Here is a 576716-nt window from a genome sequence, read left to right as displayed (position 1 = left end):
CGTCAGATGGAGTGGTCTCTGTTCTCCAACAGTGCACAGACACAGAAATCAAGTTACAGAATACTAATTAGAATGCAAATCTCTACAGCCAGCCAGGTCTTAAAAGGTACAGATAATGTGGTTGGAGGGAACATTAAACACAGGTTAAAGAGATGTGTATTGTCTCCAGACAGAACAGCTGGTGAGATTATGCAAGACCGGGGGCAAGCTGTGGGGGTTACTGATAATGTGACATAAATCCAACATCCCGGTTTAGGCCGTCCTCATGTGTGCGGAACTTGGCTATCAGTTTCTGCTCAGCGACTCTGCGCTGTCGTGTGTCGTGAAGGCCGCCTTGGAGAACACTTACCTGAAGGTCCAAGGCTGAATGCCCATGACTGCTGAAGTGCTCCCCCACAGGAAGAGAACAGTCTTGCCTGGTGATTGTCGAGCGGTGTTCATTCATCCTTCTAATCTACACATATTTGGACACTAAGGGGCAATTTAGCACGGTTAATTCACCTAACCAGCACATTTTTGGACTGTAGGAGGAAACCAGAGCACCCAGAGGAAGCCCATGCGGACACAGGGAGAATGTGCAAATTATACACAGCCAGTCACCCAAGGCCAGAATTGAACCTGGGAGCTGGAGCTGTGAGGCAGCAGTGCTAACCACTGTGCCACCGTGCTGCCCCAGCAGGCTGTACTAAATCCATCCTCAGTCTCTGCCTCATACCTGCACCACTGGTTTATGAAATAATTCTTTGTCTTCTCAGTTCACATCATTTGTATCACCAACTTACCATAATAGGAAATAGTTATAGTTTTATTTTATTTCAGGATAACTAGAACTGGTGTTTCACCAATGGCACACAACCACCGACAGCTAACAGTGGTAGCCTGTATACAACCAAATTGATAAAAACACTGATTTTAGAATATTTACCCACTTCAGTTTTAATGAAGTGAATTCTCCTTCAGAGTATCTCAATCTATTTGGCTTTCCATTCATTGGGCCATGATTCAGATACTTCTTACAAAGCAGTTGGTTGGCAGGGCAACTGTCCTGAAAATAAATATCAGCAGTACTGAAGTCAACAATAATTTCAATTTAAGTAATGATTCTCTTTTAATCTTGTTACAACCACAGCAGATGTTATTTGCTGGGAAAGCCAGAGCCCAGAGGGAAACCTGTTTTGCTGATCATAAGCTTTTCTTGAAAATGAAGATTAAGAGCCACTGACCCCAAAAGTATAGAACTCCTGTAATACCTTTAGATTTTAAAAGTTAACAGGTTTATTTAAAAACAAAAATTTAAGCATGTAAGATTAAAATTACACAGTTAAACAGTCTTACAGAACAACACAAAAAAAAACACAGTCAAAGCACACAAGTAAACAACACCTTTATAAATTATAACTATAAACCTCCGGTCATCTGGAGCGGCACGGTGGCACAGTGTTAGCACTGCTGCCTCACAGCTCCAGTGACCCGGGTTCGATTCCATCCTTGGGTGACTGTTTGTGCAGAGTTTGTATGTTCTCCCTGTGTCTGTGTGGGTTTCCTCCGGGTGCTCCGGTTTCCTCCCACAGTCCAAAGATGTGCAGATTAGGTCAATTGACCACGGTAAATGCACAGGGTTACAGGATAGGGTGGGGGGACTGGCTGGGTAAGAGAGTTGGTGCAGACCTGTCGAGCCAAATGGCCTCTTCTGCTCTGTAGGGATTCTATGATTCTATGATCTTACCCAAGGCAAAGGACTGCTGTCACTTTAATGAAGGTATACCACACGACTCCTCAAACACTTCCACTCAGATGTGAAAATCCAAAAAGAAGGTTCAGACATTTTGTGCTTTCTGAAAACAAACAGACTGCTTTCTGGCTTGAAACTGGATGGCTGCTTTAAATTCATAGCTTTCACACCTTCTCCACGCACCAATCTTGTCTTAGGATATTTTTCCTTAAATATCTTTAGTCCTTTTATTTCAGATTTCATTGGCCTCAAACACCTCTTTGAAAGCAAGTTCTCAAAATATATTAATCTTTCCTATTATGTCTTTTCCCTTCTAAGAGACTGTATTAGAGCACAAACTCATGCCTTACAGGATTGCTAAATATGGGAGAGGGCGCACAGTGGCACAATGCTTCCCAGCACCAGGGACCAGGGTTCGATTCCCGGCTTGGGTCGCTGTCAGTGCGGAGTTTGCACATTCTACCCATGTCTGCGTGGGTTTCCTCCAGGTGCTGTGGCTTCCTGTCCACTTACAAAGTTTTAATGTGTTAAAATCATGCGTTGTATTTACTTTTAAAGCATAGTTTCTGGAGAAGAAGGACATCTTGGACAGCAACTGTCACATTTAACTGCACATTTCCAGTCATCAAAACTGCTGTTCAGTTTAAACTAAGTGCTATTATCCTCATCATCATTTATTTATTTTTTCGATTTGATTTATAATTATCACATGTATTTGTATACAGTGAAAAGTATTGTTTCTTGTCCACTATACAGATAAAGCATACCACACATAGGGAAGGAAAGGACAGAGTGCAGAATGCAGTGTTACAGTCATAGTTAGGGTGTCAAGAAAGATCAACTTAATGCGAGTTAGGTCCATTCAAAAGTCTGATGGCAGCAGGGAAAAAGCTGTTCTTGAGTCGGTTGGTACGTGCTCTCAGACATTTGTACCTTTTTCCCAATGGAAGGAGATAGAAGAGAGAATGTCTGGGGTGAGTGGGGTCCTTGAATATGCTGCTGCTTTTCCGAGGCAGCAGGAAGTGTAGACAGTGTCAGTGGATGGGAGGCTGGTTTGAGTGATGGACTGGGCTTCATTCATGACCCTTTGTAGTTGCTTATGGTTTCATTCATGGGATTAGGGCGTCACTGGCTGGGCAGCATTTATTGCCCATCCCAAATTGCCTTTGAACAGAGTGGCTAATAAAGCCATTTCAGGGAGTAGTTCAGAGTCAACCATATTGCTGGTGGTCTGGAGTCACATGTAGGCCAGACCAAGTATGGATGGCAAATTTCTTTCCCCAGAAGACATTAGTTAACCAGATGAGTTTTTATGACAATCGACAATGGTTTCATGGTCATCATTAGATTTTTAATTCCAGATATTTTTTATTGAATTCAAATTTCACCATCTGAAGTGGCAGGATTCGAACCCAGATCCCCAGAGCATTGGTCTGAGTACCTGGATTACTAGCCCAGTGAAACTACCACTACAGGATCCAAAATGCTGTCACCATACACTCGACCAGCATCATTGGAACATTGAGACAGCTGTTCAGGATAGGCTAAATAAATAAGAAGGAGTTCCCAATGCCTTCCAACTACCTTCTTCCCATCCACTTCAAGTCCACTCAGCAGATCACAGAGTCTGTAGCTAAACAGTTTCAAGGCCATAGCTTAGGGGTCTCTTAGGATGGTGCTATTGCTTGTTAATGCTTCTATTCTGATTCACATATTATATGCCACTGGACATCTTTAAATTTGCTATACGGGTTACACGACCACATCTTAGGGACCGAGTTACTGATCCTGTTGGGGAAGTAGTTGTGCTTATCATTATTCTACGGTAAGATCCAACCATTATCAAATGCCATATGTGTGATTTGTGGTGTACTTGTGCAATGGTGCTCTAAGATTGAGACAAAATTGGAACTGTAATAGTTGAAGGCAGGTGAGACATCTTCGTCCGATATACTTCACATGCATCAGGGCACATCAATGTACCAAGTGCAATTGACAGTTACTGTTGCAGACTCTACTTCCAATTAATACTACACCTGTCCTGGGAATGTTTGACACTGATGCATCAGCTAACAAAGTGTCGAAAATATTCCATTTCCCAGGAGTTAATTCCTCTACTTGTTGAGGACAAATTTCACCAACTAAAAACATGTAAACAGTTTTGCAAAGGCTATGCATAAAATGACTCCATGTACATATATGTGGCACTGTGTCTGAATCAATGGCCGAAACATTGAAGAAAAAAAATGACTGGAAAAATAGGTCACATCAATTTCACACATTAGGCAAGTATTTTGAGTGTTTTCGTGTGTTATGATTACAGATTTTCGCAGACTGTTTTTTTTTCTTGCTTTTTGGTAATGATTTCTTTTTGGACATTTGAGTTGACAGGAGCCTTTATACCAGTGATCGGCTGTGAATAAAAATGAAGGCAGCAGATGGTGCCCCACATTACTGTTCCTTTCTGTGCAAGTATTGAATGTATTCATGTGGGAACGAATCGTGTTAACCTTGTTCTTATCTAGTTTTGCCAGGACTGTGAAATGAAACCTTAAATTATCAGAGACAGGTCCAGGAGGCTGTTTTAACATATCGATATTTCAACCTGTGAGAAAATGAAAGGGTATATTCAAATTTCTTGGCTATCTCATTCTCTGTATCGATTTTTGTTTATTAGAGTCTATCTTTAACCTGATCTAATGACACAGAAATAGTAAATGCAAAGCATTTCGATTTTAGCCTGTTTCAATCGCTATGCTCCTGTTTTGCTTAGTGTTTTGCAGAGCAGTTTACACCTCATGGTGACCTTGTCACATACAATTACAGAGCTGTTTCTTACATATGTATCAGAACCATGTTAGAGCTAATGGAATTAAACAGCAGCAACAGGATAAAATAGAGAAAATGTAACCCAGCCATTTAATTAGTTTGCAGGTAGTAAAAGATTGCTGATAAATTATTCTTAATCAAGTAGACATTATAAATATATATGTTGGAAAAGAGAATTAGCTGTTAATGTGTAAAATGAAGGATTGTACACAGGCTACTAGCTTTCTATGTGAGAGTCTCAGGTACACAACTATAATTAAAATGTTTCTGAGCAAACACATTTGTTTGATGTTTAGCTGCCTAATTTAACATTATTGCTCTCGGTTTCCTTCACTGGACCACTGCTGTATGGTACAGCTCCAAATGCACATGTTGTCTCCCAGATACCTAAAAAGGCTGACACTTGGCATGTGTGCAGCTAAGTATTAAGTGCCACTACTTGGCTATTAAACTTTCAGGGCATCACAACTGAACATGATTTCCATTCTCATCCAACATCCGGAAAGATAAACTTTTCAGAAGGGTTGCCAGATACTGATCAGACGTTGTAAAAGGGCTGATTTTATCTTGTCAAAGCTCAGCATCGATCAGAACTCACTTGACGCATGCCTCAATATTGCAGCATACAACAGCCAACCATAGGGTATTGCAAGCATTTCAGTTCTGAAGAACCAGAACATAAACAGTTATTTTTATTTGATTCATTCATGGGACATGGACGTCACTGGCTGGCCAGCATTTATTGTCCATCCCTAATTGCCCGAGGGCAATTGAGATTCAACATCCTGAATTTCCAAACTCACAGACCACAATCAGTAAGGATAGGCAACAACACCTCCTCCACGGTCATCCTCAACACCGGTGCCCCACAAGGCTGTGTTGTCAGCCCCCTACCATACTCCTTATACACTTATATCTGTGTGGCTAAATTCCCGTCCAATTCAACTTTCAAGTTTGCTGACTACACCACCGTAATGGGTCGGATCTCAAACAATGACGAGACAGAGTACAGAAATGAGATAGAGAATCTGGTGAATTGGTGCAGCAACAATAATCTCTCCCTCAATGTCAACAAAACAAAGGAGATTGTCATCAACTTCAGGAAGCATAAAGGAGTACGTGCCCCTGTCTACATCAACGGGGACAAAGTAGAAAGTGTCGAGAGCTTCAGGTTTTTAGATCACCAACAACCTGTCCTGGTCCCCCCATGCCAAAACTATAGTTAAGAAAGCCCACCCACACCTCTACTTTCTCAGAAGACTAAGGAAATTTGGCATGTCAGCTACGAATCTCACCAACCTTTATAGATGCACCATAGAAAGCATTCTTTCTGATTGGATCACAGCTTGGTATGGCTCCTGCTCTGCCCAAGACCGCAAGGAACTACAAAAGGTTGTGAATGTAGCCCAATCCATCACACAAACCAGCCTCCCAACCATTGACTCTGTCTATACTTCCCGCTGCCTCGGAAAAGCAGCCAGCATAATTAAGGACCCCATGCACCCGGACATTCTCTCCTCCACCTTCTTCCATCGGGAAAAAGATACAAAAGTCTGAGGTCACATACCACCTGACTCAAGAACAGCTTCTTCCCTGCTGCTGTCAGACTTTTGAATGGACTTACCTTGCATTAAATTGATCTTTCTCTACACCCTAGCTATGACTGTAACACTACATCCTGCTGTCTCTCGTTTCTTTCTCTATTAATGGTATACTTTGTCTGTATAGCGCAAGAAACAATATATTTCACTGTATGTTAATACATGTGACAATAATAAAGCAAATCAAATCAAACATTGCTGTGGCTCTGGAGACACACATAGGCCAGACTTTCTTCCCGAAAGGACATTAGTGAACCAGGTGGGTTTTTCCAACAATTGACAATGGTTTCGTGGTCATCAGTAGATTCTTAATTCCAGATATTTTTTATTAAATTCAAATTCTACCGCCTGCTGTGGCAGGATTTGAGCCCAGGTCCCCAGAACATTAGCTGAGTTTCTGAATTAATATCTTTAAGAACTAAGAGAGGCAATGGCCAAGTGATAATATCACTTGGCCATTGCCTCTCTTAGTTCTTAAAGATATGTGTACTTGTACACCAGGGCCTGAATTTTCCCACTAACGTAGGGGCTCTCCGTCTTTGTAATTACAGTCCCAGGACTTTAAAGGTGGGTTAAACTACTCAACAGACTATGTCGGGAAGCTCCTTTGCATACAATAGCATGTTGTGCATACTTATTAAAAGGCCAACTCACCACAATTAAGTTCCCCACTAGTCAGAAATTAGAACATTCACATTTATGACTGCATATAAGTAGTGTGCACCTGACAAGGTTGAGTCTCCCGTGACTTTGAAGTGAGTAGCTACTGCTTTGGCCTTCTTGGGCATCACTCAGAAATATCTGCCTCTGGGTTGAGGTCGGGTGCTGGTAGGCCAGGCTGTGCCAAAGCTGGGCAGGGAAGGAAGGCCTAGTGGAGCAGAGGCTGGACAGGGGAGGCAGACCAAATGGGAAGGGTGGGAGACTATCTGGGAAAGGAAGTTAGACTGTCCAAGCCTATTTCAAAGGGCAAGAATATCACACATGCGTTGGTCTCATTGGAGGGTGGTGGAAGACCTCTCTGGGAAGGTAGCATTGTACCATAGAATTCCTACAGTGTAGAAGGATGCCATTCAGCCGACCAATCTGCACCAACTTTCTGTCTCCAACAGAGCATCTTACATCCCACCCCCTGCCCTATCCCCGTAACCTCATGCAAGTACCCCACTAGTACCCTACCCTACACATCTTGGGACACTAAGGGTCAATTTAGCATGGCTAATCCAACTAACCTGCGCATCTTTGGACTTTGTACATCTACTTTGCACTAAAGCTGCACAACTTTGCAGAGTGATGTGCCTAAAGGATGTGATCTGTGAGTTCAAGAGCTTGTTCCTAGGGGTTTGAAGGAGGGTACTGAGGCTCAGAAGGTGCAGACACAGACAGAGGGGGGAGTTGGATCAGGTATGGTGGAAGTGCATGGGGTGTCGCCGTATATTGGATGTTCTAATGCGGGAGTCATGGAAAGTCAGGATCAAGCTAATCCTGAAAACGGGAGAGGTCAGGTTGAGGAGGAGCATAGGAACATCAACAGGGGAAGCAGGAATGTCCATTTGAATGATAATTTGGTCTGAGATAATGGGGCAGTTAAATGTTTACAGGAGGGAGAGGATTGACAAGGTGGTAATTGTGTAGGAATTTGGGGTGAGCTTGGTGGACAACAGGGGGACAGTAGAAGGTGTTTGACATGCAGGCAAATCTCACACGTACCACGCTGAAATGCTCAATGTTGTTACGCAGCTTGTAAAATCTCTCAAGCATTCAATCTGGGAGGGGTTTCATATCAGGTGGGAAGAGTTAATGTCTTCTCTTCTGGGCCAAGAGAAGGAGCACCCTATTAATTACTGGTCCACTCCAGGGAGAACCAGGCTCAGCTGAGTTCTGTGCTCGAGGTTCCAATGCCCAGCAAACCAGGATTGCTTTATGATTAATGGGTCACATTGCAGTGAAAACGGATCCGGAGCTACTGTGTGGGTTTGTTATCTGCCGCTGTCAGAGGCAGGGATGAAGAAAGGGTGGGAGGTGAATGCCTCCAAGGGGCATGCCTGGTGGACAGCAGCAAACTCCCGACTCCAAACCTCCATCCCTCCCGGTAAATGGTCATGGCTGACAAGGGCTACATTTGATGAGTCTTTCTACGTGCCAATGGTCTCACTATAGAGTCTCAAGGATAATGGAGGCGAGTTGAATCGTATATGAGAAAGGTTTTCTCACATGGTTATGATCACCCCAGACAATGCACAATGCCTCCATGCACAAGCACATATGAACGAGAGGAACATTCATCTGTGGTCCTTCAGGATGTCCTTCACCTAGAAAAGATGGGAGAGGGATGCCATGGAATCTAATCCATCATGCAAACCAGCCTCCCATCCATTGACTCGGTCTACACTTCCCGCTGCCTCAGCAAAGCAGCCAGCATAATTAAGGACCCCTCACACCCCGGACGTACTCTCTTCCACCTTTTTGCGTCAGGAAAAAGATACAAAAGTCGGAGGACACGTACCAACTGACATAAGAACAGCTTCTTCCCTGCTGCCGTCAGACTTTTGAATGGACCTGCCTTGCATTAAGTTGATCTTTCTCTGCACCCTAGCTATGACTGTGACACTACATTCTGCAATCTCTCATTTCCTTCTCTATGAATGGTATGCTTTGTCTGTATAGTGAGCAAGAAACAATACTTTTCACTGTATGCTAATACATGTGACGATAATAAATCAAATCAAATCAAATCAAAATGTCTAGACAGAAGCCTGGCACAGGATTTAGCACCAATTTAGTGGTTTAGAGATGGAGGCTAATCTACAAAGAATATGCTCACTAGATGGATTACTACAATTCATTCACAGATCCACTGAGGCCCAGATTATGCAGGCTCCAGACAACCCTGCTTTGCTATTCGCTCTCATCCAAAAGGGGAGGTAGTTGCGCAGATTAGCCCTGGGCCAGGAGGAGCAACAGTCGAATCAGCAAGAGGCAGGGGGGCCTTAAGAAGATCAGCATGCTGGTGTCCAGGCACCAATAACAGTGTGCATTGGTACACCCTCGGGTATATTGTAGGTTATGCCACTACCTGCAGATGAGAAAAAGGCAGTCCCAGAGATTCCTTAGGATGTATCGGAATGTAGCTGCTCACTTCTACCGGCTTCTCCATCAGCACCTGTCTGCAAGGACTTGGAGGCAATCCCATGCTGATGACTGTAAAGGTCACCGCTGCCCTAAACATCCTTGCCAGTGGCTCCTTCCAGGGCTCCACTGGGGACCTGTGCGGCACCTCTCAGTCAGCAACCCACTCGCACCCTCTTCAGCAGAGTGCATCAATTTGTCAAATTGGATCCCGAGAGCCAGAGCTTTAGGATTCCTGCAGATACAATGGCCTACTGACTGCATACATGTGGCCTTCAGAGCTCCCTAGCATCAGCCAGTCACATTCATCAAAAGGAAAAGCATCCACTCTTTCATTGTGTAACTGATATGTGGTCACCAAAGACAAATCCTGCATGTTTGTGCTTGTTTCCCAGGAATCACCCATGAAGTCTGCACTCTGACCCACTCCCAAGTGCCACAAGCTTTAGAAGGACATTGACATTTGCAAGACTAGCTCTTTGAGGACAAAATATACCACCAGAAGACCTGACTGATGATGCCAGTTCGCCATGCGCACAGTGTTATTGAAGATAGCTGCAGTGCCAGACCTGCCTCCACATGGACCATCTTTGAGCAGACAATAGACCTCCCAAAGATGAGATTCATATCTTTACACCACTCAGGTGGGGCTCTCTAATTCTCCCCATGGAGAGTATCCCCGATCCATTGTCCACTGCGCCCAGCACAACCTCCCGCTCCAAAGGGGAACAAAATGTCTCCTCTGATGATGAGGATTGTGAAGAGACTGAAGGTGATAAGGACCAGGATATCAAGGAAGCACATGCAGAGGCCATTACAAGGATACAACATGTTAGGCAGGCTAATAACAATCTGATAGCTAAAGGATTCCAGGCAGAGTAAGTTGCTCATACCTGTCCTTTAATATTTGATTTTCTAGCATTTGCTGGGTAACAGGCCAGAACTCGCTTTTGGTTACACACATTATACTTTGCTCTCATATACCTTGATTTATGGTAGCTGATTTATGTTGCACTACTTAACATCTGCCCTACTGGTGGCTTAATCCTTTGTATATGTTAAACCGTGCTGATATACAGAGTCCTGGCACTAAACATATGCATTAGAACAGCACTCTGTTCATCCACAACCTCAGGCATTGTAAATAGAAATGAGATTTTTCCCATGCACATTGAGAAGAATATGAAATCTTACCCTGGCAGGAATGTACTAATGTCACCCTCACACTTGCTCCCAATAGGGGGCAGACCTCGCAGAGAACTCTTTCAGGAGGAAACAGGTAGCTGGTTCCACAGCGAAGAACAACATGAGAACACCTTTCAGTCCCTCGAGATTACTCCTCCATACAGATGGATTAGGGAAGTTTGCATTCCTGGTTCCTAGTTGCTACTTGTCCACAGTAAACCCATCTCACTTAACACTTAACTCAAGAAAAATAACACAAAGGATCTTAACGCTGGGATTGTTTTGTGCTATCCCAGAGTTTGCAAAGGAACAGGCACAGGAACATTGTCCATAGGTGATGCCTCAATGTCCTTACCTGACAGCTAATGAGTGCTCAGTCAGGAATCCCTTAGATTGGAGAATCCGACATAGGCTGGGCAGCAGACAAAGAGGACACCTCAGTGTAAATCAAATGTTTTAAGCTCTTGGGCCTACCAGAAATCCTGGCCTGGTTGCCTTCTGGTTGCTAATGTGCATTTTCTGCATCTGAGAGCAGCACGTATGTTTGAAATCAACAGAGGGCTGAGCCCGTATTGGATGGCTGTTGAGGCTTTGCTCTGTAAAGATGGTGGCCATTCACATCTTGTTAGATTGAACATGAGTCCTCTCGACAATCCTGTGCTGGAATTTGGCCCAGTACTGCCAAATTGGGTATTTGGCACTATAAAGTGAAGGGACATAGGCACCAGGAAGACAGCAATACCATGAAAGGGTGTTGGAGAAAGCATCAAGCACGTCCATGCCAAAGGCAATAATAGAATCATAACCATGCAGAAGGAGGCCATTCGGCCTATCAAATCTGTACCGACCCCCGACAGAGTATCCCCATCCAGGCCCTATCCCCGTAACCCCACGCATTTACCCCTCTAACCCCCCTAATCTACATATCTTTGGACACTAAGGAGCAATTTAGCATGGTCAATCCACTTAACTTGCACATCTTTGGACTGTGGGAGGAAACCGGAGCACCCAGAGGAAACCCATGCTGAAACGGGGAGAATGTGCAAACTCCACACAGACTGTCACCCAAGGCCAGAATTGAATCCGCGAGCCTGGCGCTGTGAGGTAGCAGTGCTAACCACTGTGTCACCGTGCCGGTGAGATGTCAGTTACTTTAGCAATACCACTCCTTTATTAATCTCTGCCAAGGTTTACAATGCTAAGTATGTATAAACTTAAGTATGTATAGCTAAGCATCAGCGCACTTAAAGTAGATAAATGATGCAAATAATTTCCTGTTTCAATTAAATTCATAACCCACTTGTGATAGATTTCACATTGCCTTTGTGCGGCTGGGCAGAGAACCTCAAAATACACCTGCCGCATCTAAAGCAAGCTTAAAACTTCTACTTTGAGGAAGACCTACACTGCACTAACATCCTAATTAAAAACAAAGTTTGTCCAATCAATGCAGTACCCTAAGGTAAATTATCTGCTTATTTAATTCCTTCCATTCTTTTGTTGTCCCTGTTGTAGAAGACAAGAGCCACAAATGTAAGGTTCTTTCACATTCCTCCCTTATTTCCATCCAACATGAGGTTGCCAGCACAGCACCTTTCCTAATTCATTTAATTATGTGGAGAATAAAAGTGTTGATGTGCCTAGTAGAGGGTTTTCGTCGAAGATTGGATTAAAGATGTGTTCCCAGGGTAATAATGCAATACCAAGTTCAGCTCTGCCCTCCACCATGACCTGTGTGAAAGCAGTGAAGATTAAGACAGGAAAGGATATTGAATTTTCTCCAGCATTATCAACCCTCACTTTAGAACACAGAGAACTACCAAGGCAATTCTTACTCATTCACTTAATATTTATCCTTTTACCTGATGCATTTATTCTTTTCGGAAAATCAATCTTTTAATTATTTCTCCCAACAGATGTTAGAGTCGAACACATAGAAAAAAGTGATAATTCCTACTGAGCGACCCCACATCAAAGACACTTGTGGGTTATTAAGGTCACAATCTCTTTTGGGATTCCCTGTGAACAGTTGGATTGGCATTTTACTCTCTTGTTTTGTTGTCACTGGGTAGATTTTCTATTCGTGTGAAACACTTTGCTTGCCTCCATCAGACCACGGTTCGGTTGCTCCCTGCATGTGCGGACAGCAGGATTCCACTGAGGTTTCCTTTAATACTTCAAAGGGGGGGGAGCAACAACAATTTGTCTCCAGTCACCACAAACCTTCCGGTGCTGTCCGCAAAGTGCTGTTAACAGCGTCAATAATGGAATCTGAAATACCCCCACCCACTTCCCTACCCCTCCCCAAAGTGGAAAGGACCAGGCGGTCACTGTAATATTCGAATTTACCTCAGGTGAACGAGAACTAATTACAAAGAATGCAAAAGCTTGAATTACACTTTACAAAATGTCAGGACTATTTCAAAATTACACACCCATTCTATCAAGCCAACTATTAACTGCAGGGCAAAAAAAAACCCTGAAAATTATGTTCTTCTTCATCTGCTTTTCTGCTCATTTTATCTCAGCAATTTAACAAGAGACGTTGTCAGCCAGCGAACAAAAGCAATCATTCAGCAATTTCTTTGTGAGCATAGGAAAATTAAACAATTCAGATGTTGCCTAATGCCTAGGGTGATGTCTAATACTTTGTTTGAAGAAATAAAAAAAAAACAATTATACTCTTGCCCGATCTTGGAAACTTTAAAATGCAGTGTTCACTATTCTGTCTTGAAACTCCTAGACCAATTAAAAGGAGAAAAATAAAACACGTGGCGAACAGAAGCCTTATAACACAGTTTCATAATGCTACTCCAGAATTTTCAGAGGAAATCCAGTGTGCATAAGTGCAGATGCACCAAATTATTATAAAAGAATGACGGGGTAATTCATAATCTCCCAAACCTGTCTGATTGGTATTATCTTAGAATCCCTATAGTGCAGAGGGAGGCCATTCGGCCCGTCATGCCTGTACCAACAGAAATTCTACTCAGGCCCTATCCACTTAACCTCACGTATTTACCCTGCTAGTTCCCCTGATACTAAGGGGCAATTTAGCACGGCCAATCAACCTAACCCACAAATCTTTGGAGTGTGGGAAGAAACCAGAGCACGCATAGGAAACCCACTCAGACACGGAGAATGTTCAAATTCCACACAGACAGTGACCCGAGGCTGGAATTCAACCCAGGTGCTTGGCGCTGTGGGGCAGCAGTGCTAACCACTGTGCCACTCCATCTTGTGGTGGTGGAGTGGTGTTCTTTATGAGTTTGGCCCCTTGCTAAACTGAAAGCAGCCAATGTACTCCATAAATTCAGGATAGACTGTACAGATTTTGACTCCAGAAGGAATGAGATGCAATGAAAAGTCTACACCAGAAATTCAATGAGAAATTAATTTGAGCAGGAGCTGACTTTATGCATGGAAACTCAGATAAAGCAACCCATCCAATTATACTCACTTCTTTTCTTTTTATTCCCCTTGCATTTAATTCGACCTTCGCCTTTCACTGAGCGCAAAGCGTTGATCAGTAATAATTGTAACCAAGCTTCCCACATATTTTGATCAGACATTACAATCTGTGCATAATCAGATACACCTATACATTGTGGGTACTTGTTCTTAGTCATCCAGACTAATAGGTGCTTTGTGTCCATCAGAGGAAAGGATGCGGTTGTAAATACTGAACAGCATTTAATACCTTGTTGACATGAGCTTCCGTCTGGAATATTCTAATAGCAAGTTATAGGTTCTTATTACCTGACTGTCACATATATAATAATTTACTGTGTATAATTTGACCTTTGTAGCCTTTCTGCTTTGTGGCCCATGAACATGTTTAATATCTGCATATATTGAATCATAAAACACAGGATGGCAAAAAGAATATTGAAAATTAAGAATTATGATGCACGGTGTTGACTAGGAGAAAGAAAATTAAGGAAGAATTCAATTTTGGTGATCTTTCAAGATTTAAAAATCCTTACATCAAACTGCTTTTTATCATTTTCAGTCGCATTTTTAAAGTCATCACCACAAATGTTGTGAATGCAAAATGAACCCTGAATGCATTCAGTATGTGATGTGATGAGTAACAACTCGTTTTTATTGCAGTGATATTCTCATTTCTGTGAATATTTTCATGAATGTTGAGTTTCCATTTGATACTTAAGTTTTTTTTCATGTTTAGTCACTTAATTGATCAAAATGTGGAGCTGTAGTCTCTCTCCCGCTGCCGCCCCCCCCCTCCCCCCCCCCACTGCATCCCCCATCCCTGCCTTCCCCATTCCAAGGTGTCAGGGATAGGAGAAAATTACAACTAATGCAATCGTTAGAACATACTGCCTGCTGCCTAATAACATTAATTACCTTTGCAAATTAGCATTTTAGCTCCCTGGAACGTTTTATTCCTTTAAAGTGCATCGCTGCAAATAACAATTCAGCAGTTGGGGCTGGAGATAGGATGTCTTCTCGGTTGATTAAAGGGTTAGCGCACAGTTCACGGTGGGGTATTTTAGACATGGCAGCCTGGAAATTCAATTAAGCACCCAGTAAGCATGGGCCTGAATTATACTATACTCTCATTATGCGCCAGTGATGGTAACGACAGGAAAAGGCACAGCCAGGGACTATGCTTGAAAAAGGTGTGAGGTAATTTGCATTTGTAAATCGTAGAATCGTAGAATCCCTACAATGCAGAAGGATGGCCATTTGGCCCATCAAGCCTGCACTGACAACAATCCCACTCAGGCTCTATACCCGTAACCACACATATTTAGCACACTAATCCCCCGATACTAAGGGGCAATTTAGCATGGACAATCCACCTAACTCGCACATCTTCGGGGTGTGGGTGGAAACCGGAGCACCCGGAGGAAACCCAGACAGACACGAGGAGAATGTACAAACCCCAAACAGACAGTGACCTGAGGCCAGAATTGAACCCGGCTCCCTGCGGCTGTGAGGCAGTAGTGCTAACCACCGTGCCACCATGCCACCTCATATAGCGGGATTAACTCCTTTTTGAGGCCCCCTTTGTAAAATTGGGTCACACTGAATGCAGATAGCACCAGTTCCATTCCGGAAAATATGGTTTGCATTAACCAGAGGTCCTCAATAAATCACTCTCCCACGCCCTCTGTCATTCCAACTTCTCCTTCCAGCTCACCAGCAATATTTAATAGGGTCATGTAGACTTCATAGGTTAGTTGCTAGTTTGTCACTTCAGCTGCTGGTTAACGTAGTTAGCTGTTAGTTGCCATGGAGCTTGTCAGAGCTGAAAGTAGCATCTCCATCATGATGGATGCCACTATAATATTCAGGAAGTCTGTTCAGTTCATGTTGGACAAAACTATCTTCTGCTCTGACACAAGCTGGAGCCGCATTCTGATATATGTGGGGATGTGGTAGCGTAGTGGTATTGTCACTAGACTGGTAATCCAGAGATCCAGGATAATGCTCGGGGGATCTGAGTTCGAATCCTGCCACAGCAGATGGTGCAATTTGAATTCAATGAAAAATCTGGAATTAAGAATCTACTGATGACCACAAAACCATTGTCGATTGTTGGAGAAACCCATCTGGTTCATTAATGTCCTTTCGGGAAGGAAATCTGCCGTCCTTACCTGGTCTGGCTTACACGTGACTCCAGGTCCACAGCCATGTGGTTGACTCTTAAATGCCCTCAGGGATGGCTAGCCAATGATGCCCACATCTCATGAACAAATAAAAAATGTTACTCTGTCCATTCTGCATCGGCTCACTAAGCAGTTGCTGAGAATGACTTGCAATTCCAGATCATGTCTATCAGCCTTCTTCGGTAACCTGGGCCCTGGAAACCAGTATCTGAATCCTCTCTGCAGCAGAGTTTATATGTGATCTTGCCCTCCAACAACCTGAAATCTGTGACACCTAATCCCCTGCACGCCTATGGCCAGTGATTCACCAAATGAAGACACCTTCTCTAGCCCGGCCTGCAAAGTACATATGGAGGGGAACTTGGTGTCTCCATGATCTGCTGCCCTTGTTCTTCTAGGTGGCAGAGGCCGTGGCTTGGAAGATGCTGTCAAAGGAGCTTTGCTGGGTTACTGCAATGTATTTTTTAGATGGTATGCACTGCTGCCACTGTGCATCAGTGGTGGAGGGAGTGAATGTTTAACGTGGTGGAAGGGGTGACAATCAAATGGGTTGCTTTTTTCTGGATGATGTAAAGCTTCTTGAGTGCTGTTGGAGCTACACTCAACTAGGCAATTGGAGAACATTCCATCACACTCCTGACTTGTGCCTTGCAGATAGAGGACAAGCTTTGGGAGTACGAAGGCGAGTTAGAATCCACAGAATTCCTGGCCTCTGACCTGCTCTTGTCGCCAAAGTATTTATATGGTTAATCCACTTTAGTTTCTGGTCAATGGTAATTCTTAGGATGTTGAAAGTCTGGGATTGAGCAATGGTAATGACTGGGTCCAGCCTTTGTCTGGTAATGCCTCCAGGCAATGGCTGAACACTGACCTCATGGGAGCCTGTTTGCCCTTGGGGAGCTGTCAACTGCTTCACTATCTTATTCCCAAGCACCATTAATGGAATATTATCATCTCAGTGTCTGTGACGCAGAGGTCAGAATGAAGAAGAACTTGGTGAATTAGCAAATCCAATATCGTGAAGGAGATGAACTAAAAACAGTGGACATAGTCACTAAACCGAAGAGTACCTCAGTAACCTTAACTGTTGCGGTTCATCCAGTTCCCTTGCAAGGCCAGTTCATTAGGTTCTCCAATTCAGTTCCTCCACAAATGTCATTATTGGTCCCTGTTCGCATTCTCCTTAGTAATTCAAAATAAAGAAGAAATGAAAGAACTTGTTGTGAAAATATAATGGCTGGAAATGTCCTCCAAAGACAATTTTGATCAGACACACTATAATTTAGAATGTTGAGCTCTCCAGCCCACCAGTGGTGAATTGATGTTGAAATGCATTGGAAAGCTAATTTGAATACACCACAGTGAGGGTAGCACCAAATCAAAAACAGCACAACCCATGGCCAGATCGGCCAGTTCCAATCTCTTGCTGTGATGCAAGTTCTCAGGAAATTTGGGCCCAAAATATTAATTCCTTGTTCAATTTTTGATTGATTCCTGCGTTTCTTTCTGTGAAGTAAGTCCAAACAAGCAGATGGAATTGGATCATAGATCTCAGTTACGTGCTCCACTACTGCAGTACTTGCGGACTTGTTAATAAACTTTCCCCTGTAATTCTGAATTATTCATTGCCTTGAGGACTGCACGGCCTGTTTTGTACTTCCTAGGCTATATTTAACTGAAATGTTGTATGTAACACAGCAGGAGAATCATTTTTGAAATCAAAAAGTGTATAAAGTGCTCTTTCTTTTCCACTTATCATCCTTCCTCAGGGAAAAGTTGATAGATATATGGAGTTTATTGTCAAATATGAAGGAAGTGAGCTTCGAGTTCTGAGCTATTCCATTGAACAGTTAACAGGAGCTCAATTAGTTACTGCATATTCCCAGGGCTTAGTACTTTGTCATGATTCATGTCCCTCCTTTATATCCTTTTCCTCAGGCTCCTCACAATGCTACTCCGCAACCAGCTGGAAGAGGATTGGTGGGAGTAATCAACATTGCCTCACCCTCAGATTTCATTCCTTCTGGATCTGAGCTTCCTCTTGTAAGAATTCGTGTATCAGTGGGTGATGTACAAGAATATATTGGCACGGAGGCACAGTGGTTAGCACTGCTGCTTCACAGCGCCAGGGACCCGGGTTCAATTTTGGCCTTGGGTGACTGTGGAGTTTGCACATCCTCCCCGTGTCTGTGTGGGTTTCCTCTGGGTGCTCTGGTTTCCTCCCTCACTCCAAAGATGTGTGGGTTAGGTTGATTGGCCATGCTAAATTGCCCCTTAGTGACTGGGGGATCAGCAAGGTAAAACTTTGGGGTTACGGGGATAGGGCCTAGCTGGGATTGTTGTCGGTGCAGGCTCAATGGGCCGAATGGCCTCCTTTTGCACTGTAGAGATTTTATGATTCTAACATAATACCAATTCTGTGTTAGGGCAGCACGGTGGCACAGTGGTTAGCACTGCTGCCTCACAGCACCAGGGACCTGGGTTCAATTCCTGGCTTGGGTCATCAGACAAATAATGTGGTATATGAATTTCAGTGTCTGTGTGATGCTCAGTATGTAGGCCATACATCCCAAAGACTGATAGATTGTATCAAATGAATCCCTTCTGCTGTTCACAACCAGTACCAAACCAGCCCATGCTTGCAAAATCCAAAGCACAGTGTCCAACATTAGAAATGAGTCTGCAATTGAATAACATTTGCTAAATAATCCTCAGTGTGCTAATAATTACACTGCCAACCAATTAAAAATTCTCAATTGGCCTCACATGTACTGGAAGTACATGCAGATGGAAAGAACATGTAAAAATATTGTGCCTGTTTCAGCTAAACAAAAAAAGTGACATTCCTAAGATTCATTCCTAAAGGCAATGCCTTGATCACTCAGAATTAAACTGCCTGGTTTAAATTTCCAAACAATGCTCAGCAGTTAACTGTCAGTAACCATCAACTGGTGCATTCTCCATGGCAATGCCGCTACCAATCAATGTCCACTTGCCAACCAATCATCACTCTTCTCTCATACAATATAAATTGCTTTTCCCTTTATTTTGGTATGTTTGCAAACTGCCCTGCTGAGTGCAAGACAAAAATCTTCAACAAAATGTCTCCTTTTTCAGCAATACTAAAGAGCATTATGTTCATCTCCCTAATCACCTTGAAATTCAAGAGTTTTTGCCTAAAAAGTAAGAGGAGATTCATTTCAGGAAGGACAATGAGTGCATTCATCAGGCTTCCATGTGCACCCACCAATGAATCTTCTGGAAACATGCTTTGCCCAGTGAATAATATGTGCTCAGGCAAACTCCACATAATTTACTGCTTATCTAACTGATGGCAGATGTTCACTTCTACAAAAGTGCTAATTTGAAACTGATGGAATATATTTAGAAAAAGTTGGATTATTTAATTTGAGGTAGGAATGTTATATCGAACAGCAAATTTACTATTTTAATTAATGTCTTCTGAAAGCTCCATCTGGTGTCAATTAAAATGCACATATTACAATATAATTGAATGTGAATTTTGATATTAAAATGACAGATTTTCCAACCACCTGATTTTGGAAACTAATTTATTGGTAATGCTTAAAATGGTTTCCAGAAATGAAAACATTAAAAGCAAAAATATCAATCTGCTAAACTTGAACTAAAATTTAAAATCAGGTCCCCATATTACCTTCCCTTGCCCCAAATCATTACAATTATCAGACCATAATCTGTATATTTTATATTTTGGATTTATACGGAGGTACACACATTTACGCTTCTATGTATAACAGATTTTATTCAGTGCTTTTAAAATGTCTACTCCATGCTTCAGCTCTGGCTTCCAGCTCTTTCTACTGCTTTGTTTAGTTTTCTCCGAGTCCAAACCCAGGCTTAACTAATCAAGCACAGTGAGCATCAATTGTAAACAGACTCGTGTAATCAAACACAGAGCCACACCATATTCTGACTTCAGTAACAGTAAGGTTTACGCTCGAAGGATGTCATTGTGTAAAGAATCGGGAGATACCAGTGGAAACATCCTCCTAAGAGGATCTTTGCCAAATTGAGAGCGGGCAACTGAGGACCACTCCATTCTCCATGTCATGCATCAGTATATGAGTCTGGCAGGTCATGATAACCCATGTAACCATTGATCTTAGATGCTTCCCTGTGCATGAGGTCAAAATTGGTCATGATGTTGCCCATCATCCAAGTCTGAGACAAGTGGAAAACTTCCCAATATTAGATTCTGATCATATGCACCCGGTTGTACATCGGAATTGCATCGCCTCCCAATTTTGGGGATGTTCATCCATCTTGGGTGCCTGCTTAAATTGAGCAGTGAAAATAAAACTAAGCTCCTTCAACTGTTTTAGTACACTTGTGAAATTGGTCTGTGCAGCGCCTGATTGAATAATTACTCAGTCTATCGTGGTCTGTGAAGGCGTGAACAGTCAAGAAGCAGTCTGCAGAAACAATACTTAAAGGGATCCTCAATTCTATTCAGACACATCTTTGGTTAGTCAGATGAGATGCATGTGACCCTTTCCCCTGATTGTTTTGGCTGCCGCATTTGAAATATTTGCAGAGGGACTGTGTGGAGGTGTAGGAATGTTTCTGTGTTTTGCATCAGAATTAGTTATCTTTATCATGCGTGTTCTGCTGAGTCTAGAATTAGTGTGGGAGGATGAGAAGCAATAGTACCAGTAAGGAAAAGGGAATGAACCTGGAGACGCTGCTAGAAGTGGGTGAAGGAGGCAAAGTTGCAGGCTGCTCGACACCAGGCATCTAAATAGGAATCAACTTTCCTACCTCAACCTAGAGGAGGTACAGTGTGTGCAACCCCTGGACTTACTCCACCAAGGAAGTTGTCATTGGGACATGTCACCAGCTGCAGCATCAGTTCAAGGCCTTGTCCCAAAGGGAGGGGAGGGGGGGAGGGGGACGTGGACAGCACTGCCTGTGACAGTATGTCCTAATTTCTAAACTATAGGATCATTCCAGCTACAACAGGAAGCATCAACTACCTCACCCAGTTTGCTGATCACTGCTTCATCAGATGTTCTGGATGGATAAGTCACTTGGAATCTCAATCTGATCTTCACTGTAAAACATGACCATGTCAACAGTGACTGCACTCAAAAGTACTTTGTTGATTGTAAAGTACTTTGGGATGTTCTGCGGTGATGAAATGCAAGAAATGCAAGACTTTCTTTTCATAGTAATATTTTAAAGTTCTATTCACCTGAATATTGATCTCTTTAAAGGACTGTACAATTGAGTGTTCTATAATTGAATAAATAATTGTTTAGGAAACAATTACTCAAACATCACAATAGCTATGTGCGCAGTTGCAGCATCATTCTCCATTGCAAACCTGGCTCCAGAGATTTCGACTGGAATAGCTGTTGAAGAGCTTACTGGAGAGACTATCCATTGGTGTCAACAGTCACTCAACTGCTTTATTTCACAGACTCTCACGGTACAATGTGACATTCATCAGCTGGAATAGCATTCATTCACTCTCTGCTTTTCTCTGCTTTCCTTACAACCAGCTTCAACTATTGATAACATAAGAGTGAGACAAACATCCTACAATATGGAAAACTAATAGTTAACAGTGCATATAATGCACAAAACCTCTAATCTAGACAGGACTCACAATTGTTACCATCAGAGTACAGCATTCTACCATCCTATAATCTTTGCAAATACATTCTATGAAGAGATATGCAGGAAGCTATTTGGATTTTATGTTACGATTACAAGCTTGATTATTTTATTTCAGTACAAAGTTTGCAAAAAAAAAAATTATTTCACAATAGTAAGAAGGTTTACACACATCCCTTTCACACCCGTTGCTCTCTCACACCCAGTGCCCTCTTGCACTTGGTGCTCGCTGGCACCTGATGCCCTTTCATGCCTGGTGACCTTTCACACCTAGTGCCTTCTCACATCTGGTGCCCTTTCACATCTGGTGCCCTTTCATACATTATTTCCTTTCACACCTGGTACCATCTTGCACCTGGTGCCCTTTCACGCCTGAATAAAACCTGCTCTGTTAAAGCTTCTCATCCTATAATCCTTACACTGCGGAGCACCAGGTTGTTCTCTTTCCTTAGGGAAGTAATGTGCTACTGTATAATCCCATCCCACCCCTGCTCCCACAGTCCCTAACCTGCAGCTGCTAACTGACTCTCATTTGTTTTACTAACAGTTTATTTTTAGAGAGTGAGGTAAGTCTTAATAATGCATTTAACAACTTAAGCTATTAATTCGTTGGTGATCTTGCTGCTGTAGTGTATTACTGATTCAGTGAAAGTTACTGATCTATTACAGTAATTTATAAATTCATTGTTGGCTGCTCAGCTATGCTTTAATACTCATCAGTGACCTTTTGTTGATGTGAATGAATGAGTAATCATACATGAGATTTCTGCTGATTTCATTGGGTTGAGTTCCCCTGTTCCTTTTGTCAGACAATAACACTTCTTGTTATAATTTCAATTCTCCATTTTATTCTGTTATGTTATTATAGCAGCAGCTTCTTAGGAACTCTGAGATAAAAATGTGCCAAAACTACAAGTCTTGGCTCCTCTAGTGCAACATTATGGGGGAACTGTAAATGTAATTTTCAGATTGTAGTACTTGGAAATTGTTGTTCAACCACCTCATTGCAATTTGGGAAAGACGAATGGAATCTTTGGACGAACCATTGTAAACATTTGATCCCAAGTTAATCAAACAATTGGTTCTTCAAAGAACAAGGGGTATATGGGTGGCATGGTGCACTGCTGCCTCACAGCGCCACGGACCCAGGTTCAATTCCCAGCTTGGGTCACTGTCTGTGCGGAGTCTGCACATTCTCCCCGTGTCTGTGTGGGTTTCCTCTGAGTGCTCCGGTTTCCTCCCACAATCCAAAGATGTATGGGTTAGGTGGATTGGCCGTACTAAATTTCCCCTTAGTGTCAAGGGGACTAGCTGGGGTAAATGCATGGGGTTATGGGGATAGGGCCTGGGTGGGATTCTGGTTGATGTAGACTTGATGGGCCGAATGGACTCCTTCTGCACTGTAGGATTCTATGATTTTACACTGACATTCCATGCAGAAGGAATTGTGTTTGCCAAATGTTGACAGATGTCAAAAAACAATGGGAGGAATTGTCCCGTCCCATCCGCCATGGTAATTATAGCGGGCGAGTGGTGGACCATGCAACGGTCCGTTGACTTTGGGTGGGATTTTCCAGTTTTGAGGTGAACGCGGTCAGAAAATCCCACCCATTATATTAGACTGTCCATCGCTTTAGTTTGCACCTAATCCATCTAAGTGTTAAGAAAATGGTTCATACATTGAATTGGGGCGGCTTGGTGGCACAGTGGTTCGCACTGCTGCCTCACAGTGCAAAGACCCAGGTTCAAACCCCAGCTTGGGTCACTGTCTGTGTGGAGTCTGCATGTTCTCCCTGTGTCTGCATGGGTTTCCTCCGGGTGCTCCGTCTTCCTCCCACAGTCCGAAAGACGTGCCGGTTAGGTGTGTTGGCCATGCTAAATTCTCCCTCCGTGTACCCAAATAGGCGCCGGTGTGTGGCGACCGGGGGATTTTCACAGTAACTTCATTGCAGTGTAAGCCTACATGTGACTAATAAATAACTTTAAAAACTGAATGTCTGGTTATTGAGAACCACAAAAGAAATTAGATGCAATATCCCATTGACCTACTGGGGGCCTTCATTTTCTCACTCACTTGCTGTTGATGCATGCCGGTACAGTAGTCATTACCAATCGTTTCCATGTAATTAACTGAAAAAACTGCAAATCATGTAGATCTTCTTTTCTGGTTCTTCATCATTTTGTAATTTTAGCTGCTGCTTGTTTTCAACTTCTTGCATTATAGAATGGTTACAGCACAGAAGGAGGCCATTCAGTCCTTTGCCTATGCTGGCTCTCTGAAAAAGCAACTTAGCTAGTCACACTCCCCCACCTTTTCTCTGTAATCCTGCAGTTTTTTTTCTCCTCAGATAAATATGCAATTACCTTCTCAAAGCCACATTGAATCTGCCTCCACCATATCCTCAGCCAGCGCATATTGTCAATGCATCATAGAAACATAGAATCCCTCCAGTGCAGAAGGGACCATTCGGCCCATCGAGCCTGCACCGCCAACAATCCCACCAAGGCCCTATCCCCATAACCCCATATATTTAACCTGCTAATCTCCCTGACACTAAGGGGCAATTTAACATGGCCAATCCGCCTAAGCTGCGCATCTTTGGACTGTGGGAGGAAACCCAGAGGAAACCCATGCAGACACGGGAGAATGTGAAAACTTCACATAGACAGTCACCTGAGTTTGGAATTGAACTCGGGTCTCTGGCACTGTGAGGCAGCAGCGTTAACCACTGTGCCACTGTGCCGCATCAGCAAGTGCATGCTTTGACAATTACATTGTTAAGCTAATGCCCTATTAAGGACTGAACCTCCAAAACAGTATAAATGGACACAGCTGGAACAGTTGTCGGTGGGCAGGTGATGGGTGGCTTTATGTAAATGCTACTGTCCTGTATTTAGAATAAACTTGTTAAAGGTAAAGGACAAGCTGCTCTATTATCTCTCCATCATATACCAACATGGGTATTTGCACATATTGCCGTGTCTCTTTTTTACTTCTAAACCATATTTGAACAGTATTTTATTTCTGCAATGATATTACTATTTCATTTTGGTAGTTGGCACTATTTTAATATTACCTTAACCAGCCTAGTGGCACTGACAGGATTGGATCAGATAAAGTTAATGGGAATTAAAAGATGACAGAGCATAAACTGGGCAGTTGATCTGATTCAGGTTGATCTATTGGAGTGCTATTGAAGGAGAATTCCCATCAGGAAGGGATAGGAAGCCCAGAAAAAGGATGGCACCCCTGCTCCTCCTAGTCCACACGAAGACAGAAGAAAATCATTTAAAAGGCCCTTTCTGGGCCTCTTGCGGCCCTAACCCCATAATCTGGCCTACAGGGGAAGCTACCCTACTACTCTCCTGCTCAGGCCTCAGTGTAAAATGGTAGCTCAGGCTCCAAAAATATCACTGGAGCTTGACTTCGTGGGGATCCGGCCAACTTGGGTGAGTGCTGTTGTCACTTTCAGCTTCGGATTAGAGGTATCTAGATTGTGGTGGGGTGGTCAGCAGTGAAAGAGAGGGCAAGTCCCCCACTCCATTTAAACTGCCCCCCGCCCCCCTCTGCTTGACTTCCACTGAAGAGAGGGAGTTGAAATTGATACCTTAAATGGTTGGCCCTTATAATATTCACTAAATGTTCTTTATTTCCATCAGCAATCATTCTGCACTCTTCATACTCTGTGGTACTGATCTGAATCTGCGTGTGCTGATTTACAACGAGTTTGTGCGAAGGCCCCAGTCAGAATCAAAGTGACACAACCCCCAACTTCAGCCGAACCCTGCAGCTAGCAAAGACCTTCTGTCCTGAAGATCATTCAGCACCTACGTCTTTCCTCATGTCAGCTGTGGAGAAGTTAATCCTGCCGGCTGCGGGAGAAAGAATATTAGAGTGGACAGCCATATGGGGAGGAGAGCATAAATAATGGCAGAAGTTGGAATACAAATACATCTTTGAGTTACTGTAAGATTGATCATGACAAGCTACAGACACTATTTAATGGCAAAACTAATGATACCTGGCACCAGAAACCGAATTTAAAATACAGAACATCAATCTCGAGATGAAAAAATAACACAGCAAAGAATAAGTAAAGTAGGAATTGTGATTTTTTTTTGTTATGTGCTACAATCTGAACAAATTGCCTGTCATTTTCAATTTATACCTCAGTTCAAATTGCAATCGCTGGTGTAACTGGTCATGTGCAAAGGGAGTAGCCATGGCTCCAGTAGCAGCCAGTTGCACTTACATAAAACCATTGGGTATCACCTACCCCAGTCTCAGCCACACAACCCCAAATCATACCACTCTACCTCTCGCAGCTCATTTTAATAGCACAATAACTGTAAACTATAATGATCATTCAGTAAGTAGTCTCACAACTCCAGATTAAAGTCCAACAGCGCCACTCATTCATCAGGTGAGTCACTTCATCACTGCTGTCTCACTCACCTGATGAAGGAGCGGCGCTCCGAAAGCTTGTGCTACCAAATAAACCTGTTGGACTTTAACCTGGTGTTGTGAGACTTCTTACTGTGCCTACCCCAGTCCAACGCCAACAACTCCACTTCATATAATGATCATTAGAAGTGAGCGAGTGAACAGATTACTGCTGTAATTGTGACTTTGAATACAAAACACAAGAGATCAACAGAACATGTTCAAACTAAACCCTCAAACAATCTGTAGCTACACACAGACCCAAACTAATTTTTTTAAAAATTCATTCGTGGGACATGGGCATCGCCAGCATTTATTGCCCATCCCTAGTTGCCCGAGGGCAGTTGACAGTCAAGCATATTACTGTGGATCTGAAGTCACATGTAGGCCAGACCGGGTAAGGACAAAGCAGATTTCCTTCCCGAAAGGACATTCGTGAACCAGATGGGTTTTTCCAACAATCGACAATGGTTTCATGTCATCAGTAGATTCTTAATTCCAGATTTCTTTTATTGAATTCAAATTCCACCATCTGCCATGGCGGGATTCGAACCCGGGTCACCAGAATGTTAGCTGAGTTGCTGAATTAATAGTCTAGCGATAATACCACTAGGCCATCGCCTCCCCATGACATGGCACCTTTGTTTACTGCTTTGTGCCAGCAGAAATTCCTTTGCTCATCTCTATTTGCATAACTTGGTAACCATACAGTCATCATGAGAGCCTATGCTGGAAATCTAGCCAGAGTAACCCAAGAGCCAAGGGACAAACACAAATCAATTACAATTTCAATAAAATGAAATCAAAGGCAAACTTTCAGCTGCTCAGTTCTGATTCAATTCCCATTGATTTTCTTTCCCAAGAATCAAAAATGTTTAAAAGAACTTGTCCAGTGTTATTTTTGAAGCTGTAATTTCTTTGAGTATATATAGATATATATTCTCCATTTGCTGATGTTAATATAAAGTATGTTTCTCTGCTTTATGCTGTTTTCATTTTCAGCTACATACCTTTTCTCTCTTTCCCTGATCAGTTCATGCCACCTGCTGGGGAGAACACAAATGGATGGATTGGCTCCCCAGATATTACAGACCGGATTTTACGGCTTCGCCCGTCCCAAAACCATAAAATCCCGCCCAAGGTCAACAGATCTTTCCATGTTCTGCCCATCATCCACTCCAATTCCTGTGGTGGGTGGGGCGGTAGAATTCCAGCCCACCAGTCTTCAGCTGATGCAGGCATTGGGGTCCATGGCCACAACACTGGGCTGACTCAATCTCAAATATTGGTTTAATGGTGAGAAGTGGTCATCCTCCCTCAGCATCGCCCTGTCAGAGTGTGATTGACCATAAGTATTCTTCTAATCCATATGTCAGTGTTGTAGAACCTCATCCTTTGGCACAACCACATATCCCTTATGGTGCTTTGTCCTCTCCTTTCCTGAGAGTTAACTCGTTGGGTCTTAGTTCTTAGATATCCATTCTCTAATTAACCATTTGCCCATTGTTCTGACGTAAGCATTGATGTTTAGTGCTGGTAGATTATTCAGGTGAGTGGCGAGGTGAGGACATCATAATCAAACCTGACACTGGATTCATCCCATGATGATATAGATTTTTTTTTGTGTGTGTAAGGGGAATGTTTTAAAATTCAGCTTCTTTCTACAGGTAGTTGGCATGTCTGGAGGGAATGCAGCTCAAATGCTGGGAGAGCAGATTAATTACTCAATTTAGCGATGTAGTATTTACTTAAAAGAGAGCTAATGGATTTCTGTTTATCAATGGAGATTTTCCCTGGAGTTTTTGATTAGTTTGATTAACAGAGTCATGTGATAATGTGGTTATTGGGAGGAGCTAACTTTGTGGAAGAGATAAAACAGCTTTCAGTTCTTTTTAGGGTTTGTTAAAGACAGAGTCTGCTGGCTGCTCTGAAACTCAAAATCTCTCCCTCATGGCTTCAAGACTGTCAACACCCCTTATAGTAAGTATATTTATGGTTGCTAACTGTATTTAAAGTAGAATTTTGAGTCTGTAAGAGAATGTTGTATATTTGGAAGTGAAACAGTGATAAGTTAGAAATTAAAGTTGTTTCCTTTCATTTTTTCACTATTGTTTCACTATTAAGAGTTAAGCTGCTTCATTTTGTTGGAGTTATTTTTAAACTGTGTTATTAAATAAAGTGTGTTTTACTATAAAAGATCCCGAATTTGTGAGCAGTGTTACTCCTAGAGTGAAGCATCCTATCCTCACAATTTGCCAAAAATAAAAAAAATTGTCGGGGTCTGGTCTGACTTCTTAATGTACTTTGGGATTCTAGTCCAGGACACCAATATCTCCAACTGTTGACATACACACACATTTCCCAGAGAACTCGGTGGATAACAATCAGGAGCAGCAAGCTCAGTTGATTTGTAGCATGCCTACGTTACAAGAATGACTACATTGGATGGTCTGCCTTCCTATCATTGCTGCCAATGTGGATAATTACACAGGTAGTAGTAGAGGTGGGTATAATTTTGTCTTTTAAAAAGCATTTGGGCAGTTACATGAGTGAGATGGGTATAGAGGAATATTGTCCTGGAGTTGAGATGATTGATTTCAAATAATCAAACGCGGGCAATTGGGACTAGCTTAGTGGTAAAAACTGGGCGGCATGGACAAGTTGGGCCAAAGGGCCTGTTTCCATGCTGTAAACCTCTATGACTCTAAGAAATTAGGTATAGCTCTTGGGGCTAAAGGGATCGAGGCATATGGGGAAAAGGGGGGAATCAGTATATTGAATTCGATGATCAGCCATGTTCAAAATGAATGGCGGAACAGGCTCGATGAGCTGAATGGCCTCTTTTCTATGTTTCTATTTCAAAAGTACTTCATTGGCTGTAAAGTACTTTGAGACACCCCAGTGGATGGGAATGTCACTATATGAATGCAAGTCTGTCTTTATCCCCAGTTAATTATTTTGGTTATAACGACTTGGCATAAACATTGGTGATTGTCTGCAACAGACATTCTGAAGAGGTGGATTGTGTCCACAAGGGGACTTAAGTTGGGAAAAACTGATTGATATAAGAGCTTAAAACGGCCCTTTCAAACTCACCCAAATTTAGAAAATGGCCTGATGGATTGTAGCCGATAGAGAAAATGTTGGAAAATCTCAGCAGGTCTGGCAGCATCTGTAAGGAGTTGATGTTTTGTGTCAACATGATCCTTTGTGAAAACTAAAAGGCATAGAAAGTGGGAGATATTTATACTGTCGGGTGAGGGAATGAAAGATCAGTCATAGCCACAAAGTCTGCTAACGGCAGTCCATCAAGAGAATAAAAGGTGTGAATGGCCAAACGGCAGAGAAACTGAAATCCGAGAGTAAACTGTGACAGATGAAGGTGTGGGAGGATGGGGGAGATGGGTGGGAGAGAGTTAAAGTTGAGGCAAAGGGGGAGAAAAGGTAAGGAAAGGGGGGATGAAAAAGTGTGAAAGAGTAGGGGGGAAAGAAAAATAAAGAAAGACAATAAGAAATAAAATGTCGAGAACAGTTAAAAATTAAATAAAATGAAAACAAAAGGGTCAAGGTGGGGTAGAACTAACCATCTGAAGTTGTTGAATTCGATGTTGAGACCGGAAGGCTGTAATGTGCCCAGCCAGAAGATGGCTGATGGATTGTAGGGTCTTTTTCAATCCTATGCACTTCTATATACAACCACATCCATTGAGAAGAGTTAATTCAGTTCCAATTGACTCTGGGACATTTATTCCTGCATGGTAATTACAAGCTGCTTTTACCAAATGTGCTATTGTGAGACACCCTTACAATAGTGTTTTATTTTATAAGGTCTAACATTGTAATCATTCAGATGGGTCACAAAAATCAAAATAACTGAACCCAAAATCTGACCCAAGACCTGCTCAGTCAATTCCAAAGACAGACAAACAGCTGTATGGGTAAATATATTGTTTTATTCTTTCAAGGGATGCGGCCATCATCGACTAGGACAGCATTTATTGCCCATGCCTAATTGCTCTTGAGAAGGTGGCACTAAGCTGCATTCTTGAACTGTTGTAGTGCATGTGGAGTAGATACACCCATAGTGTTGTTAGGGAGGAAGTTGCAGAATTTCGACCCACTAACAGTAAAGGGACGATGATATGGTTCTGACTCAGGATGGTGTGTGACTTGCAAAGGAACTTGTAAATGGCAGTTTTCTGATGACTTTGACCTTCTTGGTGTGTAGATGCTGTGTACACTGCTGTCATTGTGTGTTGGTGGTGAAGGCAATGAATGTTGAAGATAGTGGATGGGATACCAATCCACTGCTTTGTTGTGGATGGTGTCAAGCTTCTTGAATGTTATTGAAGCTGCACTCATCCAGGCAAGTGGAGAGTATTCCATCACACTCCTGACTTGCAGATGGTGGACAGGCTTTGGAGGTGAGTTACTCACTGCAGAATTCCCAGACTCTGACCTATTCTTGCAGCCACAGTATTAATATGGGTGGTCCAGTTCAGTTTCTGGTCAATAGTAATCCCCAGGCTGTTGATAGTCAGGGATTCAACAGTGATATTTAATGTCAAAGGGACATGGTGTATTATTTCTTGTTGGAGATAGTAATTGCCTGGCACTTATGTGTCATGAATGTAACTTGCCACTCCAATCCACGCCTGACTATTGTCCAGATCTTGTTGCATATGCACAAGGGCTACTTCAGTATCTGAGAAGTCGTGAATGATGCTTAAATTTGTGAAAATATCAGCAAACAGGAGTGCAGGGAAGGTCATTGATGAAACAGCTGAAGTTGGTTGGGTCCAGAACACTACCCTGAGAAACATAGAAAATAAGAGCAGGAGAAAGCCATTTGGCCCTTGGTGCCTGCTCTGCAATTAGTTATGATCATGGCTGATCATCCAAGTCAGTAACCTGTTCCTGCATTCCCCCCATATCCTTTGATCCCGTTAGACCCAAGAGTTATATCTAACTCATCTTGAAAACAAAAAATGTTTTGGTCTCAACTGCTTTCCATGGGAGAGGTTTCCACAGGTTTACCATTTTCTGGGTGATGAAGCTTCTCCTCATCGCAGTCCTAAATGGTTAACCCCGCATCTCCAGACTGTGACCCCTGATTCAGGACTCCCCCGTCATCGGGAACATTCTTCCTACATCTACCCTGTCCAGTCCTGTTAGAATGTTATTGGTTTCTGAGATTCACCCCTCCTTCTTCTAAACTCCAGTGAATATAATCCCAATCGACTCAATCTCTCCTCATACATCAGTCCCGCCATTCCAGGAATCAGTCTGGCAAACCTTCTCTGCACTTCCTCCATAGTAAGAACATCCTTCCTCAGATAAGGACATCAAAACAGCACACCATATTCCAGGAGCCTGTATGACTGCAGCAATAAGAGTTTTAACAAAACTCTTACTGTGTTCACCCCAGTCCAACGCCGGCATCTCCACATCATGACTGCAGCAAAACATTCAGTAAGATATTCAGACATTCAGCAAGGCAAGTAGCAAGGGTCTAAGGGGATCAAAGGCTATGGGGGGAACGCGGGTTACTGACTATTGCAGAATAACACAAATATGCAGCCTTGATTGTGTGATAATGATGTAGAGTTGAAATAAGTAGAAGCATAAAATGTAGTATACCCATGAGGCTGGTGATAAGTACTAAACAATAGTCTATACTTTCTACTCATCTGGCTTTCTGTGTACAGCACAAATAAATGTAAAGGGCTTATGGTTTCAATACCTTGTTCAAATGTCAATAGATGTAATTGAGTTTTACCTAGATGGCTTCAGGTTTAATTACCTCAGCTTTTGCAGTTGATCCCAGTAAACCTACCCAGAGATTAGAGATGGAAGTTTCAAAATAAGCTTTTGCCTCCGTTGAATACAAATTCACACTGACTGAAATACCCTCTTCAACGCAGCACTGATCCTAGGGTTCGGAATGAGACTTGAAAAGCAAGCAAGTTCATCAGGTGCCAGTACAGTGGAACCATGATTCTATCATTCCATCCTTCCACAGCACAGAACATTTCCCAGACAGGCATTGCACAGGCCAGAAGCAACACAAAGTTATCCAAACACATGGAAGCTGATAGCATTTCCTTCCATCTACTTAACACTTCACTTCACATCAGCAAAGTGTATAAAGGCACATACTGAATTTCTTGGTTGCCCCTGTGCCAGTGGAAACTCTACCCCAGCGACCTCTCGACCTCTTTTCCAAATCCTTTATACAGGGTCCATTGCATAAAGGAGTCAATGGGCCCAAAGGTGAGCAAATCATCCAGTGCCTCCACTAACCCCCATAAAATTTCATAAAGGCCCAGGGGCAGGTGGTGGAGAAGCTAATGTGTTGGATTTTACAAGGTCCCCAGCTTTCAACACTGCCAGTGGGTGAGTGTAAAATCCAGCCCAAAGAGTCTGCAAATAGATGTGGATGGGATAAGTGAGTGGACAAAAATTTGGCAGATGGAGTATCAGATGGGCCAACATTTTTTTTTTGAAGGCTATTCTTGTGATTTTCTTGAGGGCTACCTTTGGTTTTCAGAGGCTCCATTTTCATTCTCATGAATTCCTTCATTAGGGTGATAGAGTCACTTCGTCACATTAACTTCCATATTGGTGTTAATTTTTTTCTTTAGATTTCCAAAATATTGAATGTATCCAAGAGGCAGCTAGATATAGCATTTGGGGCAAACAGGGATCAAAGGTTATGAGGAGAAAGCAGAATTAGGCTATTGAGTTGGACGATCAGCCATGATTGTAATGAATGGCAGAGCAGGCTCGAAGGGTCAAATGGCCTCCTCCTGCTCCTATCTTCTATGTTTCTATGTTTCCTTCTTCAGGTAGATAAGGCAGCACAAATGCTAAAGACTGTGTATGCATTATTACATCTTGTAACTTGGAATCTATAAATAAGATGTTTAGTCAATCTATCATAAATAAATCTCCCCTACTCTAGTTTTCAAAATGGCAAACATAACTTATTGGGAATGAGTCTCACATCTGCAGCTTACTTTAAAAAAAATAATTGTAAGCAGTCAGCACTCGACATCATCCCTTGGTTTTGTTCTGCCAATTTCAAGTTTCTTTTGCCTCGACACTTCTGTTTAAAATTGAGTGCTGATAAACACATCAGGATACGGACTTGCAAAAATCCAACTGAGCAGCACCGGGAAAACACACACATTAATTCTGCAGCACAAAACTAACCATCAGATAACAAATGGTTTGATTCACATATATTTCAATCTTCAGTGATTATTTCAAAGGTAATTCACTTCCTTGTATGATCATCAATGAGACATAGATTGGAACTCCTTGGCACAGAGTTGTTGAATCCGTACAGTGCAGAAGGAGGCCATTTGGCCCTTCCAGTCTGCACCGACTCTCCGACAGATTACTCCACCCAGGTCCTAATCACATAACCTCACATATTTACCTCACTAATCTCCCTAACCTACACATCTTTGGACGCTAAGAGGAAATTTACCAGGGCCAATCCACCTAACCTGCAAATCTCTGGACAGTGGGAGGAAACCAGAGCCCCCGGAGGAAACTCATGCAGACACGGGGAGAACGTGCAAACTCCACTCAGATGGTCACCCAAGGCCGGAATTGAACCCGGGACCCTGGCATTGTGAGGCAGCAGTGTTGATCACTGTGTCACCATGCCACCCCTGAAGATCTAAAGCGTTCTAGTTATATTAAATTCACAAACCAAAAGACTAGAAGACAAAGTAGCAGAAGTAGGTCATTTGGCTCATCAGGTCTGCTCCGCCATTCAATGAGATCATGACTGATTTGATGTGATAATCCTCAACTCCACTTATCCCCAAAACTCTGGATTCCCTAATTGATGCCACTTTACAGAGGTAAATAACTGACTAATTGTAACAACCCACCCTTCACTCACTCCAATATGAAGGATCTAATTAGGTTCCTCAACTTCCCTATCCATGCTGAACAGTGCAGGGCATTGAAAGACTGTACACAAATCATGCCTGTGCAGCTCTTTGAGCGAGAGCTTAGCAAATTGGTCCTCACTCCTTCCTACTCCTTCCCCATTGCCCTGCAAAGCAGTTTCCCTTTGAACATTATATTTCAACATTATATATACGTTATGGGGCGGCACGGTAGCACAGTGGTTAGCACTGCTGCTTCACAGCTCCAGGGACCTGGGTTCGATTCCCGGCTCGGGTCACTGTCTGTGTGGAGTTTGCACATTCTCCTCGTGTCTGCGTGGGTTTCCTCCGGGTGCTCCGGTTTCCTCCCACAGTCGAAAGATGTGCGGGTTAGGTTGATTGGCCGTACTAAAAATTGCCCCTTAGTGTCCTGAGATGCATAGGTTAGAGGGATTAGCGGGTAAAATATGTAGGGATATGGGGGTAGGGCCTGGGTGGGATTGTGGTCGGTGCAGACTCGATGGGCCGAATGGCCTCTTCCTGCACTGTAGGGTTTCTATGATTTCTATGTTTACTAGTTCTCACACCTCGCTGCAACTATTACTTTTAATGATTTATTGAAGTCAAGTCTCTTCACATTCACAGGCGGAATGAAGGGAATTTTACAATCAATTTAAATAACATGCAAAAAAAAATCAAAAGTTTAGGTGAAAATGCACTGGCAGCATAGAATCCCTACAGTGCAGAAGGAGGCCAGTCCTATTCTCGTAGCCCCACACATTTACCCTACTAATCCCCCCGACTCTAGGGTCAATTTAACGTGGCCAATCAACCTAACCCACACATCATTGGACTGTGGGAGGAAACCGGAGCACCCGGAGGAAACCCACGCAGGCACGAGGAGAATGTGCAAACTCCATACAGACAGTGACCTGAGGCTGGAATTGAACCTGGGACCCTGGCGCTGTGAAGCAGCAGTGCTTGCCACTGTGCCATTGTGCCACCGTGCTGCATTATAGTCAACAGCACCACCATCAATTCACCCGGCAGCCATAACTTCCTTGAGATTGTGTATTGCTTGAATCATTTATCACTGCCCTCAATATAAAAACATTCCAAATGCCTCTCTTTCTGAATATGGCTCTGCTCCTGCTCCATGTTGCGTAGAAAGTCCAAATCAATGCTCCTCTGCAGTCTGCCTGCAGACCAAGGTGCTGGTGTCTTTAAAGAATTTGAGAGCCAGACAGCTGCATTTATTCAGGTGGAGGCCCCATTCTTTCTCCGTCTCTTTTGTTTTTGTCTGCACCTCCTGCTGCTTCTCTTCCCCACCAGCATTCTCATCCTGGCCTGTTCATCCTCTGAGCCTTGGCCAGGATCCCCCAACCCCCAACTCAGGTACTGCAGCCAAGGCCCTTGTAGCGTGCCACTGAGTGAGGCCCCCAGCCTCCCATCCATTGACTCTGTCTACACTTCCGCTGCCTCGGCAAAGCAGCCAGGATAATCAATGACCCCACGCACCCCGGACATTCTCTCTTCCGCCTTCTTCCTTCGGGAAAAAGATACAAAAGTCTGAGGTCACGTACCAACCAACTCAAGAACAGCTTCTTCCCTGCTGCTGTCAGACTTTTGAATGGACTTACCTTGCATTAAGTTGATCTTTCTCTACACCCTAGCTATGACTGTAACACTACATTCTGCACTCTCTTGTTTCCTTCTCTATGAATGGTATGTTTTGTCTGTAGAACGCGCAAGAAACAATACCTTTCACTGTCTTATGCTGTATTACTGCGTTAATAAATGTGACAATAATAAATCAAATCAAATCCTCCTATCCTGTTCTCCTTCGTCCAGGTTCAGTCTCAGCGTGATGGCAATTGTGGGATCAGCCAGAATAACTGACCCACATTCTCCAATCACAGGTAGGAGCAGCTCCTCACAGATTCTGTCTCTCCCATGTAGGGAGGCGCCTCTCTGTTTATTTGTTGCCCCCCCTCCCCCTGCCGTGATTGATTTTTCGCAGGCTTTACATGCTTTCCCAGTACCCCGGTGAGTTTTGAACCTTGGTGCCTGCATCAAAATTATCAGTCCACAAACGTGCTTGTTGTTCTGCTTCTAGCTCTGGCCTCCTCAGATCACGCTCATATTTTCACTGCCTCTTTCAGCTTATCTCTCCAATGTCCACAATGCCCCATGTTAAAAGTAAATGAATTAAAAGCAATGAAGTTACAATGATAATCCCCATGTTAGAATGTAACCAATGATAACATTGGATCTGTTGTAATGTGCCCAATGGTGACATGTTGTTAGGGTCAGCTGACCCAGTAAACTATGTAACCAATGACAAAATGATGTGGTGGTCAGCTGACAGGGTTTGTGGGAGCTTGGAATGTCCCAGGGTGAAGCCTCAAGTGTTGGAGTAATTAAGTTTCATTATTAAAGCTTTTTCTTTGATTTATAATTTGGAGTAAGTCTTGTTTTATTTTATTGCGTATAACTGAAGAGTTCCTTCTGGTGGATCAACATCCCACTCATTGCATTGCATTTTTTCCACTTCTTTAGTTGTTTTGAATGGTGTTGTAAATTTCTCTCATTCTCCCCATTCCCATCTTACCATTGTAAGAAGCCTCACAACACCAGGTTAAAGTCCAACAGGTTTATTTGGTATCACGAACTTTCAGAGCGCTGCTCCTTCATCAGGTGATTCATTCACCTCATGAAGGAGCAGCGCTCCGAAAGTGATACCAAATAAACCTGCTAGACTTTAACCTGGTGTTGTGAGAGACTTCTTACTGTGCCCACCCCAGTTCAACACCGGCATCTCCACAATATCTTATCATTGATTGAATTGTGTCATTTCTCTTTCTCCCCTCCCCTTACCACATCTGATTATGTCACTCATTGGGTGCAATCCTACCGCCCGTTCATGCCACGCTCCCGCTGCAGCGAGGTGGGAGAATTTAGCGACCAGCCGAATGTCCGTTCACTGTGGTGGGATGGGAAAATCCAGCCAGTGTGAACAGTGGTAAGATTCCAGTCATTGTCTTTTTCTCTTTGTCTGTGATTTTTTCCTGTCAAAATCGTGCAACGATTGCTAACTTCTTCAGTAATAGTTGTGTTACTTATATATTTCTAGTCTGCCATGAAACCTTATTCCCCAGCAGATGGACTCTCTTCATCAACATTCCCCTGCAAATCAAGCATTTATTCAACTACATCTTCAGGAATATAAGTAGCTTGATGCAATATTATTAATAGTTTTATACTATCTTAATTAAAGGTCCAATATTAGACTGTCATTGTCCTGCATTCATTGTACCTAATAATCGCTGCAAATGACAAAGCAGTTTGGAGAATCTTTAAGTCACCAAATATTTGGACTACATCTGACAATTAAGGTCACTTCATCAAACTCCAGATGTGAAGAGACACTTTGCTACCCGCGGCAAGGAATTTACAAGAATTACCAACCACATCAACTGTACCATTGCTAACAGAAATGTGATATGACCAGGTTGTGGTCGTAAGGAAAAACAGAACACCAATTTAATCAGTAAAGTCATGCCAATCTGCAACCTGCTCCCAAACCTTTGCACATACTTAATATTTTGGCATCCTCGGTGCATCAAGTGTCCTATGTTGAAATATTTTGTACTGTACACCTCCATCCCCAAATTAGTGGAGGCGGCAGCTGTCACAACTTCTGTTCTTGATGTAGCAAAATCATCCTTTCCTGCTGTCTATTAATAATGACTCCAACCTGCTATCATTGAAAATCCCATTTCATAGCAGGAATAAGCTGCTCCTGTTCCTCGGTGTCCCCTCTTCTCAGCTGTTTATTTCTTTGCTTCTTTCCCACCTTTGACACTGCATGCATTAAATAACATTTCATCAACTATGACTGCTCCCTGGTCCCCATCAATACTACTGCCCGATTAATGTGGAGAGGTTAGCACACAGGGGTGAAGCTGTCTCAAAGTTGCTTATGTCTTTCTCATCCTTCTTAGTTTCTGCTCACTATGATTGTTCCAAGTGCATGTATTGCTTTGTTGATCATCTGTGTATGCTGCACTGACCATTCCCCTTGTTTAACCATCACTTGTTTCCTACAAAGATGTTGAAAAGCTCTGCTTTTCCAGTCTGTAATTTTAGGAAACGTACTGAGATTTTATTTGTTGAAAGAAATCTAAAAATATAGAAGCTGCAAAAGCAGTTATCTTTTTCTTCAGGTGATGCAGTACACTAGCGCTCTGTGCTATTGACTGGGACACCAGGGTCCACATCGCAGCCACAGCTGACATCCATCATCAGTCTTGTCACATCGAACATATGAACTGTATAGCACAGGAACAGGCCCTTCAGCCTAAGATGTTGTGTCGAACATGATGCCAAATGAAACTAATCCCTTCTGCCTGCCCTTGGTTCATATCCCTCTATTCATTGCATATTTATGTGCTTATCCAAAAGCACCTTAAATGCCCCTATCGTATCTGCCTGCACCACCATCTCTGGCAGCGTGTTCCAGACACCGACCACTCTCTGTGTAAAAAAAAACTTGCCCCTCACATTTCCTTTGAAGTTTCCCTTCTCTCACCTTAAGTGCATGCCCCCTAGTATTAGACATTTCAACTCTGGGAAAAAGATTCTGACTGCCAACCCTTTCTATGCCTCTCATAATTTTATAGACTTCTACCAGGTCTCCCCTCAGCCTCCACAGATAGTTAATTAATCTCATCAGTTCTTTACGAGCCTGTGGAGGGGTGGAGAGGGGGTGGGGGGGGGGGGGGGGGGCAGTGGAGGGCTTCAGCTGTTTTTAACTATTTTTACAATACTTACTGTCAAAACATACAGCATTAGAGATTCCAAGGAGAGATATAAAGGAGTGAGAGGTATCAAGAGATTTATATTGTTTCTAAATAGGGTTCTGATTATATACAGCAATATGCTAGTAAATATCAACATTTTGTATTCATACAAGCGTCTGCTTTAAAACTACACAGAATAGATCATGCTGGAGTAATTTTGTAATTCGACTGTGGCACTTACATTTCTGTCTAGTTGTTACATATCTTCTTGAAAGAAGGGACCATTGTACTGGGATGGGAAACACTTCTCTATTTTTGGAACACAGGGCAGAATTTTGTTTGGGGTGGGGAAGTCCTGAAGTTGGTGTGGTATGTAGGTCTTAGGCCCGCAGGGCTGGGGCAGTGGGACTGTATCTGCAATTTTCCTGGAGGCAGACTCCTAACTGACCGCCACCAGTCCCACCATCCAATTACAGTGGGTGGGCTGTCCCTGTTTTCAACCCAATCAAAGGGGTGGTGGCTCTGAAGCCTCAGCAGTGCCACCAGGAAAGTAGTCCATGTTGAGGAATGCAGGTGTTACAAACTACACTGATGTTAAATGCAAGGCTATCCCAAAACCCTGAAGGGTAACTTGGAACACCAGTTCATAGTGGTGTATGTTTTGTTTGGTATTATGTGAGGAACGATGTACAACACAGTGAGGAAACAGTCCACTCATTGCGTGAACAATTAATAAAGAATATTTATTAACTTAAAAGGAACACAAACACACATGACAAGAAGGACTATAATACTCTACGACACCTAAGGATCCTTTTGGCTATACACACATAATTTTACAAGAAACTATCCCTTGGTCCTGAAAACTACCTACACTTTACCTGAACTCTGAGACACCCCTTTTCCCAAACAATATCCAATGTTAAGTAACTCAATGAGCAAAATCCAGCAAATAATGACCACAACCTGGTTAAGGTTGCCACATCAGGGAAAAAAGCTTCTGGTTCAGCAAAGACCATAAGACATAGGAGCAGAATTAGGTCAATCAGCCCATCGAGTCTGCTCCGCAAATGGCTGCTTCTCTCAGAAGACTGTCGCTGAAACTTGCTGCAGTTCTGTCATTTTTCTTTTTCTTCTTATTCTCCTTGGTTAGGGTTCGACAGTTACACTATTTCACTCCCTTTGATGTTATTCATCCTGTGTAGTTGGCTTTCAGCAGATACGTTTCAATTTCCTTATCCCTCCACTTTGAAGTTACCACTTCTATAGCCCCATGGTTTGCTCTAGCCACATAAGTAAAATACTCGTTTTCCAGTGCTAGGCTAATTCACGTATCATCATTTCTCCAGCCATCTGCCTCTGATCAACTCCCTGCTTTTACTTTGTTTTATTTAATCTTAATTTTCCCCAATTCATAACACATGTAGGAAAAATATTTGGGGCCTAGTGTCAGAGAGGGAACCACTTTGCAGAAATTACTGAGGCTGCCTTCCCTGCCTGCGCCCTCCTCTTTTTTCATAGAGCCTATCACCGGGAAGCCACTTGGAGGCCACCACTATGGAGCTGGCAGACTTCCAAATAGTGGAGGGGGGGGGTGTTGTGGTGTTCTCTGCAATTGGCAAAATGGCCACGGCTCAGGAAAATGGCACTTAATTGAGCCATTAATTATTTAGATTGCCTGCCTGCCTCTGTTTGGCAGGCAGTTGTTCCAGCACTCAACTAGTGTAACTGCATCAGAGAGACATCCTGGCATGGGATCTCTGCTACTTTACCGTAAGAAGTCTCACAACACCAGGTTAAAATCCGACAGGTTTATCTGGAATCATGAGCTTTCGGAGCACTGCTCCTTCATCAGGTGAGTGGAGGTAGGTTCACAAACAAGGCATATATAAGTAACCACACAATTGCAAAATAGTTACAGATTGGAATGTGAAGAATGGTTGGAATGCGAGCCTTTACAGGTAATCAAGTCTTTACAGGTTCAAACAGTGTGAGTGGAGAGAAGGATAATCAGTTATGCTGGTAAAGTACTACATCATGATACTTTACCAGCATACCCGCTTCCCAGCCTGTCGCCTGTCACCCCAGGGACAGTAAAATCACAGCTACAGTATCGGCATAAAGTTCTCCCAGGCTATTATAGCATCTTTAGATGCAGAGTGAAGATCTATCTGCCCAACATCAGAAGATTACCACCGAGCTTACCAGTGAGGCACTTCTTCATACCAACACAAGTCTTCCTTATGGTTTCTAAAAGTGTGTGTGTGTGTGTTAATTTAAGCCCAGAAATGATAAAAGGCCATATTGGCAGACTAAAGAATTAACAGATTTATATGTTGTTGTTCAGTCAACTAATGTAACCCATCTATTTTAAATTTCCAATGCTCATTTGCTTGTTGCCTGCTCCACACTTTGAGACAGTTTTGTGTCTTTCCAAAATATCATTGACAGAAAATAATGATGAATCTCATCTCATTTCACTAATACTAATCAAAACGTCACACATTTTGACAGGGAAGACCTTTCACTCTTCAAGTAGCTGGTACATTTTCTATTGGACGTAGATGTTGGAAGAAGATTACAGTAAAGCAATAACAATTCAGAAAAGTGAGGGCATAAAGGGATTGCACGGAGTAATGTTGAGTGGCGCACTTCAATGCCTTCAATGAGAAGCAATCAAGTCCAGCATGCTGAAACATCACGATTCTTTTAAAAGCATGTCATTATTATAATGCATTGCTAAGCTTATTTGTGATCCTGTAAGTTGTAGTCTCATAAGAGGCATGGAAGCAGCTTTTTTGTGGCAAGGACAGGGGTGATGAGAGCTTTTAGATACACATATGTTGTACAAGGATAATCATTGATTTTGAGTCTCTAATTACAGACTGCTGCATTTGGGATTTAATTAGAGGTAAATTATACAATTCTTTTCATAATAACACAATTCCATTTTCGAATGTCTCTCCCCAGAGGTAGCTTGGTTATGAAATGTCAATATCCCCATTGTCTTCCTTTCCTTAGTAAATCTCTCTCTCCACTGAGAGAGTCTATAGCGGAGAGGCAGGTGAGCGCCTTCCTTTCTTTAACACACCGACGGACCAAAAATGAAAAGGTAAAATGAACTGGAATGTTATTTTATTTGTGAAATTGGTAGGCTGAATTTGCACCAAGCCAGGATGACTTGGGAGCACTTCCAGGATTCCCAATTCCTTTGCTGGGATGTCCAATTTTGAGGAATGCCTTTTAAGGGTGTGGGCTGGTTTGGGCTGTGAGACCCCCACCCTGCACTCCTGGCCTGGCTGGCTCCATTGTGGGGATGAATGTGACCTAGTCCTCTGCAATGTTCATGTAGTCAGTACAGATTTTCAAACAGTCATAGTCCACGGCAACACAGGGTTATTGTGAACCAGAGGCCAAAACCTCCTGTGCCAAAGTATACCCTCCAACCATATCATGGTCTCTCATGCACCCCCATGCCAAGGTATGTACCTGACCCATGCCCTATTGTCCTATGGCCCATCATGCCCCCTCCCCCCACCCCATACTAAGATACGTACGCATGTTATACATGAATAATCATTGATTTAGAGTCTCTAATTACAGACTGATACATTTAAAATTTAATTAGAGGTATATTATACAATTATTTTCATAATAATACAGTTTCATGTCTAATGTGTCTCCACTGGAAAATGATGGAGAATTATCCCAACCACTCCCAAAGGCCTCTCATCCTCCTCATTCCAAAGCATGCCTCCCACCCACTCTTTATGGACCCCATGCCAAAATATAGCCCCCCCCAAAACCGCTAGGACCTGTCATATCACCCCATACCAAACAATACTACTTCTACCCAGTATACAATGTGTAGAACCAATGAATTCTATAGCAACAGTAGAATAAGTAAAGAAAGTTACTTAAGAAACAGTCATTTATTGCATAGTCCGTTCCCCCCACCCGCTACAATTCACGTGGTGGGCGGGACAGGAAAATTCCGCTCTAGGTGTTTAAAACTATAGAGTTGGAGCAGTGATCAGTCATGACATCGATGACAAGTCAAGAGAAGCGCATCACATTTACTTCACGCATACTACTAAGAGTGAACGCAACAACCCACAGATAAAATAGCTTAGAATCACCATCAGAATCAAAAGATTTCACCAGTTTTTGTTCGGTCGAATCTTCACACCAGTAACAGATCAGAAACCCCAAATAGTTATTCTGGGATCAAAGTCTGCAATACTGAAATGGCAAAAGGAGTAGCGCTGAGCAGTGCTTCTCTCATAATACAACTATAATCTCAAATACTGCAGCTTGAAAGAGAACGCTATCAATAATGCACTGGCGTGGTTGTCATATGGGGACTCCGATGTAGACTGTGAAGGTGCAATCTTCACAGTTGGGATAGTAGGCAAGGACTTGACACTCACTACAACTGAAGTTGCCACTGAAATTCAGAAAGGCTGAATATATGAACAGACATTGAATGGATAGACAGAATTTGAGCAGTGTATAGATGAGGAACCAAAAAAGTTCCACAATGATTGCAATGAGTTGTCATGTGAGTAGAATTGCATCAAGTTTTTTTTTATTAATTTGTGGGCCATGGGTGTTGCTGGTGGGTTAGGATTTATTGCTCATCCCTAGCTGCCAGCAGTTGAGAGTCAACCACAGTGCTGTGGCTCTGGAATCACATGTAGGCCAGGCCAGGTAAGGACAGCAGATTTCCTTTCCAAAAGGACATTAGTGAACCAGATGGGTTTTTCCAACAATCGACAATGATTTCATGGTCATCAGTAGATTCTTAATTCCCAGATACTTTTTATTGAATTCAAATTGCACCATCTGCTGTGGCAGGATTCGAACCCCTGTCCCCAGAAGTTTTTGGATTAATAGTCTAGCGATAATACCACTAGGCCATCATCTCCCAAAACCATAGAATGGTGGTACCGAGCTTCTAGAGATAGCAGTCTGGCAGAACTCTATACTGAACACTCTGGAATAGTCATGATGAAATCCAAAGCCTGAGACTGTGTTTGTTGGCCTGGTTTAGACAGTGATTTAGAGCTGAATTTCACAGCCCCCTGGGTGCAGGATGGCAGCTACATAATTTAAGTTATGATATATAATTAAGGTTGGATAAGAACCTGAAGAAATACTTTGGAAGAGAGTTGATCTGTGCAGCGGGGTCCTATTATCAGTGTTTTCTTTTCTTAATGCTATTTTCAGTTTTATTTTAGAAAGGAGTTTCAATTAAATCTCCACCTTGTCCCATCTGCTCCTTCAATCAAAATCTGCCACGTTCACGTAAAAGGTTATTGATTGGATTATAAGGGAAGGAAATAACACAGAGCTTGAGCTACGGTTAAGCCTGGTCTGCAGAAGGGGTTAAGATTCACATCAGTGAAGGAGGAATTGATCAGGAAGAAAGGAAATCTCACTGCTGCATTGAACCAGAGCACAACACAATACCATCCATCCAGCAACATGTCCTGAATGACACAGTGTTCATCATTACTACAAATCTCATCATTTAATGTCACCTCAGTTCTTTACAGACAACAGCAAGATTCATGCCAGATCAGTAAAAGTACTTGTATTCTGTCAGTCTAATTTGGGTTTGAACAGAGGTTTTTGAAGTAAAAGGAATCATATAATTTGCATTTAACTGGAAGTAATTGCAAACCAAAATGTTCCTATAACGACAACTTGCAATAATATACACTCTTAGATTAGTAAAATATCCCAGAGCATCTAATTTGAAAATTGTAAAACAAAATCTGACACTGACCCACAGAAGGGGATATTACGAGAGATATCCAAAATAAATCCTCACCTCGGTATTTTTTAAAGGAACATTTTCGAAGGAGGAGAGGGAGGTAGAGAGGCATAGAGGGTGAGGGAGGCAGAGAGGGCGAGGGAGGTAGAGAGGCAGAGAGGGTGAGGGAGGTAGAGAGGCAGAAAGGGTGAGGGAGGTATGGAGATATAGAGGGTGAGGGAGGTAGAGAGGAAGAGGGAGGTAGAGAGGGTGAGGGAAGTAGAGAAATAGAGAGAGGGTGAGGGATCTAGAGAGGGTGCAGGAGTGAGAGAGGCAGAGAGGGTGAGGAAGGTAGAGAGGCAGAGAGGGTGAGGGAGATAGAAAGGCAGAGAATGTGAGGGAGGTAGAGAGATAGAGAGAGGGTGAGAGATCTAGAGAGGGTGCAGGAGGGAGAGAGGCAGAGAGGGTGAGGAACATAAGAACATAAGAAATAGGAGCAGGAGTAGGCCATCTAGCCCCTTGAGCCTGCCCCGCCATTCAATAAGATCATGGCTGATCTGAAGTGGATCAGTTCCACTTACCCGCCTGATCCCCATAACCCCTAATTCCCTTACCGATCAGGAATCCATCCATCCGTGATTTAAACATATTCAACGAGGTAGCCTCCACCACTTCAGTGGGCAGAGAATTCCAGAGATTCACCACCCTCTGAGAGAAGAAGTTCCTCCTCAACTCTGTCCTAAACTGACCCCCCTTTATTTTGAGGCTGTGCCCTCTAGTTCTAGGAAGGTAGAGAGGCAGAGAGGGTGAGGGAGATAGAGAGGGTAAAAGAGGAAATTCCAGACCTTGGCCACCAGAAAGCAGAGCTGCCACACAATTGTGTGATTCGAATAGGGAATACACACGAGATCAGAATTGGAGGAATGCAGAGATCTGCGCAAAGGCCTTAGAGCTCCATGGCTGGAGGAGTTCACAATGATGGGGAGGAACAAGGTCATGGATGGATTTGAAAACAAGGATGAGAATGTTAAAACTGAGACATTGCTGGATGAGGAGTGTAATCCACGAGTACAGAGGTGATATATGTATAGGATGTGGATAGCAGAGGATGAGTTTAAATTTATGGAGGGTGAAAGATGGGAGGCTGGGCATTGGAGTAAAGCCGAGATACTAATAAAGGCATGGATAAGGTTTTCAGTAACAGATGAGCTGAGGCGGGGTTGAGTTCGAACAATGTTACCGAGCTAGACGTAGATGGACTTTGTGATGAAGATTTGAGGGCAGAAGATCATCTCAGGGTCAAATGTGAGAGCAGGGTTAGAACAAAGAAAATTACAACACAGGAACAGGCTCTTTGGCCCACCAAGCCTGCACCGACCATGCTACCCGACTGAGCTAAAACCCCCTACCCTTCCTGGGATTATATCCCTCCATTCCCATCCTATTCATATATTTGTCAAGATGCCCCTTAAAAGTCACTATCTTATCTGCTTCCACTACCTCCCCCGGCAACGAGTTCCAGGCACCCACCACCCTCTGTGTAAAAAATCTGCCTCGTACATCTCCTTTAAACCTTGCCCCTCGCACCTTAAACCTGTGCCCCCTAGCAATTGACTCTTCCATCCTGGGAAAAAGCTTCTGACTATCTGTCCATGCCTCTCATAATCTTGTAGACTTCTATCAGGTCACCCCTCAACCTCCGTCATTCCAGTGAGAACAAACCAAGTTTCTCCAACCTCTCCTCATAGCTAATGCCCTCCATACCAGGCAACATCCTGGTAAATCTTTTCTGTATCCTCCCCAAAGTCTCCACATCCTTCTGGTAGTGTGGTGACCAGAATTGAATACGATATTCCAAGTGCGGCCTAACTAAGGTTCTATTAAGCTGCAACATGACTTATCAATTTTTAAACTCAATGCCCCAGCCGATGAAGGCAAGCATGCCGTATGCCTTCTTGACTATTTTCTCCACCTGCATTGCCACTTTCAGCGACCTGTGAACCTGTACACCCAGATCCCTCTGCCTATCAATACTTTTAAGGGTTCTGCCATTTGCTGTATATTTCCTATTTGTATTCGACCTTCCAAAATACATTACCTCACATTTGTGAACAGTTTGGCTCATCCTCAGACAGTTACCAGGGAGATAGATGATGTTAGTGGCTATAGAGAACAGAATTTGTGACTGGGACCAAATACAATTGACCTTCCTGATTATTTATTTGGAGGGAATTTTCTGATCCAGCACTGAACGTCAGACAAGCAATCTGATAATTTAGAAAAGGTTAAGAGGCCAAGAGAGTTGGTGTTGTTAACCCCCTCTCCAATTGCTCAAATTCCTCTGTTTCTTGATAAAAAGCAATGAACACATTAATTCACTGTGTCCTTTATGTCACAGCCCTTTTTGATTTAATTTATTATTGTCACATGTGTTAGTATACAGTGAAAAATATTGTTTCTTGCGGCTATATAGGCAAAACATACCGTTCACAGAGTACATAGGGGAGAATGAAAGGAGAGAGTGCAGAATGTAGTATTACAGTCATAGCTAAGGTGTAGAGAAAGATCAACTTAACATGAGATAGGTCCATTCAAAAGTCTAATGGCAGCAGGGAAGAATCTGTTCTTGAGTCGGTTGATACGTGACCTCAGACTTTTGTGTCTTTTCCCGACGGAAGAAGGTGGAAGAGAGAATGCCCGGGATGTGTGGATCTTTGATTTTCCGAGGCAGCGGGAAGTGTAGACAGAGTCATTGGGTGGGAGGCTGGTTTGTGTGATGGATTGGGCTTTGTTCACGACCCTTTGTAGTTTCTTGCAGTCATATATCTCTATAATTTTCCGTTCACTCATTTGCCCTGCCTTACCGTTTGATAATGAATGTGCTTTACAATGTTAAAACCACGGTCAATCTTTTCCTGTTGAAACACATCATCCAAACACAAATTTAATTATGGGTCTCTCGCTTCCAATACTCTCTACTAACAAAAAAGCTTTGTCAAAGACTTTCTTATGACAATGTATTGTCAAGTATTACATTCTAAAGAGTAAATGAACAGAAGAGGTAATAATTCAAGCATTGTGAAATTACTTTGACTTTATCAAAAGTATTTTTAAACAAACAATTTACTCAATGCGCAGCTATCCAAGCTAATTTGAATGTTGCACATGCATTATGCCAGATGTTATGGGCAGGCATACTTCTTTGTAACAACAGCTGGCAACAATACATATCCTTTCATTTAAAACTATACCTTAGGCTGTAAACTGTTTCTCTCAGACTCAGCAGAAAAGATAAGAACATATAATAGGGATCTGAAAGTTATGCCACAAACATTTGTTCAGCTTTTCTGAGAGACGTAATACAATGATACCAATCAGGTCACATTAGCTTCAAGTCCACACTATGATCTCAAGAGTGGGTTCGCTAGCCGCCAAGGGTCTTCTCAAAACAGAAAAGTCTCCCTTAAAGTAAGTTGACATCCCTGTTGGCTGATTTCACTGCTGGAGTGGTGGAAGAAGAACCCGATTCAGCAGGAGTTGGCAGGCAAGTCTTCAGGTTCTCTCAGCACGGGGCATAAAGATGAGGAATGAACCCTTTCCCATAGGTGATAAATGATTCAAGGGCATGGAGAAAGGTTGCTGAGATTTGCAGCTTCAGGAGCCTGGACCCAGTTCATGAAGTCGATGGCCTAGTGATATTACGCTAGACTGTCTGTGTGGAGTTTGCACATTCTCCTCGTGTCTGCGTGGGTTTCCTCCGGGTGCTCCAGTTTCCTCCCACAGTCCAAAGATGTGCGGGTTAGGTTGATTGGCCATGCTAAAATTGCCCCTTAGTGTCCTGAGATGCGTAGGTTAGAGGGATTAGTGGGTAAAATATGTAGGGATATGGGGGTAGGGCCTGGGTGGGATTGTGGTCAGTGCAGACTCGATGGGCCGAATGGCCTCTTTCTGTACTGTAGGGTTTCTATGATTCTTTCTATGATTCTATTAATCTAGAAACTCAGTTAATGTTCTGGGGATTTGGGTTCGAATCCCACCACGGCAGGTGATGGAATTTGAATTCAATAAAAAAATCTGGAATTAAGAATCTACTGATGATCATGAAACCATTGTTGGAAAAGCCCATCTGATTCACTAATGCCCTTTAGGGAAGGAAATCTACTGTCCTTACCCAGTCTGGCCTACATGTGACTCCAGAGCCATGGCAATGTAGTTGGTTCTCAGCTGCCCTCCAAGGGCAACTAGGGATGGGCAATAAATGCTGGCCAGCCAGCGACGCCCATGTCCCATGAATGAATAAAAAAAATCTATCTCAACGACACATGGCAACATAGAAGGCTTTGTGGGGATGGGGGGAATATCAAAATCCTGGGATTTGAAAGCTCGGGTGGGCAGGAGTCAGAGGTTTCAGGGTGATTCTGGGCTTGTTTTCGGAGAGCTGTGGGGTAGAGGGGGAAATTGATGACTCAACAGGCTATGTGAATCACAGATATGCACGGAAGCTAGTTTCATCTGGGACTTAATTCTTTCAGTCAAGCCTGAGAAGGAGCAAATGTTACTGTGCTCACTGTCTTTGCTTAGTGACAATGAATGTCAACACACACTAAACTGGAAGTATCTACAGCATATTTCTAAACAGACAGTAAAATCCTAATGAGTCAACTCCCAGGAGATCCGCCCACAAATGTGTGTTAAGTGAAACTTCCTGGTAGCTGAGGAGGCCCCAAAATCCCCATATTAATGCATCTTTAAGTAACCTGACATGCCTACAAATGCAGCTCTCTGTCAAAAACAATGGATTTAAATTCTATATGAAAACACAGCAAAGAAACAAATGTGTGAAAAAGCCTTGATCCAATCTCTTCACACCTTACAATAGCCCACCTTGTAAAAGGCCAGAGCTTTTCATTGAAACATGTGGAGAGTTAGCTCTGGAAAAACAATGTAATCATTTTCTGCTCAACATGTCTCCTCGTGTGTGTGCAATACAGCACATCATGTATGTCAGCAAGGTGGCCAAACATATTTTCTATGTTTATATGCTGCAGTTCAAAATCGCAGAGTATCTCTACCACCTCTGCAGCATTGGCCAGGGAACCAGGAGGATGGGCAGGCAGTCTAACCCCGCTCAGATAGATCAATCATGTTCAGCTAATTCAGAGTTATCAGGGCAGAATGTTGGCTTATCACGGATTTCGTCCTATGGAATTTACTATTTGCCAGTGGGATTGGTTTCCGACTTCAACAGAACCCGAAATTTCATGTCATCGGAGTTTGATTCATTGTGATTTCATTGCATATATGGCTTTGTCATCCAGCATGATTAGGTTGGAGAGAGGTGAGCAGTTGCAGGTTAAGGTCAGCATCATTGTATGCTAAATAGTCTTGTTGAGATTAGCAGGATGCTAAAATGACCAAGGCTCATTCCTTCAAGAAAGACAATTCCAGCAGCATGACATCTAAAGGGAGTACAAAGACAAAGAGGAAGAAAGACAAAGAGAATGTCCGTTCACTACCTTTATGCTATACACCAGAAACAGCAACTTCTGACTACTGATTTAATCTGTTTCAAGAAGAACAAACATCCTACACATCCTCCAGGAGAGACAAGAACACAGTTGCAGATTAACGCCACTGGCATAAATGATTCGGGCTGGAGTGGGGTTGAGTAGGATGAGTAAAGAGTTCAAGAGTAGTTTATTGACTAGAGTGAAAGATTTAGGGGGAGATGTAGTGTAACGGGGTAATCACTATGCTAATAGCTAATATGTCTTCAGATATGTTGGGTGAGATGTATCTAAAACTCAGGAAGAGACGTCTCTGAAAGGAGCCTCATTCTTATATATCTCTGTAGAGCTAATGTTCTGGGGACCCTGGTTCGAATCCTGCCATGGCAGATGGTGGGATTTGAATTCAATTTTTAAAATCTGAAATTAAGAACCTACTGATGACCACTGTCGATTGTCGAAAAAACTCATCCGGTTCACTAATGTCCTTAAGGGAAGGAAATCTGCTGTCCTTACCCGGTCTGGCCTACATGTGACTCCAGAGCCACGGCAATGTGGTTAACTTTTAACTCGGGCAACTAGGGATGGACAATAAATGCTGGCCAGCCAGCGATGCCCATGTCCCACGAATGAATAAAAATAACATGGTTGAAAATAGTTGATAGACATTTAGAAATTCCTGGATGCTTTTGTGTCCTGTGGTCTCTGTTAAACACATCTTACGTCCATTTCTGATATTACTTCACTGGCCATCACTTACCCTTCAACCAAAAACAAATTAACTAGTCAGTCAGCTTTTGGGAACTTGGTGCATCTTAGCTGTTGTATTTGCCTGGACTTGAAAATGAATTACATTGACCGCAAGTCACTTTGAGAGACCCCCAAGGACAGGCAAGGTGCTCTGTAACTACTATTCTTTCTTTGAATTACAAAAATTAAAATGCTTATCAAAAGTACTTGACATCCACGTAAAAAGAAATGACACGGGTAGTATTTCAGAAAGTATTATATGAGAAGACAAAAGGGTGATTGTGAAGTGTCACATTGAATGGTTAATATACGACAGAACTACATTAGTATTTTATCAAACTGCAGCGTCCCTGTCATTCTTGTTGAAAATAATTGGGAACTTAATCACATTCAAAAATGCTTCTTCTAAAAGTAATCATCATTACTCACTATCATTCTACTCTCCTTCCTGTCGCCCCCTCTTCACTTTCTCTATCTGTCTCTGTCCCCTTATCATTAAACACCCCTTTGCATTAACATTCTGATATTCGTCTCAAAAATGTAATCAAGTTAAAGCATCTTCAGACAGCTGGGGACCAATCCAGCAATCCAGTTTTGTGCTGTTTGTCAGCAAAGTGAAGGAAAAAACGTTGTGATTGAAGAAGCTATTTGTTGGGGATTTACATCATATATTGCTGGTTCTGAAATGACAGAATTAATGCATTTTATTTGATACAAGCCAGTGGACAGAATTGTAAGTATCTTGTGTAATGGCACCCTCTGTTGGCGGCACAGAATGCTAAGTCAGTAGGTAATTAACCATAGTCCACAGAGGACCACAGGCACATGGTGATCATTGCAAATTTAATAATCAGCATGTTGAGGGATAGATAACATTTGTACGCATTGGGTTCATTTTTTTGAGTATAAAATGGGTGTGGAGCTTACAAACTCAGTAGTGGGATACCTGCACTTCTAACTCAAGAGGCACATTTCTTGAGAACACTCGTGCAGACACTTGACATTTAGACACTTGGATATGTAAATTTGCAGCCTCACACATACTACCGGATCCTTTTGAAATTTTGGGCGCAATCTTACCTCCCATTCAGGCTACAATCCCACTGCAGCAAAGTCGGAGAATTTTGAAGCCAGCCAGATCTCCGTCCACTGCAGCGGGATGGGAAAACCCCGTCATTGTGATCGGTGATAAGATTCCAGCCTATGGGTCTGCCCTGCTAAGGATTCTATAGCAACCACTGAGAGATCAGTTATTAAAAGGAGAGCAGGCATTTTCTAGTATTTGGAGTTGATATTTTGGCGGAATTCTCCAAAACAATGTTTGGGAGAGTGGTGAGGTTTGCACCTATTACGGGAGAGTGGGGCCTAAACGCGCCGGTGAGCCTGGCTGCAAAGTGCTCGGGCACCCCTATCTCACAGAGCACTGGGGGACCCCCTCACTTCCCCCACGGACATCAGGTCCCACCCGTCCCCATCAGTGGTGGCATATTTCCTCACCCGCCCCCTGACACATGGATCGCTGGTATCGGGGCATCGGGGCAATGAGTCCCCCTTCATGACCCCTGACATGCCACCCCTCATCATGACCCCTCAACATGTCCCCCTTTATCTCCATCCCTGAAAGACCCCTCCTGAATGACCCCCCTGCATCATCCCACCTGAAAAGTCCCCCACCCACAGCCCCTCCATCATAGCCCCTCTCTCGGGCCCCACCTGCACTCAAGCCCCATCCCCAAGACCTGCCCTTAGCACACTGGCGGTGCCCAACTGGCACTGCCACTGTGCCCCATGGTCATTGCCAGTGCGCATTGTGGCCATTGCCAGTGTGCCAAGTGGGCACTGCAGATGGGCATTGCTCAGCCATGTCCCAAACCATCCAGGGATTTCAATGGCCTCCATAATCCTCAGCATGACCATCATTCCTGATCCCCATTCGTGGAGGCCAGCTGTGAGCCTCACTGGTCTTACGACGTGTCTAAAGGTTGGAAGTTCCCGGGAACTGGGAAAATCCAGCGACGAATGGACTATGCATACTTAAATACTACTTTAACTATTCTAATCAGCTGGGTGCGATCCAGTTTGTGCCACTAGAAAGGGACCAGGATGGTTGCAAACATTTTGGCGCCGGGTGTGAAACCAAATTTTTGCCTTGCAATCGATTTTCCAAGATCGGCGCAATCTGCGTTAGGCGCGGTGAGGTCAAAACATCACCGCCTTTATGTCTCGTCAATGTATTTCTGATGTGGATAATGTTTCACATTAAAGGAATATACCCCACTAAGCTGAACCAAGCATTACAGCAGAAATCATGTACATTTTGAATATATGAACAAAATAATGTTGTTCTTTCTTGATTATAATTTCTTGCAGAATTAGCACTACCTTAGTGATAATTATTTGTGATTTTAGAAGCATATTCCGCAGGTGCCGTGCCATATTTTGTTTATAATGTTCCTGTGATGTTTTATTACATTAAAGGTGCTATATAAATACAAGTCGTTGGTGTTTTAATTCGTGTTAACTCATTTGTTTTGAATAAAATGTGCTAATGTATCAGAGAGCAGAATACCACATGAAGACATTAGGGGTTGGTTTGATAATATTGTAAACAGTTATTGGCCTCAATCTGAGTCACTGTTAATATAATGGTATAGTTTAAAAAACCTTTCCCCCATTGCAGGGTCTCAAGAAATCCTTGGCAATATCAGATTGTATTTGTGTGATTATCAGGCCCTTAGTCTCTTAAAACAAAGTACAGTCTGTACTCAATCATTAGGATGATACTTGTCACTAAAAATAAGAAATGGGTTTACTCGGTATGCAGACTGAAGAAGGTTGACATAGTTAAAATAAAATCGTAGCTGTATTTCCGGATACCTTAGAATGCTCTCAATTATATTCCATTTATTAGGGATAGAATAACGGATGAATAGTGTCTAGTTTTGGTTAGGTAGCATCGGGACATGAAGTAGTCACTATTTACACCAAAGTCCTGCCAACTTTAGCACCTAATTTTCCAATAACATCTCCAGCATACAATGGAAGAAGCTGCCATGAATAGACGAGCCTTTTTATTTATTTGTGGAACATGAGCGTCGCTGGCTCGCCAGCACTTATTGTCCATCCTTAGTTGCCCTTGGAGGACAGTTGAGAGTTAACCACATTGCTGTGGCTCCATAGTCACATGTAGGCCAGACCAGGTAAGGACAACAGATATGGGCGACATGGTGGCACAGTGGTTAGAACTGCTGTCTCACAGTGCCAGGGACCCGGATTCAATTCGGCTTGGGTCACTGTCTGTGTGGAGTTTGCACATTCTCCCCATGTCTGCATGGGTTTCCTCCGGATGCTCCAGTTTCCTCCCACACTCCAAAGATGTGCAGGTTAGGTGGATTGCCAAATTGCCCCTTAGTGTCAGGGGGACTAGCTAGGGCAAATGCATGGGGTTATAGGGATAGGGCCTGGCTGTGATTGTGGTCGATGCAGACTCGATGGGCCGTATGGCCTCCTTCTGCACTGTAAGATTCTATGATTTCCTTCCCTAAAGGACCCAGATAGGTTCTTCTAACAATCGACAATGGTTTCATGGTCATCAGTAGATTCTCAATTCCAAATTTTTTTTAAATTGAATATCTGCTGTGGCAAGATTCGAACCCGGGTCCCCAGAACATTAGCTGAGTTTCTGGATTAATAATCTAGCGATAATACCACTCAGCCTTCACCTTAAACAATGTGGTGAGATCAGAGCTCCATTTTCACCAATATTGCTCAAGTTGCACTGAATCATAATCATGTCCATTTTAAACAGACTTCCAGCATTGCTAGATGTTAGGGGGGAAATGCAGAGGTGGGTTTAAAGGGTTTGTTTTTGAAAGATTCACTGAAAGCTTAGGGTGGATTGTCTGTTCGACCGCGTTGGTATTTGCAGCGCAAATCGACCAACCCATCTCAAATGTTTCAGGAACCTCAAACACAAATTGTGTTCAACACAAGTAGAGTCTCTGCAAATTTCTGCCCTGGTTTCGGGAACATTGTGCAGGAGCCAGCCCTGCCCAGAAAACTGGCCACGCTCCAAGATCGAGTTAATCACCACAGCAAGTTTTCAGTAACTGTGCCAGTTTATGTGCTGTCAAAGAAGCTCTTAAAATGAATGAAGAAAGAAAGACTTGCATTTATATAGTGCATTCCACCCAACGTCTCAAAGCATTTACAGCCAATAAAGTTTACTTTATGGAGTGTAGTCACTGTTGTAAAGTAGGAAAAACAACAGTTAATTTGCACACAGCATATTGCCACACACAGCAATGAGATAATGACCAGATAATCTGTTTGCTTTTGTGATACTGGTTGAGGTCAGGATGCCGTGGGGATTGTGTTTGAAAATAGCACCATGGGAAGATTTGCAGCCACCTGAGCAGGCAGGTGGGTCCTCAATTCAACATCATCTCTGACAGTGCAATGCTTCCTCAGTACTGCACTGGAGTGTCAGCCTTGATTTTTGTGCTTAACCCCTGGAGTGGGATTTGAACCTGGGATCCTGTGATTTAGAGACGAGAGTGCTACCAAATGAGCCAAATATTTGAGCCTTTCTTGGCATGAGGGCGCTTTTTAAAAAGCTCTTTGATGTTTTATAGAATCCCTACAGTGCAGAAGGAGGCCTTTCGGCCCATCGAGTCTGCATCAATTCTCTCCCACAGAGCATTTTACCCAGGCCCAACCCCCTGCGCTATCTCTGTAACCCCACACATTTACCCCACTAATCTCCCTAACCTACAATAAGGGGCAATTTAACATGGCCAATCAATCTAACCTGAATACCTTAGGACTGCGAGAGGAAACTGGAGCACCCAGAGGAAACTCACCCACACACACGGAGAATGTGCAAACTCCACACACCCGAGGCAGGAATCGAACCCGGGTCCCTGGCGCTGTGAGGCTGCAGTGTTAACCACTGTGCCACCATACCGTCCCATTTGTAAAACTTTTATTTCATTAAGAAACTAACTACTAATGAAGGTACTAAATAGTTCTGTGTGATACAACATTGTCATTTTCAGTAATTGAAAATCAACTAGTCACAAGAGATTTTAAGAAACATTTCATAATGCAAAAATAAGGAAATAATTATGTCTAAAACATTACCTGATTGCACTGGCCGGTGGAAGCTTTTATATGTGATGACTTTGAGTGCTAACATGAACCAAACGTTCACATTGAACACCAATGCAATTCTGACAGGAATTTGGCAGGCCACTGATTGTGCCAAAAGCAGAATCTCAGGAAAGTATTTTCTTGTTAAATAGACGTGGGTAAAGCAACGCTGCCTGTTGTTTTAAAAGCGTTAGGTTCTCAGGTATACAGATGGCAAAGGAGTGTGAGCAGTAAAAATATCCACCAAAATCATGAGAAGTATTGGGGCTTTAATATCGACCAATCAAATTAGTTTGATAGTGGGAGTGAAAGCTATTAGAAATCGAGCACATTAGTAATTAAACAAATAATTTTATTCAATGAAGAGTTGAGGTGGAAATGTTTTTAGATAAGCTGATGGTTTAGAATGAACATTGTGTGCTCATTTAGTGTTTACCCGTGAAGAAAATTATTTTTATTCACTTATGGGATGTGGGCATCGCTGACGAGGCCAGCATTTATTGCCCATCTCTCGTTCCCCTCAGAAGGTAATGGTGAGCTGCCTTCTTGAACAACTGGGGTCCCTGAGGTGTAGATACACCAATTGTGCTGTTAAGGAGGGAATTCCAAAATTTTGACCCAGCAATAGTGAAGAAACGGCAATATATTTCCAAATCAGGATGGTGAGTGACTTGGAGGGAAACCTCCAGGTGGTGGTGTTCCCAAGCATCTGCTGCCTTTTTTCTTCTAGATGGATGGGGGTTTGGAAGGCGCTGCCGAGGTGATTATGATCATGGAATCATAGAAACCCTACAGTCCAGAAGGGGGTCATTCAGCCCAGTGAGTCTGAACAGACTCTCCAACAGAGCATCTTACCCAGGCTCTAACCCCCCCTAACCTCGGCATCTTAGGACACTAAGGGACAATTTAGCATGGCCAATCAACCTAACCTGCACATCTTTGGACTGTGGGAGAAAACCGGAGCACTTGGAGGAAACTCACGCAGACACGGGGACAATGTACAAACTCCACACAGATAGTGACCCAAGGTCGGAATTGAACACATGTCCCTGGCATTGTGAGGCAGCAGTGCTAATCACTGTGCCAATGTGTTGCCAAGGGAGAGTGATGGAGAATTTAAAAAGTTCCCTTTGGGAATAATGTCCCACCTGAAATACCATAAATTTTCTCAGGTAAGAGAAGGTAGAGTAATGGCAGATGACTGCAAATTGTCTCAAAAGCATATTAGTAACAGACCTTTGGAAACACACAGAGAAACTGGGGAGATAAGAAATCTGATTATGGTGGATAAAATGACCCAGCGGAAGAAACATGCATTTTTCTTATAGTAAGGAAGACATCCCAAAAGATAAGTTTGACTCAAAACCACCAAGCTTTGTCATAAAAGAAGAATGCGTGAAGGCTGTTGGAAATCAAAAAGCAAGGTTGTAGCATTTGTAAGGTGCAAAGTATTCCTCCAGAAAATACTGTCCCAGTAAATAAAGCTTATGATAAATCAGTAGTGTTCGCTACTCATGTGGATCAGTGTGCAGGAAATTATGGAGGTTTTATCTTTAAAGGTGAAGTGTACACGCTTTTTTCTGGTAAGTCAAGGAAATTGTTATCCTCAGAGATTTAGGATAAGCAGGTGACAGGAATTACTCTCCAGGAAAGTAGCAATGGAAATCAAAGGTTATGGGGAGAAAGTAGGATCAGGCTATTGAGTTGGATGATAAGCCATGATCGTATTGAATGGAGAGCAGGCTCGAAGGGCCAAATGGCCTCCTCCTGCTCCTATCTTCTATGCTTCTATGTTTCTAAATCTGCCAAATAAAAATGCATTGATATATTTCATTCATGGATACCTGAATGAGATGTGGAAAGCAGACAACAACAGTAAAGTTAAAGTTTATTTATTAGTCACAATTCGGCTTACATTCACACTGTGATGAAGGTACTGTGAAAATCCCCCAGTCGGCACACTCTGGCACCTGTTCATTTGATTTAATTTGATTTGATTTATTATTGTCACTGTATTGTTGTCCTGTAGGATTAAGGAATACCCTAAGGCGTTCTATAAATATGTGAAGAGTAAAAGGATGAGACGTGAAGGAATAGGGCCTATAAAAGGTGAAGGCGGGAAAATCTGTATGGAACCAGTAGAAATGGCAGAGGTGCTTAATGAGTATTTTGCCTTGGTTTTCACAGAGGAGAGGGACATGGGTGGATGTACTGCGGGCTTGTGGTGGACTGAAAAGATTGAGTATGTGGAAGTTAACAAAGAGGTTGTGCTGGAATCTTTGAATGGCATCAAGATAGATAAGTCGCCGGGTCCAGATGGGATGTACCCCAGGTTACTGTGGGAGGCGAGGGAACAGATTGCAGAGCCTCTGGCGATGATCTTTGCGTCATCGATGGAGGTGGGGGAGGTGCCGGAAGATTGGAGGATTGCGGATGTGGTTCCTATTTTCAAGAAGGGGAATAGGGATAGCCCAGGAAATTACCGACCGGTGAGTCTAACCTCAGTGGTTGGTCAGCTGATGGAGAAGATCCTGAGGGATAAGATTTATGAGCATTTAGAGAGGTTTAGTATGCTCAAGAATACTCAGCATGGCTTTGTCAAAGGCAGATCGTGCCTTACGAGCCTGGAGTTCTTCGAAAATGTGACTAAACACATTGACGAAGGGAAAGCGGTAGATGTGGTTTATATGGATTTTAGCAAGGCGTTCAATAAGGTCCCCCATGCAAGGCTTCTAAAAAAAGTGAGAGGGCATGGGGTCCAAGGGGCTGCTGCCCTGTGGATCCAGAACTGGCTTGCCCAAAGGAGGCAGAGAGTGGGTATAGATGGGTCTTTTTCTAAATGGAGGTCGGTCACCAGTGGTGTGCCCCAGGGATCTGTTCTGGGACCCTTGCTGTTTGTCATTTTCATAAATGACCTGGATGAGGAAGTGGAGGGATGGGTTGGTAAGTTTGCCAACGACACGAAAGTTGGTGGGGTTGTGGATAGTCTGGAGGAATGTCAGAAGTTACAGAGGGACATAGATAGGATGCAAGACTGGGCGGAAAAGTGGCAGATGGACTTCAACCCAGATAAATGCGTAGTGGTCCATTTTGGCAGGTCAAATGGGATGAAGGAGTACAATATTAAGGGAAAGACTCTTGAACCTCTACAGTACTAAAAGGACCTTGGGGTCCGGGTCCATAGGACTCTAAAATCGGTCCCGCAGGTGGAGGAGGTGGTTAAGAAGGCGCATGGTGTGCTGGCCTTTATCAATCGAGTGATTGAGTTTAGGAGTCTGGGGATAATGATGCAGCTATATAAGACCCTCGTCAGACCCCACTTGGAGTACTGTGCTCAGTTCTGGTCGCCTCATTACAGGAAGGATGTGGAAAAGATTGAAAGGGTGCAGAGGAGATTTACAAAGATGGTGCCTGGATTGAGTGGCATGCCTTATGAGGATAGGCTGAGGGAGCTCGGTCTTTTCTCCTTGGAGAGACGTAGGATGAGAGGAGACTTAATAGAGGTATATAAGATGTTGAGAGGCATAGATCGGGTGGACTCTCAGAGGCTTTTTCCCAGGGTGGAAATGGCTGCTACGAGAGGACACAGGTTTAAGGTGCTGGGGGGTAGGTACAGGAGAAATGTTAGGGGGAAGTTTTTCACACAGAGGGTGGTGGGCGAGTGGAATCGGCTGCCGTCAGTGGTGGTGGAGGCAAACTCAATAGGGTCTTTTAAGAGACTCCTGGATGAGTACATGGGACTTAATAGGATGGAGGGTTATAGGTAGGGATATGTTCAGCACAACTTGTGGGGCCGAAGGGCCTGTTTTGTGCTGTAGTTTTTCTATGTTTCTATGTATTATCATACAGTAAAAAGTATTGTTTCTTGCACACTATACAGACAAAACATACCGTTTATAGAGAAGGAAACGAGAGAGTGCAGAACAAAGTGTTACAGTCATAGCTAGGGTATAGAGAAAGATCAACTTAATGCAAGGTAAGTCCATTCAAAAGTCTGACAGCAGCAGGGAAGAAGCTGATCTTGAGTCTGTTGGTACGTGACCTCCGGCTTTTGTATCTTTTTCCCGAGGGAAGAAGGTGGAAGAGAGAATGGCTGGGATGCGTGGGGTCCTTAATTATGCTGGCTGCTTTGCTGAGGCAATGGGAAGTGTAGACAGAGTCAATGGATGGGAGGCTGGTTCACGTGATGGATTGGGCTACACTGAGGGAGAATTCAGCATGGCCAATTCACCTAACCTGCAAATCTTTGGACTGTGGGAGGAAACCAGAGCACCGGGAGGAAACCCTTACAGACACAGGGAGAACGTGCAGACTCTGCACAGACAGTGACCCAAGCTGCAAATCGAACCCGGGTGCCTGATGCTGTGAGACAGCAGTGTTAACCATTGTGCCATCATGCCGCCCAGAACTCAATGATAATAATGAAACAAAGTAAAAGAATTACTTGAAGGAGAGTGAAAAGAGTGAATTCAATGTGAATTTTATAGAGTTGCAAGGAAGGATGTGTATTCTTGAGCGCAAAGCAAAACTTTCAAGTGAAGAGGCAATCATTCTTACAGGAATGGAATTGGACAAAGCTTGAAATCAATGGGAGGATGAAAAGCAAAAGAATGGTTTAAAAATTGATGAACTGAATAAAAAGGAGTATTACCTTTCTTAACTGAGTATCAAAACAAACTTAACAAAGTTCCGAAAGTAGCTAAATAGGATTTTACTCAACAGAGAAACAGAATTGCTTGCACAAAAGGAAGCAAGGTTAAATCTGTGCTCTGGAAAAGAAAATGGAAGGATTAAATCATGGAAAAGAAAATAAAGTTAAAAATAATCCCAAATTCAGATAGGATGAGATAAACTCAATTGTTATTGAGGACAACTTGGATGCTTGGCTGCGTGAACATTTGATTTGATTTGATTTGATTTATTATTGTCACATGTATTAACATACAGTGAAAAGTATTATTTCTTGTGGCTGTACAGACAAAGCATACCATTCATAGAGAAGGAAACGAGAGAGTGCAGAATTTAGTGTTACAGTCATAGCTAGGGTGCAGAGAAAGATCAACTTAATGCAAGGTAAGTCCAGTCAAAAGTCTGACAGCAGCAGGGAAGAAGCTGTTCTTGAGTCGGTTGATATGTAACCTCAGACTTTTGTATCTTTTTCCTGACGTAAGAAGGTGGAAGAGAGAATGTCTGGGGTGCATGGGGTCCTTAATTATGTTGGCTTCTTTGCCAAGGCAGTGGGAAGTGTAGACAGAGTCAATGGATGGGAGGCTGGTTTGCGTGGTGGATTGGGCTACATTCACAACTTTTTGTTGTTCCTTGTGGTCTTGGGCAGAGCAGGAGCCATACCAAGCTGTGATACAACCAGAAAGAATGCTTTCTATGGTGCATCTGTAAAAGTTGGTGAGAGTCGTAGCTGACGTGCCAAATTTCCTTAGTCTTCTGAGAAAGTAGAGGCGTTGGTGAGTTTTCTTGACTGTACTGTCAGCATGGGGGGACCAGGATAACTTGTTGGTGATCTGGACATCTTAAAACTTGAAGCTCTCGACTCTTTCTACTTTGTCCCTGTTGATGTAGACAGGGGCATGTTCTACTTTACACTTCCTGAAGTTGATGACAATCTCCTTCATTTTGTTGACATTGAGGGAGGGATTATTGTTGCCTCACTAGTTCACCAGATTCTCTATCTCATTCCTGTACTCTGTCTCGTCATTGTTTGAGATCCGACCCACTACGATGGTGTCGTCAGAAAATTTGAAAATCGAATTGGAGGGGAATTTGGCCACACAGTGGCCACATAGTATGGCACACATACTATACTGTATAAGGAGTATAGTAGGGGGCTGAGGACACAGCCTTGTGGGGTACCGGTGTTGAGGATGATCGTGGTGGATGTGTTGTTGCCTATCCTTACCGATTGGGGTCCGTGAGTTAGGAAGTTCAGGATCCAGTTGCAGAGGGAGGTGCCGAGGCCCAGGCCATGGAGTTTGGAGATGAGTTTCATGGGAATAATGGTGTTGAAGGCTGAGCTGTAGTCAATAAATAGGAGTCTGACATAGGTGTCTTTGTTATCTAGGTATTCCAGTGTTGAGTGCAGGGCCAGGGAGATGGCGTCTGCTGTGGACCTGTTGCGGCGATAGGCAAACTGTAGTGGATCCAGGTAGTCCGGGAGGCTGGAATTGATTCGTGCCATGACTAACCTTTCGAAGCACTTCATAATGATGGATATCAGAGCCACCAGCTGATAGTCATTAAGATACGCTGTTTTGTTTTTCTTAGGTGCCGTGATGATGATCGTCTTCTTGAAGCAGATAGGGACCTCAGATTGTTGTAAAGTGAGGTTGAAGATGTCTGTGAATATTCCCACCAGCTGATCCGCGCAGGATCTGAGTGCTCGTCCGGGTACTCCATCTGGGCCAGTCACTTTCCATGGGTTGACCTTCGAGAAAGCTGCTCTGACATCTGCAATGGTGACCCCAGATAGAGGTTCATCCAGGGCTTCCAGGGTAGGGGGCATGCTGTTGCTGATCTCTTGCTTAAAATGGGCGTAGAACGCATTGAGCTCATCAAGGAGGGGTGCGTTGGAGCCGGCGATTTTACATGCCTTCATCTTGAAGCCTGTTGTATCTTGCAGACCTTGCCATAGTCGACGGGGGTCGGTGTGACTGGCCTGGGACACTAGCTTGGTCCGGTACTGTCTTTTGACATCTTTGATGGATCTCCTTAGATCGTATCTGGCTTTTTTGTTGCCTGACTTGAACACTTCAGACCTGGACTTCAGCAAGCAGTGGATATCCCTGTTCATCCATGGTTTCTAGTTGGTGAACACACGGATTTGGTTCTTTGGCACACAGTCTTCTACACACTTATTAATGAAGTCAGTTACTGTAGTGGCATACGCATTCAATTTCTTACAGATTTAGTGATCCTTAGGACCCTGGAGACATCTGATCTGACTGACCTGAAGTTGACCCGGACCAGCCGCCCACGTGTGAGCAGCAGCCAGCACTGCAGTCCCAGAACTGGGGATTCCTCCACACCGGCTTCTACAAACCAGGAAAACGCCCTAGAAGCCTCGGCCTACATTCGGAGGGCTCCTGGAGCCCAGAAAAATGCCAGGGGAGCTGGGATCTTCACTTTGTTGGTCCCCAACGACCAGACCTGCATCCCTGAAGCTGGAGCCATCTCCCCCCCAGCCCCCAACCCCTCTGAGCCGGAGAGCTGCGGCCTCCTGCAGGCTCCAAGCACTCCATCCACTCCCCCCTTCTACAGTCGCCTCACACTCCTAAAAATAAACTCTCACAGCCTAACAATCACTAACACTGCTCTTTTAAGTTCACTTGCAGGTCTAGTGATCCTCCAATCTCTGAGGAAGACCCCAAACTGGCAGTGACCCAGTGGGACCCTGATACACAGACTCATCCGTGACCCCAGGGACACCATCCACTTACTGGCCTTCAATCCGTCCATACCGGAGCCTGGTCTGGATATTCAACGACCGGCAAAGCCAAAACATAGCCTGACAGTGACCCAGAACACCCGACTGCGCAGACCCATCTACCGACGCAGGAACTGCAAACAAGGCAACGAATCCTCCATCCACACACCGACCAGAGCGAAGAGCCTCATTGGACACAACCATACCCTTTACACCGCAAACCACTCTCACCATCTCCCAAGCTGAAAGAAGCAGTCACTCCAGGAAGCATGGAAAACGTGCAGGCCTGCAGGTGAGAGTGAAGCAACGTGGCCCCAAGGCCCCCCTCCCCAGCTTACTGCTTGCAAATGTCCAATCTCATGGAAAAACAAACTAGACGAACTTAGAGCCAGACTCACTTTCCAAAGAGAACTGAGGGACTGCTGTGTGCTCTGTTTCACAGAGACGTGAACATTTCCTGATGAAGGAGCAGCAAATATACCAAATAAACCTGTTGGACTTTATTGTGAGACTTCTTACTGTGCCGACCCCAGTCCAACACCGGCATCTCCACATCATGAACATTTCCTCACAGACTTGGATATTAAAAACAGAGGAAAGTGGAGTCAGGAGTTCAAAAATGGACATGGGATTCAAAGTCTGATTTGAAAAGTCTGCTTTGAAAAGTGAGAACCCTGGTGACAATTTAGTGCCTGGCTTTAAAGATGGAACAAAGGAACTTTCTCAATCCAGAGGATAAAAAAAACAATATTACTGGGGATTCCTCCTCAGATTTCAATTCGCAGCTGCCAGTACTCAGAAGCTAGAGAGATTGTCAGCAATCAGTAATGTTATTCTTGACAAAGTTAACCAGACCAAACAAATTGTGAGAACTTTGCACCCATCAACAATACTGTCCCAGGGTCCAGGCAATGCATGATCTGATACATATTTTAAAGGTTACATGTTGAGCCTTATAATATTACCAATATGAAATGTTTAATGATGAAATGTGTCAAAACGGAAATAATGTTACCTGTACTGTTTGTTCTTTGATTCTTTCATGGGATGCGGACGTTGCTGACTACGACAACATTTATTGCGCAACCATAATTGCCCTTGAGAAGATGGTGGTGAGCCAGCTTCTTGAACCACTGCAGTCCATGAGGCGATTCAGCATGGCCAATCAACCCAACCCGCACATCTTTAGGATCATCCATGTAATAAGTACTACATGGATATTAATCACTACATAATATGATTTGTATGCATTGCGCTCACGGTGTTCCCAACAGCTAAAAATTGCAACTTGTCATTATAATGGACTCTTATTTATGTTAATGTGGAGAGCATCATTAAACAGCTTTAACTCTGGTAAATAGAACATAAAACAACAGGAGCATCTGGGGGGAACATATCAGGCAGATGATTTTTTACCGGTCGATAGACGAGACGTGTTAGTGCCAGAGTGCAGGATCACTCTGAAGCCTCCTTTTTTATTTGTTTTCAGAAATATAAGCGGGAGCAGCCAGATGCAACTCTAACAAACACAGAAGGGCTCACGTATTTGACCCTGTGGCTGTAGGAGGAGAGAATGATTAGGAGAAAGTAATATCAAACATCAGAGATTTCCAATATTCTGCTGCACATTCCTACTCAGCAAGTAATTGTTAGTACAGTACATAGGTTCATAGTGTGGCGGTACGGTGGCACAGTGGTTAGCACTGCTGACTCACAGCGCCTGGGACCCGGGTTCAACTCTGGCTTCAGGTCACTCTCCATGTGGAGTTTGCACATTCTCCCCGTGTCTGCGTGGGTTTCCTCCAGGTGCTCCGGTTTCCTCCCACAATCCAAAGATGTGCGGGTTAGGTCGATTGGCCATGCTAAATTGACCCAAGTGTCAGGGGGATTAGCAGGGTAAATATGAGGGGTTACGGGAATAGGACCTGAGTGGGATTGTGGTCAGTGCAGCCTTGATGGACCAAATGGCCTCCTTCTGCATTGTAGGGATTCTATGATCTTCGAATGCAGGACAAGGGACAGAATTAAAAGGAAAGACATTGCTTGAGAGGATTCCATGACCAAAGAATAAATACAACCAATAATATTCTGTGCAGACCTTTTGGGTATGGAAGTTCAGCTGCCATAGCTCCTAAAGTGAACATCAAAGTCAGAAGTATGTACAAGTCCATATTCTGAGGCTCCTTTTATTTCTAATCACCTTAAACTAAAAAGTGAATAGCAGAGCATCTGGGCTCCTTTGATCTACAGGTATCTACACATTCAGTTAATCACCATTCTCAGAAGTCTTATTATTTTCCGATGGCCTGGATTTTTCATAAATAATAATGATGAGGCTATCAGCACAAAGTCAGATGAAGGCTCTTATGCATGGGCAAGCGATGGCCTAGTGGTATTATTGCTCGACTATTAATCTAGAAACTCAGCTCATGTTCTGGGGACCCGGGTTCGAATCCTGCCACGGCAGATGGTGGAATTGAATCATAGAATCATAGAATCCCTACAGTACAGAAAGAGGCCATTCGGCCCATCAAGTCTGCACCGACCACAATCCCACCCAGACCCTACCCCCATATCCCTACATATTTTACCCACTAATCCACGCATCTCAGGACACTAAGGGCAATTTTTTTTTTTAGCATGACCAATCAACCTAACCCGCACATCTTTGGACTGTGGGAGGAAACCGGAGCACCCGGAGGAAACCCACGCAGACACGAGGAGAATGTGCAAACTCCACACAGACAGTGACCCATGAATTCCATTTTTTTAAAAACTGGCATTAAGAGTCTACTGATGACCATGAAACCATTGTCGATTGTTTGGAAAACCCTACCTGATTCACTAATGTGAAATCTGCTGTCCTTCCCTGGTCTGGTCTACATGTGACTCCAGACCCACATCAACTGCACTCTGAACAAGGACAACTAGGGATGGTCAATAAGTGCAGGCCCAGCCAGCGACACCCGACGAATGGATAAAAAAAATGTCCGCAGATGTGTGGCGCCACACAGAAATTTGAAAGATGCTGCCAGGGACACCCTGCAAAGGCTGCACTGTAACATTCCTCACCAATAGAGTCGGAACAGAATATAATACAATGCTGTGAAGCTGCTGTCAACGCGCATTAGTTCTCCATGAAAGATGTATTAAGTTTCAGAGTGCCCGCATTCAGAACTAAAAGATATTTGACAGCTCCATAATTGATAATTGCTATAAAAAGTTTTCTCTGGCCTCTTGCTTCCAATGCAGGCAGCTTTATGCTGCTTCTAAATTAGTATGATTGCAGCATACAGCTCATGCTAACGTCACCGTTGAGTGGCTGCATACAGCTGGTGTGATCGTGCATCTGTTACTTTCCCAGCCACCCTGCAAACCTCCCCACCCCTGTCATTGTGCCTTTCTCCTTTCAGGGACTGAACATATTGCAACCTGATTATGCAGCAGTGAAAGAGCAACAGGCGGCAGAGTAGGAAGTCAGCGATGATGAAGAAATACCATCATGTCATTTCACATTGGCAGCCACCACACTGACATAGTATGTATTTTAAGGATATGCATGTGGTAAGGAATGGGGCACAAGTAGCCTGGATCCAGGGCTGGAATATAAGAAGTTAGGAACAGGATAGGCCTCATTCTGACATTCATTGATATCACTGTTGATCAATGTTCTAACTCCATGTATTGACCTTTGCTGCATATCCCTTAAAGCAATTGGCTAACAAAAATCTATCAATGTCAATGGTAAAATTAACAGCTGCTGCAGCATCAATTGTGGCAGAGAGCTGTAAACTTCTAACACCCTTTGCATGAAGAACTGTTTCCTCGTTTCAAAGAACAAAGAAAATTACAGCACAGGAACAGGCCTTTCGGCCCTCCAAGCCTGCACAGACCATACTGCCCGACTGAACTAAAACCCCCTACCCTTCTGGGGACCATATCCCTCCATTCCCATCCTATTCATGTATTTGTTAAGATGCCCCTTAAAAGTCACTATCTTATCTGCTTCCACTACCTCTCCCGGCAATGAGTTCCAGGCACCCACCAGCCACTGTGTAAAAAACCTGCCTCGTACATCTCCATTAAACCTTGCTCCTTGCACCTTAAACCTGTGCCCCCGAGTAATTGACTCTTCCACCCTGGGAAAAAGCTTCTGATTATCTACTCTGTCCATGCCTCTCATAGTCTTGTAGGCTTCTATCAGGTCATCCCTCAACCTCCGTCGTTCCAGTGAGAACAAACCAAGTTTCTACAACCTCACCTCATTGCTGATGTCCTCCATATCAGGCAACATCCTGGTAAATCTTTTCTGTACCCTCTCCAAAGCCTCCACATCCTTCTGGTAGTGTGGCGACCAGAATTGAACACTATATTCCAAGTGCAGCCTAACTAAGGTTCTATAAAGCTGCAACATGGCTTGCCAATTTTTAAACTCAATGCCCCGGCCAATGAAGGCAAGCATGCCGTATGCCTTCTTGACTGCCTTCTCCACCTGCGTTGCCACTTTCAGTGACCTGTGTACCTGTACATCCAGATCCCTCTGCCTATCAATACTCTTAAGGGTTCTGCCATTTACTGTATATTTCCTATCTGTATTAGACCTTCCAAAATGCAATACCTCACTCCTGAACTGTCTGCTTCTAATTGTTCAACAATGTCCCTAATCCTGGAATCCCCAACCAGCGGAGATAGTTTTTCCCAGTCTGCCTTATCTGGTCCCATTAATAACTCGAAATCTTAGATAAAATCATCTCTTGTGTTTCTAAATTTTAAGGAATAAGATCCTCATATTTGTCGTATCTATTCATATCTTAACCAATGGAGTCCAGATATCATTCCAGCTGCACTCCCTCTAAGGCCAATATATACTTCCTAATGTGTGGTGTCCAGAACTACACACGTACTCAAGATGTGGTCTAATCAGGGCTTAGATGCATAATTTCTATCTGCTTGATTTCTATTCTTCTAGATAAAAAGGTCAGCATTCTCCAAGTCTGTGTTACAGACAGGAATGAGTTGGAAGGGTGGTTTCCCTCCTTTTCCACCTCTCAAAGGAACAAAGACAGATGTGCTTCGAAGGAGAAAAGTTGTTTTAACCCCCTGAGTGTTGTAACTGTTAAGAACGGGCACAGATCCCGCTGCCACCCACCCAGCTTCAAACTACCACACCAACACTGGACACTCCTCAACCATTTCTGCCCTGGACAAGGCCTTTGTGCGGCAAACTGGCACAAATGAAGCCTTTCAGGGAACCCCAACTGCAGCACTTGTGCACCCCAATCAACGACTCACATCACTGAAGACTGCCCCTGGCAAAATTCAGCAGAGGCTTCAGAGAGCTCCATTTAGACATTGGGGAAGTTATTGCCTGGATTGATGATGACTGCACTCGCTAAAAAGGACAAATGATAGGTTTCCTTGTAAGTTTTTAAAAAGGACAAGTTTTCATTACACAATACCTGAATGCAATGAACACCCACTCCCTTACACTCACAATAAAAGATTGTGATTACAAAACGAGATAAATGCACATAAATCTTAAAAATCCAAAACCCGTCACATTTGCTTCTCCCACGATGAAGTCTTGAAACTTTGCAGATCTGATTACTTTTTTGGTTCACTGAAGAAATAGTTTCTGGGGGGTTGATAAAGATGGATTCACAGTAGTTCACTGCTTGCAGTAGCAGGTTTCTCTTGTACAGTCAAACCCAGTACCGAAAGCTTGGTTTGGTTCTTCAAATAGATAGAGGCTAACTCGAACTCTCTGCCGCTTGATGGTTCCTAGATAGAGTCCTGTTCCTTCACTGGTCTGGATCTTTCTCTCTTTACGACTTCAAAATATCTTATTAAATGTCCCTGGTTTCTATCATGTGACCACAGTACATAGGATCTCTGACAACTTGACCATTGACCCACAATAGTGTCCAAATTTCACTCATTCACACATCACTTAGAATCATAGAATCCCTATAGTGCAGAAGGAGGCCATTCAGCTCATTGAGTCTTCACTGACCACAATCCCACCTAGGCCCTATTCCTGTAACCCCAAATATTTACTCTGCCAATCTCCTGACAGTAGGGTCAATTTAGCATGGCCAATCAACAGAACCCACACATCTTTGGACTGTGGGAGGAAACTGGAGCACCCGGAGGAAATACACACAGACACGGGGAGAATGTGCAAAATCCGCACAGACAGTGACCCGAGGCTAGAATTGAACCCGGGCTGTGAGGCAGCAGTGCTAACCATTGTGCTACCATGCCACCCACTTGATGTAATGGGTTTTATTCACACCCTCTCTTTGAATTCCACTCTGAAGCTAGATAATCTAATAGTCTATTATGAACCAGTTCTTTTAATTATTTGGATAAAGCCATTAATCCACAGGAAATGTTCGTTGCATTCTAATGACGATTCAATGAGATGTTCTGAAAATTTGTTCATATTTTATCTTGCACAGTTGTGAAGGCTAGCTCCAGGGCCCTGTATAGTTCCATATATAATAACAGGAAAGAAAAGATCACCTGACCTCTCAACTCCATTTCTTTAAAAATAGACAATTCTTCATAATTGCTTTAAGGTGATCAGGCACAATTTTCCCACCCCGTTACGCTGGTCAGGTAGCGTAGTGGGGCAGGAAATGTCAGCAGGAAACCAATCACGGGAATTGGGCCAGTGACCAGTGTCTGGCCGGTCACGATCTTCCCAGGCCATTTTTATGATGTTTCCCAGCGCAAGGCTGATTTAAATATTCATTTCCTAATTTAAATCCTTTTAGCGAGCTCCAGATGCTATTGTCCAGGCTCATTTGGATTTTTGATCTCGCCAATGCAGGTCCACACCAGCAGGGATCACAGATGATCCCCAGCAATGGGGACCTGATGTGATGGCCTCACTGGTGGGAGCAGAGGCCATTGAGGCCCCCCAGGAGGTCAGGGGCAGGGGGTGGCAGTACCCCATGGGCTGTGGCAGCCTGACACTGCCAGCCTGGTGCACTGGCAGTGTCCACCAGGCACCAGGTTGTGCCAAGGGGGCGGAGCATCACGGGACAGATGGGGGCAGAGCGAGACCAGGGGAAAGTAGAAGGGGAGGGAAATGGGAAACTCTGCATCAGGGGATGGGGGCTGGTGTGGGGCCGGGGACGGGGGGCAGCCATCAGAGGTTGGGGCCAGCAATCATTGCAGTGGTGGAGGTGTTCAGACTGTCCATATCCGGGGGTGGGGGGGCGGAAGGGGATGTCAGAAGGGTGGGGGGGTGGGAGGGGATCGGGGGGGAGCTGGTGTTTGGGGGTGAGTCATAGATTCATAGAGGTTTACAGCATGGAAACAGGCCCTTCGGCCCAACTTGTCCACCCCAAACTAGTCCCAATTGCCTGCATTTGGCCCATATCCCTCTATATGCATCTTATCCATGTAATTGTCTAAATGCTTTTTAAAAGACAAAATTGTACCCGCCTCTACTACTACCTCTGGCAACTTGTTCCAGACACTCACCACCCTCTGTGTGAAAAAATTGACCCTCTGAACCCTTTTGTATCTTTCCCTTCTTAACTTAAAGCGATGTCTTCTAGTTTTAAACTCCCCTACCTTTGGCAAAAGATATTGACTATCTAGCTGATCTATGCCGCTCATTATTTTAAGATCACTCCTCCGCCTCCTTCGCTCCAGAGAAAAAAGTCCCAGTCTATCCAGCCTCTTCTTATAACTCAAACCAACAAGTCTCAGTAGCATCCTAATAAGTCTTTCTGCCCTCTTTCTAGTTTAATAATATTCTTTCTATAATAGGATGACCAGAACTGTACACAGTATTCCAAGTGTGGCCTTACCAATATCTTGTACAACTTCAACAAGACGTCTCAACTCCTGTATCCAATGTTCTGACCAATGAAACCAAGCATGCTGAATGCCTTCTTCACCACTCTGTCCATCTGTGACTCCACTTTCAAGGAGCTATGAACCTGTACCCCTAGATCTCTTTGTTCTGTAACTCTCCCCAATGCCCTACCATTAACTGAGTAAGTCCTGCCCTGGTTCAATCTACCAAAATGCATCACCTTACATTTATTTAAATTAAACGCCATCTGCCATTCGTCAGCCCACTGGCCCAATTGATCAAGATCCCGTTGCAATCTGAGATAACCTTCTTCACTGTCCATTATGCCACCAATCTTGGTGTCATCTGCAAATTTACTAACCATGCCTCCTATATTCTCATCCAAATCATTAATATAAATGACAAATAACAATGGACCCAGCACTGATCCCTGAGGCACACCCGCTGGCCACAGGCCTCCAGTTTGAAAAACAACCCTCTACAACACTCTCTGGCTTCTGTCATCAAGCCAATTTTGTATCCATTTAGCTACCTCACCCTGGATCCTGTGAGATTTAACCTTATGCAACCACCTACCATGCGGTACCTTGTCAAAGGCCTTGCTAAAGTCTATGTAGACAACATCAACTGCACTGCCCTCATCTACCTTCTTGGTTATCCCTTCAAAAAGCTCAATCAAATTTGTGAGACATGATTTTCCACTCACAAAGATATGCTGACTGTTCCTAATCAGTCCTTGCGCCTCTAAATACCTGTAGATCCTGTCTCTCAAAATACCTTCCAACAACTTACCCACCACGGATGTGAGGCTCACTGGCCTGTAGCTCCGAGGCTTTTCCCTGCAGCCCTTCTTCAACAAAGGCACAACATTTGCCACCCTCCAATTTTCAGACACCTCACCTGTGACTATCGATGATACATATATCTCTGCTATGGGACCCGCAATCTCCTCCCTAGCCTCCCACAATGTCCTGGGATACACTTCATCAGGTCCCGGGGATTTATCTACCTTGATGCGCTTTAAGACTTCCAGCACCTCCTTCTCTGTTATATGTACATTCCTCGAGACATCACTATTTATTTCCCCAAGTTCCCTAACATCCATGCTTTTCTCAACAGTGAATACTGATGAGAAATATTCATTTAGGATCTCACCCATCTCTTATGGATCCGCACAAAGATGACCTTGTTGATCCTTAGGACGCCCTACTCTCTACTTAGTTACTCTTTTGGCATTTATGTATTTGTAGAATCTCTTTGGATTCTCCTTTGCCTGATCTACCAAAACAATCTCATGTCCCCTTTTTGCCCTCCTGATTTCTCTCTTAACTCTACTCCTACACTCCCTATACTCTTCAAGGGATTCACTTGCTCCCAGCTGCCTATGCATGTCATGTGCCCTCCTTCTTCTTCTTGACCAGGGCATCAATACCCCGAGTCATCCAGGGTTCCCTACTTCTACCAGCCTTGCCCTTCACTCTAAGAGGAATGTGCTTACCCTGAACCCTGGTTAACACACTTTTGAAAGCCTCCCACTTACCAGATGTCCCTTTGCCTTCCCACAGACTCCCCCAATTAACTTTTGAAAGTTCCTGCCTGATACCATCAAAATTGGCCTTGCCCCAATTTAGAATTTTAACTTTTGGGCCAGGCCTATCATTCTCCATACCTATCTTAAAACTAATAGAATTATGGTCATTGGTCCCAAAGTAATCCCTCACAAACACTTCTGTCACCTGCCCTTCCTTATTTTCCAAGAGGAGGTCAAGTTTTGCCCCTTCTCTGGTCGGGCCATCCACATACTGAATGAGAAATTCCTCCTGAATACACTCAACAAATATCTCTCCTTCCAATCCTCTAATACTATGGCCGTAAATTCATTTACAGAGTCCCATAAATTAATTTAACTCAGCTCGTCCAAAAACGGGCAAGGAAACCTCCCATTTTCCCACCCGTTGGACACGTAAGATTTATTTTGGGAAAATCGTGGCTTTAAATGTTCATTTCAAACTTATGCTCCATAAACACTTTTTGTGAGAGTTTGGCACCTGTCTGATTGTTTCCTTAACTGTTCATAATATTTTAATATATGTGTACCTGGACCCTAAGTCTCTCTGAACCTGCTTTTTTTTCTAGCTTTTCACCATTTGATAACGAGCTTGTTCTTTCTCTTTTAGGTCCAAAGCAGATGACTCCACAACTGCATACATTGAAACCCATTTGTTACAGTATTGCCCATCACCATAAGCATTCATTCCCTTCATCGCTGGTGATAGAAGCGTGTACAATTTACAAGATACACTACAACAACTCACCGAATCTCTTTCTATGGCACCTTCCAAACTTACAACTTCCATTACCAAGAATGGTAAGGGCAGCAGATGCATGGGAACACTACCAACTGCAAGTTGGATCTCCTTCTCTGGAAGTATCTACAATACATGGACAGCAGCAATTCAAAAATGCAGCTCACTGCCATCTTCTGAAAGGCAATTCGGACGGGCAATAACACTGGTCTTACCAATGATGTCCACATCCCATGGGTAAATCTTTTTTTAAAGTTTCATTGATGTGCACATCATTATTTAAAAGGGATTGTAGGGTGTCACACCAATCCTGCATTCTGTTAAGGCTCTGCTGCATGTAGAGCAATGCTTCACATCATCTTGTAAGTTGCATAATCTGCCAAAGGCCTCCTCTGTGCAATGTCTGTGCTTTACATTTTGCTCCTCACACATCTCCTAGAACATCAGTCAAAGTTAATAGACTTTCTGGCCTGGGTACTTACACCTGGGCCCTGTTTCCAATGGTGCTGCTTCAATCTTCAAACCCCCTGCCCTGATTCTCTTTCTTATGTTCCGTCTCCTCCAGTGTAACATAAATCAGGGTAAAACCGCCTAGAAGGACATTTCTATTTTTAAAACCAAGGAACAACAGGTAAAGCTGACTTTAATAGCCATGAAAAGAAAAGGCCTTTGAAGAACAGATTATAACACGGCCTCTTTATGAATTGATGCTAACAGACCTGTAAGCATTGTCGTTCTGTAGAACTCTGGCTTAAAGCAAGGCATTTTTCCCAGGTTAAACTGCAGAGGGTGTGACTCCATGGAGACAGTTTTATGTTTTTTTACATACTTCCATTTATTTATGCTCAGTTATATTTCAAAGGGCAGTTTTATGTATTTTTCAAAAATGAGTGCCTGTAGAATTCACTGGAGATTGAGGGCTTATCTTTGCTTAGATATATAGGTAAACAGAATCAGTCTGAAGTACATGCAGCTAATTGATATATATTGGTACAGTTTAGGATATCGGTCTTTTTGCAATGCCCTACTTTTTATTTGCTGAGATCCAACATCCTATCTAATCAGCGGGTGCCGCCTTTAGGCGCCTAAGGATGAGAATCTTCTATGTCCACGACATTCGTGCTGACACCAAGATCCTCATGTACAAGGCAGTCATCCTCCCAACTCTTTATATTGCTCAGAAACTTGGGCAGACGCCACCTCAAGGCCCTAGAGAGGTACCATCAATGCTGTCTGAGATGGATTGTCTGCATCAGCTGGGAGGACAGGCGTACTAACATCAGTGTCCTTGTAGGAGCCAAAAGCACCAGCATCAAGGCCAAACCAACTCTGCTCGGCCAGCCACATTCTTAGGATGCCAGAGTCCCAGCTGCCAAAACAAGTCATCTTCACCCAGCTCAAAGAAAGCATCTGAACAAGAGGCGGACAAAGGAAGTGCTCCAAAGGCACCTGAAAGCTTACCTCAAAAAATGTAACATGAACGTCAACATATGGGAGACCCTTACTCAGAAGAAACCTACTTAGAAGAACCTCCTGATTGAAGGGACACAATTCTTCATGGACGTTCAACAGCAAGAGGAGGCCCAGAAAGGGAGCCTGAGAAAGAAATACCAGCGATTTAGAGTCCAAGGACTGAACCCAACTCCCAGAAACACCTGCCAAGTGTGATGTCGAAGATGCAGCTCGAGAATCGGGTTCATCAGCCACACAAGGACCCACAGAACCCATGGCCAGTAACACTGAGTTTCTTAGATGGACAATCATACTCGTTAGCCAGTGATCGCCAAAGGAAGGTGTGGCCAAACGGGCCATCTAAAATGGCGATTTGCAAAGCACTCTGGGACAATTGGGCAAGAACTAAAATGACAGGCTGCAGTTTAAAAGACAGAGAGAAACAGGCTGCAACCCAGACGAGTGAATAAACAGGATATGGGTCATCTCCAGGATGAAAGAGACTTTATGGTCACACTGAGTTGTTTACCAGACATAAGGGCACCGTGACCCCTTATTTAGGATGAGGTATGTGATCTATGTGCCTCCAGCACCTACAGACATGGCCGTTGGGAACACACCCAGAGATTGGTGTGGCAGCACCCGATTGGGCTTTATCGATCAGGGTGATCAAGTCCTGATCGATTGATTGGCAATGGCCAAAAGGGGCGTGAAACCCAATGGAGTATAAAGGGTGCTGCGCAACCAGGAATCTCTCTCTCTCTCTCTCTTTTGCTCTCTCTCTCTTTCTTTCGCTCTCGCTCTCTCTCTCTCTTTGACTCCAAGAACGAGCTACAACAACGGTGACCATCGCTAGCGATGACCAGCATGAGGAGAGCCACCACACCCGAGAAGAAAGGAAGACCAGAGGCAGAGTGCCAGACCAGAACAAAGGACCAGACTACGCAGAGGACTACCGAGACCAGCGCACAGATAAAGGCCAATATCTGCTTGGGTAGTTGCCAGTCACGCAAAGTTAAGTCAAGGTCTCGTATTGGACTTGAACTTTAGTATTTTCCTGTAAGATAACTTATCGTTGGTTAGGTGGGTGATTATTGATTGTGTGGGTTTAAATAAATATTGGTTGTACTAATAAGACGTCTACTCGTAGTTATTTGTCCATCGTATAAGGGTTAAAACAGACTGTGCAGCAGATAAGAGGCAACAAAGGACTTTTCTTTACCGTACATTAAGATACTGAATACACTCCTGATTAGCTTAGTGCACAAGGGTGTTTACAAGATCGTTATAGGATTTGCTCTAGTAATTTAGTCATCCAAAATTTTTAAAAATGAAACTAAATGATAACATTAAAAAACTCATTTCTCAAATATACATTTTAACAGTCGGCAGAAGGAATAAATTGAAATTTGAAGAGAAATGGTTCCAGTCTCATTATAAATGCAACACAACAACCTTTTTCTGCAAATCATGTCACATGCTTTCATTAATAATGTGTTCCTCACTGCAAGAAATATAGATCTCCTCGTTAGTGAAAGCTGTTGAACACTTTATTGAGGTTATAGAGCATAATAGGAAGTTCTCCAAGGTTTAAGAAAGGATTAGAGAAAGCTGGGGAGGTTTCAAGCTACCGTTTCAGAAGAATTGCAGCCCTTAGATTTCTGATTCCATAAAAGGAGGAAGCAAGAGTCTGCGTTTATATAACACCTTTCACTAACTCAAAATGTCTCAAAGCATTTTAGAGATTATTAAGTACACTTGAAGTATAGCCATTGTTGTAATTCAGGAAATTTGCAGGAAGTCCAAAGTCCAAACATGTGCGGGGTTAGATTGATTGGCCATGCTAAATTGACCCCAGTGATGTGGCGTTGGACTGGGGTAAGCACAGTAAAAAGTCTCACAACGCCAGGTTAAAATCCAACAGGTTTATTTGGTAGCATGAGCTTTCGGAGCACTGCTCCTTCCTCAGGTGAGGAAACAAGGTTCACAAACAGGGCATATATACACACAGATTCGATTACAAGATAATGGTTGGAGTGCGAGTCTTAACAGGTAATCAAGTCTTTACAGGTACAGACAATGCGAGTGGAGAGAGGGTTAAGCACAGGTTAAAGCGGTGTCTCCCCAGCAAATGCAAATCCTCTTTGCTATGGGATGGCTCAATTCAGATGTATTTCTGAAGTTATCATGGTTAAATTTCCCAATGATCTAATCAAAGTTGGTTTAAGTTTATTTATTTGTGTCTCGAGTAGGCTTACACTGCAATGAATTTACTGTGAAAATCCCCTAGTCGCCACACTCCGGCGCCTGTTCGGGAACACTGACGGAGAATTTAGCATGGCCAATGCACCTAATCAGCACATCTCTGGAATGCAGGAGGAAACCGGAGCACCCGGAGGAAACACACACAGACACAGGGTGAACATGCAGACTCCACACAGACAGTGACCCAAGTCGGGAATCAAACCTGGATCTTTGGCAGTGTGAGGCAGCAGTGCTACCCACTGTGCTGCCCAGAGAGAGAGTGCAGAAAAAATCCACAAGAATAGTTCCAAGGATGAGGAACTTCCGCTACGTAGATGAAATAGAGAAGTTGGGACTGTTTTCTTTGGAGAAGAGAAGGTTGAGAGGAGATTTCATTGAGGTAATTAAAATCATGAGGGGTCTGGACAGAGTAGATAAGGAAAAACTGCTTCAATTGGTGGAAGGATCGAGAACACAATGGCACGAATGTGAGGTAATTGGCAAGAGAAGCAATGACAATTTGAGGGAAACATTGTTCATGCAGTGAATGGTTAGGATTTGGAATGCAGTTCTCTAGAATCTGGTGGAGACAGATTCAATCGAGATATTTAAGAGGGATTTGAAAAGGTATGGCTCTGCAGAGAAGGTGGTGGCACTAGGTGAATTACGTCTGTGCTGATAGCATAGACAAGATGGGCTGAATGACCTCGTGCTGTGCTGTAATCATTCTGAGATTCATTTCCTGCCAATTTCAGTCAGGAAGAATCATTTGGGGCGGCACGGTAGCACAGTGGTTAGCACTGCTGCTTCACAGCTCCAGGGACCTGGGTTCGATTCCTGGCTTGGGTCACTGTCTGTGTGGAGTTTGCACATTCTCCTCGTGTCTGCGTGGGTCTCCTCCGGGTGCTCCGGTTTCCTCCCACAGTCCGAAGATGTGCGGGTTAGGTTGATTGGTCATGCTAAAAATTGCCCCTTAGTGTCCTGGGATGCGTAGGTTAGAGGGATTAGTGGGTAAATATGTAGGGATATGGGGGTAGAGTCTGGGTGGGATTGTGGTCGGTGCAGACTCGATGGGCCGAATGTCCTCTTTCTGTGCTGCAGGGTTTCTAAGATTTCTAAGATTTGCAATATTACTTTACGAGTGAGTTGTGCTTCTGAATAAAATGAATGCATTCGTGGATATTTTTGGAAGCAGTCAGTAGTTTGTTATAAAGTTTCCTCACAGTGCATTCATTGCAGAATCTGCAGAGGTTGACAGTGGTGCGGAGGAGCAGCAGAAAGCGATTGTTGGAATTATCAGAGCTGCAGAAGTGACCATTTTATCTGGAATCCAGTGGATAATGTTTGTGAAACCCTGCCCCTCAACCCAAGAAACAACATCGCCATGGAACCAACATGCCGCCCATGGGTACAGGCCTCAGCCATAAAGTGCTGCGAGCTGATTAACAAGGGTCACGTGAAGCTGTTGGCCAATCCAATTGGCTGACAGCTCCGTCATTGCCCGCAGCACCAGGAAGGTGCCAGCCGCAGCTGCCAGAACTACGGGAAAAGACAAAGCTCAAGACTTCTGGATCCCTGAAGCAACCTGGTCTGGGGTCCTGGGGCACACGGGTTTAGGTAGGTTAGGTAGAGGGTGAGGAAAGGAGTTTAAGTGGTGGGTTTAAGGGAGGGACTGGATAGAAAGGAAAGGGGGGAAAGGAAGACCTATCCCACAATCAGCCAAGAGCAGACCCCGAAGAGCGACCCAACCATCCCCCCCCCGCTTTTCTTCCCACCTTTTAAATATTGAAGTATAAACAACAGGCTTCCCACTCCCAACCTGATGCCCTCATTTAATGGCACGGCCAGCAGTTTATCAGGGTCAACTGGCTTGAAAACAAGCCTAATTGACCTTTATTCTTCCTTTAAATATGGCAGGCAGACTGCGGATTTCGGGGGAGATTGTGGGGGAGAGCTCGGGTATGGGCAAGGAGGTGGTGGGATGGGTGTCCACACCATTTTATATGCCCCCCCCCAAAGAGAAACATGCCCACTTGGGACTCACAAAATTCAGCCCATTGAGTCGAATTTCAGAACCATCATAGGCTTCTGTCCCCTTTCGCCAATCAAGGAAAGGTGGCACGGTGGTTAGCAATGCTGCCTCACAGTGCCACAGGCCTGGGTTCGATTCCGGCCTCGGGTCAGTGCCTGTGTGGAGTTTGCACATCCTCCCCGTGTCTGCGTGGGTTTCCTCTGGGTGCTCCAGTTCCCTCCCACAGTCCAAAGATGTGCGGGTTAGGTTGATTGGCCATGCTGAATTGACCTTAGCGTCAGGGGAATTAGCAGGGTAAATATGTGGGGTTACGGGAATAAGGCCTGAGTGGAATTGTGGTCAGTGCAGACTTGATGGGCCGAATGGCCTCCTTCTGCACTGTAGGGACCCTTCCAGTTTCCAGAAGGCGTCAAGATTGCAGGACGGCAGAAGGACCATAACTGATAAAGATTCTGTGTAATTTTAACTGCTTGCCCAGTCTCCATCAGCTGGTCATCATTGTAACGGTGGAAAGTCTTTAGATTAGAATAGACCATTCACTGGATAAAATGCTATAGCAATTCTGCATTGTTCAATATTAAAGTGTATCCCAGTGTCAGATCAATAGATAATTGGTTAAGCTTTTCCCATGGCTGTCATTCATTTTTTTGATAAAAATCTTAGCATTTTCTTCTTTATTCTTTCATGGGATGTGGATGTCACTGGCAAGGCTAGCGCTTGCAACCTACCTCTAATTGCTCTTAAGTTGAGTGGCTTGCCAGGCTATTTCGAAGGGCAATTAAATGTCAAACACACAGCTGTGGGTCTGGAGTCATGTGTAGGCCAGGGCAGGTAAGGGGGAGCAGATTTACTTTCCAAAAGGGCATTAGTGAACCAGGTGAGTTAATACAACAATCAATAATAGTTGTTCTGGAAACTTTAACAAGTTATATTAATTGAATTCAAATTGCGCCATCTGACATGATGGGGTTTTATCCTATGTCTCCAGAGGGTTAGCCAGAGTCTCTGGATTACTAGTCCAGTGACATTACCACAATGACATAACCTCCTCTTTACCATGTATGTCCAATCTCTCTACCTCCATTCCTCACCAGGATGGCCTGAGAACTCGCTGCTTCTTCCTCACACAGAGATCTGATCAATCCCCAACCACCACCACTCTACATCTGACTGAACTTGTCCTGGCACTCAACAACTTCTCCTTTAACTTGTCTCAATTCTTCTGAATAAAAGGTGTAGCTAAGGACACTCACATGGGTCCTAGTTATGCCTGTCTCTTTATGGGGTATGTGGAACATTCCTTGTTCCAGTCCTACTCCGGTCCCCTCCCACAACTCTTTTACTGGTACATCGATGACTTTTTAATTGCTACTTCATGCTCTCGGCTGGACGTGGAAAAAATGATCTATCTCACTTCCAATTTCCACCCCTCTATCACCTTCACGTGTTACATCTCCGACACTTCCCTTCCTTGACTTCTCTGTCTCCATTACAAGCTCACCGACTCCCACAGCTACTTCGACCTCAACTCTTCACGCCTCACATCCTGGAAGGACTCCATCCCATTCTCTCAGTTCCTTCACCTCCATTGTATCTGTTCCGATGATGCCATTTTCCAAATGGTGCTGCTAATATGTCTTCCTTCTTCTTAATCGTGGTTCCCCATCCATTGTGGTTGACAGGACTTGCAACTGTGTCTGACCCATCTCTAGCGCCATTGCTCTCACCTCCTCCCCTCCCTCCCAGAACTAGGATAGGGTCCCCCTTGTCCTCATTTTGCACCCCACCAGCCTCCACATTCAAAGAATCATCCTCCGCTGTTTCTGCCAATTCCAGCATGCTGCCACCACCAAACACATCTTCCCCTCACTCCTCTTTAGCATTCTGCAGGGACTGTTCCCTCTGGGACACCCTGGTCCACTCCTTCATCACACCCAACACCTCACCCCCTGCCCATGGCACCTTCCCATGCAATTACAGAAAGTGTAACGTCTGCCCCTTTACCTCCTTCCTGCTCACCATCCAAGAGTCTAAACACTTGTTTCAGGTGAAGCAGTGCTTCACATGCATCTTCTTTAATCTATTCTATTGCATTCCCTGCTCCCAATGTGGTCTACTCTACATCAGAGAGACTAAATGCAGACTGGGTGACCGCTTTGCAGAACACCTTCAGTCCATCCGTAAGCAGAGCCCAGACCTTCCTGTTGCTTGCCATTTTAACAGGCCATCCTGCTCTCCTGTCCACATGTCCACCTTGGCCGGTTACAATGTTCCAGTGATGCCCAATGCAAACTGGAGGAACTGGAGGATCTTCCGATTAGACACTTTAGAGCCTCCCGAACTAAACACTGAGTTCAACAACTTCAGAGCACAAACTCTCTCCTCCACCATCACCCCATTTCCATGTATTTATTTTTATTGCATTGAATTGATTAGTTTTTAAATTTAATTTCTTCCATCATTTTCCACCTCTCACTTTCCATCTTTTTCCACCACTACAGTCTCCCCTCCCTCAGCTCCACTAGAGGCTGTGTGTTACCTGCTCTAGGTTGTCCTTTGACACTCAGCTTATCTTTGTCCTGCCAATTGCAGAGTCTGATCTCTTAATGGGCCGCTATCAGCACCTTTCTTAGCCATGATCACCACCATTTACATTCCCTTTGTCTTCCTGTCTATGACATCTTTGTCAATCCCCACCTCTCCCCTCGTCCATGCAGTATAACTATCACCCTATTTTTTATTGTCTTCAGCTCTGACAAAGGGCTATCCAGACCTGAAATGTTAGCTCTATCCTCTCTCCACAGATGCTGTCAGATCTGCTGAGATTTTCCAGCATTTTCTATATTTGTTTCAGATTGCGGCATCCTCAAGTAATTTGCTTTTATGCCATAGTCTTTGTTTCGCTGTTTCACAGATGTTTTCATTCATTATTTAAAGAACAGCTCAGCCTTCTGTTTGGCTTCCCTCCAAACCACTAATGGATTTTGAATTGCTGGTTTTGTTCACACAACTGTGCTGGGAATGATGGTTTGGCTGCTTTCTAAACTTTAATGGATTCTGTACTCCAGGGTTTGCTTACACAGTTGTGCAGGGGAGTATGAGTTTGTTTTTGACAGATTTATTAAATTTGAAGAGGATATTTTTCAAGCATCTCTTCAAGTTATGTTTGTATATTTTGACAGATTATAAGCTTCTCAAGGACTTCCACGTGTTATTATAGGGCTCATGAGCTCCATATTCCAAGTGGATACTGGGGGAGTGGGTGAGAGGGAGTTAATAAGATAAGGCTGTACAGAATGGGTGAGGAGGATGAGAGTAGTGAGTAGGGGCAAAGAGAGGTGAGTGACTGAGAGGGTAAGGGGGATGGAAAGTGGTTAAGAGTGGGCGAGGTGGAGTAAGGAGTGTGACGATGAGCAGGGCTTTACAAATATCTGCATGAAGTGGGGTTATTGAAATAACTCAACATGAAGAGCTTTAAAGTAGGCAAAAACTGCAGCCAGTATAATGCTGCCTTTGAGATCTATAGTGTAAGGGTGAAAACCAAAAGATATATATATATATTACACAGCCTTGCTACCAGGCATGCACGCCATAGAAGCGGGGCTATGTATGTTTCTGAATAAACCTCTAAACTTCTATGATGTGACTCTATCTACCCTGTCTAACCCTGTTAGAATTTTATAAGTTTCTATGTGATCCCCTCTCATTCAATTAAACTCCAGTGAATATAATCCTAACTGACTGAGTCCCTCCTCATATAACAGACCTGCCATCCTAGGAATCAGCCTGCTAAACCTTTGCTGTACTCTCTCTATAGCAAGGACATCCTTCCTCAGATAAGGACACTGAAACACAGTAGTCCAGGTGCGGCTTCACCAATGCTCAGTACAATTGCAGCAAAACATCCTGATCCCCATACTCAAATCCTCTCGCTATGCAAGCCAGCATTGAATCTTAGATTTGGACTAATAGCCATTACTAAACTACATCCAATGGAGCTGGGCAATAGTAATTCTTCAGTAATATTGCCAGAATGGTATCAGGATCCATAGCCTTTGCAGTACCGAACCAAGACATGATGATGTCTCTAGCACCAGCCTGGAAGTATCTACTGGGACAGACATTGAGAGCAACAATGATGTCTTCAACTTTTAGCACCATTATCCTTGCCCTGCTGTATAGCTGCAGGTCTGGTTGGTGGAGGCAGCGCAGTTGAGTGACTACCTCCTTGGCAAAGCATAGTTGCTTCAGACACTGCTTTTGGTTGGGTTTGAGGTAGAGGTATTTCCTGAATATCCTAAGTTGCCTCCTCCTTCTGTGCACAGCTTGTCATCTGGTGCTTAATCAAAAGGTGGGAGTTATCCACGCTACATGGTGTGGCTGCCAGGTGAAATCGGCCATGGCAGCCGATGGTATAGACAAGCCCCTGACCCACCCACCTGCCAACCCATTCTGGGGTGGAATTCCATCCATGCAGCCAATGACAGCACAGAAAGTGGCCTCTCAGTCCATTAGCACAATTTATAATTTCTCTTTGCCTTTCTAGTTGGTTCTTCCCTAATTCCTAACCTTTTCATATTTCCTTTTTGTCCACCTCACCTTTGTTATCTATGTATTTAGTGCTCGTCCTGTTTCTTTAATTTATCGTTCCTTTGTTTTTTTATTCGTCCATGGTGTGTCATTACTGGCAGGTTTGTTTGTGATTGTTAGTGGAATATATTTCTTCTGGACCTCAGTGTTCAGTGTTTTAAGTGTTTCCCACTGCTGTTCTATTTCTTCTTTTGTCAGTAAATTTTTCCAGTTTAGTTTCCCGAGTTCCATCTTCATCTCCTTAAAATCATCTTTTCCCAGATGTATTTCTCTGCTCTTTGGCCTACTTTTGTCCTTCTCAACTTTAGCTTAAACTTTTCTCCAGTAATATAAAGCAGAGCTGCATCATTGAATTCAATATCATTGTGACCAAAATGATGCATGTCTTTTCTTCCTCAAACAGAACAAAGCTTTACCAGCAATGTTTTTCTCTGGGGATAAGCTTTCATTAGCAAGTTTAACAGTGAACTGCATTCTAACACATTGCACCACACAACAGCAAGCAAAACCTTAAAGCATGGACGAGAGAAAAGCAACGGGGAGTGGTCAGAATTAATGAAACATCTACTTATGTCCTGAAACAAACAGCAAAAATATAAAATCTGAAATATTGTAAGATAGTTTCAGTCGAAATCTCACAAAGTGTATTATTAAAGTAAACAATTCCTCCCAGCATTGGTCATAGTTAATTAGAAATAAGGTTCAAAAATTATACACAGCCTATACCAATCCTTAAATAACATTGTCTCATAATAGCCTATAAACAATATGAAATATCTTCTGATTAAGACAAGGCTTTGTTGTTTTTTTTTTCACAAGTACATTTATTCTGTTTATATTAAAAGAATAAACATGTGAACTATTACATAATTTATCAAGGTTGCATAAAATTAATGGCCAATAAATGTCAGAGCTTAGAGGATTTGTGAATGGTTGCATGACTTCTTACAAGTAATGGCCATGCAGATTAAAACGTTCTATATCATAGTAATCTACATTTAGTAATAGGAAATTTACGACTTATTAATCTTTGATAATCACCACTAGATGATTGATAGTGATTTCTTGGGTGATTAACTGTTAGAAAGGTTAAAGGACTGCGGTGTTAAAAATGTGTTGCTCACTCGATTGAAAGATGGATAATGCAGATTGTCCGTAATCATTTAAAATGAGTCATTGGAACTGTCCCTGCATTATAAACTGACAGGTCCAGTTACAGTCAAATTCATTGATGTAAAGAGCCTAAGAACAAAACATGCATAAAAAGAGATTGAATTTAAATGGACCTCCGATTCTCCACAGCAAATGGTGAACTTATTCGTAAACTGTATGTAAAAAAATTATAAATGTGTTCATTTTAGTATCTAAGCAATGATACAGCCCAGCAATTTTTATGTTGCAGACAAATCTGTAGTCTATGTCACGAATCACGCTGATGTTATCTGTGAGGGTGACCCAACTTGAAACACCGGACCGTGGCGGTGTATAGTTTTGTTTTTGGAATGGTGTGAGGAGTCACATGAAACCCCCAGTGAAAAGAACCAGTTCATATAACATTTACTGAAGACTATTTAATAAATTAAAGACAAATGCACATGAACAGGACTACGATACTCGAAGATAATTAAGTATATGAATCACAAAAAATACACACAGGGCCCAATTTTACCATTTTCATTCTCAGTGCTGAATCTGGGCGCAATTCAGGTCCGACTTGGAAACCTGCTCTCAGGCACCCCCTTACACACTCAGCCTGAAAAAGAATTCAGGGGTCTGAATCGTGCTGTGGGTGGGGCTTATCGCCCCCGAAATGGTCGGAGCTCTGAACTGCGCACGCACAGTTAGAAAAGAAATTGAAAGTTGTGCCGCTGTCACATTGCTCCCGCACCACTTTATCTGCTTTTTGCGGCCCGGGAGTGAAAAGCAGGCGCGATGGCCCCCACAGATAACGCCCCACCCCCACAACATAACTGTGCCCCTAATCCACCCACCCCCCACTACCCAGACCGATCGTGATCCCCACCCCCCTTATCCCCACCGATCACCCGCAAAGTAGCAGCGGCCCCGCCCTGCCCGCCCCCCCCCCCCCCCCCCAGAGAATGATCGGGCTTCCCGCCACCTCCCCACCAGACAACGATCTGCCCTCCTCCCTCCCCCCCCATCCACCAGAGAATGATCGGGCCCACCTCCGCTCCCCCCATCAGACGACAATCTGGCTTCCCTCTGCCCTTACCACCCCCCACCAGAGAGCGATCTGTCCTCCCTCCCACCCATCCACCAGAGATACATCTGACTCGCCTCCTCCTTCCCCCCCCCCATCAGAAAATGATTGGGCCTCCCTTCTCCCGCCCACCACCCCCCCACACCAGAGAATGATCTGACCCGCCTCCCTCCCTCCCCCCCACCACCGATCTGAGTCAGAGAGCCGTTGGAAGCTCTGAACGTACCTCTTCAGCAGCTGGAGCGCCCGAAACAGACCTTTGCTGAGCATGTCCGTTTTGCACCGAATCTGGACGCACGGACGTGATGGTAAAGGGGAAAATGCTGATAATGAACTGCCCGCCCAGCTTTAATTCAATTTAAATGGGTTTAAATCGCCATTGTGCCCGTTTCAGGTGCGAATACGATCGCGGCCATTTTCAGGCCTCGGTAAAGTGAGCATCTGTGCGGACGCGGGCGCGGATCGCGTTAATGGCCTCACACCCGACTTTACCACATTTTCACACCCGAAAATGGGCACAGCACAATGGTAAAATTGGGCCCACAGTTTATGAAAAAATTACTCCCTGGTTCCAGAATTTATCTACGATCCCTGGCACCCCAAACAACTTCCACCATCAAATCCAGCTTATGGTTACCATGCAATACAAGGCTGAAGATCAAGTCTGAGGAATATCTTTTCCTGGTCCAGTGAAGATATTTAAACTGCCATTACAAAGGTTTCTGTAATGCCTTGATTCTAAGACTTAGGTGTGGGCCTAGTCTCCTGGCAGTAGTAAACTGGCCTGCCTGCTTCTGAAGGTGCTGGTAATTATACCATTTTATTCTTCTTTGATTCTTCATTCTGTGATTTGGCTGTCTGCATCTCTCAAATTCATGACTCTAGAAATTAGTATTTGTATACCTCTACTTTTTTCTCAGTCATCGAGATAAGCTGTTTCCTATTAATAAGGTGATTTACAACTGTTCTTTTAGATGATTGCTAATCGTGTTACTGGGAAATCACACCTTTTGAATGCTGGCTACTGCTGTTGCTATATAGGTTTCTTCCCAGGCAGGTTGCATCCTATCATGCCTTGTTAAATTATTGTTACTGCTGTTACTAGGCAGATCCATGACATCTAATACCTGTACATAGCATTATGGCATGATAGAATGTTGGTGCTGATCTGTGTCCATCCATCCACGTTGAGTTTCCGATATCAGCTTTGTCACTCTGTGAGGGTAACAAGTGTAAGCTAAGCTGCTCCCAGTTATCACACAAAAAAGACTCAGTCAAATAAATGAATACATTTTAGATAATTTCATGGACAGAATTAGTGTAAAGAAATTCAACTCCTTCCAGTATATGGCCTGACCGAGATCCAAATGTAGAACTCAGGAAGCATGTCTTCAATAACTGAGCAACTGTTGTATAATGGATATGGTGCAAACTTGAAATTTCCAAGAGTTTTACATTAATTTAGAACCATCTTGAATTAAGAATTGTGGAAAAACCTTGAGTGATGAACATAGAATCCCTACTGTGCAGAAGGAAGCCATTTGGCCCATCGAATCTGCACCGACCACAATCCCACCCAGGCCCTATCCCCGTAGACCCATTCATTTACCCTTACTAATCCCCCTGGCAACAAGGGTCATTTTATCATGACCAATCCACCTAACCTGCACATCTTTGGAGTGTGGGAGGAAACCGGAGCACCCAGAAGAAACCTATGCAGACATGGGGAGAATGTGCAAACTCCACATCGACAGTCACCAGAGGCAGAAATTGAACCTGGGTCCCTGGCGCTGTGAGGCAGCAGTGCTAACCACTGTGCCATCGTAAAATCCCTACAGTGCAGAAGGAGGCCATTCTGCCCACTGAGTCTGCATCGACCACAATTCCACCCGGGCTCTATTCCCATAACTCCTCATATTTACCCTGCTAATCCCCCTGACATTAGGGTCAATTTAGCATGGCCAATCCACCTAACCATGCCGCATAATGATGGCCCATGGTGTTGGCCACTCTATCCACCTCAGTGGCCCGTGACTTTGTCCTCCTCACGCTTGTGGTAGGCTCCTCCAATTCCTCTGCAATCCTGGTGATTCTACTTTGAAGATCTGTCAGTGCATCATAAATTGTTTGCTATGGCTGCTCAATGTCTTTCTATCACCAGTCTCCGAGATGCAGCTTGTGTGTCTGGCTGAATAGGAAGGGCTGCACCCTCTGACAAGGCCGCGCCTTTGCTATCCTTGTCTCCATCATCTGCTCTCCTTTACTATGTGAAATGTGAGTCACCAGGTTAAAGTCCAACTCTCTGCCTTGCTGATCTGAAAGTTAAGTACCTGCGCTGGTGCATTGTCAGCACCATGTAAAACTATCCCATTTCCAATGGATTTGCTGCATGTCCTTCATCTCATGTAGATGGAAGGATGCTGACGGCATGCTTGGAATAGTCCTAAGACCCTTAAAAGGACTAAGGAGTCAAATTGACCAACTCCTGCTGTGTGTGTGTGTGTGTGTATGTGTATGTGTGCGTGTGTGTGTGTATGTGTGTGTATGTATGCGTGTGTGAGAAGATCGGCAGAAAAAATATGAAATCATATTAGCATGGGAAGAATGGCCCAAGTTATTGTGAAGATGATCATATTTCATTCACTATTGAAATCAAGTCAATGTGACTGAGTGTAGTATGATGTGAATGCCTTTTATTTAATCATGTCACTGGATATCTGGAAGCTCCCCATCTCCCATCTCCGATATTCTGGGATACATTAATTCCATTTATTTCCAGTGATTCCTCCTCTGCCCTAACAAGCTCTGTATTCTGTAGTGACCTCCTGCAGTTTGTTTCCTCTCCCTGGTCTTCCGTGCTCTCTCTTCCAACAAAGAGATAAAGAACAGGCATATGGGGAGGCAATGGCCTTGTGGTTTTATCACTAGACTATTCATCTAGAAACTCAGCTAATGTTCTGGGGACCAGAGTTCGAATCCCACCTTGGTAAATGACGCAAATTGAGTTCAATAAAAAAGATGTGGAACTAAGAATCTACTGACGACCATGAAACCATTGTCGATTGTCGGTAAAACCCATCTGGCTTACTGATGTCCTTTAGGGAAGAAAATCTGCCGTCCTTACCTGGTCTGGCCTACATGTGACTCCAGAGCCACAGCAATGTGGTTGACTCTCAACTGCCCTCGGGCAACTAGGAATGGGCAATAAATGCTGGCCAGCCAATGATGCCCATGTCCCACGAATGAATTTTTAAAAAATGAATGATAGTAATAACAAGTGTTCACCTGCTGGATGAAGTGCATTTGGTGAGGAGGAGGCATAACATTGTATGATAATGAGGGTGAGTGAGAGTGAGTGGGTGGGTGAATGCAGATGTGAGAAACCACATAGAAAGGGAGGGATGGACACATGTGCAAGTTAGGTAAGTGTGAGGAATGATATTATGGAGTTGACCCGAGAAGGCTGAATCAGGGGCTGGAATGATGAGAACAGCAGTGAACATCCCACGAAACTCACCTTCCTGACCTGCTTAGATCATCAATCACTTCCTGTGAATCAGGAGGGTGGCACAACATCAACTTTGTCTCAACTTCAGATTTCTTCCTCCCCTTGTTGGGGAAGAGTATCTTTCGCTGGTTTCACACAGCCATCAGCAATAGATACAGGGAGATGTCAATGAAACCGAGACGCAGCCTTGGCCCAACTCAACTCCTTTCTGACACTCGCTTCTTCTTTCATGCCAACTCCAAACACCCTCAAATTTCATATTCAGAGCATCACTTTATGTAATGGAGTTAAGGCCACATCGCAAGGCTTCACATCACACCCATTGCCACAGGCCGGACAAATAACACAAAAGTAAAATGACAATGAAGTGAGAGTTAAGAAGCCAGTGACAGACAAACTGCACTCACTTCCTCATTCCCTTCAAACTGTCGGTTCCCACAAGCCCAGCCCCTCACCTGTACTGCCAGCACGTTAGGGCCACAGAAACACACTCAGCCCATTGTGAAAGAACTATCCAATCAATACCATCCCCACTTTTTACCCTCAGCCCTGCAGACTTTTCCCTGCAAGTATTTATTCAGTTATGTTTTTAGTTGTTTTAAATCTGCATTTCAGCTGTGTCTATAAATGTTTTACTTCATTTCATCTCTCGTTAACTTAATCCGTGTTCCCTATCTCTGTGGCGTTATTAATTCTCAATATCCTTCATGATTTTTAATGCCTCTATCAAATCTCCCCATAACCTTTTCTCTCGCAAGGAAAACAGCCTCAGTTTCTTTAGTCTCTCTTTGGAAGCAAAGTTTTTTAATCTTGGTACCTACCTGTTCCATTAAATCTCCTCTGCACCCTCTCTAAGGCCTTGACATCCTTCCTAAAGTGTGAATTGGCCACAATAGGGGCTGAAACATTGTTTTATAAAGGTTTAGAATTACTTCCATGCTTTTGAACATGATGTTCCTATTTATAAAGCCGAGTTCTTGCAGATAGGGCTTGACGAAAAACAGATAACTTGATCAACAGTGTCATTTTATTCCTGCTGCATTTATCCAAGAAAATCTTCAGTCCTTTGACGGCTGAGGTGCTTCAAGCGGATATTTCTTCTGTGGGTGTTCTGCATCAGCCTTTGGGAACTTTTAATAACTTGTTGCTGTAGAATAATCTTTTGTGAAAATCAATAGTGCCGACTGCTGGAGTAAAACATTAAGACTGAATGCCAAATAAAAATAATTCAAACAGATCTTCCCCATCCACCAAAACATTTCATAATTTAAAAAATATAGATGAAGCCTTATTATCCTTTTCTGTTCCAGGGAAACATAGTCCCAGTGTCCCAAGTCTTTCTTCATTATTAAATGTGTCATTACTATTGATGTGTCCACATTGAAAGTTCTCTGTGACTTTAATCTTTCTGTTACTCAACTGTGCTCTAAATCTGATCTAATCAACACTTTTGATCAACCATAATTTATTCTTTACTCTTGTCCTCTTGTGTTTGCTGGACCATTTTTATGACTTCAGATATCCAGGCTCACATTTTCAAAGAGCCAAGTATTTGAGTATTTAGGTCTCACTGCCTTGAGTGTGCTTTCCCACCCTCTGCTTAATCAACTAAAAGGTGTTAGTTCATGCTCACCAACACTAACTGCATTGTCACCATTTTCCAAACCCATCTACGCCTTTTAAAGTCCTTCTCCATGTTATATGGTAACTAACTTAAACTCTTTCCAAGCACTCAGTTTGGTGTGACAAAAGCAAAGGACAGGAGGTGACTCATGTTTACTTGAACAAACTGCCGATTATTTAACACTTTAAGTACCAAACTCAAACTTACAACAGCTGCAACACTTTAACTCTTTCACTGAACATTAACTCTTCACTGAACATTAACACTAATTCTTTAACTGAAAACAGATACTACCCAGTTTCGGACAAAGTGGCCAGGACCGTTCCCAATGTAGATTTTCCATGTGGTTTTTTTGTCTTCTCTGAAGGGCACATTTGCGATGGTTGATCTCTGAGTTATCACTGAAGACAAAAAGCTGAAATATATGCCTTTATCCTAAGCTTCTCAGATTCTTCCAGAAAATTCTCTGGCACTTAGCCAATGGTGTAACTGGAAACCGATCGCCTTATTCGGCCAGGCTAATGGGTTACTCATGGACATCTCCGTAATGATCAATTTAAATGGAATGTAGGTCACATTGCCTCAATGCATAAATGGATGTGGCCCCCACCATGTCTAGTTTAGCTTAAACGACTATCCTTATTTGGTCAACACAGGAAGTGTTAGGTCACAGTTCACAGGCCAGGTCACAACTTGCAGCAAATTTATGACCTGCATCTGTTTTTGATTATAATTGACCAAAAATCCCAGTATGCCTGACTCTCATTGTCACAATTGCTCTTACAGTTAATGTTGCCATTATTGTTGTTACAATCGCTGTTGTTATAATCGTTCCTCTCTCTAACTACATCAGTATCTGTCAAACTTGCCACCATTTGTGTCATCAGCAAATCAGAGGAAGTGTAGCCATTTTCAAATCAAAAATACTGGTGCTGGAAATAGGAAATAAAAACAGAAAATATCAGAAATACTCAGCATTGGAGAGAGAAATAGATATAACATTTCAGGTCCATTACCCATCAGTTCTGATGAAAAGTCATCAACCTGAAACATCAACTCTGTTTCTCTCTCCGCAGATGCTGCCTGAACTTTTGAGTATTTCTAAATGATCTATACTGGGAACAAAAAGTGATCTATACTGGGAACAAATGGTATTTGCTACCAAATAAACCAATACTGGGAACAAATGGTATTTGCTACCAAATAGACCTGTTGGACTTTAACCTGGTGTTGTTAAAACTCTTACTGTGTTCACCCCAGTCCAACGCCGGCATCTCCACATAACAAAAAGTGGACCAAACACTGGCCAATGGGAACATCACTTCCAACCGTACTCCAGTACAAGCCAAACTCTTTACTTGAGTTCTTTGTTTCCTGTCCATCAGCCAGCTTTTCTCTGGATGATACAGCACTGGAAACCATGCAGTCCATCATGCCAGTAACAGCTCCTTGATAGAGCTGTCCAGTTCATCTCATTTCCCTGCTCTTTTCCCATAGCCACACAAGGCAAAATATGGCAGTGTGTTGGTTCTGACGCGAAAAATGGAATGATGCCCGCCGATGGCCCTGGTGTGTTTTCGGGCCGAATCTTATGCCCAAGAGTTTCACGCCATTCCAGTGGCATGTACTCTCTGATTTGTCCACCTTGCAATGACTTACCTGCTGCAAGCATTGGGAGAGCTCCATATGAACAGCTCTCCAGTACCCATTCCTCAACGACTCCAGGAGATAGCAGGCAAGAAGGCAGCACCGTGCTTTTCTGAGGCGGCCCTCACAAGGATGCTGGATGGAGTGGAGCAGAGGTGGGGCACAGTCCAGGAGATGGCCTTCCAGCAGGGTCACCACCCCCGCCGGGGGAGCCGTGGTAGCCTGGTCAGTGCCAGTGTGCTGCTGAAGAAGATGGAGCAGCAGTCTCTTCTTTGTTCAGCCAGGGTAAGTGAACCACACCCAGTTTCCCTCTCGCACACCCCCAACTCTCTCTCTCTCAATCAGCCGCCTTGCCCTTTGCCAACACCAAGCCCCTCCCTCTCTCCCACAATCACCATGTTCCCCAGTAGCTGCGATGGTCCTCACACCCCAGCTCCCACCCAATCCCTGTGCCTGCCACACCTCACCACCATCTTAATGTCAACGCTCCCACCCACACTCTTCCTCTCTGTGTTATTGCAGGACAAACACAACCACAACAGGCATCACCATTGCTTCTCTTGCCAATCACCTCACAACGCTGTCCTCTGGTTTTGGACCTTTCCGCTAAATGGAACAGTTTCTCCATATTTACTCGAACCAGAATCCTCACGACTTTTACACCTCTATCAAATCTCTTCTCAACATTCTCCATTCGAACAAGAACAACCCCAGCTTCTCCAATCCATCCATGTAAATGAAGCTCCTCTCCCCTGGAACTTTCCCATAACCTTTTTCTGCATCCTTTCTAATACCTACACATCCTTTATTGGAAACAATATTCCAGTGGAAGCTGAACCAATGTGTTGTAAAGACTCACCTCTATTTATAAAGCCAAGGATCCCATACAACTCTTTAACCAGTTTCTCAGTCTGCCCGGCCATAATCATTAATTTACCCAAAGGATTCCTTCTCCCTGCACCACCTAGAGAATTGTATTCTTTATTTTCTACAGCCGCTCCTCATTCTTCCTATCAAAATGCATCACTTTGCATTCTTTGTATTAAAATCCATCTGTCCACCCATTCCACCGGCCTGTCTAGTTTTAAAGTTTAAAGTTTATTTATTAATGAAGTTACTGTGAAAATCCCCGAGTCGCCACACCCTGGCGGCTGTTCGGGTACACTGAGGAAGAATTTAGCATGGCCAATGCACCTAACCTGCACATCTTTTGGACTGTGGGAGGAAACTGGAGCATTTGGAGGAAGCCCACGCAGACACGGGGAGAATGTGCAAACTCCACACAGTGACCCAAGCCGGGAATCGAACCCGGGTCCCTGGCGCTGTGAGGTAGCAGTGCTAACCACTGTGCCGCCCATATTAGATCAGTTGTGTTGGGCTGAGTGGCCTGCTCCTGCTCCTACATCAAATGGTCTTATTTTTAAAGAGTGTTTTCCAACATCACAATAATTTCGGAATGAGGGATTCAAAATCCTCGCTGTTTGATGATCATTGCAGTAAAATGGAGATCGACACATCTGGTGGGTGAGAACAAAATGAGGCTTGATTGTGAGGTGCCCGTAAGCATTGGCTAACACCTTCTGAAACCCGGTGCCTAAGCTCACACATGAAGAATACACAACTGAATGAACTACCAGAGATCTGCTGGGCTCTGAGAAACTGCAATAAAATCAATCACTGGCCAGATAAATTCCAGTGAGCCAGATGACCTTCTCCTATTCTTGACTTTTCCCATATTTGGATCCTAACCATGTGTATTTCTCATAAAACAGCAGGCATTGCTATACCACATCCAAAGAATTCAGAAAAAACTTTGAGAAAAATCTGAATGTTTAAACTGGAGAGTGATGTGTGAACGTGTAATGAAAAGAATGATTTCATTACTTGGCTAGGATTTAATTTTCCTCTTCGACCTTTACGTAATATGCCATGCCGACAAATTGTTTTTTTATGCGTGGCATTTCCATCTTGGTATTTTACTTTTTTTTAATATTAATATCACAATTTTCTGGCTGTTAATTCCAATTAATTCCAGCTCATTCTCAGCCTCTTGCTTCTGAGCACCAAGTCATTTCTCAAGTCTTAGTGCAGTTGCCATCACCGTTCAATTAAAGGCAGACTGCAAGAATGCAACTTGGAAAAATCAGAAGGAAGTGAAAGTATAGCAAGCCATATGTAATGGTTCAGGCCCTGACTGTGAACGCTCCTATCTGTCAAACATTTCTGTGATGGGTAGGTTGGTGAGAATGAAGTGACGTACTTGCTTGCTCATGTTGGTTCTCTCAGCCCAGCACTAATCCCATCATTAATGATGTTCAGGTCAATTAAGGTTACAATCCAACAAACTGCAAATCTCCCACATCATGAAATGTCGCAGTTCCTGTCCTTGCCACATGTGGGTGCTATGAGCAAGCACAAGACTATGCAACAAATACCATACCTGCAGCACTGGACAGAGCTTTCTGCCACCTGTGTTGTATTAAGTTTTAAGTTTGAAGTTTATTGATTAGTGTCACAAATAGGTTTACATTAACACTGCAATGAAGTTACTGTGAAAATCCCCTCGTCGCCACACTCCGGCGCCTGTTCGGGTACACTGAGGGAGAATTTAGCATGGCCAATGCACCTAATCAGCATGTCTTTCATATTGTGGGAGGAAACTGGAGCACCCGGAGGAAACCCACGCAGACACAGGGAGAACGTGCAAACTCCACACAGACAGTGACCCAAGCTGGGAATTGAACCCAGGTCCCTGGTGCTGTGAGGCAGCAGTGCTAACCACTGTGCCACCATGTTTGTCAGCCATTTTGGAATCCTAATTTACACAACGATTGTGATTAAAGCCTAAAACTTCTGATCTCTGAATGGTTGTACCATGGAGGTACCCCACAAGACATGCTGGAGGATCCCTCGGAAGTCCCTACACGTTGATTACACGGGAATAGTCAGGGAAGTTTGGACTTCCAATGGGCAATCCCCCTGCGTCTAGAACTCTCCAAAACTCTGACTTAAAGTTGGAGCCTGCCATTGGTTATGCTTCAGTTACCAGAATAGTTATCCAAGAAAAGCTAGAAGGATTAAAATCAGTTCTAACTTCTGGTAACTATACAGCTGACCTCCCAACTCCCCACTGGACCTCCAGACTACATCTGCCCCCTGACCACCAGACTACACCCTTGACCACCCAACTATCTGACCACCCCCCCCAACGAATCCAACCCTTTACCCACCTTCCAGCCACCCTGCCCTCTCACCCACTCACCATCCTAACCCCTCCACCATGTACCTGCCACCCTATACCCTCACCTACCCAATTGCCATCCTACCCATTCACTCACCTGTAACCCTACCCCCTCACCTTATACACTTACCTTCTTGGAACCTTTAACCTCTCTGCTTATTGAAATACAGCAGCTAGTGCAATAAAAAAAAGGGCTTGGCTTGACTTCGCCCAACAATCCTGCCTTATGAACCATTTTACAAATACCCAGTTACTCAATCATAGAGTCATAGAGGTTTACAGTCCTTTGGCCCAACTTGTCCATGTCGCCCAGTTTTTACCACCAAGCAAGTCCCAATTGCCAGCGTTTGGCCCATATCCCTCTATACCAATCTCACCCATGTAACTGTCTAAATGCTTTTTAAAAGAGAAAATTATACCCGCCTCTACTATTACCTCCAGCAGCTTGTTCCAGACACTCACCACCCTCCGAGTGAAGAAATTTCCCCTCTGGACCCTTTTGTATCTCTTCCCTCTCACCTTAAACCTATGCCCTCCAGTTTTAGACTCCCCTACCTTTGGGAAAAGATATTGACTATCGACCTTATCTATGCCCCTCATTATTTTATAGACCTCTATAAGATCACCCCTAAATCTCCTACGCTCCAGGGAAGAAAGTCGCAGTTTACCCAGCCTCTCCTTATAACGCAAGCCATCCAGTCCCGGTAGCATCCTAATAAATCTTTTGTGCACTCTTTCTAGTTTAATAATATCCTTTCTATAATAGGGTGACCGGAACTGTGCACAGTATTCCAAGTGTAGCCTTACTAATTTCTTGTACATCTTCAACAAGGTGTCCCAACTCCTGTATCCAATGTTCTGACCAATGAAATCAAGCATGCTGAATGCCTTCTTCACCACTCTGTCCACCTGTGACTCCACTTTCAAGGAGCCATGAGCCTGTACCCCTAGATCTTTTTATTCTATAATTCTCCCCAATGCCCTATCATTAACTGAGTAGGTCCCGCCCCAATTCCATCTACCAAAGTGCATCACCTCACATTTATCTAAATCAAGGGGTAAATTTTTTTTACAGTGAGACAAAAAGTTTAAGTTTTTAAGTGTATTTATTATTGTCACAAGTAGGCTTACATCAACACTGCCATGAAGTTACTGTGAAAATCAGTGATCTCCAATGGATTGTCATCCTGAAGGGGCTGCAACAGCAGCAATAATATCATCATGCAGGGGAAACAGCCAATCACACTGGAGTATTCTCCCTAACAAGGTGAGAGGTCACACGATACCAGGTTATGGTCCAACAGGTTTATTTGAAATCACAAGCTTTCGGAGCACTGCTCCTTTGTCAGGTGAAGTGGAGAGAGATGCGTAGGCACAGAATATATAAATGGAGTGACGTTAGCCTGACACTCACAAGTAATCAAGAGTGCCCACAGATAAGTGCAGACAGTGTAGTGCAGTGTAGGCCGGCTGAATATCAAGTCTTTTCAGGTAATCACAAGTGCTAATGGATAAGTGCAAGCAGTTAACTATAATCAGTTTGTGTAAAGTGTCAAGAGGCTGTGTAACAAGTGAAGGGATGACCTAAGAACTGATGATTTAAGGCAGAGAGATAATTACAGATAATCAAAGAGTAAGGATGGTGCTGAACGCTATGCAAACTAATTCAGGCAGAAAGATCATCACACGTAATCGAGGTGTGCCTGGTGTCAAAACAGGACAGTTAGGTCTCACTAACAGGAGCAGTGTGGAATCACCGACAATAACTTAAAGATCTCAGCCTTGTAAACACTCCAGAAGTTGTTTTCAATTTCAGCAGAGTATTGATGCCAAATGCTGACACTTTTGCAATCATTACTACCCCACAATCCCGTCTCTTAACAAAAATTAAGAGACTGTCCTTTACATAATTGATGCAGCTCACCAGTTACCAAAAGAGAAAATGCTGGAAAATCTCAGCAGGTTTGGCAACATCTGTAAAGAGAGAAAAGAGCTGACATTGAGTCCAGATGACCCTTTGTCAAATTGGGACTCGAAATGTCAGCTTCCAGCATCCGCAGTCATTTGCTTTTACCCAGCTTACCACTTACTTCTGTCCTTCAGATCCCTCACATTATGTGGCACAAGTTCCAGATTTACTGCATGTGAAGTATTTTCCATACATTGAAATGCCTTCTCCAAAGCAGTTGTTGCGTGCAAGTCCATCTTTAGTGGGAAATGTTCAGACAAAAATAGAATTATTCCACTGCATTAGCAAAACTAAAGTTACAGTCAGATTTCTATTTGTATACTGTATAAACTCTTGAGTATGCTATGGGACCTAATCAGCACGTCTTTCGGATTGTGGGAGGAAACTGGAGCACCCCGTGAGGAAACCCACGGGGAGAACTTGCAGCCTCCGCACAGACATTGACTCAAGCCGGGAATTGAACCCAGGTCCCTGGCGCTGTGAGGCAGCAATGCTAACCACTGTGCCACCGTGCTTGGGATCCACTCAATAAGAAGAATGAAATTCACCTGCACGTGGACGCTGGGGCAGGGTTTATATATTGTTTCCTCACAGTGAGAGGTCTAACATTTGCTATGTAGATGAATATGACAACCATGAGTTTCAAAGGAACCTATTTGCATATTATTTGAAGTATGTCGGTTATGTGAAGCAGATTGGATCAAGTATTGAGACCTGATTCGCAGGAATTCAGCTTCCTTTGTGCAGACATTGTAATTTAGACACTTGAGTATTGCCATTGAAACGCTTACGAACAAGAAATTGTCATTATAGCTAATAAGCTCATCTTCTTTTAATTATTCAAATCCACTTACCTGACTTCTCACCATATGGCCAGAACATCCATATGAATACTGTGGCTACCAGAGCAGGTCAGAGGCTAGGAATCCTGCGGTGAGTAACTCACCTCCTGAGTCCCAGAGCCTGTCCACCATCCACAAGGCACTAGTCAGGAGTGTGATGGAATACTTTCCCCTTGCATGGATGAGTGCAACTCCAACAACACTCAAGAAGTTCAACGCCACCCAGGACAAAGCAGCCCACTTGATTGGCACCCCTTTCGCAAACAATTACGCCCTCTCGCATCGACAAACAGTGGCAGAAGATACACTGTGGGAACTGAACAAGGTTCCTGAGGCCGTACCTTCCAAACCCATGACCGCTACCATCTAGAAGGGCGGCAGACTCCTTAGGATACCATCACCTGGAGGTTCCCCTCCTAGTCACACACCATCCTGACATGGAAACATATCGCTGTTCCTTCACTGTCGCTGGGTCAAAATAGTGGGGCTCCTTCCCTAACTGCACTGTGGATGTACCTACATCACAGAGACTGCAGTTGCTCAAGAAGGCAACTCACCTTTTCAAGAGGACTTAGGAATGGGGAATAAATGATATGATGTGGGGATGCCGGCGTTGGACTGGGGTAAGCACAGTAAGAAGTCTCACAACACCAGGTTAACATCCAACAGGTTTATTTGGTAGCAAATACCATAAGCTTTCGGAGCTTGCTGCTCCTTCGAAGGAGCAGCAAGCTCCGAAAGCTTATGGTATTTGCTACCAAATAAACCTGTTGGACTTTAACCTGGTGTTGTGAGACTTCTTACTGTGAATAAATGATACCCATGGTATCATGGTAAATGGATGAATAAAAAGTGAATAATATATGGCTCAATCTTTTCTTTCTCCAGAAATACATCAAATTGTCCATTATACTTAGTTGTAGAGTTTGCTTCAACAGCCTTTCTTTGTATTTATTCCACAATCCTGCTGCTCTTTAGGTAAAACTGATCCTCTTTCTTTTCTTGCTGCTTATATTTAGCTGCTCTTTGAATTCTTCACCATAACATAAAAAATAACCTGGATCTTTTCCCCCCCAAGATCTAAAAAGTCTCAATGAAACCACAATAACCCACCTGCTCTCATGTAGATCCCTGACATTCCTGAACTATGCTGTCCACATACCACCTCAAGGACCATTGTGTCACTTTTATGGTCGGCACATTGTACTCCAGAAAGAGTCTACCAAAACACTACTTGGCAGTAAATACAGCCCTTTGCAGTTTGTCGTCGTATCCACTAACTATTGCAACCCAACCACACCTGCAAAAAAAATATACTCAGCAAAGCACTGAGATGACAGTTTTTCATAATTAAAGGCAGGAACGTATAAATAGATAAGCATAGTTGGAATCAGACTGAAACATCTATTTTCTCTAAAACTGCTGATTTCCCAAACCTGGCACTGTAGGAGCTACCTTGAATAAACTCGAAGCTTCAATATAGGGGTAATTGTGACTCATTCAGAGCAGCACTGGTGTAAGATTTGAAGAAACAACCACAAATTCCTCTAAGCAGCAGCTGCTACGAGGCCTGGGGTGGGAACATTGTGTTAAGTCATTTCTTGACATCCCGGATGATTCAAAGTTTGGAGTGTGCTGTTAGGAATTAACAGACCTTCCAATTAAGTCCTAATTTGATGTCAATTATTCAGTAGAAGTTACTGATTTATAAAGGGGCCACAGATGGCACTATTTGTTGGTGGAGAATTGTGTGTGAAGTCTGATCAAAGAAATAAAGGTATTTTATGAAGAAGCAGAACTCATGTCTCCTTCACTCCACAGCAACTGAGAAGCTCAAACACGTGCTTCAGTGAGTAGATTCACATTTTGTGTGCCAGCTGCGTCTCAGTTGGGAGCACTCTGACCTCAGTGTCGCAACGCTCTGCATTCAGGAGCGCTGTACTGCTGGAGGTCCTATCTTTCAGATGAGATATTAAATCTACCTCTGGGTTGGTATAAAATGTCCCATGGCACTATTTTGCACAGGAGATGGGGAATTATCCCTGATGTCCTGGCCAGTATATATTCCCCAACCCCGACATCACAGAAACAGATTAGCTGATCATTACCACATTGCTGTTCTGTGGGAATTTACTGTGTACAAATTGGCTGCTGCATTTCCTACAGTGACAACACTTCAGAAAGTATTTAATGCCTGCATAGCACTGTTAGATGTCAGCTGATTGTGAAATGTGCCATATTTTTCTTTCTTTTAACCCAATTACATTTCAGGCAAAATAAAATGTTAAAAAAGAAAGAAATGAGGACAATGGTCGGAACTTTCGGGCCCCACCTGTCACTGCGTAACAAAGTTGTGTTAAACACAGTCTTGAAGTTTTGAATTGAACAAGCATCAATGGCTTATTTTTCAATTCATTCATGAAATGTGTGTCATGGGCAAGGCCAGCAACTTTTGCCCATGGAGTCATAGAGTCGTACAGTGCAGAAAAGACCCTTTTGTCCATCGAGTCTGCGCCGACAATAACTACTACTAAAGGTGTGTTAATCCCATTTCCCAGTACTTGATCCCATATCCTTGAATGTTATGATATTCCAAGTGCTCATCCATCCAAATACCTTTTAAAGGTTGTAAGGTTTCCAGCCTCAACTATCTTCACAGGCAATGCATTCCAGATTCCCAACACCCTCTGAGTGGATTTATTTTTCTCAAATCCCCTCTGAATCTCCTGCCCCTCACCCTAAAATTATTACCCCTTGTGATTGATCCCTCAGCCAAGGGGAACAGCTGTTCCCTACTCGCCCTGTCCATAACCCTCATAATCTTATATACCTCAATCATGGTCCCCCCTCAGCCTTCTCTCCTCTAAACAATCCAAGCCTATCCAGTCTCTCCTTGTGGCTCAACTGCTTCATGCCAGGCAACATCCCGATGAATTTCCTCTACCCCCTCAAGTGCATTCACATCCTTCCTATAGTGAGGTGTCCAGAACTGCACACAGTACCCCAGCTGTGGCCTAACTAACTTTCCGTACAGCTCCAATATGACCTCCTTGCTCTGTGCCACAACTGATAAAAGCAAGTGTCCCATATGCCTTCTTAACTATCCTATTTACCTGCTCTGCTACCTTCAGTGGTCTGTGAATAAGTACTCCAAGGTCCATCTGAGCTTCCTAGTGTCCTGCCATTCATTAAATACTTTATTGTCTTGTTACTTCTCCCAAAGTGTATCGCCTCACACTTATCAGGGTTAAGTACCATCTGCCACTGTCCCGCCCATCTGACCAACCCATTTACATCTTTCTGTAACCTACAAACTTCTTCTACACTATTCGCCACCCTACCAATTTTGGTGTCATCTGCAAACTTACTTATCATTCTCCCCACATTATCATCTATATCATTTATGTATATAACAAAATATAAGGGACTCGGCGCTGAACCTTGTGCTACACCACTGGACACAAGCCTCCAGTCACTTCTACCACCACCCTATATGTCCTATTACTAAGCCAGTTTAAGATCCATCTCGCCAGGTTTTCCTGAATTCCATTTGCTTCAACCTTCTCAATCAATCTCCCATGTGGGACCTTGTCAAAGGTGTTGCTGAAATCCACATAAACCACATCAACTGCACTTCCCTCATCCACACACTTGATTACTTTTTCAAAAAATTCTATCAAATTTGTCAGGCATGACCTCCCTCTGTCAAATCCATGTACCCGATGGAGGAGCAGAGTATCACTGGCAGTAACTTCTGACTTTAACATTTCAGTATGCATATGTGGACATGAAAAGTTACTATCAGTTTTATGGAGTAATGATGATGAGTGTTCAGTTTTGTGTTTTTGCAACCTCAAATCCTACACACGCAACACACATAGAACATAGAACATTACAGCGCAGTACAGGCCCTTCGGCCCTTGATGTTGCGCCGACCAGTGAAACTAATCTAAAGCCCATCTAACCTACACTATTCCAATATCATCCATATGTTTATCCAATAACCATTTGAATGCTCTTAATGTTGACGAGTCCACTACTGCTGCAGGCAGGGCATTCCACGCCCTTACTACTCTCTGAGTGAAGAACCTACCTCTAACATCTGTCCTATATCTATCACCCTTCAATTTAAAGCTATGTCCCCTCGTGTTAGCCATCACCATCCAAGGAAAAAGGCTCTCACTATCCACCCTATCTAATCCTCTGATCATCTTGCATGCCTCTATTAAGTCACCTCTTAACCTTCTTCTCTCTAACGAAAACAACCTCAAGCCCCTCAGCCTTTCCTCATACGGTTTTCCCACCATACCAGGCAACATCCTGGTAAATCTCCTCTGCACCCTTTCCAACACTTCCACATCCTTCCTATAATGCGGCAACCAGAACTGTACGCAATACTCCAAGTGCGGCCGCACCAGAGTTTTGTACAGTTGCAACATGACCTCCTGGCTCCGAAACTCAATCCCTCTACCAATAAAAGCTAACACACCGTATGCCTTCTTAGCAACCCTATCAACCTGACTAGTATATATAGACTAAATGACAGGTTACTCACTTTGAAGTTTAATGGCTCATACTCTTTACATTCCAAATGTCAGGCGCAAACACCTTTTCACAGAAAACATAGTGAAATCTGTACCTTTAATACTGCCCATCTAGATCAATGAAGCTATTAATAACTCACCCATGTGTATTATCTTTCAGAAATTATTAGGGCAGCAGAGGAACAGATGAACATTTAGCATAGACCTTCATCCCCTTCAATTACATTTTTCAGAACTTGTTCAGACTTCTGACAAGTGTAAACCTTTACTGCACTGCGGATAATTTATCCATCTGTCTGTGACTACTGGCTGCCAATTTGGATACTGGGATGTCTCTCGACCTGCTGATAACTTAAAGCTTAGTGACAACTGTTTAAACAAAAATATGTCAATTGTCAGAGGTCCAAGATCACATGATAGGCTCTACATAACAACTCGTTTGGGAACTGGGAAGAACAGAGGTAAATCCCGTGGGTCGGATTCTGATAACATGATTTTGAGTTTTGGAAAGAATCCTGAGACAATCCTACAACAAATGATCAAGACAGAAGATTTGGGCAGGATGGTTTTATGAACATTGCTCACCATCAGTCAGCATGTGGTTCAGCGTGAAGCAGTTTTCCTTTTCGGCCAACACTTGTGTCACCAGTATTAACCGTTGTTTGTGTTGTGAACTATTTGTCAGGCATAAGTTCAAAGGGAGGATTCCTCAGTTTATGCAGAATCACACTCAGATTCCAAAGTAGAATTTGAGATTGGACAGATTTGGTTTTTAGAGCCTTTTTGAAAATAAACATTGCGAAGTTCTGCATTACTCTCCCAGATTAAACATGGTCATAAAGAAAATTAACTGGACATACCAGTGTTGGATACACCTGAACGTAACTCAGTTTGAAGCCATTAGCTAAGATAGGACCTGGGGATTTCACAGATGGAGTCATTCTTCCAAATGTCCCTCTGTCAAGTGACACAATCCTCTAATAAGAAGGGGAAATACTGGAAAAGCTCAGCTGCGCAGGCAGCGCATGTGGAGAGAGAGCGGAGCCTAACGTTTTGGGTCAATGATTTTTCTTCAGAACTGGGAGAAGTCAGGGGCGGCACATTTAGGGGCGGCGCAGTGGTTAGCTCTGCTTCTTCACAGCGCCAGGGACCTGAGTTTGATTCCCAGCTTGGGTCACTGTGCAGAGTTTGCACATTCTCCGTGTGTCTGCATGGGTTTCCTCCGGGTGCCCAGATTTCTTCCCACAATCCAAAAATGTGCGGATTAGGTTGATTGGCTATGCTAAATTGCCCCTTAATGTCAGGGGAACTAACTAGGATAAATGCATGGGGTTATGGGGATAAGGGCCTCGGGTGGAATTGTGGTCGGTGCAGGCTCGATGGGCCGAATGGCCGCCTTCCGCACTGTCGGATTCTATGATGCTAAGTTAAAAAACAAGTGCGAGGGGGAAGGTCAGCCTGGCTACTTTCTAACATTTGATTTTTCTGATTTTCAAAATGGATAATTGCTGGTCCGATAAAATGGCTACAGCTGATCACATGCTGTCTTCTGGAAGTTTCTGAGCAGTTTAAAAGCGAACAAAGGCTAACACATCACACTCCCCAGATTGGCACACTGCTTGCATCATATAAACATGCCCACCAACCCAACACAATGGATTAGCAGGTGAAGTATCTGCCCCCAACCCAAAGGCAGCATTTTGTGACTCCTGATCTCCAATGCAGTGCTAATGGAGCCGCTGTAACCTGCTCCACAACACAACAGGTTTCAGCCAGGGGCCTCATTGGCTGAAAGTTCAACCCAAAACCATCCTGTCACATGACCATGACTAGAACTGCCTGAACTCCTTCGATTATACAGCTTTTGGATTTCATCTTCAGTCACTGTTTGATCTCAGAAGAGAAGCAGGAGTCCAGGCAAACGACCTCTGTCTATTATTTACCATCTCACAGCTAGCAGCAGAAAGAGCCCATGTTCAGGTTTAAAATTGCCTGGCTCTCATCTAGACTGTGAACAACTGGAATGTTGGAACTTCGGTGCCCGTGCTTTCAAGACTAATTCACCTGTATGTGCCTCCCCCCATCGTGGAAGTCCTCATTTTTGGAAAGCCAAATCACCCTGCAATCGTCAACCTTCTACGCGCTGAAGGAGTATGCCATTGGACTTTTGATTCTGGACTCATGTGAAGCCACAACTCTTATTTTCATGGTGGTTTTTCTTTTCCTTTTTGCTCTTCTACTGTACAAGTGAAAAGGGGCGGATGTTGTAAAACCCCTTTCTGGTGTTTTTGTGTGTGTGTAAAATCAACCAACGCTCTTATTTTACCTTATCACAAGTTTGCCGTGGGATTATTCATAGGGAGATTGGAACACTCCAGTTTGAGGGGTTGGGGAAAATATACCAGCACGTATAAAGGAGGAAATCAGAAATAAAAACAGTTCCGTTTGTGGACAGGTAATGAGAAGGGAAACCAAGGCTGTTCAACTCGCTCCTGTTTGTAACAGCTGTTTCACTTGGAAGGAACGTTTGGGACCTTGGACAGTGAAGAGATAAGAGGATAGATGTTGTTGGAAGGGGTGGGGGTGGGGCAGGAGGGAGGCGGTTGAGGAGTGGACCAGGGTTTGTGGAAAGAATGGTCCACTCAAAGGGGAGGAGAAGGGAAGGTGTATTTTGTGGAGGTGTGTCATGCTGCAAGTGGTGGGAATGGCAAAGTACTTAAGGAAGTGTCCCGAGAAATAGTGGATGCTTTGGTGTTCCAAAATTCCATTGACCCTGGAACAATTTCTACAGATTGTAGTGTAGCTATTGTAACCCACTATTTAAAAATGGTGGTAGAAAGTAAACAAGGAATTACAGACTGGTCAGCCTGATGTTGGCAGTTCGGAAAATGCTATTGTTCATTATAAAAGATTTACTAGTAGAGCACTTCGGAAACATTGGGCAGGATCGGACGAGAAGGGAAATCAGACTCAACAAATCTATTGAAATTCTTTGAGGATGTAATTAGTAGAGTTGATGAAGGAGTGCAGTTGGGTATGGTTTATTTGGACTCCAATAAGGATTCCAGCAGAGATTAGCATGTAAAATTAAAGCACATTGGATTAAGGGTAATATATTGAGGTGGATAAAAAGACTGGTTCACAGATATGAAACAAAGAGTAGGAATAAATGGTTCTTTTTCCAAGTGGCAGGCAGCAACCTGTGGAGTACCGCAGGGATCAATGTTAGGAGCCCAGCTATTCACGATGTATATTAGTGATTTAGATGATGGAACTAAATGTAATATCTCCAGATTTGCAGATGACACAAATGGGTGGGAGGGTGAGCTGTGAGGAGGATGCAGAAATGCTTCAATGTGATTTGGACAAGCTGAATGAGTGGGCAAATGCTTGGCAGCTGCAGTAGAATGTGGATAAATGTGAGGTTATCCTCTTTGGTAGCAAAAACAGGAAGGCAGATTATTATCTGAATCGCTTTAGATTGAGAGAAGGGAATGTGCAACAAGATCTGGGTGTCCTCGTACACCAGTCCCTGAAAGGAGGCATGTAGGTGCAGCAGGTGGTGAAGAAGGCAAATGGTATTTTGGCTGTCATAGTGCAAGAATTAAGAGTATAGAAGCAGAGATACCTTGCTGCAGTTATATAGCGTCTTGGTGAGACCACACCTGGGATATTGGGCCCTATTTTACCATTGCCTCACGCCTGTTTTCGGGCGCAAAAATGTGGTAAAGTCGGGTGAGATGCCATTATCGCGATCCGCACCCCCGCAGGTTGCTACTTTACCGAAACTCGAGAATGGCGGCGAATCGATTCGCGCCCAAAATGGGCACAACGATGATTTAAATGCATTTGAATTAATGAACTGCCCGCCCAACTTTATCAGCATTTCCCCCTTTACACCGCGCCGTAATGGACCTGCTAAATAAAAGTCTGAAACGGACTCTCCAGCTGCTGAAGAGCACGTTCAATGTTTCCAATGGCTCTCTGACTCAGATCAGTGGTGTTGCGGGAGGGGGAGGAGGAGGAGGAGGCGGGTCAGATGTTCCTCTGGAGGGGAGGGGGGGGTGAGGCCAGACCATTCTCTGGTGGTGGGGGGGGGGGGCAGATGGATCTCTGGTGGTGGGGGGGGCAGATGGATCGCTGGTGGGGAGGGCAGATGGATCTCTGGTGGGTGGGCAGGGGGGCCTGCTGCCACTCTGCGGGTGATTGGTGGGGAGGGGAGGGGGCACGGGTGGCGATCGGTCTGGGTAGTGGGGGGGGTGGATAAGGGGGACAGTGATGTGTGTGGGTAGTGGGGGGATGGATAAGGGGACAGTGATGTGTGTGGGTAATGGGGGTGGATAAGGGGGACAGTGATGTGTGTGGGTAGTGGAGGGGTGGATAAGGGGGACAGTGATGTGTGTGGGTAGTGGAGGGGTGGATAAGGGGGACAGTGATGTGTGTGGGCAGTGGGGGGGGGTGGATAAGGGGGATAGTGATGTGTGTGGGTAGTGGAGCGGTGGATAAGGGGGACAGTGATGTGTGTGGGTAGTGGGGGGGGGGTGGATAAGGGGGACAGTGATGTGTGTGGGTAGTGGAGGGGTTGATAAGGGGGACAGTGATGTGTGTGGGTAGTGGAGGGGTGGATAAGGGGGACAGTGATGTGTGTGGGCAGTGGGGGGGGGTGGATAAGGGGGACAGTGATGTGTGTGGGTAGTGGAGGGGTTGATAAGGGGGACAGTGATGTGTGTGGGTAGTGGGGGGGTTGATAAGGGGGACAGTGATGTGTGTGGGTAGTGGAGGGGTTGATAAGGGGGACAGTGATGTGTGTGGGTAGTGGGGGGGTTGATAAGGGGGACAGTGATGTGTGTGGGTAGTGGAGGGGTTGATAAGGGGGACAGTGATGTGTGTGTGCACCCTCACTCCCGATTTTTGCTCCTGGGCCACTTTCTCCGCTTTCTGCAGCCCGGGAGCGAACTGACACGGGTGCGCTTTTTCAAATTTTTTTCAAACTGCGCATGCGCAGTTCAGAGCTCCGATCGTTTCAGCCGGGCTAAGCTCCACCCACAGTGCGAATGGGACTGGAGATGACTGGGTGCGTATGGGGGCGCCTGAAAGCAGATTTCCAAGTCGGATCTGCATTACGCCCAGATTCGGCACTTAGAATGAAAATGGTAAAATCAGGCCCATTGTGTTTTGTTCCCTTATCTGAGAAAAAGTATTCTTGTTATGGAGGGAGTACAGCAAAGGTTTACCTGACTGATTCATAGGGTGGCAGGACTGATGTATGAGGAGAAATTATGTTGGTTAGGATTATATTTGCTGGAGTTTAGAAGAATGAAGTGGTGGGGGGGAGGGGGGGAATCTCATAGAAACCTATAAAATTCTAACAGGACTAGACAGGATAGATGTAGGAAGGAAGTTTCTGATATCGGGGAAGTCCAGAACCAAGGGTCACAGTTGGAGGATATGAATAAACAATTTAGGACTGAGATGAGAAGTTTCTTCACCACGAGAGTGATAAGCCTGTGGAATTCTCTACCACAGAAAGCAGTTGAGGTCACTGTATGTTTTCAAAAAGGAGTTAGATATAGCTCTTGGGACGAAAGAGATCAAAGGAAATGGCGGGAAAGCGGGAACATGCTACTGAGTTGGATGATCAACCATGGCAATGAATTACAGAGCTGAATGGCCTACTCCTGCTACTACTTCATATGCTTCTATGTTTAACCAGTCTCCAGCCTTCATGATCTTCTTCCTGGGGCCTCCTTTCAGTACCAGCAGCTTTGTCTGCTCAGTTCTGGCACTGCTAAAGCTGCCAGCTAATCAGATTGGCCTGCAACTCTCGAGGGTGGGGTTTCCTGACCATTGAGGGGTAGAAGTCAGACCTTCAGCCTGCTGGGCTCCCAGCATTTTATCAAGATTTTTAAATGTCAATCCATTTGGACCCAACTTTAGTGATGGGGAGAGGGGGTGAGCAGTATCCTCCACCGCAATCTTGAGAAATTCAGCAGCAGGTTCCAAGATGGCGCCGGAGCGAGGCAACTTCTTTCAAGCTGTGCCCAGCATACCTTCTAATTCTATCTTTTACTCTCGTTCTGTGCTTCTAAAACTTCATTAACACTACATTCTGCACTTTCTCATTTCCTTCTCTATGAACGGTATGTTTTGTCTGTATAGTGCACAAGAAACAATACTTTTCACTGTATGTTCATACGCATGACAATAATAAATCAAATCAATCTCTTTCAATTTTGTTTTACAGCGAAAGACATCGGAGAGGGTAAATACGTACAGGAATTCTCCTTGTTAGAACCCATGAAAACCCAGGTCTCTCGGTGTTTACATCACAAGGAGAAATGGAGTGTCTCATAACTCAATGGCAACATTTCCCCTTGCCATAAACGCAGTTAATCTATGTGGGTGAACTCAGTCTTTTAATTCCATTTTTTAACACATTTATTACAGTTCAACTACATTCCTTGCTCTCTCTTTTGTTAAACAATAAGGGGAGAAAATAATTTGTTGATTTGTCAATTTGCAGGGCATTTTTTAAAAAAAAACTTTATTCCAGAAGCACCAACTTGCTGGCATCAAGCAGTCACAGTTAACTAAAGATTTAGCACATTTGGATGCAGAATAAAACTTCCTTTACTCTGCCACCACAATACTCTTAGCCCCAGAGGTCTTCAGGGGAATGCAGTCTACTGCAGCAGCGTGACATTATTCACATTTTTACACACCGATTGGCCTTTGACCATGACAGTCAATTTAGTGCTGAACTTTAGCACCTAAAACACTTGCATCAGTTCAACTACACAAAATAATTCAGGTCAAGTTCACACTTGATTTGAAAAGCAAGTTCTACTTTGAGTAAGTGAACTTGTGCTGCACCCCCCCCCCCCCCCCCACATCCAAACTGACAACTGCAGTCAGTCAGTGGCTTACTATTAGAGTCAGAGGTTTACAGCATGGAAACAGGCCCTTCGGCCCAACTTGTCCATGCCGCCCTTTTCTTTTTAAACATCTAAGCTAATCCCAATTGCCTGGATTTGGCCCATATCCCTCTATACCCATCTTACCCATGTAACTGTCTAAAGGCTTTTTAAAAGACAAAATTGTACCTGCCTCTACTACTACCTCTGGCAGCTTGTCCCAGAAACTCACCACCCTGTGTGTGAAAGAATTGCCCCTCTGGACACTTTTGTATCTCTCCCCTCTCACCTTAAACCTATGCCCTCTAGTTTTAGACTCCTCTACCTTTGGGGAAAGATATTGACTATCTAGCTGATCTATGCCTCTCATTATTTTATAGACCTCTATAAGATCACCCCTCAGCCTTCTACAGTCCAGAGAAAAAAGTCTCAGTCTATCCAGCCTCTCCTTATTACTCAAACCATCAAGTCCCGGTAGCATCCTAGTAAATCTTTTCTGCACTCTTTCTAGTTTAATAATATCCTTTCTATAATAGGGTGACCAGAACTGTACACAGTATTCCAAGTGTGGCCTTACCAATGTCTTGTACAACTTCAACAAGACGTTCCAACTCCTGTATCCAATGTTCTGACCAATGAAACCAAGCATGCTGAATGCCTCCTTTACCACTCTGTCCACCCGTGACTCCACTTTCAAGGAGCTAAGAACCTGTACCCCTAGATCTCTTTGCTCTGTAACTCTCCCCAGTGCCCTACCATTAGCTGAGTAAGTCCTGTCCTGGTTCAATCTACCAAAATGCATCACCTCGCATTTATCTAAATTAAACTCCATCTGCCATTCGTCAGCCCACTGGCCCAATTGATCAAGATCCTGTTGCAATCCGAGATAATCTTCTTCACTGTCCACTATGCCACCAACCTTGGTGTCATCTGCAAACTTATTAACCATGCCTCCTATATTCTCATCCAAATCATTAATATAAATAATAAATAACTGATCCCTGAGGCACGCCGCTGGTCACAGGCCTCCAGTTTGAAAAACAACCCTCTACAACCACATTCTGGCTTTTGTCATCAAGCATCAATGCAAGCAACTCTTGATGCACCTGCAGATTAGATTTAATTTTGCCGCGCAGATCAGCAGAAATTCCACTTTTACAGGTTATTCACATTACTGCCATTTTCCCACCAAAGGTAGAGCAGTCAGTTTGAAGAATCTCTGAGAAATTTTCCAGCAATAACTATAATGAAGTAAACAGCTGTTCTATTCAATAACAAACTCTGCATAATACATCAGGAATAAGTCAGTAATCGAACTAAAAGAGAATGTGAGTAGAGTACTCATGAACTGTGAAATATAGTTTACATTAAGAACAATAAGTATTTGACATTAGATATTTAATAGAGGTATGCAGCATATTGGTGTAACTGAACACAGCTTTGATTACCCGGCTATTACATAAAGAATAAAGAAATGCAAGGAATTGTCCATATGGCCTTTTATGTCTGCCATTCAGTAAGATCATAGTTGATCTGATCTTGGCCTCAACTCTATTTTTCTGCCTGTTCCCATAACCCTTAAACTCTATAGTTGAACATATTCAATGTTTCAGTCCCCACTTCAAAGATTCACAATCCACAAATTCCTCATTGTCTCCTTAAATGGGAAAGCACTGATTCTGAAACTATGGCCTCCAGCTCGAGATTTCCCCATGGGGAGAAACACGCTCTCAGCAGCGATCCTGTCAAACCCTCGCAATCTCAAATATTTCAATGTTTCGCTATTGAATTTTTCCTCATTAAACAACCTTTTCATTCCAAGAATGAACTTAATGAACCGTCTCTGAAATGCCTCCAATGCAAATTTGTGCCTCTGAGATCAAAACTGTACACAGTAATCTAGGTGTGGTCTCACCAACACCTTGTACAGTTGCAGTAAGACTTCCCTACTTTTACACTCCACCCTCTTGCAACAAGGAGAACATTCTATTTGCCTTCCTAATTTGCTTGCATGGTTTTTGTATTTCATTTATAAGGACACCTACATCCCTCTGTACATTCAAATAAAATTTCTTAATGTAACACCCCTCTTCAAGCACGGAAAAAAAGAGAGAGCAGAAAACTACAGGTCAGTTAGTGTAACATCTGCCACTGGCACAATACTGGAATCTATTATTTAGGAAGCAGTAGCAGGACATTTGGAAAATGATAATACAACCAAGCAGAGTTACCATGGTTTTACGAAAGGGAAATTGTGTGACAAATTTATCAGAGCTCTTTGATGTTTTAGCAAGCAGGATGGATAATGGGGAACCAGTAAGTGTCATGTATTTGGATAAAGAGCTCATGGTACTGGGGATATCATGGTATAGGGGAGACGATGGCCTAGTGGTATTATCGCTAGATAATTACTCCATAAACTCAACTAATGTTCAAAATGGATAACGTCACACTTTCCCACATTATACAGCACCTGACAAATTTTTGCCCACTCACTTTATTGATATTCCTTTGCAAACACATAGGCCAGAATCTTCCTGCTCATTAGCTTTTATTAACAGGGGGTTGGAGTTTAAGAGCCGTGGGGTTATGCTGCAACTGTACAGGACCTTGGTGAGACCACATTTGGAATATTGTGTGCAGTTCTGGTCACCTCACTATAAGAAGGATGTGGAAGCGCTGGAAAGAGTGCAGAGGAGATTTATCAGGATGCTGCCTGGTTTGGAGGGTAGGTCTTATGAGGAAAGGTTGAGGGAGCTAGGGCTGTTCTCTCCGGAGCGGAGGAGACTGAGGGGAGACTTAATAGAGGTTTATAAAATGATGAAGGGGATAGATAGAGTGAACGTTCAAAGGCTATTTCCTCGGGTGGATGGAGCTATTACAAGGGGGCATAACTATAGGGTTCATGGTGGGAGATATAGGAAGGATATCAGCGATAGGTTCTTTACGCAGAGAGTGGTTGGGGTGTGGAATGGACTGCCTGCAGTGATAGTGGAGTCAGACACTTCAGGAACGTTTAAGCGGTTATTGGATAGGCACATGGAACACACCAGGATGATAGGGAGTGGGATAGCTTGATCTTGGTTTCAGATAAAGCTCGGCTCAACATCGTGGGCCAAAGGGCCTGTTCTGTGCTGTACTGTTCTATGTTCTATCCCACTGAAGTTTTAAATGGTACACCACACACATCCACAGTGCCGGGGCTGGAAAACCCCAGCCTTCGTGTTCTTCATGACTTGTTTTCACATCCACCTTTACATCGTCAGCAAATTTGGCTACCATACTCAGCCCCTTCATCCAGAATCATTCATCTGAATAGTTGAAGCCCCACTAGCTACAGTTTGCCAATCTGGAAATCACTCATTTATCATAGAATCCCTACAGTGCATAAGGAGGCCATTCGGCCCATCGAGTCTGCACCGAACACAATTCCACCCAGGCCCTATTCCTGTAACTCCACATATTTACCCTGCTAATTCCCCTGACACTAGGGTCAATTTATCATGGTCAATTAACCTAACCCGCACATCTTTGGACTGTGGGAGGAAACCGGAGCACCAAGAGGAAACCCACGCAGACACGGAGAGAACGTGCAAACTCCACACAGTGACCAGAGGCCGGGATTCAAAGCCGGGCCCCTGGCACTGTGAGGCAGCAATGCTAACCACTGTGCCACCCCTGGTCTTATTTATCTAACTATGTTTTCTGTTAGACAATCCTCTATCCATACTTTGTTTAAATTTCACTTCTGGGACATGGGCATCGCTGGCTGACCAACATTTATTGCCCATCCCTAGTTGCCCTTGTTCAGAGGGCAGTTGAGAGTCAACCACACTGCTGTGGCTCTGGAGTCACATGGAGGCCAGGCCAGTTAAGGAAGGCCGATTTCCTTTCCTAAAGGACATTGGTGAACCAGATGGGTTTTTCCAACAATTGACAATGGTTTCATGGTCATCAGTAGATTCTTAATTCCAGATTTTTTATATTGAAGTCAAATTCCAACACCTGGCAGGATTCGAACCCGGGTGCCCAGAACATTAGTTGAGTTTATGGATTAATTATCTAGCGATAATACCACTAGGCCATCGCCTCCCCTATACCATGTTATCCCCGATACCATGAGCTCTTTATCCAAATACATGACACTTACTGATTCCCCATTATCCTCCCCGCTTGCTAAAACATCAAAGAGCTCTACTGAATTTGTCAAACACAATTTCCCTTTCGTAAAACCATGACGACTCTGCTTGGTTGTATTATCATTTTCTAAATATCCTGCTACTGCTCCCTAAATAATAGTTTCCAGTATTGTGCCAGTGGCAGATGTTACACTAACTGACCTGTAGTTTTCTGCTCTCTGTCTTCTTCCGTGCTTGAAGAGGGGTGTTACATTTTGTGGTTAACTGATCTGCTGGGATCTTGCCAGAATCCCGTGGATTTTATATTACAACCAATGCATTCACTATTACAACCGCCACTTATTTTAAGATCCTAGGATGCTGGGCATCAGGTCCAGAGACCTGCCAGCATTTAGATCCATTAGCTGACCCAATTATTTTTATTCCAATGATAGCATTGGGGTCCTTTTGTTGTCTTCTATTGAGAATGCAGATACAAACTATTTGTTCAAAGTCTCTACCCATTTTTTTGTGTCCCATTATTACTTCCCTAGCCTTCTCTGATGGACCAAAATTTACTTTATAGCTATTCTCTATTTTACTCATAGAAGCTTTTACTCTTAATTTAAAACATTTTCCCAATTTTCTGACCTACCATTAATCCAGGCGCACTGCCAGGGAACAATGCCCAGCTTCGTCCCTCAAACCCCTGGGGTCTACAGGCAACTCTGCATCCCTGGCGTGGTCATCGCGCCTGGTTTTTCACTTCTGAAAACCAGAAGTGATTTGTGCCAGTGTGACATTATGCCACCAGGGGTAAGGAGGAGGCATTGTGTGTAGATGATACAGTGTCAAGCCTTTTAAATATATTAACATCTATTTAAATCTATGGAAATCAGGTCAATGCCATCACTGGGCATGAACCTGACCATGTCACTGGCAGGAAAGATCTCAAATTGAGATTATGCCGGCGCAAATCCCATTTTTGGCTGTTCACAAGATTTAACAGCCATTACATAATTTGCACCCACAGCTAACAGGGTCCCATGAGATTGCACCTTAGGTGGCTGCTTTGCAGAGCATCTTCACTCAGTACATAAGCATGACCCAAACTTTCCTGTTGCGTGCCATTTTAACTCAGCACTTTCCTCTCATGCCCACACGTCCACCCTTGGCGTGCTGCAAAGCTCCAGCGAAGTCCAGCTGCAGGAGCAGGATCTCATCTTCTGCTTAGGCACTCAGGACTCAATGTTGCAGTCCTCGGGATTTTTCACAGTAACTTCATTGCAGTGTTAATGTAAGCCTACTTGAGACACCGATAAAATAAAAAGAAAGATGTGCAGGTTAGGTGGATTGGCCATGCTAAATTGTCCCTTAATGTCCCAAGATGTGTAGGTTAGGGGAATTAGCAGGGTAAATGCATGGGATTATCGGAATAGGGTGGGGTAAGCCTGGGCAAGATGGTCTGTTGGAGAGTTTGTGCAGACCCAATGGGCCGAATGGCCATCTTCTGCACTGTAGGGATTCTATGATACCAATAATCCGAGTCATTTTTTGTGCTGACACTTGTCTCACTGAGGGTGAGGGGATAGGGTCATCTGGAACCCTCTACCTCAAAGTGTAGTAGAGGCAGAAACCCTCAGCACATTAAAAGAAATCTTGGATTTGTACTGAAAAATGCCACAGCCTACAGGACTTCAGATCAAGAGCTGGAAAGTGGGATAAGCTGGTACAAACATGATGGGCCAAATGGTCTCCGCTGTGCTATAAATTTTCTTTTCCAAAGAGCAACACTATTTTATACTTAATGGCAAAGAGAAAAATTAAGAAGGATAATTATTCCTGTGCATGTTCTTGAATACCTACTTTGTCTTGGTTTTTTGACTTTACTATTCCATTGTAAATTATTTCTCCAATTACCGAACAATGGATTGAGGGTTACGTGATAAGACTAAAAATAGGGAATGAGAAAAATACTTTTAAAATAGGGTGGGACCTTCCAGCACAGCAGTTGGGGGAGTCCAATATGAATGAGAAATTTTAACCCAATCCCAAATGAACACAAGGTCACAACCCAATATTGCCCTAACTTTGCAATCTCACTTGCATCGAGAGAACCATTCACGACCTCAGGATATTCCAAAGCGCTTCACAACTGATGAAATACATTTGCAATGCAGTTACTGCTGTAATGTAGGGCAAGATTTAGCGAGGCCATGGGGAGGGGAAATGAATATGTCACAGTTGTGTAATAAGAAAAGCTGTTCTAAGGTTGAAGTGAAGGCAAAGTGATGTGGTAGAGTAGAAAGAGCTTTCCTGTCAGCTGTCACTGGGGAGTGCTTGATTCTGACAACAACCACTTGAAATTGAAAGTGTTCCGCTCACTTATAGCATTAACCCTGACTTGCATGTATGCATATTGTTGAGTGAGGCTGCTTATTTTTAAATTTATTTTCTTTCACTCTGTGCACTCTTGGGGTGAAATATGGGAAATACTGAGCATGACCCAGGTTCCAACACCCAACCTTTAAAAAAACACACATCAATATGCTATTAAAAAATAGACAACGGTCATACATCACTGTTATTTATTGGTTTACAACTTAATTTCAATGGAATCTGAAGAAATAAGCAATACATTTTATAACATTTGTTCAACAAAAATATAACAAATATGTACAATCACTGATAAAAGTACGAAAAAAGCATACAGACACCAACTGTCTTTCTAAAAGACATAAGTTACAAGTAGTATCAAAAGTATGAGAAAAACCATTAGTTGATTACATTATACTTTACAATGACTTTTTTTTGTGAATGGACATGTGCAGAATATTTCTCTAATACCTGTATGCTTACAATGATTGTGCAGCTTATTCAATATGCCTAACGCCCGATTTGATAATACATAGTCCATGAAGTGCACTCCAGTTTCTTTTATATTTATATATATACTTATATATATATATATCAAAAATAAAGCCCAAATTACCATTAACAAATGACTTTGTGAAAAAATGCAAACAATCACCTAAGCTTGAAGAGTTTTAAATTAGATTTAAATAAAGCACTGAAAAGATTTGCTACTATGAATACTACACAATCTTGTTCAACAAACTGATCAATATGATCAGCTAAGTTTCCAAACAGTCACAGATTAGGACAAGCAGATGCAAGCCACACTGTAATCTGAATATAAAGAAAACTAATCCGGATATAGTTTTATCTTTTTGTATCTCCATTTATTTACACTTCAGAGGTAGGAACCCTTTTAGTCCCTTCGGAAGGAAGTTTCAGGTGATCATAATACTGTACTTGTTCTAATTTACTACTTGGTTTCAAAAGCCTTGCTGCCCCTACTATTAAATAAAGGCACAAGGAACCATTCCCAAGATTCCTGACCATAACTGATGACCAATCACAATCTGGGAATCAAATTAATTCTGGCAAAAAATAATTAAATATAATAACTTGAACTTGCTCACCTTGTAAACTTTTCTCACCAAATAAGGTGTGAAGACAATGCCACAGTGAATTGATTTTTTAAAAAGTCAAGTACTGTCATTAAACAATTGCTAGCCAATGTAAGAAATAAAGACTTGAGGTTTCTCATGATGCAAATAAAGTTTTTTCCAGTTACATATATGACCATATGCATGTACAAACAACTAGACCACCAAATAAGTAAAAACTACTAGATTTTGAATGTCTTTAAGTAGTAATTCTTGCGACAATTTGTTCTGTATCTACCATTCGATAGAAAAGATGGGAATAGTTTCCTAATGTAAAAATAAATTTGCAGTGATTAAAAATTAACAAGTTAAATTGTACACTCAGCAACTGAAAAAAAGTCCTGCACAGTTCAAGAGCCCAAGCAAATACTGGTATATTTAAATAGATTTTTAAGCAATTGCACGCTACAAGCACTTTCACCGATCAGCATATCTGAAGTGTAGCTCGGACAGTGAACTGATGAACCACTGATCTGATTAAATTCCTCCTAAACCATTTCTGTACATATAAATTAGCAATTTTCAACTGGCCTTGGCTTAATGGAAAACAGCCGCTTACTCCAGACACCTGTCATGTGTATGTGCACAGTGTTTGAGAAGCATATACATTAATTTATACCACCTTATGATAAATTCTGCCCCTTGAATAAGAACAATTAACAAATGGAACTGGACTATACGATGAAGATGGACTCCCCATATACCAGCAAAATGACGGGAGTAAGCCCAGTTGGCTGCCTTGCCCATCTTTAATTTATGTCAATGGGCCAACTGGAGGCTAGCAGCTCTGCAGCACCAACAATGCCACCAGGCTCCTGCTGCTTGGCTAAGACAATAGAACCAGGCCTACAACCCAGAAATGGAGAGGAGGGGGCACATTGGACAGGGCAGGGGTGATGGTGGATGCCTGGAAGAAAAACTGTGAGCAGGGGTCTCCAATTGCCATTAGGGATCCTGAAGGGAGATAACCCACCCTTTCACTGGCCAGCAGCCTGCAGCAACAAACCTGTTGTGTTACATGTTGGACACAGGCCTCTCCCACTGCCCATTAAATCTGAACGGTCGCTGGATGAGGCCCTTAAGTTCCTACTTAAGGACTTCAATTGGGCCATAATCCAGTGACCCACTTTATGCTGCCACCACTTCCCATAAAATCACGATGGCGCTGGTTGACTGGCAGCAACCATACCGCCAATGGCACGGCAATCTATTTTAAGGGTCCATCATCTACCTTCCACTTGCAGATGTCCCTTAAAACCAAATGATTAAGTTACTAAAGTCAGTCATTAATATATGTTAATGCGGCTTCCAATAAAATTGAACAGACACTAATTTAATGTTAATTACTCAACTGCAATATAAACATATTGAGGAAAAATGGAATATGTTATTTCCCGTTTGTGGAGCAAATCATAATTTATAGCACAATATATAACTTACAACTGTCATTACACCACTATCCGTGTAGCATTACCTGATTTAAGGACTGCTGAAACCAAACCAGTCAAGTTATTTGTACATATGCTCATATCTGCGGAGGATATTAAATTACAATGCAATTAATTAATTAAAATCACCTTACAGCCTAACACCTAATACTTCCAAAATAAAAAAAAAATTTGGCAAGCATAAATTTACCAAGTACTGCACTTCAGATAGCTGCATCGAGTGCTGCTTTACAAGCCTGGAAAACTGAAGTGTAATCAATTTAATAACAGTTTACTCAAAGACAACATGGACAGATCCTCCTCGTCTTGCCACATGCAGCACATGACACACTGAAGATGTACTTTAAGGCAGAGAGAATTTTAAAAAAAGCAGCTGCCCGCATTCTGACAAGAAAACATGTGGCCCTCAGCAGTTGTGTGTGTTCCAATGTCACAGTGGTAACCTGAAATGTTCCAATGGTCAAACTGCAGAAACTTGCTCATCTTCTGTAAAATGGAAGAGATATTATTATTTCACTTTCAAAATAAAATTACAAGACCCAATTTAAAGCTCTTGCACCAACATTAAATCAAAAACATGAGACATTTTTATTTAAAGAAGTGGTTAGGATAATAAGCGCAGTTATTTCTATGCAACTATTATATGCATACAGATAAAAGCTACCACATTCAGAAATAAATCAAAGTAAAGCAGTTGCCTGAACTGTTTACATGTTGAAAACCAGTCAGTGAAGGCTCCAACATTAGATTATTGCTTTCAAGTCTGAAATATTTAAAGTACTCTTTCATTGACTGTAGAGTGCGGTTTTACGCAATGTTATATCCTTTTAAGTGTTGACAATTTAAATATTGACTGTTCTTCACACTGAGGAATTAAAAGTTGATTGACAACTGCAATGTAATTCTTGCAGAAGAATTATAGAGAAATAATCTGCAGTTGATAAGCAGGAAATTGTTGATCTGGTAAATATTATAAAAGTGAATAAGAGTATCCTGTTACCTGCAGTAGATAAACACAAACAAAGCATACTTTTAACCGGACTTGCAGGTAGTAAGACACCTCAACTACTGCTGCCAAAGAAATTGGCATTGAAAAAATATGCTTAAAAAGTAAATAATTGCTTGGTAATACAGAAATAGCAATTGCACTCTTGTTAATTTACCAAAATTCGCTGGACTCTGGGGCAGTTCCGGCAGATTGGAAAACAGTAAATGTGACGCCACTGTTTAAAAAAAGGAGGTAAACAAAACGCGGGTAACTATAGGCCGGTCCCCTTGGTCCCCTTATTTAAGAAAGGATATATTAGCTTTGGAGGGGGTACAGAGAAGGTTCACCAGGTTGATTCCGGAGGTGAGGGGGTTAGCTTATGAGGAGAGATTGAGTAGACTGGGCCTGTACTCATTGGAGTTTAGAAGGTTGAGGGGAGATGTTATAGAGACATATAAGATAATGAAGGGGGCTAGACAGGGTAGAAGCAGCGAGGTTATTTCCACTTACAATGGAAACAAGAACTAGGGGGCATAGCCTCAAAATACGGCGGAGTCAATTTAGAACAGGGTTGAGGAGGAACTTCTACTCCCAGAGGGTAGTGAATCTTTGGAATTCTCTGCCCAATGAAGCAGTAGAGGCTACCTCGTTAAATGTGTTTAAGTCAGATAGATAGATTTTTAATCATTAAGAGAATTAAGGGTTATGGGGAGCGGACGGGTAAGTGGAACTGAACCCATTATCAGATCAGCCATGATCTTATTGAATGGTGGAGCAGGCTTGAGGGGCTAGATGGCCTACTCCTGCTCCTATTTCTTATGTTCTTATGGTTAGCTTAACTTCAGTATTGGGAAAAAGCTTGAATCCATCATCAAGGAAGAAATAGCGACATCTGGATATAACTTGTCCCATTGGGAACATGCAGTGTGGGTTCATGAAGGGCAGGTCATGTTTTACTAATTTACTGGAATTCTTTGAGGACATTACTAGCGCGGTGGACAATAGGGAACCGGTGGATGTGGTGTATCTGGATTTCAAGAAGGCATTCGACAAGGTGCCGCACAAAACGCTGCTGCATAAGATAAAGGTGCATGGCGTTACGGGTAATGTATTAGCACAGATAGATGATTGGTTAATTAACAGAAAGCAAAGAGTGGGGGTAAATGGGTGTTTTTCTAGTTGACGATCAGTGACTAGTGGTATGCTTCAGGGATCAGTGTTGGGATCACAATTTTTTAACAATCTACATAGATGATTTGGAATTTGGGACCAAGTGTAGTGTGTCAAAGTTCACAGATGACACTAAGATGAGTATTAGAGCAAAGAGTGCAGAGGACACTGAAACTTGACAAAGAGATATAGATAGTTTGAGTGGGCAAGGGTCTGGCAGATGGAGTACAATATTGGTAAATGTGAGGTCATCCATTTTGGTAGGAATAACAGCAAAATGGACTATTATTTGAATGGCAAGAAATTGCAGCATGCTGCTGTGCAGAGGGACCTGGGTATCCTTGTGCATGAATCGCAAAAAGTTGGTTTGCAAGTGCAGCAGGTAATTAAGGCGGCAAACGGAATTTTGTCCTTCATTGCTAGAGGGATGGGGTTTAAAAACAGGGAGGTTATGTTGCAGTTGCATAAGGTGCTGGTACGGCCACATCTGGAGTACTGTGTACAGTTTTGGTCTCCTTGCTTGAGAAAGAATATACTGGCACTGGAGGGGTACAGAGGAGATTCACTAGGTTGAATCCAGAGTTGAGAGGGTTGGCTTATGAGGGGAGACTGAGTAGACTAGGACTATATTCATTGGAATTTAGAAGAATGATGGGAGATCTTATAGAAACATATAAAATTATGATGGGAATAGGTAAGATAGAAGCAGGGAGGTTGTTTCCACTGGCAGGTGAAACTAGAACTAGGGAGCATAGCCTCAAAATAAGGGGGAGCAAATTTAGGACTGAGTTGAGGAGAAACTTCTTCACCCAAAGGGTTGTGAATCTATGGACTTTCCTGCCCAGTGAAGCAGTTGAGGCTAATTCATTTAATGTTTTTAAGGTAAAGATAGATAGACTTTTGAACAGTGAAGGAATTAAGGGTTACTGTGAGCGGGAGGGTAAGTGGAGCTGAGTCCATGGAAAGATCAGCCATGATCTTATTGAATGGTGGAGCAGGCTCAAGGGGCCAGATGGCCTACTCCTGCTCCTAGTTCTTACGTTGTGGAGTACTACAAGATAACAGTTAACCCCCCAAGCTTTCAGTCAGAATCAATTTGCCTTTATCGAGTTTAAACAAAAGATGGGGGACAACTGCTCAATAGCACATTCTCCAAGGCAACCCCAGGCCAAAGTGAGTCCATTTGTCATTGAATCAGCACTATTTTCTAATGCAATATAAATTGCTGTTCCCTTGAAATTGGGTATTATTGCATCTGCCCTGATGAGTGCAAGACAAAAAGTTTCAACAGCATAAAAAGATTAGACAGATGTATTTAACTAACTATATTTGTCCTGGAATTGTGAAAGGAGTAACAGAGTCTAGAACATTCATTACAACACATTACTGAATTAGAGAAAAAACAAATCACCTCAAAGTATGAACAGTATAACAATGAAACAGTAATTGGGTTTTAAATGTGAAAGAAATATTTAAAAAGGTTAAACTGGAATACGTGCATTAAATGGATAACTGAAAAATACTTAAAAAGTAAATGGAATTCAGTCATTGTTAGAATGAAAACTATTTCACAGAGATCTTCAATGGCAACTGGACTGCCAATGAGAGGAGTTACTTAATCTATGAAATGGAATGTGGTCTCTGTATTAATTGTGCTTGTTGTCACCAGATCAAAAATTTAATAGAAGTTCAGTTGCTTTGCATATTAGTGGGGACAGAGGGCCTTTAATTGAGCTGGCAGCAGGATTAATAAAAGCTTCCACAGTAAAATTGATATACACTCTACATATTCATATTTTTGAGTCTAATTAGTTTAAAGGATTATTTTCATAGACCTATAGAAATGAATAAAAGGCTGGATAGTGCAATATATCAGGGACCAATGTCGCTGAGTACTGAGGTACAGACATGACATGGCAATGTGTTGAAGCCCTGACCTTATTTGCTTTGTCATGGGAATTATCAAGCCCAGGCCAGACATTTTCAGAAACAGCAGAAGGGTCATAGAATACATATATTGAACCCCTGCAGGGCAGAAGGAGGCTGTTTGGCCCATTAAGTCTGCATAGGCCTCACCCAGCCCAGCCCCACCCCCCAATCCCCGTAACCCCAAACATTTACCCTGCTAATCCCCTAACCTATGCATCTTGGGACACTATGGAATACTTGAGCCAATCGAACTAACCTGCACATCTTTGGATGGGGGGAGGAAACCAGAGCACCCAGAGGAAACCCACGCAGACACGGGGAGAACGTGCAAACTTCACACAGACAGTCACCCAAGACTGGACACAAACCAGGGAAAGAAAATCAGCAGGAGAGCTGTCCCTGGCATTTTGCTGAGAACCTTCTGGCAGCCTGATTAGATTAGTTTTGTTGAAATATTTTAAATAGACCACTCAAAAAAACTTACATGACTATGCATAGCTGGGACTGATGTGACATTAATTAGACAAAAGAAAAAGAAAAAAAATTGTTTATTCCAAAAATACAGGCAAAAGCTTCTAGTGCAAAGGTAGTTTATGGATTTTGCTCAAAAATTGCCAAATTTACAAATACTTAATTATTTTTTGTAACACAAGATTCCATCCATTTACAGCTAAAATGCTTTCAGCTACAATACAAAATGACCGATTAATGCTAGACCAATGAATACTCACTAATTATTAGAGGCTACTAATTTTACTATCAAGGGTTCTTAGAGATGGGCAACCTACCATCATCTTCGTTATCTTGAAGATCCTGATGGTTAAGCTGTACTAGTCTGGGGTTGGACTCAGAGATTTTGTGCCACTGAGGTAGGCCCAGAGCTTTAGGCTGGTTGCTTGATGTAGGTTGGTTAGCAATGGGAACCGGCAGCAGTCTAGTTGGGTCACACGTCTGTGCTATCATCCGTGACCTTTGCAATGCCACATTATAGTCTGGTGGTTTTAAGCGTGGATGGTGATGTCCTCCTTCTTTAACATCTGCTATTGGAATTCCCACGTATCCCGGAGGAGTGGGTGGTGGCTCTCTATATCTACCATCCCTTTGTGCTGCAGTAACACAATACACTAGCATAAGAGATAATCATTGTTAAATTCATGAGGTTCATGAAAGAAAAAGTCAATGAGATTAAAAAATTTAAAGATATGAAATGTTAAGAGGTTAAAATATACAAAATAATTTCTAAACTGAAATAAAGTAAAAGCAGTAACAAAATCTGATAATACCAATATTTTAGATTAAAGTTATAACATGCAAAGAAAACTAGCAAAGCCTTATGTAAAAGTAAAATACTGCAGATACTGGACCACTGAATTAAAATCAGAAAAAGCTTATGTGGCAGCATGTCTAGAGAGCGAAGCTGAGTTAATATTTCAGGTCGATGACTTTTAATCAGATCTGAAGTATTGGCTGCGATTCTCCTATCCCGCAGCGCTAATTACTTAGCGCCGTGGGCTGGGAGATTCTCGCGTCGACCAATTCGTGGGGTTCACGTGAGTGTTTGCACCCCGCTTGCGTCCCCCAGTGCCAGATTTCTGGCGGCGTCTATTCTGTGCCAGAAATCGGCAGGGAGGCGCAAAAACCATTTACATGGACATTGTAATATAATTTAAATACGATTAGCGGGCCTGGGACTGAAGTCTCTGGGTCCGCTAGCATCTCCCCCTCCGCCAGACTATTTCACTCCAGTGGAGTTTACAGTAGTTTCCCACTTTCGAGGAGCTACTGGGAGTGTAGGGGAGCAATTGTGGTCCCCCAGAGGGTCGGGGGGGGTTGGTGCCCCCAGCAATGCCAGTCTGTGCTCCCTGGTACTACCCAAGGGGCAAAGTGCCGATGCCCAGGGGCACTTTGGCGCTCCCTTCAGGCATGGGGCAGTGCCAAGGAGGCAGGGCATATGGGGTGGACTCTCCCACTGCCACTCTGCATCGGGATCGATGGGCGAAGGAGGGAGGACAGCGATCAGTGCAGGCTGGTGGGGGGGAAGGGGAGGGGTAGTGGTGGTAGTGGGTCAGCCCTGAACGGTCAGGGGGCCAGCAATCGGCAGGGGGAGGGATGTGGAGAGCCATCATTGCATAGGTCGTTGCATAGGTCGCGGGGCTGGCCCGCAATTGAGCTGGCCAGCATTTGGGAGGCCATTAGTGCAGGGCCACTGTGCATGTGCCAATTGTGGCACTGACAGATTGGCACATGCATAGTAGCCCACTCAGCGCAATGATTTCAGCCTTTTCAGTGGGAGAGCTGGAAATTTAATGATATTCACGCTGGTGGCCTCTGCAATTCAGAGTGTGGGAGATTCTTTTCTGAACTCCCACTGAAAAAACAGCATGAATTACTCCAGTTTTCACACGAACTGACAGATTAGGCTTGGAATTTTTGGGGGAGAATTTAGAATGTTTTTGGGAGAATCCCTCCCATTAACTCTTTCGCTCTCCACACATGCTCTCAGGCCTGCTGAGTACTTCCAGCTTTCTCTGCTTTTACATAGCCTATCCCTATATTAAATTCTCTGCACTTCTGATTAAGACGAAGAAATGGAATCAAAAAATCTTAGAGGGAGGCCATTTGGTCCACCAACTTGGCTGTACTGACAGTATCAATTAGCTATACAATTAGTTATACCCAGCCCCTACCTCCTGCTCTTTTCCTACAGCTCTCCAAATTTTTCATTTTCAAATAAATATCCAAATCATTTTCAAAATTACTATAGAATCTGCTTTCAGGCAGTGCACAGTAGGGTATAACTCACTGAATAAAACATTTCACCTTATTTTCCTTTCTTTTTGCCAATTAATTTAAATCTGTATTTTCTAGTTACTGATCCAACCTCAGTGAAAACATTTGTCCTTACTTACTCTTATCAAAATTGCTCATTACCTCTCAGCATTTGCATTAATTCCCCCTTTAACATTCTCTGCTCTTAAGGAGAACAATCCCAGCTTCTCTAATCTCTCTACATAATTGAGGAACATCATTCCTGATATAATTCTGGTGCATCTCCTCTGCACCTTCATCAAGACGTTGATGTTCTTTTAAAGTGCTTAGAATCAGATACATTACCCTAACCAAGGCCTAATCAATGATATAAATAGGGTTAGCATAATTTCCTTTTTGCATTCTATGCCTTTGCTTATAAAAGCAAAGATCCCATATATTTTTTCAATCATTTTGTCAACTAGTCCTCCTACCTTCAAACATTTGTATATGAACCCCCAGGGAAAAGCCTTATGTTTCCCCTCTTGTCTGAGCAAATTAAAGCACCAAAACAACAAACTTAAGTCTTGTTATGTGTGTCCATGATGATAACATAACTGTCGTATCTCATTACTATTCTAAGTTAGCTTAAATTAAATCCAAAATTGTTGTCACATTGTGATGTATCAAGTGGCAAGACACAATGCCATAAATAGCTAATATCCCAATCATCTTTATGCCTTTACCTATATCATTATAGCTCTAACGTATTCTGGGCAATCTTTGCACGATAGGCTTTGCACAAAATTTTAGAGTTTGGGGTGACAAGAACAGTATTTGTAGAATATCTTAAAATGAATTATAACCTTGCACTTTACTACCAGCAAATCACTTTAAAAGATATCAGCTAACCCTTGCATCTCAAACGGTCAGTATTTTGTTAAATATTACTTTTAATAATTTAATGAACCCAAGTCTAACAAAATCTTTAATATAGCAATCATTTAATAACAGAATGTAGAACAAAAATCTGACAAACATGCTCAGGAGGATAGCACTCTGAATTATGTATCTGTTGCCTTCACTTCTTAACTGATTAAATTAAAATACATTATGAACATGAAATATTTAAATGTAGTTTCCCTTACCAATAAGACCCTTTTCTGTGCTTGAAGTAACAGCTTTGTAAGAGGGGTCAATGTTTGGCTTAGAGTTTGAAACACTTGCATTGCGTCCAGATGCTTCAACTTTAGTCTCGTGCAAGCCTATTCGTTTAGCAGTCCCACAATCCGTTTCAAACTTGTCCAAATGAGAATTTGTTGAAGGCGTCCAGCTTTCCCTGGAATGAACACATTCAATGGTGTCTTTAGACTGAATCGGACTAGTACTTTTAGTCAGGTCTCCAGAGTTTAAGTGACAGCCTGTGGTCCAAGAGTGTGTCAGTTCAATTTCTGCAATTGGTCCATCTAAAGTATGAGTATATTTAGATGCATTTAGTAGGTCCCAACTTTTCTGATTTTGGATTGTCTGGATGTTGTCATGGGAGTTGCTGGAGCAGGAAGTCCAGCTTCCACGGCCACTGTCCGCTGCATCAATTGAGATGTGGTCATTGTGTTCGCGAGCCAACTCTTCATTACTTGAAGATGTAACTGCTGTATCCATAACCAGGCACCCTCGCTTTTCAGTACTTAAAATTACAGAAGAACTGAAGGGGAAAACAAATGTGTCACTATTATTTAGCCTATGTTGGACCAACCTTGTTGGTGTTGGCGATAAACTTTCTATAGCTAAAACCCATATTCCCCAAGTGCTTTCTGAAATCTTTCAGAATAAATAACTTTCCCCTCATTCAAGCAATATCTTGTAAGGGAAATGCAGAACAAGATAGCAATCTAGATTTGATGTCAGTGAAGTAGTTTATTTTAAATATTTTGCTATTGATCATTGCGGAATGCATGTTAAAATTATATTCTGATGTATTTCATTGCAATTATTTTAATCTGCATGATAGGGCAACTGCTAGTCTATTACCACAAACAATACTTGTTATTTAGTTACATGCACTAATGAATGACAATGTCAGACTATCATGTAAACTCGTTGTTATTTGACTTTATTCAGAAAGGGAATAAACCAAAGCCATTATTTGGTCTCCTTCCATTGTCTCAGAAACGCATTCTTAGCCTAACCTCAAAATGTCACTTCCACTACTATATAATTGTAACATTTTGTTATTGGGAAATCTGATGTACACTCCATATTTGACATCTGTTTTGAACCCTGATAAGTACCAAAGAGCGATTTGTACAGAGGTGCAATCATGACTGTGATTTTTATAATGCATTAAAGAATAGGGATGAAATTATCACAATCCTGTCCATCAATAAGCCCACTTGAGTGTCATGTGTGTTGGTGGTCATGTTGTATAATTAAGTCCACTGCGATAGGTTGATTGAATATGAGCAACTTTACAAATATGACTTATAAATATCAATGCCATAAGATCACTTTTTTCTTAGCTATATTTAAATATGGGTAAATGAGACCAATGTCTACACACCCAAATAATTCATTGCATCTCTTTTTTTAACATTAACAAATTCATTAATAGTAATGTAGACAAGGCAAATAATAAGCAAAGTAAATTATTGTGATACCTATCTCAAACACAGGTTTCTTAAAATGTGCATGGCTAGAATGGTTTATAAAGTTTAATTGCGCAACCGCTTTCTATGAAAGATACTTTTTAATACACTTTTTAATATTAAAAGCTAGTGAGTGATACAATGATACCTGATCTGAAGAATACAGTTGTCAAAAAAATTTCTCTCAAGAATAGATTTTTATTTTGAACATAGGAAAACAGCAGATAGAGTGGGTGGGTTACCAAAAGAAACTTGTGCCAACTGTTTAAACACAGCTCGATTGAGGCATGAATTAGCCTAAACTCATGCTGTATAAATGAAGCCGACAGGACAGAGGGAGTGCATTACAAAGTAGAAAACTAAACAGAGAATTCTGATGATATAGTAAAGTTAGAGAATGAAACAAGAGATAATTTTCTCCAGCCACAAGAAAGGATTATTGGCAGTGACTCTTAGTCAGACGCACAGTATTTTGTGCAATGCCTTTTTTTTTAACATGATCAGTCATTGCATTGCATAATGGCACACAATAAATGGAGAATCTCAAAAAATACTGGCCTATCCCAATAAGATAATAGCAAGTAGGTGATGTTAATTAGTTTGAATAGCTTACAAAAATGGAGATGGTCATAAAAATACAAATTAGATGACCAAAGAAAGTAGAAATTACAAAATAAATCAGGCTAACACCCAATATTGAATATTTTGGAAGGATCTGTTGTTGCAATTAAGCCAGCAAAAATGTGCAAATTTATGAAAACAGTGGCAAAAATGACCACCAGAAACAATAGAGCACCAGTAAACCAAGATGAAAGATTTAATTATTTATTTTAGCATTACTGCTGCATGCTGAAAGTTGTTGCTATTTTTGGTCTATGAAAACTAATTACTTTCTCAAATTTTGGCTAATAAATGATAACACTATGAAAGTGGCTAAGAGTTGGTGAAGCATTTTTCTCTTTGAATGTTTGAACAATTAGTGCAGTCTAAATCATGAAAACTTGCTTGTGGTCCACATTTGCTTCCAGTTAGTCTACTGAAAGCTTTTAATTGCTATTTAATGCAATTCCTGTTAATAGGCTATATATTCATTTTCAAACAAAACTCGCTTCATGCTGCTTATAGTAAAATATCCCTTGCGCATCATCTTACCTTGCATAAGGTTGTATGGTTCTGGCTGCTGGTTGCACATTTCTCCCTCCTGCTGCTTCCACTGTATCTGGGACACTGTGGGATTGTGGCAAATATCGCTCATCTTGCATAGCAGCATACATGGAGTCACCAGAGCAATTGCTGACAATGCTGGAGCGCGATGAGATCTCACTATGGCTCGAGTCAGAGAAATTGTCGATTCTTGTAATCGGAGCCAGGGCCAAAGCTGAACATAAAATACAAGTTTAGACTCATGCGGTTGTACTGGTTTGAAAAGTTGATATTTTTAAATATTGCAAGTAGATAACGTGGAAGTTATAGGCTGGAGTTTTACCGCCATGCCCGCCCCAGCCCGGAACCAGGCTGGCGCTGCTCGCAGAATGGAATTCTCCGTCGGCCTTGGGCAGGATTTTATGAGCCTCTCCCGAGCGAGGTCGTAAAATACCAGCCATCATTTCTATTGCACCACTTTTTAAAAATCAGTCAAGCCAAACCTATTTACATGTATGTAAAATCTCTAGTCACCCTCCTGCAATGTATATTGAATTTAAAAATTGGAAAAAGAGATGGACTCAGATTTTGACAGGGGCAGATTTTCCAGGACACTGAGAAGGTGGGAGGAGTTTGGGGCAGAAATTCTCCAACGGGATCTCTTCTCCGAAACTGGCTTGTTGACAGGATAGGTTCCCATCAGAGGATGCTACGGGGTAGGTAGTGGTGCTACTAGTGGGAATGTGGGAGAGTGGAGGCAATAAACAAAGTGAGGGTTGGTCAGATCCTTTAACCTGGGATTGGGGTCAGCCTCTCGATTCGGGAGGGGAGGTGGGGGATTATATTTTTAGAATCTGTTCTAATGAAAGGTCACTGACCTGAAACATTAACTCTTGTTTTTCTCTCTCCACAGATGCTGCCAGACTTGTACAGCATTTTCTGTTCTATTTCAGATATCCATTAGCCACAGATTTCTGCTTTACTATATAGAGGCTGAACTAAGGGAATAGTTCTTCCATTTGCACTCTAGGTGCTCCTGCGAGTGGGAAAACTGGGATGTTTCCCACTGGCATTAGTAGTGCCTGTCAGGTGGGGATCACCCATCTTTAGCATTTAAATTTATGCATTCTGGGAATCACGCCGCCCAGTCTCGCTTTAGAGATCGGAAGGCCCTGATCTCACCTCCCCACAACAGACATGTCGATCCCAGCCGACAAGAGGAGCACCTCCAACCCCTCAGTACAGAGGGGCATCCTCTCTCTCCACCACTGAAAGAATGGCCTTTGCAGGCCTGAGGGTGACCCCAAATACCCCCCACCTCCCCCGACTCCCCACAAGACACACCCAGAAGAGGCTCCGTCTGGATCCCCTATGGAACCCCAGTACCAACCTTGCACTGCCTCCTGGCAGTGATACCCTGACCTGGCAACTTGTGCTCTGGTGCTGGAGAAGAGGGGGGGGGGGGGGGAAGGCAAGGGGCAAGGAGACAAGTGGTGTGCCCCTCTGCCATCACCGGGCTGCAGACTGAGGATCCCCCCAAGGGACTTGGAGGTTGGATGGGCTCGGAATGGGGTAAGGGCTAACATTGGGACTCTCCCCCCGGGATGGGGTCCAGTGGCTGTACTTGTCCTTGTTGCCCTGGGAAAGGTGACGTTCAGTTTCAGGATGGCAATTCCAGACACCGTTCTGGGATAAGGTATTTGTTATTGTCTCTGTCCTCTAAAACTTTTTTAAGTGCCCTGGTCACTTTGATATCCATGTCCCTTGGACACAAAGAACAAAGAAAATTACAGCGCAGGAACAGGCTTTCGGCTCTCCAAGCCAGCACCGACCATGCTGCCCGACTTAACTAAAACCCCCTACCCTTCTGGGGACCATATCCCTCCATTCCCATCCTATTCATATACTTGTCAAGACGCCCCTTAAAAGTCACTATTGTATCCGCTTCCACTACCTCCCCCGGCAACGAGTTCCAGGCACCCACTCCTCTCTGTGTAAAAAATCTGCCTCGTACATTTCCTTTAAACCTTGCCCCTCGCACCTTAAACCTATGCCCCCTAGTAATTGACTCTTCCACCCTGGGAAAAAGCTTCTGACTATCTACTCTGTCCATGCCTCTCAATCTTGTAGACTTCTATCAGATCTCCCCTCAACCTCCGTCGCTCCAGTGAGAACAAACCAAGTTTCTCCAATCTCTCCTCATAGCTAATGCCCTCCATACCAGGCAGCATCCTGGTAAATCTTTTCTGTACCCTCTCCAAAGCTCCACATCCTTCTGGTAGCATGGCGATCAGAATTGAACACTATATTCTAAGTGCCGCCTAACTACGGTTCTATAAAGCTGCAACATGACTTGCCAATTTTTAAACTCAATATCCCGGCCGATGAAGACAAGCATGCCGTATGCCTTCTTGACGACCTTCTCCACCTGCATTGCCACTTTCAGTGACCTGTGTACCTGTACACCCAGATCCCTTTGCCTATCAATACTCTTAAGGGTTCTGCCATTTACTGTATATTTCCTATCTGTATTAGACTTTCCAAAATGCATTACCTCACATTTGTCTGGATTAAACTCCATCTGCCATCTCTCCGCCCAAGTCTCCAACTGATCTATATCCTGCTGTACCTTCTGATGGTCCTCATCGCTTTCCGCAAATCCACCAACCTTTGTGTCGTCCGCAAACTTACTAATCAATCCAGTTACATTTTCCTCCAAATCATTTATATACATTACAAACAGCAAAGGTCCCAGCACTGATCTCTGAGGAACACCACTTGTCACAGCCCCCCATTCAGAAACACACCCTTCCACTACTACCCTGTCTTCTTTGACCGAGCTAGTTTTGTATCCACCTTGCTAGCTCACCTCTGATCCCATGTGGAAGCCTTCAAAATCACTTCAACACTCCATTTCACAGTAGGGATTGTCCCAGGTGTGAAAAGTCATCTTTAAATGCTCTTATATAAATGACCTGTTGCGCTTTCCCAGGAGCTCCCCTTGCTTTCTCTCGCAGCCAATGGCTGCTGTGAAACCCCTTTGAAGTACTTTGATGGTCAGTTTCACTGAGGAGTACGCTTTTAACATTGGAAGATTAGCATCTGGTTTCTGTATCCTTTAAAGTGGGGCCGCTCAATGGGAATCCAGTTTTAGGCCCGATGCCTGATTCAGCGGGCCATCAGGGTTCCTGCCAGAGCTCGTGGGCCTGGTGAATCCTGGCCTATATATCAATGAGCAATAAACTGTGGCAGTTCTAAGAACTCTTATCACATTTCTTCCATCTGCCTTACTTACCACTTCCCTGGACTTATTAGAAATGATTTCCGTTAGTGTGTCAATCTCTTCCAATATCTTTTATTATATACATGTCCCTATTCTTACTCCTTCAATCTATGCTATGATTTAAGTGTTTGGATCTACTAACCAAGATGCAGGGTACATTATTAGGATGGGGCATCCCTTACCACTTAAGTATAAATAGGTGTAGTTTAATGTCAGTTAAACATAGATTATTTAGAACTGGCAAAAATAAAACTGTCACCAAAACTGAATAAAAATACAGCATCTTAATTTTGCATTACTTACACTGGGAAAACTTTTAAAATCAATTTTTAAACGATCTGAAGCCACTACACAAAACTAGTCAGGTTTAAATACAATATACTGTACATACAATAGTTATTTTACAAGGGAAATATGCATTTAGTCACTTGTTCCCAGCAAATATATGCATTATTGTAAAATAGGGTTTAACATTCAAGGACAGAACTTTGGTAATTAGTCCACTTATTATGCTTTCTAGACCAGGAATATACAGCTAAATTTGTATTTAATATATGCGCAAGAAACAAAACTAAGTATTTTTTGGGAAAACTAATTTACAATTTTTCTGCATGTCACAATAAAAATCAGTAATAAAAAGAAATATTCACAAAAAGTCAATTGCAAAATGTCTCTGCAATTCACCTGCTTTTCAGTTGAGATTCAACAGGGGAAGGTTTTGGAAAAGAAATTACACCGACCATCACAAAAGTGCAAAACAGTAATTTCTTATTTATGATCATGTTTCACGCATCTGTGAAACTTGCAATGGGGGGGGGGGGGGGGGGGTGTTGAACCACGGTTCCAAGTGGTGGGTTCAGAACATCATCTTAGGACAGCTATAATGGACATCAATGTGAACTTTGCAGCACAGTCACTTTTTTGAATGTTCTTAATTTTGAACAGTATCTTGACAGAGACAGTGAAAAACATTAAAGAAATAACCAGAATAACGTACTGGTACTCCTACCTGAAAGTGTTTCTCACAATCTTGCATATCATCATGCTTCTAAAAACTTCAATTGCAGGCTTATTGCTTGCTGCATACACCTGCCACCACAACCCCATAGGCCACTGTCTGATATTTGGTCCTTGTAATGTCTCACTACTTGCATTCTCCTTCAAGGATAAAGCAATCTATAATGACAGGCAAGAGGTACCACAGCTGGTGGACTCTTCCAACCTCTCTCCATATCACCCACATCAAGGAGTAAACTCTTGAAATGTATTCCCAGGTCAGAACTATAAGATGCGAGTTACAGAATAAAGTCAGCCCTATCCTACTTTAGCAGAACTCCATAAATTAAGTTCCGTAATGATTTTCGTGTTCTTCATACAGCCATTATCTGGCATCTTCTGTGAACTACACTCTACAAGAACTTACACCCCAAACCATCTTGGGGTTTTGGGGCGGGGGGCGGGGTGTCACCCAGTCACATTATTCGATCCGAAATGTGACGGTAATTTAGACACTCCAGCAGGTGGGCATTATGTAATGTGGATTTATTTTTTCTGATTTTTAAACAACAGGTCCTGGAAGGAATGCAATGAGAGTATGCTCTGGTTCATACATTCCTTTCATACCATTGTATAATATATAGAAAAAACAATTTTAATAAGTATTGTAATAAAGAAAAACTTATCGACAGATGGTTACAACAGCCATTCAGCAACTAAAAGCTTAGATATCGTGTTAGACCCAAATTATGCCCTTTATTACAATGCAACAGAATGACAGCAGCCATGCGTGGATAATGCATTGCTGAGAGTCCAGAGTTCTTTTCAGGGTTTTTTGTTAGTCAATAGGATTGGATGTATTGCATGAATGCCTGTCAATGAAACATTAGTTAAAAAACAAAACTCAACTAAGGAGAGAAATTAATTAAATAAGTGATAATTCTATAAACATTAAACTCAGCTCTGCCACAGTGGTAACATCTTAACAAGGAAGTATGGATGGCAGCATTGATGGGTTATTGGGAAAAGGGGTAAAAGAAAAAAGTTTCAATTCCTGGTTGTTAATCAGTGACGTTTGCTGAAAAGTACACATTTATGAACATCAAGTGTCAATAAGGTTGCGATATTCTGAAAGCTACAATAAATGATTCTATCAACTCTTGCTGATTATGTTTAAACATGAAAACGACCATTTAAACAAGGTATCTAAGGGCTGCTGGCAATTCTACCAGAGTACCTTTAAAAGTGTGTGGGGAAAGGAATGTAAACAAAGTGAGAGGAAAAATTACTTCCTTCTCCTCTATGGTCTTGTAATCTCTTGACATGAGTCCTGCTGAATTTTCAACACCATCCAAACAGCTGTTGCTTTTATTCGAACCTTGATGTTTCATAAACAAGTATTCTAAGTTTTATCGACATGGATGTAGAAAGGATTGATAGGTGTGTAACTCGGAAAACACTCACCACAGTTCCTAAAACAAAAGCTCTGAGAGTAAATGCACATGGTAAAATCTGTTTCCTGTATTATCCAGCTTTCCAAAATCGGTGTATCAAAAATCCCACTTGTTTGCAAGCTTCCTAGTAGAACACTAATTTATGTCTGGAACAATTTAAAACTCTTGCACCAAAGTAGCATGGTTGCATCGCAAAAGAATGGCAAGATGCAGGTTTGCACCCACACATCCTTAAAACAGTGCGATCTCAAGTTTCAACCACTGCCGTCTTAGGAAGGTGATAGATCAAAGCAAGAAACTTCTCCACAGCGATGGAAAATGGGGAGTTGGTAACCCCAGGTGCATCCTGGCATGCTTCCAACAGCCAGTTTCAGATCAGAGTAGATCTGGAAATAGATCACCTGCTCTTCCTGTCACCTGGAATATGATACATGGAAACAGAGGAGTAGTCATGACTTCTCAGTACAGCCAACACAAAACTGAGTTGTGTTTCACTTTTCTAATGTTTTAGATCATGATCCATCTTTGAATCAGTTTTAAGGAAGGCAATTTCATTTGATGTTACATGCAGAATACCTTGCTTTGGTTTCTTTCACTTTTTATTTTCTATCAAACCACTGTAACATACAAGTTTGAGAACTACTCATATAGTTTTCCTTCGTTTGTTCCTCATCATCTTAGGGTACAACCATTCAAAAGGTCGGGTGCTAGAGATGACACTCGTGCTGGTGCTGCCATGTTGGTCTGTCTCTACAGCTGGCATACCATTTCCATCAGAAACACCTGCCATATTTCCTGCAGTTCCTTCTGCCTCCTTTCTGTCTGCTGAAACCTGTCTGTCTCTGGAAGAACTTCTTTCTCGGAACCTCCTGAAGGGCGACCTCATTCTTTTTCTACTCTTTGGTTCCTTTTCTCTTTCGTCTCTATTGCCTACGACCTCAGCCGTGCCTGTGCCACCTGTCAAGCCTGTGATCTGCCGAATTTTCTTTTGCAAATAGACACCACCTATGCCATATGTCTGTGCTGCAGTACTCTTGTGCCTGACCTCACTAGCAAGGGAAGAGGAGCAGCTGGATATATTTGACAGACTTGAATCCTGTGACCACAATGGACTACTGCCTGATAGAAATAGGGAGGAAAGGTTTTATGTTAAAGAATAGAATTAATCCAGCAAAATAGTAAGCTAACATTTTGGGGTCATTTTCCTTTCTTTTGGCACACATTTAAAAACCAACTGAATGCCAGGTATGCCCTTAATCAAGAATAAATTTGTTAAGTGCTTGGAAATCCAAATGCAAGTATGCAAAACATATTGTTGCTCGAGTATCCTTTGTCAATTCCTTTGAATCAGAGTTCAAATGGATAGGCTCAAGAATCATATTTCTTATATTTGGACTGAATAGTTTACTACCCTTGTCTCTTCTAAAACTGTTGTCCTGTTGCCAGTTTATAGTTTCACGATCATCAGTCACAATCTGGTACCTCAAGCATGTGGCCATTATTCATAAATGAGCCTTGGCATTGAGTGCTAAAAGGTTAATTGACTGCAAAGAATATCACAGATAAACGAAAGGGCCACCTGTGCAGAATGGATCTATTTTTGCCTTGCAAATCCAGAGCTACTCAGGCCAATTGTGGTGTTCTTATTATTCTGGCTGATCCTGTACAGATCATGATCTGAACCTAAGCATTTGCTGGTCCGAATGCCTCAAGCACTCTCTGGATAAATCTGAGTGCTCGGAAATACCACTTGTTTTTTAAAAACTTTGAGCTTGGAGTCCAGGCTTCAATGAGAGTATTCTTTTCACTCAGTATTGGCACAGAAAGGAAAATGGGATCCCGGTCTTTATAGGATACAAATTAATTCCAGAATGAAAACCAGGCAGTCAAAAATAAGCTTTAGTCACCCAGAAAATCCTTTAACCAAATATAATTCTGTAAATCCTCTTTTTGAAATAAAACCACAAATCTGTCAAGGTAATTTTAATTGCTCATTATACCAAACAAGGAAAATGTCAGGTTTTGTATTTGCAATCTAAACTTGCTCAAAAAAATTAACCTAAATACTAGAGTTAGGCTAAGTACTTATTGTTCTAATTTAAATAAGTAAGCATTTTTATTACTGCCACTTAGTGGAAGAACAGTCATCTGTTTCTAAAATAAAACTTCATAAAGAATAAATATATGTGAAAGAACATTGCCAATCATACTTTCAATGTCAGATCTCCCTGGGAATATAATGTTAAAGGATGCACACACTGCTACTAACACTCAAGTTGTTAATTGTCAGAACTTGTTGGTCAGCTTAAACTGCTCGACCATTGCTTTCACAGCCTCACAGAATCACAGCCTCCCTGTGACTTTTTAAAAAAAGTACTAAATGGATTTGCACATTAACTGCATGTTAAATTCACCCCAAAAGTTTAAGTCAGAAGAAATAACAGTTCGTTACCAGTTTAATGATGCAATAATTGTGAATGCAATGCCAATCAGCCTCTACAGGTCAGAAATTGAACAATTTACACTGTGGAACAGTCAGGTAATAAACTGTTTGTAGTGGTTTTAAAAATGTACAGTTTTTTATTTTCTGTCACTTTTTCACACTTTTAACCAATTCTTTCTTTCCCTCTTTTTATCTTTCTGTACCTGATTTTACTCTAATTCACCCTATTCCTTAGTTATTTGAAGTTTGTTGCTGCTCAAATGATACTCCATGGATAAAGATTACCTTTGCGAGGAGAGCTCTGAGGAGATACAGGAGGAGAAGAAAGTTGAGACGATGTTGTTGACACTGCATCTTCAGCATTTTTCTTGCTCCTATCTGCTTGTGTTTCCTCAGACACAACTAGAGCCTTCTTCATGGACTGTGGAGAATTAGTACCTGGAGAAACACAATTAATAGGGCTATTACAATTCTGCTTTTCCAATTTCTGATGTCATAATCTGCACTCCTAAACTGGTGACAGTGATTCATCCTGGGATACAATCCTAATGACACTGGAACCCACTGATAACACACCAATACTACTCTTCATTGTGCTAATATCCAGTTTGACTGAAACCAACTGACGAAGAAGCATCACAAACAAACCCTGAACTCGCTCATAAATCTACACTTTTTACCTGAAATACGGCCATACAAACTAGGAGGAGTAGGCCATTCAGTCCCTTGATCCTGCGCCATCATTTAATAAGATCATGGCTGAACTGATTGTGACCTCAAATGCCTTTCCCTCTGTTGTCAATCAAGAATATATCTAACTTGGCCTTAAAATATTCAGTGACCCTGGCCGGAATTTTACCGTCCCGCCCGCCACGGGAATTGGAGCAGGCAAGAGGCGGAGCATAGAAAGTTCCACTGACCTCAGACGGGTTTTATAGTTTCAGGATGAGCGAGGCCATAAAGTCCCACCCCGTCTCCACTGCTCTCTGGGGAGGGGTATCCTATAGACCAAGAGAAAACATTTCTTCTCATCCCCATCTTAAATGGGAGACACCTTATTTTTAAATTGCGCTCCTAGCTCTAGTCCTCCCCATAAGGAGAAACATCCTCCCAGTATCCACCATGTTAAGGCTGTTAATAAAATAACCATGTTATCTGAGCCTCTTAATTGTAGCTTGCAATTTATCCAAGTTGTTTTGCTATGTCTTACCACATTTCTAAAGCCCAACTCCATCCTCCAATTCTTCACAATTCGGGATATTACTCACATCTGCACATAGTAACTTGCGATTTAAGACTTAAAATGGCAGAAGTCATTTTCTGTTAGATCACACCCATTTTACTAGCATTGTTAGAAGTTATACTAATGTGCAAGCTTTTCCTATTACACTTAAGGGATATATAAAAATATGCACTGAGTACAACTCAGTAACTACATTTCACTGTAATAAGTGATATGTTTCAGCAAAGGAATGGGTAAGGCAGTTACCATGTGATGCAGCTGGCACTTTCTTGCGTGATGGATACAAAGATGGCACCTGGAGGGCCTGGCTCATTCTTTGCTGTGACTGGTGTTTTCCTGGCTGACTGCATGACCTCATTGTGACTGGAGACATATCGGAGCTTTTATATGATCGCCTCTCTCCAAAAGTCTTGCTTACTGTTACGAAAAAAATCAAATATTAGCAAGCTTGATTGTGAAGAATGACTGGTACTTTTAGCTGAATGTAATTACATACAGAACTCTGAAATTTGTTACAATAAGAACTGAGAAAACATTAAGGTGACAGTATCACTTGGGGCCTTTTGGCTAAGAATCAAGGCCAAGATGGGGTACAATGTCTTATCTTATCAGCTTGCAGCTTGTCTGTCTCTCTTGTGGGAACCGTGAATTGGATTCAATGTGAATTTGGTTTTGGGAGCAAGCAAGGTGGTGGATTTGAGCTTGCCCGGTCCACCCTAAGAACTGGCTTTGTAACATTAAGAATGGAGTAAAACGAAAAAAAAAGTATCACTTGAACTCACAAGATACGTTATTGCACTGGCACACAATATAGTGTGTTATTATGTGCAATATACAGAACCGATGATTTCTCTTTATGTAAGATCTGACGTCATCAGAGACATTAGGCTATATGATCAAAGCACATCATCTGATAACTAGTTTTACTGCAGTTTGTGGTTCAGTAAGAATACAAAAATGCAGAAATGGATTATTCAACCAACACAGCTTGCGCCACCACTCAGGAGCTGTCTCAAAACCTCATTTGGCCAATATTCTTCTTGCTCATAACTCAAACTCTGATTATTGCCTGCTGATTCAAGGATTTTCAATTCTCTTATGAATGCTTGGAGTGAGTCAATATTAGCTGGTGAATTTCTATGCCAAATTAATGACTGGGAAGAACATAATTTCTAAGTTAATCTTAGAGCCTTTTCAGTCATATCCTCTGGACCTCCTATCGCAGTTTATCACAAACTGCAGATAATCAATAAACACAAAATATAAAACTGTCAATTCCCATCATTATAGGATCATGCTTCCTTTCACGGTTTTCCCAATGAAAATCTATTTAGCTTCCTTAGTGCCTCTTCATTGCTCAATGTCCTATGGCTTAGGTTCCTCCCACCTGCTTATCTTTGGACATTTTCCAAAATCTCCATGTTTTCCCTCATCACAATGCATCAGAATTTATTTTGTTGATTTGATTCAAGGAAATGTTATACTTTCACTGGATTGTAACATGAAAACCAGGCAACAAAACAGATTCTAAAGAGTTGTGGCTTGCTAAGCACTATACCTAAACAACCACCAAGTGGCAGTATGCCATTGGTGCCTCCAAATGGCCATTTTAACCATGGTGCTTTACACAATACTGATTTTTTGTTATTGTTTTTCCTCCATTACCTATGGGAGATCAGGCCTTTAATAGTGGTAGCTCAGCTGTTCTCCCAGCCCTATCCTGATCTGTGATCCTGGATGTTAAATCTACAGCATTCCAAAGCAGCTGGGATCAATACCAATCAATCTGATTTTAGTAACTACTTTGGTATATTTTCCCCTTCCCTAACTTTGTTTTCAAAATCATACACTTGCCACAGCTGAGAGGCTGGAAAGATAAATGGTTCCTATTCCTTGGAGAGTTCCAATCTGTAACAAACCGCTGGATAGTATGTGTGAAAAAAAGAAACAGCAGCACCCTGCCACTAATTCTATTTTCCTTTCCTGGGTCTAAACTAACTGATTTCAAAGTAGTGTGTCTTATTTGGTGGGATGACAGAATATTTGTCATTGTGAACCTGTAATCTATGCTCTGTGACATAATGATATAAAATAAACTTAAATGACGTTTTTAGTTATGCACCCCTGATTGTTTTTCTCATTAGAGAATTACGTAGCGTCTTTCACCACCTCAGGATGTCCCTGAGTGTCTTGCAGCCAATTATTGACTTTCGAGTGGCCAATAATGTAACATAGGAACAATGAAAACAGATCTTCTTGCAGCAAAATCCAACAAGCAGCAAGTGGCATTCACACTCCTTGAAAGAAACAAGGTAATCTGTTTAATGTCAGTTCAGGAGTGAATGATTCCCAGCCTTTGCTGAGTGGACTCAGCTGGGACAGCAGTAGCAATGCTACAACTGGCCTCGGAGTAACTTTAGTTAGAAAGGAAAATCAGCCAGGGTTTTTAAATCCTTCCACCATCCAGTGACTAATGCTGGTCTAAGAGGTTTGGCTGGGATGTCCCCAAGACAATAAAATCTACCAACCTTCATTGTTTATAGTCACAGATAAATTATGGACATTGAGTAGATACCCAGAGGCGACCTGTGTTTATGAAATTGTCTCAACAATGGGCAAATGGCTTAAGAACCAAAAGGAGATGGTCAAGGGGAACATATATTGATAATCAGATAATTTGCGGTCATTGACTCTAACCAATAATCATTCTAAATTTACTTTCGGGCAAACCTGTGAATAATTGAAACAAAATGAATGAGACTTCCATATTTTCCTCTAAGAAATTCATTAGTTCCACCAGCTCGGCATTGAACCAATAGTATTGTGTCAACTACACTATCACTATGGCTGCTCAACATCACTCAAAAGCCTTGCAAATATTCACGTCTCTCAAGACAATCATATAAAATATGATGGCAAGTCACCCCAACCTCTTTTTGTGCAGTCCTGTGGTTGGTAGAGTTATAGAATAGCAAAGGGGATAAACTAGAAAAGGTTAATCACAATCAATTTAGCCAATGATCTCCAACAAAATGACTGCGCCACAATGTGCTGTAGCAGCGCAGCTAAAAATGTCTGCCATTATAAGATCTGCCCTTGGGCACTAAAGTTAACTTTTTGCAGATCAAGGCAAACAGGACAAGCAACTATTCATCGCTTCAAGCAGTCATATTGAAGGATTGTGAAATTAACATCACAAATACTGAGAAGGACATATAAATTATACTTCAAAAAAATTGAGAGCGAATAGGGGGCATGAAAAAACACTGGTGGGCAAAAAAAGGACAATCCCAAGTTGTTTTGTAAGCATATTAAAGGGAAGAGAAAGGCCCATTAGTGGCAATGTGTAGAACTGAAAGATGGAGGCGAGGTATTAAATGAGTATTTTGCAACTGTGTTCACTATGGAGAAGGACATTGTAGGTACAGAAAGTAGTGGGGAAAGACTATGATACAATTAAACAGAACAGCATTGAGAGGTGGTGGACGCAAAAGTGAGTAAATGCCCAGGCAAAATGTACTTTAGGCAAGGAAGGAGATTGCAGGGGCTCTGACATTAATTTTCAAATCCTCTCTGGCCAATGGAGAGGTGCCAGAAGACTGGAGGACAGCAAATGAATGTGGTATCATTATTCAAGAAAGGAAGTAGGGAAAAACCAGTTAATCACAAGCCAGTGAGTCTAACATCAGTGGTAGGAAAATCATTGGAAAAAATTCTGAGGGCAGAATTAATCTCCGATTGAAGAGACAAGGATTAATCAAAGATAGTCAGCATGATCATGTCAAACAAATTTGATTGAATTTTCTGAGGTGGTGACGAGGTGTATAGAGGAGGGCAGTACAGTCGATGTAGTCTATATGGACATCAGTAAGGCTTCGGACAAGGGAGACTGGTCAAGAAGGTAAAACCCATGGAATCCAGGGCAATTTGGCAAATTGGATCCAAAATTGGCTTTGTGGCAGGGGGGCAGAGGGTGATGGTCAAAGGTTGTTTTTGTGACTGGGAGCCTGTGCCCAGTGGTGTACTACAGGGATCAGTGCTGGATCCCTTGCTGTTTATAGTTAGTGTTCATTAATGATCCAAATGTGGAGGTACACAGGTGACACAAAATTTAGTGGTGTGGTAAATAGCGAGGAAGAAAGCCTTAATTACAGGATCATATAGATAGGCTGGTCAGATGGGCAGCACAGTAGCAAATGCAATTTAACCCTTAAAACTGCAAGGTGATGCATTTTGGGAGGACTAACAAGGCAAGGGAATACACAATGAACGGACACTAGGAAGTACAGAGGACCAGCAGGACCTTGGGGTATATGTCCAAAGATCCCTGAAAGCAGGAGGATAGGGCGATAAGGTGGTTAAGAAGGCACATGGGATATGGAATACTTGCCTGTATTAGCCGAAGCATAGAAGAGCAGGGAGCTTATGATGGAGTTGTATTAAAGCTTGTTAGGCTACAGCTGGAGTACTGTGTGCAGTACTATCGGAAGGATATGATTGCACGAGAAAAGGTGCAGAGGAGATTCACCAGAGCTTATCAGCCATGAACAGTGCAGCAGACTCAATGGGCTGAATGGCCTAATTCTGCTCTTATAACTTATGTTGCCTGGACTTGAGTATTTCAACTATGAAGAAAGACTGGTTAGGCTGGCATTATTCTCCTTAGAGCAGAGAAGGCTAAAGGGGAACCAGACTGAGCTGTACAAAATTATGAGGGACATGGATAGAGTAGATAGGAAGAAAGAGGAATAAATAACTGGAGGGCATAAATTTAAGGTAAGGGGCAGGAGATGTGTAGGGAATTTGAGGAAAAACCTTTTCACCCAGAGGGTGGTGGGAATCTGCCTGAAAGGGTGATGGTGGCAGGAACCGTCACAACCTTTAAGAAGCATCTAGAGGAGTATCTGAAACGCCACAGCATACAAGGCTACGGACCAAGTGCTGGAAAAAGGGATTAGAATAGTTAGGGTTAGGATGCAGACACGATGGGCCCTATTTTATCATTTTGATTCGAAGTGCTGGACAGACTTGAAACTGGGAGTGTTTCAGATCTGATTTTTAGATCCGTTCTCAGGCGACCTATACGCACTCTGCCTGAAGAAATATCAGCAATTCCGAATCGTGCTCCAGAAGCCTGTGGGCTGGACTTAACACGCCCGAAATCCTGCAATTCTGATTGGCACCTCCAACTGCGCATGTGCAGAAAAAAAATGATAGAATGTGGCTTCCCTGCCACATCCCTCCCAGGCCGGATAACGCCTCCCCCAGGCCCCCCACAGATATTGCCCCTCCCCCACATTACTGACTCCTTATCCCCCCCACCCCCTCCGCCACCCAGACCAATCGCGACCCCCCCCCCCCGATCTCAGGCAGAATGGCAGCAGATCCTCCCTTCCCCCTCCCTGATCTCAGGCAGCGTGCCAGTGGACTCCCCCCCCCCCCCCCCCCCGATGATCTCAAGCAGAGAGCCTTCGGGCGCTCGGTACATACCTCTTCACTAACTGGATCGCCCAAATCGGATTTTTGTGGAGCATGTCTGCTTTGCGTCGATTCTGGATGGGTGAATGTGGTGGTAAAGGGGGGAGTGCCGGTAAGGTTTGGCATGCAGCCCATTAAGTCAATTTATGGGTAGGTCTAATGAGGAAAGGTTGAGGGAGCTAGGGTTGTTCTCTCTGGAGCGGAGGAGGCTGAGGGGAGACTTAATAGAGGTTTATAAAATGATGAAGGGGATAGATAGAGTGAGTGTTCAAAGACTATTTCCTCGGGTGGATGGAGCTATTACAAGGGGGCATAACTATAGGGTTCATGGTGGGAGATATAGGAAGGCTATCAGAGGTAGGTTCTTTACGCAGAGAGTGGTTGGGGTGTGGAATGGACTGCCTACAGTGATAGTGGAGTCAGACACTTTAGGAACATTTAAGCGGTTATTGGATAGGCACATGGAGCACACCAGGATGATAGGGAGTGGGATAGCTTGATCTTGGTTTCAGATAAAGCTCGGCACAACATCGTGGGCCGAAGGGCCTGTTCTGTGCTGTACTGTTCTACTGTTCTATATGTTCTTAAATGCATGCAAATGCATTTAAATGCCGTCGTGCCTGTTTCGGACACGGGCCTGATCGCGGCCATTTTCGGGCCTTGGTAAAGGGGGAACTGGCGCGGAGGTGGGCGCGGATCGCGCTACTCGCCTCTCGTCCGACTTTACCAAGTTTTTGCTCCCAAAAATGGACGCAACTTGATGTTAAAATCGGGCCCGATAGGACAAAATGCCTCCTGCTGTGCTATAAAACTCTGACTTTATTTAGCATCTTCACTTTGTTGAAAGGCACTTAGACTTGAAATGATAATACTTAAATGTCTGTGGCAAGTTTAGTTCATACCTACCATGTAAATATAGCAATTTCAGTTTTCAACCTGTTTCACGGGTGAGGCAAGATGTATTTTTTGAGAAACTAAAAGCAGAACAGCAGAACTTGGGCAGCAAACTTGTTGATTTCCTCATTTAACCTCCCATTTGCGCATAAATAATAGCAAGCATCATTATAACGCCACTGTTAGTTTGACAGTAAAATTCGACCCTCCCTTTGAATAAAATTACTCACAGGAAATAAATCCTTCAAGTTATCCAAAATTTACGAGAATAAAATCTCTGTACTTCACTCACATGTGCTATAAGCAGGTTCACACTGCAACGACATTATTTGGATTTTCTCTTCGTCAGTCTCAACATTTAAGTTCGAGAGATACTGCTTCACCTTTCGAGCCATCTGTGCATCCTCGTAAAGCTTCTTGGCATTGAGGAGGGAGCTACGGCGCACTCGCTTCTTGTGTCCCCCACCTTGCACCGAGTCTAGCACATTGGAATTCGTGCTGCCTTGACTTAATGACCTGTCCCAAGGGAAGAAAGAGAAATCAAAATGCGGCCAGAATTTGGCATGAATTTATAGAAATACGACATGCAGTGAATGAGTGGAGGAAGGGTGTTAGTCAAAAGCAGCTGCTGTCACTTTATCAATATCACATGCTCACATTAATAATCAAGAGCAAAAAGGAAAACAACAGGAATGCTAAGAAAGAGATAATAAAATTCTGGACTGTCCTAAAATTGTCAGGTAACAAGACTCCACCTAATCACCTTAAAAGAAGATTTACAAAGCTGAAATATTCTATGCAAATTAAAAGGAGGTCTGCATTCATTTAGTTGCTGAACCTTTGCACACTACCTGGTGGCCAGTTGAATACACGATCTGGTGGTCAGGACTGGAATTAATATGGGAGCAAAGTGACTATCCACTCGCGTATTGATTCAAACTCAACAACAGATTTGAGCACATAATCTTAAAATGTCATTTCAATGCAGTTTTGAGGGAATGCCACATCGTGGAGGTGCCAGATTCTGGATGAGACAAAGGCCACAACTCAGGTGATTTTAGAATAAACTTAATATTCCTCCCCTCAACCAACACCAACAATAGTGGTCTACCTGGCATTTATTCATTTATTTGCGAAATTAACCAAATTATAAATTAATTTACAAAGGATTGAATCCTCGAAACTTACAACATGGAGGAAGACCATTCGGCCCATCATGCCTACACCAGCCTCATCCCGCCTTCCAGTCCTGGTCTGTAACCTTGAAGGTTACAACACTTCTAGTGCAAATCCAAATATTTTGCTGTTTAAACATCCAAACCTCTGCTGCCCATATCTTACTTCTCCAAATCTCATTCATACATCTCTCCTGTTCTTGTGGACTTTGACTGATTCCCAGTCTGACAAAGACTCAAATTTTGAACTCATCCATGTTTTCAAATTCCTGAGAGGCATTGGGCCTATCTCTTGTAGCCTCTTCCAACCCTAAAAGTCATCACGACCTCTTTGTTTTTCCAATCTGTTCTCTTCTGTATTCGGATTTGAATTGTTCCTCTGATGGCAGTGCCGTCAGCTGCCCAGGCCTTAGGCTCTGGAATTCCCTCCATGAACCTCTCTACTGTTCTCTTTTAAGATGCACCTTAAAACCTGCCCACAATGAAGTTTTTGGTCATCTGTGCTAATATCTTCTACCATAATTTAACTTTTAAATGATGTGTTTGGGGGTAATGGGGTAGCAAAGAGCTAATGCAAGTCAAAGAATATGTTTTTTACTGATATTTTTAAACATGGTGGGATGTTTTATAATGTTAAATGTGTCATAAGGATAATTCATGGGACCTTTTTACATTTAAAGTATCTGTCATGTCTTTGTGCACGTCAATTGAGGCTGAACTTGACGAGTAATTCCATTGCTTGTAAAACACTTTAGGGCATTCTGGGACCATAATATATACAAGTCCTTTCTTTCTAGTAAAAGGATTCAGAACCAAATTGGCGACTCTCTCAAAGAGAAGAAAGCATATGGTGTGGCCAAAGTTGGGGGGGGGGAACAATTATTGTTTTCCACCCCAACCCCATTTTAGTTACAGAAACTAGTATTTTTAATGTACATTTTGCTGCATTGCAGAAATGATTGGTTTAAACCATATTGCACTACTAAAGCAGCATGGAATTGTCAGTACCAACTATTAGAAAGTTATTTCCTATTTAATGCTTCAATTCAATAAAAATTAAATATCCAAAGGAGAAAAAATGATTTATTTGTCACAGAAAGGATATACTTGGACCAATCATCATGTTTGTAAAAAATAGAATTGTCAAGTTGGACCATAATGAGCTAATTACAAGGGGTGGATTCTTCCCACCCCATCTCTTTCCATTAATCAATCCAAATTTAATTGAAAATCAGTTCCTCCACTCTCACCATTCTTTCCACTTCCATCTGTAAACTCAAAGCTCTATATAAATGCAAGTGGTCATTTATGTTGTTGAAGTGAATATACACCATTTGAACCTTATATTTCATTAACAAGCTCCCTATTTTAATGTTAACTGGCTTGACACAGAAATTCCAGATTGAAAACAAGGATAGCCAAAGTGGGAAATGGTAATGACAGTAGCAGTGCTTGTGGAATGTACTGAAAGGGTTACTTCTAGTTAACTGCGTTAGACCTAACCTGAAATGTTGGATGCAAAGAGTGCTGAAGTATGTAGGTGCTTTATTATCGATCAGTAATATTACGGAGCACAAAATTCACCAAATAAATGTTCACTTAAAAGATAAATGTTATCTAAACTCAGGTGCAGCTTTACCAGTTTCGTATTATAGTTTTCATACTATGAACAGTTCGTACAGTTTGTAAAGAATGCATGCAATTTTCCAATGCAGAAACAACTTAAGTTGATGTAAGGTTTGAGAAATATATTCTGCAAACATAGCAATATTGGGCTAAAGGGACAGTGGGTTGGATATTAGGTTACAGTGAGACATGCTGTGTTTTAGAGGGCAGGCAGTTGTGAGAAGATGCAGAGTTGTTATGTGCCAAGACCTCAGCACCTATGCACAGATTACTTACCCCAAACTCCTCCATCTCTTCTTCCTGTAAGTGAGAGCCATGAACATTGAAGCATGTATTCAGAGAGAAAGGTGGAAAAGACAATCCAGTTCAGAAGATCAGGAGGATGAGGGGAAGAGTGTAATACAAAGTAACAGAGAGGATATAAAAGTAGCATCACGAGTCACAATATTATCACACCAAAACAATCTGAAATCTGCATTAGCTGTCTACTCTTGTTCTTAAATGAACACTAAAAAGCTACTGCAGGTGATGTCATGCATATTGGTAAAGTCTCATAATCTTGTTATATTCAAGACTGAAATACCATTTGAGCAAAAAAAGGCTCTTTAGATGAGCACTGAATATTATGTACATACACACCACAGCAACACTAATAACTTATGAACCACATATTTTCACAGCCCCTTAAGAAATACAGAAAAAGGCAATGCAAGATTAGGGTGGGATCATAGGCTACTACAATTTCTTTTGCCACAATAGTTGATATTATTTAGGATTTTTTTTAGCCCTCAAGCTTAAAAAGATTTCCTTAAAGTGGGAGTACATTTCACTCAATTAACCCTGCAATCTAAATATTATTAAAGGAGGAAGAAATTGTCCCATTTATGGTGTCTCTCTGGCAGCCCTGTTTATGTCTTGGAACTACTGGTGACAAGCAACTGAGCATCTATTGCAGGATTTCCTACTTGCCACCACCATCCCCTCCCCTTGGACAATGGGTTTTGGGTAGAATGGCCATTTAAGGCATCAAATAGGAAAGAATCTCAAAATGTCATCTTGGATGGGAGGGGTTGGAAAACATTAGCTCCAAAAATCTAGGGTTGTGCCAGATTCCAGTCAAACTACAGGCTGTCCATCAGAATTCGCAATTAACAGAGGGATCTTGCTGCAGCTACCCAGACTGCATCCTAAGGATTTTGGGGTCAAATTATCTGTTTTTGGGTAGCTTCTAACCAGCATTTCTAAGATAATAAAGCAACTAACAAATAAAGGTACATCTTCCTTTATATAAAATGAAGATAAGAATTTTAGTACAGCAAATTTCCTCCTTAAAGCTGACCCTCAAATATCTTTTTAGTGGCCGATTGGGAAACTTGAATTCGTTTTTTGTTGGACGGGATTGTAGGGGAAGAGACAATCAGTTTTCAGTTGCGACGAGGAAGTAAGTTTTTGACACTTTCGTCAACTTTTCTGATTATTAACAGGAGTTGTGTTAATTGAGATTGAGTCAGGCTGAAATAGGCAATTGAGACAATTGTTGACGAGTACGCTGTGACATCTGTGACATTCCAAAACTTCATGTTTCAGAAATTTGCGCTTTGTGAGAACTGAAAAAGAGCATCTACACACAAAATTCAAATTTAATCCTCGGAATCTGATGAACATTCCATACTCAAAACATTTCTGTTCTCTATATGGATTCTGCCTGACCTACTCAGCATTTCTAACATTTTCTTCTTTTGTCTCATGGCTGGAATTCTGGATTACTAATTGATTTGGGATTAAGTTCAAAACTCTTTAGATTCTTTCTAGTTTTATAACCGTTTTGGAAGATAGCAGGTGCTTTTTTTTATTTTTAATGGCAAATGTTGATGACAATGTAGTGAGACATCATGATTTAATCACTCCATAATGATTCAATCTTTACTACCAAACCAATCTCCTATGTCAGACTAAGCAGCTCTTACCAGCACCCTGCATTAATGAAGATCTCGATCAATGCTAACCCAACTCACTATTCACTCAAGCTATCAGACAAGAGAGAGTCAATGCCTTCAGGGGTGTAAGGAAGAAAATTGAGATGAAGACAAACGCAGGGACATAAAATAATGAAACAGCAATGTTCACTTCATTCCATACTTCAAGTCACACAGAGTCAGTTTACAGGTGGATTTGGAAAGAGCACCTCTAGTTACATGGTAATATCACCAACAAGAAGGGGGAAATAGTCCCATCAATAAAAGAACAAGGAAACTATATCAACCACCTGTTCTCCTTTAAAGATCTCACACTCCTGCTTCAGGTACATTATTTTTTAATAGCAACAGTGCCAACCACTGCTTGGTAATCGAAGGTCAAAGTCAATGGAGGATGCAGGCAGACAGAAGTGTTCTAGTTTCACTAAGAAATTATTAGTTGGAACCAACAAACGTGTGTGTGTATATATATATATATATATATATAAATAATATATACATACACTGCATTTGGTCTATTTACATTAAATAAATCCAGATACAAAGTAGATGATTTATTCATTCTGAACTGATTGAACTAATGCATATTTTCATACGAGCAATCTGAATATCAGATTTTTCTCTCATGATTTATTTTTTAATACACATTACTAAGGGGTAGGTCTTTCTTCAATTCATCTGGTAGGTTTCTGCTACTGTTTAAATGAAGTTAAAGTTGCTTGCTCCAGCCTACTTCAACAGCACAAATAAGATAAAGCAAAGGAGGTTGGACTGAAAAATGCCAGTGTTCATTACTCTTTTTCTACTGTTTAAACTTTGAAATTGGGGATGCTGTCTCTCAGGCTATGTTGAATAGCATGCTCTGCAGCAATTATCTTTAGACCTGATTTCTGCTGCTTTTTATCTGATCCTATCTGCTGTCTCTCCCTTGACTGTTTTTAATTAACGGTAAATTTATTTTATCTTTATCATTACTATTCAGTTTGATAAGGAAGTTTGACATTTAAAATCTGAATGCATCAGCCTAAATACATGAGTTATCAGATTCAGAGAAGTAACAGTAGCTTATGTAGCATCAAACAACATCACTTCAACATCTGCGAATTCACCTTGCAATAATTCATTTTAAAAGTGGATCTCATCTACTTTACATAATGGAAAATGTCACCAGTTTCTCTTCCAACCTCCTTAAATAGAGACTCTTGTGGGTTACGGCTCAGATAAATTAGCTGGCTTCTGATATCTGGGTTGAGTCCAGATATTGTATGTTGGCAATACGGGCTACCATAATCAGGACCAAACAAACTGGTGAAATTTCTAATATAAATACCGGTGTTCACAAGCTCGCACAAGGAGTGTGCCGTTCATTGTAATCTGAGCTGGCTACTGCGCATTCAGTACCACATGTTCTTCTCACTTGTTCACGCCTCTGGGATTCCCTGGCGCACCCTCTGCCGTGGGTTTCCCGGCACCATGGGGTGGCTTCAGTGGGAATTCCCACTGATGGTGGTGAGACCAGGAGATCCCAGTGAATGGCATGCCACCTCCTGCTGCAAACGCTGAGGGGGGGCTAGAGAATCTCGCTCTTTGATTTTTAAACAGAAGCATGTTTAAACATAGAATTAATAGTTTTCTTCCACCATGAAGTGGAAGAGAGAAAAAAAAATGTGCATCTAACCAGCACTATTCCTGACAAAAAAGGGCCTGCTGACAAATCATACTGTGATCAGCACAAAACTGCAGAGCTTTCAAAAAAATACACAAATGAACTTTTTATAGGTCCTATAGCATATTCTAAAATTTCCATGCATATCACTTCAATGCATTTAAAGCTTTTGTATCAACTATACAGATATAGAAACAGACAAATGATCTTGAACGTTACAAATGCACCAGGAATCATCTTCAGAATCCAGATTTAAATAGAACACAATTCCCACAACAAAAGCAGTCATGCATTAGCAGTGCCACGTTTCTTGATAGTTACTAACCTATTTCTGAACATTACAGCTGGATCCATGTTAACGGAGGTCATACGGACAACATGTCGAATCTCCTTTGCAATCATCCGCAGTTTCTCAAAGTTTGCCAAACCTTCCACTTTTGAATCATTTCCTTAGAAAGCAAGAGTGAAAAATTATGCTGCATTAATTTGCAGGGCCCCTAATTTTCCTCAGAATGCATAAACTACAAAAACTGTCAAGGGCTTGTGCTGTCAGTGTCCAAGGCGACAATAATTTAAAGCCACTACATTTTAGCACTGAATTCAGGGGACCTACACCATGTCAACACCAGTTTCTCCTGTTATAATTCTGTGGTGTCATTTCCTATCAAACACCAGGTAAAAATGTAGCTGTTGAGTCAGAAAGCAGCTAAAATTCATGAAAAAGCAATCACCAGCTATCGCCAGAATAAAAGCAATCAGCAAATTGTATTACTAACTGCAGCCAACTACAAGGAAAAAAAAACATAGGTTTGCCACAGACTCCAATTTTAAAGCAGGAACACATTTTTAAGGTCGAGGGTCAACACTATGAATATTAAAGGAAATGGTAACTCTCATGATTGCCACTGTGAATGTCTAGGAGATAATAGCTTTGGAAGTCAGTATTATGAATATTAAGGAAATGGAGGTGCTTCGGGTCAGTGCTATGAATGTTAAAGGCGGCAGCAATTCTCACAGCCAGCGACGTGAATGTGCAATTGTTCAGGTTTGCCGATTAATCACACTGCAAACAATAGAAGGACATTCACTTTGAGAAGATGTTTTTAACTGGTATTGCCGCCCCATGTTCCTCAGACTGTTAAAGAGAAGGGTACACAGAAGTCCATACAAAATGTTTACTCAATTGTTTTAAAAGTGGACAGGTTGGATGAAATTGGTGAATGCTGAAAGGATATTTCCCCTTGTGGGAGACTAGAACAAGCGGATACAGTTTTAAAATAAGGGGCCTCCCATTTAAGGCGGAGATGAGAAGAAATGTTTCCTCTGTGAATTATTAGAACTATATTCCCCAGGGAGTGGAGGAGGCAGCGTCAATATATATTTTAAGGCAGAGAGAAACAGATTCTTGACTAACAAGGGTGTCAAAGGTTATTGGGGGTAGGCGGAATGTGGAGTTGAGGCCACAATCAGGTCAGCCATGATCTTATTGAATGGTGGAGCAGCTTGAGGGCCCAAATGGCCTACGTCTGTTCCTAATTCTTATGTTCGTACGTATGTAAAATTATTAGCAGTCATTTGGGTCATCAGCCAAGCCCAATCCTATTCTCCACAGCAATATTTTTTTAATATTTCAGGTTGATGACATTTCCAACCTGAAAAGTTAACTGCTTCTTTCTCCACAATTGCTGCCTAACCTGCTGACATTTTCTGTTTGCGTTTCAGCTTCCCAGAATCTATGCTATTCTGCTTTTTTGTAGATTATTGTGTGGTCATTTTTCCCGTTAAAATTGTAAATATGTGTACAATGTGGGAACCGGATTCAATTTGTGGAACAGAAGTTTTCAATTAAGTTCTTATGCCTAATACAGATCACTTCACATTATGTTAGGTACAAGTAACATGTGATGGCATATTATAGGTGGAAAATCTGTTAGACATGAACATTTGGAGAATAAGCTGTACCAATTAAAATACCGGACAAATAAATAACCTGCTTCTCTATTATGCTGGCCCAACTGCTTACAAATTTCCCAGACAAGAATTGATATGGATCACTAGTATCAAATGTTAGTTGCTATATCTACCAGCATCATTTATTAGTTTTCCCAATTATTCTAAAATCCCAATTCATACAAGTGTTATGATCCTAACACTCTTTATTTTTTTAAAAATCAAAATATTTATTACAGAATCCAAAACACTATGGCACATTTAGGATATTTCAATGGCGGGCAACATTTTTGGACATATTAAATTAAATCTGATGCAGCTACTTGAGCCACTGCACTGCTGTTCTGTGTAATGTGTGCATCATACCACACAAAAATAAAAAAACTGAAAAGGTTTTCCAGACCTGATTAAATTCCTGTCATTTGCAACACTATTTCAACCCTTACCCTGCTAAAAAAAGCACTGTACAGTAGTACAAATAGTGTGACTATTAGTTTAACCTTTAGCCGTTTAATAAAAAAATCCATGCAGCTGTCATAACAAATACAGGCCTGCCAAGCGCCACTTACTGAGATTGACAACTGTTCAGTTTGCTTAAAAATGCAACCTATTTTGATGCATGTCACTTGCAAAGAAGACTGCCCAACATATTTAAATGTATCCGCCATCTTATTTACTCTTGCAAATTGTTACGGTCTTTTAAAATTTCCTGAGCTTGTCAGCACTTTGCCTCACTGAATAAACAAGATTCCCAACCTGTTACAAAATGAATAGTGACTAATGGTCTGACTGATAAACTGAGAATAATGAGAGCTCTGAACAGTACCACAAAGGCTGGGGATAATCCTGCAAGAGTTAAACACTTAACAAGCAGTTGATTCCATGCTGTGAATTATCTGCATGAGCAGCTTGTACTTTAATAATGGAATACCTTCGTGCAGGAAAGTGAGATCTTTTTTGACGACAGGGAACAGTGGAATGATGGGTGGCTGCAGACTCTGGCTGCTGAGGACGTTTCTATATTTTGCCATGTTTCTCGAAGGATCAAAGAGATCTTGAAGGTCCCGAAGCAGTTTTTCGTACTTGCTCGGCAGTTTTTCCCAAGTGCCTCTCAGACGTGCAACTGGCGCAAGGTTTAGCCCACTGAAACAGAAAACTTTCAATTATATCCTTCTAACGCTCATATCTGACAATAAATGCATTTTTTGAGAATATAATAAATTCCAAAAAGGGCATGTTTAATATCAATTACATTGCTGAAAGCCTCTGACTCATTTTTATTACAGTAAGAAGTCTCACAACACCAGGTTAAAGTCCAACAGGTTTATTTGGTAGCAAATACCATAAGCTTTCGGAGCACTGCTCCTTCATCAGATGGAGTGGATATCGTCAGATGGAGGCAGATATCCACTCCATCCGACGAAGGAGCAGTGCTCCGAAAGCTTATGGTATTTGCTACCAAATAAATCTGTTGGACTTTAACCTGGTGTTGTGAGACTTCTTACTGTGCTTACCCCAGTCCAACGCCGGCATCTCCACATCATTTTTATTATGCAGTATTTACAATGCAGAAACAGATTATTTGGCTCAGTAAGTCCATAACAATGTTTTCCATGTAAATGGTGCAGAACAGTGGCCCCAGTATCAAACCTTCAGGAACACCACTTCACACATTTTGCCAGTCTGAGTAACAATGGATATTACAGTACTCTTAATAACTACTGCCTGCCTGGATATTTTTTCATTCATTCATTGTTGAAATTTGAGCTTTGCCTTGAGAACATTTATTGGAATCTTTAGTGGTCTTGATTTGATATGAATAGCTTGTTAGGCAACTTCAAAGCACAGTTAAGAGTTAACAGTAGCTATCAGAATGAAATTGGATATATACATTAGATCAGTTAAGAAGGTAGGTTTCCTTTCCTGAAGGGAAAGTGGCCACTAAATGATGCTTGTGAAACAATTGAATTTTAACCTCTACCTCAAGACCATTGCTATCTCTAGACTCAACTATTCCTATGCTCTCTTGGCCGGCCTCCCATAATGCACAATCTGTAAATTTGAGCTCATAGAGAACTCTGCTGTCCATGTCCTCAAATGTACAGAGGGCCGTTGACCCATTACATTGGCCTACACTGACTCTCTGTCCACACTTCCACAATATTAAAATGATTCTTTTAAAAATCCCTCCAGGGCATCATTCCTCCCTGTCTCTGCAATCTCCTCCAGCCCACAACCCTACAAGATCCCTGCACTTCTCCAATTCTGACATCTTGCACTTTCTCGATTATAATCACTCCACCATTGCCAGCAGTGCCTTCAGCTGCCTGGACCCTAAACTCTGAAATTTCCTCCCGAAACCTCTCCACCTCAGTCTCTCTCCTCTTTTTAAGATGTTCCTTAAAACGTACTGCTTTGACCATGCCACTTGTCCCAATATTTCCTTATGTGATTCAGTGGTTGATAATGCTCCTGCTTAGGTAGCACTTTGCTATGTTGAAGGCATGATACAAGTGCAAGTTTTTGTGATGACAAGAAAAAAAAATCAAGATCACTTTTTAAAAAAAAGTTATCAACTTACTACTGCCAGACTTTTTTTGAGTTCTCAATCTTTCACAGTGGGATTTGAACTCTCATTTTTCAAATTATTAGAGCAGTAGCACAACAGTACAGTACCTATTACGTCTGTGGATTTGCATCAATACAATGAAATAAAAAGGAAGAGGAAAAAGCAAGCACTTCTTCAGAATAATTTGTCTCCTTGCTATTAATATAGGGATGTAGATGCATTAGAAGTTCTGAGAAGATTTACAGGAATAATTACAGGAATAGCTGGGTCATTTTACGAGGACAGGTTGGAGAGGTTCGGTTTGTCACCACTGGAGTTTAAAAGGGTAAAAAATGACCTGATTGAAACTTTTAAGCTCCTGAGGGGGATTGACAGGGTGGATGTGGAGAGGATGTTTCCTTTTGTTGGAGGATCTAGAACTAGATCCTCCAACAAAAACAAAAAATGCTGGAAAATCTCAGCCGGTCTGACAGCATCTGTGGAGAGAGAACAGAACTAACGTTTTGAGTCTGGATGACTCTTCATCAGATTTAGAGGTCACTGTTTAAAAATAAGGGGTCATTCATTTAAGATGGAGATGAGAAGAATTTTTTTCCGTCAGCGGGTCATGAGTCTTTGGAACTCTCTTTCTCAAAGGGCAGTGGATGCAAAGTCTTTGTATATTTTTAAGGCAAAGCTAGATAGATTCTTGATTAACAAGGTGATGAAGGATTTTCGGTATGTGGGGGTTGAAGTTACAAGCAGATCAGCCATGATCTTATTGAACAGTGGTGCAGGCTCAAGGGACCAAGTGGCCTATCCCTGCTCCTAATTCGTATGGTTGTAGAATCATCAATTTTTTTTTTTAAATGCCAGGAGTAGTTTACTCCGAGTGTGATTTTAGCATATTGCAGAAAAGGTACAGTCACTTCTCGTAAGTCTCATATCCAAAACATTACCTTGGGACTCAATCCTAAAGAAAGTAACATAAATAATTACTGTTAGAGGTCATTTTTTATTAATTGCACCAGGACTAACAGAGAACATTGATGTAAAAAAATGTCTGCTTCCTGCATTTTACTTCTCCATAAACACAGAGATACCTGGTAGCTGTTAAACCAGTTAGAAACACCCTGGCATTCATCAAGAGCAAAAACATTTACTGTCGGTTACAAAATTCTTACAATGCCAGCTGAGACATGGAAATTTGTAAAACAAAGCATACTCAAGGGTATAATGTGATGTTACATTAGAACTGAAAAAGACTTCTCTACTCCAAACAAAGTTTAATTTCTTTGACAGTGACATTCCTCTAATATCTAATCTCAGATAGCACATTTCCTGTGGTTCATCAGTAAGAGACTACTTATCTACAAAGATATCAAGGTTGAGTTTACTCCTGCCCTTCATTTTTGCTTACAGAATGGTCAATATAATGTATTTGATGAACGAATGGCACCTGCAGTTCTTTACACTTATAATTATTCAGACTTCCTTTGAGCTTTTCCACTGCCATTTGGACTAATTAGTGAAACAGCACAGCACCCTCTGCTTGTGGGACCAGGGAAAGCGGCTGTCTATCTCTTTAACCAAACAGATTGAAGAATTGTTCCCAATACACACAAGGCTGAATCTTCCTGTCCATGTTGAGACAAGTTTGGAGCTGCATAGGGCTAGCTCCTTGATGCGTTTCCACTTCAGAAAGACCTTCCTGGTGGTGGATGGGAACAATTTTTGCTGCCTGTTCCACAGAGTTGGGGCAATCACTTAGGAGAATTGAGACCCCCCTGAGGGGCCACTTTGTGACAGCACTCATGTTTTCCCACTGTTGCAGTGACTCCCCATTGAGTGCGGAGGCTGCCAACTCGATCAAGGTGATCTTTCAAAGAACAATACAGGACAGGAACAGACCCTTCGGCCCTCCAAGCCCACGCCGCTCCCTGGTCCAAATTAGACCATTCTTTTGTATCCCTCCATTCCCACTCCGTTCATGTGGCTATCTAGATAAGTCTTAAACGTTCCCAGTGTGTCCGCCTTCACCACCTTGCCCAGCAGCGCATTCCAGGCCCCCACCACCCTCTGCGTAAAATACGTCCTTCTGATATCCGTGTTAAAACCTCCCCCCCCCCCCCCCCCCCCTTCACCTTGAACCTATGACCCCTCGTGAACGTCACCACCGATCTGGGAAAAAGCTTCCCACTGTTCACCCTATCTATACCTTTCATAATTTTATACACCTCTATTAGGTCACCCCTCATCCTCCGTCTTTCCAGTGAGAACAACCCCAGTTTACCCAATCTCTCCTCATAACTAAGCCCTTCCATACCAGGCAACATCCTGGTAAACCCTCTCTGCACTTTCTCTAAAGCCTCCACGTCCTTCTGGTAGTGTGGCGACCAGAACTGGGCGCAGTATTCCAAATGCGGCCGAACCAACATTCTATACAACTGCATCATCAGACCCCAACTTTTATACTCTATGCCCCGTCCTATAAAGGCAAGCATGCCATATGCCTTATTCACTACCTTCTCCACCTGTGACGTCACCTTCAAGGATCTGTGGACTTGCACACCCAGGTCCCTCTGCGTATCTACACCCTTTATGGTTCTGCCATTTATCGTATAGCTCCCCCCTACATTAGTTCTACCAAAATGCATCACTTCGCATTTATCTGGATTGAACTCCATCTGCCATTTCTTTGCCCAAATTTCCAGCCTATATCTATCCTTCTGTCGCCTCTGACAACGTTCCTCACTATCTGCAAGTCCAGCCATTTTCGTGTCGTCCGCAAACTTACTAATCACCCCAGTTACACCTTCTTCCAGATCGTTTATATAAATCACAAACAGCAGAGGTCCCAATACAGAGCCCTGCGGAACACCACTAGTCATGATGTGGCGATGCCGGCGTTGGACTGGGGTAAACACAGTAAGAAGTTTAACAACACCAGGTTAAAGTCCAATGGTAGCAATAATTTATTTGGTAGCAACTTCCTACAGAAACTCGGCACACATGGTGCAGTTGAACCAGGGGCACTCCTCGTCACAATGGATGTCTCGGCACTCTACACCAGCATCCCCCACGATGATGGCATTGATGCAATGGCCTCAGGGCTCAGCGCCGGCAACTGCCAGTTTCCAGATGCAATTTTACAACTCATCCGCTTCATCCTGGACCACAATATCTTCACCTTCAACAACCAGTTCTTCACCCAGACACACGGAACAGCCATGGGGACCAAATTCGCACCTCAATATGCCAACATCTTCATGCACAGGTTCGAACAAGACTTCTTCACCACACGGGACCTTCAACCGATGCTATACACTAGATACATCGATGACATTTTCTTCCTTTGGACTCATGGTGAACAATCACTGAAACAACTATATGATGACATCAACAAGTTCCATCGCACCATCAGACTCACCATGGACTACTCTCCGGAATCGGTTGCATTCTTGGACACACGCATCTCCATTAAGGACGGTCACCTCAGCACCTCACTGTACCGCAAGCCCACGGATAACCCTCACGATGCTCCACTTCTCCAGCTTCCACCCTAAACACATTAAAGAAGCCATCCCCTACGGACAAGCCCTCCGTATACACAGGATCTGCTCGGATGAGGAGGATCGCAACAGACACCTCCAGACGCTGAAAGATGCCCTCATAAGAACAGGATATAGCGCTCGACTCATTGATCAACAGTTCCAACGCGCCACAGCGAAAAACTGCACCAACCTCCTCAGAAGACAAACACGGGACACAGTGGACAGAGTACCCTTCGTCGTCCAGTACTTCCCCGGAGCGGAGAAGCTACGGCATCCCCTCCGGAGCCTTCAACATGTCATTGATGAAGACGAACATCTCGCCAAGGCCATCCCCACACCCCCACTTCTTGCTTTCAAACAACCGCACAACCTCAAACAGACCATTGTCTGCAGCAAACTACCCAGCCTTCAGGAGAACAGTGACCACGACACCACACAACCCTGCCACAGCAACCTCTGCAAGACGTGCCGGATCATCGACACAGATGCCACAGATGTCTTGATGCTCTCTCCACTCACGTTGTTTGTATCTTAAAGACTTGATTAGTTGTAAGTATTCGCATTCCAACCATTATTCATGTAAATTGAGTCTGTGTCTTTATATGCCCTGTTTGTGAACAGAATTCCCACTCACCTGAAGAAGGGGCTTGGAGCTCCAAAAGCTTGTGTGGCTTTTGCTACCAAATAAACCTGTTGGACTTTAACCTGGTGTTGTTAAACTTCTTACTGTGAACACCACTAGTCACAGGCATCCAGCCGGAAAAAGACCCTTCCACTACCACCCTCTGTCTTCTGTGACCAAGCCAGTTCTCCACCCATCTAGCCACCTCCCCCTTTATCCCATGAGATCCAACCTTTTGCACCAACCTACCATGAGGGACTTTGTCAAACGCTTTACTAAAGTCCATATAGACGACATCCACGGCCCTCCCCTCGTCAACCATTCTAGTCACTTCTTCAAAAAACTCCACCAGGTTAGTGAGGCATGACCTCCCTCTCACAAAACCATGCTGACTATCGTTAATGAGCTTATTCCTTTCTAAATGCGCATACATCCTATCTCTAAGAATCCTCTCCAACAACTTCCCTACCACGGACGTCAAGCTCACCGGCCTATAATTTCCCAGGTTATCCTTCCTACCCTTCTTAAATAACAGGACCACATTAGCTATCCTCCAATCCTCTGGGACCTCACCCGTGTCCAGTGACGAGACAAAGATTTGCGTCAGAGGCCCAGCGATTTCCTCTCTCGTCTCCCTGAGCAGCCTTGGATAGATTCCATCAGGCCCTGGGGATTTGTCAGTCTTTATATTCCCTAAAAAACCCAACACTTCCTCCCTTGTAATGGAGATTTTCGCTAACGGGTCAACACTCCCCTCCGAGACACTCCCAGTCAACACATCCTTCTCCTTTGTGAATACCGACGCAAAGTATTCATTTAGGATCTCCCCTACTTCTTTGGGCTCTAAGCATAATTCCCCACTTTTGTCCGAGAGGTCCGATTTTTTCCCTGACAACCCTTTTGTTCCCAACGTGTGAATAAAATGCCTTGGGATTCTCCTTAATCCTGTCTGCCAAGGACATTTCGTGACCCCTTTCTGCCCTTCTAATTCCTCGTTTGAGTTCTTTCCTACTTTCTTTGTATTCCTCCAGAGCTCCCTCCGTTTTTAGCTGCCTGGACCTAACGTACGCCTCTCTTTTCGATTTGACCAATCCTTCAATTTCCCTGGTTATCCACGGTTCTCGAATCCTACCTTTCCTATCCTCCTTTTTTACAGGCACATGCCTATCCTGCAGCCCTAACAACTGTTCCTTAAAAGACTCCCACATGCCAGATGTGGATTTACCCTCAAACAGCCTCTCCCAATCAACAGCTGCCAATTTCTGCCTAATCCCACTAAAGCGAGCCTTCCCCCAATCCAACACTTTACCCTTGGGACACCACTCATCCTTTTCCATCACTATCCTAAAGCTAACAGAATTGTGGTCACTATTTGCCACATGTTCCCCTACCGAAACTTCGAAGACCTGACCGGGCTCATTCCCCAGTACTAGGTCCAGTATAGCCCCCTCTCTAGTCGGGCTATCTACATATTGTTCCAAAGAACCTTCCTGTACGCATTTTACAAATTCCTCCCCATTCAGACTCCCAGCCCTACGCGTGGCAAGCCAGGTTGCCATCAGAGTAAAGACTCCATGCCTTGATGACAGGACATGGAGATCGAAGGCCACAACCTTGTCCATCACTCCCCCCTGCAGAGAGGTTTCCCTTCTACCCCACTGACCCTACCAGCCTCAGATCTCTATTTGTTGACATCTCTGCAGGCAACTAAGTGTGCCTCCATGATGAGACGTTCTTCAAGCTCTCCTATCAACTGAGCAGCACCCAAGCTGCTGGTCTAACTTTGTTATGGACCCTGTGATTGCTTCCCTGGACTGTCTGCTGTTCTTAATTCGACAGGGGTTCTGAAGATGGTTTATTAATTTGTTGCCTGCAGGAAGATGATCACCACATCCCATTAAGGCTATTCCTGGGTTGCCGGCCCAGAGTGAGGCCAACTTTGGAACTGTAACCCAACTGGGAAAATGCAGCCCAGAGACTCTGAACTAGGATTGCAATTTCAAATATTTAAGTCAATGCCAAATCATGTGCAGAAAGCAAAATAAAGAGACAGGGAACGAAAGATGGTACTTGGAGAGAGAGAGAGAAAGATGAAAGAGTCAGAAAAAGGAAAAAATACATCTTTCAAAATCTGAGGCAATGAGACTATATGGTTTAAAACTACAGTTTTAATGCTAGAACAGTTATTTGCCAATTATGAAGACTTTTCACATTGTTCAAAACTAACTTACAATGTGAATGAATGATTTTTCCATTTTTCTCTATTTATAGAACATTGAATAGATAAGTACCATAGGTTGTAACCCCACTCTTTGCAAACGGGTAAACATAGGTCAGCTAGCCTGACATCAGTAGCAAGAAAAATGCTAGAATTTATAATTAGATACGTGGTAACAGTGAATTTAGAAAATCACAATATTAGGCAAATCCAACACAGATTCATGAAAGGAAAAGAGTGTGTTTGAAAAATTTGTTCGAGGGAGTTTTTTTTCCTGAGGTGGTATCTAGCAAGGTAGATAAGTGAATGCAGTTCAGAAGGATTTTTACAAAAAAATCAGTAACGTATTGCACAAGAGGTTACTTCAAAAAATTAGGGTTTATGGGATTAAAGGTGTTGAGGATTGATTAATGGACACAAAACAGAGTAAGAGTAAACGATCAATTTTGGGTTAGCATGTTCAAACTAGTAGGGTACTGAGAAGATCAGTGTTTGACTTCCACTATTGACAATTTGTATCAATGGCTTAGATGTACAGAAGTACAGGAGAGAGACAGAGGATCTGGTGAATTGGTGCGATGACAATAATCTCTCCCTCAATGTCAGTAAAATGAAGGAGGTTGTCATCGACTTCAGAAAGCGTAATGGAGGACATGCCACTGTCTATATCAAAGGGGGTGAAGTGGAAATGTTCGAGAGCTTCAAGTTTCAAGGTGTCCATATCACTAACAACCTGTCCTGGATCCTCCGCGCTGACGCTTTAGTTAAGAAAGTCCACCAATGCCTCTACTTTCTCAGGAAGCTAAGGAAATTCGGCATGTCTGCTACGACTCTCACTAATTTTTACAGATGCACCATAGAAAGCATCCTTTCCGAATGTATCACAGCTTGGGATGGCTCCTGCTCTGTCCAAGACCGCAAGAAACTATAAAGAGTTGTGAACGTAGCCCAGTCCATTAGGCAAACCAGGCTCCCATCCATTGACTCCGTCTACACTTTCCACTGCCTCGAAAAAGCAGCCAGCATAATCAAGGACCCCACGCACCCTGGACATACTCTCTTCCACCTTCTTTGGTCGGGAAAAAGATGCAAAAGTCTGAGAACATAAAATCGAGTGAAGTTTGCATTTAGCATTTAACTTATCTGTAACAGTAAGTTGTAGTTTATTTCAGTCTGAGTGAAAAACAAGCTCCCTGGCTGAAAGGCAGCTGCAGAGTTAATTAGAATTAAATTTCAGTCATGTTCTTCTTTGGCTTTGCTCATCACTACAGTATCATCAGCAGTCCATGTGTGTCCAGGAAAATTTCTGTAATTCTGTCCAGATGCTGCTGTAACAGATGCTGACTGGAGGATAAGCCAGTAACCTCTCAGAATAGTATCTTCCGAATAGTCTACTGAAACTAGATCCCCTCTGCCAAATGAACTGACCAATATCAATAAAATAAAAAAATACTGCAGATGCTGGAATCTGAAACAAGAACAGAGGATGTTGGAAAAACTCAATAGGTCTGTCAGCAGCATCTGTAACGGGAGAAAACAGAGTTAACGTTTTGAGTCCTTTTGGCTCTTAGTCAGAACGGAAGGGAGGGAGAATGTATTAGCGCTGTGAGAGATTACAACAAAAAGTTGCAACTGCACCAACATGGAGTTCAGTAGCTTTAGATTGTAACTTTACACATCCATCTTAAACGCCTTTTACAAAATGTTTCATACATGTATTGCCTTACTGCAACCACCACACCCCCCCACCTCCCCCCAAGGTGACACTGCCAAGATGACAATGTCCAGGAGGCACCCCACCCTCTGGGAGGCCTCGATGGACTCCTTCACTCCAGCGGGATCGGTCCATTAGTTCCCCGCAAGTGGGGAGCTATAGGAAACCCCACTGGAGTGAAACACTCCTGGCTGTGGGGGGAGACGCGAGCAGGCCCAGAGATTTCAGTCCCGGGCCCACTAATGAGATTTAAATTGTATTGAAATTAGAATTTAAATAAATTATGCAGCTCCGCGTCGATTTCTGGTGTGCAGCTGATGGCCCCGGAAATCCGGCTGCCAGAGACTTGCGGAGGCCGTGGCGCCCAACGTGGAGCAGCGAAACGTCCTCCACTTGAGTCTCCCGGTGCGCTGCACTACAAAAGCATGCAGCAGGCTGGGAGAAACGCACCCCCCCCACCCCGTTGTGTTTGGTCAAAATGTTGAGTTTCATACATACTGGTAACCCTGCTACTGTTGGTTCACTCGTGTCCACCAGGTAGAATGCTTGTGGTTTCCATGTAACAAAAACAGAAAGTGCTGGCAAATCTCAGCAACTCTGACAGCATTTGTGGAGAGAGAATAGAGCCAACGTTTCAAGTCTGGATGACCCTTCGTCAGAGCATTTTTAGGCTCAGATTTAACCCAACTAAATGAAGGTCGCTATTGTTAGTGAGGGCTGAACACAAATTAAATCATAAGTATCATTCCAACTGTTAGTGGGCATAAATGCACATTAAACTACTCACAATTTAGCCCAAAATGTTACTATATTGACAACTGATAGAAAGAAGCTGCAAGGATAGCTGTGTGGGGATCAAATGTCACACCATCTGAACAGGAGGTGCTTTAAGAAGATCAGTGTCAAGATATGTTACTGAGGGGGTGTAGAGAATGCTAGTGTATCAGACACATGCTGTTCTGGACTTGGAGTGCTTGCTGGTGACTAATACTATCATCATTGCAGAGAAATTCAGCAGAAAATATAAAATAGGCAACTAAGTAATGTAAAACAGAACTATTATTTTGAAATTAATCTCATTAGTTCCAACCAAAACTAAATAGGAAAGGAAGTAGCAAAAAGCTTTTGCTTTACTGACTGCTGATGAACTTCATTGCGAAAGAAAATGACTCCTCCTGTGCATCACCACATTCTGGCTGATCCAATTAACATTTCACAGAATGGAAATTTAAGGCTGACACATCAGAGTGCCAAATAACATTAGATTAGCCATCAAACCAACAAGCACACTTAATTCATACCTGATGATTGCAAACATGGAATTGAAGTTCTTGCATTCTCTGCAGTGTAGGGCAATTTTGATGAAATGTTTAATTATCTTCATCCTTTTCCATTGAACGGTTTCCTTCAAAATCTCAGTGGCAACCCAGAACGTCTCCTGATTGATAACATCCTCAAATTGCTTGAGATGTACATTTCCAGTTTTTGACTCTCTTTTGAACAGATCATCTATATATTCAGTAGGTTCAATGTTTCGGAACAATTCAAAGTCTCGCATTGAGAGCTGAGTGGCTACCTCAATAGTGCTGAGTTGTAGCAGAGATATTTGGCTTTCCCTCAATAATTCCTGGGCATCTTCATCTGAGCAAAGAGTCTCTGTTTCCATATTATTCTTTAGATAGTACCTGAACAATGAAATAAACAGAAGTCATATTGCTCTGAAACATAGTTCTGGAACTTTATTGCTGTTCAGAATTATTCATAATTGATCTCAATTAGATTTTCAGATCAGAATTTGTTTCCAAATTAGCACATCAGCATCTTTTTCCATCGCCCCAACCCCTGAATCCTCGGTGCTCTTTTGTTTGCTCAATTTAGAAAGGCAATGGTCATCAACTACCTTGAAGGGGCCATTTTTCATTATACTTTTGATTGTTAATTTTTTTCTAGATATCATCGTGAGACTGTGTCATACATACAAAATAATGCTGGATTCTTAATCGACCACAATATCCCATGATGGTGATCAAAATGTTTGAAAAATAATCAATCTAATTTCACTACATTACACATTGAGATGGTTTCATAAGTACACAGCAATGCTTGGATTCTAGTAAAATCAATCATGAGACAATAGTGATCAAAATAGCAGGAAAATGATCAATCTTATTGAAAGACAAATTCATGTATCTTCTACAATTTGTACAAAATAACCAGTAGATTAAAACAAAATTGTTTTGTGCCCAACAGATTCTGCCTTTCTCACCTGCCGTTCAGCTGGATCCGGTCAGCAAGCTTAGATAATTGGTCAGGGAGTCTCCTTTGCTTGATGACACCTTCAGGGCTTATAGAAACCTCACAAAGTGAGTAAGTCTCGGGTGGTGCAGCCAGGCCAAATTCATGGACAGAATGGGCAACAACTTCTTTTGCAGTGGTATCTTTGCTTATGATGATGTAACAACTTTGCTGATCTGCCTTAAAGACTCGGATAACTTGATCTGGTATGTCTGTTACAAAAAAAATTGCAAATATATTCCATTGCTCACATCCCAAAGTCAAATGACTTATACAGAATAATCTGTCAAACCAAATAAATACAGTTCAGTTCTCATTGATCAAATGACTCAAAGGAAAAAGGTTGAGGTGTTCTGGCCTTTCTGACAAAACATTCACTGTCGGTCTGCATGACTGCTTTAGAAAACAACAGTTGAACTTTTGTTTAAATTGGCACTAAACTTGATCATTCGAGAGCAATGTGAAATTTTTTCAGCATTACGAATACTGAAAATGGAATAAAGATGACAAGATGATTTGTATTATGGGTTCGTTATTTGGTGGGTCAGCATTTGAAACTCATCCAGGGAACAAGCATGGTAATTTCAAAATGTCTCCAAAATAAATAAGGGATACCATTTATTAGGGAATTACCACAAAATGTGTAACTATTTTACTCCTCTCAAAGTTTAAAATATAAATTCAAGATTTATCAATCCAAAGAATGGCCAATGATAATTCTCCAAATGAACCAGTGATTCAAATTTAGTGTGTGCTGTATGGCAAGATATCAAATTTCACATCAGTTAGCAGTGAAGAAGGGGGCATCTTGAAGAGAGGGAGAGAGACATTGCCCAATGTTGCTATCTCTAACTAATAACCATCAAACCTCACTGGAAACGTGCATGGATAATGGGTGGAGAAAGGGTCAGGCTTCATTATAATAAGCCACACAGTGAAAGTAAATATATGAAAGCATGTCCACTTCAATGCGATAGTGACAGCTATCACTGTCCATGAAACCATGCATGACTTTTACTTGCTGTGGGCAGGGGAGTAGTGGTAAGGGAAGAAAAGTGAAGGCAGAAGAAAATAAAAATCACAAGCAAATTAGTTCAAAATGTTTATCTTCTAACTGCCCGCATGCATAAGCAGATTTATGATGGTACTGATACTTTAATGTGCCCAATTAAAACTTCTGACAAGTAAGGTGAAGCTTATCTGATCACTTAGTGGGTAAATGGTGCCATCCTATGCTACACAGAGTACAGGAATGAGATAGAGAATCTGGTGAACTGGAGTGGCAACAATAATCTCTCCCTCAATGTCAACAAAACGAAGGAGATTGTCATCGACTTCAGAAAGCGTAAAGGAGAATATGCCCCTGTCTACATCAATGGGGGCAAAGGGGGCAAAGGGTCGAGAGCTTCAAGTTTTTAGGTGTCCAGATCACCAACAACCTGTCCTGGTTCCCCCCATGCCGACACTATAGTTACGAAAACCCACCAGCGCCTCTACTTTCTCAGAAGACTAAGGAAATTTGGCGTGTCAGCTATGACTCTCCCCAACTTTTACAGATGCACCATAGAAAGCATTCTTTCTGGTTGTATCACAGCTTGGTATAGCTCCTGCTCTGCCCAAGACTGAAAGAAACTATAAAAGGTCGTGAATGTAGCCCAATCCATCACGCAAATCAGCCTCCCATCCATTGACTCTGTCTACACTTCCCGATGCCTTGGCAAAGCAGCCAGCTTAATTAAGGATCTCACGCAGCCCCACACACCCCAGACATTCTCTCTTCCACCTTCCTCCTTCGGGAAAAAGATACAAAAGCCGGAGGTCACGTACCAACCGACTCAAGAACAGCTTCTTCCCTGCTGCTGTCAGACGTTTGAATGGACTTACCTTGCATTAAGTTCATCTTTCTGTACACCCTAGCTATAACTGTAACACTACATTCTACACTCTCTCATTTCCTTCTCTATGAACGGTATGTTTTGTCTGTATATTGTGCAAGAAACAATACTTTTCACTGTACGTTAATACATGTGACAATAATAAATCAAATCAAATACTCTCTGGTTTGATTCCTTATTTAGCTGATCTGAGTCAAAGCACTATGAATATTTCCTACGTCTCTTAGCTAGAGAGGGCTAAAAAGGAAAACAAAATCAGACAGCTAGAAAGTGTGGATGTTGGTTGAGGACAGAACTGGATTCAGATGTGATATTCTAAATGGTTGGATAATTTGCTGATGTTCAAGTTTAAGCTTAGGGGAGGCAGCAGAGAATTGCCAGAGCCCGAAAGAGTCTTCAAGAGAAAGGGCAGAAACCATTTAACTAATATACATATCACAATGAATCAACACTTGTTTTCTCCAAAAACATTAATTACAATGACAGCCTGTATTCAGCTGAACTCAGAGACATTTCACCTATTATCATTTTACCAAAGTGGTCAAAACTAAATTGACCACCACAGACATCTATGATCTAGTTTGCAGGTGACAGCATCTGATTCGCACAACACTCTTGATCTTTGCAATTCTGCATACAAGGAACTTGAATGTTGCTCAAACGAAATTCATATCAATTCAACATGGTCAGCCAAATATTCCATCTTCCGTATTTGTTGAAGCAGAGACTTTGAAATATGTTCTCGTACCTTGACAGCTACCATGGATGAAGAGATCCAACACCAGATCAGCTATGCCAGTTCAGGCATCTACAAACTTGTTTGACAACAAACATCCCCACTCTTGTACTGGACAGTGTATCAGGGACACATAAGAGTGAGAGAGAAATTCCATCAGCAATGCCTCTGCCACATCCTCTGGATTCAATAAGAGGACGTTTGAACAAACACCAGTCTCCTTTTTGAAGCCAGCTCCACAATCTTTCAGGCAAAATTCCTACAAAATCAATTTTGATGGACTGGGCCCTGTGTCCAGGTGGCCGAAAAGCATCCCCCCCAATCAGGCCTGTTTTCTCAACTCTAATGGTCAACATTGTAGCGAACGACAAAGAAAACATTTCAAAGACACTGCAGTTTTTCTTGAAGCACAGCAGCACTGACATTATCGACTAGAAGGAAGATTGCTAAAAGTCACTTGAAATGGAGACAAGTTGTTCGCTAAGCTGCAGCACAATTTGAGTCCCACTATCTTAATGATGAGGCAGAGCAGTGACAGAGAAGGAAAGGAAGCATTTCCTGTACTCTGGATCCCACCATCACGTGGAACATCTATCCTACGAGCTCACAGATATGGGAGTCGAGAATCGGCTTGTCAGTTACAAACAATACAAACTAGGTGGAGTAGGCCACTCAGCCCCTCAAGCCTGCTCCCATCATTTGATAAGATCATGGCTGATCTGATTTTAACCTCAACTTCACATTCTTATATACCTTTCACCCCCCTTACTGATCAAGAATCCATCTACCTCTGTCTTAAAGATATTCAAGGCTCTGTCTCAACCACCTTTTGAGGAAAAGAATTCCAAAGATCACATCCCTCAAGAGAATTTTTTTTTTCACCTCTGTCCTCAATAGACATCCCATTATCTATATTCTGCCACAAGAGGAAACATCCTTCCAACATTGACCCTGACCATGAAGACCCACTGCAGAAACCCTCAATCCTCTGAAGATGCCATCCTTGAATCAAGGAATAGCCGACAAGATAGTAAACCAAAAGCTTGGTCAGAGGTAGATTTTACGGAGTGTCTTTAAATGAGAGAGAGATGGAGGCAGAGAGTTTAGGGAAAAAATTCCAGAGTTTAAGGTCTGGTAGCTGAAGATAGGGCCACGAATAGTGGAACAAAGAAAAATCTGGATGCGCAAGAGGTTAGAATAGGAGGAATGCTGTTATTCCAGAGGTTACGGGCTGGAGATTACAGCGATAGAAAGGGTTAAAGCCATGGAGGGAATTGAAAACAAAGATGAGAAAGTTAAAATTACCAGATTGAGGAACAATGTAAGGCGGCAAGTTCAGGGGTGAGGGGTGAAGGGTGAATAGAACTTTATGCGAGTTAAGATATGGCTGCAGAGTTTTGGATCGGGGTATTGGAGTAATTCCAGCCTTAAAATAAAGACTGCAATGTTTCTTATCACAGATGCTAAGCTAATAGCAGTTGATAATTATTCACCCTTTTTAAAATGGATACATCATTGGCCATTCTACAATAGTCAATAACATATCAACACAACAAGAGTTTTTGGAGAAGAAAATCAGCTGTGATGTAAAACAGTCAATTAATTTACGAAGAGCCCATTTGTGTGACTAGCACAACCAATTTCACCCCCTGGGTTATTTTTGGCTGCTCGCCTCAGTGAAGGCGAGGAGCTGATTTTTGTGTTGCTATCAGCTGAACAAGAGTTCAACCAGTTGCACAAAACTGTCTAAAACAGTTTTTGTCTGGCTAACCTATACTCAAATCAGGAAGTGTTTGATTTGAGCATTTTAACACAACATGCCAATGGAAAAAGTTTACTATTCCCAAAACTAACATCCTCATGCAGACAAAACATCAATATCTCAACTTTTCATATAGGTCAGAATGTTTTTTGTAAGTTAAGTTAGAAAAAAGGGTGATAAGGGAAAGCAATAAGCCAACATATAATGAACAGATCTCAATAAGTACAGCATTGATATGAGAGTTTTGGATGATAGCCATAATGAGGATAACATTATTGAAAAAAAAGTTCACGTACAAAAAATTCTCAAGGGAAATTAGGAGGGATATTTTTGTAATTAATTTATAAAATCCCTCTATTTTCTTTCCAGAACACCTTGGCATTGCCATACCACATAATTCCAGTGGCAGGGATGCTGGGTTGATGACTTGCTCCCAGGCTTCTGTCAATGCTGTACTTCAACTAGTTCCTAAGGAATGCAGGAAACAGATTGACAACAATCCTCCAATTGAATTGTACTTGTTTCAGGATATTACCAGGCTTCTACTTAATGCCTCCTTACAGCTACCTGACCAAGATCAGCAACTCAACAAGGGAGGTGAAATATGGTGAACAGGAGACAACAATTTCTCTCCAGAGTGCTGTGTGTAAGTTATGCAAAATATCATGTCATCAAAAAGATAAAGGGGGTTTTAATCTATCCCTGCAAAACTAAATAAAAGTAACATCCCAACATAACATTTGGAATCTTTAATCATGTACATGAAGGTGACACACAAATTGAACACAGCATACAAGGAAACAAGCATGCAATACAAGAACACAGACACAGGACTGATGGATACTCACTATAAAAACCTGCAGCTGTGATGTGGATAGTTTAGGAGCAGAACAGATAAAAAGGAAATTACACAATATTCAAATCAATTTTTGAAAAGTCACAAAATAATTACAGTAACCAGCTCAACTGCAAGAATTTTAATCATGCGAAGCAACGGTAATACATTTTGCGTTTAATAAAATTGTCTTAAATGTTGTATTCATTTTAACCAACAAGGTTATTAATTTAGCTTTTGTTGAGAAAGAGACTATTAGAAAACAATCTTATCAGAAACTAACATTTAGATTCTTTTGATTTATTGGGAAATTTGATATTTAGAAAGACTAATGGCCAATTTCTTTTTGGGTGTTTAAGAAGACGGAGCGGCATTATGTTAACATTGGTAAACATGTCAATTTATGAAACTTTGTAAAAGTGTTTAAGTTCCACAAAAGGTAAAACTTGCACTTACGTTGTGCTTTTACAAGCACCAGCATCTCAAAACAATTTACAGCCAAAGTACAGTAGGAAGTAATGTAGGAAATATGACAGCCAATTTGTGCACAACAAGCTACCACAAACAGCAATGTGATAATGACCAGATAATCTGATTTTTCAAACCAACATTTGGTTCTATGCACCTCTTGGAACTATTTTTTTTCCAAAACAGTTTTAGAATTTAATACGTTTTTTCCTAAACTCATTTGAAATAAATATACAAGATGTTGATTTTCATTTCCAAAACGCCCCACGCAAACCGAAAGTTGGAACTGCATGGAACCGTGAGAAGTGCACACAACTAAATTTTCAGTAACCATCTGTGCAACTTTTCAATCATCTATTCAAAAGAATATCAGCCAACTGATCAATGGACAGAAAGCAGAGAGTAAGAATAAATGGGTCATTCTCAGGTTGGCAGGCTGTGACTAGTGGGATACCACAAGGATCAATGCTTGGGGCCCAGCTATCACAATCTATATCAATGGTTAGGATGTGGGACCAAATGTAACATTTTCAAGTTTGTTGATGGCAAAAAACTGGGTGAGAATGTGAGTTGTGAGGAAGATGCAAGGGGATTCAGACAGGCTGAGTGAGTGGGCAAAAACATGGCAGATGGAATATAACATGAAAAAATGTTATCCATTTTGGTAGGACAAAACAAAAATGCAGATATTTCTTAAATGGTGAGAGATTGAGCAGTGTTGATATCCAAAGGCACCTGGGTGTCCTTGTTCACGAGTCCATGTGACCTGGCGACCCTTGACCTGGAAGCAGCATCAACAGGAAGGAAGTTTAGACAGAAGCCATATGGCTGGAGGAAGCAAAGGAAAGTTGCAAGACAAATCAGAGTTGAAGGCCGAAAATAATCAGCACACAGATGCAGACACAAAGAGAAAGCAGACAGACACAGAACGTGGAATACAGAGGATTTTTGTGAAAAGATGTAAATGACTCTCAGGAGGAGGTCAGTTTTTCTGTTTGGCAGAAGGATCTCTTAGAGGCAGTGCGTGAGCTGACTAAAAATGTTCAAAACCTGGAAGGCTTTGTGAATAGTTCAGAGACACTAACCATCAGAGTGGCCAAACCATGAACCATGTGTTATTCATTGAAAAGGAACTCTGGAGAACTAAACCATCAGGACTGTCATGAACCAGGGAGAGAGAGGATTTGTAAAAGTATATATTTGCTGATGGTAAAGGCTGTTGTCAGATAGAATTCCTGACCTAACCTGTATGAATAAAAAAACAGCATATCGTGGAACTGTGTAGCTACATAGTGCTTCACGAATGCTGGGAGTGATGTGGGTGCTTGTGGTTGCACAAAATGTATTTTAGGTATATCAACTATTTGAAGTGAAATTTATATTTTTACTTTCAGCATCATTTTCTTGTGAATGTTTAATTAACCTGGATTCTGATTTGTGTTACAAAAAGTGAAATCTTGTTGGCAATTTCCTCTGGGGGGTTTTCAGTAAATTTAGTTATCTAGTTTACAGTTTCCCCATTGGGATCATAACAAAATAGTATAGCATTTTTTTTTAAATTAGTCCCTCAATATAGGGCCTCAATATTGCATAAGCTCTACAAAAACCCTTGGAAGTTCAACATTTCTCACTGAAATATTGCGGGATGTTCTGAAGATATGCAGATTTTTTCTTCCTTCCTTGCGTTACTTGGTAAAGCAAGTTTTAAAAACAACTGCTTTTTTAAAAATTACACTGAGTTTCGAACGGTATGTAAATTTTTAAAAAATGACATTTTAAATGTAGATAAAGAAATATTTCTAGGTTTTGATTATTTACCTGTAGGATTTGTGAAATCAAGCATACTAGTAGCAGGTTGCAACAGGTCAGGGCTACTTGAGGAAAGTGTTCCAGGGAACGGCATTATAGCAACACTGTGCCTGAACTGCCTTGTTCCAACAATGCTGTCATCCTGCGACTGGCTCATTCCAGCATCACTGTGGACCATTAAAATAAAAAAAACAGTTGTGATTAAAGTAAATACATTTAAACTGTACCCAAGCATTAGTAATGTTAGCATATTCACAATTCTGAATTTGGATAAGGTGTGGCTCTTCACTGTCCTAATTTAAAATTATGAGAAAATATCTACAAAATTTAAATCAGAATTTGACAATTCATTATGTTTCGCATTTTACTGCATTCATAGCTTGCAATAAAGAATACTTAATGGTCATAAACTTAGCTATACTTGGGAGGGGTGGACAAAAATTACCAAGCAGGTCACCCTGAGCTGCTGTTGGGCAACTTCTGGTGACTGGTTGCAGACTGAAGCTATCATAGGATGAAGGACCAGGTCACTTGCTTGCTCTCTTTCTGCTCCTGGGAAATGAAGCATGTTACAGGGAGTCTAGTAAGACAGCAAAATGGTGCTCAATATTTAAAGAATGAAGGAAGAATGTTAAAAACAGACCTTCTGTTTAAATGTTAAGGACTGTAACTAAACTGCATGAGATGTAAGTAGAGCATAATGCCAGAGATGTACATATTTATCATATGTATGCCCAATGTAGCATGACATTTCAAAACAGGGGTCAATATTTAAATTAAGTCAGTTGAACTGGACTACCAAAATTTACATGTAGAAAGTGCATTCAGTTATCTGCTTCTAATGCAGAGATCCTATGAATGAATGTAGTAGCGATCAAACCAGCGCTACATTGTACCATGGTACAGCTCAAAACGTTCTGCTGCTGGGCTACTAAAAATAGATATCCCAACAAACATCAATTTAGAAAGAAATATTTAATTTCTATCCCTGCACAGAAATGGAAATAATGCAATTAGCGGCAATTGGGTCCATTAAGTGATTTGTATGTAAAGCTTTTAATAAATTAAGTATCTTACCAAAATAGTCCCCTGTATGGGTTATGCAATCACAGAAAGAAGACAACATTTAACATGAGATGGATTATATTAGAATAAATAAGACAAGGATAAACAGCTGAATGCTATTTTCACAACATAAACCAACAAACTTGATAGTACTTCAAAGTTCTTGATATAACGGAATCAACAATTGGAGGGGCAACACAGATGGGTTGAGGAAATCAAGGGAATAAGAATAAATAACTTAAAAAGGGTTCATGTTCATAACCTCTCAAAAACAAAGCAAAGCCATAGAAAATGGCTGCAACTCTGTCATTGTTTGCAAAGAAGTCTATAAAATGCTCATTGTGACATACTTAATGTTTAGGTTATCTGACCCCTGACATACACAAATGTTTAAATAATTAGAGTTTTTAACGTGATAACCATGCAGACAGCGACCAGTTGCTGACATGTGAATGATCAATGACCAAAAGGTTACTGTAATTTTGGCAATGAAAGACAATACTGTCACACCATTGGGAGTAAGTTATTAGGTAAGGTAATTAGTCATAGTCCACAAAGGCATCTCTCTTCATTAGAGAGAGACAATTGATTATATTTTGCTTAAGACACACCACTCCTCAAGCATGGGCAAGATGAGGAGAAAGGCCTCCATGAACTGCCATGGTTGGTACAGGGATAGAACCGATGACATTGGCGTCACTATGGATCACACTCCAACCTCTGAGTCAACTGAGCTAACCTCAAGTTATCAATAGTGAGTTATTGGTGAATATTGACAATTCTGATAATGGGATCAGCACTAAAAAATGAAGCTTGCAGCCTCCATGCTATTTAGTTGGTTAGAGGAAGAATTATTCCCAGGTCGGTTCTGGTAGAGAGCAGTACTGACAGCAAGCCTCCTCCCTATTCACCTGCCTTCTTAAAAACAGATGGCCTGGGCAACTTGAGAAGAAAATTTGATGCATTTTCTTTTAAAATAGTCATTTCTTTTCTGTGACAAGTGAGAAAAAAAATAAAGCAATGAAAATAACTGAAGTGACTCAAAGAAAGCTATGAGAAACCCCAGGAAGCCTATTGCAAGATGATATAATGAAACAAATAGTTTTAATGGCTCATATAAACGAGCACCTGTGTAAGCCTTCAACTCCCACACATGCAGATTTTTAAAATTTTAATTATCGTGTTTGTCATCTCATGCACTTGAACGATGTGCTTTGAATTCACACAATGTTCTCATTCAAAGTACTTGAAAAACAGTGACCACATTTCAGAAACATAGCCCTGTCACACCAACAATACTGTAATTGAAATGTGGAAAATTGATGGTATAGCCTTTTCGCCCTTCCGCTTCCCTACCATTAAAAATTCAAAACTCACCTGTTAATTTTTTGTCTAATGTGCCAGTTCATTTCCACAAAGCCATTACTCTTCTCAAATCAACTATTCTATCCAGAATGGACACTTGCCAGCACTTCATTAAGACACTTCAAACAGGTGTGAGAGCCCAAACCTCTTCTCATTTTTTCTTTTGCCAGATGTTCTAAGATTAGGCGCATATGCTCTAGGGAGGTGTCATATACCAGCACCCTTATGATAGTTCATTGTACCTTCCTAAAATGTTAGTACACCAATGCCACAAGGCTGGCTTACTCTGGGTTAATTTAAAATAAAAAGTTGCAATGCTGCAGTGATCAGCTAATGCTAAGTGTGCTTAATTGATCAAAAATTCAATTCAGCATCTCGGTCCAAAAGAACCTCGTGGAATTCTGTTATTAAGCAACAGATCAGAAATCAAAATGAGTGCAAAGTTGGAAAGAAGAGAAAATGTTACTTTTGCGAAGAAAGTGAAATACATCAACCTAGTCCTTTTAACACGATATTGCCACTTTACATAAAACTAAAAGTAGCAGGAATACTATGGGCCAATTGTTCCAGTGCTGCACCACTGCAGCGTGTGCACCCAAAATAGTTTAACTCATCCATTGGGCGAGATTTTCCACAAACCACATGGCACGTTTTGCGGAGGTAGCTTGCCTTTGGCTGGCAGCAGGATCTTCCGGTCCCGTCGCTGATAACAGGGTTTCCCATTGTTTGCATCCTCTGCTGCAACAGAACCTGTGGAAGGCGGTAGCCAAGAGCGGGATCAGAAGATTCCGCCGGTAGGAATGTCAAAAAATCCCGCCCACTAATGTGAGGACAGGTCAATTAAATATTGTAATTAATTAACCCTTGCCTGAAGTCATGCCTGCTGCCTATAAAGTTATAATACTTTATGGACTGAAGAATGTCTTGGAACCAGCCAAGAAATTAGCACGGGTGGGCCAATTATCAGGTCACAGTTCCATTCTTTATATTAAAAAATGAGATCTTAACTGCAGCATCTTCAGTGAACAGGCCATGAATACATTGCCATATTATGGAGAGAACACTTAATACATAGGGAGTATTGGGCCTTCGTAAATCTGAAGTACATTTGTGTGTAATTTTCCATCATATAGTGCACAAAGGCAAGGGACAGTCCTGGTAGTTTTTAACTCCCTCTTTGACCCCTTCCCCAAAATACAAAAGACTGTTCTGGCACAAGCACTGTTCCAATGGTAGCCATTGTTCCACTGAACCAAATAAAAGCTAATTATTGCGGATGCTGGAATCTGAAACCAAAGGAGAAAACGCTGGAAAATCTCAGCAGGTCTCAGCAGACTGCTGAGATTTTCCAGCGTTTTCTCTTTTGGTTCCACTGAATCAGTTTCTTCTTACTTTGATTGTTTTCTCCTTTTGTTCATTTAACAAACAAAACTTTTCTGATGTCACATTAGGAATTTCAGCTCCTTGGGCTCAATGATCTCTTTTTCAGCAGAAATGAAGTTTGGTGAAAATGCCATGCAACCTCTAAAGGGGAAGTTCAGCAAATTATTCATAAAACTTTAACATTGCAATTTAATGTGTAGTTTCCTGACACACAAAGTGTAATACAAGGTTTGTCAATGTTTTAAATATGAAATGTAAAGCTCCCATATCCAAAATGTTGCTGCTTCATGCTGTTTTAAGAAAATAAAAAGTTAGTTAACATGCAATTTTGTTAGTGATTATATTTCTCCAAGGCCAAGCGCTCATTATTCCTATAGCTTCCCCATCCACAACAGCCATATACAATTGTTCTTTCACTTTCCCTTCCCGCTATGTATATGACTGCCCTTAACATAATTGCAGCATTTGGCCAAGTGTGGCACCAAGGAGCCCTAGCAAAACTGAAGTCATTGGGAATCGGGGGGGGGGGGGGGGAAACGCTCCGTTGGCTGGCACAAAGGAAGATGGTTGGAGGCCAAGCATCTCAGCTCCAGGACATCACTGCAGGAGTTCCTCAGGGCAATGAACTAGGCCCAACCATTTTCAGTTCCTTCCATTAAGTGATTGCAGATGACTGCACAATGCTCAGTGCCATTCGTGACTTCTCGGATACTGAAACAGTCCATGTCCAAATGCAGCAAGACCTGGACAATATCCAGGCTTGGGCTGACTCGTAGCAAGTAACATTTGCACCACACAAGTGCCAGGCAATGGCCATCTCCAACAAGAGAGGATCTAACTATTGCCCCTTGACATTCAATGGCATTTCCATCGCTGAATCCTTCACTATCAACATACTGGGCGTTATCAAGGAACTGAACTGGACTAGCCATGTAAATACTGTGGCTGCTACTGACCACCCCCCCCCCCCCCCCCCCCCCCCACCACCAAAAACCTCTCCACCATCTACAAGGGACAAGTTAGGAGAGTAATGGAATACTCGCATGCCTGGATGAGTGCAGCTCCAACAACACTCAAGAAGCTTGACACCATTCAGGACAAAGCAGCTCCCGCTTGACTGCTATCTCTTCTACAGATGTGCAATTCCTCTACCAGCGATGCACAGTGGCAGCAATATGTATCATCTACAAGATGCACTGCAGGAACTCACCAAGGTTCCTCAGGCAGCACCTTCCAAACACCACCACCATTTAAAAAGGACATGAGCAGCAGATACCTGGAAACACCACCAGCTGGAAGTTCCCCTCCAAGTCACTCACCATCCTAATTTGGAAATATATCACCATTCATTTACTGCTGCTGGGTCTAAATCCTGGAATTCCCTCCCTAATAGTGGTGGATGGACCTGCACCTCTGACTGCTGGGGTTCAAGAAGACAAATCACCACCACCTCCTGAAATGCAACTCGGGATAAATACTGGCCGAGCAAGTGATGCCCACATCCCATAAATGAATAAAAAAGTTAAACCATTTTCAGACTTCAGAAGCAATATTATCAGGATGACCTTCAAAGCTGTTGAAAAAAAAATATATGGAGAACCAGCATACCAATTTGTCAAGCGTCCCCTATTACATCATGTTTGCAGAAGAGAAAAATGGAAGGAATATTCTAGTGAAGGTTCTTAAACATGATAAATTGATAGAAAGCAAGATCAAAAAAGTAATACCTGCCTGCCTTCTGCTATTTTTCATGCTTTGGTATTTTAACAGCCATTTCACACATCAGGATCGCTATACTTGTATCATATCTGGAACTTGCACTTATTTCAAGAGAGACAATGGCATAATTTTGCCCAAAACCAGTTTCAGTTCCCTGTACATCAGCATGTCCATATGTTCCTGAGGGCAGTACCACTAAAGTTTGAGAAGTGCCAAGTATTTTTTTAAATCATCTCACAATCTTCCTACATTTTGGTCATAGAGCTATTACTCCCTTGATGGATTGCTTGCTGAGACAAAAAGTCCATCAGCTTGCAGGTTATTTTCACACACTATGGCGTTCTACAATTAATTATGAGAACTGGATTGCAGGTTTTAAGCTTCTGAATGTGTGCAGCCAACTATTGGAAAATATATGTAAAAACAACTGCAATTTCGAACTTACTTTCTCAAAAAATGATACATGTACAAAATTTTGCAAAAATTAAAAGGCTGTTGGGATAATGCTCTGGAACTTTGCACAGTTTCTCTGGAATTTTTGCTTGAATGTCATATTAGATAGACTAGGAAATTATTTATGTTGTCCCATACAGTAGTGTCAATGCATCAAGCTATGCTGAGAAAGTCAAGATCAACCATGGCACAGGATTTGACAATGGGTGAGTGAAGAGGGCTGAGGACATAGGGAGGCAATAAAATCATGTTATTATATAAAGCCATTTGAACTTAATGCTAACTGGTATATATTGGTCTCTTCATATCATATGCCATCTGTTGTCAAGAGAATTGGGAAACACCTGATACCACCATACTCGTTGATATTATGAAGTTATTACATGAGCAAGTATTATTATTCAGCTTATTGACCTTGGCCTTGTGATGGTTCTCCCTCTCTTGTGGGGAAATCCACTGGTGCCTACGAAACATTTTCCTTCAATTGATTACTGGAGATCAGGAAAGCTGGGCAAAAACATGTTAGTACTTAAGAACCATTAATTCTCATCATATTCCTTCAACTAAGTTTTAAAGTTTAAAGTTTATTTATTAGTGTCACAAGTAGGCTTACATTAATACTGCAATGAAGTTACTGCGAAAATCCCTCAGTCATCACACTCCGGAGCCTGTTCGGGTACACTGAGGGAGAATTTAGCATAGCCAATGCACCTGACCAGCACATCTTTTCAGACTGTGGGAGGAAACTGGAGCACCCAGAGGAAACCCACGCAGACACAGGGAAAATGTGCAGATTCCGCACAGACAGTGATCCAAGCTGGGAATCGAACCCAGGTCCCTGACGCTGTGAGACAGCAGTGCTAACCACTGTGCCATCGTGCCGCTTTCAGCATCCGAAGTATCCAAATTATCAGCTAATCATCAAAACATTTCATTTGTGAGTAAGGCCGAATTTTTCACGCCTCGGATTAATTGGATATGCTCTTGTTTCCAGCACCTATCCTATACATGCTCCAAATAATGGAGATTAATAACTAGAACCGACTTGCAACTTTTTGTTTCTCAAAAGATGGTCAGCCATTAATGGGAATTTATTCACAAATTCATCTGACTCAAATATTTCACCTACCTGAATGGCTTAGGTGGCAAGATGCTGAAACGTGTCTTGTCAAGTATTTTCCGGATTTTGTTTCGACCACCTGACACTGTGTTGGCCTTTATCTTCTTGTTGCCCTTCTCAGAAGGAAACATTTGTTCGACGTCTCTGTGCAAGTCTGGATGTGAGTAACGATTTCCCTTTTTTTCTGCAATTTTAGGAATATGAGGAACTCCATTCTTTTTCTCCTGCATTAGCCTATTTAGCAACTCCTTAAAAACTGGAGTAGGGAAGGGAAATCAAGAATTAGTAACAGCACAACTTCCATAACCCAAATAGCATTATTTGGAGCTGCCCAGTTCAGTAACCCCTCCCCAAATGTCATAGAACATGTCAAGATTTTTTGCAGCTCATATCTCTAAATAGCACCTATTTGTAGCACCCCACCCATCCATCAATCTTTTACGTCTCTATGTAACTCGTGTTGTGGCTGGAAGAGCAAACAGACCATAATATTCATTACTCCTGAACAAGGTACAGGCGATTTTTTTAAACTTGCAAAGCTCAGTGAAGTCTTCCCCCTTTGTGTGGATTGAATTGCCTCTCCTTAACAATTCTCCAATGCAACTGAGAGATTAGGAAATCAGCAGAGTGCAACTCACTGTTGTGTGACACTGCACATTTGTACTCAAAAGTTACTGCCTCATAAAATTAAGATACATACCTGATATGGTGTAGCTGGGTCAGGTAACTTTTTTCTTAAAAGCAAGCTGCTTTAAACATTAAGCAAATTCCCATATCTCTGTTGAAGATAATAATTTGGTAGCATCTGATTTCTCTTGGACAGCTTTTAATACTTTTGTCCGTTATTTTTCATCCCTCTATTTACTGATAGCTCTTTTCATGCATATCACTAGGGCCCCCTATTATTGAATGATCACACTGCTTTGTATACTTACACTGCATGTTATCTGCAGTGCCCGCCAGTATTAAAGAAAACAAAACCAAACACAAATCATCACCAACTGTACAAGGCAAGTATACAGCTGAACCAACATAAAATTCAGTTCAAAATCTTTGCAGGTAGGCATCAAAATATTTGAAGCTATTCTAAGTACAACGGATTCTAACAGAGTGCTTAGGCTTTCCTAATACAGATTCTTCCCTAATACTGTTTTTGATGTGTGCACAAGCAGATTTTCTACAACAATGCTTTCACCTTCATAATCTACCTGCAATAGGAAAATGAAGGAACAAAGCACATACAACAGGAATAAGACAGAGATCATTATTTGGGTGGAAATTTATGGAGGCTCCCATCCTTAATTTATCCCTTTTTCCTGACTGGCATGGTATTACTTGTTGTATACTACAGTCGTTGGATAAAAGGACGTAAAGTGAAAGCACGTGGGGTTGGGTGAAAACAGAAACCCAGATTTATTGATGAGCTGTTGTAAACTCTTGGCAGATATATATATATATATATATATATATAGTCTCATTCTACTCCATTACAGGCACAATTGGGGTTGTCCAGTCACTAGAGGTGACGGATTCGAAGACTCCCATATTTACAAGTCTCATATAATTCAAGATTCAACCTTTGGACGTTTGGTGTAGGGTACTGATCTTGCCTTGAGACACTTAGCTTACTGTTTTGTTTAATCTCAAGTATCTGTACTCCTTTCATGGATACTACTATATGTTCTGTGATGTTCTGTGGATCTATTCTAGAATTAACTAGCCTGTTCCACAGCATTCCAGTTCTGGCCAAGAGCAGCTAAAGAGAGCTAGAAAACTTACTCGGACAACATGAAGTGGCAGCTCTGCAGTTTGCACACTTAACTCTACTTTGACTACGATGTATTCTCTTAAAGCCACAAGTTCCTGATGTAGGTCCTCAGAATGACAGCTCCTGGTTTTAATGGTAGGTGATTCATTTTTTGCTTATAGGTGGTCTCAGGAATTAAGGAGATGGCAGGCCGCATGTTGACCTCCATTCTGATGGGTTGTCCATTCAATTTTGGAATTACCCAGAACCAATATGATTCACTTTGAACTGAAAATATATTTAATTTCAATTCTTGTCAGATTTCATTCCTGTTGTACGTGCTTGTCTTCATGGTTCTTATTGTTTTTTTTCCTTCTACATTGTAAATCTTTCCTTTCATTCTTCCTTTTAGGCATGTCCTGTTTCCTTCTTTGGTCTTCCGTCTCTGGGGAAACTAGTTTCTACCAGCACGTTCACGCTATGTGACCAATTTTGCCACAATTTTTGCACTGGCTGTCTTTGCTCAAACACTCAGCTGGTGAATAGCCCATTTTTGCACAGCAATAACATGCCTGTCGCTGGGTAGACTTTTTCTGGGCAATTTATGGATCCCCATATTTGCTCCAAGCTGAGAAACCTCCTTAGCAGCAAGCTACAGCTATCTCCAAAACTGTTGTCAGACCCAAATTCTGGTCAGTTAGCAATCTCCGCTGTATAGCCTCATTCCTCTGTCCACAAACCAGACAGTCTCTGATCCTATCATCCAGAGTTCACAAATGCTACATGAGGTGCTTTAAGGTCACAACAAATTGTGCTATATTTTCTACTTCTAGCGGATTTCTACTACGGAACCTAAAACACTCCACAATAATTAGTGGTTTGGGTGGTAATGGTCCTCCGGTATCATGATTAATTCCTGGTATATTTTGCTACTGGATTTTTCAGGCTGGACCAGACTCCAGAGTAAATTTAAAGTTCTACTGTTGATAGTGTTGAGAAAATTAGGGACTACGATATCCTCAGGAATCTTTGCTAGAATACTAAAATCTTTCTGTATCGGACTTCCAATTCTCAGAATCTTCCTTGAATTGCCCAATGGCGTCAGATTTTCCCGCCATTTCACAGGGATACCAAGAACTGCTCAGCAATGTTCCTTCAGCAGCTTCCCTCAGTCCAGCTTATTTTTCAAATCATAATATGAGCCAACTGTCGCAGCTTTCCTTAGATTTAATGCAATGCATAAAATCTCTCCCTCTGTTTCACTCCACCTTCATGCCTCATCGAAGTGCACCTGTGGCGAGCTCTGCAGTCTGAATTCTTTGGGGTGCCAGTTTTAATTTTCGATTTGGACTCATTTCTTTTTCTGTCCAACCACCTTACTGGTCCGATACTAGGTGCAAACGGCTGACCTGCTGTTGGTTCTGCCCCAACATCAAAAATATCAAAGTTTTCAGTTGATAAGTGCAGCTCCGATTTTCTTTTCCTTTTATTTAAAAATAATTTTATCCGCTCTTGGTCACCAGTATTATTTTTATCCTGTTATATACTACATTTGTTGGATAAAAGAATGTAAAGTGATCGCACGTGGAGTTGGATGAAAACAACACAGGTTAAGCTGTTGACCCTCGAGGCTTGATCCAGGCTAGCAAGAAGCTTGCAAAGCAACCAATGTCACCATACACCTTTGCATCCACAGGAAAGGCATGTTAGTAAATGTAATTGTGATTTGACTCTTAAAGTGACAACACAACCACACAACAAACAGCCCCAAATATACAACAGGTTACATAGAATGGAAGTCTCACCAACTTCCATTAGAGAATCTGGATTAAACACAATTCTCTAGACTGAAAAAAGAACAAACTTTCATTCATATAACATGTTTCAGATCCTCCGGTCATTCCAAAGCCCTTAACAGCAATAAGCCACTTCTGGAGTGTTTTTACTGTTGTGCTGGCAAATGTGGTTTCCAATTTGCACAAAGCAATGTTCCACAAATAGAAATGAAATAAACAACTTGCAAATTTATTGGTGGAAAGGTAAATATTGATCAGGGCATCAAGAGAAGTTTGAATAGTGTCCATGTTTAATTTTTATATATATCCACCTTGAGTAGGCTGACAGGATCTCAGTTTAACATCCAAAAGGTAGCATCCTTTGACAGAGTAGCACTCCTTTGTTAGTGCACTGGAGTGTCTGTTGTGATTTTATGCTCAAGTCTCTGAAGTGAGTTTTAAGCGCTCAACCTTCTGACACAGAGTAGTGTGAATACTAAGCAAAGACTGCAAACTTAAAACAGTGAATATAGTCAAAGTAGTACATTTAAAATATAACCCTGCTATCTCATTTCTTTCTTGCCAGGTGAGCTTCCATATGTAATGCTATGCTTGCTTGTCTTGTGCCACCTTCATTCATCCACAACAACTCATCTGCAACCACTCTGAAACTTTCATCATCCAACTATGCCTAGGTTGATTCCTCTTTCTGCTGTCCTCCACTTTGCCCTCTCGGAGAGTTACCTGTAGCTTTTCAGCACTAATCAAATGGCCAAAATACAGACATTTCCTTTGTGGGTGTCACATTTTAGCATATTTTTTGCTCTTGCTATTTCAGGAACCTCTTCATTAATCTTATCATCAGCACGTGGAATTTTTAGCATATGTCTTAACATTCATATTAAAGGCATGTTAGTAAATGTAACTGTTATTCAAGCCCATGAAGAAAGTATTCAGTACTTTTATGACGATGCCAACTCACTAACTCTCAAGTCACACATGACGTACTCCATTACTGAATGCTTGATTGTATTTCAAGTCCAAATGTACTCACCAAATATATTAGTTTTCACTGTGATAGACAGATGTGTGTTATGCCTCAGAATTTCTTGTGCTTTTGTGTACTGGATGTTCTCAAAGTTCTGTCCATTTACTTCCATAATCTGAAATAATTGTCACATGTTTTGAAGATAATTTCAATAGTAAAGGCAGACTCAAAGCACACTTCGTGTTTGAATTTTGTTAGCTGTACAGTCACTAGGGCAATCAAGCCACTGATAAGAATCTGAATATTAAATATTGGCTTAATGTAACTGAGCTTGAACCTCCCTCACCACGCCAGTGTTGCTACCCCCCCTTCTCCCACCTCCCCCGCCCCTTGCCACATCAATGCCCACACCCAGCACACACATGGACATTTCCAGAAATCTGAAGAGCCGTTGCTTTTCTAGCCCTAGATGTTGAGGTTAATTATAGAACTGATACTATAACCCTGACCAAGATCAACTAGCTCTGCATAGGTGATCGATCCTTATGTTTTCTGGTTCATATGGTTCAGCTAAAAACTAGATAAATTTGCTGGATGGTGGGGCAAAAACAGAGGTGAAGTGTCCCATCTAAGGTCGGAAATGCACTGTCACAACAAGGTATAGTAAGGTGCTTTGCCTAAACTGTGAGTATTCAAAACCGGATGCAAAAATGGGTGTGCGTGGGGTGAAGGTTAATGTGGCAGTTGAATTTTCTGTACCGCCTTTTCTTGCTTCATATCTTGGCTCCCATATTTCATAGGAACATTTGCAGATAAACTTTAAACAAAAGGGAATCTAAGATAAACAAATGCTTCAGCAGTCATTTGGGACTTGATCAACGTGGAGTCCATTTTTAGAACTGAACAAATCTGTAAACACATATTAGCATGCCTTGCCTAAATCAGATTGAATATACTTTGTTAATTAGTCAGGCTAAAAGACTTGCATTTATATAGCGCTTTTCATGACCACTGGACATCTCAAAGTACTTTACAGTCAATTAAGCATTTTTAAAGTATATTCATTGCTGTAATATAAGAAACACAGCAGTGAATTTGCACCCATCTAGCTCCCAGAACAGCAATGCAATAATGCCCTGAAGATCTTTTTTTTGTGATATCGATTAAGGGAAAAATATTGGCCAGCGTGCTGGGGATAACTTCCCTGCTCTTCTTCAAAATAGTGCCACGGGACCGTTTCCATCCACCTGAGGGGCAGAAAGGGCCTCATCTTAATGTTTCATCCAAAAGCCAGCATCTGCAATGGTGCAACTGTCCTCTGAGCCTTGGGTAGAGCCTGGAGTAGAACTTGAATTTGGAATCTAATGACTGAGAGACAGGAACGATACCAACTCAGCCACTGCTGACAGATGCCGCAATTTTGTGCCCATGTTCGCCACTACCGCAAATGGCACATGGGCACAGAATATCACGAGATTCAGAAAATGAGAATTTCACCAGCAATTCTGCCTTCTGATTTTCCCCGCCCTTCACCAGTGATGTAACAAAAGGTCAGGAATCTCATTTCAAGGAACTAACATCTTATAAAAGGGCAACACTCCACCCCCCCCCCCCCCCCCACTGTTCCCCAACAGGGTTTGCAACACGTCAACCAGGCAAAGGGAACCTTCCAGAGTGCACAGGTAAGGGGAGTGGTATCATGTCAGGGGCAGTGCCAAGAGGGACCACTCTGGGGAGGGAGGGTTCCCCTGTGCATGCATGTACGCATGTGTGTCGGCATTGTCGACTTTTTCCAACCCCATCCCACCTGTATGGCTGCTGAGCTGCATTCCAGTTTTCCTGCCTCAGCCAACACTATGCAATGGAACATTCTGCCCAGAGTGTTTTAATACTTTCATACAATTAATTGTTTATACAATGGACACCAATGTAGACTGAATATTGAATAAATCTCACAAAAACTAATGCATGCAAATTTCAAAAAGTCCGAGCTACTAAGAGTTCAACTGTTACAAATAATTGTATTTTCAAATGCAATAGTTTTTACCTGGTCACCTCGCTTAAGTCCAACCTCAGCAGCTTTGCTGCCTGCCTCCACGCTTTCCACAAAGATACCAAATCCTCTCTCACTGCCACCAAGCAGACTAAAGTACAATGGTGACTCTCTGGAAGGTTTTAGCAAAGTTATCTGCCTCCATTTAGCTTTAGCAGCACAAGCAATATTCAACAACCTGAGATGTCCTTTCATTTTCTGAAAATTATAAAGAATATAAACTGTATAGTAACATACACATAAGTATAAAGGTAGAAAGCAATGAACAATTGGAAGTGAATGCAAGCCAGTACTCTAATCAAAGTATTCAAATTAAACAACAGTTTCTGAATAAATAGTTCATTACTTTTATCCAAAATTCAGAAGTAAACAATGATTTCAAAATTAACCAATTATCTATGTTAATAACATTAATTTTGTTTCACTGTTTATTAATCTCAAGAGTGATTGTTACATAGACAGTACTTGATCAAAACAAGTTATGCAGTATATTAAAACAAGCATGATTTTTATTGGGGTAATAAATGATAGGCAGGAGTATATGAGACACTTTACATCTTAGTAAATGTTTTGGCATGAGGCAAAGCTATGTACAAAAGCAATGACCATTATGATAAAAACTTTGTACTGTTCTCATTAGGTTACTTAATTTTGAAAGAATAAATATAACAATACAAAACATCATCATTTAACTACATCAACAACAGGAACAAAAGAATAGATCAAGTTGAAAATGAACACAGTAAATTTAATGGTGTTGGTGTTCTACATTATCTCATCAATCTGATCAGAACTAATATACAACTGATTAATGACATTCTATTGAAAGTATATAGAGAAACAACGAACAGCTAGGAATCATTAAGAGGCAGCAATATCACCCAGGTTCAGTGACATGATAAATTGCAAAAGTGAAGCTTGAGCAGTTTATTGCTCACCAGTGCCTCAGGAATTGCACAATTAAGTGCCAGAAAATAAGGAAAGATAACAATGGGGTTGCAGGCAATAAACATGCTTGCTTGGAACCATGTGTCAGTTCTATAACAAACTGTTTTTTCTAAAATTGCTCCAGTTTATATACTTTTTTTTATTCATTCGCGGGACATGGGCATCGCTGGCTGGCTAGCATTTATTGCCCATCCCTAGCTGTCCTTGGAGGGTAGTTAAGAATCAACTATGTTGCTGTGGCTCTGGAGTCACATGTAGGCCAGACCAGGTAGGACGCAGATTTCCTTCCCTAAAGAGCATTAGTGAACCAGATGGGTTTTTCCTGCCAATCGACAATGGTTTCATGTCATCAGTAGATTCTTAATTCCAGATTTTAAAAAATTGAATTCATCTGCCGTGGCGGGATTCAAACCCGAGCCCCCAAAACATTAGCTGAGTTTCTGGATTAATAGTCTAATGATAATACCACTAGGCCATTGCCTCCCATTCATAAACCATTAACTTACTCCCCACACAGCATTCATTCTGTGTTCATTTTCAAATTTAATCTATTCTCTATTGGTCTTTTGGTCATGTTGTTGATAGAGTTAAGTTATGTTCAATTTGAAATTGTACTGCTGTTTTTAATCATACGAGTGACTACTTTTGTACTTGCTCTTCCATCACGCTAAAACATTTACTGATGTGCCAAAGTCCTTCATACATTACTGCAGTTGATAGACTTACCGCAGTTTCTAACTTATTTTCAAATTCCTCTAGAAAATTGGTCATGGCAGGATCTCCCTCAAAATCATTGAAGTGATTGTTCACCCATAAGAGCACAACTCGCGTGACCTAAAACAAGGTTATTTGGAATTTAGAAATACAGCATATAAAAATGAGGTGCAAAGCATGCTAATAAGTTTGAAATAAATTTGATTGCTAATTTTAAATTAACAATTGCTGCTGTATGTTGTCTATTCCCAGACATATAGCCACACAAAGTGCCAGTTTACACAAGCACACTTAAAAAAACTTTTAATCTTCAAATATCCATTATTTTACTTTCTTTTATTGGGAATTAATAACATTCTTCAGACTGACCTTGTCCCTAAGGCTATCAATGTTAAACCACTCCAGTAATTTTTCTCCAACTTCCATAGGACCTGACAGAAACGTTCTACACGTTAACAAGAAATCCTCTATGTACGTGGGATCCACAATGGAATGTTCTTCAACTAGATGCCTAATGAGTCTGTCTGGTGTTCCCTGAAAAAGTAATGCAACATTATTAAAATCAGTTCAGTTATTCTATAGACCATTCCTCTTTTCCATTTACTTTGGTGAAAACTCTTCTTGGCAAATATAACTCTCAAATTCAACTTATACAAATTTGTGTTCCTTCTCGGTGAGACAGAGATACAAGTTGCTTCTGGCCCTGGCTTTCATTTGTCACACATCTATACAATAATACATCTATATTACCAGGCAATCATATTTTCAATCTTTTTATCCAGAAACAAATACTTTTTGTTTTGGCAAGGTGTTATGGGGATGGCTCTTCATCTAACAGAGAAACTATGACCAACACGTTTTATTTTCCCACTGTTTTTTAAAGTATTTTTATTGAAGATCTTTTTCATTTATACAAAAAATGCAACAAACTCTCAAAGATTGGTACAGTACAGCAGGATCATTGTACAATTCGGTCTCTTCCCACAATAAATAGTCTGTCAGCCCTATAACAGTTTAAAGTTTATTTGTGTCACAACAGGTTCAAAGCTCATCTCAGGATCAGATATGACACCCAGGCCATGAAAAGTCTGTTTGCATCTGAAGTCAGAGAGAGGAATGCAGTCATTTGAATTTCATGGTTTCATTCGTAAATGGCCCAGCTCTGATTAAAGTATTTTATAGCTCATTCATTAGTGTCACAAGTAGGCTTACATTAACACTGCAATGAAGTTACTGTGAAAATCCCCTAGTCGCCACACTCCAGTACCTGTTCGGGTACACTGAGGGAGAATTTAGCATGGCCAATGCACCTAACCAGCATGTCTTTCAGACTGAGGGAGGAAACCGGAGCACCCAGAGGAAACTCATGCAGATACAGGGAGAATGTGCAAATTCTGTACAGACGGTGACCCAAGCCGGGAATCGATACCAGGTCCCTGACACTGTGAGACATTAACCACTGTGCCACTGTGCCACTCTTAGCAGGAGTTAAGAATGGATTCTATAACCCCAAAACAGCTGAAATAAAAAAGATACTTGAGCCCATAACTTCTAGGGGGGTTTTCCTCGCCACTGTGAGGACTCATCGGGCCCTACCCACGACCTTCATTTTAAACCACTTGCTCACCTCCCTGGAAGGCTGCTACTTATTTTAATCATAACTGTAATAAAGGATATCTGGTGAAAATGTCCACTGCTATATATACCAGGATTATAAAATGAGAAAATAGATAAAAATCACGCAGCACTATTAAGGATACATGAATGCTCCTGGGTACATCAGGATAACAAGAGAAAATTCGCTACCACGTACACTCATAGGGTTGCCCCTGTCAACACGATAAATCACATAACAGAATCAATTAAGAATTACAGAGATTAACAAGGATTAACCAAGAACTGCAAAACATGACAATAAACCGGATGGTCAGTGAAATTCACCTTATGGCTCAGTTACAGGATTGTCCCAGCCAATATGAAAAAAACAGAGTGCAGGATCAACACAAGGAGCTGCAAATTGTGATTCTGAATCATTGCCTTTTATGGATTCTTAAAAAAACGCCAAAGCCCTCAACTGGATTGTCAAACGAGCTAACGGACCCTTCGAGGGTGACCCTCAGGATAGCAGGATAGTGCAAGGCATACTGAATTCCAGGAGTCTTCAAATGCATTCTGACCACATCAAAACCTGTGTGTTTTTGCTGCACTACTGCCAAGGAGTCCTGGGAGAACGAGACTTTTGCCCCATCATCGAGTTACGTCCTATCAAGTCTGGCAGCCTCAAAACTCACTGGCAGTTCCCGAAGCTATGGAAACGTATAATAATAGACCATGGATGTTGGATGTCCCTAAGCCTCAAGCTTGATCCACCCTGCCTTCGTGTTGAGCTTATAAAAACTCGGCAGCCAACTTTCAAAGAATTTAACCTGGAGCTTGCCTTCAGCTCCCTCTGGAAAACCGATCACATGGGCATTCTTCCTCCGGGGTCCAATTTTCCAGATCCATCAGGATATCTGACATACCATGCAGCTAACTTTCTAAGGATTGCAGCCGAGTTCGATCACTTCCAAAATTAAGGGTTCTATCTTCCGCCTCACTGAGCCTCTTGCCAGTATTCTGCAGTTCATCCAAGTGAGCATCAATGTTGTGTGTCAAAACATCAAGTTTGTCACCTATAACTTTAATAATGTTTGCAGTCATCGCCTGCAATGCCTTCGAGAGCACTGGGCCCAGAACCTGCTCCTCAGCCAGGTTGCCATGTTGGCAGCCCAGCTCTGCCCCAGGTGCCTCCGATTGCTCCTTTTTATTGATTATTTTTCTGATACTCCTCTGCATTCTATCATCAGCACTTCCCCAAAAATGTTCTAAAGACATAGCACAACGTACATACTCCAAGATATAGCGACTGGGATCCGTGCTTCAGGATAAAAATAAGGATAAAAAACAAGCAGCGCCAGAGCTCATGAAAACACCTTAATTCCTGCGCTCACATCATATGACCCAGAGTCTCAATGAGTTTGTTCTGCTACTCTGCCATTCCGTTGCTCAAGATATTCTTTACTTCATCGTGTTGCTGAAGGATAATATACTCAGATCCTGAAGGATAATTAGCTGTTCTTTCAACCTTTCATTTTCCTATTCAACGAGGGAGATGGGGAGGGGACGAGGGAGGGGGCAATGTACGAGGTGGGGGAGGGGAGAATATAAACCTGTAAAAAGTAATTGTAAACCTGTAAACTGTAATGCATCTGTCTTGTACTATTGGGTAATTGGTCATGTTTAAGCATTAATAAGGCTTATCTTTTTAATAGTTCAGAATATTAGTTGCCTACTAGGTAATGTTTAGTTGGAGTTACTTTTAGTTTGTACGGAGATTGGAACATCTTGTTTTCATGGTATAACAAGATTAAATGCTTCATTGATAGCTAGCAAAGCCTATGAAACTTTGCATTTGTGAGAATAAATAATGGTAAGACATCAGAAAATGAGAAAATTGTTCCGATCTGAAAACCATAAATTGCATTAATTGCAACAATCCAATGTCTCTCTCAGCCTACCTTTATAACTATGTGTCCTTTCCTTGTTCCACTACGATCCAGCTCTCTATGCTCTTTCACCATTACTATCTCTCCTTCCTCCTCAACCTTGTGAGTGTTCTTCTCCACTTGGTTCAGAATTCGGCAGTAATCCTGTTGAGCTATACTTACAAACTGTCACAAGATAGAAAAAGAGATCAAAAATGGTTAGATTACACATATTTTATATATTAAAGTAATTTTTTCCAAAAGATAGGGCCCCAAGTATACTTAAAGTTTTACACAGGTATAATGTGTGATAGTGAGGTTAAATTCGTTTAGGATATTTCTGCACAAGGCAAATCATATTTCATGAAATTTCCTACTTAAAGATGACAAAAGTTGTAAAATTGCATATCTTTTTCTTATTGGGTGGAAGTGGAAGCAACTATAACATGACTGACTTCCCACATGTTTCATTCTGATGATTATTGGAGCACATAAAACATGACAAAACTAAACTAGGATACCAATAGATAAATCATAGTTTTCCTGTAATCTGCATGCTCTAGCAGCAATTTCAGATTTCACAACATAAAATAAATAAAGCACATCGCATTATGGTAGAACATTATGCATAAAGGGCATCACAAAACTTTCACTGACCATCAGGTTTATAATGATCAGTAAGCATGAAAATCTAAAATTTGAAAAATTGCCAATGTCTACAAGTACTACTATGTGAAAGTTAAATCCTGGAATTCCCTCCCTAGCAGCACTGTGGGCATACCTACAACTCAGGGACTGCAGCAGTTCAAGAAGGCAGCTCATCACCACCTTCTGATGGGCAACTAGGGATGGGCAATAAATGCTGGCCTAGGCAGTGATGCCCACATCCCATAAAAAGATTTAAAACATTTTGAAATCCTTCCCTCAAGATGTTAATTCATGCTGCTTAGTAACCATCAACGACTCCCAGAGCCTCAAAGAAGTGATCACTGTTCACAGACAAGTCCAGATAATATTGACAGTCTACTGATTTAGATAGGACTGGAAGGTTACAAATTAGTCTGACTCTGTCCTGACATATCCATTTCAACTAATGTTACTGAATTGGAATCAGAGAGACCATAGCCCACACTGACCCCACTAAAGCCCACAGAATCTGAGGCTAACTACAGACATCCATCATTACATGGTTAATTCAGCATAGACCAGGCATCAAATTTAGAAGTTTCCATCTCTATCACAATGCTTGGTGCATGTACCACACAGAAGCATCAGAATATCCAGTGCTAAGTGAGACTTAGAGAATCCTCAATTAGTGAGTACAATAATCTTAACCTCATGAATAGAATTTTCCACCGTCATATTGCCACTCTGCTCCTATTTTCCTAGTTTAATCTGGACCTCCACATTTCTTGCCTGGACTTCTGACTTAGGCCTGCTAAGGAATGTGGAGTATAACTTCTCCTGGAGTCCTTCAATGTAGCATAAAAGCTTCAGAGGAAATGAAGCCATGTCCCCTTTTTACGGTACTGGTAAGTTTAAATGTTCCAGCCACATTGACAAGCGAGAAGAGAAGTCAAGTATGAAGTGTGTAGTTAAGGAAGGGACACAATGACTCATTAGTCGGGGTGGAGGTGTGGGGTTGAGTGGTCAAGGATGTGGGGGCATTGGGGTGAGGGCGCAGTTTAGTAGCATAGTTACCCAGGAGTTACAATTGCTTTTAATCCTTCTAACTTCTCCTGAGTAGCTACTCCAAGTTGGAACCATCTGAAGTCTCAGACTTCAATTTGGAGTTCCGGAGGGTTCCAGATGCAGGATAATTGCCCAAAGGAAGTTGAAATTTCCTGGGCAATTCCCGTGCAGACCTTGTGTGGGGATCTCTGAGAGGTCCCCCAGTACACCTTCCAGGGTGCCTCTGGGATATAACCCTCGGGGGAACGGAAGATCTGGGCCCAAAACACAGGAAACTAGCAACTCTACATGTGTCCGTGCAGATTTATTGGCTACTTAGGTGATAACAGTTGCTGCAATAAACCTGCAAACAAATCTTAGAGACAACGGGAATAAAAAGGCCTCTATAGCTTTATGTACTTTTAGTGCTATGTATCTAACATATTTCTACAGTATACTGTGATCATAACATTTGAGTACATTTTGCACTTTTCCGTCTAATCCTCTTCCCAGCTCCAATGGACTGCAACGGTTCAAGGATGAGCAACAAATGCCAGCGTTGTCAGCAACGCCCACGTAAAAGAATAAAATAATACAAATGTTATGCTCCTCATTCTGTAGGTTATTTTGCCTCTCAAAGAACGTCATCAAAATTGTTGAAATCTTCCTTCTTTAGGAGACAGATCAAACTACCAGCATTGACTGGTATGCAAATTCTCATCTTAGTCAGGTACCTGGCACTAATTGTAACTATTCACTGCCAAAATGCACACACTGCCAGTGTCAGGAGCCCAGCTGCTTTCAAGGGGATGGTCTAATTATTTCATTTTGTTTCACAGTTGCCCAGGAAATAGTCATCACCGCACACCCTCCAAGTGTGGCTAAATTAGAAATTCTCTTGTTAAATTGCAATAATCAAAGTGCTCTTGAATCATGTCCTTACCTGACAATCATCTGCTTTGGTCCTAACAATTCCTTTCATATATTGTTTCTCCAGGGAAGGAGAAATACCAAAACTGTTTCCCATGCAAAGTATTTCAGCTCTTCCATGGGAGTCGATAATTTCCACTGAGCCGTTTAGAATAACATACCAGGACTCCAGCTGGAAGTAAAGCAAAATGGAATTTGAAGAGAAACTGTGATTTAATGTATGTACAAGTAACTCAGTTTTCATATAAAATCATAAATTTAAAAGCCTTATATATTTTAGGAATCTTTCCTCTGCTACAATGCTCATGACAAACAAAATTTCTGTTCACTGCTATTAATAGTGTCACCATAAACATTTTATTTTTCCATATATTTACCATTTTGCGAATGAACAGAATCCTTCCTGAAAACAATTTGAGATAACAACGCACTGAAAATGATCTGTGTCATAATTTGGTGCCTTTTAACTGTGTTAACTGTCTTACCAAATAAAATATGAGAGCTTGGATCAATTATTATTACTGGTCTGAAATCCAGTGCAGTCAAGCATGGATAAAACTTAGCAATGTAAACAGCATTCTCATTTTCCAAAAGAGGGAGACTCAATATTAACATCTTTGCTAAAACCAAAATAGTCAACAGATTTATAAAACACTCGGGCGCAATCTTACCAAACAAAATTCGAAGTGTCATCAAAGTCTGAAAACGGGTGTGTTCCCGGGTGAGTTTGACACTGCCAAACTGTTTTACTGACAGTGGGGAAATTTGCACCAGCGGGGGGAGGGGCAGAGCCTAAGCTCGCTGGGGAAATCAGAGCTTCAAAGCGCTCGAGCACCATTGCGCAAAGTGCCCCAATCTCTCAGTAAACTGGGAGACTTCTTCCTATCCCCCCTCCCCAAGGATCGGATCCATCCTCAACATTGGCAACATGTTCTCCCCCTGCAACAACAGGAGTCGCCAGCATTGGGGCATCAATGAATCCCTGGGCGGACCCCTAAAAACACCCTCCGCTCGTCTGCCACCTTGCAGAGGCCACCTTGCAGAGGCCCCCCCGTTGATGTGCATACCCCCCCAGGCCCCACACCCACACTTAGGCTTCACCCTCTGGCAATGCCCTGGACACACTTAAAGTGCCCAACCAGGCCTGCCAGAGTGCCAGGTGGGCACTGCCCAGTCATGGCCCTGACCACCCAGGGACTTCAATGTAATTCCCCTCAGCGTGGCCATAGCACCAGGTCTCTGCTAGTGGAGACCAGCTGTGATTCTCACCGGCGAGGGGTGAAGCATCCACGAGGCCGGAAACAGCTGCCCTGGATGCGCTAATTGGAGTGAAATGCAGTCAATCTTATGCAACTCGGCTGGGAACATTGTGTGTGATGCCAAACTGATTCATGCCTGGTGTGAACCAGATTTTTGGTTTTGCATGCAATCTTAACCGGCTTGCCATGTCAATCGACCAGCACAGCGAGCTGGTAAGATCACGCCCATAGCTTTTATATTTGCACCTACAAAACAATTCAAACTGGAAATAAAAGTCATTCTCAAGTTATTTAGATGGGGTTCTTATTGAAAATCTTCCACTTTTGTGAGCACCTGACAATGAAAACATATGCCTATTTTGCATCATAACCCTCATGTTTTGTCTGATAGCGGAAGTCAACCTTTAATGCATTTTATCTGCCTCCAGTTGAGTTTAATAGACTGTCAACATGGCTAACAAAACAGGAGACTGGATTTGAAAAGGTCAGAAGGTGTGCAGTAGAATCTCAAAAATACCCAGAAAGAGTCCAGAGTACAGCTGAAATGAAAGCATAAGGAACACTGCAATATAGCTCTTACGTTTGCTATTCAAAACATTAGAACACAAGAAATAGGTGTTTTGGCCCTTCAAGCCTGCTCATCCAATCAATAAGATCATGGCCTCAACTTCACTTTCCTCCCTGTCCCCCAAAAACCTGGAGTCTTTTGTGGATCAAAAATCTAACTCAGTCTTGAATATATTCAATGACTCAACCTCCAATGCACACTAGAGAAGAGAATTCCAAATACTAACAACTCTCAAGGGAAGAAATTCTTCCTCATCTCTGTCTATCTTAATTGGGAGATTCCTTAGTTTGAAACTTTGGCTCCTAGTTCATGATTCCCCAAGAGGTGAAACACTACCCTGTCAAGCTCACTCAGAATCTTGTATGTTTCATTAAGATTGCCTCTCATTCAAGTATGGCCGAACCAACTCAACCTTCCCTCTTCAGACCACTCATTCATCCCAGGAATAAAATGCTTCCATATTGATTCAGGAATTGAGAACAAAATACTCTTGGTACATATGGTAATTTGTTTACAAGCAGTAAAGCTCAAAATAACATTGTCAAATATTTCAGCAGTTTGATATTTCTTTTCAACAATTCTTCCAATACCATAAATCACAGGGTTCAAGTTTAATACCTCCCCTTTACAAAACCCCTAATCTAGCCTCCACTGCCAAGAATTGTGAAGACCAAGCCTATCCCAAAGGGGTAAAGAGAAAATTGAAAGAAGAATCAGAAGTCAATAGCACCCACGCAGCTCCCACTTCGCTCAGCTGCATTAATGGAAGCTTGGAAAAAGATTGTCTCAACCACAGTCAGCCTGTAGCTAGAGAAGCAGATAAAGGTTAGGAAGATAAAATGAAAATAATTTGATTTTGTGAAATTTCATGAACTATAAATATGAAAACACAACAGGTGATCGTAGTGGTTACCTCTTTTCCATCATCAGTTATTATTGCTCCTAAATGTTCCACTACTTCGAAGATCATGACCGAGCACAGTTCACGCCTGACAAACATAGTCATGTTGGCAAAAGCAGGCAGTTGATGCATAAACTCCAGCAATTGTTCTGTAAAATAATACACACATATTTAGCCCATGTTATAGAGACATACGTTTCCAAAGAACCACCTCTAAATATAATATAATAAATCATGTTGAGAACTTTCTCAGTAGTGTCCATCATATTTACAACCCAAGTGCCGAGAAAACTCCGGTACATTACTCTGGCAGTTTCCCACTGGAGACTGATCACCATGCGCCACTGTCCACTATTTACTTCTCACTCCTGTATCATTTATATTGTGGAACCCCAGATACGAAGTTAGCACATAGACTCTTTCTGGGGAACTGATTCCCCAATTTTGCTGTAACCAGCTCACTTAATCTGACAACATCTTTGCAGAGTCAAAATTTCTTGAGGTTATCATTACAAATCTCATTTTCTTGCATTTAGATAGGCTGCCAGGATGAATTTTTCCCCTGCCTCAAATGCAAGGGTCCTAAATGAAATGAACATGGCTCAGTCTCGATGAAGTTCTGAATGCTTTCATGCATCTTGGACTGCCTAACACCAATACTTGATATCAAAAGTAAAAGTGTAATGTTCTTCTTGAGAAGTACAGAGATTGATCTTATAATTTAAAAAGATAGATACTGACACTTTCAATAGGGCAGAAAAATCTCACTACAACCAAAAAAGAAGCAACATTGTTTTAAAATTTCCAATTTAAAGACAAGTACAATCAAATCATAGAATCATTGAATACAGTGCAGAAGGAGGCCATCCAGCCCATCAAGTCTGCACCGACCACAATCCCACCCAGGCCCTATTCCCGCGACCCCTCATATTTACCCTGCTAATCCCTCTGACACTAGGATTAATTTAGCATGGCCAATCAACCTAACCCACACATCTTTGGACTGTGGGAGGAAACCGGAGCACCCGATGGAAACCCACGCAGACATGGGGAGAATGTGCAAAATCCACACAGACAGTGATCCAAGGCTGGAATTGAAGCCGGGTCCCTGGCGCTGTGATGCAGCAGCGCCAACCACTGTGCCACCGCGCCACTCCTTAAGGAAATAATCACAATTTTGATTGAAAGGTCATAAGCATTTAATGATAAGGTTGAAATGTTGTTATTTCTGTGTAGCACAGCTGTACTGAACAGGTACTGGAAATGGAAACTGCCTGCAGCTCTGTGAGAATTTAAGCTAGTCTTCCAACAATTGAGCTTAGTTTTGTTTTTATCAGCTGAATCTTATGATGTTTTAGGAAGCCACTGACAAACTGGCAATCGGCACAGCTTTTCTCTTTCTACGGATACAAGTATAAATTTGTATTTAATATAGTAGCCTTTATAACCTTAGGAGGTCCCAAAGCACTTCACAACCACTTAAGTCCTTTGAAGTGTAATTGCTGTTCTAAGGTGAGTAAACACAGCAGTGAATTTGCTCATAGCAGCAAAAAACCCACAAAGAGCAATCAGATAAATGACCAAACATTCTACTTAGTGATGTTGGTTGCAGGATAAGTTTGGTCACATTACCAACAAAACTCTCTTGTTCAAATCGTATCTTGGGATCTTTCACATCCACCTGAACAACAACTGTAACAACTTTAACTTAAGGAAATGTCCCATTGTAAAACAAAGTACGACACGGAGCCACAAAGAGATATTAGTTTAAATTATCAAAAGTTGGATCGAATAGATAGGTTTTGGAAAGTGTCATAAAGGAGGAGAGCAAGGGAGAGAGGTGGAGAGCGAGGGAGAGAGGTGGAGAGCAAGGGAGAGAGGTGGAGAGCAGGGGAGAGAGAGGTGGATGTAAACAAAACACTGATGGGCTGACTTTCATTTGAAAAAATAAGTATTATGGACAGCCAGAGCCTGTAGGTAGCCTTCTTGCTCCCATAGCCCTACAATCAGCTTGCTCTAATCTTTATAGAGACCTACTGCTGCATGCACAAAGCATTAGGCCTCTTTCTGATATAAATCAAGGTTGTTAATAGGATCCCATTGCAACTGTTAGGGACATAGGGGTGGAGCTTGCAATGCAAACACTCCAACCAATGGGTCCAGGTCTTCCGATCAGGAAACAGCCAGATAACGTTAAAAATGGTGGGGTAATTTTTCAGAGCTGTAAGGTTCAGGTGTGCTCCTTCTTGTTCCACTGAAATACATTGGGATGTTGCTTCCCTTAGTTCGACATTACCTTCCTCTGCCTCACCTTCCCCTGCCTCTCAAAGCAACTATTGGGATCTGCAAGCCACTGCTGGGATCTGCAAGCCACTGCTGGCCCCCCAGTGGGCCACAATTCCTCAAGCCCAAGTGCAGTGAGTTGCTTCACAATGGCAATCTGCAAGAATGAGCAAAGAACCAACATGCTACACTAACCCAAAAGTCAAAAATTGACTCCAGAAAGAGAAAAATATTGTCAACATTAAGGGCACAGGTGCCTACAACCCTTTACTAGCACTGTGGTCTGACAATGGATCAAGATTTAAAATATTTCCCTGCCCTCAATGTCTTTGGACACTGCCCTGTCCACCTACATGATCAACACCGTTTATCGTAAAGAAAATGAAAGAATGTGGCTGAAGTCTCAAGTCACTGAAATCAGCATTTAGATCTGGCAGAGGTGTACCCTAAAGAAACTAAAATGCTTATTCCTATTGTTTTTTTCTAATTTTTATTCCATCCAAAAAAAACCCAAATTCAAATTGAATCCAATTCACGGTCCCCACAAGAAGATCAAACAAGATCTGAGCTGACAAAATAAGGGACTGCACTCCATCTTGGGCTTGATCAAACAAGATCCAAACTGACAACGAGGTTGGATAAATACAGGATGCCAACAAGAGGAAGATCAGCCTGGAGTGTTTTGATTCTAAGAAAACCCAGGCAGTTCTCAAGGTCCTCAAAATGTATCTGTCTGTAATCAGAAGTCCCTATATTTGTGGGCACACTAACATGCTACTTTAGTTGCAAGAATAAACTGCAAACAAAAAATGATGCAGCATTGCTACGAGGCCAACTACTTGGTGGACGCACTAAAAATAACAAGCAGATTCAGCATGATTCAGCCACTCTATTTTAGGAATCTTGCTGAATTATTGAATCCCTACAGTGCAGGAGACCGCCATTTGGCCCACTGAGCCTACACCAACAACAATCCCACCCAGGCCCTATCCCCGTAATCCCCACGTATTTACCCTGCTAGTCCCCCTGGCACTAAGAGGCAAGTTAGCTTGGCCAATCAACCTAAGCACCTTTGGAAGGACTATGGGAGGAAACCAGAGCACCCGGAGGAAACCCATGCAGACATGGGGAGAACGTGCAAACTCCACACGCACTGTGGAGTTTGCGGATATTTGGACTGTTCTGAACTAAAATTCAGCACAATCCTAATGTAATCAGAGCATCAGACAGCAAAGTGCAAGGGAATGGGAATAAGGGTGCATGAAAATGTAAGGTAAGAGAGAAAGATATTTTCTTAAATCGTACCTATGTCATCATCAGTTCGGTCTGCTGGATCCTTCTCCAGACACTCCCGAACAACATCCCTGCCCATCAGTGGATCAGATGCTCGGTCAATGTCTTCTTCATCTTCTTCCTCTTCTTCAGAGTCTACAGCTGTTTCTGGAAGACCAGTAAGATCGACATCCCCCATTTCACTTTCTGTAGCCTACAGCAAGCAATACTTTTATGTTAATCATTTGCATCCATACCAATGTACCATAAAAATACATATTTCTCTGAAAAAATTGTTCTCAGCGATTCACTGCTGGTTTTGCCTTTATCTATATTTTTTTTACTCCCCTAAATCAAAATACTAGTTTTATAAATTACAAATCCAGGCATTGTTATAAAATGATGTTTTGCACTCAAAAGCTAGGCATCCAGCGATACTTATAACCTCTGAAGACATGAAACCAAATACTTATTAATTTAGAGTGAAATTAAAACAGGATTGCACAGAAGTGTCACAAATTTTAAACACTATGGCTGGACTTGTGAATTCTAGTTTTCAAACCAAGATTGGTGGAGTAGTGGATGAGGTGGAGGGCTGTTGTAGGCTGCAAAGAGACATTGATAGGATGCAGAGCTGGGCCGAAAAATGGCAGATGGAGTTTAACCCTGATAAGTGCGAGATGATTCATTTTGGTAGGACAAATTTGAATGCGGATTACAGGGTCAACGGCAGGGTTCTGAGGAATGTAGAGGAACAGAGAGATCTTGGGGTTCATATCCACAGATCTCTGAAGGTTGCCACTCAAGTGGATAGAGCCGTGAAGAAGGCCTATAGTGTATTAGCGTTTATTAAAAGGGGGTTGGAGTTTAAGAGCCGTGGGGTTATGCTGCAACTGTACAGGACCTTGGTGAGACCACATTTGGAATATTGTGTGCAGTTCTGGTCACCTCACTATAAGAAGGATGTGGAAGCATTGGAGAGAGTGCAGAGGAGATTTACCAGGATGCTGCCTGGTTTGGGGGGTAGGTCTTATGAGGAAAGGCTGAGGGAGCTAGGGCTTTTCTCTTTAGAGCGGAGGAGGATGAGAGGTGACTTAATAGAGGTTTATATGATGATGAGGGGGATAGATAGAGTGGACGTTCAGAGACTATTTCCTCGGGTGGATGTAGCTGTTACTAGGGGGCATAACTATAAGGTTCATGGTGGGAGATATAGGAGGGATGTCCGAGGTAGGTTCTTTACTCAGAGTGGTTGGGGTGTGGAATGGACTGCCTGCTATCATAGTGGAGTCGGACACTTTAGGAACTTCCAAGCGGTTATTGGATAGGCACATGGAGCACACCAGAATGATAGGGAGTGGGATAGCTTGATCTTGGTTTCGGACTAAGCTCGGCACAACATCGAGGACCGAAGGGCCTGTACTGTGCTGTACTGTTCTATGTTCTATAAGTTTTCAACGAGGGGTCGTGGTAACATCACTGGACTAGTAATCCACAGGCCCAGGTTAATACTCTGCGGAATGGGTTTAGTTCTCAGCATGGCAACTAAATAGGGAATTAAAAAGCTATTTGTGGTCATCGTGGCCACAAAACCATTGTCACACCGCAGGACCGACCCAGTAGAGGTGGCAGCATTGTGGCATACAGTTGAGAGGGAGTTCTTAACATTGACTCTTGACCACATGAAGTCTCGTGGTATCAGGTCTAACATGGGCAAAGAAACCTCCTGCTGATTACCAGCAACCATCTCCCATCAGCTGATGGAGCAGTACTCCTTCATGTTGAACATGACTTGGAGGAAGCAAGGGTGCAAAATATATTCTGGGTGGAGGACTGTGGCTTGGCATCACTACTACTGACTGTGCCTTAAAGGACATAGCCGCTAGACTGGGTCTGCTGCAGGTGGTGAGGGAACCAACAAGGAAAAATTGATGACCTCATCCTCACCAACCAGCTTGTCATAAATGCATTCATCTCTGACAGTATTGGCAGGAGTGACCACCACACAGTCCTTGTGAAGACAAAGTACCACCTTCACACTGACGACACCCTCCATCGTGTTGTGTGGCACTATCATTCAAACAGATGCAACTGAAACCTGGGCATCCAAGATGTCTTCTGGGTCATCACAGCAGCAAAATTGTATATACTCGCAATTGGTAACCCCATATTCCTCACTCGACTACTATCATCAAGCCAGGGGATTAACCCCAGTTCAATGAAGAGTGCAGGAAGGCATGCCAGGAGCAGCAAATATGGAATTAAAGAGCTAGTTGTCAACCTGGTGAAGCTACAACACAAGACTATGTGCATGCCAAAAGCATGCAATGCTCAGAGATAAGCAATCCAACAACCAACAGATCTAAGCTCTGCAATCCTGCAACATCCAGTCGTTGAGTGGCGGTGGACAATTAACTGGAGGAGACACCACACATCCCCCACCCTTGATGATGGTCAGCATATCAGTGCAAATACAAGGTATTTCCACCAATCTTCAGCCAGGAGTGCTGAATGAATGATCCATCTAGGCCTCCTCTTGAGGACCCCAGCGTCACACATGCCAGTCTTCAGCCAATTCAATTCACTCCACATGATATCAAGAAACAGCTGAAGGCACTGGCTACTGCAAAGACTACAACATTCCAGCAATAGTTCTGAAGATTTGCATACCAGAACTAGCTGTGCCCTTAATCAAGTTGTTCCAATACAGCTACAACACTGGTATCACAGCAATGTGGAAAGTTGCCCAGATATGTTCTGTCCTCAATGAGGAGGACAAATCCAACCAGGCCAATTACCACCCCATCAATCTACTCTCAATCATCAGCTAAGTGATGGAAGAGGTTATCAACAGTGCTATCATGCCGCACTTACTTCAAAACAATCTACTCATTCATTGACGCTCAGTTTGGGTTCCACCAGAGCCATTCAGTTCCTGATCTCATTATAGCTTTAGTTCAAATATGGACAAAAGAGCTGAACTCAAGAGCTGAGGTAAGAGTGACTACTCTTGACATCAAGGACACATTTGATCAAGTGTGGCATCAAAGAGCCCTAGCAAAATTAGAGCCAATGGGAATCAAGAGGAAAACTCTCCACATTTATGTGGTTGGTCCAGTTCAGTTCCTGATCAATAGTAACCTTTAAGATGTTGACAGTGTGTGATTCAGCGAATGTCAAGGGGAAATGGTTAGATTTTCTTTTATTGGAGATGGTCATTGCCTGGCATTTGTGCGGCACAATTACTCTCATACCATCTCTACTATAATTAATGTTGCTACTTTGTGTCGAAATTATTTCCTCAGAGGCTGATTCTGCCCTCTGCTCTTACCAAATATCATCCAGGTCTTGCTGCATATGGACATGGACTGCTTCAGTATTTGAGGAGTTGTGAACGATGCTGAACATGGTCCAGTCATCCACAAATATCCCACTTCTGACCTTGAAGGTAGAGATAAAGTAACTGATGAAGCAGCCAAAGGTGCTGGGCCTGCTATGTTCCAGGACCGAGATAATTGACATCCAACAAACATAATCATCATTCTGTGTGTTAGGTACGACCCTCTGACCAGTGGAGGGCCCGCCACCCTCCCGATTCCCACTGATGTTGAATGATGGGTTAGGTTGATTGGCCATATTACCCCTTAGTGTCCCAAGATGTGTAGGTTAGATGGATTAGGGATTGTAAATGTGTAGGGTTACAGGGATAGGGTGGAGGAGAGAGACTGGGTAAGACACTCATGATGTGGAGGTGCCAGCGTTGGACTGGGGTAAACACAGTAAGAAGTTTAACAACACCAGGTTAAAGTCCAACAGGTATATTTGGTAGCAAATGCCATTAGCTTTCGGAGCGCTGCCCCTTCGTCAGGTGGAGTGGAGAAATGCTCACAAACAGGGCATACAGAGACACAAACTCAATTTACAGAATAATGATTGGAATGCAGTCTTTACAGATAATCAAGTCTTAAAGGTACAAACAATGTGAGTGGAGAGAGCATTAAGCACAGGTTAAAGAGATGTGTATTGTCTCCAGACAGGACAGCCAGTGAGATTCTGCAAGTCCAGGCAAGCTGTGGGGATTACAGATAGTGTGACATGAACCCAAGATCCCGGTTGAGGCCGTCCTCATGTGTGCGGAACTTGGCTATCCGTTTCTGCTCAGCGACTCTGCGCTGTCGTGTGTCGTGAAGGCCTCCTTGGAGAACGCTTACCCGAAGATCAGAGGCCGAATGCCCATGACCATTCAAGTGCTCCCCAACAGGAAGAGAACAGTCTTGCCTGGTGATTGTCGAACGGTGTTCATTCATTCGTTGTCGTAGCGTCTGCATGGTTTCCCCAAGGTACCATGCCTCGGGACATCCTTTCCTGCAGCGTATCAGGTGGACAACGTTGGCCGAGTTGCAAGAGTATGTACCGTGTACCTGGTGGATGGTGTTCTCACGTGAGATGATGGCATCTGTGTCGATGATCCGGCACATCTTGCAGAGGTTGCTGTGGCAGGGTTGTGTGGTGTTGTGGTCACTGTACTCCTGAAGGCTGGGTAGTTTGCTGCGGACACGGGTCTGTTTGAGGTTTGTACCTTTAAGACTTGATTATCCGTAAAGACTGCATTCCAATCATTATTCTGTAAATTGAGTTTGTGTCTCTGTATGCCCTGTTTGTGAGCAGATCTCCACTCCACCTGACGAAGGGGCAGCGCTCTGATAGCTAGTGGCATTTGCTACCAAATAAACCTGTTGGACTTTAACCTGGTGTTGTTAAACTTCTTACTAAGACACTCAATCAGAGAGTTGGTACAGATTCGATGGGCCAAATAGCCTGTTCTGCACTATAGGGATTCTGTGATTCTATAAGTCCAGGTTTGCCTTGATGTGACACTCGGTCAAATGCTGCCTTGATGTCAAGGGCAGACATTCTCGAGTTCAGCACTTTTGTCCATGTCTGGATCAATGATGTAATGAGGTCAGGTGCTGAGTGGCCCTGCCAGAACTCAAACTGAACATCACTGAACAGGCAATTGCTGACCAAGTGCCATTTGATAGCATGGTTGACGACACCTTTCATCACTTTGCTATTTATTATTTTTCACTACAGTATTAGATGGCTAAAGTTAACTAAGGGAAAAATATGTTTGTTTCCTACTACTATTCACTTGTTCTTGCGCTGTTTGTTAAATTTGTTGGCAGTTAAAGCACGAGTCAAGATTCAGCATATTCTGTTCTTCTGCTTTCCAAACAAAGGAAATTCAATGATAGCACATACAAAAACCAACAGCTGTTCAATCCCTTGGCATGCTATAAATGTTCCTAGATCACTCCTATAGGACAAAAGAGGTGCTAGTTCTCATTTTGAAGATGACATTAAAAAAGAAACCTGAAAACATTAACCCAGGTATGGCAGCAGAATGGCTAGTATTGCTGCCTCACAGCACCAGGGACCCGGGTTCGATTCCAACCTTGGGTGTTTGTCTGTGTGGAGTTTGCACATTCTCCCCGTATCTGCATGGGTTTTCTCCAGGTGCACTGGTTTCCTCCCACAGTCCAAAGATGTGCAGATTAAGTGGATTAGCCATGCTAAATTGCTGCTTAATGTCCAAACATGTGTAGGTTAGGTGGATTAGTCATGGTAAATGCATGGAGTTACTGGGGAGGGGGCTGTCCTGAGTAAGATGCTCTTCGGAGAATTAGTGCAGTTTCGATGGGCCAAATGTCCTGCTTTTGCACTACAGGGAATATGGTAATAGTCAATGGTACTCTCATACCATCCCTACTATAATTAATGATGGCTTTTATTGTGTGTATATTGAGAGAGTGACTCTTTGATTTTGCACTTTGTTTAGAAAAATTATTCCCTCAGATGCGGATTCTGCCCTCTGCTCTTCTAATAATCATTACCTTGGTCTTGTTAAATTTTAATGATCATATAAAGGGGTTTAAAAGTAGCAAATCAAGCTGATGGATCATCAGATTTATTTTCATGTTAACCTGTAGCTGGTAAAACTAGTTTGTTTCAGGTTGGTTTGAAGGTTGTGGTGGACATAATGTCAAATACTAAATTATTAAAACAGGTCACTGAAAAGAAGTGATGGCACATACATCAGCATCCTGCATCAGATTATGGTCAGTGAGATATCTGATTTTAAATGCTTTTCTTTAAATTTCATTTCTTTCCTGTGCTCCCATAATATCTTTCCCCATGTTAACTCTCCTACTCATAATACTTTCTCAGGAGACTAAAGAAATTTGGCATGCCAGCTATGACTCTCACCAACTTTTACAGGTGTACCATAAAAAGCATTCTTTCTGGTTGTATCACAGCTTGGTATGGCTCCTGCTCTGCCCATTTTGGTAGATCGAACAGGGCAGTGATTATTCAGTTACAGAACAAAGAGAGCTAGGGTACAGGTTATGACCCATTAATTTTAAAATTCTCCTTCTGCTTACAAATCTCTCTACAGTCTCTGCCCTCCCAATCAATCTCTGCAATCTTCTCCAGGACCATAATTCTCCAAAATCTCTTCTTCAAATCTGGACTCTTGCACATTCCCAATTTTTGGTCTTCCACCAATACCTGCCATGATTTCACCTGCCAAGACCAATGCTGTGAAATGTCATCCTTAAACCTGTTTACCTCTCTCCCCCTTTAAGACATTCCTAAAACCTTTCAAGTTTTTTGGTGTTCTGTCCTAATATATCCTTAAGTGTTAAATTTTGTTTGTTAATGATCCTGTAAAGTGCCATGGGATGCTTTGCTATATTAAAGGTTATTTATAATGCACCTTGTTGTTTGCTTGATGTGTTGACTTATTTTGTTCTTGTGTAATAGCATGAGCTATTTTCCTACAATAAAAAGTGCTATATAAATGCAAGTTGGTGATGCTGAACATTACTGGAGGTCCCTCAGCCTTGGCTCTATCAAGCTACATCTGAATTATCTGGGCAAGTAAATGCAGAGAGTGCAGATATCATTTGGGCAACAGGAATCTAATTACATAAATTTCTCAGTAGCTTGATTTGGGAGTCCTTAAACACGAGCTTGATTTCCTTGCATGTCCGTCACTTGGTTGGCCAAAAATAGTCTTATCTGTGGAAATCTAGAAGCTGTAATAAAATTATTTTACATTTATAGCTTCAATTGGAGCAGAAAAATGAGCCATGACTCACATAGCTAAATGTTGTGCAGACCTAAGCAAATCAACCCCTTCTAATCATATATTGGTTATATGAGGATGACTGCATTAATAATTAAAAGTTTCAGATCAATACTGAAAGCAGCCTCAGAACCAGCCTTTGTCTCTTACACAACAACGGGAGAGAGTTGGATAACCCTTTACAATTACAGGAAATTACACTGTACTTGAAAACAATTACTGGCAGCACAGAAATGGCACTACATGCAGGATATACAGGCTGGCAATGTAGTTGCATTGACCCTTCTAGAATTTTCAATCTCTATTGCAAACCTTATTCCTCCACTGACTAAGGAAACTACTCCCACTGTATTGTATGAATACTCTCCATTTATTTTTATTTTATTTTTTTTAAATCTTGCATCCCATCTGTGTAGTGCTTACCCTTACAGTTGGTTTCCGTTTATCCCTTTCTCAGCAGTCAAGAGGATGCTCTTTTCCTGCTTAACCTTTAGGAAAGGCATACAACTGGGATGAGAGGAACTTGATCTCATTGCTGCCATCCAAAGCAACAGGAAGCCAATCCAAGTCATCCATAATTAGAATCCTCATGAAGTGCAGTGCTGAACCTTAACACCAACATCATTGGAATTTGCTTGGCAATTAAGTGTCTAACACTTATCAAAGATGCAATGATTTTTGGAAAAAAAAGAGGTTAGATTAAAATGAAAGCAGGATTCAATTTTAATCACAAGCCTCATCATCAAGACTTAACTTACAAATCAACCAGCTGGTGGAATTAGCATCTTTAGATCCCCCCGCCCAGGGGAAAATAATCATTGGAGAAATGCCTTGGAGGGGTTTTAATCCTGACACAAACATAAGCACAGTGAATCTAGAATGTTGCGGGTCAACAGAACCATATAATCCTTACAGTGTAGGAAGAGGTCATTCGGCCCATCAAGCCTCTTCAAAATAGCATCTTACCCAGGCCCTCCTCCACCCTATTCCCAGAACCCCAAGCATTTATCATGGCTAATCCACCAAACCTACACATTTTTGGACTGTAGGAGGAAACCGAAGCACCGAGAGGAAACCCACACAGACATGGGAAACTTCACAGAGACAGTCACTCAAGGTTAGAATTGAAACCGGACCCGAGTCCTGTGAGGCAGCAGTGCTAACCATTGTGCCACTCCGTTGATCATTATTCAGCATCCTTAGAAAGATCAGAATCAATGCGAATCTTTGCACTGCTTTGACTTTTTCCTGTCATTTCTGTTAATATTTAGAACGGTGAATACTGATGACAATGCTTAAATAAGTTGTTGACATTAATGATACATAATGACTAAATTAATAATAGTTAAATCACTTTTGAGTTAATTATGATATCAACTAATAGTAATTTAACCCCTTCAAAGACTTTCAAAATTGAGGACTCCTCTAAGCCATTACAATCCAAAATTTAAATCCAGTGTTACTGACTAAACAGTAGTATGCACAAGTCTACAAGAAACAGCATGGAAAATCAGAAATGTATTAGCAGTGACACAAACAGATGGATCAAGGAAAACAACTGGAGTGCCACATACATGAATCCATTTGTTGCAAGGCAGCCTCTGCCTTTAATTTATCTATGTTAGCGCCAACATGATATTTTGTTTAGGATGAGCATAATCCTGTATTTGTTTGCATGATAATTTACATTACTAAAGTCTCTAGCTATAGCCAACATTCCTGTTTGATTGCTGCTTGTGAAGTAAGAATTCTCCCATCCTGATCATACAAAAGGAATGAGAGAAAACAAACATCCTTCTTCACCCATGCCTCATTTGAACTGAGTCATAAAACACAACAATCATTCAGTTTACTGATGGAGCTTGATCATGGAGCCTGAAACAAGTATGTTTCAGGCTCCATGATCAAGCTCCAATAGTACACTGTTGAAAAACTATGTTCAGCAGGAGACAGCAGCGCACAAGAAGAGGATTAAAGAATCTAATTCCAATATCTGATATGAGTTTGTGAATTTCAACAAATTAAACAAGAAGTGGCGGCACACCTCCTATTCTTACTTGCCAACTCCCGCCCCCCAAAAAGTTACATCAGTTTGCAAAGCAGCAGTGGAAAGGAGGAGGCCAATATGAAGAAGAAATCACTATCAATAGTAAAGTTTATTTATTAGTCATAAGTAAGGCTTACATTAACACTGCAATGAAATTACTGTGAAATTCCCCTAATCGCCACACTCCAGCACCTGTTTGGGTCAAGGCACCTAACCAGCACATCTTTCAGACTGAGAGGGGAAACCAGAGCACCCTAAGCAGACACTTGATCAAACCCACGCAGACACAGGGAGAACGTGCAAACTCCACACAGACAGTGACCCAAGCTGGGAATCGAACTCGGGTCTCTGGCGCTGTGAGGCAGCAGTGCTAGCCACTGTGCTATCATGCCGCCCATATTATCTGTTCCAAAAAAAAATAAATGTGGCTGGGGTGTGGTGGGGGCTGGCACCTCACATGAAACCTGAATTTAATACCCAACCTTTACCATATTGTGTCTCCAGGAAATCTAGCATATTGTTGCAGACAATATGAATGGTCACTCCTGTAGTTTTGAAATTTGCTTAACCTTTCTTCCCAAAACAGAAGTGGGATTTGCTAAATATATTTTCAACCACTCATTCAGTTATCTCACCCTGACGGGTTGGGAAATCGCCTAGCCAGTGCCACTGTGATATTATCAGCACTGAGCAAATTTCTCCTCAGTGGAGGATATTAAACACTTGTTGGAAAATTTAAATGCTATCTAAATAGTAAGATGATCTCATTTTGTTTTCTTCTTAAGGTAGTAGATGTAGCTTTGTGGTTATCAGTGATCCGCTGACATTTTAGCCAAATGGCCATTATTCACGTGGAACCCTGGAATGCCCAACATGCCAGTTAAAAACAGTGGACATCATATCCAAACCTAAACCTTTCATCATTCAAAAGTACTTTAATAGAATGAGATGTGGAAATCAAACTGATATTTCCTTTCCATAGCTTAGGGAAACCTCAGCCAACTGTAGCCTGCCACTGCCATGTAACGGAGATCAGTTAACTCAGCAGAGATCAAAAAATAAAAATAATGAATCTCTAAGTTCAGCAGCTCATCACATAATGCACTTACCAATTCTGCAGTCCACGGAACCTTCAAACAATTAGTTAGCTAGACAAAGCATATCCTTGTCAAGTAAATTAGCCTAGTTTTAAGATGGAATCCCCCTGAAATAACTAGACTTTTTCATTACATTGGACATTGCTAATTATAAACACAATTTGCATCAAATCTTTGTGCTATAAATGCCTTTCTAGCATCTCTCCTACACAGGCATAAGATGGTGCAACAGGTTAGAACATAATAGGAAATATTCCACTTTGGGATTTCTGCCACATTTTCTTTCTGCTCTTAAATTTGAATGGATAAAAGTTTATACACCATGGGTGCAATATACATTTTCAGTACCTATCAGGATCACTGAAATGGAAAATTTACCCGACAGTCCTTTCATTTCTGGGACACGGTTTTGGACACAGCCCAAGAACGATAATGGAAGAAGTCTATTCTAATGCTGGTTGTCCTGCACAATATGCACTTAAAATAGTTATGCAAGTCCACAGAACAAAACTGTCCAAACTTTTGTAAACAATGGCAATCCCATTTAGAGAGGCTGTAAATCTAACAGTTCTGTGAAAATAGGAGATGCACTTCAGGAGGTGAAAACTGATGTTAGGTACAACAGAAGGAATATTATATTGCATTAAATCGGTGTTACATCTGAACAGAGATGTTTAGCCCACAGCGCACTGACAGGCGAGATGTTAAAGCAGTGGGAAAATCTCTCCACCTCAACTTGGCTAAGATCAAGTGTAGTAATGACATGCTGTTGAAGTCATTAGGTTACATTTTAGCTTCATTTGAAGCAATTTTTAAAAGCGGCATCTCGGCCTTTTGGCTAAGATGCAAATGAGATCAAGCCTTGGAGGAGGTGCAATGCCTACTCCAATCAGCTTGGATCATGTAGATCAAGCCCAAGACAGGAGGTGAGAGCCCCATCTTGTCAGCTTGGATCGGGAATGTCTCAACTTGTTGAGACTCTGAATTGAACTTGATTTGATTGAATTTTTAAAAAACAACAAAATCCTCTCTAAAGAAATGTGTATAATTAGCAGGTCAGTTACTGGCTTTGATCCACTGCCACTTTTCCCCCTGAACATCTGATTAATCATTTATTGACTCAACATAACAAAACAGGATTGTTTACAAACATGTTTTAAACAAATCAAGGTCAGGAACAAGGATCAGATGTTTAACACAGCAATCCAATGCAGATGTGATAACAAAATCATGAGTTTATAGGCCGCATCTTACTGAGATGGGTGTGGCGGGGGAGTGGGGGGGGGCCTCAGGAGGACATCTCACATGCAAATCAGCCTTGCCGATTGGTCGACAGCTCCATCAATCCTTGCAGCACCAGTGCTGAATAATGGGCACTGCTGAGATTGCAGGAAGCCCAAGAAAGACAAGAAAGATCATGACTGCCCAGAGATAGTACACCTAGGGTTATCTAGGGGTTTTAGGGCGAGGAAGAATCCCAGTGCTCAGGATGGGGTTGAGGGGGCTGGATTGTCAGTTTCTGTCGAGCAGGCAGAGCAAGAAAATGGATGTAACATCTTTAATGTGGTGCCCTGAATGTGTGCACGACTCCTCCCCCTCCCAGCCTACTGCCTTTGATCATGTAGGCCTTAAAAACAAAATGGCCTGTTGACTCCCATCTGACTGGCCACATTAACTGTTAATTTTTAGCATATGTTCACACAGACACTTTTTTACCCCCTTTTGGGAATAGTGGTAGGATTCCCAAGCTTTGAGCCCATTGAACTGAGTTATGAATGCTACTTCCGTGGCCAACAAGTTCTGGCATTAGACTTGAATTTGGAGTTTCTGGTTCAGAGGTATGAACGCTATTATGTTATGGTGTGACAGTATATTGTTCAGGCCAATATGCTTTTTAAAGCCAAAATGTCCCTTAATTATTTATTTACATAAGGCGAGTACCCACCTAATGTAATATGGCATAATATAGGGGTGGGTGGGTGAACAGGAGTGGGTTAGCCACCTGGCCTATCCCCATCTTTCCCCACCCCCTATTCCATCTCTTCCTCTCCCCCTTCTCCCCGCCCCACCCACGCTACCAAAATCATGCCTGGAGGGTACACAAAATCCAGCCCAGGTCTTCAATTGTATAATGCAACATTCGGAGAACAGTTCATTGGGTTGATGTTACTGCAATCAGGAGGCACCTGGTAAAGGATAACGGTGGAGCCAGTCTGTCTTCAACAAAGGTTAATCCATGAAACCTAGTATGACACAAGTGCAGACAAGGGGAGCGATTCTCTGACCTCGTCACGCCATTAGCAGGTCGCGTCAGTCCATGAGAATAGCTTGCGGGCCTAAAAATCGGTTTCACACCTGGCGTCAAACAGCTTGTGATTCTCCCAGTTTCTGTCTAATGGTACAAACTGGATTGTGCCCAGAAAGGACACAATTCCGACTATCATATATAGAGAACAAAGAACAGTACAGCACAGGAAACAGGCCCTTCGGCCCTCCAAGCCTGTGCCGCTCCTTGGTCCAACTAGACCAATCGTTTGTATCCCTCCATTCCCAGGCTACTCATGTGACTATCCAGGTAAGTCTTAAACGATGTCAGCGTGCCTGCCTCCACCACCCTACTTGGCAGCGCATTCCAGGCCCCCACCACCCTCTGTGTAAAAAACGTCCCTCTGATGTCTGAGTTATACTTCGCCCCTCTCAGCTTGAGCCCGTGACCCCTCGTGATCGTCACCTCCGACCTGGGAAAAAGCTTCCCACTGTTCACCCTATCTATACCCTTCATAATCTTGTATACCTCTATTAGATCTCCCCTCATTCTCCGTCTTTCCAAGGAGAACAACCCCAGTCTACCCAATCTCTCCTCACAGCTAAGAAGCATTCAAACATGCATAGCCCATTCAAATCCCAGCATATGGATTCTCTGGCCTTAGGGTGCGGCATGTTAACAGCGAGAAACACTATTGGTTTCCAGTAGCGGAGGAAAACCTGGCACAATGATCATGCCGGGGGACTCAGATCAGTGCAGCTGGGGGCATGGCTAGGTGGTGCCCATTGGGCAATTCCCACCTGATGGTGCCACCTGGCACACTGACCGTGCCCAAACAGGCACACTACCACTGCCCGGCAGTGGCCAGACAGCCCAGCTGTGCACCACCAGTTTGCCAGGGGCAGTGCCCCAATGTCAGCGACCCATGTCAGGGACGGGGTGGAGGCACATGCCACCGATGAGGGGAATCCCTATGTGCGTGGGAGGTGGGACGGTGTGTCACTGTGAGATTGGGATGCCCTTGCAAAATGGCGCCCGAGCACTCTGAAGCTAGGCTCACTGGCGTGTTTAGTTTAATTAAACTTGTAGCTTGTGTCGATTAAGTTCAAATGCATCCACGATTTGGGCAAATTGGAGGAATAGAAACCCATGTTTGCAGGGGGAGGGGGAAGAGAAACAGTGACTGAAAAACAAAACTCAGCAATGTAAATTACTGCATGTCAATTATATTAATTTGAGTGCTCATATATTACACCACTCCTACATATTAACACAGAGAAGAATTTGTTTCTATGAATGAGTTATGAAGTTCCATCCTGTGCTAAAGTAATAGGCTACGATTAGAGGTATAGAACCACTGGAATTCCCTGCTTATTGAAATTCTGAGTGGCTCACAGCCTCAATTCTAATTCTCTGTTGTATTTGCCTGTCCAGCTTTGGAAGTCATTTTAAAGATGCTTTACCAGCACATGTTGCCAGATGTAGTGTAATCAGCTGGTTTAGGTTCAACAATGTGCCCAATTTTACAAAGACTCCTCTTTAAATTTAGATTTCAAAATAGATGGTAAGGAGTATTTTATAATTACTTAATCCTTACTTACACACATAGATACACGCATAGCAACAATGAAAGACGACTCTGATGTCTAAGTGGATCATATGGCAGCTCAAATGCTGGTTATTATACTCAAAGATGGCCACTTCAACTAGTCACTGTAACCATGACCACAGTAATATTTCATGAGTGATTTCTTTTATGCATTCAGCTTAGTTGTTGGAGCGATGAAAAAAGGACAGTCACCTTGGGTGAAAAATCTAATTATACAAAAGAATCTTGAGGATGACCAGCGACACCATATGTATCATTTCTTTTAAAAATCTACAAAATATTCAATTGAGGAAAGTCCTAATTATGGGTTCCTATTTCCCCAGAAACGAACATGACTTAGGACTCGGTCTATCACAAACTATTATGGCTTAGCACTACTTTCAACACATAACCGCAATTGGTGCCACATCTTTCAATCAGTACCACACACACAACTTTAACAGTAACACATGGTCACTAGGTTCCCTAGAACTGAACACACAGCAGCGTACCACAAATCCATTCCTCCAGTGCTAAAGAAAAGCAAAGCACGCTGCTGGTGGTAATATTCAGAGTAAAACCACTGATATCTAATACATGCTAGAACACTGCATCATCCAAAGTATTTAAAAGCTCCAAATCAATAAGTTGTCTTTGTCAACAAAAAGATTACAAATCAGAAATCTTTATCCAAATGTGATATTATAGCTAATGTCAGGGCATAATTCTAAAGGTTACAGTGGCATTTTAGATTCTTTAAGCTAGCAATGCATTATTTCAACAAATATCGATTTGACATTTTAAATAAAACAGATTTAAAGATTGCATCATAATTATTGACATTCTCTTGACCAATGTCAAAAATCAACTTGCTTCACAGTCAGTAAAATACTTGCTCTGCCTCTCATTTATCATTTTAAGCTAATACTTCATCAAATATTTGCTTCTACATATCCTACTGGGGGAAAAAACTCTCCTCTAAAATTTGCAATCAACAGGTTTCAGAAATATTTCTTCAGAACAAGGCCAGTTTTGCTCATTTAATTTAAACCTACTTGGCACTCTCTATTAGGAGGTAACACCACAACATTACAATATCTTAAACCTGAAGCACCTGCAATACAAAACACAAATAGAAGTTACACGATGGCACTGCAAGTGTCGAATGGTAGAACAGATATTTGTACTTGGATGAGCACCTTGAAACACCATCGCATATAAGGCTATGGACGAGTGCTGGAATAGATAGCTGCTTGATGGCCAGCGCAGATATAATGGACCAAAGGGCCTATTTTGAGCTGTAGTATGACTCTACCCCAGTTGTTCATATGCTAAAGAAACGAGAATCTTCCCCATGCCTGCTAGCTGCAAGGATCCTAAATGAAATGATGTGTGCAATCCAATAGCAAATACATTTCCCTCAATTGGCACCGGTTGACTATTTCATTGAATGAGATTATACAATGGTTAATGGGGAAAATGAATACTCAAATGGAAAGACAGCTTTTCTATGCTTGAGACAGAATAGGAGGTTTACTCTGGACTTGACTGTGCTGTCTAATTGGTAGTGCTGACACAAGAGGTGGAATTTTCTCTCATTTTGGGATTAAGTGCCGTGGCAGAGGCAGGAACATGGAGTGTTTCCTGCTGTGGAGGCTGGTGGCAAAACACACCAAAACTTCTGGCCCCGACCTCATTAATTGTGCACCTGAGTGTTTTGCACCGTATGCAATGGCAAAGCAGGCCTGGATGGTGCCTGGGTGCCCTATTGAAAAGACACCCAGCATCACTGGTCCATTATTGAAGAAAGGTGGATTGCTTGAAAATGAAGATAGATCTCTGGGAGCACTCAGACAGAAGATGGATCTGCTGAGAATGAAGATGGATCTCTAGGAACATTCTGAGGCTGGAGATGGACCCCCTCCTGGACAGCAAATCTGGAAGGTCCACCTGCTAATGCTCCCCTAACCCATTGCTATGCTGTTCCAGGGTCCAGGGTTACTGGCGGCTTCGATTTCAAACAACGGAGGCAGCCCTAGACATTGTTCAGCTGAGTCTCGACATCTGCATGCCACATTGTTCCAAGCATGTTACGTGCTGACGTGTTTTCCCACTGGCATCACAGAGAATCTGGCGTAGGCCGTTGGGCCTTCATCTGCATCCTATTAACAAGGTGCAAATGAGGCCCATGCCTGCCTCTGGTGGGTTTCCCAACCACTCTCACCTCCCAGGAGTCAAAAAAGTGCATGGGGCCCGGGTGGGGAGAGAGACTTATATAGAGACGGGTCTGCCAAGTCAGAATTTTCCCAACTCGGGCACCTCACCTTGTTACCAAAAATCTGGTTCCAAGACCCATTGATCCATCACCTCAGTCCTCTCTTCCATACATTGGCTCCCCTTCCTCCAAACATCTAGTTTAAATCCTAAACCTCGCCTTTAAATCCCTCTTGCCTATACCAACTCTAAGTTTTTCCAGATCTATATTCATTCTGTATACTATATTTCCGACTTCTTTTGTGCATCTTCCTCCATAGTTCCACACTACAATGTAACCAGGGTTTTCAAGCACCACAGACCTGTTCTCTGTCCCTACACTGTTCTGCTTTCCCGTACCTTTCTCTTTCTTTTAAAAACTTATCTCCTTGACTAAAATATTGGTCAGCCTTCTTAATCTCTTCTTTCCTGGCTCAACATCCATTTTCTGCATGCTTATCAGTGAAGTGCTTTGGGATTTTATATAAGAATGGTTTATAAATACAAATGCTACTTTGTATGGTGTGTTTTTGTGAATAATTACTAAAAGATTAAGAATTATATGTTTCTCCTCATTGCAACATTACCTGATAGATATCCGACAGGCTGCTGCTCCCAGAGTCACTGGCAATACTGCACCCGGACTGGCTGGAAGGGACATGTGTCACCTGTGGATGTGGATTGTCTGTGAGGTGCATCTTGGAAAGATCTGCAGGAAGCTGTAAAAATTATGAGGAGGAAGGGGAGAAAAAAAAATCCATTAATTTGATAAATGAACCAAAAACATAAATTAAAAACTTTTAGACATGTTTGCTGAACTTTATAATAGTCTTTTGAAATGATCTAGGGTTTTGCAAAAAGGGCATTTGATTTAGGAAAAAACTAAGTAATACTTCAGTGTTGTGTGCACTTCTATTGCATGTGTGCAATGGATATTGATGATAAAGATATTTGCATGCAAGATACCAATTCAACTAAAATTTAAAAAACATGCTTGTATTGCAGAATATTTTGGTCTGTAGAACTAGCAAAAAAATAAGCTTTCAAAAATCAAAATTGCTAATATATTCAAAATTGAAAAAAAATGCTGTTCCATTGAGGCAAAGATTATAAGAACATTCGGCTAGAAATAAAGAAGTGTCCATATCTGAGTTGTCCAAACTACAGCCATGGCGACATCCATCTTACAAACTCCTATTATGTCTTTTGCTGACTTGCTGGTATTTGTGCTGCTATTGGTTTCAGTTTTTGATTTGGGGAAACTAGAAAAAGCAACTCCTTCATTCGTGGATTTAGAGTCTAAATCATCAATGAGGATCAGCTTCTTTCCACTTGTCCAATCTTCAAAGATCGGAAAATTCAAAGCAGCACAACTACAACTGAGCCAGAAACATAGAAAGGAAATAATGTAGAACGGACAACAGAAGGCAGATAGTAGTAGATGGTACGTGTGAGAGCATTACTTGAAGCTGGGAAACCATATGGGAAATAAGGCCCAAACAACCAAAGAATTTTAATACGCCTGAAAATCTTCATGCAATGTACCAACGGGTTTGGGTGATGCAAAATTTAAGTATTTGGATTTCTACAATGAATCATGTGCATTTAAAAAAATAAATGCCCAGGATCCCAGGAACTTTCATTTGAATTACAATGCCGAGTTGGGAATGGTTCAGTGCAAAAATGCCACATTCCAAATTATGGAATTATGTCTAATAATTATCTTTTTCTGATCCAAATAGCCTATTAACTAATTTTGTACATCTGTAGCAAAGAGTTAATACAGATACAATGGATCAAACTGTCTTCTTTGGTTCTATAAACGTATCTAGTTGTGGTACATAGGACTGCCATCCTGCTCCAAAAGTTGGGATGTCATTTTTCCATGTGAAAACATGTCTCCAAAAAGATTGCCTATGAAACCTTGGGCAGATTAACCTGGAATAGTTGTATGAAATGTGAGTATCTAACTGGATAAAATACATTTCCATAACAATCAAAAGCCAAAACCAAGAATTTACATGTCTGAATGGAAATGTTAAAACCACATAACATGATCTAGTACGACACATGAACAGCAGCACAAACAAGTGGTAAGTCCTTCAAAGTACAATGAGGCCATTACTCAAACCTCCAAAAAAACATCCAGTTTTGATGAGCAAACATGGAAATAGAAAAAAAATAAACATTTTTATTTTTGTTTCTTACTTTTTCTTTACTCTTGCAAAATTCTAACCTACATGTAGAAAAAAAGCAGAGAAAATGAAGAGCAGGAAAGGGGACCAAGTGGACCTATCAAACTATCGGAGGGTGAGAAAGACTCATATGCTGGGGGGTGGGCGGGCAGAAAGGCAAAGTGCAACAGCCAACAACTCTCAATAGGGTTTAAGCTAAGAGGAAAGCTCAAATTATTAAAATAAACAAATTCTAAAAGATGAAGTAAGAATGAGAGGCAATGAAAAAGGTTCACAAAAGCAATAAATTCTCAGCAATGACCCAATTGATGGTGAAAGTGTCAGGTTCGCTTTCATTACAACCATAAAATTGGCAGCAATTTAATGACGTTTGCACATGCGCATATGCCAATGATTTCTTATTTTTCCATAGGGTGGGCTCTTGAAATCCCCATAGGTAGACACACCCTGTGAAGTCTTTTGACAAGAACTACACTTTTATGCTGTAAAAACACTTGAAAAAGTTACAATTTGTTGAATGAAGTGTAGCTGAGTTTTAATGGTGTGCCAAGCACATAACTATTGCTTAAACATCTTTCTGGCCCTGAGAAACTAATGATATATTTGTAGAATGTTAATTTTCATCATGATTTTTAAAAATCAAAGCTGTGAATTTTTAAAAGTTTATAATATTTCAGATTCTACTGTAACAACGTGTATGTCCCAATTTTTGTTTTACTATCTATAAAATGATTTAAAAATTAAGGATAATCAGCGATTTTCACTTCTAGGTTTGTTGGATGAGGTGAGAGTGGCTGCCCTTGACATCAAGGCAGCATTTGACTGAGGCATCAAGAAGCCCTAACAAAACTGGAGTCCATGGGGATCAAGGTAAACCCACCACTGGTTGAAGCTGGCACAGAGGAAGATGGTCATGGTGACTGAAGCTCAAGCATCTCAATTCTGGGACATCACTGCAGGAGTTCCTCAGAGTAGTGCCCTAGGCCCAACCATCTTCCCCTGTTTCATTAATGACCTTCCTTCCATCATACGGTCAGAAGTGAGGACATTTGCTAATGACTGCTCAATGTTCAGCACTATTTGCAACCCCTCAGATAATTAAGCAGTCCATGCCCAAATGCAACATTACCTGGACAATATCCAAGGTTGGGCTGACAAGTGGCAAGTAATATTCATGCCACAGAAGTGCCAGGCAATTACCATCTCCAACAGTGAAGGAACATTGATATATTTCCAAGTCAGGATGGTGAGTGACTTGGAGGGGAACTTCCTGGTGGTGTTGTTCCCCTCCAAGTCACTCACCATCCTGACTTGGAAATATATCAATGTTCCTTCACCGTTGCTGGATCAAAATCCTGGTGTGGAGATGCCGGCGTTGGACTGGGGTAAACACAGTAAGAACCTGGTGTTGTTAAACTTCTTCCTGTCAAAATCCTGGAACAGCACTGTAGTTGTATCTACACCTCAGGGACTGCAGCAGTTCAAGGAAAAGGTTCACCACCACCTTCTCAAGGACAACTAAGGATGGGCAATAAATGCTGACCTAGCCAGTGACGTCCACATTCCATAAATGAAAAACTTAAGTAAATAATTGGCTATTTAGCTTGCTTGATGACATCTATTATTGGATTGGAAGCCCCTGGTACTGCCCACAGGATGAAAGTAACTTCAGGGAAAATTTAATCCATGCCACAGAAATTGCTAGTTCTTTTGGGAAGCATTCTTTAGGGTCAAGTGTGATCACTTTGTCACTGACTGAGAAATCTGGCTCAAATATTTCAGAGGAAACCAGTGTTGTAACACAAAAAATAACCATAATAGCCTGCTGTGAAGTGAAAGCTTTGTTTTAGCCCCTTCGCAGTCACTCAGCAAAGGTGTGCACCAAAGGCATAGCGGGGGGATTCCCAAACTACATTCCAAGACTGTGCTGCATTAATTGAACTCAACTAGGGTAGCAGTAGAGATTCTAAACTTTGAGGACTGCTGGAGGATAATCAAATATGATTCTCAACCCTAACCACTATTTAACAAGTGTGTGTGGAGATCAGGCAAGAACTGGATTTCAACCATGATGCACCCTACAACTGAGTGACCAACCAACGTTCACTGTCAAGACTCGCAGATGAATAGGATACAGCATACTGATAGAAGTGTATTTTAGCAAAGGGGGGAGGAGGGGGAGGAGGGGTAAAAGTGGTGAAGGAAATGGTCAAGAAAAAATATGAAAAAGTGTAATTTTTCTCTTAAAAGTCCTCGGTGTGACCAAATCTAAAATGCTGAAATGGACAGAGCTAGTTGTATGGCAGTTACAGTGCCATAGAGCATAAACAATGTTTAGCCACTGGCTATGAAGCCTACCTTGCAGCCCTCCTACCTTGGCAAGTTAAAAATTAATTTTCACGTCTTTTCTATCATTTTTACTATTTAAAGTAGGCATTTTGCCCATCATACCCAAGATGACTTCATATATAGTTAGAATATTTTCGGTTCTTTTTGTCAGCTATTGGTCATGGAAATGAAAAACAGCATCTGCAAGATTGCTTTGACAGCTGGCATAATACAAGAGTAAATATAAATGTGATTTTGTGACAAAAAAATGCAGACTTTGGCAAGGTAAATCTGCAATCTTGAGACAAATTTGAAAAATCATAACAAGACTTCATACAGACTGACAAAATGGTATAAGAATGTGATTTTATAGTATTCTTCATGGAAAACTTAGCATTTCTTTTTACATGAAAACTTTGCACCATATGAAAAAAATAGATCCTCATCAAAAAACTCAAATAAAGTTAAAAATGATTTATTTATAGCAAACGTGTGCTTGCTTTTCTTAAGTAAACCACATTTGTCCAAGTGACTGTTAATTTTCTCCTGAATTATTGCTCCAAAAAACATTTCCACCACTGAGGCTAAACTGTAGTTGCTGGGTTTATCCTTACACACTAATGAACAACAGTATAAAGTTTGCAATTTTTCAGTCCATTGGTACAACCCTGAATCTAAGGAGACTTGGAAGATTATGGCCTGTGCCTCCACAACTTTCACCCTTATTTCCTATTAGTACCCCTGGATGTATCTCATCTGGTCCTGGCGACTTATAAACTTTCGGCACAACTAGCTTATCCAGTACCTCCCCTTTACTAATTTAGCCCACTCAATTGGGAGTAATTTTGATCCCACATACTCCATCTAAGGGAATGGGAACGAGTGCTCAAAATTCGGAGAGCACAATTTGCGCCAGTGAATTTCAGAGTTCTGATCTTACTGGCTTCTTGCCAGTGCAGCAGTGTGAAACACTGTGCAGGACCGCAGAAAGTTAATTTTAATACATTTGCGAGTACTCTGCCTGGGACACCGCCCCCCCCCCCAAAACCGGATATTCAGTGAGCGCAGCGTACCATCACGTCAGTGCCATTTACAACAGGTTCACCTAGATGTGAACCTGCCGTGGAGGTCTCCCTGAGATTGTAAAATTCGGTGTCATTCAGGGTAAAGCGACATGGCCAGGCAATGGCCCCTGGCACAGGTTGGCACTGTGCCAACCTGGCTGTGAAAGTCTCGACTATGATCGGGGTGGGAGGGGCCTCTGAGACTTCTGTGTTGGGCTGGGGAATTGGGATTGAAGTGGGGTGGGGGTGGGGAGGTGGAGAGAAACATACCAGCTTTCTCACTTGAAACAACACTCTGCCATTTCTTGCTAAGATTTCACCCAATCTCTCATCTACCCCTCTTTCACTATTACTTCGGCAGCATCTTCTTCCTTGATAAAGACAAATGCAAAGTACTAATTTAGTATCTCAGCCATGCCTCTCTTACCCCCTTGCAGGTTCCCAATCAGCCTCACTCCTCCATTTACTACCCTTTTACTACTCATATGTCTGTAGAAGATTTTTGGATTCCCTTTTATTTTAGTTTCCCATCTCCTCTGATAGTTTTTCTTATTTATTTTTTCATTTCCTCTCTGAACTTTCTAAATTCAGATTTATTCTCAACTGTGTTATCTATCTGATGAAATCTGCAATTTACATGTTTTTTCCACTTCATCTTACTCAATCACTGTCATCATCCAGGGAGCTCTGGACTTGTTTGTCCCAACTTTCCTCCTCCTGGGAACGTACCTCGACTGTACAAAAATTATTACTTTTCTTTTTTTAAAAAATTTTTTGCTCCATCCTTAAAGTTACAAAGCCAATGCTCAAAGTGGATTGGGCAAACTCAAATCTATTCCTTGCTTGCTGCAAAACCCAAATTCAAATTCCAATTGAACCCAATTCATGGTCTCCATATGAGGGACAAACAAGGTCTAAGCTGACAAGAAAAGGAATTGCACCCCATCTTGGGCTTAAGCTGATGCTTGACCTTAGCCAAAAGGCTGAGAATTGTACCCCAATTATCTCCTCTTTGAAGCCAGCCATCGTTCTATTACCAGTTAATCTTTGATTCCAATTTATTTGGGCAAAATTTGTTCTCACCCCACTGAAGCTGTCCTTTCTCAAATTAATTATTTTTACTCTGGATTGCTCCTTGTCCTTTTCCATAGCTAACGTAAAGTCTATGATACTATTATTACAGCCCCTTAAATGCTCCCATACTGACACTTGATCCATTTGGCGTACTTCAGTCCCAGAACCAGATTCAACAACCCCTCCTTCCTCATTGGCTGAGAAACATTGTAATTTAGAAAATTCTCCTGTCACACTTAAAATCTCCTCCCCCTATGTCCTTTACATTACCATCCAATCTATGTCAAGATAATCTTGCACCTTTCCATAATTTCCCACTAGATGGTGGTGTATAGAATACACCCAGTAGTGTGATGGTACCTCTGTTGTTTCTTAGCTCTAATCAAATTGATTCTGTCCTTCACTCCTTTAGGATATCCTCTCTCCAGCACTGCAATGTTCTCCCCAGCCAGTAATACTACACACACCTCCTTTCTTTCCTGAAAACCTTCCATCAGGAATATTTAGTCTTGTCCTTTTTTCAGCCAGGACTCTTATTATTGCCACATCATATTTTCACATTGTTATCTACGCCTGGAGTTTACCAACCTTATTTACCACACCCCTTGCTTGTGTTCCTTGCCACACATTCATCTATTCTCTTATTGCTACACTCACAAGTACATGGTATCAGGAGAAATACGGTACTATATCCTTTCAGTTTGAGCTTCTCAACTCCCTCGACTAACTGCAGGACTTCATCCTCTTTTTATCTATGTTGCTGGTGTCAATATGATCCATGACTGGTGATTATTCACCCTCACCCTCTCAAAGTGCACTAATGCTGCTCAGTGCCATCCTTCACTTTGACACCAAGGTAGTAACATACCATCCTAGATTCATGTCTGCAGCTACAGAAACGTTGGTCGATTTCTCTATCCAATCCCCTTATCACTACTGTTTCCCAATCTTCCTCGTGCCCCCCTGCTGCAGCTGAGCCAGTTATGATTTTGTGCACTTGGTTCCAGCTGGCTGCACTCTCAGAGCAACCTGCACTCTCCGAGCAACCATCACTCTCACCAGTATTCAGAAGAGAGTACTGCTTGGAGAATAAGATGCACTCAGAGAACACCTGCACTACCTGCTTGGTCCCCCTCGACTGTCTGAGAGTCAATTATTTCCTCTCTGTCTGCATGACCTTAAGCTGTGGAAAAACCACATCTATAAACATCTTATCCAGGAATCATACTGTCTACCAAGCGTACTGGAACTGTAGATGGCAACATTCCTTTTGATTAGTTCAGGAACCCTTGGAAATTTTTGGGGCAAGAATGATTTCAGGGAAGACAAGACTTTGACCCACCCCTCCATAGCCATCATAGCACCAAACAATCACCCCTGGTAACCATTTTCCTTGATCAGGCTTAATGCAGATATACAGTAGGCTCTGAACACAGCTAGTTAAAGTTGCAATGCCACACAGGGGATAGCACTGTAGCACCAAATGAGGTGAAGAGAGACCTTAAATCAGCAAAGGAAATAAGATTCTCATTCACCACAAATCAGATTTTCGGCAGTGTTTTGGGCCACCCAGAGTGAATGCTAGGACTTAATCATTGCATTCTGGAGCCTTGGACATAGCAGCCCAGGAAGGAGAATTAACTGAGGTGAAAAGGAAGGGAATCCAGTATGGATCTTGTAGAAAAAACAAAATACTGATGAAAAGCCAAAGGACTCAAAGTGTTAACTCTGTGTTCTCTCCTTACAGATGCTGCCAGACCTGCTGATTTTTGCAGCATCCTCTGTTCATGGATCTAGTAGCACTCTCTACCAAGGCTTTGCTGCTCTTTACATATAGTGGCCAAAAGAGGAGCAGTCAGGAGCTCTGGCAATTAAAAGAAAAGAAAATACTGGTCAGGCAATCAGGCAGTCTTCCCAAATCCTCTGACATTTTCTGCTGCAATCCCACCCAATTCAAGTAGGGGCATCATGAAGGCCTTTGTCTCGACAATCTCTCAGCTTGGATTCTCATCATAATGACTGTGTTTACAAAGGAAAAATTACTTACAGTAAAAATCTAGAATACTGCACATCGAGAAGATGTGCTTTGAAGCAAAAATAGGTAGACTTTATGTATTAACAAACATAAAAGTTTCAAAGGACTACTTTGTGTACAAGTATCATCAATATGCATATCTGGGTGTGTTAAGCGTTAAGATCTATGAATATGAGTGAATGGGAGTGGGAAGCCTAACTGATTTTGCCATTGCCTGGCCTACAGATGCTAAACTTATTGAAGTGGACTTGCATGTTCGGCACAGGCTGCTGGCTGAAGTTGAACTCCTGTGATTCATAGATTAGTGTCTATTTATTTTTTGCATTCCTCAATTAAGCCAGCTTGAGTGAGAAGGGAAAGCAGAATTAACAAACGGTTATTTGAATACAAGTTTAATGCCCTGTGCTCAGTATAAAGGTTCACCATCAATTGTTAAGAATTTACAATATTTGGCAAAACTAATGCTTAATGCCACAAAGATGCTGCTTTAAAATCTGTTGCACTCTTACTTTCCTCCAACACAACAATTCGGCAGTAACTGCTATGTCTGTATTAAGAACTTCACTACAGATTATCTTAGCATTGCTGAATGCAGAAAAATCCTAGTAATATGCCTTGTCCTTAATTACCACCATCAAATCATGAGTTTGTATATTCATGTGACAAGACAATTTCATATGACTTTGTATAGATATCCTATGTTGTATAATTAGGAAAATATTCAGAGAATTAGGAGCGCATGAACAGCTGCGTGAAAAGCCTCTTGAAGGGAACAGTTGCATTTCAAAACAAACCGTCAAAATGTGCATCTAGGGCAGAAGAGACAAAGAAGTTTCGCAAACCTCTGATTTTTAACCAATTATCTAATGTTCCCTAAATTAGGATGAACTGTGCTGTCCTTGCACTATAATCAAAAACTATCCAAACACGTTGTAACTTACAAGGTCCAGTAAAATAGATGCCGGGTAAACAAAACCTCAATTACACTCCTGTTTATTTTCAGAATAACAGCCAAGATTACATTAGATGGTCATGATGATTTTAAATTACAAAAGCTGATGGTTTTGTATTAAAATATGAAGGCAATTCAATCGACAAAATGGTCCATGAGGGAACTAACACCATCCATTCTGGCAGTTAAGAAACATTCACACATATACAGTGCAAAGAACAGCCACAAAACCATCACGCTAAGCGCATCTGATGTTTTTAAAATCACTGGATTTTGTAGTAACACCTTCATCAGTGATATCAGTTACTAATCAATTCTTTCCTCCACCCACCCACCCACCCACCCACCTCAGTAACAGAATTTGGAACAAGTATATTTATATACTTCCAGAACTGGCAGTAAGCTCTGTAAGCATGTCAGGCAATGGAACTAAAAAACAATTAAATTGATCAAAACTGTTGAAAAAGGTAGAGATGTGCCATTACTTCAACACATTTGTGGAAATAGACAATAGTGAACTGCAATAAAATTCACAATTTTAAAGCACAGCATTAAACAAATAAGCTAGTTTCCTGATAAAATAATCAAAGCTTTTAAAATTATTGAAGGTGATATCTAACAGCCAAATCATTTCTAACCATTAACTTCAATGATTTTAAAAGCTTTGAGCTGTGCTTTAAAGCAGTAAATTTTACTGCAATTCACTTTCAATGCCTGTTGACACTTGTCCAAGTTCTCACATGAAGAATGTCCACTCTCCTGATTTAGGGCCCTCCGAGCTGTAACATCCTTCAGAAGAGAAATGGGCAAAGAAAACAACAACCTCTGAGCCACAGGATCCATCTCATTTCGGTTAAGAATCTTTGTATGATGTATATGTACATAAGTTATTAATAACTATTGTCTATCATCATAACATTTGAAAATGTATCCTGTGACTGTTCAATGGGAGAAATTTCTGCTGTCTTTATGAAGGACAGAATATGCATATTACCTGGATTGGACAATGAAGTGTGTTGAGAGGTGGAGTTTGGCGAGCTGGGGGTGTTATAGGTTAGGGGACTGGCGAGGTGGGGACGGTTATAGGTCAAACCATTTTTACTGATAAATAGTCCCTCATTGGGTCCAAAATGGTTGGCCAGATTGCACAGGTTTGTGATGTTAACATATAAAGAGATGCCATTGTTATCCTTGATTCCAAAATCATTAAAAGTTTATTTTTTCAAAAGCTTGTCAGCTATATATTGTCAGAATAGTATCTCCTGGTTAAAGTCAACTAAGGTGCTACTGGCAATTGAGATGCCATACATCTGCTGTACCTTTACAATGTTTTTGGATATACAGTTCTGTCCCCAGAGGCAGCAGAGGCTAGGAGTAAAAATAGATGCTGCTGGTGATTGTTTCAACTCACAGGCACTCTTGCACCACTTAGCCCCACAGTGGAGTATCTATGATTATGTGTTTCTAAGGTACTGATCAAGGATCCTATTAAAAGCACTCAAAATATCTTGAAACAATTGTTTATGTTGAACTACAAAAGTCTACATATGGCAATAATACTTTGATATCTAATCTATTGATTTTTAAAATATTTTGTATGAACTTACCTCTTAAAATATTAGCTCTTCAGTTGCTAACTTAAGCTACAAAGTCCAGTAGTATGATATTTTTCATCAGTTTGGGAAGATCTAGAGCACCTAATGGGTATACCTATTATTTCTGATACAGAGCCCAATGGCAAAAAGGTTCAGTTGTTGCCCTGAACCAGCGTTATTCAAGTTAATTTATGCAGGTCAACTCTGACGAAGGGTCATCCTGACTCAAAACGTTGGTTCTATTCTCTCTCCACAGATGCTGTCAGTCTTGCGGAGATTTTCCAGCATTTTTTGTTTTTGTTCTAGAATCCAGCTTCCACAGTATTTCACCAGTACCACAGCAATGTCATGTACTGGTTTCCTCAAAAATAAGTAGCATATTTCTTATGCAACAATAAAACATTTGCCTGCTTAATTCATTTCAGCCCAAATACAAACCATTGCACCACACATTTGAATAATTCTCTTGAGTATGGATTTGAATTATTTAGTCAGTTGCATATACTCCTAGAATAGAGATTCCTGCTGAACAGATGTGGGACAAAAATATACTATTAATTGATTTTCCTTGCATCACTACTTTGACATCAGCCATGCTGATCATATAAATGTAAATAAATAAGTTAAATGAAAATGGATATGTTTTTCAAACAAAATATTTAATTACTTAATTCTAATCTCTTGGCAACAAGGTTTCAGTGTTTCCTAATTTTCTCCTTTGCTCTGCTGAAAGTGGGGTATAGCTTCGGAGTCACAATTTGAATGGTTATTCTTCATTTATGAATCTAAACAGTAATTTGTGACAGGGTGTTCAACAGCGGAGTTTAATGCAATGGAGGCTGATTCCTTAAATCGTTTTTTACACAGAGGGTGGTGGGGGCCTGGAATGCGCTGCCAAGTAGGGTGGTGGAGGCAGGCACGCTGACATCGTTTAAGACTTACCTGGATAGTCACATGAGCAGCCTGGGAATGGAGGGATACAAACGATTGGTCTAGTTGGACCAAGGAGCGGCACAGGCTTGGAGGGCCGAAGGGCCTGTTTCCTGTGCTGTACTGTTCTTTGTTCTGGAGGCAAACTTTTATAAGTTAGTAATGAGTTGAATCTGATTAATCATTCTCCTCTACCCAGCCATAGAAACACTTGGGGCCAAAGGTTCTATTGCTACCCATGTATAAAACTGGTATTAAGGATTTCCATGGATTCAAGAGAATTGAAAAATTGAGTAGTTTCGATGATCAATTCACAACATCGGGGTGATAAATTGATTGTCTAACTTGCAGTTTCCCCAGACAAAATAGATAAGACCAAGAACTTAGCAAAGATCAGAGACTGAATCTGCTACATCTTTGTATAGTTGCATATCACTCCACACAGATATTGTGCAAGCCTTTTTTTTTACAAACTAAACTTCATTCTTGACAGGATTTAGAGGAGTGCTTCATTTCTCTAATCAACTTGCAAACAGATGGTAAATGTCACAGAGCAAGTGGTTTTTAAATGATGTACGCTGCAGCTAAAATGCTCAAGGGTTGGTAGAAAAACATGATTGATATTGATAGTAAATTATCCTCCAACTTAATTTCAATTTCAATTTTTTTAAACTGCAGTCAAGATAATGTCAACTATAACATTTAGAATTACGGTCAGCAATTCCAAAGAAGAGGGCACTTATAAAACTGGCGTCCAAAATGTAAGCAATAAGAAGCTTATAAATCAAAACATAAGCTATGGTTTATAAAACAAATATTGTTTCAAATCACTCAATTCTCTCATTTACAGCCATTAAGAAAACAGACCTGCATTCTACATTGGAATCTGAAATAAACCATTGCAGTTTAGGTTGAACAGCGATTCAAGATAACTATAGCATCAATACTTCAAAATCGGAACAGCTTGTTTCATAATGTGAACGCTGGCCTATTCCTGTCAGCAGATGTCTCTAATCAATCAATCATGCAAATCAAAATTCTAAAAAGCAAGTGCTGCAGCTCATCCCAACTATTTCCCTATTGAAGATAAATATACTCGTGTTAGTTCCTTTTCAAATCAGTGTTAATGAAAATTAAGTGTGATTTTTAAATCTTTATTGAGTGAACAAACACCATAACTTAGAGTAGACCTTACTGCAAAATACTCCATTTAAATATTGTAGTAGGTTATAGGCAGGATTCAGTGTTGACTTGATGTAGGTTAACACACATTTTATAATTTCAACTGAGAAAAACTGTGGCTTGATATCCAACCTTTATACGAGATCTTGAGTTTTGGGAAGACGGTGAGGGACAAGTGGGAGCTCTGCTCCAAGATCATGTGGCAGCAATTTCAAAACAGCACTGGTTGAAGCCCAGAACTGGATGAGAAATTGCAAACTGCAGAAAACAGGAAACTGCAGAACAAAAGACTTGAATTTTACCACAAATAAAAGTACCTTTTTTCGCATGTGGTGAAAATTCATATACTTTTTCTTGGTTTTATTTTTCCTCTCCATTTCAATTGTGAGCATTTTTATTACAGCGGTATTTTGTTCTGTTTGCCTGTCACTTTTAATACAGTACACAATTTATCTGTCCAGTGTGTCCATTGTTTCATGATCATAGTCTGCAGATGCTGAGTGGGTGTAGAAAGTTCACTGTGGAGTCAATTTAAAATGACTTTTGGTTGGTTTCCAATGGATTACTTTTGATTTTCTTTCTTATCCTTTTACATTTTGTATTGCAAATCCAATTCCACGTGTATCTGCTTAAAGGCATCTGGAATATATGCACAACTAAAAAATACCACATTATCTGCTAAAGGACTGGCAGCAGAGTACTTCCTCCAAACCACTGTCAGTGCTGTTCTTAAATTTACTTTCACCCATTGACAAATGCAGGTTTTCCATGCATGCAACATACTGCAAAATAAAAAATGAAAATGCTGCAAAAACGCAGCATCTGTGAAAAGAGAAACAGAGTTAATGTTCTGAGGAAAGATAGTCAATCTGGAGACTGAAAAGACAGAATGTGGAACATTTATTTTTAACTTAAGAGTAACTGCCCAAATGTGGAGGAGGGCAGGGAGGTGGGAAGCATCATTAAATGGCGGATGAAGGCATCAGGAAGGGAGACCGCGATATTTCCACCACCATGGGATATTATCAACTGCAGGAACAGCAGTGGTGGCAGACAGCCAAATAAATCAATTGGATCAATTCTCAAGCCCCACTGGCCAGCACTTTGTTACGTGTCAAGAGCTTCAGGCAAACTGTAGCAGCCTTCCAGCATGTTCCTGGTTTGTGGGGTGGGGAATTCCTTAATGGCCACTCCATGGCCCAGGGAGGGGCCTCCACAGAGGCAAAAGCCACCCTGGTAACTCTGACACTGCCACTGCATGGCTCACATTCAATGATAAACCATATCTGGCCTTTGAGGCCACTTCAACGTGGAAGCGATCTCTTCTTGATCCTGCAGCCTCAACAGTGGCCACATTTATAGGTTGCCCTGCTGAAGCTGCCAGCCCTCTTATTTGGGGTAGCCTTAACTTCTGCTTGAGGAGCTCATAGTGCCCTGTTTTCTCCACGACAAACTCTTGGCCAATCAGAGCCAACTTGCCAACCAATCAGCATTCTTTTCTCCTGAAACATAAGTGGCTGTGATCATTTGAAATTTGGCATTCTTGTGTTTGTCCTGATGAGTGCAATATGAAAAGCTTCAGTAACATGATGCTTTCGTCAGCAATATTCAAGTTCTGTCCTGCCAAGCGGCTGGAAATATACTTACAGTTTTAACTGAAGATTTCTTTTTGCAAAAAGCACTTTTATCCTTACAGTATCCAGCAGTTCTGATACCTCTTTGGGTATCAGAAAATACTCTGGAAATATTGTCCAGATGATACTATTTGTATTGAAGTTACTTATTAGGACTTAGTCAGATATTAATAATTGCTTTTGCTGTGTACACAGCATTCAGTATAAAAGTCAGAACAAATTGTAATGTTAAATCATGTTTAATGCAGCATAGCACAATGAAGTTCTTCCCAGCATTTTTGTTCAATTTGCAGAGCTTAAGGCTACCTCAAATATTTAATCAAATAGAAAATAGCAACATAACTCTAAACAGGAGAGTACATACAACCAATCAACACAACGGTGGGTGCCAACCGGTCAGAACACTAAACGCTGGCAAGTACAAGTTATATTTGAACAACCATTAGAAGATTTCACATGCTAGCTTTATGTAAATTATGTTATTAGTTACTGCACTACCATGGGTTCTGGATTCTATGTTGTCTTCTTTTACTGATCTTAATCATTTGAAGCTGGTATTTCATTTAATTCATGTGTGCATGACTGGTTACCATTAATTGGATTCACATAGGTCGATAGACAGTAAAATTGCACTCTTAGATGAAGATCTGTCAGTGTATCTCATGCACACACTTATGTAAACTAGGATTCAATTTTTCACAAAGCTAAACAGCTGATAGTAAATGCTTAAGCCACTGTTCTCATAGAATAAATTCCTGGGTTTATTTTGAATTTTAAAAATATTTTCGGTTTCCAAATGAAATTGATGGGGTGAGCCAAGGACCTCATGTGCCAGCAGTGCATATCTTGACAGGTGCGAACAGCCAGAGAACTGCATGTAGTTGACATGTAAAAATGCCTCATATTAACTTAATGCATGTGATATAACTGCTGCTAGTTTACAGTAACATTACAGTCTTAACCATTATATGTTAATTGCGTATGGCTCAACAACCCAAGTAAAAGCAGGGAGTGAAGGGATCCATAGGATGGGGAGCACATGTACAAATGAAAAGAGAGCAAGGAAATCAAGTATTTTTGTGCCCTGGCCCAGGGTTTTGTGGAGGTACAGTCAAACTTATCGATTAATGTGAATTTTAATGGGGGAAACCCACATGGGATTGTTACTAATTAGAATTTACATGCCACATTTTAGTACCATTTCTTTGAAAAATCAGAAATCAAGATCACAGCCATACTAAACCAAAAAGTTTATGCATTAGGTTTCATACTCAAATAATTGAGTTAGATTTTTAGCAAAAGGTAACTGATACGAGTTCAAGGTTGTAATCAAATCTCTGGGTTCAAACTGGCGATGAGCCACTCAAACTGCACTTAGCAATAGCTGATATCACCTGAGCCCCTATTAGATTACAACATTAATTCATTCCAAAGCGCCCAGCTTTCTCTGCTAAACCAAGTCATTTATTGGATTGGGTGTTTCAACTTTTATGTGTTACAGATTACAGCATTTGATCCAATTTGAATTTTTCATTTCTAGAACTGAGCGTGACATTAACTTAAGTATATTTTATTTACTATTTAGTTATAGCGTCATATAGCAAACACAAGTAAAACCAGAGAGTATTGGCCCTATTATCCTCGTCTTAAAGCAGGTAGCAAACCAGTTAATTGTTAAATTGGCAACAGTATGCAAATGTTGTCAGCTATCCTTTCTGTAAGGATACTTCATAATGCAAGTCGCAAAGGATTCAGCAGGTCACACTATCGCTTCTCTGCAAATACCATCATGGTCCACTCTAAAACATAAAGCAACTGATTTGCATGCCTTGGTAAAAATCAATTGCAGAAGCATTGGATACAAATGAATACAAGGTTTCTCCTTGTGAAACGAATAAAAGGTATGATGGCCCTATTTCTCATCATGCATTTTAGGTCAATGCGTGCTTGGCCAACTGCATACAGTATAATACAAGTGGTATACATATAAAAAGAGTATTACATATTTCCTAAAGAAGTTTAACTGATATTTGAGCCATTTATATAAATGCAACATAGATGTAAACAAAACAATTATTACTTCCCTCCCGCCCCCACCAGTGAGACAAGATGGGAAACTTTAAATGATTTCAGAGATTTAACATTTGCTAAATTAGTTACTCTACAGTAATTCAGACATGATTTTTCATAAAATGAAAGGTAACTGGCCATCAATTTCTTTCTCTTATAAAAACATTGCGTGATTACCTCACCAGTTTTTGCATGATAAACACATACTTCACAGTCTGCTACATTTCATCCTGCACAACATGCATGTGTTCAGATTTTGCTCCCAGGCAAGTCAATGAAAATAAAGATAACTAATCAAATGGCCTAATATGTAAAAGTAAAATCTATCCAGTGTAGTGTTAAGTCATGTACATCATCAGAGCCAAGGTTCAGTTTCTGGTCTGCACTGAGTTAATTGATCTCAGCCAGGTACAACTGACCCAAGTATGGGGAATGAGCCAGTGATCCTGTTCTTAACCATTATGTAATAATGGCGGCACGGTAGCACAGTGGTCAGCACTGCTGCTTCACAGCTCCAGAGACCTGGGTTCGAATCCCGGCTCGGGTCGCTGTCTGTGTGGAGTTTGCACATTCTCCGTGTCTGCATTGGTTTCCTCCGGGTGCTCCGGTTTCCTCCCGCAGTCCAAAGATGTGCGGGCTAGGTTGATTGGTCACTCTAAATTGCCCCTTAGTGCCCCGGGATGCATAGGTTAGAGGGGTGAGTGGGTAAATATGTAGGGATATGTGGATAGGGCCTGGGTGGGATTGTGGTTGGTGCGGACTCTTTCTGCACTGTAGGATTCTATGAACCTAACACTAGACTGCCAGCACTCGGTGAGTAGGCTCACACTTGAATAATGGTCAATAAAACCAGACCCTAATAATATCCAGCACCTTTGGAGATTACAGGAAGGAAAGAAAACGGATGAATATAACAGCAGAGTCAGTGACTGCATGCATTGCAGGAGGTAAAAATCGTGTATTGTTCAAAAGATTTGGAATGCAAAGAGGCAGCATAATTCAGAATGTATACCTTAATACCTCAATTTTGTTACAAAAGTTAAGTACTTCAGGAATTCAAGGCTAGAGTGATCGCCTAGATTAGTTTTGATTACCTATGGGTGTCAGAGGAATTTCCCATATTATTTACCTCAAAATTGGGTTTTCAATCCAGTTTTCCACCTCTCCTAGGAGTTCACATGAATTGATTGGAATGGAAACTACATACATTGTGATACAGAGCAGGCTGAAAAGACCAGAGAGTCTTTTCTGTCATATAACAGCAAAATACTGCTGTTGTGTATCATGCTGCTGTGGTATATCCCAAGAACAGACTCCACAGACAGATGTCAGGGAACACAGGTAATTTATTACAGGTCTCACTTGGTCCACAATCCAACTCCTTCTGCTCCTCCAGGGCGGTTTCAGGCAGATTTCCAAAACCCCAAGGTCAGGTGGCCCAATCCCTTAAAGGGTTACCGTGCCCAACATACATAACAACTGCGGATGCTGAAAACCTGAAATAAAAACAGAAAATACTGCACAAACTCAGCATGTCTGGCAGCATCTGTAGAGAGAGAGATACACAGTTAACCTTTCAATTACAGTGGTGGGATTGGACAAGAGTTAACATGGATTTACGAAAGGAAAATCATGCTTGACAAATCTACTGGAATTCTTTGAGGATGTAACCAGTAATGAGAGGACCCAATGGATGTGGTTTATTTGGACTTCAGAAAGCTTTTGACAAAGTCCCACTAAGAGATTAGCGTGAGCTGTGAGGAGCATGCAGTGATGCTTCAGTGTGATTTGGACAAGTTGAGTGGGTGGACAAATGCACGACAGATGCAATATAACATGGATAAATGTGAGGTTATCCACTTTGGTAGCAAAAACAGGAAGGCAGATTATCTGAATGCGCTATAGATTGAGAGAAAGAAATGGGCTAGACAGGATAGGTGCAGGGAGGATGTTCCAGGTGGCAAAGGAGTCCAGAACCAGGGGTCAACATCTGACGATATGAATAAACCATTTAGGACTGAGATGGGGAGAAATTTCTTTACCCAGAGTGGTGAGCCTGTAGAATTCCCTACCACATAAAGCAGTTACGGCCAAAACATTATTTGTTTTCAAGGTGTTATTTTCCAGAAGGGGTTCGATATAGCTGTTGGGGCTGAAGGGATCAAATGATATAAGGGGAAAGTCGGAAACAGGTTGCTGAGTTGGATGATCAGCCATGATCATAATGTATGCTGGAGAAGGTTTGAAAGACCAAATGGTTTACTCCTGCTCCTTTTATCTATGTTTCCATGAGTCTATGTCACCCGTCTACAAAATCCTGTGTTTATCTCTCCACAGATGATGACAGACCTGCAGGGTTTATCCAGCATTTTCTATCATCGTTAGCTGCTGCCTAATTTAATGCCAACATGAAGTTTCTTTTATTTATTATATTTGTTGGTGCATTACCCTATACGGAATCATAGAACCTCTACAGTGCAAAAGAGGCCATTTGGCACATCAAGTCTACACTGAATTTCTGACAGAGTATTTTACCAAGGTTTATATAAGATAAACACAGCAAACAGTGAGAGGTGTACAATTTCCATGGGACATTCTGCTAATGATCATTCAGCATCTCTCCAGAATGACTAGATATATGTCGGACATCCACGTCCCACTTCCTGGAGCAAACTTTTATCTTATTGGTAGTGCTCCTGTCTCCAACTCAGAAGGTGCAAGATCTGAACTTCACTGAACAGTCCCAGCTAGAAGAATGCTAAGCTCCAGCTTTCAAGACTGGGTTGAATACAATGGGCTGCATGATATGCTGTATCCCCCAAATCCACATCCTACATGTTGCAGCAGCCCACAAAATACACCAGCTATTGGTTGGTATAAAGATAGTTTCAACCAGTTAGAGTGTTAATAAGCCTATAAATTATTCTGCTACTTCACGTTATTCTCCAAATGAAGAGTGCAAGAGATACAAAAACAGAAACATCTCAAACCTAGTAAATGCAATGATTCCCTTCCAAATGGAGATTTACACATTGTAGAACACAAATCAAGTGAATGTGATTATGTAGCATGCAGTTAACAATTATATAATTATAGCTGTGAAATGATAAAGTAACACTCTTCACTGATGGACGAACTTTTATTCTTCAAAAGTGGCACAAGGTGAATCCCACTCATGAGTGAAATGCACAAGAGAAATTAGCTTTTTGTGGGTTCTTTCTATTCACTCATGCGACGTGGATGTTGCTGGCTAGGCCAACACTAATTACTCTTCAACTGATTGGCTTGCTAGGCCATGTCAAAGGCCATTTTAAGAGTCAACCACATTGTTGTGGGTCTGGAGTCACATGTAGGCCAGATCGGCTGAGGCTGGCAGACTTCCTTCCCTGAAGGACATGCAAAAGGTTACCAAATCATTTATTGGAATGGCTAAATTTTGCTTCCAAGAGTGTCTCCCAATTATTTGTCTTGGGTCTGATGGATGGATATCAGAAAGCCAGAACATCAAATCAAGTAGTCACATCACTTTGCAGATTTAGATAATTATTAAACAATTGTCTGCTGCTGGAGTTGCAAAGACAAGACTTTTCAAATCTGACAGCATCACTGAGCACTTCTCAGCACCTGAAGATACTTCCACGGCTGAAGCACTTGTGCTCATTGATTAGTTTCCATGTCAAGAGGATTTACTGTTTGCTTCGGAACCCAAGAATTATTTTATGAACAGATAAAAATTATTTTCCTTTACAGTATGACAACTCAATGAAAATAAACCATTAAAAAAATTTAAACTAGCAATTTTCTATAAATTTGGCAATTGAAACACAGAAGATGGCTTTTGCATCAAAGATACACTTCGGACTTCCTCCATTGCACAGTCTTGACCCAAATGCAACAAAAAAGGCCTGGGATTACACTCATTCAGAACACTGATAAAACTATTCAACTCTACACTAGTCAGAGTCAATTTGAGTAAACATTAGTAATCATATTAAATAAATTGGCAGAAGAAACTAATCTCAGCTAGAGAACTGATATGATGCTTAATATTGACCTAATCAACCTCGTTTGGAAGAAATAGGGAAAATGAACTGTCAAGGTTCCCATTTCCTGTGATTCCCTTGCTGGAAGCACAAACTTGTGGATATACAGGAAGTGGAAGAACTAAACTTTACCCCATATTCAAATTGTCTGCTAACACTCACTGGCTGGGCTCACACTCATATCCATGAGCCAAGGAACTGATGGCACTCAGCATCTATTGAACAGGAAGTTAACAGGATGAGAATAGGCAGGAAATGACAGAAGAAAACTTTGACCTGGAATACAAGATCCAAGTGGTTATCATGCTTAAGTGACATTAATAGGGTGATTAGCACAAAATAATTACAAGAATAAAATGCACTTGTGTGACATTTGTTTCAGATGGCACTGTAGAAAATGTCATGCTTTCTTCTAGTAGATTTTTTTTCCCTTTGGCTGCCGAAAGTTAAATACAATAAATTACTACAAAATTTTACATAACGTTGCCTTAAAATACATAGGGAGCAATTCTTCAGCCTCCCAACCAAGTGGTTCTCGGCGGCAGGAGATGGCGTGCTGTCCACTGGCAGTGGGATTTTCTGGTCCCGCTGTTGTCAATGGGATTTCCCATTGATGTCACCCCACACTGCCACGAGATGCATGGAAGGGGGGTGTGCTGTCAGCGGGACTGGAGAATCCTGCCAGCATGAATGGCCCTAAAATTTCCCCCACTTAGCTTAGCTTCAAATTGCCTTTGGATTAAATAAATCAATACAGCAAAAAATCCATTGAGCATTAGTGCAAGATATAGCCAATAAATTACGTACACGTCCTTCACTTACATAATATTTGTTGAGAAACTAAAGTGAAAGGTCATGGTCTGCAATTGTGAGAAATAATACAAGAATGAAAAAAGAGAGAGAGAGAGAGAGGATGAGGGGAAACATCAGAAAACAGTGATGAGTTAACACCAGCATGAGATTAACGGAAGAACAAATATCACCCCAATTCAAAAAAAATTTGCATTTACATAGCACCTTTAACATAAGAAAATGTTCCAAGATGCTTTCTCACACAACAGCCACAACTTGGACTTCCCACAAATATATAGATAATTAACCGTTTTTAAAAATAGCAGCAAAGTATTCACTAACAGTCTCCAAGAATTAACTGTGAGTTATGGCCTGACAAACATAGCTTCAAAAAGAAGCGTCTCAGAGACGTACAAGATATGTGACTGGGTAGAACAGGTTAACCACGCAAAGTGACTGGCCCGGATGGGGTACCCGGATGGGCACTCAGATCCTGCGCGGACCAGCTGGCGGGGGTATTCACAGACATCTTCAACCACTCTTTACAACAATCTGAGATCCCTATCTGTTTCAAGAAGGCAACCATCATCCCGTTACCAAAGAAAAGCCAGGCAGTGGCTCTGACATCCATCATTATGAAGTGTTTCGAAAGGTTACTGATGGCACAAATCAATTCCGGCCTCCCAGATTGCCTGGATCCACTACAGTTCGCCTACTGCAGCAACAGGTCCACAGCAGATGCCATCTCGCTTGTCCTGCACTCAACCCTGGAACACCTAGGCAACAAAGATACCTATGTCAGAGTCCTATTTATCGACTACAGCTCAGCCTTCAACACCATTATTCCTACAAAACTCATCTCCAAACTCTGTGGCCTGGGGCCCGGCTCCTCCCTCTGCGACTGGATCCTGAACTTCCTAACCCACAGACCGCAATCAGTAAGGATAGGCAGCAACACCCCCTCCTCAATCATCTCAACACCGGTGCCCCACAAGGCTGTGTCCTTAGCCCTTTACTATACTCCTTATACACCTATGACTCCAACTCGATTTTCAAGTTTGCTGATGACACCACTGTGGAGGGTCGGATCTCAAACAATGACGAGACAGCGTACAGGAAAGAGATAGAGAATCTTGTGAACTGGTGAGACAACAATAATCTCTCCCTCAATGTCAACAAAATGAAGGAGATAGTTGCTGACTTCAGGAAGCGTAGTGAAGGACATGCCCCTGTCTCTGTCAATGGGTACGAAGTAGAAATGGTCAAGAGCTTCAAATTTTTACGTGTCCAGATCATCAACAACCTGACCTGAAGCCCCCATCCGACACTATAATTAAAAAAGCCCACCAACGCCTCTACTTTCTCAGAAGACTAAGGAAATTTGGCATGTCAGCTACACCTCTCACCAACTTTTACAGATGCACCATGGAAAGCATTCTTTCTGATTGTATCACAGCTTGGTATGGCTCCTGCTCTGTCCAAGACCGCAATAAACTACAAAGGGTCATGAACGAAGCCCAGTCCATTAACCAAACCAGCCTCCCAACCATTGACACTGTCTACACTTCCCGCCTCCTCAGAAAAGCAACCAGCATAATTAAGGACCCCACGCATCCCGGACATACTCGCTTCCACCCTCTTCTATCGGGAAAAAGATATGAAAGTCTGAGGACACGTATCAACTGACTCAAGAACAGTTTCCTCCCTGCTGCCATCAGACTTTTGAATGGGCCTACCTCGCATTAAGTTGATCTTTCTTTACACCCAGCTATGACTGTAACACTACATTCTGCACTCTCACCTTTCCTTCTCTATGAACGATATGATTTGTCTGTATAGTGTGCAAGAAACAATACTTTTCACTGCATACTAATACATGTAATAATAATAAATCAAATCAAACCTGAAACATGGCAGCCTGCAAGGCAGCACAAATTCAAAATTGTTAGGAACATAGTTAGGACAAACATTAGGAATCATTTCTTTGGACAGAAAGTGACTTTACATGGAGACTGGCCAACAGCTTCAACAGATTGTCAAGGACTATGGTTCTATTCAGGTAACTGGACTTAGTTAAGATAAACTAGCTCCTGTTCTCAGAAGATGACAGCATGGCTAGTCTGAAAGATTAAAATCTAAGGGGTTGAAGAACCTTCTTCACATCCTGCTCTGATGGGGTCTTTATCCAGCTCCCGAGGGCAGCACTTATTGTACACAGGCCAACATGTTTTGCATTTACACCACAGATTTTCAATCTGACACTAGGAGATTTATTTTTACTGTTTATCAGATCTCTGTGAAATTCCTCTGTAAAGTACCTTAAAACAGTTGCTTTACCTCTTTAACGCATTGCATTAATGGCGGCATTTATTATGTCATGGTAATGAATGTATTAAAACTGTGTATAATTTAGTGTGTATAATAACCAGTTCATTATTCACTTGAGAAAATTAACCCAAAAGTATTTTGAGTTCAAATCAAGTTGAAATCAATGAGTTGAAATCAAAAGCATATGCTAAAGTGTAAAGATGCTTTTTGATGGAACGAAAAATCACTGCTTAGAAACTGCACCCCAAAATACCAAATTTACAGGGCTCAATGCTGCTTCAATAAACATAAATACATAAAGTGATTATTGAAAACTAAACTGTCATTGCAATTAAAACTATGGGTGCAATTTTCAGCCCACTCTGAGCAGCCCCATGGGAAGAGATCTGCTTATGTTTCTTGGGGAAGGCGTATGCCTCTGGGGGGGGGGGCGTGCCCCTGAGACTGCCAAGGGGGGTCATGCCCTGATACTGGCATTGTGGGGGAAGACGAGGGGGAGGAAACTTCTGTGGTGGTGGGAGCCCTCAATGCTCCTGAGGGCTCCCACCACCACAGAATGTTTACATTGTGGGGTTAAGGGGCTGGGAGCCAATGTGCTGTGCGCTGAATGGGGCATTCTTTAAGAAGTTTGACCCAAGTCTGGCTCTATTAGGCCCCACCCTTCCAGAGTGACAGCGTAAACCCTGTCCGCTGATTTTCTTTACTCTGAGACGCTGGAGATCTGGAGTGAAAACTGGGCTATGCAGCTGGAAAGCTACACACCAGTTTTCAGTCAGAGCCTGACACGTTGAAAAGATAAGGGGAAATCCCACCCTATATGTACCAACCCATTTCAGGTATCTACTGCACCATGCAACCACAAAAATATGCCAGCTTTGAGACGTGAGTCAAACGAACAAAATTGCCACACACTGTTTTGCACATGGCAAATTCCCAATCTTGATATATCAGGAACTTCCAACAAGCAAAAGGCCAGGTGCTTCCTGGAAAAAAAAACACAATTGGGTAAATCATCTCAAGACACTCATCTTGGGGACCAATATGAACAACACGAACATAGATTTGTCCTCCTGACCAAATTATGATTTGTTTTAGGTTTGTAGGAAAAAGAATAAAATAAAGAGAAAAAAATCTTTAACTAAAAAGGGCAAGGAAAAATTGCGTCCATCTCAACCAGGTTTTTGGGGTGAGAGAGAGAGAGGACATGCCCCTTTTCTGCTTGCTCTGCCATTTTTCGTTCAGTTCACGTTTAACCACCTTGTTGCCCCTTGTGATCCCTTGCCCTTATATTGTGGCTTGTTGTCTTTTTGGCGCCTGGAGCTTTTGGTTAGCACTACAGTTAACTTTAGTATCCACGTTGGGGAATGGGAAAAACCAACCACACTGAGTGTAAACATCAAATCAGTTCAGTAATGAGGTTTCCTGCAGTCAAACAACTTATTGACATGCAGGGGCAAGTTTCACACAAAGAATGGACACTGGAGCAAGACATCAAAGAATGGTTGGATGCATGTTGATGTATGTTCCAGCCAGGAATCAACACCTTCGACTGGAGAAAACTGGGAAGGAGGAGTGGAAAAGGGTGAAGCAAAGAAAATGAACTCAGAAAAACTGTCCAGTATTTAGCACCGTAAACTCAGACAACATTATTTTGTAATATAAATTCATAATCTCACAATGCTTGAATCGATCTTCATGCACTGTTAAAAAACATTACATTCAAAATCTTATCACTATTCACTGTTACCAAGAAAATTGACCCAACATTGTTTTTTAAAAACAAACAGGTGAAGCACTGTGCAAAAAAAAACTTTGCAAAGAATTAATCAATCATGATAAACGCAAAATACTACAGATGCTGGAATCGGAAACAAGAACAGCAAAACGCTGGAAAACCTCAGCAGGTCTGGTATCATCTTAACTGGGCAAAATTAAAATTAAGGATCAACATGGCTATCAGATTCAGAAGGCTTTCAGATTTCTTTTTCTTTTCATAGAATTCCTACAGTGCAGATGGAAGCCATTCGGCCCATCAAATATACACTGCCTCTTCAACAGAGCATCTTAACCATGCCCAACCGTCACACCATCCTTTAAGCCCACGCATTTATCCCACTAATCCCCCTAACCTACACATCTTGGAACACTAATGGGCAATTTAGCAAGGCCAATCCACCTAACCTACACATCTTTGGACTGTGGGAAGAAATTGGAGCACCTGGAGGAAACCCACGCAAACATGGGGAGAACGTGCAAACTTGATAGAGAGAGTCACCCAAGGCTGGAATTGAACCCAGGTCCCTGGTGCTTTGAGGCAGCAGTGCTAACCACTGTAGCACCGCCCCACCCTTGAACTTCCATACAAATGCCAGGAAGACATCTCTTAGATGGTATGAGTTACACCCTTTTGAGAATCACTGAACATGGCAAAGAACTGTCAAAAGATATGCAAATTCATTTTTTCTTGCAGCTCCCCACAAATCACCAGCCTTTCCAAGCAGTTCGAAGACAAATGGGATGTTTGTGCCTCAGGCTTAAGGAATAGATAAGAGAGAAAAAAATGGCTGAACCACAGAAGTATGGTCCCAGGTGACACAGAAGTGAAAGGAATTTGCTGGACCATGGTACAGCGTGTTGATAATGACATGTACTGCTGTCAAAAGCAGAGTGTACTTAGTTTAAAACCAGGCTTTTCACTGCTGTCATCACACAGAAGCTGGTGTTATTCTCTTTGTGGCTTACTTGATAAACTTCCAAAAGTAAATCTAGCTGGTAATTCAAGACCAGAGACCAGTTTGAGAATTATGCGATGATAGCACTAATAATCTTCTGAGTCGTTAATAGAGAAATTAAGTACGAAGGGTATTAATATCTAGAATTGTGTGTGTTCAGGTTATGAACTCTCTAAGGTGCAAAAAAACAAAGGGTTGCAGCTTACAATTTATAAGGGATGCAAGGTTCATTTGTGGTAGGTATGGAAAACCACTGAAAAAAGTGGTACATTATAAAGGCACGGTGGCACAGTGGTTAGCACTGTTGCCTCACAGTGCCAGAGACCCGGGTTCAATTCTAGCCTCGGGTCAGTGTCTGTGTGGAATTTGCACTTTCTCCCCGTGTCTGCATGGGTTTCACTCCGGGTGCTCCAGTTTCCTCCAACGGTCCAAAGATGTGCGGGTTAGGTTGATTGGCCATGCTAAATTGATCCTCGTGTCAGGGAGATTAGCGGGGTAAATGAGGGTTATGGGAATAGGGCTTGGGTGGGATTGTGGTTGGTACAGACTCGATTGGTCGAATGGCCTCCTTCTGTACTATAGGGATTCTATTCTATGATAAAGAATCCTGAAGTCTCAAAACACTAGTGGCATCATGTTTCAAGAAACACCTGTTCCATGAACAATTCAGGGATCACATATCATGCATATACTGATTCTTCATATAGCTGGTTCCTGATCCTATCTAGCTGTGTCGAAAAAGAGAACAGTCGCTTAAGTAACCCAAGTTAGTCTTACACACTCCGAGTGGTTGCTTCAAAAGTGCCCCTCACCGAGTCGAATAAATATGCTGTGTTTTCATGCTTGCTTAGTGGGAGAAAGGTATACACAACACAAAAATATTAAAAAGTTGCAGCCATATCACATACACCAGGAAGATCTCTGTTTCAATTCTCAGTCCGTACTAATTAATCTTAGGCAGGTTCGAGGTTAAGGAGGGGAAAAAAATTGTACCGATTCTTAATTGATATTAAATCACCCCTGCTATAACTGTACATGTGGATTTTGTGTGCTCAGTTGATACCCAACATGGTTAAAGTATTAATCACTGCTAGAACATTTTCAAAGTAAGGGGTCTCCCATTAAAGCAGAAATAAGGAGGAATTTCTTCTCAGAGGGACATCAGACAATTCTCTTCCAGAGAGCACTGCAAGTGGGATCATTGAATATATTCAAGGTTGAGCTAGACATATTTATTTTTGACAATGTAGTTAAGGGTTATGGGGGAAGGCAGGAAATTGGAGTTAAGACCACAATCAGATCAGTCTGGATCTTAGTGAATGGCACAGCAGGCTTAAGGGGCCAAATGGCTGTTCCTGTTTCTTATGTTCTTCAGAAAGTAATCACTATTTAGCCTCGCAATTGAAAAATGAGCATTTAGCCAAGTTACCAGATTGCAATTTGTGACAATATATTCAGTCAAGGAGGAAGGGAAAACATTGTTGCAGGAAACATAAATGGGGAAAAGATTTGCTCACTTTATGGAATATTACAATTCCCTTTTGTGTTGCACAAGTCGAATTGGACGAACGTCTTGTGAGGAGCGCAACTCTTAGGGCTATTTGCATCAAACATGCATGACATGTATATTAATGGAATCCAGTCTTCCATTCAGTTCAATCAACAGGCTTTCCAATCTGTTCAAGCAGCAGCCATTCAACACAATGGGCACCGTCTAATACTTAAGGCATGAATAAAATTTGAGACTACTTCATAAATGGGTTTCTCTTAAATAAGTCAATTAACTAAAAGCTAGGAGAATCTGGCTGACTATTCAACTGAATGCCCCTCAGCAAATATATTAATTTAAAAAGCAGCAGAAATTGGTTTAAGTCAAATAAAAGGAGTGGACACTGGTTGGTTACTGAATCTAATGGTCATTTCCAAAATGTATTAAATCTTCACATCTAACATTCTGTATCCAACTCATTTATTAACAAACTATATCCAGTATGAAAGTATAAAGTATCAGCAGAGATACTTTATGAATGGGCTGAGAATGGCTTTCACAAGTAGTTTCACCAGTTCTATTTTGAAAATAAAGTAAATTAAGATATTTTAAATACAGAAACCCCCAATAATAATGTAGCATAAAATCCACACAGCAATAAACACCTCCCACTAATTTCTATCTCCACTATAAATGTAATACATGACTAATTTGGCACCATTAAAGTAACAAAAGGGATTAATCGCTCTTCTGGCAGTAGTAGCCCAAAGCAGAACATCAGAATCAGATAATCTCATTACTATAATGACTGCCTGTTTTGGCCCTTAACGATCACCATTTCTTTGTTCAGCCAAGACAGATGATAGAATGATGGCTTTTTTTCCCTCAGCATCTCTTCTAAATAACAAACTAATCCATAGAGATTTAGACAGACAATAATACAGTGCCACAACTGAATAGTTTGGCAAAGTTATCAGTAAGGAAAGATCTGACACATGGATAATTATCTATGAATTCAAAAATGACAAATACAGCCACAATTTACATTTTATAATGCTTTTATTTAACATTTCCTCTTCTTAAATTAGGGGTGAGTTTAAGTAGTTTGAAAGGCTTGTGATTGTAGATCAGATGAATAAATACAAAACAAAAAGCACAATTGTGACCCTGCACAAAATAAAAGCAAAATTCCAAAGAACAGTGGGCTCGCAGAACGGCATTCTTCATTGGCCTCAGGCGGAATCTTACAAGCCTCAGGCGGGCGAGGCAGTAACATTCCAGTATAAATGTTTCTCTCACCACAGATGCTGCCAGACCTGCTGAAAATTTTCCAGCACTTTGTTTTATTTCAGGCCCAGCACAAGATCCTGGCTAGCCTTAATCCAAATAACTATGCCCTATTCGAATCTGCTTACATCGTCAGAGATATCGGGACCCCAGAAAATATTCAGAGGACCACCACTGGATGAATAGCTGGCTTAAAACCTCTTTAGCTACATGAACATATCAAATTCTTTGGGGAGAGTCATATTAAAATATTTTCAGTGATGAAAAGACTAAACTCTGTACAAGCCGACAAGGTTATTTGAATTAGGTAAATAAAATGACAAGTTATGCAAGTATGGAGAAGGTTAGCTGTCATGCAGTTGATTTTTTCCCCAGTAGATAACTGACCATCGGAATTGGTTGCTGGTTCATGTAGTATGAGTAAATATTCAAAAGGGATCTGGAGGCGGCTGATTTCACTAACACTATATTGAAATTTAACAAAGTCCAAAGATGTGTGGGTTATGTTGACTGGCCATGCTAAATTGACCCTCGTGTCAGGGGATTAGCAGGGTAAATATGTGGGGTTACGGGAATAGGGCCTGGGTGGGATTGTGGCCGGTGCAGACTCAATGGGTCGAATAGCCTCCTTCTGCACTGCAGGGATTCTATGATTCTTCTATGAACTCTCTGCACTTCATAGAATAATTGAATCCCTACAGTGAAGGAGGAGGCTATTTGGCCCATCGAGTCTGCACCAACCCTCCAACAGAGCATCTTACCCTGGCCTTATCCACGTAACTCCACATATTTACCCCACTAATCTCTCAACCTGTACATCTTGGGACACCAAGGGATAATTTAGCATTGCCAATCAACCTAACCTGCACATCTTTGGGCTGAGGGAGGAACCTCACAACACCACGTTAAAGTCCAACAGGTTTATTTGGCAGCACTAGCTTTCGGAGTCCCAAGCCCCTTCTTCAGGTGAGTGAGGACTCGTGTTCACAAACAGGGCATATAAAGACACAAACTCAATTTACAAGATAATGGGTGGAATACAAGTCTTTACAGGTAATCAAATCTTAAAGGTACAGGCAATGTGAGTGGAGAGAGGGTTAAACACAGGTTAAAGAGATGTGTATTGTCTCCAGCCAGGACAGTTAGTGAGATTTTGCAAGCCCAGGCAAGTCGTGGGGGGTACAGATAGTGTGACATAACCGGGATCTTGGGTTCATGTCACACTATCTGTTTTTTATTGCAATACAGGTAACTGTAACATATATCAAAGCACATTGAGTACAGAATCTCTCTCTGGACCACTTGAAATTTCACTTCTGCTGATTATGACAACCTAAATGTCTCAATATATTAGATTTGTAACACGCTACAGCTGGTTCTTCATCCTCCATGTTACACAATCCTATCATCTCTTCAACATAAACGCTGACATCAAATTTGACGAATACACAGATTCTATCATAAGAAGTGACACAACACGTTGTGTATGATCAAGAATGGAAATCAGAAACACAAAGGGACTTGGGCGTCATTGTTCAAGATTCTCTTAAGGTTAACGTGCAGGTTCAGTCAGCAATTAGGAAGGCAAATGCAATGTTAGCATTCATATCGAGAGGGCTAGAATCACGCAAACCAGCCTCCCATCCATTGACTCGGTCTACACTTCCCGCTGCCTCGGCAAAACAGCCAGCATAATTAAGGACCCCATGCACCCCAGACATTCTCTCTTCCACCTTCTTCCTTCGGGAAAGATACAAAAGTCTGAGGTCACGTACCAACCGACTCAAGAACAGCTTCTTCCCTGCTGCTGTCAGACTTTTGAATGGACTTATCTTGCATTAAGTCGATCTTTCTCTGCACCCTAGCTATGACTGTAACACTACATTCTGCACTCTCTCATTTCCTTCTCTATGAACGGTTTGTTTCGTCTGTATATTAATACATGTATGTTAATACATGTGACAATAATAAATCAAATCAAATCAACAAGAGCAGGGATGCACTTCTGAGGCTGTATAAGGCTCTGGTCAGACCCCATTTGGAATACCGTGAGCAATTTTGGGCCCCATTTCTAAGGAAGGATGTGTTGGCCTTGGAAAGGGTCCAGAGGAGGTTCACAAGAATGATCCCTGGAATGAAGAGCTTGTCGTATGAGGAATGGTTGAGGACTCTTGGTCTGTACTCATTGGAGTTCAGAAGGATGAGGGGACATCTTATTGAAACTTACAGGATACTGCGAGACCTGGATAGAGTGGACGTGGAGAGGATGTTTCCACTAGTAGGAAAAACTAGAACCAGAGGGCACAACCTCAGGCTAAAGGGACGATCCTTTAAAACAGAGATGAGGAGGAATTTCTTCAGCCAGAGTGGTGAATCCGTGGAACTCTTTGCCGCAGAAGACCGTGGAAGCCAGGTCATTGAGTGTCTTTAAGACAGAGATAGATAGGTTCTTGATTAATAAGGGGGTCAGGGGTTATGGGGAAAAGGCAGGAGAATGGGGATGAGAAAAATATCAGCCATGATGAAATGGCGGAGCAGACTTGATGGGCCGAGTGGCCTAATTCTGCTCCTAAGTTTTATGGTCTATCATAAGAAGTGACACAACACTTTATGCATTATCAAGAATTCAGTGTCCTCTTCTGTAATTGTCTAGTGTTGACAAGAGACTCTAATCAAAGTAACTTTCACTTTCATCTTAAGCGAATCAACTAAGATAATGGGCCTGAACATTTTTGGAGTGGCAATCAGCGTTGGGTTGAATGGGACCAGTTTGGGGAACTGAGGAGGGTGTTAGGCCTAGAGTCGTGTCTTGGTGTGTGTGGTTGTCAGGGCTCATTGCATGGCAGGGGAAGTCAGGCCCATGGGAGTGGGAGAACAGATAGATAGACCGACTGACTGAACAGAGCGAGAGAGAGAGGAGAAGAACCCAGTCAGAACCATCTGAATTTTGAGATTGAAATCACATTTTCCGATGGCTCCCCATGCAGTGTAATTGCCCAAAGGAAGCTTGCTGGGCACTGCTGGGCAATTGCCATACAAGGAAACCTCCGAAGGGGATTCCTCAGCGTAGATTTGGGGTACCCCTGTGATCCGATGCTGGGGAGCTTGGGAGTAAAAGCCCAATAATGAATCTAAAAGTACAAGAGCACTCACGCATTTTGTAAAGGCTGGTAGAAAAAAAAATCATCAGCACTAAATGTGAAATATTTTCAAATGTTTTATGAACTTAATGTTTGGTGAACTGATTCTGACAACTAATGAGAGACTAACAATTGCTCATCATTTCCATAGGAGGTTATTCCACTTGAAAATGAGCACCATATTTCAGAACATAAAGTGGCAACAAATGCAAAACAATTCTACTGTCCGTTTTTGTGAATTACCATTAATAGTTAATTGCAGCACAACTGAAACTAAATTAAAAAATAAAAATGCAGATAAAAATGTAACTGGTTTTTTGGGGAGAATTCAGGAGTAATTTTAGATCCTCTACCAGAAAAGCACTTTTTATGTTCCCTCAAGGAACGGAATACAGCAACAAATACAAGGGAGGGAAAAAAATCAATATGAAATGCATTAGATATAAAGTAATTCATATTTAAACCATTTTTCTGCACATTATGGCTGACTGCAGGAGCCTAATGACAGAAAGACTGAGCATTTTTCCCTTTTTTTTGCAGTCAGCATTTCATTGCTACTGCCTAAATAAAGTTTATTTATTAGTCACAAGTAGGCTTACATTAACATTGCAATGAAGTTGATGTGAAAATCTCCTAGTCGCCATACTCCGGCGCCTGTTCGGATACACAGAGTTTAGCATTGCCAATGCACCTGACCAGCACATCTTTCCGACTGTGGGAGGAAACCCACGCAGACACAGGGAGAATGAGCAAACTCCACATAGACAGTGACCCAAGCCAGGAATCGAACCGGGTCCCTGGCGCTGTGAGGCAGCAGTGCTAACCATTGTGCTGCACCAAATAGTACCAATTCTCACATAATGTTACTTTGTAAACAGCGGATAGCACTTCAGATTCTTTCTCCCCCACCCTTTCTTGCTTTATTCGGCCTTTGAAGTATAGCTTTTGGGGGGGGGGGGGGGGGGGGAGAGACTTAAATAAATCTCAAAATCACATAGCTGAAATAAAATTTGCTTTTTGCATCACCAATGAACTGGTAGCTATGGTTAATAGAGCTGCAGGATGCAATCCTGAAAATATTTCGAACTGTGGATGATCGCCAGTAACAAAAACTGATTTTGACCTATGTAAATCAATGGCCAGATCAATGTGCATCCGCAGCCTGTCCTTCACTGAACATTTGTTAAACAGTCACACTGTTAATGCCATAAGTGTAATGGTTTAATAAAACCTGTCCTCCACCAAGAAGAAAAAGAAGTATTTAATAAAGCAATGATGGCTAAACTTCAAACTGGCACTCCATCAATATCTTAATCAGTGAACATTATTTAACCTCAAATTGATGTGCATGTGTACAAGATGTTATTGATTTTACAGTCGCTTAATAGTATAGAACTTGAAAATTGCTGAAAAGAGACATGTTGCCGAAGCTTTTAGTCTTGTACTCATCAGGACATATGCAAGAATGCCAAATTTGAAATAATCGTAACAGTTCATACTATCGAGGAAAAGGATGCTGATTGGTTGGCAAGTCCATTCTGATTGGCTGACACATTGCATGGAGGAAGCAACCACAGGCTCCCCAAGCTTGCATAAGAGTTTGAGGAGACCACATTGTCATGGAGACAATGTCTCAGCTAGAATCGACTTGCCAACCAATCAGCACCTTTTTCCCCTGTAGTATGAACTGTGATTGTTTAAAATGACATTCTTGCATTTGTCCCAATGAGTGAAAGATCAAAAGCTTTGGCGACATATCCCTCTTTTAGCAATCATTGATATTTTTATGGAAATGCACCAACTGATTTTGTGAAAGGACTTTTTAAAAGTCTTTAGCATGATTTAAAATTCCTGGAACAGTCAAAAGCACGAACAATAGAACTAACTTCTCCTGTTGAATTATTCACCCCAAATTTTAATTTGTTTAAATAGGTGAAAAAACCCATGCTTTACTAATGTATTCATGATAATTAAGAGAAGTGAGCTTTTGCACCTAGAATTCCCACACAATCTGCATATTTCCACTCTGATCTTCATCCCCTCAAGAATAGCTAGAAAGCAAAACTTGTGGCAATAAGGAGTTGTTGAGTGAAAGCTATAGATGCGGGAAGCTAAATAAATGGATGAAGGAGAAAGGAATGGCAAGTTATGCAATCAGTTTAGAACAACAATAAAAGGTCTCACAACACCAGGTTAAAGTCCAAAAGGTTTATTTGGTAGCACGAGCTTTCGGAGCGCTGCTCCTTCATCAGGTGAGGAAGAAGTAAAATCACCTTCATCACCTGATGAAGGAGCAGCTCGTGCTACCAAATAAACCTGCTGGACTTTAACCTGGTGTTGTGAGACTTCTCACTGTGTCCACCCCAGTCCAACGCCAGCATCTCCACATCAGTTTAGAAAGAAGGAAGGGAAGAACTGCCTGTGAAATTTTAACAAAAAAAATGGGCAGTTGGTTTGATTGACTTGTTTCTGTATTCACATTCACCAATGAAAGAATTAAAACTGGAAAAAACAAGTGAGTTTGACTGGATTTGATTTTGATTTATTTGTCACATGTATTAGCAAACAGTGAAAAGTATTATTTCTTGCACGCAATACAAAAGCATACCATTCATTGACAGGGAAACGAGAGAGTGCAGAATGTAGTGTTACAGTCATAGCTAGGGTGTAGAGAAAGATCAACTTAATGCAAGGTAGGTCCATTCAAAAGTCTGACGGCAGCAGGGAAGAAGCTGTTGAGTCGGTTGGTAATTCACCTTTTACATTTTCCTTTACATACACATCCAATGGCAGCTCAATACTTACACAATAAAAGCCTAGGGAGAAATCAGCTACCTGCTTCAATAATCACAGTCAAAAAAAAAGGATGGTGATCAAAAAAAATGAAAAATATCTACAAAACAGTACAGATATTTCAAGCAAAATGTATATCCAAAAGATCCAACAACACAAAGTCAATGGATTACAATTTTAATTATTTCACAATTCAGAATTATTAGACCATTAAAGAACTAAGAAGTTGCACAGAAATCTAGATCATTGCAATGTATGCGACAAATTGCTATGGGACAGGGAAAATAAAGGAATTTTACCTTTAAGGATTCAATTATACAAACTTCAAATAATTTGTAACACCCCATGTAAAAAATTTGCAATGACAATATTGACTTTAAGAATCTGAACATGTTGCACAGAAGAACAATACTGAATCTGAGGCTCTAGTACTTTAACTGAGGTGCCTTTTTGTGGGGAAGGGCAGTGTTTGGTCATCCAGGTTTCCCCGCGTGTATAGAATTAAATTAGAAACTTCTGTTAACACTGATCAAGATATGGGCTAAAACAGGACACTCAGCATGGATGTAAGGGACATACCAGGCTTGACTAATATAAGAACATTTTTGAAGAAGACCTCTGCATGTGTAACTAAATGGAATGTGATATATTATGCATGTTAAGGGAGTTTCAGGTGACTAATAAACTGCCATATAAACATAACGGAAATTAAGAGATTTGGTATTAAAGAAAATGTATCTGTGTGAATAGAGTGTTGATTAAAGGTTAAGAAAGTACAAGCAAGCAGATGATAGTCAAATTGAAGGAATGTGGCTAGTGGGTACTAACCTGATTGGTGTTGGGAAAGACAATTGGCTTCCGTTCATAAATGATTCTCCCATTTGCACAAATAATATAAAAGTTTATTGATTTCACATCAAGAGTAGAAATTGGAGGTGGAGGGAGCAAAATTAGTGGTATCAGATTGTGATATACACATCTTAGCTGGTTTTACTTTTCACTGACTTTCATGGAAAATATCATCAAGTCAGATACACGTTTAGGCAATCCACTACTGCCCATATTGCACCTCTACCAAAACTGACTTTCATCCCCCAAGGATCTTGGCAATCTGTAAGGTTGAGACAGATCATTGAAGTACACAGAAAGGTGCTGCATGCAATTCAGTATAAAGAAAAAAAATGAAGTAATATGTTTTCAGAAGAGAACCGTCGACAGGATATATATCCTAAATAAAGATCAATAACAGTTGAAAAAAATCTAAGAGGAAGGACAGTATAGCAAAAAAAAGTGCAGAGAAGATTCACAAGAATGATACCAGGAAACCGAAGTATGGATACAAACATTTCACTGAAAAACCAGGACTCTTTTCATTGAATAAGCAAGGCGAAAACAGAATTGAATACAGGTTTTTACAATTCTGATGTTTCAGAGATCATAAAATGAAAGGTGGTTTTAACTGGTTGAGAACAAGATGAAAATAATGTTCTACACATCGGGCTAGATTTAATAGCTGAAAAGTGGGAGGAGCCCATCCACACTCCTGATGGCTGCTCCGCAGGCCTGGCTGCCCCATAGGCATTCAATATAGTTAATTGACAGTTGTTGGTCAATCAAAAGTCCGGCAGCTTCCTAGTACCACCAGTGCTGCTAGGAGTGGTGGCTCTTTCCAGCACTGCAGCAAGTCAACTGGAAGGCATTGGAGCCAGGACCAGAATAACTCCAAGGGCCTCCCTGGAACCAGGCTGGCAGGTCCTAGACAGATGAGAGGGACTTGGGGACCGGGGTAAGGCCACAGTTGGAGAAGGATGCCAAGGGTGCGGTTACACCTTCAGAAGGGACCAGGAAAGCTGGGGTAGATGCTTGGCCTGGGCCTCTCCCACTGCTGGTTAAATTCCAGAGGCAGTGGGATGAGACCTGAAGTAGGCATTATTAGGCCACTTAAAGGGCTCAATTAGCCAATGTGGGGCAAGGGCAGGAGGGTAGACAGTGGACACAGCAAACTCACATTCAACCATTGCCCAAGCAGTCCGCCATACAAGCTTTGATACAACACGTGACCAAGCAGTTCCAATACACTCGCAAATTCACATGTTATGCAGTTGGATATACTGGTTGTATAAATATCACATCACACTGAGATTAGTAATGTTTCATCCAAGAGCTTTATTGCAACATGAACATATTTGTCCCTGCCATCTGGCATATCTACAATCCTAAAATGCAATAATTCTGTTAATATTGAGTAATGGTTCACCTGGGAATCTACTGGCTTACGCATTTACACAGGATAATGCTGATCGTTTCCCTAATATTCCAACTTGTCTCCAATTACAATGCAGAATCTGGTAACAGGGAACTGTTGTATTAATATTCTCTCTAGACACCAGATGAACCAGGTCTGCAAGAATATGATCAGAATGCATCAGTCCTGATCAACAGACTGCATGACCTAGAAAAATCAAAAGCCAAAAAAAATTCAGAATGTATACATGTCCAGTGACTCTCCTACAACACAGATTTAGTCAGCTTTCCCCTCATGAAGTGAAATTGCTTCATAAAACAATACCCTGCATTTATAGTGGCCGGGATGTTCTGGTCCCACAAAAATCAATATTTTTGACCACTCTCCAAATTTTCTGGCCCCACGTTAATGATTCCCGCTGCTGGCAGAACCGGAAAATCTCTTCTGGTGCTTTTAATGTAGGAAAACATCCCAAGATGCTTCACATGGGCATAATCAGACAAAAAAATGTACTCAAAAGCTAGGTCAAAGGTTCTTAGAAAAGGATTTTGAAGGAGGAAACATAGAAGATAGGAGCAGGAGGAGGCCATTTGGCCCTTTGAGCCTGCTCCATCATTCATTAAGATCATGACTGATCATCCAACTCAAAAGCCTAATCCTGCTTCTTCCCCTAACCTTTGATCCCATTTGCCCTCAGTGCTATATCCAGCCGCCTCTTGAATGCATTCAATGTTTTGGCACAACGACTTCCTGTGGGAATGAATTCCACAGGCTCACCACTCTTTGGGTGAAGAAATGTCTCTTCACCTCTGTCCTAAATGGTCTACCCTGAATCCTCAGACTGTGACCCCTCGTTCTGGACTCCCCCCACCATTGGGAACATCCTCCCTGCATCTATTCTGTCTAGACCTGTTAAAATTTTATAAGTCTCTATGAGATCCCACCTCATTCGTCTGAACTCCAGCGAAAACAATCCTAACCTAGTCAATCTCTCCTCATACATCAGTCCCACCATCCCCGGAATCAGCCTGGTAAACCTTCGTTGCACTCCCTTGAGAGCAAGAACATCGTTCCTCAGAAAAGGAGACCAAAACTGCACATAATACTCTCGGTGTGCCCTCACCAAGGCCCTGTATAGCTGCAACAACACATCCCTGCTCTTGTATTCAAAACCTCTCGCAATGAAGGCCAACATGCCATTTGCCTTCTTTATCACCTGCTGCACCTGCATGCTTACCTTCAGTGACTGGTGCACAAGGACACCCAGGTCCCGCTGCACACTCCCCGCTCCCAATTTACAGCCATTCACGTAGTAATATGCCTTCTTGTTTTTGCTTCCAAAGTGAATAACCTCACACTTATCCAAATTATACTGCATCTGCCATTAATTAGCCCACTCACCGAACCTGTCCAGATCATTCTGAAGGATCTCTGCATCCTCGTCACAGTTCACCCTCCCACCCAACTTGGTATCATCTGCAAACTTTGAGATGTTACATTTTGTTCTCTCATCCAAATCATTAACATATATTGTGAATAGCTGGGGTCCCAGCACCAATCCCTGTGGCACCCCACTAGTTACTGCCTGCCAATTTGAAAAGCACCCATTAATTCCTGCTCTTTGTTTCCTCTCTGCCAACCAGTTTTCTATCCATCTCAATACACTTCCTCCAATCCCATGCGCTTTAATTGTGTATGATAAGCTCTTATGCGGGACTGTCTCAAACGCTTTCCGAAAGTCCAAATATACCACATCAACTGGCTCTCCTTTGTCAACTCTACTAGTTACATCTTCAAAGAATTCCAACAGATTTGTCAAGCATGCTTTTCCCTTCATAAATTCATGCAGACTCTGTCTGATCCTGCCACTGCTTTCTAAATTCTCTGCTATAAAGTCCTTAATAATGGATTTGAGAATTTTCCCCACTACCGATGTTAAGCTTACTGGTCTATAATTCCCTGTTTTCTCTCTACCTCCTTTTTTGAATATTGGAGTGATATTAGCTATCCTCCAATCTGCAGGGACTGTTCCAGAGTCTGTAGAATCCTGGAAGATGACCACCATTGCACCCACTATTTCTAGAGCCACTTCCTTAAGTACTCTGGGATGTAGACTATCAGGCCCTGGGGACTTAGCCGCCTTCAATCTCTTTCCAGTACCATTTCTCTAATACTGATCTCCCTCAGTTCTTCCCTCTCACTAAATCTTGCATTCTCCAACATTTCTGGCATCTGATTTGTGTCCTCTTTTGTGAAGGCAGGACCAAAGTTTGTATTCGGTTGCTCGGCCATTTCTTTGTCCCCTATTATACATCCCTCCGTTGATGTAGGGGACCTACATTTGTCTTCACCAACCTCTTTCTTTTCACGTATCTATAGAAACTCTTAGTGTCAATCTTTATGTTCCCTGCAAGCTTACTTTTGTACTATATTTTCCCCTTCTTAATTAATCCCTTGATCCTTCTTTGCTGAATTCTGAAGTGCTCCCAATCTTCAGACCTATTATTTTTCTTGGCCAATCTGCATGCTTCTTCCTTAGATCGGATACTCTCTCTCATTTCCTTTGTAAGCCATGGATTGGCCCTCTTACCCAATTTGCTTTTGTGCCAGACAGGAATAAACAGTTGCTGCAGTTTTCCCCCATGCATTCCTTGAATGTTTGCCATTGTCTATCCACCGTCATCCCTTTAAGTAACTCTCCCCAATCTATCAAGGCCAACTCACGCCTCAGTTTCCTTTATTAAGATTCAGCACCCTAGTCTCCAAATCAACTACTTCACTTTCCACCTTGATAAAAAATTCTATCATCTTATGGTCGCTCATCCCAAAGGGGTCTCGTACAGCTAGATTGGCAATGATTCCCTTCTCTTTACACGGTAGCTCTCTGGTTGGTTGCTCCGCATTGGTCAAGAAAACTAACCCGTATACACTCCAAGAATTCCTCCTCTATGGCATTGTGGCTAATTTGATTTGCCCAATCTATGTGCTGATTAAAATCATCCATGATCACCAATATTCCCTTATCACAGGAAAGGAGATGCAAAGATTTGAGGAGGGACTTTCAGACTTTAGGGCCTAAATGGCTGAAGACGCAGCTTTGAATGGTGAGAAAAGGGAGGAAGGTGGGGTGAGGAAATTCAAAAGTTAGCCAGGGGAACGGAGAAGCAAAATAAATCAAAAATAAAAACAGAAAATACTGCAAGGTCTCGGCAGATCTGAAAGCATCTGTGAAGAGAGAAACAGAGCTAATGTTTCGAGTCTCATTCAGAACCGAAGGGTCACACAGATTCAAAACATGAATGCTGGGCCCTATTTTACCATTTTGATTCTAAGTGCTGGGCAGGCTTGAAACTGGGAGTGTTTCAGATCCGACTTTTAGACCCGTTCTCAGGCGCCCCCATATGAACTCTGCCTGCAAAAATGTCAGCGATTCCAAATCATGATGCACAAGCCTGTGGGTGGGGCTTAACGTGCCCAAAATCCAGCAGCTCCGATCGGTGCCTCCAACTGCACATCGCTCCCAGGCTGGATAATGCCTCCCCCTAGCCCCCACAGACATTGCCCCACTACGTTACTTACCCCCTTATCCCCCCACCCCCTCCGCCACCCAGACCGAGCGCGGGCCACTACCCCCCCATCTCAGGCAGAGTGGCGCCAGACCCCTCCTGCCCCCCCACTGATTTCAGACAGAGTGGCAGCGCCCCCCTGCCCCCCCCACTGATCTCAGGCAGAGTGGCAGCAGACCCCCCCCTTCCCCACCACTGATCTCAGGCAGTGGCAGCAGAGACCCCCCTCTCCTCCCACGCCCCCGACCTCAGGCAGAGTGGCAGCGGACCATCCTTCCCCCCCCCCCACTGATCTCAAGCAGAGAGCCAACAGACGCTCACACTTACCTCCTCAGTAACTGGAACGCCCAAATCAGACTTTTGTGGAACATTTCTGTTTCGCGCCAATTCTCGATGGGCAAAGGGGGAAGTGCTAGTAAGGTTGGATGTGCAGTCCATTAAGTCAATTTACATGCATGCAAATGCATTCAAATGGCCGTCGTGGCCATTTTCGGGCCTTGGTAAAGGGGAAACCGGTACGGAGGTGAACGCGGATCGCGCTACTCACCTCATGCCCAACTTTACCAAGTTTTCGCATCCGAAAACGGGTGCAACGCCATGGTACAATCGGGCCCTCTGTTTCTCTCTCCACAGATGCTGGCAGATTTCTTTTTTTTATTCAGAGAAGTATAGAGATTGGTGGGGTTACAGGATGAAATTAAAGAGGTATGGGAGATTTGAACATAAAAATGAGTGTAACAAACTGGTGGTGTTGGGCAATTAAGAATTAAATACTATTTGGGGTTGTGGGTATGTGAGATGGTGCAAGATAGGGTACAATTAGCAGAGTTTTGAACAAGCTAAAGTTTACAGAGTGTAGAATGAGAGTTGAACTAGCATAACATTGGATAACTGAAATAGAATTGATAAAAGCATGGATAAGGATTTCAGAGGCTGAGGCATTGACAGATGTAAACAACATTAACATAGAAAAAGTAGGCAATCTTTGTGATAGAGGATACGAAGGAAATACGAAACACTTATAGGCCAGTTAGTCTTATTTCGGTATTGGAATTTCGTTAGAATCAATCCTGAGATTGGATAAACTGTCACTTAGAAAGGCACGGACTAGTCAAGGAAAGTCAGCGTGACTTTGTTAAGGGAAGGTCATGCCCTACAAATTTGACTGAATCTTTTGAGGAAATAACAAGGAGGATTGATGAGGGTAGTACAGTGAATGTTGTCTGCATGGATTTTAGGAAGGCATTTGACAAGATCCCACATGGCAGACTGATCAAAAGAGTCTCGTATGAAGGGTATAGATAGAGTGAACAGTGGGAAGCTTTTTCCCAGGTCAGAGGTGACGATCACGAGGGGTCACGGGCTCAAGCTGAGAGGGGTGAAGTATAACTCGGATATCAGAGGGACGTTTTTTACACAGAGGGTGGTGGGGGCCTGGAATGCGCTGCCAAGTAGGGTGGTGGAGGTAGGCACGCTGACATCGTTTAAGACTTACCTGGATAGTCACATGAGCAGCCTGAGAATGGAGGGATACAAACGATTGGTCTAGTTGGACCAAGGAGCGGCGCAGGCTTGGAGGGCCGAAGGGCCTGTTTCCTGTGCTGTACTGTTCTTTGTTCTTCGAGTAAAAATGTGGCAAACTGGATTCAAGTTTGGCTTAGTAACAGGAAAAAGGACAATGGTCAATGGCTGCCCTTGCAAATCGAAACTTGTTTCAAGTGGTGTTCCGCAGGGCTCGGTGTTGGGAACCCTATGGTTTATTTTATATGTTAATGATTTTGTCTTGAACATGGACGACACAATTGGGAAATTTGCAGACGACACAAAAATTGGCCAAGTACAATGTAGACGATAGCTTCAAAATGATATAGATGGATTGGTGGGATGGGCAGGAAAATGGCAGATGGGAGTTCAACTCTGAGAAGTGTGAGGTAATGCATTTACGGAGGTCAAACATTAAAAGGGAATATACAATAAACAGGAAATACTGAGAGGGGTAGATGAAGTGAGAGATCTTGGCATACAGGTGCACACCTTTACGGTCCCTAAAGGTCGCAGTACAGCTAGATAAGGTTGTAAAGAAGGCATATGGATGATCTACTTCACTGGCAGAGGTATATCAAACAAAAATTAGGATATGATAGAATCGTATAAGACACTGGTGAGGTCACAACTGGAGTGCTCTGTGCAGTTCTGGCGAGCACATTATAGGAAGGACGCAGTTGCTCTGGAGAGAATGCAGAGCAGATTTACTAGAATGTTGCCAGGACTGGAGAATTAGAGCAATGAGGAGAGATTGGAGAGGTTGGGGCTGTTTTCCTTGAAACAGAGAAAGCTGAGGTGTTCAGATATACAAAATTGCAAGAGGTAGAGGTAGATTAGACAAGAGGAACCTGTTGCCCATGGCAGAGAGTTCAAAAACCAGGGGTCATAGATTCAAGCAAGTGACATCAGGATTAGGGGACACATTAAGAGAATCTTCTTTATGCAGAGAATGGTAGGTGTCTGGAATATACTGCTTGAGTTGGTAGTGGAGGCAGAGACCCTAGACTCTTTTAAAAAGCACCTTAAGTGCAGTTAGCTTCATGGCTAAGGGCTGTGTGCAGGAAGGTGGGATTAGAAAGGGCACCTGGGTGCCTTTGGGCAGCATGGATAAGATGGGCTGAATGGTCCATTCTGTGCTGCATAATTTCTATGGTTCGCTAGCTTGTAGGCATTATTTCTATGGTTTGCTCGGATATATGCAGTCAGAAGCTCAACTCAGAGCTGAATGGAGCACTGAGGTTGCTAACTGGTTCATCCTGAGACAGTACTGGCAAAGGAGGATCAAATCGATGGCAAGAGTAAGTAACTTATAATGGGAGCTGAAGATAATAGCTTTGATCTTCCCATTGTTTAACCAGGGGGAACTGTAGCTTGTTCAGAATTGGTGTTAAACAATTAGCGGTTAATAGTGATGGGGCATGAAGAGAAGCCATTTCTAGATATGCTCTAACTATAATTGGATAGCTTGGAGTGGAACCAAGCAAGGATTATATGAGTGAGTGGGACGAAAGAGATGTGGTATTAGAGGAGGATAGTAAGGTGAAATCTCCCAAAAGTTGTAGAGTGCTTGAGAACAATAAATAGGAGAGTTGCACAATGCAGGTTACAGATGTGAGTGACAAAATAGCTATTTCGGTACTGTTGCAGGAGCAGAAATTTGATTGAAGTGTTGAGGTGAAAGATGGGCATGTATTTGGGTGCGTGATAAAAGTTTCTAGAGGTTGGAGTAATAGTTGGAGGTGGGGAAGTATTTTGCAAGGACAGAGGAGACTGATGACCGTGGTTTTGAAAAGACTCAGCACCTGAGAAGCAGAAACCAAAATTTACAGTATTGTCACCATAATCATAGAAAATGAAAAGTTTTGGTAAGAACTATGTTCATTTTGGCAATCATTTGAAATTATTGTACATATTAATTTCAACACTTTGCCATTTTGTAATTTTAACTGTTGCTCATACAAAGGAAAATCAAACTACTGAAAAATTACAATGAGCTGTCCATGTACTATCACCCGCAAAAACTTGTTTTATTGTGGTGAATATAACGATTAGAAGCAGGCAACAAAGAGGTGAAAGGGTAACTGCTCCATTCCCTCCTCCATTACTAGATTTCACTGTCAGTCTGTCACCGAGTTCTACTTTGCTGGCCCACTCTGATGAAGTATAAATGGAAGGTTGAAACCAGAACTTCCTCGCGACATATTTTAATTCTAAAGGCTAAATCAGAAAAATAGTACTCATGTGATTTTAATATATTGAATAGCAAGATATTGCACAAATCTTGACAAAAAATGTGACAAATATATAAATTTAAATTGCAAAAGTTTGCAAGGTTTTTATGTAAATATAATACTTTGAGCATCAATTAACATGCTTTGGTCTTACTTCAACACAATTAACAATGGTGCATTTTAAAAACTCATCTATATAGAGAGAAAAAGCCCATTCTTTTCTCCTCCCAGAATGTATTACCATATAAGGTTTACCATCTTCAGTCAAATGTGTGGCACACGCAAAGAAAACTTAATGTTGAGCTTTAATGTTATACATGGATGTACTTAGACTACTACCGCAGCACAGGTGCAAAGTAAGTTATATATTAATGTTCATGTTATGTTACTGCCCAACCTGACCAGAAACGAGGTAGAAATGGAAAGGAGTCTCATACTGTTTTGCTCCAAAATCTCAATTTAGAATATATTAGCATTATTATTATACAGCACAAGTATCAATATTAAAAGTGTTTTGATGTAACTGCTTTCTTTTCAACCTTTGATCATATCCCACATCTAACAACATGTTACTATTTTTGTAACTTTATAATTGAATTGCATGTTAAAGCAGCACTGTAACTATGCATTTCAACTCAGATTATATTCTGAAGTTTACACGGTCACAGTTCATTATTTCCCTTACAGATGGTTAGAAATTTCCAGAATTTGTCTTCCAATTTTGCATTAATCATTGAAGGGGCACCATCATTATAGAAAATCTTCCTTTATTTTCTGATTTGGGTAGGCAGAAGCTTTACAATCAGGCCAGAAAAAATTGGAATTCTTGGAAGATCTCAGAAAAATAATTACACTCGACAAATCTGCAGAGTTCTTTAATGGGGGTGTGGCAGCTGTGATGAATGAGAAAATGCAGTTGACGTGGTGCACACAAACTTTCAGAAAGTCTTCAAAACGTTAATGGACATTTCTCACGTGAGATGCTGCCTGACTTGGTTAGTGTTAGCATTGTTTTCTAGTTGGAAGACAAGGAACAGAGGGCAGAAGTTAAAGGCAGTTCTTAGCAATGATTGGAACTGGGTAGTGATTGATTTGGTTTGGTTCTGGAGCTGTTTCTGTTCACTGTGAACGTCAAATGAATTGGATGAAGGGTCAGAGGAAGTGGGACTCAACAATGTAGATCATATGAAAATATAAGATATAATAAATAAATAATTATCAAAGGAAGCTAAAAGAGGTTAATGATAACTTGGTGGAATGATGAGTAGAGTGGCAGACGGAATTCAATGCGATGATGGTGGATGTTTGGTAATAGCTATGTTTTAACGACAGCAAGTTAGATATTGTGGAACTACACAGGAATTTAAGGATACAGGTTTACAAGACATTAAAATCAGTATCTAAAATGAATAACTTATGACTTGTGCTATGTAGAAGCCCAGGACAGAGAAGACCAATAAAAATAGGGAAATATTTAGGCAATAGTGATCATAATACAATACTGTGGCCAGACGACCAATGGCTGAATCGTAGGCCCAACGGACAACTGGACATTCCAAATTAAACTGCACCAAACAGCAAGGGTTGCTGGGAACCCGGAAAGGTCAATGCCAAAACCAATACAGTCAACGCAAGCCAGGGCACGCCCAAGGAGCAGAGATCGGAATGACTTGACCCTGACCATATTGCAGATAGTTTTGTATCCCTTTTGCGTTTTGTCCGGACTCTGTGGTGCCCAGAGTTTCCGCCACGATCTTATTTGGAGGCAGGCTATGTGCAATATGCATACCTGGCAATGGACACCTAGGGTGCATCTAGCATCCTCCAAATAAGCAATCTGCAACCTCATTTGGTGCTGCGGCCCCCGCCTGGTAACCTCATTGGCTGGAAGCTAGAGAAACTACTGGAAGGGGGAATAAAAATCTGTGGAGGCCATCCCCTGTGAAGGCTCAGCAGGGCCCACGGCGAAGAAGACTACAGATAAGACTTGGCAGCAATGAATGGAAGAGGGAGTACAAGAATCACTTTGGCAGATGAGGACTCTGAGAGGGCAGAAGCTCAGAGAATTGGACCCACAGCTCAGTCAAGTTTACCAGCAGGTGTAGTACTAGAATCTTCAGTAAACAGAGTTAAGATACTTTGGGAAAAGTAACTGTGCATTAATATTCATTGAACTTGTTAATAAAATTGGGTTAAACTGCGAACCGAGTTTTGTCCTTTTGTTCATCGCATAAATAAGGTTTGAGACATACAAACTGGTCAAAATGTCTAATTTACCAGACAACAATACAACAATAGATGATGATCGAGAAGGACCACAGTATGATGAAATTCAGGGTAAAAGTATGGAGAAAAACTGATTTTGATGGGCTAAGAGAACGTGGGAAAATAAAGTGGGCAACAAACTCTCAAAACAAATGATGCAGAACAACAATATGAAATGTTTAAAAAACTTCCACAGAGTGCAAGGAAAATATATTCTGTTAAAAGAAAATAATAAATTAACCACCATCCATGGATGAATAACAACAAGGGAACAATTGAGGGTTAGGAAAAAAGCATACCTTTAATACATAAACAACAGAGAGGTGCATGATGAAAATGAAGAAATTAAGAGAGAAGTTAAAAAAATTAGGAAGGCAAGGAGGAACTAGGAAATTAAGCTATCATGGAACATAAAACAAAACAGTAAGATATGTTTTGTGTACATCAATAAAAAGGTGTTGGGAATAGGACCATTAAGGAATAGATAGGATAATATCACAAGCAATGATAGAGAATTGGCAGATATATTAACCAACCATTTTGTTTCAGTGGGTTTATCAGGGAGATAGAACAGATCGACATGATATTGAATGATGAGCTGAGTGAAGAAATTAAGAGCATTTAAAATTAAAAAAGAGATGTATCAAATAAACTAAATTTAACTCGGAAGATAAAACTCCTCGTCCAAATGGATTATACTTATCTATTTTTTAAAAAATCTAGGGAGGAGATAGCAGAAGCATTAATACACATATGTAATGATTAGTTCGAAAAGGTGAGGTGCCAGCATATGGTAGATAGCAAATGCAATTCCTATATTTAAGGGGGATAGAAGATATTAAGAGAATTATAGATCAGCCAGTTTAATATCAGTGGTAGGAAAAATAAAGAAATTCCTACTAAAGGAGAAAACAGAAGAACATCTAGAAACAAAAAATATAATGAATAACCAGCATGGATTTCAACCAGAAAAATATTTGATTGACTTTATTGAATTGTTTAAAGAGGTAACAAAGAGAGAAGACAATGACAATGCAGCTGATGTATTCTGACCAGACTTTCAAATGCCTTTGATAAGGGGCCCCATAATAGATTAATATGCAAGTTCAGAAAAGCAAAACAGAGTGGGAGTAAAGTAAAAAGCAAAATACTATGGATGCTGGAATCAGAAACAAACCTGATTTTCCAACATTTTCTGTTTTTGTGGGAATAAAGGGTGGCTACTTAAGTAGGCAGTAGGTAGGAAGAGGGACTCCACCAGAATCCAAGCTTGGACCACTGCTTTTTACAATTTGCATTAACAAATGGATCTTGGAATCAAAAATACAACTTCTAAATTTGCAGATATCAAATTGAGGGCAATTGTCACTGCTTCGGAGGGCAATAAATTACAGGAAGAAATTAACAAACTTAGAGAATAGGCAAATAATTGCCAAACTAAGGACAACAAAGATAAATGTGAGGTAGCACATTTTGGTAAGAAGAACAGGGAGATCACCTGTTACTTGGAAGGTGCAGGTCTAGATGGGGTATAGGGGCAAAGGGATCTCAGAGAACAAAACACCAACCACAAAGCATCGTGTAAGAATATAAAAGTAAATTACTGTGGATGCTGGAATCTGAAACAAAAACAGAAAATGCTTGAAAATCTCAGCAGGTTTGACAGCATCTGTGGAGAAATTGGATCTCTCTTCATCAGAACTCTGACTAAAAGTTGCTTCACAAAGCCCTTTAAAAAGCAATCAAACGCTAGGCTTTATTTCTAGAGGGATAGAATTGAAAAGAAGGCAAGTTTTGCTAAACCTACATTAAATCTTGGATAGAACATACTTCGAACACTACACATAGCTCTCGTCACCACATTATGCAAAGGATATGGAGGCAATGGAGATTGCGCAGCGATTTTCAAGGATGATACTAGAAATGCACAAGTATACATATCAACAAAGGATTGACAGGTTGGGTCCCTTCACTCTTGGGGAAAAAAAAGACTGAAGGGTAACCTAACAGCAGTATTTAAAATTATGAAAGTTATTGATAAAGTGGATGCAGAGAGAATGATTCCTCTTGTGGGAATTGGCCATCAATAAAGCATAATCACCACGAAATGAATTAAGAAGAAATTCTTCATTAAATAGTGGTAAGAATTGGAATTTACCACCTCAAGGAGAGGTTGAAGCCAAACATATAGTTGTACTTAAGTAGATTCGGGTTTGATTCTGGCCTTGGGTGATTGTCTGCGTGGAGATTGCACATTGTCCCAGTTTCCTCTGGGGGTTCAGGTTTCCTCCCACAGTCCAAAGGTAGATTGGACATGCCAAATTGTCCCTTAGTGTTCAGGGAAGCGTGGGTTGGGTGGATTACATAGAACATAGAACAGAACAGTACAGCACAGAACAGGCCCTTCGGCCCACGATGTTGTGCCGAGCTTTATCTGAAACCAAGATCAAGTTATCCCACTCCCTATCATCCTGGTGTGCTCCATGTGCCTATCCAATAACCGCTTAAATGTTCCTAAAGTGTCTGACCCCACTATCACTGCAGGCAGTCCATTCCACACCCCAACCACTCTCTGCGTAAAGAACCTACCTCTGATATCCTTCCTGTATCTCCCACCACGAACCCTATAGTTATGCCCCCTTGTAATAGCTCTATCCACCCGAGGAAATAGTCTTTGAACATTCACTCTATCTATCCCCTTCATCATTTTATAAACCTCTATTAAGTCTCCCTTCAGCCTCCTCCGCTCGAGAGAACAGCCCTAGCTCCCTCAACCTTTCCTCATATGACCTACCCTCCAAACCAGGCAGCATCCTGGTAAATCTCCTCTGCACTCTTTCCAGCGCTTCCACATCCTTCTTATAGTGAGGTGACCAGAACTGCACACAATATTCCAAATGTGGTCTCACCAAGGTCCTGTACAGTTGCAGCATAACCCCACGGCTCTTAAACTCCAACCCCCTGTTAATAAAAGCTAACACACTATAGGCCTTCTTCACAGCTCTATCCACTTGAGTGGCAACCTTTAGAGATCTGTGGATATAGACCCCAAGATCTCTCTGTTCCTCCACAGTCTTCAGAACCCTACCTTTGATAAATCCATGATAAATGTGCGGGATTCTGGGGATAGGACAGAGGTGTGGGCCAGATGGGATGCTCTTTCAGAGTGTAAGTGTAGACTTGATGCGCTGAATGGCCTCCAGTTGCACTGTAGGGATTCCATAAGAAGCTGAATAAACATTTCAGGGAGAAGGGAATCAATGGTAGTTTTAGACAAGGAAATATGGGAAGAGGCTCAAGTGGAGCATAAACACTGGCATGGACTGGTTAGATGGAATAGCCTGTTTCTGCAGCATAAATCCAATAGTATGTAACCACCACTTCCTAATCACATACCATCTCACTTGGAAACATGTTGTCACTCAAGAACAACAATTTCTGGCCTTGCCTGAAATACCCATATCTGGCGAATGAATAAATTATTTTAAAAATTAAAAAGCTAATGGATTACTGGGATTTATGGCTAAAAAATATAAAAGTTGAGGTCAATCTACTTAAAACTTTAGTAGGAATCTAATGTTGAATTTTGAGCTTCATGCTACAGACAAGGCAAAAGATTGCAATGCAGATTCACTAGGGTACTTCTTGAAATAGGAAAATACTAACATAAAAGGAGATTTGAAAATTTGTTCTTGTACTTTGTTATAGCAGATGAAATAGTGTGAGTAATTTGATAGAGGCGCTTAACATCATTCAAGGCTTGAACAAAGTACACAGAATCAAAACGGGACACTAGAAATAGGATATACAAACCTAAATATGAAAGAGGTTTAGAACAGAGCAAGAAAAGTTGTACTTAAAGGATTGCAAGGCTCTAAAATGAACTAAATGGAATAAGTGATTGTACCAGGGATCGTGTCAACATTTAGGAATAGATCAGTTGGTGAATAAAGAAGAGGGGGATAAGAAATAAGGTCACTGTGTACAACAATTGAATGGTTGAGATTGGTTTCTGTGTTGTAATTTCTATCAAACAACAAAGTTCTAATGACATTTTTTTGTCATCACATCACATTTCTAAAGATAAAATGACAAGTAAGTACTTTTTAACCTATCAGCAGTGCTTCTTCAATGTTATTTTCAGCTACAAATCTCATAAATGCAATACAAATTTTCATCACCTGCAGGCAGCCCTCACAAATCATTAGCCTCAAAGGTGTATCAATAATTAAATACAGGTTTCTAATATGCTGAACTGATAAATAAATAGAAGAGTAAATCATTTATAGTCCAACATAAGCAACAATAAAAATGACGTGTGGTGGAAAACGGAAGCAAAGTGCATCTCAAGAAAGTAATTTCTCATCTTCTGTAATTTCTTAATGATGATGTAATAATAATTTTTCCTGCTGGCTAATACTTAAAATATTTGAAATAACAAGCCTGACCAAACCAATACACAAAGCTTAATTATTGGAAATGTTTTTACATTGCTAGCCACTTTTTTAGCCTAACTGCATCTAACTTTTTGAAATACTGAATGAATTGACTCAGTAAAATTTAAATATAATGAGCAATTGAAGGTAGACAAGCAGTCCCCCCTTCCCTCTTAATGTACTGCCCAAGTCAGGACTAGAAGTCAACGCAGTTCTCGAAATGCACCAAGGGCACCAGTTTTAATTAAGTAAACTTGGGGAGCTGGCCTTGCATTTGCACTCCCTGCTGCATTGCATAGCAGAATCCAGCATGCCTAAAGACTAACTTGTAACATAACATACCCTTTGAATAAGCACAAAATTGCTTCCAGGTCAAGTATCCTTTGTCCGAAATCCTCAAGGCCAATTACATTTCTAATTTCAGATAACTTTGGTTTTTGGATATCACATACAAGCTCACATTACAATAGTCTAAGCCTAGGCTAGCTATAGTCCAAAGTAAATAAGATGGCGAGAAAAGTAAGGTGCATCACTGAATAATAAATACAAGGTACCTGTAAACAAGTTTCTTTTTGACCAGTTCATCACAAAGAAAATTGCAAGGTAAAGAGTGCAGACAAACAATTAGACTTCATGTGCCAAAAGGTCGTTGAAGTTCAAATAAAGTGCTGTTTTTGGATGTGTTCAGTTTTTGGATTTATGGATAAAGGATATTCGACCTATATTAGCATTGATGGAAAATGTGGAACACAATTCAACTTTTCATCACTTGTGGACATCACAGACCCATCATTAACCTTAAAGGTAGCTTTCCCGATATCAATAATTACATTTAAAACTCATCTAATCCAGGTTGAGCTAAAAGATGAGTAAACCATTTGTAGTCCAACACAAGCAACAACTAACATGATTGGGTGGGGGGGCAATATTTTTGAAAACAAAATAAGGATTAAGTAGCTCCTAAAAGTACAGAAAGCATTATTTGAATTCATTTTAATGTCACACTGCAACAAACTTAATTGCAACTTTAAAAAAGCATTCTGTTCCAACTCATTTACATTTCTTTGGTATGCTACAGTCACGTATACTAAATAGATCTTGATGTTTTCATAATAAACTTAGCTAGTTCAGCATGCTTTATTTAAGTTTGGTATTGCGAGGCAAGTCAGAAAACTTTGGAAAGAATGCAAAGATCCACAAAAGAAGCAGGTAATTCAACTTGTCTAAAACAATCGGGGCAAAGTCCAACCCAAAAAGAAAATAGCCAGCAGTGAAACTCAGGAGAATGTCTGAAGTTCAAATGTGTTAAGTATTTCTGAGGTATTTAAAACTAACTAAATATCTAATTCTCTGATGCGGCAGGATCAGAAGAGAGCGAACAGAGCCAGCTGTTCATTGCTTCAGTCCAAATATAGTATTAACAGCAACAAGGGGCTGTAGGCCTGCTTGAAGATTTTTGCTGGATTCCAGCTCTTCTTACATCTAATAGCACTCTATTATAGGATACCAAAACGGATGCGTATGGATACATGTCTAGCCTAAGGCTGCTCGCAACTGGCAGGGTCACCACTACTGACCTCCCTTCAGCGTTCCTAACAAGATTTCAGTAATTACTCCAACTTTAAGCTGACGGTAATATTCTGTTACTCGAATATTCAAGTAGAATTACAGCTCTCTCAGGTAATCTGACATATCACAAATATAACATGCACAAGATATAAAATTCAAAAAGTAACTTCTCTGCAAAGATAACATTCAGAATGGTAAACAAACAACTATGCTTACTTTGGAGGACCAAGGCTGCAAACAGTTGGCATAGCAACGTACAAGGAAAGCCATTTCCTGGATTAAGAAAGAAAGTTTCCTTTTGCAAACAGAAGGGAGAAGAGAACAAAAACAGCTTTTGGAACAGAGCAAGCAGGAAGTCACTTCAGGAAATTTAAGCCCATTGCAGTTGAGGTAGCCGAATACCCCAGGCTGACTTTATAAACCTGCCAGTCCAGGGATACTGCAGAACACCACTGGAGGATGCGCAAGCTACTACGTGTTTCTCAGTATGCTGGTGCAGCAGCAAAATGTCACAATTAATCCAACCCCAGTTTTTCAACGAGAACTTCTACATTCCGTATTGCAAATGAAATTCTGAGGAGCTGCAGCTAGGATAAAATCACATGATATAGAACCATTTCCTACAGACTATCTTTGCTTGTTTCCTCAGCTGGTCCCTCAGGAAAAGTAGCTATTGATTGGATGCTCCACAGCGAGATGAAATATCTAATAACAGAGAAGGGGAAAAAAAAGGGTGGGAGGAGAATACAGCTACAGCAGTGACATCATTTCCAAGAGAGCTCATTGGAAACTGCAGCAGATCAATCAGCTCAGCTATCTGAAGCTGCAGACACAATGGTGATCTGAATCGATTCTGTAAATATAAGCCACACAAAACATTTGCAGCACACTAGTCTTCAAAAAAGCCCTGCTCACATCAAATTAGCAAGCTTGCAAATGAATGAACTTAAAGAAAGCAAATTTAATTGGTTTCATAATGAAACTATTTGTAAAAATATTTTGCCAAACAGTACAGATATCAGTGGATGATTTACAGTGGCTATCAAATACTGCCATGCAAAATTATCTTTCAATCCAAAGCTCATTAGTGACAGGTTAACAAGCATTTAGCATAGTGCTAGCTAAAAATAAATTTAAAATCTGGATCCCAATTGCAAAGACTCCAACATTTATGCAGATAAATGCATGCTTTAAAGTTAGGCGTGAATAAGAACAATCAAAAAGATCAGGCTTAAATATAGTATCAAGAAAACTATGTACTAGTCTCACAGATTCTCTCAAAAAACAATACTGTCACATGCTTCCTTTAGATTCAAGCATCTAAACATCACTGTATAATGGCAGCATTTTACAGATCAACATGAACATTTCGTTGGAATTTTTTTCTATTAAATTTGCTGAGTAGTTTGTTCTTCCTTTATCCTGGTTTCTCAGTGTTAACCAGATAAAAATGCAAGCTGAAAGAAAATGATTGCCAATATATAATTTTTTTATAGAGTCCCATTCAGCTTCACAATTAGCTGATTATACTTTATGTATATATCAGGGAGGAAAATATCAAAAGACTGACTCCCGTTTGCCCGTGGCATTGAAATTCTGTCATGCTATCTTAAATAAGAAAATAAAATCAAATATACCTCCATCCAAAGTATTATACATGATTTTTATGTAAATCTGTCCTTTTATTGTTTGATTGCTTGATTTCAGCTCCCATTACTGAATCTGTGTAAATATGGTAACTAAATTTTATTTCCTGACAGTTGCCCTCAAGTGGGATGACATCATCCCTTTTCTTTACTCGCCAATCAAACTTCAGCAAATGCAGTTCTCTGGAGTATTTACCTAGGAGATTATGTATGCGGTACTGCTTCCTCAGCCTAATACTGAATCACAAAACTGAGAGCTGAACATTGGACTAATATTTCACATCTTTTCAACCCTTTCCTTAAACAAATGCATTTTTATTCAGTCAAGTAAAACGTTAAATATGTAGCAATTGTAATCAATCCTGTTAAATACATAGCAATTGTAATCAATCCTGCCTTCAGCTCAAAGTCCCCACTCCAACATATTCTATGCAACTCTTATACTGTACCATTTAGAGTAGAGACAACGTGCTTAACCCCTTTGCATAAACTAGTGTTTATCTGCAAAAAATATGATGCCTGGGTTAGCATCAACTGATGGACAGGATGTTCCAGAGTAGTGAACACAACTGTGATGAATTCAGAAAACATCAATAATCATAACAGCACACCTTTAAATACCTAATCCGAGCCCATGGATTACAAAACTGTTTTCTCCTAATTATAATAAAACAGAATTTTCATAGTTAGGTGCTACAAATCATAGCAACTGCTGAGAGCGAATCAGTAAGTCCAACACTGTAATGCAAAAAAATATACTTTGTGCTAGAACATAGATGTCAGCTGTGGCTCAGTCAGAAGATTGGGGGTTCAATTCCCACTCTCGGCTGAAGTAGAAAATTAAAGACTGGTTCTCAAAGGCAATCTTGGTGGAGTTACAAATTTGGTGGAGTTTTTTGAGGAAGTGACAAAAACGGTTGACGAAGGAAGGGCCGTGGATGTCGTCTATATGGATTTCAGTAAGGCATTTGACAAAGTCCCACATGGCAGGTTGGTTAAGAAGGTTAAGGCTCATGGGATACAAGGAGAAGTGGCTAGATGGGTGGAGAACTGGCTTGGCCATAGGGGACAGAGGGTAGCGGTCGAAGGGTCTTTTTCCGGCTGGAGGTCTGTGACCAGTGTTGTTCTGCAGGGCTCTGTACTGGGACCTCTGCTATTTGTGATATATATATATATAAATGATTTGGAAGAAGATGTAACTGGTGTTATCAGCAAGTTTGCGGATGACACGAAGATGGCTGGACTTGCGGATAGCGATGAGCATTGTTGGGCAATACAGCAGGATATAGATAGGCTGGAAAATTGGGCGGAGAGGTGGCAGATGGAATTTAATCCGGATAAATGCGAAGTGATGCATTTTGGAAGAAATAATGTAGGGAGGAGTTATACAATAAATGGCAGAGTCATCAAGAGTATAGAAACACAGAGAAACCTAGGTGTGCAAGTCCACAAATCCTTGAAGGTGGCAACACAGGTGGAGAAGGTGGTGAAGAAGGCATATGGTATGCTTGCCTTTATAGGACAGGGTATAGAGTATAAAAGCTGGAGTCTGATGATGCAGCTGTATAGGCCACATTTGGAGTACTGCGTCCAGTTCTGGTCGCCGCACTACCAGAAGGACGTGGAGCCGTTAGAGAGAGTGCAGAGAAGGTTTACCAGGATGTTGCCTGGTATGGAGGGTCTTAGCTATGAGGAGAGATTGGGTAAACTGGGCTTGTTCTCCCTGGAAATACGGAGCATGAGGGGAGATCTAATAGAGGTGTACAAGATTATGAAGGGGATAGATAGGGTGAACGGTGGGAAGCTTTTTCCCAGATCAGAAGTGACGATCACGAGGGCTCAAGGTGAGAGGGGCGAAGTATAACTCAGATATTAGAGGGATTTTTTTTACACAGAGGATGGTGGGGGCCTGGAATGCGCTGCCAAGTAGGATGTTGGAGGCAGACACGCTGACATCGTTTAAGACTTACCTGGATAGTCACATGGGCAGCCTGGGAATGGAGGGATACAAACGATTGGTCTAGTTGGACCAAGGAGCGGCACAGGCTTGGAGGGCCGAAAGGCCTGTTTCCTGTGCTGTACTGTTCTTTGTTTGTTCAATGCGGAGGGAGTGTTGCATGGTCAGGGAGGCTGCCTTTTAAATGAGACATTGAGTTCTATGGATATAAAAGATCCCATGACACTATCATGAAAAAGAACAGGAACGTTCTTGTGGTGTCCTGGTCAATATTTATCAGTCAACCACACTATCATGATGATATATGAGGGGTCTTGGGGTGTGTAAATCAGCTCCTATGATTCTTAGAAGAGCAACCATAGTTCAGAAAATTGCCTGTAAAGCATTTTGATGCCTGATGACGGGTGGTAAGAATAGGAGATTTCCTGGTCAACCACACTGTAGAAGGCAATAACAAAACACCGCAGAACTTTGCCAAGCATAATCATGGACCAATCCAATGATAGTCAATGATGCACAACACCCTCTAAAAGTATGGTACCTGAAGGGGGAGAAAAGCATTTTCAGACATCCAAAGGCCAAGAAATGTAAATGCAAAGTGCAAGTATTTCTTGTACACTAATCTAATAGCATGATATGCCTAACAGTCTAAAGTCTACCTTTTTTTTGACAATAGATTGTTCCAAATGCATTATGTTAATTGTGTATTAATTGGGTGCTTAATTACAGTCAGGTATTGAGATTCACTTGTACTCCAATAGAAGCAGACTGAAACTGTTGAGTTTGCATGTAAATAAAAGCTTATAAGTGCGCAAAAAATAGGTTCCAGTTCTAACCTTCACCCTGACTATCTAAAAGGCAACATAGTCTCATAGGCTTAGAAATCATTCTTAGGGTATGAAATATACAAGAGGCACAACATATTCACTCTAGGTACAATCTATTTGGTCGAGTTACTCATGGGGAAAGTACACATAGAAATATAGCATTGCCCATTTTGATTCAGTGTGATGCTATCAATCAGAATTTTAAGATTTTTGTAGGCCACTGGGGTCCAGAATAAGGTATTTACTGTACTTAGCAAGTTTCTCCAATGTGAGAGGATTTGCACCCCTCCAGTCCTTGTGCTATCCCTCCAATTTTCTATCTCTTTGAAAAGCATAAGGCCTAAATTTGGCTTCTCCAGTCCAGACCATTGGTGACATTGCCTTTTCTCATTGCTATACAATATCTTGCTGATCTAATATTCTATGCTACCAAGTCACTTTAATTTGTGTTACCGGTTATAGTTTTTGGTTAAGTATAAATGTCTGAACCCATCATCTATCTTGCCTTGGCATGTTATGCAAAAAACAGACAGCAAACAAATATGGAAAATAACATCTTCTCAACACTTTGAAAAGCTTCTAGTCAAGAGTTATTTTATACATTAACACACAATACAGTTGGCTTGAGAATGTGATAGTTGACAATAGACACAAAATTAAGGATAGGCATAATTACAAATTCTAAAGAATAATCCTAGTTGTCAGTTAGTAAAACAGTAAACAAATATATTCAAATAGGTTGTAATGTTATCTCACATTTTAGGAAATTATAAAACTGCATTTGAAGAAATCAATTAAATACAGTATTAATGAGATGGAAGAACTAGACATTTATGTCCTATACTTTGGAGTTTTGAAATCTCTTTCTTCAGGTTCCATGCCCCTCCATGTTAATCTTGCTCTGGAGACATGGATCATCTTCATCGGTGGTACATTTATCCAGTTTGCAAAACTCTTTAAAACAATTATTCTTTGTTTATCTTGATCTCTTTTACCATTAATTTTTTCCCATTAGCATCTTGATTTCTTATCACATGTCCAAGGAATTCCAACTATCTCTTCCTAACCTTGATGAGCAGAGTTTATTTGGTCTTGGATTTAAAATAGCAAGCTCAAAATAAAAGTGATCTTTCCTTACATTTCAAAATAAGGGTCATCAAATCCAAGTTCTGGATATGATCAGAGAATCACAACTTCCACCTTTATTGTCACAAAGGTGCAAACCTGTCTTTCATCAAGAAGAGGTAATGGTTAAGCCTTTGCAAGTTAAACCCCACACAGCGTGCAGATGTAGATGTCAGATCACAGGATTTTCCATCTGCATGTAGAAAGTGCCGTTTTGTTTCGAATGCCAGAAAAAGAGTGAAAAAAATGTTCAAACCTTAAGAAATGCAACCCAACATTAGTTCCTTTTAATGTATCCTGAAGATACATTGCCTCAGAACCTTTCAACATAAGCATCAGAATTCAAGATTAAAAGCCACCCCTCCAAAAACTCAAAAGTCAGTATCACTTGATCATCATTACAAGTAGATACAAGACAGCACCAGACCGGTAAACTTGCTGCTGCCAAAGCTCGCAGTCTAAAGGAATTGCAGATGCAAAGCTGAGGATTCACAGCCAAATTCACTCCAGAAAACACACCCAATTAATAACCAGCCTCTTGTCCTTTCCATCTGCAGACTGCTGACAAGCCTAACAAGTTTTTCTATGGTGACAGAGATGGGTCTGGAAGGTATCAATGCTGTTCATTTGGATAAAGAGATCCCGTCTGCATGAATTGATACCCGTGTATAGTCAAAAAACCTACAAGCTGTTAAAACATGGATTTTGTTTCATTTTATGGAATCATTGTGGCAAGAAAATGAAGACATCCTGAACAAAAATGATTCTCTTACGCAAATTTTATTTCAACATGGAAATAACACGATTAAGAGCGATTTCAAGGCTGCAATCTAATTACAGGGTGGAAGTGACAATTTTAAGTCACGTCTGCTTTGATTGCTCAATTTAGGGAAACATCTGAAACCAAATCAATTGTTGCACTATACTCATTGTTCAGTGCTTGTCTTTACCTCTGTTGCTAATGTTTTCATCCCCGTTTGTTTGTCTATAAACTATGGCCCGTAACTTACTCAGAGTGGCAATCTGCTGCACTTGAAATGGAAAGTGCCCGTCTGGCCCGACCTTCCCGACACAGGCCAGGTGAGACAGAAGAAGTCAAGCAGGACCCTGGCTCCAGTGGCGAAGTGCAAATGAGGACATTCCCCCTTTTTAAAGCACTAGCTGTACGGTAGCGGCACGGTAGCACAGTGGTTAGCACTGCTGCTTCACAGCTCCAGGGACCCGGGTTCGATTCCCGGCTTGGGTCACTGTCTGTGTGGAGTTTGCACATTCTCCTCGTGTCTGCGTGGGGTTCCTCCAGGTGCTCTGGTTTCCTCCCACAGTCGAAAGATGTGCGGGTTAGGTTGATTGGCCAGGTTAAAAAAAATTGCCCCTTAGAGTCCTGGGATGCGTAGGTTAGAGGGATTTGCGGGTAAAATATGTGGGGGTAGGGTCTGGGTGGGATTGTGGTCGGTGCAGACTCGATGGGCCGAATGGCCTCCTTCTGCACTGTAGGGTTTCTATGATGTGTTCTATGATTTCTAAAGCAGGTGATCAAAGGTCTCATTGTTAGAGTACGTTTCGAAGGCAAGTGAATGATATTTGGATAGAGGGTTCAGACGTTTGGGGGGGGGGGGGGGTGTGTGTGTCTGTGTGTGTGTGTGTCTAGTGACAATGAGTGCAAAACTAGCAGAGTTATCCAAGTTAGTGTTAGTTATGATCCAAAATATCTCAAAAGGATTTCAAAATAATCTAGGTATACAGAAAGTGCCTGACCCAAAGAAGAAGTGATTTGTTTTTGGCAAAAATGTGAATCCCGGTTCAGGTCCTGAAATTATTTTTTAAAGGATCCATTGACATCGTGAGGGGGCAAATTGACTTATTTTAAAATATTGTAGGTTATTTTATTCAGATTGCTGTTGATTTTTTTTGAAGAATATTGTGGATTGTCTCAGCTGCTGTGCTGCAATTTGTTACAGCTGTCAAAAACGTATGCAGAGTTTTCAGAGCAGGTTGGTGAATGTGGATTGGCCTGAAGCTTCCTCAAAGTTAGAAGCCCTTAATAAAGAGATTTATTTTTTCACCTTTGTAGTTACAGAGCATCAACTAAATAGGAAACAAAATCTCAAGGAACAGCTTTGCAATTGCAATGACCTTTGAGTTAAGTGTGGTAGAGGCATGTACTCTAGCAAGTGCCCTATTTACTTGTTCTTCAGATAACCAAGTTCAATTTCTCTACTATGGCTATTATATAAGAATATAAATATATAAGAATGCTTTATCTCAATATTTAAATACTACAAGGTATGGATCCTGCCATTGGTTGAATGGTTAAAAGCTGAATGTTATGCCATATATTGATTATCTGAGAAAATCTCAGGCTTGATCTGTAGTCTACATTGAATCAGCTGATTTTGCCATGACAGTAATTGGCAGTTCCAATTAGGTACAGTTCTTCTATGATTGGGAGGTAGAAAATAAAAACCAGTCAGGCCTCTTGCTCCTAAATCAATGTCCACTGTTAGGTGCTGGAAAATGTATTAGCAGTTTAGCTGTTATGCCATCACGGTTTTAAAAAACAGGCAACATTCATCACTTGGACTCATGCATGAAAAATAGCTACTCAGGTTACTAGAGTGGGTGGCTCTGGCAATAAAGGAAAATAGTTCTGCATGCTTTTAAGGTGAGCTACAAAGCTGCCATGATGGTAGAGAAGAAAAGTAAATTATAAGTACAATCTACCCAACTCACAGATACAAGAGCTGAGGTAAGCAACTGATTCAAAACACAAGATCCTGGAGCTCATCAGCAGGGATGCACTGATTGTCGATAACACTCCTGCTGTAGGTTTGTGACCAACGAGGTCCTATAACTGCCCAAGTCAGTTGCAGCACAGATCCATTTCAATAAAGTTTCAGGTGCCCTGTAACTTTGTCCACTAACTCTGATAAGATTTAAATAAAAGACTTCAGTGACCCCATAACAGGGCTCAATAATACTTTTCTTAAATCTACAACACTGCAACAAGATTATCACACATTTTAACATAACCTTGCATTATGTAGCATGAGAAATGATTACCTGGCAACTCCTCCAGCTTTAAAAAAAAAATCAATGGAGATTTATGAATTGTGCCAAAATATTTTTTTCAAGAGTTTAGGAATTAAAGGAACAGGCAAATACTGCAGCGACTATTCATGACATTCCTTTCTGTCAGTGATGCATTGGCATGAAACCTTGCAAGTATGCTGCATCGTGTTTGGAGAGGAGCTAGATTTCAAAACATTTTAACATAACAGCAAAGGGACAGTCAAATAAAATATAAAAGCAAAATACTGAGGATGCTGGAAATCTGAAATAAAACAGGAAATGCTGGATAAACCCGCCAAATCTGGCAGTAGCTGTGGAGAGAGTAACAAAGTTAGGGACGGGTGATATGAACTTGAAACATTAACCTTCTTTCTCTCTCCAGAGATGCTGCTAGGCATGCTGAATATCCAGCATTTGTTTTTGTGTGAAATAACTACATATTCATATACATATTAAATAAATGCAATACTTTTTCACAATATTCCAGCATTTCCATTGAAGATGTATATTTCAGGAAACATTAAAAGTGTGCTAAAATCTGACATTTGAAAACATTGGGGGGGTTGGTGGTAAAATAAGTAAATTTGATCTTTTTAATTGATAGCCTGTTGGCACAGTGAGATAATACTCTGCACAATGCAAGAATAAGGATAAAAATAAATTCAGACAAAACTATCATAGAAAACAAGTCAATGATGCTATCATTTTCACTGTTGAGAAAAAATGGACTCATTTTATTTTTGGTTTTATTTGAGAAGTATTTTTAAAATGACTACGATATAAATAATTTACTCCTATAAAAGGCTGCTTGTAAAAACATGGCAATATCATTCTCTAAAGCAATATCTCCAAATGGGCATTGGAAAAGCAGATGTAATTGTATCCCTCTAAACTGACTGAAATCATTTCTAGATTTTCATTCCCAGGGGTACATACTTCTGACTGCAATTCTTTTGGCAACTTTTATACCAGCAACACCCAAAAATTCCTGCTTATCGCTTTTCATTATGTAGAATCACAGTAGGCCAGGTTCTCATATTTGTAAAATTCAGGAAGTCCTGTCTGCAAGTGTACTCCACCCATTCCCTGGCTCTTGGTGCAAAGAGAGGAACACTCCAGTCTGTTTCCCAAAAGGCAAAATATTATTTAGCCTTTAGGTCCACTGGTTGCCGTGTTCAAGTGTTCTCCATCACTAAGTGCTCAATAACATAACATGAACAGGTCCAATTATAAGCATCAGCGAGATTTGCTGCACAGCATATAACGAGATATGATATTTCCCTGAAGAGGGAGCAGAGTTGTCATCACAACCAAGATGATGCAATCTCCTAAAATAGAATCAGCAACTCAGGAATAACAATAAAGAGGCAAACTGAAAATCATAGCTATCCTTCAGCAAATCTTGGTTTCCTCTCCATATTAATGGAAAAGTTGAACTTCCAAGTGAGGGATGTCAGTGTTAATTTGGGTCATCGACTTCAACTCCTCCCACAAATTCTATGTCTTCACCACTGAGTTCACTCCTCCCCTTGACCAATGTGTCAGGTTAAAGTCGTCTACTCATAATCTCAATGTCTTATTGGCCCTGGCTGAGTTTTAGATCCAATATATTCTCCCATCACGAACGCCATTTTGGTCCACCTCCACAATATCTGCCTTCATCACTACCTCAACCATATGCTGCTCAAATCCTCAACCAAGATCCAACAATTTGAATGCTCCTTAGCTGACCCTCCACATTCAGTATTTTCTATTATTTTCAATAATGTATGGGTTGGTTAATTAGTTAGCCTATCGATCCATCTTTTATTTGGTTGGTTGGACTGGCTGTAAAATTATATCTCTTAGTTGACTAGACTGTCATTATGTCTTTTAGTTTCATACCTTGGACTCAAGTTTTCTTGCCTCGCTTGACAAATGAAAATTTGATGGAAAATCTAAGCTTTTAAAGTGAAAAATACAATTTATCTGACTCATTGTAACCATTCTTAAAAAGGAAGTGCATCATATATGGCTTGCAACCACAGCCAGAAAGTTATTGCACATATCTGTCTCTTACAGGATGGTGCAAAATTGGTTTTACCGTAGCATCATCTGGAAGCATAAACATAGCAATAAAGTTTCCAATCACGCATAATTGAGATGGTTTTGTTGTTTTCATTATTTCTTATAAGGTTACTTTTAATGTACTAGCACTGCAACCTTCTTTTAAAAAAAAGTTTGATCAGTCAGACAGTAAAGGAAACTTCATACCGCAGACCTGTTACCACCATAAGCTATAGAGCAGAACACCACAAACACAAAAAAATCTAATCGTGACATGTGTCTGAAAAAGATAAGACAGATGTAGATCTTGTTTTTGTTTCCGGTACCTTCACTGCCCTAGTTACGATTACGCACAAAAATAAAGTGATATAGAACAAGCGGCACAGTGCAAACCACTGCCTCACAGCGCCAGGGACCCAGGTTCAATTCTGGCCTCGGGTCACTGTCTGTGTGGAGTTTGTCCCCGTGCCTGCGTGGGTTTCCTCCCACAGTCCAAAGATGTGCGGGGTTAGGTTGATTGGCTATGCTAAATTGCCCCTTAGTGTCAGGAAGATTAGCAGGGTAAATATGTGGGGGATAGGGCCTGGTTGGGATTATTGTGGGTGCAGGTTTGGTGGGTCGAATGGCCTCCTTCTGTACTGTAGGGATTCTACGATTTTATGATTCTAAGCTAAGACTGAGATCTTTCAATCAATTCAAATGCAGCGTTATTCAGATGCAAATCATTGAACAATTTGTTTCCTTCTTGGATTGGGGACATAAAGAAAAAAAATTGGACCTTGAAGGACAATTCTACAATTAAACATTACAACTTTTACACGGTATATACTGTATCCATGTTTACCAATACTCTTTGACCTACAGTCTGTGACATGATTACAATGGGAAGTCCACAAATTATTTAAATCGAAATAATGAAAAAGTCTCAGCAACTTTATTCTAAAATAATTGACTGCCAAGTTTTTTGCTTCTACCAGTTCTCAGCACATGGGTGCCACTAGCAACCTCAACATTATCCATCCTTTATTGCACTGAGATGGTGGGAGTGAGCAATTTTCTCCACTGCTGTAGTCATGTGGTGAAGGTGTTCCCATAATGCTATTAGGTATGGACTTCCTGAAATTTGACTCAGCAACAATGACAAAAATGTCAAAGTTAGAATGATAGGGAAGTTGGAGGTGTTGCTATCCCCATTAGCATTTTTTTTTTAAAAAGGCATTCATGGGCTGAGGGAGTCACTAGTATTTGTTGGCCATTCCTAATTGCACTCCATTTCAGAGGGCATTTAAGAGTCAACTGCATTGCTGTGGATCTGGAGTAACATGTAGGCCGGACCAGGTAAGCCTGTCAGATTGCCTTCCCTAAAGGACCTACTCAGTTAATTGTAGAGCATTGGGGAGAGTTACAGAACAAAGAGATCTAGGAGTACAGTCTCATAGCTCTTTGAAAGTGGAGTCACAGGTGAACAGGGTGGTGAAGAAGGCTATCAGCATGCTTGGTTTCATTAGTCAGAAGATTGAATACAAGAGAATAAGTGTGAAAAGAATTGTTTTGTCTCAGATGCTGTTGAGATTCTTGAAGGGTGTTGATGCTGAAACCATATAACGAAGTGCAGAATATTCCATCACTCTCATTTATGAGCATTGTGGGTGACGCAGAGGTTTTGGGGTGACAGATGAGCCATTCCGCACAGAATGCTTCTGACCTGCTCTAGCTATGTACAGTGGCACAGTGGTTAGCAATGCTACCTCACAGCACCAGGGACCTGGGTTCGATTCCCGGCTTGGGTCACTATTTGTGCGGAGTCCATATGTTCTCCCCATGTCTGCATGGGTTTCCTCTGGGTGCTCCAGTTGCTTCCCATAGTCCAATAGATGCGTTGGTTAGCTGCATTGGCTATGCTAAATTCTCCCTCAGTGTATCCGAACAAGTGCCAGAGTGTGGCGCCTGGGGGATTTTCACAGCAACTTCATTACAGTGTTAATGTAAGTCTACTTGTGCCACTAATAAATCAACTTTAAAAATGTACATACTTAGAGTAGAGGGTCCAACTATGGAAAGGACCCTATGCTAGATCCTTACATGTTGCTGCCCATCTCTAGGCCGGCCTTTGCTCTAAGTCATGTGCCTTCTTATCTAGAGCGGCACGGTGGCACAGTGGTTAGCACTGCTGCCTCACAGCACCAGGGACCGGGTTCAATCCCGGCCTTGGGTCACTGTCTGTGTGGAGTTTGCACATTCTCCCCGTGTCTGCATGGGTTTCCTCCAGGTGCTCCGGTTTCCTCCCACAGTCCAAAGATGTGCAGATTAGGTGGATTGGCCATGCTAAATTGCCCCTTAGTGTCAGGGGGACTAGGTAGGGTAAATGCATGGGCTTATGGGGATAGGACCTGGGTGGGACTGTGGTCGGTGCAGACTCAATGGGCTGAATGGCCTCCTTCTGCACTGTAGGATTCTATGAGCAGATAGAACATTAACGTGGCTAATTCAATTCATTGTTTAGTAAATAATAACCCCGAAGATGCTTTTAGCAATTTTAATTAAATTAAGATGGAACGGTGATTTGGTTTTCTATTGTCAGAGTTGGTCTTGAGGCGCAAATGTGATTTGCCGTTTATCAATCTAAGTCAGTATTTTTCCAGCAGTTTGAGCCAATAAATATGCGATAGTGACAAATTACCAGCACTTGGCATTATTAATTCATAATAATTCCAGTCATTTGCAGTGATGTGCAGTCAAAGGTGGCACAGTGGTTAGCTCTGCTGCCTCACAGCGCCAGGGGCCCGGGTTCGATTCTTGGTTTGGGTCACTTGTGGGTTTCCTCCGGGTGCTCCGGTTTCCTCCCACAGTCTGAAAGACGTGCTGGTTAGGTGCTTTGACCTGAACAGGTGCCGGACTGTTATGACTCGGCGAATTTCACAGTAACTTCATTGCAGTGCTAATGTAAGCCTACTTGTGACTAATAGCTAAACTTTGAAGTCCAATTCTCCAAAAAATGGAACAATTTGAACGGTTAGGCTAGCCTCAACAAAATTGCTAAATATGCAAAATATGCCTTGAGCCTTTGCATTGGAGATAGTTACATATTATGAAATTGCTGGATTTATATCATTAATACAAGTTTGCACCTTAGCCAGTTAAGATTGGCAATTCATGTTGTAAAGGCCACGTCAATGTCATGATTTATCATCCTGACGTGATATCTAATCTTGGAAGCTTTGGAAGGAAGTAATAAATTTATGGGATCTCACTTCAGCAAGTTGTGAACAGTTCGTACAATTTTTTAAAAAACCTTTCATCTGTCTTTGCAATACTTTGTCAGTATTGCTGTCCGAATCCTTATTCATGCCTGACCTTATCACTGAACCATTATCAAATTCACATTTGTCCCACAATTTGAGGGGAAGAAAGCTCAATTCATGTTGCTTGCCTCAAGGTGCACCATTTCAGCCAGCCTAATACCTTACAGCAATCATGTCCTGAGAGAACTAAACTGGTCATTTCAACTAATCAGTGATGCCTATTCTTGGCCACAGGAATCGTAGTGGGTGGGAAGACAGACCATGCAAAGGTTCGTTGACCTTGGGCAGGATTTTCCAGTTTTGGGGCAAGCGCAGCCGGAAAATCCCACCCAAAATGTCAGACTGGCATTTACCAGCGATAGAGATTTAATTGTTGGACAAAACAGCTGATTCTCATTTATAGTATTTTTAATCTATGGCCACATAGGCCTGAAAAGACTAGTTATGACCATGATGTGCAGGCAGCCACAACCTGTAGCATGATAATTAGAAACATGAGATTTAGTTATTTTGTTTTCCTCTAATCTTCTCTGTGAAAACCCACAACAAAGTCATTCACAGCATTTGCAAAAATAAGATTGTTTGGGGTCTAAAAAAATTGGGTCATCTCATATGCGGGGTCGATTATACACCACATTTTATGGTCTATTATTGGCAATTTTCCTTCACCATTGTGCTTGTAGCCAAATAACATTGGCAGAAAATACTGAAGTAAATTTTGTCAGTTTTTAAAGCCACAATATTGAATATCCGTTTTTAAAAATTAATATAAATATTATTTTGTGCAATTAGACAGGCACAATTCAGGTGCACCTCTCTGGCAGCCCAATAGAGAGCAGTAACCAATGTCATTAATGTGAACGTTTACATGATAGGAACAATGGATGCTGGGGATCACAATGGGGTGGGAAGAGAAAGGTTACTCAAAATTACAGGAGTCAAAGGACAAAGTCAGGAAAAATGCGTACAGCCAAAAATATGGGTCTATTGAAAGAAAAACCTTATTTTATACAGTACAAATTCTTCTGGAGTAAAGCCATCGGGGTCATGTCAAACCCACACTATTTTATAGTATAAAACTAGACTAAATGAGTGGAAGTCTGGTTTTGAGATTGTTTGGCATCAATATGGTGAGTAAAAAAGTAGGGATGCAAATGCTAAATATCCACCTATATTGCTGTTCAATAACATAAATGGACACATCAAGTTGTACCAACTTAAACACATTTTGGGTAGCAGTATATGCATATGCTGTGTGTCAGACAATAAGACTTGTCATCCATGCAGCTCCACATTTGCTCAAAACCAGGGCGACTAATGAAAGGGAAAAGATGTAGCATAAGAGTTGGTGAGTACTCGCTGAAACTGGAAACACTGCATATTGATTTAACATTGAAGCTGCAAGAAAGTGCCTGCAGGGTCACCTTGACAACATGACCAGCTAATACCACATACATCTTTTAATGGCAGTAACTGTTTTAATGGTTATTCTTTGTTGAGTCTGCAAAATATATTTCAGCTCTCTGTTATGTTCGGAGAAAAAAGTGCAAGACCAAGAGTGATCTGGAAACTCAATGTTACTCTGATTCAATCTCGGTTGTAAAAGCCAAAATCATCTATTCAGAGCAGTCAGCAATTCAAAGCTGGGAATCTTCTATAATCTGTGCTACACTGAGAATTTGGTTGGGGGGGAGCAGAAGGAAATAAACCTAGAAATGGATTGTTACAAAAATGTGCTGCTAAGCTATCAACAGCATGAACTGCTCCAATATTTGGCACTGTAAAAAGTATTTGCCATATGAAATATCCACTGAAGTTACACCTGTATAATACATGCTTAGTTTATCCCACCAACAGAACTGTTGTACCTCAAGTGGGTTTTATAAATCAGCTGCTTGTTCTACTTAACAGGCTTCTGTTGGAACATTAAGATCTTCGAAAAAATGTTGAGTCAGGGCCAGCAGTTTCCAAAAGACAAAAAAAAATCCTGTAGCAGGTTATTTTGTACAATTATTTGTTTCTATCTATATTTCATTAACTGAACTACTTAATTTGCTCAATTCTTCTCGACTGATAAATCTGGAGCATCAATGAAAAATCAATTGATGGAATCTACCCAACTTATGCCTTTGAGTATTAGTTTTAGCAACACGTCGCTATTTCTATAGTCTATTCCCTATGAAATAAAGGTCAAGGCCTTCCCAATTACCTTCCGCACTTGCATGCTAACTTTTTGTGATTTATGCATGAGGACCCCCAAATCCCCGTGCTGCAGCTTTCTACAGTCTTTCTCCATTTGAATAACATTTAGCTCCTTTATTCTTCCTACCAAAATAACTTCAATTTTCCAAAATTATATTCCATCTGCCAAGTTTTTGGCCACTCACCTAACTTGTCTCTCTGTAGACTCTGTCATCTTCACTACTTGCCTTCCCACCTATTTTTGTGTCATCCACAAACTTGGCAATAGTACATTCACTTCCCTCCAAATCAAGCGGTCATGGGTTCAAGCCTCCAAGTCAAGAGATCATGGATTCAGAGATATGAACACAATATTGTCTGCTACATCAATGTACATCAACATTTATCCCTCAACCAATGGTTACAATAGATGATCTGTTTCACTGCTGTTTCTGGGACCAGGTGCAAGTTAGTTAGGTCTCTAACATTACAATTTAAAACTACTTAACTAGCTATAAAGCATTTTAAGATACAACATACAAATACAACTTCTTTGTTCTTCCTTCACAATGAACACACTACTCAAAATTATTGCATTGCAATACAAAAATGATTTTTTTCCCAATTAGCATAACCGTTCATTATTTCCAACAATTTTGATTGCCTGTTTTGGCTCAGTGGCAATACTCAACCCCAAGTCAGAAATTCATGGGTTCAGGCCTCATCCTAGGACTTGACTGCATAATCTAGACCAACACTTTAAAGCATCAGTACCTCAATACAACACCATAAGGTGTCATTTCTCAGATAAGATGTCAAATCGAAGTCCCATCTGCCTGCTCAAGTGGAAATCAGGGATGGCGAAATAAATACTGGCCTTGCCAGCGACACCAACACCCCATGACTGAATAAAAAACACGTTGCATTACTCCAAGTACAAGGAAGTGTTCCAAGTGTCCTGGTTATCATTTATCTCTCAACCATTTATTTAATTGCTATTCGTGGGACTTTGCTGATCATAAATTGACTATTTATCTACATAAATGACTGACAGCAAGAAAGTGTTAAGACTGTAAAGATATTCATATCTTCAAAATCTCCAAGGTATATTATCCTCTACTTTTTGTGCTCCTCAGGTTTATAAATTCCAGACCTCTTGCCATCATTTAAGCTGGTGCCTTAAAACTCCAACAAAGGTGCCTTGGAAAATACTCCTTTCTGTCAGTAGGCATCAAGTGAAGCTGAGATATATTGCCATTATGTGATAGTAATGTAGCCAAAACCAACTCAGCAGACTAGAGATATTCAATTTGCATCCTCCCAGTCTCTAGTGCTATGCATTAGCTCACTATCTGTCTCTTTCTCTCCAAACTACTCTGCTAGTTTTCCATAAGGAACTCATTATTGTCCACTTTATCAGTCATACTTACACAATTCACTCTTGTAACTTGGACTGAAATTGGAAAAACTGAGAGCCAATGAACGTACAATAAATATTTAGCTAAAAAAAAAAATCGCTTGCTTAAAGGTGGAAAAACCCACAATCAAATGATCTGTGCAATTAGTCATACTGCTGAAGTATCATTTTGACCTAATCAACATATACATCCAGTGTGGTACTTTAAAAAAAGGTTACTAATTCGACAACGTGTATGTCTGGTGAGATGCCCTTTGAAATTTAACTGCACTTGCAGTGTAAATATACTTTATTTAAACTGGACAATAATTTTATTAATTTACTTTGAATTTTGCTGATTCATTTGTAAATTGGAAACAGTTGGCAATCTTTAATGTTAATTTTTAAACTTAGCCAAGGGTCCAAAAGCATACTTAATGTGTAACAAGAAATGGCTTTACCATGTGATAAGTGCTGGTCTGCTGAGGTCGGTCAGTATGGTAGGAATCCACATTGTCTGTGATTGTTTGCCGCTCTCCTTTCAGATTGATCCTCCTGAAGCGCCGACGTGACTGCCGGTTGGTTATCTCCCTCTGTAGATTTTTCTCCTCATTCTCGCTGACATTTTCAACCTGAAATATATGTTCAGGATCTTGATTGAACATCCAATTCTTCCATATCACAGAAAGTCTGTGCAACCTTAAGAGACTCATGAGAAATGCATAAAAGCATTTAACTATGCCTGTACTACTGTGAGGATGGGGGCCACTGGTGGAATATAAACCACACACAGTCACAACTGCACGCTAACTGAGAAAAATTATGTTTCAATAAGCTAGAGGCCACGACTTCCTTCCTTCCAGGAAACCGTAAATAAAGGTTTATCAGTGCAGAAATCATTTGCTTGTTTTGTGCGTGTGTGCAATGCACTGAACATTGCCTCTTTTTTTCTTGCATCCTGATTTTTTTGTCAAACGTCATGTACACATAGGCTACCTTTTCATACATCATTCAGCTCTTCACGTTTATACCAGCATAACCCCAATTTAAGATACATTTGATGGGTACTTATTCAGTAAGCATGTTACACCTTTGCTCAGATATCTGCCACATTTTCATCCCCGGAGAACCAAATTCCCAAAAGCACCTTTTAAAGGACACCTTTTATTGGACTGCTTACATTATTTGTTATTTTTATTCTTTTTTTTCCTCTGAATAAGGCTCTCCAGACCAAGCATCATCCAAGTTTGAAGTAGATGAAACACGTTGTTGATGATGTCATTTCATGGTTACCTGCTAAGAAGTCTACAAGAATGGATTGGACATGATTCTCCCTTTGAATTTCCCTCCCCTCATCAACAGGCAAGTGTAAAACTTTCAAACTCTCACTTGTATCTTATTTTAAAACACTACTTATCAGATTCCAACATACCACACCACCGATGGAAATATCATGAAATTTGGCATTCAAGTTCCATTTTCATGCAAATACTTACTGAAATATATATATATATATATATATATATATATATATATAATATAGATAAATTACATCCTGCGATGGTGTTTTACAGCAAAACACAAAATATTAAATTGAGCAATTTAATCTCATGCGAGTTCTGTTCATGTTCCCGCAATTCCATGACTCTCATACTTAGTTGATACAAAAAGAAATTAAAATAAATGATGGCACTTTCAGAGATTAAAAATGAAATTCATTAACCTATGTTGCGGGGAAGCAGAACGCACTTCCTTGGAATTATGATCAGATAAAGACAGGGTCATATTGACAGGTCATTATTCAACTTCAGTTGCCCAATGACTTGGAACATCAGGAAGTTAAGGAAGGATGAAGTTTTATTAACCTTGATATACAAATCAAATATTCTACTTCATGCCCAGCCCAAATAAAATTCAACATTTTAATTGGTCAGCTACTCTTTTTATTGTAACATGCAGATTAGCATAATAAGCAATAACTGAACTAGGCCATCTCTTTGGTTTGAACATCAGTAAAATTATTCGATTTGATCAAGGTTTTGTAGTTGCAATGACAGCAATGACTTGCAGTGCTAACCATCATTACTCTGAATATACAGCATTCATACATGTGCAGTTAAACACAGAAATCCAAAAGTTATCAGTGATCTCTCACTCCTGCAAATGATGTTGTTGGGGTCCCATAAACTATGATAAAGTTTTAAAAAACACTGTACTGGTGAGAGCTTGCCCTTTCACACTATTATTCTCTCTGTAAAAGCCCCTAAAGAAGTTATGCCTTGTCAACTGAGGTGTCACTGGGTTTTCAATGGCACTCTTAGTCAGAGTTGACCTCTTTGGTCTTGAAAAACTAATTTTAAATTTCTAATGTCAAATTTTTCCATTGTGATAAAATTTCATCAATTTTTGAACTATGACATATTATTTTATGAATGCAAAATTTTTAAGCTTCCACCTTAATTCCATGTGTATGTCCCCAATTTTTATTTTGCTTTCTATAAAAGTATAAAATGTGAATGATAAAACCGACTTGTTACTTTCTGGAGAAAGTTTGAGGATTCTTCAATGTGATTGGCTGCTTAACCTGTTTGATTACATCATTGTTGCTAATCACCAGTGATACTCTATAGCTGATGCCACAATGAAATCAATATCAGGAAAGGGGAATTCCATGCCACAGAGCCAGCCATAACTTTTGGGTAGCTTTCTACCAGGTTAACAAGCGCCAAAACTTCACCACTAACTGCAAAATCCAGACCATGATCTTTCTTAATTATTTTACAACACGGTATTCAGCCAAACCCAGCATGGCAACAAAAATACAATCTAGGTAAAAATAAAACAAAATGATGAAAAGGTAAATTGTAGAGGTAACTGGACTCATGACATTATGGGCTGTTACAATCTCCATATCAACTGTAAAGCCAAAACAAAATTTACTGAATGACCCCTCAAATGAAGAAATTACCAACAAGATTCCATTTCTGCAGCTCTTACTTTAACAAATATCAGAACTGAGGCAAAAGAAATATGAACAGGAAAATGATCATTGAAACAAAAAACAATAAAGTTCGCTTTAGAAAATCCTCTCTCTACCTTGGATCATGCCAATGCTGATGATGTAGGTGTATTTTTCCAGAGTTGCCTTTCAAGTAAGGAACCAATAACACCCTGCTTCAAAGTTTGGCCACTTTTGGGAAAGCACCCAGCTGTTTACTTCTCCGACCTATCCAGAGTTTTCAGGTTTAGACCTTGTTACTCACCTCACACAGTACCTCCAAGAGCTCCCTTCTTCTTTTCTGCAAAACAGAAAAACTCACCTCTTCCCAAGAGTGATTTGCTTCTTCTCCTCACCGGAATTCTCTGTTCCTCTTTGTCTGTCAGCTTTTTTGTTTCTGCATTTGTGGACTAATTACTTTCAGCGAACTCCTCTGCTAGCAGCTCTCCTTTGTGCCTGCATCTATTTTTTGTATTAGCTAGCCACACAGCTTTCCCAACTTCGTTCTTGCTGATACTTCTTCCAGGTCAAGGATTGCGAAGTGACATGGACCAATATTTCTTATTATCCAAAAAAAAAGGAAATTTTCACAAATGTCTTTTAGGGAAGGAAATCTGTTGTCCTTATTTGATCTGGCCTACAAGTGGCTCCAGAGCCAGAGCAATGTGGTTGATTGACTCTCTACTTCCCTCTGAAATGGCCTAGCAAGCCACTCAGTTGTATCAATTGCTACAAAGTCTCAAAAAGAAATGAAATCGGACGGACCACCTGGCATCGATCAAGGCACCAGAAGAGATAATGGCAATTCGACCAACCCTGTCGACCCTACAAATTGCTCCTTACTAAGAACTGGGGACAAGTGCCAAAATTGGGAGAGCTGTCTCACAGACGAGTCAAGCAACAGCCTGGTATAGTCATTCTCCCGGAATCAGAACTTACAAAAAGCATCCCAGACACCACCATTACATCCCTGGGTATTACCTGGTCCACCAACAGGACAGACCCAGCAGAGGTGGCGGCACAGTGGTATACAGTCAGGACAGTGTTGTCTGGGAGTCCTCAACATTGACTCTGGACCCCATGAAATCTCATGGCTTCAGGTTAAACATGGGCAAGAAAACCTCTCACTGGTTACTACGTACTTTCCTCCTTGAATCAGTACTCCTCCACGTTGAACAACACTTGGAGGAAGCACTGCGGGTGGCAAGGGCGCAAAATGTACTCTGGGTGGGGGATTTCAATGTCCATCACCAAGAGTGGCTCGGCAGCAGCACTACTGATCAAGCTGGTCAGCTCCTAAAAGATATAACTGCTAGACTGGGTCTGTGACAAGTGGTGAAGAAACCAACAAGATGGATCCTTCATGCCGCATTTGACTGACTGCGGCATGAAGGAGCCCGAGCAAAACTGGAATCAATGGGTACAGGGGGCAAACTCTCCGCTGGTTGGAGTCATACCTGGCACATAGGAAGGTAGTTGTGGTTGTGGAGGGTCAGTCATCTCAGCTCCAGGACACCTCTGCAGGAGTCCCTCAGGGTAGTGCGCTACACCCAACCGTCATCAGCTGCTTCATCAATGACATTCACCCAATCACAAGATCAGAAGTGGGGATGTTCACCGATGATTGCACAATGTTCAGCACCATTCGTGACTCTTCAGATACTGATGCAGTCCATGTTCAAATGCAACAAGATCTGGACAATATCCAGGCTTGGGCTGACAAGTGGCAAGTAACATTCGTGCCACACAAATGTCAGGCAATGCCCATCACCAATAAGAGACACTCGAACCACCATCCCTTGACATCCAATGGTGGTACCATCACTGAATCCCCCATTGTCAACATCCTTGGGATTACCATTGACCAGAAACTCAACTGGACTCGCCATATAAACACATTGACTACAAGAGCAGGTCAGAGGCTAGAAATACTGCAGCAAGAACTCGCCTCTTGACTCCCAAAGCCTGTCCATCAGATACAAGGCACAAGTCACAAGTGTGATGGAATACTCCCCACTTTCATGGATGCAGCTCCAACAACACTAAAGCAGCTTGACACCATCCAGGATAAAGCAGCCTGCTTGATTGGCACCACATCTACAAACATCCACGCCCTCCACCACTGGCGCTCAGTAGCAGCAGTGTGTACCATCTACAAGATGAAGATGCACTGCAGCAATTCATCAAAGATCCTTGGACAGCACCATCCAAACCCACAATCACTTCCATCTGGAAGGACAAGAGCTGCAGATAAAGTTTAAAGTTTTTTTTTAAGTTTCAAGTTAAAGTTTAAAAGTTTATTTATTTGTGTCACAAATAGGCTTACATTAACACTGCAATGAGGTTACAGTGAAAATCCCCTCGTTGCCACACTCCAGCGCCTGTTCAGGTACAATGAATTTAGCATGCCCAATGCAGAGCATGTCTTTCAGACTCTGGAAGGAAACTGGAGCACCCGGAGGAAACCCATGCAGACACGTGGAGAACCTGCAGACTCCACACAGACAGTGACCCAAGGCAGGAATTGAACCCGGGTCCCTGGCACTTTGAGGCAGCAGTGCTAACCACTGTGCCGCTCCATGGAAACACCACCACCTGCAAGTTCCCCTCCAAGCCACTCACCATCCTGACTTGGAAATATATCGTCGTTCCTTCGCGGTCGCAGTCAAATTTCTGGAATTCCCTCCCTAACGGCATTGTGAGTCAACCCATAGCACGTGAACTGCAGCGATTCAAGAAGACATCTCACCACCACCTTCTCAAGAGCAACTAGGGATGGGTAATAAATGCTGGCCAGTCGGTGATGCCCATGTCCCAAGAACGTATTAAAAAGAATTAATCCCATTACCAATGATGCAAACTCTTTTCAAAAATATTCTTAAAAACAATTACAGATTCTACATATTTTTAAAGAAATTACAAATTTTGCTTACTATGCTGCTTCTAAATCAAAGGTCGCCACAACACCCCGATTTCAGCATAAGTTTATTTTGCCTTCCCCTGACAGTGAAGCATCAGGTAATATATTAAGTATAAGCACCAGTCAAGTTCAACAGGTGGATGGTGCACAAAGTTCTGACTGGCAGTTTAGTTTTGCTGACAGTTCCTCCGAGCAGCAGATTAGGCTTCTTGTGCCAGAGAAGAAAGCAGACCAAAATGCTGCACATCACAAGTATGAACCCACTTCCTGCTACGCTAAGCATTGATGCATCAATTTGCAGTCTGTATGTTGTATCTCTTCCTGGTGCTAAATCCTGTGGCAATTTAATAGCCACCTATCATTTACAGTACATCAACTGTTCTTGTATAGCAATGTTTTTTCAAATACATAATTTTAAAATCTGATCCTGATTTCCATATGAAATTAGTTCAAATATCTATGGGGAATATCAACATTTTTTAATGATTTAACTTTACTCAAGGGGGCCAGATGCCTTTCGATCATGAATTAACATCCAATTCATTAGGAACTTCAGTATTTTCCCTTCCACAAGGATATCTTGTGACTTTATCTATTTACTCCACGAGAGCTAGCTTTATATAAAGCTCCAAACAGTGAATAACATTCCACATCTTTATGGTCCAAATTACTTTTTGTTTTTCCAAAAATTGATTCAAATTCTAAAATTCCACATTCTCTGGATTATTATCCTAGGCCTCTGAATTCCTAGTCCAGTAACATGAGAACCACAAAAGATGTAAACACATACTCTAAAAGAAATTAGAATGCACAAGTATGACATTCTTTTGCAACAAATTCAGTAAATGATAATTCCAAGCTCTCAGCTGAGTTGAGAAAGTCAAAGCATCAATTGGGCATATAAACAGTGAAAGGGGCAGTAAAACGGGTGGGCTGGAAAAGGGTAAATAAGATTTACATTTTATTTCTTTGTTCATTTTCAAGGACATGGGCATCACTGGCTGAGCCAGCATTTATTGCTCGTCCCTAACTGCCCTCCACTCTGAGGGTATTTGAGAATCAACCACATTGCTGTGGGTCTGGAGTCACATGTAGGTCAGACAGGGCAAGGATGACAGATTTCATAGAAATCATAGAAACCCTACAGTGCAGAAGGAGGCCATTCGGCCCATCGAGTCTGCACCGACCACAATCCCACCCAGGCCCTACCCCCACATATTTACCTGCTAATCCATCTAACCTACGCATCTCAGGACTCTAAGGGGCAATTTTTAACCTGGCCAATCAACCTAACCCACACATCTTTGGACATCTTTCCTTCCCTAAAGGACTTTAGAAACCCAGATGGGGTTCAACAACAATTGACAATGGTTTCACGATCATCGTTAGACTTTTAATTGGATGGTGCTGTCCAAGGATCTTTGATGAATTGCTGCAGTGCATCTTCATCTTGTAGATGGTACACACTGCTGCTACTGAGCGCCAGTGGTGGAGGGCGTGGATGTTTGTAGATGTGGTGCCAATCAAGCAGGCTGCTTTATCCTGGATGGTATCAAGCTGCTTTAGTGTTGTTGGAGCTGCATCCATGAAAGTGGGGAGTATTCCATCACACTTGTGACTTGTGCCTTGTATCTGATGGACAGAATTCAAATTTCACCATCTGCCGTGGGATTTGAACACGGGTCCCCAGAGTATTATCCTGAGTCGCTGGATTATGAGCCCAGTGACAATACCGCCATGCCTCTGTCTCCAAATGAATACTTTGCATGTGTCTTTGTCAAGGAAGACGACGCTGCCAAAGTTATAGTGAAAAGAGAAGATAGTTGAGGCACTGATTGATTGTCATAAAAAACCCAATCTGCTTCACGAATGTCCTTTAGGAAAGGAAATCTGGAATCCTTATCTGGTCTGGCCTACATGCGATTCCAGACCCGCAGCAATGTGGCTAACTCTTACATGGCCTCTAAAATGGTCTAGCCATTTAGCAAGCCACTCAGTTGTATTAAACCACTACAAAGTGGGAAAAAAACAAACTGGATCAATCACCCAGTATCAACTTAGGCACTGGAAACAACAACCAACAAGACACACCTAGCAGAGGTAGTGGCATTGTGGTATACAGTCAGAAGGGAGCTGCCCTGACAGTCCTCAACATCTACACTGGACCCCATGAAGTCTCAGAGCATCAGGTCAAACATAGGCAAGGAAACCTTCTGCTGATTACTCTCTACAGTCCCTCCTCAGCTGATGAATCAGTACTCTCCACATCGAACACGATTTGGAGAAATGACTGAAGGTCACAAGAATGCAAAATGTACTCTGGGAACTTCCATGTCCATCAACAAAAATGGTTCAATAGAACCAGCACAGACAAATCTGGCCAGGTCCTAAGGGATATAGCTGCTAGGCTTGGTCTGCTGCAGGTGGTGAGGGAACCAACAAGAGGGAAAAAAACATACTTGACCTTATTCTCACCAACCTGCCTGTTGCAGATGCATTTGTCCATGACAGTATCAGTAGGCGTGTCCACTGCACAGTTTTTGTGGAGATTAAGTCACGTCTTCACACTGAAGATACCCTCCATCGTGTTGTTTGGCACTACCACTGTGCTAAATGGGATAGATCTCGAACAGATCTAGCAACTCAAGACTGAGCACCAATAAGAACATAAGTACTAGAACAGGAGTAGGCCATCTGGCCCCTTGAGCCTGCTCCGCCATTCAATGAGATCATGGCTGATCTTTTCGTGGACTCAGCTCCACTTACCCGCCCGCTCACCATGACACTTAAATTCCTTTACTGTTCAAAAATTTACCTATCCTTGCCTTAAAAACATTCAATAAGTTAGCCTCAACTGCTTCACTGGGAATTCCAGATTCACAACCCTTTGTGTGAAGAAGCTCCTCCTCAACTCAATCCTAAATCTGCTCCCCCTTATTTTGAGGCCATGCCCCCTAGTTCTAGTTTCACCTGCCAGTGGAAACAACTTCCCTGCTTCTATCTTATGAAGCACTGCAGGCCATCAGCAGCAGCAGAACTGTACTCAACCATAATCTGTAGCTTCGTGGCCTGGCATATCCCCATTCTACCATCAGAACCAAGCCAGGAGATCAACCCTGGTTCAATGAACAGTGCAAGAGGGCATGCCAAGAGCAACACCCGGCATATCTAAGAATTAGGTGTCAAACTGGTGAAGCTACAACACCATAAGCAGCAAGTAATACAGATTTAAGAAATTTCACAACCAACGGATTTAACCATTGCCCCATGACATTCAATGGCATTACCATCATGGAATCCCCACTATCCATTATCTACAAGACACAAGTCAGGAGTATGATGCAATACTCCCCACTTTCCTGGATGAGTGCAGCTCTAACAACAAGCTCGACATCATCCAGGACAAAGCAGCCTGCTTGATTGGCACCCCTTCCACAAACATTTACTCCTTCCACCAACCAGAAAATAGTGGCATCAGTATGTACCATCTACAAGATGCACTGCAGGAACTCAGCAAGGTTTCTTAAGCAGCACCTTCCAAATCTAAATGACCATCATCGATAAGGACAAGGGTAGCAGCTACCACCAGGAACACTACCACCTGGAGGTTCCCCTCCAAGTCACTTACCATCCTCTCCTGAAAATATATCGCAGTTCCTTCACTGTCGCTGGGTTAAAATCTTAGAACTCAGCCCCTATATCACTGCAGTAGTTCAAGAAAGCAGCTCACGACCAACTTCTCAAAGGCAATTAGGTGGGCAATAAATGCTGGCCTAGCCAATGATGCCCACATCCCGTAAATGAATGAAAAAATCTTTGCATTTCATTCCCCTAATTTCTCACCATATTTTTGAGCGTCAGGTACCCCTTGTGAAAAATCTTAACAATTCTGTTACACCTTGCAAATTCCGTTTGCGAATATGATGCTCTGTACAATGTAAGTGCATGTTCTGCAGGATGGGAAAGGAAAGTAATGCCTGTTCTGATAGAGCAAAAAATGGCAATCATGGAATCCCTACAATGCAGAAATACAGAAAGATAGAAACATAGAAGATAGGAGCCGGAGGACGACATTTGGCCCTCTGATCCTGCTCTGCCATTCACCATGATCATGGCTGATCATCCAACTCCATAGCCTAATCCTGCTTTCTTCCCATAACCTTTGATCCCTTCACCCCAAGTGCTATATCTAGCCGCCTCTTGAATACACTCAATGTTTTGGCATCAACTACTTCCTGTGGTAATGAATTTCACAGGCTCACCACTCTTTGGGTGAAGAAATGTCTCATCTCCGAACTAAATGGTCTACCCTGTACCCTCAGGCGATGACCCCTGGTTCTGGACACCCCCACCATCAGGAACACCCTTCTTACATCTACCCTGTCTAGTCCTGTTAGAATTTTATAAGTCTTTATGAGATCCCCCCTCATTCGTCTGAACTCCAGCGAAAACAATCCTAACCTAGTCAATCTCTCCTCATACATCAGTCCCACCATCCCCAGAATCAGTCTGATGAACCTTTGCTGCACTCCCTTGAGAGCAAGAACATCCTTCCTCAGAAAAGGAGACCAAAATTGCACACAATATTCTAGGTGTGGCCTCACCAAGGCCCTCTATAATTGCAACAACACATCCCTGCTCCTGTATTCGAAACCTCTTCCAATGATGGCCAACATGCCATTTGCCTTCTTTACTGCCTGGTGCACCTACATGCTTACCTTCAGCGACTGGTGCATAAGATCACCCCTGCACATGCCCCTCTCCAAATTTACAGCCATTCAGGGAGTAATCTGTCTTCTTGCTTTTGCTTCCAAAATGAATAACCTCACATTTACCCAAATTATACTGCATCTGCCATTTATTTGCCCAGGAGGCATTCAGCTCATCGAGTCTGCACCAACTCTTCGAATGAGCATCTTACCCAGGCCCACCTCCACCCTCACCTGTCCCCTAGCCCCATCCCTGAGCATTTACAATGGCTAATACACCTAATCTACACATCTTTGGACACTAAGGGGCAACGTAGCATGGCCAATCCACTAACCTGCGCATCTTTAGATTGTGGGATAAACTAGCTCACCTGGAGGGAACTCATGCAGACACATGCAAACTCCACACAGTCACCTAATGCTGGAATTGAACACAATCCCTGGCACTGTGAGGTAGCAGTGCTAACCACCATGCCACCTTGCCGCCCTTTAAAATTTCACTAGCTGCCATGGTAGGATTTGAACACATAATTCATTAACTTGGGCTTCTGTGTTACTAGTTCCATGGCAGTACTGCTACACTACCAATTCCCTTGCATGAATTCCACCAGCTGCCATGATAGGATTTGAACCAGTGCTCCCCAGAACATTAGCCAGAGGCAATGGATTACTAGTCTAATGACATTACCTAGGCACATGGATTGATGTATTTTTCTAGCAGTTTTTTTAAGCTAAATTGAACATTAATCACTTCAAGGAAGAACATTGGCAGGAATTCCCCTGGAAATGCTCCTACTCCACTACCATAACAACTTGCCTTTAACACAAGAGCTTTATCAAACTAAATTTGAAACTCAGCCACATAAAAAAATAGTACGACAGATGATATCTAGTCAGAAGTAGGTTTAAAGGAGCATCCCAAAGGAAAATAAAAGACGTTTAAAGAAAGAATTCCAGAGCTTAGTCTTGGCCGCTGAAGTCATGGTTGCCAATGGTTAAGAAAATGTTCAAGAGGCCAAAGTGGGTAAACACATATCACTGTGCGTCGTTGGGGTTGGCAAAGTTCAAAAAGATAGAAGCGTAGGGGCAAGAATAAGAACTTTAAAATTGAGCTGTTGCTCAACATGAAGAGAACATTGGTGATGGGTGGACAGGACTTGGAATGAGCTAAGACATGGGCAGAGTTCTGGCTCACCTCATGTTTGGAGAAGGTAGAACATGGGAGGCTGTCTAGGGCTGCACTGGAATGATCAAGTCCAGAGGTAACAAAGGAATGGCTGAGGGTTTCAGTTGGCTGTGAATGTATTGCTGTAAGTGCATGATCTGTACTGGTGTAAGTGCATGTTCTGGAGAGTGGAAAAGAGAAGTGAAACCTTTTCTGTGCTAACCAAAATTGTTCAAAAAATGCACAAATTGAATTTTTTTTTCAGCACTGCCTTTTTAATTAAATTGAATACAATTAATGACTATGAGGGGGAACAACAGTAGGGGCACAACTGATAATATTAGAGGTGGAACTAAGCAGTTTTAATTATGTTACGGATAAGCCTTCAGAAGTTTATCTCAGAATCAAATGTAAACAAAGCATCCTCTCAAGTGCACCCATGTATGGATGTGCAGCAACCCAGAAGGTTCAGTACAAGGGACTCTCCAGTTGTCCTATTTAAGATAATACACGTGCACTACCACACAAAAAGGCATTAAACGTACTGAGGGCTAAAATAAACAAGTCATGCACAACTAGTTGGGCCTCACACATAGTTGCCAGAATTAGTGGCTAAGGAATGTAGTTTATGGTTGGGACCAAACATTTTGCAGTGACATCTAGCCAAAAAGGTCAATCCCGCACATGATGATGGGAACAAATGGAGAGCGAGAAGGGATCCATCTCAGCCTTCTCTGGAAGTCCGCAGCATCACATACATCTGTCTTCAGCTAATTCGATTCAATTCACATGACATCAAGAAACGGCTGAAGGCACTGGATATTGCAACGTTTAAGGGTTGACAATATACTGGCAATAGTACTGAAGACTTGTGCTCCAGAACTTGCCGCATCCATAGCCAAGCTATTCCAGTACAGCTACAACACTGGCATCTACCTGGCAATGTGAAAAATTGTCCGGGTATGTCCTGTATTCAAGAAACAGGACAAATCCAACCTGGACAATTACTGCTCTGTCAGTCGGCTCCTGATCATCAGCAGGTGGTGTAAGGGGTCATCAATAGCGCTATCAAGCGTCACTTATTCAGCAATAACCTGCTCACAGACACAGTTTGGATTCTGCCAGTTCTGACCTTATTATAGCCTTAGTTCAGATATGGACAAAAAAGCTGAATGCCAGAGGTCAGGTGAGTGTGACTACCCTTGACGTCAAGGTAGCATTTGACCAAGAATGGCATCAAGGAGCCCTAGCAAAATCAGAGTCAATGGGAATCAGAGGAAAATTCTCCGCTGGTTGGAGTCATACCTGACACAAAGGAAGATGGTTGGAAGTCACTGCAGGAGTTGGTCAGGATAGTGTCCTCGGTCCAACCATCTTTAGCTGCTTCATCGATGACCTTCCTTTCATCAGAATGTCAGAAGTGGGGATGTTTGCTGATGACTGCACAATGCTTAGTATCATTCATGACTCCTCAGATATTGATGCAGTCCATGACCTGGACAATATCGAGGGTTGAGCAGACAAGTGGCAAATAATATTCGTGCTGCACAAGTGCCAGGCAATGACCATCTCCAACAAGAGGATCCAACCATCCCTCCATGACATTCAATGGTACACCATCACTGAATTCCCCCACTGTCAACATTCTGGGGGTTACCATCGACCAGAAACTGAACTGAACTTGTCACACAAATACTGTCGCTACCAGAACAGGTCAAAAGCGAGGAATCCTGACACACTTCCTGACTGCCAAACCTGTCCACTACCTACAAGGCACAAGTCAGGATGTATTAGAATACTCTCCATTTGCCTGGATGAGTGCAACTCCAACAACACAAGATGCTTGTTAATATCCAGCACAGAGCAGCCTGCTTGATTGCTACCCCTTCCACAAACATCCAATCCCTCCACCATTGATGAACAGTGGCAGCTGTGTATGCCATCTACAGGATGCACTGCAAGAACTCACCAAGGGTCCTTAGACGGCACCATTCAAACCTATGACCACTACCATCTCAACAAGAGCAGAAGATACCTGGGGATATCACCACTTGGAAGTTCCCCTCCAAGCCACTCACCATCCTGTTATGGAAATATATCACTGTTCCTTCAATGTCGCTGGGTCAAAATCCTGGAACCTACACCTCAGGGACTGCAGTAGTTCAAGGAGGCAGTTCACCACCACCTTCTCAAGGGCAATTATCGATGGGCAGTAAATGCTGGTCTAGTCAGTGATGCCCACATCCCATAAATGAACAAGCAACATTTCATTTGCTGAAATACATAAGAGTAACACTCCTGAATGAGAATGCTCACAGGGTTCATCTGGTGCAATGGGATAAAGCAATCAAGCAATTTCTTGCAGAAAAGCAACTCCTAAAACTCTGCCCATCCCCACAGACACAAATCCCCCTCCCCCCCCCATCTCTGTAAACTTGCAAAGAAACTCTGCCTGTGTGGTGGTACAATGCAATGTGCACAACCTAGGGAATGGAATAGTCCACTATCATTGCACATGGTAAGTAAAAATTGTTAACCTTATTCTGTTGAGCAAAGTAAAGAGCTGGCAAAGTTGTATACTGGAACACTAATCCAATTTCGTCCTCGGCTTCACTGTCACGCTATTGTAAATCATAAATATTGCTGCTTATTTACATCTTTTTCTAATGTTGTTCTGTGCAGTATGCTGGCCTGTGAACAGAGGAGGTGATGAAATTAAACTCTCTCCCTAGTTTCAATGGCGCATTATATTAGACTGCCACCCTGAATAGGAATGATAACCTATACTAAATTCTGGTGCCCGCTTCCTAATTCACACTAAGTTCTAATAAACCCATCACCTATGTGCTCGCCAACCTAAAATGGTTTCTGGTTTAAGCAATGTCTTGATTTTAAAATTCTCATTCTCGGTTTTAAATAGGCCCCGTCTATATGTACAATCCGGCCCTATAATCACTCGAGATAGCTGGGCTCCAAACAATTCTGGACTTTTGCACAACCCATTGATCCTTCATTGGTATCCATATCTTAAGCTGTTAAGGTCCTAAGCTCTGGAATTCCCTCTAATATTTTCTGCAATTTGACCTATCTTTCCTCAGAGACTTATTATGGCCTAAAAATTTGAAAAGCTGTCTGTAATTGAAGTTAATGAGTCACCAAAATTGATCAGAGGCAGCTATGGGAAGGAAGGGTGGAAAATATGGAAAACAGTCCATAGTCTTCCTTATATATGATCCATATATGGGCGGCACGGTGATACAGTGGTTAGCACTGCTGCCCTACAGCGCCAGGGACCCAGGTTCGATTCCAGCCTTGGATCACTGTGTGTGGAATTTGTATGTTCTCCCCATGTCTGCGTGGATTTCCTCTGGGCGCTCCGGTTTCCTCCCACGCTCCAAAGATGTGCAGGTTAGGTGGACTGGGCATGCTAAATTGTCCCTTAGTGTCAGGGGGACTAGCAGGGTAAATATATGAGGTTACGGGGATAGGGTCTGGGTAGAATGGTTGTCGGTGCAGACTCGATGGGCCAAATCGCCTCTTTTTGCACTGTTGATTCTATATATTATGATTGCATAGATTTTGGTAATTTTTTTAAACAGAGATGAATTTCCCAGCAATTAACGGGAAGAAACAAAAGGCAAGATTTCAGTTTTTGACATTTACTGGAACAAATAAAATAAGATTAACATAGATCAAACATTAATTAACAGGCACTAATACAAACTTTAAAAAAAGGGACTTGCGCATTAACTAACAGCTAAAATTTGCCTTACAAAACCCTTTCACTGTATGCCACACTCCTGGGAGATACGTAGTATTAATGGAACAGTTCCACAGTTACTCCCAGCTCGCCAGCAGAGGCTCACTTTTCCCCATCATGCAGGTCAAAACTTCCAGTGTCCATCAACAATTGTTTCACATCACCAGAATTTTACCAGATATGATTATCGCCAACAAGGCAAACCTCAACGACTTCCCATTCCATAACTTTTCAAGAGCCCCATCTGCTCTGTTCCCTTTCTTCTGAACAGAAACAGAACTTTTAAAAGCAACTCGTTTTCCCCTTGCTTTTCCACAGCAGCAGCTTCTTGTTCCTGCCACAGCCGTACCTGTCCTTTTTCTGAGAGATACTGTGAAAGGTGTTAAACCTGCCACTCCAACTCAACGAGAGTCTATTTGAGTTTTGCTCCCAATGGTGACCAGATCACAGGAGCATTTCTCCAAATTCTTTTTCAAACAAGGGTGCAAGGGTAAAGCCATCAACTACAGACCAATAAGGTTAACTTCAGTGGAGGGGGCAAATTTATCAGGCACTTAGACAAATATGGATTAAGGAAAGTAGGTTTGGATTTGTTAAGATCACGTGTAACTAACTTGATTGAGGTATTCAGAGGGGGCTGATGAGGGTAATGCAGTTGGTCTGGAGTATGTGTACTTGCAACAGCATTTGACAATTTAAAAAAATTCTTTCATGGAATGTAGCTACTTGTTGCCAAATTACAAGCTTGTTAACAAAGTTAAAGCCCATTAAATTAAAAGAGGTACGAAACTGGCTGAGTGACAGGGAGCAGTAGTGATGACCAGTTGTTTTCTGGACTAGTGGGATTTTCAAGGCAGTATATGCGGACCACTACACCTCTTGATATATATTTCTGACTTAGATTGGTGCATGCAAAACAATTTCCAAATTTGCAGATGACACAAAACTTGCAAGCATGGAGAACTGTGAGGACGACAGTGGAAGACTTCAAGAGCACAAAGACATGCTATATGAATGAGAAACATCAAATCATACAATGCAGAAGAGGCCCTTCGGCCCATCAAGTCCACAACGACACAGAACCTCCCACCTAATCCCATTTACCAGCACTTGGCCCATGGCCTTGAATGTTATGATGTGCCAAATGCTCATCTAAGTACTTGTTAAAGGATGCGAGGCAACCCACTTCTACCACCCTCCTAGGGAGTGCATTCAGACAATCAACACCCTCTGGGTAAAAATGTTTTTCGTCACAAACCCCCTAAACCTCCTGCCCCTCACCTTGAACTTGTGTCCCCTCGTGATTGACCCTTCAACTAAGGGGAACAGCTATTCCTTATCCACTCTGTTCATGCCCCTCATAATTTTGTACAAGCAATCAAGTCACCCCTCAGTCTTCTCTGCTCCAATGAAAACAACCCAAGCCTCTCTTAATAAATTAAATGTTCCATCCCAGGCAGCATCCTGGTGAATCTCCTCTGCACCACCTTCAGTGCAATCACATCCTTCCAATAATGGCGGCCAGAACTGCACACAGTGGTGATCATGGCTCGGAAGGGTGCGGATAATGGCCACTAAGAGATCAGAATGCCTAAATGGCAGAACAAAGGTAAGCAGAGTGTCAAAGAGCATGTAACAGATGACCCTAGTGGAGTGTGGAGTGTGTGTGTGTGTGTGTGTGTGTGTGTGTGTGTGTGGTGGTGGGGGGGGGATAGAAAGTGACACTGAAAAAAAATTGAAAAATGAAACAATGTAAGAAATGAAAATTAAAAAAATAGAAATAACATACAAAATGAAATTAAATAAATTGATGGAAATGGGGTGAAGGTGACGAGAGTTCATGGTCTGAAATTGCTAAACTCAATGTTAAGTCTGTAAAATGCTCAAATTGGAAGATCAGGTGCTGTTCCTCCAATTTGCATTAGGCTTCACTGGAGCAGTGCAACAGGCCAAGGATGGACATGAAAGCAGGATGGTATGTTAAAATGGCAAGCAACAGGAAGGTCTGGGTCATGCTTGCAGACGGTCCGAATGTGTTCTGTCACCCAGTCTGCGTTTGGTCTCTCAAACACTGAGTAGACTGCATTGGGAGAAGGAGGTGCACATGAAGTGCTGCTTCACCTGAACAGTGTATTTAGGCCCTTGGACAGTGAACAGGGAAAAGGTAAAGGGGCAGGTGGTACACCTTCTGCGATTGCATGGGAAGGTGGTCAGGTGTGATGAAGGAGTGGGCCAGGGTATTCTGGAGGGAACGATCCCTGCAGAATGCTGACAGGGGGAGTGAGTGGTAGATGTGTTTGATGGTGGCAGCATACTGGAGTTGATGGAAATGATGGAGGATGATCCTTTGAATGCGAAGACTGGTGGGGTGAAAAGTGAGGACAAGACGACCCTATCTTGGTTCTGGGAGGGAGGGGAAGACGTGAGAGTAGTGGCGCGGGAGATGGGTTGGACATGCTTGAGAGCCCACAATTAACAAATACGGAACATACATCAGCAACACCATTTTTGAAAATGGCATCATCAGAATGGATACAATGGAGGCGAAGGAACTGAGAGAATGGGATGGAGTCCTCACAGAATGTGGAATCTGAAGAGCTGCAGTCAAGGTAACTGAGAGAATCAGTGCGTCATGGATACCAGTGGACACATTAAACTTACTGTTGGGAAGTGTGAAGTGATGCTGTTTGGTAGGAAGATCAAGGAGAAGAAATATAAATTAAAGGATACAATTCTAAAGTGGGTTCAGAAGAGAAGGAACTGAGGGTATATGTCCACAGATCTTTGAAGATGACAAGGTAGGTTGAAAACGTGGTTAGAAAGGCATGAGAGATCTTGGGCTTTTTAAATGGAACTATAGTGCACAAAAGTAAGGCGGTGATGATATACCTTTATGAAACACAGGTATGCCTCAACTGGAGTATTCTGTCCCATTCTGAACAGAACACCACACCTCAGGAAGGGTGATGTGGAGATGCCGGCGTTGGACTGGGATGGGCACAGTAAGAAGTCTCAGACCATCAGGTTAAAGTCCAATAGGTTTATTTGGAATCACGAGCTTTCGGAGCGCTGCTCACCTGATGAAGGAGCAGTGCTCCGAAAGCTCGTGATTGCAAATAAACTGTTGGACTTTAACCTGGTGTTCTGAGACTTCTTACTCAGGAAGGATGTGAAGGCATTACAGGGTATGGAAATGATTCACAAGTCTGCTCTCCTGGACGATAGACTTCTGTTATGTGGATAGACCAGCGAAGCTGGGGTAATTTTCTTCAAAAAAGTAAAGATGGAAAAGAGATTTGGTAAGAGTTGTTCAAAATCATGACGCGCCTGAACAGAGTGAATAGAAAGAAACTGGCAGATGGCTCAAGACAGTAAGAAGTCTCACAACACCAGGTTGAAGTCCAACAGGGTTTATTTAGTAGCAAATACCATGTTCACCCCAGTCCAACGCCGGCATCTCCACAGATGGCTCAAGAACCAGAGAACACTGATTTAAGTGATTGGCAAAAAGCTACAACGCAATAAAGAACTTTTTTTAAAAAGCAGAAAGTGGTTAGGAGTTGGAATGCACTGAGAGGTTGATGAGAGAGAGTCAGCTGTGATTTTAAAAAGGGAACTAGATATTTATCTGAAGAGAAAAAAATTGGAAGGATGCAGGGAAAAGGCAGGGAGTGGGATGAGCCGAGTACCTCTTATAGAATGCCCACACAGAGACAACAAGCCAAATGACCTTTTCTGTGCTTTAACCATTCTATGCACAGAACTTTGCCCACCCATCTGCAGACAGCGGGGGTGGGGTGGGGGGTAAAATTCCCCGGGTAACCTTCCCTCAGCCTCCCCAACCCCTGTCCCCTTTCTAACCCGTTCACAATATTTTGTAAGGTGGACGAGGCCTCGGTGGCCTGCCCACACACACTATAATTGAGACCCTTTACGACCAGTGTTTGCTGTTGAAACCCATCTGGTTCTCTAATGTCCTTCAGGAAAGGAAGTCTGCTATCCTTACTTGGTCTGCCTGTGACTCCAGACCCACAATAATATGGTTGACTCTTAACTACCCTCTGAAGTGTGTGATGGATATCTAGTATGTGGTTCATCTAAATATTTTAAAGGTAATGCTTACTTCTGGGAAGATTAAAGTTTAACTATAGAAAATGGGATATATGCAAATAAAGCAACTTGGACACTATTACATTTAAAAGACAAGAGCCAAAGAACAGCTTACTTAGCTCACTAGAGACATGGGGTGGATTTAACAGCCTCGCTCATCACAAAACTGTAAAACCCCGCCTGAGGTCAATAGATCTTTCTATTGTCCGCTCCTCACCTGCTCCAATTCCTGTGGCGGGCGGGACGGTAAAATTCCGGCCATGATAACTACACTGGTTGCAAAGAAGTGCAGTCCAGAGAGATATTTTGTTTTGGGATTTAGAATTAAATTAGTTTTAAATCATTCAGCAAACACTGAAAAGCCTAGTTGTCGTGGAGATGGCTGGAGTTTAAGTAGGTTCTCTGGTTTACCTATGTATTTGCCAGAAGAGCAAGTGTCACGTAACAAGGGAATAGGATACTGAAAAGAGCTACTGCTAGCAAGCTCCAAGCAGTTAGGGCTCAGCAAAGACTGGGGAGCTAAGGCCTAGTGGAAAGTGGGTGGCACGGTAGTACAGTGGTTAGCACCGCTGCTTCACAGCACCAGGGACCTGGGTCCAATTCCCAGCTTGGGTCACTGGCTGTGTGAAATTTGCACATTCTCCCCATTTCCTGCGGGTGCTCCGGTTTCCTCCGGGTGCTCCAGTTTCTTTCCACATTCTGAAAGACGTGCTGGTTAGGTGCATTGACGTGAACAGGTACCAGACATGGGGAATTTCACAGTAACTTCACTGCAGTGTTAATGCAAGCCTTACTTGTGACGAATAAATAGACTTTTAACTTTAAGTAGTTGGTGGCGTGCCAGGCAGTTAGGACTGAAGTCCTGAAGCCACTTATAGCTCAGAGACCGGAGGTCAGTGAAATTTGGAGGCAGTGTCAGCTGAGTGAAGCGAGCAGTCTGTGAAAGAGTTGTGCTGGTAATTAGAGATGGGAGCGCAACTTTGTGAATTCTGCGGAACGCAGTCTCAGCAGAAGAGACTGAACCATCTGGACATGTGCAGTTATTGAGGCAGTCTGAATTATAGCATTTGAGGGAGTTCAGAGAATAGGGGTGGGATTGCTCATCCCAAATCTGTAAAATCCCACCCTTGGTCAACGGACTTTCCCATGCTCCGCCCCCTCGCCTGCTCTGATTCCCATGGCAGGCAGGCTGGTAAAATTCCAGCCTAGATCTTAAAATGTGAGGAGATTAAATCCTTTGTGAGAGATTTGGTGAGGGAGACAGCCTTTGAACGAGATATTGTGACTCATAGAAGTCATTGACATCTGGGTGGGTTGCTGTGAAATCTTTGGGAATTGTCTTGATCACATCTGCCATTTAATGTGCAGTGTGATGTGTTCAACCACAGTTTGCATGTTAATTCATATTCACCTCATGTTTACTTTGAATGTTAGAATATAAGATAGATATTGCAGATGATTTAACATTTCTAACTTTGTACAGGAAAGTTTATTTTGCTCATTTAAAACTCTGGAGTCTTGTGGCTTTATTACAATTTCAAATTACTTTAAACAAAAATGCCTAGTAATCCACTCACTTCAACAGCAATTAGGGATGCTTGCCTTGCCAGTGATGCTCCATCCTAAGAGAAAAATAAAGAGATAAAATGAGGCCAAGGGCCCAGCCTCAAATTTGAGACTGCTGAGAAGAGTTCAGAGGCTTGGGGAAAGCCTGGCAGCTCACACTGCTTGGGCCTCAAGCAGGAAGGTGGAGGGTTTGGTGGGGGGGGAAGGGGGTGCCTCCTTCAAGGGTGTGGGTGAAACCACACCCTGCCTGTTCCCAGGTCTTCTCCTTCCCCCCCGGCCACAGGTGCTCCCTCCACAAGACCACCTCCAGCCATTCAATCAAGAACTTCAATCCTCCTATCTCCCCATCCTATCCCAGCCTGCCCCACCATGAGACAACTGCACTTTCCTCATCCTGGATTCCGAGGTGGAAACTTGGGGCTGATTGTGGTCCTGGCCACTGCAATCACTGCTGCAACTACAGGGCTGCTGGCCAATCTGACTGGCCAACAATTCTCTGAGGCGATGGCCTAGTGGTATTATCGCTCAACTATTAATCCAGAAACCCAGATAATGCTCTGGGGACCTGGGTTCGAATCCCACCACGGTAGATGGTGGAATTGCAATTTCAATTTTTTTTTAAATCTGGAATTAAGAGTCTGCTGGTGACCATGAAACCATTGTCGATTGTCAGAAAAACCTATCTGGTACACCTAATGTCCTTTAGGGAAGGAAATCTGCCGTCCTTATCTGGTCTGGCCTACATGTGATTCCAGAGCCACAGCAATGTGGTTAACTCTCAACGACCCTCTGAAATGGCCTAGCAAGCCACTCAGTTGTAACAATCACTACAAAGTCTCAACAAAGAAATGAAACCGGACAGACCACCTGGCATCGACCTAGGCACCGGAAAAGACAACGGCAAAACAAACAGCCCTGTCAACCCTGCAAAGTTCTCCTCACTAACATCTAGGGGCTAGTGCCAAAATTGGAAAAGTTGTCTCACAGACTAGTCAAGCAACAGCCTGACATAATCATTCTCATGGAATCATACCTTACAGATAACACCCCAGACACCATCATTACCATCCCTGGATGTGTCCTGTCCCGCCGGCAGGACAGACCCAGCAGAGGTGGCGGCACAGTGGTGTACAGTCGGGAGGGAGTTGCCCTGGGAGTCCTTAACATCGACTCTGGACCCCATGAAGTCTCATGGCTTCAGGTTAAACATGGGCAAGGGAACCTCTCACTGGTTACTATGTACCGTCTTCTTTCAGCTGATGGAAGTCCTGCCCTTTTTTTCATTCATTTATGGGATATGGACGTCTTGGGATACTGCAAAGGCAATGGGCCCTGATAACATTCCGGCTACAGTACGAAGACTTGTGCTCCAGAACTTGCCGCTCCCCTAGCCAAGCTCTTCCAGTACAGTTACAACACTAGCATCTACCCAACAATGTGGAAAATTGCCCGGGTATGTCCTGTACACAAGAAACAAGACAAATCCAACCCGGCCAATTACCACCCAATTAGTCTACTCTCGATCATCAATAAAGTGATGGAAGGGGTCATCAACAGTGCTATTAAGCAGCACCTGCTCAGCGACGCCCAGTTTGGGTTTCGTCAGGGTCACTCAGCTCCTGACCTCATTACAGCCTTGGTTCAAACATGGACAAAAGAGCTGAGTTCTAGAGGCGAGATGAGAGTGACAGCCCTTGACATCAAGTCCACATTTGACCGAGTGTGGCATCAAGGAACCCTAGCGAAACTGGAATCAATGGGTACCAGGGGGCAAACTCTCCACTGGTTGGAGTCATACCTGATACATAAGAAGATGGTTGTGGTTGTGGAGGGTCAGTCATCTCAGCTCCAGGACATCTCTGCAAGAGTCCCTCAGAGTAGTGTCCTAGGCCCAACAATCTTCAGCTGCTTCCCTCTGTCATAAATTCAGAAGTGGGGAAGTTCGCCGATGATTCAGCACCATTCGTGGCTTCTCAGATGCTGAAGCAGTCAACGTTCAAACGCTGAAGCAGTCCACGTTCAAATGCTGAAGCAGTCCACGTTCAAATGCAGCAAGATCTGGACAATATCCAGGCTTGGGCTGACAAGTGGCAAGTAACACAAATGCCAGGCAATGACCATCACCAATAAAAGACACTCTAACCACCGCCTCATAACATTCAATGGTGTAACTATCACTGCATCCCCCACTGTGAACATCCTTGGGGTTATCACTGACCAGAAACTCAACTGGACTCGCCATATAAACACAGTGGCTACAAGAGCAGGTCAGAGACTCGGAATACTGCGGCAAATAACTCACCTCCTGACTCCCCAAAGCCTATCCACCATCTACAAGGCACAAGTCAGGAATGTGATGGAATACATCCCACCTGCCTGGATGGGTGCAGCTCCAACAACACTCAAGAAGCTTGACACCATCCAGGACAAAGCAGCCTGCTTGATTGGCACACATCTACAAACATTTAATCCCTCCACCACCGATGCTCAGTAGCAGCAGTGTGTACTATCTACAAGATGCACTGCAGCAATTCACCAAAGATCCTTAGACAGCACCTTCCAAACCCACAACCACTTCCATCTAGAAGGACAAGAGCAGCAGGTAAATGGGAATGCCACCACCTGCAAGGTTCCCTCCAAACCCTCACCATCCTGACTTGGAAATACATCGCTGTTCCTTCGCAGTCGCTGGGTCAAAATCCTGGAATTCCCTCCCCAATGGCATTGTGGAGCAACCCACAGAACATAGATTGCAGCAATTCAAGAATGTAGCTCACCACCACCTTCTCAACTAGGGATAGGCAATAAATGCTGGCCAGCCAGCGACGCCCATATCACACGAATGAATTAAAAAGGGAGGACTTCTATCCAAAGGAGAAATGCACACCGGCTGTGGAACTGCTGAGATCAGCAGGAATTCTAATGCATTCCTTCAAATTTCCCTCTAACCAACATTTGGTCATCTATCGCTGAGTATCATATTTTTGTTTTATAACACTCTTAAGGAGCACCTTGGTACATTTACTTCATTAAGAGCACCAAATAAGTAAATGCTGCCATTGTTGACATCCTCGTGTAAAGTTATTGGATATAGTGAACCCAAGCATACAGTTTTTACAAAATGTTACTTTCTGTCTGAGTTACAGCTGAAAGTTTTAAGTGAAGAGCAGGAAAATTATTTTTTCCAAATATCAAACTAGATCAGATTAAACATGGCACTGCTGAACAAAAAATATCAATTTTTATTCTACATTTAGCCTGGAATATATTTGGTGTAATGAGTACTGCTGAGGGCATTTGGATAAAGCTTTCCTTATGCTCAAGCTCAATTTTTGCGATGCAGATACATCGCAAATCCTTTGCAAAATGTATCCACACAGGGTGACCTGCCAGGCTTGAGCTTCGTAATTTGTGACAGCACATCACCATCATGAGACAGTAAGATAATATCCATCACCTTAAAGAATTAAAAAACAAAATATAGCCAAGTGAGTTATGTGAGGAACAAATTTAACACAAAAGAGTTAAAGGAATTAGTCGGTGGATCATTAAAGTACTAAAAAATGGATCGTGATTTACTCACTTCAGTATTATTAAGATATTTTCTTCTGTTCAAAGTGAAATAACAGGACATGTAATTAAGCAGACTTCTGATTCAATACAAAACTTAAAGACAGAATGGGGGCTTATACAAGTTTCAAAGAATGAAAATAAGAGGCATGCATTTTGCTTATACAACTATACTGAAGCATAAAACAAAAGCAGAATATCACACTTGGCACTGTTCTCACAAAAGTTGAGACAAGCAAGTAACACCACACTAGTAAAGAAACAGCATTGCAGTAGCTCCAAAAGAACAGTATGACTCAACGACAACAATAGTATTAAAGAAAATCTCAAAGTCAAATTTGCGATGATCAAAAGTCACATTTGTCTTTCAATAACATTTTCCCCCAACATCCTCACATTTTTCGGATTTTCAGCCCCTCAAGGGAGTCATGTGCTTTAATACATGGGCATATGGTTATATAAGTGGCCCTGCTTTAATATGACAGTGGCAAAGGAAAACCTCCTTTTTTTATCCTTATGTTCACACAAATACATTTTTGCCGGAACACCAGTCAGGAGGGGAAGGCTGATCGTTTTTTTCTTCCTTAGAAATACTCGGTCAAATATTGCTACCCGATTTACTTGAAAGGATGGCATTTCTCCTACTCCTCCAAGGTCACTATTTTCAACATAGGCTCTGTAACTCAGGATGCTTGTTCTCAAGCAGAAAATAGAATCATAGAATCCTTACAGTGCAGAAGGAGGCCATTTTCCCCACATCGGTAGTGGGGAAAATTCTCGAACCCATTATTAACGACTTTATAGCACAGCATTTAGAAAGCAGTGGCGGGATCAGACAGAGTCAGCATGGATTTATGAAAGGGAAATCATGCTTGACATATCTGTTGGAATTCTTTGAAGATGTAGCTAGTAGAGTTGACAAGGGGGAACCAGTCGTGATGTATATTTGGACTTTCAGAAAGCGTTTGACAAAGTCCCGCATAAGAGATTATCGTGCAAGATTGAAGCGCATGGGACTGGAGGAAGTGTATTGAGATGGATAGAAAACTGGTTGGCAGAGGGGAAATTAATGGGTGCTTTTCAAATTGGCAGGCAGTAACTAGTGGGGTGCCACAGGGATCGGTGCTAGGACCCCAGCTATTCACAATATATTAATAATTTGGGTGAGGGAACAAAATGTAACATCTCAAAGTTTGCAGATAATACCAAGTTGGGTGGGAGGGTGAACTGTGATGAGAATGCAGAGATCCTTCAGAATGATCTGGACAGATTGGGTGAATGGGCTAATCAATGGCAGATGCCATATAATTTGGATAAGTGTGAGGTTATTCATTTTGGAAGCAAAAACAAGAAGGCAGATTACTACCTGAGTGGCTGTAAATTGGGAGGGGGGAGTGTGCAGCAGGACCTGGGTGTCCTTGTGCACCAGTCACTGAAGGAAAGCAGCGGGCAGTAAAGGCGGCAAATGGTATGTTGGCCTTCATTGCGAGAAGTTTCGAGTACAGGAACAGGGACGTGTTGTTGCACTTATACAGGGCCTTGGTGAGGCCATACCTAGACTATTGTGTGCAGTTTTGGTCTCCTTTTCTGAGGAAGGATGTTCTTGCTCTCGAGGGAGTGCAACGAAGGTTTATCAGGTTGATTCTAGAGAAGACGGGACTGACGTACGAGAAGAGATCGACGAGGTTAGGATTGTTTTCGCTGGAGTTCAGACGAATGAGGTGGGATCTCAGAGACTTATAAAATTCTAACAAGACTAGATAGGTTAGATGTAGGGAGGATGTTCCCGATGGTGGGGATGTCCAGAACCAGGGGTCACAGTCTGAGGATTCGGGGTAGACAATTTAGGATAGAGGTGAAGAGACATTTCTTCACCCAAAGAGTGGTGAGCCTGTGGAATTCATTACCACAGGAAGTGGTTGATGCCAAAACATTGAATGCATTCAAGAGGCGGCTGGATATAGCACTTGGGGTGAATGGGATCAAAGGTTATGGGGAAAAAGCAGGATTAGGCTATTGAGTTGGATGATCAGCCATGATCTTAATGAATGGCGGAGCGGGGTCGAAGGCCGAATGGCCTCCTCCTGCTCCTATCTTTTATGTTTCTATGTTTCTATTTGACTCATCGAGTCTCTACTGACCACAATTCCACCCAGGCCATATTCCCAAACTCCTGCTAATCCTTCTGATACTAGGATCAATTTGGCATGGCCAATCAACGTTAGCCGCACTTCTTTGGACTGTGGAGGAGGAAACCGGAGCACCCAAAGGAAACCCACGCATACATGGGGAGAATGTGCAATCTCCACACAGTGACCCAAGGCCAGAATTGAACCCGGGTCCCTGGCGCTGCGAGGCACCAGTGCTAACCGCCCTGCTGCCCTGGTAATCCAGTTATACTACTTGATTGAAAAAGGGGATATCTGTATATCTCACTCCTGCCTTAACATCAGACCAGGAATCAACGCTGTTGAAATGCAGGAAACCCTGATTCAGAGTGTAATCATACCCAAGAAATGTATGTTAAAATTTGAATTGCAAAAGATGCTTAAGTACTCTGCTTAACTTTTGTCATATATTTCCCATAACAGCTAGATGATTTGATATTTTGAAATGACTTTCCATATTTTCAAAGAGAAGTGACCAACTTCACAATTTTTCAGTAGGAAAGAGTTAAGTTCAGCCACAGGTTTCTACCTCAACCACATAAAAACAAACATGCCCAGAATTTTCGATATCTGGATGGTTGTACCTTGGAGATCTCTAAACCTGCTGGGGGATCCCTTGGAAAACCCACTGCATGGACTACATGAGAATTGCCCAGATATTTGGGCTCGTTGTCACTGATCAGAAACCTCAAGGTATATTATGAAGTCAGACTAGGCCCCAATAATTTTCTAATTTTGGCATCAGAGAGAGGATATAATGTTTCACCTCAGGCATGATCCTACAAACATACTGGGAAGCTTTTATCAAAGCAAACTTTATTTAACAACACAGTTTAATTATAAGAAATTAATTAGCTTAACTTTTAACACTTGAACAATACATAAACACGACAAGATACAATTCTTAACCGCTAACCTATCACTATGAGCTCCAATCAACTCCCTTATAGACTTAAACTCCTCTTTAAAATTAGTTAGCAAAATGCAGGCATACTTGCTTTGCCTTAGCTTATCAAGCTTTGGAGCTTTCAGAAAGTCTTTGGAGAGAACCGAGAGAGTGAGAGAGACATTGCTTTCTTCTAGCAGCCCAGGCAACAACTGCCTGTATTTTTAAAATGAAAATAAAACTAGTCTTTTCTTGCAAACTTTGTTCCTCCCATTAAGCACATGACTCTGGCCCTGTCAATCAATCTAATCAAAACTTGACTTTGAAACCCTAGGAGAAACCTATGTAAGCACAAGTGCATTATAGCTCTGTCTAAATTGAGTACTTAGCTTGTTCTCCCAGCTACTAATTTGGTTTTCCAAGACAAACAGCCACCCTGCAAAACAGAGCTGAATTTTAAACATACCCCTTACAAGGAACATGATATAAATATATTTCTTAAAGGCACAGACTTCCAAAGGGAAATTCCTCTGCGCCTGGAACTCGTCAATGCTCTGAGTTCGACTTGGAGACTTCTGATAGTTCCAATACACTTGCAGATTACCCAGGAAAAAGGTTAGAAAGATAACTATATAAACTTACCCTCCCCAAAAGCCACTCCGTCCCACTTCCAACAACAAACCACCAGCCCCACCCCCCTACCTAAACCCCCCAATTACCCTCCCTGACTCTACCCTTACCAATTCCCAACTCTATCACTCCCAACCCTATTCCCTCACCCACTTACCTGCTTCCCTACTCCTCACCCACTTATCTGCCATCAAACTCACTTGCTTGCCACTCTACCCCTTCATGCGCTTAACTTTCTCTCTGTCGCTTTTTCAAAGTGGGCTTTTAGACATTTAAGCAAGTGACGTAAAAAGAAGGCATCCCCTGACCATCTTGTGCTAGGAAGGAGTTCTCCCTGTGTCTGTGTGGATTTCCTCTGGGTGCTCCAATTTCCTCCCACAGTCAAAGATGTGTGGGTTAGGTTGAAATTATCCCTTAGTGTCAGGGAGATTAGCAGGATAAATATGTGGGGTTACGGGGATAGGGTCTGGGTGGGATTGTTGTCAATGCAGGCCTGACGGGCCAAATGGCCTTCTTCTGCACTGTAGGGACTCGCCCAATGTAACATTCTACCCCACTGACAACATTGGGATATACTCATTAGTGAGATGGCTACCAAGGTTTCCCACTAATCTTCCAAACCAATGGGTCTATGAAGGACTACTCCGAGAATAGGTAATTTCCATCTTATTCCTCCATTTTATGAATTTAGCATTTGTTTTCCATCAGCGACTCCTCAAAAGAGCTGGCTTATTCATCAACTTTGCTTCACGTTTGTCAAGACAGCAGAACTACAAATTGTCACGACATTAATTAAGTATAACATAAAATACACAACACAGAATGTCTGAGCTCAGTGGATGAAAGTTTGTAAACTTACCACAATCATTTCTGAAGTTTCCAAAACGGTACATTCACAGCCTCGTCTCAGGCTTCCTGCAGTCTGTTTGCCAAAACTGGGACAGGGTAAAGAAAAGGAAACTGGTTTACCAATTATACAAATTATCCTATCCACAGCCACAACATTTGTCCTGAACATACACAGAGTTAAGATTTTTAACATAGCATGAGTGTTTGATATGGTTTTTCAGTTGCTTGGGGGATCCTGCTTTCAGAAGTTAATAACTGGCAGAGTCCACTCTTCCAATTGCCCAACATTTTACCCCACTGACAACATTGGATATACCCATTAGTGAGATTGCTACCAAGGTTTCCCACCTTTATTGCTAATCTTCTAAACCAATTATTAAAAACTTCTGGCTTAGTCAAGATTAGCCATATCCACTGCCATGTACTTTTTGATTGATAAGCGTGACCCAAGTATCGATCGCCCTTAGTACAATTTATGATACCATTGTAACTGAAGGATTAAATTATGGTATTGAGAATTTTAAAATAAAACTGCGCTGCAACTTTCCATCTGATTAAACTAGGCTAACCTCACTGTTGACTTGGCCAAAGACCTGCATTTACGTACATTCCAAAGTGCTTTACAGCCAATGAAGTGTTTTTGAAGTGTAGTCACTGTTGTAATGCAGTTATTGATTAACACGTACAAGACAGGATGCAAACGTACTCCGATTGGCAGGATATGGCAACTGGTGCAGGAATCTATCTGTGCTGCAACTTCAGCTTTCAACCATCTTAATCGATGACTTGGGAGGAAGAAAGGAGGAAATAATCAAGACTTGCAGGTGAAGAAGTTAGCAGGTAATACTCAGCGCAGTGTATTGCAGAGTTGAGAAAAGGAAGTTTGCCCTAGGAGTAGGGCTCTCCAACCATTTATTTTCTTCTTTGCTGGACCTCTCTCTTATTTTATGCTTTCATTCATTTTTCCTATTTTTCCTTACCTTCTGTACACCTGTCCATATACAATACCCCATTTTTTGAAAGGATACAAAGTCAGATGATGACATAACTTAGACACAATCATGTTTGTACAAATGAGCTAAATACAAGGCAAGGCACAAAAAACATTGGAAATCGATATGCAGGAGACAAGAGCTCAATGCATGTAAAGAAAAACAGGGATTGTTTTAAAAAACTGAAAAGGCGCACAATGTTGGACTTGATTGCACATAAGTAATTTGGCCTGTTAGGCAAGTAAATTGAAAACAAAGGCCAGGGAAATAATTAAAGCTGCAGGCAAGAAGAAAAAGTGTGCACCAGGCATCTATAATCAGCAACAGTACGTTCACAGTCCAGTAAACCAATAGGCGACCTGTTGTCAGACACATCACATTCTGAAACTAAGACAGATACCACCCCAAACAGATACAATGCATCATCAACTTCCTTCAGACGCTTGTCACATTATGAGCCAACTGGTCTCACTGGAACTCTGTCTTTCACATGAGGATTTCCAATCTCAATGCTCAAAGTACTCGCTTTGGAATCTTCTCCCAAATAATGCTTTCTCTTGGATGCCTTCCACAAGTGTCCACCTGTAGGGTTTCGATCTCTCCTTCTGATGTTCCTTCTTCCTGGATCGTCACGCATATTCAAGCTTCGCCTTCTACACATGCTCTCAGATATTTAGCCATACCAATCGACCACTACAGCTACATAGGCCCATGGTAAGGAGTTATGGACATTTGGCTGCCTCCTTGGATCTCTGGCTTCTCACAGGCCTATTTTGCTTGAAGGCTGCTTCCTGTAGCTTTCTCACTTTAAACATGGAGCCTTCTTCTGCTCCTCACACTTAACTTCGATTAACAGGGCCTCTTCAAGATTCCTGTTCTTTTCCTATGACTTTAACTTAAAGTTACTTTTACTATTTCAAGGGCTATAAAACTTAATTGAAATTGCAGGAATACAAACAACTCTAGACCTGATGTCTCCATTGAAGCTAGACCCCAGGTTTCACCTTTTTAACCAACAAATACATATAAATTAAACTTGAAGCTTTATATTGTTCCTAACACCCATAAATACAAATACAAGATACTTCACCAACCATCGCTATTTCCTAACATAATTTCAAGAGTCTTTTTTAAAATAATTTATGGGATGTGGGCATTACCATCGATGGCCAGCATTTATTTCGCATCCCTCGGTGCCCTTGAGATGGTGCTCAGCAGCATTCTTCAACTGCTGCAGTCCTTGAGGTGTAGGTACACCCACAGTGCTCATAGGGATAGAATTCCAGTCTTTGCTGCCCTTGTCCTTGCCCTTGCCAGTGTCATGGATTTGGACGGTGCTGCCTAATAAACCTTGGTGTCATGCATCTTGCAGATGGTGCATACTGCTGCCACTGTTCGTTGGTGGTGGAGGGTTTCAATGTTAATGGAAAGGGTACCAGTCAAACAAACTCCTTTGTCCTGTATAGTTTTGAGCTTTGAGTGTTGTTGAAGATGCAATCATCTAGGCAAGTGAAGAGTATTTCATCACACACTTGACTTGCGCCTTTAGATGTTGGACTTTGGGGAGTCAGGAGGCGAGTTACTTGCCGTACCAGTCATAGCTTTTGACCTGTTCTTGTAGCCACAGCATTTATATGGCAAGTCCAGTTCAGCTTGTAGTCAGTGGTAACCTCCCACCCCTCACACCCACCCCACCCCACCCTGCCCGGGTGTTGATAGTGGCAAATTCAATGATGGTAATATGATTGACAAGGGCTGATGGTTAGATCCTCTCTTATTGGAGATGAACATTGGCTGGGATTTGTGTGGTGCAAATATTATTTGCCAGTTGTCAGCCCAGGCCTGGATATTGTCCAAGCCCTGCTGCACTTGAGCATGGCCTGCTTCAGTATCTGAGGAGTCGCAAATGGTGCTGAACATTATACAGTCATCAGCGAACATCCCCACTTCTGATGGAATGAAGATCATTGATGAAGCAGCTGAAGATGGTTTGGGTCTAGGAACTACCCTGAGGAACTCCTGCAGTGATGTCCTGGAACTGAGATGATTAACCTCCAACCACCACAACTATCTTGCTTTGTGCCAGGACACAGTGGAGCCATGCTGTGTTAACTCAGTGTTGTTACAATGACACAACACTTCGTTAGAGCTGGCCGCTGCCCAATTGATACTTCGGGACCAGTAACCTTCATTGTAAATTAGACAGAATTTTAAATTCCAGCTAGTTATTAAGGGAATAAAGCGAGAAGATTTCATGGTTTTAAACAAACAGAATTTCTTTTACCATACAAGAGCCAACAAAGCAAACACAATGCCCACAACAGTGGGATCAGCTGACCAGAATCACAAAGGCTGGAGCTGTTTGTGCTATACTTACCCAGGTTTTGTTTTACACAGATTTGCTTAAAAGCACAACTCAAAATAAATCAGCAGGAGTGTCAAAGCACATCAGCACATCAGTTACCCAGACAAAGTTTACCTGCCCCATCCCCAGCAATCTTCACCTTCTTCACTAGCCCAACCTAGCATCCCCACTCATTCACCCCTTCTCAACAAACAGCACCCTCACACTCCTGACACTGTTCAAGGGAGGGGAATGAACACATTGGTGGGAGGCAAGGCAGTAGAATTCCAGAGATTGACAGGCCCATTTGAGAATAGCGAGATGAGCTTAATAGTCAAGTTGTCACCCTTTTGAATGATTGGTAACAAGCTTCTCCCAGTCATCAATGTCAATGCTGCCATGCTTCTAGTACAGCTTTAAAGTATCTTTGAAGCATTTTCTTTGTCCTCCCTGGAACATTGGCCATTCCAATCCATCAAAATTGATCATGCAGGAGTTTTGTATGAATATATGTGGCTCTGGTTTCAAGGACACTCAAGTTAAACTTAATTTAACAGTCACAAGTAGACAAGTAGGCTTACATTAACACGGCAATGAAGTTACTGCGAAAATCCCCTAGTCACCACACTCCAACGTCTGTTCGGGTACACTGAGGGATAATTTAGTATGGTCAATGTACCTAACCAGCACGTCTTTGGACTGTGGGAGGAAACCGGAGCATGCAGAGGAAACCCACACAGACATGGGTAGAACGTGCAAACTCCACATAGTCACCCAAGCCGGGCTGCATTGCTAACCACTGTGCCACCATGTCGCCCCTATTCGTGTTTGTTCGACAATCCTTCCACTGAATCTGGAGGTTATGGCAAAAGCACTGTTGACAGAATTTCTTTAGCACACTTGTGTGTCGCTGGTCAAAAGATTAGGTCTTACTCCAGTACTGCAGTGTTAGCTGGAAGTAAAGGGACAGAAAGCTGATGACTAGTCCAGTCAGTAATGCACTAACTATCTGGGATAGTCCCAGGAAACTCTCTTTTGTAATGTTAGGCAAGAAACATCAGGTTAAACTGATTAGTTAAATCATCAAGATAGTCATTATGCCAAAGTCTGGTGGTGTGGTGAGAAAGAATCTCACTTCAATATATATTCTGGGTTTCAAGTGATGTACAGCACATCAAAGAGGAAGATCTTTTGAACAGATGACATACAGCTAGCAGCCATTATATAGTTAGAGCTCGTGGGACAATCAGAAATCAAAACCAAAGAAGCCAAGATTGATCACATGGAGACTATAAGAATAAGATCATTGTCAACAGCTGTTGCCTGATCAATTGCAGCAGAATTGAAGATCCAACATTGTTGAAATAAATTAGTAAAGTTTGTGGGGATAGGGGTGGTCATAAAATTTTTCAGATGGTCTTCATAATGGATTCCCACTTGCCCCAAACGCCCGCAATTTCACCATAGGACAGAACAGGCCTTGTGTGGCTCACCCACTCTTGCCCAAACTAAGGCCCATAAGTGACCTACTATGCATTATTTAAAGGCCATTTTCCACCCAGCTTCAATTTTCAAGCTGGTGGGAAGAGTTCAAAAGTCCAAAAAGTAACCCTCTTCAGGACTTGAACGGGAACCAGGGGGCAGGCAGCATCAGCAGAAACTTGATTTCCGCTGACTCCTCAAATGCGCGGGAAGGGAAACTCCACCATCTGAAAAACCTTGGCCAATGTCTAGAAGGCTTCCTTGTGCCAAAGAGAAGGACTAGGTGCTGTTCCTCGAGCTTATGCTGAGCTTCACTGAACAGTTTAGGAGGACACAGATTGAAAAGGAAAAATAGGAGCGGTATGGATAATTAAATGACAGACAACCGGAAGCATGGCGCCACACCTGCAAACTGAATGGTGTTTTTCCACCAAGCAGCCTGCAAACTGAATGGTGCTTTTCCACCTAACACCCAAATCTAGATTGGGTGACTGAATCTATAGAATACATTCTATGGATTCAGCCACCCAATCTAGATTTAGTATGCTTATATTGAAAGTACAAGTAAATTGATGTTTCACCTGGAAATTGTGTTTGGGACCCTGCACAGCATAAAACGAGGATGTAAAGGACGAGCGTTGCATTTCATGTGCTAGCATAGGAAGGTGTTGTGGGATGAGGGATAGGATGTTGGGAGTGATTGAAGAATTGACCTGGATGCCACAGAGGGACCTTCAAGATGTTGAAGAGGAGGCAGGGAGGTGGAAGTGGTATCCCATCTTGGAGTAAATGTTCTGATGAAGATGAAGGGTAGTGAGGACCGAGACTTTCTATTTTTTCAACCAGTTGACAGGAATCTTGACTCTGTTCCATTTCATGCACTTCTCCTCACACCTTTCCCTCCCACTCAGAAGAATGATAGGACTCCCTTTGTCCTTAATTTCCATCCAAAGAGCCTACATGTTCAAATCACAACTGTCAATTCACACTCATTTCTCAAACCATTTTATGAACCCCATCAGAAGTTATTTTGATCTATCACATTCAAGTCTCTTTGTTCATTTTTATTTTTCTAACCGCTGAACTGGTTATTTTCAAGGCTACACTGAAAGCAATAAAAAGTCTGAGGAAGACAAGGTGGGACAATGCATTATGAGATGAGAGTGACTGCCCTTGACATCAAGGCAGCATCTGACCAAGTGTGGCATCACAGAGCCCCAGAAAAAATTGAGTCAATGGGAACCAGGGGAAAAACTCCACTGGTTGAAATCATGTCAAGCACAAAGGAAGGTGGTTGCAATTGTTGGCAGTCAATCATCTCAGTCCCAGGACATCAGAGTTCGTTAATGTAGTATCCTAGACCTGACCATCATCAGCTGTTTCATCAATGACCTTGCCTCCAGCATATGATCAAAAATGGGAATGTTCGTTGATGATTGCACAATGTTCAGCACCATTCGCCACTGCTCAGAAGCAGTCCATGCCCATATGCAGCAGGACCTGGACAACATTCAGTCTTGGTCTGATAAGGGGCAAGTAACATTCGTACATCACAAATGCCAGGCAATGACCATCTTCAACAAGGTAAGATCGAACCATCTCCCCCTTGACATTCAACGGCATTACCATCACTGAATCCGTACTAACATCATCATCTTGGAGGTTGCCATTGAACTGGATCACGCATAAAAATACAGTGGCTACAAGAGCGGGTCAGAGACTAGGAATTCTGTGGAAAGTAACTCACCTGCTGAAGCCCCAAAGCCTTTCCATTATCTACAAGATTCATGTCATAGATAGAATGGAAGAATCTCCGCTTACCTGAATGAGTGAAGCTCCAACAACACTCAAGAAGCTCAACACCATCCAGAAAAAAGCAGCTTGCTTAATTGGCATCCTATCTACCAGCTTCAACATCCACGTCCTCCACTCCTGGTGCACAGTGGCAACAGTGTATAGCATCGACAAGATGCACTGCAGCAACTTCAAGTATCCTTCGGCATCAACTTCTACCACTTAGACCAAGAGAACAGATGCATGGGAACATTACCACCTACAAGTCACACATAATCACAGAATCTTTTCAGTGCAGAAGGCACCAATTTCGGACTATAATCTTCAGTCCTTCGCTGGGACAAAATCCTGGAATTCCCCCAAAACGGCACTGTGGATGTACCTACACCACATTGGTACACCACACGGACAGCAGCGGTTCAAGGCGGTAATTCACTCACTTTCTCAAGAACAATTAGAGACGAGCAATAAAAATGCTGGCCTTGCCAGCGACGTCCACACCTCGTGAAGGAATAAAAAAAACTGCAGTCACACAATGGATAATTTCGGCAAGGATGTTACTGTGTTGCGGACGATATGGAAATCCAACTGCAGAGATTCAAGCAGCGAGTGTTGGGGGAGGTGAGCATAATGTTTGGCAACAGTGACCTATAATATCATGGATATTGCACAAAAACTAGTGCTAGCAGACAGACCATATCACCAACGAAGACTGCTGGCACACAATGGCATTGACGGATAGTGTCAGTAAGTGGATGGAATGACAAAGGAATCTTGGTGCATGAATACTATAAACTGGCAGTGAGCACTAGCATATGGAAATCACAAAAAACTGCCAACAAATAGACACCACTAAACGTGAGCATAGGGACATAGGGTTACTATCCAACAGGGAACATTGGTACACAACAACACATGATAAGCCTCTATGGAAGATAACCCTGAAGAATCCTGATCTTTATCGTCTCATTTTTAAAAATGTATTTCTGCCCTGCAGCACTTCAGACTATTCAAAAACCTCCGTTTCCAGATGTGTGCAGAAAACAACTTGACATGAAAAAAATACCAGAACTTATTTCATCATAATTACAGCAGAGCAATTATAAACACATTTAGAAATGTATTTATATATGTATTCCCTGTGAAAATGAAGTGCATTACGTGTGGGAGGAGACAACATGGACAATAAAAAGTAAAGAGTTTGGATGGAAACAGTTTACAGTCACAGGAAGGCAGTTGTTTGTTCAGGAGACAGCTTTTTTTGATGACCAAAAAACCATAGTTCATAAAAATTGTGCTCTTCACTTGCTAAATCTATTCTACTTTATTATACTTAAACACCTTTTTCTATAATAATTTGATTCATTTCACGGTACGGTACAGTAGCACAGTGGTTAGCACTGCTGCTTCACAGCTCCAGGGACCTGGGTTCGATTCCCGGCTTGGGTCACTGTCTGTGTGGAGTTCACACATTCTTCTCGTGTCTGCGTGGGTTTCCTCCGGGTGCTCCAGTTTCCTCCCACAGTCCAAAGATGTGCGGGTTAGGTTGATTGGCCATGCTAAAATTGCCCTTGGATGCATAGGTTAGAGGGATTAGTGGGTAAATATGTAGGGATATGGGGGTAGGGCCTGGGTGGGATTGTGGTCAGTGCAGACTCGATGGGCCAATGGCCTCTTTCTGTGCTGTAGGGTTTCTAAGATTTTTAAGATTTCTATCATGGTTATAAATGGTATTAAGTATTTCTGGGGGTTCAAAACTAGAGGCCCTAAATATAAGCTAGTCACTAGTGTATGTAATAAGGAACTTGTTTCCCCAGAAAGTGGCGAGAATGTGGAAACTGCTAGCCCATGGAAGTAATAGAGGTAATAGCATAGATGTATTTAAGGGGAAGAAGTTGGATTAGTACGTAAGGGAGCATAGAATAAAAGGATATATTGATAGGGTTAGATTAAGTAAATTGGGAAGAGATATGGAGGGAGTGTCGGCCATGCATCATTTAAGTTGTATTGTATTAATTGTTTTGGATCAGTGTGACCATGCTTTTACTTCTTTCATTTTAATTAGTACAAGTTGGTTGTGGTGGAGTCTTGTGGGCAGAGTTTGTCTCAGGATGGTATGCAGATAGGGCTACAGAGAAGAACTTTTGACTGAGGCTCATATTGAACTGTTGGAAATAAAGAGAACATAGATTTTGTCCACAGAAACTGAACTAAACATTGCTCACCTGGGAATGTGAATGGCTTTCTTCTGGCCCCAAGATGCAGTAATACAATAATCATATCCATTGCTGACATGCACCATTGCTGGAGAAACACTTCCTTCTTCCACCACCCTCTCCCCCCACCACCCTTCTCCTCCACCACCCCCCAAACTCCAACACACCTTGTTGAGAGCCACGTAGAGGTAGCCCTGGATGGTCAGGGGTTAGTAGTCCAACCAGATGGTCCAATTTAAGGTATCACTTCATATGTCGAGGCACAGAGTCAGGAAAGTGTAAAAAGAAACCGTCCTCAAGGGCATAGTTACTGCAGTTGGTACAGTGGTTTAGTCAGCTATTCTGAAGTTGCACTGGGACATCTGATGAAGAACTGACCACTTAAGACACTCTAGTTCACCAAATTCCTAAGCTACCAAAATCATTTTGAGTATGCACTATTACTTTGAGATTAATTAGAGGTGTTTTACATTTAAGAAAATGGCATCCAAGTTGTTGATCTCAACAGCAAGAGCCTTTGGACCGAAAGGTCTTACAGGAGTTTAAACATGACAATAGTCAAGTTGGTTCACTTGGCTTGTTTTTATATTGTAAAATACATTCCTATGTTTATATTCAGTATGAGAGTGCATGTTATCCTACGAGCTTCTGTATATTTTATACTACATCCACCCTCATTATAGTGCTCTCAGTTACAGTGCCATCTGCTATAAGCTTACAAAACCATGTGCCCTGTTACGGTAAACATTATTCTAGGTCATGGAGTATTCACTGAAATTCTCAGCACATTATGGGAAACAACACGTTTAGCTCCCAAACACTGCTGTGTAGAAAGGGTGCAGCACTTCACAAATACAGAATTCCAGCACATAACTTTAAATAATAGAAATAAAATATCAAAATTAAGACATCATGGAAGCATGTTTTACAAACCATTAGCAACTATTAATTTTTGTTGGGCATTATTGTGCTGATTGTGTTTGTTAGTAGGAAGTGTTGATCACAGAGTACTACAGTGCAGAAGAGACCCTTCAGTCCATCGAGTCCACATCGATGCATGAAATGCCCTAACCTGCCCATCTAATCCCACTTGCCAGCACTTGGCCCATAGCCTTGAATGTTGTGGCATGCCAAGTACTCATCCAGGTACTTTTTAAAGGATGTGAGGCATCCTGCCTCCACCACCCTCCCAGGCAGTGCATTCCAGACCGTCACCACTCTCTGAGTAAAAAGGTTTTTCCTCAAATCTCCCCTAAACCTCCCACTTCTCACCTTTTAACTTGTATCTCCTCGTAACTGAGCTTTCAACTAAGGGGAACAGCTGCTCCCTATCCACCCTGTCCACGTCCCTCATAATCTTGAACACCTCAATCAGGCCGCCCCTCAGTCTTCTCTGCTCCAACGAAAACAACCCAAGCCTATCCAACCTCTCTTCATAACTTAAATGTTCCATTCCAGGCAGCATCCGGGTAAATCTCCTCTGTACCCCCTCCAGTGCGTTCACGTCCTTCCTATAATGTGGCGACCAGAACTGCACACAATACTCCAGCTGTGGCCTCACCAAAGTTCTATACAACTCCATCATGACCTCTCTGCTTTTGTAATCGATATCCTGATTGATAAAGGTGAGTGTGCCACATACCTTTTTCATCACCTATTTACCTGCCTTTCCGCCTTCCGAGATCTATGGACAAACACATCCCTTTGTTCTTTGTAAGTTCCCAGTGTCAGACCTTCCATAGTATACTTCCTTGTCAAATTATTCCTTCCAAAGTGCATCCATCACCTCACACTTTTCAGGGTTAAATTCCTTCTGCCACTTATCCGCCCATTTGACCATCTTGTCTGTCATCTATGTCATTTATATAAATGACAAACAATAGGGGGCCCAGCACGGATCCCTGTGATAGCCACTGATCACTGGCCTCCAGTCACTAAAGCAGCCATCTGTCACCACCCTCTGTCTCCTACTGCTAAGCCAATTATGAATCCACCTTGTCAGATCACCCTGTATCCCGAATGCATTAGCCTTGTTAATAAGTCTCCCATGTGGGACTTTGTCAAAGGTTTTGGTGAAATCCATGCAAACATCATCAATCGTACTACCCTCATCCACACAATTGGTACATGATCAAAAAATTGAATCAAATTTGTTAGGCATGACCACCCTCTGACAAAACCACGCTGACTATCCCAGATCAAACCTTGCCTCTCCAAATGGAGATAGATTCTCACCTTCAGAATCTTCTCCAGTAGTTTTACAACCACAGACGTTAGTTTCCCACAACAGCATGGGACACAATTCATCCGGACCTGGAGATTTGTCCACTTTTAAGCCCGCCAATACCTTGTCATTCCCTATGATAATTTTCTCTAGAGCCTCATAGTCTCTCTTTCTGAGTTCCATAACTACCTCCTCATTCTCATGGGTGAAGACAGATGTGAAATATTCATTTAATACCCTACGAATGTCCTCTGCCTCCACCCACAGATTTCCCCCTTGGTCCCTTATGGACCCTATTCTTTCCCTGGTTATCCTCTTTCCATTGATATACTTATAGAATATCTTAGGATTTTCCCTACTTTTACCAGCCAGAGCTTTCTCATATTCCCTCTGTGCTCTCCTAATTGATTTCTTAAGCTCCATCCTGCACTTTCTGTACTCCACCAATGCCTCCGCAGACTTACTCCTTTATACTTGTTAAAAACCTCTCTTTTCCTTCTCATTGTATCCTGAATGTCTCTGGTCATCCATGGTTCTCTGGGTTTGTTACGCCTTCCTACCCTAGAGAGAACATGTTGGGCCTGTACTCTCCCCATTTCATCTTTGAACACCCCCCACTGCTCATCTGTAGATTTCCCCACAAGTAACATGTTCCAGTCTACCAGTAACATATTCCAATCTACATCCAGTCTACCAAGGTGAGTACCTTGCACTCATCTGACGAAGGCGCAGCGCTCCGAAAGCTAGTGGCCTGTTGGACTTTAACCTGGTGTTGTGAGACTTCTTACCCAGTCTACCTTGACCAGACCCTGCCTAATATTGTTAAAATCTACTCTCCCCCAAACCAAAACCTTTTTCTGCAACTTAGCAATTTCTTTGTCCATAACAAATTTGAATTGAACCATGTTAGTGGTTTTTTTTCACCAAAATGCTCCCCCACCAACATATCAGCCACCTGTCCGACTTCATTCCCCAGAATTAGGTCCAGCACAGCTCCTTCCCTTGTTGGATCCTTTACATATTGACCTAAGACGTTTTCCTTTATACATTTTAAGAACTTTACTCCAACTAAGTCCTTAACATGATGGCTATCCCAATTAATGTTGGGAAAGTTGAAATCACCTAATATAATTATCCACTTATTATTTTTACACCCCTCTGTGAATTGTGCACATATTTGCACTTCAATTTCCCGCCGACTCTGATGCAGCAGAGACAGAAAGTAGTCCAAGATACTTATAAAAAATAATGCATTTATCTAGCACTTTTCATGACCATCAGATGTTTCAAAAGTGCTTTACATCCAATTAAGTACTTTTATTTGGAAGTGTAGTCAGTGCTGTAATATAGGAAATGCTGCAACTAATTTGGATCAGCAGACTCCCACGATTCTTTGTGATGTTGATCAAGGGATAAATATTGGCCAGAACAACGGAGGATAAACCACCCCTCCCTCCAGCTCTTCTTCAAAATAGCGATAACTCCCCTGTTCTTCTTCAAAATGGCACCAGAGGATCTTTTGCATCCACTCAAGTGGGCATATCGTGCCTTGATTTAACATCTCACCTGAAAACAAGCACTCTGACAGTGCCGTGTTCCCTCAGTACGGCATTGGATTGTCGGCCTTGATTTCTGTGCTCAAACACTATATTGGGACTTGAACCCAGAACCTTGTGAGATTCAGAGCCAAGTATGCTACCAACTGAGCCAAAGTTGACTTCAGTAATCATGCCATTTCAACTCGCCCTCAAGCTTGGTTTCGCCTTAAGCCACTTTCCTCAGATAAGGTGGATTAATTAAAAAAAACAGTGGAAGACAGAAAAATACATCAGTATATTTCCTTGATGATCCTATGGGTAAATCAGGGAACGCTAATCATCTTGCAGTTTTCTCCATCATTGTCACAACTTTTAAACTAGGATGAGGGCAAAGTATTTTAATCCAGTGGTGTTAGTATCAATCTGGTTCAAACATCATTGCTTCATAATGAATGTGCAAGAAACAAGCACTTGTTTTACAAATGGGGATTGTAGAATTGTACTTTCTAACCTATCAAACTCACCAGTTCTTTACTGCAACATCAGTCTGCACTGATTGACATGATATTTCAAATCTACCCTGCTTAGCTTATTGTAACCCCAAAATTAGCCAACTTCCATGTTCATTACATCTTATTCACCACAGCTTGGCACTAAAGAATGGAAGCTCAAACTTCATAATAAATTTACAATTATGTACATGAGCTAAAGTACAGGAAAAAAGATTATACTTGCAAAAACCAGATTGTTTAGGAAAATGAAATTATTAGGCTCAACAGGCTGGAACATTTTCCAAATATAACCTGTTTAGTAGGTTTCATAATATTTCCCATGTCAAACTCTACTGCTGCCTTCCACCACCCAGTATATATAGCAGCTTATCTATGCACTGTCACTATAGCAACACCTACAATCTACTCGACAGCGACAAAAAAAGCAATCTGTAGGCTGCGTGCTCTGCCCAGACACTGATTTTCTTCAGAAAGTGAAGGTCTGTCTAATTGTCCCTGAATGGCTCACTGCGAGTGGAGAATTGAAGACATAACTCTTGACAATATAGCATTGCAGCACTTCCACCATTAAGTGCATCATTTTAACGCATCTTAGTCACTGAACATACTATAAAAAATGTAGCCACATAATCTTGGACAAACACCTGTACAAAAATTCCATAAGGCCAAGACAGGCATTTGTAACAAAACAATTTCTGTTCACTGTTATTTTCACCTTTCAGACTTGCTGTGTGAAATTAGTCCTTCAAAGGCTAAATCTTCATTGAAACATTAGTATAATATTGGGATAAATAAGCACTACCATAAGATTGCATTTTGTCACCTTTTCTAAAACTGAAGAATTAGTTAACTTACTTTCTACAACTTCAATTCCAGATAATCTGGAACGGAATCAGAAACGCTCGTCATTACGCTACTTTATTGGATTCATGTGCTCTATAGCAAAGATTAAGGTCACAATACAAATAGATGCCACCATAATGCATAATGTCATAAATGAATTAACAAAATGTCAAATGCAATATAAAAGTGTATCTGGCATTGACATGATTGGGTGAGTTGCCTCCTTTTATGCTGTGCCGTTCTAATACCATCCCGATTTATAAGACAGAAACACCTGGATCATATTTTTGAAATGATTCAAATTGACCTATGTAAATTATAACTCGAGATGGAGTTTTCATTTCACACAATACTCCACCAAAACTACTTTAATATAAATTCTCTCAACTAAAGGTTCATAGAATCCCTACAGTGCAGGTCATTCAACCCATCGAGCCAGCACCGACCCTCTGACAGAGCATCTTACCAAGGCCCATGACCACCGTCACACTTTCCCATGACCCGTGCATTTACTATGGTTAATCTGCACATCTTTGGACCATGGGAGGAAACCAAAGCATCCAACAGAAACACATGTAGACACGGGGAGAACGTGCAAACGCCACACGCAGTCACCCAAGGCTGGAATTGATCTGGGTCCCTGGCGCTGTGAAGCAGCAATGCTAACCACCATGCCACCCATAAAATAATGAACAAGTTTCTATGAATAATAGTGCGGGGGAGGAAACCCAATGGTACAATTGAGGAATCACCAGGAATAAATCTGGTAACACAAAATGAGCTGACAGCAGCCCACATTACACTGCACTGAGCATGGTCTGCACTCTGACAATTGTGAACAACCAAAATAACATGTTGTTTGATTTGATCAGCTAATCACTGGGATGTATGGCCTATGTATCTGGCAGTGCAAGGGCACTGAAACCCATTCATAACATTGCTCAATTGTGTAGTAGGCAGAATGCCTTTTTGGACTGACTGCAGCCTCCTATTAGTGGAAAATACCACTCACATCACCACTGCATAATGGCAGAGTGAAAAGGCTTGTTTAAAATGTTGTTCAAATTTTTCAGATAACATTTGAACTTGTAAAAAACGTGGCTCACTTACACTTGCTAGAAGCAACATACATTCACTCACAGGAGTTTGTTCTCTGCAATTTTCTCTTCCATTGACTTCAGTGGTCTAAAACAGGCCATCAACCTATTTTGCATTACTGAACTCATTTAATTTAACATCTTAAAACTGCACAATGGACAATTATTCCTGCTTCAAAACTGTGGAAACATCCATTGCCAAGATGTTATATATTGTCACACACGCATGTACATTAGATCTCACCAACATGCCTTTCATGACCAAAACATGTAAGGCACTATTTTCCTCCCTCACCCACCCACCAAATGGTCTTTTATTTTGTCACAGACAAAAGTGTGTGCAGTAAAAGAATAATCTAATGTTGACCCCATTGTTGGTGGATTGAAGTTGACTGTCTCTTTTAGCCAGTTCAATATTTCCTTATGTTACAATACTGCAATTTTTTGAAGCATATAGCCCGGGTTGCATTTTAAAAACAGCCAAAGGCAGACAATCAGCACTATGAATCTCTGGCAATTTATCATACAGCAAGCGCATATCTTTTCTAATGACATTTACAATAAAGTTAGTGATCATTTGTGACTCCTTTACAAGCTGTGCACTGACAAACAACAAGTAATCCTGATATTTTGATTTTTTTAAGGTATTGTTGGATTTACTACCATTTCATAGACATTGACTCAAAAGCTGCAACCTCACTTATTTTATTATCCTTCTTACTGATTTTCTGAGGTTACTCATTTTGGAAAGTTTGTTTCCTTCATTCTTTCCAGTATTTCAATATTTCATCATATCCCACTTTTCACATTCCTTTTTGATGTGTGGTACGTAATGGAAATTACTGAATACTGCTTTCCAAACTGTTACTGCCACCTATTTTGCCACTGGAATGACACATGACTAAATAATTCTGGAAAGTATCTCGTCACTGGTAGGACTTGAATATTGCTGAAAATAGAAACATGTTACCAAAGCTTTTTGTCTTGCACTTATCAGGATAAACACAAGATTTAGCAAATGTCAAAAGATCACAATAATTTATACAACAAACAAAAAAGGTACTGACTGATTGGTAGGTTAACTCTGATTACTTTCTACATGGCAACTGCTCAGCCAATGGCAAATTATAGGGTCCCCATGTTTCCAGGTAATTCAAAGAAACGGACAAGGCTTGAGCATATTTCTTTTCCTTACAGAGTGGGTCCCTGTATATAAATGCACATTGCTTCTAGTCAGCAGAAATGAGCTTGACTGATCTATCCTAAAGTGGTTGGTAATGTAGCTGTTCGTTCACTCGGGATCGTTTAGCAAGTGCTGCCGATTGCAGAAACAGATCACAATCAGTAAATGTTTCATTGTGGATTTTGCAAGCGTGAGCTGGTTGAGCATGGTCTGCATTCCGACAATTGTGAACAATCAGAATAACATGTTGTTTGATTTGATCAGCTAATCACTGGGATGTATGGCCTATGTATCTGGCAGTGCAAGGGCACTGAAACTCATCCACAACATTGCTCAATTGTGTAGTAGGCAGAATGCCTTTTTGGACTGACTGCAGCATCCTATTAGTGGAAAATACCACTCACATCACCACTACATAATGGCAAAGTGAAAAGGCTTGTTTAATATGATGTTCAAATTTTTCAGATAACATTTGAACTTGTAAAAAACGTGGCTCACTTTCTAGAAGCAACATACATTCATACACAGGGGTTTGTTCTCTGCAAACAAAAGGAAAATATTCAAGGCTATTTTTGAATTACCAAGAAGTACAGAGAGCCGAGAATTCCCCATTGGTCTCTCCATTGCAACATCATAGAAATCATAGAAACCCTACAGTACAGAAAGAGGCCATTCGGCCCATCGAGTCTGCACCGACCACAATCCCACCATCTCGGCAAATCAGTCAACTTGCCAACCAATCAGCACCCACCTCCCTTTCCCTTAGCATAAATTGTTCTGATTGTTTGAAATTTGACATTGTCTCTTCTGTCCTTACAAGACAAAAATCTTCACGTCTTTTTTTCCTGGGCAATCATATGAAAATGTCATATGAAAGCATGGATCAAGGGAAAAGGGAACATGCCCAATTAGCCCACTCATTCCAGCAGAATGTGCACAAGATATACTTTTAGTCTCTGCCCAGATTAGTTAAAAGATTTCTTTTTAAAAATATATACATTCTTGGAATGTGTCAACTGCAAGACCGGTAATTATTGTCCATTTCAGCCAGGTTGGCTTGAAAAAGTAATGGTTGGGCTTCTCCCTGGTTTACTGCCATCCGTTGGTGGAAGTAGTCAGATAATGCTAGCATTCAGAAGGTTCCAGGATTTTGATCAAGGCAGGAGGGTATGACTTGGAGAGGAATTTGGAAATAATCATTTTCTGAAGCATATGCTGCCCTGGTTTGACAAAATGTGGAGGCTGCAGGTTTATTAGGTGCAGGAGGGCACCTGTAGATAGCACATATTACAGCCATAGTACAATGGCTGAAGAAGGAGGCAATGTTTAGACTGATGGATAAACTGATAACTGTGTGGACTGTTCTGCTTTAGATGTTGCAAATCTTTGGAGAGTTATTGCAGCTCCACCCATCTAGGCAAGTGAAGAGTTCAATCCACTCACCAATTTTCTCATGTCATGTGAAGTGAATTGAATTGGCTGCAGGCCAACATCTATGATAATTGGAGCTTCAGGGATGCTATAAGGAATATGTTCTAGAATGTTACGTGAACCCTTTACACACAGAGTTTAGTATCAGTGAGCTTACCATGGGAGTACCCACCATCTTCTAGCTGCCTTGCTATTGGTGGGGAAAGATGATGAACGACCCTCCTGCCAAAGGCAAAGTGAACCACAGAAAGGCCAAATAAAGGACTCTTCTTGGCACCTCTGGCATTGACAAACAGCGGGTGGACCTTCCGGCAGCCCCCTAGCAGGCAATGTTCCCCCATCCCCCCTCCCCGAGGCATCAACAGAACCACCTGCTCTCACCAACCTCTACTCCCACATCACTCCCAGATCATCTGATTGACTGGAGGCATGCAGCTCTCCTTAATAGGGATAACCCCCCCACCCCCCCACCCCGAAGTCCCAGCAGCAACCAATTACTTAACTAACATCCAAAATGTGCAGCTCCACATGGTTGCAGATGGCAAAAGCAATGTCACTCCTGTGTCCTTCAGGCTCTTCATCAAGATTCCCTGCTTTATGTAGATAAATGTAACCAAGTAGTTTTAGCCTAAATGTATTGGTCCACTGGTAGGGAATAGTTTGCCTCTTGGAAGAGATAACTAAACATGATGGCATCTTATGTAATCTCCAAAGTCAGGATTCTGTGACTGGGGTTATTTCTTTGATCTGGGTATTCTAAGCAGTACAGCATGCACAGGACGACCCAGGTTTCAGTACAAAGGAAATCTAATTTACTTCTAAAAACACATTTGATCTATTTTTTAAAAAACTGGATGGAATATGAAACATGTAGGGTCCATTCATTCCTCAGAATAGATGGAGACAGCACTGATACATTGAATTTCTTTTATTGAGCAGGTCTTAAAATTAACACATTACAGAAAGCGAAAAAGACTGGAGAGAGAAATAGAGATATTGGCAAAAGCCAGTCCTGTCCTGGTCAAAGAACTCAAAACAGACTGCGGATTGAACTAATAATATAGATCTGTGACTACAATATATGTTAATTGTTTGGTGCATGCTGTCTCTGACTACCAGTCCAATGCCGGCATCTCCACATCATACCAAAACAACTTGCAGATCCTGTTTATGAAAACTCTGTTTTAACTTATGAAAAGGCCTGTTTCTGCTTGCATTGTAATTTCAAAGAATGTAGTCAATTTTTCCAGCTAATCCCAGCATGCCTGCTGAGTTTTAAAATGTGGTCAAGTTAGCTTTAAAAGCTTAGCATTTGAACATAATTACATAGGCAGAAATATCTTTAAATGAATCTTTGCATTAATAAAGCAAACAGAGCTCAGCATACATTGGATCTCTCAAAGCACAATACTATCATATCCATAAATCTGATCACAACCATATCACTGCAATATCCAACCATAAGAAAACACACAGAAATATGAAGCTATCCACACTGTTCTACAACAGATCTAGAAAAAACATAAAAAGGAATATACGCCTGAGAGAATTAATCAAAAGGAAAATTGGTGTATATAATCGAGCCATAGACATGGATTATTTAGATTATATGCAATTGTATTTTCAAACAGTACACATTATCAAATGTTCATTTTAAAGTTCTATGTTGCCATGTATACACATACATGCAAATCCAGTAAAATCATTTATTTTAAAGAAATCATTGAAGCTGCTGAACTTTCATGTTGTGGACAAGGAGCTGCAATGGATAACATAGCACCATCTGCTGGTTAATTAATATATTTTCTGTTTGAAAGAAGTCAACAGATTTTCAAGCAGTGAAACGCATGGGCATAAGTTGTAGAGTCTAGACAATTTATCAGATCATAAGTAGAATTTTTTTTAAACACAGCAAATCTTCACAAATACTAAAAATTTTAATTAGCTGTAGCAGTTTATTCAACAGCCCAAAAGTGTCGGAAAGACAACTACCTCGTCCAGAAGTCCAAATCCTGAAAGACCTCTCGTGACCAGGTGCAGAGCACCACTACAGACATGTGTCCCAGGAAGGGGTTCCAAAAGGGGAGAGAGTGGACAGGGAGAGGTCCCAAAAGAGTCACAGGCGAGATACAAGACAAGGGGTAGAAAGAGGTCCCAATTAAAAAGAAAGAGGAGCAGGGAAAGAGGCTCCAAGCAGCTGGCAGATTTTAAAGTTTAGAGAGCGCAGGAGAAACCTGATGATCAAAAAGGGCCCAGTCGAAGTTCTGAAGATCCAAGAAGACAGCCAGAGCACCTTGCAACGTTTTACTATGTTAAATGCACTATATACTTGCAAGTTGTTATAGAAATATTACTGCATATTCATTGAAACTGACCAATATAATAAAGACTTAAAGTGGGGTGCTGATCAGCTGCGAGTAGCACTTTAAACAGTTGGTTTAAGTCTTCGTACTCAATCACATTGTGCATTCATTTTCCAACATATTATATCACTGCACTGTTCAGAATCACTCATTTCAAACCAAGTATCTTTGCTTGGCATTTACAGCCTATCCAATAGACAAACGAGTCTGAGGAAAGCACAATTTTAATGCATCAGTGCACTAAGCGAAATAAATGCAGCTTACCCTGTAAGCAGAATCGTTAAGAGTTGATAGGGAGCAACAAATGTCGGGAAGATGTGAATGGGGAATACAAAATCTAGCTCATGGCTTACAGAATTCAACATAAAAGTCCATGACTGAGAGTGTTTAGTACTAAAATGAACTGCGAAAACAACAAAGATTTTTGAGCCCACTGGCAACAACGAATAGGTAGCATAAATTGAACTGCATTATTCCAAAGTCTGATAGTCATCTACCATCTGCATGAATTAAGGGTTATAAACATAAAGACTTCTGGTTATAGAGGAAATTATACTTATTATCAATGCATACATTGGTGTGAAGATTGTTAGAAAGAATGGATAAAGATCAATGCGTGATGTTAACAAGGTAGTGGCTGTGTATCCTCAAAAAGGACTAGACATAAAATGTATGTAAATTATGTTTGGATTACCTCTCATATTAAAGACCACATTGAGGTTAACTGACAGATACTGCAGAAATTGCTGAAACAAGCAGTATTTGAAACATATATAAAAATAAAGCCATTCTTCAAGACCATTCATGACTAGGATGGGTCAGCAAATACAACGGAGAGCAAATGTCGAGCCTCTGCCAACAATTCTTCAAAAGTCAATCACTAGATGGTGCTCTACAACTGCACAGTTCATTCTCAGATTTTCTTTCCCCGTTCTACACAAAAATGGCTGTCCTTCATTTTCTTTATGTGGTTTAAGATATTTTCACACTGATGGGTTACTGCCTTGTTTAGCAGTTCCCAGTGCAACTACAACAACAGCACAAACCTCTGCACGCTAGTTCTAAATTGGAAATCCAACTCAAGTGATTGGTGTGAGAAATTGAAATGTCACATTGGTGGGTTAGAAGGCAAATCCCGTATTCGGCTTAAAAGCACATTGTTGGAAAATAGAGAGGCGTGTTGATATGTGCCTGCCTGCAGCCCAGGGATGATTCAAATGGACATTTTGCAGGATTTGCGTCCATCACCTCAACTATCAAATATACACTTCATTGAAAAATGTATTTCAGTTTCTAAGGTATCTGGGATGGGGTCTCTCAGAATGAAAAGTTTAAATAAAAATCATATAAAAAATATTACAATATATTAAAATATTATAATCACACAAAAATATTATAATTAAATACAAAAGCAACTGGATTATTAGCAAAACAATGTGCGGAATTAAAATTTATCCTTGTGACATAGGTTAGTAATTGATTAGGAAGTAAAAGACAATGATAAAGGAAATATATTCTGGTGAATGTAACAAACAGTTTCACAGAGATTTGTACTGCAGCCTCAGCTTTTCAACAAGACATATCGGACAATGAATTGTATATACTGGTTTACAGGTGTCACTAAATTAGGAGACAGATTCCATTGTGTAGATGGGAGCAGAAAATTTCAAAGTCATGGATTAATTGAGTGAACAAAACTCACCCTGGCAGGCACTGTTCAATGTGGGTAAACAGGAGATTATCCAAATTGGATCCAAGACAGACAAATCAGCATATTAGCCTGATGACGAGGGACCAGAAAAATCCAGGATTTGGCTATCAGGTTACACAGCTCATTAAAAGCTAGTTCAAAAATTAATCAAAAGATTAGTTAAATGTTAAATGTTGGCCCTTATCTCAAGGAATTTAGGATCCAAAGAAGAAAATTATGCTGTGTGGTATGAACCTTGGTCAGACCCCATCTGTTTCACACATCATAACTTGATGACGACATACTGGCCTTGAAGGGCATGGTGCAGATTAACAAGAATGATAAAAGGGTTTGAAGTGTTAAATTGGGAAATCAAGTTGCAAATCCTTGGCTTGAGTTCCCTTAAGTGTAGATGGTTTAGAGAGGTGTTCTAACAGAGATTTTTAAAATACAGGGATTCCTTAAGAGTGGATTCAGAGAAGTCATTTCTTATGTTGGGGAAACCGAGAAAGATTAGAGTCAAGAACATAAATACGTAGGAAATAGAGGCAGAAGCAGACCATACAGCTCCTTGAAACTGTTCTGCCATTCATCTTCTGCCTGAACTTCACTTTCCCACCCAGTCCCCATATCACTTAAGACAGTCCACCTCAGACTTAAATATATTCAATGAAAGATCAATGATGGATCATCCACAACGCCGCTACAAAAGAATTGCAAAAATACACAATACTGAGATTACAATTTACACCAGAACAACTGTCGCATCCCAGAAACCAACTGAATGAACCTTAGCTATGCCTCCTTCAGTGCAAGTATATCCTTCCTTAAATATGGAGACCAACACTGTGCACAGTTTAGTGTGGACTCACCAAAGCCAATTGTAGCAATACTTCTTTACTCTCGTTCTCCAGTCTCCATGCAACGAAGACCAGAACGCCAACATGCCATTTGCCTTCCTAAATGCTTGCAGGACCTGCAGTTTAACTTTATTTGCCATTTAATCTCTCCAAATAGCAACATTGATTGCAAATAGCTGAAGCCCCAGCACTGATCCTTGTGGCACCCTACCAGTTGCAGCCTGCCAATGCGAAAATTCCTAATTTATCCCTAATCTCTGCCTTCAGTCAACTAATTTTTCATCTATGGTATTACCCCAACTGCTCAAGCCTTAATCTTGGGTATTAACCTTTTCTGTCACACCTTATTTAATGCTTTGTGGAAATCCAAGTATCGGTTAACTTCCAATGCACTGGGACTGTTGTAGAATTTAGGATATTTTGGAAAACTACGGCTTTTAGAACCTTAGGATGTAGGTCCTGTGGATTGGTCATCTTTCAGTCCCTCAAGTTCTCCAGTAGTTTTTGGTGCTGATATTAATTACCTCAAGTCCCTTGATCTTTTTAGATCCTTGGTTACCCTAATTTCCCTTCAGGAATGAAATCACTTGCACAGACAATCTGCAGTGTAAATGTAGAATTCTCTCACCCAGAAGGTGCATTGGGTCAATCGGGACTGACCAGACTCTTTTGTGGTCAGGTTATCAAGCAGATCATAGGCAGCTAAATGGTGTTAAAAAAATGAATCAACCATAACTTAATTGAATGATTGAAAGAGAGAGATTGAATGGCCTATCCCAGTTACTACATAGAAATCCAAAACAAATGTAAAGATTTTGAACTGTTTGAAAAAGATACAACATTCTCGTCAGCAGGTTCATTGAATAAGGGAAGAAAAGATTTTCAAGCTTTCCCGACCCACTCATCTGCTTCCCCACCAAGTTCTGGTCAGACCATTTCCACAATCCTAAATTTTCCCCGTCCTGCTTTTCAATGTCTCATGCTGGGACATGTCCCATTCATGGTCAACAACATGGAATCTCACCCAAGAAACCAGTTTCCAGGTGTAAGCCTAGATGGCTTATAGTGGCAAGCTATTCAATTAAACGTACAACACAGCTGTGTCTGTTAGTTTTCTGCAACAATGGGCAAGATTCTCTGGTCTCCTCTCAGGGATTTTCTCGGTGGCAGGAGGCTGGTGGCAGGATCTGCTGGTTCTGTTTGTAGTAATGGGAATTCCCATTTAGAGCCACCCCACGCTACTGGGAAACCCATGGCAGGGGATGCACTGCCAGCAGGACCAGAGAATTCCACCAGCGTGAACGGGTGGAGAATTCCAGCCGATATGTCCCAAAATCAACAAGGGGAAGACGATATTAGATTTAATAATGAACAGCAGCCAGATCGATCGCACTCAATGTAGTGTTTGGAAGAGGGAAACGCAAAACAGCAAGTAGAATTTTAGATTTTACGGATGATTTCAACCCAAAGAGATAGACTGTCCATGGTAAAATGAGCAAATTTATTAATGGGTAGAATAACGGATGATCAGCGAGAGATTTTCATAAAGAAATGCGATACAGAATATACAACCCTAAATGGCAAGAGCTCTACTTGAGAAAAACAAAACAGCCATAAATGATTTAGCAGTGTGCGACAACATAAAACTTAAAGAGAAAACACATTCTTGTCGAATGGCAAAGATACAAAGGACGAAAAGGATAACAGTATAGAACAAGTGTTACAAAGTAGGAGTATGGAAAGAGATTTGCAAGGATATCAGAAACAACCTTTTTTTTTACAATTATGTCAGGGATAAGAGAGTGGTCAGGGGTAATGTGAGGTCCCTTGACAACTGGTAAGTGATATTGCCATCAAAAATAAGGGAATGGTGGATATATTGATAATTGTTTTGTGTCAGGATTTACAGTAAAGGAGGGTCATGTTCTAGTCATCCCAAAGGAAACTTGCACAAAATCAGGAACACATTAAAATTAACAAAATAAAAGTAATGATAAAAATAACTTCACTAAAAATGACAAATTCCCAGGACCAGATGTTTTCAATCCAGATTTTAAAAAGCAGTAGCTCAGAATATTGCAATTGCCTAAATATAATTTGCCAAAGTTCTCTTAAATCAAGAACCATAGTTTTAAATTGAAAAATTGCGTACATCACTCTGCTGGTTGGGATGAGAAGGGAAACCAGAGAATAACAGACCAGTTAGCTTGGCAGCTATTGTTAGGAAATTATTAGTTGATTAGTAAGGATAAAGAGACATTATATTTTGAAATTTTTCTGATCAATAAGAGCAAGCATGGATTTATAAAGGATAGATCATGCATTATGAATTTGATTAAATTTTTTGGATGCGTAACTGAAGTAGTGGACAAAGAAATATCTATAGATGTTACTGAAGGCATCTGTTAAAAAATTCTAATGAGAGACTGCTAGCTACAGCTGAAATATGAAAATAAAGGCAAATACCTTGGTTAGAAAATTGGGAGGAGATAAGAGTAGAAATAATGGTTAGGCACTCTAATTGGCAAGATGCAACCAGTGATTTCCCACCAGGATCCAAATTTGAGCCTCAACTATTCACCGTATGTATTAACAACTTGAATGATGGAATAGAAATATATATCCAAATTTGCTCATAACACAAAAATAGATAATATAGCAGTGTAAATGGGACAAGACAAAGGGACACCAATAGCTTTAGCGAAAGAACAAAACTATTGTAAACAGATTGCTTAATACAGGGAAGAGTAAGGTCATCAATTTTGGATGTAAGAAAGGACAGACCAGAATACTTAATAAATGGTGGAAAGCAGGAAACTGTGGAGGTTAAAGGGAATTTGGGGCAAAAGGGTGGCAAGGTAGTACAGTGGTTCGCACTGTGCCAGGGACCCAGGTTCAACTATAGCCTCGGGTGACTGTCTGTGTAGAGTTTGCATGTTCTCCACATGGGTTTCTTCCGGGTACTCCGGTTTCCTCCCACAGTCCAAAGATGTGAGGGTTAGGTTGATTAGCCATGCAAAATTGCCCCTTAGTGTCAAGGAGGTTAGCAGGGTAAATACGTATGTGGGATTACGGCAATAAGACCTGGGTGGGATTGTTGTCTGTGCAGGCTCGATGTGCCCGAATGGCCTCTTACTGCACTGTAGGGATTCCATGTATACAGATAATTTAAATATCATGAACAAGTACAGTAAACAATCAAAAAGTCTATTGGAATGCTGCCCTTTATGTCTGGAGGAGTAAAATGCAAAACAAATGCAAGGGGGGGGTAGGAGTTACACTACAGCTATGGTTAGACCACACTTGGAGCACTGTAAGCAATTCTGAGCACCAGACATTTTGAAGGATGTACTGATAGCACAACATAGCTTTAGCAGAATTATACCTGAATTTAGGAGACATTACACAAATGGCAAGTGCTATATTCCCTGGAATTTAGACAGCTAAGGGGTGATTTTAACAAAATTAAGTGATGATAGTAAAGATAAGGGGTAACTATTTCCACTGGTTATAGAGTCTAGGACGAGGGGGTAGAGCCTAAAACTTGGCAGGCCTTTTAGGAGTGAACTCGGGATTAACTTCTAATTAAAAGTTTGGAATTCTCTTCAACAAATGGCAATAGATATTAGGTTTGATAAATCTTTAAACTGTGTTAGCTAAAATTTCAGGTAAAACATGAAAACAGTGGCCAAGTACTTCCTTGAAGCTGTCGCACTCTTTCGTTATAATTCACCAGAAGAATGACAGAAATCCTGTTCACGTAGCAATGGAATGAAATAGCTCCTAGGCTATTCACGGTTCTTATTGCTTCACAAAAATGCCAGTACCTGGGGTTTATTGTAAAGTTCATTGTTCTCTCTCATGATCAATGTCTTTTTGTAATAATATGTCAACATTTATAGTGCTTCCTTTACTTGTTCAAGTGTTAATATTTCATACAATTTCGAAGGTGCTGAGGGAAAATTAGTCTTTGTCAAAGTGCTCACAGGAAATCTGCTTTTATTCTGTTGAAATTAAGAATCTTTGGCACTAGTTCCCAAAGCATATCAATGAAAAATAAATACTGGCACATTGAACAATGAGCTGCTAATACACTACAAACCTGTGTAATGTTGTTGGCTTAGACCAATTTCACCACATTCTCTTAAGCAGTGTTCATCGGTTAACTAAATCTACTGCAGCTAAAACTGAACATTCTGATGGATAAAAGTCTGAATTGCTGAAAACTGTTTAAACTTTATGTGAATCGTGAACCCTTAAGCAAGTTCCAAATTACTCCTTTTCGTGCAATTTCTGTAGCACACACAACTTCCTACAATTTGTACTGGCTTCAGAAAGAAATACGGCAATTGCAATAAAGCTAATCTACTTATTTAATATAGTTACACAATCAATAACAATCTTGCTACACTTCAGTTAATCATTTGAAGGAATTCTGACCTACGTAGGTCCATTAAAACAATGTGCTTGGTTTATGTATTTAGACAAAATTCTTCTTCTCAATCTCATCACCAGCATTCACAACAAATGTAGACTTACAATTATTTACTGAAGGAATCACTAAAGTAAAATCCCCAAACTGCAACCAAAGCTTTCCCTGCAAATAAACACAGTTTTAGGAGAAGAAAAATCAAAACATACCAGTTACTGTATATCTTACCAGATATTTTCTAGTTTATGTCAACCTTATTTGAAATCCATTAATTGAAGTATCATCCTCTTGAAAACAACTTCCTGTCATGTAGCATAGACAAAGCACATTACCAACTTTGTGCTGTGGCTGTGTTGTACCGTGGGCGAGAGTGAACAGATATTTCTGTTCTAGTCCAACTCCAACCACTCTGCATAATTCTGATATGTTTGCTAACAAACTTCCAAAAAACCTTGCTTTGCATAAAAACTGCAGAATAAAGTTCCACTTCAAAACCAGTGAAAATTGTTTTACAGCAAGTAACTTGCTTTAGGTCAGAAACATGGTTTGTCCCTCAACATTTCTGTTCCAGACTCAAGCTTCCTCTTTTACAGCTTTTTCCCTTCCATTCTCCAAATGTGAAAGGCAGCATTGAAATTGGCTGTCTGCTCACCAGGAGCAAGGCATGTGCATTTCCTGCCGAAAATGACCTCACAGCCTCAGTTGTTTGAAAAAAATGGTCAAATTGCTCCGAAGTCGACAATTCTGCCTGCATACCAGTTTAAGCCTTCAACTGCTATCTGGCAGCTGCAGCATATCAATATACTGTAGAAGACAAATGTGCTGTGACTATGATTTAAATTTTCCAAAGCAGGATGCCACACTCCCCTCCAGCCCTTCTTTTCCAACTATGCCTAGGCCATGGCAAAAAAATTAGGTGCGTGACATTTTCCAGCCAAAACATTAAATCTTAAAAAAGCACCACCCCCTCCTCATACAACCTCTGCTGTTTCACAATGGTACTAGCAATTAACATAACCAATAAAGGCCCAACCTCAGCAGATCGACCAGAGCACAGAAATAAATAACAGTTGTAAAATAAAATGCAAAGCTCCATAGGCCTGGATCCATTGAACCAACGGAGGTCCAATTGCGTGAACACACACACAAAGTTCAACCTCAAGGCAAGTTGAATGATACGTGACATACATAATTATTTTGAAAATAAAATCTATTCTGTTAAACTGTAACTTTTTATAAAACATGTACTTTTTATATTGACCATGAATGATACTGCTACACTTTTGAATGATTGCACTGAACATTAAATAAAATAGTTAATTTATGCACAATATCGCTTGGCAAAACTCAGCAATGGGAGTGTGAAGCAATTATTACAAAATTAATTTACTGCAAGTACAATTTTCTGATCATTTTAAGTCACACCATCCCCATTTGTTGCTAATCAAAAACATGTTGAAATGTGTATCCTTAGCACAAAGCTTGTAATTTATATTCCCATTGTTGCTGATATCTATACTGTATTTAATTCAAAATGAATTACCATAATATTAATTACTCGAGTATTACAGTCCAGCCTGTGGAAATACTGTATTGTCAGTCTTAAACTGCTGCTTTACCTATAAATGTAAACCAACATTTCCCAAAATAAATTAGCTTTCATATCATCACATACTTGGCCGCTACAATTTCCACTCATTGACCAAAATAGCCCAAATGTGTTGTCCAGTCAACAAGTACTAGCTGGTGCCAACTAGTCTAACTTCTGAATAATTTTCTGAATTTGTTTAACATTGAAGTAGGCAATCACAGTTTGCAAAAAAGTTCTGGTGGGATTACTGTATTGTTGATAACTTCTGCAGTTGATACCTCCAATGTCACATTCCTGAGTAAGACACACTGTATTATCTCAGCATGGGAACCATTTTCAATAAATACTTTTCATGCCTGTGCAGAACAAAACATTTCTACAAAGCTGGTTCTTTCCTCACTCAACCAGCATAAATAATTCTGAGAATGAGGGTTTAAATGCCACCATAGCCATTTAAGAATTTGAATTCACTTTTATCCAATTTTTGTTTTTAAAAGATAACAGTGGAAGTGCCCAGATTGCCACAAAATTACTCCCCCCCCGCAAACATTTGAGAGAGAATGAAAAACGGAACCTCAATAATAATGCAAAAATTATAATAATGCAAAAATTCATGTTACTTTAAGTTTACTGCTAAATATATAACCTAGAAGTTTAGAGTGGTGGGATGCCTAAAGCAAGTACAATATTGGTGATTTTGGAGCTATAAATCACCTGAAATTACATGTTCGATTTCAACAGGCTTGTTAGAAGCTGGAGGCAAAGTGGCACACTCAACTTTGAAATACTTTCCCTCTTTTATTGAGGAAACAATTGACTTTTACTCAGTTCACCTGATCATAGTAGAAACAAAATTACCAATTTATTATCATGGAGACAAAACCTCTGTCAAATATTAATGCCTCAACATATTAATAACTAAAATATTCATTTTTGAAAAAATGTTCGGTAGCTGGTTTACTTTGAATTTTAATGCGAAGTAAAACACATAGGCTGGAAATCTCTGGCCGTTCATGCCGGAGGGATTGGCTGGTCCCATTGAAGTGAACGGAGATTTGGCTGAGCGTCAAATTCTCCGTCCTCGCTTAAAGTGGCAGTGGCATGTGAACGGCCGGAGACGATTTATATACAATTTCAATTTGACGAAAATTGTATTCCGAGTAGATTACTTTCATTGCAGTTCTGGATAAGGTAGGGGTTAAGTGGTAACAGACAAAAAGAGCTCAATATTGTCAGTATACTTGTATATATCTGTAATACCACATCTTGAGATGATATCATGAAGATACACGAAGAAAAGGACATCGTTGAAGAATTCCTGAAACATTGTGTGCCCTGCCAACACAAGATAGCCACTAACACCCCATCTGCACGTGCATTTGTCCATGCATGCGCACAAACCTAAAGCTTAATCTTACTGACAACAGAAAACTGATGAACAAATTTAAATTGCCGCCTAGAATTTGAGGTAAGATAACATATGATCTACATAGTTAGTCTTGTCATTGATTTCTTTTAAAAATGGTGCAGAATGGAATTATGATATAATTGTTTTAAAGGAGACCTTGCTCAAAGAAGGGCAGGGCCAGACGTTAAATATTCCTGGGTGCAAACTCCAGTCCGAACCGCGCAGTGGGCGGGGCTTAGCGCTGCCGGACCGATCGGAGCCCTGAACTGCGCACGTGCAGTTCAAAAAAGAAAATCTGAAGCAGCGCGCCCGGGCGGGGAGAAAAAAGAGAGAGCGGGAGGGAATTCCAGGATTTGACCCAGCGACTGCGAAGGAACAACAATTATATTTTCAAGTCAGGATGGTGAGTGGCTTGGAGGGGAACTTGCAGGTGGTGGTGTTCCCATGTATCTGCTGCCCTTGTCCTTCTAGATGGAAATGGTCGTGGGTTTACAAGGTGCTGAATAAGGATCATGGGTAAGTTGCTGCAGTGCATCATGTAGATAGCACACACGGCTGCTACTGAGCGTCGGTGGTGGAGGGAGAAGATGTTTGTGGATGTGGTACAAATCAAGCAGGCTGCTTTGTCCTGGGTGGTGTCAAGCTTCGAGTGTTGTTGGAGCTGCATCCATCCAGGCAGTGTTCCATCACACTCCTGACTTGTACCTTGTAGACGTTGGATAGGCTCTGGGGAGGGGAATTACTCGCCACAGTATTCCTAGCCTCTGACCTGCTCTTGTAGCCACTGTGTTTATATGGCAAGTTCAGTTGAGTTTCTGGTCAATGGTAACCCCAAGGATGTTGACAGTGGGGGATTCAGTGATGGTAACAAAATTGAATGTCATGGGCCGGTGGTTAGAAGGTCTCTTATTGGTGATGGTCATTGCCTGGCATTTGTGCGACACGAATGTTACTTGCCACTTATCAGCCCAAGCCTGGATATCGTCCAGATCTTGCTGCATTTGAACATGGACTGCTTCAGTATCTCAGAAGCTGCAATTTGCCCATTGTGCAATCATCAGTGAACATCCCCACTTCTGAATTTATGACAGAGGGAATGTCATTGATGAAGTAGGTGAAGATGGATGAGCCTAGGGCACTGCCCTGAGAGACTCTGTCCCAGAGCTGAGATGACTGACCCTCCACAACCATCTCCCTATGAGCCAGGTATGACTCCAATCAGCAGAAAGTTTGCCCCCAATATCCAATGATTCCAGTTTTGCTAGGGCTCCTTGACGCCACACTCGGTTAAATGCAGCCTTGATATCAAAGGCTGTCACTCTCACCTCACCTCTGGAATTCAGCTCTTTTGTCCATGTTTGAACTAAGGCTATAATGAGGTCAGGAGCTGAGTGACCCTGGCGAAACACAAATTGGGCGTCACTAAGCAAGTTATTGCTGAGCAGGCGCTGCTTGATAGCACTGTTGATGACCCCTTCCAACACTTGACTGATGATCGAGTGGAGACTGGGCGGTAATTGACCAGGTTGGGTTTGCCCTGCTTTTTGTGTACAGGGACATTCCTGGGCAATTTTCCACATTGTCAGGCAGATGTCAGTGTTGTAACTGCTCTGAAAGAGCTTGGCTAGGGGAGCAGCAAGTTCTGGAGCACAAGTCTTCAGTACTATTGCCAGATTATCAGGGCCCATTGCCTTTGCAGTATCCAGTGCCTCCAACTGTTTCTTGATATCATATGGAGTGAATTGGGGCAGCACGGTAGCACAGTGGTTAGCACTGCTGCTTCACAGCTCCAGGGACCTGGGTTCTATGATCCTATGAATCGAATTCACTGGAGACTGGCATCTGAGATGCTGGGGACTACTGGAGGAGGCCTAGATGGATCATCCACTCAGCACTTCTGGCTGTAGATTGCTGGGAATACTTCCCCCTTATCTTTTGCACTGATGTGCTGGGCTCCTCCATCATTGAGGATAGGAATATTTGTGGAGCCTCCTCCTCTACCATCATTCAAGACTGGATGTGGCAGGACAGCAGAGTAAAAGATGTAGAGAAACAAATTTGCAAAGAAATTACAGAGCAGTGCAAGAATTAGAGAGTAATTATAATGGGGGGACTTTAATTATCCAAATATAGGCTGGGTTAGGAATACTGCAAAGGGAAAGAGGGCTGACAGCTCCTCAGGTCTGTTCCAGATATTTTTCCGCAACAGTATGGATCCGGTCCAACACGATGTCAGGCATTGATGAACCTGGTTCTGGAGAATAGGTTGGCCCAGGTGGAGAGCATTTTAGGCACAGTGACCAAGGTTGGCCATGAAAAGGCCAAGGAACAATTCAAAGCAGGGATAATTAATTGGGGAAAGCCAACTTTGATGGGATGAGAATGCATCCGAGCCAACGGAGTTGGGATCAAACATTAGCAGAAGTGACAATGCCTGAACAAAGGGCTACCTTCAAAGAGATAGTACTTTAGGCAATGTTAAGATATATTCCCTTGAAGGAGAAAGGTAGGACAAATAAATCTTGAGCACCCTGGATGAGGGAGAAAGAAATGAAGATGAAAAGGAAGATGTGCGCATATGATAGATGTCAGGTAAGAAATGCAATAAAGAATCAGGGTGAATATCGAAGGACCAGGACCAGAGGAGAAGTAAAAAAAAAACTAGGAAAAGCAAGGAGAGAGCATGAAAAGAGACTGGCAGCTGACATAAGGACCAGAATTATCCCAAGAAATTCTAAGTGCCGATTTGTGTAAAAACTGGAGTAACTCCCGCTGTTTTTTTAAGCAGGATTTTCAAAATGAATCTCCCACACTCAGTGCACTGCAGAGTGCCTCTGAGATTCATGCTGAAAATCAGGGGGCGGGGCTTATTTACACTGAAAATCAGGGGGGCAGGGCCTATTTCCGCTGAAGAGGCCAGTAACAGTGCTGAGCGGGCCAGTGCGCATGCACTGATCTGTCAGGGTGGGGACAGGCGCATGTACAGTGGCCCCTCACTGCTGGCCTCCCGATCGCTGGCCAGTCCCACAACCCCCTTTCATTGTCCTCACCCCACCCCCCCACGACCACCACCCCACCCACACCCCGATGCCCAGCCCCTTCCCTCTTTCTGCCACTGATCCTAACTGCAGAGTAGCAGCAGGACCACCCATCCCCAATCAACCCCCATAGGCCCCATTCCCCCAATAGGCACTGCCCAATGCCTGGTGGGCAGTGTCAAGGTGCCCAGCTGGCAATACCCAGGGAGCACCCCCACGTACCCCGACCTCTTTGGGGTGGGCGGGGGGGGCCTCCATGGCCTCCCTTAACTCTAGACCAGGCCGCCAGCTCCCCTGTTGTAAATCACACTGGAATGATCCACTGCCGGTGGGTGGGGTGGCAAAGAGACTAGCGGGCCCAGAGACTTTATCCCGGGCCCGCTAATGGGATGGAAATTCTGATTTTAATATCTAAATCAGCACAGAGCTGACAACTCAGGAAATCCTGGCCCCGTAGACACACACAGGCCATGACGCCCAGCGGGGAACCCACTAAATGGCTTCCGCTGATGTCTCCTTGGAAAATCGCCCCCAAGGTCTTCTATAAGAATGCAAACCCTCATCTATTCTACTATTTACATCCTCAAAAAATTCCAGGTTTGTCAAACATGATTTCCCTTTCATAAATTCATGTTGATTTTGTCTAATCCTCTTGATATTTTCTAAGTTCCTGTTATCGCATCCTTTATAATAGACTAGCATTTTCTCTACTACTGATGTTAAGCTAACCAGTCTGTATTCCCCATTTTCTCTCCATTTTGTTTTTTTTAATAGCCAGGACTGTTCCAGAATCTACAGAATTTTGGAAGATAACAACCAGTGCATGCACTATTTCCATGGCCACCTCCTTCAGTACCTAGGATGTAGATTGTCAGGTCCTGGAGATTCATCAGTTTCCAGTCTCAACATTATCTCCAACATTATTTTTCTAGTAATACTAATTTCCTTTAATTCCTCCTTCTCACTAGACCCTTGATTCCTTAGAATTTCTGGCAAATCATTTGCATCTACCTCTGTGAATATAAAAAAGGCTGAGGGGAGACGTGACAGAGGTATTCTGAGGGATATGGACAGGGTAAATAGTGAGAAACTGTTCCCTCAAGAAAGAACTGTAGAGAGCACGGATTCAAAAAAACGAGCAATGAGAGTATGAGTAATGCAAGGATGTTTTTTCACCCACAGGGCGGTTGGAGTCTGGAACAAACTTCCTGAGAGGGTGCTGGAGGCATGTTCGATCAAGGTATTTGAAAACGAATTGGATTGTTCTCTGAAAAGAAAGAACGTGCAAGGTAATGGGGATACGGCAGCAGAGCAGGGTTAGGTAGAACAAAAAATAGTACAGCACAAGGACAGGCCCTTCGGCCCACCAAGTCCGTGCCGACGCAGTGCCTCTCCAATCTAATATTTTCTTGCCTCTTCGTGGTCCACATCCCACTATTCCCTGCCTATTCATGTATCTATCCAGATGCCTCTTAAATGTTGTTATAGAATCTGCTTCCACCACCTCCGCCAGCACCACATTCCAGGCATTCACCACCATGTGAGAGAAAAACTTGCCCCTTATATCTCTTTTAAACTTTCCCCCTCTCACTTATAACCTATGCCCCCTGAATAATTGACCCTTTGACCCTGGGAAAAAGACTCTGACGATCCACTCTATCCAAGCCTGTCATAATCTTGTAAACCTTTATCAGGTCACAGGCCTGTAATTTCCTAGATTGTCTCTTCTGCCCTTCTTACACAGAGGAAAAATGTTAGCTACTATCCAATCCTCTGGTACCTTGTCCGCGGCTGAAGAGGATACAAAGTTTTGGCCAAGGCCTCAGCAATTTCTTCCCCCTCTCAGTATTCTGGGATGGATCCTCTCTGGCAGTTCAGTGAGAGTACGGTTAAGAGAAGTAGAAGTGGGTCTGTTGAATATTATGAATGATGTGGAGATGCCGGCGTTGGACTGGGGTAAACACAGTAAGAAGTTTAACAACACCAGGTTAAAGTCCAACAGGTTTATTTGGTAGCAAAAGCCACACAAGCTTTCGGAGCATGTAAATTGAGTCTGTGTCTTTATAAGCTCTGTTTGTGAACAGAATTCCCACTCACCTGAAGAAGGGGCTTAGAGCTCCGAAAGCTTGTGTGGCTTTTGCTACCAAATAAACCTGTTGGACTTTAACCTGGTGTTGTTAAACTTCTTACTGAATATTATGAACTCAGAGGGAACACAAGAGTAAACAGGAGAAAAACTAGAAAAGAACTCAGGATTAGGGCTAGAACAGAATGGTGATTTTGGGGGGAAGGTTTGGTGGACAGGAGGAAGGAGATGAGCAGTAAAACAGATGAATCTCAATCTTAGGAGCAAAGATTCGCACAGCCATATGAACGGAGTGGGAATGGAGGGATACAAAAGAATGGTCTAGTTTGGACCAGGGAGCGGCGCGGGCTTGGAGGGCCGAAAGGCCTGTTCCTGTGCTGTATTGTTCTTTGTAGGTCCCTCAAAGTTCTTGGGGAAGATAGCTGGTATAAAAGGTCTTACTGAAAAACTGTTTTCTGCTTGTGCTCATAGCCTATGCCTTTTTGATAAGAATCTAAGCTTCCATAGGGTTTCCATCTTTTTCCTCAATAAATTAAACCTGTCCCCTGTCTACATCAATGAGGATGAAGTTGAAATGATCGGGAGTTTCAAGTTTCTAGGTGTCCAGATCACCAACAGTCTATCCTGGTTCCTCCACACCAGCACTATAGTTAAGAAAGCCCACCAACACCTTTACTTTCTCAGGAGGCTAAGGAAATTTGGCATGTCCTCTACAACTCACTAACTTTTACAGCTGGGTATGGCTCCTACTCTGTCCAAGACCCCAAGAAACTACAAAGAGTCGTGAATGAAACCCAGTTCATCACGCAAACCAGCCTCCCATCCACTGACTCTGTCTACACTTCCCGCTGCCTCGGAAAAGCAGCCAGAATAATCAAGGAGCCCATGCACCCCGAACATACTCTCTTCCACCTTCTTCCATTGGGAAAAAGATACAAAAGTCTGAGATCATGTACCAACTGACTCAAAAACAGCTTCTTCCCTGCTGCCATCAGGCTTAAGTTGATCTTTCTCTACACCCTCGCTGCAACTGTAACAATACATTCTGCGCCCTCTCCTTTCCTTCTCTATTCACGATATGCTTTGTCTGTATAACGTGCAAGAAACAATACTTTTCACTGTATATTAATACATGTGACAATAATAAAACAAATCAGTCATATATCATAGGAAACATCTAGGGATGTTTCCCAAGAGGCACTAGAGAAAGAAGATGGATTTCAAAAACAATAGGGATGATTGTTAAAAGATGCACAAGTGTTAAGAGAACAAGGGGGAATGGTGAGGCAAAACATTTAAGGAGAAAATTCCTGAGCATGGAGCCTAGGCAGCAGAAAGTGTAATTGCTAATATTGAAGCAAAGCACAGCCAGAGTACAGAAGCTGTTACTCCAATTTTTTTTTATTGGTTTGAACTTTGCATTGCTGAAGCTTTGGAAAATGGCTTTTAATCCTTCCATTGGGATGTTTCTCACCAAAGCAACATTGAAACAAAACATTCCAAATAAGTTTCAACTCTGAAACTTAGGCCCCCAGAATCTTGCATTCCTCTTTTGTAAGACTACTCATATGGCAACAGTTTGTAGCAAACCAAAGCTAACAAAAAAGGAGTTCCGCATTTACTCAAAGTTGCATTTTAAATGTGTGAATCTGCAAGAAAAAAATTGAAGTAGGAAGTACACAAAAGGAGCACTTTTAATTCAATTTCTCATGTCGCACTTCCTTTTTTGGTTTCAATTTCTTAGCTTATCCCCTTCCCATCACATGCAAAGCATTATCCAGCCGCAGGAAGAGGCAAAAACCTACTTCTTTTCTCAATACAAAAGATGTGGCCAACTACCAGGAAGTGCTAGAGAGCTTCTCAGTTATTCAATATTTGGGGAAGCACAGTCACCATTCAGCCCATTTCTGATTTCAGTCAATGGCTTCATCAAAACCAGGAAATCAATTACATGATCATCTATCAGTGTGAACAACTGTCCTACTAATATTAAAGTACACCTTGAAAGAAATGATACTCCTTCTAAACAATCCAATATATTTCAGGAAACTTGTTCTGCCTCTGTCTCATTGCTGTGATAGGACAGCTTCACAAAAACAATTCAGATTCAGAAATACTGTAAATTACCAATGTGGCCCCAAAATAGAGAAACATACAGAATTTTTTTTACAAACAGGTTTCTATAGAACAATTACATTGCCCAGTGAATTATGTATTTTTAAAATCCATTTGGTAAATTTTTGGTATGCTGTAGTAACTTGTGCAGACCAAAAAAACCCCAAACAACTCATTCAGCCAAAGGTATGCAGATCATTAAAATGTCATAAACAGATACAGTAAATCATCAAAACAGTGAATGGAATATTGATATTTATATAACATAACTGGATAGATAACTAGAATACAAGGGCCTAGAAGTTGTACTTCAGCTACACAAAGATTTGGTCAGACCACATCTAGACTACTGCAAATGCACCCTAGAAAGCATTCTTTCTGGTTGTATCACAACTTGGTATGGCTCCTGCTCTGTCCAAGACCGCAAGTAACCACAAAGGGTCGTGAACGAAGCCCAGTCTATCACTCAAACCAGCCTCCCATCCATTGACATTGTCTACACTTCCCCCTGCCTCGGAAAAGCAGCCAGCATAATCAAGGACACCACACACCTCGGATATTCTCTCTTCCACCTTCTTCCATCGGGAAAAAGATACAAAAGTCTGAGATCACAAACCAACTGACTCAAAAACAGCTTCTTCCCTGCTGCCATCAGAATTCTGAATGGACTTACCTCGCATTAAGTTGATCGTTCTCTACACCCTAGCTATGACTGTAACACTACATTCTGCACGCTCTTCTTTCCTTCTCTATATACGGTATGCTTTGTATAGTGCGCAAGAAACAATACTTTTCACTGTATTCTAAAAATGTGACAATAATAAATCAAATCAAAATCAAATCAAATTTATTCCTGGTTTAAAACATATTTTGTTACCCTGAGTTGTGTCTGTATATTGTAAAGAAATTTACATTCGGAGCACATTGACTGGAATTTATAAAATAATGAAAAGGACTAGATTCTGTTCCGGTGGACAAATTATTTAAAATTGATAATTTAGGGAGGACCAAGCCTTTTATGCTTCAAAACATGATTGCATGTTTAGCAGTTCTTCTTTTCAATGAGGCTACTGGTATCTGTTGAACTGATTTGTGACTGTGTGGTGAATGTTGATTCACTGTATACCTTTGAGAAAAAGCTGGGCCTGTTTCTAGCCGAGGAGGATCATTTCATGCAAAAAACGAAGGGGAGAATTTTCCCGTCCGCCCGTCATGGGAATCGTAGCAAATGGAGAGTGGACTATGTTGACCTTGGGTGGCATTTTTTGATTTTGGGGCGAATGCAGACAATCCTGCCCCAAGAGTCAACGTGGACTTTCCATCACTTTCAATTGCCTAAGAGGAGTTGGAGAGGAACTTTGTAGACTTCCCCCCGACCCCCCTAATTAGTTGGTATTTTTCATTTGCTTTGTCATCTCTCCCAAGAGATCACACAGCCAAGGGCTTACTTTTGGGCAGAGCGCACATGAATGAATGAATAGTGATTATGTCAGTAATGGCAACCATGACAACGATCATTGTAAAAATCCACCTGGTTCACTAATGTTCTTAAGGAAAGGAAATCTGCTATCCTAACCAGTCTGGCCAAAAAGTGGATCCAGATTCTCAGCAACATGGTTAACTCTTAACTGCCCTCCGAAATGGCCTATCAAGCCACTCGGGTCAAAGACAATTAGGGATGGGCAATTAATACTGGCCTTTCATTGGTTGGGATTGTTTTCATCATGATGTACAATAGATCACAGCTGAACAAAACAAGCTGAGGGAGCAGTAGGCCCATTCCATTTGTATTTTATATGATCTGTAGACAGGATAGGGCTCATTATAATAACATAACAACTGAATAGCTTGTCAATATTCATTATCTAGGTTCAAGAAATGGGCATTCAAACATGGTTTCATGCAGCTATAGACTCGTACCCCGACATGTTGGGCGGAATCTTCCCAAAAAATGACTAAGTATCATTTTGTGTAAGAAGACCGGTGTGCTCGCAATTTTCCTCACAATTAGTTATGTTATGGGAGAATACTGAGTTTTGCACTAGTTCTGAGAGGGGAGGGGCCTAAACCTGCCAGTTAGCCCGGCTTCAGAGAGATCGGGTGCCATTTTTAAAGGACGCCCAATTTCAAATTGAAATAGAGGACCCCCCCCATTGAAGAGAGGTTTACCCACCACTGCTCCCCAACAAAGACTGCCAGCATTGGGACCCTTCCGCTGGGTCCTAATCATAATCACCCGGCCACCCCAACCCCTCCCATGGCCCCCTGCCTTATGACCTCCACCACCCCCATGTCGCAGCCCCCTTGGCACTGCCAGGGTGCCTGTTGGCACAGCCCAACAGGCAATGTCCAGCCACATCCCTGACCATCAGCAACATCAATGGCCTCCGAACCACACACCCACCTCCGGGGCATGGCGACATGGAGACGAGCGATTGTCACCAGGCTCCCGCTGCGCCGGAGGGTCAGAAAATCTTGGGATCCAGGAAGCTCCTTCCTCAAATGGATTCAGCATATTTAAATACGCGTTTAAAAAGTCCCACTTACATCTGGGAGCGGTGGGTGGGAAGATACCAACGAGATATCACGCTGGCACAGAATACACTGAGCCACTCACCCACAATTCTCCAGCCCCACTTCGCTCCAAAGCATTCTGCACTAGATGCGATGCAGCCAGAACATTGCGGCAAGAAAATTACAGCCATTATTTCAGGAGAAAATAGTAAATATAATTCAGCCCAAGTTTTTGATAGTATGGAAAAAATAATCACAGTAATCATCCATATAGTAATATGCTGCTGTAAACTTTATACGATTTCTAAGTTGAGACATGTTAATGACAGTCTTCTTTATTCATTTATTTTTTTCATAAAAAAGGAACTTATTGAAACCTTGTTGCAGGATGAGAAATGCTGTAAACATTGTTCAAAAATTAAGATCAAATTCAGATAATACATCTCTGTTCCACCAACAGATCATGACCTTTCTCATCCAAGAGATTCCAACTAAATTTCTTAATCCTTTGTCCACTAGGAACATGCCCCTGGTTCCCTCATTGCTTCCTATTACCCTCCCCCATTTTTATACTTTGATGCGACTTTCAATCTCATTTCCCTTTTTTAAAAAAGAAACGAATCACTTCCCTCGGTTTAGACTCCCACATTTAGGGGCTGATTCCACATGTCCTGTAATTTTCTGTACATATGTTCAGTTTTATTGAATGTGAAATCAAAGGCTTCAGGGCCCAATTTCCTAATCTGTGAGTGCAACACCAAATAAAAACAATTAACAGAGGTCCTCCCCTCTTTAATTCTCTCCTTAGCACATTGCAAATGCTTATGAAGATGAGCAAAAACATATTCTTCCTCAATAATAAAAATATCTGCACCCCAAAAAACATCACTATCCTGTGACTCTGTACACTTATTAAATGCCATTCAGGATATATTTTTAAATCAAGGGGCCTTCAAGTGATTATTTCTAACTGTAACGCCTTCGTTTTGGCATGAGGATATATCCTTCGACAAATGGTTATGTTGGGTACCATGCTAAATAAAATGAAGTGTTAAAAATATGTGGCATTTTTGCTGTCCATTCAGCCACAGCAATTCTGGAACTTTCCCTAAAAAAGTCTTGCACAGAACATGTTATTACTCTGTAAAATGCATCTCTTAATGCTGCTTTAAATATGGTCGTCTGCTGCTGGTAAGCTGCTACTGTCTGTTTGTCTGGAAGAAACAGTTTAAATGACCTCAGTCTGTAACAGCAAAGAAGCCTATCAATGTTACCTTAAACATGAGCCGAATGGGACAAGTTCCAAAGATTGCACTCCATGGGTCTAATCACAGTGCCACCGTACGGCTACAGCATAACTGTACAATTATAGACTTTGATACCACTGAATTGCACACCCAATATTATAAAACACTTGTGGCTGATCACTGTAGTTTTTTTTAATGGCTCCTCTTTTAGTTTCATTTAGCACTTACCAGCAGTCAGTAGTCACTGCTTTTTCTCAATGTTAAAAAATAAATCATTTTCACTTGACTACTGTATACCATCTGTACTGATGTTATGAATTATGGTATAGGCTTCAGTTATAAAAGCAAACGATCTGTTGACCACATAAAATTATGAGAATGTGTCAGGTGTCTAATAAGGCTCCATACATTTTTGTTCCAGGATTCTAACAATGTCAATAAAGGAAGGTGTGAAACTTGCAGGGGAACTTGCAGATGGTGGTGTTCCAAGCACTGTCTAAATATTGGTCTTCCAGGTGATGGAAGTTGTAGGTTCAGGAGCTGCTGTTTAAAAATCTATGGCGAGTTGCAACAGTGCATCTTGGAGATCGTACACACTGCAACCACAGTGCACAAGTTGTGGATGGAATGAATGTTAATGATGGTAGACAGGATATTAATCATGGGTTTTCACGGACATGACTTTACAAATGCTGTTAAATTTCCACTCGCCCAGGCAAGGGTAGAGTATTCCATCAAACTCCTGATTTGTGCCTTGTAGATGGCAGACAGATTTTGGGGAGTCAGGAAATGAGTTACTTGTCGCAGAATTCTCAGCCTCTGGCCTGCTCTTATATTTATGCAGTTGTGGCAATAAAGTTCCTGGTCAACGGTGACTCCAGGACATGTTAAATTTTCAAGATGGAGAACAGCAGATTCCTTTTAAGGACAGAGTATCAAGATGTATGCATCAACACCGGATAACTGACCCACATCATTCATTTATTGAATTGAATGGTGGAACGGGTTGGAGGCATTGAATTGCCTATTTCTTCACTTAAATGTCATAGCACCTGAGGAGGAGAGCAACAGTTTGGAATGTGCTCTATTCTTCCAGCAAGGGACACAGTTTCAGTGATGAGTTTTCAAAGGATTAGATGAAGAAAAAGGAAATTTTAAAATGGCAATGGAAGTTGGACTGAATATAGAATGGAACAGCAGTTGGGAATGCAATCCAATGACACATACACTCTGCAGGTAAAAATGGTCCCTCTTTTGTTCCTTTTTGGAAGATTTCAGTGGGACTATCCAAAATCCTGGGTATGGACTTGTTCCCCATAATATTCAAGTCCCTTAAAGTCTCAACACAGTATTTATTATCCAAATGAAAAAAGTGTATTAATTACCTGCAACGCGGCAGAAACATCGACTCTTTGATAAATACAGATCCTGAAAGTAGGATATACCAGCAAGTTGCAACACTATCAGGACTAAAACAAAAAGAGAGAAAACTATTTAAAGAAAAATGTACTCATAATTATGCAAAATATTAACAGCAAGATTCAGGTGTGCAAGATGAAATTATGAATCAAATACTTAAAATTGCACTGTTAGTTTACTTTAAGTGTTGTTGATTTGGAACTCAATCTGAAGAGTTCATCTATAAGCCAAAATTCTACAGGCACACCAGTGAAAGGCCAATATGGTTCCCAGCAGTGCAAACCATTCTCTACAGGAATGAGATTGCAACTGCTCTGCCACACATTCCACGATTGTCTATTGCTCCCACCAGCTTTAAATAACAAACAGATCTCAAGGTGTAGCTATTCCCAGGTAATGTGTTCTGCAGATTGCTCTTATAGCTAATACTACTTTGTGAAAACAGGTCAGTTCTTTGGGTAAATATAATATTCAGCACAGCCTGCAAATTTTATATATTATGACAACTTATTTTACTTCGTTAAAAAATACTCCATGAAGTTATATTTCTCGATGCTCGAAGAAAAACAAATTGTAATTTTCTCTCCAACTACTCGGCTAAAAAACAGTTTTTCTCCTTTTATCATGTGAAAAACTCACCATATCATACCTAAAAGCCTGAAGATTAAACTGGCATTAAACTGGTTAGAAGTATTTGGGTGGTCAGCACCTACTCCCAGAGCAGTGATGCAAAGCAGCACCCCTGCAGTCCTGCATAATAATCCAAAAGCATGATCATGTAATAATTCAGGACTGGATAAATAAATGTACGGCAGGAATCGGCTGATGCTGAATTGTTACATTACTGACAACTCCCAAGATCAGAGGATTCTACAGCGCTGCACGGAGACCAACTAACTGAGGGACTCGTCTTGCCGATATTTTTTTCTATCCATTCCTACTTCAAGATCAAACAACAAAGATTTCGCCAACAGAAAAAATCTTTCACAAATCACTTCCCTACCTGCTTGCGGCCGAGTACCTTACATAGAAAGCAATCTCCCCCTTAAAACACTGGTGGTTCCAAATCAGTGGCTAGCAAGTCAGTCAGTAGTGCTTACACAGTAGAAACAAATCTACTGAAGGTCACTTCAAGGACAAGCAAAAATATTGTAACATGTAAGTAAACCTTGACAAACTACCACTGTGAAAATCCTGTAGGAATTTCAAGCAAAGGAATCTTGCTGCAGTTTCAAAGTTTTGCATAATATTTTAACTTTTCAGCATTGAGCTCGGAGTACTTACTAGAACAAGACTTCATTGGCATCGTGCTTTTCATAACGTACTGTCGTGCACATCAATCTGAAAGACAGTATTCATATAGCAAAGCTCTTAGAATACAAGTGATGAAAACATTGCAACTATTTGATCATTTTTCAACCTTCACATTCTGAGTCAGCAAAACTAATTTTTAACACCAGTACTGGCTTGGCAAATGATTTCAAATTAAATCCAAGGTCAACAACAGAACACCTTCCAAAAGATTACTTAATACAATTCCATTTGATTTGCTTTATTGCAGCTCATTTCTATACTTCAAAATTAATAATCAAAGGTGATGGACGAGTATCAAAAGGGCATTGAGATAGATTCCCAGCAATCAAGTCTGCTTTTGGATTCCCCACACCTATTTCCCCCAAAAAATAATGTTTGACCAACATCACTGAAATCCCCCAAATTGGGATTTTTTAGATAAAAACCCTTTGGGCTGTTCCATAATAAGGCTTTCAATTGAAGTTCTACTAAAAAAACTTGACACCATCAATTTCTGCAAAATGAATCCCCACTTCTCCAAATTTTCTCGGGTAATAATGAAACTTTAAGGGGGGGACGGGTGGTGGAATGCGAACGGATCAATAATACACAATGCATGTTTAAGACAGACAAGCCATGGGTTTATGTTTGTTGTTGATGAGATTTTAGTGGAGCAGGACCAAAGAAAGAAAATAGTTCTGACAAAACAGGTTATTCAATCCCTCTGAGCAGCTGTTACTGAATGCAATGAGCAAACGTCTGACAACCAGTCCTCATTTTCTCAATACATAGTGGGAATGGAAGAAAACAAAACAATCTATTTATGGTGTCACAGGCATATTAAATTGGTAAATACAATAATTATTTTGTTTTACAGAATAAACATAATGAGCACAAAAACTAAAACCCCTGGATTTGACATTTGGTAGCACATTTGCAAATAAAGGCCAGACACATCCAGACTTCAATCACCAGCCTGTTAGAGGGCTCACACTGCCAATACTACCTGATCTTTTTACAAATGCCAACAAGCCCTGGGCCTTTTCTTCCATTTTCACCAATGCCCAGATTTCTTCGATCACCAGCTCTACAACAATGCCCACTTGCGCTTCTTTGTCACCGAATCCCTTAGACTCAAATCACTAAGATTTTCCTTGCCTCCATGACATGTTTTTATAACTACCATCTGTCCAATTTACTCACCCATACCAAGATCTGCTCTCCTATTGTCCCTATCCTTCTCAACCTTCACAGGCTGCCTGTCACACAATGCATTGATATTAATATCTTTATTTACAGGGCCTTATTCCTCCCCAACACTGTTACCTCTTTCAGACCTTAGTTCTCAAACATATCAACCAGCTGTGGCCCGAACTGGCCTCAATAGGTCATATCAAGTGAGAGATTAACATTTACTAATTCAATAAACCAAGTGGAACACTAAAACGCTAAACGCAAAGAACTCTTCACAGAAGCGTGTCATTTTATTTCATTATGTTATGTAAGAAGCAGTTAGATATAGCACTTGAGGCGAAGGGGATCAAAGGATATGGAGGGGAAGGCGGGATCAAGCCATTGAATTGGATGATCAGCTATGCTCATAATGAATGGCAGAGCAGGTTCGAAAGGCTTAATGGCCACCTCCTGCTCATGTTTTCTGTGTTTCTATGCTTCATCATCATGTTTACTGTTTTAGGGTCTTAATGAAGTCTCCATAATCTTAAGTAGGTTAAGTGTATATATTTATTAATTACAAGAACCATGTACATATAAAGTAAAGGGTTCAAGCTAGGAGTTATCTCCATGCTTATTTGTGAACATGGCTCTGTCCAACACTAGACTGATCACTGACGAACTTAATGTCTCATGCGTTTTCAAAGATAGATACTCAGCTTGAATGGAGTTCAAATCTTCAAATTCAGATTTTCAATCTTATTTCATTTTCCTTTTTTTGGGTTTCATCAGATAGCTTTTCTTCATTCACAGCCAGCTGCTCGCTCCACACCATCATCTGCTGCTGCAATTCAGAATTTCCAAAATGAGGGGTTTTTTTGAGACTTCTGGAAAGCTTGCTGAAAGTCTTTCTGGAGCCCTTGTGTGCTTTACTCGAGTGATGTCTTTTTTCCCTTTTGGCGCTTTACTGGGAGTTTTCTATGCTGCCTTTTCAAACTCTGCACACTCCAGAATTTGAAATTAAAATATTGAACAACGGCTTTCAACATTTCATCGAAGCTGGTTGAGGATTCATCAATGCATTGTATTAGCATTACTTCACCAGCAAGTTCACCAAACCCATATATAAAGGGCTTTTAAAGGCCTGTTGTATTCTGGTAGTTTAAGAATTCACTTCTCCAGGATGCCCAATTTTCTTTTAGGCTTGGCCCAAGTTGAATTTTTGATCCATGGTTAAAAAATTTTAATCTGTAGGTTCAGTTTCAAGAAGTTGCCAAAATTCAAGATGCCGCTGTTGTTAGTTTGAAGACAAAAGGGTTTACCACACTTGCCGGTTTTGGCAGGCTCTTACTACAATGGCTCTTACACTCAGCCTTGAAAGATTTTTAAACAATAGCTGCTTGGATTGACTGGCTGACTTCTCCATTTTAGGGCTAGGTTGTAGGGTTGCAAAAACGGGAATCCTTACCTTTGTTGGTCTTTAAAGTGGAATCTTCAGAATTAATTATTCCCACCCCTCCCCTTGTCAGATGTCAACTTGGAAGTCTGACTGGTCATGTTGCTTTCAGAAACATCTGACCAGGAACTTAGCTCATCCTTACTGAGTACTTTGATTCTGCAATTCCTGTGTATTCAAACTGGATGTTTTTCTTCTCTTCCAATTCCTCTACTTCCAATTCTGCAATGGAGCTTCCCTCAGGTGATCTCCCCCCGTCTCTTCACTTCAGGTGCTTTCCCTCAGGTCAGAATGTTGATCCATTAAATTTTCCAGCTTTTGAAATTCTGTTCCAACTTTTCAGGTTCTGGGTTTTTTTTTTACAACAGTTGCCATCATGTTGTAGGGTATTGGATACCGTTCAGAAAGATTTAATGAAGTCTTTGTAGTCTTAGGTATGTTAACTGTATTTATTTATTAACTACAATAACTATGTACATATACACAGTAAAGGGTTCAAACTAGGAGCTGTCTCCATTACTTAATTATGTACACGGCTGCTTCCAATAGGAGATGTGACCCAGAGATGTGAGTTGCTTGCTTTCTTACATCAGTGAATGAGCAGTACTGCACTCAGTACCCCATTAACCCTATATCTGCCAGACTCTCATACTGCACTTACCTGAGCTGGTGCTCTCTCAAATTAGATAGTACATCCATGCCATGGAGGTGCGAGTATATAATTTCTAAATCCTGTTCAAAAAAGAAAAAGCATATTCAGTTCAAATACAAATGAAATAGCAAGCATATTTTCAAAACATTCAAGGAATTTGGTGCAGGACATACATATTGAAGTACAAAACAGAAATTATAAAAGATTTACTGTGCCATACGGTTGCTTAATTACCAGAAGCTCTGGTTACATTCTGTCCAGTTTTATAAACTTATTTAAGGTTAGAACAATATGATGGATATGCAGCTGTGCGTTTGCAGTGGAGTGTCAACTGCAACGAGTGGTCAGATATTGCCCTTATCAAATTCACGCACAAGCTTGAGACAGTTCCTAGCTTGAACTCTGCTATCTTGCGTGATTTAAGTGTTAAGTGAAGGCATGCAAGGGGAAAAGGGACAGAAATAGAGAGAACTTATAAACATGATGTATTATTTCCAGCTGAGTTTGTTTGGTATGGAACCACACACAGATTACAGTCAGACTTCTGAAGGGCAAGGTAGCTATGAATGCACCTGCATTATTCAGATTTGGAGAACTTAAGTTGGATGCCATAAGCATATACATTTGGGGTGGCACAGTGGTTAGCACTCCTGCCAGAGACCCGGATTCAATTCTGGCCTTGGGTCACTGTCTGCGTGGAGTTTGCACATTCTTCCCGTGTCTGCATGGGTTTCCTCCAGGTGCTCCAGTTTCCTCCCACAGTCCAATGATGTGTGGGTTAGGTTGCTTGGTCATGCTAAATTGACCCTAGTGTTAGGGGATTAGCAGGGTAAATACGTGGGTTACGGGAATAGGACCGGGGTGGGATTGTGGTTGGTGCAGACTCGATGGACCGAATGGCCTCTTTCTGCACTGTAGGGATTCTATGATTCATATATGCAGAGGGTATTTCCTTGGCCCCGGCAGACATTCTGGATAGGTGCAAAAGTATGGGATGGATAAAGTGATGTAAGAACCACCAGTCATGGCGGCTGCAAGCAAACCTGACATAAATATGCGTTATTTTTCTGTAATGGTCACATATTGGTTTTACACTGATGTAATGGAACTCCATCCTGTTCAAGTTAAATTGCTTGTTCATCTTCTAGTGCCCAATAGCTAAAAGAAAGTTTTTATTATGCCCTATACACAAGGGAAGTCCCAGAGTTCTCACATTCAGACTTTAGAATGGAGAACATAATGCACTGGTTTGCTCTGGCAAAAAGTTGGCCAGTGACGAATGGGAGGTACAAGTGGTGACCCCCTAGTCCAACATACAACAGGTCTACCTGAAAAAGACTGCATACATCAACAACAAGGTGAAGTGCAACATCTTGATAGCATGCTCCTCACATATCCAAGAAACTTACTCTTATAGGCCATGTGGGCAACATAAGATCTTTTACAAGAAGCACCCCTCATCCAGTCAGTTCCAAAACACCCACCTACTACTTATCCTGGTGACAAAATTTCTGCTAATTTTCTTCCTTTGATAGTTTGTCCATCCAAAGAATTAAGCAACAATAACTCCAAGTTCTAAGCTACTTGGAAATGTACTAAAACGTACAACATAGATTCCTTATGGCAAATGTGCCTGCAGCTGAGTGTCTCTTTAAATATTGCTTTCAGTCATGTCAGAAAAAAAACCAAACGATTTTACAATTTCACCCTGAAATCGATACAGTTAAACCTACATTTCTAACCACGTGTGTGTGTGTATGTATATGTTGTTGATAAAAAGCAGGGTGGTGGGGAAGCCAATCCAGCATGGCTTTCCTCAGCATGTTGGTGAGCTAATCAATTAAAAGTGCTTTGGGATCCTAATAACATTAAGAAATTGAAGTGAAGTTGTATAATGAGGTCCCTGCCTATTTCAAGCACAATAGTAAGTTGATTTTTGCTACTTTAACAATATATCTGTCTTGTTACTGCTTTGCAAACTGGGTTAAAACTGGGGCATTAATTGCAACCCTCTTCATAATAGCAAACACCAGTTGGCTCAATGAGCCTAGTTATTCTAAAGATGTACACAAAGTATGAACATACTTATTTAAATCCTGTTCAAAAAATTTTTTTACTCACTTTCCAAAGAAAAGCAAACAAAACTTTTGAATGTCTACCCACATATCTTCAGCTGGTTCAGATGGAAATAATATGTACAATGACACCAAGCTGTCACCTCCAATTTGGAACTTATTGTTCCATTTCTTTCTGTTTTAGGTCTGTGAAAATGTTTCAGGGCAAATGATATCAAGATGGTCAGTAGAAACATTATAAGGGACATCCTATAAGTGAAACTTGGAAGCCTCTGCACTGCAGATCACCTCTCTTGGGTAAAGATTGTGGCCTACCAGCCCACATAGAGGCAAAGACTGAAACTTGGTTTAGCTCGTTTCCTACTTCCAATCCAGTGGACGTCCCATCCTTACTAACATTGGCTCCCAATCCTCCTCGCCTCCAACTAAAAATTCTCATCCTAATGTTTAAATCCCATCACAAAACAGTAGCCCAATCCATCACACAAACCAGCCTCCCATCCATTGACTCTGTCTACACTCCCCACTGCCTCGGCAAAGCAGCCAGCATAATTAAGGACCCCACGCACCCCGGACATTCTCTCTTCCACCTGCTTCCGTCAGGAAAAAGATACAAAAGTCTGAGGTCACGTACCAGCCGACTCAAGAACAGCTTCTTCCCTGCTGCTGTCAGACTTTTGAATGGATCTACCTCGCATTAAGTTGATCTTTCTCTACACCTTAGCTATGACTGTAACACTGCATTCTGCACTGTCTCATTTCCTTCTCTATGAACGGTATGCTGTCGGCATAGCACGCAAGAAACAATACTTTTCACTGTTTGTTAATACATGTGACAATAAATCAAATCAAACAGGAAACTCACAGGGACATTCAGCAATCCCAATTGACATATCCAAGACACCAAGTGTTAGAAAACAGATTAGTGGCTGCTAAATACTTCTGGACAGCTGTTCCATTCATTAAGGAACATATTTCTAAACAGAAAATCAAGACTTGTGCAGGAACAAAATGCTGAACACACTCAGTATGTGGCAAATTCATGGGTGTCTTGGTCTTACTCTTTACATACGGCATTAGACCAATGGACTATTAATTCTCTAGCTTCCCTTCTTTACAGAACTCAAAATATGTCATTTGTTCACGACCAGGCAAAACTCAAAAGCACTGTGAGACTGATTATGCACTGAGGAAATTGCAGGTGGAGAGGATCTGCCCTGACACAATAAATATCTCCAAATTCAATGAGTGAGGTGTAGTCACTTACTGAGCACAGGTATTTTGTTTTTGGTCATAGCTGCTCAGAAGTTGGTGTGTAACTTATAAAAGATTTGAGGATGAACAAAAAAATCATGGAAAAGAGTCACAACAAAATCAAAAACAAAAAGAAGTTTGCGACAGATTTCCAGTAGAATGCTGTTTCATTTTGCTTCCATTGGTAATTTCCCCATTCAATTGTTGGAAAAAGCTGCAAATATTACCAAAACCAGGACAAAGAACAAAGAAGAGTACAGCACAGGAACAGGCCCTTCAGCCCACCAAGCCTGCGCCAATACATGACACCTTTCTTAACCAAAGATTGCTTGTCTCAACACAGTCCCTCTATCCCTTTACTATTCATGTCATCTGTCAAGCTGTCTATTGAACATTGCTATTGTATCTGCTTCTACCACCTCCTCTGGCAATGCATTCCAGGCACTTACACTCTGTGTAAAAAAACTTGCCTCTCACATCTCCTTCAAGCTTTCCTCCTTTTACCCTAAACCAATGTCTCCTAATAATTGGCATTTCTACCCTGGGAAAAAGACTTTGGCTATCCATTCAATTCATGCATCTCAATTTTGTAAACTTCTATCAGGTTTCCCCTCAGCCTCCCTGACATTCAAGTGAAAACAAACTAAGTTTGTCCAATCTCTCCTCATAGCTAATACCCTAAAGCAGACAACATCCTAGTAAACCTTTTCTGTACCCTCACCAAAGCCTCCACATCCTTCTGGTAATATGGCAACCAGAACTGTATACAATATTCCAAATGCGACCTAACTAAAATTTGATACAGCTGCAACATGACTTGCCAATTTTTATACTCTATGCCCTGACTGATGAAGGCAAACATGCCATTTGCCTTCTTGACCACCTTACCCACTTGTGCTGTCACTTTCAGGAAACTGTGAGCCTGCACGCCTAGATTCCTCTGTCTGTTAATGCTTCTAAGGGTTCTGCCATTTACTGTATACTTCCCTCATGCATTAGACCTTCCAAAATGCATCACCTCACATTGTCTGGATTAAATTCCACCTGCCATTTCTCCACCAAAGTCTCCAACCTATCTACATCCTGCTATATCCTCTGGCAATCGTTCTCACTATCCACAGCTGCCCCAATCTTTGTGTTGTCTGCAAACTTACTAATCAGACAACCTACCTTCTCCTCCAAATCATTTATGTATATCAAAACAACAGGGGTCCCAGCACTGATCCCTGTGGAACATCCCTGCAACGGCCTCAGTACTCAATGCCGTCAACTGCCAGTTTCCAGATGCAATTTTACAACTCATCCGCTTCATCCTGGAGCACAATATCTTCACCTTCAACAACCAGTTCTTCATCCAGACACACGGAACAGCCATGGGGACAAAATTCGCACCTCAATATGCCAACATCTTCATGCACAGGTTCGAACAAGACTTCCTCACCGCACAGGACCTTCAACCGATGCTATACACTAGATACATCGATGACATTTTCTTCCTTTGGAGTCATGGTGAGCAATCACTGAAACAACTATATGATGACATCAACAGGTTCCATCCCACCATCAGACTCACCATGGACTACTCTCTGGAATCGGTTGCATTCTTGGACACACGCATCTCCATTAAGGACGGTCACCTCAGCACCTCACTGTACCGCAAGCCCACGGATAACCTCATGATGCTCCACTTCTCCAGCTTCCACCCTAAACACGTAAAAGAAGCCATCCCCTACGGACAAGCCCTCCGAATACACAGGATCTGCTCGGATGAGGAGGATCGCAACAGACACCTCCAGACGCTGAAAGATGCCCTCATAAGAACAGGATATGGCGCGCGACTCATCGATCAACAGTTCCGACGCACCACAGCGAAAAACCGCACCGACCTCCTCAGAAGACAAACATGGGACACGGTGGACAGAGTACCCTTCGTCGTCCAGTACTTCCCCGGAGCGGAGAAGCTACGGCATCTCCTCCGGAGCCTTCAACATGTCATTGATGAAGACGAACATCTCGCCAAAGCCATCCCCACACCCCCACTTCTTGCCTTCAAACAACCACGCAACCTCAAACAGACCATTGTCCGCAGCAAACTACCCAGCCTTCAGGAGAACAGTGACCACGACACCACACAACCCTGCCACAGCAACCTCTGCAAGACGTGCCGAATCATCGACACAGATGCCATCATCTCACGTGAGAACACCATCTACCAGGTACACGGTACCTACTCTTGCAACTCGGCCAACGTTGTCTACCTGATACGCTGCAAGAAAGGATGTCCCGAGGCATGGTACATTGGGGAAACCATGCAGACGCTACGACAACGGATGAATGAACACCGCTCGACAATCACCAGGCAAGACTGTTCTCTTCCTGTGGGGGAGCACTTCAGCAGTCACGGGCATTCAGCCTTGGATCTTCAGGTAAGCGTTCTCCAAGGCGGCCTTCACGACACACGACAGCGCAGAGTCGCTGAGCAGAAACTGATAGCCAAGTTCCGCACACATGAGGACGGCCTAAACCGGGATGTTGGATTTATGTCACATTATCAGTAACCCCCACAGCTTGCCTCCTGGGCTTGCAGAATTTCACTGGCTGTTCTGTCTGGAGACAATACACATCTCTCTAACCTGTGTTGAATGCTCCCTCCACCCACATTGTCTGTACATTTAAGACCTGGCTGGCTGTAGAGATTTGCATTCTAATCAGTATTCTGTAATTTGATTTCTGTGTCTGTTTGCACTGTTGGAGAACAGATAACCACTCCATCTGACGAAGGAGCTGTGCTCCGAAAGCTTATGGTATTTGCTACCAAATAAACCTGTTGGACTTTAACCTGGTGTTGTGAGACTTCTTACTGAACATCCCTGGTCACAGATCTCCAGTTAAAAAAAACCTTTCCACCACTAATCTCTGTTTTCTATGACCAAGCTCGTTCTGTATCCATATTACCAACTCACTGCAGATCCCATGTGGCTTCATCTTCTGTAGCCAAGCCAATTAGTGTAATCTTCGCAGGCACTTGCACTTGACTGATTCACATAAATCACTAAAACCTCTCATCCAAAGTTTCAAATAAAAACTTACAAAATTACCAACCTTTGCTGCAAATTGCTTATCTTAATGAACAGCTACTTGTGAATCATCGATAAATTGCCATGCCAAGTTTCCCTTTCTTCAGTCACTTTTTTTCTCATCAGCCTGCAATCCCAGTTGGCTGAGATTTTCTTATGGAGCAGCTATCAACAAAGTAAATACAATGTTGAACTGTACAGTAGAATACAAAGTTGAATGAAGTCATGTTTCTGTATAGTGCTCCAGCAGTACCACTCTTTGAGTGCTGTGTCCAGTTCTTATTGTCATGGCATAAGGAAAATACTCAACTCTTGCGAAGAGCTCAAGAGAACAGCCAGAAGACTGATACCTAGCAGTGGAGAATTGAGTTGTAGAGGAAGACTGAATAAACTTTTACAACCTTGAAAGAGAGCAACTGAGAGATCAGCTTTGAGGTAAATAAATCAGCAAATAGTACAGAAAAATGGCAAATTAATATAAAAGCAAAATACTGCGGATGCTGGAATCTGAAACAAGGGACAAAGGGTCACTTAGACTCAAAATGCTGGCTCTACTCTCTCCCCACAGATGCTGTCAGACCTGCGGAGATTTTCCAGAAAAATGGCCAATCTGCAATGCTATTTCAAATTAAACTCAAATCAGCAAATTGCAAATTGAGGATTAATGACAGGAAGCTCTTCAAAAGGAATAATTAGCCAATAACATAAAGGAGAATGAAATGGAGGCAAAAGTCCCAGAATTATTTAAGGGGCTGGTGCATACCATGTTTCTGGATGAAAGAACGAGGTGGAGGCATAGAATCACCTTCCCTCCACTACATTAGTCTTACATTTACAGATACAGCTTCAACTTTCTTCAAATAACATCAACACACACAGGTATAGCACCATATCAGGATCAACATCTTGAGAAGCCAATTCCTTGATCCACTCCATAATATAGCAGATCCTCATCCACTCAGTACAGGTTGAAGCTAAGATTGGTGCTCATTTGTAATCAAATGCTTTCCAGAACTTTCAAAGCTAGTAGTGATGACAATCTGGGACGTGTGCCGCCTCAGCACAGAAAACAAATTATGTAAATTAAAATAAAATGTAAAACAAAAGTTCAGAAAGCTAAATCATCTTTTGCACAGTTGCAAGCCCAAAATAAGAACATCTGCCAATTAATTGCATGGGCAAAATAAACTATAGCCACCACAAAAAACCAGAACAAACATTGGAGTTGGATTAATATTTGAAAAATAAAATAATAGTTATGGCAAAGCGTAGAGATAGGGAACCAAGTAGACAGCACTGTAGACAATGTTTTGCAGCAGCACACACACACTGAACCAAGTGTCCTTGTGCACTATAAAATTGATGACTGTACGTCTGGGTGCAGTATCTGTCTCACAAAAAAAAACTACAGGCAACATGATAAATCATATGCCTTAATTTACCATAAAGCGATACTTACCATCGACTAGGTTACTGCAGATTATTTCCTGCAAGCATGAACTATCCTCGAACCTCCTTAAAATATACTTCATGGGTGCACAAGCAGGAGCACATGTCTTCTGTATTACTGCTGACATTGTCATTCCGTACACTTTGATGCTAACATGTTTTTAGGCACTAATCGATATGCAAAGACCAAGTACATTTTTCAAAATGAAAGAGTGCAACATTTTGACCAACACAGATTTAAACTATTGCAGAATTTGAAATTTTATCCATTAAAGTTGGGGGTTCTTTTTAAACCCACTTACAGGAGCATACTGGTCCCACTTAGGAACATAAAACTTAGATATTACCAGAGGCACATTCAAATTGATGTGAAATTAATAAGATTAGAGAAATGACTGGGTGGCTCAAAGACTAGCTTGGTAGAAATTAGCTTGAATTTATTGGGTGCTGGGGAAAGGGAGAACTGGGTGGAAATTTAGGTTGATGGAAGTCATCCAAGTGGAGAGGATCTCCAAGACGATCGCGCATATCGACACAGAAGTTTCTGGAAATTTAGGAGCAGGTGGTGGTCATTCAGCCCTACAAATTTGTTCCGCCATTCATTAAGATTATGGCTGATCTGATTATGTCTTCAACTTCACTTTCCTGTGCGTTCCCCCATAACCCTCTTCATAGGACAATCCCACTATCCTGGAAACAAGTCTGACGAACCTTCGTTGCACCTCCTCTATGGCAATAATATCTTTCCTAAAGTAAGGAGAGCAAAACTACACAAAGTACTCCAGGTGCAGTGTACCACGGTCATGTATAATTGAAGCAAGACTTTGCTACTCCTGTACTAAAATCCTCTTGCGTTAACATACCATTAGCTTTCCAAGTTCCTTGCTGGCACCTGCGTGTTAGTTTTCAGTTACTTATTAACTAGGATACCCAGGTCCTTTTTTTACATCTACACTTTCTAATCATTCAGTGTTTAAGAAATACTCTGACCAAAGTGGATAACCTCATTTTTCACATATATTCCATCTTCAGGTGTTCACCTGAAGAAGGAGCTTAAGGCTCCAAAAGCTTGTGGCTTTTGCTACCAAATAAACCTGTTGGACTTTAACCTGGTGTTGTTAAACTTCTTACTGTGTTTACCCCAGTCCAACGCCGGCATCTCCACATCATGTCTTCCTCATAATAACAGACATTCTAGCTCTCCCTTTCCCCAGTACCCCATAAATAAAAACTCTTTTCTCTCACACCAGTCTTTGAGCCGCACAGTCATTTCTCTAACCTTATTAATTCCACATCAATTTGTATGTGCCTCAGGTAATATCTAAATTATTGGTGCCTACATGGACCACGCACTAGATTCTCCCCCTCCTTCTGCTTTCTCTCCAGTCCCAAGCAGATGTACTGAACCCTGGGCAACAGGGAACACAGCCTTCTGGGCTCTGCTGCAGAGAATTGCACCTATCACTCTGACTTTTGCTGTTTTTTACTACCACAACATTCCTATTTACTCACTCTACTTGAATGCCTTCCGGTCTCACGGTGCTATGATCAGTTCACTCATCCACCTGCCACCCCCGCTCTGATCCATACAAGCTACACGAACCTTGAACTTGTTGAACAATTTCAGGGACTGACGCTCCTTCATTTCTACCTTCTGGATCCCCTTACGTGCCGTACTCACAGTTACAATCCCGTCCCTGATCACTGACCAAATCAGACAACCCTATGCCCATCTCCCTGGTGAATCAGTGTCGGTACTTCAGTTCACCTATTCTAAGCCAAAGCTCCTCAAGCCACAGTGGTTGTTTTAGAACACACTGGTGCTCATCAACTCTGCACCTCAACACATCACTTGCCCTAATATCTTCATTATGCGTTCATTTATTTTGCAGCTACAGACCAGATCGCTCGTCTTAAAAATTAATCGTGTCCACCACATACTCTTTCCCTTTGTGCACTTTTTAAACTCGCTGGGCCGTCAAGCTCCCTGTCCCTTCACACTCTTTTTAAACTCACTGGGCCACCTTGAACCTGAAATTATTTATTAAATAAATCCTGGAGTAACAGCTCCTGTACTACAAAATCCATACTGTACTGCACATGAATTCACCCATTGTTTCATTATAGGATTTACCAGCCGCACCACTCCCAACAGGAGAAAGTTGGTGATTAAGTGAAACACCATTAAGTCTAAGAAAAGCACCTGATATTAATTGAGGTACAATAATACAGATCCACATTGGATTTGAAACATTAACTCCATTGCTATGTCTATAGATGCTGGCATACCTGCTGAATTTTTCCAGCACTTTGTTCTTATTTCAGATATCCAGCACCTGCAATATTTTGCTTTTATTCCACTCTAAATCCATTGCTCCAATTGTTCCAATGTCAAACAATTATTTATACAACATATTAAACATGATAAAATATCACAAGGCACTTCACAGGTGTGTTATAAAGCAAAGTTAGACACCATGTAGCATACGGTGATGCTCAGGCAGGTGGTCAAAAGCTTGCTTAAAGTTCGAATCTAAACAATGCCTTAAAGGAGGAAAGAGAGATAAAGTTGGAGAAAGTATTAGGTTGGGGATTCCAGAGCTAAGGGCCTAGGCAACTGAAAGTCCAGCAATTAGAATCGGAAATAGTGAAGAGGCCAGAGTTAGAGTAATACATACATTTTGGAGGATTGCATAGTGACGGTGGTTGCAGAAATAAGAAGGGACGAGAACCTTCAGAGATTTGAAAACAGGTATGAGAATTTGAAAACCGAGGCATGCTTGACTGGAAATCAATGTAGGTTGGCGAGCAGAGTTGAGGTGAATGGAGTTTAAAGTTTTAAGTTTATTCATTAGTGTCACAAGTAGGCTTACATTAACACTGCAATGAAGTTACTGTGAAAATCCCCTAATCGCCACACTCCAGCGCCTATTTGGGTACACCGAGGAAGAATTTAGCATGGCCAATGCACCTAACCAGTACGTCTTCCGGACCGTGGGAGGAAACCGGGACTGCCCGGAAGAAACCCACGCAGACACAGGGAAAATGTGCAGACTCTGCATAGACAGTGACCTGAACCAGGAATAGAACCTAGGTCCCTGGCACTGTGAGGCAGCAGTGGTAACCATTGTGCCATCAGACACTGGCAGAGTTTTGGGTGACTTCCAGTTTACCGAGGGTCAAAAGTGGAAGATCCATTGAAATAGTTGAGTCTAAAGGTAACGGAGTCATAAATAAGGATTTCAGCAGATGAGCTAAAGCAGGGTAAAGTTACGGAGATGGAAATAGGCAGTCTTAGTGATGGCGCAGGAATGTGGTCAGAACCTTACTTCAAGATCAAACATGTCACCAAGGTTGCAAACAGTTCGGTTTAATCTTAGAGAGTTACCAGGGGGAGAGGTAGAGCCAGTAGCTAAATTAAATCTTCACCTTCTTGGTACTAAGTTCTAAGTTTTAGTATCAGTGAGTATTTTTAAGCTATAACTGTGTAACTTGATGAGATTTTTCAGCACTCTGGTGACAAATCTGTTGCTATTTCTTGGGAAGCTGACAGACCACCTGTTTAGGTGACTTCTTTTGAAATAATTCGGGAAAAACATGGTAGTTAATGAGATTTGATTAAACTGAACAAAGAGCCAGATCACAAAACACATTAATACCCCCAACTTGCAACAATAGGCCCAGCATGAAGGCAGAAAGGATGGCGGAGGAAATTAATTAATGGTACATTTAGAAAATAAAAAGGTTATTAAAATATTATAGTGAAAGCACACGACTACTTGAACTATTCACCTGAAAACAGGAACCAATGTCTTGACGAAACAAAAAATGTAGAAACAGGCAGATTCGATTCTGGAATGGAAAATTTTCAAGTAAAATGCTCAGCTCTGTTCTTATGCTTCAAATGTCTGGTCTAGATCTAATATATTTGTAAGATATCAAATTTTGAAATAATTGGTGTCAATGGTTAGTTTAATTTATTTCTCGTCTGGCTAAAACCTGACCGAACATAAATAAACTGAAGAATTGTTACAATTTAAACTTCACATTAAAAAGTAGTTAAACCCAAGCAAGGGAAACCACTAACCTTACAATAACTGAGAAAGGAGAACCGTCAAAACAGGATGAGGTTTGATCACTTCTATTTAACTGTAATGTAGTTTTCATCAAAAACATATAGGATGTAAAGTTAAAATCCCTTTTGGCTGATTCAGATTTTCACTTCTGCTCTCTCAAAAGTCAGGTGCATTTTGCCTTCAAGTTCTAGCCCTTCATATTCAAGTCTGAACAACGTTTTTAAAAAATGGGGATCGGACAACTAATTGTGGTCTCACCCAATGTCCACATAAAACACATTGCACCACTGGTCACTGGATAATGATCAGAAGGGATCCATATGATTTTATTTTTCCCTCCTAAGTCCAATGAGACCAACTTTAATTGGGCAGAAATGGTGGTGCTATTGATGTCTAACTTCACATTTTAGGGATTGAACTCGAGATTTTGCTACTATGTTGTTCATAGTATCCTGTCATGTGGGATAGAAGTCAAAGAAAAGACTATTCTCTTGACAGTTTAAATAGTTGGATTGGAATGTATGAAAAACTTTTTTTGAATAGTGGCCTCCTTCCCTGGTGTCCCTTATCACTGACTTCAATTGAAAACTATACTGCAAACATTAATCCTCCAGTACGCTCCTGCTCAGAGACCAGCTGACTACCACTTGGTGGAATGTGAATGGATCACACCCACAATAGCCACTCAGCTCCACAGACCATACGTCATATGCCAACACGTTATAAGACATTTCATGTTTAAAATATCTCAGCCCTATGCTTTGGGTATAACTGTCCCACAAGGAAAAAAAAACAGAAAATGTCACCACAGGAAAGGAAACAATATTGAATCTTTATCAATCATATGTCCAATTCGGGTCAGCACATTTTATGAACAATATCAAAACTCATGGAGTCTTGCTCAGGAGCAGGAAATACTCTGAAGTGCTCCGAGTGACCATCTTGCCACTCCCTTCGACAGTACTTCCCTTCATGCCCAGTGAAGGCTAGGCATGTTTCCCGGACTGATGGGATAAAATATTACGCTTGCTTTTGGTCCTAAGTGAAATAAAATTTGGCAAAACTTCTTACAACAAAGATTCAGGACAAAAACATATGCTGCAATTTGGTATTAAATTGCCAATCCCATGCAGTGAGTTTATGGAAATGTTACTTTACTGCAATAAGGTCTCAGATGATCCAAGAGTTATGGTTCATAACTGCAGGGAGTTCATCGACAAATAATCAAGGTGTTATACTTCACGAGGCAGTTCTTGGTGCAGTTTGTGGAGAGTTGATGCGGTCTCTCACCTATGATGCATTTGACCAGAACATGCTTGATGCGCAATGTTCAGCACAAATGTACGACTTGCTTATATAAAATGCAGACGAAACATTATCTGGAAGCACTTTATGATAATTATTGAGTGACAAGTGTTGAAGGGTTCAAATCAGCAAGAAAAACAAGCCCAAAATTTGCACTGAAAATGGAACATTTTACATCATGGCTATGAGAACAATAGTCAGCGACATCAGTATTGAGAAGGCAGTTCTGATAAGAAAGTTAAATGATCCTTCAAGCAAGTATATTGTACTGAAAATTGAATGCAGCAAGGTATTAATCACATAATTATGTTCTTTATTTTTGGAGCCAAAACACGATTAAAATCAGTCAGACAACAATGGAATTTCCTCCTCACATCACTTAACATATAACTGCAAATAGTTATTTGTGTTTACAGGAGGGGGAAAAAATTCTTTCAGACCAACTTAAGTGGTTCTAAGTTAACAGCTTCCTTTTTAAAATAAACAATTTGAGCTAAAAGCAATAAATGACACACAAAATATGAAGTCTCCTAGCTTTTTCTTTGAACCTCTTTCGGAAGGATTGACCTCATGCATGGCAGACACTGGCAGAATTCCAGTATCTCGCCCACGTAACAGTTATTTTACTGCAAGTTTAGAAAGCAAGTTGACGGCATGTTCATTTTTCAGCAAAAGCTACAGAAGCAAAGGAACAGGGGCTTATTTACTTCCTCAAGGCCATTTCGCTATCCAATCAGATCATGGCTGCTCTGCACTTCAACTCTACATACTAGGTGTTGAGACCTCACCCCCTCCTCCCCAAAGAAACCACATACTTTTGTTTTCTTTAATATCACTCAGTTAACTCCACAGTGTTTAATGTATAATTGGTTGCAAAGATACCTTTTATTAAATTCATTTTTATGAGAAAAAGCTATGACCTCCATAGAGACATAGGACCAATCCACAACCAAACACTCCCATAGTGAGAATGAATCAGTCTGGAAATAGGAGCTGGAAATACTATGCTCTGAAGTGGCCATCCTGCCACTCCCATATGCTATTTCAATCCACACACTGTTTCCTGTTCTTTCTTATGTTTTACGTAAAATTATACATTTCTGTTTTGTTACATAGCATAATCAAGCAAGGAAAGTTGTTCACTCAACGTATAAGTTTGATTATGTATAAGATGTTCTGGACAGTATTAAACTTATGATTCACATTGACTTTATCTAGCAAAGCTTGTATTAGTCCTTCCATTGAACCAAATTAAGAGTGTATTATTTCCAACGGCTAGAATAGCCATAACATGTAACAAAGGTAGAATTTAGTACTGGAATACTTGCTTAAATGCTTTGTTTACAACAGTTTAATCCCTATGATCCATTGCATGTAGTCTCAAAGTTGAATAAACAATGAATATAATTATTCTGATATCAACTGAAGCCAGGCTCACCTTTGGTACTTTGATTTTTTTGACTTGTTAGACTTGTAAAATCATAAAACTAGAATGAGTTTGCATTATTGTATCTAGTTGATTGTTTGATATGTTTGTACTTATATGAGCAATTGCATTTGTGTATTAAATCAAAGGCCATTCCCTTATGCTATTTCAACCTATGTTGTATCTTCTGTTCTGTTTTAGGCAAACACAACACACAACACAACACGTCATCACTTCCCCCCCCCCTTCCCTCCCCAGTTGGAGGTACGCAAAGCCGATTACCTTTTAAACTAAAGAATTCCGAATCTATACATGACCAGGAATTAAAGCTGATTCCTTCTTGACCCTTATGGTTGAGCAACTCAACATCCTACCCTTTGTTTACAACAATTTAATCCTTATGATCCATTGCATGTAGTCTCAACAGTGAATACGCAATAAATATAATTATTTTGATATCAACTAAAGTTTATCTTTAGATTATGTGAAGCTAGGCTCACCTTTGGATCTTAGATTTTTTGACTGAGTTTGTATTATTGTATCTAATTGGTTGTTTAATGTGCTTGTACTTACATGAGCAATTGCACTCATGTCTTCCATCAAAGAGTCTTTGGAAAAAGGGAATTGAGGAAGTGGGTATGGAGTGCGGAAAAGTCTCTTTTTATCTTTTCCCTTTCCATTTCCTAGGTCTCTGATGCAAAGTTTTTTTTCTCTCTATCCTTCCTACCAGAAACCGGACTGTTGAACTCTCATATGCATGCTTAATGTCGCTTCACATGAATGTAAGGGGTGCATGGCCCACCACGTGACTAAAACACTGCATGAAATTATACTGTATTATGTCCCCTTTAACTTGCACTACTGGATTTCTTTTTCGTGCTATTCGTCCTCACAAAAGGGGTGAGAATTCCATTCAACAGCCTATAATCTGCCATCAATTACAAGGAAAAAAACGTAGAAGTTGGAGGCTCAGAATTGTTATGGAGCAGTATTTAATTTCTGTACTAAAGACAGAAGGACATTTATAGAATTTTCTGACAAAAACTTTCAAGGGAGCAATTTTAATACCGAGTGGTTCATGGAGAAAAGACCTGCATTTACATCACGCCTCACACAACTTCTGGACAACCCAAAGCACTTTGCAACAACTTTTCAGCATCCTTAACATAAAGTTCCAAGGCACTTCACAGGAGCATTATAAAACAAAATACGACACTGAGCTGCATTGAGGTATTACATCAGATGACCAAAAGCTTGTTCACAGAGTTGGACTGTCTTAAAGCAGGAAAGCAAGAGAGAGAGGGTTGGAAAAGTGTAGGAAGGGAGTGCCAGAACTTGGGACCTAAGCAACCAAAGGCACCACCATTAATGAAGGAGCATTAATTGGGGATGTACAAGAATTAAGTACTTTTGAAATGTAGTCACTGGGAATTACTGTTGTAATGTATGAACGGTTGAAATTGGAAAAACAAGATACTCCAAGCTTGTGGCAGCATTATTAGTCTTTAAAACAGTCACTGCCGGTTTTTTAGAAACTATATTTCCAAAAAACAAATTGAAAATAGATCGTGATACTGAAGCTTTGGAACAGCAGACGTGCTCCCAAAGAATTCCCATATCATGTACCAACAAACCACATCTATTTCACCATTTACTGTTTCAGTGTTTCATCCAATGAGGAGCGATTTTAATGTGCATGAATTAACCATCCATGCTTCTATTTATATTCAAAACGTCCTATCTGTGGTGTGTCTTAAATTTGACTTTACAAGTATTCATAGGGATATTTAGTTCAATAAAATAACTACCAGCAAGAACACGAACAGTCATCACTTCCAAATTCCACTCCAAGTCAAAGAACATCTATCTTGACTGGGCACGTGGAGAATTCTTCACCGTCATTGGGCTAATATTCTGGAATCTCTGACCTAACGCCATTATTTCCAGGATTTCAACAGTTCAAAACGACCCACCACCTTCTCAGAACAACTCAAGATGAGCAATACATTCAGCCATGTTTATGCCACATTTCAGATAACAAATATGAAATAAATGTCCTTTCTTCACACCAAGTACATCAATTTACACATTTAATACCATTTACTCTACTACAATAAAATAATAGAAAAATAATTTTCTCATATTAAATGGCTCAAAACTGAAGATGAGTTGTTAATGTTTATAGCGCAACCTAGTGGTAATAACCTGCAGAGTTCCAGTGTGTGCATCAAAATTCAGTTAACTGGATTTATCAAGGTCAATCTATCCCAACAAGACCATTCAGTACCTCAAGCCTTTTTTTACCATTCAATTAGATCACAACTAATATATAACTCAACTCCACTTACTCATCTTGGCTCCGTGTTCCTTAAAAATGTAACTGATCCAGCATGCAATCTTTTGGGGACAGAATTCCAATTTTCCATTACCTTCTTATGAAAAGTTCTTCTGGATGTCGGTTCTAAATGTCATTCTAATTTTAAAAAGTCCCTTGACTGGATATCCCCACCAAGGGAAATAGTTTCTTTATTCCCATCCTATCAAACCATTTCATAATTTTAAAAGATACTGATTAGATCATACTTCAACCTTAAACATCCAAAGTCACAAGTCAAGGAACTACGGATATTAAAAATCAGGAAAACAAGCAGAAAATGCTTGGTATATTCAGCTGATCTGGAAACATCTGTGGAAACAGAATTAATGTTTCAAGTTGTGACTTTTCATTCAAGTTTATGCAAACTGTCCGCATAATTGAGATCTTTAAGGCTTATACCATTCAGTTGTATCTGGGCTGCATTGCCATCAAAGGCCAAGACTATTTTTTTGTAGTTGTCAGCTGTGCATGAGCTTTAAGTGATTAACGTACAAGAACATCCAAACCCTTTCACTTCCCCAGAACCTTTGTATCCAACAATTAAAAAATATTCGAATTTGTCTTTCTCAGATCCTCATACATAACTCCAAATGCCAGTTTTGCCCACTCAGTCTGCTGATTGGCTTTATTTCTATCTATGCAACTCAATGTCTCTGAAATTAGTTTAATCTGTAGACTCCATTCCTTTTTCAAATTATTAACTTGTATCATGAAACACTGAGCCCCAATACAAAACCTCTGGGGAAGACTGCTGGTCACATCCAGTTAAGAGTTTTAACAACACCAGGTTAAAGTCCAACAGGTTTATTTGGTAGCAAACACCATTAGCTTTCGGAGCGCTGCTCCTTCGTCAGATGGAGTGGAAATGTGCTCTCAAACAGGGCACAGAGACACAGAAATTCTGTAACTTGATTTGTGTCTCTGTGCCCTGTTTGAGAGCACATTTCCACTCCATCTGACGAAGGAGCAGTGCTCCGAAAGCTAATGGTGTTTGCTACCAAATAAATTTGTTGGACTTTAACCTGGTGTTGTTAAAATTCTTACTGTGTTCACCCCAGTCCAACGCCGGCATCTCCACATCATCACATCCAGTTAGTCAGAGAATATCAACTGTCCTTAAAAAGTTCCTTCTGGAAGTCCACATTGATAACACACATATCCACCATGCCAGTGGTTTCCTTAAAAAATTAAGCAAGATTAGTCAAACATTACATATCCTTCGTGAATACATGCTGAATCTCTGAACTCATACTTGTCCAAATGCTTCATTTTTTTGGCCTCTGATTACTTATTCCAGTAACTCTGTCACAACTGATGTAAAATTGATAAGTCTGCAATATCCTGTTTTCTCCCTCCTATTCATAAAGCCACTCTCTGCCACTTGGGTGTGAACAATTAAACAACTTTCATGATTACAAATTTTGACCTGATCATTTGCATTTGGGATTGCTTGCTCTGAAATTAAAGCATTCTGCTTTTGCTGTTCATTTTTCTTATAGTGCTGTGTTGTAGCATTACCAAGCTGACACCTCATTTTCAGGTGCACCTGCTGCTGTCCCTGGTATACTCCTCTATCCCATTGATGGTAATGGTAAAGTGATGGATATGTCAACATGAAATTTTGATGGAATACATTTCTATTGCTGCTGATGACCTGCAGTATCTCACTCTAAATCTAACTCCCTCTATATTATAGGCATATTGTTTCCATAACAAAACCAACAGCCCCCTAAATATTATTCCAAGTTGAAAGCCCATAAGATATGTGGTTGCTAATTCAGGGCCAATATTTTGTTCATCACCTTGGGAAAAGGAATAAAACATTTCTAACAGGCAGCAGCAGAAGTATTAGGAGCCATGGTCAAGTTATGAAAACTTGAAATAGAATTACTACATCAGTCCCTGTAACTGTTTATAGTGAGGAACATTAATGCAGGGACTGATGAATCCTGCACTCCCAGTATCAATACCAAGGAATTCCAGTTCAGAGAGTAGCATGCAGCTTCCAATATACTCTGAACTTTGGACCAGGACCCTCATACTGCACCAATCTGACATTTTTCTATTTCCCACAGAGGCTGTTCTCAAGCCTCTCTGATGCAGACAATGTAATGTTGAATTACAGCACTTTTAGACTGTGAGCACAACACAATTTTAAAAATGCCCAAACTTATTTCATATTGGTGAAATCATTATTTAAAATATATATTTATTTTATGAGGCATATTAAGAAATTGAGAGAGCTACCAAAGTCCAAAGATGTGCGGGTTAGGTGGATTGGTCATGCTAAATTGTCCCTTAAGTGTCAGGGGGACTTGCTAGGGTAAATGCATGGGGTTATGAGGGAATAGGGCCTGTGTGGGATTGTGGTCAGTGCAGACTCGATTGGCTGAATGGCCTCCTTCTGCACTCTAGGATTCTATGATCCTACTTTTCCAGTAAGCACTGGGAAAGATTTAAGCAATTAATTTCATTTTTTTGTGGTTACTTCCTATAATGCAACCATTTTTAGAACAAGTATATTTTAATATTTTGTATTTGCATTCCGATACAGGAAATCTCATTATAGCTCAATCACACCAGCTATACTAGGAACTCCCGATTCCATCTATCCAATTTGAGTATTCTATCACCACAGAGAACAAGGACAGAACATTCCCAAGTTATGAATGTTGCTATTGGTTCAGCATATTTAGATTCTAATTGGTTACATTTTACATTCCTGTTACGCTTTTCATGGAAACTATGTTTAATAATTGATTAACATTTAGCACTAACCTTGGATTAAAAAGGTAGATAAACTTCCAAAATAGAGTTATTTAACTGTAAAATTCTCCAGCCTTCCCCACTGCAATCATTAAGTATTACCTTAATTACTGTTCTCTTGATTCAAAGAATGACAACATGTGGTGTCGGGTGCAGTATGAAGTCAGGCGGGCCAGATTTGATACTAGGGTTGTGCTAAAGCAGTGGTGGTAATTATATATCATGGTAAAAGTTGAATTTACTACCCTACAGCATAACATAGAAGAATTTTAAAAAACACATCCGAGACTGTTGATTGCTCTGTCTCTGTCGTGGAAATATGGAGGAGGTCAAAGTACTGGGTTGAGCAAAGGCACAGAGATATGAAGATGATGATTTTGTGTGATGCTAGTGAGTTTTTTTTAATTCATGCTCACAGCCTTAGGTGATGTCATTGTTGGGAGGAAGGAACAAAATTCTGTGGGCAGCTCAGGTGACACGGATTTCATTTTTAGTTTCCATTTGGAGCTGCAGGTTTGAGTTTTTAGTTTTAGAAGGGACAACAAACTAAAAAGAAGTGTTTTCCCTCCCTCCCTGTTGTTTTGAAAATTCTGTTGGTTAGCTGAGAACAAGAACTTGTTTTCCTGAAGGGTGAAAATCTGCTGCTGTTGGGGGCTGTACCAGAGTCTCTCTGGTGTTTTAGGAAGCTGTCTTGTTTTCAAACTGTTCTGAGTCTCAAGAGCATTTGATCGCAGAATTCAACTAACGGCCTCGATTCCAGTATCACGTGAGCATTACCTGCGCTATGTTAAACCTGTGAAAAGGGTCCTTTGTCTATGGGAGGTTTTGGTTTTGATTGGGACATCTTAGCTGTATTCATTAAGGGTTATACATTATCATGATTGTTGTTTCTTGTTTGTAATTGATAAAAGTTCTTGCTAATTTTCTCACTATACATGCTAACTATGTTCTTAAAGAAACTTTGTTTGATAAAAGCTCCCTAGTGAAACACCTCATGCTTATCCTAGTCAAATTCAAAATGCAAAACTTATGATTCAGGTGGGTTTCATTAAACACTTGGGAGTTTCGAACTTAAAAGTTTATTTATTAGTCACATTTAAGGCTTACATTAACACTGTAATGAAGTTACTATGAAATTCCCCGAGTTACCACAGTCCAGCGTTTGTTCAGGTCAATGCACCTAACCAGCACATCTTTCAAAATGTGGGAGGAAACCGGAACACCTGGAGGAAACCCACGTAGACACGGGGAGAACGTGCAAACTCCACACAGACAGTGACCCAAGCCAGGAATCGAACCCGGGGGCCTGGCGCTGTGAAGCAGCAGTGCTAACCACTGTGCTACCATGCCGCCCCATTTTGAACTTGAACCATAACATTTGAAATCAATGCATTTGGGACAGGGAGTGTAGGTCAGCAAGTGTGTGTTAATCAGGGTTTTATGGAAAACAGGAGGTGGAATTTTACACAGGTTACAGTTTAAGGAAGGTGAAGCTTAGGTGAACAAATGATGTCTGTAAGAGAATTAGATTTCATCTACAAAGACGAGAGGTCACACGACACCAGGTTATAATCCAATAACAAGCTTTCGGAGCACTGCTCCTTCATCAGGTGAAGTGCAGCAAGGTGCGCAGGCAGAAAGTAGGTAGGTGGAATGACGATAGCCCGACACTAACAGGTAATCAAGAGTGTCAAAGGATAAGTACAAACTTGCAGCCCAATTATACTCTGCAGTGTTGAAAATTCACTGCGCTATTATGTTCTTTATACGTTTATGGCTTGCTGTGTATTAAGTACCCCTTTCTAACAATATTGAACTGATTTTAGTCCAAGAGAACGGGCTTCTGCCAGCAGACCCAGAAGCCAGCGGGATACTTGAGTGGGTGGGAAGAAGCCAGCCAACCACAATCAATGGCAGCCAGCCAATTAGGGAAAGTGATATGTGTGGCCTGTCCAATTACATGCTGAGGACCAACCCATTTGCTAATCTCAATGATAACGTTGCCTTAAGTGCCTGCAGACCTCTCCCTCAGCTGCTCTGCTCATATGTTCAATATTCTTATCTTCATTAAACAAAATCATAAAGACTGAGTTCAACTGATTACAGATAGAACAGCATTGTCCTTGTCCCATTCCAGGGTACTGTAAGATTGCTCATAATAAAATGATGAGTGATTATATTACACAAATTAAAGCTCTACTGCTGATGGATCGTTTTTGTGTTATATATTTCACAACCCACGTTCCAATGTTAAAGGGGTTGTGTTGATCTGAGTTTAAGTTGTCAGAAAAAAAGTCTCAGCTTGCTGGCCCCTATTCTGAACTGTGCCACTTAGACTGTTCCATCAGGCCCTCCCCATTCAGAACTGTGCCCCTCAGGTATTCCATTACAAACTTCCTCCGTCCTTCTGAGAAAGACAGCTGAGATGGCTACTCTTGCACTGCCCCAGTTCAACACCACTAGCTTTCACCTGTTGGGGATCTGATGGTCCATCACCCCGCTCATCATTTGCTTAATTGCCAAAGGCACGTTTAATCTTGTTCACCAGCAAGCAAATTAACCTCAACAGCCTTAACTATCTCAATTAAGTTCTTACCACATTCATGCACTTTTAGCACCTCCCCGCCAGCCTTTTAAACCACCTTCATTTCCCTACTTGGCGATCCTTCCCACTTGCTTCCCTCCACCAATTCGAAGGCCTTTTCCCCACAAAACTTCAGTTTCAGTGCGCTGCACTGAATTCTGCCCATTAGATTTACTGCTAAATTATTACTTACTGAAATCTCTAAATCGGCTGCATTTTTTCACCAGTTTCTGAATCTTTTAAAACGCAGGCATACGGGAAGGTGGGGGAAATATCTAAGAAAATCTGTCCATAAATTCTAAAAATGGTTACAGAAAATAATTTCTTCCTTTGAGCCACTGTAAGCTAGCAGCCGATATTTGAAAATATTAATACAAGCATTGGACAGGGTACATGTGTTTGGTAACTCTGTACAGCAGAGTTTACTAGAAAAGCCAACACAAAGAGATAAGTGCACCCACCATTCCCCATGTCCTAATACAAAGACCTCGCATGGAAGATGAAAATAGATGCAAAAAGAATAATCACAAACTACGTACGTTTACAGCACATAGAGGCCAGTCGGCCCATTTCCAGAGCAATCCAAACTATGCCCAATGGCCCATGCTCTCTTCATAGCTCTGTATTTTGCTTTGCTTCGAATATTTATCTAACTTTTCTTAAAGATTTGATAGACTCTACCTCAGCCACTCCCTTTGGCAACATTTCCAATAGTTCAACAACCCAAGACTACTTTCAAACATCTTTGGCTCAGTTCAACAAAGGGAACAACACACTTCAAGGGACACTACCTGCGTGAAAATATCCACAAATATGCGCTATTATAACATCAGTTATGCCAAAGAAGATATTATTTCATCAAATGTGCATAATGTCATTGTGAAAAAAAAGTGGTAGGAAGCATAATAGTAGCTGTGCCATTTTTCATTAGTAAAATAATCCACAAGGAGTGTATTCTTAACCCAAAAGTAAAATCAGTAAAATCAGGCATTACTCACTGTCATTGCAAGATGAATGTTAAAAATAAGCACATGAAAATGAGTTTTGTTTGAAGAGACTCTGGATGAGGGAATGTATAGTTTCTCATGCAAGTCATGCACCAAAAATAATCTATTTCAAATATATTAATCTAAAAATGCACTCAGGATTTCTCTTTTATTGTCATAACATAGAACGTATGCAGAAAAACATGCCATGTGACCCAACTCTCAAAGCTGCTGTCATTCCTCCACTAATCTACCACCCCTCCCTGCCTCCTCTCTCCCCATCCCACCATAAATGCATTTGAAATAAAACAAAATCTCTCAATACTCTGAACAAGCAGGGATCTAGTGCTGTAAATACAGAAGTGAAGATAAATACTACAACATCAGCTGTACAGTCACGAGAAATGTATAAAATTACCAAAGCTCAGTTGTCAGACTAGTTTCCCTTCCCAAATTTTGTAATTACTTTCACAAGACAGGACATTTCTAAAACATTTTCAATTGCTATGAATGCCACTTTGAACAAGACTCAGATATTTAAAGAACTAAAAATAATTTAACTTAGTTTTGCTTTTGTACAGAATTTACGAACCTTAACTACTGCCCGTTTTGTTTGAAGGGAGTCTGGGTGAGGGAATGCATAGTTTCCCATTTCTCCATAGTTAAGCATGTCCATTGCTCACCTCAGTTCATTCCCTCTAATCCATATTCGTGCATTTCACCTCTTCTTATTCAAGACTTCAAACTTGCCCAATTTCCACTGTTGTGTCAAAAATGTTATTTCCTTCAAACAGTAAGTGTTTTCAGTTAAACAATGGATAGACAGAAGCCATTAACTTTGATCCTCAAAAATTCTATACCCTTGCCACTAACTCTATCCTTCTGCATGAATGTAGTCCCAAACCGAATAAGATTGTTTGAAATCCTCCATCCTCCTTAATATCAACTCAACTAAACTCTACTATTCATAATTGAATCATGCACCAAGTCACTCACCTATAATCCTTGCCCCCTACTGACATGCAGCAACTCATGTTCCCTCAACATCTCAAATATTATAACTCGCCTCCTGGTGTTTAAACCCGATAAGGCCTCGCCCCTGCCCATCTCTGTGATCTCTTCTGGCCCTACAACAACCCCAGAAAATGTGCACTGACCCCTGTCTCATTCATTTCCTGCTTCCTCCTCCCACCTACCAATGTTGTTCAGGCCCCACATGCTGGCAATCCAATCTTAAACTTCATTGCCTCACCAACTTGCTCTCCTCGTTTAGAGGCCTCATTAAAACCCATCTTTGAACAACTTTTTGGTAACTCTCCTGATACCTCTGATTCTACTTCCATTTTTGTGCTTCCGTGAAGTGCCTGACAGCATTCTTCTAAGGCAAAATACTGTGGATGCTGGAATTTGAATCAAATTCAGCAGCTCTGTCGAAGGCGCATCCTGACTCGAAACGTTGGCTCTATTCTCTCTCCACAGATGCTGTCAAACCTGCTGAGTTTTTCAAGCATTTTGTTTTTGTTACTTATTTTGGTGCTGGATGAAGAACAAAATCCAAATGTTTCATGAGGCAGGAGTTCTCAGAGATAAACTAAAAGATCTTCTTATCCATACGTATCAGAATTTTTTTTAAAAACTATTTTGTTGGCATTAAAACTAAGTTATCAGCTGTCAAAAGTATTCAACAGAATAACAGTCCTAAAATGACCTTATTCTAGGACATAAGGAATAGGAGTTTGAGAAACACCACGCTACTTTTCAAAAGCCTGCTCCACCATTCAAGAAGATCATGGTTGATCTCAATTGCATGTTCCTGCTATTTGGAAACTAAATCAGCATTGGAAATCAGGAACTCCAGCTCCCAAAAGGCCTTGGGCTTTTCGTCCAAAATGGGAGATGGCCGCACATGCACAGTTAGTTTACTTTATCTTCTGGCCCAAAACTGGCCCTGTGCAGAAGAACAGCAAACAGTGTGAAAAACAGGTCAGGTGACCTGAACCACCACACATCATTACCAAGGAAGATGCTCTAAGAAGTAGGACATGGGGAGAGGGACATGGAGAGTTCCCAAAGAGGGAGAAACACAGGGATTGGAAAGAGGTTCCAGAAAGAAGTCCCAGTGAAAGGGATTTGAAATGGTTCCCAAAAAGTAAAATTGAAAGAAAGGGCACAGAACAAGAGGCTCCAAATTAAAGACCTAGCTGCAGGGAGCAGATTTGAAGCAAAGTGGGTTTGAGAGAAGCTCTGGAGATCCAAGGAGGTTTTATAATAAATGCCAACATGCTACTTGCCTTCCTAATTGTTTGATGTACCTGCATGCTAACTTGGTGAAGAGGGAACAAAGAAACACAAATCCTTCTGAATGCCAGTATTTCCCAGTCTTTTTTTAAAAACTTGTCTGCTTTTCTATTTTTCCCAAATAAAGTGGATAACTTCACACTTCACATTATGCTCCAGCTGCCAAGTTCTTGACTATTCATTTAACCTGTCTACATCCATGGAAAACTTCTTTATGTCTTCCTTGCAGCTTATGTTCCCAACTAGTTTCATATTATCAGCAAACATGGATACATTACACTTGGGAATAAGAACTAGGAGCAGGAGTAGGCCATCTGGGCCCTCAAGCCTGCTCTGCCGTTCAATAAGATCATGGCTGATGTTTTCGTGGACTCACCTCCACATACCCGCCCGCTCACCATAACACTTAATTCATCTACTGTTCAAAAATCTATCTTTGCCTTAAAAACATTCAATAAGGTAGCCTAACTGCTTCACTGGGCAGGGAATTCCACAGATACTTTGAGTGAAGAAGTTCCTCCTCAACTCAGTCCTAAATCTGCTCCCCCTTATTTTGAGGCTCTGCCCCCTAGTTCTGGTTTCACCCGCCAGTGGAAACAACCTCTCTGCTTCTATCTTTTCTATTCCCCTCATAATTTTAGATGTTTCTATAAGATTCCCCCTCATTCTTCTAAATTCCAATGAGTATAGTCTCAGTCTACTCAGTCTCTCCTCATAAGCCCTCTCAACTCCAGAACCAACCTAGCAAATCTCCTCTGCACCCCTCCAGTGCCAGTATATCCTTTCTCAAGTAAGGAAACCAAAACTGTACAGTACGCCAGGTGAAGCCTCACCAGCACCTTATACTGCTGCAACATAACCTGCCTGTTTTTAAACTCCATCCCTCTTGCAATGAAGGACAACATTCCATTTGACTTCTTAATTACCTGCTACACCTGCAAACCAACTTTTTGCAATTTATGCACAAGGACACCTATGTCCTTCTGTACAGCAGCATGCTGCAATTTCTTGCCATTTAAATTATAGTGCATTTTGCTGTTATTCCTACTAAAATGGATGACCTCACATTTACTAACACGGTACTCCATCTGCCAGACCCTTGCCCACTCACTTAAACTATCTATATTCCTTTGCAGACATTCAGTGTCCTCTACCTTCGTTCTACCACTCATCTTCGTGTCATCTGCAAACTTTGACATACTACTCTTGGTCCCCAACTCCAAATCATCTATGTAAATTGTAAACAATTGCGGTCCCAACATCGATCGCCAACCAGAAAAACACCCATTTATCCCCAGTCTTTGCGTTCTGTTAGTTAACCAATCCTCTATCCATGCTAACACATCACCCGTAACACCGTGCACCTTTATCTTATGCAACAGGCTTTTGTGTGGCACCTTGTCGAATGCCTTCTGGAAATCCAGATACACCACATCCACTGGTTCCCTGTTGTCCACCGCGCTCATAATGTCCTCAAAGAATTCCACTAAATTAGTTAAACATGACCTGCCTTTCATGAACCCATGTTGCGTCTTCCCAATGGGACAATTTCTATCCAAATGTCCTTCTCACCCATCAGCTAAGTCATTAATATTGTTTTTAAATAGCTTTGGCTGAAGCATTGATTTGAAGTACTCCACTATTTGCAGTCTACCAACCTAAAATGACCCTTTTATCCCTACTCTCTCCTTCAACCAATCCCTAATCTTTTTCTTTTACATACCTGTAGAAACCTTTAGAATCGTTTTTTTATATCTCTGGTCAGTTTACTGCCATATGTTCTTTATCAATTTTGTGGTTATCCTCTGCCAAATTTTGAAATCCTCCCATTCTCAGGCTTACCACTTTTTGGCAACGTTATAAGGCAATACCATCATTCAAGCAATACCATTTCAAGCAATATCATCTTTACCTTCTCTTGTTAGCCATGGTTGGACTACTTTTCCTGTGGCTTTTTATTCCTTCAGGGAATCGATATTGGGAATAACTACATGAATACCTTCATCTACTATTCTGTCTTCTATTTCTGTTTCCCAATCTACCTCAACCAACATATCCTTCATACCAACATAGTTTGTTTTGTTCAGATTTAAAGCTATATATTATACAGCTTGTGTAATGGTATTACCATACACTATACTGAGTTGGGGAGATCTTGTAGCACAAAGGGTTGCATCCCAGCTTCTGAGTTCAAGTCCCATTCCAGACATATACTAGGTGCAAGAGGAGGATCAAGAATATGATAGTGTGTTGGGAGATCTCAAGCAAGGGTTAACAATAATAATTATAGGTAAAAAGTGTAATTTTCATCATCAAATTATGTGCTAGTAATGTGATGTGCATTTCATTGAAAAATACATTACATTGTGGGGTTCTAATCAATTCAATCACCTGAAATCGCCAGACTCACTGGACAGCAGCAAACTTAGCTGGTTCATTTCTACCATGTGAACACATGATTGACGCAAAAATTGGTACAGTGACACAGAAATAGTATTTCATTTTTTTATCCAATAGCTGCAAGGAACTACTGTAATGTCCAATTCTGCCTGTAGGATATTTAACTCGGTGGATCTTTCAGATCACACTCGAGAGTCTACGTAATGCATTTACTAACTGATCCGTGGTGGAATCAACTACAACACTTAAAATTAGTACTGCAATTCCAATGTCTATATTTGGCAAAAATCTTGACTGAACCAATCAATATAGCTTCAAGAACAAAAAAAAGCTGGGAAAAAATCAGTAGGTTATACAGCATCTGAGGTTTTTCGGCATTTTTTGTTCTTATTTCAGCTTTTCAGCATCCGGAGTATTTAGCTTTTGTATTAGTGTTCCTTTGTTGCCCCAGTCTGGCAATTTTATTTCCTACCCCAACAATTCTTGTAGACTTGATGGGCAAAACTGCCAAGTTAATGCTGATCAAGTTCAGACAGGCAGCTATAATGTAGATGAAAGCAAATTATTTAAATTGCACCGTGATTACAAAAAGAGGAAACAGATACAAGATTAACAAGCATCAAGCCAATCTAAAGATGAAAAAAAACCTTTTTCTTGCTCCCCAGAGAAACAGAAATGTGGAAAATAACCTTAGTGAAGCAATTAATTCTATGTCCGTTAACAATAAACAATGGATCTACTGTTCAAAATGCCAATAGCAGTCAACAGCATTTGGGACGAAAGGAATTAAATTTTACAAAAACACCCATTTTTTAAAAAAGTAAAATGCTGAGCAGAACATCTGTGGACAGGCTGAGCAACTGACAAATCAACTCTTTAAACCATCGGTCAGTACTAAGCAGCAGCTCAGTACAAATCACCTATGTTACAATGCCCATTAGACTACTGGCCATGACCAAAAATGTTTGCATTTATGTGGCACCTTTAATGTGTTAAGACATCTCAAGGTGTTTCACATGAGTATTTGCATACCAAACTTCAACACTGGGATACATAAAAGGAGATAGGGCTTATCATAGAAATCATAGAAACCCTACAGTGCAGAAGGAGGCCATTCGGCCCATCGAGTCTGCACCGACCACAATCCCACCCAAGCCCTACCCCCACATATTTACCCGCTAATCCCTACACATCCCAGGACTCTTAAGGGGCAATTTTTAACCTGGCCAATCAACCTAACCCGCACATCTTTGGACTGTGGGAGGAAACCGGAGCACCCGGAGGAAACCCACGCAGACACGAGGAGAATGTGCAAACTCCACACAGACAGTGACCCGAGCCGGGAATCGAACCCGGGACCCTGGAGCTGTGAAGCAGCAGTGCTAACCACTGTGCTACCGTGCCGCCCTTTAAATGACCAAAGCTTAGCCAAAGAGGTAGGTTTTAAAGGAGCATCTTGAAGAAGGAAAACAAAGTAGAGGCATGGAGAGGATTAGGGAGGGAATTCCAGTGTATAGGACTTGGTAGCTGAAAGCACAGCTACCTATGGCTGACCAATTAAAATCAGAAGTTCTCAAAAGGTCAGAATTAGATGAGCGCAGGTTGGAGGTTTGCAGAGCTTCTGGAGGGACAGCAAATGATAAGGCCTTGGAGAATTTGAAAACAAGGATGGGACTTTTTTAAAAATCGAGATGTTGCTAAACTGGAAACAACATAGGTCAGTAAACACAGGTGTGTTGGATGGGTCAAAGGGTCTTGATACGAGTTTGAACATGGGCAGCAGAAGTTTGAATTATCTCAAATTTACAGACATGTAACACCATATAACATTTCATACTGTTACAATCTTCATTAAGAAAAAACAAACAATTTCTTAAATCCAAGCCGGGAATCGAACCCGGGTCCCTGGCGCTGTGAGGCAGCAGTGCTAATCATTGTACCACCATGCTGCCCATTAAATTCAAATGGTGGCTATGGATAGGTTGGGGCTTTCTCCCCTGTCTTATTGATTCCATTGCTCTCCCCTGTCTTGTTATTGATTCCATTGTTGCCTATGGGACCTTGCTGTGTTCAAATTGGCTGCTGAACTTGCCTACATTAAAGTAGTGACTGCACTTCAAAAGTGCTTCACCTTTTGAGACAATTTAAAAAACAAACAAATACTTATAAAGCAAATCAAAAAAATCAAATCAAACTTCTTAAAAATTGATTGCAGGCTTGTCCAAATGCACAGATTCTGACAGTCAAGCAAGTGGGGTAACTGAAATTAGGATAGAGTGGCACAAATGTAAAGTTGGTATCGGGAGTAGTCAGTGTGAATAGTATGGATGCATTTAAGAGGAAGTCATACAAGCAAATGAGAGAGGGGGAAAAGAGGGCTTGTAGATGGCATTCAATGTGGAAGGATGCTCAACTGGAGCATAAAAGCCAGCATGGAGTCAGTGGGCTGACTGGCCTGTGCTGTACATTCTGTGTGATAGAACAAAAATGGAAAATAGATACTCAGACCACCACAGGAATAATATTTATCACAAGTTAGGAGTACGGCTTGACTGCATGGGTGCAGTCACAATAGCACTCCAGAAGCTCAAAACACCATTCACGATAGAGCACTTGATTGGCACCTGTACCACTGGATTCAATTTCCAACCCTTTGCCAATGGGATATTGTATGCAAAATACATTGCAACCACAAGATTTACAGCAGTAATTCACCAGCTAGTTCAGCAACACTTCAGTCCCAAAATATCACAAGACCAAGGCAGAGCAACAACATCACAGGAAAACCATAACCTCCAAATCAAACACCAAGCTGATTCTGGTGGACATCACTGTGTACAATTCTGTTCCTTCATCATCGCTAGATCAAAATATTAGAATTCTTCATCGAGAAGCGCATATTGGAATGGACAATAAATACGCCTTTTCAGCATCGGTCATAACTCATGAAAAAAAAAGATATTTTCAATTTCCTGAGAAAATAACTGAGTCAACATTTTGGTTTGCAATATTGAGCAGAGTATGTGTCACTCTGTTGCCAGGCAACAGTAAAGGCACATGCCACCTGCCATTGGGCCAAACCGAAGTTGGCACAGATGGAAAACAATTTCCACAGCTGTTTGCTGTTGGATACTCTCCTTTTCGTGAAGCAGCCTTTTATCTTTACAACTTAATTTTTCTTCCCCAGAGATTTGAATTTACAGAATGTGGTGTGTGTTTAAAAAGACAGACACAGCACTTCACATAACTGCAAATTGTCTCAAAAAGTGAAGCACTTTTGAAGTGCAGTCACTTCTTTAATGTAGGCAAGTTCAGTAGCCAATTTGAACACAGCAAGGTCCCACAGGCAACGATGGAATCAATAACAAGACAGGGAAGAGCAATGGAATCAATAAGACAGGGGAGAAAGCCTCAACCTATCCATAGCCCCCATTTGAATTTAATGGGCAGCATGGTGGTACAATGATTAGCACTCTGCCTCACAGTGCCAGGGACCTGGGTTTGATTCCCGGCTTGGGTGACTGTCTGTGTGGAGTCTGCACATTCTCCCAGTGTCTGTGTGGCTTTCCTTCCACAGTCCGAAAGACATGATGGTTAGGTGCATTGGCCATGCTAAATTTTCCCTCAGTTTACCCGAACAGGCAGTGAAGTGTGGCAACTAGGGGATTTTCACAATAACTCCATTGCAGTCAATGTAAGCCTACTTGTGACTGTTAAATAAACTTTGACAGTAGAGATACAGCAATTATAATTATTTGGAGAATCGTGGCTTTTTTAACTGTAGGGTAAAAATAATTGCTTTCCTATGAGAATTGAACCATTGCATTTGGTGAAAAAAAATTGCATTTTTAAAAAAATGTCCGTCTTATAATCACAGTCCCCAAGTGCTTTACAACCAATGAAGTGCTGCTGACATGGAGTCATCATGTAGATAAACACTAATTTGGGCACAGCTAGTTTCTGCAAATGACAAAATAAACAATTTGATCATGTGCTTTTCTAAGCTATATTGGTTGAGGAAAAATATTGTCCAGATCATTGGAAAACTGACGGGCTCTTCTTCGGATAGCTTATGGGATTTTAAAAAATTTTCTTGAGATCACAGTATTGAACTGTCTTATCAAAAATACAGCATCACTTATTACTCTAAATCACTGCAGCAAAGACTAAGCCACGATTAAAGAACAGGTTAGTGATGGCACTGCAGGAGAGACGGAAAAGGGAAATGGGAACAGGTAGGCATATAGAATTAAGACAATGACACTATATGAACTGGTTGAGACGAAAGGCCTGGTTCTGTATTCAAATTTGTATACAATTGTCAGAAATGAATTCTGCCTACACAACACAGGAACCAAGTTCACTCAGCATAATTCCCCTTGCAGTTTCTAAGCTCAAACTCTTGTTCAGAAATGATGGTGGGGACCAAAAAGGGAGAGAGAGCAAGGCATATAGAAAATAATGGAGTATTGCACACTACATATTCATCCACCACAGAGAATTTGCATCAGATTACTACTACACACCCATTCAGTACAGTAAATGGAAAAATCTAGCATTGTGAAACATACAAGTAGAACTTTACTAACAACAAATCAAATCCAAACTTTCACATACAGATCACAGTAAAAATTATCCTCTCTTATATGCCTGCCAAGACAATTGGGCAATTAACGCTATTCTGTTATAACCCTCAAGAGTTCAGTTCATAAGTCTACAATTCAACAAGAACCAAGTGTTGTGTGCAATGTGGACTAGTAATTGTTAGTTTCATCGGCTGGTGTAATGTCTTGGATTGTTTTAGACTGCAAAGACCCGGTTTTAAAATGGTTGCTGAGGTCACCAGACCTACAAATTGGCCGACTTTCTAGCAGACTCTGAAAGCAGATTACTTGGGGACATGTCCAAGCTGTTTGCCTGATGGACTTCACACCTGCCGATGTCTGAACTTTCTGAAAAAAAACAGGGACAATAAGCCACTATACTTCATGGTTCCAGAAACTGCCAGGATCGAAGAATGACTAACAAACCTCATTGCGCAAGGAGAATGCATAGGACCCCTTATCTATTTTGAAGGCACCTTGATAACTTTGTCAATGGAAGCAACTCCTTCACGAATATGGATTGCCCTTCATTTTGTGCAGATAGCCAGCTGTCACATGGTCAAAATCCCATGTATGAAAGGCTATGATTATAAACCCTTGTGTTACAGAAAGACAAAAGTTTGCAGGAAGTAACATCCAGAAGAAACGCTACAAAATGTAAATCATCTCTCCCTTTGCTATTCTCACCTTCGGATCCAATTTCATTTACATTTGGAATATGTCACTTGGAGAATTTTAATCAAAGGAACTTCAACTGTCGTAAGCTTCCACTTTGGAAAGGGCAGAATACAGTTTAAAAGAGACTGTCTCTAGAAAAACAATCGACCGCAACACTCCTGGAATTTCAAGACTACTAAAGCAACGTCGGAATGTACATTTCCTTATGGACATTTAACTCATCAATTCCACCCCTTCCACCCTGTAACATATTCTGTTGTGCATGCTTGTGTATGTACGTATGTCTGTCTGTTACGGGATTTGGGATGTGTTATTACCAAGTCTTAACAGTTTTAACAAATGAGGTTTTAAACAATAAAACTAACTCCTCTCTCGTTAACTCAAGAGATCTGGCTGGTTTAGTTCTTCCTAAAGCTTTACATAGTCAAATACTAAATCACAAATATCAAAGCAGAACTTTTTTTTAAAATTCAAACTCTGTTATAATTAACCAATATACGGGCAGGAGGGGAATTAATTTAAACAGCCCTGATTTCTCCTTTCACCACCCGTCTGTAAGCAAAGGTGCTTTGATTTTGATTTTTCCGTTTATGAGTGGTGCTGTAATTTTTTCCAAACACTCAGCTTTGGTATAATCCAATTTCTGTGAATAACCCCACAGCAAACTCAAGATAGGGAAAAATAAGGTTATTTTGTTTTCACTCACTCAAATCTGGAAGGTGGGGGTGTCACTACATAGCCCCTGGTACATTCATACAACAAAAGAGTAGAGAAAGAGAAACAGAACAAAGACCATAGAGAAAATAAGAAATATTGTTTCACGCAAGTCCAGAATTAAAATCCTTCACAAGAGGATGAAATTAATGCTGGATAATCCATTTTCTAATAGAGATGACGATGGACACGTAGAGAAGTATTAATCTTGCAGGTGTTGGTACACAAGTTCCAGATGAAATGTAAATGGGGGACCAGCAATTTAAACCTGGACAAGGCTTTGGTAACGCTTCCACTTGCTAGATGGAGATGGCAACCAAAAGAGAAAATGCTGGAAAATCTCAGCAGGTCGGGCTTTGACAAAGGGTCGTCTGGACTCGAAACTTTTCTCTCCTTACAGATGCTGCCAGACCTGCTGAGATTTTCCAGCATTTTCTCTTTTGGTTTCAGATTCCAACATCCACAGTAATTTGCTTTTATATAGATGGAGAAGGCAGTCTGCTTTGCAGCTCCACAAGACAGGATAACTGGTTCTCCCAGCTGGGGGGGGGGGGGGGGGGGGGGGGTCATGTGATATGACTCCCACTTCTCCACTTTGACTTGGACGAAGGTTGTACATTCCTTAGAGATTACGATTCTTGAGATTGGTAACATTTCAGCCATTAAGGATTTCAAAAGAGGTTTCAGGGTCCTTTGTTCTCACAGAATAGTCAGCTGCATTGGCCCAACCTGGCCTTAGAAATGTAAATGGCCTTGGTAAAATTCCCTTGGATTTGACCTCTGCAGTTACAGGGGTCTTTAACATCTATTCAGAGATGACAAAGTGACCTCTATTCTGGACGCAAGTTCCTTTTGCTTGAGTCACTGTTTCAGTCACTTTGAAGTCTTTGCACAGTTTTTAAGATTTTATAAATTAGCCATCATGATACATACAGTTATTTCATAAAAATAGAGTGAGGTTTTACCCAGCTGACACAACCCTGGGAGTGGAAAAGAGAAATTCATTCACATCTCTGAACTTGGTCCTAACATAAGCAATACAGATCTGGGTGATCCCAGGTTCAACTCCAGGCAATATGACAGCAAATTATTACATCATACACCACAGCAAGAGGTCAGTCAATCCATCATGTCTGTGCTGGCTCTTTGAAAAAAACCTTTCCAATTGGTCTCACTCCCCGGCTCTTTCCCAATAGCCTTGCAAATTTCTCTTAACATGCTATAATTTATCTCAATGCTACAAAGTCAGGCTTGTTTTCTTTAATGTCATCATAGAATCCCTACAGTGCAGAAGGAGGCATTTGGCCAATCGAGTCTGTACCAACCACAATCCCATCCAGGCCCTTTTCCCATAATCCCACATATTTACCCTGCTCATCACCCTTAGACTTTGGTCAATTTAGCATGGCCAATCAACCTAACCCGCACACTTTTGGACTGTGGGAAAAAACCGGAGCACCTGGAGGAAACCCGCACAGACAAGGGGAGAAAGTGCAAACTCCACACAGACAGTGACCCGAGGCTGGAATTGAACCCAGGTCCCTAGTGCTGTGAAGCAGCAGTGCTAAGCACTGTGCCACCCCAATGTCACTCATAAACAAGTAGTTCAATGATCGGCAACCATGAAGCTCACAAATGAAACTGTCTGTTTAAAAGTAGAAAACAATAGGTATCCACGGAGTCGAGCATTAGTCATTATGTTCAAGATAATTTAAAAAGGCATAGAAAAGCAATAAAGGGCAAGACCTCTCCCAGTTGAGAAAAAGGAAAACATAAGTGTCAAGGAAAATAAATTGTAGAGCAGATAGAATATGAATCAGCTCCTTGGTACCTCTTAGAAGCTGGATGAATTGGGCACTGGAGAGGTCCTAGAGTAGAACAAATATTAGCCCATTTGGATGAAATATAGAAATAAAAAGGGATCTCTAAGACATCCAAAACGTGAAGACTGCAAACACTTTTTTGAGGTGCAAACAATGACCCAAATGTTTAACATCCTCACATGTCTGCATTTTAATCAAGAAAACTTGCACTGCTATGCTGAGGGCATCTTCTCCTTCCAGCTGATACTGTTTCACAGCTGCGCAACATGCGCCTTATGCATACTCAGGCCAAGTTCTTTGTGTGAGAACCTAGACAGTTAGCAGGCTATTCATTATGAACTAAGCTAGCCTATCTTCATGCAATGTCCATGTGTAAACCTTCCAAAGTCCACTGAGTAGCGATGATATGAAACTGAACTTTTTTGGGGATCTTTAGCCCAGGTGTGCCGAGCTGAGGTCAATTGGAGTGCCTTTACTCCCAACCCAGGTGAGATCAGTTCTCTAGATACTAGGAATCAAACCTTCTGAATGATTCAACTGCCTTTGCCAACTGTAAGCATCATGAATAATTCTAGCCTGTTGTCGACACAACAATGATTTTTCAGTCATAATACAGCTGGGCACAATATGGCAAACAGTGATCCACGAATTTCAAAACCCTTATTAAATGTGGCACAAAGCCAGAGTAACCGAAGCATCTGTGCAATGTCTACAACTTGTATATTGCAGGAAGATTTTTTTTTAAACCAAATCTGACTTTGAGTATGTACAAGCTGGACTAATGCCACAGCACAGGTAAAGCTCAGGATGCTGACTCATGACTGTACACGCACATCCATGTCCTCAAAATAATACCTTTGATGTGGAAGTTCTTTTCAGTTCTACAGTACTTTCCATGCACCGGGAATCCCTTGGAAGTCCCAACACAGTTACTTTCTGGGAACTGCCTGGGAGGTTTGGACTTTAATTCCCCTGCAATTGGAACCCACCAAAACAAGACTTTGGATGTTCCAACTCACTTACCAGAATAGTTACCCAGGAAAAGTTAGGATTAAAACCAGTTGTAATTCCTGGGCAACGATTCCACTGACCCCCTGACTACCCACTTGACACCATCCCACCAACCTAACTAACCACCAACTTCCCATTCAGCACCTCCTCGCTCTCGTGCCTTGACAGCAAGTAGCAAAACAGCATGGTGATGGAGAGCATAAAGAAAGGGAGACTCAGCAGAGGAAAGAAACCATGTTAAATGAAAATATGCTATTAGAACACGTCCTAAACAGGGGACATTATTCAGGGGAAAGTGAGAAGAAGGTGGTTAGACCATCAGTGAGTGTTGTAAAGTTGAGCTCTTCCAAATAGGCAAGTGTTTTTCATGAAGTTCTGTACATGCCTAAACATGTGTGGTTATGTGAAAGAAATGCTTCAACTTATTCCACCTCTGGTTTATTTTCTATGGGCATACTGTCTGGAAGATCATTAAAAAACAGATGCCTTTCACCATGTGGTGCAACTCACAATAAGCGATGCAAATAAAAATGCAGTGTTTTTAAACACAAACTAAATGAAACAAACATTTTCCAAAGAGGAGAATTAAATAATCCAAAATCCTACCATGTTGGACAAACGAGTGTCTTAAAACTACCAAAAAGAGAAAGAAAATAAGGCATAAGCTAGGGTCACAATTACTTTACATAGGAAAAGAGAGATCATGTGGTGCCATTATGATGATACTCAAATGAAAAAAAGACCCCAAAACAGGATGACAAGCAAGGTAATTTTCATCACTGTCAACCTGAACTTTTACTTCACTTTATGCATTAGATACTGAATGAAAAAGTAAACCAATATTTGGTATACTCTCCCTACTTTGGTATCAAACTTCTTTTAAAAATCTAATCTGCGGCTTCGACTTTGAGAGACAAAGGAATGCCATTTTCAGTCAGAACTCTGGTTCCAGATGTGAAGGAAAGCAATGCCATTCACTCACTGCACTGCCTTCAGGCAGAATAAAAGTTCTGTCTCAGCCTTGAAGCTGATTATTTCCATATGCCCGCAAAAAGCATACTTCATTTGATCCAAGCCTTAAAAATGGGTATAGTTCTCTGCCAAAAGAAAAAACACATTGAAGGTTTCCTATACTGTAAAGAGGGTTGGAGAATTCCACTCAACAAGTTGCTTGTAATGAGAGGGAAAGTAACTTTTCTGCACTGGAAATACCAAAAAATAGAAGCAAGACGGCAGCCTGAAAATAAATTCAACCTACATTCCTGCTGTATAAGATCCTGTATGGACACCTATTTCTTATGTTCTTATGACACCGGCATCCCTTCCCCATGTAATTTAAACCAACTTTATTTTATTTCACAACATATTAAGCTTGCTTATTCCCCCAACTCTCTACATAATCCACTCAATTATCTGAGGAAAGCTTCTGCAAATTATCAAACTACCTACTCTTTCTGCTGAGCATCAATCAAGCAAAGATCCGCATGCCTATCTAACTTCACAACATAGACATCCCAAGCCAGATCCATTTTCTTGACCTATTTCTATAGCTACAGCAACACAGATTGACACTTTTCACACCCACAGAGATTCCTCAAACATGTTTCCTTATTCACCGAATTCTTTGAAAGCTCTCACCAATACAGCATGAATTTCTTCAATCTGACTCTTCTTCACATCGTCTGGGGTGAAAAAAAATCTATCTTAAGTCTTGAGACTAGTAAAATTTGTATCCATGCTCTCCATTTACAACACAACCTAATTAAACAGAATTTGCTGGAACAACTATCTACCGGCATGGGCGGCACAGTGGCACAGTGGCTAGCACTGCTGCCTCACAGCACCGGGACCTGGGTCTGATTCCTGGCTTGGGCCACTGTCTGTGTGGAGTTTGCACGTTCTCCCTGTGTCTGCATAGGTTCCTCCGGGTGCTCCGGTTTCCTCCCACAGTCTGTAAGGCAGACTGGTTAGGTGCATTGACCCGAACAGGCACCAGAGTGTGGCAACTAGAGGAATTTCACAGTAACTTCATTGCAGCGTTAATATAAGCCTTACTTGTGACTAATAAATAAACGTTAAACTTTTAAACTTTAAACCTTTTCTTTTCAATTCACTCCGGTTAAATTTAAAGTTTTGTTGAAAATAAAAGTTAAATTGCTACACTTTTCAACCTAAACAATGCAGATAGTAAAATTTGCAACTCTCTATGCCTGAGAAATTATTGTAAATATCTACATACACACACCCTTCAGAATTAAATATTTCACACCAAGCAGCGACCAGATATTCTACTTTTTTTTATAAAAGTACAAACTCAAATGTAATGCAATCTGAATACTAGATTGTTCTTGCGAGATTTTACGTTATTGAAGGTTAGCACACTTCATCACTTCCCCACCCTTGCAAATAGCACAATTATAACAAAGAAATGCAGAAGGTGACATGAGATTAGAGGGTTAATCACTTCAAGCTGTTGTAGCATCTGACACTAGGCTTGTCTTGCCAAAGTCTGTGAGTAAACTAACAAACTGTACTCCCAGCCAGAGAAAGTATATCATGCAAAAGTAGATATAAAAAAAGGAACTAGAAATAAAAATTAATTTGTCAAAATAATTTTGCAAAGCAATTACTGAAAACAATCACTACACCATGCCAAGCTTTATGAACCTGTGAACTGGCTAAATATCAAGATTCATGTACGTTTCATTCATACATTTACATAAACAAAATTTACAAATCTGCGTCACTTTACTCCTATAAATGTAATTTTTAAACGTTTCTAATCTCATGCTCATTAAAATTCATTTTTTCTTCTTTGCAACTAATTTAAACAAGCAGCTGATGCCATTCATCAAACTTTACGGAAGGTCAGCACTCGCATAAAGTTTCAAATCTACAAACTTACACTTGGAATGGTCTAACCCTTGCCTGGCAACATGGCAAATTAGAGAATGATCACTTGCATAAATGAAAGGAAGAAAAAGTCTAAGGACAAGTCTTGACTAAAGGTTCTTGTGCAATTTCATGGTCAATGACCTGGCAACAGACCGCTTCCTCACCCATTTCATAGGGCAATTCTTGGCAAAGATTTAGAAATTAAACAGGCACAACAAGAACTCAATCACACTGCATGCAGATCACTACATTAGTTCAAGATTACACAGGAGGTAGGAACAAGAATTAACAATGCTGCTTGCTATTGGCGAATTGAGGGATGTAGTGAAAACAATGCAGCAGCTTTGCACTGGTTACACCGGAAGCACACAACGTAAACATCAGCAGTAAAGTAAAAGGATTCAAGTTCAGATGACTGCATTGATTGATATTTGGTGGCTTTTGACCCAAGAGAGGGAACAAAATTCAGATGAAGCAACCCCATGGCCAAGCTTGAACCTGCGCTGAACTGTTGTCACACAAAAAGATCAGGGGGGCATCTGTTATCAGCAAGTGGTGATGTGGAGATGCCGGCGTTGGACTGGGGTAAACACAGTAAGAAGTTTAACAACACCAGGTTAAAGTCCAACAGGTTTATTTGGTAGCAAAAGCCACACAAGCTTTTGGAGCTCCAAGCCCCTTCTTCAGGTGAGTGGGCATATAAAGACAGAGACTCAATTTACATGAATAATGGTTGGAATGCGAATACTTACAGCTAATCAAGTCTTTAAGATACAAACAATGTGAGTGGAGAGAGCATCAAGACAGGCTAAAAAGATGTGTATTGTCTCCAGACATGACAGCCAGTGAAACTCTGCAGGTCTAGGCAACTGTGGGGGTTACAAATAGTGTGACATGAACCCAATATCCCGGTTGAGGCCGTCCTCGTGTGTGCGGAACTTGGCTATCAGTTTCTGCTCAGTGACTCTGCGCCGTCGTGTGTCGTGAAGGCCGCCTTGGAGAACGCTTACCCGAATATCAGAGGCCGAATGCCCGTGACCACTGAAGTGCTCCCCAACAGGAAGAGAACAGTCTTGCCTGGTGATTGTCGAGCAGTGTTCATTCATCCGTTGTCATTCATCCGTTCAGACGCTGCGACAACGGATGAATGAACACCGCTCGACAATCACCAGGCAAGACTGTTCTCTTCCTGTTGGGGAGTACTTCAGTGGTCACGGGCATTCGGCCTCTGATATTCGGGTAAGCGTTCTCCAAGGCGGCCTTCACGACACACGACGGCGCAGAGTCGCTGAGCAGAAACTGATAGCCAAGTTCCACACACACGAGGACGGCCTCAACCGGGATATTGGGTTCATGTCACACTATTTGTAACCCCCACAGCCTGCCTGGACCTGCAGAGTTTCACTGGCTGTCTTGTCTGGAGACAATACACATCTTTTTAGCTTGTCTTGATGCTCTCTCCACTCACGTTGTTTGTATCGTAAAGACTTGATTAGCTGCAAGTATTCGCATTCCAGCCATTATTCATGTAAATTGAGTCTCTGTCTTTATATGCCCCGTTTGTGAACAGAATTCCCACTCACCTGAAGAAGGGGCTTGGAGCACCGAAAGCTTGTGTGGCTTTTGCTACCAAATAAACCTGTTGGACTTTAACCTGATGTTGTTAAACTTCTTACTGTATCAGCAAGTGGAGCAGGAATCCAAGTTATACAGGCTGCACAGGAGGCTGCTGAGTAAAGGTAAGAGCCCATGGTGTTAGAAGCAAGGTAAAGTATGGATAGATGATTGTCTGACTAATAGAGAGGCAGAGAGTGGGAATAAAAGGGTCCTTTTCAGGAAGGCAGCCAGTGATAAGTGGAGCTCCACGGGGGTCAGTGTTGGGACAACTTTTCACTTTATATATCAATGATCTAGATGAAGGAACAGAGGGCATTGTGGATCTCATACCGAACAATGAAAGGCCTGGATAGAGTGGATGGGGGCCTGGATAGAGTGGATGGGTTGGGGGGGGGGGGGGGGGGGGGAAGAGAGAGAGAGGGGAAAGAGAGAGAGAGAGAGAGGAGGAGGAGGGAGAGAGAGAGAGAGTTGTTTCCATTAGTAGGAGAGACTAGGATCCGAGGGCACAGCCTCAGAGTAAAGGGACCCTTTAAAACGGAGATGAGGAGGAATTTCTTCTGCCAGAGAGTGGTGAATCGATGGAATTCATTGCCACAGAAGGCAGTGGAGGCCAGGTTATTGACTGTATTTAAGACAAAGATAAATATGTTCTTAATTGGTAAAGGGATAATAGGTTACGTGGAAAAAGCAGGAGAACGGGGTTGACAAACTTATCAGCCATGAGTGAATGGCAGAGCAGACTCAATGGGTCGAATGGCCTAATTCTGTTTCTATGTCTTATGGTCTTATAAATTTTGTCCCCGAGTGAAGTATCCAAATAACTACACAAGAAATAGGATGGGCTATATGGCCCATCGATTCTGCTCCACCATTCAATACGATCATGGCTGATCTTGGGCTTTAACACCACTTTCCTGCTCACTCCCCATATGCTCAATTCCCGATGAGCCAAAAATCTGCTTATCCCAATCTTAAGTGTTCAATGATGGAACATGCACAACAGTTCTCCCCGTGTCTGCGTGGGTTCTCCAGGTGCTGCGGTTTCCTCCCACAGTCCAAAGATATGTGGGTTAGGTGCATTGGCCATGCTAAATTGCCCCTTAGGCATCCCGGGATGCATAGGTTAGGGGGATTAGCAGGGTAAATATGTGGGTTTACGGGGATAGGGCCTGGGTGGGGTTGTTGTTGGTGCAGACCCGATGGGCCAAATGGCCTCTTTCTGCACTGTAGAGTTTCTACGATCTATGATTTGGGGTAGAAAATTCCAGAGATACACAACCCTATGAGTGTAGCAATTTCTCCTCACCTCAATCCTAAATTATCCCGAGACTGATCTCTCAGTGTCCACCCTATCGAGCCCTTCAGAATTTGTTAGGTTTCAGTCAGATTGCCTCTCATTTTTTTGTTCCGCACAAGCTTACTTTTATATTTTATTTTCGCTTTCTTAATCAATCCCTTGGCCTGCCTTTGTTGAATTCTAAACTGCTCCCAATCCTCAGGTCTGTTTTTTTTTCTGGCCATTTTGTGTGCTTCTTCCTTGGATCTAATACTATCTCTAATTTCCCTTGTAAACCATGATTTAAACACCTTTCCCATTTTACTTTTGTGCCAGACAGGAACAAACAATTGTTGCAGCTCACCCATGCACTCTTTGCCAACCTGGTGACCCTGTAGCAATGTTTCCGTAATCCCGATTATATCATACCAGTAAAACTTGTTATTTGCATTCCAAATTGCTTGTACCACCTGTATATTAACTTTCTGCATTACTCGTGCAAGCACAACCTCTTTGAGGTCGAGTCTTACAAGTTTCACACCTTTTAAAAATAATTCTGCTTTTCAATTCTTAATGATCAAAGCGAATAACTTTATCTCACCTTTTGTGTGGCACCTTATCTACTGGTTCATTTGTTTTAATTATACTGTGCTTTTCTTCATGCATTAAACTTCAAAAAAAATTTAAGCATTTTGCCATGAACCGATGTTCGGTTAACTAGTTTTTGGTTTGAGGTTTTCTCTCTCCCTCATTCCTTGAAAAGCAATGTAACATTTGCCAACTTCCAATCTAGTGCAACTGTTCCTGAATCTAAGCAATTTTGGGAAATCATGGCGACTGCATCCAACATCTCTGCAGCTATCTCTTTTAGAATGTTACGGTGCAAGCCATCAGGTTCCAGAGATTTATTAGATTCTAGCACCTTAAGTTTCTCCAATAACTTTTCTCAGCGGATATCAAGTTCCTTACTTTTCTTAGCCTCGAGGTTACCTTCTATTTCTGGTGAAAACAGACAAAATATTTGCCTCTGCCATTTTCTCTTTCCCCATAATATTTTTTCTGACTCTGCTGCTAAGGGACCAATGTTCATTTTAGTGACTGTCTTCCTTTTGCATACTTACAAAAACACTCACAATCGTTTTTAACATTTCAGGCTAGTTTACTCTCATTCTTTTTTTTCCCTTTTTATGAACTTCTGGTGGCCATTTTCTGGTTTCTAAAACATTGTAAGAAGTCTCACAACACCAGGTTAAAGTCCAACAGGTTTATTTGGCAGCACAAGCTTCCCGAGTGTCACTCCTTCAGGTGACTCAGGTGTTGTGAGACTTCTTACTGTGCTTACCCCAGTCCAACACCGGCATCTCCACATCAGGTTCTAAAACGTTCCCAATCCTTGGACTTGCAACTTTTTTTTGCAACATTATAAGCCTCTTTTAATCTAATACTATATTTAACTTCCTGAGTGAGCCACATCTTTTCAACATTCTGAATTGTTACTTTAGATGCTTCACACTTTTAATTTATCTCCATATGTATTGGTCTATTTGCCCAATCAACCTTAGGTCGCTCCTCATACCTATGTAATTGGCTTTGTTTAAGTTTTAAAAATCTTATTTGTGATTGAAGTATTTCACTTTCACTTAACATGGAATTCAATGGTACTATGTTCAATATTTTCTAGTGGATATTTTACTTTGACATTACCAGTTAACTTCATTACACAATACTAAATCTAAGTAGCTTTATCCCAAATAAAAACAGAAAATGCTGAAAAAACTCAGCAGGTCTGGCAGCATCTGTGGAGTGAGAAACAGTTAACATTTCAAGTCCACATGACTCTTCAGAGCTGAAGGTAGAAAAGTGATGGATTTTATACTGTTGAAGAGCAGGGATGGAGCAGGTGGAGCGAAATAAAAGGTCAAGGATAAGTGGGAGCTCAGCAGAGATTTAACAACGGTGTCATGGACACAAGACGAAGGAAGTGTTAATAACAGTGTTAAAGACTAAGGAAGCTACTAAAAGAATGAAATGTACTTGTAAAAAAAGCTCATTCCTTCCAGAAAACAAGTGCTAAGTATTGTTCATGCAACCTAACATCATGATGATATAATAACTTTCCAAGCACTTAATAAGCCTCGTACACAATAGGTTTACGGACTCTCAATTCCACAGTTACTTTTGGATTGTGTTATGAAATGACAACAATGCACATCAACATTACTTTGCACCACTGGCACCTATATTTTCATTTTAAACAATGAAGATGTCGTAGCTTCTCCGCTCCGGGGAAGTACTGGACGACGAAGGGTATTCTGTCCGCTGTGTCCTGTGTTTGTTTTCTGAGGAAGTCGGTATGGTTTTTCACTGTGGCGCGTCGGAACTGTCGATTGATGAGTTGAGCACCATATCCTGTTCTTACGAGGGCGTTTTTCAGCGTCTCGAGGTGTCTGTTGCAATCCTCCTCATCTGAGCAGATTCTGTGTTTACGGAGGGCTTGTCCATAAGGGATGGCTTCTTTAATGTGTTTAGGGTGGAAGCTGGAGAAGTGGAGCGTCGTGAGGTTATCCATGGGCTTGCGGTACAGTGAAGTGCTGAGGTGACCGCCCTTGATGGAGATGCGTGTGTCCAAGAATACAACCGATTCTGGAGAGTAGTCCATGGTAGTCTGATGGTGGGATGGAAATCGTTGATGTCATCAGGTAGCTGTTTCAGTGATTGTTTGCCATGAGTCCAAAGGAAGAAAATGTCATCAATGTACCTAGTGTATAGCGTCGGTTGAAGGTCCTGTGTTCGAACCTGTGCATGACGATGTTGGCATATTGAGGTACGAATTTGGTCCTCATGGCTATTCCATGTGTCTGGATGAAGAATTGGTTGTTGAAGGTGAAGACATCTTCTCGGAGCCTTCAACATGTCATCAATGAAGATGAACATCTCGCCAAGGCCATCCCCACACCCCCACTACTTGCCTTCAAACAACTGCACAACCTCAAACAGACCATTGTACGCAGCAAACTACCCAGCCTTCAGGAGAAGAGTGACGACAACACCACACAACCCTGCCATAGCAACTTCGGCAAGATGCGCCGGATTGACACGGATGCCATCATCTTATGTGAGAACACCATCCACCAGGTACACGTTACATACTCTTGTGACTTGGCCAACATTGTCTACCTGATATGCTGCAGGAGAGGATGTCCCGAGGCATGGTTCATTGAGGAGACCATGCAGACGCTACGACAACGGATGAATGGACACTGCTCGACAATCACCAGGCAGGAGTGTTCCCTTCCTGTCGGGGAACACTTCAGCGATCAAGGGCATTCAGCCTCTGATCTTCGGGTAAGCGTTCTCCAAGGCGGCCTTCACGACACATAACAACACAGAATTGCTGAACAGAAACTGATAGCCAAGTTCCGCACACGTGGACAGCCTCAATCGGGATCTTGGGTTCATGTCATATTATCTGTAACCCCCAAGACTTGCCTGGACTTGCAAAATCTCACTAACTGTCCTGGCTGGAGACAATTCACACCTCTTTAACCTGTGTTTAACCCTCTCTCCACTCACATTGTCTGCACCTGTCAAGACTTGATTACCTGTTAAGACTCGCATTCCAACCATTATCTTGTAACTAAGTTTGTGTCTATCTGTGCCCTGTTTGTGAAACAAATCCTGCACTCACCTGATGAAGGGGCACTGCTCCGAAAGCTCGTGCTACCAAATAAACCTGTTGGACTTTAACCTGGTGTTATGAGACTACTTACTCCACATAGTAAATTATGCAAAAAATATAAAATCAGACAGAATGGTGGCAAAGGCTACAAATAAGCAAACAGGACAACCAACATTTAAAGTAAAATAGCAAAAGCAATTTTGGATAGCCCTTCTTTTATACTGTTTCTCTAGTCCAAAACTGTTTGAGTAAGAGCATCAAGTTATTCTCTCCTCAGAAATTTAAGATCAAGGTTAATGTATAGATACATCTCAGCACAATTAATTATTATATATTATGAAACCATTTGGTATAAAAGACAGTTTTCTCATCCACTATAAAGGAATTGAAAAATAACAATTTTTATTTTTGGAATATCAATCTGTTCACTAAGTGGACTTGACTCAATAAAGCCCTTAAAATTATTGTATATTTTTGATGGAACAGTGAGGCTTTAACACTCATTTTGAAAAGCACAGCACTTTTCAGATGAGATTAACTTTCCTCATTCCAAAGTGCATTCGTTTTTATATCAATTGCTGTCTATCAAATATCATTTTTCAATGTGTGGCAGGCTTTACTATTGCGTAAGCATTGTTTCAACAACTTTTAAAATTCGTTTGGCATTTTTCATATGATCCTCATATCCTGCTCTCTCCTACGTAAACTGATGTACAATGCAGGTCAAGTGTAACGGTGAATCAGAAAGCCCACAAAGCTCAGTTACAACATTCTTGGATGCTTTTATTCTTTATTTCATACAGCCAACAAAAATGAGCTTTGCACTCAAAATTCTTCTGACTACAGACAACAGGAACTGACATTTTTATACTAATCCTAGCATTATTTTGTTGAATCTAAATATAGGTTGGCAGGAGTGAAACTATGGCAGTTATTGCCAAAAAATAATTTAAAACAGATTCTAAATCTCCCCACCCTGCAGATCAGGAAAAGCATAGCATGTGGAAAATTGAACTGAACATCCAGCAGCCCTTTGCTCTCAAAATCATGTCAATCAACAAATCCACTACTCGCCCACCTGACCTGTTGGCTCAGTTGGTAAACGTGTCAACCAGTGTGGAATTAAGTGACACAGATGAGTACAGACTATGTTTGATCTCTAGACTGTGTTTGTTTAGGATACTAGTATTAGCCTCAGTGCACTATGGGTTTTTTGGTGGTGGAAGAAGGTCATCAGCAGGGTTCCTACTCTTGTCTGCCAAGTAACCCCAGTATATATTTATAATGCAGCTTAATAACTTGCTACTGTCCCTACTGTACAATTTATCTCCTTTGCTTGATGTTGGAACTCAAGCACCCAGCAATTCACAACAGAACTAGGAACTTGTTGCTAAGCATCAAGTGTTTATTTCAAATATTTTCAGCAGGTTGTTTTGATCATAAATAAAATTGCAAATGAACATTCTATTGACATTATCCTGCAGTTAAATTCTGGCAAATCTAGCAACCATACAAGTAGCACAATAGCAGCAGTACATCCACAAGACAGGACTTGTCCCAGGGCAGCACGATCCCTGCTTCAATCGACATATATCAGCATTATCTACCTACTCAACTCTCCCAAATGCTTCCAATTCAAATTTTCTTCCAACAAACATTTGTCCAAATCCTCTCACATTTCCCTCACCCAATACAGGCTTTTCTTTGTTTTTCATCGACGAATGAGCTTTGGAAGCTAAATCAACAGTGTCTGATCAGTGGCACAGTAGCACTGAAAATGAAATATTTGCCTGTGACAACCCTACTGTGAGGGCTTTATACTATGAAAAATAAATCAAAGGAAATCTTGCAAGGGGCAAGGTTTAAAGGAGATGTATAAGGCAAGTTTTTTTTTTTACACAGAGGGTGGTGGGTGCCTGAAACTCACTGCCAGGGGAGGTAGTGGAAGCAGATACGATAGTGAGTTTTAAGGGGTATCTGGACAAATACATGAATACGATTCCCGGAACGGTAGGGGGTTTTAGTTAAGTCAGGCAGCATGGTCGGCGCAGGCTTGGAGGGCCAAAGGGCCTGTTCCTGTGCTGTAATTTTCTTTGTTCTTTAAAAGGGTGAAAACATGGATCAATTAGAGAGGATGAATATAATTTTAAAGCTTAGGTTAGCCACGTTTGTTCTTACACATCTCCCCGCATCCAATTATAACAAAACAGCACCAATTCTGAACAGCCCAACACTCTTGGATTGAGATGACCAAAACAAGGAAAAAACTTGAAGTGCAACATCGCTATTTTTTACAAATTAATTCAAGTATTGGGGAGCCTAAAGCTAACTGGCTGAATTACTGCATCTAATCACTTCATTAGTGTATGATGGAATGCTCCAAAACTAACCAGCATAAATTATTTTAAAAGCCTTCTGCTGTCTACAAGGCACACATCTCTCAAAAGAACTATTTTAGTAAGAAATGCTTCCCTGTTTTCCATGTCATTCCGGACCACATACCATCTCAGCTGAAAGGGTAAATGCATTGCTCCCCACCTATTTCCAAAGCCACTCAGAAACCATCAGCAAGTTTTAAAATATACGTATACTTTTAATTTAGCAAGCACATACAGGACTGAACTAAACACTGAAGATTCAGGCTCTAGATTTATTCACAGATCAAGTGTTGTTTATTGTCAAGCAAACAATAAATTTCAGAATATATATATACAGGACATTATCTGATCACATTATGTCCAAATGCCATTTCTTCATGCACGAGTGTAATCAAGGGGGGCATACCACTGCCAAGCCTAATGCCATCCTTACTTGTGTGTGTCAAAACCCCACACAAGGACGCAAAATGATAGTAAATCAGGAGCAAGTATAAAGCTAATCTTCCTCTTTCTAGGCTGTGGAGTATAAGGGTTCTTTATAGTAAGTACAATCTTACATGCAACATTACATCAATTGAGGGGGGGGACACAGACGACGACTTAACCACAAACTTTTCAGTTACAGCTTGGCCCAATATTTATTTTATATACATATTGTAGACCTTTATATATAATATATATCAACTTTCACGTTTAAAATCAAGTCTGTACCACATTTACCAGCACCACTTCATCACAAATAATTAAAAATACATTTTAAAAAGCTATAATTCAGTTACTTTTAATTTCCATGCAAATATTTTTTTATTTTATTTGTTACAGGGTTGTACTATTTATATAATCAAATATATAGTCTTTATCAGCACCATTTACATTCCTTTTGTCCAATTACAGCACCCACCCACCCCCCCCCCAACCCTTCCCACCTCATAGTATAAATCTTGTCCTATTTTCTTTAGTCTTTAGCACTAACGAAGGGTCATCCAGACTCAAACCGTTGGCTCTATTCTCTCTCCACAGATGCTGTCAGATCTGCATTTTCTGTTTTTGTTCCTTTAATTGAAGATTTGTTTGCAGCTGACTTGAAATTCAGCAAGATTGATCTTTCAAGCATATTTACAGATGAATGTAGCTACTGAATCTCAACCATTGCTTACCATCATTCCTCATGAAGGCCTTCTTTGTTATGAAAGATTATCTTTTAGAATATCCGCACCAGCCCTATTCCAAAGATCGAAGGATCAAATTTTAAGTGGTCTCTCTGATGTACAATGTTACCTGGGTGATATTCTAAATACAGGATCCAGTGAACAAGAGCATTTGAATAATTTAGAAGCAACATTGGAAAGTTTTCAACCACATGGTCTGTGTATCAAGAAAGAAAAGTGTGACTTTTTCCAGACGTCAGTCCAGTTTTTGGGTCATGTTATTGATAATAAAGGCCTACATAAACCACCTAAAAAGAGGGACACTATTTTAGAAGCACAACATTTAATGAATGTGACGCCATTAAGGTCCTTTCTAGGACTATTAAATTATTATGGCAAATGAGTGTGGAACAGTCATGAAACTGAGCAACGAAATTTGAGAAAGAAACAAGGATGTCAAAGATTCTTTGCAGAAATCTGAAGTTTTGGTTTGTTTTCATCCAAAGCTACCATTACTGGTTGCTTGCGATGCTTCATTTTATGGAGCAGGGGCAATCGTTTCCCATATTATGTATTCGGATAAGAACAAACAATAGCTTTTGCTTCACGTACTGCTGACTAGTGCTGAATCTAACTACGCTCAGCTAGAAAAAGCAGCTTAAAGTATAATTTTATAATACGAAGATTTCGTCATTATTTATATGGTTGTCTTTACACATTATTGACTGATCATCAACACTATTATTTTTAGGCTGTCGTTAGCTGCTCAGCGATTGCAAAGATAGTCACGGATCTTATCTGCACACTAGATGTCATGCTAGTGAAACTCAATTCGAATGTTAATGCTAATAAATTATCGCACTTACCATTATCTATTGAGCAGATACCAGCAACTTGTTTGGCTACATTTTTTTATTTTTCACTGGTAAATCATTTGCCAGTGACAGCTTCTCAACTTCAGATGCATACCAGAAATGATCCCGCGATGAGGAAGGTGAATTGATATGGTATTGAAAGGAATGATAGCTGGAATGCACTGTCTGCATCCTGATTTGAACCCACGCGTCAAGAAAGCTTGAGGTAACCATCCATGATGGGTGTCTATTATGGGAAATCCAAGCAATCATTCCTCCAAGTCTGTATGGCAGAGTTCTTAAACTACCAGAGTACTATTGACCCTACATATATCATAATTTGTTGACATGTTCACAGAAGTAAAGGGGGAAGGATGTTATATATTTAAAAGGGTTGCAGGCTACTTTAAGAGCTGATCACATGATGTCATTAGGGAGTGCTCTCAGGCTGCTATTTTATTTTCAGTTTTGTGTTCTGTGCAAAGCTCTTCAATAAAACCTGTTGTGTGTTGGCTTGCACTAGATTTAAACCATATGTTTTCATTCTGTTAAAACCCACAACCTCTGACATGGTTAGGACATTAATTGTTTGGCACAAGACAATCTTCGTCCTCATGGTAGGGCACAAAAATCTTGGTGTTCATAACAACCCTCATTAAATCTAGCATTCTTCCAAATGGTGAAATTAGGAAACTATAGCTTCAAAAAGGCATTTAAAATTTTATATTTACACACACTTAAACTGGAAGAAATAATGAAAAGACAGTAGCCAATCTAATGCTACAATACTTCATGGAATATGATCTGTGCAACATAATTATATATGCTTTTCACTACATCAGAAAAAAGTGAGTCAACACTAACATCCTCTACTGAGACTAGAATGATTGTAAGGAAGATGGGATGATTCATTAGGCAGTTCATTACTCAGATGACACAAATTGCAGTAATGACAAGCTTCCGCCAGGTATTATCTAATGCAAACGGAAGCTGACTCAAACTTTACACAGCTATCCCTCATTTAGAATGCCTAATGAGTTCTCCAAAAAATGGCATGCTAACGAGAAATAAATTTGGACATAAGAAGACAAGTGAAAAAGATTGGTTTATATTCCTGCTCTGGATAGAACATTGCCCACTGCATTCCTTACTGCAATCGCACCAGACACAATAAGCACTATCTGGAAAAACCTGATTGGCATCTGAACCAACACAAGCATATAAAAAGTTGCCTAAAATTTCCTTTAACATGCAGGAACACTCAACCAAACCAGAAGAGATTCTGGCCACAATGGCTGGTAGACTGTCTGAACCCAATACACGAGTATTTTGTTTTTAAAACAGTTAGGGAACTAGGCTAACACCTGGCAGCTGCAGGGCTCGCACTGGGGCCTGGTGATGGAAACCACTATGGGCTTAAGCACCCTTCCCTCATATCTGCACCTGGCCAGCCCCCAGCCATTCCTCGCTGTCACCACTCACATCCACTTCAATCACTACCACAGCCTGCACCATTTTGAGAGTGTGACAGTAAACCAGGACAAGACTCTGTCGCAGGAGATAACCTAGAGCAGTGACCCAGCTGAGTGAACAGGAGGTCAAGCAGGAAGCCACAGCCCAGTTGGAGGGCCAACTGGATACTGGGAAAATGCAACATGGCTCAGTCAGCTACAGGAGGATGGCAATATTATCACTAGGCACTGTATAGAGTTTTACAAAAATTGAGGTCGTGTCAAATCTGAAAGTGCTGAAACTAAATTTTGGCACACTTAATATCCGCGGTTATAAACTTACCTAGCACACTAAATCGAAAACAGAGCTTGTAGTTGGCAGCACTATTCAGCCAAGTTCCCTATTTTTAAAAGCACTAAAGAAAACATAAGCACCAATGCAAATGAACAGATAATTCTGCAGTGGCAAATCACCTCAAACTAGTGTGAATCCAAGAATTGGTCTTTGTTGGAATTTATCATGACCCACTATGGTGGTGTTGTCAGCAAACTTGAAAATTGCACTCGAGGAGAATTTGGCCACACAGTCATAGGTGTATAAGGAGTATAGTAGGGGGCTGAGAACACAGCCTTGTGGGGCACTGGTGTTGAGGATGATCGTGGAGGTGGTGTTGTTGTCTATCCTTACTGATTATGGTCTGAGAGTTAGGAAGTTCGGGATCCAGGAATAATGGTATTGAAGGCTGAGCTGCAGTCAGTAAATAGGAATCTAAATAGATTGGATGCATTACAATGCCTGCTTGAGTATACAGAGAGAACAATAGACACATCGCACCAAGTCTGATTAAATTTGTCAGCACTATCGCCCCTAGCTCCAAAGGCCCTGGGCTCGAGTCCCACCACAGGATTAATTCTCTAGGTTGATACATCACACTATTGTCAGGGTGGGGGGAGTCTTACAAATGAGCTTTTAAAACAAGGCCCTTTCTACCTGCAAAGGATTTTTTATTTTTTCATGGAATGTGCCCATCGCTGACAAAGCCAGCTTTTGTTGTCAATCCCTGACTGCCCTTGGGAAGGTAGTGATGAGCTTCCTGCATTAATCTTTGCAGATACCCACACAGTGCAGTTAAGAGTTTTACATTTTTGACCCACTTACAGTGAAGGAACGCTGATATAGTTCCAAATCAAGATAGGGTGTGGCTTGGAGAAGAACTTGTAGGTGATTATGTTCCAACATGTCTGTTATCCTTGTCTTTCTATGTGGTAGACATCTGTGCTTGGAAGGTGCTCTTGCAGGGGGCTTGGTGAGTTGCTAAAGTGTATCTTGTAGATGGTACACACTGCTACTACTGTGCATTGGGAGGGAGTGAACATTTAGGGTAGTGGAGCAAGTGAACGTTAAGGTAATGGATGGGGCGCCAATCAAGTGGGCTGTTTTATCCTGAATGGTGTAAAGCTTCTTGACTGTTGTTGTAGTTGCACTCGTCCAGGCAGTATTCCATCACTCTTGGACGTGTGCCTTGTAGATGGTGGGCAGGCTTGAAGGAATCAGAATATTACTCTCACAGCATTTCCAGCCTCTGACTGTTGTTCTCTCCACTGTATATATGGTTGGTCCCGTTAGGCTTCTGGCCAATGGTAGCCCCAAGAATGTTGATGGGAGGGAATTCAGCAATGGTGATACCACTGAATGTCAAGGGATGATAGATAACCAGGTTCCCTCTTGCTGGAGGTGATCATTCCCTGGTATTGTTACTTGTCACTTATCAGCCCAAGTCTGTTTATTATCCCAGTCTTGCTGCATATGGACACAAGCTTTTTCAGTACGAGGAGAAGAGCAAATACTGACACATTGCTGTCATCAGCAAAAATCTCATCTTCTAACATTTTGATGGAGGAAAAAAATCAACCTGTGGAGACATTTGTCCCAATTCCCACTATGATTATACTGTGCTTTTAAGGAATATATGTGTTATCATGTTTCTTGTAAGGGGTATGTTTAGAATTCAGATCTGTTGTGTAAGATGCCAATTTGACTAAGAAGCCATTTAAACTGGTAGCTGGGAAAACAGGATAAGTACTTGGGTGCTTGTTTCAAGCTAAGCTAATGCATGTGTGTTTACTTAGGTTTCCCCAGGGTTTCAGAGTAGAATTCTAATTAGGATGATTGACGAAGACAGAGTCATGTGTTTAATAGGAGGGGCTAAGCTTGCAGGGAAGAAATACTGTTCATTTCATTTTAAAGTACAAGTTCGCAGCCTGGACTGCCAGAAAGAAGCCAAGGCTCTCTCTGTGAAAAGGCCTTTCTGAGAAATCTAGGACTGTTAATCTGAGATGGGCAAGTCAGCCTGTGTTTTGCTGACTAATTTTAAAGAGATAGTCTAAGTCTATAAGATAAATAGTGCTTAAATTAAGCTCAGTGAGAGGTTAGCAGTTAAGAAATGTATCTTGTCTTGTTTAAATATTGCTCAATTGTTAAAAGTTAACCTAGTTCATTTGTCATAGTTAAACTGTGTTGGTAGGTTTGTTTTGAATGAAAGCTTCCCAGTGTGTCAGTGGAATCGTGCATGGGGTGAAACATCATAACCTCACATTAATGCCAAAGTAGCAAATTGTTGGGGTCTAGTCTGACTTCATTGTGTACCTTGGGATTTCTGATCTGGTGGTCCTAACTGCACTGAGTTCAATTTTGCCAGGGCTCCTTGATGTCACACAGGTCAAATGCTGTTTTAGTATAAAGTCAGTCTCACTTCACCTGTTAGTTCAGCTCTTTTGTCCATGTTTGCATGAAGACTTCAATGAAATCTGGAACAGAGTCTTCCTGGCAGAATCAAAACCATGCAACAGCAAACAAGTTATTGCTGTATTAGTTCCACTGCCATCATTGATGACAGAAAGTAGACTAATGGGACAGTAACTAGCTGGATTTGATTTATCCTGCTTTTTATGAACAGGACGTGCCCAGGTAATTTTCAACATTGCCAGTAGATGCCAGTCCTCTAGCTGCTTGAACTGCTCGGCTGGCAGCGTGGCTTCAGTATTACTGCTGAAATGTTATCACCACCCAGAGTCTTTGCAGTATCCAGTGCCTTCAGCTATTTATTGATGTCACAAGACTGATATCTGTACTGCTGGAGACAGCACTCTGCCTGCAAGTAATTCAGCCTGGTCGTTTTTCACCAATGTGCTAATCTCCCCCAACATTCAGAATTGTTTGTGGAGTTTCCTCTTAAATTGTGCACCACCATTCATGACTGAATTTGGCAGGACCGCAAAGCTTTGATCTGGTCTGCTGATTGTGGAATCAATTAGCTGTCCTCATAATACATGCTGCTCCCATTTGTGGCATACACATAATCCTGTATTATAACTTCACCAGGTTGGCATCTTATTTTTTAGGTATCCCTGGTGCTGCTTCCTGGCATGTGTTCCTGCACTTCTCATTGAACATGGTTGATCCCCTGGCTTGATGATGGGAGTGATGAGTCATAGGGTCATACAGCACATAAACAAGGCCCTTTGAACCATCATGTCTGAGCAAGCATCTATCAGGTTGCAGATTGTCGCTGAATATAAATCTGCTCCTGTTGATGGCCCATGCCTCACGGATGCCCAATTTTGAACAGCTTTATTTGTTCTGAATCTACCCCATTTAGCATAGCGATAGTGCCACAAAACATGACGAAGATAATCGTTAGTGTGAAGATGGGACTTTGTTCTGCAGATACATCTGATGATTGTTGACAATATTGGTGGAAATTACCACTACACAGTCTTTGTGGAGACATACTCAGGAATGATAATGGAGGAGCCTGGTGCAAGATTTGATTCAGTGAACATGACTATGTCAAGCTGTGGCTTGGCTAGTCTGTGGGACAGCTCTCCCAATTCTCTCTTCCCCCCCACTTTCCATCCCCCAGCACCACCAGCTACTGTGGTGGGATTCAAAATAGTGTCCCCAGAGCATGAGTGAAGGCCTCCGGCTTACTAGTCCAGTAACATTATCACTATGCCACATCCCCCCAGCAATATTCCAAGAGTAAGGTTTTCTTCTGGAATTCTGGCCAACAAGTTATCCTTCAAAGAACAAAGAACAATACAGCACAGGAACAGGCCCTTCGGCCCTCCAAGCAGCGCCGCTCCCTGGTCCAAACTAGACCATTCTTTTGTATCCCTCCATTCCCACTCCGTTCATATGGCTGTCTAGATAAGTCTTAAACGTTCCCAGTGTGTCCGCCTCCACCACCTTGCCTGGCAGCGCATTCCAGGCCCCCACCACCCTCTGTAAAATATGTCCGTCTGATATCTGTGTTAAACCTCCCCCCCTTCACCTTGAACCTATGACCCCTCGTGAACGTCACCACCGACCTGGGGAAAAGCTTCCCACCGTTCACCCTATCTATGCCTTCAAATTAACACCACCAGTACAAATGAACTTCTTCAATTTGCTGCATGTGGGAACTTACTGTGCAAGTTTACTGCCATGTTTTCCAGAAAACAGTGAATACACTTTGAATATTAAAATGATTGGGTAGATTTCTGGGATGGCCTGACTACACAATACTATACACTACTTTTATTGATTTGTATTACAGGGCAGGCATATGCACGTCAAGCATATCGAGAGATGTCAACTTCTTTCTATGAAAAGCAACAGAGCAAGAGCTGAAAATATTGCAGCAGAAGCCAGGAAGTGCATGTACTGGTTAAATGCAATTTTTTCTAACCCTTTTGCACTAACACATCCTGTTAACTGCCCATATTTTTTCAGCTAGGTCATTTCAGCTAAATTCACAAAACCTGCTTCATCAGTTCATTGCCCCCGCAGATAAATAATTTTGCATTACTGCTCAACAAAATATCTCATGGATAATAGTAATTGATGGGTAATAGTAGTGAAGGTCAATTTGGCAATTTTGGTAAGAATGCAGCCAAGATTCTAGAGCACCTGCAATCCTTTATGTAAATAGATAGATGCGCTAATCTCTCTGGATTAAGTGAAATCATCTCATTTAAATAATCTAAAATGGCACCAAGTATTCTTCCCACAAGTATAATGAATGGAGAGGAATCCAGAGAGTAACAACTCACAGAAGGCTGAAACATCATTTTTATTGGTTTTAGCTGGTTGCTTTGAAGGTCATCTACAGAAGGTTGCTAAAGGGCTGAACCACTGATAACAGTTTTGATGTTCTGCTGGAAGAGATGCATTAGAGAAGCATTGCTAAATCCAGGGTTAAGGAAACACCATCTGCACCCCCGAAGGCAGCTTGGCAAGAGATGACTGATCTATTCAATGTTGTCTACCATATTCATAAATCATGTGAGATGAAGAATAAGGTCACCGTGGAAGAGTGCCAAAATGCACATAGTTTGAACCTCACATTAAATCTCTGTGCATGCTATGTGTGCTACAAGTAGTGCCCAAACATGTTACCGCAACAGTGTGAGAAACACTGACACAAGATATCCAGCCTTCCACAACTGCACTACCATTTCTGTAGCTTCAGCTCCATGGCTCACGTGAAAATAGTGGAGTCACATATCATTATGCTAAAAGGACCCACTAGAATATATACAGAGAAACTATTTCCTCTTGCAAAGGAATCCAGAACCCACCGTGTTAAAAGTAGAGTCAGGCCATTTAGGAGTGAAATCACGAAGTACGTTTTCCAAAGGGTCATAAAAATATGGAATTCTCTCCTCCAAAGATATTGGCAAGGATTCTCTGATCTTGATCTCCAAGCCACCACTGCCAGAGAAAAAGGAGAATCTGGAACTCAACTAAAACTCCATTCACTGCAGTGGGACTGAAGAATCCCAGCCATTGGCTAGGTCGGGGAATTCGGCGATTGTTGATGCCCAATTATTAACAAATGAAAGACAAGGATCAAAGGCAGATCAAAAAAGTTGAGGTACTGATCAACCACAATCTAATTGAATGGCAGAACAGATAACAGGGTGTAAACTGTCTGTTTCTATTCCTCTGATAAAAGAAAAATTAAACACATCTTATTTTTAACAACCTCATTATCTGCAACAATTTAAATGAACCAAATATAGAATGGACATTTCTCTATCTATGGTGCGGACTATTTACTTCCAATTGGTAAAAGTGTTTGTTTCTGCTTTTTAATTTTTACTTGTTATGTCATCAATTCCATTACATAAGAAATGAATGAATCTCATTTCTTGGTGGGGGAAAAAAAACATTGCCCACGGTCTACAAAGAAAATGCCAACACAATAGTTGTGCCTTGTTTTCTACTCCATGCCTCTCCTTCCTATCATGAGCCACCACTGCTGAAATCTTAGCCATCCTCTTTGGTCCAATCTTTATATGTAGAGCACATAAATGATGGAAACCAAAATATATTTGTTAAACCTGCTGTAAAAGCCACACAACTTAAGTGCTAGATATGTCAGTTATGCACTGTGCATAATTTAACATCCTGCATTTGCGTTTTTTGTATTTTGTAAATAAGTGAACAGTATATTTATATTGCACAAACATACAATTAAATACTGTTTTGTAAGAGATGATAGAAAGTGAGGAACATAGAGACGGAGTAAGACAGTGTGAGAGACAGACAAATAATTGAAGAGTAGAAGTTCTGAGAGGAGATTTTTTTAATTTTGTCAAAACGAATGCTACATGAGATCAAATAACATTACACTATGTTACTTAGGGGCAAACACAACAATAATAACGGGATCTCAGTCCAACCATCAACTCTACTTCAATAAACTCATTCAGTATCATTCATCAGTTGCAGCATCAGGGAGAGGCAACAGTCTGATGTATATAAATCCATAAATTCCACAATAAAATATAGCTTCATTTTTAAAATAAATTCTAATATTTCTCCTAGTGTCTCAGTAATTTTGCTTTGTACAGGATCAGAAAATAAAATTACCATAAAGAGAATCCTGAAAATGACCCCAGAATTTGCCATATTTGAGTCCAACATCAACCCTTTGGTTGGTGATGTTTGAGATTAGGAATTCTGATCACAGATTTACAAAATAACATGGATAGATCACTGGAAATTAAGTGTTTTTTCCTAATGTGCATTCCTGTGATTGGGGTGGGGGTTGTTGTTGTACTGCATTGTATTATTGTCCAGATCTCAGAAAGAGATCTTACGGTAACAAGTTGATCTCGACTTTACAATAAGTTTGAGTACGATGAATGGCATTTACAATGTTTATGAATTGACACACCGTTTCGACTTTACGACGCTGCATATGTACATGTGCAGACGTTCTGTGCCATCCATCTGTACGGCTGGACAGGTGAACTGTCTTTATTAGGTTGTCAATGAGCGCTTTATTTTGTAATCTCTTTTTCACAACTGTCACGATTTTAGTGCATTTACATGCTTCTATTGTATTTGCATGCAGTCAAGACTCGTAGACATCCAAGGCCTAACAGGCAACTGCCAGTATTATTATATATCCCACACTAACTGGGAAGCTTGTACTAAGGCACGCAGGCCATCAATCGTCGTCTCAGCAACTTGACAGGGCAAGAGCTGACAGCATTTAACACTGTTCGGTGCCCCAGGAGTGATTTCAAGCCTTGGTTCAGGAACCAACCCCTTTTATAATATTGTTTTTTTAGGAAAATCAGTTCTGACTTACGACATTTCAATTTGCAACATAGGTTTTGGGAACCAATTCTGTCTGACGTCCAAGTACTCCTTTTAACTCAGCTAGATGACATCACAACATGTGACACCCTAATCTTTCACTCTGTACATTGCGTTCGGTGGAAGTTGGTCTGTTCATTTCATTAGTTGATGGTTGGTCTGTTAGCAAGTCAGTCAACACTGTATATATGTAACTGTAGTCTCAGCAAGTTTGAAATGTGGTATCTGTATACATAGTTAATAAACTTGCAGGTAACTGACTCATAATGAACCTGACTCCATGGTTTATGTTATGTGGGCTAACATATAGAAAACCACAAAGCATATAATTTGGCAGCAAGCAATCATATCACCTAATATGCATTCCTGTGATCACTGCTTCAAGTAATTCAGTGCGAGAACTCAGTCAGATCCCTACAGGAAACACCAATCATGTGACAATTGTAACAAAAAAATCCAAAGACTTTTGCATTCTGAACTAATTATTTAACAACTGAGATTTTCTATGGAACACTCCCATGACAACTCTATAAACCACCAACCCTAGGTCAATTTTGGATGTCATTTTTATTTAACACGAAAAATCTCTCTTTATCATCATGCTGGGAATCAAGAATCAGAGAGGGGTATTGCTACACCATTCATACACTTTCGAGATGTGTACAAAAAGGGGGGCAAACCACCGTTATCATCAGCAAGTTCCTATTTTAAAAAAAGTAAAGACACTGATAGTGGTTGTGTCAGATTTAATAATAGTCAGGATCTTCTCACATCCCATTACACAAAACAGTGCATACAGAACAGTTTCAGTTGATTTATCATATCCGATTTACAAAAAAGTTAGGCATTGCACTTCAATACCAAACAGAAATAAAAATCTTTTTAAAAAAACTTCTGCAATAGCCTTTTATGTTAGATAAATGTGCTGCAATTAAAAATAAAAAGCTGCTGTTAACATTTCAAAAGCCACTAGCAGCAAAGCAACAGGAAAACGGATTAATTTTGTTCTTTTGTGTAGGGATAACGCAAATTCACCTATGCTGAATATTTAAAAACAAATATGCACATTTGAAATACCTATTTTTAAATGTACCTTTTTGATCAGTCATTCATCGTCTCATCTCTGCCACAGAATCACTTTCACACCTTTTTAAAACTTGCTGAATAATTTGATGGTTGGAAACAGAACCAAATAAAATGGGAATATCAAATACTTTCAAAAGTTACATTTTAAAAGCCAGGGATAAGCTTCTTGTTATCAAAAAACACAAACTAAAATGTGATCCCAATGGGGATCAATTTGCCGAACAACCCCAAAGATAAAATCGAAAAGATTTCACCTTTCTAATAACTTTTACTTTGACAATCAAATGAAACTCAACAAAAATTAAACTCGAATTAACAGGCAAATCGTGGTCAATATAAATTACACATTCAAGGGCAGACAAGGTCTCTCGGATTTACTAGGCAGTCCATTCAGCATATAAAGCACTAATTTCAACCACAAAGTCCTTCATAATTCTGATCTACCTCAGGCTGAATTCAAGCTACTTTTCTTCAAGGAATAGCCACTGTTTCATCTCAGACAACAGCTCCCACTCAACCTAGGTTCCATGGGCACAATCTTCAATAAAATGCTGCACATTTCCAGAACTTTCTCAGCCCCCATCAGTCTTGGTGACTTAATCCATCAGTATCACTTATATTTGAACAGTCAGTGATACCTTATATTTCCAATTTATTTAAAAATAACAGGAATAGCATGATGAAATCTTGTGTAGCTGCTCCCAGATCCAGCCTTCCGGTTCTCCTTTTCTAACTATACCACTACTTTCTTCTCAAACAGAAAACCCAGTCTCAGCCTCGGGTCACGGAATTGAATTTTCATCCCTCTTTTCAGGTTCATAGGGACAGAGTCTGTGAATTTTCTAACACTATCTTTCCAAACCAGTCCTCCAATAGGAGCCCAAACAAGCCACTCCATGACAGTGCAAAGGCTCGAAGCTTCCACAAATGTTCCCTGCAACTGCAGTTCAACAAATCAAACTGGCAGGGACAAACCTCATGGTGGATTTTAAATCTGCATTCATTTTATACTTTGTAAGATTTGCTGGAATCACAAGGCATGATGACATACATGATTAAACTGAGAGAAAGAGCACTGTGAATTCAAGTCATCAGCTGGTAGACATCTTTGGAAGCCAAAGCTAGAATTTGATCCAATTACAATCCCAGGTTTTACTCTTTAAAAGAACATAAGCCAAGAAAGCTGATCAAAACTTTTTGACTATAATAACTATTATTCAAACTCTCTCTCCCACAAAGGAGAGAAGAAACTACAAAAACAAACAATCCAATGATAACTAAACCTATTTTGTATCAGAAGCAGCTCACGGGATACTCATTTGATGCACCTAATTAAATATGTTGAATTATTTTCAAATCTTAAAATTTGCAAGACTAATTTCAAATCACAGACCACAGTTATTCAGCAACAAATATCCTGAAAAGAGAGCTGCAGACTTGCTTTTACATTTTAATGTTCCAGGTACATTACCGTTAATTCTTTATATTATTAAATATGAATATTTTCCCAGTGTAAGCTACCCTACGCATCGACTATATTTTGGCAGGTAAGAACACAGATGGGCAAACTCCCTCCAGACCAGCAATACCCTGTCAGTAGCAACGTAACAGCATTCCAGCAACAACAGCCCATCGATTTTACCACCCTACAATCCACAAGCATTATGATGGACAAAGAATTCAATAAAATGAGGAAAACTTGGGCCAGCACATGTTCTAGTGGTCAGTAGAAGGATCTTCCTGCAGTTAGGAAGAGAGGAATAAAAGAACAAGTTGGGAGTGTCGGCAATAGTTGTCTCTAAGCACAATGCATACAGCTAACAGTCAACAGCTAAGAAGCAATTCATTTCTAGTCAGCAGTGGGAAGTTCATGGTTACGGAAATAAGTTTTGAAGCAAGGGGAGGAGGAAGAAGAAAAAAAAGGGGAGATTTAAATTTATTGTGGCTGAAGAGGCAACAAAATTTGTCCCATCACTCTTCAATATGAATACATATACATTGATAAATATAGCTGTTCGGGGGTACAAAGCAGGCACTAAAATGTTAGAAACTGAACAATGTCTTATTCTGAGATGCTGCAGGCTTGCTATCTGGTGGCTAATCTCCATATTTTTAGTTGATTGGTGGTGGTATAAGTACACTGTTGATCTGCCATTACGAAGCTGAAATTTATTCTGCATGATTTCATGCAAAATTCAGGAATGCAAAACCAGTTTGCTCCCTGCACAGAAGAAATAAATACCAGTGATTTAGTGTCCGAGCACTGAACCGATCTCCCAGAAACACCTGCCAAGTGTGTGTTCAAAGATGGGCTCTATGTTCGAGTTCATCAGCCATGCAAGGCACCCAAAGAACCCATGACCAGTAACACTGAGTTTCTTGGGTGGACAATCATACTCGTTAGCAAGTGATCACTGAAGAAGATAGTAAATATAAGCAGGATTATGTGAAGGATAACATATATTGCCTGGGACATAGTGCAAAGGTACCAAATGGATTTGGAGGTTATTAATCTAGGAGGACAAAATTTAAATACTGATAAAAGTCACACCATTTGCGTTATGTTCCCATACATCTTACAAACAGCAAAATCGCAAAGGAGGAACATATTTTTGAATGGGACTTAGATAAGTTCTAGCCACGCGAGGGCAGCAACGATACTCCACTATAACCTTTATTTCTCTTCACTGAAGCTGTTAGACCTGCATGTATATTTCCCATTTTTGTTTGTTTCCAATTTCCGACATTGGCAATTTTATTTACAAGCTATTTAAAAATCGTGGTCGAAGAAAAAAAAACTTAGGACCAACAAGGATAAAATAAGCCCTGCAAAATCCCACACCCCCACCCCCTACAATTTGCAGAAACCAGCCAAGAAGATGACATGAACCAAAGATTACAAAGCCACTCACATCTGGTAAAACAGCATCTATGACACCAGCCTGTATTATATTCCACATCATATATTCCACAGCTTTACTACAAATCACATAATAGCCAGCCGATTTCTACTCTCCCATAGTAAATTAACCAATCACACACTCAAGCTGTGCTCAAAGGGTGTATCCATCAAAGAATCAATGCAAAGGTTCGGATATTTCAACTGCGGATAAGTGAACAGCGCTCACATGATGGCCGATGCGGTGTACGGAAGTACAAAGCACAGGTAAGTGAAAACGCAAGCAAGGAAGTTACAAAGACAGGACTTTACTGCAGCTCTCAATATCTGAACACGTCTTGCATTCTTAATATTCTTGCTTGTGCTTTTCTACTTGGTATGAACTTAGGTGAAATTTGTGGATGATATTATGTTTCCAGGAAGTGGAAAGATACCATAACAGCTCAAGTGCATTTGAATTACAACTGATCAACTAAAATGGTACGCTGATGCAGATGCTGGAAAACAAAAAACAACAGAAAATGCATGCAACCCAAACAAAATTGTGAATAATCAGGAGGTCAGAGAGCATCTGTGGAGAGAAAGAGATTTAAATGTATTGGGTCGTGATGATCATGTTTGTGGATTGTTCGGAGTTATTTTTTGTTTCATTGTTTTTCTTATCTACTTTTGTTTAGTAATCACTTTTTGATCGAACAATAAGTGTTATTTAATTCAGCTAGATTTTGTCAAAGACATAAAATAACCAAGCTAGAGAGATTTATCACAATCACAAGTGCTCATGGTAGTCTTCCACTAACCAAAGTTTAATGAATTCACCAATAGCTCAATTCTAGTTTCCTGAGATATGAGAACTTAGACTATTTTGGTTTAATAAATGAGTAATAGGGAGGCACTTTTTAAAAATTAAATTACTTCAAGCCCAGAAAGCAATAAATTCATCTAGCTATTTGCAATGTGGTTCGACAAACAATTGTATCATAGGACCACCAGAGATGAAAGAAACAGGTTAACACTGCTCATAATAGCACACTCAAGATCTAATGCACCGCCAAATTCTGTAACTACACATTAGTGCAGGTTTTGTGAAATTTGGGAAGGTGAGTTTTGCTGACTTTACTTGGCCATCTAAACAAACCAAATCAGTTGCAAGTGAAATCCACTCAAATTGTCATGGCACATTGCAGAGATAGAACAGTACATATAATCTTTACAGAAATACAGATGTAAAAAGACAAAAGCAGACAATAAAACTAATAATGCCGTCCATCTTTTAATTAAGCTGCCAAAATGGCAATTCAATTAACATTTCTTAAAGTCTACATTAAAGGCTGCTAATAGGATATGTGATATAAATTATAAAGAGAGAGAAACAGTGGTTCCTTATATTATGCAAAGATGTCCCATTTCAAACGCATTAGACAAGTAATTAGTAAAATATTGGAATCTACTCAATTAGCAAGACTGGAGTTTCACATTTCAAAATCAACACAAATCTGTCTGTTTAATCACTTGTAACTTTATAATCAAAATGCTACTAACACAATGAATACATAGGAACAGCATTGTAAACACAAACTTACATGCAAGCAAGCCGAATTTCACAAAATTAATTCATTTAAATTCACATTCAAGGTAAATGCGTTCTTCAATCAAACATAGAAACATCAAGGTAGAATTTGACCACGTAAGGAACCAAGGTGCCTTGACAGAACTAAAAACAGTAAGGTTTAAAAGAAAAACTTTCCAATGGCCAGATTAATACCTAGCAAATAGGTTAAAATTTTTGAAGAAGGCAACAACAATAAGGCGGGCTAGATAATTTTGCAAAAAGAGAAAGGGAATGAATGAATAAATACAGAGCTTCAAGAATAGGATTTGAAAATAAAAATGTAAAAGACCTTGGCTCCCTCAGTTCATAAACAATTCATGGCGCCAGTTTGAAAAGAAATATAACTAAGCATTTAAGTTTTAAACCACTCACGCTATCAATAACAGAACCATAAGTAGCTTAGATGTTCTATTATTTTCTAAACGGTGACAAAATTCATAATGCTAAAGTGCAAAGGGACTTGGGAGTCCTAGTCCAGGATGTTCTATTATTTTCTAAACGGTGACAAAATTCATAATGCTAAAGTGCAAAGGGACTTGGGAGTCCTAGTCCAGGATTCTCTAAAGGTAAACTTGCAGGTTGAGTCCGTAATTAAGAAAGCAAATGTAATGTTGTCATTTATCTCAAGAGGCTTGGAATATAAAAGCAGGGATGTACTTCTGAGGCTTTATAAAGCACTGGTTAGGCCCCATTTGGAGTACTGTGAGCAATTTTGGGCCCCACACCTCAGGAAGGACATACTGGCACTGGAGCGGGTCCAGCGGAGATTCACACGCATGATCCCAGGAATGGTAGGCCTGACATACGATGAACGTCTGAGGATCGTGGGATTATATTCATTGGAGTTTAGGAGGTTGAGGGGAGATCTGATAGAAACTTACAAGATAATGAATGGCTCAGATAGGATGGACGTAGGGAAGTTGTTTCCATTAACAGGGGAGACTAGGACGCGGGGGCACAGCCTTAGAATAAAAGGGAGTCACTTTAGAACAGAGATGAGGAGAAATTTCTTCAGCCAGAGAGTGGTGGGTCTGTGGAATTCATTGCCACAGAGGGCTGTGGAGGGCGAGACGTTGAGCGTCTTCAAGACAGAAATTGATAAATTCTTGATTTCTCGAGGAATTAAGGGCTATGGGGAGAGAGCGGGTAAATGGAGTTGAAATCAACCATGATTGAATGGTGGAGTGGACTCGATGGGCCGAATGACCTTACTTCCGCTCCTATGTCTTATGGTCTTATGGTCTTATGAAATTCAGGAAGGGAATCCAAATACCGTTCATCACAGAAGTAGGTCAAATGGGAAATAACCTGCCTTTAGTAAACACAAAACTAGATTAAAGTCCTGTAATCATTTCACGATACAATTTTTAAAGCTAACCCTAAGGAGGAGATCTTGTCCGATATCGTTTGCCAATTGCAGGTGACAAGGTAAATGCTAATATCTCAGAATCCGAGGGGGGGATTCTCCAAAAAGTGCTGAAGTGGCAGGAAAACTGGTCTAGATCACGACTATTTTTTCAGTGCAACTTTCAGACCCGACTCTCCCCACTCTGTGCACTGCAGAGGTCACAATCATGAATATCATTAAAAGCTAAGGCGGCGAGGCCTATTCACACCAAAGAGCCTGAAATCGGCAGGATGTGCAGGAACCCGCATATGCGCACATTTCTGGGAGATCGCTGAAAAAACCTCCCAGCATCCAGATCACTGCCATCCAACCCCAACAGACATCGCTGGCCTCATTGCTGCCCTCCCCTCCCCAGTCTCCCCCACACACAGATATGACTGCATGCTTAACCCCATGGATCCTGATAATGCGGGTACCCAAAACCTCCATTCCTTGAACATACTGTCCTCCCTGCTGCCCTGCAGAGAACTTGCATTGTGCTGACATGCACAACCCCAGCTTGCGATCATTCCCTTGCTTGAATGAAAGCCTTTAGTATTGCACCCCCCCTGGACACAGCAGCTTATCGATTAGGAGCCCTGAGAATTGCACCCCCTCCCCTGGGACACAGCAGCCTATTGAATGACAGCCAATCAGCACCCCAAGGGATGTATGACACTCAACTGAAAGCAGCCTTCAAAATTTCTCACTATTATTTGTTGCCAACTGACCCTTGACTGCCCACACTCACTGCACCTGCACTCCCCTAATAATGTGGAGATGCCACCGCCAAAATAGACCCCATCAGTCTCGCAGCAGACACAAAGGAATTCATCAGGCGAAAAAACTGGCTGGAGACAATACAGATCTCTTTAACCTGTGCTTAACCCTCTCTCCACTCATTGTCTGTATCTTTAAGACTTGATTACCTGTAAAGACTCGCATTCCAACCATTAGCTTGTAAATTGAGTTTGTGTCTATATGTGCCCTGTTTGTGAACACAACTCCTACTCACTTGATGAAGGGGCAGTGCTCCGAAAGCTTGTGGCTTGTGCTGCCAAATAAACCTGTTGGATTTTAACCTGGTGTTGTGAGAGTTTACTGTCCCTCCCCTAATAATGTGGACATTTTTATTTTCAAATCCTATTCTTGAAGCTCTGTATTTATTCATTCATTCCCTTTCTCTTTTTGCAAAAGTATCTAGCCCGCCTTATTGTTGCTGCCTTCTTCAAAAGTTTTAACCTATTTGCTAGGTATTAATCTGGCCATTGTCTGTACCTTTAAGACTTGATTAGCTGTAAAGACTCACATTCCAATCATTATTCATGTAAATTGAGTTTGTGTCTTTGTACCCGGTTTGTGATCAGAACTCCCACCCACCTGACGAAGGAACAGCCTGTTCCAAAAGCTAGTGGCTTTTGCTATCAAATAAACCTGTTGGACTTTAACCTGGTGTTGTTAGACTTCTTACTATGTCCTCCCCTAATAAGCCAGAGTTGTACGTAAGCTGCAAGAATGGACACACAGTCAGTCACGTCACAACGATGTCTGCGCACAAACCTGCACCCAGATTTACAGAGGCCGACCAAGAGCACCTGCTAGATGCCACGGAGGAGAGGAGTGAGCGGATCTTCTCCTGCCAGGGCCCTCACCCAAGGGGTGTATCCATCAAGGCATTGTGGGAGGAGATGGCAGAAGTGGTGAATGCCAGGAGCCTGACACCACACTGGCAGGCAGTGTCGCAAAAAAAGTATGACCTTCTGCAAGCAGCAAGGTTGAGTGAGCAGCCCTCTTGGAACCCCGCACACACTTGGCACGGATCTCAAACCCTGTTTAGACACCTGAAGGGCATGCAATAAGTTACCCTTCCCCCAGGAACAGAATCTAATCCCTTTCCCTTACCCCTCAAATGAGCACCCTTGAGTGGTGACCGCTTTCCCCAAAACTGCCAGCACAACGCCCGAGACACAAGCACGCATTGCGCACCATACACTGCAATATATTAATGCTTGCTATCCACCTTATGTATCCACAGGAAAAGAACATTCACAATGTATGTGAGACGACACAGACTGGGTGATGGTGTGCCTGACCTGCGGCAGCTGACCAGCATCGAGGAGCGTGCCATGGAGCTGGCAGGGGGTGATGGCCTTCCCGACTGGTCACCGACAGCCAGGTTGGCGTCCAGCATGCAAGTGAGTAGAAGCGCACTCTCAACCTAGGTCCTCCTTGAAGTAAGTGCGATGCTGCATAGAATGTTTTGCCTCCCTTCCCCTAATGTGTATTCTTTATTGCAGTTCTGGACCCAGATGGACCTGACCCTTCGGGTGTTGCCACCGCCCTTGCTGCTCTGGAGCAAACTGCCCACAACCCCCTGGATGAAATCTCGGAGGGAGGCACTGAGGAATCCTCCGAGGGCAGCACCACTGAAGCGGCACCGGCATGCACCACACAACCCACCAAGACAGAGATGATCACCATGGTGGGTACTTTTAGTGTTGAGGCTTCTGGGTCACAAACTGGTGAGCACATCACAGACACTGATGCACATCGGGTGGAGGTGAGCACACCGAGGTCTGCCAGAGGCCAGGATTCAGCTGTCCCCATGCCAGCTGCTGGACCTCCTTCAAAGGCTGTTGGAGATGCATCAGGAAACCCGGGGAGTTGTGGAAGGGCTGTCAGCAACCATGCTGCAACTGGAAGGCTGTTTAGGGGAGTCCAACAGAGTGCTGTGCAGGTGGTGGTGCCGACACAGCATGCAAACCAGCCCAACACTGCAGGGGTGGTGACCACAGTGGAAAGTCTGGCTCAGGGGTCTGTCCTCATGGGTGACAGGGTCCAGGCCATCCTGGAGACACTACGGGCCATGGGCGTTTGTGTTTCCGGCATCCAGGAGGCACAGCGTTCGATGGCCATGGGTGTCAGGGGCATGTGGGAGACACTGCTGGCCATGGCTGGGAATCTCGCTGGCATTCTGCAGTCACAGCAGGCCGTGGCTGTGAGCCTTGGGAACTTAGCCCAGGCTCAGGGGGCTACTGCTGATGGGCTCCAGAGCCTGGCTAGCTCACAGAATGCTGTAGCAGAGGGGCTCCAGAGCTTGGCCCAGTCTCAGAGGGCCAGGGCTGAGGGATCACAGATCAAAGGGCAGAAGCATCTGGGCCTCCAGGATTGGCAGAGCCAGGTGATGCCGGAGCTTCTGGAGCTCAGTTCAGCTACCCTAGCGTCCCATGGAGTCCCGGACATCCCGATTTCCTCCTTCCTCACACCAGGGCATCTCAGAGCCAGAGATGAACAGGGTAGCACCGAAACAGTGCCATCCGCAAGTCAGCCGGGGCCCTCCAGGTGCCGGCCACCTAGGGGGCATCCGCCAAGCGCATCACAGGCAATGGGGCGTGCATCACAGCTGGACACCTCCAATGTGCATTCTTGGGTAGCACCTAGAAGCAGTAGATCACCCAAAGAAAGTTGTAGTTCACTAAGAGGGCACAGCTGAAGGCCACCAGTGGTCAGGGTTTATTAGTGAATAATGTTAAGAACACAATAAACTGTTGATTGCACCTCACAGCTGTGACTAATGTGCCTCTGATTCCTCTCTTCCCCACCCCCCCCCCACACCACAGGGCTGAGTGGTCCCCATTTCCATGCATAAATGTGCTGTCTGTTGTGCCTTGCGAGACTCAGCCACAGAGTGCCTGCCCTACCTTCCCCAACATCCACCAGACCCTTCGTGAAAGTGCATTCCCCCCCCCCACCCCCCATTGGCCAAAAAACATGTGTCCCCAAACCTTACAGCTACCTGGGCCAGGGTGACAATGTGCATTCGGAATACAGGGAGGAGTCAGACTTGAGTGGCACCAAGGGCAGGATCCCAGTGTGCACAACAGCGAGTCATCACCATCCTTCAACCAAGACTCGCGACCATTTCCAGCCCAGACACATTAACAGGTTCGGATGTTTCTGGGGGATAGGGTGGTGGGATGACAGCGGCTCGGAAAGGGTGATATGGTGGTTTGAGGGCCCAGGTCGGTTTGAAGGGGAAATAGCGGCTGCACTTGCTCCTGCGGTGTGGTGGTTGCAGTCCCCTCATTGCACAGCACCAGCTAGGTGAAGCGGGCTACAATCAAGGCTTCCCTCACTGCCCTTCCCTGCTGGACACCTGCCATCACCACCTGCCCTCTTTTCTCTGGCTCTTCATATGGCAGGATGTCCACCTCACTCCCTCGCTGCTCCTCCTCCTGCTCCAGCTGGTCTCCCCGCTGCTGGGCAATGTTGTGCAGAGTGCAGCAAACAATGATGATGCGTAAAGCACGCACAGAGTCAGAGGGGCCCCCTAGAGCTATCCAAGCAGCAGCAGAACCGCATCTGAAGCAGGCCGAAGCATTGCTCTACGATGGACCGGGTGGCTGCATGGGCCTCTTGTAGCGGGTCTCCGCCTCGCTCTCCGGCCTCCGCACCGGCATCATCAGCCATGACCTTAGCTAGTATCCTTTGTCACCCAATAGTCATCCCGGGAGCTTAGGCTGGTCTTCAAAGACCCCAGGGATGTTCGACTGCCTGAGCACAAAGCTATCATGGACACTCCCTGGCGTGCATCGACCTGCATGATTCTCATTTGATGGTCACAGACAATTTGGACATTCAAGGAGTGGAACCGCTTCCTGTTCACAAATTGCTGCAGTCCTGCATGTGGGGCCCGCAAAACAATGTGTGCCCATCCACTGCTCCCTGGACATTGGGAATCCCAGTAATGGAAGCGAAGCCAAGAGCCCGGGCCTCCTGCTGTGCACGGCCCACACTGAAATTTATGTACTGCCCTGCCCGGGCATACAGGGAATCTGTGACCTGCCATACAATCTGTGCACAGAGGCCTGGGCGATTCCAACTAAGTCACCACTGGGTGCCTGAAATGAGCCAGAGGCATAAATATTTAGGGCAGCTGTAACCTTCAGGTCACCAGGGAGCGGGTGGCCACCCCTCCCGAGGTGCCAGGTGTGCGTGCACCTCACAAACGTGTCGCACCATGGTCTTGGAGAGCTGCAGCCGGCAATGGCACATCTCCTCCAAGAGGGCCTCGAATGAGTTGCAGTGCCTGTACCTCCTTGGCCTCGGCACCCTCCGCCTTCTTTGCACCCTCTCGGGAGCCTGCTCACCCACCTCTGGCCCTCAGCGGCAGCCCCCTGCCCTCCTTCCCGAGGGACTGGTAGTGGCTAATCCTGCGGTGGTCTCTCCACGCCCACCACCTCCCGAGACGCCTCCTCCTCTGCCCCTGCTGCCACCAACATGGCCAGCTCCAAATTGAGCAGACCGATATCCATCTGCACAATGGGGGTTTGGAAAGTGCATAGAATGATGGATTATCATTGGCTGCATAGACCCAGCACCACCCCAATCCCTCACTTAGGCCAGTACCCCCACTTGTGGGTGCTAGAAACACCACACAGTCCATGATGTCATGCGTGACCCAATTAGGGTTGTGAGAGATTCCCATCATAACAAATGCTGGCACAGATTATGCAGGTCAGCGTGCAGCCATGGGCAATGCACACCCTTGAGCCATTGCTATGTGTGCAAGTGCAGCATCCGTTACAGGCATATGTTGCTGGTCCGTGTCACAGGGCAGGAGCAGACTGCAAATCAGCACCAGATGTGTGCCCAGTGACAGCAGATTCCATGCAGTCCATGTCTGAACCTCTGCACCCCAGCCGCTTCATCTCGTTAGGCCTCAGTCAGCACATGGTGCACTCCTCCCCCACCCCGGAGCACCAGCACTCAGTCAAATCCCTGATGCCACTGTGTCTTGGTTTGGGCCAGCACCTGACGACAGCAGGGAGAAGCCCACCAGGCACCTCCAGGGCCTGCCTGAAACATTCCCCACGCTCCACTAGCAGCACGTACCTCCTCACACCAGTTCAAGACCGCCATGCCAAGTTGAGACTTTTATACTCTGATTCGTGCCAAAGTGACATCACACCAAAGAGGTGGGAGGCGCAAATATGGGCGGAGATTGCCGTATCAATCCCAATAATAGCATACTAAGGTATGGAAAGTAATTCAAATCAGCAACACACCGGTTTTTGGTGCCGTCCTGGTGGCGCCATTTTCTTTCGGTTGGGAGATGCGCACAGGTCGTAAACACTCACGGGGAACCTGCGAAATGGCCAACATGCGCATCTCCCGACCTGACCCACCAGAAAATTTGCAGGTCGCAAAGGGAGAGTCGCCCCCCCCCCCCTAGATTCTTGATGCCAGACAGCCTAGCTGGACTTCCACCGAATGCAAAAGAAACAAATCAGCAGTTTAATTTTACAATAATGGTGGAAAACAATGATGCAGAATGATTCAGCAGTGTGAATTTTTTTTTATCTCAGCTTATACAGAGAATAATTGTTTGGGCGAGGTCACGCACCCACAGAACCATCTGCCGAGCACAATTCACTGCCTTCACAGGAGGACGGAACAGAAGATAAAACTGGGGTACAACATTTTCCATGGTCTTTTATGAAACAATATGATAATATAGAAGATGTTATAGGAGACTCAGCACAATGAACTTCTCACTAAAGTTAGTGATCCAAAGTGTTCTACTTACTTTAACTAAGATAAACATGTCCTTGGAGTTTGACAAATATTTCAAGAAAAAACATTCACAAGGATGATTCTGCAACTATCAGATGACCAAACTGCCATTGATTCAGGTCCAAGCCTTTCATTTAAGTGCTGGCAAATTACTCATTTAACAAACCAGAGGAACCAACACCAATTCTGTGCTTGCTATCATAGTACGAGGACGGTTTTTCTTTCCATCTCCAAAATACATTAATTAATCTAATCTAAAAATGTGCATGTTATAACCTCTCAGGATACCCAGTAAATGCACACGGACAAAGGAAGTTAACCCAGTTTAGTCAGCAATAAGTATGCATAAATGACAATAAATATACTGATTTTTATAAATTTAAAAAAGGTCACCCAGGCAACATAAATCCAACAATACATTGGACAACGGTTGGACAGTAGCATGAATGATGTGTAATATTCTGTGAATGTACTGCCAGTGAAATAGATCATTTCACAATATTTACACAAATATTTTTAAACACATTAGCATGTCCATTTTACAATAGTTAGAACAACTGCTTCTTAATCAGTCAGATTTAAAGCCTGCTTATAGATATTTACTTAAAACTGTTTTGCTGCTGGCATAATGACCAGCCTGGCCGATTCATATCAAATAATCGTGAAAAATACTGTTCAATAAAACAAGTTCCCTTCAACAATATACAGTTTGCACTGATGTATGGGGCAGCACGGTGGCACAGAGTTCAGGTTCGATTCCGGCTTGGGTCACTGTCCACTGATGCGGAGTCTGCGCGTTCTCCCCGTATCTGTATGGGTTCTCTCCGGGTGCTCCGGTTTCCTCCCACAATCCAAAAGACATGGTGGTTAGATGCATTGGCCATGCTAAATTCTCCCCTCAGTGTATCTGAACAGGCGTCAGAGTGTGGCAACTAAGGGATTTTCACAGTAACTTCTTTGCAGTGTTAATGTAAATCTACTTGTGTCACTAATAAATAAACTTAAACTTGCTGCCTTTTGTCACAGCTTTGACCAACAGCAAACCTGGCCTATCAATATGCTAATGTATTCTGCAGGGGGAGGAATTAGATTGCCAGTGGCACTTCTACTCAATTAAAATTGTTTAAAACAGTTCTGAATATGGAGCAGTCACCATATAATTAACTATTAAAAATGAAGACTGGTCACTCCATCATAGTGTTTGCCACAATGTCACTCAAAAGATCAGCATCTAATTTCATATCAGTAATCAGAATTTCCACAATGGTAGCGTGCAACACGAGTTCCCAGCATTCATGGGTTGTCATCGCTTTAGCCGGTTTTCCATTGATCCCTTGGTCTCATCTGCAGTTGTAAAAGGTAACTGATTGGTGCAAATACTGCACAGGCAACATCACAATGTTCTTAAAAATTCAGCACGAGCCTCTTCCTGATGTCAAATTATCTCACAAAAATGCCTGTTTTGTACCGACATCACGACACTAGTGGTCAATTTCATGTCTGCTCTATGCCTAAACATTCCTTGGCATGCAATCCTAAAGAAAGTCCAGCAGCAAATGTTATGGCATTTATTTGAAAACAGAATCAAATTTTAAAAAACAAACTTGCATTGATGTTTATAGACTTATCTATTGATTTATAGTACCTTTCAAAGCACTTTATAAGCAATTATGCACTTTTTGAAGTACAGCCACTGATGTAATGTGGGAAACTTGGCAACCAATTTGCTCACAGCAACAGAATCATTTTTTAGTGTTTTCATTGAGGAATCAATCCTGTGAGGCACCAGGAGAACGCCAACATTTCTACAAAAATCATCCCATAGATCTTTTATGACCACCCAGGGAGACAGACAGAATCTCTGTCTAAATTCCAAAATATCTCTGTGCAATACCCCTCAGCACTTTACTGGTGTTTTAGGTCTATGGGGCAAACCCATAACGTTCAGATTCAGAGAAAGGGGTGTTACTACCAGTGAGCAAAAGCTGACATCTACTCTAATCGTGTTCATTTGCACAAATATAGTTTTGACTGCTTACCAGAAGAAAGAATACCAAGAGAGTATTCAGGCAATGTTGCTCCATAGAAATTTAAATTATGGAATGACATGCAAAGCATTTGGTTGACAACAGGAAAATGGAACCTGCAACACATCCATCTTCTTCAATTATAACGTGTAACCTAAACAAACTGGAGGCTCAATGCAAATCCTGGCAATCCTATTTTGCTTAACTGACATCAACTCATGGTGTCACAGTGACCATGACACCACACAACCCTGCCACAGCAACCTCTGCAAGACGTGCCGGATCATCGACACAGATGCCATCATCTCACGTGAGAACACCATCCACCAGGTACACGGTACATACTCTTGCAATTCGGCCAACGTTGTCTACCTGGTACGCTGCAAGAAAGGATGTCCCGAGGCATGGTACATTGGGGAAACTATGCAGACGCTGCGACAACGGATGAAGGAACACCGCTCGACAATCACCAGGCAAGACTGTTCTCTTCCTGTTGGGGAGCACTTCAGCGGTCACGGGCATTCGGCCTCTGATATTCGGGTAAGCGTTCTCCAAGGCGGCCTTCGCGACACACGACAGCGCAGAGTCGCTGAGCAGAAACTGATAGCCAAGTTCCGCACACACGAGGACGGCCTCAACCGGGATATTGGGTTCATGTCACACTATTTGTAACCCCCACAGTTGCCTAGACCTGCAGAGTTTCACTGGCTGTCTTGTCTGGAGACAATACACATATTTTTAGCCTGTCTTGATGCTCTCTCCACTCACATTCTTTTGTTTCTTAAAGACTTGATTAGTTGTAAGTATCCGCATTCCAACCATTATTCATGTAAATTGAGTTTGTGTCTTTATATGCTCTGTTTGTGAACAGAATTCCCACTCACCTGAAGAAGGGGCTTAGAGCTCCGAAAGCTTGTGTGGCTTTTGCTACCAAATAAACCTGTTGGACTTTAACCTGGTGCTGTTAAACTTCTTACTGTGTTTACCCCAGTCCAACGCCGGCATCTCCACATCATGTCTGATTGAAGACAGAGGGTGGTGGTGGATGGAAAATTTTCGGATTGGAGGCAGGTTGCTAGCGGAGTGCCACAGGGATCAGTGCTTGGTCCTCTGCTTTTTGTGATTTTTATTAATGACTTAGAGGAGGGGGCTGAAGGGTGGATCAGTAAATTTGCTGATGACACCAAGATTGGTGGAGTAGTGGATGAGGTGGAGGGTTGTTGTAGGCTGCAAAGAGACATAGATAGGATGCAAAGCTGGGCTGAAAAATGGCAAATGGAGTTTAACCCTGATACATGTGAGGTGATTCATTTTGGTAGGACTAATTTAAATGTGGATTACAGGGTCAAAGGTAGGGTTCTGAAGACTGTGGAGGAACAGAGAGATCTTGGGGTCTATATCCACAGATCTCTAAAGGTTGCCACTCAAGTGGATAGAGCTGTGAAGAAGGCCTGTAGTGTGTTAGCTTTTATTAACAGGGGGTTGGAGTTTAAGAGCCGTGGGGTTATGCTGCAACTGTACAGGACCTTGGTGAGACCACATTTGGAATATTGTGTGCAGTTCTGGTCACCTCACTATAAGAAGGATGTGGAAGTGCTGGAAAGAGTGCAGAGGAGATTTACCAGGATGCTGCCTGGTTTGGAGGGTAGGTCTTATGATGTGCGGGTTAGGTTGATTGGCCAGGTTAAAAAATCCAAAGATGTGCGGGTTAGGTTGATTGGCCAGGTTAAAAAAAAATTGCCCCTTAGAGTCCTGGGATGTGTAGATTAGCGGGTAAGATATGTGGGGGTAGGGCCTGGGTGGGATTGTGGTCGGTGCAGACTCGATGGGCCGAATGGCCTCCTTCTGCACTGTAGGGTTTCTATGATTCTATGAAAGGTTGAGGGAGCTCGGGCTGTTCTCTCTGGAGCGGAGGAGGCTGAGGGGAGACTTAATAGAGGTTTATAAAATGATGAAGGGGATAGATAGAGTGAACGTTCAAAGACTATTTCCTCGGGTGGATGGAGCTATTACAAGGGGGCATAACTATAGGGTTCATGGTGGGAGATATAGGAAGGATATCAGAGGTAGGTTCTTTACGCAGAGAGTGGTTGGGGTGTGGAATGGACTGCCTGCAGTGATAGTGGAGTCAGACACTTTAGGAACATTTAAGCGGTTATTGGATAGGCACATGGAGCACACCAGGATGATAGGGAGTGGGATAGCTTGATCTTGGTTTCAGATAAAGCTCGGCACAACATCGTGGGCCGAAGGGCCTGTTCTGTGCTGTACTGTTCTATGTTCTATGTAATTCAATTCCATCCCATTAGATTGTTCATGTTGCATTCAGTCTGATCTCACTTACACCTGCTCAGCTGTTTGTTCGAAATTATCCCATACTGCAATGGTCACTTAGGCTCATGGTGCCGATGTGTTAGAAACCAAAAAAGGTTTTCAAGGCACAATTGCTTTGAATTTGTTGAACATGCTTACTTTTAAATCAAAACCTCCAAGTTATTCCCACCACCAGTACTTCACCCTCCTGCTTTATAGTTCCAAATGCTCCAACCAGACACAGTCTGTTGGAGGAGCGAATTATGTAATTTTTATTGCTAGGTATTGTGATTAGGTGGGCATAATATTTGAAAATTTCACACAAATGTTAGTGATAAGAGCATTATCATTTTGATAATGCAGAGCAGCTTTACTCTCAGATGCCTTTGTACCATGTATGAGCATGTTGCAACAGAGGATAAGATCTTAGAATGATACAGAGAAGGAAGCCACTCAGCCTATTGTGCCAACACTTACATACATACAAACATATGAAGTAGGACCAGAAGTGGGCTATTCACCCCCGCCCCATGAGTCTGCTCCATCATTCAAACAGATCATGGCTGATCTGTTTGTGTTGAGTTCCACATTCTGCATCTATCTCCAATAACCTTTGATTCCCTTGCCTAACAAGAGTCTATCTATCTACCTCCGCCTTACATTGTGACCCCGCTTCCACCGCCTTCTGAAGCAAGGTTCCAAAGTTGCACAATCCTCAAGCGAAAAGATTCCTCCTCATTTCTATCCTATAATTTTATGAGAGGTCACACGACACCAGGTTAAAGTCCAACAAGTTTATTTGAAATCACAAGCTTTTGGAGTGCTGCTCCTTTATCAGGTGAATTTTATAATTTTAAAAGTGCCCTCTAGTTCTGGACTCACCCACAAGAGGTAATATGCTTTCAATACCTTGTCAATAATGTTCAGGATCTATACTTCAATCAACTCACCACGCACTCTTCTAAATTCTTGTGGAAACAAGCCCAGCCTTTCCAACCCGTCCTCATAAAGCAACCTGCTCATTTCAGGTATCAATCTAGTAAATCTCCTCTGAACCACCTCCATTTACTTTCTTCCTTAAATAAGGAAACCAAAATGCACATAAGTCATTTATTGCATTATGAATTGCAATGTGATCAATTTGTGGTGCAGTTTCTGCCTTTGTAGAGAACACAGGAATCCGATTCTGTACCACAATCTTGAGTCATTATGATTCAATTCTAGGATTATCTGGGATTGAATCTTAAAATAATTATGGAGAAGTTAACCATATTCCCCAAGGCATCAGGGGAGGTGATGGCCTCATGATATTATCAGACTATGAATCCAGAAACTCAGCTAGTGTTCAGGGGATACCCGCCATGGCAAATGGTGGAATTTGAATTCAATAAAAAAAATGTGGATTAATAATTTACTGATGACCATGAAATCATTGTCGATTGTCATAAAAATCCATCTGGTTCACAAATGTCCTTCAGGGAAGAAAATCTGCCGTCCTTACCGTCTGGCCTACATGTGACTCCAGACCCACAGCAATAGGGTTGACTCTCATCTGTCCTCTGAAATGGCTGAGCAAGACGGTAGCACAGTGGTTAGCACTGCTGCTTCACAGCTCCAGGGTCCCGGGTTCGATTCTCGGCTCGGGTCACTGTCTGTGTGGAGTTTGCACATTCTCCTCGTGTCTGCGTGGGTTTCCTCCGGGTGCTCCGGTTTCCTCCCACAGTCCAAAGATGTGTGGGTTAGGTTGATTGGCCAGGTTAAAAATTGTCCCTTAGAGTAGGTTAGAGGGATTAGCGGGTAAAATATGTGGGGGTAGGGCCTGGGTGGGATTGTGGTCGGTGCAGACTCGATGGGCCGAATGGCCTCCTTCTGCACTGTAGGGTTTCTATGTTTCTAAGACACTCAGTTCAAGGACAACTAGGGATGGCAATAAATGCTGGCCAGCCAGCGGTGCCCATGTCCCACAAATAATTTTTTTTAAAGTCACACAAAATAAAACAACCTGCAGTAGTGTTTATTTATCACCAATATTATATATTAACTGCTCAGCAAAGATTTAGCCCTTGAAGTATTAATTTCACACAGGAACACTGAACTATCAGCATAACACACACATACTCAGCAGACTGACAAATCAATATTTTAAAAGAACCTCTGTACAATCAACACAGGAGTAACCATCCTCCCACCTACATCAGCACAAGACAATGTATGTTCTTGTAAGTAACTCAGATAAAACAGTGGGTATCGTGGATAAAAGCATTACACTGAAAATTTCTACTCTGGGTTTAACAAAATAAACTCCCAACACCACCAACCACCCCACCCCTTACATATGCCCAATGTCTAATGTGTAACTTTTTGGTTTTCACAATGGAGCTCCTGAATTCAGCACATTGCACAAGGAAACGAAAATACATACTTTTTAAAACTTCCAGGGCTTGACTAACTTTTTTGTTTGGACAGAGTGACTATTACAGTGGCACAGTGGTTAGCACTGTGCGAGGAACCTGGATTGGATTCCCAGCTTGGGTCACTGTCTGTGCGGAGTCCGCACGTTCTCTCCATGACTGCGTGGGTTTCCTCTGGGTGCTCTGGTTTCCTCCCACAGTCTGAAAGACGTGCTGGTGCTAAGTTCTCTCTCGGTGTACCTGAACAGACGCCAGAGTGTGGCGACAAGGAGATTTTCAGTGACTTCACTGCAGTGTTAATTAATGTAAGCCTACCTGTGACACAAAATAAACAAACTTTATATTTTGCAGGCAGTAGCATTTTCCTCATCAAAAACAAGTGAATGCACTCAATGGTCGATTCACAATGAAGTGTGGGGTGGGGTATGAACAGGGTGTATGAACTGCATGTGTGGAGAACAAGCTTCGAAGGCGAAATCTCCACCCGGCCCAAATCTGAGCAGGAAAAGAGATTTTTCGTCGGCACAATGAAATAAAAGGCGGAGTAACACTGCCTTTAAAACGGGCAGCGTGTGCTGCCTTGAAGCTCTCGCCCCTCTGTCTAGCGGCTAAAGGATGTTTCAACCCGAAAGAAAAGTAAACTTACACCCACAAACAATAAACAGAAATTACCTGGTGGCTTCTTTCCGAAGGGTTTTTCATCAAGACTTGTTTGAAAAGCTGGTCCACGTAGGAAGTCATTATTTGTCCTCGGGCGCGGGGGTGGGTGGCTGTGGGGGTGAGTTGTAGAGACTTTCCCCCCACACACACCTCTCTCAGCAGGAGCAACAAATATCCCAGTTAAAACAGAAACGAAAGAAAAATCCAGAAATCCGACCGCACGCCGAGAGCCGCTTCGAAGGTAAAATCGTTGTTAAAATATCCTCCAAGGTCTCCTACGAAGTAAGTCACTCGAAAATCAAACACTTTGTGTGGGGGGAGGGAAAAAAAAGGGGGAAAAAAGCTGCAAACTCCATCCTGCCCAAAAAAATCACCTCTTTTCTCCTTCGAAAAATTCCCCTCATGGGATCTCGAAATAAAACGATTTTTTTTTGCTTGCGGTTCAAAGTTTTCTTAAGACTCTCCCCAGTCCTCCACCTCCTCCTCCTCCTTTTTGTTATTTTTTTTAAAAAAACACACCTTTTACATGTTCAAAATATCTGCCCGCACGGGTCGATCCGAGTTGAGGAGATGGGGAAGGGACAGGGGGTGGGGAAGGGGGAAAGGGGGGTTTGTTTTCATGATTCTTCCTCCATGGTTTGTCTCTCAAACGCCAACTGCCAACTTCACACACAAGAGGCAATCGGAGCCTCGCGCTCCGGGGGCTGCCTGTCAATCAAACGGCAAGAGGCGGTGGCAGCAGCAGCAGCAACTTCACCCAGTCACTTAACTCTCCCCGGCTGCCTGTTTGCAAGCATGGTTGAAAGTTTCCAGCTGCGTCTCTCTCCCTCTCTCTCTCTCCCCTCAGTGCAACATGCCCCACGGCGCTCTCAAAACACTGACTTTTAGTGCAGCGCCAGCAACCTAGAAAAGGCAACGCCTCTCGCGAGAACTGTTTTAAAGCACAATAGTTTAATCATTAGTGTCACAAGTAGGCTCACCTTAACACTGCAATGAAGAATAGAATAGAATAGAATCCCCACAGTGCAAGGAGAGGCCCATCCAGCCTGCATTTGGTCCCGCACCGACAGCAATCCCACCCTGGCCGTAACCCCCAGCCACGATCTTATTGAATGGCGGAGCAGGCTTGAGGGGCTAGATGGCCTACTCCTGCTCCTATTTCTTATGTATTTATCCTTGTTGGTTCCCCCTGACGGCTAAGGAGGAAAGCCCACTGTGAAAATCCCCTAGTCGCCACACTCCGGCGCCTGTTCGGGTACACTGAGGGAGAATTTAGCACAGCCCAGGCGTCTTTCGGACTGCGGAAGGAAACCGGAGCACCCGGGGGAAACGCACACAGACACGGGGAGAAGTGCAGACTCTGCGCAGGCAGCGAGCCAAGCCGGGAATCGAGCTGTGAGGCCGCAGTGCTAACCACTGTGCCACCCGCTCATCAGTCCTGCCACTGCACTGGGACTGCTCAAACTCCATAGATATGCTTTCATTGAATAGAATTATAGAATCCCTACAGTGCTGGAAGAGGCCATTTGGCCCATCGAGCCTGTACCGACAACAATCCCACCCAGGCCGTAACCCCACATGTTTACCCTGTTAGTCCCCCTGACACTAAGGGGCAATTTAACAGGCCAATCAACCTAACCCAGGCTCTGACAAAAGGTCATCCAGACTCGAAAAGTTGGCTCCATTCCCTTTCCACAGATGCTTGTTGGAGTTTAGAAGGATGAGGAGGGATCTTATAGAAACTTACAGGATACTGTAAGGCCTGAATAGAGTGGACGTGAAGAGGATGTTTCCACAAGGAGGAAAAACTAGAACCAGAGGGCACAACCTCAGGCTAAAAGGACGATCCTTTAAAACAGAGAGGAGGAGGAGGAATTTCCTCAGCCAGAGAGTGGTGAATCTGTGGAACTCTTTGCCGCAGAAGGCTGTGGAGGCCAGGTCATTGAGTGTCTTTAAGACAGAGATAGATAGGTTCTTGATTAATAAGGGGATCAGGGGTTATGGGGAAAAGGCAGGAGAATGGGGATGAGAAAAACATCAGCCATGATTGAATGGGGGAGCAGACCCAATGGGCCGAATGGCCTAATTCTGCTCCTATGTCTTATGGTTTCATGCTGTCCAGACCTGCTGAGATTTTCCAATTTTGTTTCAGATTCCAGCATCCGCAAGTATTTTGCTTTTATCTGTACATCTTTAGACTGTGGGAGGAAACCGGAGGAAAGCCTATGCAGACATGGGGAGAATATGCAAATTCCACACAGACAGTTGCCTAAGGCCAGAATTGAACCCAGGTCCCAGGTGCTGTGAGACAGCAGTGCTAACCACTGTGCCACCTTGCCCCCCTTTTTAATTCAGGTCTTTGGCTAAGATCAAGCGTGAGATCAGGTGTAACGAAGGGTCATCCAGACTCAACATTGGATCTATTCTCTCTCCACAGATGCTGCCAGACCTACTGAGTTTCCCCAGCATTTTCTGTTTTTGTTTTAGGTTCCAGCGTCCGCAGTATCTTGCCTTAGATTAGGTGTAATGTTGGCTCGATCGAGCCCAAAGTGTGATGTAATGCCTTATCTTGTCAGCTCGGATCTTGTTTGTCTTTCTTGAGGAGACCTTGAATTGGATTCAATTGGAATTTGAATTTTGGAGCAAGCAAGAATGGATTCAGGTCTGCCCGGTTCACTCTGAGTATTGGCTTTGTAACTTTAAGAATGGAGTAAAATGTCTGTTCTTCTTGTCAGCATAGATCTAGTAATGTCTCTTTTGTGAGAACCATGAATTACATTCAATTTGAATTTGGTTTTTTGAGCAGGCAAGGAGATGAATTAAGGGCTTTCCCTGTCCACCCTGCACATTGACTTTGTAACTCTGGGAAAGGTATTTAAATGAATGAATGTTCTACAATGTGGGTAATAACCCAAGTTATGCCATACATTCAAACCTCATGTTCTGGCAGCACATTGCACCTATGCCAAATCTAACCAGCAACTTGTTTCAAAAGGGCTCTTTGAATTTAAGTGTTCAGACGCAACTTTTTTTTCTCGGGTTCATTTGAAAAGTGTCACTAGAAATAAAATCTCTTTGAGCTGTGGTGTTTTCTGTGTGGTTACCAGTGTGGCGATGCAGCAAGTTGAAGCATCAACCCCAGAAAGTGTTTGGCTATACATTTACAAAAATAATCCCGTGAACTACAGATCACAGACACCTACATCGTTGTATAAGTATGTACAGGTGGATTGATTGGGTGGTTACTTGAGCAAATATAAAGACACACTGACATTGGCCTATTTTAAGGTCAAACCAAATAAGAGACACTGACATTGGAGCATAGTGGAATTAGGAGATGTATACCTGTAATGTTTCATTCTGCAAATAAACCTACTCCAAGTAAATACTCGATGGTTTCTTCCTTCACAAACTGACCATCAGGACTATAATACAACGCGGTGTATCTGAAGGACCCCTCAGGTTCATATGCAAGATTTAGAACTAAGTAAGTCAATTTATGGCAAAAGAGGAAATAGTTCCAGGGAGGGTGTGCAGAACAATTTCTGAGTACCCCGAATGAGAAGTACCCTTTAAAAAAAGTTACAAGCTTTTATTTCGACGATACTGACACTGCTGTATTCCTCTTAAAGCTTTTTAAAAATAAAGATTGTTTTAGACTTCTGAGTACCTAGAATGAGAGGTTACCCTTTAAAAAAGTTACAGGCTTTTATTTTGACGATGCTGACTCTGCTGTATCCCTGTTAAAGCTTCTAAACATAAAGGTTGTTTTAGATAAGGTTAGAAAGTAAGTTTGAGCAAGGTGTGTAATGCAGTGGCAATACATTATTTTCCATTTTGCAACTCTGCTGAAGTTGAATTTTAACCAGGATTTGCCAATTTAATTATTTAACCGCAGTTTTCAGAAGATGAGTCTTTAAAGCATAAGTAGCACGTACACCTCGATGGCAGACCAAGTATAGTTATGTACTGACTGACTATTCTGCAACCACTACTTAAAATAGTACACATCTATTGTATAAATAGAACACATGTTTCCAACAATGATTTAAGTTAACTCGTGTTGCAACCATCATCAGTTGTTAATGCCTACATACATCAACTCTTCATGGTCACTGTTAGCCTCCGGTATATTTAGTGTAAACCATCTGCCATTGACTTAATTTACATAGTGCAGTTTTCTGTAATTCTTGATCAAGGAATTATGACTGAGTCGCAACTTATTGCTGGAGCCTCAAGCCATAAGAAAATGTTTCAAAGTGAAATATTCACTTCATCCTATGAATGTATTTTGTTTGAACTTCCTTTTTCTGTTGTTTTGTTATTAACATTGCTGTGAGGAAGAGTGAGTGATGGTCAATGAGGGCAGAGCAGACTGGAATGCACCTACTGGTTATGCAAAGAGCTAATTTATGACAATCTATCTCGTGATCTATATGAAGGAGAGAATAGGTTTCTCCCAGAGTTGTGCTCTCTATATTTAGTGTGAATCTCCATATGCATGATCCCAATTGTTTATTGTAACTTCACCAGAAGAGCTCTGGGATCCATGGAAAATAGTGTGAATGTCACTTTTGCAGATTTTCTGTGGTTTGTCACTGAAAGTGTAATGGAACACCGATTTTCAAAACAGGACAAGAGAAAGTAGGGGAATGTGGGCCATTTCACCTGGCATCGGTCATCGGGAAAATGTTGTAATCTATTTTAAAGAATTTGTAACCATGTACTTAGAAAACTAATACAGACAAAGTCAACCAAGTTTTAGGAAAGGGAAATCATGTTTGACAGTTTTTCTTTGAGGAAGTATCTCGTAGGGTTGATAAAGATAAGCCGATAGATGTAGTATACTTCCTTCAATAAGGTGCCACGCAACAAGATAATGCACAGAATATGGACTCCTGGAGTTGGGGGCAATATATTAGGATAGATGGAGAATTAATTAATAGGTAGGAACCAAAGAATAGGGATGAATGGGGCATTTTCAGATTGGCAGACTGAAATGTGTGAAGTGTCACAAGTATCAGCGATGGGGCCTCAGCTATTTAAATTTATATTCATGACTTAGAAAAAGTGATTGCGTAATGTATCCAAGTTTGTTGACAATGTAAAGCTATGTGCTGTGAGGAACGCACAAAGGCTCCATGGAGATACAGACAGGTTAGGTAGTGAGTAAAAAGGTGGAAGATGGAATATAATGTGATAAAATGTGAGATTATTCAGTTTGGGAGTAAAAATAGAAAAGCAAAATATGTTTTAAAAGGCGTAAACTTTCTAAATATTGCTTCAAAAGCAAAAATACTGTGGATGCTGGAAATCAAGCAAAATGGATTTTTGCGTCAACCATTTTGATTAAGTTTGAACATTGGTAACTGAGGTGAATAGGCAATGTACATTTCTCGTTTTGTCAAAACAGGATTTTTGTAGTTCATTTCAATTGATTTATTAGGTAAATCTGCCATACAAATCAGAAAGACCCAGGTTCAGCATATGTTAGCTAACCTCAGTCTAAGTGATTGTATATATGGGCTAGGAAAAGGAAAATGATGGCCAAGCTTCACAATGGTGATCACAATTCAGTACCATCTTTGGAATGTGTATATCTGTAGAGTCAGGTAAAGAGAGGATGTAGATTGACTGCAATGTCCATAAAGATGAACAATCATCCAACATTTGTACCAGAACTTTCTCAAGGACAATTAGGCATGGGTAGCAAAAGCTGACTGATCATGCCTGTGACACACATCCCATAAATAGTGATTTACAGCATGGAAACAGGCCCTTCGGCCCAACTTGTCCGCCCATCCCTAAGCCTCCTATGCTCCAGAGAAAAAAGTCCCAGTCTATCCAGCCTCTGCTTTATAACTCAAACCATGAAGTCGGTAGCATCCTAGTAAATCTTATCTGCACTCTTTCTAGTTTAATAATATCCTTTCTACGACAGGGCGACTAGAACTGTACACAGTATTCCAAGTGTGGCCTTACTAATGTCTTGTACAATTTCAACAAGACGTCCCAACTCCTGTATTCAATGTTCTGACCAATGAAACCAAGCATGCCGAATGCCTTCTTCACCACCCTATCCACCTGTGACTCCACTTTCAAGGAACTATGAACCTGTACTCCTAAATCTCGTTGTTCTATAACTCTCTCCAATGCCCTACCATTAACTGAGTAGGTCCTGCCCTGATTTGATCGACCACAATGCATCACCTCACATTTATCCAAATTAAGCTCTATCTGCCATTCATCGGTCCACTGGCTCAATTGATCAAGATCCCGTTGCAATCCTAGATAACCTTCTTCACTGTCCACTATGCCACAAATCTTCGTGTCATCTGCAAACTTACTAACTATGCCTTCTAAATTCTCATCCAAATCATTAATATAAATAATAAATAACAGTGGACCCAGCACCGATCCCTGAAGAACACCGCTGGTCACAGGCCTCCAATGATTTTTTTGTTAAGTGTAGATTTATACATGAGGTGGCCATTCAGAAGGAGGCACCAGAATGAGTTCTGGAGAGGACAGGAGGAAACAAAGACAGGTTTTGCTGAAAAAAGACATTTTACCAAAGCATTTTGTCTTACAATCATCGGGACAATCGCAAGAATACCAATGTCAGGGGAAACAACAACTTTACGCCATATGAGAAGAAGATGCTGATTGGTTGGCAAGTGAAGTCGGATTGGTAGAGGTGTTGCCATGGAAAATGCATCAGTTGGTGATGACTGACAATGAACTGCCAAGCAGTGTTTCAAATTTAAACCAGACAACTTGACTCTGATTGGTCAAAGTTTACAATATTTCCAAGTTCGATGCCATCTGCAAATTTTGAAATTGTGTTCTGAATACCCATGCCTAGGTCATTAATATAGATCAAGAACAGCAGCAGGAATAATATTGACCTCGGTATACAAGCCCAGTCCGATGAATAACCAATCATCCTGTTTCCTGTCATTTAACCAACTTTGAATCTATGCTGCCAGGGTCCTTTCTATTCCATGGGCTTCAACTTTGTTGAGAAGCATGTGATGTGGCAATTCGTCAAAAACCTTTTGAAGGGGCGGCACGGTGACACAGTGGTTAGCACTGCTGCCTCACAGCGCCAAGGACCTGGGTTCGATTCCTGGCTTGGGTCACTGTCTGTATGGAGTTTGCACGTTCTCCCCGTGTCTGCATGGGTTTCCTCTGGGTGCTCCTGTTACCTCCCACAGTCCAAAGATGTACAGGTCAGGTGAATTGGCTATGCTAAATTCTCCTTCAGTGTACCCGAACAGGCTCTGGAGTGTAGCGACTAGGGATTTTCACAGTAACTTCATTGCAGTGTTAATGTAAGCCTACTTCGTGACTAATAAATAAACTTTAAGACCATGTACACCACATCGACCACATTACCTTCATTAACCCAACTATTAACTCATTACAAAACTCAATCGAGTTAGTTATACATGATTTACCTTTAACAAATCCATGCTCGTTTTACTTTGAGTCTAAATTTGCCAAGTGATTCTTAATTTTGTCTGGGATTATTGTTTCAACAAGCTTTCCCACCACTGAGATGAAACAACTGGCCTGTAGTTGGCAGGTTTAACCTTCTTTTGAACAAGAGTGTATGTAACATTTGCAAATTTCTAGTCCTCTGGCACCACCCCTATATCTGGGGAGGATTGGAAGATTGTCAGTGTTTCCACAATTTCCATCCTTATTTTCCTTGGCATCCTTAGATGCATCTGATCCAGTCTTGGTGATTTAACAACTTTACGTACAGCCAGCTTTTCTAATACCTCCTCTTTATCAATTTTTAACCCATCCAGTGTGTCAACACCAAGCATTTCATAATGATGTTGGCAGCATCTTCTTCCTTGGTAAAGACAAATGCAAAATATTCATTTAATACCTCGGCCATGCCATTTGCACCCAGGCATAAATTGCTATTTTGATCCCTAAACAACCAACCCCTCCTTTTCTTGCCCTTTTATGTGCCAATAGAAGAGTTTTTGATTCCCTTGTTAAGTTGGCTGTCAGTCTCTTCTCACAATCTATCTTTGATTCTCTTATTTTTTTCACTTTCCCTCTGAATTTTCTATTTTTGGCTTGGGTTTCTCCTTTATCATCGATCTGACATCTGTCCGGAATTTTGACCCAGCGACAATGAAGGAAGAGATACTATGTGACTTGGAGGGAAACTTGCAAGTGGTGGTGTTCCCACATGCCTGCTGTCCTTTATTTTCTAGGTGGCAGAGATCATAGGTTTAGAAGGTGCTGTTGAAGGAGCCTTGGCATGTTGCTGCAGTGCATCTTGTAAATGGTATACACTGTGCAGCCACTATGTGCCATTGGTCAAGGTGGTGGATGGGGTGTCAATCAAACAGATTGCTTTGTCCTGGATTGTGTTGAGCTTCTTGAGTGTTGTTGGAGTTGCACTAATCCAGGCAAGTGTAATTACTCACCTGTGTCATGTAGATGGTGGGTACATTTTGGGGAGTAACAGGTGAGTTACTCATTGCAGCATTGCCAATCACTGACCTGCTCTGTAGATGTAGAATTTCAATAGTTGGAGCAGTTAAATTTCTGACCAATGTAACCCCCATGGTCATTGGAAATTCAACAATGGTAATGCCATTGAAGGTCAAGGGGTGATGGTTAGATTTGTTCTTGTTGGAGATAGTCATGGCCTGACACTTGTGTAGAATTAATATTAAGTTACCACATATCAGCCTAAGCCTGAATGTTGTCCAAGTCTTGCTGCAGATAGGCACTGACTGCTTCAGTTTCTAAGGAGTATGAATGAGACTGTGCAATTATCATCAACATTTTTAATTCAGATTTCATGGTGTAGGTAAGGTCAACAGTGAAGCAGCTGAAGATGACTGGGCCTAGGATATTGGCCTGAGGAACTCCAGCAATGACATCCTGGACTGAGATGGCAGGCCTCCTAGAAACAGAATCATCTGCCTTTGTGCTAATTAAAACTCTAGCCAGCGGGCAGTCTTCTCCCTGACTTCAATTTAACTGGGGCTCCTTGATGCCATATCCAGCCAAATGCTACCTTGATTATAACATAAGAAACAGGATCTGGAGTAGACAACACAGCCCATCGAGTCTGCTCCACCTGTCATGAACCATGTGGATATTATCTGCGAGGGCGCTTCAACTTGAAACACCGGATCGTGGTGGTGTGTAGTTTTGTTTTGGAATGGTGTGAGGAGTCATGTGAAACCCCCAGTGAGAATAAACCAACCCAGTCATCGGGTAATTGTGACCAAAGACTGTTTATTAAACTAAAAAAAGACAACCACACATGACTAGGACTATGACACTCTAAGACAATTCAATGAATGAAATACTAAACATGCAGTTTAAAGAGCAATTACCTCTTGTTTTAAATATATATATATAATATATCGACAATCCCTAAACAAAATGAAGGAGATTGTCATCTTCAGAAAGAGGAGAACATGCTCCTGTCTGCACCAACGGGGACGAAGTAGAAAGGGTCGAGAGCTTCAAGTTTTTAGATGTCCAGATCACCAACAACCTGTCCTGGTCCCCCCATACCGACACTATAGTTAAGAAAGCCCACTAACACCTCTACTTTCTCAGAAGACTAAGGAAATTTGGCATGTCAGCTACAACTCTCACCAACATTTACAGATGCCCATAGAAAAACATTCTTTCTGGTTATATCACAGCTTGATATGACTCCTGCTCTGCCCAAGACCGCAAGAAACTACAAAATGTCGTGAATGTAGCCCAATCCATCACGCAAACTAGCCTCCCATCCATTGCCTCTGTCTACACTTCCTGCTGCCTCGGCAAAGCAGCCAGCATAATTAAGGACCCCATGCACCCCGGACACTCTCTCTTCCACCTTCTTCCTTCAGGAGAAAGATACAAAAGTCTGAGGTCACGCACCAACCGACTCAAGAACAGCTTCTTCCCTGCTGCCATCAGACTTTTGAATGGACTTACCTTGCATTAAGTTGATCTTTCTCTACACCCTAGCTATGACTGTTACGTGACATTCTGCACTCTCTCGTTTCCTTCTCTATGAATGGTATGCTTTGGCTCTATAGCACGCAAGAAACAATACTTTTCACTGTATGCTAATACATGTGACAATAATAAATCAAATCAAACTCCTTAATACCTTCCCATTCCCAAACAACATCCAAATTCAACAAATCTATAAATCAAATCCAGCTTATAGTTACCACGCAATACAAGGTGGATAATCAAGTCTGGGAAACTAGTCCAGCGAAGATATTGTAACTGCCTTTACAAAGGTTGATGCAGTACCTTGGTTCGAAGACTTCATAGATGTTACAATGACCTGTCAAGACTCTAAGCTGTAAAACTGGTCTCTCCAGTTCTTAGATGTTAATGCCTTCCTGGCTGTTAGATTTTTAAAAAGTTATATCCAATCAAAATCCAAAGACTCTACCAGAGAGACATTACAGATCCAAGCTGACAGGAGAGGCTCCCCATTTCCTGTCCTGGGCTTGATCTACATGATCCAAACTGCACCCCCTCCAGTGCTTGATCTCATTTGCATCTTAGCCAAAGGCAGAGATGCCATTTTTAAAAAAATGCTTCAAATGAAACCTCAGTGTAACCTCATTGACTTCAATCAAATGCAGGATCAAAAACCTGGCTGTTAGATGCTAAACTGAATATTGGCTGTGAGATGTTAAACTAGCCTGCTTGCTTCTGCAGGTGCTGGCAATTATACCCTGGTTCCTCTGTCATTGTCCCTTTGGGTTGCTAGTGTCTCACATTCGATGACTCTCGAAATTAGCATCTGTATACCCCAACTGATCTCTTAGTCATAGGTAAGGTGTTTCCTGATGATAGCTATTTACACCTGATTAATCTCATTACTGGAAAAGGCCACATTTCATTGTTCCCTTTGAATTCTGGCTACTGCTGTCGCTAGGCAGAACCATGACACACGATTCATGGCTGATCCTGGGCTTCAAATGCATTTTCATCTAGTATCTCATTCGTTTCTGACACTCAGAAATTTCTTATCCTACCACCTGTATCAGTAATCTGTTCCATATACTTACCACACTTTTAGTAAAAGATGTCCCTGCTCAATTTCCCATTTTCTTATGCTGTTCATTATCTCTAAATATGGCCCATTGTACACACAGCAGGATAGCTCATCTGGGTCTAATTTATCCAAATCATTAATGATTTTAAATACTTATCTTTCTGGTTTACTCAGACTCAGGATAATCAATTTATCCTTTTAGGTATTTCCTTATTGAATCACTACAGTGCAGAAGGAGGGCATTTGGCCCATCGAGTCTGCACCGACAACAAATCCACCCACGCGCCACCCCCGTAACCCCACATATTTAACCCACTAATCCATCTAACCTACGCATCCTGGGGCACTAAGGGGCAATTTAGCATGGCCGATCAACCTAACCCGCACACCTTTGGACTGTGGGAGGAAACCGGAGCACCCGGAGGAAACTCACACAGACATGCAAACTCCACACAGACAGTGAGCCAAGCCAGGAATCGAACCCAGGTCCCTGGAGCTGTGAGGCAGCAGTGCTAACCACTGTGCCAACATGCCGCCCTAATATATTCTAGTATAAATCCATATAGCCTGTTCCTGTACCCCTTCCAATAATTGAATATCCTTTCTGAAATAGGGAGACCAAAAATTGTATTCCATACTCCAGATGTGGTCTCATCAAGAGCAAATAGTTTTAAAATGTTTCATATACATCTGGTATACTGATTTGTCAGCTGGTGGGTGTAACCCAGCTCAAATTCATTTTAATAACAGTCTATAAACAATATATTGAACTTCAGCTATTCATACACCAAACATGTTGGAAAGAGTAAAAAGAGAAACTCATCCATTGCTCAGCAATGACCAATGCTGGAAAGAATACATGTATGGACATTAGTTAAGGACCAATTTAGACTTCATAATTGTAAGTGTGTTGGGTTTCTGAATCTCTGACAACAAGGACTTATAATGAAGAGTAGTTTATTCACTAGCTTAGCAGTTACTTCATGCTTGTACTCTGCCTGCGCTCCCAGGGATATCTCCCACGCTCCCGACAGGTGACCTCTTTGGTAGCCGTGTCATCACGTGACCACTTAGTCATTTAGTTGGAACACCCAGTGGCATGGGATGTAAGAGTGTGCGCAATCGGAAACTATGTACAGACCATATTGTAACATACAAGTTAAACAGGCTAACAATGCACAGCTATTTAAAGATAAAGTCACCATAGTCCCAGATGACCATAGGCCGCTTTCTCCTTTGAGCGGAGAGGGGGGTTGACTGCTGAAGATTTGACCTGAGGATCACAACACCTCAGGCAAGGGGCAAGGTTGAGAAGGCGGGCCTTAATGGGTAACCTCAGCTAGTATGGGAATTAAACCTGTGCTGTTGGCACTGCTTCTAATCACTAACCACCTGTCCAGCCAACTGAACTAAACCAACATATATGCATATATAGTGAGGCATGGGTTAAATAACTGCAGCTGGTGCTCATCGAGTCTCCTTTTCCCCTTCCCCCGTTTGTTGCAGAAAGGTGAAATTCAAAAGCCAATTCTAGGCTACATAGTAATATAGTCCTGGAACTTGGCGTTCAGTTTTCTCAGATGCCCTTTACGTGTAGTTCTGCTAATTGGTGACGTGACAGTCTTTCACTGGCCGGTGTCCTCAATGTGGAAGACCTGGGGTACTCCATCAATGTGTTCGGTGGGTACAGGGCTTGCTCCATGGGCCTCTGGTGTAGTGGGCCTGCACCGTAGGCCGGATGACTGTTACCTGTTGGTACTGGTTCCAATATCTGTAGGATGTGACATAGTTGTGTACATCGTGGACACCGTCTGAGGCTACCACATATGCTCCTCCCCCCACCCCCGAGTGCTCCAGTTTCCTCCCACATTCCAAAGGTGTGCAGGTTAGATGGATTAGCCATGGCATATGCGTGAGAATAGGGTGAGGGTGATGGGCCTGGGTAAAATGCTCTTTTGAGGAGTCGGTGCAGACTCATTGGGCTGAATGTCTTCCTTCTGCACTGGAGGGACTCTATGGTAACTGTTGGGTTGTGCAGGTTGGCTCCGTACCATGGCCAACTTGTCATAGCCACATGCAGTCTGGTACCTGACTGATGAGGTGTTGGAGGGCCAAATCTATGAGCGTCCTCTGCTTGCAACTCTCTTTTATGTCTGGCCACATGGCATCCATACCTTAACCTCCTTCCTGTAGCTACTGTTTGCAGGTCAAGGATTGCCAGGCCAATATTTCTTATTATTCCAAGAAAGGTACAAATGATCCCAGTACAACTGATGCAAACTTTTATGTCATACATTCTTTAAAAAATTACAAATTCCACAAACATTTTAAAGAAATTATACATTTTCCTTATTGTACTGATTCAGAGGCAAAGATCAGTAATGGCCTTTAGCAATGATTCAACCTTCAATGTTCTGGAAATATCAGAGGGAAAGCTGTTTACAATAGCACTTGAGGTTGAATGTTCCTGACTTCCTCAACATCAATTATTATTAATTATTATTCCCCCCCCCCCATTGGAGAATTGATGCTAGGAAGCACAAAGGGTTAAAAATAACAGAGCTTTATTTACAGGGTGGTGTTCATTACATGGCTGTTTTGGAACTCTGCAGTTTCCTGCGCTAGTGACCTGAGATGTCCCTTCCGGTGAATACATTAATATATTAATACAGAGTTAATATTTAGGTCAATGAACCTTTATTTAGTGCAGTTATCTTTACCTTGAAACCCGAACACATCCAAAAACATAACTTTAAAAAAAAATGGACCCAAACATGAGCCAACCGAAACCTCACCACCTTTTTGTCTTGGAAGTCTGTGACCCAAGTTGACATGAACCTCACTGACCGAACCCAACCTTTGGCATAGGAAATCTAGTTGTTTGTACTGTTTACAGTCACACGTTCTTACCTTACCTTGAGTTTTAGCTCGTTTAGCCAGATTTAATTAATGCAGTCATCATTTGGCTCCATCTTACTTATCGCCATAAAACATATAGTAGCGACCCATAGTTGTCTGGCTGGCCACTTAGTTTTGGTGGCATGCTGATTGGTTCCCACCAGCAAGATGTTTGTTTACATCAGGTGTTACAAATGGCTCGTGGAGTGAGCTTGGAGTTAATTTGTTGGTTAATAAAGCAATGTAATAGTATATTACAGGCATAATAAGTGTAGCAGGTAAGAAGCTGGGTGTGAGAAAGTTGGTGAATGGAGAAATTACCTATTATCTTTACACTATAGCCAGCCTAGGCTTAGGCTATTGTAATGCAAATAAGCATGGACCTACCGTACATATGGTAGCTCTGTCACATCCGAAAACTGAAAATATCTGAATACTGAAATGCAATTGGTCCCGAGGGTTTTGGGTAAAGGACACTTGACCTATTTTAGAGATATTGCAAAACTAGTTATTGGAACAAAAGAATTTAATGCTGTAAGACCTTCCCATAGCTTTAGGCTAGATCTGTGGGATCCAATATTCTTACAATTACATTTATAATATAACATCCACCGATGCTGGTTCATCAAAATGAACAAAGTGTAGTGTGCTGGTGGAAAATTAATAGTGTTTCACTGCTCAGTCCAACGTGTCAGAAAACATTTTTTTAAAAATCAATTTGCTTTATTTACCTTTTCTCACCAGGTCATGTATTACTATGGTGAGGCAATGTTCTAGTGGTATTATCGCTAGACTGTTAATCCAGAAACACAGCTAATGTTCTGGGGACCCCCGCCATGGCAAATGGTTGAATTTGATTTCAATAAAAAATATCTGGAATTAAGCATCCAATGATGACCCTGAAACTAGTGTAGTTTGTCAGAAAAATCCATCTGGCTCACTAATGTCCTTTAGGGAAAGAAATCTGCCGTCCTTACCTGGTCTGACCTACATGTGACTCCAGCCATTTGGCCCCTCGAGCACGGCTGATCTGATTGTGACCTTTAATTTCCTATCTAACTCTATACCCTTTGTTGAGCTGTGTTGGAAGCATGTCCACATGCTTGCCAGTGATGTCGAGCAACAACACCAAAACACAAATTTCAGTTTAAACAATCACAATGATTTATTGAACCAAATCAACTTACTAACAAAATGCCGTAATTAAGACCATAGGTATAGGGGCAGAATTAGGCAATTTGGCCCATCAAGTCTGTTTCATCATTCAATCATGGCTGATAGGTTTCTCGACCCCATTCTCCCGCTTTTTCCCCGTAACCTTTGATCCCTTTACCAATCAAGAACCTATCTATCCCGGTCTTAAGTATACTCAATGACCTGGCCTCCACAGTCTTCTGTGGCCATAACACATTTTATTTCCATTTTGTATCTCACCATGTGTGTTAAGGCTTCTATATAAAAGCGTATATAGCAAACAGAAAGGGGGGGGGGGCGGTGGTACAGAGGGCAACCCTGGGGGATTTTCACAGTAACTTCATTGCAGTGTTAAGCCTATTTGTGACACTAATAAATAAACTTTAAAACTTTAAACCTGTCTTGCCCCCCCTCTCTAGCCCAAAGGCTTCAGAAATATAACCATTCACACTAACATAGGCCCATGGATTTGAAGAAGCGATCTGTTCCAAACCCCAGGTGGTCTACATTCTGAAATAGGTACACTCATAATACTCAGTCAAATGTCTTTTCAGTATCTAAAGACAGGATCATGGCCTCAACTCCACTACTTTGGGCATGTGTCATGAAGCATTTTTGATTCATCTCCCTTCTGTCTCATACTTTGGCTCATTACATATCTATCTCAATGCTTGGTCAGTATTTTGGGTGATATAATTAGTGGATAGAGATGGATTTATATTAGGGGTGAACAGAGCAACACTCAGCAACCATTAGCTTCTCCAGCTCCCTCTAGTGTGCACACTTTTCCAAAGTTACGGTCTTCTGAGCCAGGGTTCCATTCTGGAATCATCCCATCCAGTTATAACATCAACTGGGATTGCAAAACCTTCCCAGGGCTTGTTAAATGCTTTTAAATTAATTGTAGCTCTGTCTTCCAAAAACAAAACAATACTCTTGGCTTGCATTTCTTTACAAGCAATGCTCACATCTTGGGTGGAATTCTCCCACCCTGCCTGTGGTGGGTAGTCATGATGTGGAGATGCCGGCGTTGGACTGGGGTAAACACAGTAAGAAGTTTAACAACACCAGGTTAAAGTCCAACAGGTTTATTTGGTAGCAAAAGCCACACAAGCTTTCTTGAGCCTCGAAAGCTTGTGTGGCTTTTGCTACCAAATAAACCTGTTGGACTTTAACCTGGTGTTGTTAAACTTCTTACTGTGGTGGGTAGGAGCAGAGAATCTAGTTGGAGCCAAAAAGTCTGAAACCCGCCAGCGTAAAAGGGATTTGAAATTCTCACAATGGCAGGTTAATGGTGAACACAGTAAGAAGTCTCACAACACCAGATTAAAGTCCAACAAGTTTATTTGGTAGCAAAAGCCACTAGCTTTCGGAGCTAACTCAATTTGTGTCTTTATATGCCCTGTTTGTGAACAGAGCCCCCACTTACCTGACGAAGGAGCAGCGCTCCGAAAGCTAGTGGCTTTTGCTACCAAATAAACCTGTTGGACTTTAATCTGGTGTTGTGAGACTTCTTACTGTGTGTATCCCAGTCCAACACCAGCATCTCCACATCAGGTTAATGGTGAGTCAGTTTTCCTGCTGCCTGGTGGTGTGAATGCCATTTGCATTAATTTGCATATCATGAATGCTCATTAAAACAGCTGCTCACTGGAATCTCCCCACACTCCAATCTTTCCAGCAGGAAATCATGTCAGCCTCAAACCCACTTGAAAGAGTCACATACAGTTTCCAAGGCAGACCTCAGTTGGCTAGTACAACATGTGTAGCCGGCTTGCCACAGCGTTGACTGGTTCCTGCCCTCCAGCTCCATGTTGAGCTGGTCTTGATGGAAGCACTGTTCTGCTGGACTCATGGACGCCCCTCTGATTTCACCGACATAGATCAGTACTGTGCCCAGGGTTGGGGAGTGCAGGGGTTTTCTGCTCCTGGTGCCATACACTGTTGTCTGTCTGAACAGCAATGTGCTATTGGCCCTATGCAGCTTCCATGCCAATGTTCAACCGGTGGGGGGGAGGGGGGTTGGAGTGCCAGATGAGAACATATGATGGCAGAAGGGCAAGGAGGTGGATAAAGATGACGAACAATGAAAGGCAGAGAGAAGTGAGAGGTCTGGGAGCTGGATCCCAATGTGAAACACTGAGAAACAAGGGGGTCATAGTTTACTGGAAGGGTATGAATACAGATGCCAAAATATGGGGTAGAGGCTTGATAGGGATGACTCAAACCAACACTCAGAAGTTGGGTCAGTTGTGGTTTGCGTGGGTTACTGTTGTCCTTAGTTCCTGTTTCCAAAGAGGACGATGTCAAGGTTCCCATTTTAGTTCAGGAGTTGGCAGAAAGGAGTCAGAGTGTGCAGACATTCCTCCTATGAAATGGAAAGGAGTCACAGATGATAGGCAGTCTAGGGATATGTGGACCTCAGTCTGAAGCCAGAAATGGGAGACAGTGTGGAAGAGCATGCAGCAAGAGAAATCTTAAAGTTTATTAGTGTCACAAGTAGGCTTACTTACTGCAATGAAGTTGCTGTGAAAATCCCCTCATCACCACACTCTGCCACCTGTTCAGGTACACGGAGGGAGAATTTAGCATGGCCAATGCGCCTAACCAGCATGTCTTTCGGACTGTGGGAGGAAACCCGAACACCTGGAGGAAACCCAGGCAAACACAGGGAGAATGTGCAGACTCTGCACAGACAACAACCCAAACCAGGAATCGAACCTGGGTCTCTGGCGCTGTGAGGCAGCAGTGATAACCACTGTGCCACCCCAATCATTGGGAGCATGGTGTATCCCAGCTGCAAGGCAAGGGTTGTGCGCTGCACAGGAAGAAAAGATTGGTGTGCGGGCTGTCGATGCTCCTGGGCTTGATGGGCTCTTACGTAATGGCGTGCACAGTCTCCAGATTGGAGGGCCAGAGGTCCATGTGGGGCATGTACATAAGTGATGAGCTTGGGGCGGGGCTGTTATTGTCACCAATATGACAGGATCCCATATTAGTGGTGGAGGTTGGAGAATAACAATTCTACCTGTACATCGTGAGGCTCCAGGTAAATGAGAGGCACTTGGATGGTGAGCAGGGAGGAGGTAAAGGGGCAGGTGTTGCACCTCCTGTGGTTGCATGGGAAGGGGGCGAGGTGTTGGATGTGGAGAAGGAGTGGGCCAATGTATCCTGGAGAGAACAGTCCCTGCAGAATGCTGATGGGGCAGTGAGGGGAAGATGTGTTTGGTGGTGGCATCATGCTGGAGTTGATGGAAATGCCAAAGAATAATCTTTTGAATGCGGAGGCTGGTGGGTGAAAAGTGAGGATAAATGGGACCCTATCCTGATTCTTGGAGAGAGGGGAAGTAATGAGAGCAGTAGTGGGATGGGTCGGACACGATTGAAAGCCCTGTCAACAACAGTAGGTGGAAAACTACAATAAAGGAAGATACATCAACAGTGCCAGTTTGTAAAGTGGCATAATCGGAACAGATGTGACAGAGGTGAAAGAACTAAGAGAATGCTATGGATTCTTACAGGAGGTGGGATGTGGACAGCTGTAGTTGAGGTACCTGTGGGAGGCGGTGGGCTTGTAATAGATACTAATGGACAGTCTACCACCAGAAATGAAGACAGAGAGGTAAAGGAAGGAAAGATGCGTGTCAGAGATTGACCATGTGAAGGTCACGGCGTTGGACTGGGGTAAACACAGTAAGAGGTCTCACAACAGTACTCGTCCAGTACTTCCCCGGAGAGAGAAGCTACGACATCTTCTCCGGAGCCTTCAACATGTCATTGATGAAGACGAACATCTCGCCAAGGCCATCCCCACACCCCCACTTCTTGCCTTCAAACAACCACACAGCCTCAAACAGACCAATGTCCACAGCAAACTACCCAGCTTCAGGAGAACAATGACCACAACACCACACAGCCCTGCCACAGCAACCTCTGCAAGACGTGCCAGATCATCGACACGGATGCCATCATCTCACGTGAGAACACCATCCACCAGGTACACGGTACATACTCTTGCAACTTGGTCAACATTGTCTACCTGATATGCTGCAGGAAAGGATGTATGGTACTTTGGGGAGACCATGCAGACATTATGACAACGGATGAATGAACACTGCTTGACAATCACCACGCAAGAGTGTTCTCTTCCTGTTGGGGAACACTTCAGCGGTCACGGGCATTCGGCCTCTGATCTTCGGGTAAGTGTTCTCCAAGGTGGCCTTCATGACACACGACAATGCAGAGTCGCTGCGCAGAGACTGATAGCCAAGTTCCGCACACATGAGGATGGCCTCAACCGGGATCTTGGGTTCATGTCACACTATCTGTAACCCCCACGACTTGCTTGGGCTTGCAAAATCTCACTAACTTTAACCTGTGCTTAATGCTCTCTCCACTCACATTGTCTGTACCTTTAAGACTTGATTACCTGTAAAGACTCGCATTCCAACCATTATTTTGTAAATTGAGTTTGTGTCTTTACATGCCCTGTTTGTGAACAGAACTCCCACTTACCTGACGAAGGGGCAGCGCTCTGAAAGCTAGTGGTTTTTGCTATCAAATAAACCTGTTGGACTTTAACCTGGTGTTGTGAGACTTCTTACCATGTGAAGGTGACAGAGGTGAAAATTGGAAGCGAAATTGATAAATTTTTCCAGGTCCTGACAAGAGCACGAAGTGGCACTGAAATTATAAAGTTATGGCAGGGGTGCTGGAGTAGGACTGGAACAAGGAAAACTCCACATACCAAGACATTGGGGTGCTTCTTGGAGCCATCCTGCAGGTACAGGAAATGCCTCTATATCCGGACTCCACGGATCAAAGCATCGAGTATTCAATGGCTGAAGCAGGGTGCAGCCTTATTCTTCAGGAAGGTAGCCTTTTACTTCTGGATTTCCTGCCAATCCGGCCAGCAGGAACAGCACCATTGGAACTGCTGGACACCGCACTTGGAAAACAAAATGGAGAATTCCTCCCCTTGTCTCCAAAACTGCAGCTAAGTCAGCCCACCTGTTGTTTTAGGACCTTACCTTTTTAGCTGTCACGCCAACGTGGATCCAACCTTTTAAGTATAGTAGTCTACAAGCTGTTTTGGTTGCATTTGTCCTATTTTCTAGTTAAACTTTTCCAGACTTAAAATTACCCATAAGCCATGAACTACGTACTTAAACAGCCAATGAGGGGGAAAAATTAAGACTCCTAGATACAATTGTAACAAACAGTATCAAATATTGATCATTAAAATTGCTGCAAGAGACTATCAAATAAAAGGATCGCACCTCGATGCAGAGTAAGTGGAATTGAAAGAAATAAAACAAGTATCTGGGTACTCTATATGAAGGGGAAAGTGATTAAGAGATCAGGAAGCCCATAACACTTTCAAAGTAAACCTTCAGATCTCTTTAGAAATAAAAACAGTTCAGATTATTAAAATTAGGGGAGTAGCAGATAGTGAGGATTGTCAGAGGATACAGCAGGATACAAATCAGCTGGAGACCTTAGAAATCTTAGAAGAAAGAAATCTTAGAAACCCTACAGCACAGAAAGAGGCCATTCGGCCCATCGAGTCTGCACCGACCACAATCCCACCTAGGCCCTACCCCCATATCCCTACATATTTACCCACCTCATCCCTCTAACCTACACATCCCAGGACACTAAAGGACAATTTTAGCATGACCAATCAACTAACCCGCACATCTTTGGACTGTGGGAGGAAACCGGAGCACCCGAGGAAACCCACGCAGACACGAGGAGAATGTGCAAACTCCACACAGACAGTGACCCAAGCCGGGAATCGAACGCAGGTCCCTAGAGCTGTGAAGCAGCAGTGCTAACCACTGTGCTACCGTGCCGCCCAAATGTGCCACCTGGGCTCAAAGATGGCAGATGCAATTTAACCCGGGCAAATGTGAGGTGATGTGATTTGGAAGGTGTCATGCAGAAGGAAAGTATACAGTAGATGGTAGAGCCCTTAGAAATATTAGCCATGCAGAGGGATCTCAGTGTGCAGATCCATAGTTCCCTGAAGGTGTCAGTTCAGGTGGACAAGGTGGTCAAGAAGGTGTATGGCATGCTGGCCTTCATCGGTTAGAGCATTGAGTATAAGAATTGGAAAATCGTGTTGCAGGTTTAAAAGACTTTGGTTAGGCTGCATTTGAAGTAGTGTACACAATTCTGGTCGCCACACTACCAGAAGGACGTTGATGCATTGGAAAGGGTGCAGAAGAAATTTACCAGGATGTTGCCTGGTTTGGAGAATATGGACTATGAAGAAAGGTTGAATAAATTTGGATTAGAACATAGAACATAACAGCGCAGTACAGGCCCTTCGGCCCTCGATGTTGCGCCGACCAGTGAAACCAATCTAAAGCCCATCTAACCTACACTATTCCAATATCATCCATATGTTTATCCAATAACCATTTGAATGCTCTTAATGTTGACGAGTCTACTACTGCTGCAGGCAGGGCATTCCACGCCCTTACTACTCTCTGAGTAAAGAACCTACCTCTAACATCTGTCCTATATCTATCACCCCTCAATTTAAAGCTATGTCCCCTAGTGTTAGCCATCACCATCCGAGGAAAAAAGCTCTCACTATCCACCCTATCTAATCCTCTGATCATCTTGTATGCCTCTATTAAGTCACCTCTTAACCTTCTTCTCTCTAACGAAAACAACCTCAAGCCCCTCAGCCTTTCCTCATACGATCTTCCAACCATACCCGGCAACATCCTGGTAAATCTCCTCTGCACCCTTTCCAACACTTCCACATCCTTCCTATAATGCGGCGACCAGAACTGTACACAATACCCCAAGTGGGGCCGCACCAGAGTTTTGTACAGATGCAACATGACCTCCTGGCTCCGAAACTCAATCCCTCCGCCAATAAAAGCTAACACACCGTACGCCTTCTTAACAACCCTATCAACCTGGGTGCCAACTTTCAGGGATCTATGCACATGGACACCCAGATCCCTCTGTTCATCCACACTATCAAGTATCTTACCATTAGCCCAGTACTCTGTATTCCTGTTACTCCTTCCAAAGTGAATCACTTCGCACTTTTCTGCATTAAACTCCATGTGCCATCTCAGCCCAGCTCTGCAGCTTATCTATGTTCCTCTGTAACCTGCCACTTCCCTCCGCACTGTCTACAACTCCACCGACTTTAGTGTCATCCGCAAATTTACTAACCCATCCTTCTACACCCTCATCCAGGTCATTAATAAAAATGATAAACAGCAGTGGCCCTAAAACAGATCCTTGCGGTACACCACTAGTAACTGAACTCCAGGATGAATATTTCCCATCAACCACCACCCTCTGTTTTCTTACAGCTAGCCAATTCCTGATCCAAACCACTAAATCACCCTCAATCCCATGTGTCCATATTTTCTGCAAAAGCTTACCATGGGGAACCTTATCAAATGCTTTGCTGAAATCCATATACACCACATCAACCGCTTTACCCTCATCCACCTCTTTGGTCACCTTCTTAAAGAACTCAATGAGGTTTGTGAGGCACGACCTACCCTTCACAAAACCGTGCTGACTATCCTAATCAAATTATTTCTTTCCAGGTGATTATAAATCCTATCTCTTATAATCCTTTCCAATACTTTGCCCACAACAGAAGTAAGGCTCACCGGTCTATAATTACCAGGGTTGTCCCTACTCCCCTTTTTGAACAAGGGGGCAACATTTGCTATCCTCCAGTCTTCTGGCACTGTTCCAGTAGACAATGACGACCCAAAGATCAAAGCCAAAGCCTCTGCAATCTCCTCTCTAGCCTCCCAGAGAATCCTAGGATAAATCCCATCTGGCCCAAGGGACTTATCTATTTTTACCCTTTCCAAAATTGCTAACACCCCCTCCTTATGAACATCAATCCCATCCAGTCCAACAGCCTGTTTTCATTGGATTGTTTTCATTGGAGAGTCAGAGGATGAGGGGAGAGGTTTACAAGATTATGACAGGCTTGGATAGAGTGGAGAGTTAGAGTCTTTTTCCCAGGATCGAAGGGTCAATTTCTCGGGGGCATAGGTTGAAAGTGAGAGGGGGAAAGTTTAAAAGAGATGTAAGGGGCAAGTTTTTCACATGGAGGGTGGTGAATGCCTGGAACACACTGCTGGAGGAGGTGGTGGAAACAGATTCTAAAACAACGTTCAAGAAGCATCTGGATAGATACATGAAAGGGCAGGGAATAGAGGGATTTGGAACACGTAGAGGCAAGAAAATGTTAGATGAGAGAGGCATCTGTGTCAGCACAGACTTGGTGGGCCGAAGGGCCTATTCTTGTACTGTACTATTCTTTGTTCTTTATTAAGCCTGGTCAATGTTATTATCCAGAAGCTAAAGTTGGAATACAAGCAAGACTATACAAGATAAATAAAAGACATCAGGGATGTGGTTTCTGAGACATAGGATGAGAGTTACTTCGAAAACACACAACGAAGGAGGAAGTTTTCAGGTAAGCAGGCACACAAGAACGTTTGGAGATGATCACCAAGAAATAATTTTGAATAAACTGAAGGTCGACAAGTCCCCTGGGCCTGATGAAATATATCCTAGGATTCTTTGGGAGGCAAGGGATGAGATTGCAGAGCCTTTGGCTTTGATCTTTTGGTCCTCACTGTCCACGGGGATGGTGCCAGAGGACTGGTGAGTGGCGAATGTTGTTCCTCTGTTTAAGAAAGGGAATAGAAATGACCCTGGTAATTATAGACCGGTTAGTCTTACTTCGGTGGTTGGTAAATTGATGGAAAAGGTCCTTAGGGATGGGATTTACGACCATTTAGAAAGATGCGGATTAATCTGGGATAGTAAGCACGGATTCGTGAAGGGCAAGTCGTGCCTCACAAATTTGATAGAATTTTTTGAGGTGGTAACTAAGTGTGTTGATGAAGGTAGGGCAGTTGATGTCATATACATGGTTTTAGTAAGGCGTTTGATAAGGTCCCCCATGGTCGGCTTATGATGAAAGTAAGGAGGTGTGGGATAGAGGGAAAGTTGGCCGATTGGATAGGTAACTGGCTATCTGATCGAAGACAGAGGGTGGTGGTGGATGGAAAATTTTCGGACTGGAGGCAGGTTGCTCGCGGAGTGCCACAGGGATCAGTGCTTGGTCCTCTGCTCTTTGTGATTTTTATTAATGACTTAGAGGAGGGGGCTGAAGGGTGGATCAGTAAATTTGCTGATGACACCAAGATTGGTGGAGTAGTGGATGAGGTGGAGGGCTGTTGTAGGCTGCAAAGAGACACAGATAGGATGCAAAGCTGGGCTGAAAAATGGCAGATGGAGTTTAACCCTGATAAATGTGAGGTGATTCATTTTGGTAGGACGAATTTAAATGTGGACTACAGGGTCAAAGGTAGGGTTCTGAAGACTGTGGAGGAACAGAGAGATCTTGGGGTCCATATCCACAGATCTCTAAAGGTTGCCACTCAAGTGGATAGAGCTGTGAAGAAGGCCTGTAGTGTGTTAGCTTTTATTAACAGGGGGTTGGAGTTTAAGAGCCGTGGGGTTATGCTGCAACTGTACAGGACCTTGGTGAGACCACATTTGGAATATTGTGTGCAGTTCTGGTCACCTCACTATAAGAAGGATGTGGAAGTGCTGGAAAGAGTGCAGAGGAGATTTACCAGGATGCTGCCTGGTTTGGAGGGTAGGTCTTATGAGGAAAGGTTGAGGGAGCTAGGGCTGTTCTCTCTGGAGCGGAGGAGGCTGAGGGGAGACTTAATAGAGGTTTATAAAATGATGAAGGGGATAGATAGAGTGAACGTTCAAAGACTATTTCCTCGGGTGGATGGAGCTATCACAAGGGGGCATAACTATAGGGTTCATGGTGGGAGATATAGGAAGGATATCAGAGGTAGGTTCTTTACGCAGAGAGTGGTTGGGGTGTGAAATGGACTGCCTGCAGTGATAGTGGAGTCAGACACTTTAGGAACATTTAAGCGGTTATTGGATAGGCACATGGAGCACACCAGGATGATAGGGAGTGGGATAGCTTGATCTTGGGTTCAGATAAAGCTCGGCACAACATCGTGGGCCGAAGGGCCTGTTCTGTGCTGTACTGTTCTATGTTCTTTGTACACACACTTAGGAGAGAGAAACTATAACACCTGGCAGTGACTGGTAAATGAGGAAATACATTGTCAATTTAAGGAGCAGGATAGGTATAACATTTGAGAACACCATCAAGATGGGCTGTTATCAATGACTGAAATGCAGTGAGCCATAGTCACTTGTGTTGTAAAACATGGCACCTGGGGTAAAACAGTTTCTAATGAAGTAATATTTGATCTTTGTCTTTTGTGGAAAGGATTTGGGAAGGTGTCGGGTTTAAATGTATTTTACAGCAAAAATGAATTTGGACAGATTTTAAAAATAATGCAGTTCTTTATCAGGTGGCCAATGACATGAGCCAGTTTGCACCATGTCACAGCTCACAGTCGATCGCAAACTGAAGCAATGAAATTCAATGATCTCATCCCAGGAAAACCTCTATTCACTTTGAATAGCTGGTGCTTTAAATTCCCTTTATTTAATTTAATTTAAACTCAAATTCCTTTTTTAGGGGACAGCAGAGGAAATACATTATAGAAACTTTTATTAGCAAGACTATTGATTGGAAGAAGGGTCAGAAGGATCTTCCCATTAGCTGAGGCAATCTGCCAATGAATTTGGTTTGAGGAAGAAGCATAGCCTAGCATGGGCAAACTCAATTATGAAGCTCAATGCCAAGGTTAGAAGACTAAGCAGTATCAAGTTAAGCCAACGGATAGGGAGTGTGGACTATTCATTAATCTCCTTAATTTCAGAGTTTTGTAGATATAATTGAATCAGGGCGACCTTTCTTTACAATTGCTGCACTGAAAGAAAATCACTTGCCGTTTGTAAAATAAACAAATGGCTTGTACCTGTTCACATCTCACGTCTTTGTAAAGAATGTAGAAGCATAAAAGAGCAGGTTTTTATTGTTACATTGTGGGTTACCAAATTGGATCATCAGATATTAGGCACTTCGGCATACTCCTGAATTTAAGCTGCTCTCACAGGACTAACCCACAGCATTGTGCCAAAGAGAATGTCCAAGGTAGAATCAACTTTTTAAAATCAGCTACTTCGAAAGAGGATGTACAGTACTTCATGCTTACATGAAGTTTAAATCTGGCCCAGACTGTCAACTAAAAAAACTCCAAGTTAGTTTTCAACTTAATTTGTAGCAAGTGCAAATGCAGAGGACAAGGGTTGACCGAAATTCTGCACTCAAATGATTAATTTATTTTCCCAATGAGTAAAAATAGGCAGGTTTGCAAATCTAATTCATTATTATTTCAGTTTTGTTATAAAGTGTGATTTATTTTGATGTTACTTTATAAGAACAAAAAGCTCCATATATTTCGATAAGTATCAATCGGTATCAGAAATATAATCAACAAGATGAACATTACCTTAATGTTGACAAGTCTAGATGGGTGGAGTGAGAAATAAATTTGTTTGCAGGATGTGGGCATCGCTGGCTGCATTTATTGCCCTCGAGAAAGTGGCGGTGAGCTGCCTTCTTGAACTGCTGCAGTCTCTGGAGGGAATTCCAGGATTTAGACCCAGCAACAGGGATCGAACGGCAATATATTTGCAAGTCAGGATGTTGAGTGATTTGGGAGGAGAAACATAAGGTGGTGGCGTTCCATGTGTGAGCTGCCCTTGTCCTTGTAGATGGTTGCAGCCGTGGGTTTGGAAGGTGCTGTCTAAGGAGCCTTAGTGAACTCCCGCAATGCATCTCGTAGATGGTACACTGCCGCCACTGTTGATCAGTGGTGCAGTGAGTGAAATGTCATCTTCGTCCAGAAGGAATGGCATGCATTTTTCCTGCAGAGTGCTACAAACCCTATGAAGCCCTGATAATTTGTATAGATTTGTAAAAATTATGAAAAACTATGCCTTATTCAAATCAAGTTCCCGCATTTCAGTGAACTTCAAGGAATTGGAAAAAAAAAAGCTGATCTCTGAAAGTGTTATTCTTAAATTGGAGTGCTCAACACTGGGGAGAATGGAATATTCTTTTCAACAATTAGGTCACTCACTCTGAAAAAAGTTCAATATTCATCTGTCCCTCCCATGAACAATAATTGTCAGATTGTATTTGAGATAATACGATAAACCGTTTAACTGACATTAGGCCAAATGATGAGACAGTTCATTTTCTTTACACATTTATTGCAGAAAAAAATTCTCAAAAAAGTAACAAATGGGAAATATTATATAGTGCACACTTAGGGAAAGTATTTACAGAATGTCTGGAAGTCTTGTACTATTCAGCCAGTAACTTCCATTTGAGTCAAATAAATTAAAAAAATACTGTAAAAGACATTACAATTGACAACATATTAAATACAATGATATCTTCCGGTGTACAATGCTCTTAAGCTCAGCATTCATTGTTGCAATTATTTAGAAATTAACTTGTAAATAAAGTTACTTTGAAAAGCTACACAAAATCTCCCTTAAGACTTTAAAACCATGATGCATGAAACGAAAAAGTGCAAGAGAAGTTTTGTGTTTATACAAGAGCACTGTCTTGGATTACAGTAAAAGACAAGAACATTAGCATCACTCCTAAAAAATCCAAATATCCCTTATTAAAGTAAACACTCAGTGTTGAGGTTTTTAAAAATAAAAACTGTACCTTGCATCTTGTACATCATTACCTCAACCAAAATAAATTCAAATCAGGTTTTTAATGATAGCCGGTGCCTCTCATCTCATATTCCCATGATTAAGGCTGTGATTGAAGTAATGAGCACAAAATCAATTCATACTGTAGCTGGCTCGAATATACGACAGAATAAACTGCAAGCAGTAGATTAAAGATAATTACTACTGTACTTCAGCAACAGTGAAACCAAGCCACTCATTTTTAATTCATCCTTACTTTCTTCTCTCCCCGCCAACTGCCCCCCCCCCCCCCCCCCCCCAGCCACCCAACACCTTCTCCCACCATTCTACATATTATTCCTTGACTGAGACACCAAAGGGGTGATTGAAAACCATGCTTCTGACAACGCCGCGAGAAACATTATGCTTTCTCTCCTCTCGAAATGGTTACAACTGGGATACGCAAGTTACTGTGCACATTGCAGGGAGATGGAGGGAAAACAAAACTAATTCTTTCCCTGCCAGACCAGGACGTAGTGTGCACATCAACATAGACATAACCGAAATTCCTTATCAAAAAGTATTCATAAATCTGTCACAGATTTTAATTTTCAGAGATGGAGAATTAATTTTTCCAGATTACATTTACTTTGGTTCATTGTCTGAATTTCATCCCCTTACTCCAACTTTTCCCCCTTTGATCCTGAAAGATTTTACCTATAGCATTGGCGGACAACTGAACTTCAAAATAGCCATTGCAGCCAACCGAATTATATCCCAGCACCCCATCCCAGCCTCAACTAGGTAAGCATTAGGTTGTGAAACCAGTGCTATCAAACTGGGGACATGAAAAAGTAAAAACTATTTTAAAATATTTTGTGTCACGTTAATATTGATTATGTACTAAATGTGGACATCAGAATAAAGTTATCAGATTGTCTCATCACAATATCCTATGCCAGGCACATCTGCAGCAATCCACACCCTGAATCACATGTTAAAAGATCAATGCCCTGTTCTCACCATGTAAGCAGAATTCCCACCCCGACCATCCCCAATATTTCCTCTGTCATTAGTCTCACTCATTGTTGTGTGGCTCCAATGTCCGAGAAAGCTATTACACTTAGCACCTTCAGCTGAATACCATGCATAAAATCAGAGAAATAAAGAGCAAAGAACAAAACTAAGCCAAGTTGGAATTTAAGAAACAGAACTGGGAGCAGAATTAAGCCCTTGGTACAGTATTAACTGAGGTAGTACAGTTTTTGAATTGGTTTCCCATCCCCATTAAAATCTTTTTTTGAATGATAGGTTGGGGTCCGATCTGTTGACAGAAGAATTGTTCCTGATAGGAACAAATGAATGCACGGCATCCGCAACTGATGCTTTCCTATATGATTTTATTGGCTATACCCCCCACATATCCATTGCTTCATGCTTAAATGATAGCAACAGCAATCATAGATAATGATTTTACCAATCAAAAGACAATGATTAGCATTGTTTAAACTGTCAGTTATATCAATGTACTTCCTAAAACATTAAAACAGACATTTTTGAAGTTTATTCTTAATAGGGTTTTTGCAAAAGTAATAGTACAAAACATTTCTTTCCAAATACTCTGTCCATAAGAGTACAAAAAAATAAAAACACGTAAATATATGTTCGGGTTCAGTAAGAACAGGAGAGGTTAGTCTGACTTCCCTGAAGTCAAAAAGTTTCCAAACGTACAAGGTCATGGTTCTAGATCAATCAGAAGACAAAACAGCAATTTCATGCTCTTGGTTTCAAATTGCGGTTGTTCAAACACTCGTACTCCGAAAAAGAACGTTTCATATTCCCTTTTGGTCTCCTGATCCAAAATTCTCCATTGTTGGTTTGACTGCGGACAGAACAAGTGTTGAGAAAGGTGACTCCTAAACAGAGTCTCTTTTCCCCGCCCCTACCCCACCACTGTGATTTTGTGTGTAGCATTTCCATGCAGCTAAAACACAGACGCTTTGTCGCTTAAGACAAGAATTACAAAACTTGGAGAATGTGGAGAATTTGGTGCTGTCTTCCAGTTTGTGCAGTCATTTCCCTTGCAACTGTTTAACATGACTTGGCAATTGAGCAATTCAAAGCAGTATCTGGGCCACATACGGTGAATGAGTGCTTGCTATAGCTGCCAGCAAGGGCAGGTCACTGGATTCGATCCTAAGGTGGGAGAAACAGAAGCAGTGGTTTCAAATTAGAGTTCCGTAAAGCAAAGCAGACATGGCATCAGCACACTTCCACTTATCTACTGTCTACTAGTTAAACTTTTACTGACAGGCGCATTTTGGTTCAAAGAAAAGCTATAACAAGCAACAGCTGGAAAGTTATTCCTTACTGAATATGTTTGCGTTCATAATAATAAGTTGGATCTAACATTTTATAGAAATCAGTTTTTGACTGATGTCCTGCTCTGGAAGTCTATTTACTGTACACAGAATGGTGTCATGTTCAATTTCCAATCTGCGGTGAGTCAGGCTGATCTCAGCCCAGACAGTCAAAGGGATATCTAAATGAACCTCAGCATCATGGATTAGGGAGGGTTAAAAAAAGTCAGCCTCAACTTCTGTAAGCTGTCAATAAATCTGCCGAATTTATCAGTTAACACCAGAAAATTACTGTAAAAGCTTCTGGGTCATAACATAAACTAACACTCACTGATATCCTATGAGGATGTGAATCTGCCACCACTGACCAGTCCAACACACCACACGGTAGACTTAGCATGCCCAGGCAATTAAGGTTGGACAATATATAGTCACACATCCCAAAATACACAACTGTTGAGATGGTAGCTATCTACAGCTGAATGGACTTGGAGTACCAGGTCAAGATTCAAATACAAATAGTCATAATTTTAGCAAGATACTGTTGGGCAATCAGTGCCATAGAATTGTACACTTTCATAGAGGGAAACAGAGAAAATACAAGAGAAACAAAAGTTTCCAAGTAGTTTGGAAGCTTGCAAAATAAACTTGATACTTTTAAGCAGATAAAAGAACATCCCAAAGAGCTGACTAGATCACGAAAAAACTGCACAGAAGGTGAAACAACGTCATTTAAAACACTGTTGCTCATTCCTCCAATTCAGTCTTTGCCAGGCAGCAGCAGAGGTGAAATCTTTACCTAACATTACCTGCTGGAAAGTGCATCTATGAACACAAAAGTACAGTTAAGAATCAGGTTCGAGTGTGGTGGGATAGGTTGACTTGAATTAAGGTACCAGAAAGGTTATGGCACCGTGTTGTCAGACCCCAGCATGAATCGACGCCTTCAGGGCAAAACAAAACGGAAAAAGATGTTCCTCAATAAACCGAATGGGATATATAAAAGGTATATGTGCAACTTCTTCCATCCCCATCTCTCTACCTACACATTGGTGTCATCTTGTTGTGGTACAACTGAACAGGTGTCAGTTGCCACAACCACTCCCTCAAAGTTCCGATTATTCATGATCCTCGATAGCGATGTTGGTAGGTTATTTGGAGGAAACATCACAGGGAGGCAGATTCCTTTACTCTGCTGACAGCCTGAATATATTACCAATTAGTGGACAGGGCAGGTTGGCCCACTGTCCCTTCCTAATCAAGGGCAATGATGCCACCTGTAACACCTTTGACATCCTCCAAGCCAAGACCTGCTAAACGAGCAGAACTGTTGGACTTTAACCTGGTGTTGAGAGACTACTTACTGTGTTTACCCCAGTCCAACGCCGGCATCTCCACATCACGAGCAGAGGCCAGGGACCAATCCTGGGGGCTTATATGGCTCAGCTACATAACCAAATTCAATACACATTAACAAATTAACTTTGTGTTTTGCTACTGAGTTTGAATCATTTGGAATATGATTCATTGAGAGACTCTGTTCATTGGGTTTGATTTATTTCTCATTTTTTCGTGTCACTAAAAGATGCACCAACACTCACTGATTGGTTTGCCAGGTAGATGACTTGCTCTTTGGCCTTTGCTCTCATCATGAGGCAAGTATAAAGGTGAGCTGAAGTGATGATACCACCATTATTTACTACCCAATGACAGCATATCTGGAATTAGGAACTGGGTACCTCTTTGTAGATGCGAAACCATACTTCAAAACTCTGAAGCAGCACTTCAACCTAGTGCATACCACAATGTTACAATTAAGCTATGTTATTATCTTCGAGGATTGATTCTGACAGTACTCAGATGAGAACTCCTTACCCCAATACCATGCCCAGTTCCTTGACATGTACTCTCATTTGGCCCTTAAGATATTCTGACAACATCTTGCTTTTGAAATACAGCTCCTGGAGTCGGTCTTCTAGGTGCATTATACACTAAATGAGAGAAATTTTAAAAAGCAAAATCAGTTCAGTATATTGTGTATCAGAAACCATCCAAGGTAATTTCATCATCTGCACCAATAACTGAAGGTAAATTGGTATTCCATCTTCTGCCATACGGAAATACACAGTAACTGAGGGGTCAGCCTTTCTTTCTATCTAGATTCCAATCCAAAGCAAATGTAATGAAACAAAATGATTTTCTATCAATTGAGACTACATGCAATGCAAAATGAGCTTCAACATTTTCAATTCAGTTCCTAGTGTTGCAAAACAGGATTTAAAGTTCATCTTACTTGGGGACAACAGTGGAGGCAAAAGGTTCACTGGTAAAATTGGTGGTGTGTTGTAAGAAAGGATAGTGTAGAGTAAAGGGAATTCTAGAATCTATTTTTCAAACCTCCTCCGTACTGAGTCCTTACATGTTGTTCTGTTTCTCCAACTCAGTATCATCTTGCAAAATGCTTGCTTCCCTACAAACAGGGCCCATCCACATCTAGAACGCAACCCTAATGAATTTTAACTCGAGCTGGATCACAACCAGCAACTATTTTATATTCACCATAGATACTGACTCCTTGATACACTATATTTGCAAATAATCCTGTTGGGGTGTGCCACTCACCCATTGGTCCTGTCTAGGTCTACATCTACACTTACCAGGATCTTTTCCACTTTTTAAAAACAATTCATTCACTTAAAAATTGTTCCTCTTAAGAGCCACGTTGCTTACCACCTCCTTTCTACACCTCCACATTTACTTCAATAAAAATCCTTTCCGTTCTTCTTTTATCTTATTGCGATACTTACTCATCCTTGGCCATTTTAACCTTCACCAGAACTGCTCTGCAACCTTTTTCAGCAAATTTTCTCCGCACACAATCGTCCCCATCTTCACTGCAGAAAGTTTTCACACTTTGGCCAGATCATTGGTGAGGCTATTTTTCAAATTGAAATTTACAACACTAGAGGGAGGCATTTGGCTCAACTCTTTGCTGAAGCAATCCAATCTCACCACCTTAACTCTCTGTAATAGTGTAACTTACTCAGCTTTAAATGCTTATCTACACTTCACTCAAAAAAAATGCAATGGCTTCACCTCAACCCCATTATAAGCATTCCACACTCTATACAAGGACATTTCTCAATCTCCTCCTGTACTTGCAGCATCAATCTTAAACTGATGACTCCTCATTGACTCCTGAATCAGAGGAAATAGACTTTTATTAGTCATATCTTGCACATTTATTGAACACATGTAGTTTCAGCATTCTCAGTCAGTGGAAATAATCCCAATAAATCAAATTTCCCCATACAACTACATCTGCTATAATTCTGATTAATTTACGCTGTATTCTCAATAATATGACAGGCAAAACTGATCAAAATACTCTAACTGCGGCGAAGAAATTGTGTCGAACAAATTTCAACTGTAGCTTCTTGTTTGTGTGCATTGCAGTCCTATTTACAAAATCTAAAATATCTTGTATATTTGCATGTTGGATCTTGGTTCCTCTATATGCTTTAGTATCTTTGAATAGATGTTCCTGTTCCTTATTTCTCCCCCCAGCATCCATAACCTCCCACCTTTTGTCACTGAATTATCCCTGCCTCTTGCAACACACAACCCTGCATCCCCTCCCTCACATAAGCAGCCCCTCATGCTCCCTCTCTCATGTGACCCCTCTCCCCCCAACCATGCTCTCCCACACAGGGAAACCGCCACACTTTCTAACTCGCACATTTAATATCAAAAGGCAAGGATAGAGAATGCAGAGGAAGTGTGCGAGGTTGCTTCAGTTGTGATCCTGCAGCAACAGGAGGACATAGTTGCCAAGAAACAGTACTACTAGATGCTCACATCAGTTTTTGGTGGTAGACTGCCAGGCAGGCTTTTATGTCGGTGCTCTTTAATTTACGGATCACCAACTGGTTTCTGAAATGTTCATCATGGAAATAAGTGGCCATCCGGATTTTGTGGGGTCAAAGGCCATTGCAGATATAAACCAGATCAATAACAGCATTGATGTTGGTCCAGCAGTGGCAATCTCAAACACAGTCATAAGTGGAATGAATTGGACTTTGAGATGTAGGTGAAAATTCAACATTTGAATATTCTTGAACAGATTATAGCAACCAAAATGTTAAAACTAAATATTTCCAAAATATTTACGTACAATGGAAAGTGGAACTAGGCAGTGCTTTTTCCAACTACATTGGTGCTCAGGTTTTTATTTTCAGGAATTATCAGCAACAGTTTGTCTGAAGAATTCTAGTTAGTGACCCCAACCCATGTCTTATCAATCTTATACTCACAAAGTTTGGTGAGAGGTTTAGCTTGTAGAGCTGCTGAGTGGAATGAAGCAAGTTAGATACTAGGCTGGACACAAGTACTTCTTTGCCAAGTTTGTTGTTGTCTGTAGCGCGCCTCTGGCTACTTGCAACTTGCACTGTCCACTTATCCAAGTCCGCGATAATGCAGACAGCTTCTGCTATTGGTTCATCCAACACTGAATGCTGAACAGAAAAAATGTGACAAGTTAGTTAATACGTTTTCTAATTTGGAGTATTAAATATCAAACATCTTGTATTTTCAAAATAAATACCATAATCGGGTCTCGCAGACCTGCAATGGCCAAGGCTGGGGAACATGTTACCTGCTCTCAGCCATATAGAGCAGGTGGCGTGAAAAGGTTTTTTAAAAATCCTAAATAAACTAATATTTTTATTTTCCAACGTTCTTCTAATAAATAACAACTTCTTCCATCAGGCTTTTTCATCAATAAATTGCTAGTGTCAAGGTGTTTGATAAATACAATGGACAAGAGATATCCATAATACCCGAGTAAAATAGGATTTGATTCTAGATACTGAGAATACAGAAGCTGAGGTTCAAAATAATCCCAAAACAACTCCCAAGAAATTGTCAATGGTCACGAGGGTTTATTATTGGAGATAGTGTGCTGCAGTTGGCTTCGTGGCCTAATTTTTGCATAGTAGCTGAATTGCAATGAACTTCATGAAATGAACTGAGTCAAATTATAAAATGAGTGACCTACTTGTACAGCGTGCGTTAAGTCTGATGCCAAGCACTGCTTCAACTTCTCGTCACTGCCCGTTCCATGCAGAACAAAGTCAGACACATAATGAGGGCAATAACCACCAAAAAGGGATCTCCCAAAATTCGCCATACTGGGTTTATTGCAGCTTATTTCAACTACATTTGACCTATGAGAGAGGAAGAAAGTGACATTATATTTAACTACATTAAAAAATTTTTGCAGCTTTCCAAGGCTTTTACTTGTCCGATTCTTTTTGACCAGTTAAGACCAAATTTAAAAGAATCACATTCTCATTAGCTGGAAAGCGCCACTTTTTCAGTTGAGCAAGGAACAATGGTACAAATTTCAACTCTGGGATATATAAAATTTGCAACCAGGTCAACTCAACATTGGCCATCTTCTTTGGCAATTAATAATCAAGTAATTGGAAGAGCCCAATCCCATCTTGACAAGATAGTTTGTTTTCAGCCCCAGCAAGTATCTGTACATACTACTTGGACATTCCGGTATAACTAACATGAGTTACACAGGGATTCGGACTGTGTCACATATCACAAATTAAGTTTTATTCAGTTTTTAAGGAAACTGCTACAGTCTCCCCATAACTGATGCAAGATAACTTTGAAACTGACACGATAAAGTCAGACAACTGCTTCAAGGGGAAGGGGATAATTCCACAGTTGATGAACTGACATTCGTCTCCCCCAAATTAAGTTCCTCTTTTTGTCTAATCTTCACGTTTGGCACACAATCTCATTCAGAGAAACTGTGTGTAAAACATTGGCAGCATAATGCACTGTCACCACCTATTAGAATTTTAAACATACAACCCCTAAACATACTTCAAGAAACAGGAACCACGCAGAATCCATGCACTAAAATAAAGATGTGACATGAGAAGGAAGCAGGTAGGTGAATGACTGGTGATATTTTCTATTTATTGCACCGTGGAGGGCAGCAGGAAGGAGTGAGAGCTGGGTGAGGCATTAATAGCAGCAGAGAGAGACCTCATTTGGAGAGAGGTGGAGGGAAAGTTGGGGGAGTCTTGAAAAGTGGCCTGTGGCAGTGGAGCACACGCAGAGTTTGAAAAATGATATCAGCAATAAAAAGTGACATCGGCACGGGAAGGAGCTGATTGATGAGTAGCTGGTGATGAGCAATTCTACTTTTTAGTCTCCAACTTATAATAAATAGTCTAAGGCTACGGCATGGCAGGACAGCTCAGCTGTGTGGAATGCACACCTCGTGTCATATGAAAGATCGTGGATGCTTTCCATGGCCTAGATGACCACATGTGCAGGAGGTGTCACCAGCTGTGGAAACCTGAGCTCCAGGTTTTGGAATTCATAGTCATACAGCACAGAAAGAGGTCCTTCGGCCCATTGCGTCTGGGCAGCCATCAAGTACCTATCTATTCTAATCCCATTTTCCAGCACTTGATCCGTAGCCTTTTATGTGACGGCATATCAGGTGCTCATCTAAATGCTTCTTAATATTGCAAGGGTACCCACCTCTACCACCCTTCCAGGCAGTGAGTTCCACCTCTACTAAAGGGGGAATATTTCCTCCTATCCACCCTATCTATATCCTTCATAATTTTATACACCTCAATCAGGTCCCCCTCAGCCTTCGCTGTTCTAAGGAGAACAATGCCAGCCTAGCCATTCTCTCTTCAGAGCTGAAACGCACCAGCCCTGGCAACATCCTGCTGAATTTCCTCTGCATTCCCTCCAGTGCAATCACATCCTTCCCATAGTGTGGCATCCTGAACTGTACACAGTACTCTAGCTGTGGTCTAACAAGCGTTTAATACAACTCCATCCCTTTTCTTATATTCTATGCCTTGGCTAATAAAGGCAAGTATCCCATATGCTTTTTTTAAACCACTATATCTACCTGTCCTGTTGCCTTCAGGGATTTATGAACATGCATCCCAAGGTCCCTTTGGTCCGCTTTACCTCCTGGCATCTACCATTCATTGTGCATTCCCTTGCTCTGAATGACTATTTTAGATTTAATATCTTACAATAATCAAGTTGTAAATGAGCCTTTATGGAAAGGTGACCATAATATGACAGAACTTTTACATTGATGCTGTTCAATCTAAAACCACATCTTAAATCTAAAAAGGATACTATGAAGATACAGGGGGTAAATTGGCTGTGATGGATTAGGAAACAACATTAAAAGGTATGACAGGAGACATACAATGGTAGCATTTAACAATCAATACATGGTTTACCGCAAATATACATTCCTTTGAGGCACAAATATCCAACAGGAAAAGAGATCAAACCACGGCTGTATTAGATTAGATCAAAAGGAAGAATCTTATGAAGTTGCTCAAAAAAGTAGCAAGAAATTTGGGATTATTTTAGAACTCAGCAAAGGAAAATCATGAAACTGATCAAGGGAAAACAAAAATGAAAGTAAAATAGTGAGAACATAAAATAGGACTGTAAAAATTCTATAATTAAGTAAAAAGGAAAAAGATTCGGAAGACAAATATAGACCATTACAGGCAGAGACGGGAGACTTAGAAATGGGTAACAAGGAAATACAGTAAGAAGTTTAACAACACCAGGTTAAAGTCCAACAGGTTTATTTGGTAGCAAATGCCACTAGCTTTCGGAGCGCTGCTCATTCGTCAGGTGGAGTGGAGAAATGCTCACAAACAGGGCATACAGAGACACAAACTCAATTTACAGAATAATGATTGGAATGCAGTCTTTACAGATAATCAAGTCTTAAAGGTACAAACAACATGAGTGGAGAGAGCATTAAGCACAGGTTAAAGAGATGTGTATTGTCTCCAGACAGGACAGCCAGCGAGATTTTGCAAGTCCAGGCAAGCTGTGGGGGTTACAGATAGTGTGACATGAACCCAAGAGCCCGGTTGAGACCGTCCTCATATGTGCGGAACTTGGTGGACAGAGTACCCTTCGTCGTCCAGTACTTCCCCGGAGCGGAGAAGCTACGGCATCTCCTCCAGAGCCTTCAACATGTCATTGAAGATGACGAACATCTCGCCAAGGCCTTCCCCACACCCCCACTTATTGCCTTCAAACAACCGCACAACCTCAAACAGACCATTGTCCACAGCAAACTACCCAGCCTTCAGGAGTACAGTGACCACGACACCACACAACCCTGCCACAGCAACCTCTGCAAGACGTGCCGGATCATCGACACAAATGCCATCATCTCACGTGAGAACACCATCCACCAGGTACACGGTACATACTCTTGCAACTTGGCCAACGTTGTCTACCTGATACGCTGCAGGAAAGGATGTCCCGAGGCATGGTACCTTGGGGAAACCATGCAGACGCTACGACAACGGATCAATGAACACCGCTCGACAATCACCAGGCAAGACTGTTCTCTTCCTGTTGGGGAGCACTTCAGCAGTCACGGGCATTCAGCCTCTGATCTTCGCGTAAGCGCTCTCCAAGGCGGCCTTCACAACACACGACAGCACAGAGTCGCTGAGCAGAAACTGATAGTCAAGTTCCGCACATGAGGACAGCCTCAACCGGGATCTTGGGTTCGTGTCACACTATCTATAACCCCCACAGCTTACCTGGACTTGCAGAATCTCACTGGCTGTCCTGTCTGGAGACAATACACATCTCTTTAACCTGTGCTTAACCCTCTCTCCACTCACATTGTCTGTACCTTTTAAGACTTGATTATCTGTAAAGACTGCATTCCAATCATTATTCTGTAAATTGAGTTTGTGTCTCTGTATGCCCCGTTTGTGAGCATTTCTCCACTCCACCTGACAAAGGGGCAGCGCTCCAAAAGCTAGTGACATTTGCTACCAAATAAACCTGTTGGACTTTAACCTGGTGTTAAACTTCTTACTGTGTTTACCCCAGTCCAACGCTGGCACCTCCACATCATAACAAGGAAATGACAGAGCAATGGAACAAATACTTTGTGTCCATCTTCACTGGAAGAAGACACAAAAAACATCCCCAAAATACTAGAGAACCAAGGGACTAATGAAGATGACAACCTGAAAGAAATCAGTGTTAGTAAAATAGTACTGGAGAAATGAATAGGGAAATTAATGGGACTAAAAATTAGTAAATTCCTGGGCCTCATGAATCACATTCCAGAGTGTTGAAACAGGTGGCTGTAGGGATAGCAGATAGGGATCACACAAAGTTCCAAATGCTCTGAAATGGTTCTAGAGATTGGACAGCAAATGTAACACCGCTTTTAAGAAAAGAGGGAGCTCCAGTCATGTTAGCCTGACATCAGTAGTAGGGAAAATGCTATAATCTATTATAAAGGATGTGATAACTAGGCCCATTGAAAATAATAGCAGAGTCACTCATAGAATCCTACAGTGAAGGTGGCCATTCGGCCCGTTGAGTCTGCACCAACCACAATCCCACCCAGCCCCTATCCCCAGAACCCCATGCATTTACCCTAGCTAGCCCCCCCGACAAGAAGGGGCAATTTAACATAGCTAATCCACCTAACCTGCACATCTCTGGACTGTGGGCGGAAACCAGATCACCCGGAGGAAACCCACGCAGACACAGGGAGAATGTGCAGACTCCACACAGACAGTGACCCAAGCTGGGAATTGAACCCGGGTCCCTGGCCCTGTGAATCAGCAGTGCTAACCACTGTGTCACCGTGCTGCCATATTTTCATAAATATGGATCTGTGAAAGGAAAATCATGCTTGACAAACCTGTTGGGAATTTTCTGAGGATGTAACGATCAGGATAGATAAGGGGGAAACCCAGTGGGTAGGTGTACTTGGATTTTCAGAAGACTTTTGAAAAGATCCAAAAGTAGAGCACATGGGATTGGGGGTAATGTACCAGCATAGATTAACAATTGGTTAATAGACAGAAAACAGAGTGGGAATAAACAGGCCATTGTCAGGATGTCACTAGTGGGGTACTGCAAAGGATCAGTGCCTGGGCTCCAGCTGTTCACAATCAATATCAATGATTTAATTTGAGGACCAAATGTAATATTTCTAACTTGGCTGATGACATGAACACAACATGGGAATGGGAGTTATGAGGAGCATGCAAAGGCTTCCAGGGCATTTAGGCACGCAAAGGGAGTGGGCAAGAACATTGCAGGTGGAAAATAATGTGGAAAAAAGTGAAATTATCCATTTTGGAAGAGAAAACGGAAATACATCGTGTTTCTTAAATGATGGGAGGGTGGGAAGTATTGATGTCCAAAGGGACCTGGTGTCTCTGTTCATGAGTCATTGAAAGCTAATCTGTATATACAGAAAGCAATTATGAAGGCAAATGGTTTGTTGGCCTTAGTATGAACAAATGAATTAGATGGTGTAGGCCATTCGGTCCCTCAAACCTGCTCCACCATTCAATAAGGTCATGGCTGATCTGATTATGCCTCAATTCCACATCTTTATCCCTAGAAACTTTTGACTTCTTTGTTAGTCAGGAATCTATCTACTTCTGCCGTAAAAATATGCAATAGGCCCCTGCGGTGGTGGAGGGGAAATGAAGGGAAAGGTGCTGAAGGTGCCTCCGCCACAAATGTCCCTGGGGCAATCTGTTCGAAGACCCCTCCTGTGGCAGGAACACGAAGGAACTCGCTGCTGCCACTTAAGGTGCGGCAGGCAGTGGGAGCACCCACCATGCCATGCCACATTGTGGAGGCAGTGGCCTCTTCCTGGGAGCACAGTGGCCTCTCGCTGACCGGTGTCAAGATGGCACTGTCAGCTGCCAACTACAACGTGCCATGGATCAACTTGCGGGTGAACCAGGCGGTGGGCACTGGAGTCTCAGGCTCCTTCAGAATCAACTGGCAGCCACCTGGAGGGCCAGGGCCACCGTCACCGTCCCAACCCCCAGTGCTCAGGAGGGCGGCTGGCAGCAGCAGAGAGCAGCGGCTGGCCCCAGAGCCAAGGTGAAGAGGAGCCCAGCCCGGGTGAGGAAGAAACTGGGAGGAGGCGCCAAAGGGAGGAGGAAAAGCACCGTAGTGAGTGGCATTAGGAGGTTGGGCAGGCAAGGAGACAGTGCCAGGTGGTGATCCGGACACTGGTTGGGAAGGTAAGGAAGAGGACACAGCAACAGGGAGGGAACAACTGGGTAGCAAAAGGGCAAAATAATGAAGAAGGAAAAATAAAGACTAAAAATACGCAATGACTCTGCCTCTTGTGATCAGTTGCAAGAGGATTTGAGTACAGGAATAAATAAGTCTTGTTGTAATTGTATAGAGCCTTGGAGCATTGTATACAATTTTGGTCTCAGAGGAAATGCAATGAAGACTCACCAGACTGATCCCTGGGACAGTGGAATTACCCTATGAGGGGAAATTGAGCAGACTGGGCCTATAATCTCTAGATAAAAGCAAATTACTGCGGATGCTGGAATCTGAAACCGAAAGAGAAAACGCTGGAAAATCTTAAGCTTTGACAAAGGGTCGTCTGGACTCGAAACGTCAGCTCTTTTCTCTCCTTACAGATGCTGCCAGACCTGCTGAGATTTTCTAGTGTTTTCTCTTTTGGTCTATAATCTCTAGAATTTTAAAGAATGAGAAGGAATCTCACCGAAACAAACAAAATTCTTACAGGGATCGACAGGGTAGGAGCAGGTGGGCTGTATCCCCCTGGCCAGGAATTGGGGGGGCAGGGAAGAGTCTAGAACCAGAGGACACAGTCTCACTATAAAGGTTAGGCCATCTTAGACTGAGCCGAGGAGAAATTTCTTCAGTTGAAGGGTAGTGAATCTTTAGAATTCTCTACTTGAGGGCTGTGGAAGCTCAATCATTGTGAATGTTCAAGACAGAGGTTGATACATTTCGGGATATGGAACAGTGTGGGAAAATGGCGTTGAGCTCGAGGATCAGCCATGATCTAGTTGAATGTTAAGAGCAGGCTCAAGGGGTCAAATGGCTTCCTCCTGCTCCCATTTCCTATGTCCCTAAATTAGTAAGCCTAGTGGGAAATATTGTGCCAATATTAAATGATCCACCTGAAATTTTGAGCAATGAGTCATATAATAAACATTTGTTTTCACAAAGTAAACTGAGTTCTATACTTAAGAGTTTCCCATAATCAGAGCACACTACATGGAATGTCTCATACTTCAGAATCACACAGAATAAGCTTTTCACCGTTGAAGTGCAGCAAAATAGATCCCAGAACCATTTCTGTCCAAATTACATGACTTCAATAAAATTGCAAAGATCTGAGTTGGTCGTGGGAACTAGCACTTGGCAACACAAATGGAAATGGAAAACTACAAACAGAATGTGTCAAATTTCTGTATTAGAATCCCTACAGTGCAGGAGGCCATTCGGCCCATCGAGTCTATATCGACAACAATCCCACCAGGTCGTATCTCCGTAACCCCATGTAGTTACCCTGCTAGTCCCCCTAACACTAAGGGGCAATTTTTAGCATAGCCAATCAACCTAACTTGCACATCTTTGGACTGTGGGAGGAAACTGGAACACCTGGGGGAAACCCACGCAGACACGGGGAGAATGTGCAGACTCCACACACACAGTGACCGGAATTGAACCTGGGTCCCTGACACTGGGAAGCAGCAGCGCTAACCACTGTGCCACCCGTTGTGCAGGATATAGTTCGAAATACCGAAATTACTTGAATGCAACTCTTGTAATCTGTACAGGATGTTTGTAAATTTGCCTCTACTTCAAGGCAAAAAAAATTGAAGTATAAGCTGATGTCATTCTACAATACTGCGTTACTTAGCACACATGGCAGTACTTGTTGAGAGAAACAAAGTTACAGGTCTGTGATCTTTCATTTGAACTGGCAGCAGTTCTGAAAGGTCACATACCTGAAACATTAATGTTTCTCTCTCCACAGATACTGCTAGACCTGCTGCATATTTCCACCATTTCTGTTTTTATCTTAGCTTTCCAGCAGCTGTAGTATTTTAGTTTTTGTGTTACTTAACACTGATGACAATAGTGATCCTTTTCTGCATTTCAACTAGTCTTTCAGCTGTTGTGACTACACCTGACCTATTTCTGACATCTGCTGAAACAAAAGCCACAGAGAGTGCATTTATATTGCGATTCATTCACTGGCACCTGCCATCATTTTTATGCTGAAAAGCAGAGTAGATGTGCACATTCCAGCAGGGGAGTTACTGAATAGCAGTCAGGAGCAGGATCCCTGGCTAATTATCTCCTCCAGCACCTTTGCTAATTCCAAATTCTCTTCGAGGCAAACCAAGCTGAAGCTGAAGTTAAAGATCGAGAAATCTGATTTGTCTACACGGCTCTGTATTGCCCACATGCCACTCAACACGTATCCCTAAATTTACTGCAAGATTTTCGTATTAGACGTAACAGAAATATTGTGTCCTTACCCTGGGAAAGGTAGCTCCATCTGTTCCAGCCAGTCGTCCTGCTCTGTGCTGTAGTAACTATGTCTGGCCAACTCGTGAGTTGCATCTTCGTTCTCACTGTCACCCAAGGCACTGTCTGAGCTCTCGTTTCGGGGGATGTCCCATTCAACTCCAAAAGGTGCTTTTTTCTGAAGACGGTCTACTTCCCCACAGGGGTCATCAATAGAGACCTTGTCTCTACAGTCCTGCTCAGCAGAACTGAGTATATGTGAATCTAAATCCATTCCATACACCTTACAAGTGCACATGCAACTGTTTGCACTCAAGTCACGTTGCTGTTCATTATCCTGAACGCCAGGTCCGATTTTTGAAATATCTGGTTGCCCAACCTTTTGCTGATCTTCTTTAGGAAGATCATCGATAGTCTTTGTTTCTATTAAATTATCATCAGTAAAATACTCATCAAAAAGGCTCATACTTCCTTCATGTGTAGACTTCCATTTATAACCGTGTGTATTGGACAATGGATCCTTTATCCTATTAATTTTGCTTTGGTCCGGAGTTATAGGCAGTGCCTCGTCTGTTTGTGTTCTTTTCAGCTCCTCAATACCTTTCTGTAGTGCCTCATGGACCTCATTTCTCTTGGCTTCTGTATCAGAGTCAGGCGACAGTGAGTAGCCAATCTGAAATGTGACTTTTTGCATTGAATTCAGACTGTTCTGGAGATGATTTGCACTACAGGGTACAGAAGTAGACAGCTGTTTATCAGGAGGCAGTTTCTCGATCACAGGCTCTATGATGAGGTTTTGGCCTACAACAGCAGATTTGACAGACAGCACTGTTTCGGTCTTGGCTTTCTGAAGGCAGCTTGTGCTTTCCTTGTATTGCTTGATGGTATCTTCTCCGCTGAGAGCTGCAAGGTTTGTGCTATAACTACTCGGACTGCTGTTGGTTTTCCAAAACTTCCTGTGACACCGCATGAATTCTTCTTGCCTGGTGACATCATTCTGGTCTTTAGCCGGGTGAAGGGGACACTTCTCACTCCGATAGATACTCGCAGCACCGTCCCGCGAAAAAGAGTTTTGATTTTGCAATATGGTTGGAAAGAATGAACTTTTATTCCTGTGCAGTGTAACCACAACATATTCTGACTCTTCCACCTCTCCTTTCTCCAGGGATGTGGTCATTACTGATTCATTCACTTCAGCTTCACCATCGCCTTCCACCACCAGCTGGGTTTCCTGCAGCTCAGAGCATCGGATGAAGTACGTGAGGAAATGAAGGAGTCGCTGAACCAATTCCTGTCGTTTACCAATTACCACTGTCCGGGCTAATCTTACCGGAGATCCTATAGCACCATGTAGATCGACTATCAGAAAAATAAATAATTAAAATCAGAAGGACATTTTTGACATGAAGCTATTTTGGGAGGGTCAGGGAGAGGTGTGGGGGGCAGGGGAAGAAGAGACAGGTAATAGAGATGTTGTTTTATTTTGAGGTAAATAAATTTCAACGCCTGAAAACTGAGCTCTTTTTCACTTCAAGCACAGGGCCTTTAGGTTTACTGTGAGCCAGATGCGAGGTAAAATTTGCTTTGCTTTTCAATAATCCAATTTTCCTCTTCCAGCCTGTATTCAAATATCCCCATTACACCACTGTGAATTTTCCTTTTCCCATTATGGTCTCCAGTCAAGTAGAACTCCAACAGATTGAATAATGCAGTGCCAAATTATGGACAGTTTTGCTCTATGAATGCAAGACCATGAAGCACAAGATTTATCAATCCTATTTGACAGGGGTTTACCACGAGCAGAAATTTCATCCCAGCCTGACCTATTAGCATCCAAGTCCCAGGAGTGGATGGAAGTTTATGCTCGTAGCAATTCTTCCCTCTTCAATTCTGTTAAAATATCTTTGTAAGGTTCATTTGTGTATTTAGGTTACAATTCAAAGAAACACTGGTACACCAAATAAGAAAAAAAGGCTTTTTTAAAAAAATCAAAATTCTAGTTAGTTTCTATTGAGGGCAACTCTCGTGTACAATATAATGCATATACAACAATGAATTCAAATCAGGACTGAGACCAATTGCAAAATATTATACATATGTATACAACTTAAGTTTATGGTCAATGATCAAAACTAGAACTATATAAATAATGGGCTAATTAAGTAGTTAACATGCAATGAGGTATAATCCGAATCTTCGTTCAATGGCAAGGGCTTCACAATTAAGTCAGAGGCATTACATCAATAAATTTTAGCAATTAAAGGCGCACATTAAATATTATTTACTAGCTCATAATCTAATTTAATTGTTGTTAAATTCTATAAGTAAAGGCGTTTTATGTTCCATGACATCCTTGATAAAGGCTGAACGATGAGAACTATTAAATAAAATTGAAAACCCTTTCATCAAGGGGAGCGAAGAAAAAAGTGCAACAGCCACACAGACCACAGAAATGGAGAAGTAGCCACATTGGGGTATTAACAACTCATGACTATTCATTCTTTAAAATAAAAGATAATGGTTTAGGGTTTCCACTTTCGTTGCAAATCAGAAAACGGCAGCCAAAATCTGCTTGGAGTTGCACTAGTTAGAGAGCACACTTCAACTTCTTGCTAAAATACATTTTCATAATCATAACCATCAAACTTTCCACAGATCTGTGCAATCTGGGAGTGAAATAGAGCAAAATCATTGTCTTTCTATTAAAATAATAAGACAGTAAACTGGCGCAGTTTTATTAATATAACTGAAAACAAGTTCACTCAAAAATAAGCATTGTTAATAAATAGGTCTCCAGTCCTCCACCAGTGAACAAGCTGATTCAAAAATCATAAAATAACTTAATTATTGAACCATTTAATTGTTTCACTGTATAATCAGTTTCTTAGAAAATTAAATATGCTATTTACTTGAAAAAGCTTTTAAAATGTACTCTTTCCTGTCCACGTATCTCAGAAAATGGATTCAATTTGAAGAAACTTTCTGAGTCAGTGTAATTGGCAGAATCTTACAATTTCGACTGGGGTTGTTGCAGATTTTATAAACAAGGCCTGATTTGGGTGAATTATATTAATATTGTTAGAAATAGGAGGAGATGGTAGAGGATGTAGGACCCTTCGTGCCTGCTCCACAACTCAATAAGATCTCGGCTGATCTTTGAGCTCAACTTCTCTTCCTCCGTCCTATTTTCATTTCCACGTTTTCCATCGCACCCATCAACCTTAACGATTCAATTCTTGAATATACTAAAAAAACTGAGCACCCAGAGACCTCTGGGGTAGAGAATTCCAATGATTCACAATCCACAGCAAAGGCACTTCCCATCCTAGTCTTATATGGATAACTATGTCTAACCCTGTTCTGTAGAAGGGTCATATGGACTCAAACGTTAACTGTTTTGCTGTCCACAGATGCTGCCAGGCCTGCTGGTTTAAGTAGCATTTTCTGTTTTTATTTCATGTCTAACCTCTAATATTTTTAGCCTGTGACCAATTTGTTCAAGTGCATGGGTAGTTTAAATAATTTTGTGTTTTAACTAATGAGGGGATGACTTGTTCATGGTTTATGTGGGAACTCACAGGATGCTCCATTGCTGCGTAGCTTGGAGAGAATGTGGCCCTTAACCTCTTACCCCATGACTACAAGAGTCTCCAGCCAAAGGGAAGAGCCTCTCTGCATCTAAGAAGCTCTTTCCGGTCAAGCCTTCTAAGAATTTAAAGAGATTACCTCACATCCTTCTAAATTCCAGAGAACATAAACCCATTCTACTTGCTCTATCCTCACACGACAACCCTCTCTCAAGAACCTTCGTGAAGCTTTGCTGAACCACCTCCAAGGCAAGTATATCATTCTTTAGGTAAGGAGATCAAAACAGTACTGTTGGGGGGGGTTTCACCAAACCCAAGATAAATGTTAAGAGTTCTTTATGGTCATATTCCAACCCCTCTCCATTAAAGGCTAACTAATATTGCATTTACCTTCAGAATTGTTTCCTGTACTTGCATGTTTATATTTCTGTGATGTGTGTACTAGGACACCTAAATGCCTGTGTGTCAACATTTACTGCCTCCGACTAAAGGTTTTTTAAAAAATTCTGCTTTTCCATTCTACCCATCAAATGGATAATTTCATAATTCCCCACATCATACATCATTTGCCACTTGCTTGCCCAATCACTTCACCTACCTATGTCTCTTTGCAGACTGTGTGCTCCTCACAGCTTACTGTCCAACCTAAATTTGTATTGTCAGCAAAGTTGGATTTGTTACATTTGTTATTGATTTAAACTGTAATTAGCTGAGGCCCAAGCGCTGACCTTTGCAGAAGCCAATATCTCGAACTGACAGAAAATATTGCAGAAATCCTGAGCACCAAGTGGTTTTGGGTCTTAACTTGTATTTAAATTCCCTGATCCTTTGCGCTGGCTTGGGATGTTGGATTTATGTCACATTATCAGTAACCCCCACAGCTTGCCTCCTGATCTTGCAGAATCTTACTAGCTGTTCTGTCTGGAGACAATACACATCTCTTTAACCTGTGTTTAATGTTCCCTCCATCCACATTATCTGTACCTTTAAGACCTGGCTGGCTGTAGAGATTTGCATTCTAATTAGTATTCTGTAACTTGATGTTGTGTCTCTGTGCACTGTTGGAGAACAGATTTTCACTCCATCTGACGAAGGGGCAGCGCTCCGAAAGCTTATGGTATTTGCTACCAAATAAACCTGTTGGACTTTAACCTGGTGTTGTGAGACTTCTTACTTAGAAATCTCCACCCAGACTGCATTGTATTACAACATTTGTTTGCCACATCACACCCCTTAGCTACACTGTGACAGTCAATACACCTCATAAAGTATTGAATTGACTGTATAGCGCTTTGAAACATCCTGCAGTTGTGAAAGGTACTACATTAATGTAAGTATTTACAATGCTGAATTAACTGGTGGAAGTGCAAACTTGAGCCCAATCTACTCGCATCTTCCAATTACGCTACATTTGCAGACATACTTTACAGAGCAGGACTTACCTAACTGGGCCCAAAGGGGGTTATACGGGTTTGACTTTAATAGCATATCCACACTTCGAGAGGAATGTTTTTCCAAGAAAATCTTAATAGGTGGCTGACCATTGGGCATGACTGTTGGGACCCAGGCAAGATGATTGGTGAGGACAGCAGTGATGAGGGCTGGCAGAAACCTGGTTAAAGACAAGATAAACATTTGAGCAATTCGGACAGATCACGTTCATCAATTCTACTTTAAAATGGGGTCTGTACATTTTTTGTCTTGGAGCAAGGAGGTATGGCACACCTGAGGAACAAATGATGGCATTACAGCAGCAGGAGGGAGGAAGTTCAAACCCCAATTTACCAAGTTCCCTATTTTACTCAAGGGCACTATGGTCTCAAGACCTCCTACAATTACTTGCATGCTGCCTAGCAAGCCACTCACGTCAACTGCTACAAGAAAACTATAATAAAATAGGGTGGACCACCTGGCATCAACCAAGGCAATGGATTCAGACAAGGCCACACCCAGCCTCGTCAATATCATCCACAGATCTGTGCCAGCATTAGGAAAGCTGCCCAATAGATTAATCAGTCTGATAGCCACACTCTCAGAATCACACCTTTCAGTCAACGTCACGGACACTTCCAAAACACCCCTGCATATGTCTTGTTTCACTGGCAAGATTCACTAGAGGTGGCAGCGGCACAGTGGTATGCAGTCTGGAGCGAGTGGCTCTGATATTCCTTACCACTGACTCCAGGCCCCGTGAAATCTCATGGCATCATAAAATTTGCAAGGAAATGCCCTACTAATTAACACCTATCGCAATCTCACAGCGAATAAAATCAATACTCCTTCATGTTGAATACCACTTGGAGGAAGCACTGAAGGTGACAAGGCCACAGAATGTTCTGGGCGAGGGGGGGGTGGGGTGGGCGCTACTGCACCATTATTGACTTAGTTGCTTGATTCCGAAAGGACGTATCTGCCAGACTGGGCCTGTGGCAGATAGTGAGAACACCAAGAGGGAAATACCTCCTTGGCCTCATCCTCACCTGTCCTCTGCCACAGATGCATCTGTCCATGACAGCATTGGTAGGAATGACCACAGCAGGGTCCTTGTGGAGGTAAGGTCCCGTACTCACATTCAGGATAGCTTCCGTTGCGTAATGTGACAACGTATCCCGTTGTGCTGACTGAGATAAACGTAGAACACATTGAGCAAATCAAAACTGGCCATCCACGAGATGGCATCAGCAGAATTGTATTCAACCATAATCTGTAGCCACATGGTCTGGAACGCCCTTCATTCTTTCATTACCAGCAGGCCAGGGGATCATCGCCTTGTTCAATAAGGCGAGCATGCCAGAAGCAGTAGCAGGCATATCTAAACATGAGCTGCCAACCTAATGAAGCCACAAGACAGGACTACATGCATGTAAACAGCAGAAGCAGCATGCCTCTAGACTGAGCTACGCAATCCACAACCAGCAGGTCAAATCAAAGCTCTGCAGTCCTGTCACACCTAATCATGAATAGTGATGGGATAACTGAAACAATTAAGAGGAGTCATCATCTCCATTAACACCCCCATCTTCAAATGATAGAAGAATCCAGAGTACGTGAATGAAAAGACAGCATCTTCAGCCACTGTCAAATGGTGGCCCACCTTGGCCAACCCATCACAGATGCCAGTCAGAGCAATTTACATCGAGTCATTTAAAGCACAGAGGAGGCCTTTTGACTCATTAAATCCAGGCAATTTGGTTCACACCAGGTGATATCAAGAAATGGCCAAAGGCACATGGTTACAGTAAAGGATATTGATCCTGACAACATCCCAATGGCAGTGCTGAAAATATGTTTCAGAGCTAGTTGTGCCTCTGGCCAATCCGTTCAGGCACAATTACAACACTGGAATCTACCTGGCAAAGTGGAAAATTGACCAGGTATGTCCTGTCCACAAAAAGCAGAAGAAATCCAATCTGGCTAATCACTATTCCATCCGTACATAGGATTAAAAGAACATAGGATTTCCGAGCAAAAGTAAGCCATTTGGCCCTTTGAACCTGCTCGCCATTCAATAAGATCATGGCTGATCCAGCTGTGGGTCTCAACTCCACTTTCCTGACTGTTCCCCACAACCTTCAACTTCCTTGTCTATCAAAAATCTATCTAACTCAGCCTCAAATTAATTCAGCTCCCAATGCTTCCTGGGAAGAAGAATTACACAAACTAATGATCCTCAGAGAAAGAATTTACCCTCATCTCTGTCTTAAAAGGGAGACCTCTTATTCTTAAATTGTATCGCTTAGTTCTAGTCTCCCCCACTAGAGGAAACATCCTCCAGGTATCCACCCTATCAAGCCCCCTCAGGATTTTGTACGTTTCAGTAAGACCACCTTTCATTCTCCTAAACTCCAATGGAGACAGGCCCAATCTGTTCCATCTTTCTTCATAAGGTATGCCCTTCATTCCAGGAATTAGTCGAGTAAACTTTCTGGAGGGACCCGGGTTGAGTCACTGTCTGTGCGGAGCCTGTACGTTCTCCCAGTGTCTGCGTGGGTTTCCTCCCGGTGCTCCGGTTTCCTCCCATAGTTCGAAAGATGTGCTGGTTAGGTGCATTGGCCATGCGCAATTCTCCCTCAGTGTACCCGAACAGGTGCTGGAGTGGCAACTAGGGGGATTTGCACAGTAATTTCACTGCGGTGTTAATGTCAACCGACTTGTGACACTAATAAATAAACTTTAAAAACTCATCACCAATAGTGATGGAAAGGATTGCCAACAGTATTATCAAGCAGCATTGAACTCACCAATCCTCAGTTTTGGTTCCACAGGACCACTTGGCTCCAGATTCAATTACAGTCTTGGTCCAAATGTAGACAAGATCATTTAATTTCAGGGGTGTGGTGAAAGCGACTGCCTGTGACATCAGGGGAGCATCAAGTGTGGCATCAAGACGTCATAGCAAAATGAAATCAGTGAGAATTGGGAGAAAGCTCTCCATGAGCTGACTTCATATCTAGCGCAACAAGAAATGGTTCTGGTTGTTCGACTTTAATCATCTCAAGCCCTAGACATTGTTACTTGCACAAGTTCCTCAAGGTAGTGTCCGAGGCACAACCATCTTCAGCTGCTTTGTCAACATAAGGTCAGGCACGGGAACATTTGGTGGTGATTGCAGCGTTCCTGCTAATCAACTTCTGAGGGATTGAAACAGTTTGTGACCAACAAGATCTGAACAACACCTGGGTATGGGCTCAAAAATCGCAAAGATTTGCGCCACACAAGGTCTGGCAATGACCATCTCAAAGAAGAAAGAGTCTAACAATCACTCCTTAATATGCAACAGCATTTGTTGAATCCCACATCATTCTTAAAGTCACCATGGATCAGAAACGTAACCGTGCCAGCCACATAAATTCCGCAGCTAATGGGTCATGAGTGACTCATCTCCCGACTCCCAAAGCCTTTCCACCATTTGCAATGCACAAGTCAGGAGTGTGACGGAATGCTCTTCACCTGCCTGATTGAGTGCCGCTTCAAAAACACACAAGAAACTTAATATCCAGGACAAAGCTGTCTGTCTGACTGATCCACGTGCCACCAACAACACTATGGCTGCAGTGTTTACTATCTTCAAGATGCAGTGCAGCAACACTCCAAGGCTTCTTTAGTCGCGACTTCCACATATGTGACCTCTAGCAAGGACCAAGGGCGCTGAATCACCTCCCTTTCAACTCGCACACCATTATGAGTTGGAAATGTATTCCCGTACCTGGGTCATGGGTCAAAATCCTGGAACTATCTCCCTGACAGAAATGTGAGAGCACCTTCACTACACCCACTGCAGCAGTTGATGAAGGGCACTCATCAGCGCCTTCTCAAGGGCAATTAGGGATGGATAGCAGACGGTGGCCTTGACAGTGACACCCACATCACACAAATGAAGTGAACTTTCTGCTCGAATGTCTGCAAAGACAGGGTCAGCTGTGCAAATTAAATTGAGAGATCAAGAAAGAAATTTTAATTCTTGCATAGTCACACTAAATCACCAATTACAGAAACAAAATATTTGAATTGTCAGCCCATAATGTTCACCCAGACGAACATCAATCCGATGACTTTGTGGACCACCTGGGATCCTGTCATGCACTCTGGTTTGAAAACCAACGCTCCGTGGAGCCACTCCCACATGAAGTCCATGCGCTCACCAACAAGAAGGAAGACTTCTTCCCTGGGTTGTTGGAAACCTCTATCTTGAAAACAGGTCACCTGTCCAGATGCTGGAAATCAAGTTCTTCCTCTCTTTTAACCCAAAAGATGGCAAGAGGGACAGGGTGGGTAGAAAAGAGAGAGGAGGGGGGGAATCGCGGAAATCATCGAGTTAGCAAAAATCAATTGTTACCCAACACAATAAAGCAAAGAGAATAATTATTCACATGTGTATTACAGAGCTGTACTTCTCAGCATCAATAATAAGCACCAGAAGATTCAAATTAATCCTTACGTATCACAGAATTGTTAGCACAGGAGTCCATTCCGCATCATGTCTGCACTGATTCTCCAAACAAGCTAGTTATTGAGTGCCATTTTCCCATCTTCTCCCCATAACCCTGCACATTCCACCTTTCCAGAAAATGGTTCAATTTCCTTCAGAATGCTTCAGTTGAATCTGCCTCCACCACAATCTCAGGCATTACATTCTAGACCTTAATCACTTGCCACGTGAAGAAGCTTTCCCTCGTGTCACTTCCGCCTCTTTTATCTATTACTTGAAATCTTGCCCGCTCCTTCTCATGAGTACCTCTACCAAGTCTCCTCTCAGCTTTCTTTTCTCCAAGGAAAACAGTCCCAATTTTTAAGTCTATCTTTGTAACTGAAGTTCCTCATCCCCGGAACTATTCTTGTGAATCCTGTGATGAGTCCGCAAACCTAGCTGGCTCCGAGAAATCTGGGGCACTTTCACAGCAAGGGGTGAGCAAGTGAAAATTAAAATGTTTGTTTTTCTTCTCTTTTGCTTCCTTACAGCCAGGTTCAGAGTAGCCAGAAAAGGAGCCGAGTGCAAAGATGCTTCTAACTCCCGTCAGGTATATAAGAGGCAAAACACCCATGGGGGTTGGGTTGGCAACAAAACAAGAATCTTCTCTTTTGAACTCAAAAGAGAACAGTTAAGATCTTTACTTTCTCATGAATTTTCCTGCTTCATTCTTTGGTCGGAAAGGGGAAATAGGCAAGTGATTAACTCTTGGGCTTTTGTAATTGCAATTGTATACTTCACCACTGGATGGTGCACAAGGGGCATTGGACTGCATCTGACACCTTGCCTCTTTGCCTGCTGAGAATTATCTGGCCCCCACTTTGTGCATCCTCCATGACTGCACCATTTTAAAATGAAGTGCAGTGGAGTTTCTGCCCGCTATTGTATTGCACATTCTGATAAAGCATTGGTTGCTTTAAAAACAAAACTGAAGTTTCCTCCAAGCAAATAAATATTGAAGCAAAGCAAAAGTCAGAGAGAGAAATAAAATCTGACCAAAAATATTGAAGCAGCTGATGGATTAATGATGTCAACTGCTTCTTTTTTTTGCAAACATTACACAAAATAACTCTGAAATAAAACTTCTGGAAATACGCAGCGGATCTGTGGAGAAATGTTTCAAATTGATAATGCTTCACCAGGACATATTTTACTCATCTCCTTCCCAGCTTGTGAACAGTCTCCTCGAGTACTCAACTGGTTCTTTGATGTTTGTTCCATCAGTAAAGCAAACTCCTTCATGAACTGTTGGCAAAGCAGGTTTTTCTCAGGTGTTCCAGACATCATGGTTAACCAGACAGGCTCTGCAATCCTTGGCATCGTGTAGAGATTATATATCACAGTCCTGATTTTGAGAAGGGGAGGGGGGTGGGGGGGATGGAAGAGAGGAAAAAAAGTCAAGGTTTTTTTGGAAACCAAGCACAGCAATTTTCCTTTGAAAAATATAGAAATTGTGTGTCAATGGAATAATACATGGTACGTTTCCTCATATTAGCCATCGGTCTGAAAACAAAGACAAAAGCAAAATTGGCCTCTTCACACCCTTTTGCTTTAACCAGCATCACAAGCCAATAGTCATATCCCATCAACATTTAAATGAGTGGCTAAACCAGGCATGAGATGGCCGTGCTGATAATAGAATTTTTTTTTAAATGAAAAATGATCTAAAGATAGGCCTTGGTGATTATTGATGGCCCTCTGATGGTTTCCTTTGGCAGCTTGTTCCAGGGTGGAATACCCCTGGAGTCAGTTAACATGAGCCGTTACTGCACGATATCTTCTAATATTACCCAAGTATACAATATATTGGAAGTATCTGTTGTGCTTAGAAAGCTGATCATATTTCACAGCAAGCAGCGTACAAGCTGCTATTCTTAAATCAGTCCCCGACATAAGCTGCAACTGATATATGTTCCCCTGACGGTTATCAAATTCCACTGGCACTGGGCCAGCAGACATGTGACGGGTAGAATGGAAACATGGTTCTCAAGCATTTCAAGTCTTTCATCCAAAAAAATTCTCTGGAAAAAAAAGTCAGCACAGCTGCTGCAATTCTCTTAAGCTGTTTCAAAATGAAAAACACATAATAAATTTCTCCCGTTGACAAACATAATAACATAACAGCATTACAGGAAGTGAAAGGATCTTCCACTTAACTGCAAATCTCTTTCACTACAGTAGCCTGTCCAGATGACAAGGTTCTGCCTCTGAACAAAAGACCCAGATATTATTTTTTTCTTCTAAATGCAGCTCATGCAGGTCTCACAAGAAATCCTTCCAGTTAAAAAAGTTCATGGGCACTTGTAAGGAATTGCAGCAATTCATTCCTGGCCATGCTATTTATAGTCAAGGTAATAACAGACATGTGGGACCTCAGTAGGCTGTGACAGTGGTAAGGTAACCTCTGACTCAAGGACAAAACCCCGAGAACCCTCAGCCAAGTCAACATAGAGATGGCACAGTAGTTAGCACTGCTGCCGCACAGCACCAGGGACCTGGGTTCAATTCCCAGCCTTGGGTCACTGTCGGTGCGGAGTCTGCACCTTTTCCCAGTGTCTGCATGGGTTCCCTCTGGGTGCTCCAGTTTCCTCCCACAGTCTGAAAGAAGTGCTGGTTAGGTGCATTGACCCGAACAAGCGTCGGAGTGTGGCGACTAGGCGAATTTCACAGTACCTTCATTGCAATGTTAATGTAAGCCTTACTTGTGACTAATAAATAAACTTTACTTTTACTTTAAGTACCTCATTCAATGCTGTTTAAGGACATTTCATTGAAGGTGCATGCGTGATGCATGATAAATCCTGTGAGGAATTCTTCAGAAGCTGCTAATGGCTACGGCATGATCATTTTTCCTGAAGCTGTTGGGGTTTTTTTTTAATCCCAATAATTACAATCCCAAGGACTGCATTCATAGTTGGTCTGTGGCCATTAAATCCAATTTGATTTAGCTTTTATCATAGAATCCCTAGAGTGCAGAAGGAGGCTATTCAACCCATCGAGTCTGCACCAACAACAATCCCACCCAGGCCCTATCCCCGTAACCCCATATATTTACCCTGCTAATCCTCCTGACACTTAGGGGCAGTTTAGCATGGCCAATCAACCTTTGGAGTGTGGGAGGAAACCGGAGCACCTGGAGGAAACCCACGCAGAGAATGTGCAAACTCCACACTGACCAGAGGCTGGAATTGAACCCGGGTGCCTGACACGTAATCAGCAACTACAAAATGACAGCAAGGAAACCTGGCAAAATGACAGCAAGGAAATGACAGCAAGGAAACCTGGGTGGCAAATCACATGCGACCCAAGGAATTGTTAAAGGGGCACAGAATGCAAAGAGTAAGAGGGGACATTACCTTCAAATAAACAAAACATGGCTGTTTCGTAGCCCAGAAATTTTTCACGGGAAAAGCAACATTGCGATTGAGCAATTTTGTTATCGGATTAGGAGCATCCAAGAGGCAAAACATCAGAATTCATCATCATGTCTTTCACAATTTACAGTGTGCATTTTATCCATATAACAGCTGTTTTTTTGTAGATAAACGATACGGTGGCACAGTGGTTAGCACTGCTGCCTCACAGCGCCAGGGACCCGGGTTCAGTTCCGGCCTCGGCTCACTGTGTGGAGTTTGCATGTTCTCCCTGTGTCTGCACGAGTTTCCTCCGGGTGCTCCGGTTTCCTCCCACAATCCAAAGATGTGCAAGTTAAGTTGATTGGCCATGCTAAATTAACCCTAGTGTCAAGGCGATTAGCAGGGTAAATATGTGGGGTTACGAGAATAGGGCCTGGGTGGAATTATGGTCGGTACAGACTCGATGGGCCAAATGGCCTCCTTCTGCACTGTAGGGTTGCTATGGATGCTAGGTGTGAACTATTACACCTTCAATGTAAGCATTCTTATGTGGAATATTTGAGCACCGTTGTGATTGTTTTGGCTACATGCTAAAATAAAACATTGATTTGATGAATTATCGTGGTGTGTCATACCGGTATATTGCCATTAGATTACTAAAGTAAGCAGACATGCAATTTACAAAAAACAAGTAGTCAAGGGGTCAAAGGAGAGGGCAATAAAGAATCAAAAATTAATGTTTTTAGCATTACCAGTCATTTTACAGCCAATTACAATGTGATCCCGAAAATCTGCAAAGCTTTCTTAAACCAAGTGACTTAAAAGACATATTTCCGCTGTCTATAAAAGTATCAAAATATTCACCTGAATTCATTTAAAGCCTCAATAATTCTACTGTTGCCCAGAACACGGTTTGTCTCAGAAATTCTAGTTTTCATTTTCATTGCCTAAAAGGAAGAATACAAAGTGTGTTCAGTAGGTGCACCCAAACATGCTAAATTCCTGTTCAAAATGCATAGGGAAAGTTATGGCCTTAATTGTGATTATAAAAGAGAAAAGCCTACTTTACATGGTCTTTATTGATTTTCTAAGTAGGGATTTCCACAACTCCTGAAGAAGCTCAGGGACAAGGGAATACATTCCCAAGTTTTGGATTTTAACCAGGTCCAAGGTGTATGAAAGAATAAGGTGTTACGTAACAAAAGTGACTACATTTAGTTCATTATTGGGGAAGCTTCTTAGGGTGTTTGAGACATGGTAAAGCACTACAGAAATGTTCTTCCTTGAAGTGGAGGAACACTCAACATCGTTTGTTCAAAGCTTTCAGCAATGTGCTGGAATGCATTATTAGGATGATTGGGGAATATGTTCCAGCCATTTCCGTGAAAACCTGTGGCGCTAACTTTGGTAGATAATATTTTATTGTTAGTGGATTTAAAGCGTCGAGTTCACTACTTCAGCCTGGATACCCCAGGGACATATTGAGAAGTGGCAAAGGACATCTTGACTTGTGTGCCTTTCTCTAATGCAAGGCAAGTTTTTGGTGCAAGAGACAAGTCCAAACAGTCCGTCCCTAGTGTTCAGAATTCTTACTCTGAAATGCAAGAGCTCCCTCTGCTTTATACAAAAAGATCCAGGACAAAGACATGAAAGCAGTTGAGAAGCCAAGGGCTCTGGTCTTTCAAGTACCATGGAGAGGGGCATGGCCAGTACAGCTCTTTGCCAAAGGCAAAGATTACCTAGATAGCTACTCGAAGGCAGGTAAGAGTGTACACTGGGCTTAATAGCTACAATGGCTGTCTCAGAGAAACGCAATCAGCTGCCACTGGAGTTACACAACTCCATATGGTGTAAAAAAATTATTCAACAGGATGGGGTAACTGTTCAAGCCAGGTCCAGGAGTAAAGTGACAATGTGTTTATGCCACGTCACTCCATATTGTTCTGGAAGGGCTTGAATTTTTGCTGCTCCTTCAGCAAGGTTGCAAACCCACAAGTGTGAGTTTTCTAATGAATAATCAGTGGCAATCCTCTGGGAGAAGGGGGGCAGAGAGTTTGTGTCTTCAAGTTACATTGGCTCGGAGTTGATACGCCTGCTAATGGTAATTAGAAACTGGCTACAAAATTGTAATTCCATTTTGAACCAGCAAATTAATTGTCCACCAAGGCATGCTTGATACGATGAGTCAGTCTGGTAAATGGGAACCGGGTGAGGTAAACCTCTTACTGAAGACTAGGGTCACACTCACGTTACCCCAAATAAGCAGTTGTCTTGTCTGGCAGGAAGCTTTTCAGTTCTACGTTCTAATGGCAAGTACAATTTTAGCTGATTAAAATTCTGCACTTGCACTATCCCTATACACACTTGGGAATCCTTACGATTTCAGCTCTGCCAACCCAGGCCTAAGATGTACAGACATGGGTTAAAAAAGGGATGCCTCAGCTGGGAATACATACACTTTTACATGGGGTAAACAGAAACTTGACCATTGCAGATTTATTAGTAGCTGACAATGGTGATAAGTCTCTGTGCGTGGGAACAGCTGGCTGACTAAGGGTGTAATAAAATCAGTAAAGCTCGTGTTGGAATGGGGTCGGCAAGTACATGTCCAAGATTCTTTACACAGTGAGAGTTGAATTCAGCTGCATCAGGCAGAGATATTTGTTGCTTCTTGTTCCAATCAGACCGCTCACCGTGCATAGGGTGGCAGGGCGGCACAGTGGTTAGCACTGCTGTCTCACAGCGCCAGGGACCCGGGTTCAATTCCCAGCTTGGGTCACTGTCTGTGCGGAGTCTGCACGTTCACCCAGTGCTTGGGTGGGTTTCCTCCGGGTGCTGCAGTTTCCTCCCACAGTCCGAACGATGTGCTGGTTAGATGGATTGGCCATGCTAAAATTCTCCCTTAGTGTACCTGAACAGGCCAGGCGCCGGAGTGTGGCGACGAGGGGATTTTCACACTAACTTCACTGCAGTGTTAATGTACGCCAATAAACAAACTTTAAAGCAGCCAGTTCCAGAGCGAGACTAGCTAAGGCATGAAGAGTATATTGTCTGATTGTTCTCAACTGGGGTGTAATATACAATAAAGGCAGATCTAGAAGTGGGGAACAGTGCAAACAGTGGTTTATAACCTACCCTCCCTACCCACACCACCTTTATGTCACTAGGCACTTAAAAAAAAACTTGATAGAACTACAAAAGGAAATTACTTTCACTAGAGCACAACTTCAATACCACGCTACACGCTTTATATTGAGATTTTCTTTCCTAATAATAGCAAAGGTTTTCTTTTTCACAGAGGTACATGCTTAAAGAAAAATTCTCAGCACACTATCCATTACGGAGGCAACAGAACCAGCCAGGGGCAGTCAGCAAATGACTCAGACAAAACCATACAGCATCACTTCCCGATTAGCAGAAGGAGGAAGCGCGAGTACCTGCTCGATAGCGAATTTCAGTCTGTTCACATGACTCTCAAAGAGAGGAAAATGAGCAAAGAAGAACTCATGAAACTTGGTATTCTCTTCCTCATCTTGTGACAGCGAAAATATGATGCCAATAGCAATCTTCTTTTTTCGAACAATGGAGGGGTTCGAACTGCAGCTTTCATCAGACATATTAAAGCTCTCCTCGACAGACCTGAAAATCCAGAGAGAGCTCAGTGAGCATTCGAACAAACATTTAAAATAACACATGCAGAGAAGCTTCACTGAATATTAACAACTCAAGGTGAAACACGGCTACGCAAAAGAACTTAATTGCGCAAAATCTTTTGTGGCAAAAAGCAGCAAAAGTGCTTTACGATAGCAGCTGGCGCCGTCTTCGTGCTATTCCAGTTAAGGGCTTAGCTTTTCTGCCTCATGGAATCACACTTTAGCTGGTGTGCAGAGAAGCACAGGAAAATGCAGAAGATACGCAAGCAGAGTCCATAACATCTGGCCCCAAAAGCCAAAAGTCAGCAATCCTGTCGATGGTCAGCTGCTTTGATCAGGGGTGGTGTACAGAACGTGACTGAGAGTGGGGAAAAGGGAAAAGCAAAAACCATAGGGTAAGGGAGATTTCTCCAAATAACCTCCCACTCCCCACCAAGCGTCACAGAATGAAGCTCTGTGACCTGCAGACTGATCAGTAGTACAATCCTACACAGCGTTTTAATTTGTAAACACAAAGACCTGGATTTTTCAGCTTTGATGCATTTACTGATCGGGTGAAAGATCACAGGCTGAAAGGATGAGGAGTACAAAACCCTGATCCACATTTGAATATTCAAAATTCAATTTAAAATTGAAAAGAAAAAATATCAAAAGGCACCTATTGGAGCAGGGGAAAGGACTGGAGGTCTCCAATTTTTAAATTTACTTGTCCTTGGACAGCTGCAACAGCAGATTCTTTACATGTCAGGATATCACCTCGAGAGTCATTAATGATCACTTTGCAATCTGTGTGTGGTGAGATTCAAACTGGTTGAGCCACACCTGTCAGCTGTACTTCCCAACTTCTCTTCCCCCACACCCTCCAACGAAGCGACTAAAGTTAAAACAAAGTACTCATCAGGCAGAGAACGAGAGGAGAAACTCTCAAAGAACCTATGCTGTAGCATGGGGTGAAAATATATTGTTTCCATCAGAGATAACTCAGTGTGATATCATAGAATCCCTACAGTGCAGGAGGCCGCCATTTGGCCCATCAAGCCTGTACTGATAACAATCCCACCGAGGCCCCACCCCCACAACCCCACGCATTTACCCTGCTAATCCCCCCAACACTTAGGGTCAATTTATCATGGCCAATATGAAATGGTGGTGGTTTTTAAGTTTCAGCATATTGGGTGGTGGAGAGGGCAAGACGTAGAATTTTGTGAAAATGTCACTCAATACCAGCATATATAAAATGCAGGAAGACTTTTTTTCAGACTTACCATCTGGGGAAAACTCCATTTTCAAGACTAGTATTCTGACTGCGGCGCCAACGTCGATGATAACTGCTTGCACAACTATTTGGAAGCGAGGAGCTTGGTGAAGGGAATGGAGTGATAAGCAGGCTGCTCAAGGAGGCTGTAGACATCAGAAGAGATTTGTGACTTATCTGACAATTGCTGATGTAACTTAATTAAAAAGGCAGCTCTGGTCCTTTTAGTTCATTGCGATACCGCCTGCAAAATATCACTATTCACATTTACAGTTACCGCAAAAGAGTGTTCCATTGCCACCTTAGAGACAAGAATTCAAAAATGTAACCAATGCTTGCTTCAAAATTAGAAATTGTACTTTCAATTGATCTTATTACAAAAAATCCCAGCAGATTTAGGCCAGTCACGTTGTCCTACACGGCCTGAAATGCTGAGCTTTATTTTTGCACAATGATTTTGATAGTTTATTAGGACTTTTGTGAACAGATTCTGGATAACACAAGGCACACTTATCCTCTCCGATAGCCCATTCACTGCAGCATTGGCAGACACTGGTGATTAGTTTTGTTTGGTTGAAGATGGGTTATTTGCCCAAGGAAATGACCTAGTTACAAAGGTTTAATATTAAAGACTTGGAAACATCAAATTATATTTTAATGGACTCTATGCGGGATAGGCATACATTTGCAGCCTTGACACTAATCAAAGGAATTAAAAAGTGTAGAATTTAAAAAACAGATAACATTTGAACCAAATATTTGAAGACCCAAAAAGCTTTCTACATTTTATAGGAAGCCATTAAAGTTAATTTATGCTAGATTATAGTTATGGTAAATCAGGACCACAGATTTCCCATGTCGGAAAGTCAAAGATATGTCTGGAACTCATGCGTTCAACAGAATGCATCGTACTCGTGGGACGTTTTTAATAACAGTTGCTCAAAGTGTATTTACTAGAATTTATTTTTTCTTACGAAAATTAAATTGTGACAAGCGCTTCGAGAGATTTCAATGTAATGAGGAGCTATGTGAATGCAATTACAAAAACCATACAAGCCTTGCTTCAGGTTGACAAGAGCAAGTTGAAGCAACGCATTCAATTCTCACCAGATCGTGTTATTCCGCTGTCTCTGTCTTCATTGATTCCTCTACTGGGCATGTCCATTGGGGTGCTGTGAACTATAAATATGAGGAATGTGTGAGAATTTGCCCTCTAAGCAGATTAACCACATCACGATGCAAGTAAAATATCAACTTGTGGAACAGGATAAGCACTAACTATCACACAATCACATGGTGCAAAGCCGTATACATGCTGGTATCATTACAAAGGAACATGTGCGTGAACATGCAACTTATCAGCCAACAACAACGGAATTTCCAATATTACTAAAACACCACCACCGGAATCAAAACAAGAGTTGCATTAAATCAAGATCAGTTTTTTTGATGATTTGCGATGATAGAGTTGATATAATGTCACTTTGCAAATTAACAGACCAATTATGCTTTTGGTTGCAAGCATTTTGTAAAGCATAAAAGAAAATTCAATGATGAATTGTGCTAACTCCAAGGTTGAAATAACGATCTTCTCTGCTGGATTCCCCACATTTATTAACAAATAAAAGCCGGAATCTTATCGGCACGCCCGCCCCGATTCAGGGGCGGGTGAGGCTCGGAGAACTGCATTCTCCGTTGGCCTTGGGGCGGGATCAAACGAACCTCGGGCAGACGTGTAAAATTCTGCCCAAAGTCTCCCACAGCAGAAAACAATTCTGAATACTTCGCCTCCTGCCAAATAATTGCAACAAACTTCATTAGTTGAAGGCAAGAAGCATCTTTGCTTCCCTTATTCTACCCAATGACAAGTTAGCTAACCTATGGCTAGAATATGGGAATAAATGGTGACAATCTTAATTCACTGGACTAGTAATGCTAACGCCCTAGGGAATATAGGTTAGTTTAAAGTCAATTCATAAATCTGGAATATAAAACTAATCCCAGGAACAGTGAACAAGCCAACCATCGTTGATTAATATAGAAACCCATCTGGTTCACTAACATCCTTTCTTGGTCTGGCCTACATGCGACAGTAATGTGGTTGGCTCTTGAATGCCCTCTTAAATGACGAAACAAGCCACTTAGTTCAAGGGCAATTAAGGATGGGCAACAAATGCTTGCTTTGCCAGTGATGTCCACGTCCCATGCAAGAACAAAAAAAAACACACCTCGGGAAAGCAGCCTTTGGCCGACTCACAAAGCATGCATGAAATAACACTAGGCGCACTCAGAGGACCAAGCTGTTGGTTTACGAGGCCTGTGTTCTCAGCACCTTGTTGTATGGTTGTGAAAAATGGACAACTTACAGATGTGTAAAGAGGAAGCTCAATAACTTCCATCATTGCAATGCATTCTGGAAGGACAAAAATCACAAACGCTGCAGTCTTCTCAAAGGCAAATCTCCCAAGAATGTTTACACTCATGAAGCAGAGGGGACTTTGCTGGTTCAAGCACTTTTGCAGGATGGAAGATGGTTGCATAACTATGCATTTTCCGTATATTGAGGTAGTTAGAGCCAGACGACCGGCAGGACGCCCAAAACATCACTTCAAGGATGCTGGCCAAAGTGAGATGAAAGTTCTAAATATGGATTTTTCTACCCGAGATACACTAGTTCAGATCAGGCGGGTAAGTGGAACTGATCCACTTCAGATCAGCCATGATCTTATGGAATGGTGGGGCAGGCTCAAGGGGCTAGATGGCCTACTCCTGCTCCTATTTCTTATGTTCTTATGTTCTTAGCTGATAACGGAGGAAAAGTATGACAGCACTGCGGGCTGGCATGTGCCAACAACAGGCACCAACATCAAAGAGAACAATTTGATAACTGCTTCACATGTGCACTTCTGGGAGAACCCGTCTCAGACTGGTCTCTTCAGCCACCAGTAAAACTGCATCATCTGAAACTAGCCCATCCTTAATGGATTTGCTCCATGTCCATCACATTACATAGATGGAAAGATTCCATTGACCTATAGACATCCAACACACACACAGACATAATCTGATAACTGGTGGCAGGATCTTCAGAAAAATCATTCACTGCACTGTGTAATCAACATAAACACAGCAACTACATTTTCTTTTGAAAATGAGCCACAGGATAAAAGATTTAAACCTAATTTGTAATTAGGTAGAAGTCCTTCAAATGTGCTTTTTACATCCAAACTAAATGTGTGTGACAATTAAAGAAAAAAAAAATGATTTTCTTGCATTGCAGTATCAAATGGATACTGTTTTTCCTTGGGTCAATAGTAACAGATCTGTCACTAAAGGAATTTGGTGGTCAGAGAAAGAAAAATGTTCGCCAACGAGGTTGGGGAAGGAGAGGAAGTTTGATTTCAAAGAGCGAGTTACTCTGAACATGCTAAAAGGTAACCCCAAAGAGCGTTGGGCAAATCATGTGAACAGGCTGCCGATAGGACATCAGCAACAAGCGTGTGACATCTAAAAGAACAAGTTGAATAATTGTTTCCATCTAATTATATTTTGTAATTACATATTCAAATACTTGGATTGTGAATGAATATGAAATTGAATTGTCATTTTTCCAGCTAAAATATCTAGTGTTTAAAGCATTTCTCTCCTCTTTTGAGCCTAATTATTACAACAAAGCAAGTGCCCAAGGCTTCTGACATCACTGCTTATAACAGCCATGGGAAAGTTCATCCCCAACTTCTGCTAAATATCCAATCTCGCTGCACAATCTATTATTCTGGGCAGGATCAAAGCAGTTTTATTGCCATAAAGAGTATTGCGCACTGCAATGCTGATATCCATGGTAATCAAGAACAGTAAACAATTCTATTAGGTTCTAAAACAGAGGTGCAATTTTTATCAGTAAGAAGCCTCTTAACACCAGGTTAAAGTCCAACAGGTTTATTTGGTATCACGAGTTTTCGGAGTGCTGAGAACTCATCTGATGAAGCAGCAGCGCTCCGAAAGCTCAGACCACCAAATAAAGCTGTTGGACTTTAACCTGGTGTTGAGAGACTTCTTACTGTGCCCACCCCAGTCCAACGCCGGCATCTCCACATCAAATTTTTATCAATAGCACTTTGAATTTTCCAATTGCAGCAGCCTGCCCATGAATTTGGTTCTTTCCTTTCCCAGTAACTTAAGAGAACTATGCATTTGTGCTTGGAAAAGGGGTGCAGCAACACTGCTCAATCTCCTGCCCAGTATTTTTTCTATCACTACCAATTTTTCGTCCACCTTTCTTGCCTTTAAAGGTATAGATTCTTGATGGTACATAGTTCCATGGGAGTTTTGTCCAAGTGGCCATGCTTCATGTGCAAACTCAAGACAGTTTGAGGCAGAAGAATGTTCAGCCATTAAAGATAACTAACCAAATTTAACTTATCCTCATTAGCCACCTACATGGCTTTTTTATTTCAAAAGCAGAAATTATGAGATATTACCCCCAAAGATAATGAGTTAGTCTCAAAGTCACGTCTTTGAACTCGAAACATATCTTGGATGACAAGGGTCAACTGCCACAAGGCTAAGACATAATTAAATTCCAGTCTCCATGGTCGCTCATTGTGCTCTTTTCTCGCTCAAAAAAAAATTAGCATCCTGCTCATAGTGATGGCATGAACTGATCAGTACAGCACACCCTTTTGTACAATAACTTGCCCTAAAAAACCTTGAAGTCAGAATGAGTTGGACCAAGGCTTGCTATTCAAGATGCCATGAGCCAGCCTGCCATTACTCAGCAGTGGTCAGGAAAAGCACAACCTCAAGAAAATAAAAGTGCGTCTATACAACCACCAGATAATTATCTGAAATATTCTGAAAATTCTGGCAATCACCCTGAAGAAATATCAACTTTTCTGACATGAGAGATCTGGTGAATGAAAGATTTTACAAATAGATAAAACGCTTGAATAATATTTACAATCAAGTCTGTATTCGTTTCCAAACATTGGATTTGAATGAGAAAGAATAACCAGCACATGCAAACATTTCCTGCAGCATCTTACAATTATTTCTATGACCCATTTCATGCATGTGGAAATGAGGTTTGCACAAAACCCATCAAATCACAAGGCAGTTAGGAGGGTGTCTGCAATCTCATGTGGCGCCACGTTAGACCTCCAAACACCAGAACATCACAAGCTGGGAATCTCAGTCTTATGTCAATCAGCATTAGTGCTTTGCCAGATCTTAGCTGCTTTGCAAGGAGGATTGTGCAAGGAGTACTGAGCCGTGTCAAAGGAAAGATAAAGGGACAAGAATTATGGAATTACCCCCAGCCTATTAAAATTCAGGTTGTATCAATTAGATGACACCAAACTGGGTGCATAACCAACGCTGAGGAAGAATGCAGCATAATACAAGAGGACATTGGAAAACTTGCAGGCTGGACAGTTTAGTGACAAATTAACTTTAACACGAATAAATGTGAGATTTTATTTCTGTGTCTCCTGCCAGAATGTAATCATTTACACTTTGATAAATTGAATGGGGTAGAACAGCAAAGAATCTAGGTGAACAACTCATTGAAAGCAGCATCGCAAGGTCAAAGTAATTAAAAACAATAATCAGCATTGGCATTTACTTCTCGGGATATAGGACTTAAAGCAGTGAAGATGTGTTAAACTTATGCAGGACCCAAGTCAGGTCAGACATAGTTGTGATCTCCATACTGCTGACAGAATCACGGAGAAAGCTCAAAGTAAAGACAACAGTACTAGGACAGAGATTATGGCTGGAATTCTCCGACCTCGCCCGCAGCTGGGACCCTCTAGTCCCACTGCAGTGAATGGGGTTTTGGCGGCAGGGCGAATGAGAGCAGAGAATCCTGGCCTATAGCTATCAGGACAATTACATCAGGTTGGAGGGTTTTCTTGAGAAAAACTCTGTGCAGGAGACCTGAAAGAGGGGTTTATAATTATGAATGGGTTGATAGCTAAATGTCGAGAGAATAATGGTTTCGTGCATAAATGGAGTGCGCTGGTGGTGGGGGGAGTTTGTGTGAAACAAAGTGGGCTGGGAGACAGAGATGGAAGGGGAGGGGGAGACTCAGGAGGCCCAGTGTGGTAGGAAGAGGGAGGGAGAGAGATGCAGACAAGTAGATATTTTTCTTCCACAGAATCAATGCAGCTCCAGGGCGCCTAATAAGCTCTTAACATACCATCTCCTAACATCACCTTTTGGGAATAATCAATGGGTGATGGAACCATTTTTTTGGAACCTGCCAAACATTTTTGTTTTGTCAACTTGCAAAAAGTAAGAACCTCATTTCCACAGCTGAAGGTAGTGTGCATGCTCAGCTAATGCATCCTGACAGAGTCCAGAACCCAGAGACACTATGCAAACCTGCAAAGAAAGAAGCGCTCCGGATCAGACGGAGCGGTGCTGGCTCAGAAAGACCAGGTGCCCGCCTGGGGCTGCAAAGCTGCGACAAACCTATGGAGCAAAATTGTAACAAAAATAGAAAGAAAAACAACAAACATGGGATTAGTAAAGCCATCAAACATAAAAAGTTAGAAGACCACACGGATATAAAAAAAAAAATCAAACAAAGCTAGAGTTAAAAGGACATCAGAATAGAATTGTACCTGGGTCAAAATTTACTTTCGCACTCACTCACTTCCTCCCCTCAGTTTCCCTGTGCCCTTCAAATTACTGGTTTGAAAAGGAAATAGGCCTAAAACGAATGAACTCTCATTCATATCTAAACAGGATACGCATGAAATTCACCAGGTTCAAATGAAAACGTACAGACTTTGAGGTTCCCTTAAACACATGGACTAAAGACAAATATTATGAGAAAAAGATGCGTCATAATTTTATGCTGAAAACAAAGACTCAATGGTTACAAGGAAAAATGTACTTCATTAGGGCTTGGGAATTAGGAAGAATTGTTTTCATTGAATATAAAATTGCAAACAAAAAATATGAAATACAAAAACAGCCCCTCCCCATCTCTGCCCACAAGGTTGGAAGTCAAGTCATTTGGTTCTAACTGGAAGCTACATTCTTCTTCCCCTACACATTAGCTTGGAAAAAAAATGCAATCACAAAAGTTCAGGCAGGTCAAGCTAGAAATCTATGCACCTTACTAAAAGCTGGCATATAAAACCAAAGCTGTTTTTCATAATAACCTGTATTACTCATAACTCAAACGTTTTCCATTCTTTTCGCAGTATTTCTGCTAATGGAGTATTGTCATCAACCAGAAATTTGGAATGAAAAGTGTAAAACACGGCGACAAAAACAAAAGCAATATTCAAGTTACTGCTCCAAGCATAGTTGAATCCATGTGGAATAATGTATTTTCATATCTTCACCACCTCTAGTTACAACATGAGAAAATACACACACCATTGATTGTATTTATCTAGATTCTAGTTTGTACTCTGCCCTTTAATTTTTTTAAATTAAATTAGTACCTGTTCTCATTTCATATTAAATTTCAAAGTCAAGGTGTCACAACACCCTGAAGGACCATCAGTTAGTCTGAAAGTTTGCACACTCGTCTTCTTAACCCTGGTCACTCCAACATGGATTGGGAGAAATAAGAAATCAAAGGGGCATTTCATCCTTGGGCTATTTTCTCTCAAGTACCCATGGCAGGCTCAGAGTGACACAAAGCCCTGGAGAATGGAATTTATCTACCATGCTAACCATAACGCTGATGGAGGAAAAAAAAGGTTCTATTTTGGAAAATCAGATGCACAGGCAACCTGCCATTGAATCACAGAAACTTTCCGCACACAACTTCCCATGAAGTTCATCTTGTCTGTACTGGCTGTTTGTAACACGTACACTACTCACACAACGGTTAGTTATAAATAAACGTGCAATATTTCAGATTGACAAACCTCATCGCTAAAAGAAGCAGAGGGCTAGGCAAACCCTCACAAGTGCAGGAAAACTAAGTCTTCATCATAGTGTGCCACTAAGTTTAAGTGTAGGTTGGCAGCAGCTTAGGTCTACAGACATCTCTGTCCTCACTCTCTTTTTGTATAGGGATGCCATTAAGAGTTTAACAAACTAAAACGATGCAGTTTACCAGAATAAAGCCACAGGTAAGCTAGGATTAACTTACAACACAAGTAATAAGGTTTGTACCGGTAGGGCTCTGACCTCTAACCTTATCTGAGGGGGAAGGTTTGCAACCTGAGACAGGTTCACCTCACCAAATCCTAATAGTAAATTGTCTGGTCAATCAACAGTCCCGAGGAACATTAAGGACCTGTCTGGTTCAGGTATCAGACTGAACTGGTTCTATTCTACTATTATAATGCAAGTCATTTTAGAGCAAATGGGCCCATTAGCTTGCACACTCCCAGGAGGCTGTAATGGATACCAGTCATTAAACAATAGAAAAGAATGGGATTCAGCACCTGCAAAGCAGATAATAGCCATCAAGAACTGTTTAGGAGCAGATTAACAAGCAGAATCTCAAAGTGCATCACATATGACTGACTAAACAGTAATTCCATCAGTTAGAGAAGCAGAATTTGGATGGTCATTCCGTCCTTAAATAGATCATTGGCACGGACTTCCCATCATCCAGGTCATATCGCCCAATAGCAGCCTTGTCAAGCTTCAGAATGCTCTCAGATATATGACGTGTGCCATCAAAATGTGCCAATATAATGGAATTCTCCTAAAGAATTTCCAAGTGTTTCCCTGAGTGGGAAAACTGGTGAGATTCCCGCTCGGAGGGTTGGTGCATTTCACTCACACTTACAAATATTTTTGGAGCCTTGGGAGATTCTCGGTCCCACATTTCAGTGTTTTTGAAATAGGGGCATAAAGATTCCAGTAAGGCAAGCTCCTTGGAGACCCGGGCACCATTTTTAAGGAGCATCTGATCTCCTGATCACCCAATACCTCCCCCACCCCCTCAATCGACTAAACACACTATGGTCCCTACCCCCTCCCTGTGATTCTCCGGCCCCAAAGTTAAAAGTAAGTTTATTTATTGGTCACAAGTAAGGCTTACATTTACACTGCAATTAAGTTACTGTGAAAATCCCCGAGTCACCACACTCCGGTGCCTGTTCCAGTCAATGCACCTAACCAGCACATCTTTCAGGCTGTGGGAGGAAACCAGAGCACCCAGAGGAAACCTACGCAGACACAGGGAGAATGTGCAAACTCCAGACAGTGACCCAAGCCGGGAATCGAACCCGGGTCCCTGGCGCTACGAGGCAGCAGTGCTAATCACTGTGCCACCTCATGTAGTAGTATTGTACAAGCTTACTGGTTGCTAACTGCCTAGTTGAGGTCCCCAATTAAAGAGCATTATTAGTTACAACTGTAATCTTGACACCCTCAAGTGAAAAGTTCTGAATGTCAAAATTTACATACTTCAAAACCAAGTCATAACAGAACATACCTATAAGACTGTTCATCAGAACATTTTGATCTGGGTAAGGTTTTGATGCAGTAGGGTCCTGATTAATAAATTCCAGGCTGTCTTGCAACCTTAAAAAACAATTAAAAATGCACACATGAATTTTCAGCATCAAAGGACATCAACAATGTCACCTGAAATAAAGCACAAAATGATAGTCATGCATTGTTCCATACTGCTCAGTTGAAAAAGTAACATCCTTCTGAATTGTTCCTCACCTATAAAGGCTAAAGGGAAATGGCAGTAAACTGAAATGGCACTATAACGCTTCTATTTTTCTCAAATTCTGCTTTAAAGTTGTTGCCTACAGTCGATGTGGGAGGAAGCAGTATGGTTGCATCTTTCCCTTTAACGTTATCATAATGTGCCATCTATGAAGTAAAGGAAGATTCCTACACAACATTATTACTGCCAAACTGCTTCTAACAAGGAACACGAGACATTACAGCATGTCGTAAACTTATAAATCATAGTCTTTGTGCATTGATGTCACATCAACTATGAATCACAGAATCCCTACAGTGCAGGAGGAGGCCATTTGGCCCATCGAGTCTGCACCGACCACAATCCCACCCAGGCCCTATTCCCGTAACCCAATATATTTACCCTGTTAATCCCCCTGACACTAGGGTCAATTTATCATGGCCAATTAACATAACCCACACATCTTTGGAATGTGGGAGGAAACTGGAGTCCCCGGAGGAAACCCACATAAACACGGGGAAAACATGCAAACTCCACACAGACAGTCATCCGAGGGCAGGATTGAACCCGGCACTGAGAGGCTGCAGTGCTAACCACTGTTCCACCGTGCCGCCGTTAGAAGAAAGATATGAACAAATACAAATTAGGAGTAGGCCATTCTGCCCCTGGAGCCTGTTCAGCCATTCGATAAGATCATGGCTGATCTGGTTGTGGACCATTCAGTTGATAAAAATCTCACCCTTGAAGTAAGAATTTAGACTCACTATTACAAGAAACGCATCAAACATGGTGATATCATACTTAGGGGGGTTATCTGGAATCTACTCCAAAATTCAGTATAGAAACTGCAGCGCTTTTTACTGTCTGAATTACTCCCCTCTCTTTATGTAAGAATCTGCGTGAAAAGGGCAAGTTCAAAAGGGAATGTACGCATTTGCTGAAATGACTCAAGTCTTCACATTAAATGTGCAATATGAATAACGGACAAGTCATAAAGAGAATGTTAATGATCTCCATTTGAGACAACAGTACTGGTCGCTCAGATTTTCTTGCTCATTAATTAGTCTGTTTCTCCTCTTCAGATGTTGACTGCATTTCATTGCTGGCATCGACATGCTGCTGCCTTACTGTACCACACTAATATGTGCATTTGTCTCAATGAAACATTAAATTATAATTTTATTATGCTATGTTATAGGCTAAATGAACAGAAATAGAACATAGAACATAGAACATAGAACAGTACAGCACAGAACAGGCCCTTCGGCCCACGATGTTGTGCCGAGCTTTATCTGAAACCAAGATCAAGCTATCCCACTCCCTATCATCCTGGTGTGCTCCATGTGCCTATCCAATAACCGCTTAAATGTTTCTAAAGTGTCTGACTCCACTATCACTGCAGGCAGTCCATTCCACACCCCAACCACTCTCTGCGTAAAGAACCTACCTCTGATATCCGTCCTGTATCTCCCACCACGAACCCTATAGTTATGCCCCCTTGTAATAGCTCCATCCACCCGAGGAAATGTTGAACAACACCCAAAAATCAAAATACAAATCAAGTATCTAAATAAAATGGTGGAAGAACCATATTTGCAGAAGTTAACCAAGGAGACAAAGTATCATTTAAAAAGAGATTGCCTAGATTTTGACTAGTTTATGTCCAGTGGCATTCACTAGCTGCTTCAACATGCTAACTTGCAGCCAATCTCATTGGGTAAAATTAAACAATAAAACAAAGCAACAATAGAGAGATTTATTCATTCAACAAGTAAAGGTTCTTAGATTGAGGTTCCTCTCTGGAGAGGGAGGTAAAGGAGAAATCAACTGAAAGTATTTCATCAAAATTCATGTCAGAGTTTTACATTACAGAAAGAGGCCCTTTGGCCCATTGTGTCTGCACCAGCCATCAAACACCTATCTATTCTAATCCCATTTTCTAACACTTGGTCCGTAGCTTTATATGTTATGGCATCTCAAATGTTATGAGGTTTCCTGCCTCTACCACCCTTTCAGGTGATTTGATCCATTAAGAGCACTGGCTTGCAGGCTTATTGAAGTGGGAATAATGTTTGAATGTTGTCGCTGAAGTTAATAATTTCAATCAAATTGTCACAATGAAAATAATTGAGATATTTTTTGAATTAATTTGTATAGAGAAAAGTAATATCGACCATGACATGGCACCATATCTTGCAAAAGTCAGATAAATCCTCTGAGCAAAATAGCATTATGCTGAAAGGGAATTTCACCAGTCTCTTGGAGACAGATTTAAAGGACGGTGTGGCTGGGAAAATCATGATCATGTGTATTGGGCTGACTTCCTGATGTTTTCCCATCCTAGGCTACTTGTCCCAGGAGCATGCTGCTGCCTAGATGGCATCCCACCCGGCAGTGAGGGTGGGATGTGGGGAGGGTGGGGATGGGGGTTGGGGAGGGGGGGGAAACAAGAGAGCGAGCGTGCGTGCGTGGCACCTGGCAGTTTCTCAGAGATGCCTCGGACCCCCACTCTGCACCTCGTCTCCTCAGGGGAGGTGAAAGCACAGTGGGATGTCAGAGCGCTATGGAGTGATTGCATAGCTTGATCATTAAAGGCAAGTACAGATTTCCTTCAGCACCTCCGCAGGCAAATATGTTTCCAATTGGCAACGTTTCCCTGCAGATGGATCCAACTGATGGTTCTGGGTGTTGGGACTTCGTCCGTCAGATGCAGCATCAGTAATGTGCCTCCATCTTGCAGAACCCTCTCCCTCGTCTGAGCAGCACGCGCTATTCTTAGTGGGGCTGCCAGCTGCTCTTCTTTTTGGCTCCTCTGACTGACCTTCCTACGTCTGGTGCTGCCTCCCACCCCCAATTGGATAGGCTTCCAGAGGTGCCTCCTTAAATCAGTCACCTCTGGGTAGATCAGACCTGAGGTTACCACTGAAAAGAATGAAGTCAAGATCTGGTTTATGTGGAGAAAATTCCAACAATTGTTTTTACAATCAAAAATAAATGGATAAAAATGTCAGGACTGGAGATCGATTTCAGGTTGAGAACACTATATGTGGGTTGCAAATAATGGAGAAACCATGTATAAATACCTTTTAAAACGGGTGCAATATTGAGCAACCCAATAGCATAACACAACAACACTCAAATAACATTAGGATAGAGCAATGAGGCACCAGCATAGTTTAGTCAGCATACTGACTGTTCATGTGCACAGACTGCTGCTCACACTTAAGTAAAGCTTTAAATAGTTTGCAACGATTAATCTGCACTACTGAAAAATAAAATTAACTTGAACAGGTAGTTAATTGTATTTTGATTCTAGCTATTATAGTGTGAAGATTATTAAATCATAAGCTAAAAATAAATCAGATCATTTATCTTTTGCAGAACTTCTGCAAGGTTGGGATATGACAGGATACAGAGCATATTAGTAGCATTTGTGCATGCCCAAAGTAAAGCAGATCCAAAAGTCTTTAAGCAGCAAGCTACAGTTAAATCATTCCTAGAGAGAATGACGATCATCGTAAAACGTTACATCAAATAGTAGGATGCAGGTTCAATTTCTCGTACCTGGTCTTTTTGCATACCATTGTTAGGCGGTAGCAAGCATAACTTTTGTACGAAAAGTATTGTACTTTCACTCAGGAAAAAAGATGGGTGGGAGGTAAAGAGAAAGAAAAAAATCTGTAGAGTAACTCTTAAAACATATGTTGTGTCGCCAAAGGGATAAGCTCACAATAATGTCGAAGGTCAGACATTCAAGTTTTCTTTTTAAAGCTCATTTCTTCCTTGGACAAAAGTCAATTGCTAGAAATGTTTAGCAGATCAGTCAGTGCCTGAAAATGAGTCTTGGCAATGTTGCTGGTGAAATCTTTCATCAATACTCATTCAAAATATTAACTGGCTTTACATTCAGATCTGAAAGACGCACAATGTATTTCCACCACTTGCTGTTATTACAAATTTCTAGTATCGATTTTTGCTTCACATTTTTCAATGGATTTTTTAAAAAAAAAAACAAGTTTAAATCTTGACACTGGACTGATAAAATTTATTTAAAAAAATTATCCAATAGAAATGATACCCACGTATTGAGACTTCCAGTGACACTACCTCCAGTACGAGCTGTGAAAACCTTGCTAAGCATTAGTTGTGGAGGAGACCTGAAGAGAAAAATCAGTTGAGATTATTTGGAAAAATAACTCACTGAAAATCAAAGATAATTTTCAACTAAACAGAAGGTGAGAAATTCCTTAAAATGTGGAAGGCTATACATTTTATGTCACATATAAAGACAGCAGATTTGGTCTCCATGAAGACCTCAGACAGTTTATTTCCTTGGACCACTAAATGGAGAGTGGAGGCTACTGTATATACACAAGACCTTGAACAAGGTTTAATTTTACAGAGGTTGAAATGTTAGAAAGCAATGTGCACTACTCTGCACAATTCTAAGAAGAGTCACGCGTTTACAAGGAAGGTTAATTCTACTCAAGGACCTCAATTCCTAACTCTAATAGATGGAAAGCAAAATCTGGGAGGCCTCAACATTTCTGGCTTTCAGGTAGGCATATAAAGTGTCGTTTCCATCCCCCCCACAAAAAACCCCTCCTGCTTCCCCTCATCCAAGGGGGGTTAAAAGAGGATGGTCAAACATTTTAGATTAAACCTGCTAGGTTTCTGTTCAGTTTATAACCCCCTCAAAATTCTAGTGGCTAGAATTTCACTCCCATAATCCCGGTTCTTGACATAAGGGACGTGTCTGGGTGAGCTCTCAGGCAATAATTCCACCCATGCATTTTGCCCTCAAGTCAGTTGAAAACCTTAAACTATCCTAACTCTGTGTCAGGGAAGAAAGGCCTTGTTTCCAAAGAACATCTTTTCCCCACAGCCACCTTGTTCAATTGAGAGAATATGACAAAGGCAACATTTCTTATTGGGCCCTTCCCAGCCCTCCTCTTCTCACTGTCAGAGTGAATGACATCACTCCGACATTCCAATTGACCTCTTGGTGCAAGTTCCATTTAAGTATTCTTGCAGGTGCAACATTCTTAACTTAGCTAAGCATTGATCAAGTCCTTCCAATTTGGGATGGGTTCTCGGCCTTTGCGCACAGATATAGAATCACAGTATCCCTACAGTGCAGAAGTAGGCCATTCAGCCCATCAAACCTGCACTGACAACAGTCCCACCAGGCCCTATTGCCTTAACCCCATGTATTTGCGCTGTTAATCCCCCTGACACCAAGGGGCAATTTAGCAATCAACCTAAGCCGCACATCTTTGGACTGAGAGGGGAAACCAGAGCACCCGGAGGAAACCCACGCAGACCCGAGGAGAACACGCAAACTCCATAGAGACAGTCAGCCGAGGTTGGAATTGAACCCGGGTCCCTGTGAGGCAGCAGTGCTAACCATTGTGCCACCGTGCTGCCCCAACAGGAATTTTGTCAGGAGTTTTGCTGCACTTGAGCTGCCAACAAGAATTTCAGGGTCAGGCATTCTCAGCAGCTTTCTTATCCTTAAAGGGCATGGGGACAGTTCCATATATCACGTGAAATAATAGATACAATGCTATGGGCCAGTTTTCGCTGTTGCCACTCATGATGACACAGGGGTGGAGGAAAATCGATCAATATAATTACACAAATATACACTGACTGGCAGTTTCTAATCAGCCCATCTGAGACTCAGTAACAAGGATTGACTGAGACACACTGGCTAGAATACACAAATCATCTTTTGTAGCATTTACGAATCAGGGGCCAATGCAGTGTACAATAGAACTCCTTTATGGAGCCAGCTATATAAGCCGGAAACAAATGTCATAAAATGGACTCGGCTGTGAACATCAAACAAAAACTTTAAACTTTGGCTGGGCTAATTTTACCGAGTAAATCCAGCCAGGATTTTCGATTTTTGCTTTCAACTTTAAAGAGCTTTGGAAACTGACAGTGTGTACTGGTTACATAACAAACATTTAACAATTTGTTAGAACGCAAAGTCCTCTCACCGTATCTGGTGGATCTTTAATGTGGAACCTTTGTAGCTCATTGCCACGGAGCCAAACATCATTTCACCAAGCATGTTGGCATCCGAGGATGGTCGTGAATTCTAGAAAGGCAAGTTATCAAAAATGAACACACTGACATCTAGTTCAAAATGCCTTAAAAACAGACTATTAGTTAGAGATTATTTTAGGTGTGTGTGTATTATAAAATGCAAAAGTGTTGTGTAAATCAGAATAATGCGCCACTCGAGTCTCATTCTGAGAAACTGTAAAGTACATTTTAATAGGATGGTATAATTTGTAACTCAGTTTTTTGCCTGTTCCTGCTTTCTAAAAAAAACTATGTACAGCACAATACCAACAAAGCAAGGGGAGAAATCTGTAATAATTATTCAACCATTAACACATCAAAGTTGAATCACTGAGCACCATGTCCAAATATTGCCAAAATATTACATTTTGGCAGACTATTGGCTCACACATTATTGTAAAACCTAATCCTTCGTTCAAATCGAGTTAATATTTTTTGCAGTCAAAGGTAAGACATGTTAACTTGTGTAGATTGCCACTGATGAAGAAAAGCTCACCCAGTGCAAATAAATGGATACAAGTCACAATGTGGATCAGAGGGATTAGTCTTACTTGTCGGGATTACAATACATAATTCAGTAAATATTGACTGGTCAATATTCTTGGTGCTTAACCAGAATGCCAAGGGAAGGTATTCGTAATTCCTTTTCCTGACCATTTCCTTATGAAACAGATTTTAAAAAAATGCGTTCATACACTTTTGTCTCATGAAACTCTGCAACATTGAGCATCATATTACAACAGCCATTACTACCTTGTGTTTTCACACTGTTAGCGTGTGTAGGTATTTTTAATTAGCAAAGCAATCGTTATTTACTGTGGTTGGAAGCAGCTTGATCTGAGCAATCAGCTGAGCTGATCTTGATATGCACAGACTACAACGGGTGTGTACATGTTGTCTAAGGAACTTGTTCATAGTTTTTAAATTTCAAGTACATGTTATGGGAGGTTTAATGTGGAGGCCTGTCTCTTACTGGCAGCAGAGCATGGAAGGATTTGTCAGATGTGAAAAGTTAGATTTCCATTGCACATATTGGACACACTTCAATTTGATACCAGAAGCACAAATAGAGGCTTCAAACATTGTGCACTTTGTTGTTCCAACTGGGATGCGGGGTGTTAGTTTTGATGTGGCATTTTTGACATTTAATATGATCATACAATACAGCTCTAATGACATGCCTCAACTCCAAACTAAGGTCAATACCAGTAATTTATCTGCGTATTGTCTAACCTGTATTTAAAAAAATATATATACTTCTGTAACACTGAATTCCATTTTATCTGGTTTTATATTAAAACAGATTAAAGCAGCTAGTTGTCATACTAATTTGAAATATTAATCAGATATCTGACTGAAATGTCTTATTTCATGCAAGTTTCTGCCGGATTGAAATAAAAGAAAACTTTTAAGATAAAAGCGAAATACTGCAGATGCAGAAAATGCTGGAAAATCTCAGAAGCTCTGACAGCATTGGCGGAGAGAGGGAATAGCACTCACGTTTTGAATCTGGATGACCTATCGTCAGAGCTAAAGAAAACTTTAGCAAGTTAGTACATTAGAATGACATTGTTAAGGACTAAAAGGTTATCAGCAAGTATTCTTTTTATTCAATGTTGGTGGCTGGTCAGTAAACCACAAGAGATAATGTTGTTTGCCCATAGTGCCAGGAAAAGGGTCAAAATTATTTACTCATCTTATACTCTCGAATCATACAGCCTAGAATACCATCGCTCCAGACATGCATGATGGGGTAAAGCTGTATTAAGGTTTTTTTTAAAAAACAGTTCATAAAAGACACAATTGAACAGCTTCACATATCCAATAGGATGGTTAGATGACCTGGCCATCATATATCATCTCTGCCACTTCAATAGCAGCATAAGCCTCATTACGAAAACACTTCTTAGCCTCCTTCCTAAAAAGAAAATCTGAAAGAATGAATCGAATGAACCAAATTATATCCCAACAGAATTTTTGTGTTTGCAGTTTTCAAAGAATTTGAGAAACTTCAAATGTCGGGGGTTAAAGTTCACATATTCATGCCTTACCTGGCATTTAGAAGATTGATCTTTAGTATTAGGAGCTGAAGAGGATGAGGAAGAGAGACTGTCTGAAGAGCTGGTGCACGTACTGCATTTTGCATGACAGTATTTCTCAAGACTCTTCATTTGGCTATCGCTGCAAACCTTCTGCAAGTAGGAACATTTTAAGAGTTAGCGCTGTTCTGCTAAATCATTTAAAAACAGCCAGTGGGGGAAAGGGAAGGAAAATATCAAGCCAGAGGGCACAGATTAAAGGGTGATTGGTAAAAGAACCAGAGGTGACACGAGGAACGGTTTTACACAACAACTTGGAGAAAACACCACAGGAATATATGGAAAGAGTAGGAAAGTGGAACCCGCTGGATTGCTCTTTGAAAAGAGCACACACAATGGGCCAAATGATATACTTCTCTGCTCCACCATTCAAGGAAGATTCAGGATGCCAATGGTACAAACGCCTGTAAGCGGTATTACAAAATAACATTAGATAAATATAGATATGGGTAGACCATACATCCCAGGGCGGCACGGTGGCATAGTGGTTAGCAATGCTGCCTCACAGAGCCAGGGCCCCAGTTCAATTCTGGCCTTGGGTGACTGTATGGCATTTGCACGTTCTTCCAGTGTCTGCGTGGGTTTCCTCCGGGTACCCTGGTTTCTTCCCAAAGTCCAAAGATGTGCAGATTAGGTGGATTGGCCATGCTAAATTGCCCTTTAGTATCAGGGGGATTAGCAGGGTAAATACGTGGGGTGCCGGGGATAGGGCCTAGGTGGGATTGTTGTTGGTGCAGGCTCGATGGGCTGTATGGCCCCCTTCTGCTCTGTAGGGATTCTATGGACCTCACTGATACTACCCCACCATTCATGATGATCAAGACTGATCTTGGGCTTCAATTCCACATTTTCCACCCTCCTGACACACCAAAAATCTGCTAATCGCAGCCATAAATGTATTCAACGATGGCACATACAGAACTGGGGTAAAGAATTCCAAAGATTCACAATCCTTTGAAAGAAGAAATTTATTGTCATCTCAGTCCTAAACCATCAGCTTCTTCTCTTGAAACTGTGACCTCTTGTTCTAAATCCACAGCCAGAGAAAAACGATGTCCCAGTATTTACCTGGTCAAGTCCCTTCATAATCTTAAATGTTTCAATGAGATCACCTCTCATTCTTCTAAACTTCTTCTAAAAGGTGGTGGTCTCACTGAAGCCCCCAGTACAACTGTAGCAAGACTTCCTTTTTCTTGTATTCCAATCGCTTCACATTAAAGGCTGTTTACTAACTGCTTGCTGCACATACAAGTACACCCAAGTCCCTCTGAACATCAATAAAATATTTTCAAGTTTCACACCTTTTAAAACATATTCTGCATTTCTATTCCGACAACAAATAAACAACACATTTTCCATATTATATTCCATCTGCTACCTTGTGGTCCACTGACCAAGGCCACTCACCATCACCTTCTCAAGGGCAATTAGGGATGGACAATAAACGCCAGCCTATCCAGTGATGCCCACATCCTAGAAATGAATCAAGACCTAACCTATATTTCTTTGCAGTCGGTGTCCTCCTCACAGCTTGCATAACCATCTAGTTTTGCGTCAGTGAACTTAAGGTACAATATTGCCTCATTGTCGAACTCATTGCTGTATATTGTAAATAGCTGAGGCCCCAGCATTGATCCATGTTGCACTTCACTCATCACAGCCTGCCAACTTGAAAATGTGTCATTTATCCCTATTGTCTGCGTTATGTCCATTGACCAATCCTCTATTCATGTTAATATATCACTCCCAACTCCATGAGCCCTGATCTTGTGTATTGACCGGTTGTATGGCACCTTATTGAATGCCTTTCAGAAATTCAAGTATGACACATCTACTGGTTCCCCTTTGTCTACCCTACTAGTCAAAAAAATGAAATCTATCAAACACAATTGCCCTTTTGAAAACCCATGTTAACTTGTTCTAATCATGCTATACTTCTCCAAAATATGTATTGTCAGGATTTCCTTAACGATAGGTGCCAGCTTTTCCAATGACTTAGTGTCAGGTGAATTGATCAATAGTTCTCACTTTGCTCTCCCTTCATTCTTTTACATCTGCTAACTTCCAATCTACTGCAACCATCCCAGCAACTATAGAATTTTGGAAAATCATAGCCAACACATACACTATTTCTGCAGCCATCTCTTTTAGAACCCTTGGATGTAGGCCATCAGGTCCTGGATATTTGTCAGAATTTAATCCCTGAAATTTCTCCAGTATTTTTTCTCTGTTGATACACTCTCTTTAACCCCAAGGCAACCCTCCGTTTCTGGTGCAAAATATGTGTCTTCTACTGTGAAGACAGAAAAAATATTTGTTCAAGATCTCTGCCATTTCCTCATTCCCCATGATACTCCCCAGGAATCTAGCTGTAATAAGGAGTTATTAAGATTAAAAAGACTGATTCTATAAAACAGGGACTAAAAATTAAGTTAATTTTTAAGTTTCGTTTAAAGTTAATAAACATGCCTGGGCATAACTGTATGTTCAAGGACACCAACATCCTGTGGCATAGGATATGGAATACCCTTTAAGAAAGACAGTTCCGGACAAATGCGAATGATGTATGACAAATCGTGGATACATCATAAGGCATTGATAAAGACACATCACCTCAACCCGTCATAGATAAATCGCAACCTAACATTAGATAACTTTACATTTCCAGGATGCCACTAAATCAACTGTCAACTAAATATGGAAAAATTAGTTCTAATCTTTGGAGAAAATTACGTAGCAAGGAAGTTACCACCATCTGCATCTCTAAAAATTGTGTTTGCTCAAAGGATGATGCCCAGCATGTGTTCAATATGCCTCCTGCTGGTTCAGCTCTTTTATGATGCAAATATTGGAATGTCACAACAGATTTGTTGGATTCACTCCAGCATCTCTCAAGGTAAATATATTAGCTATTGTCATTTAGCAACAATTGTTTTCCTCCTAATTGGGATAGGGATATCTCGCTAGACTCTTGAGCTTTCTACTCTGGGATTTAAGGTTCTTTATTGTCTCACATGGTCTCATATGGTCTTTCATTTTCAAACTCAAGACTTCATCTCTGTACTTTCCTCAGTGGAGGGGTACACGATGGAAGAGACATTCCTGGACTCTAATCCCAGTTATTATAACCTGGCTCATACTTGTAAAAGGGCTATCTGGAGGGTAGTAATATTCTCTGCTTGTTCCTTTTCTCCAGGGAGAGTTACATCTGTTTTTCAGACTCAAGTGTCTGTGATGACTGCTTTCTCAACCTTGAATAAGTGATCATCCAAGGAGTATGCCCAATCCAGAATAATTCCAAAAAAAGGGCAAGGATTATAATCCACTCCACATGGACCTTATTCTTTGATGCACTATTAAATGCTGTCTTTCCTGGCCCACTCAGCTTGTCTTTACCCATGTCAATATACATACTCTATTGCCTAAACTGACATCTTTGGATTTCTAAATCTACCTGAACCATCCACCTCATTTTTCCCTACTTGGACCATATTTGCTGGTGTACTCTTCCCATCATACCCTGGTTACCGTACCCATTTTACTACCCTGCACTACTACCTTTCTCTTTAACTTTCCAAATCTCCCTTCACATGAACTTAAAGTGTTCAGGATGCCTTGTACCACTGTGGCATGCTCATCCACCCTGCAGTCACTGCTCCCCTCCACACAATATAAAAGAACCTCGGATCTGTTGGACAAGTGGAAGAGCCGAGAGGTTCCTCCATTGATACCTTCTGGGTCCCCATACCTGTCCCACTTGCAGTTAGACCCTCTTGTCAGCATTCAGTTTTACACAATAGCCTCAGAACAGCAGCACCAGTAATGTCCAAAGTGCATTCCAATCTAAAATTCCTATTTATGGGTGTCTGAGGAAGTGGCCAGGGCAAAAAAAGTCACAAGACACATCAAAATTGGTAATTAAAATGCCTGTGTTTACCAAGATGCTGAAAGTACTTGTAGAAGTTTGGTAGGCAAACATACTAAAACTAACATGTCAAAAAGGTTTAGCGGTATGTAAATTACTAGCAACCTGTGATGAAAAGGCAAGAACAAAAGTAAAGCCAAATATCGAGCTATCACTGGTCCTGAAGCGTTGCCATTCACTGCCTCAAAAGATTTCAGCACATCCTGGACACTTTTGAGCAGAGAGAGATCTAACCAACAGACTTGAGAATTACTGCTTACCTTCACGGTAAGAAAGAAACCCCACGCATCTGTTCACCACAGACTGCATCACATATCTGGTTAACTGCTCTTCATATAGCTGAGAACATATTGGGACAGGCACGCACAACAATACAAAATCTGCTGCCCCTTTGCATTGAGTAGAGATTGGAACTCCCAATGGCTCAGCATAAATTAAGACAATATACCGTTCATAAAATCATAACTCAGGAGCTTACACCTCGCCCCAAGTACATTGTAAAGCCATTTGCTTGCCTGGGTTCCATATCCCTTAACATTCTTGGCTGTCAAACTTAAAGATTTTAAATTAATTGAGCTAGCATCCTATTCATTATGAGAAAGAGTTCCACAAATTGCATAAGTGCTTCCTAATTTTTCTTCGCCAAAATCCTGCTTTTAAAGGTTATATCCCTCGGCGGTGGCCGAGTGGTATTGCCGCTAGGCTATTAATCCAGAAACTCAGCTAATATTCTGGGGACCCAGGTTCGAATTCCGCCGTGGCAGAATTTGAATTCAATAAAGAATATCAATGAAAAGAATCTACTGATGACCATGAAGCCATTGTCGATTGTTGGAAAAACCCATCTAGTTCACTAATGCCCTTTAGGGAAGGAAATCTGCTGTCCTTGCCTGGTCTGGCCTACATATGACTCCAGAACCATGTGGTTGATTCTCAACTGCCCTCTGAAATGGCCTAGAAAAGTCACTCAGTCAGAGGGCGACGAGGGACGGACAATAAACGCTGGCCAGCCAGCGACGCCCATGTCCCATTTTTAAAAATCTAGCTATCCTTTTGCCTTCTAACCTGTTTGACCTGAATATCAAGTCTCAACTCTCCATATGAAACCTGGGAAATTCAACTGTACCTTTTTAATTTATAAATTTACTGCACAAGAGGTCTTTTGACTTTGGAATGTTAGGTCTTATTTTCAACTTCTATATACATAGTACTAACTACTTGCCACACCCTAATGATCCCCTTTAAGAAGAAAGCACAGGATAAGGTAGATGGGCAACTCAAGACAAAACACTTGTCTGCACCAAGGCAAACTCCAGCGTGCACTGAAACCATACTTTTCAACAAACATGCAACTATATCCATACTTGTGTTGCAAGTTTCCAGATCATTTTCATGACTTCGCTTCCAAATACAAGTGATGCAGTTGAATGATAGTCATGTGACTTAAGAACTCGTGAATTAGAAAGACACAGACTAGAACGGAATCGCTCTTGCAGTGCAGTATCATGTGATGAAACCACACAAGCACAAACGCACAAGAGAAATAAAAATGTGGAACTAAGCTTCTAGGGCAGATAAACAGGTTTGTGATATTACCAAACTGTGAACCTTTGCATTTTCCCCTCCCCACATCAACACTTCCAAAAATTCCAATTTTACTGCTTGTCTTAGCAAACAATGGATCAATACACAAGCAGATTCCGATCTGATTTAATGAAAAGTGTGACATCTTCACTTTATTTAATGCAGTGAATCAACTCCATAAAAACTTTTAATTATGAACCTGTACAACATTGGAGATGAGAATTTCCAGATATATCTGAAACTAGCCTTTGTATAAATGCCTCTCGTGCTTAGGACTCCCCAAAATACCTATTGGTTCATCAACCTTAAACGTTGACCCTTACTTCTCTCTCCACAGATTCTGTTGTGTATGTTTCAGCATTTTCTACTTTTATTTCTAACTTTCAACATCCATAGAACTGCTTGTGTGTTGATCCACTGTTTGCTAAGAAATGTAGTAAAATTTTTATTTTAAAGTGTTGATTTGAAGGGGAGGGTTGTTATGGCCACAAAATGGATCCCGATTCAGGGCACTGGACCCCGAGGGTGGAGGTAAGGATGAACCTAATAGGTGCATGATCTGGAAACTTCTGCAAGAGCCCACAAGTCAGGATTATCTTCCTAAGGTGATATCAATTCATAACTTATGTTTCTTCTCAGTTTTCACTCCAACCTCAATGTCAGCAACTTATCCCAAAAGGAATATAGATTCCTGAGCCAATGGTCTTCTCCACAACTATGGTCAATTCTCTTCCAAGAGTGAACATAGAACAGTACAGCACAGAACAGGCCCTTCGGCCCACGATGTTGTGCCGAGCTTTATCTGAAACCAAGATCAAGCTATCCCACTCCCTATCATCCTGGTGTGCTCCATGTGCCTATCCAATAACCGCTTAAATGTTCCTAAAGTGTCTGACTCCACTATCACTGCAGGCAGTCCATTCCACACCCCAACCACTCTCTGCATAAAGAACCTATCTCTGATATCCTTCCTATATCTCCCACCACGAACCCTATAGTTATGCCCCCTTGTAATAGCTCCATCCACCCGAGGAAATAGTCTTTGAACATTCACTCTATCTATCCCCTTCATCATTTTATAAACCTCTATTAAGTCTCCCCTCAGCCTCCTCCGCTCCAGTGAAAACAGCCCCAGCTCCCTCAACCTTTCCTCATAAGACCTACCCTCCAAACCAGGCAGCATCCTGGTAAATCTCCTCTGCACTCTTTCCAGCGCTTCCACATCCTTCTTATAGTGAGGTGACCAGAACTGCACACAATATTCCAAATGTGGTCTCACCAAGGTCCTGTACAGTTGCAGCATAACCCCACGGCTCTTAAACTCCAACCCCCTGTTAATAAAAGCTAACACACTATAGGCCTTCTTCACAGCTCTATCCACTCGAGTGGCAACCTTTAGAGATCTGTGGATATGAACCCCAAGATCTCTCTGTTCCTCCACAGTCTTCAGAACCCAACCTTTGACCCTGTAATCCGCATTTAAATTAGTCCTACCAAAATGAATCACCTCACATTTATCAGGGTTAAACTCCATTTGCCATTTTTCAGCCCAGCTTTGCATCCCATTATGTCTCTTTGCAGCCTACAACAGCCCTCCACCTCATCCACTACTCCACCAATCTTGGTGTCATCAGCAAATTTACTGATCCACCCTTCAGCCCCCTCCTCTAAGTCATTAATAAAAATCACAAAGAGCAGAGGACCAAGCACCGATCCCTGCGGCACTCCGCTAGCAACCTGCCTCCAATCCGAAAATTTTCCATCGACCACCACCCTCTGTCTTCGATCGGACAGCCAGTTACCTATCCAATCGGCCAACTTTCCCTCTATCCCACACCTCCTCACTTTCATCATAAGCCGACCATGGGGGACCTTATCAAACGCCTTACTAAAAATCCATGTATATGACATCAACTGCCCTACCTTCATCAACACACTTAGTTACCTCCTCAAAAAATTCTATCAAATTTGTGAGGCACGACTTGCCCTTCACGAATCCGTGCTGACTATCCCGGATTAATCCGCATCTTTCTAAATGGTCGTAAATCCCATCTCTAAGGACCTTTTCCATCAATTTACCAACCACCGAAGTAAGACTAACCGGTCTATAATTACCAGGGTCATTTCTATTCCCTTTCTTAAACAGAGGAACAACATTCGCCATTCTCCAGTCCTCTGGCACCATCCCCGTGGACAGCGAGGACCCAAAGATCAAAGCCAAAGGCTCTGCAATCTCATCCCTTGCCTCCCAAAGAATCCTAGGATACATTTCATCAGGCCCAGGGGACTTATTGACCTTCAGTTTATTCAAAACTGCCAGGACATCCTCCCTCCGAACATCTATTTCCTCCAGTGATCAGAAGTAAGCATTAACAATGCATAAGGCAAGGACTTTATGAATGTTCTGGGCTCCTTAGGTGCAATAGAATGCCTGGACTCGACATAGCCATTAATAAAAATCATGGGTGAGATTCTCCAGCCTCCCAGCCGCATGTTTCCCTCCGGCGGGAGGTGGCGTGTTGTTTGCTAGTGGCGAGATTCTCAAGTCCCATCACTGTCAATGGGAATTCCCATGGACGTCACCCCACGCCAGCGGGGAACCCACAGGCAGGGGTGGCACTGCCAGCAGGACTGGAGAATTCCAGCCCATGTGTGGTTTCATGGCATGGCACTGTGATGCAATAGAGATTTCATTCTTCTCCAAGTGTCTTTCGAATTCAAGTGTTCTATTCAAAAAACACAACTACAGAGCAGAGTTAAGTGGCGGCCATTGCTGGGATAAGGCACATACAACATTTGACATTGTCTCAAGTCTAGTTTCTGTTGCCCGGAAGAATTCAGACATAATTTTCAAAAATGCAGGACCACACTTTGCAAAATAGCTGGTTTACCCTCTTCTCTCTCCTACCCATTAAACCAATAAGCCTAGAAAATGTTAAAACAAATTGAAATAACGTAGAGATGATTTCTCGCACTGGCACAGGCCAGACTTAATGGATATGGATTTGGGAAAGACAAAAATAATTTATGACTTACTGAAGCTTCTTCAGTTTTCTTTGCTGCATTAGAGTCAAACAGAACATTTCTTCCTCGTCGCTCACAATCTTGGTAGACGATAAGTCTTATCTGGCTGGGATTGAACTCTGGAGCTGGCCAGCTTGAAAGAAAAATGGTGACAAGAGTGAACAATTATTCCAGGTAAAAACAACAAGTTACATTCACAACCCATTCATAACTTCCCCACGCAGTCACTGAGCTCTCGGTCTTAATCAGTGTAATTTACATCCAGTTTTTCTCTACTCTACAAGCGTATTTCAAGACTCCACACTAAAAACCAAACTATGATGAGGAGGGGATGTTTGAGAAGAGATGATAATCAGAAACATTCTGACACAAGCCTTCACAGATACTAGTTAGTTTGTCTTTCATTATATGATATGGCATAGAAATTCATTGAAGAAGTTTGCAATATTTATTCCAGTCGAATGACTAGCCTTCCTACCCAAGCACCTTCTTTCTTTAGCCCTGTCTGCCACTTTGCAGCATACTGACAACTGGTGTATTTTTTGGTACATGAGGGGACCCCAGAATTCCCAACACAAAGGGAACATTGCCCTCAAAAATGTGAAAGGGAGTTTGTACTAAAAAGGGGTTTTCCCCTCTTTTATTTTCCTCAAAATTCATTGAGAAATATTTTAAAAACCAGTTTAAAAATCAAAATTGTCAAAAATTAAAACCCTACGGTTACATATAGCAAATTTACATTTTTAAAATAATTGTCATCATCAGTGATTAGTTTTCAGCTGAGCTGTAGTTACTACTTTTTTTAAAGTGTCAAACTTTCATGTCCTTTACAAATAAATGTTAAATATAGACTTGCAAAATGAATTTCAAATCTGAATATTCAGCAATATATGTATTTTCACTTATATAGAATATATATATAAATATATATACATACACATAAAAAAGACCTGGTCTCTCCTCCAAACTTCAATTCAGTAAATACAAACAAAAAGTAAGGAGTAAACCGGTTTTTCCATAAATTGCAAATTAACTTTCATTGGACTGCATGTTGGTTTTAACCAAACACAAAATACAAATTTTTTTTTAAAAAAAGAATAATCCTTCCGAACGAGCACTACTTTTGTAAAGGGTCAAAGCTGTGAATCTGTTATTTTAGTGCTTTCCTGGAAACTACTTTTCATGACCATTGGACATCCGAAAGCATTTTACAGCCAATGAAATACTTCTGAAGAGCAGGCACTGCTGAAATGCGGCAGCCAATTTGCACAGAACAAGTTCCACAAAGAGCAATGTGATAATGACCACATGATCTGTTTTTTTGTGTGTGAGGTTGATTGAGGGAAGTATTGCCCAGCACACTGGGGGGCAACTCCCTTACTTTTCTTCAAAGCAGTGCTATGCATTCTTTTACATTTACATGAAAGGGCAGAAAGGGGCTTTGGTTTAACACCCCATCAGTGCCTCTGGAGGTGCCTCACTCCCAGAATAGTGCACTGGAGCCTTGACTTTTGTGCTCAAGTCCTGGAGTGGGATTTGACCTCTCAACCTTCGGACTCAGAAGCAAGAGTGCCACCCACTGAGCCTCAGCAACAAGCTACTTTCGATAATTTGCTTCCTTCAGCCTGCAGTGTGAGATTCCCAAGAGGGAAGTTTCTTCACCTGATCATATGATTTTACCGATACATTTTCATAACCATTACTGTGATATGCATGAGTAATTCCTTCAATTTTCTCTGCTTCTTCAGTAAGAGGAAAGAAACATAAGATTTACATCACGTCCCCTTTGTCAACATTTTCCAATAGAAAATGAAAGTGCAGTGTGGGGAAAATCAGACTGATTCATTGATTCTGGTGAACTGCTTCTGCCCCCTGTTCATTGTAGAAGCACTTTATGGCTGCATTTTGTCAAGGAATCATTCACAGGAACTGCTAAACTAAAAGTTTTAACTTGGTTACATTTACATTATCTCTACCACAAAACAATGACCTGTGCCCACAGTCCAAGTCACTATACATTCCCATTCCCCCACAGCTATAAGGCAAAATATTTTTCAGTAAAACACCAATAGGATGGATGCAAGGCAGACACAACTTTGCAGCTCTTACAACACTTTGTCACTCCATGTATTAGAAACTGCTTTCTTAAAGAAAAGGTAACACACATTTGGTCCACGTGTTATAGATATTACTTTTAAATAGATTTTTAAAAACAGCCATAGCAACGTGCCTTGATATAGCACTTTAAACCAAATAAAACACCCCAAAGCATCACAGGAAGCTTATAAAAGCACAATTAGGCATCAAGTCACACGAGGAGATATTTGACCAAAAGTTTGATTAAAGAGGTAGGCTTTCAGTTAGTTTTTAAAAAAGGGGGAAAGAAAAAAGTCAGGGGGTTTAAGTTGGGAATTTGAGATATTAGGATCCAGGCAATCGAAGGTACAGCCAATGGTGGAGCAATTATAATCAGGAATCCTTAAAAAGCCAGACTTCTGACCTCGGTTTACGGGGCGAGAAGAGATCAGAGAGATCAGGTGCTGCAAACCATAAAAACGAGGATGAGAATAAGAGGCACTGCTTTACAGGGCACCAGTGTAGGTTGGTGAGCACAGGGATGATGGGTAAAATGGGACAAATAAGATGGTAGCTCCAAATGTGTGTTCATAGAAATCAGAAATCCGACAGTGCAAAAAGGAGGCCATTTGGCCCATCGAGTCTGCACCGACAGCAACCCCACTCAGGCCCTATCTGCGTCACCCCACATATTTACCCTGCTAATCCCTCTAACCTACGCATCCTGGGACTCTAAGGGGCAATTTAACATAGCCAATCAACCTAACCCACACATCTTGGAGTGCGGGAGGAAACTGGAGCACCCGGAAGAAACCCACGCAGACACAGGGAGAACGTGCAAACTCCACACAGACAGCGACCCAAGCCGGGAATCGAACCCTGGTCCCTGGAGCTGTGAGGCAGCAGTGCTAACCACTGTGCCACCCCAACTGCAGTTGCAGAAACAGCAAATAGGGTCATAGAGGTTTACAGCATGGAAACAGGCCCTTCGACCCAACTTGTCCATGCTGCCCCTTTTTTAAACCCCTAAACTAATCCCAACTGCCCGCATTTGGCCCATATCCCTCTATACCCATCTTACCCATGTAACTGTCTAAATGCTTTTTAAAAGACAAAATTGTACCCGCCTCTACTACTACCTCTGGCAGCTTGTTCCAGACACTTCACTGGGTCGTGGAGCAAACTCTCAATGATTTCCCGTCCCATCCCCTCATTGTTCCGACAGTGAATTCATTTTTCCAACAGCTCAGCAACATGTCTATTTTTCAGTGCTCTGATTGGCTGTTCCCTTGCACCATGTCCCATGACTTTTGGTTGCTAAAAGCTTCACAGGGAAATTAGCGGCACACTTATTTTGAACGAGGTACTTTTACATACGGGACCTAAAAGCCTTTTTCTATCAATCTCTCTATTTTCCACGCAATCCAAAAGTAATTTTTAAAGTTTACAGCAGAGAAGAGAAGGCTTTTGGCCCTCGTGCCTGAGCTGGTCAGTTTAACTTCAGTGGTGCAGAAACAATTATTCAGGATAGAATCAGTTGTCACATGGAAATAATGTGGGTTAATTAGGAAGAGCCAGTGTGGATTTATGGAGGGGAAATCACATTTAACTAATTTGCTGCAGCATTTTGAAGAGATAACAGGAAGGGTCAATGAGGGTAGTGCTGTTGATGTGGTGTACATGGACTTTCAAAAGGCATTCAATATAGTGCCACACGACAGACTTGTAAGAAAACTTGTAACTCATCACATAAAAGAGACAGCAGCAACATGGATACAAAATTGGCTGAATAATAGGACACAGACTAATGGTCAATGGATATTTTTTGGGCTGGAGGGAGGTTTATATTGGAGTTCCCCAGGAGTCGGCACTGGGACCCTTACTTTTCCTGATATATATTCATGATCTAGATCATGGTGTGCAGGGGACAATTTCAAAGTTTTCAGATGATGTGAAACTTGTAAATATTGTAAACAGTGAAGAGGACAGTGTAGAACTTCAAAAAGGACATGGAAAAGTTGGTGGAATGGGCAGGTAGGTGGCAGATGAATTTCAATGGGGGGGGGGGCGCGCGTGTGAACTGATGCATTTTGATCGGCAGAACATGTACAGATAATATATTGTTAAGAGGGTTCAGGAGCAGAGGGACCGGGGTGTATATGTGCATCCATCATTGAAGGTGGCAGGGCAGGTGGAGAGAGCAGTTATTAAAGCATACAGTATCCTGGCTTTATTAATAGGAGATGCCGGCGTTGGACTAGGGTGAACACAGTAAGAGTTTTAACAACACCAGGTTAAAGTCCAACAGGTTTATTTGGTAGCAAATATCATTAGCTTTCGGAGCGCTGCTCCTTCGTCAGACGGAGTGGAAATGTCCACTCCATCTGACGAAGGAGCAGCGCTCCGAAAGCTAATGGTATTTGCTACCAAATAAACCTGTTGGACTTTAACCTGGTGTTGTTAAAACTCTTACTTTATTATTAGGGACATAGAGTACAAGAACCAAGAATTTATGCTGAATTCATATGAGACATTAATTAGACCTTAGCTGGTGTACTGTGTACAGTTCTGGGTGCTACGCCACAGGGAGAATGCGAATGCATCGGAGAGAGTGCAGAAGAGGTTTACAGGAATGGTTCAAGGGATGTGAAACTTCAGTCATGGGGATAGATTGCAGGGGTTGGGAGAGAAGGCGGCTAACAGGAGATTTGATAGATATGTTTAAAATCATGCGGAGGATGGGGTGGACAGAGTAGACAGGGAGAAACTGTTCCTGTAAGAGAATAGAGAATGAGAGGGCACAGATTTATAATGGATTAACAAAAGAAAATGTGATCTGAAAATTTTTTTTTCAAACAGCGAGTGGTTAGGTTCTGGAAGTGTGGTGGAGGCAGTTCAATTGAGGCATTCACGAAGCCACTAGATAATTATTTGAGTAGAAACAATGTTCAGGGGTATGGAGGAAGGCAGGAAAATATCAAGTCAATGCTCATTTGGAGAGCCAATGCAGACACGGTGAGCCAACTGGCCACCTTCTGCATCCTAATTGATCAGTTTAGATTCTAACACAGAAGAGAGCATTCCTGACTTTCACAGTTCTTGATTTTTAACAAATAAAGAATGTTGATTTGTATTCTGACAACACGTGTGCTGGATTGCCACTATCTCTGGTATTTTGCCCAACTGGTGGTTCATGTGAGAATTTACATCATTAGTATTAATAGCTCATCAACTAAGAGAGAAACTAAACCAGCAACATCTATTCCCCTCAGATTTCTGCAATCTGTAAAATTGTATTCCAGTAATTGGCAATGTCTGCATACAAGTCAATATCATTTAAAAACAAGAATGGTAGAAAATCAAGAGCCTCACCACTGATTTCCATGGTTATATATTATACCTGTGTCTGTAAGAGCTTTAATAATTGTTTATTGAATGTCATTATGCTGCCTTATTACTGTCTTATTTTTTGTTAGCATCTGGAGTCACTTTAATGTTAAAATAGGGCAATGTTGGGAAACGTGAGGACAGAGGCAGTGGAGTCTCGGGTGACCTCAAGTTCACAGCTAGTAGAATAGAGGGCATCAGGAATCAAGTCTGGAGGTGACAAAGGCATGAGGGTTTCAGCAACAGATGAGCTGATGCAAGGATGAAGTCATGTGATGTTATGGAGGCAGAAACAGACTATCCTAACTATAGTCTGGAAGATTATTGTCGGGTCAAATATGATCCCACGGTTGCAAACAGTTTAGTTCAGATTCAGACAAGGATGGGAGTTTGAAGATTGGACTGTAAACAATGGACAGAATTCTCCGGCCGTTCACACCCTGCCAGCGAGGACTGGGAATCTGGCACTCAACCAAATCTCCATTCACTGCAGCAGCACCAGAGAATCCCAACTGCGGGAGCAGCCCGAGAATCCCGCCCAATGACTTCATTCACCCCAATAATTAATCAGAGGAAATTTCTGCTCATCCAGTACTGGATATCAGTAGTGTGGGCGACAAGGTGGCACAGTGGTTACCACTGCTGCCTCAGAGCATCAGGGACCTGGGTTTGATTCTCAGGGTGCTCCGGTTTCCTCCCACAGTCCAAAAGACGTGCTGGTTAGGTGCATTGGCCATGCTAAATTCTCCCCCAGTGTACCCGAACAGTGAACCCGTGACAACTAGGGGATTTTCACAGTAACTTCACTGCAGTGTTAATGTAAGCCTACTTGTGACACTAATAAATTAACTTAAAAAAGCAGACTGATAATTTAGCAACAGCAGAGTCGTCACGAGAGGTGTGGGTGAGGTGGAGCTGGGTGTCACCAATGGACATGTAAAAACCAATCGTTCATAATGTGATAGGCTGAGAAGGAGGACAGAAAAAGGAAAATCAATAAATTCAGGAGTGTTGCTCTTTGGCAGTTAGAAACTGAATCACAACTGCACCACTGGAGGCTTGGGAAGCCCTACTGGTTCCAGCTTTTGCCTGGTTCAGGAAGTATAAATTCACGTTGGTTGTGCTTTAAAGAAATTATTAGACCAGTGGAAGCAAGAGACAATACAATTAGATAAAGTAAAAAGTGTGTTGTGGAATTTCTTTAATCAGAAGATGATGTACAAACTGCATGGATTTAGATATTTCCTATTAAATATTCAATCAAATTGAACATGGAGATTTTCACTTGTTGCACTTCATTTATTTACAGATTAAGTTTAGACAGTGTTTACGCTGTACATCGTGCATCACGACCCTGGTATATCGAGTTAACTGCCTTGGTAAACATACGTTCAAGGGCACTGGAACATCCTCACAGATGATCAGTCCAATTTAGATGAGGCATTTCCCTCGTTATAACTGGTGGCTGCACATCATTCCAACTAGCATACAACACAAAGGTACTTAATTCACAATTAAGACTAAACGCATTTGACCATAGCACAACAACGCCACTTTTTGCAAACAATACGGCACGGTAGCACAGTGGTTAGCACTGCTGCTTCACAGCTCCAGGGTCCCGGGTTCGATTCCCAGCTTTGGTCACTGTCTGTGTGGAGTTTGCACATTCTCCTTGTGTCTGCGTGGGTTTCCTCCGGGTGCTCCGGTTTCCTCCCACAGTCCAAAGATGTGCGGGTTAGGTTGATTGGCCAGGTTAAAAATTGCCCCTTAGAGTCCTGAGATGCGTAGGTTAGCGGGATTAGTGGGTAAATATGTGGGGGCAGGGCCTGGGTGGGATTGTGGTCGGTGCAGACTCGATGGGCCGAATGGCCTCCTTCTGCACTGTAGGGTTTCTATTAAAAAAAATACATATGCGGATTTCGAAATACATGTCCAGCAACCATGGAGTTGGATCTAAAGGGAAGGGCAGGAAGATATGGACCATTTGTGTTGGATGGCCCCTGAACCAATGCCTGGAAGAATCGTAAGCTGAAAATTTAAAAAAAAGCCAATGCAACAGTGTATCCATTTAGCCAGGCCATCATCTATATTCCTCAATCGGTGCAGAATTTATGGAGTACAGCAAGTATTTGGCCCTCCTACATTTGGCTGCAGATGGATCTGCCTCTACTTTTCTCCTGCTCCTCATTCATTATATAGTAGTCTAGGCTTTATTCCCAAACTTGCTTAACACATCATCATACTGTTGCCATGGTGGAAAACATAGTGTACAGAATGAGAAGGGTTCTGAAGGAGAATACCAGCTTGTGCTGTGGAGGATCATTTTGAGATAGCAATACTCTGTAAATTCTGGCTCCTTGATGTAGTACAGTATCTGATTTGGAGATAAAAGGTAAAACTAAGCCACTTTGTACCTACACCCTTCGCATGACCAGTTATGAGATCGCTTTAAATTGACCATGTGAGAGATCTCTCGTTGCCAAAGAGAGAGAAGACCTATATCTCCGAAAGCCTGCTCATACTTGGAGTGTTGAGGGAAAGGGGAAAGAGTGGGTTAGGAACATCACCATAACAACTTTGTAAAAATCATTTTATCCTCAATAATAGTACTGCACTAACACTGAAAGGAGGAAAATACATTTCCTTTCCAAATAGACACTTGCAAGCATTTTGGAAACAAACTCCTAGAATATTTCAGAAGCCTTTCATGACAATCACTATTAAGATGCATTCATTAAAAAGTGTTGCAAGACACTTGCAAATTTCTAGTTCACCATTTTGACAACACTAGCATTTAAGTGATAATCTCTGTGCTATGTATGATCCATTGAGGAGCTGCACTAACTGAAGTAACAGTTAGTATAGGCCTAGGAAGGCAAGGGGGAAAACAACATTTCAAAAGAGCGAATTTGGGGTGTAGCACCCTGAACAAGCTTGCTCCACAATTACTGAGTGCAACTATAATTAGGGAGAGATGGTGGCATAGTGACAATATCACTGGAGTAGTAATCCAAAGGCCCAGAAAACATGCTCTGGGGACACGAGTTCAAATCCCACCACGGCAACTAGTGGATTTTAAATTCAAGCAATAAATCTGGAATATATTGCTAGTCTCAGTGATGGCTATCATCCATTGTTTTAAAAACCCATCTGGTTCACTACTGTCCTTTAATCATAGAATCCCTACAATGCAGCAGGACGCCATTCGGCCCATCGAGTCTGCACTGACCACAATCCCACCTAGGCCCTATTCCCGGGTCCCTGGCGAGGCAGCGGTGCTAACCACTGTGCCACTATGCCACCCCTTCAAGGAAGGAAATCTACCATCCTTATCTGACCTGGCCTACATGTGACGCGAGTGCGGTGCACTCTTAATTAACAATCGTGGATGGGTAGCAAATGCTGATCTTGCTTGTGACACCCACATCCCATGAAAAAAATTGAGAGAATGTACAATTGTGTGGAGCATTTTAAAACATTGCAGTGATGTGATAAAAGTGTTTATTAAAAAGTGTGTATTTTTAGCAGAACCAAACAAATCTTTTTAGGAATATACTTCTCAGCTACAGTCTGAAACAGATGAGAGGGTTACTTGCTCAGGAAAGTTGAAGGGAATAAGCAAGCATATTGTATTAAATGAATTCAGTCGATGCTGGCATTGCACAAAGCTCAAGATTCATGAAGCACAGAACACTACTTTTATCATTAGCATTTAAAGCCTTTCCTGCCCACTCATATACTTCATCCCTTACAAAGTTGCTCGCATTTTTCCATTCAGAACCAACTGCAACATCCTACTGCTTCTTAAAGATTAAAATTGGGGACTGTGCGGTAGGGAGGATTCAGAAAGCTCGTTTCTCATCTCCCACTATTCCAGAGCCGACGATGATATAAATCTAAGAGCAATTGGAAGACGCTTTCTCCATCATCCTGTTGCATGTGTCGAATGAGTTTGGACAATGCAATAGATTGTGCTGTTCATCTGAATGCACTGATATAATGCAAAACAGAACGGTTGGCCAAAGGCACCATTAAGATAGCTGGTACAGGAAGCAGGAAGACATCACACTGAAAGAGGCACTCTTTTTAGACTGGGGTAGAATGGAGGAAGTTTTGGCTGCTTTTACATTACAGCACTGCCTCCTGAAATAATCTTACAATACCAATTTTGGATTATGAGGTGCTTTCAACAGAGGCAGGAATCACCAGTTCATACATGGCACACTTCAGCTATCAGTGGGTTAAAAATTTTCTCTCAACTAGCATGCCACTCTGGACATGTTAGAAAGGCAAAATATCTCACTTAATTTGTGCTACTCTGCCTATAGTGACACCAAATTCAGTTTGGTAACAACTTTAGGGTATGCAGCAACAAAACAAGACATAATTTGCCAGTCTTGGACTACATGATGGATGGTATGATAGACATGACATCAAGGTGCCCTAGCAAAACTCAGTCAATAGGAATCAAGGGGAGAGCTCTTCACTGGCTGGAATCATACCCGGCACAAAGGAAGCTAGTTATGGTGATTGCAGGACAATTGTCTCAGCTCCAGGACATCATTGCAGGAGCTCCTCAGGCCCAACCGCCTTCAGTTGCTTCATCAATACTCTTCCTGCCATCATAAGGTCAGAAGTGGAGATGTTTGCAGATGACTACACAATGTTCAGCACCACTTACAAACCCTCAGATACTGACACAGTTCATGTCCAAGTGCAGCAAGATCGGGACAATATTGAGGTTTGAGCTGGCAAGTTACATTCACACCACACAAGTGCCAGGCAACGACCATCTCGAACAAGGGAAGATCTAACCATCACTCCTTGACATTCAATGGCATTACCATTGCTGAGTCCCCACTAATCAACATCCTGGGGGCGGGGTGTGGTTACCATTGACCCGAACTGAACTGGACCAGCAATTTAAATACTATGGCTACCAGAACAAGTCAAAGGTTAGGAATCTTGCAGAGAATAATTCACCTCCTGACCCCACAAAACCTGCCCACCACCAACAAGGTGAATGTCAGGAGCTTAATGGAATAGTCTCCACTTGTCTGGATGAGTGCAGCTCCAACAACACTCAAGCAACTTGGCACTATCCTGGACACAATAACCCGATTGATTGCCACTCCTTCCAATAATATTCAATCCCTCTACCACCAACGAACAGTGGCAGCCATGTGTACCATCTACAAGATGCACTACAAGAACTGACCAAGATTCCCTAGGCAGCACCTTCTAAACTCATGACCACCACCATCTAGAAGGATGAGCAGCAAGTGCCTGGGAAGACCATCATTGCCCCCCGCCCCCCACCACACAAAGTCACTCACCATCCTGACTTGCAACTATAGCGCCGTACTTTCACTGTCGCTGGGTTGAAATACTAGAATGTCCTCCCCAACAGTACTGTGGGTGTACCTACACCTCAGGGACTGCAGTGGTTCAAGGCAGCAGCTCATCACCACCTTCTGAAGGGCAACAAAGGATGGGCAATAAATGCTGGCCTAGCCAGTGACACCCTCATCCCATAAAAGTGGCTGATGCTGAATCCAAAAGGTGGAAAGAAAAAATCTATTTCCCAGTATTGATATCCTTCATTTTGATAAGTCTAAAGATGCGTGTGAAATATTTCAATTCCAGTGGCACCAGATGAGATCTAGCAAACCAAATACTATCATAACCACCATTTTGTACATAAACTTCAAATAAAGGGCATCAAATCTACAAGCGAGTTTAGAAAGCTTAAAAAAATATCCTGTGAGAATTAGCTCACGGTGAAAGCAGAAAGGCAGTGTTTGCTATGCACAACTCCCTGAACCATTCATCCTCTTAGGACCCTTTTCCAAAAGAGTTGATAGCTTCTCATCAACCTGGCACGAGATACCTATTTTGCCTTAGATGCTAACTCTCCCCCACCCCACCCCACCCTAACCCCCTCAAAATCTACATTGTGCAAGCCTGACAACAAATCTCCTGAGAACTAGAAGCATTTCCCATTTACTTACAGCTCATACAGGTGAAAACACAATTTCAATAAACGGAGTGTATACAGCAACATCTTTTACTGCTGTTGATTCAGCTTAAAGTGTCAACCTGATTTCCCTTTCCAAGAAGGGAGGATTTCGAAGGGATATTTTTCAAAAGTGTAAAGTCAGCACAACTGAAGCTTTCATCAACAATTTTAGCTCCAACAAGAAAATATTTTTAAAAAGATTACTCGAGAAGCTCCAGCAAAACAAGGAGAAAACATTTGACACACAAGTTCTGAATTAATTGTTTTATTTGAAAACATAAATTACCTGGGTGACATCGTCCTGTTGGTAACCCTGGCGATGTAATCCACAGAAAGGTTTCTTTGCTAGCTAACCCTTCCTAATAATAGCTCTGTATTAGGCTCATCCTGAAGCACAAGGCTGTCAGGTGACACACACACAGATATGAACAGCACCCTGTCAAAGGTAATTCCATGTTCAAACACTAACTGTACAGGAGCTTATAACTGTCCACATTCTCGGAGACTTGGTTACAGCAGATGTCATTTAGTTCAAATCCCTTTAACTCGAAAGCATTACTTGTTTGCTGAATAGAACTCCTCATAAATGTAGCTTACGGCAGTGGACTCTAGTTCCCAAACGGTCAGGCAGTCCCGAGTTATTAGCAGCAGCAAAGAGCACCTCCCCCAGCTCTCTCCTCTTTTCCTTCTCTCCCCAGCACATTCCTTGATGCATCAGGATGCCTTCAATCTACAGCAGTGATAGGCAGCTTCTACTGACTGAAAAAAACGGGCACGAAAAGCAATCATGTGACTTGACTCAGTGTACCACCTGGGTCTACACAGAAGCCTGCCAACCAATCTCTGCATTAGCAAACTCCCCAGAGCCTGCACTCTTCCAATCAAACCCTCCACTTTCCATCATTTCACTCAGTAACAAAAACCTTGTACATTCACCCAGCTGAACACAACGGCACTTGTTCAATGTCCTTTGTCTAACACAATACAATAAATAAGAAGCAGATTACCAAACAATCCTATGCCATACTGGCTGGTACTGAGTTTTTTCTCCTTTCACAACAAATATAAAAATAAAATAAACGTCAATTTAAACTAATACTTCAAGATAATACTTTCCCGTTTTGTCAAATTAATTATTAATCAGACATTTGTATGATTTTAGTGATAAGCTATTCAGGACATAATTTACTTAATATTCATTTGAGTGAGTAAAAAACAAGTTTTCTTTCCCCGGTTAAAGTTCTCCTTCCTATAGACAACTCCAAGTTGTCCTCTCCAGACTGGCAGCAGGATTAATAAATGAGGAGACCGACAGAAAATATACATGCAGCTAAAATGCACAGCACTTTTAAAAAGACACAGGGGAAAATGCACTCCATGGTCTATAATAGAACAAATTAGGTCATCATGATTTTTTGCAGCAGAATTCTTTAATTACGTAATCTAGGTTAAAGAAGTCATGCTGCACAGGCAGGCTCAGATGTTGGAATGCCTGGTCTCCAATGACATTCGAGCAAATGAAGTGTAGTTGCAGTGGTCACAACACAATTGATGGCACAGGAGTGCTGACATGGAGTCAATGTCAGTGTGTGTATACTGTTTCCTGCTGACTTAGAACTAGAGTGGTGTTGCACGACTTCTTCACGCTGGATCCCTCAGTCACTTCAGCGCTTCTCTTTCAACTATAGAGACAACCTGAAGGTGCTTTAATCACTTACATTAGGGTGGATTGTGGTGCATTTGTTCTCTTAACAGCAAAACTTTGCAACTACTGTAGTAAAACATCCTAAATGTTTTATGGGAGCATTAGCAAAAGGTCAACAGTCATTTATGAGATATTAAGACAAATGACTAAAAAAAAAATCTGTCAAAGAGGTAGGTTTAATAGACTGTCTTAAAGGAGGATAGGTACACCAAGGGATTAAGTAGACCCAGATTATATTACGAGCAAATCGCAACTGTTTAATTTGCTCTTTAGGGGGGAGTTAGTTGCTATATTTTTGCTTCTAACCTTAAAAATTGTTCCGCAGTGAAACGAGGAACAAGTTGTTGCGCAGCTCCAAAGAATGAGTAATTTCTCCAACTTCACTCTCAAAACTGCATTAGCAGACTTCTGAAGTGTCCCCTTTCTCTGTGCAGTGTACAGGGAGGTAATGTGACCTTCATTGGAGGTTTAAAACAATGAGTCATCTACCTAGTCCAAAAATTATAATGCATTACTGTGACTTTTTCCTTCTTTCCTACCAAGGTAAATAACATCAGTTGCTGTGCCAGGCCCCACACATCCTATACAAGGATTGTAGGCAGCTTTTGAGTGGCCACTAAGAAGCAAGTTCAACAACCCATTTCAACTCCGGCCTCCCATCCAGCAAGAAGACACTGCATTGAGTCAAACAAGTTACTACTGCATTGGGAAATGTGGGCTTCAACCTCTTAACCCAGCAGTTTGCTCATTGCTTCAATATTTTAGCTAAATATGTGAATCTGTCTCCAATGAAGGCCCCACACTTTATAACTTCTGGAGATGCTGTCAGAATTCTGCTAATGCCATTGGAGAAATGGAACTCGCCATTCTGTGGTGCTGTGCAACAGCCTGCGCTCCATTTTACCATTGATAAAATATCCCCACATTTACCATCACGTCTAGCCAGTTCCATTAGTCATTGCTCAGGTAGAGGACGAAAAAGCAACACTGACTACAGAAAACCTCTACTCTTCCGTGAACACCAACCTGGAAGCAAATGAAACTAACGTCAGCCTTTCTCTTGTCCTCTCAAGATAAGACAATTCATTCCAACCCAAGATTCCTGAATTGCTCTCCTGTCGAAAGGACCAAAATGCCGAAAGCATTTTCATGCGAGGGTCTAGATTTCAAACTACAGATGGACAGTAAATGAAGTAATTTATCAAAGCCATCAGACCAGACATTTGTTTTTAAAGTACTACACACTTGTTATTTTTGGTTATAAAAGTGCACAAAATGATTGGCTATGCATACGCTGATTTAACAAATATTTTAAAAAGCTGAAATCTACTTGGAAGGTTTTGCAATATGTTCTAATTAATTTGCATTTACTGCAATTTATGTCAGGTTGCAGTAAGATGCCTGCTGCAAAGTGCATTCCAAACAGCATTGTAATTAAGGTGTGTTGTGTCTATCCACCTCATGTGACTCAACTCATGTGATGTGACTCAATGTCACAAGATAGAAACCAGCTGTGGGTAAAAAACAAGGATACAAGTCCTGAACTTTTGACTAAGATAAAGGTGTGCATGTTTACAGCCCAGGTTATTCTTTCATTTTCTGCAGACTGCCTTTCAACATGATACAACACAAGAGTTAAAAATCAGGCAAATAGAATATCTTTGCAAAATGTTTTAAACATTCTCTGCTAAGGTACATATTCATTTTTAACTGAAAAAGTAATGAATTATCACCTTGGGGAGTTGAATGGACATCAGGAACTAGTGCACACAAATTATTTTATGGCATAGCACACCATCTATTTATTCATTTTACTCTGACCATCTCCTATTTAAAAGATAACTGTGGGGTGGAGAAGCCAGTGGTGAGGGAGTGGGAAGTACTTAACATCGGGAGTGTTCACCTGTGGGTGTTGCAAAAGCATTGATCTACTTGGCAGGTGGACAAACTGCCACAGAACTATATATTATAGAAATAAAGTACATACACCCACACACTACTCCTGGTGTCAGCAATAATGCTTTGAACAGTTTCCTACCCTTGCTGTGCTATGCCTGTACTCTGCCTCAAGGTAAAAATACTTTATTGAAACATTAGCCTTGAACACAGTTGTGCACTTTTGAAGTCTCACGTTCAAAGCGATACAGGGCTGCCATTGCAACTGGGGACCTTGTGTGACAAAGCAGCAACCACGAAAGAGGGTGTATTTAAAAACAAATACACTTTTATTTAAAAACACTTGAATTTAGTTGTTGAAAAGTGGCTTCTGTGAAATAACATTTTTTTCCATAATGGCAACAGTCTCCTTTTCCTTCAAAGGTTCACGTCTTTTGCATCTTAAAGTCATTTGATTTTAATCCATACTCAGCCACTGCCTGCATGACTATTGGTTTTATTTATTAACTCCCTTGTTGTAATTTTTTTTCTTACTACCTCCACCATGAAAGTTAAGACACAGAATCACTAAAGTACAGCAAGGGTTGTGTAAAATCTAACATGCAACGCAATGCGATTTACTTTCTAGTTTTTTTCTATGCTCCATTTTCTTTCCCCTTACAAAAAGGCCCAAACAGCTCCGTAATCAGCCACACGGTGCTATCAGGCCAGAATAATACATGGCCAGTGCTGTGGCCATCTACAGTTTCACTATCAATACAGGGTTGTGGATCAATCCACGAGTACAGTTAAATAAAACCTACAGATCAATTTAAGTAATCCAAATAACAAAATCTCATTTTTGATGTAATCAGACTGGATTTGAACAACTGGATCACGAGCTGCCAGAAACGTAGTACAGTTCGAGTGGCGACTCCCCCCACACCTGATATGGAAGCGAGGAAGTGGTTGAGCAAACTAACAACCCCACAAGTATTGCGGCACGCCATTTTCTTCAATTCCCTTTAAGTGTTGGCTCAAATCACTTGATTCTACAGCTTTGTGGAAGTGAATCACTAAATATTCCCATTGAGAAACAGACAGCAATGATTTGGATTTTGCTTTAGTATAATGAGTCTCTTCACCCGCACCAACAATGTGAGCAAGTACACATTAGTACTGCAGCAATACCATTTTTATTCGCACCAGACTGACTTGAGACACTTGTGGGTGGAATTTAATGCCTTTCACTGGCGAGTTCAGTGGTGGTGAGGCATTTAATCAGATGGGAGGGGTCCTTGCCACCTTCCCGCTCCTGCCCCAATTAAGTCCAAGTAATGCCCACAGCAGGGCCACATGGCAGGTAACACCATGCTGGAAGCCCGTAAAGCTGCGCTCCTGGATAGAGTCCCTCGGTCCTGATCCCGCATTGGGAAAGGAGTGGGGGAGGACCACTGAGAACAAACCCCCTACCCTTACTGCCAATCACCCGCCAGCCATCAACGCACACCTGTGCCTGGGCTCATTGGGTAGTGTAGTATCAGCAGCACTCACCACCTCCCCAGTGGCACTGCCAAGCAACGAAGAGCTGCCAGTCTCTGACTGGCTGGCAGTTCTAGGGAGGGTTCTTTATCCTTGGGAAGGAATGCTGCTGCCCAGTATGTGCCTGATTGGCACTTCAGCAGGCCTCACTGAACGAGGCAACCAGAGCTCTCACCAAATCTCTGCCGTGTTCCCTCCATTAAATATCACCTTGTCTATTCAATTGCTTTCAAAAAAGTAACAGCATGTGTTTAAGAAGTCTCCATTAGCTACATGACCTGCCAGCTTGGAGACACTTTCAGAAGAGACTCATTATACTGGTGCAAAATCCAAGATTCATATCAGCATACCCTGTACTAGATTACCTATGGAGGCCTTGAAGTTACACTGGGCAAATGATGCACATAATGATAAGAATGAACACTAATGTACAGGGACATTTTTATCTGCTATTTTGAAAGAGACACAAAGCTTTTTTAGTTGAGATAAATTAAGGCTGTAAAAATAATGGATAGAAGATATTTCACATGAAGATGGTCATTTTCACAAAACCGAAACAAGAACAGCTTCATTGAAAGGTTGGCGATACATAACCAATGTTAAATAATCAATGCATGCTTGAGTTTGGTGTGAATGAAATAGGAAGTAGAATTTGCACTACTGGAAAAAGTGTTACATCCAGAGTCTCATTCAAGGAAGATACTGTCACTCTGCCAATATCCTGGAACTCCTTACCAAACAGTATCTTTACCACATAAACTGCAGCTTCTGCAGTAACTAGAGCTATGAAATGAATGTTAAATTTGCCAGCGACACCCAGATCCCAAAGAATGATAGAAAAACACCTAAGGCAGTGCACAGCATCTTTGAGCCCATAAAGGAGTTATGAGACCTGTCCTAAATTATTTGTTTGAATTACTTGTTTTTAGTTTTTGATTTCAACAAATAATACACTAGAAATTAAATACAAAGAAAAAAGGCACAACTCAATGTTAGTAAACTACTGGTAACTTGCACCATGGAATTTTCTTGTGGTATAGTATTGACAATACATTGTTAATTCAATTGCATGACTGTGATCACATAGCACAAATATAATGGCATAACATAAAATCAGAACTGTAAATATTACAATGCTCCGGATCAACATTGCAGCTCTAATCTAATCTTGACTTTATGGTGGGAACACAGGCTAGTTTCACTCTTGTGTTTTATGGTGCCACGTGAAATCCTCAAGGAAATTCAGCCCAGGCATCCAGAATTCCAACGTCAACAGAGAAAAGGCAACATTCTGAGATAATAATCACAATAAAACAGAATATTGTGGTGTGCTGAGAATTTCTGCAGCAGTGAAAAATAGAGTAATTGAATCCCCACAGTGCAGAAGGAGGCCATTCGGCCCATCAAGCCTGCACCGACCACAATCCCACCCAGACCCTATCCCCACAACCCCATGCATTTACACTAGCCAGACCTCCTGACACAAAGGGGCAATTTTAGCACGGCCAATCCACCTAACCCACACATCTTTGGACTGTGGGAGGAAACCGGAGCACCCGGAGGAAACCCATGCAGACATGGGGAGAATGTGCAAACTCCACACCCAAGCCAGGAATCGAACCCAAGTCCTTGGCGCTGTGAGGCAGCAGTGCTAACCACTGTGCCACCGTGTCGCCCAAATGTTCATGACAGTATAATATATTCCACATTTCCAATTAACTCTAATTACAGTGGCTGTTCAAATTGCTCTGTGAAGCAGAATTGATGTAGGAGAACAAATAGTATCCTTTTCTTTTATCTTTAAAGGGAACATAGTCACTAGCAGGAATTCAGTAATCGCGTCCACAAAGAAATATCAAGAATGAGCTTAATATTTACATTTCTCCAATATGGGAGAGACTTGGTTGTAAAATTTACCTGATGTCAAAGCTGGAGTAAAGGACATTAGAATTGATTTGTCATTGGATGAAATATACAAGATAGATATAACATTGTCTACACTGAAGCAATATTCTCTGTGTATGATTTAATTACTCTAGTTTTCACCAAAGATGGACACCAAGATGTAATGTTGAAAAATTAGCTTCAATGCAATTAAGATAATTCATTGGAAGGCATTTGAAACAAACAAACCAATGTGATCAGCGTGTAGTCAATAATCACAAAAAAGATATGGATGTGTCACAAAGAACTGGCAAGATACAAGACTAGCAAAACCATGGTAACAGTTGTCACTGCTGGTATCCTATGGTGTAACAAACATTCAGGATCGGCTAGAAATGAAAATGAATTCCCAAGAGATCCTGTTTATTTCCCTTTTGTATCAGTGTTTGTCATCCCGCTGGTAGCATTTCCATTCAGATGATTACAATGGGATATAGCTGAATGGACTTACTCTGCATTAAGTTGACCTTTCTCCACACCCTCGCTATGACTATAACACTACATTCTGCACTCTCTCGTTTCCTTCTCTATGAACGGTATGCTTTGTCTGTATAGCATGCAAGAAACAATACTTTTCACTGTATGTTAATACATGTGACAATAATAAATCAAATCAAAGCTCATTTGATAATACAAGTATTGCTGACATTTAATCAAAGCTTTCTGTTTTGTACTGATGATTGCAAGGTGAAAAACTTTGACAAAATGCTCAGTTTAGTTAATTTCACATTTTTGCAGTCTTGAATGTCACAAATGTTTCAGTTGCATAAATCTAAAACCCAACACCACAAATTTTGAGGTCAATTAATGGGTACTTATTCTTAAATATTGGAAAATTTGTAATTAATTTGAATTTTGACTTTCTTCAAACAGAGAGGGGGGGGGGGGGAGAGAGAGAGAGAGACAGAAAGACAAAGAGATAGAAAGAGAAAAGAGAAAAAGAAAAAGGAGAGAGACCCAACTTTTCATTGGATCTCAATTTCAGAGGCACAAAAAACGAAGATCTTGTTTAATTAACTTTTTGATACGACTGGATGCACAAACTGCTGAAAATTGTTGCATAAAACTGGCTGTGTTAATTGACTCAAAACAGATGCATAGAATTTTTTTAAAAAGTCAATTGATTTGACGACCCAAGGCCAACAACAAGTAAACAATAGTGTTTCAATCGTGTTAGTGCCACAAACCTGCAATGCACAAGTCACTGGCTGCATTAATTTCCTGGCAGTTACTACTGACCAGAACTGTAACTGGGCCAGCCATATAAATACTGTGGCTACAAGAGTAGGTCAGAGACAGAGAATTCTGCAGAGAGTAACTCACCTTGACTCCCCAAAGCCTGTCCACCATCTACGAGGCACAGTTTGGAGTGTGATGGAATCAGTACTGCTTCATCTCGAGAAACGCGAAACATCCAGAGAAAGTAGCCCACTTGACTGGCACCCTACTTACCTTGGACATTCACCACCACTACCACCAGCACAAAGTGGCATCAACGTACACTATCTAAAAGATGCATTGCAAAAACTTACCAAGGATCCTTTGGCAGCATCTTTCAAACCCAAGACCTGTACCTAGAAGGACAAGGGCAGTAGATGCAGAATGCTACCCCTTGCAAGATCACACACCAGCCTGACTTGGAGCGATAATCACTATTCCTTCACCGTCACTGGGCCAACAACTTGGAACTTCCTTCCCCGACAGGCCTATGGATGCACCTACATCAGAAGGACTGCAGCAAACAGGTAGATCAGCACCACCCATACAAAGATATGCCAGCAATGCTCACATCTGATGAAGGAATAAAAGAAGAGTTGACGGGAGAGAAACAAAGTGGGAACTGTGGTTTCTTCCCCAAGTCTAGGTATGCGGAGACTAACGGCATTGCCCAGTCAAACATCAAATCTAGTGCAAGTGGTTTGTGGAATGGGTGCACAGAAATGAGGTATGGAAACACAACCCATTTCCTTCCCCTTTACTGAATTTTGAAATGCCGTATACCTTCAAGATCTAATCAGCTGCAATGTTTTGTTCTCGGAAGTGATTAGCGTTGAAACTGCATGTCCAAAATGTTTCAGCATTTCAGTTTTAGCAGCTCTTTCCTGTGAAACCAGGACAATGCCTAGATTTTCTCTGCAGCATGATCTCTTTTCCTGACACCTTTACATCCAAGAGTTGAGTACATGGTCTGACGTCAAGCCCCCATACTTTGTGCCCCCCCGATTATCAAATTATGACTCTCACCGCCACCCTCCCAGCCCTGTCCCAATTTTCTTCTCTCCCCACTGAGAAAATATCTGTTCCTTCACCAAAAGCTCAGCAGAGTAATAATAGTTTGGAACAGGAAGTAATAATTAACCTGTATATTTTTAGTCAGCCGGCAAATTTAGTGATACTGTCGAGGGATACAAAATGTTTAGAAATTGTTTTCCCTCTAAGACAGATCAATCACACAAGGTTGCGCAGGACAAAGGGATCGATTAAGGGGAAAAACAGAGTACGAGAGTAACCTTGTGGGGAATGTAAAACTGACTGTAAAATGTTCTATAGGTACGTGAAGAGAAAAAGATTGGTGAAGGCAAATGTAGGTCCCTTCCAGTCAGAAACAGGGGAATTTATAAATGAGGGACAAAGAAATGACTGACCAACCAAATACATACTTTGGCTCCGTCTTCACAAAGGAGGTCACAAATAACGTACCAGAAATGTTGCGGAACACAGAATTGAGAGAGAGAGGGAGGAACTGAAGGAAATCAGCAGAATCCCTACAGTGCAGAAGGAGGCCGATCGACCCATCAAGTCTGCACCAACCACAATCCTGCCCAGCCCCAATCCCCGTAGCCCCACGTATTTACCCTGCTAGTCCCCCTGACACTAAGTGGCAATTTAGCATGACCAATCAACCTGACCAGTATTAGTAGAGGAATGGTGTTGGGGAAATTGGGAAGGCTGATAAATCCCCAGGACCTGATAATGTACACTCCAGAGGACTTATGGAAGTGGCCACATTGGTGATCATCTTCTCAGTTTCTATAGATTCTGGAACAGTTCCTATAGATTGGAAGGTAGCTAATGTAACCCCACTATTTAAAAAGGGAGGTAGAGAGAGAAAAAAAGGGAACTATAGACTGGTCAGCCTGATGCCAGCAGTGGGAAAATGTTCGAGTCCAAGATTTAAAAGCAGAGCGCTTAGAAAACAGTGGATTGGACCAAGTCAGCATGGATTTACAAAAGCAAAATCACACTTGACAAATCTATTGGGACTCTTCAAAAGAGTGAAGTTGATGAGGGGGAGCCAGTGGACGTGTTATATTTGGATTTTCAGCATGGTCCCACAGGAGATTAGTGTGTAAAATTGAAGTACATGGGATTGTAGGTAGTGTACTGAGATAGCTAGAAAACTTCTTGCTACTGGAGCTCATAGAAACCTATAAAATTCTAAAGGACTAGTCCAAATAGATGCAAGGAGGATTATATTTCCGATGTTGGGGTGCCCAGATCCAGGCTTCACACTCAGGAGGATACAGAGTAAACCATTAAGGACTGAGATGAGGGAAAACCTCCTCACCCAGAGAGTGGTGAGGCTGTGGAATTCTCTACCATAGAAAGCAGTTGAGGCCAAAACATTGTATGTTTTCAAGAAGGAGTTAGATACAGCTCTTGGGGCTAAGGGGATCAAAGGATATGGGGGGAAAGCTGGAACAGGCTACTGTATTGGATGTCATAATGAATGGTGGAGCAGGCTCGAATTGCCTCCTACTGCTCCTGCTGGATTTGGATAAAGTTCTGAGATGAGCTTTGGACACACCTTTTACTGGTGACTTCCTTCTGATACATCAAGTCATGTTTTTTAAAAGAAATGTTCACAGCACTCATCTATTACACAGAAGGTAGGTTTTAAAATTCTTGCTTTGTCCCAAGCCCCCACTGACTCTTGCCAGACATGACATGCTGAAGCATACATATTATATTTAGAAAGAGCCAACCCAGTGGTTCAATGGGTACATGAAACATGTGACGCGATATTGAGTAATATAGGTCAGGATGGTGCCAGTGTGTGTTGTGCTGAGCTAAGCTACCCAGACCCAGCCATAAAAATGGGACCAATGTCACAACTAGTCTTAGCATGCCCACAGCTAGGAAGGAGAAAAATGTTTCTGGCTTTATACTCCCGATTACTATTGAGCACTTTTGTTGTTAGTAGTTGCACGTGGATAGGTTCGCTTGAGTTTTGCTGCCAAGATTAGTCCAGGTATTTCAGTGATGGTGGGGCATTGCATCCCCCCCCGACATCTATCCACAGAGACCTCCAGTTGTAAGTAATTGGAAGCAGCGGCGAATGTTGTCAAGTGCAGCAGTTTTGTTGTTATTGAGCAGCGTAAAGGTAATCTCCACTGGCATAAACAGATTTTCTTAGCTTATATAATGAAGGACAGGGAAAGATTAATTGACCCCAAGCTGTAATACACCGCTGTTCAAGCTTACACACAGCTGGTGGTTTATTAGAGCAAACTGAATTACAACTATGACTGTAATGTCACCAATAGTCAGCCACAGACCAAGCTTACGCATGAAAAATAGTTTCTTCAGGAATGCACCAGAGAGTTGCCAGCGGTCAGAGCTGCAGACCGTGAGTCACACTTTTGGGAAAGGAGACAAAGGAGCAAAAGTAAGAGGTAACTCCCAAGTTTTAAAGTGCTTCCCTATAAACTACGCACTAACAACTACTGGTGCCTGCTTCTCATTTGCAAAAGGCTAAGGGGAGTGCCTCAACACTGTCTTAGTCATGATGCTTAGAACTTGTGACAATGCATGTGACTCTGACAGGAAGACAGTTAACCCAGCACTTACAGCAATGTTTGATTTGGTAATTAAAGCAGGAAAGAAACTTATTCTCGTGACATAGAAAAAGGAGGCTTATGTTCGGATGAGACGTGAGCACTCGGGTAGTGCACTAGAAAGCTTTAGATTGGCTAAGAGGGAGTTGAAGAGCGAGCTTAGAAGGGCTAAAAGGGGACATGAGAAGACTTTGGCGGATAGGGTTAAAGAGAATCCTAAGGCGTTCTATAGGTATGTCAAGAACAGAAGGTTGGTTAGGGCAAGTTTAGGGCCAGTTATAGATGGCAGAGGGAAGTTATGTGTGGAACCGGAGGAGATTGGTGAAGCATTGAACCAATATTTCTCTTCGGTGTTCACGCAAGGGGACATGAATATAGCTGAGGAGGACACTGGGTTGCAAGGGAGTAGAATAGACAGTATTACAGTTGATAAGGAGGATGTGCAGGATATTCTGGAGGGTCTGAAAATAGATAAATCCCCTGGTCCGGATGGGATTTATCCAAGGATTCTCTGGGAGGCAAGAGTAGTGATTGCAGAGCCTCTGGCTCTGATCTTCAGGTCGTCGTTGGCCTCTGGTATAGTACCAGAAGATTGGAGGTTAGCGAATGTTGTCCCATTGTTTAAGAAGGGGAACAGAGACTTCCCCGGGAATTATAGACCGGTGAGTCTCACTTCTGTTGTCGGCAAGATGTTGGAAAAAATTATAAGGGATAGGATTTATAGTTATTTGGAGAGTAATGAATTGATAGGTGATAGTCAGCATGGTTTTGTGGCAGGTAGGTCGTGCCTTACTAACCTTATTGAGTTTTTTGAGAAAGTGACCAAGGAGGTGGATGGGGGCAAGGCAGTGGACGTGGTATATATGGATTTTAGTAAGGCGTTTGATAAGGTTCACCATGGTAGGCTTCTGCAGAAAATGCAGATGTATGGGATTGGGGGTGATCTAGGAAATTGGATCAGGAATTGGCTAGCGGATAGGAAACAGAGGGTGGTGGTTGATAGTAAATATTCATCATGGAGTGCGGTTACAAGTGGTGTACCTCAGGGATCTGTTTTGGGGCCACTGCTGTTTGTAATATTTATTAATGATCTGGATGAGGGTATAGTTGGGTGGATTAGCAAATTTGCTGATGACACCAAAGTCGGTGGTGTGGTAGACAGTGAGGAAGGGTGTCGTAGTTTGCAGGAAGACTTAGACAGGTTGCAAAGTTGGGCCGAGAGGTGGCGGATGGAGTTTAATGCGGAGAAGTGTGAGGTAATTCACTTTGGTAGGAATAACAGATGTGTTGAGTATAGGGCTAACGGGAGGACTTTGAATAGTGTGGAGGAGCAGAGGGATCTAGGTGTATGTGTGCATAGATCCCTGAAAGTTGGGAATCAAGTAGATAAGGTTGTTAAGAAGGCATATGGTGTCTTGGCGTTTATTGGTAGGGGGATTGAATTTAGGAGTCGTAGCGTTATGTTGCAACTGTACACAACTCTGGTGCGGCCGCACTTGGAGTACTGTGTGCAGTTCTGGTCCCCACATTACAGGAAGGATGTGGAGGCTTTGGAGAGGGTGCAGAGGAGGTTTACCAGGATGTTGCCTGGTATGGAGGGGAGATCCTATGAGGAGAGGCTGAGGGATTTGGGATTGTTTTCGCTGGAAAGGCGGCGGCTAAGAGGGGATCTTATTGAAACATATAAGATGATTAGAGGTTTAGATAGGGTGGATAGTGATAGCCTTTTTCCTCTGATGGAGAAATCCAGCACGAGGGGGCATGGCTTTAAATTGAGGGGGGGTAGTTATAGAACCGATGTCAGGGGTAGGTTCTTTACCCAGAGGGTGGTGAGGGATTGGAATGCCCTGCCAGCATCAGTAGTAAATGCGCCTAGTTTGGGGGCGTTTAAGAGATCCGTAGATAGGTTCATGGACGAAAAGAAATTGGTTTAGGTTGGAGGGTCACAGTTTTTTTTTTAACTGGTCGGTGCAACATCGTGGGCCGAAGGGCCTGTTCTGCGCTGTAATGTTCTATGTTCTATGTTCTATGTTCTATAAAGAGGAAAAGGCAAGTTGCTTCATCACTTCTTCAGCTTTTCTGTAAAGCTGCTGCAGCACTGTAAGCAACTAATTGCTACCTTTTAGCATGCCGGAATTAACAAAGAGAAAAGAATGTTTAGTATAACTGCAAACATTAACACTTAACAATAGAACTCAATTAATTTGGAAGGGATTGCTAAATGTCAACAATCGTCTTCCACTCTAATGAATACATTTATAAATATAACAAAATTTAATATGGATTTAAAAAAGGATGAAAAGGAATACAAAGGTTCAAATTTTAGAAATAATTTGACACAAGCAGAAGCCCAAAGATAATGAGATATGAAACTTTACAGTAGAAAAACAATCATAAAATGCGTCAGTTTGATTCAAAAAAGGCAACAGCTACCCTTACTGCAGTTTGCACAAGAGTCTATCACATTTGAATGGAATTAAAAGATTAATGTTCAAGATAGGGGAAAAATAAAATAATTCTAAAGCTATCTTTTGGCAAGCGGGCAGACATTAGGTTGCATGTCTGTCTGACCCAGATTGGCTGACAAGCATGTGGAAAATGTTGATACAGCAGCTCAAACGAGTGTAATGGTAGGAAAGTTCGCACTTCGATTTCTCAATTTCAGAAATTTCCTCCACCTAAATATTGGAAAGACAAATTTTCTCCCTTTTCCCCGGAAACTGTCTGAATTTGAAGGAGACCGTTTGTAACCTTGGCGCCATACTTAATTCCGAGATGAGATTCCGGCCTGCACTAACACCGCCTATTTCCACATGGGAACATCAGCTGATCCCAACCCTGCTTCAACTCATCTGCTGCTGAAATCCACATCCATGTCTTTGTCATCTCCAGATTTGGCGATTCTAATCGACTGACTGGGCAATGTCCAAGGTTTTAACCTCGGGATATCCTAGATGATTCAAAATGCTGCTGTCCTCATCCTTACTCATACCAAGTCTCATTCACCCCATCAGCTGTGGCTCAATTGCTATCACTCTTGCCTTTGAGTCAGAAATTTGTGGGTTCATGTCTCACAAAATATAGAACTGCACTGAAGTGTCAGGCTGAGTGCCATAGTTTCGGTCTTTCAAATGAAACATTAAACCAAGGTCTTGTCTGCTCTCAGCTGAACATAGAAAATCTCATGACACCATTTTAAAGAAGGGCAGAGGAGTTATCCCCAGTGTACTGGCCAATATTTATCCCTCAATCATCATTAATACAGATTATCTGGTCATTTCAGATTGTTGTTTGTAGGATTTCCTACATTACAACAGCGACTGCACTTCAACAATACTTTGTTTGGCTATAAAGCACTTCAGGATATCTTGCTATAATGAAAGGCTTTATTTAAGAGCAACTCTTTCTTTAACTCCTGTGCTCCCTGAGGTAGTGGTTCCCGGTTAAGCAATGCCTCAATAAATTCTGAAATGTGTTTTCAAATCTTACCATGGACGGACCCTTTTTATGTCTGTAATCCCCTCCAGCCCTTCAACTCTCATATCCAAACCCTTCTAATTCCAGTCACTTGAGTATCGCTGATCTGAAACACACCAACCCTGCTGGCTTTGCCTTCAGTATTTAAGGAGGGTCAAAAGTATTAAGCGATATAAAAGGTAATGAGTATTTGGAATAGGGTGTGGTTTATTGGGTTTTTTTTTAGTAGAAACAGTACCGAGTATCTCGGGCACTGGCTGTAGGGTCAGTTGAGGAAATTGGCACATAGTACGGAAGATGCACATTTCTCTTTGAGAGTCAGTGTAGAAATTAATAGTTGGCAGTTTGACAACAGATTTGGAGAATGTCGGGAGGTGGAGGGGAGAGAGTGCAAGGGAATAAAGGGCTAGGAGTAGACCCATTGAGCCTGCTCCACCATTTAATTAGATCATGACTGATCATCTACTTCAATGCCATCTTCCCTGTGACATCTCCATATCCTTTGATATCATTAGCATCCAGAAATCTATTGATTTCAATCTTATAAATGCAAAATGATTGAGTTTCCACAGCCCTTTGGGGTAGGAAATGCCAAAGACTCACCACTTTGAGTGAAGAGATTCCTCCTCATCTCAGTTTTAAATAGCCCGTCCCTTATTATTAAGACTGTGTCCTCGGTTCTAGAGTCACCAAGCAGGAGGGAAACATCCTGTCCGCATCTATGCTGTCAGGGCCCTTCCAGGTTTCAATGAGATCACCTTTCATTCTTTGAAACTCTAAAGAATGGAGGCCCAGTTTCCTCAATCTTTCTACATAATGTAATCCTACCATTCCAGGGATTAGTCGAGTGTACCTTCATTGCACTGCCTCTTTTGTTCTGAAAGTAATTCAGTGCTTCCCAGCTAATGGAACATTACAAAATCATTAATTGCAGGTCTCTTCATTCTCTTATTTGTGATTCTTGATCACTGATAGGTGGTGAATTATTTAGGAGCGATATCATCACGAGCACCAGGTACTTTAGCAAGCATTTTATTAATTTAATCAGCTTCCATTTGTCTCCAACTCTCTCATCGGTAACCTCAGTAAAACTTAATAATTGTTACTTTTCTCCCCCATTTCATTAATGACTATTAAATTTCAAAAAATTAAGAAAAGCACATTTAAAACTTTACATTTTACAATAATTGAAAGAAACTGTGAAATGCAAAGTGATCCAATAATTTGTCCTGAAAATAAATTGTTCAACGAGGTACAAAGATACAGGAAACATAGGGGTAAATTTTACCACCCTGCCCGCCATGGGTATCGGAGCAGGCGAGGGGTGGGCTATGGAAAGGTCAGTTGACCTCGGGTGGGATTTTCCGGTTTCGGGGTGCGAGAGGCCGGAAAAATCCCACCCACAGTCTCTTCTCCAGATTTCCTTTTCAGAATGATTTAAACAGCATCAACATTTGTCACATAAATACTTCTCTGAATGGGAGCAGACTCACAGGCTTCAACAGAATAGTTGGGCCGAGTGGCCGGTGTCTGTGAAGCACATTCAATGTAATAATGGAAACACTGGTCACACCACAAACCTGGTTCCCTGTAGTGACAATACGCTGTAACAAATGCCGAAAGATGTTAGCATGACCAATGCATTGCTACTAAAAATTCATGGTGCAGAACAATGGTCCAGTCATTGCAAGACAAGGTTATCCTGTTCTCAGTTTGAACACATTGTGCTCTTTTGGGTCTATGAATATAGAGCACTTGCTGCTGCAGAAACTGAATTTGGAACAGCACAACTGAAAATTTATGGTTACTGGTTTACAGAGCAAGTCTGTTGGATGTATTAATTCCTTCTTGTTGCTAACACAAATATAATTCTGGAGACTGTATCCCATTAAGGTCAGGCTATCCCTTTATAGCAAAGTTCACTTTTTCAGGGAGAAGGAAGGGTTGTTATTACAAGGTCAGTTATATTAGGCAAGAAATGCAAACTGGATGCAATGCTGATTGCATTTTCATTGTTGGAGAAATAAAACCTATTTTCCACTCCTGAGATTGGTCTGCTCCATGTACCTGCTTGGGCAAGTGATCCCAGGTCTCTAAGTCATGATGTAGTTAGTAAGTTATTGTAACTTGAGGGTTACTTTTTGCATCAACCATTGACAGACTGTTCGGCTTCCAACTAACGACATTATTCAGGTAGGGAATTCAAATGTGTAGAGAACTGTGGGCATATTTTAAAAAATCACATTGTACTAGCACTGGAGCTGGAGAAAACATCCTACACTATTATCTCTTCCATATTTGCAAAATGTGCATAAGGAATAGGAGCAGGAGTAGGCTATTTCTGCCCCTCTAGCTTAGAAATGATCTATCTCAACCAGATTCCCGTAGTATCCAAAAATCCATCGCTTTCTTTCTCGAATATACCCAAAGTCTGAGCACCTCTGGATAGAAAAATGCAAAGATTCACAATCCAGTAAAAGAAGAAATGTTTCATCTCAATCCTAAATAACTGATCTCTTATTCTGGCACTGTGATCCCAAGTTCGAAACTTCCAGGAAGCAGAAACATCCTCCCTGTACCTTCCTGACAAACTCAAGGGTATATTGGAGAGGTTCTGCACAACTTCTTCCCAAGGGTCAATCCCCATATCTCAGGAACTAGCCCAATGAACTTTTCATTGCACTTCCCATTGGGAAATATAACCATTCACAGATAAGGAGCCCGAAACTGCAATCGGTACTAGGTGTGGTCTCATAATTGCAGTGAGACTTATTTACTCACAGTAAGGCTAATGTACCAGTTGCTTTTATAACTACTTGCTGAACCTGCATGTTAATTTTCTGGATGTGCACAAGAACACAGATCTGACTACAAACATTTTCGGGTCTCTGACCATTTATAAATATTCTGCTTTTCCTACCAAAGTGAATAACCTGCACTTGTCCACATAACATTCTACCTGTCATGTTCTTAATCAGTCACTTTACATCCTCCCACATCTTACTTTCCCTCCTCTGTATTACACTACATATCCCAGCATGAGACAGCAGCAGAAAGGGGAAAATAATTCTAGTTACATGACAAAATGAGAATCTAAATTACCACGTGAAGAAACATCCATATTTGGTTTCTCCAGATGGCAAGTTGCCCTTTTCTGCCAATACAACCAGGAAACACAGCAGAAGTTTGTGTCCTGCATCGTTAAATATATTTAAGGTTGAGATAGAGTTTTAGTCATTCAGGGAATCAGTAAATGTGGGGAGCAGGTGGGGAAGTGGAGTTGAGGCAGAAGATCAGCCATTGTTGTACTGATTGGCTGAACAGGCCCAAAGGGGCCAAATGGTCACACTTTTAAGGTCACAGCAATGATACCAGTCAAACTAACAGCTGTTGAGAGATGATGACATAGAATTTGCTGGAACAGCGCATTTGATCGCAAATGCCATTAAGTTGGATCATTGTATGCCCTGATCCTCTAGTGGTCTATGTTGAAGACTTCGCGTGAATACAGTACAGCAAGAATACTGGCAGTTCAGAAATGGCGTGCCCAATGTAACATCAAGGGTTAAAAAGTCAAAAGGTACAGCAATCTCTAGCTATTAAAACACTGTACTAATTGAAATATTTGGGGTGTTTTTCCTAATTAAATATTCAAAAGTGTGGGTCAAATGATCGAGAATCTGCAGGAGTCCAATTGGCGAGTGACCAAGCAGCTGGGATATACCCAGAGATGTACCTCCAATCATTTCAAATCCTAAGCTCCTAAACAGGATGACTGAATCATTATACTAGAATTACTCTAAGTTGTCTTAAAAGTTAACAAAGGACTTCATATTTGCAAAGGGATCAATCATCTTTAGTTGACTAGTTAAGCTATCTGAATACAGATGTCTCAATTTGCATTTATTTTACTTCACACAATTGCCAGTAAGCTTGAAACTAACTGAAACCAGCACCTTTTCCAGCTTGAATGAAATGTTGCATTCCTCATCATTCAGTGCAAATCGCACTGCCACAAGTGGCAGGAGTGATGAAAACAGCATTAATATGGCGACAAAAACAGATAACGCTGGAAAAATTCAGCAGGTCTGACAGCATAATCCAGCAAGTTGGACATCACCATTGTCATGGATCTGCCTAGTAACAGCAGAATTTCACAAGGCATGATAAGGTGCGATCGGCTCGGCAACAGGTAGAAATCTGCCGAGCAACAGCAGCAGCCAGCATTCAAAAGATGTCATTTTTCCCAGTAACAAGATCAGCAGGCATCTTGACAGAACCAGGTGTTAAACAGCTTACTGAGACAAATGAGAGATCAGTGAAGGTATACACATGCCAATTTCTAGAGTCAAGGAATTTGAGAGATGCAGACAGCCCAAAACACATAATAAACAATCAAAGAGAAAAATGATATAATTGCCAGCAACCTCAGAAGCAAGCAGGCCAGTTTAAACTCGAACCACCGAGGCGCCAGTCCACAACTAACAGCCGGGAGACTAGGCCCACATCTAAGTCTTACAGCCAAGGCAGAGTAGAGACGTTTGTAAAGACAGTTTAAATATCTTTGCTAGACCAGGAACAGATGTTTCCCAGCTTTGATCCTCAGCGATATTGTGTGATAGCTAGAAGCTGGATTTGACATACAGATTTATTCAATTTGGATGTTGTTTGGGAAAGATGGAAGTCCAAAGAAGTTGAGGGATTGTGGATATATTTTGGAACAAGGGGCACTTTCTACATTAACTATTGTGTTTGGTGATTCATATGCTTAATTGTCTCAAGAGCATCATAGTCCTGTTCATGTGTATTTGACTTTTAATTTCATAAATAGCCTTTAATAAGTGGTACTTTGACGACGGGACTGATTATTCTCACTCAAGTTTCACACGACTCCTCACACCATTCCAAAAACACCACCAGTAATAGCCTCTCAGATAACAATGTGGTTTGTGACGCCAGTGATTTAAATGGGAATAAACTAAGAGCTACAGAATGCTAGAAAATCTCTTTTTCTTCAGAGTTCAAGGCAAAGCAGGGCAGAAATTTTGAAGGAGTACAAGTAATGACTGGAGCTACTTGTGTCACAATTAGATTTTTGTAGTAACAGCATATGCACTAAAATTATGATCTCCATTTTGAACAGTATTCTCTGTCCCATCACCCAGACTCACTCACTGAGTATCAAACACAATCTGCCATGAACCAATATAGCCATCGTAGTTCTCATGTCCAAACGTTCCAGTTTCAGAGCCTTCACAAAGGCCTCTGAATGAGCACAATTAGTTGAAGCTACCAGTTGGGATTAATTCACTCTGGGGGCAAGGCCAGATTCATGGAGAGGGACCTGTTTCTAGAACAATGTTTTTAAACTGGCACAACAGATTGCTGAAACATGATTTGTGAAGAATTCAATTTGTGCTTAAAATACTGTGATTTGTATGTGGCAGTCCCACCAATATCTGGGGAAAAAACATGCCAGAAAAGAGGGGGCTGGAAACTCCAAGCCACACTGTCATTGAAGATGGAAGTCAAGTAACAACAAGAAGTCTGTAACATTCCTATTGATGGTTAATGTGCTTTTATTAGATCACCATCTAAAAATGTACAATCATGGCCATTTGGGAATAATTAATCAGACTGTAATTTTCCCCAAGGGTGCAAATGACATCATAAGCAATAAGAGTAAAGCACAGACGGTTTCTAGATTCGAGTCCTGAGGTTAAAAATATATATAATCGAAGTTAAAAAGCATTGTGCATTCACAATAGAAACTGGCCATATAATCTTTTAGGAAAATATAATGGAGCAATTACTTGGTAATTTTAAATTCTTCGTTCATGAGTCGTGCACGTCACTGGCTAGTCCAGCATTTATTGCCCATGAGAAGGTGGCAGTGTGCTGCCTTCTCAAACTGCTGCAGTTCACATGTTGTAGGAACACCCATTGTGCTGTTCGGAATGCAGTTCCTGTATTGTGAACCAGTAATGGTGAAAAAAACAGCAATACAGTTCCAATTAAGGATGGTGCATGACTTGGAGGGGAACTTGCAAGTGGTGATATTTCCAAGCATCGACTGCTTTTGTCTGTGGTAGAAGTCGCAGCTTTTGAAAGATGCCGTAGCGCATCTTGTAGATGGTACACTGCCGGCCCTGTGCGTCTGTGTTAAAGGAAGGGCATTTTGAATATTATGGATGGGGTGGCAATCAAGCAGGCTGCTTTGTCTAAGATAGTATTGAGCTTTGTTGAGTGTTGTTGGAGCTGCACTCATCCAGCCAATGGGAAAGTATTCCAACACACTCCTGACTTTTGCCTTTTTGATGGTAGACAGGCTTTAGAGTCAGGGAGTTACTCTCTGCAGAATTCCCAGTCTCTGATCTGTCCTTGTGGCCACAATATTTATATGGCTGATCCAGTTCGGTTTCTGGTTAATGGTGACCCGAGGATGATGACAGCGAGAGGCTGATTAGCTTAGTTGGCTGGATGGCTGGTTTGTGATGCCAACAGCATGGGTTCAATTCCTGTATTGGCGGAGGTTTTTCATGAAGTCCCTACCTTCTGAACCTTACCCCTCACCTGAAGCGTGGTGATCCTCCGGTTAAATCATCAGTCAGCTCTCCCCTTTGAGGGGGAGCCTATGGTCACTTGGGACTATGGCGACTTTAGCTTTTTACCTAATAGCGGGGGAATTCAGTAATGGTAATGCCTTTGAATCTCAAGGGCAGATGGTTAGATTCTCTCTTGTTGGAGATGGCCACTGCTTAGCACTTGTGTGGCACAAGTGCTACTTGCTAATTGTCAGCCCAAGCCTGAATATTGCCCAGGTCTTGCGGCACATGGAAATGGGCTGCTTCAGTTACTGTGCCTCCTAATTTCAGAGCTTATGATGGAGAAGGTAATTGATGAATCAACTGAAAATGGTTGGGCCTAGATGTTGGATTTGTCCTTTTTGCAGACAGGACATATTTTCCACATTGCCAGGTAGATACCAGTGTTGTACCTGTATTCACAGCTTGGCTAGGTATGCGGTGATATTGAGTGGAGTGAATCAAATTGGCTGAAAACTGAAATCTGTGATGCCGCGGATCTCAGGAGGCCGAAACGGATCAACTTCTGGCTGAAGGTGGTTGTAAATGCCTTAGCTTTAGGACTGATGGAATGGGCTCCCCCATCATTGAGGATGGGAATATTTGTGAAACCTCCTCCTCCACTTATTGTCACCACTATTCATGACTGAATGTAGCAGGGCTACACAACTTGGGTCTTATCTGCTGGCTGTGGGATCACTTAACCCTGTCTGTCGCATGCTGCTTCCACTGTTCAGCATGAAAGTAGTCCTGTGTTGTAACTTCATCAGGTTGAATCCTGGTGTTGTTCCTAACATGTCCTCCTGCACTCTCCATTGAACCAGGTTCGATTCCTCCATCTCGATGGTAATGGTAGAGTGGAGGATATGATGGGTCAGGAGGTTACCGAATGTAGCGGGGTACAATTCTGCTGTTGCTGATAGCCACAGTGCCTCAAGGATGCCTAGTTTTGAGTTACTAATCAGTTTGACATCATAGAATCCCTAGAGTGCAGAAGGAGGCTATTCAGCCCATCAAGTCTGCACCAACTATCTGACAGTATATCACCTTCCCCTCCCCCCCCCCCCCCCCAGTCCATCCTTGTAATCTCACACATTTACCATCTAACCTACACAGCTTGGGACACAAGGGCAATTTTTACAAATCCACCTAACCTGCGCATCTTTGGCGTGTGGGAGGAAACTAGAGCACCCGAAGGAAACCCACACAGATACGGGAAAACATGTAAACTCCACACACAGACAGTCACTCAAGGCTGGAATTGAACTGGAGTCCCTGACACTGAGGCAGCAGTGTTAACGACTGCGCCACTCCATTTAGCATGGTGGTAGTGCCACACAACATGGAGGGTATCCTCAATGAGAGTGACCATCATACAAGAACTGTGTGATGGTCACTCCTACTGATATTGTCACTGACAGATGCATCTGCACCTGGTAGGTGGTGAGGACAAGGTCAAGTAGATTTCTTCCTTTTATTTCCCTTGCTACTTTCCGCTGACCCAGTCTACTAGCAGCTCTGGCCTACATCTAGCACTTGGCTAGCTGTGGTACTATCGAGCCACTCTTGATGATGGACATTGAAATCCCCTGCTCAATATACATTCTGTGTACCCTTTCCACTCTGTGCTTCCTACAAATGGTGTTCAATGTGAAGGAGTGCTGATTTGTTAGCTGAGAGTAGGTGGTAACCAACAGGAGGTTTACTTATCCATGTTCCACCTGATGCCATGAGATTTCATGCGGTCCAGAGTCAATGATGAGAGCTCCCAGGGCAATGCCTCCTGACTGTATGCTACTGTGGCGCCACCTCTGGTGGGACAGGATAGTGATGGTAGTATCTGGCTCACTGTCAGCAAGGTATGATTTTGTCCTCTTTTTAGGTCAAACCAAACCAAGTAAACAAACTCAGATTAAATCAGGACAAAGTAAAAGGGGGAGCTCCCCAAAAAGGAGGGGGAACAGCCCGAACAGAAATCAAAATACAAAGGAAACTTAAAAAAGAGTATGACTACGTAAGGCTGTTGCTTTACTAGTTTCTGGGACAGCTCTTCCAATTTTGGCACAAGCCAAAATGTTAGTAAAGGAGGACTTTGCAGGTTCGACAGGGCTGGGTGCGTCATTGTAGTTTCTGGTACCTTCAACAATGCTAGGTGGTCCATGAGGTTTCCTTTCAGACTTCGTATGGAGAACTGAATAATTGGCTAGGGCTTTTAAGAACCAACCGTGTTACTGTGGCCCTGGAGTCATGTGTAGGCCAGACCTGATAAGGACGGCAAATCTCTTTCCCTGAAGGACATTGGTGAACTAGGTGGGTTTTGTGACAGTGGTTTAGTTGTCACCAAAAGACTAACCTTTAATTTTATAGCATAAACAGACATACAATCTGTTTATATAGTAAAACAGCTCATTCAAGAAGCATTCTCATGTTCAGATAGTGAAAAACATTAATTTTAGCCCAAAAAGTTGCAATTATAAGAATCTACATACATGCTGATAAATCAACACAACACAAGAAAGTGAATACAAATCACAATATTGTAGGTTTACACTTTTACAGTCTGTGTTGAGAAAATTAAATGCATTTATATATTTAGAAACTCACAGCAAAACATCGCCACAGTGTGGTTCACACTAGCCCCATTTACAGCAGTTAAGGACAAAGCTTCTAACATACGTTTTTCCTATCGTGTCCCATACTATTCAATATAAACATTCAAAACACTGCGTGGTCTGTTCTCCCACTCCAACAACACCAACGCAAGATTCCAGAGGAAAAGATTTCAGCACAATTTTATCTGGCCTGTAGGAAGGTGGCTTTTGGGGCTGAAGGAGAGAAGGATTTTTTAAAAAAAGAAATGAGAGACAAAGGTAAAATTTAAAAATGGACTTTCTCAAGTATCAGCGTTAGAACAGAAAACACTGGAAGCACTGAGTGGGGCAGGCAGCATCTGTGGAGGAAGAAACCAAATTATCGTTTCGGGTCAATAACTGTTTCTCTGTTCTGATAAAAAGTAATTGACCCAAATTCTGCTTCTCTCTCTCAACAGATACTGCTGAGTTAATGTTTCGGGTCAGTGGCTTCTCAGAACAGATAACAGGTCATCGACCTTAACAGTAAATCGGTTTCTCTCTCCACAGATGCTGCCCGACCAACACAGCATTTACCGTTATTAATTTCAGACTTTTAAGCATCCAAGCTACTTTGCTTTTGTGTATTAAAACATTAATAGTCCCTTTGGACTAGACAAAGATCCTGGCCTTTTCATAAAAGGAAAAAATTAGTTAATTTACAGCAAAATAATTACAAGCACTGATCGACAATCTGGTGAAGCTTTTTGCTTCCTTCGATTATGTCATAAAGGTACACCATGAGGTCTTTCCAAACTGGCTTCTAAATTTCTGCCACATGAGAAGGAAGGAATCAAATGGATTACTCACATACCTTCCAACCAGTCCATAATAGCAGAGACAGGAACAGGTTGTTAGAAAAATTCAGGCAGAGCAATTATATCAAAGTACAAATGACGTTTGACTATTTTCCAAACTGATGTCCTCTGTATTCCCACAGTAAGAAGTCTCACAACACCAGGTTAAAGTCCAGCAAGTTTATTTGGTAGCACAAGCTTTAGCAGCGCTGCTCCTTCATCAGGTGAGTGCTACCAAATAAACCTGTTGGACTTTAACCTGGTGTTGTGAGACTTCTTACTGTGCCCACCCCAGTCCAACGCCGGCATCTCCACATCATGGTTCCCAATCACAGGAAGACATTCTAATTTCCACGCATTAACAACTCCCATATACACCGGAGATCAGTACACAGATTGAAAAAATATCTTACAAAAAAAGTGACAAATATCCCAAATAACTTTTATAAAGCCGTAGAATCAGTAAAGGCAAAACTCATTTGCATCAGAAATAAATCACACAGATCTTTGGGTAACATTCCCTCAGAACAAAACTGCTATCATTCATCATTTGTTAAATACATAGGAAGTGAAATGTTTGGGAACACTTGGGAGGGAAAGAAATTTTATTTTTTCCTCACATTCCAGCAAACATTGTTCAACAATTTAAAGAAAACAGAATTATATTTTAACAGTGCAACATACGTTTGGGGTGAAACATTAAGTTTATTGAAATTGACATGAACATACACCCAGGGAGTCACGAGGTAGTCTTCATGAGTGGCAACTAGGGGTAACATCACTCACAAAATACTGAGAATGAAGCCAATTGTAATGTTTCAACCACCACATTAACTGAGACCTATTAAATCAGTACAGGTAGAAGATTTAATCTAGGCCCCTTCTTGTCTGCATAATAGTATCATGAGAATAAAACGCATGTGGCATTTACATTAATTCCCAGCCCTACTTACTCTTAACAGCTTATTTTGTGAACGTTCTCTTTTCATAGAATCCCTACAGTGCAGAAGGCAGCCATTCGGCCCATCGAGCCAGCACTGACAGCAATCCCACCCAAGCCCTATCCCCATAACCCCACATATTTACCCTACTAATCCCCCTGACACTAAGGGGCAATTTACCACAGCCAATCAACCTAACCCACACATCTTTGGAGTGTGGGAGGAAACCGGAGCACCCCAAGGAAACCCACGCAGACACGGTGAAAACGTGCAGACTCCACACAGACCCAAGCCAGGAATCAAACCCGGGGTCCCTGATGCTGTGAGGCAGCAGTGCTGACCACTGTGCCGTCCCACGTGACTGGGTCCTACTGAGTGAAGGCAAGGTACAAAATGCTGCTGGATTTTACATCTGAAACCATTACTGCATTTAAATACACATTTCTGTTAAATTCCCACCTTAAATTTTCCACTTCACTGCAACATCAGGTTTGCTATCCATTACATTTGCCAATATTCGCATGAGCTCCTGTAAGATTGTTTATACTGTGGTGCAGCCTATGCGACTCCATTTAATCTCCTACTTGCAATGTGATGCAGCTTTCAAGAGGTTTAGTGAATTAACAGTAACAAGCCACGATATACCTGAACGTGGATGCTGAATCGGGGCATTATCAGGAGAAACAATACAGAAGAAGGTGTATTATTTGGAAGCTGTGCATTTTTTAGAAGGAGCAATCCTGCAACAGATCACACACCCAAAACCACACGGACCCACCGTGATCAGCACTGAATGTAAAAGAGGCTGATCTCAAACCAACGCCAGTCTTTTTTCTCATTCTATTTCCACCCGGGATTCAAGGCGTTTCTTTTATTTCTTTCTCCACTTTTGATTTTCAGCCAAGTCTTTATCTCAAATAATTGTCACAAGATGAAAAAAAAGCACGTGTAGGTCCACCCAGCCACTGAGAGCGACACGTACAAAAGACATTTTCTCCCCCCCCCAAAAAAAAATAAGGCGAGGAAACAACAAGAGGCGCAATGAAGCAGTTCATGAAATTAACACGGTTACAGCTTGTACACGGGCGGAACTCCAAAATAAAAAAAAGATACAAGAAACGCAAAGACTGCATCAATTCAGCCGTGAAATACACTTCCGTATTTTGGGTACATTGTATCCAGCTAGCACAGCGCTACACACTCACTGTATCATTTCAGCCAGCGACACTCTTTTACTGTCAATTCTTCTGTCAAGAGAGGGAGAAAGGATTCAACAACAGGGGAAATGCAATTCCTACCTGAACGCACTGTCCACCTTCGAACCTTTGGGGGAAAGGAAGCCATTCGGCTTATTGAAGAGTTTCTGAAATAAAGTCGGTGGCATTTTTTAATTTCCCTGTGGGTGTGAGAATTGGAGTGTAACTCACCAACCCATCTAGCTTCACTGTCATATGACTGAGACTGCTTCAGGGGAAACTCCAAAGGGTTTCTTTCATTGGCCCTCTGTCCACAGACCTGCTCTGTACCGAATGTACTTATTGGCTGCTTCTCCTCGTCTAACCACATGCTTGGTGAATTTTTTTCAATGTTTTGGTTTTGTTTAGGGGAGTGTACAATGTGTGTAAGGGAGCTGCTGTTCCTTGTCCCGCAATGAATACTTTTCAACTTCTTCGCTTGTATGTTAGCGTGCATGAGGAAACAGCTATTTCTCCAGTCTGCTGTTTGCAAAACCCATGCAAAAAGAGTAAAATGTAATTTTTAAATACATTCATTTCTCACTTAACGAGGCGGCCGATAGGAAAAACGTTGCAGCAGCAATTTTAACATTGAACCAGGGGAAGTATTTCAACTTCTAGGATTTTACAATACAGGATAGCACCCAAATCTGACAGAGTTATTCACTTTACCACCTTTCCACGTCGTTTTTTAAAAAATTAAACATTTAACTCATCGACCTTTTGAAAGCTAATTTGGATTCTGTGTTCAGTACTGTTTTCATGGGTTATAAAATAGAATCCCTCGAGTGCAGAAGGAGGCCATTCGACCCATCGAGTCTGCACCGACCACAATCCCACCCAGGCCCTATCCCCGTAATCCCAAAAATCAAAGTGGAGAACGTAGACATCAATCCAACTTCCTCTCACATGCAAAGTGAGCTCTCTACCATTTGAGCTAATTCCCCACTGTTTCAGGTCCTACCAATTCTCTTTATTCTTTTGATTATCTTAAAATTTACCTCTTCTAGTTACTAATGTATTGACTAATGAGAAAACGTTTAATTCTTATCAGTTTGGCTTTACCTCTTGCTTTTTACAGAAACCCACAGTGCAGAAGGAGGCCACTTGGCCCATCAGGTCCATACCAACTCTCTGACAGTCTCTTACCCAGGCCCTCTCCCCCACCTTATCCACGTAACCACATGTATTTACCACTAACCTGAGGGAGAATTTAGCACAGCCAATCCACCCTAATGTGCACATCTTTGGGCTGGGGAGGAAACCGGAGCACCCGGAGAAAACCTACACAGACACAGGGAGAATGTGCAAACTCCAAACAGTCATCCGAGGCCGGAATTGAAGCTGGATCCCTGGTGCTGTGAGGCAGCAGTACTCAGCAGTGAGGCATTGTGCCACCATGCCGCCCCATTTATACAAAAAAAAACCCTGTATGAAGCCTAGCATCTGATGGGTTAGATTTTAAACCTAGGCCATATTTTCATAGTAACTTCATTGCAGTGTTAATGTAAGCCTACTTGTGACAATAAAAAATTTTTTTAAAAATCTGTGTTACAAATCAAGACAACTGTGTCAGAAATTGGATAATTTCTACTTCCAGCAAAAATGAAAATACAATGAATGGCCAACACACAATAGCAGTTTCACACCACAACAACAAATTAAAAACCTACCCCTATTTTTATTTTTACAACTTGTGCTCCCACCTGTAATGATTTATGTCTCTAAACCCCTCATGTTTCTCTCCAATGTAATCTATATCAAATGCTACAGAATTAAAATTGGTGAGAAAGTGAAACTGACTATTGGGAACAGATTGAGACAAAATCTGCAAGGTGCAAGGTTGATGATCCTTTTGAACAAAAAGAAAGTTAATCATACAAGTATCTAAATATGCAAATCAAACATTTTTAAGCAGGAAAGAAGCAAATGCAGACCACGGCCTCAATTTTTATACCCGGGATGGGAGCGAAAGGTCCATGTACGCCCAGTAGCAAGTGACACAACCTGGATAAATCAGGGACAATGAAACTTCACCAATCTTAATGGCAGGGCCTCATTAATAGAAACTGGTAAGATTCCTGCTGACATATGGTCAGATTCACAATAAACATGGTGAGCGGGAGAGGGAACTTGGCTACAGAAGGCATGGGAGATGGGCCATCGCAGACAGTGTGTCCCTTATGATGCGCAGACTTCCCTTATGATGCACAGTCAGGGAGGATGGCTGGCCAGGTCAGGTTCTGACGAAGGGTCATCCAGACTCGAAGCGTTAGCTCTATTCTTCCAGCATCTGCAGTATTTTGCCTTTATCTTTGGTCAGGTCAAGGTTGGGGAGGCCAAAGGACTGTCAATAACATTGCTGTGGGTTTGGAGTGACATATAAACCAGATTAGGAAATCAGCTGTCCTTACCCAAAGAAATTTGGTGAACCAGATGGATTTTAGGACTGTCCAATAATTTCATGGTCAGCATTAGTAATAGTTTTTAATTCCAGATTTGTTGATTTAATTTTTTTTAAATCCTGAGTTACCATGGTGGCATTTGGACTGATGGACCGTTAGTCCAGGTCTCTGGCTCACTACTCCAGTAACTAAAGCACTGTAATTGGCCAGAAAGATAATAGGCAGGTTTTGCAAACTTTTTAGTGCCCAGTTATAAATCTGTAGGGGCAAAGGTAGCACAGGAGGACTGAGTTTTTTGATGTATATTT

The 576716-nt window shown here is 41.8% G+C and overlaps 2 protein-coding genes across 17 annotated transcripts; both read right to left on the bottom strand.

The window, feature by feature from the left end:
* Window positions 1–117181: 117181 nt before the first annotated feature.
* On the bottom strand, window positions 117182–448039 carry rapgef6 (Rap guanine nucleotide exchange factor (GEF) 6). 13 transcript variants are annotated; one of them, XM_078230817.1, is made up of 30 exons: window positions 447204–448039; window positions 366375–366445; window positions 363076–363132; window positions 361758–361841; window positions 319383–319458; window positions 290503–290673; window positions 219560–219691; window positions 202605–202785; window positions 199029–199165; window positions 196302–196460; window positions 193721–193873; window positions 190533–190697; window positions 190176–190283; window positions 188496–188699; window positions 186515–186623; window positions 181948–182194; window positions 174843–175000; window positions 172570–172584; window positions 167300–167540; window positions 166335–166718; window positions 155309–155520; window positions 152753–152876; window positions 149062–149085; window positions 146277–146500; window positions 139859–140029; window positions 138655–138807; window positions 130203–130428; window positions 127554–128110; window positions 124446–124781; window positions 117182–120056 (listed from the first exon to the last, which is right to left on the bottom strand). In XM_078230817.1, exons 1-30 carry the CDS (start codon window positions 447270–447272, stop codon window positions 120031–120033), a joined length of 4974 nt encoding a protein of 1657 aa, XP_078086943.1. In that variant the 5' UTR covers window positions 447273–448039; the 3' UTR covers window positions 117182–120030. The 13 variants fall into 13 exon arrangements, 11 of the variants coding, with proteins under 11 accessions (XP_078086943.1, XP_078086944.1, XP_078086947.1 ...); XM_078230818.1 differs by having other exon boundaries at window positions 117182–120053; XM_078230821.1 differs by having other exon boundaries at window positions 124446–124763.
* A 26521-nt stretch (window positions 448040–474560) lies between these two features.
* Window positions 474561–574236, bottom strand: fnip1 (folliculin interacting protein 1). 4 transcript variants are annotated; one of them, XM_078230830.1, is made up of 18 exons: window positions 574067–574217; window positions 534966–535086; window positions 526373–526513; window positions 524234–524334; window positions 522311–522385; window positions 518007–518095; window positions 514973–515062; window positions 509696–509767; window positions 508599–508734; window positions 507118–507319; window positions 504545–504627; window positions 501523–501669; window positions 495799–495968; window positions 490781–492128; window positions 482425–482593; window positions 481682–481882; window positions 479244–479359; window positions 474561–477204 (listed from the first exon to the last, which is right to left on the bottom strand). In XM_078230830.1, exons 1-18 carry the CDS (start codon window positions 574150–574152, stop codon window positions 477126–477128), a joined length of 3426 nt encoding a protein of 1141 aa, XP_078086956.1. In that variant the 5' UTR covers window positions 574153–574217; the 3' UTR covers window positions 474561–477125. The 4 variants fall into 4 exon arrangements, with proteins under 4 accessions (XP_078086956.1, XP_078086959.1, XP_078086957.1 ...); XM_078230833.1 differs by lacking the exon at window positions 574067–574217 and adding an exon at window positions 547033–547174; XM_078230831.1 differs by lacking the exon at window positions 574067–574217 and adding an exon at window positions 546722–547020.
* Between the last annotated feature and the right edge of the window lie 2480 nt (window positions 574237–576716).

This window comes from Mustelus asterias, chromosome 16 (genome assembly GCF_964213995.1).
Source record: "Mustelus asterias chromosome 16, sMusAst1.hap1.1, whole genome shotgun sequence".
Taxonomy (NCBI): domain Eukaryota; kingdom Metazoa; phylum Chordata; class Chondrichthyes; order Carcharhiniformes; family Triakidae; genus Mustelus; species Mustelus asterias.
This window is presented reverse-complemented; position numbering and strand designations above follow the sequence as displayed.

What these genes read in the sequence shown, in the direction of transcription:
- rapgef6 (XM_078230817.1), bottom strand. Translation starts at nt 447,272, where the DNA reads ATGACTTCCTACGTGGACCAGCTTTTCAAACAAGTCTTGATGAAAAAC. An exon ending in CCGAACTGATGATGACATAG is followed by an intron (nt 199,166 to 202,604) that starts GTACGATTTAAG and finishes ATTATTTTACAG; the next exon opens with AACAATTGCTGGAGTTTATG. An exon ending in TGAACCTGCTTATAGCACAT is followed by an intron (nt 140,030 to 146,276) that starts GTGAGTGAAGTA and finishes TTTTCGTAACAG; the next exon opens with TAAGCAAGACTTTTGGAGAG.
- fnip1 (XM_078230830.1), bottom strand. Translation starts at nt 574,152, where the DNA reads ATGCCACCGACTTTATTTCAGAAACTCTTCAATAAGCCGAATGGCTTC. An exon ending in CAGCGGAATAACACGATCTG is followed by an intron (nt 508,735 to 509,695) that starts GTGAGAATTGAA and finishes TGATGTCTACAG; the next exon opens with CCTCCTTGAGCAGCCTGCTT. An exon ending in ACTTAACGCACGCTGTACAA is followed by an intron (nt 481,883 to 482,424) that starts GTAGGTCACTCA and finishes TTTTCTGTTCAG; the next exon opens with CATTCAGTGTTGGATGAACC.